Source organism: Anolis carolinensis, chromosome 5, assembly GCF_035594765.1.
Source record: "Anolis carolinensis isolate JA03-04 chromosome 5, rAnoCar3.1.pri, whole genome shotgun sequence".
Taxonomy (NCBI): domain Eukaryota; kingdom Metazoa; phylum Chordata; class Lepidosauria; order Squamata; family Dactyloidae; genus Anolis; species Anolis carolinensis.
The window spans coordinates 121415685-121992400 of record NC_085845.1 but is presented as its reverse complement, the minus strand read 5'-3'; the positions used below and the strand labels follow the sequence as shown (position 1 = coordinate 121992400).

Genomic DNA, 576716 nt, shown 5'->3' with positions numbered 1-576716 from the left:
GACAAACAGTTCAGTTTGTACTGAAAAGACACATGTTCACAATTGCACTGGGACATTACAAAAATTCGAAAGTCACAGAAATTACTTGATTTTTTTCAGTGGTGTTGACAGAGTCCTAATTTTAGACATAGTATTAAAAAAACTGCAGCAAACCTCTCACTGCAAGCTATTCCCCCTACCTTTATTCCTTTCTTATACTAATGTTACCTGTCCTCTTTAATTTTGTTCTCTTGCAAAACACATGACAAATAGATTCAACTGATTTCTTTCCACATTAAGGCTTTTTACATGTTGCAAAGACTTGTTTACCCAGACTGGTATCTTTGAAAGAGTATGTGTGCAGCATGAAAGAACAAGGGATTTGCTTTCATTATCTAGATCCATTAATAGGTCAATTTATAGGTATGGAATATATTGCTGACAATCTTTTGCGAGGCCAGAACAGTTTAGACCTATTTTTAAGGAGCACAGTATATGTGTGACAAGGAAGGAAAAGATGCTGTTTGATTTGTGGCTATTGCCTGGCTTCAAAGACAGTGAGTAGGGACATAAATAAAGACAAATCATTATTGCAATGCACCAAGGGATCTGGATAGAAAAAGGCAGAGGCAAGAAATTAACCATCCTAAAGGCTGAGGGCATACTTGCCAAATGCTTTAATAAATTCTTTTTACAGCTCAGGCTTCTTTCCCCTACAAACATAATTGCTTTAAATTGGTTCTAGGGGCCACCTTCCTTTGCAACATTGTAGCTTGTTGTCTGGTTTTAGATTGCTCTCCTTCTCATTGCTCCTGATAAAGTCAGATCAAATAAAGAGAGTTGTCACCTACATTTGCCAAAGTGAACTTCAAAAAACTGCTGGCATCAGTGCCAGCTCTATAAGGGGGAGGCAAGACACTTACAATGTATTCACCCTGAGTCAGCAAACCTTGTCTAGATTGTTGTCATTACTATCAACTCATTTCCCTTTTCCGTTTGGTCCTAATGTACACCCCAGCCCTGGGGGAAGGTGAACATGCATAGAGGATGCCAATGCCTCTCCTTGCTCTTGTCACTTCTTGCTTGCTTAGGAATGGAAAGGAATGAACAGCCACTGACAACAAAGAGAGAGGAAAAGTAGACCTGAGGAGAAGACAGCTGATTTTAAAGTAGATATAACTGATTTTAATGTTTAATGTTTTAATGTTTGTGTATATTTATAATTATTTTATGTCCCAGCATGGAACGTTCACCGTATATATGTTGTGCTCTGCCCTGATTCCCCTTTGGGGTGAGAAGGGTGGAATATAAGTGTTTTAAATAAATTAATTAATAAATGATAGACCTGCCGGGGAGGCCCTCCTCTTGCTTCCGCCGCCGTCTCAAACACATTTGGTGGGGACTAGGGAGAAGGCCATCTTGGCGGTGGAACCTGGCTCTGGAATGCCCTCCTGAGAAAAATTAGGCTAGCCCCCACCCTGGTCATATTCTGTAAACATCTGAAAACCTGGCTATTTAAATGTGCATTGGTTAAATTGGCATAAATTGACGATTGTCCCTTATCTCCACCTAGATCCAGTTACACTTCGTCTGGTTCATTTAGTAGAGGTTTATAAGATATTGTACATAGACAACATTTGCCTTGCCCCAGTGGAATATATTCACTGTGCCTGAGTATTAGTTATTGTTTGAGTATGTTTTAATGTATTATATGTTTTATGATTTTATGTTTATATGTTTTAAATTTATTTATGCAATTGTATTTTATTGTATACTAGCTTGGGGACCCGGCGGTGCCTGGGTCATTTGATAATGGTATTGTTGGTCTTTCAATATTATGTATTCTGTTTGGAGTGGGTGAACTATAATTTCCAGAATCGTGGCTCAATCCTCCCAAACCCTGCCAGTATGAAAATTTGGCCATTTTGGGCCTGTGTACCAAGTATGGTCCAGATATGTCGTTGGCTGGTCATTGGCTGGCTGCAGTACTCTCTGGATGGGGGTAAACAACTACAACTCCCAGAGTCTCGGGGCAATTGCCCCAAAACATCTGTCAGTATCCACAGCAGGCAATGTTCAGTCTATGTGCCAAGTTTGGTCCAGATCCATCACTGGCTTGGTTCAGTGGTCTTTGGATGCATGTGAACTACAACTCCCAAAATAAATGTGCCTTCCCACAAACACCAGCAGTATGTTCAGTTGGCCATGAGGCTTCTCTGTGCGAAGTGTGGTCCTGGTCCATTGTCAGTGGGAGTCACTGTTTCTCTGGATGCAGGTGAACTATAACTCCCTTTTCCTCCAACTTGTCCAATGTGATGTATTGGTTATGGGGGCTCTGTGTGCCAAGTTTGGTCCTGGTCCATCTTCGGAGGGGTTCGGAGTGCTCATTCATTGCAGGTGAACTATAAATCCCAGTACCTACTACTCCCAATTGTCCAGGCTAATTCCCCTCCAAACCCACCAGTATTTAAATCTGGGCATATCAGGTATGCATGGCAAGTTTGGTCCAGACCCATCGTTGTTTGAGTTCATAGCGTTCTGGGTATAGATGAACTACAACTCCTCTAAGTTCCCCAATAGGAGTCACAGTACTCTAACTTGATTCAGGGTGAAGTACAACTTCCACTACGTGGAGTCAATCCCCCAAACTCCTCCAGTAAGTTTAGTTGCTGCTCAGTTCTGCTGTTTGTTCTGCAGACAGATTTGAAAGGGAAGGGCAATAGGTCATGCAAATTTCACACCAATGAAGAACCCTGGGATGCCTGCTTGTGGCGGAGGAAAATGCAAAATGTAGGATGAAATGGTCCTCAAATGAAAGCATTCCTTGGGTGGTGGGCCGTAGTGTTTAGAAAGGATATTGGCAGGAGTTGGGCTACATGTTCATGGAGCTCGCTGTAACCACAATGTCAGTGGAAAAGAGTGACTTGCTGGCTTCTCAGCACTGGGAACTGTAGCCTGTTTGTGGAGGCCAGAGGCTGTCTGTGTGAGTGGACACCCATGCCACATACACATATATGGATTTTCACTTTTATTATGGATATAGATATAGATTTCTGGGGTTGGTCCCCATGTGAGTCACCTCGAGTCCCTTCGGGTAGATGGGGCAGGATACAAAAATAAAGTTATTAGTATTATTTCAGAGGTTGTAAATGCTGTCCTCACCCTGACATGGACTTCAGCATGTACCTGCACTTGGAGACCCTTGATCCCAACCTGTGGTTACAGTATTCTGCCTGAAGTGAAATACCCAAGTACTTTGAAGCAGTTAACAACTAATATATTACATTGTACATGTCGCTCCTCTTGAAGAAGACTCAGAAGCTATAGTCACAGGCTTTCCTGTACAGAGATAACCTAGCCATAGTAGTTCATGCTGGTTAGACTAGTATAATACATTATATAAGTTGATGCTCTTGAAGAAGTTTCGAACATTGTAACTAGTGTCAAATGTAGCTGCTCAACTGCTGACTGGAGTACCATATAGAGAGCATATCATCTTTAAAAGATTGTACTGACTGCATTATGCCTATATGGCTGGAGACCTCAATACTTCAGAGAATGTATTTTCTCATATTTGCATACTCAAAGATTAAGGTCTGCTGGGGGAGGGGGGAGAGACACTTCCATGTCCCACCAGTGAGAACAACACACTGTATACACTGGAGTAAAGCAACTCTGGAGCGCCCTCTTCTGGAGGTTCAAGAGGTCCCAACACTTGTGTTAATTGGACACTGTAGTGAATCTTACCTATTAGGCCTGGAATGAAACCTGTGAGTGAGGCAAGCCTCCATTTTGTAGAGGAATGCCAGGCAGCCATCTTGAGTGTGGTTAGAAAGAGGGAGGAGCTTAGAGAGAGACTCCTAGGATTGGCCAGCCAGAGCAGATGGGAGAAGCCAAGTCTTATAGTGCAGAGAAAAAAAAGAGCTCCAGGCAGTTCGGTTTTGGGGTTTGGAGAGAAAAGAGCAGTTTGGAGGGTGTGTGTGTGAGAGAGAACTGAAAGCTGTGAAAACTGACAGGCTAGGTCAGGCAGTTTGGATCTCTTGAGAAGGAGATAACTCAAGGGATTGACTCTCACTACTGGGCTGGTTAATAGAAGGACTCCAGGTTAGAGTTGATTAACAACCCAGGGGAACTCGTGACTATTCTCAGCAAATAGCGCAAGGGTTTTTGTGACCAATAGATAGATTGGTTGGTTGAAACTGTTTGAAACTAAGTGAAGTAATCTGAAACATACAACTAAGTTAAGCTGAAGAACGCCTATAACCGTTTGTGCTAATGTACTTCTCTGAAGAAATCATTTACCTGTTTTAAGAAAATAAATTTTTATTCTATTTTCAACTTTCAAAAGTCTCCACAGTGTATATTTCTATCAAGAAACCTTTATAAAAGTTCCAGCAATACAACAATAAAATACCACAGAAAAGCCTCATAGTGAACATCAGTTTGGGAGCCAGGGGCAGAAACCGTGTGGGCAGGAAATGGGAGAAGCTTGCCTCAGACACATTTAACAACAAAAATCCTAAAGACATTTTAGGTTGGTGGCAGCTACAATTTTAAAAGAAAATCTAAAATCAAACGGTATACCCTCTCCTCTCACATACGTGTGCTTGCGTGTGCATGTGTAGAGTGGAGAGGTGTCTGATATATTTGGTGTCAGCGCCTTCTTTATATTGGTGGCAGAGGTGGGATTAAAAAAGATTCCCCCCTGCCTGAAGAAGGAGCCTCTCCACTCAATCATTCCTTTATATTAGTGGCAGCGGTGGGATTTAAAAAGATTCCCCCCTGCCTGAAGGAGTAGCCTCTCTTCTCCCCGCTCAGCTCATTTTTGTTATAGACACCAACTGAAAACATGACTGTTCATCCTAGCTTTTGTACCTCATTATTTCTCCTCAAATATATTTGCTTATAGTTTTTAAAAACTTTTCAATCTTTCATCTTATTGTTTATGTTTAATATGCTATACTTTACTTGATTATTTTATTGTTTTGAACTGCTTAACTTATATTAATAGTATTTGCAAGATATCCTGAGATCTTTGATATAGAGTAGGGCATACATATTTTAATAATAATAATAATAATAATAATAATAATAATAATAATAATAATAGGCTTAAAGCTAACCCAAAAATGTAGACTAAACATCAAGAACTGGGAATCCCCGGCCTTCAAGCATTCTAATTGAAGGTCAACTGTTACCAACAGTGCTATGAATTTTGAAGAGGCATGAATAGAGGGTGAAAGTGAGAAATGTACCAAGAGGAAGTCACATCAAGCAAACCCTTGTTGGGACACCCTTCCATCTGGAAATCTATCTCCTCATTGTGAAAGACCATGTAGATCTAGAATAGGGATCTCTTCACATGGGGCTTTTTTGTGCCCTTTTTTTCTTTTCTTTTTTAGATGGGGCCTGCCGAGCATCATTAGTTGATGCTGGCTTCCCAAAGTGAATGGGAAACATCACAAGACATTTCCTCTTTCACAACAGAGAGGAAAGTGTTTTTTGGGTTGCTCCAGTGGAGCTACCTGCACTTTCCTTTCCCCCATATGATGGGAGAAAAAGGGAATGCATGCAGGGAGAAATGGTATGGTCCCAGGGGCTGTGTGAAGAGGTCCTAGATCTCTACAGTCACTTACGGACCCACCACCAAGATTCCACCCTTGGAAGACCATCATAATCTGCAACGTGTGATCACCTATGAACAACAACAACAACAACAAGTTTCGCAGGGCTGATACATTTTCCAGAAAATGTAGTTGTGGGGAGAAATTTCAAACATTTGAAACATTCAGCACCTCTTCCCCAAATAATAATATCTTCCAATAAAATGCCTTATGAATTTCAAAAGAAGCTAAACATTTTGACAGAACTATCAAATGGAGAGGAAAGCAGAACATTGAACAGCATTTCTCAATACTACATCTTCCCTTTTGTTAGATTTATTTTTGATACAGGCCTGTAAACTTATTTATTAACTCTTACTGTCAGTGAACTGCAGGCATCAAATATTTGGGTAGACATGTTCCTATTTATGTTTGTTTTTCAGGGCAGGATAGAGGACAAGCTTTCTGGGGCCTCAAACCACACAAAAATCATGATCTACTGAGTCATCTGAAAACGTTAAGTCCAAGAGAATTGCATTGCTGGCTATAGTCCAACAATGCAATATTTTAAACAGCATTCACATTCTCTCTCCAGGGATAGTTTATATATACACATATGGCATGACTTCCTTTGAGGCTTTCTAGCTGGTGTTATTCCACATGTTTAAAAACAGAGTTATGTTCTGAGATATACTGACATTTTAAATATATGAATAAAAATATTTAAACAGCCATTTGGCTAATTTATGCAGTTTATGATTTATTCTTTGTAATTTTTGGAAGGTAGTGTGATGATGCCATGGGACAATCCTATCAAAACAAACAATTTCAACTCTCACTGTGTGAGGCTTAATTGCATACAGTGTTTTCTCAATAAGAGAGATGCAGTAAGAGGGATCATGTATTTTGCTTGGATGACCTTTTCTTATTCTATAACAATTATCAATCTAAAGGGTTATTTGAGGACATTTTGCTTCTTTAATGTATTGCTTCACATTTCAATGAATTGAACTGCATTGGTTTATTTCACCCCTGACCCCCAGTTTACCCAAGATTGGGACTCAACATAGCTTCTGTGATCAAAAAGAAAAAATAGATAAAAATATACAATATACATGCAGTTTCATTTATCCAACAAATTATGTCCCCTCTAGGCATTTTCTAGTTCCTTTAGCATGAGTCTGTGATATTTTTGGACTGGAGATCCTTTACTTTAACAAGTTTTGCTATTATCTCTGGTTTTGCATATTCACCTGAAGTATGGGATAGTATTTCCTGCAGATATGGAGGCCGCATTATACTCTACTTTTAAAATGGTACTCAATTGTTTACAAAACTGATACGATTGAAAATATGGCCATTTGATAGCAAAAAGAAAACAGTTTCCAACAATCTGTTCAAAAAATTATTACTTGCCGATAGAATGACAGCAAAGAAGGAACCAATCTAGCATTTTGAAGAAGAGTATTCTGGGGCCTCAAAATAGTGACAAGAAGACCTTCAATGTGAATGCTATCCACTCAAAGTCTTACTTAAAAATAAAGAACCACAATGATGCAGCACATAGACCTTCAAACTTCTCTTTCATAGGTAGCCTTTGGACAGGGGATTATGCAGAAATGAGGTTCACAAAATGTTACCCATATGACATATTTATTGTAATTTCGGTATTGTTCCGTTATCTGGGCGGAGGCCACAAGGGAGTGTTAGAGAGAGGATAGTCCATTTTACGTGGGGGGAGTTGAAGGAGGAAAAGCATATCCCCATTTTTTCTAGTTATTACCTCCCCCCCCCCCCTTTTTTCATATCATAAATGAGTGTTGTTTTCACAATGATGACATCGATGGGGGGATAACAGGAAAACAGGGGGGAATGGTTTTCCTCTTTCAAACCACCTGTTCTACCCCATCCACCTTTGGGTTCTGAACCTGGTTCAGAAATGAACTTTGACCAGGATGAAACTTATTCTGACTTTTTACCCAGTTCTCTGAGCTCCTTCCAATTACAGACCCCAGCTGTGGATAGCTCTGATGTTTCCTTAATTGGGAGAGATACTGAAAACACTACTCCCGTGGTAGAACCAGATGTCCCGAGTTCCCCAGGGAATGTATCCTTTAACAGAAGGGAGTTTTTGCATCAACAGAGATCACAAGAACAGAAGCTTCGAAGGAGTCAACGTTTGGCATCTAAAGGGGATACTGGATAGGAGATTGCTTTGGGAACCTTTGTGGAGTTGGTTTCCCTTCGCTGTGATTAGATCTAAGTTCTATAAAAGTGTCTTGCACTGTGAACAATTCATGGTGTCAATGTAATGACTTCTGAGAACACTCACTGTTTCCAGTTCCCTGATTTCACCAAGCCAAGCTTCCTGTTCCTGGCGGCCAAGCCAAGCCGCGACTCCTGATTTAATCCAGAGTAAATTCACGTCCTTGCCTTGTTCCTGAATCCAGATTCCTTTCAACTTCGTCCTCTGCCTGCCTTGATATCCAAGACTTCCTAGTGACTTTGGACCTTGTTATTCACTCCTGCTTTCTTGTTGTTTCCCCGCTCAAGAACTTCCCAACAGTTTTGAGCTTGTTTCGGTTTCTGGACTTTGGACAATAATATTGGACATATCTCTTCAACTCTTTGGACTAATTCATACCATTTCTTAAAGGACTATTGCTCACTCATCCTTTCCACTTATTCTTTCCTGAATTTATTATTGTTTTAATAAATATATTATATGATTATTGGTCTCTGTTTGGTTTCCAGTGCTCACACTGCCTTGGGGTGCAACACCATCTTCCACTGCCATAAAATGGACTATCCTCCCCTCTCTCTAGCACCCCTTTGTGGCCTCCACCGAGATAATGTAACAGTACCGTAATTTCATTTAAAGTATGAATCATTGACGGGTATGAACCATTGCAATTACAAATTCATAACCAAGAATTTGAATTCTGTATCCAGCCTGGATTCAGTAAGACTGTGTAGTCTTGCTGGAAACCTATTTAAATGCCACCCTGTTCATCTTAGGAGCCAGGTGGGGAGATCTGTTCAGCTGTCTGCAGAATTAATGCTGCTATAAATGGGAAGAAAGAGAAGAAGCATCTTGAAGGAGGAGCCAGATTATGTAAGATCTCAACTTCCTCCAGGCTAGGGGTACAGGGACAATGCCAACACAAGGTTACTTCAAGTTGGGATTTTCAAGGATAAGGTTATCTGGGAGAGACTTAGATATCCTATGGCTAAAACTGGCCTAGTTTCAGTGCAGCAGGTCCTTGACCAATATGATTTCTACTTTGAAATTGCAGCTGTTTTTAATGTGTATACTTGGCAGGCCACAGCTGCAGAGCTTAGAACCAGAAGGAGCTTAACATTACATACTGATACTGTGAAATACAAAGAACAACTGATCTACATTCCATTAGTGAAAATAATGTCTTTGTTGCCTTGTGCTTTAGAAGCCAGGCAAGGATTGTAGCTAAACCACATTTGTTTATATTCAGCTGTCATGAAGTATTCTTTTAATTAATGCAGAGAAACCCACTCCAGCAAGAGGCTAGTGAACTTTAATTTAATTAACTGGTTGTTGGAAGCCTAATAAATTTATTTATTTGAACTCTAAATGCTGCTCTTGGCTCCTCTAACCTGTTCGTGTGTCCTTTAAAGCATTTCAGCAGGATATTTTACACTGTTTCATCTCTGATTGCGTTTAAAATGGTCATATTCTCAGTGATTGAAACAGAAGCTTTCAAGTAAAAAGAAGAGGTATTTCTTGGACGTATCCGTTTTTACTCTCCCTGGCCTGTGGAACAAGGAGGAAAGGTCACTTTTCCCCCATTACAAAGAAAATTAGATTTTTCTTATATATCCCTGACTTGTGGGAAATGATTTGTGTTCATTTTTACATGCAAAAGAGGTCAGAATATAAATGCAGATGTATTTGATGTATATGTTTCTCTATAGAGGCTGGATGGTCATATGGTCATTTGTTGGAAGTGCTTTGATTTTGTGTCGCTGCATAGCAGGGGTTTGGACTGGATGACCCTTTCAACACTATGCCTCTTTGAAATTTGAGATTTTTTTCTCTGTGATAACAAGATGCAGCCTGAGAAGCCTTTCATGAAATAAATTCATGATAGGAATAGAACAGGACAAAAAAAGTTCTCTATGCAACACATCAATCAATGGTATGGATGGTGTAAATTGCACCAGATGACACCATTAGAGGAGATGATACCAAAATGGCTATCTATAAATTGTTTGGGCAGTGTTTATTAGAGAAGCATCTGAAAGGGTCACTTTTAATCCCCACTTTCGCATCTTCCCTCGTATTTTCACAGAGTACCGAGACTATTTTGGTTGTTTGAATTCTGCCCTCCATTGGCAAACAACAGCAAAACAAAAAGGTTGTCCATCCATTCCTCTTATTCACATGAATACTAGATCTCAGTTGCCTCTTGGGAGGGACTCAGGAATGGAGAATGTAGGTGAGAGCAGAGATCTCTTTCTGGGCTTCCACCATGAAAGGGCACAAAAACAGTCCCTACAACAACTCAACCTTTCCTTTGCCCAAGTCTGTCTTTCTTCTTCCCTTCCTCACTCCCCCTTGCCCTGATTCGTTTTGAAAATGGGCTGAAGACAATCCCCTGATCTGAGAAAAGAAATAGGATAGTGATAATTTGATTGTGGCCACTGTCTCCTCTCTCATTATGTTGAATAAAAGCAAGGGACGGAGAAGGAAGGAGAGGTGGTGGTTCTCCTGCCAAAAGCAAACAGAAATCTATTAGTTTTTTAAATGAAAATAGCCCTGGTGCCATGTCCATCCAGGTAAGCCTTTCTTCTTGTTCTTCTCCTACACAAAGGTTTCAAATGACCCTTAAGGCTGTGTGTGCCCACACAAACCACCACACCACTGTGCCTCACATTTTGGAATTTTAATCGGTGCCTCTGCTCTGTTTTTGGCAGGACAACTTCCCTGCTTTGTCCTGTGCCACCAGCTTAGTTGGGGTGGTGACTCCAAAAGTTATTGCACTGGGTGACACAGGCCAAGTGATATCACTGCATCAATCCGTATTCATATAGGATTTATGTGTAAAAAATTTGAAAGCAACTGCCAAACAGTCTAGACTGTGCTGAGAAAAAATGAAGACCCGTACTTGACATATAGCAATTTCTTGCACTCATAAAATGAGGATCACATTTTCAAATGTACCCACTTGAAAACCCTTCTATGAAAAAAAAGATAGCATATCAGGGAGAAAGTGAGGCCAAATTCATCCACTCTCCTTTGCAAACTAGCTAGAAGAAGAAATGATACTATTTCATGTGAAGAATCACAAGTGGTATGTTTGAGTTAGGCTCGAACATTGTAATTAATTTAATTAATTAATTTTAAATTTTTATACCCCGCCCCATCTCCCCGAAGGGACTCGGGGCGGCTTACATGGGGCCTGGCCCAATAAAACAAACAAATAACAGTCACAGAGCAATAAAACAATTATCCCAGTAAAAACATCAGCATCAGTTTTAAAAAAACAAACAATCATTAAAATTAACAAGCAGCATACAGTGTTAAAAACAGGAGACTAATTCATAGATCCCAGGCAAAATGCAGAGTGTTCCGAAATGGGGAAAGGTAATTTCACAGTTGAATGGACAATAAAGTGTGGTATAATAATGGCAAGACAACAACAATGGGGCTATTATGGAATGGGCAGATAGATCAATCCAGCAACAATTAAACGTCAAAGGCCTTTTGGAAGAGCCAGGTTTTTAAGCTCCTCCGGAAGAAGAGGAGGGTAGGGGTCTGCCTGATCTCTCTAGGTAGCGAGTTCCAAAGCTGGGGGGCCACGACGGAGAAGGCCCTGTCTCTCGTCCCCACCAACCATGACTGTGAGGGTGGTGGGAGCGAGAGAAGGGCCTCCCCCGACGAGCAAAGAGAACGTGCGGGTTCATAGAGGGAGATGCGGTCTCTAAGGTAGGTGGGTCCCAAACCGTTTAGGGCTTTGTAGGTGATAACCTGCACTATTTCTTCATGTTGATTGTAATCATAGACTTATAAAATTGGAAGATCACAAAGGCCACCCAGTCCAACTCACATGTAGGAACACGGAATCAAAGAACTCTTGACAGATGGCCATCCACTCTCTGTTCAAAAAATATGCTCCCATTCCTCACATGAGATATGCTATCTGAAAGCAGAACTATATGAAGAGCAAACAGGGATTATAAAGAGAATTGGTTTTAGCATATATATGGACAATCTTAGATGACCGTAGGCCCAGATACTTTTTTTACATATAGTCAATTCCTAGAGGACTTCACTTAAACATCTATTCAAATAAAGCTGTAAGGCAGAGGTTCTCAACCTGTGGGTCCCCAGGTGTTTTGGCCTACAACTCCCCAAAATTCCTGCCAGTTTGACAGCTGTTAGGCTTTCTGGGAGTTGAAGGCCAAAACTTCTGGGGACCCACAGGTTGAGAACCACTGATGTATGGCCTTATAACTCATATGGTATACATAAAATTCATATTTGAAAAAATATTCACATTTTACAGGTCTCAAATTTTGCACTTTATTTATTCTTGATTTGTGGAAGCATATTTCATTGCAGACCTTATTACTACAACATCATGAAAGTGATTCCAAAAGAGGAGGAGGAAGAGGAAGGAAGGAATTGTTATGGTTGAGCCTTCTGGCTCCGATCCTAGGAGACGAGGTCGTAAGACTCCTCGAGAGTCAGACTCTTTTGAGGAGCACGAAAGGAAATGGCTCCGAGACTTATTTGCAGAACCAACAGACGAAGACTCCTTTGAGGGTTTTACCGAGGGAATGGAGGAAGAGATGGTTAGCTCAGAGGAGGATGATATGGAATGGACTCGTGGGAGGGAGGATTTGGGTGTCACCGGCAATGATAGCATGGGAGGCGACTGGCGTGTTGCAGGATCGGACCCATGGACGGGCTGGAGGGATGGAGCGGGATCCACAGCTGGGGATGCTGTGGGGCGTAGTCAAAGGTGTTTTAGCTCTGATGAGGATGATGATGATGAGGCACCTGGAATTAGGATAGCAGCTGACAGCGATGAGGAGTTATGAACTGGGATAAAATGGGGTTTAGGATCAATGGCTAATTGCGTTGGGCAAGGTAATCTGGACGAACGCTTGGGCTCTTGTTGGGGAACTTCCTGAAGACGGGTGTGATTCGTTGCTGGATACGTAAGTTACCAAGGACACTGGGCATAGACGGCGGGAGGAACTGTGTGGGGTTTTTCTGTGCAACTTGTGTTTAATCTTGATAGCTTGGACCTCCGTCGTCTTTTTGACGGACATTATTTGCCTACTCTGGATTGACGCTGGACTGACTGACTGACTACGACTCTGGAATATCCCTTCTGTGGCTATCGGTGGAACTTGTGGAATCTTAGACGTCTGCGCTGGGCTTTCGACCTCGGACCGGATTGGGACCCTGCTGACCGCCGTTACCCTGATTGATGTGCCTGGACCTGGATTTCGCTCGTTGCACGGAGGAGTAAACAGCCTGAGTTACTCTTCTGTAGCTCTTGTTACTTTTCACACTGAAGTCAAGTGTTTGCCTAGTCTTTTGTTTCTTACGGCAATTTTCAGTTCTGTAACCTCAATAAACTGTGTTGTATCCTATTTGGTGGCGTTCTGTCTCTGACAGGAATCATCTAAATTTTGTGTGGACAATCTGAATAATGTGATTTCTAGAATGATGGCATAGTTTTGGCGATTTTGGTGCCAATCTTGTGGGCATTAAGCTTTTGATACAGAAATCAATTTTAAAGTTGGCAGTCATGCACAGCCTCAGTGAATATGTGCTGAGAACAAATACAGAAAGCCTGGAAAAACATCCCTGATTATTATAATCGGATGCATTCTTTTTCTTTTGAAGTGTCTCTTAAACCACCTGTGTGACATTATTTACCCTTGAATCTGGGTAAATCTAAGGTAAAATGATGCTTGTGGGTAATGGACGACTTGGAAAGTAATAATACAATGTTTGCTAAATACAGCCAGACAGCAGCCATGGAGCCTATGCTTCACTCCCCGAATTAATGATCCCCTTGAACTAGAGAAGACAAAAATGTAATATGACAAAATAAGGTAGTTATAATAATGGCTGCTGTTTGATGCTTAGAGTTCTCTTGGGGGCTTAAGGCCTTCTATTCTAATCCTATTCATTTTAAACACATACTATGCTAAAATATGTGGGAATAAAGGGGAGGGGATGAAAGCACTTGGAAGCATCTTAGTTCCACTTGTAAATTTGTTATATTTCTGCTAGTTGTAAAGTAGTCAGAAAATCCCCAGTGCAGCTGTAGTCACGACATCTTTGTAATGCCAACCATACATGCATTTAATTCATTTCTTCCCTGCCTTTCAAAAAAAAAAAAAACATTTGGCTTCCCTAGGTAGCTTGCAGAGTTAAACACTATTAGAAAATGTATTAGTAAAATCATCTTTCATATAAACAATTCTCAAGGAAAATAGTTACAACAACATTTCAAAATAGCCATTGACAGCTAAGATTATAAACAAGTATGCAGGACTTAGAGATAAGGTTTTTCTTTCTTTTCTTTTTTTCCCAATTGGAAGGCCACAGGAGAGATTTTGGAATGTGGATTAAATAAAAATAACTTCCTTTATTTACTATTGATGGGCTCAAAAATCTAAAATTTCTATCATTAAAGGGGACTTCTAAATACTTTTAAATCAATTGTTATTGTTAATTGCTACATGATTCCAATAAATCATTATGTGCCATTAGACACAGCATGACCCACATATATAATAGTCCTCCAACAGATTTTCTCACTATGAAACATAGCTAAACATACACAATATTGCAGGTGGCATATGTTTCTGTTTTCAAAATATGTGTGAGGGAAAGTCTGCAATGAATCATAACTACCAGCAGATGGATTGGAGAAACTTATTTTCTTGACCCATGGTAATCACGAAAAAAATCAACCCCATGCTAAAATTAGTGAGCATGAATGAGAACATTTCATTTCCACAGCTACCTTAAGATTTTGGAAAATGTTTCACTTCTAGGTTTAGTGAGACTTTGAAAGTCAATTTTAGATGTATCATCAAAACTGCATGTCTTTTATTTTCTTTAGTGTTGTCTACACAGATGGGGGAAAGTGTTCACCTAGTATCCAATGCTAACTAGGCCCGTGCGATCAATGAAAAAAGTTTTAATACTCATTACTAAATTGGTGTGTGTGTGTGTGTTGTTGTTGTTGTTTTTAATATATTGTAAGGGATCCATATCGTAATTATAACGATATAATGAAATTTCTGTTACTTTTTCATTATGTAATTACACAAGGGGGAGAGTTTCTGGAGTTCCTATATCCCTCATTTTAAGAGCTATTAGGATGAAACTTGCTACAATGGTAGAACACATTTGCCACAGTTGCCCCCTCCCCCAAGTTTCAGAATGTTTCCCACATCCATTAATTTTGGGGAATTTTTTAAAGCTCTTACAAACAACATTTTTTTTAAAAAAAACACTTCAAGACTATCTCATTGACTTTCTATTTTCAGTTATACAACATAACCAGAGGGGCATTTTCCCCAAGTTTCAGAAAGTTTTGCACATCCACTGATTTTTAGGAAATTTAACCAATGTAAACTTAGCAGTACTATTTCATTGGAAGACCCCAGAGGTCACCCAGCCCAACCCCCTTCTACCAGACAGGAAAAGCACTGTCAAAACACCCCAAACAGATGCCCATTCAGCCTTTGAAATAATAATAATAATAATAATAATAATAATAATAATAATAATAGGAAACCTACTAGGTAAACATTGGAGTTACTGCTTCTCAACTTTGCCTACCTCCCAATCCCCTTTTATCTCAAAATCCTTTTAGAGAATGAACATGGGTTTTCCCTCACCAAAACATTCAGGGAGGAGGAGGAGGAGGAGGAGGAGGAGGAGGAGGAGGAGGAGGAGGAGGAGGAGACAGTAAGCAGAATTCTGGGAAGTGTTACCCTGCAATTCTCTTGAATCCCAGGTTATTTTACATGTGTCCACAGTCCCAGTAAGCTTCATTATTGAGCTGAGGAGGCATAGGAGTAAATGGCACATGTAGATGGCAAGCCCAGATAATTTCCACAATGAAATACTGATTGTTTCCATTATGCTACATGTATTTTTCTTTATTTTTTGAAGATACAGTTTGTGTGGGTACAGTTGTCATTATGTTTTGAAGGAGGGTTCATGTAGATAATTGCATAACAAAATTAGTGCACTTTATTAGTAGTTATTAGTAGTTTAAAATCTGGACATAAATCTGGTGTGTGTATGTGTGTGTGTGAGATATATATATATATATATATATATATATATATATATATATATAGTGCATGAATGTAAGTAATGGTAAATAGGCTACATCATCTAGTGTCTCCTAGCCTGGCTCTTCCAAACATGATAAAAGCATGTTTTTGAGATTGAAGTCTATAATAAGTGTCATATTGATTGGATCATCCTTTTCCTTAATCTTAATAGTTTTTATAGATAAACTCTCCTAAAATATTCTTGTATTTTTTACATACCTTGGGAAGAAACATAACAGGATAAATGAAGAGAATATGCCTCTGAGCAGCATATTCCCACAATGCATACCATCAATATATATTTTTTAAAAATAGTAGAGCAATAGAAAGAGATAATAAATGTTACCTATACTTAGAAGGTCATGTTAAGGCTCAGCCTGATTATCTCAGGGAAATTCAGGGAAAAGTTGGGAAAATAATCGATACAGAAAAGAGAAGAGAGAGAGGTGAGATCACATTTTTCTCCACATCTTATCCCAACTTTTCATATCATTCGACAGAGCTTTTTGACATAGAAAAACAACAACGAATCTTTCTTATTTTCAACTAAATTACTTTGCCCCCCCAAAATACAATACAACCCTCCTATCATGGGTTCAATCTTTACAATCTCACTTACCCCCTTCTCTAAAAATATTCCCTCTCCAAAAAATGTTTTTGGGTCTTTCTCGGTTCTCCAGTGTATTTTTATTGTATGTTTCTAACCCTAGTCAAAATATAGGATTTACTGTAATCCACAGTTCAGGTTTCAAGGAGGAGTCATGAAACTGTGCTGTAATTCAGTTTCAGTGCTTTTGACTTGCAGTTTATATGGCAAATAATACTTATGAAGAGATATATTAATAAAAACTAAATGTTCTGAAACCTAACAGGAAATAGGGTAGGTATCATGCATTACGATAATTCAGAATCAGTAACATATCAGGCTTATCTTAAAATCTCCAGTGCCAAACTGCTATGAAATGGACAACACTACAGCATTAGTGACCGAGACTACTTCAGAGCTGATGAACTGGTCAATACAAAACCTATTAAATGAATTAGGTTCACTCACCTAATCACAGCATTTAAGACAGTACTTAAACATGCTTCTGGAATGAGCTTTGTGTATTCCAAGTAGACTGGAACATACTTAGTCCTAATCCTTTTTTTATACCGGTTTTAAACCACTTCATTGAATGTCTTGCAATAGCAGATTCCCAGATTAGTTTAGTGTTTACACCTTATTTTATTTTTTGGTTATTTAATATTTAATGTTTATTTTACTTAAGTGATATTTGTCTTTACTGTTCAAATCCTATGTAAAATCATACTATGTATTTTTGACATGAATATTGAAATCTGAAATATATACAGAAAGTCTTTACTTTGAAGTTCACCAAAATCATCCTCTGTCATCTAACTTTTCAGTTTTTCAGTACGACTATTTTCTCACTTCATAATGGTATACAAATCTGGTGAGTTGCAAATCATTCATAAAGGACACTAACACATCTGCCTTATCTCCCAGGACGGCAAAGTATACTGCAAATGGAGTATATTAATCACTATAGATATAAATATTTCCTTCATGTAGGAGTAGGTATATATTAAGCCAGCGGAATGTGTTTTCAGCTATACACAGTTTTGAATACCATAGAATCATGCAGAAGGATCTAGCAATACGTAGAGAAGTATTCTCTCCAGGCAGAGCCAGCCCTAGGTATTTTTCAAGTGTAGGCAAACAGAATTTTGGCGCCCCCAAACCAATCACTGAAAAATAAAAGCATTGGATAAGTGAAAATGTTGGATAATAAGGAGGGATTAAGGAAAAGCCTATTAAAAATCAAATTACATTAAGATTTTACAAATTAAGCACCAAAACATCATGTTTTACAACAAATCAACAGAAAAAGCAGTCTCGACTGCGCCCCTGTATGTTTTGTGCCCCAAGCGACCGCTTAATTCGCCTCATTGTTGGACCGGTTCTGTCTCCAGGCCTTCAGGATGATTCTATATTAATCACAGAATTGCACTTCTCTACAGATCACTAGATCTTCTTTCATCATTCTATGCTGTGCTCCAGCCAAAAGTCCAAGATATGATTAATTTCAGATAAGAAAAATAGGGTTCCAGTCTACATACAAATTGTATTACATGGTAGGCCCTGAAATCTTATTCCTGGTGCAATAGATAGACATACTGTAGTTTAAATTCCTCTATGGGACTTCCTTTGATAAAGTTTTTCAAACCATATATTTGCATGATATGGTATTCTGGTTCATTTGGTTGCCCTGTGAGCTCTTTTGCTTATCACACTGTCATGTTTGTGATTGATGCACCAGAAGGAGAGGAAAGGCAGGAGTTTCAATTGCTGCTCATCTTCCCTAGTGCCCCAAGTGGAGTAAGATAATCTGAAGCCCAGGAATCCTTATGCTCTCTGGGTGTTTCCAGAAAATGCCAAAATCTAAGACAAAAATTCCCGGGACCTGACAGCAAGACCACACAGAGACCTGTAAGTACCAGGATATGGTCCCCTACCATCCTCAGAGCCTTCCTTTGTAGTGGATCAAGATGGAGAATGGATGGAGGACATCCAGTGGAAGTTTTTTTTTAATCCCTGTTATGAGCTGGATCATATATGCGTATATACAAATATTTTAATATAAACACAAGCAGATTCGCATGTGCACATATGAGGTTCAGCATATAATGGAGGGAGAGCTTTTTAAAAGTTGGATCTCTCTTTTCCCCAATTTTAATCCAACCTCTGTTAAAGATTATAAAGTGTAAAATAAAGAGTTTCAGAGAGTTCAAATTGCTCTCCATTTGTGCTTCCTTTGAATCACCTGTGTAGACACACGATCAGCTAATCAACTGTTTTGGGCTTTAAAAATTGCACATACACTGGAGAAGCCTACACAGGGAAGGGAAGGAAAGCACATGTTTTGCATGACTGCAGAGATAGACAGTCATGCAAAAGTGCACTTTTTCAGGCTGAATCAGGTTTTAAGTGCAACACATACTTTTCCCCTCATAACTCAATTCTTCCTGCACTTTGGCTAAATGTCGTTTAGCTACCCCTACCCCTTTCGACCCAGTTACTTCCAGATTTTACAGCCTGTGTAGAAGGGTCCTCTAAGACCATGGTATGTTTACTATTATTTCAAACTTTAACCATACTGTCTCCAGCCTTCCCAGTTAACTCATGTCAGCTGAAACAGCAAATACATTCAGAATGCTTACAAGTTTGCTTATCTTCTCACCATCACACAAAAAATATGATTCTTGTTCTTGAGTACCCAGTTTACTCATTCAGTAATACAATCAAATAATCTGATTTGTTTTGGGATTCAGAATATTTCTTTGAAGAAGCATTTATTGCTCAATGTAACTATATAAAATGGGTGTTAATATCCTCAATTCCAAACAGCCCACTCTTTGTGAACTCCCTGCTTATTTATCACAGTCACATTCAAGAGCCAAGTGTATAGATTACAGTGAGCTCTGAGAAGTACATTGTGTCTTTGTGTAACAGCCCTTTGGCCTTTCTCATTCATTCTACTCACCCTTTATCTTCTCTCCACTTCCACCTAATACTTTTATCCTGATTCTTTTATAATTGCATGTATATATTTTATGTGCTTGCTTCCACTCCCTGACTGCATTTCTATGTGGACTTGTTAAGATGATAAGATTTTGATTGGTAGCTCTAAAATTAAGTCTACTGAAAATATTGCTTAGCAGTTTGCTATTTAGTAAGTACTTCCCTTTGATGAAGCTTTTTTTGTCAACTTTGGGATCAAGGAGCCCCTGCAGCCTTAGGGCTCTTGCCTTAATAACCCCTGAAGCGGATCTCATATTCTTAGAAGATCCACCTATATGTATGGCAGGTACCACTTTTGCCTTTTTCGAGTGTGTGTGTGTAAATTATCATTCTGTATCCCTGTATTTTCTTTCAGTATCACTGGATTTTTTAAAGGAATGGTTTGCTAATCTGCTGCTGTAACTTTAGTGCCTGAGCTGGAATTTTTATTTATTTTTTCTCTTTTTTTCTTTTCCTTTTCCTTTTTTGGGAATGTATGCACATCTCCACTTCTAGGCCAAAGACCCAGTGTTGTCTAGAGACACCTCCAAGGTCATGTGGCCGGCATGACTGCATGGAGCGCCATTACCTTCCTGCCAGAGCAGTATCTATTGATTTACTTACATTTGCATGCTTTTGAACTGCTAGGTTGGCAGAAGCTGGTCTAACAGCGGGAGCTCACCCCACTCTCCAGATTCGAACTGCTGACCTTTCGGTCAGCAAGTTCAGCAGCTCAGCATTTTAACCTGCTGTGACACCGGGGGCTACAATATATTTTTACAAATGAGTTTAACATTTCTAAGGTGACTTAGTGGACATGTATACCCATGAATTCAGAAACATATAATGCAGGGCCATATTCTGTAACCATTTCCATATTCTATAACCCCAGAAAAATTGCAGAAACCTTGGTCAAAGCTTTCCATTCTACACCTCAGAGACACTCATTCCCATGTTTCTGAATTTTGACTTAGTTTGGAAGAGAGATTACTGGAGGACAGGTGAAGATGTCTAGGGGATGAACTCACCCCAAGGCCACTGGTTTCTAAACCCATATAATGGTAGATTGTACTTGCTCTCAAAAATGTTTTTGTTCTTCTTGTTGTTGATGATAATAATGATGATGATAGTGTGTGCCTTCAAGTCATTTCTGACCTATGGCAACCTATGGCAACCCTCATTTGAACCTATCTTCAATTTTTCTTGGTAAGATTAATTCAGAGGGAAGTTTGTCTTTGCTTTCCTTTGGTGATGAAATACTGTGATTTGCACAAGATCATCTAATGGTTTTCCATAGAAGAGCAAGAATTTCAACCTTGGTCTCCAAACATAACCCTGTGCTTAAACCTCTACATTATGTTGGTTCCTTCAGTGAACAGTAACTCCTTGAATTTCTTTCTAAATAATCTCAGCAAAAGACAGGTTATTTTCCCAGTCCTTTCAGCCTGACCAAACATTTCTAGTTTCCATCTCAACTTCTCTTATGAGACAAATTCTATGGCTAGGGAATGGGATATTTTTGAAAATATATTCATCTGTTTTATAACTCCTCCCCTTCTCCTAATGGATAAGATGAGAGAAATCTAAATACCTGGAGATGAAAAATTAAAACACAATTAAGTACATTAAGTTAAAACAATTTTAATTTAAAGGGTATAAAATAATTTAAAAACATATGGATACAAATAAGAATGGATTCACTACAACTAATCATAAAATCAAATGTCTGTTTAAATTATAATTCAAAAAGGTTTTACCGACCATGTAAAGGAGAGTAGAAACCAGGGGCAGCCTAGCCTCTATTGAAAGGGAATTTCACAGTCTGGGAACAATGCCACAAGAGTCTTGTCTTTCAGAGCCGCCAACTGAATTTTGTACAGTCACCATTTTTATTTTACTAATATATTTGTTCTATTTATATTCCATGTTTGTACTGACAAGGGATCTACGATTTCTTGCAACAGAGTTAGAAACAAAATACCATGGCAGGGAGTTAGACTAAATGGCCCTTGTGGTCTCTTCCAACTCTATGACTCTACTATAAGGTATTTCGTTCTTTCCAATATTTTCTTTTTCTTTTAAAAATAGATATCTAACAATAATACAATATCAGTATTACAACAAGTCTCCCCCTTTGTTCAAAATAAACTCATCCCTTCTAGTCCCTCAATTCATAATATACTGAAAAAATATACCTCTATCAAATATTATTTTATGCCTACATTTTTCAGTCTCTTCCATTTCATATTATTATAATGGTATTTATCTACTTTTTAATCCAAACATTAACTTCATCATTTGTCATTGTTTTGACATATTAAACGTACAAATGGTTTTCATGCAATATGAAATATGGCTTAGTTTATGTCTACTTTTGTTCCTCTTTATAGGTTAACTTCTTTGAAAGGGCTATAGCTCATACTTACAGAGAAAAGGCTGATTACATTTTTAATAGTGTAGTTGTTAAGATCCTTGAGACTAACAGAGTTGATAACCAATGTTGTGTGGTATCATGTCATGACGTCTTCCTTGCTCAATGTCAAAATTGCTTATGAAAGCAACAAGAGTTTCATTTCCAAATACCTTTATTCTGCTTTATAAAAGACTATTTTCAACTTATATGTCTCCAGGAATGAATCAGTCAGTTTGTAGGGAAGAGGTGCAAAGTTCTGACAGGAACCAATTGTTTAAGAGTTTGCAATGAAAGACTTCAATCGACTCAAAAAGAGCTGGCTGTGCCAGTCACTCACTGTCTTACATTTGACTGAAAACTCATTTTAGACTAATTTGATGTAAAATAGTCTCCCTAGGAAGTGCACGTTTTCACTCAAAGAACTCGGCAGTGTCATTTACTTGCCTACGCACACTAATCTCATTGTAATCATGTTACTTATCTTTTAATTTTGCATGTGGCAGATGTGCATCACACAAGGCATTCAGGTGGGACTCTTGCAGATAAAATTGATTTTGCTGTGCTAAAATATTTCAGTGTATGTGAACAAATTTTGGCCACATAAGAATTTTATGCATAAAAGTGATGTTGTTGTTGTTTTTGTTGTTGTTGTTGTTGTTGTTGTTGTTGCATTCTATTATATGCTGAAGAAAAGGCAGAACAGATATGCTCCTGCTAGTCTGTTTTAGTGTGATAAAAACTGACATAAAATATAGATAGTGGAATAAAGGGATGCAAGGAAGACTTAATGCCAGTATGTTCACTTTTAAACATTCTGAAGAAAGCTGCATCCAGACATTTGACCTTATGGAGACTATAGAGAAGGTATTCCTTCTGATGATATTGGTTGAAATAAATCAGTTTGAGATTGCCAATTGACATTTCTTTTAGGAGTGGTGAAAGTCATTTTCCACCAGAGTTTGCAATAGAGTTGACTATATGCCCGGCAAAGTAATTTATGAGACAATGGGACTTATTTCTGTGAAAGTGGTAATTTCACTCAAGCAAGACCACTTTTGAGGGTTTCTGTCTGTGTAGGAAAAGACCTAAACTACCGAAAATATATCTGAGCATACAGAAATTGGCCAGTCCTGATCTAACACATGGCAATATTGCATTTTGATGAAAAAGTGGGACATAAATGTAAATAGTCACCTAAAATGTTTCAGCAATGTGTGTGAAGAAGCAATAAGTATGGGCTAAGAGTCAGAATGTTCAAAATGGTCTCCCCCCTTCTAAATACCATATATGCTCTAATATAACTTTTGGGGGACTGAAAAAGGCCCCCCACTCGACTTATATTCAAGTGAAAATATCGGCTCCATGGAGTGGGCTGGAGGAGGATGAGTGGCGGTAACATCAGTGGTGGCAGTGGAGCCTGGAGGCCTTGTCTTCACCTCCGCAGCCTCCTCCTCTGCTGTTCCCCCTGCTGCTTGTGGGGCATCCTCTGCCACTCGCGCTGTGCCCTCTGGCACACAGGGGCTGCCCTCCATTCACTGCCTGCTTGCCTGCCTTCCACCACAAGCGAGCAAGCGGGTGAGCAACAGCTACCAGTGACACTTGTGGTGAAAGCCTGGAAGCCAGGCAGGCAGGAAGACAGCAGGGACTCAGTCACCTCACTGGGCCAGGATGTGCTCTGATTGTGCTTTTGTTGCATCAAGGCAGAAGGGGGCTGGACTAGATGGTCTTTAGAGGTCCCTTCCAACTATGTCATTATTATTAATATTATTAAGGCTGGATGGCCATCATCTGTTGGGGGTGCTCTGGTTGTGTTTTTGCTGCATGAAGGCAGAAAGAGGTTGGACTAGATGGTCTTTAGAGGTCCCTTCCAACTATAATAATAATAAGAAGAAGAAGAAGAAGGAGGAGGAGGAGGAGGAGGAGGAGGAGGAGGCTGGATGGCCATCATCTGTTGGGGGTGCTTTGATTGTGTTTTTGCTGCATGAAGGCAGAAGGATGTTGGACTAGATGTCACAACAAAACATTGCATGGAAAGTTCCTTGACAAAATTGAAGGAAAAGCTGATAAGGAAAAGACCTGGCTCTGGCTCACAAATGGGACCCTGAAGAAGGAGACAGAAGGCCTGATCCTTGCAGCCCAGGAGCAAGCCATCAGAACAAATGCAATTAAGGCCAAGATCGAAAAATCAGCAGATGACCCAAAATGCGGACTGTGCAAGGAAACTGACGAAACCATTGATCATATCCTCAGCTGCTGTAAGAAAATCACACAGACAGACTACAAACAGAGGCACAACCATGTGGCCCAAATGATTCATTGGAACTTATGCCTCAAGTACCACCTCCCAGCAGTAAAGAACTGGTGGGATCACAAACCTGCAAAAGTATTGGAAAATGAGCATGCAAAGATACTATGGGACTTCCGAATCCAGACTGACAAAGTTCTGGAACACAACACCACCAGACATCACAGTTGTGGAAAAGAAAAAGGTTTGGATCATTGATGTTGCCATCCCAGGTGACAGTCGCATTGACGAAAAACAACAGGAAAAACTCAGCCGCTATCAGGACCTCAAGATTGAACTTCAAAGACTCTGGCAGAAACCAGTGCAGGTGGTCCCGGTGGTGATTGGCACACTGGGTGCCGTGCCAAAGGATCTCAGCCGGCATTTGGAAACAATAGACATTGACAAAATTACGATCTGTCAACTTCAAAAGGCCACCCTGCTAGGATCTGCACGCATCATCCAAAAATACATCACACAGTCCTAGACACTTGGGAAGTGTTTGACTCGTGATTTTGTGATACAAAATCCAGCATATCTATCTTGTTTGCTGTGTCATAATAAAATAATAATAATAATAATAATAATAAGAAGAAGAAGAAGAAGAAGAAGAAGAAGAAGAAGAAGAAGAAGAAGAAGGCTGGATGGCCATCATCTGTTGGGGTGCTTTGATTGTGCTTTCCCTGCATGAAGGCAGAATGAAGGGTGTTGGATTAGATGGCCTTGAGAGGTCCCTTCCAACTCTAGGATTCTGTGAAAGGAGTCTTAGTCAATCACGAGCTGAACATAAGGCAACAGTGTGATGCTGCAACTGAAATGCCAATGCTGTTATAGGCTGCATCAATAAGAGAAGCCTGAGAGAAAGCGAACTGACACAACACCAATAATTAGTTGTGGCATGATTTATTGAAAGACTTATTACAGAAAAAGTGTAGCATATTAGTGAGCAATCATCATAATATGGATGACTATTTTGAATTTGGAAGGAATAATGATGGTGCTCAAGTTGATATGAGGATTTCTCTATTAGAAGATAGGGAGCAGGGTCCTTTGAAGAACAACTTATCCACTGTTACAAATATGATATTGCAGTGTACTGGCGCAAAGAAGTGGAGGCTATCTTAACTTTTTAGAATGTGTTCTCAGATCACTGAAGTTTGTGTCTAAGCATCAGCAAATTTTCAAACTTAAAGAATGAATATAAGCTGGCATCCATTAAGTTCATTATGAATGTGTAGCCTAGAATTATGCATTCTTGGCAGTTTCAAAATCATGAATCCCTACATGAATCCCTACTCTAAAGGCCCTAAATTTTGTCTGATCTTGTAAGCTAAGCAGGGTTTTTTTTTTGTCAGGAGCAACCTGAGTTGCTTCTGGTGTGAGAGAATTGGCTGTCTGCAAGGACGTTGCCCAGGGGACGGCCGGATGTTTGATGTTTTTACCGTCCTTGTGGGAGGCTTCTCTCATGTCCCCGCATGGAGCTGGAGCTGATAGAGGGTGCTCATCAGCGCTCTCCCCAGGTGGGAATCGAACCTGGCAGCCTTCAGGTCAGCAACCCAACCTTCAAGTTATGAGGCATTAGTCCATTAGGCCATCGGGGGCTCCTAGCTAACCCTGGTTAGTATTAGATGGGAGATCACTAGCAAACACCTATTGGTTATATTTCAGAAGAATGAATGGGTATTCCTTGCCTAAGAAAACCAAGTATTCCTTGCCTAAGAAAACACCATGGTTCACCATAAGTCAATAGGCAACTGGAAGGAACCTGCAAGCACACACACACATGTTAGGGGTTCATAAGGACAGTGAAAGTCTCCAAGTTCCCACCTGCTGGGCAGCAGCTGCTGTGATCAAAAGAGTCTGTTCCTCTTTTGATTGAGAAGTTGCTCACTGAGGTACTTACCATCCTCTTAGTACAAAGGGGGTGAGGGATTACAACCGGGACCCTAATTTTACTTGTTACACCAGAAATCACTCACAAGAGGGGCTATCCGTTTTTTTTTTTCTGAATTGACATGGAAACAGACTTCCATCAATCGCAATGGCTACTGCCTGGTAAGTGAGGGTGTGGGTGTTGAATGTGCAGCTATGAGCTACGATTCATTATTGACAAGTAAATTCTAGACATATACTCTATCAGGTGGATAGACTCTATTAAGGAATCCACAGCCCTGAGTCTGTAAGATCTGATGCTAGAGTGACTTAGAGGTCTCTAATTTATGTGGTCGCCATAGGATAAAGTTGGTTTGATGGTACAGTAGAGTCTCACTTATCCAACATAAACGGGCTGGCAGAACATTGGATAAGCGGATATGTTGGATAATAAGGAGAGATTAAGGAGAAGCCTATTAAACATCAAATTAGGTTATGATTTTACAAATTAAGCACCAAAAACATCATGTTATACAACAAATTTGACATAAAAAGTAGTTCAATATGCAGTAATGCTACATAGTAATTACTGTATTTACAAATTTAGCACCAAAATATCACGATGTATTGAAAACATTGACTACAAAAATGCGTTGGATAATCCAGAATGTTAGATAAGCGAATGTTGGATAAGTGAGACTCTACTGTAGTTAGCAACAAACTCTGTAATCTAGATACTCTACAATATGCAGTGTTATGGATATACAAGTGTTCCTTGGAAAACAAATTAGTATTATGAAGGAAGTTTGAAAATAAATATCTAGGGTAGTAGCTTTGAGTGTTTTTTCATGAGATTTCTCGTTCCCCTGAAAATCCATGGCTTTCTGGAGCTTTGCACAACCATTAATATTGGTGTTTTGCATGATATTTACTTACTTATTTATTTGTGATTTGTAATATCTGCATAGTATTTGATATCATTAATTTGCATGACATTGCTGATAGTCAAATTCATAAACTGGCAGTACAACCCCTTATACCAAAATCAATATCCATGGTTTCACTTACTCATGCTCCAAAAAAATACCCCCCTGTAATTTCCACAGGCATCTCTAGGTCCTCCAGCATTTTTATGTGATATACTTCCAGCCCAAGTATAGTTAAAATATAGGGTTCACAGTTAACTGTGATTTCGGATACTGATAATGGTGGAGATCTTGGAACATCCCCCCATGGTCAGTTTAAATCAGTTTAACTTCTCCCAAGCTTCTCAGGGCACATCTACACAGCAACTAAAACACAGAATTTTCCGAGTTAAAAGGAGAGGAGGGTGGCTACATGACGCTATAGTAAATCTGTACTAATTTGTTGCAATGGACAGAAAACACAGGTAAAAGGGTCCCCTTTTATCCCGATTCCAGATGAAAATTGTGCCTATTTGTATCACTGGATATTCCTGCACTCATGAAAAAACACGTTTTCCTTCTTTCCCCCCTGTGGAGACTGCTTCAGCATATGTTCACTTTTTAAAAGTCTGAAACAACTGATCAGGTGATTGGACTGTGAAACGGACACATAGCTGATTTAAAAGAAGTACGAATGAAGAGCAATTAGAACTCTCTGAAACTCTTTATTTGAAACTTTATAATATTGAACAGAGCTTGAATATACTATTAGGGGAAGAGAGAAAGTGGACTTTTTTTAAAAAAAAAACCCTCTATTATGTGCTAAACCTCATATGTGCACATACGAATCTGTTTGTATTTACATGTGTGAATATACGGTTCAGTGCATTTCAGAGTGATTTTTTTAAAAATGCTTCTACTGGATATCCCCCGTTCACTATCCATCTTGTTCCAATACAGAGGAAGACCCAAACCTGGGACCAACAAGTCTGTGTGGGGATATGTTCATAGATCCCGGGTTTTTTGTTCTCCATTTAAAATCTGCATTTTTGTGCTGTCTAGAAGTGCCCTGAAGCAACAAAGCTCTCCGAGGCCTTTTCTATACCTCCAGATAAAATCCATGTTATCTGCTTTGAACTGAATTATATGACAGTGTAGACTAATATAACCCAGTTCAAAGCAGATAATCTGGGTTTTATCTGGCAGTGTAGATGGTGCCTGAGACACTTCGAAAAAATCACCCACAATCTCATAGGGTTGTGAAGATAAAAATAATCTTGGAGAGAGAACACTTGAGTTCTTTGGTGGAAAGATGGGATATGTGATGAAAGAATGAATTAATTTTACCTAACTGGTCAAAAGACTATGGGAATTTGGTTGGCTCACTGGAATTTAGTGACTGCTGATAACTTCCAGCCAACCAACACAATACCCCTTATTTGAGCTGTCATGTTTTCTACTGCTTTTCTACATTTAATTATAAAAATAGATGCTGCTACAGTAGAGTCTCACTTATCTAACTTAAACGGGCCAGTAGAACCTTGGATAAGCGAATATCTTATCATTATAATTATAATTATATAATTATATAATAAGGAAGGATTAAGGAAAAGCCTATTAAACATCAAATTAGGTTATGATTTTACAAATTAAGCACCAAAACATCATGTTATACAACAAATTTGACAGAAAAAGTAAGTAATGTTATGTTATAATTACTGTATTTACGAATTTAGCACCAAAATATCACGATATATTGAAAACATTGACTACAAAAATGCATTGGATAATCCAGAACCTTGGATAAGTGAGTCTTGGATAAGTGTGACTCTACTGTATTTTTCTTAAAACTAGAGTGTTGCAGACGGAAGTTAGATGAATCTACATGTGATCGGTGCTTATGTTTTTCTTCTGACTAACTCTTCTTGGTTCTTAAATGTATATGTATCAATGTTTTTGTGATCCAGTAAAGAGGTAGAATGTACAGAGCAAGTAGAAGATTGTTTCAATGTCTTGTTCAATAATAATAGCTGGATTAAAGAAATATACAGAGAGGAGTAGTGAAGATGTCTCAACAAAAGTGTTGTTTCTACAAAACCAAGTTCATTATCATCCATATAAAATGAATAATAATTTGTTAATAATACCATTGCTGAGAGAAACATTTGATCCCCACGATTGATTTAATGATGTTTCTGTGGCATAATTATATCATAGCAATTAGAAGACTAAAACAGTGCGGATTATGGGAGTGTTGTTTTCACCATAGCTTTTTCACCATCTGAAGCCTCATCAAGGACAGAGGAAAACAACAAGAACTATCTGCTTTTGCGTAAAACAGAGAACAAAATATAATTACCACAGTAACAGTGCATAATGAGACTGATTTTTAAATGGAGCTAGAAACTAGTCATTGCAGAAGAATGAAATTACCAGACAAGAGCTAGGACCACATTGCTCATGGCAGTCATATATATATGTGTGTGTGTGTGTATAATTTCTGCTCTTTCTCCTCTATCATAACAGCTGATCACCACCATAAGCAGAATTCTTCCCTCACGTTACTCTTACTTTATAATACAGAACACACATTCAACATTACCATGGTTAAAATGCCTCTCACAGAGTGTATTAATATTAAATTATGAAAATGCAATTGAATTAACTATTGATTTACAATTTAAAAGAATTCCATTACAAAACAAAACATAGAAGTCAGTTAAACAGCAGTCTATTAGAAGCCTTTTGCAGTCAATTCCTAAAAGCTAATTGGAACTGTTTTGACTTTCTGGTAGGAGAGAAAAAAAAGGTAATCCCAATTTCACTAAGGAGGTTCTTCCAAAGTATGGGAGCAGTCACCAAGTAGCCCATTCATTGTATGTTTTCCGGGCTGTATGGCCATGTTCTAGAAGTATTCTCTCCTGACGTTTCGCCCACATCTATAGCAGGCATCCTCAGAGGTTGTGAGGTATGGAGAAACTAAGCAAGGAAGGTTTATATATATCTGTGGAAAGTCCAGGGTGAGAGAAGAACTCTTTGTCAGTTGAACAAGAGGGATCCGCTCACCTCTGCAGGAGTCTACCGTATACCATGCAGCTGTGGACAAGTCTACGTAGGGACCACCAAATGCAGCATTGCCCAAACACAAGTCAAAGAACATGAAAGGCACTGCAGACTAACTCAACCAGAGAAATCAGCCATAGTAGAGCACTTGATGAACCAACCTGGACACAATATACTATTTGAGAACACAGAAATGCTTGACCACTCCAACAACCAGCACTATAGACTATATAGCTATCTCAAGGGATCTTATCCCCTTTGCAAAAGCTCTAAAAATCATGCCCAAACCTGAGAGCGATCACTTCCCAGTGTTACTCCATCTACATGGTTTTTCCCAGGAAATCCATTTGACAGAATCCTATAGACTACCATTGCAGCTTACAGAAGGATTCTATAAACGAGTCAAGTGGACCCTACAAGTGAATCAAAGAATAACAGATCTGCTAAAAACAGAGCGACTTACGAGCCTTCGTACCTCTTTGATCTCAGCCGAAAACGCCAATGCTCTTATGGAAACTTACAGAAATATTGTCCAAGAGCTCCAAAGTCAGCTAAGTCAGGGCAACAATACAGAGAGGACTCAGCTACAGCGACAACCACACCAACAATCCCAAACATGGTTTGATAAGGAATGTCTTTCTGCTAAGAAAGCACTTTCCACTGTTTATCAGAGTTTTAAATTCAACCTCACTTCAACTACTGCATAAGACCTTCTGCTGCAAAAGAGACAATATAAACAACTACTAACGCGCAAGAAGAGAGAAGCCATAAAAAACAACTGGGAGCGGCTCATCGAAGCCGTCAAGGCTAAGGATACAACCACTTTCTGGCGTATTACATCTAACATACAAAGCAGGGATCAAACTGCAGTTGACTCACAAATCTCGCCAGCAAATTGGGAAGTATACTTTCAAGAACTATACAGGGACACCTATTCGGAAAATGCAGGCAGATATGTATGTCCAAACATATCAATGGAAAGCCTTCCCTCTTGGCCACCGGTGACAACTGCAGAAATAGAGAGACTAGTAGCCCAACTTAAACCAGGAAAGGCACCAGGAGAGGATGCGATCCCGCCTGAGGTCATCAAAAATAATTTGGACTTTTGGTCGCCTATCCTTGCATCTCTATTTACCTGTATCGACAAATACGGCCAAATACCCAAGGACTGGGGGATGGCAGTCATTGTACCCATATATAAAAGAAAAGGGAGGCAGGACGATCCGGCTAATTATAGACCCATTAGCCTCCTTAATACTATTAGCAAAATATATACAAGACATCTGTACTGGAAATTGCTGGACTGGATGGAGCAAGAAAACATACTTGCGGAGGAACAAGCTGGCTTCAGGGAAGGACGGTCCACCATCGACCAGTGCATAGTATTACAGCACCTTATAGAAAAATATACCTCCCAGAGAACATCGTCCCTCTATGCTGCATTTATAGACTTTAGAGCAGCCTTTGACTCTATCTCCCGTATCAAGCTATGGGAAAAACTTGGGTCCACTTCAATAGATAAATGACTCCTGCAACTAATACGTTCCCTACATGAAGGGACCACACTGAAAATAAGATGTAGCTCTCAAGGCCACCTTACTAGGGCAGTTGAAACAGAGAAAGGCGTTAAACAGGGATGTACTCTGGCCCCACTATTATTTAACTTTTATATCAACTCCATGGTGGAGCACCTTTACAACTTGGACTACCACCCTCCAAAATTGGCAGAAAGGCATCTATCTATCCTGCTTTATGCTGATGACGCAGTGCTACTATCCAGAACCCAAGTTGGTCTGAAAAGAGCCCTGAGAGCCCTAGCAAAATATTGCAGTGCAGAACAGCTTCACCTTAACTTTCAAAAAACCAAAATTATGGAGTTCGCGAAACGACCCAAGAACCATACATGGAGACTAGATGGACACAACATCGAACAGGTCTCAAGATTTAAATATCTGGGGGTATTCTTTCACTGCACTGGAAATAGAAAAGTACATGCTGATTACGTAGCGGAGACGGCGCAAAAGAGCTCACACGCTATCCTAAAGTTTCTCAAGACAGGAGGAGGCCACTATATTCCAGCAGCTCTTAAGCTCTTTGAGGCAAAACCAATAGCACAAATGATGTATGGAGCCCAGCTCGGCCCCTACCCAAACTTTGGCCCTCTGGAGCAGGTACAATCAAAATTTTTAAGATCAACGATGCAAGTCCCCAGATGCGTCTCAAACGCCATCCTGCGTTTAGAAACAGGCCTCGTGAGAGTGGAGGCGAGAGCATGGATAGCCACTCTCAATTACTGGCTGCATCTGTCTCACTCGCCATGTGGCCTTGCCCCGCTAACTCTGAGAGATGAGTTTCAATCCACATGGAACAAGGTAGTAGCAACTAAAATCGCAACTCTAGGCTTCTCTCAAAAACATCTACTAAGCATGGGATGGGACCAAGCTAAGGTCCACATCAGACAACGGTTCCTGGATACAGAGTGACAATCTGATTTAGCTTGCTCTCCAGTCTTTAACATTAGTGCAGACAACAGATATACTATCACTCCCATGGCTTATTTAACAAACCTGGAGGTGCCTAATCATCGTAAAGCCTTCACTCTTGCAAGATGTCACGCCCTCCCATCAGCAGTACTGGAGGGGAGGTACCGGAAGACCCCTGCTCTGGAAAGACTATGCCCTTGTGAGTCTGGCCATATCGAAACTATCGAGCACGTGCTCCTCCAGTGTATGTTTTATAGAGATATTAGAATCAATTTCATCACTCCTTGGCTTTTAAAACATCCAGGCCGCACTGAAAGATACTACACCTCTCTGCTGCTCTCAGACTCCTGTTCTGCAATAACCTATAGTGTCGCCAGGTTCTGTGCGGCAGCAATTTCCATCAGACGGACGATGACTGACCCCACAGGGCCTGTAGCCAGAGCAATCTGTTATAACTGAAAGACTGCAAATGCTCCCTCTATCCCCCTCCAGAGGATCGATATTTACTATTAGCTGACCCTGCTAATAGTCTGCTTTTAATTTGTTTTTATTATAGCATGTTTTTAACTTGCTCTTTTATCTGACTTTTATGGGAACTGCGATTCCCCTTTCGGGCACTTGTGCCCATTTCTATATATTCTGGTCATAGACCGTAATAAATTGCTACACACACACACACTCCAACAACTATCATGTCACAGAGGAGCCATTGAAATTCACAAGCATGTGGACAACTTCAACAGAAAGGAGGAAACCATGAAAATGAACAAAATCTGGCTACCAGTATTAAAAAAACTCAAAAATCAGAACAGTAAATAAGAAGCAACACTATGAAAACAGAGTGTTCCAGACATGGGAACCAGGGGCAGCTAACGACTCTGAACAAAGGATGCTCCTAGGCAGGAAGAAGCCAGGAGATGAAGCTATTCAATGCTAATTAAGGTGATTAACTACAACATTCACACTGGCCTCCAACTGACAAAGAGTTCTTCTCTCACTCTGGACTTTCCACAGACATATATAAACCTTCCTTGCTTAGTTTCTTCATACCTAACAACCTCTGAGGATGCCTGCCATAGATGTGGGGGAAACTTCAGGAGAGAATACTTCTAGAACATGGCCATACATCCCGGAAAACATACAACAACCCTGTGATCCCAGCCATGAAAGCCTTTGACAACACATAGCCCATTCATTATTTTTTTTTCTCAAAAAACAGGGAAAAGTTTCAATTCTCAATGGCCTCCTTTTTCATCTAGAGAGGAACCAGATACTCTGTCACTTGGCTTCACCACTGTAAAAGGATTATGCATTCCCAGGACATTTACTTGAGTCTGTATTTCAGTGTTCTCCATGGATGACCTTACCAGTGAGGCAGAGTGACATGATCACATGAAGATTTGAGATGCCATGAAATTACAGCAACCCTTGGTTGCACTCGTCTGCTTCCCATTTTTCTACTTTATGCATCAAATTAACTTGACAGGATTTGGATGCTATGCATTTTGATTTGGATAGATGACAGTTACAATTTGCTGATTTGGCAGCAGCACCAAACATAAGAAGGCCCAGAATAAAAATGGTAAAATTAGGGGGCAAACTAATTTCACCCAAAATGTTTTTCCTGAAAAATATATATAGAAAAATAATTATTGAAAAAGCATGTATTGTGGGTTTTAAAAGACCGATGGATAAAACATTTTAAACAAGATCTATGAATATTTGTTGATGTGCACCTTTGATTTGTTCTGAGCAATGGTGATGCTAAGGTGAATTGATCATAGGATTTTCTTGGCAAGATTTGTTCATACGGGTTTGGCTTTCTGATGCTGAAAGAATGTGACTCACCCAAGGTTAACCAGTGGATTGCTATGGACAAAAAAGGATTCCAATCTTAATTTCCATGCATAGTCCAACGCTCAAAACCACTACATCATGCTGACTTTCTTCCAATATTCATCTTCTCAAAAAGGATTTGCTGAAACTATTTTAAAATCTATACAGCAGACTGACTTTCATATAAGAATGACTCTATAGAGCATCAAATCATTGTCATTTCTGGTTTTGATTTTCTTTCATTAGTTTTTTTTAATGGAGATGGGCACTTTAGACTTCCTTGAAAGTGCAGAAAACTAATGAAAGGAGCTAGGTTTTCTGAGTTTTTTATTTTTATCTTGCCCGCTGTTAATAAACTGACATAGCCAAATACATTTCCTAATCAAAAAGATGGTTTGTTTATTAAAAAAACACACCACATTTCAAAATGGAAATTCAGTTGGTAAGTACTGTCTGTATACGCAGTATTTTTCATACACAAAAGAAGATAATTATAAACCAAACAAAGGTATATATAATATATTTTGTTTCCCTGAATAATCATATGCGCCTGAGTGCAGCACAAAAAGGATAAATTCAACACAGGGATACCCACTTGCTTTAACAAAACATTCCTTTGGGTAATATGGAAGTCTTAATAAAATATAAAGTATGATTTCTTGGAGATCGTGGTTAAGCAAACTATTTCTAAATCAGAAAATACCTGGTCTTAATTTTGCTTCTGCATAAACTCCGCAGAAGACCTCATGTGTCTGATCCTAGTCATGTGTCTGATCCTAGAGGTTGGTGCTCATCTCCATTTCTAAGCTGAAGAGCCAGCATTGTCCTTAGACACCTCTAAGATCATGTGGCATGGAGCACTATTATATCATTATTATTATCCATAATTTGCATTTGTAAAAGAATAAAAGAAAATGTCTAAGATTATCTCCCATCCACATACTAAATGGGCCACAGACATGTAGACTGCTAAGACAGCTATATGTCCTTATTTCAACCATACACTGGGACCCTATACAATGCTGGCTTACCAAAGCAGTGATCGGGAAGTTTTATCATTACAAATGGTTTCCCCACACTGCTCATGTCAGCCCCAACCAACATGGTCAATGGTAATGGATTCTGAGAATTATAATCCAAAAACATCTGGAAAGCTAAAACACATCAGTGACTATGAATAACATAAAATACTACAGATGTAATATATTGAAGCTGCATGCCAAAGGGACCATTTCCCTTTGACATGCAGCTATGCATATGCAAGAATTTTACTTGAAATGAGCAAAATACACATCTGACAATCAGCAGAAACTGTATAATCCAGGAAGAGGTTTATCTTGATTCTTCTGAATTCAGAAAAGTGAGCTACTATAAATTTAGTATGTATGTAATTGCCACTTACTAGAAATTCAGAACCACCACTAAACCAACCTAGTTGATATCAATCACTCTATGAGGGATCAATTGGATGGTGACATAGAGCCCACTTGATCCCCACAGCAAAGGACAAATGGGCAGAAAGCAGATCAGTATCTCATAGCATATAGCTGACCAGTTTTCAGTAGATCAGCAAGTTTTCCCATCTGCCTCATAGAAGAAATAATGAGAAGTCCCTTTCCTCTTTAAATTATTTGCTAAAACGAAGTATTGGGGGTAAACCAGGAATGTATTATTGTGGTAAGGAAATTGAGAACCTGGATGTGGTTTAAACAAAAGTGTGCGTAATATGTAATACCACATTGTGATATTATTTTGTAACTATAAATTACCAATTAACAGTCCTTTTCAGTTATTTTAAAATTTGAAACTTTGTAACTATAATAAAAATTGATTTAATTAAGTCTATATAAAATATAGAATTAACCTGTACTATTTAAATAATTTGCTAAAAAAAAAAAGTTTCAATCCCGAAACAAAAAAATACTGGAAAGAAATCCACAAAGAATGCACAAAAATAATGAAAAAGAAACTTCAAATGAGACCAGAACTATATCTACTGGGTATAACAAATTCAAAGTTTGACACAAACGAGGAAAAGATTCTAAATTATCTGGTCATAGGAGCTAGGATTGTATTTGCCAAAGTATAGAGGCAGGACCAGACCCCTTCAGTCAATCATTGGATATCAAAGATTTGGGAAATAAGAAATATGGACAGGCTGACGTTTCTGATGAAGAAACACGATGGGAAACCGATTAAAGAAACAGACTGGTCGATATTAGAAGAATAACACAAGAAAAAGACAAAATTAGTCGGAGAAAAAAAATCCTCAAGATAAATACGATATAGCCAACCAAGGTTATAAAAACGACGCCAAAACCTTCACAAACAGAAGACTATATTGTACCAGATGGAACCCGGACAGACCATATAGATCCTCTTCCCTATCCCTCCCCTTTCCCTTTTTCTTCTCCTCCACCCATCCCGTCCCCACCCTTTACCCTCTCCCTACCCACCCACCCCTCTTTCCCCACTACGATCACCACATCCAGGTTTTAAAAGTGTATTCCAAAACCATCAATAAAAATCATTCAAAAAAAAATTTCAATCCCCCTTCTCTGAATTTTTTTTTGGCTACAGCCAGGCAGCTTCAGCCTCCCCCCCCCCCCAAAAAAAAATAAATTCTCAGGGTGGTCCGCGAGAAGGCCTTACTGGTATTATTTAAACTGTTATGTTTATTCATATCATGATCAGATCACCATGCTCAATATATCCCATATGCATGGGGGTATCAGGATAATGATATAAATGGTTTGCTAGGATAGATCCTCTCTCACTCAGACTAAAAAACCTGGCACGCACACACATCCTTGGTATCCACCAGAGTTTGGTTCCATGACTTCCCTAATATCAATATCCATAGATGTTCATGTCCTGTTAACAAGTAGGCAGGGCCGGTCGGAGATAAATTTAAATATGAAAAGCGCCCCCCGCCGGCCCCGCCTCCTGCGCCCTGGCCCCGCCTCCCACCCAGTGTGCCCTGGCCCCGCCTCCCATGCTATTCGCCCTGCCCCCACCTCCCACGCAGTGTGGGAGGCACGGCCAGGGTTGGAAAGAGGGAGGCTTCGCCGCCCGGGGAGGGGAGGATGGGATCCCTCCTCCCCTTCCCGGGCGGCAAAAGAGGGAGCCACAAGGCCAGGGCGCACTGGTCGGGCGGCGGGGCACCGTCAGAGCGGTGCCCCGCCTCCCGCCCAGCCTGACGGCACCCCCTGGGACCTGCGCCCGAGGCGGCGGCGTCACGTGGCCTCTATGGTGGGGCCGGCCCTGCAAGTAGGTAAAGGTAAAGGTTTCCCCTGACATTAAGTCCAGTCATGTCTGACTCTAGGGGTTGGTGCTCATCTCCATTTCTAAGCCAAAGAGCCGGCGTTGTCCGGAGACACCTCCAAGGTCATGTGGCCGGCATGACTGCATGGAGTGCCGTTACCTTCCTGCTGGAGCGGTACCTATTGATCTACTCACACTGGCATGTTTTCGAACTGCTAGGTTGGCAGAAGCTGGAGCAACAGCGGGCGCTCACTCCACTCCCAGGATTTGAACCTGGGACCTTTCGGTCTGCAAGTTCAGCAGCTCAGCACTTTAACACACTTTGCCACTGGGGCTCCTCTGTTAACAACAGCATAGTAAAATTGTGTTCCTTATGTAAAATTACAAAGTCAAGATTTGCTTTCTGTTTTGTTTTGTTTGTTTGTTCCTTGATGAGGGGCAATATTTTCAACATTGTGGAATCCATGGATGTAGAATCTAGGGATGTGAAGGGCTGACTGTATACATGCATATACATTATATAATATTCTTTGAATCCCTAAGTGGTACTGTATCGGATATTTAGATTAAACCTACTATTAGTTGTCATCATGAAAAGGACAGTGTTTTTTAAAAAATTACATAGTCTAAGTAACAGACTCACAGTAAGATCACCTCCCCTCATTTACTTTCTAGATTACAGCTTGATTAACTTGTGTCATTAAAAATCAGTGACAAATTGCATTTTGTATTGTTTATTTTATATTTTATCAGAACCAAACTAGGACTACTTTGATAATTGGGGGTGGTGAGAGAAAAGCACCCATAAGCCACTAAAAATATGTTTCCAATGTGAATTGGGAGTCTGTACCAGTTTCTTGTTGAAAATCCTGCCCATCAACAACACACTGCTATTTGCACCGAAGTTGTAATTTACTGGAAGCATATAACAACCAGGGAAGGGACTGTCTCTAAGTGAGGCATTGTCATTCTTTTCCCTGGGGAAAAGAGAAAAGAGGCTGCCATTCAATCCCATGGGGAAAAAGACCGAGCAGCAGAAAGAAACGCTGTTGTGGTGCAAACTTGCCATTCAGCCCTGACATTGCTGCTTCTAATAAAGGGTGTGTGTATATGTTTAGGTAGTGTCTCTACACCAAAGAAGCAATGTGTTGTCTCAGTGGTCCATCAGTTTACAAAACCCTCTTTCACCCAGACCCATCAATCAGAATGATAGGCATCTCTTCATGCAACAGACATTTTATGTGGGCAAGGGCAAAATCCACCACAACCAATCTTATCTAAATCAACCATTATACATTTGTTATTAAATGATTAAGACTTTTAGGGGAAATAAGTCTTTATCAGGCTTGTGTGACCAGCAGCTCTTCTCTTTCAGGAATGAAATACTGTGTCATCCCAATTTGGGGGCAGTGTTGAACAGAATTGTGTGCTGTCTTGAAACACTGTCATTGGAATGCAGCTTAAGGCTCCAAGTCCTCACTGGCATGTTAAGTTTCCACTAGCATTTTCAGCTGACATTCAGTAGAAGTATTGGCGAGAAAGGGTGGTTTGCAGATAATGGCTCTCGTCTGATTTCTTCTAGAAAGCAGCAGGCTACAAGCGCTTGAGCAAGCAGGATTTCTCTGAAGGAACTGCTGATGTGCAGTAAACCTTTTCAAGTCAGGAGCCAGCTCTTCAGACTGAATGCTTGTTGGCAAACTGCTGAATTGCAGGAGATTTTCAGCTTATTATGGGAGCTGGTTTTGACACTATTGCCCGTGCTGCTGCAGCCCGTTCACTGAAGAATCAACGCTCTGCAATCCAGAATGGCAGCTGAAGCAGAGAGCTCATTACATTTTCTTCCATTGCTTCCAAACCACCCTTCAGTTTTACCACTCAGGCATAAGGAAGAGACCAAAATGAACAATAAAATAAAACAAAATGTTATGATTGAGCCTCATGGCTCTGTTACTGACAGACGTGGGCGTAAGACTCCTCGAGAGTCAGATACTCTCGAGGAGCGAGAGAGAAAAAGACTGCGAGACATATTTGCAGCACCATCTGACGAGGAGTCTTTCGAAGGGTTTACGGAGAGAATGGAGGAGGGGCTGGTTAGCTCAGAGGAGGATGAGATGGATTGGACTCGGGTAAGGGAGGAAGTGGGTGCCACTGGCCATGATGGGACAGAAGATGAATGGGGACCTTCAGGATTAGACCCATGGTTTAGCTGGAGGGATGGGACGGGATCCACAGCTGGAGATGCTGTTGGGCGTAGTCAGAGGTGTTCCAGCTCTGACGAGGAAAGTGATGAGGAAACGCCCGGGTTAAGGAGGACAGCTGACAGTGATGAAGATTTGTAACTGGCATAAAATGGGGCTTGGGAGCAATTGCAAATTGCGTTGGGCAAGGTAATCTGGGCAAACGCTTGGGATCCGTGTGTGTGTGGGACGCTTCCCTGAAGACTTGTGTGCTTTCCTGTGCTGTGACGTAAGTTGATTGGAATCCAGGGTCAGACGGCGGGAGGGATTGTGTGGGCATTTGTTTGTGCAAACCTGTGCTTACTCTTATTAGCTTGACCCTCCGTCGTCTTCTTGACGGACGCCATCTCCTGCTTTGAGAACTCGGACTGAACTGACCACGGCTTGTCTTCCCCCCTTCTTGGACTTGGAAAAACTACAAACGTCTGCTTCTGGCTTTGATCTACGGAACGGAACTGGTCTACTCAACTGCTACAATCCTTGGCTGATTTACTCGTGTTGGAGATCCTGTCTGCTGTGTGTGTGGGGGAGCGACGCAAGTTACTCTAAGCACAGTGTTGGCAGCAGAGAGGAATCTGCTGCCAATTAGTTGCATTCTTTGTATCTTTTGTTCCTTGGCTTTCGTTTCGTTTATACCCAGGCTGAAGCAAGCAGTTTGTTTTTACCCGGATTAAACTCCGGTTTATTCCGGTTTATCTTTTGAACATTTACTTTTGCCCCTTTTTGCTCCTAAAGGCAAAAACTGCCTGGCCCTTGTGTTTTACGGGCATTTTTGAGTTCTGTAATCTAATAAACTCTGTTACTTTGAATCTTGTGGCGTTCTGTCCTTGACAGATTGCCCAACGCCCATAAAAAGTTTATTGCCACAATAAACCCGTCAGGAAGACGATGGATGAGTTAAGGGCCAAAGTAGACCAATTGCAAACGGCTTTTACCGTTATCCAAACAGCTCAGGCTGTGAAAGGACATGTTTTGACTCCTGAACGCTTTGACGGAACCAGGTGCAAGTTGCCAACCTTTTTGGCACAAGTGGAGCTTTATTTTTCTCAGCTCAGTGCTCATGCTTTTCCTACGGACACTAGCAAGGTGGCCTTTATTTTGAGTTTGTTGACCGGTCCCGCAGGACAATGGGCCACTAATTTAATTTTGGGAAATGACCCAGTCAAGGACAATTTGAATAATTTCAAAAAGTTGTTAACTGATACTTTTGGGGATCCTCTCCGCACGGAGAACGCTGGGTGGGCTCTGTATCGGTTGAAACAGGGAAAGGGGACTGTTTTGGATTACTTAAATAAGTTTAACCTGTATCGCCACCAGCTGGATTGGGGGGAAAATGCATTCATGCTTTTATTTACTGCCGGGTTAAGTGATATGCTCCAGGATGAATTAGCACGCTTGGAGCCGGCTGAAAGCTGGGACGCCTTAGTAGCTAAGGTGCTGCGTTTAGACGCAAGGTTCAAGGCTCGTAAACACTCAAAAGCAATGTGTGCGCCACCCATGCATGTAACCAGGGCACCTGTGGTGATGGGGGAAGAGCCCATGGAGCTTGGGGTCTTTAAAAAGCTGTCTACAGAGGAAAAGAGCCGTAGGAGGCAGCTGGGCTTGTGTTTGTACTGTGGGAATGCTGGGCATTTTGCCAAAAATTGTAATGTGAAACCTTCCCAGCTTTCGGGAAAAGGCCAGCCCTAGTGCGACGTGAGTCCAACGCACTAGGGCTCCTCAAGCAGTCAACTGAGGGGAGGAAGCATGTTTTCGTACCCATTACATTATCTGTTGGGGGAAGGGAACTTGTTTCTACTTTGGCACTGCTGGACTCAGGAGCTACGGTCTCCTATGTAGATATTGAGTTTGCTAAGAAGCATGGCATTCCTAGAGTGCGCAAGGCATGCGACGTGTGGGTGGAAGGAGCAGATGGGAGACTGCTGGAGACTGGGGTGGTTAACCATGAAACCTCAGCAGTAACGTGGGAGGTGCAGGGAGTAACGGGAACGTTTGTGTGGGATATTACGAGCTTGCCTAGATATGATGTGATCCTGGGGATGGATTGGCTAGCTGTAGTAAACCCACATGTAGATTGGGCAACACGTAAAGTGATCTTAAAGAGGCAGGATTGTTGCACTCTAAATGTTACTCATTCTGATATGGAGGGAGTGCCTGCTGAGTATGGGGAGTTCTCTGATGTATTTTGTAAAAGAGAAGCGGACAAATTACCACCGCACAGGCCATATGATTGCGCCATCAAGTTGGCAGAAGGTGCGAAACTGCCAGCAGGGAGGCTGTATGCCTTGACTGTACCGGAAAGGCAAGCTTTGCGGGAGTTTCTAGATGAAAATTTAGCCAAGGGGTTTATTCGCCCATCTAGTTCTCCAACTGCGGCACCGGTATTCTTTGTAGCCAAAAAGACTGGGGAACTTAGGTTGGTCTGCGATTATCGGATCCTAAACAAATACACCATTCGGGATAGGTACCCGCTGCCTTTAATCTCGGAACTGTTATCAAGGGTGCAAGGGGCTAAGGTCTTTACCAAGCTTGACCTGCGGGGGGCCTATAACTTAATCCGTATACGGGAAGGGGATGAATGGAAGACGGCATTTAACACGTGTTTCGGATGCCACGAGTTCCGAGTCATGCCTTTTGGGCTTTGTAATGCTCCTGCGGTATTCCAGAGGTTCATGAACGATGTGTTTAGGGACCTAATTGACCAATTTTTAGTGATTTATTTGGATGATATCTTGATTTTTTCTAAGGACGAGAAAGAACATCGTCAACATGTCAAGCAGGTTCTGCACCGACTGCGGGCTAATGGGCTTTTCGCCAAGGCTTCCAAGTGCGTCTTTCATGTGCCTGAAGTGGAGTTCCTAGGTCATGTAGTGTCAGGTAGGGAACTTAAAATGGACCCACATAAGGTTGACGCCGTCAACTCATGGCAGGAGCTGAAGACTAAGAAGGATGTACAAAGGTTCTTGGGTTTCGCTAATTACTACCGGGAGTTTATTCCGAATTTTGCAAAGCTCACGGTACCTTTGACGCAGCTTCTGCGCAAGAAACAGCCATTTGTGTGGGGGCGGGAAGCTCACGAGGCGTTTCTACAACTAAAGTCTAGTTTTCAATCGGACAACATACTAACCCATCCTGATGTTGACAGACCGTTCGTGGTAGAAGCGGACGCTTCTAGCTACGCGTTGGGGGCTGTATTGTCTCAGAAGGATTCCTCAGGGACCTTGCGTCCCTGTGGATTTTACTCGCGGCAACTAACACCCTTCGAGCAGAACTATACCATATGGGAGAAGGAGTTGTTGGCGATTAAGGTGGCGTTTGAGGTGTGGCGGCACTGGCTTGAAGGGGCACGGCACCAGATCGTGGTCAGATCTGATCACAAGAACTTAGAGCACTTGCAAACAGCAAAGAAGTTAAACCAGCGTCAAATCCGCTGGGCTTTGTTTTTCTCCAGGTTTAACTTCAAGGTGCAGTTCGTGGAGGGGAAGGCAAACTTGCGGGCCGATGCTTTATCCCGCAAGCCGGAATTTAAGACCAATGAGCAGGTAGTATGTCAGACCATCTTGCCTACTGCCTCTCTGTGTGTTGTAGATAATGAGCTTGGGTTACATGACCAGATCCTTGAAGCTCAGAAGGATGATGTGTGGACTCAGGAGCAACTGATGCTGCTCTCTGCAGGTAACCGTACCATACTGCCGCATCTCCAGGATCAAGACGGGGTATTGGTGCGTAGGGGGCAGGTTTACGTACCAGTAGGGACCCTCAGGTTGGAGGTGATTAGAGCCCACCATGACGAACCCATGGCTGGGCACTTTGGCAGGTTCAAGACCGTACAGCTTATCACCAGGAGCTACTGGTGGCCAAAGATGCGGCAAGACATTCTGCGCTTTTGTGACAGCTGCGCCGTTTGTCAGCAGAGTAAGACGCCTGTTGGGCGCCCTAGAGGGTTGTTATCGTCTTTACCTGTTCCGGAGAGGCCATGGCAAATCATTTCCATGGATTTTATTTCAGATTTGCCTAAGTCTGGGGGTTATACTTGTATTTGGGTGGTGGTGGATTTATTTAGTAAACTGGCTCATTTTATTCCTTGTTCAACCATTCCGGCGGCCCCTACGTTGGCCTTACTATTTACAAAGCACATCTATCGTTTGCACGGAGCACCCGAGGTGATTATTTCAGATAGGGCTCCGCAATTTGTGTCACGCTTTTGGAAACACTTCCATGAGTGTTTGGGGACTAAGTTAAACGTGTCTTCAGCTTTCCATCCGCAAACGGATGGACAGTCGGAACGGGTTAATGGGCTCTTAGAGCAGTATCTGCGTTGTTTTTGTTTAGATCAACCCACGGCTTGGGTAAAGTGGTTACCGGTGGCGGAATTTGCTTACAACAATGCGGTGCACACGTCTAGTCAGCATACGCCATTTGAGCTAACTTATGGTTTTCACCCACGGGGAGGTGTGGCGCCGTCGACCAATGTGGTCTCTTCGGACCCTGTGTACCGCTCTTCGGAAATGGCTGCATTGCATGATGTTGCCCGTCGCTTACTGTTGGAAGCTAAGGCAACGCAGAAGACTCAGGCTGACCGCCACAGGCAGGCAGGGGAGGAGTTGGAAGAAGGGGATTTGGTGTGGTTATCTTCCAAACATATTAAACAGGCTGGGGGAAAGTTTGCGCCTCGGTATTTGGGTCCCTTTCCTATCGTTAAAAAGATTTCTTCTGTTGCGTTTCGTTTGCGTTTACCGTCTAGTTTAAAGGTCCATCCAGTCTTTCATCGTTCGCTGTTGAAACTTGATACCTCTAGTCGTCGTGGTGCTATAGCGGAGGGTATCACTGCCACTTCTCCGCCATCGGGGGAGGAGGCCTTTGTGAGAGGGGATAGTGTTATGATTGAGCCTCATGGCTCTGTTACTGACAGACGTGGGCGTAAGACTCCTCGAGAGTCAGATACTCTCGAGGAGCGAGAGAGAAAAAGACTGCGAGACATATTTGCAGCACCATCTGACGAGGAGTCTTTCGAAGGGTTTACGGAGAGAATGGAGGAGGGGCTGGTTAGCTCAGAGGAGGATGAGATGGATTGGACTCGGGTAAGGGAGGAAGTGGGTGCCACTGGCCATGATGGGACAGAAGATGAATGGGGACCTTCAGGATTAGACCCATGGTTTAGCTGGAGGGATGGGACGGGATCCACAGCTGGAGATGCTGTTGGGCGTAGTCAGAGGTGTTCCAGCTCTGACGAGGAAAGTGATGAGGAAACGCCCGGGTTAAGGAGGACAGCTGACAGTGATGAAGATTTGTAACTGGCATAAAATGGGGCTTGGGAGCAATTGCAAATTGCGTTGGGCAAGGTAATCTGGGCAAACGCTTGGGATCCGTGTGTGTGTGGGACGCTTCCCTGAAGACTTGTGTGCTTTCCTGTGCTGTGACGTAAGTTGATTGGAATCCAGGGTCAGACGGCGGGAGGGATTGTGTGGGCATTTGTTTGTGCAAACCTGTGCTTACTCTTATTAGCTTGACCCTCCGTCGTCTTCTTGACGGACGCCATCTCCTGCTTTGAGAACTCGGACTGAACTGACCACGGCTTGTCTTCCCCCCTTCTTGGACTTGGAAAAACTACAAACGTCTGCTTCTGGCTTTGATCTACGGAACGGAACTGGTCTACTCAACTGCTACAATCCTTGGCTGATTTACTCGTGTTGGAGATCCTGTCTGCTGTGTGTGTGGGGGAGCGACGCAAGTTACTCTAAGCACAGTGTTGGCAGCAGAGAGGAATCTGCTGCCAATTAGTTGCATTCTTTGTATCTTTTGTTCCTTGGCTTTCGTTTCGTTTATACCCAGGCTGAAGCAAGCAGTTTGTTTTTACCCGGATTAAACTCCGGTTTATTCCGGTTTATCTTTTGAACATTTACTTTTGCCCCTTTTTGCTCCTAAAGGCAAAAACTGCCTGGCCCTTGTGTTTTACGGGCATTTTTGAGTTCTGTAATCTAATAAACTCTGTTACTTTGAATCTTGTGGCGTTCTGTCCTTGACACAAAATCCCCACAAAATAAAGAATGCAATGGGAATGTTATTCTAATAAATAGCTTGACATTGTTTGAGTTTAAATACCTAAGTGCCTAAATCAGGAACACAAAGGGTTCATAGGCTGGATATTTGCTAGACTTCCAAGAACAGCAAAGCTCTCTCTTCCCTTTCCCCTTCTAGTTACTCTTTTCATCATGCATTGAGCACATTATAAAAACTAGGGGTTGGAGGAAATCTGCTCCATCAAGTTGTATTCAATTCTACACCTGTCTGGCTGAACACAGAACCGGAAGCAATTTCCATTTGCAAATGTGTTCCTTTCTGAGTTCACCATCCATTCCACAAAAGAAGGAAAATGTACTAGATGGTATATATACACTTCTCAAGACAGAGCATGCATTTTCAAAACACAAACAGATCTATGTCAGTAAATGGAAACCTATTCCCACAGATATTTCCATCAATATGTCCATTTTGAATATGAGCAGAAAAATAAATTGTTTTTCTGTTCTGTAAACTGCATTCATCTGGCATAAAGGGGACTCTATAGAAGCACATACCTTGTTTCCCCTAAAATAAGACATCCCCAGAAAATAAGACCTAGTAGAGGTTTTGCTGAATTGCTAAATATAAGGCCTTCCCCAAAAGTAAGACCTAGCAAAGTTTTTGTTTGGAAGCATGCCCGCCGAACAGAACACCAGAGCATGCAGGATCGGTAAATGTACGTACCATAGATGGAAATAATGGTAGTAACAAGAAATTCTTGATAGGATTCACATTTTGTCTGGTTATGCTGGTTTGTGATGACAACTACTGTACAGTATATAATAAATGTTCATTTTTTTGTTCTATAATAAATGTGAATTCTTCTTCATGGAAAAATAAGACATCCCCTGAAAATAAGACCTAGAGCATCTTTGGGAGCAAAAAATAATATAAGACACTGTCTTATTTTCGGGAAAACACAGTAGCTGAAATGTAACCAAATAAAATCTAATTAAACCTCCTTCAGGTACACAGGTACAAAAGATATTCCTGAGAGATAGCTATCCAAACTCTGCTTAAAATGTTTGCACCTTCTGAATTAGTCTTGAAATCAGGAAAAGAGGAAGACAATAGAAACTGTCATAGATAGAACGCCACCAAATAGAGTACAACACAGTTTATTAAAGTTACAGAACACAAAAATGCCCGTAGAAAACAAAGGACTAGGCAAACACTTGTCTTCAGTGTGAAAAGTAACAGAAACAGCTCCGTTTGAACTAAAACGGTTCGAAGGAATAAACCGGATTAAACAGGAGTTTAATCCGGATTAACTCAAAAGTGCTTACTTCAGCCTGGCAGTTTAAACAAACAAAAGTTGGTAAACAAAGGTCAAAATGAACATCAAAAGCTGGCAGCAGATTCCTCTCTGCTACCAAAAAGCTACAGATGAGTAACTCAGGCTGTTACTCCTCTGTGCAACGAGCGAAATCCGGGTCCAGGCACATCAATCAGGATCACAGCGGTCAGCAGGGTCCCAATCCGGTCCGAGGTCGAAAGCCAAGTGCGGGCGTCTAAAGTTCCATGAGTTCCACCGATAGCCACAGAAGGGATAGTCCAAGGTCGTAGTCAGTCAGTCAGTCCAACGTCAATCCAGAGTAGGTAATTAATGTCCGTCAAAAAGACGACGGAGGTCCAAGCTATCAAGATTAAACACAAGTTGCACAGAAAAACCCCACACAGTTCCTCCCGCCGTCTATGCCCAGTGTCCTTGGTAACTTACGTATCCAGCAACGAATCACACCCGTCTTCAGGAAGTTCCCCAACAAGAGCCCAAGCGTTCGTCCAGATTACCTTGCCCAACGCAATTAGCCATTGATCCTAAACCCCATTTTATCCCAGTTCATAACTCCTCATCGCTGTCAGCTGCTATCCTAATTCCAGGTGCCTCATCATCATCATCCTCATCAGAGCTAAAACACCTTTGACTACGCCCCACAGCATCCCCAGCTGCGGATCCCGCTCCATCCCTCCAGCCCGTCCATGGGTCTGATCCTGCAACCCGCCAATCGCCTCCCATGCTATCAGTGCCGGTTACACCCAAATCCTCCCTCACACGAGTCCACTCCATGTCATCCTCCTCTGAGCTAACCATCTCTTCCTCCATTCCCTCGGTAAAACCCTCAAATGAGTCTTCATCTGTTGGTTCTGCAAATAAGTCCCGGAGCCGGTTCCTTTCACGCTCCTCAAAAGAGTCTGACTCTCGAGGAGTCTTACGACCCCGTCTCCCAGTACCGGAGCCAGAAGGCTCAACCATAACAGAAACAGATATGAAAACAAAAGAAGTACAGTAGAGTCTCACTTATCCAAGCTAAACGGGCCGGCAGAACCTTGGATAAGCGAATGTCCTGCTCACTTCAAAGGATCAGTCTGAACGCAGATCAGAGATGGCTGCTCTCAAATCCAATCTTTATTGAAGAACACATGACTTTGGAAAAGTCAGGAATGACCCAATGTTTACATACAACTATTTTTATAACTTTTGATGCTACGTAACACCACACGTAAATATCATCATCAAGTCCCACCCCCAATATCACATTACTACCATTTTCACACACTAGACCAATTATAATTGTTTATACTTTCGTCCCCAAGTTCCCAGGCATATTCTATCTTCTTCTGCCAGGTGCTCCTGGGATTGTTTATGTTATGACTCCCAGTTACAGGGCTGAATTACCAAAGCCCTGTAACTGGGTTCCATGACATGGTGCCCTCCTTTTCTTCGTCCTCCTCTTCGGTTCTTCTTTCATCACAAGCCTGAAACAAAACAATAATTCTATGTGTCCATTTTGTCCAAAGTACCCATATATTTTTTCAGTAAGCTACGATGGAATACAGGGTGTATTTTCCCTAAGCTTTTTGGCAATGCCAACTGGAAAGTCACCTCGTTGATAACACCCTGTATTCTAAATGGTCCAATATATTTAGGGCCCAATTTTTTCGAAGGTAGCCCCAGTTTGATGTTTTGGGTACTTAGCCACACTAAATCTCCTTTCTCCAATTTATCACCTTCCACCCTCTTTCTGTCTGCGAATACTTTATACTTTTTATGTGCTTCTTTTAAGGATGCAGTCACTTGACTCCAGCATTCCATCATTTGCGCTTTCCATTTCCCTGCCTCTGTTCCCTCACTCTCTGTCCATCTCGGCAGCTGGGGCAGAGGCTGTAGTTCATACCCGTAAACTACTTCAAAGGGGGTTTTATTTGTTGCTGAATGTATAGTCGAATTAAAAGCTAGTTCTGCAAAAGCCAACCACCGAGACCAGTCATTTTGTCTCATGTTAGAGTACATTCGAAGGAACTGCCCAAGTGTTTGCTGAGTACGTTCTACCGCCCCATTTGTCATGGGGTGAAAAGCAGAACTTAAACTCCTTTCTGCTCCTAGCATTTCCAGGAATTTTTCCCAAAATTTTGCTGTGAATTGTACTCCTCTGTCACTGACCACTCTACTGGGACATCCATGCAGTTTGTAAATATGGTTTATGTACAATTCAGCTAGTTTCTCGGCTGATGGTAGTTTTGTCAGTGCTATAAAGTGGGCCTGTTTAGAAAACAGGTCCAATACTGTCCAAATATAACGATGTCCTTTGCTAACCGGTAGTTCCCCCACAAAGTCCATAGCTACACATTCCCAAGGTCTGGTAGGTTCTGCTACTGTTTGTAATAATCCCATTGGCTTCCCTCCTCTCGATTTATTTCTGGCACAATCATCACATTGAACAACATAATTTTTTATGTCCTTCCTCATCCCTGGCCACCAGCAATGTTTTGCTATTGCTTTTGTTGTTTTTGTAATTCCTGTATGACCAGCGCTCTGGTTGTTGTGAAAACGATGCAAAATCTTGATCCTTAATGTTGCTGGGATATACAGTTTCTTGTTCACAAACCAAAATCCCCCCTTCTGCTCCCCCTGTTCTGCATTGGATGCGATCCACTGGTCTCCTTCATAAGACTGTTTCAGCTCGTTTCCCCAATTATCTTTTCCGTCGAGTTCAACCATAGCAGTGTTCTCCTTTTGGGTTTGTGCTCTTGTTCTGACAGCTAAACCCCATTGTTTGTCAGAGAATATTGTTCCCTCTTTTGCTGTGGGTATTCCTTCGTGTTGAGGCATGCGTGAAAGAGCATCTGCCAAGACATTCTGCTTCCCCTGAAAAAACTTTAATTGGAAATCGAACCTGCTGAAGTATTGTGCCCATCTAATCTGTTTGGGGGACAATTTTCGAGGGGACTTTAAATACTGGAGGTTCTTATGGTCAGACCAAATTTCAAATGGGATTCCGCTTCCTTCGAGAAAGTGTCGCCAGCATTCTAAGGCTTTTAATATGGCTAGTGCCTCTTTTTCCCATATCGGCCAACATTTTTCAGTTTCGCTGAACTTCCGGGACAAATATCCACAGGGTTTTAAGTTCCCATTTTGATCCTTTTGCAATAGTACTGCCCCATACGCACAGTCTGAGGCATCGCAATGGATTATGAAAGGGCTCCTGATATCGGGGTGTTTTAGAATGGGTCCTTCTGTGAAGCATTCTTTTAGGGTTTCAAATGCCTTTTGGCATTCTGGCGTCCAACTTAGTTTGGCGCCAGGAGCTTTTACTTTTGCTGTCTCTCCTTTCCCTTTTGTTTTTAAAAGTTCAGTAAGGGGTGCAGTTATTTGCGCGAAGCCTTTTATGAAGGATCTATAAAAATTTGCAAACCCCAGAAACGATTGCAATTGCCTCCTTGTTTGAGGCACTCCCCATTCTTTTACATCTGATACTTTAGCTGGATCCATAGCTAACCCTTCTGGAGATATCCGATACCCCAGAAAGTCAATTTGAGTTTTATTAAATTCACATTTGGACAGTTTTGCGTACAGCTTTGCTTCTCTTAGTCTCTGCAAAACTTCCCGGACCAATTTCACGTGCTTTTCCTTATCTTCAGTCACAATCAAGATATCATCAAGAAATATGAATACCCCTCTGTACAACAATGGGTGCAGTATTTCATTTATAAGCTGCATAAAGCACCCGCCTCCATTTTTTAAACCGAAAGGTAAAATTTTATATTCAAAATGGCCGAATGCGCAGGAAAATGCAGTTTTCCAAGTATCTTCCGGTTTGATCCTTAATTTATGATATGCTTCAATTAAATCAAGTTTAGTAAATATGCTCCCTTTTTTCAATACGGTAATTAAATCCTTTACTAAGGGCATAGGGTATTTATTGTCCTTAGTAATTGCATTCAAATTTCGATAATCAATGCACAATCTTAGGGAGTTGTCTTTCTTTCTCCTGAATAACACTGGGGCCCCGAGAGGAGAATTGGATGGCTTAATGAAGCCCCGCGCCAGGTTTTTATCAATGTATTTCCTCAATTCCTCCTTCTCCTGCACAGACATGGGATACACTTTTGGTTTTGGTAAGTTTGCTCCGGGGGTTATTTCAATTTCTACTTCTATATTCCTTTTGGGAGGTAATTTACTTGCCTCTTTCTGATTGAACACATCCACAAAGTCTCTGTATTCAGGTGGCAATAGCAGTGGGTCTATTTCACCTTCTTCATCTCCCTCGTCCTCCTCTTCTGCAATCTTGCTTATCTCCCATTGCGTCTGCTGTTCTTTAAATGCTAGGCTCTTTCCTCTCCAATCTACTTCGGGATTTGCCTGTTCGAGCCATGGTATCCCTAATATTACGTGGTATGTGGCAATAGGGGCTATCACAAAGGATATTCTTCCTTCCCATTTGCCTATTTTACATGGGACCTCCCGTATTTCCTTTGTAGATACTTCCCCAGTAGCAACTGATCCGTCTAGCTGCGAAAATGCAATTGGGGAGTCAAGCGCCATCTGCTGGCATTTCAACGCTCCTGCTAACTCTGGAGTTATAATATTCCTGGAACAACCACAATCCACAAATGCCTTGCAGGTGGCCCGATTCTCTAGCCCCGAGAGGCAGATTGGCACTACTATTATGCGTTTGTCCCGACTCACCAATTTTTCTGAAGATTCTGGGGCTTGCACCTCCTCCTCCGCACGCCTCCCGGTTGCTGGCTTGGGCTTTGAGGGTTTTGGCAGCTCCCCCTTCCGTGCCCAGCATTCTGCTGCTCGATGGCCCGTCTTCCCACATACAAAGCATCCCGGTTTAGGTTTGTTGTCGTCTCCTCTGGAGGGAATCCCCGGCCTCCCTCCAGGTCTTTCCTGCTTCCTCGTTTCTCCTCGACCTCTCGCCACCGGTCTTTGCTGGCCGCCGCTGCTCCTGAAGCGCTTTACTTGGGCCAGGGTGGATTCAACGCGCCCCGCTAGTTGAATCCATCCCTGGAGCGTTTCGGGGTCATCTCTGTGCGCTGCCCAGCTGAAAATCTCGGGGCGTAGTCCCTCTTTAAATAACTCCACTTTGGTCACTTCAGACCACTCTGGTACCCTTTCCGCGAGGTGGAGGAATTCCTCTGCGTACTCGGGCACTGTTTTGTCCCTCTGCTTTATTCCTTTCAGCTGGTCTCGAGCCCTCAATTGCTCTAGCCGGTCTCTGAATCGGTTTTCCAGTGCGGCGAGGAAGCGGGGCACTGACCTCAGGCATGGGTCGTGTCTGGCATGGAGTTGCACGTACCAGCTGGCTGCTCCTCGCTTTAGTGTGTTGCCGATGGCTCGAACCCTGCTTGCTTCGGAGGGGAATGTGTGTGCATTGTCTTCCATGTATCCTCTGATGCTAATTAGAAAAAAGTTCAGTTCATCTGATTCCCCTCCGTATTCCAGTTTGAGATCTTCTCTTCTTGGCATCCATTCTGCGGCCCGTTGATGCTGTCTGGGAGGCATGGGGAAGGGTTGCATCAGGTTTCCTCGGGCGGCTCCTTGGAACACGCCGCGCCCCACTCCGGTGGTCATTCTGCGCGGCTCCCGAAAGTCTGCCGCCGCTGTCGGCCCTTCCGCCCATCCGCATACTGGCCTCGCTGTAGCCCCCTCATCTCGCCTTTCCTCGTCGTACGGCACATCCTCCTCCTCTTCCTGGATCCCCCGCTCCTCTCCGCCTTCGTCTGCAAATCCACTGGACCCGATCCCTGGCCCCAGTGGCCTTTCCACCCCGACGCCCATTCGGGGGGTTGGGAGCTCTGTTGGAGATGGCGGCCTCAGAGTTCCCAGAGCTCGCTGGCGCTCCACTTCGCGCGCCATTCTGTCTCGGAACTCCAGCTCCTGCCAGTATTCCTCGTCTCCCTCGTCCCTTGCCGCCGCGGGACTCTGCGTTGAAGCTCGCTGTACCCTCTGGCTCCAATCGCCTCCTTTGCTTGGCTCTCTCTCGGCGCCATATCGGATGTGCTCTTTTTGGAGATTCTCTTCCAATATTGGCACTATTCTCCCCACGGTATCCGACAGCCTGGATAAGTGAGTTTCCAGGATGGATAACCGCAGGGCCACGGTCTCCGGCATGCTTCCTCCAGATCCCCAACTGGTTTCTGCCGCCGCCGGAACGCCTCTTCCCCCTCTGGGAATCCTCTGGGTCACGCCGTCCGGCTTGGGGTACCCCGTAGAGGAAGCTATGGCTTGCAATGTCTCTTCTGCCAACGGCAGAGCCCCCAGCGGAGGCCCCTTTGCTCCGTCATGGCTTTGATCTCCTTCCCTGCTCATTATCACTTCACTGCAAATTTGCAGGAGGGTGAGAACTGGATTCCTGACTTAATTGTCCTGCTCACTTCAAAGGATCAGTCTGAACGCAGATCAGAGATGGCTGCTCTCAAATCCAATCTTTATTGAAGAACACATGACTTTGGAAAAGTCAGGAATGACCCAATGTTTACATACAACTATTTTTATAACTTTTGATGCTACGTAACACCACACGTAAATATCATCATCAAGTCCCACCCCCAATATCACATTACTACCATTTTCACACACTAGACCAATTATAATTGTTTATACTTTCGTCCCCAAGTTCCCAGGCATATTCTATCTTCTTCTGCCAGGTGCTCCTGGGATTGTTTATGTTATGACTCCCAGTTACAGGGCTGAATTACCAAAGCCCTGTAACTGGGTTCCATGACAAGCGAATATCTTGGATAATAAGGAGAGATTAGGGGAAAGCCTATTAAACATCAAATTAGGTTATGATTTTACAAATTAAGCACCAAAACATCACATTTTACAACAAATTTGTCAGAAAAGGTAGTTCAATACGCAGTAATGTAATGTTGTCATACTGTATTTACGAATTTAGCACCAAAATATCATGATATATTGAAAACATTGACTACAAAAATTGCTTGGATAATCCAGAAACTTGGATAAGCGAGGCTTGGATAAGAGAGACCCTACTGTATAAGAGAATAGGCAGGACTGGACATACCATGCCTATGGTTAGCTCTGGGGTCCCAGGGAATGCACTATGTAATTGCCTAGGGATTGCTGGCATTCACTAGAAGTATACAGAGATATTGAAAACCAAATAATCTGGCAGTTGGGATTGCTTTCAAAAACCAGGACCCCAAACCCCGGGACCAAGAGGGGTCTGACCAGATAGCCATGGAGGGTCTCACCAGCTAGTATTCAAGGAAGACTTGTTTCCCATATACACAGTGGCATAAGTACACCCAGAGAAGGACATGATTTAATCCCATTACTCCTCCAGGCAGTTGACTCAATCACCCAATACCCACCCCTCTTGGCCAACAATGAATTTATTCCTGAGTAGCCTGAAAATTCACCAAATCATCCCTCACTCCTTTCCCAAGGAGCCCATCAAGGTGTTTCAGCACCCATTGTTCACAGCACTCTGGCTGAAAGGATTGAGTCATCAATCAAACTATTAAAGGAATCAACCCGGGACCATGCCCACATTCCTTTTCTTAAGAACCCAGAGGAAGCAGACACAGAAAGCAGTTACAAACTTCAAATTAAGTGATGACAGTTTATTAAATTTCCTGCCAGACCAGGAAACCAATCAGCAACACCAATCAGGGCATGGATCATAACTTGCACTTGGCATGGCAAACATTCACTCTTTGAATTGCTGTCAAGTTCTCTATAAATATCTCTGTATATATCCATTACTTTTATGTCTGATTTGGAAAGACTTTCTCTGTCGACATCCATTTTTGGCTGAAATTAATAAAGCTTTTGATCTTGTCTTCACTTTGTTCACGTCTGATTTGGAATTTTGGAGCCTAGGCATGCCAGAAACTCGAACCCGTGATTCAGTGGAACTGAAATCACACAACAGGATGCATCTACAACGTAGAATTAATGCAGTTTGGTACCACTTTAATTGATGTAACTGAATTTTATGGAATCATGGGAACTGTAGCTTGTGTGAAGTTCCAACATCCTTTGGCAGACAAGGCTAAAGACCTTGTAAAACTGCAACTCCAATGATTACATATAATTGAGTCATAGCAATTAAAATAGTGTCAAATTTCATTCATTCTATAGTGTAGATGCACCCTTGGTGAGAGTTTGGATGAGGCAGATTGATCTTGACATTTAAACATCCTGTTGAGTGTTCTTTGTGTTCTGTGATAATGCATACACATTGTATACAGTGATCACAAAAGGATAAACTGCTACTGTGTTTAGTTGTTCCATACAATGAGACAACGTTAATCTGAGTTTTCTTTTTTGGTTGATTTACAAGAAGACATGTGTGCGCACATATGCCTGAATATGTATTTTCTTCTTTACCCCAGAAGAACAAGCAATATAAATATTTTCATCCTTATTTACAGATGTTGAGCAAATGTTTAAAAATGAAGTTGTGAAAAGCTTATCTGGATCTTCTTTTTCTGCCCTTCTGATCAGCCTTGTAAAGACATGACTCTATAAAAAATTTTTTGGCCATCACAGAATTTCAGGTTCTTCTGGGTCATTTTGTTTCAGTCTAGATTTCAAAGCTGTTATCCAAGGTGCTAAACCTAACTCCCAGTGGAAAAGTCCCTTTAAAAGGAGATTAAACACTGAACAGATTCACCTTTGACAAGTAATCCAGCTGCTACCACTGCAGCCTGCAATCAAAATGTGCCTCATACAATATATATATAAACTAAATATAATTGTCCCACAGTGTTTTATCATGTCTATATTTAGGCTTCTCTTTGTCTGAATGTCCAGTTTCAAGAAACCACCTTCATCCATTATGCAAGGCTTGGTTCTGCAAACCTACTGCTGCATTGGAACACAGCCACCAGTTTTCCAAATGGGCACAAATTAAGTAGATAATATAAAGGTGCTTTTTTCCTCATCATATAAGAAAGAGATCTGATCTTAAAAGCAAAGTGAAGCCATTAGTGCCACACAGAAGGATTGGTGTTGTTTTACTAATAATATCTGTAGCTTTCTAAAAATGAATCCACAGGTCTTGGGGCTTGCAAGCAGTGGTGTGTTAATCATTCCAATTGACTTGGTCTGTCATACATTTAGAGCACATAAATGAATATCGATTTTATTATTACCATGTGAACTGCTGTGTCAGCACATTGTGAGCCTTTGCATTTGATGGCAAGGGATTTGATCAGTATATAGCAGCTCAAATCAAATGTTTCACAACCAACATGAAGTAGGAGCAGGGTTGATCCTAGGTCATTTTCAACTGTAAGCGAACAGAATTTTGGCACCCCCCCCCCCAAACCATTCACTGAAAAATGAAAGCGTTGGATAAGCGAAAATGTTGGACAATAAGTAGGGATTAAGGAAAAGCCTATTAAACATCAAATTACATTATGATTTTACTAATTAAGCACCAAAACATCATAGGGGCCACAGGGGCCGAGTTGTGGCGCAGGCTGGTGAGCAGCCTGCTGCAATAAATCACTCTGACCATGAGGTCATGAGTTCGAGGCTAGCCCGTGGCGGGGTGAGCACCCGTCAATTAAAAAATAGAAAATAGCCCCTGCTCGTTGCTGACCTAGCAACCCGAAAGATAGTTGCATCTATCAAGTAGGAAAGAAGGTACCATTTATAAAGTGTGGAGGCAAATTTAACTAATTTACGACATTGGAATGAGGAAGTGCCATCACAGTGGATGATGAAGCAGCTGCTCCCCCCTGTGGCCAGAATCGAACATCCCCTCAGGAGAAGGTTAAATTGCATCTGCGTCTGTCTCTGTCTTGGTTCTATGTGTATATTGGCATTGAATGTTTGCCCTATGTGTGTATAATATGATCCGCCCCTTCAGGGTGAGAAGGCCAGAATATAAATACTGTAAATAAATAAATAAATAAATTTTACAATAAATCAACAGAAAAAAACAGTTCAATACATGGTAATGTTATGTAGGAATTACTATATTTGCGAATTTAGCACCAAACATTGAACTGGGATATAGGGCAGTGTGGAATAAGATAACCCAGTTCAAAGCAGATATTGTGGGTTATTCTGCTTTGATATTCTGGGTTAAATGGCTGTGTGGAAGAGCAGTGAGGGTCCTTCCACACAGCCATATAACCCAGAATAGCAAGGCAGATAATTAAAAAGCCACCGAAAGGGAATCTGCCCCCCGGTATTTTAAAAAACTATAAAATCAGGAGAGTAAATGAAAAATAACACTCTGAAAATAGGGAAAATCCAGACAGGAAACAATCAGGGCCAGCTAACACCTCCCAACTAAGGATGCCCCCAGGGAGAAAGCAGCCAGGCTTTGAATCTGCAAGGCCATTAAATGCTAATCAAGCCGGCCAATTGCAACATTCACACTAGCCACAAACAGAAAAGAGCTCTTTCTCCCACCCTGGACTTTCCACAGATATATAAACCCCACTTACCTAGCTTCCAACAGACCTCACAACCTCTGAGGATGCCTGCCATAGGTGTGGGTTAAGGCGGCCGAAGGCCCAAAGGCGGACCCAGGCCCAAAGGCCTAGAGGTGGTCCCAGGCCCAAAGGCCCAGAGGCGGTCCCAGGCCTGAAGGCCAGAGGCGGGCCTAGGCCTGAAGACCCAAAGGCCTGAAGACCCAAAGGCCTGAAGGCCCGAAGACCTGAAGGAAGGCACAGGCTGGAGTGACCCTGGGAGGAGGAGGTAGGGGGTGCACGTGCACCCATGCACGCATTTGTGCGCATGCGGGAGCGCCTCAACTGTGCTCCTTAGAAGATGACGCCATAGGCAACTGCCTAATTTGCCAGCTGAGAGACTTCCTGTTTGCTGTCTAAGAACACGGTGTATGTGTGAATTGATGCTTTGTGTCCCACTCCCCATCTGGATTCAGGGATTGGGCTTTAGATTAAGATGGTCCACCCCATCTGTGGAGATAATTGCTTTTAGTGTTTATATATATTTATATTTATTTTATGTTCCGGAATTGAATGTTTGTTGTTTATATGTTGTGCTCTACCCTGAGTTCCCTTTGTGGTGAGAAGGGCAGAATATAAATGTTTTAAATAAATACATAATAAGTAGTGTTGGAAACATTCCTGTTTTCTCAGCAGGTAATTCTGACAAAGGCCTTGGGAAATTACTAGGGCTACCTCACTGCCTTCTGCCAACCTAGCAGTTCAAAAACATGCCAATGTTAGTAGATCAATAGGTACCGCTCCGGCAGGAAGGTAACGGCGTTCCATGTTGTCATGCCGGCCACATGACCTTGGAGGTGTCTACGGACAATGCCGGCTCTTCGGCATAGAAATGGGGATGAGCACCAACCTACAAAACACAAGATAGTCTATGTACAAAGAAAATATGTGCAAATAACATATAATATTATTAAAGTTCCCCGTCTTGTGTTTGTGTAGATACTTTACAAGTACAGTAGAGTCTCACTTATCCAAGCTAAATGGGCCGGCAGAACGTTGGATGGGCGAATACGTTGGATAATAAGGAGCGATTAAGGAGAAGCCTCTTAAACATCAAATTAGGTTATGATTTTACAAATTAAGCACTAAAACATCATGTTATACAACAAATTTGACAGAAAAAAGTAGTTCAATATGCAGTAATGCTACGTAGTAATTTGTATTTACGAATTCAGCACAAAAATATCAAGATGAATTGAAAACTTTGACTACAAAAATGCGTTGGATAATCCAGAACGTTGGATAAGCGAATGTTGGATAAGTGAGACTCTACTGTAGTGTTGGAAACATTCCTGTTTTCTCAGCAGGTAATTCTGACAAAGGCCTTGGGAAATTACTAGGGCTACCTCACTGCCTTCTGCCAACCTAGCAGTTTGAAAACATGCAAATGTGAGTAGATCAATAGGTACCGCTCTGGCGGGAAGGTAACGGCGCTCCATGCAGTCATGCTGGCCACATGACCTTGGAGGTGTCTACGGACAACGCCGGCTCTTCGGCTTAGAAATGGAGATGAGCACCAATCCCCAGAGTCGGTCACGACTGGACTTAACGGCAGGGGAAATCTTTACTTTTACCTTACCTCATTGCCTCGGAGTAGGACTTGGAGGCATCATTTTCCAGTGGCCCCAATCCTCCTTGGAAAAATAAAATCAGGAAGTAGTTGGGATTCCTGTTCAACTCCTTGACTGTTGGACTGTGGGATCTCACAGGACTTTGTTTTGTTTATTATACTATTCAACACATACAGAAAGCCATTGAGAAAGACTGGATTTACTAATTCACTATGTTGTCTTTTCTTAGGATCAACAGTTTGATTTAGTTTTTTGCCTAGAGAACTCCGTTGGCTCACTATCCGTTTTGTTGGAGCAAGGCCGATGTCTGCTTTCTAAATTATTAATATTCCAGTTAAAACGGTGGATGGTCTTTCATAAGCCAGACAAACCAATTAATTACACATACAGGTTTGACATCTCTGCGCCTTGACCTTCAAGCATTTTAGCAGAAACACATCCTTAGAGCCTTGACCCACCAGCCACTTCCAGAACAAGCAGGAAGACATCAGCATGCTCAAGCCTTAAAAAGAGTTATGGTTATGTTAAGTGTTTTATGCCTTCCTGCAAACCCTTCTAGCAACCCAGGTGAAAGACTAGGGTAAAAACTGAGCAAGTACCAGTACACAGGATATCACATTAGCCAGTTAAACTAAGACTTAGGGGCCCTTTCAGACAGGCCCTATATCTCAGAATCTGGTCCCAGGTTTTCTGTATTTGCCAGATTATCTGGAAAAATTCAGTTTAAAGCAGAACATTTGGGATCAGAACCTGGGATATAGGGCCTGTGTGGAAGGGCTCTGGGCCTTTCCACACAGCTGTATAAAATCCCACATTATCTGTTTTGAACTGGCTTATATAGCAGTTTGGACTCAGATAACCAATTCAAAGCAGATATTGTGGATTATCTGCCTTGATATTCTAGGTTATATGGCTGTTTGAAAGGGCAATTAGTTTGTATTGACATTAAAACCTCATATAGTTATCCAGCCTGAATTAGGGAGAAGACATTTAACTTGCTGCATTAAAAAAAAGAGAATGACATAGTCCAAAAAAAATGTATGTACCGTATATACTTGAATATAAGCCGACCCGAATATAAGCCGAGGCATCTAATTTTACCACAAAAAACTGGGAAAACATTGACTCAAGTATAAGCCGAGGGTGGGAAATTTCAGAAATAAAAATAGATACCAAAAAATTACATTAATTGAGGCATCAGTAGGTTAAATGTTTTTGAATATTTACATCACGCTCAAATTTAAGATAAGACTGTCTAACTCTGATTAAATCCTTATTCTTATCTTCTTCAATGTAAATGTGCTTATGTATCCTTTTAATAATAATAGAGTAAAATAATACATGTAATAATAATAATAAATACAGGAAAATAATACATGTAAAATAAATAGAGTAGAATAATAAATGTAATAATAATATCAGAGTGAAATAATAAATGTATTAATACTAATAATAAAAATAGAGTAAAATAAATGTAATAGTGGCAACAATAATAGAGAAAAATAATAAATGTAATAATACCAATAATAATAGAGAAAAATAATACATGTGCCATATATTATCCAGTATAAACTGACCCAAATATAAGCCAACCAGGATCCTCACCCGAGTATAAGCTGAGGGGATGTTTTTAGTCCTAAAAAAAGGGCTGAAAAACTAGGCTTATACTCAAGTATATACAGTAAGTGCCTCTGGTTTCAATTAACCTTAATGTCACAAAAACCTGTAGAAGTTTGCAACTTGGGAAACATTTTTGCAATTTAACTTTTAATACAAGGGTGAAGGACTTTTGGATGCAGGTTCACAGGTTATCTCTTTCCTCTTTATCAGACACTTGCATGTATATTCCATAGACTTCTTGGTAGTATATACTAACATAAACACAGGTTACACTATCCTGAGTAATTTTGGGGGGAGGAGGAATGTACAAAAAGATAATATTTCCCAATAGGATGATTTCCCCATGGATTGTAATGGCAACAGGGATGTATGATGAGAGCTTCCATGCTATTGTCTAACTATCAGCTACTCTCCCCGTAAGTACTCTGGCAAGGTTTTACATACTACCAGTTTTGAACAGAGAATGTGGACCTAGCATTCCCTCTACAATTACTGCCTATTTCTCTCTTTCACATTATCTTCAAAACAGATATCTTCACGTAAATAATCCTTCTTCCTCCTCCCCCACATGGCTTAATATTCCCCTCCAAGTTAGGGAAGGCGTTCTTCTTCCTACTAAGAGAGTAGAGACCACTGTTCTCTTACATCTTTCTCAATATCAGTTGGGTTTGCCAGAGTAGAAACTAGAAAAATCCTTGTACTTTTAATGGTTGTGTAGAAGAAGGAATTTCAGCAGATGTTGTTACAGGGTTTTTGTTTATGTAGACAAGCCCTGATATTATTAATAGTTCACAAATCTGCTTCTGATATTTTTACACTACAGAATTAAGTCCTATAGGCAACATCCAATCAAGTTTTGGGGTTTGTAGTTTGGTGACGTGCAAAAAGATACTCTGCAGTTATTCTCTTTCCTTCTTTAAGAGCGTCCATGCGCAAAAAAAACAGAAGAAGCATAATTTGAATAGATTCTAAATAGCAGAAATCATCTTAGCTCAGTCCTTTAAATATCATAAATGAAGCGGGGTGTTTGTAGAATAAATATTTCATCTGTGAGCAAGGGGCTGCGAATTTCATTGAAACCCACTGCAATGGAGGAGCTGAGTATTGGTTTGTTGTGTTAAGTCTCTGGTGGAATGAGAGCTAATCATATATCTAATTAAGTTATTGGTAGTGCCAATAGCTTAATAGACACCCCCTGGTGGCGCAGCATGTTAAACCACTAAGTAGAAATATAATGGAGCCCCCGGTGGCACAGTGGGTTAAACCACTGAGCTGCTGAACTTGTTGGCCGAAAGGTCAGTGGTTCAAATCTGCGGAGTGGGGTGAGCTCCCACTGTTAGCCCCAGCTTCTGCCAACCTAGCAGTTCAAAAACATGCAAAGGTGAGTAGACCAATAGATACCACTCCAGTGGGAAGGTGCTCCATGCAGTAATGTCATCTGCATGACCTTGGAGGCATCTACGGACAACATCAGCTCATCAGCTTAGAAATGGAGATGAGTACCAACCCCCAGAGTCGGGCACAACTAGACTTAATGTCAGTGGAAAACCTTTATCTAGCACCAATGGAAGCTTCAGGAAGTTACATTATTTTAATTTAAAAGATATAAATTGCATTATTGCTAATAGTGTGAATAGAACCATGTTGGCCTTTTGAGGAACAAAGAAAGGCCTGTCTTAAAACCTTCCCAGACTCCTAAACATTTATCACACTTGGTGTGTGAATTATCATATGTTAAGAATGCATGCCAAACAGGCATTTTTAGCCCCACTGTCTTTCTCTGCAAGCTTAGGGTTGGCATCCTGTTGGTAATATCTATGCTTTTATGAATTCATCTTTCATTTATAATAACACAAGGAACTATTGAGAAGCTCTTGTTTTCTTCCCCCATTATTACAACTGCAATTGAGAGCAGGCCGGTGTTCCTTCAGCTATCCAGGGGCAGGAGGGAACAGTAATAAGGCACCCAGGTAAAAACCAGGAGAATAAAACAGCCACCCCCAGTTCTTTAATGTACTCATTGGATATCTGATTGGAGGGTGGATGGGTGTTGTTGGTCAAGAATGCCGAAGAGCAACATAATGGTTCCAAAGTTTCCCCTGAATTGGATGAGAGATTGTTGTATTCCATCCTGCATCTGAGCTGTCAGATGAGCCTGGGGTTGGGCCTGTTCAGCCTGTTGATTCTGTACAGCCAGAGTTAGACGAGGCTGCTGTTCCTGAGGATTCTGGGACCAGACATACAATGATTTCAGTCAGGCAGCTTGAATTGCATTCCTTGGGAGAGTCAAGGTCAAGTTATCCCTTGGCAGATGGGCATTCTAGTTTTGATAAGAGTTATGAGGTTGAGAGAAAGAAAGCAATATGTCAACAGAGACAAGAAAGGGAGGTTTTGAGAAGGAGCAAATGGTTACCAATGAGAAAGGATTTTGAGCAAACTTCCCATGGAAAGAGGCCTTGATTTTAGCTTTAAGAAGAACTACTTCTGAGAGTAAGTTCAGAGGTGGTAACTTTGCTCATCAAGAGGTGATCCTGTTTCATGGTCGCTTGTTTCATGTTTCCTTTGGACTTTCATGCCAAGTTCCTGTAAGCCTTGTATCTCGAATTTTGTTCATGTTCTTGTGCTTGTTCCTGGGTATTTTGGATTATCAAGTCATGTTCCTGAAACCTTGTATTTTGAATTTCTTGTTCCAGTTCAATATCTTGTTCTTTGTTCCAGTTCATGATCCTGTTCCTTGGACTAATTTTGATTACCCTGATTGACGTTTATTCTTGTGTTTGGATTTTTATGGACTCTTGCTTCAAGATTCTCAAGTACCTTGTGGTCTAAAACCTTTTATTGACTTTGAAACTTTGATTAGCTAATGCTTACAAATTATCTTCAATAAATAGCTTGCATTGCTTATAGCCTGGGGCTCCAGTGTGGTTATATGGTGTCTCCGCAGCCTAGGAGTGAAACATAGATGTCTCTACTTTTTTAGGGTTTATCTAGGAAACCCATTTGTAGGATGACAGTTTAGCTTCTAGCTAGGCTTATCCTGGAGCAAGGATCCCTGAAATAAATGGACCTAATTTGAATAGACTTGTATAGGATTTCACAGTAATGCTGGGATCCTTCATATGCATATATTTACCTAGCAGTAACTTCTCCCCATCCCAAACACTGTGTAACATATTCGCAAATAACCATGTACATCAGATCAGACAAAAAACTATCAAGGAGCAATCTGGGTCCAACATCATTTTGCCACCTGAGGCAGAACAGCAACTGGTGTTCCTTTTACCCACCAAAGCAACCTATATTATATCTACCTACATATGTATGAATTCATTTAGCATAGGAGACAGAAAGTTCACAGACACTTATCTCCTAGCCTGGCAGAAAAAAATGTCATAATAATACACTAAATAATCAACTTTGAATTTTTAAATACACTGTCTGAAGCAACCACTTCATTCTGCCCAATAACAGCATGAGCCTTGAGTGTTGGTAAAATTGATTGCTTAAAACCCAGCTTTTTTGGAGGTGTGTGTGTGGGGGGGGGATATTTTTGGAGACAGATTAGGGCAGCCTTCACCTTAGTGTTAGATCCCACCAGGGCCTGCAGTGTTTCAGGACTTGCACTTTGACACAGATAATGCTGAGGATTATACTGACATTTCACTCTCCACAGAGGGGCCTTTCCAGCTGCAGGTGCCCAAAGATATTGGCTCTGGAGACTTACTAATTGGGGAAGATTCTTCTATTCCTCCCTCGCAGATAGAGCCAGATGTTGCAGAACGGGGTTTTTAATCGTAGAGATTTTGTAACCAGAGAGAAGTGCAAAACAAGGGGTCCATCAGAGCCAGAGACTGGCAAATAGATGGGATAATGGTTATTGTTCCCATGGGAAAGTTTTGGGAGTCTGTACTCCCTAAATTGTGAACAGTTTGGAATCTGTTAAAAGTGTTTTGCTGAGTAGATTTTTTTGCAGTGTCAATGTAGCTCTTCCTTGAGAGAGGTTCTCCGTCTCCAGCTCTTGTTTGTTTCCAAGCCAAGTTTCCAGTTCCAGTCGGACCGTGCCGTGCCACGACTCTCGGGTAGACCTTGACTTTACTCCAGTTGTTTCCTTGTTCCTGATACAAGTTTGCCTCAGCTTTGACAACCTTGCTGCCTTGATTGCTACAAAGTATTTCCAGTGGATTGAACTCTGTTTCTGCCAGCCTTGTTTCTCTGTTTCAACTCATGGACACTTTGATTTCTTTGGAGAGCTATCGAGTTCTCATTGTGGATTATAATATCGAACCTTTTCCTTTACCCATTTGGAACCACCATTGACTTTCTAAAAAGAACTATTCCTTACTCAGACTCTATACCTAATTTCCTTTGGATATATAATTGCTTTAATAAAGATATAGTGTGTTATATTGGCTCTTGTCTGGTTTTCGAGTGCTCATGCTGCCTTGGAGTGCAACACTTAGTGTGGAAAAAAAGAGAAACAAATATGGGCATGAGCCATTCATTCCTGTTGTTCTTTCCAGCTGTCCCTGAGGTGGGGGTGAGTTTTGATTTCCCAGAAGCAGACATTCCTATATCTGTATGTTTTGCATTTAAAAGACAAAACCTATTAACATAGACCAAAGGTTCTCATTTGGAACCCCAGAGTTCAGCCCCAGAGTCCTTGGTTAACAATACACTCAGCACAAGACTTCAAAGTACTTAAATTAACTCTTGCATGATTTGATAACCATCATTACTGTGACACCAACAGCATGCATTATTTAGGAAATTCTGAACCAGATGGTGTTCTTTCAGAAACTAGTGACAAGCCTACTTTCCTGACTCCCGTGAAACATTGTTGGGGGGGGAAAAAACCCTCACATTTTTGAAATGTTTTTCTACTTAGAAACTGTTTTCAAATTTCCTTCAAGGTCAGCTAGCACAGCAGGCTGATGCACAACTTCAAGCAGTTTCCCTCTGTTGCCCTGTGCATAGCCTTGCTCAAAATAGCATGTTCGGCTTGGTTGGCTGTGTTTGCATGGCATCTGCAGGGCAGAATCTTCACCTCATCAGATAACCTTAAGGTAGAACATAGTCTCTCAGCCTGAGTGACTCAGCTGTACAATGGGTGATGATGACACATTTTCAGTATAGATGAGAAAGCAGTCCTGATTTTATAGATCCACATAGGTGAACTACATTCAAACACAATTCCCTTCTTCTGCCATAAACATGCCCATTTCTTTAACAAATCTCATATTCTTCCCTCTACCTACATTAAGTTAGAACCTGAATGTAGTCAATAATTTCAACATGTTTTTGTTGCTGTGTGCCTTCAAGTCATTCTTTGACCTATTAAGACGTCAAGGCAAACCTTTCACAGGGTTTATTTGGCAAGATTTGTTCAGCAGAGATTTTCCATGTTAAGTATGGTTTTGATACAGTTTTCATGCTATTTTTATATTTTTAATTGTGTTAATTGGACTGTTACATGTTATTATGTTTTAACTGAGTTTTTATTTTAAATAAATTTTTATTGAGTATTGCAAACATAAAATAGTTAAAAAGAAAAACCACTGTAGTGGATTTGGGGGGGGGGAGGGAAGGATTTGCACAATGCGGAAATGGAAAGAAAAGGAGAAAGAGAAAAAAGGACAAAGATAAGAAAAGTATTTTGTTGTATGCCCTGGGATTGGTCCCGCTTGTAAGCCACCCCGAGTTCCTTTTGGGAGATAGTGGTGGGATATAAAAATAAAGTTGTTGTTGTTGTTGTTGTTGTTGTTGTTCCTCTGAGACTGAGATAATTTGACTTGTCCCAGGTCACATAGTGGATTTCATAGCCCAGAGGAGATGCAAGCCTTGATCTTCAGAGTCGTAGTCCAATACTCAAATAAACACACCGTGCTGGTTCCAGTTCAGCCAAGAGGCCAAATGACTTCACTACCATTATGTGATTTGAATAACAGTCCTTATAGTTGTTGGCTATATCAGTATTTTTGTTTGTCTGTATTACAGATAAGAAATGAACTAAAGCTAAGAGGCAAGCCTAAGGCTAGTTGCTGGGTTCATGGTAGAGCCAAAATTAGAATCAGGGAGGTCCAGCTTCACTACTTGCTCAGCTACTTCGAAATGACTCCTTTTATACTTTGCAAATTAACATAATAAGAAAACAGTTGCCAGTGAATCTCAGCTACAAGGAAAGTCAAAGCTACACTTGCAGGTTTCTACCCAGGCTTCAGATTTCAGGCATATCAAAAGAAGTAAAGTTATGATAATGAGTACAGTTGGTACCAATAGCTATAACCAGAGTGCTAACCAGGTAAGGTAACAAGGAAATTCATTTGCATAGTTCTGATAGCTGTGTCTGTTTCTGGGCACAATAAAAAATATAGTTGTGACATCTACAGCCCTATTTTGGTTGGACTATTTTCATTCCAGGGTATCTGACAGATTATGAATCACAATAAGTTTCCTTACATGTATGTATGTTCTTGTTTTGGGGACTCCGGGGATTGTGTTCTTTTCCTCTCAACACTCAAGGAATGTGCCACACACATACTGAAAAGCCTCTGAAGCCCCTACTCCTCCCCACACACCACACACCAACACACTCTACCACACTTTGTTTTGTGTGGAGTATACAGAATCATAGAAGTGTCTTCTTATGGCCTGGTGCTAAATGATGGCACCAATGCCAAAATCTGATTGGGTTGTCCAGAAGTCTCAGTGCTACTGAGAGCATTTCATCTGGCTATAGTTATGTGGGTAGACACCAGGGATATGCAATTCATTAAAAATAGTTCAACTATGATGTTTTGTTTCTAAAGTGTTTCTAAAGTATAGTTGGTGAAAAAATTGTTACTATAATGAGAGTCATAGAATCATAGAACCATATAATACTAGAGTTGGAAGAGACCTCATGGGCCATCCAGTCCAACCCCCTTTCAAGAAACAAGAAATCACATTCAAAGCACCCCCAACAGATGGCCATCCAGCCTCTGCTTAAAAGCCTCCAAAGAAGGAGCCTCCACCACAATCCAGGGCAGAGAGTTCCACTGCCGAACAGCCCTCACAGTGAGGAAGTTCTTCCTGATGTTCAGGTGAAATCTCCTTTCCTGTAGTTTGAAGCCATTGTTCCGCGTCCTAGTCTGCAGGGCAGCAGAAAACAAGCTTACTCCTTCCTACCTATGACTTCCCCTCACATATTTATACATGACAACCATGTCTCCTCTCAGCTTGCAGGCTAAACATGCCCAGTTCTTTAAGCTGCTCCTCATAGGGCTTGTTCTCCAGACCCTTGATCATTTTAGTTGCCCTCCTCTGGACACATTCTAGAGTAATGAAATTTGATTACTATTTTGTTATAGTAATTACACATAATTATTATAATTGGGGAAGATTCAGGGGCTCCTTTCTCCCTCATTTTTACAGCTATTGTGGTGAAACTCACTACAATGGTAGAACTATTAGAAAATATGATCACAACCTGTTAGGATTATGATAACAATATGGTTAGATATTGGTTCAGAGTAGCAAAAACACAGAAGGCTAAAAGTTTATATGAGCAGAGGTAAGAAAAACAAAATAGCCAGCCTCCCTTTCTCTTTAAAGAGTCATGTGCATAAAAATAAACATCAGAAACACCAAAAGTAAAATAGTAAAAGTATGTTTACTCACAGTCTGGTATGATGATGATCATATAGATAAAACATCTTATTCCCAAAGAATATAGTTCAGGATACAAAATATGGTAGGCCAGGATCATGCAAGGCCTCCCTCAAATTCTAAAGGTGTAAGTAACTTCCTGCATGTCTGCAGAAAGTATACTCCCATTTCCCAATTCACATGCAAAACCCCTAAAATGGTGCCATCAACTTTGGAATGCAGCTTTGGCTCAGGTTACTAAGAAACAAAACAAAAACTACATAAACCATCCCACATTGAAAATGCATGCATGATTGCTAGGTAACCCAAAAAGAACATATTTACCACTCTTAATTCACCAAATTTCAGAACATTTCACTTATCCAGGACTTTTGAGAAATTTTCAAAGTTTTTATAAATAACATCTTTTTAATAATAAAGAAAATATGTTCCTAGTTTGAAAGTATTATTTCCTGTTTAACTGTGTAGTTCCTATTTTGAAAGTAGTGGTTGTACACTGGAAACTTTGTTTTTGCGCCAAAATGTGTGGATAACAATGTAAATTGGTGGACTGGATAGCAAAATGTGCTATAACATGATATTCCTTGCACAAAGAAAAGTTTTTGCAGCTTAATAAACTTTGGACATATTTTGATGATAGAACCAATTAGGAAATGACATTTATAACTCAGGAACAAAAACCATAGTGTAGAAACCATCAAAGTACCCCTGACAGATGGCCATCCAGCCTCTGAATGATAATAATGAGGAAAACACGTTCCTAGTTAGAAAGTGTTATTTTTTGTTTAATTGTGTAGTCCTGACATTGAAAGTGGTAGTTCTACCAGAGGAACTTGTTTTTGCACCAAAACTTTGTTAAATGGGTGTTAAATTGTTGGACTGGAGACTACAGCAAAATGTGATATAACACAATGTTCCTCATACAAAGACAAAGTTTTTGCAGTTTAATAAACTTTCACCATGTTTTTATGATAGAACCAATTAGGAAATGACATTTATAAGCCAGGAATAAAACTCGTAATTTATTGGAACTCTGGCTGGCTACAGAGGGGCAAATCTCTCTGATGCTGAGCAGTGTACTGCATTCTGGGAAATGTTGTTCTCTGGCATATGGCTTCTTCCTGCCCAAACTACATTTTCCAGAGTTCTGTGCTGTTCCCAGAAAACACTGCTCCCTCTGTTTCCTTCTCCTAATGGTGAGAGGCCATTAATTTACAGAGAAAGGGCAAGGCAGGCACTAAGGCAGCCTTCTTGGCTTTGCTTTTTGAGCTTTGCTTCCTTGCACTGAATATGAAACTGATTTTGGGAGCCTTCCGAGATTTACAAAATGAAAAAGTATGGGGTAAGTTTCGATTTCTTAATTTTAGACGTGGACCACATGTGCGCATCAGATATCTAGTCATAAGTACGAATCATATGAAACTGATCCAACTTACGACACTTTCCAATTTTTTTTGAACATGCCTAGAAGACACTTCTATCCCCTTTTTTATTTGTCTCCATCTACTGAGAGATCTGATGGAAGTCCAGCTGCAGTTCTGTCTGCTGAAAAAGTCTGTCTTTGTTCTCAACAGAGAGAAGTGATAGAAGTCTGGCTGCATTTCTGTCTACCAAAAAGGAGGCAGGCTTCTTTGTCTGGGAAGAGAATCCAACTGAACTTGTCATTGCTAATAGTCAACACAGATTTACCAAAAACAAATCATGCCGGACTATTCTGATCTCTTTTTTTAATAGAGTTCCAAGCTGGGTAGATGCAGGGAATGCCGTGGATGTAGCCTATTTAGATTTCAGTAAGGCCTTCGACAAGGTTCCCCATTACCTTCTGGCAAACAAGCTAGTCAAATGTGGGCTAGTCAAAACTGTGGTTAGGTGGATCTGTAATTGGTTAAGTGAACGAACCCAAAGGGTACTCACCAATGCATCATCTTCATCTTGGAAAGAAGTCACGAGTGGAGTGCTGCAGGGTTCCGTCCTGGGCCCAGTTGTGTTCAACATCTTTATTAACAACTTAGATGAAGGGTTAGAAGGCACGATCATCAAGTTTGCAGATGACACCAAACTGGGAGGGATAACTGACACTCCAGAAGACAGGACCAAAAAAGAAAATGGGTTCCCTGGAACTGCAAAGACAAGTATCCACTATTACAGTAATACAGAAATCATGAAACCTGAATTTAGTTCAATACATCAATATGAAAACAGATACAAAAGGCGTTGTTAAACAATCAAACAAAGGATTGTTACATTCACAGTAGAAACAATATTTTTCTCTTGAAGGATGAATATACTCCTCTTTTCATAAACAATAAATGTTCTTTAGTTCTTTGATTGTTCCACATACACAAATTGAGTACTCTTCTTACATATAATTATTGTTCTTGTTTCTTTATTATGGATAGTAGACTGCAAAACTGCAACCGGTTTCAACTCAAAAGAGTCTTCATCAGGTGGATTGTAGTTCTTTTTTTCAGTTTTTTTTTTAGTTTTTAAAATGTGGATCCTATAGGGAACATATATAGTGGCTACCAGTTATTTACAATACATATAGTTACATGAGACATGCACAATACACAACAAAGATAACGTAAAAGTCATACTCACAGAAAAATCTAAGTTTTAAACACGCATACTCTGCAAACAGTTTGATTCCAATGCGAGTATGAAGCTGAGTAACTAATTTCACTCTTAAATGGCAAGCACAATGGTCAGGTGGTTGTAAAGTAATGTAATTGCTGTTACTCCAGAGTCACATTTAAAGGAAGACTATCAATCTTTACAAGAAACAATCATAAGAGTTGGTATTGTTCAACTCCTTCGGATGTTCCGTTTGGAGTGTGAAAATCCAAAAAGATTCACGCTGTAGGAGCTTTGTCTGGAAATCTATGCCTTTGGAGGGTGTGACAACTTCTAGAACCTGGACCCGAAGTGATTCAGGATTGTGTTTTAGATCTTCAAAATGTTTATAAAAAATCGAATCAGTAGAATGTTTCCTGATCTTACCTTTGTGTTCTATAATACGGACTTTGACTTCCCTGCTCTTTTGGCCTATATACATTAGGGAGCAGGGGCATGTGATGGCATAAATTACCCCCTCAGTGGAGCAAGTAGTGAAGTGGTTTATTTTATACTGAAATTTAATGTGATGATCCTTATGTGGGCATATAGAACAATGGTGACAAGAGAAATTACCCACCAGGTTGGATTTAGTAATGTATTGTGTGGAATCTAAATCTGAATGAATCAAAATGTCTTTGATATTTTGTGTTCTCCTGTGGGCAATAAGAGGGGGATGTTCACAACCTGGTATGTCACTTACCAAATTCCAGTATTTTCTCACAGTTTTTATTACATGTTTAGATAAATTGGTCAATGTAAGAGGCCACACTACTCGGTTGTCTCTAGTCAAAACTGTCTGATCTTGTCATTTAATATAGTGGTTCTCGAAACTCTACTTACTTATGAATCAAATGTTCAGGATAACCTTTATTTCTAAATTGATTTTTCAATGTTTCCAAATTATATTCAAAGTCTTGTGGCAGGGTACAGTTACACTTCAGTTTATTGTTATCCTTAATGACCTTTACATCTAAATATGCTATACTGTTGGAATTGATATTGCCAGTAAATTTGATATGGGGATGAATATGTACTGTAAATAACTGGTAGCCACTATATATGTTCCCTATAGGATCCACATTTAAAAAACTACAAAAAACCAACTGAAAAAAAAGGACTACAGTCCACCTGATGAAGACTCTTTTGAGTTGAAAGCGGTTGTGGTTTTGCAATCTACTATCCATAATAAAGAAACAAGAACAATCATTATATATAAGAAGAGTACTCAATTTGTGTATGTGGAACAATCAAAGAACTAAAGAAAATTTATTGTTTATGAGAAGAGGAGTAAATTCATCCTTCAAGAGAAAAATATTGTTTCTGCTGTGAATGTAACAGTCCTTTGTTTGATTGTTTAACAAGGCCTTTTGTATCTGTTTTCATATTGATGTATTGAACTAAATTTCGGTTTAATGATTTCTGTATTACTGTAATAGTGGATACTTGTCTTTGTAACTCCAGAAGACAGGAGCAGAATTCAAAACGATCTTGACAGATTAGAGAGAAGGGCTGAAACTAACAAAATGAAGTTCAACAGGGACAAATGCAAGGTACTTCACTTCGACAGAAAAAATGGAATGCAAAGATACAGAATGGGGGTCGATGCCTGGCTCGACAGCAGTACGTGTGTTAAAGATCTTGGAGTCCTCGTGGACAACAAGTTAAACATGAGCTTACAATGTGATGCGGCAGCGAAAAAAGCCAATGGGATCTTGGCCTGCATAAATAGGGGTATAGCGTCTAGATCCAGGGGAGTCATGATCCCCCTCTATTCTGCCTTGGTCAGACCACACCTGGAATACCGTGTCCAATTCTGGGCACTGCAGTTGATGTTGACAAGCTGGAATGTGTCCAAAGGTGGGCGACTAAAATGATCAAGGGTCTGGAGAACAAGCCCTATAGGAGCGGCTTAAAGAGCTGGGCATTTTTAGCCTGCAGAAGAGAAGGCTGAGAGGAGACATGATAGCCATGTACAAATATGTGAGGGGAAGTCATAGGGAGGAGGGAGCAAGCTTGTTTGCTGCTGCCCTGCAGACTAGGACGCGGAACATTGGCTTCAAACTACAGGAAAGGAGATTCCACCTGAACATCAGGAAGAACTTTCTCACTGTGAGAGCTGTTCAGCAGTGGAACTCTCTGCCCTGTAATGTGGTGGAGGCTCCTTCTTTGAAGGCTTTTAAGCAGAGGCTGGATGGCCATCTGTCAGGGATGCTTTGAATGAGATTTTCCTGCTTCTTGCAGGGGATTGGACTGGATGGCCCGTGAGGTCTCTTCCAACTCTATGATTCTTTGGGCATTTCTCTCCACAAAGAAAGAAAACAGAGTTCTTTCTCTGGGAAGAGAAACTCAACCAGATTTCTGTTAATTTTCTCCACAAAGGAAAGAGGTGACCACCTTTCTTAGTGTTGAGCATTGTGTTGCGCCATAGAGTCAGTCAGATTTGATACCTGGAGAATGGGTTCAGTTTGGGAAGTCCATGTGGCAGGCTGCACCCAAATATGTGAGTCATCCCTTCAACTAATCTTCCTTCTGCAGGAAAGTAGTTGGGGTATTTTGACTGCACAGTATTTTTGCCTTTCATTAGCATACTACCTAGGAGGAAGTGTAGCCAAAATCATCTAGCTGCTTAAGGAGCAGTGTGGATCTGTCACCTGACATGCCATGCTTCTTTGACAGAAGAAACATAGACCAATTTTGAAGGCAATAACAGATATTTAATTTACTTTCAGGCCTGAAAGGATATCTGATATAGAATCATAGAATATAGGGGCCGGGCTGTGGCGCAGGCTGTTGAGCAGCTGAAATAAATCACTCTGACCATGAGGACATGAGTTCGAGGCCAGCCCGTGGCGGGGTGAGCATCCGTCAATTAAAAATAAAAAATAGCCCCTGCTCGTTGCTGACCTAGCAACCCGAAAGATAGTTGCATCTATCAAGTAGGAAATAAGGTACCACTTATAAAAGTGGGGAGGCAAGTTTAACTAATTTATGACCTGGAATGAGGAAGTGCTGTCAGAGTGGATGATGAAAACTGCTCCCCCCTGTGGCCAGAATCGAACATCCCCTCAGGAGAAGGTTAAATTGCCTCTGTGTCTGTCTGTCTCGGTCTGTTTGATGTGTTTATGGGCATTGAATGTTTGCCCTATGTGTGTATAATGTGATCCGCCCTGAGTCCCCTTCGGGGTGAGAAGGGCGGAATATAAATACTGTAAATAAATAAATAAAAATAGAATCTCTGCTCAAAAGGAACCGGACATAACCATGCACTAGACTGCAAGACATTTTATCCCCTTTGACAGCCATTTAAAAGACCCACTCTCTTCCCTAATTGGCTCAGAAGTGGCCAAGCCAGGATCTGAGTTTCTGTTGGTTGGGAACTCCTTGTGATGTCAGAGGTGAGCGGAGTCTCCTTTGTGGTGGGAATAATGAAGAACTGCTATTTGTCCAGTTGAAGCTCAAGTCATTTGAAAGGTCCTCTCAGGAGAAAAAGGGTAAAATTTGGGAAATGGTCTGAGGCAATGTAAATAGTCCAGGATGGAACTACATGAGTCCAGAAAAGGAGCCAGTCTCAGAGAAAGAGACACTGTTTATGTAAATATAGACAATTGAATAAAAGGCATGCACAACAATATAAATCCCATTGAGGTGCAGCTCATATTGGATATTTTTGAAATATCTGTATGTTTTCCTGGAACTTTATCTCAATTGCATCTTTAATTTTTTGTGTTTGCTTTGCTTCCCTGAAGGGATTCCCTCTCAGCTGGACACCATACTAGCTTTCTAGATGTACAACCCCCAACAGTTTCACAAGCCTATACATTGTATAGCTTTAAGTTCCTTTGAATGCCCTAGAGCCTTACCTACTCCCTATGTTCATTTATTATCAATAAATTATAAACATGAATCCAGATATAGGAGAAGCTTCACAGTATTTTTAGGGCAAAAGCTCTACAGGACAGGAGTATGAGGTTATCCTATTGCTTGAGGAACATTTCCTTTTCACTTTCCTGGGGGCTGTTGAACTTGACAATTGATTAGATTAATGCTTTAGGAGTTTCCTGGCTCAAGGCAGTTTTGGAGGTGTTTGTGCAAAATTGGATCCTTGAATCTCTTCAGTTGCAGAAATCATATTAATCCAAAAAAATACATGTAATAGAAATAATATTTTAATTTATTCCTTTTTTGGGGGGGAGGGTCAATTTTTTGAAAACAGAAGTGTATGTTGAAGAGATTATTTGTTACAGGAGCGCCGGTGGCGAAGTGTATTAAAGCACTGAGCTGCTGAACTTGCAGACCGAAAGGTCCCAAGTTCAAACCCCAGGAGCGGCGGGAGTGACCGCTGTTGGCTCCAGCTTCTGCCAACCTAGCAGTTCGAAAACATGCCAATGTGAGTAGATCAATAGGTACCGCTCCGGTGGGAAGGTAACGGCACTCCATGCAGTCATGCTGGCCACATGACCTTGGAGGTGTCTATGGACAACACTAGCTCTTTGGCTTAGAAATGGAGATGAGCACCAACCCCCAGAGTCAGACATGACTGGACTTAACGTCAGGTAAAACCTTTACCTTTTTATTTGTTATGTCAGAATCAGGTTGGTATATTACTCTAGCATTTGTTTCAGACAAAATCTGCTAGTTCCAAGCAGCCGGCCAAACTACTTCCACTGTGTTTATCCTCGTTGCATCTCTGCCTGAACTGAAGTTATGTATTCAGGACTGTGGCCAGTATTTTTCTCCCCTGAGATTTTAGTAGTCTCACAGACTATAAAATAGATAAGTTATTTAAACATTTTGTTAGTGCAGATTTCTTTTCTGTCCTTATTTGGTGACAAGCATGAATGATAAGCATAGCAGCTTCAATACAACATTTGAAATAAAGTCCAGAAAGCTTTTCAGCATATCCATAGGTAAAATACCATGCTGTGGGTTGGAAATGGGAAAAAAGACATTCCCTGCCATTGAAAAAAGAAACCAAAAACACACACACACAGCACAATCCACTAAGCACATTTGAATGCAATAGATGTCAGAAGCTGTTAAGATGCCTCAGAACTAGTGTTAAATTTGGCTGCACTTACTTCCTTTGAACTAAATTGATGCTACTGCTTCAGGGCTGCTGTGTATTTCTACATCTTGATGGGAGGAAAACAAGGAACACAAGACTTAGAGTTATTACTGCCATGTGCCCGTCCATTCCATGCTGTGTTAATCCAGCACTGACCGCTGTTGTTTCTTCACCACAGGAAGCACTTTTTAAAGTCTTTAAGTGCTGTTGAGAGCAAAAGGGTAAATAGCTCAGAAGTGACTTTTAAGAGGAAGAGAGAGAATAGCAAGTACCAAACAAGGAAGCTCCTGTTTAAGTTCAAGAGAAGAAGCTGTCAACATTTGTCAAAGAGAGATTGCTTTCTTGCCTCCACTGGGATAACACAACTCTAGATAACATGCTGGGGTGCCCAAACTGTGCACATTAATAAATAACGCTATTATAAATTATACATTGTGCCAGTCGTAATAAGGGCATGAATTTCCTATGGCTTCTCTAAGCATCTTAACTATCAGATGGAACTTAGCAGCCAATAAACTAATGTAAATCAATAGCAGACATAGATTCTGTGATGACCTAAGTGTAAACATAACTATAAAGGATTTGTAGCAAATTTGTAATGGATCTTTCACTCAGGTTATGCAGTCTTTATTGGGAGAATATTTGATACCTGTTGAAAAAATATTTAGACACAACCCTGGTGGTGGCGCAGTGTGTTAAAGCTCTGAGCTGCTGAACTTGCAGACTGAAAGGTCCCAGGTTCAAATCCCGGGAGCGGAATGAGCGCCCGCTGTTAGCCCCAGCTCCTGCCAACCTAGAAGTTCGAAAACATGCCAATGTGAGTAGATCAATAGGTATAGCATGAGGATCTCGGACAAATGGAATTAATTATATATACGTTTTTAAGGTTTTTATAATGTGTTTTAATAATGTTATTAATGGATTTGTTTAGATTGTTTTGTTTTTATGATTGCATTTTGGGCATTAAATTTTGCCAATTTTTGTAAGCCGCCCTGAGTCCCCTCGGGTGAGAAGGCCGAGGTATAAATTGTTGTAAATAAATAAATACATAAAATAAATACCGCTCCGGCGGGAAGGTAACTGCACTCCATGCAGTCATGCCTGCCACATGACCTTGGAGGTGTCTACGGACAACGCCGGCTCTTCGGCTTAGAAATGGAGATGAGCACCAACCCCCAGAGTCGGTCACGACTGGACTTAACGTCAGGGGAAAACCTTTACCTTTACCTTCAGGAGATAGTGTTTATAAACTGACATATGGTGTCATTCTCTTGAAAAATAAATCATAGTATTTTGGGGGTGCCACCTAACTGTGAAGCAGGTAGGTTCAGATTATGTCTATTCAAGACAAGTTGAGATAAAATTGCCTTCTCATTCCACATCTCACTTGTTTTAAGCCTTTGTAGGAGCACAATTTGTGCTATAATACTGTATATGATTATTTTCAATAGCAGGTGTGCTGGCAGACATTGTCTATAGCTCACGCTTGGAAGATAATGCTGGGTGTTCTTCAATATCTCATGGTCTTGATCACTAGAAATCCTGCCATGGCTTGAGAAAGTTGTACTCCCTTCTTTTTGTGGGCTATCTACCAGTTAGAACATTGACATGCCTTCTAAAAACCCTACATAGTTTGGGTCCAGGCTACCTACAGGATCACCTTCTCCCTTATAATCCGCCCCTCGGGGGCATGGGGAGGCTACTCCAGCCTGGCAGAGCCTGACTGGCGACCATCCCCCAAAATAACCTTTTCACCATCATCTAAAAGACCCAGTCTTTTAGACTCGAACATGCCCATTTGTATTTTATAAGTGTTTTTATGAATGTCTGATGTAATTTAATAACTTTTTAATTGATTCACAATGTATTGTTCAATTTTATGTATGTGTTTTATTGTAAGCCACCCTGAGTCCCCTATTGGGTGAGAAGGGCGGAATATAAATATTGTAATAAATAAAAAAATTCATCAGCTGCCCCACAACTGTGGAATGCCCTTCCAGAAGAGATCTGACAACTGAATGAGCTGTCAGAATTTAAAACACATTTTAAGACCGTTCTTTTCTGGCAGATCTACCCAACCAGTTTTAATCACAAAATTTAAACGTGTGTCTTATCATCTTTGTTATGATTATTTTAATATGTATTTTGTAGAAATATGTTTTATATATGTATTTTATAGACTGTTTTAGATGATTACGTATTTATAGCAATGTTGTAACCCACCTTGAGCCACAAGGAGAATTATTGTTATTGTTACAATTTGAGATAATGGAATATAAATTCTCTCCTCCTTTCCTCTTTCAGTTTACAACTTCCTTCTTCTCTGCTTGACAATAACTTTCTCCTCTTATCACTATTACCTGTCTTTCTTACTACAGTAGAGTTTCACTTATCCAACATAAACGGGCCGGCAGAATGTTGGATAAGCGAATATGTTGGATAATAAGGAGGCATTAAGGAAAAGCCTATTAAACATCAAATTAGGTTATGATTTTACAAATGAAGCACCAAAACATCATGTTAGACAACAAATTTGGCAGAAAAAGTACTTCAATACGCAGTAATGCTATGTAGTAATTACTGTATTTATGAATTTAGCACCAAAATATCACGATATATTAAAAACATTGACTACAAAAATGCGTTGGATAATCCAGAACGTTGGATAAGCGAGACTCTACTGTATCTCCTGGATAGGAGCTTTGATTAAGCTGTTTGTAATTTGCCTACTTGTTAAATCTACATGTCCACATTTTAAAGCAAAGTTCTCTCCACAGTCGTTCATTTCACCAGAAACCATACAAGGGCCCTCCATGTATTCATTCTAGGGATATGGGAAGAGGATCCATATAGCAACATTTTGCTCATGAAAATGGAAATAGGTTTCAGTGTGGCAACATCCTCTGAAATCCTCTACAGTAGAGTCTCACTTATCCGAGACTCGCTTATCCAAGGTTCTGGATTATCCAATGCATTTTTGTAGTCAATGTTTTCAATATATCATGATATTTTGGTGCTAAATTCATGAATACAGTAATTACAACATAACATTACTGCGTATTGAACTACTTTTTCTGCCAAATTTGCTGTATAACATGATGTTTTGGTGCTTAATTTGTAAAATCGTAACCTAATTTGATGTTTAATACGTTTTTCCTTAATCCCTCCTTATTATCCAAGATATTCGCTTATCCAAGGTTCTGCCGGCCCATTTAGCTTTGATAAGTGAGACTCTACTGTACTTCTTTACACAAAACCTCATCTAGCTTCACCAATGAATTAGCCTTATCTCATAATATTCTCATTTACCTATTGCAGTCTCCTTCACTGCCCACTCCTGTGTACTGAAAACCTTGACTATTTGTCAGTTGATTCTCTAGAAATTTGTTCCTATATTACTTAAGGCAAAATATAGCCCCTATTAGGTCTGCTCCCTCCTCCAATAGCTGAGAAAGTTAAACTTTGCAATGAAGTATCAGTGGAATGAATGCAACCAGGTGAGCTCTGGCATGATGATATCAGCCAGCCAGGCAAATATATAGTGAAGAAATGTTAAGGTCTTTGAGGATAATGTAGGAATACAAAGCATTTTGGTTTTTCCAAATAGCAATACATTATTTTTCATATAATTAATCCAGGAAGAAAATTATGGAAAATATTCAGCACAGTTAAATTCAGCCACTCCAGAATTTGAAAAGGTTGAATTTGGACTCTATCAGAAGGTAGACCTGCAACTCTGACGTGAAGGGAATTTCTGCTTGATAAACATGCTGCTAAATGCAAGCCTATGATCCCAACATACAGTTACCTGAAAACTTCATGATTAGGGACAGTTGGGTACATTTTGTTGATGCTATAGCTAGCTACTGATAACTGCCTGTTTAGACACCTGTTTTTTGTCGATAAGCAATCTATTGGTTTCATATATTTCACTAGCCAGAATGTCTAGCATAGGAGCAGGAAGTAGCTCAAGGCTGCCTTTGTGTCATCTGTCTCTCAGCCACAGAGTGAGTTGAAATGCATTTCTCAATAATGCTGATTCTTTAATTCACCGGTAGGCCTCTATTTCATCTCTGAAATGGCAGGAGAATTTTTCTCAGCTCAACCTACGGAAGCAAAACAAGTGTGTGTTAAAAAGAAAATAACCAGTGACTAACTGTTTTGTACAAGTCACAAGTACTGTCTAGAAGTCTTTGCGGCAGACCACTTTTTGGGCTTTTTGTTTGTTTGTTTTTGGCATTTTTCCATACATTTACGTAATTTCAACACTTGATCTTTGTTTTTTTAAAAATCTCCTGACACTTACATTTGTTCATACAATCATTTCCTCCGACTTTATTTACTGTCAATGGTCACTTCGTCAAATTGGATTCATTGGTAGGGTCAAAGGAAGCCAAAGATTTTGAGGGCAGACAAAATTGGGCTCAAAATAAAAAGTATTCATAATCAGCAGCAACAAAGTCATGCAAATGTCAGATATTGTGAGCAATGCTTGGTGTACAGATTTTGTTAGATCTGTATATTTGAAGCAAAGATTGAAGATATCCAATATTCAGTGAAGCCTTGGTTCTCCAAGAATTAAGCAATGAAAAATATTGCATTCCTCCCAGTTTTACACTAATTAATCTGTCCAATCAATAGCAACCTAGAGAAGCTTGAAAAGAAAGTGAACATGTTTATGCTCTCTTGTGAGACATCATGACCCCAAGCATCTGTCAGGCCATGATTAGCCATTCTTGATAATCTGAATAGTTAGCTAGGTGGTCCCAAGATGCATGTTTTGTTTTTGTATTTGTAACAAAGGAAACGGACTTTGTGAATAGGTATGAAATATTCAAGCACCAAAGTCCCAGTTGAAGTACTCACTAATTGGTAAATGTTATAGCTGTTCTATGTGTTCCTATTTGCTGGTATCAATTTACCAGTGGTTTTTAAAGCAGTGAAACCTGGAAGGAAAAAGTGGTCAAAACTGGAAGGAAAGGGAAAACCAGGATTTCTATTTGTGTGTGACTAGCATATTATATAGATTAATCTGAAAGATGCTAATCACATCCAAATTGAACCCTATTAACAGGAAATTGCTTTCTTCAAAGCAGCATAAAAAGGAAAACCTTGGACTCTCCCTGCCAGCCCCCAAGGATGTAGAGGAAAAAAGTCTCAATTGTACTCAGCGAATGCACTTGGAAACTCTAATTAAAAATCTTGCCAAAGTCTGCCTGTTTCAAATGGAAGACTATGGGGAAAGAAGAAAAAAAAACTGAAGTATCTATAGACACTCAGGCTTAACATTCAGAAAACTCAGAGCATGAAATCATTTCCATGTGACTGAATTTAGACCAGCTTTGCTGTTGACAACTGTAACTTGCAACACCTAATTTCTGTTTGTGTTTACAGGCAAAATTGAAATGGCACAGAACCAAGGTAAAAGAGGGCTTGTTGTGGAGTTGAATAAGGGCCAATTTATTTACCTAGTAAACTTGTCAACTAATTTAAACTCTGTGATAACCAATAAAGGGAGCAACCTGGTAAGGGAGCAACTGAGGCATTAGGTCTCCACCAAACGCCTTCCAAAGCTTTCACTAAATTAACACCAGAGCCCCAAGAAAAATACAGTATTTGGATCATTCCCCAGCCATCCCTAATGAAAGGTGAAGTCAAAGCCAAACAATCTCCCACAAATTTCCAGTCATAATAGATTCCCCAATTCCTGTTTCATGACTTAAAGAAGCAATTCTAGAAGTCATTCTTTCACCAAAATTGGTGCCATTATATTGACTGTTATCTTAATTTCCTACCCCCAAAACCTGCCAAGTGTCTCCCTATTTATAGAAATCCCCACAAGCCAACTGACAAGTCCTTAAGATAAAGTGTTGAATATTTTTAAAACATTGAAGGGGTGGGAAATTCCCACACACCCTGAATAAGCCACCAATTCTTACACTGCACAAAAGCTGGACTGTTCAGTCTACCACTGTATCCAACATTGAAGCAAAAGGGGACGATAGAGCAAGTAAACCCTGTGGTTCCTTGACCTCAAGCTTGATGTTGCATCCCTATGCAGTGTGACTCTGTTACCAAGGCTTCTTCCCCATTGGGCCAGCAAAATCTGTCTTCTTCATAACATTACTTACTACAGTTCCAGAAGTGGCTTTGATTGAATAAACAAACAATTGTTGACTATGTCCCATCTGCCTTATATATGTGCTGGTTTACATACAAAAAGTGTTCCTTATGTGATTTGTGTTTAAGGATACAAACAATGCTCACACATATTCTTATTATATATGAAACAGGGTGTCACAAATTAGTTTTGTGGAACCTTTTGAGATAACAACTTCATCAGACGGGCTCCTTTTCCCATCATACTCCACTTCCTCTCCTCTTTCCAATGCAGCCCAGTACATGACACACACCAACTTCTGTCTGGGCTCTGTCGAGAAAGAGAAGAGGAAATAGCATATACCACTACTGTGGCAATACGACAAGCTTCCTGTATTGTGATGGCACGAGTGGTGCCATCTATATGTCGAACTGTAAGTTGCAAGATTTGAATTGTTGTATCATGCCTGATTTTGCCTTTACCCTGTAAATGTAGTTGGATTTATTGGTTATTCATAGCTGTCAATCAATGCTGTTTGCACCAGTTATATTGCTTCCTCAGCTCAATTGTTTGGCTCCACCTCTTCCTGGAGTAGGACAGTGTTTTTTCATTCCACCATCAAGCTTTCTACCAGATGGATGTGAGAGAGAGACTTGGCTCTAAAAGCCCTTGATTAAGTTACCTCTCAGCACCAATTCTGAGGTTCTTACCCTTAAGACTTATGCTTCATGTTCAGGGCCAACCTGGACGATGTTGAGGAGTCTCAAGCATCTTCAGATCAGTTCTTTGGCACCAGAGGAAGACAGTGTCTTCAAACATAGGCCATTTGGACTGAGGCTGAGGATTGCTCCAGCATTCACAGCCATTGAGAAAGAGGGACCTGGAAAAGCTTCTCAGCTACAGAACTCCTTGGACTTAAGACAACCAGAGACTCTAATGTATATTTTCCTTTACCCATTTGAAACTTCCAGCTTATTGCCTTAAAGGGATAACCTTTTGTGAACAATAAAGCCAGTTTTGAGTTATCTACAGTGTTTTGGTCCTTGGGAATTCCAGTTTCCCTAAAGGAGGGCAAGAAGCAATCCCCTGGGGGAAAATGTCACGTCCATGCCTCTTTCGCTAAGAGTTATAGCCCCAGGCGTGACAGCACATGTATTGCCTTCAGGATCTGCATGTAGCATTGCAAATATATCAATTAACTTACCAACTTTAATTTATAAGTATCAACACACAAATAAGTAAAACAGACTTAAGCAACTATAGCAAGGGCCACCTTTTGCTCCTGTAACACCAGGCAAGCAATAATATCGTATTATTTTTGACTGAAAAATGTCTTCAGAAAATTTAGCAGATCTCTGCCTGGGGCTCACAAAACCCTTAAAGCAGCTTGTTAATCGAGCTGCAGTGTGTAATAAACCCTGCTCCATTTTCCTCTCCTCTCATTCTTTTTAATACCTTGACCTAAGCTTACTTGCCTGTGAGAATGGCCCCTTTAGAGTAGAACAGTTTCCCTGGTTACTTGAATCATAAATTGCAAGGTTTTATGAGAGATCTTCCCACAGCATGAAGAGCACCTTATGCCTGGTATGAGCAGGCCATTTAGAACCTTTCCTCATCCACAAGGATGCTATAAATGTAGAGATTCATGCCTCCAGTTTGTGTTTTGTAGAGTCGATTATTGTGATCTGGGAAGTCAGCACATTTATGAACCATTAAGCACTTCCACCAGAGACTTGATAAAAATCACAAATTACTTTGGCTTAGAGGTCTGTCATATTAAAAGCCTAAGATTTACATATTTCAGCAAATGAGAGGGTAAAAATGAAGTCAAGGTGAGAGGGGGCATTTTTAGTTTTGCTTCCTTTTCGCCACTGTCTCTAGTTTGGGAAAATAATTTCATCTCATTTTAACCATTTGCTTAGATGAAGTCAGGGAAACAAGTCTTAGAACAGAATGAAGATAAAAGACAGAATCAGTGCAAATAAGGTCATTCCTTGTGTGCCACTCTTAGTACGAACTAAATATAAGAGCTTGATTGAAACTACTCATTAAAGCAATGCTGCTGAGCAGGTAAATCTGAAGGGTTTATGCTAAGTTCACTGAAGTACCACAGAGGAGGGCTGTATACACGCTTAAGATTTCTTCAAATATCTCTACTTCAGCCCTGATAGAGTGAACAGTAGCACTTACAAATAATGGTACAATAACTATACCATCTTAAAAGATAGCACAGGCTTGCTTTCTGCTGCTCCAGAGACATGGAGTAACAGATTCAAACTGACTCTTAGGAAAAATGTCCTGATGGTAAAATATGTTTGACAGCAGAATATGATAACTTGGAGTGTGGTGAAGATTTCCCTTTTTTTGTTAGTCCCTTTAAGTATCACTTTATTTCAACCTTTCTAGTCTCTAGTTTTAATAACACTCTTCTATAGCAGAAAACCAATGGTTGAAGATTTCCCCCATTTTAGCAATATAAAAGTAATAAATATGTCCCAGGCCTCTTCTACACTGCCATATAAAATCCAGATTAGCTGCTTTGGACTGAATTATATGGCAACATAGACTCATATAATCCATTTCAAAGAAGATAATGTGGATTATATGGCAATTTTTCTTGAATTTAGTCAAGGGTTTTTCTTTAATCAACATTGTCAATGTGTCCATCACATATTTTCATCAGCCAGTCTTCTTACGTTGGTATATCTGGTTCTTTCCATCTTTCCAACTCAGGGCATGAATGATTCTTGTCTTTAGGATTGTGTATTATAGTAATCCTTCAAATTTCTTTTCTAATTGGTCATCTAGCATGCCCAACAAATGCTGTTCAAGTTTCACTGTAATTTTAACCTTTATAATATTTTTTAACATCATGTGTATCTGAGTCCAATATTTCTGGGCCTTTTTACAAGACCACTACATATTAAAGTTGTGTGCAGAATTCGTTTCTCCTGTTTTATCCGTTCTTTTATTCCTTTTGTTACCTTCTGGAGCATGATACAGGAACCTCTCCCCATATGAAAATCAACTCGACACAAAAGCAAGTGGGAGCCAATCCCAGCTCCTTGCTGTTGTGGAGATGAGAGGCTTGGGGTTTCAGGGTCTCAGAGACCAGATGCAGTTTCAGGGCCTGGGAGAATGCTGGAATCATATGCAGTCAAGAAGGGGGGAAAGGAGATGGTGTTAGAGCAACAGGATGTTTCTGTGTCTCCATGTGAAAGTAGAGATGTTTTGGAATCCAGCAGTAAGGGATGTGATCTTTCACCTACAAGTAGCCCTGATAACCTTAGCTCATCCAGGGGAGGAATTGACTTGGATACACATTTGAGACTGGCTCTGAGAGGGTAAAGATTCAGGTGCAGAAAATCAGACAGAATTCATGGGAGAGAGAGGGGAAAAGGAGAGAGAGAGAGAGAGAGAGAGAGAGAGAGAGAGAGAGAGAAGTGGGCTCCTCGAGGTCAAAAGAATGTATTCATGTTTTGTAGTCCTTAAAAGCAGAGGGAGTTCTGTGGGGATTTTAGATCTAGCAATGTCACTTTCAATGTATTGTCGAAGGCTTTTGACTTACCTCACAAACTCTGAGGATGCCTGTCATAAATGTGGGTGAAAAGTCAGGAGAGAACACTTCTGGAACATGACCATACAGCCCGGAATACATACAACAACCCACGGCATGCCTTTTGGCTGAATTGCACACCTCTAGATAGTAGATTCATCTTTATTATCTGGGATTCTACCCATAAGAGACAGTTGTTACTCCCAAATATTTAACCTTTTGAGGATTCTGAAAGTCCAATTTCCCACTTGTATTTTTTGTTCAAATTTCATTATATTCTGGTCAAAACCACAGTTTTTTCCATATTCATTTTAAATCCTGACATCTTTCCAAATTATTTCAGCTTATATTTCAATCTTCTTCTTGTGTACAAAGGATCTTTTAAAAATATCAGCGAATTATCTGCAAATGCTTTCAATTTGTAACTGACCTTTTATATTTACTCCTTTGATATCCTTTTCATCTCTTATTGCTCTATTCATTACTTTTGTCACCATTACAGACAACAATGGTGAAAGAGGGCATCTTTGTTTTGTTCCTTTCTGTATTTCACAGGGTTTTGTCAGTTTTCCATTAATCAAAAATTGCACCCTTGAAAAAGTTTTTAAACAGAAGCAGGATGCCCATCTATTGGGAGTGCTTTCATTGTGTGTTCCTACATGGCAGGGAGTTGAACTTTATGGGCCTTGATGAGTCTTCCAATTCTATGATTCTATATGATGTAATAACAGATATAAGCTTGTCTTGAAGATAACCTTCTACCATAGCTGGGTCAGAAAAGAAGGGTTTAATTCACACTCAGTGCTCAGAATCACCTCTTTTTCCTATTGCATTGCCATGTCCAATTCTCCTGTCACATTACTGTCCTCCTGCATCTTTTTTTGTCTGTCCCACACTATAGATTAGTATTTATTCAGAACAAAAATGAAAAAAAGAAAGTTGGTAAAATGTAAAGATTACAGCAGTTGGTTACTATTTAAGAACTATGGCTGGCCTCCTGTTGAGCAGCTACAAAAGGCTAAACTATACTTACAAATCCATTACTATTTGGCAATCACAGGTGCCCACCCTTCCAAAAGCTACTTAAGAGCCATACCAAAGAGTGGAAGTCTGTTCTGTGGATAATCATGCTTCGGCCACCACAAATTTCTAGTACAACCACGAGTTGTACCAGGGGTCCTACTAGATCATTCTGGTGGAAAACTACATTTTCAGCAAAGGCAAGAACCTTCTCTTCTGTGCAAAATAAGTGTTTTCAGAAACTGAACAATCTTCAAACACTTCCCTGCATTGCGAAAAAAAATTCTACTTTATCTGTTGTTTTCTTGGACAGTGGACTTATGAAAGAATACATTCCTAGAATGACAGTTAATCCCTGAGAGGTGAATGTCTTTCCTCTCTTGTGGAGAAGAGTCTGCAACCAACTTTTCTGTTGGAAGAGCCATTGATGGTTATGTAAAGTAATTAGTGAGAGAAAGTTTTAGGGACTACACCTGCTCTTTTGCTTCACCTCTCATTTTCTTTTTTTATTCATATACTCAAGCCTTTTTGCTTCCCATATGCCTGAAAAAGTCACTTCCCTTTCTTCCAAAAAGTGAGTCTTTTCCTCTTTTCATCTAGAAATGGAGCATCCATGAGGCTTCTGACTCAGAATGGCTTACATCCATTACACCAGCTTGAAAGGCCTTTCTACTGAAGTTGGTCAATCTTCTTTTGATTGTCTCCTTTCCTATCCCAAGTTGGTTTTCCTGAAGTAATACATTAACATTTTCTATATAAACTTAGAAGAGCATCCTCAGTATTTCGCTCATATGCAATGATACGTCTGTGTTGTCATATATAAATCTCATTTAACCCAGTGGACCTTACTCATAAGTAAAATGTACAGGATCATAACCTGAGGCATTATAAAATTTTACTGAGATGTATGTATTTTGTGATAACTTTTTCCAACCATATCTTTTCTTATTATGTACCAGTTCTTGGAAGTAAAATTATTGTACTACTTTTCTTTAGGTGAGGAGCCCCCAGTGGCACAGCAAGTTAAACTGCTGAGCTGCAGAACTTGCTGACTCCGCAAAGCCAGGTGAGCTCCCGCTGTTAGCCCCAGTTTCTGCCAAACTAGCAGTTCAAAAACATGCAAATATGAGTAGATCAATAGGTACCACTCCAGTGGGAAGGTAACGGCGTTTCATGCAGTCATGACGGCCACATGACCTAGGAGATGTCTCTGGACAACACCGGCTCTTTGGCTTAGAAATGGAGATGAGCACCAACTCCCAGAGTCAGACACGACTGGACTTAATGTCAGGGGAAAACCTTTACCTTACTTTACCTTATTGTTAATCAGGATGTGTGCATGCATATACACAAGCAGAATATTTTATTTATTTATTTCTTATAGCTTTCTTAAATTCCAGGGTTTTTTCCTGCTTAAAATAAGTAGCTTTTTGTAATGATCCTCATTAATAACTTCAAAAAATGAATACTTAATAGTGACATTGACATAATGCAAGTATGAGAAGTGGAAAATATGGAGTGAAGAAAAATTTCAAAACAGATAGTCAGTGAGTCCAGAGTCTATATTTTAATGAGGTAAAACACAAGCCAGTGAAAGAAAAACTGCAATTAATTTTTCATTTTTCAGTAAAAATGGATTGTATTGGCATTTGAAGTGATTAAGTGGGTTTCAAATGAATTATTATAAAGCAGAAATTGCAACTAGAGCATGTCTGATGTTCTCAAAAGCTCATATTGTTCATTTATTCAGTTTACTTTTGTCAAATATTGCAGTTTACGTCATGGAGTGTAATGAAACTGTTTGTTAAAATTAAAGGTTTAGCTTGGGTCCTATGACCAGGGGTGATGGGGAATGTAGTCTAACAACATTTGCCCTTTGTTTTGCCATACTTATTTGTCACTCAATCATTCAGAGATTGAGGCTACATCTTTCGTATATCAGAAATGTGTTCATTCTTTTCAACAACTTTGTATTTGTTATCATTTTGTTGTTTCTTTACAGATTTTAGGTTATGGCCAGTGAAATACCAAGTTAAGTAGCAGCCATAGTATGCTCTATTGGATGGAGCACTGGGCCTGTAATTGCCATTGGGATTCTACCTGAGATTGAGTGAACTGACTGTGATTCAAATGCCTGGGAAAGTGGACCTTCCATGGCATGGTCTGATACCAATGCTATTTGGTGAGAGTCGGGAGTCTCTGCCACAACTTGGTTATTCACCTGAGGGGTAATCATCTAGGTTTGTTGAAAAGCAAGGCTCTGATTGTGCATGCCATTCATAATACATGGATCATACAGCACAACTGGCCAGGTATTGATCCAAATGTAGTTTGCTACCTTGCCCTGGAAAATATGGTGGGGGGAAGGTGACTATTGATGCATACATAAAGTATGAAGAAAAGTGAATAGAAACATTTGGAAAGTCATTCAGTGAAGGGCTGGGCTATGTTTTGCTACATCTGCAGATAGTTTTCCAAAAGCCTGAGCATTTACAGAGCTGATGGCATTTACTTATCAGATACGGGTAATATGCTATTTTTGGGAGGTCTGGAGGAGAGAGTGGAGGCCCTTTTGGCCAGCCTGGTAATAGATTCTAAAGCCTTTGACTGTGTGGAACATAATAAACTATGGCATGTGCTTGGTGGTATGGGGATACCAAGTCACCTTGTCTGTCTCCTGAGAAATCTGTATAAAGAGCAAGTAGCCACAGTAAGAACAGACCACGGAACAACAGACTGGTTCAAGATTGGGAAAGGAGTACGGCAGGGCTGTATACTATCGCCCTACCTATTCAACTTGTATGCAGAACACATCATGCGACATACGGGGCTTGACGACTCCAAGGCTGGAGTTAAAATTTCTGGAAGAAACATTAACAATCTTAGGTATGCAGATGATATCACTCTGATGGCTGAAAGTGAGGAAGAGCTGAGGAGCCTTCTCACCAACGTGAAAGAAGAAAGTGCAAAAGCCGGGTTGCAGTTAAACAGCAAGAAAACCAAGATCATGGCAACTACACCTATTGTTAACTGGCAAATAGAGGGAGAAAATGTGGAGGCAGTGACAGAATTTTGTATTTCTAGGTGCGAAGATCACTGCAGATGCAGACTGCAGCCAGGAAATCAGAAGACGTCTACTTCTCGGGAGGAGAGCAAAGGCCAACCTCGATAAAATACTGAAAAGCAGAGACATCACACTGGCAATGAAGGTCCGCATAGTGAAAGCAATGGTATTCCCCATAGTAACCTTTGGATGCAAGAGCTGGACCATGAGGAAGGTTGAGCGAAGGAAGATAGATGCTTTCGAACTTTGGTGCTGGAGGAAAATCCTGAGAGTGCCTTGGACCGCAAGAAGATCCAACCAGTCCATCCTCCAGGAGATAATGCCCAATTGCTCACTAAAGGGAAGGATACTAGAGGCAAAGTTGAAGTATTTTGGCCACATCATGAGAAGACAGGAAAGCTTGGAGAAGATCATGATGCTGGGAAAAATTGAAGGAAAAAGGAAGAGAGGCCAACCAAGGGCGAGATGGATGGACGGTATCCTTGAAGTGACTGGCTCTTCCTTGAAGGAACTGGGGTTGGCAACGTCTAACAGGGAACTCTGGCGTGGACTGGTCCATGAGGTCACGAAGAGTCGAAAATGACTGAACGAGTGAGACGACAACGAAGCAAAAGGAAGTTTTTCTTGGGGCAAGCCTAAAAATTGGACCTTCTTTTTAATCATGCAACTCTGGTGAGAGATTCTCATGTTGTTTTTCCGGTTCCAGGCTGGACAGGGAACAATCCAGCTTTTGAGTTCTTCCTGAGGTGTATGTGTTTCCTCCAGAGGAAAATGGGAAGGTATGGGAAACACTTGCCATCACTGCTCTCACTCTACACTTCTCCCCCTTTTTAAACCTCTCATGTGTTGAACATTAAATAGGTCTAGAATTAAATAAAGTAGCCCATTTTCAACCCAATCTCTCCACCTGGTGTCATGGTTCCATGAATGGTCAGCAGAATAATGAGCTGGATCTTCCACATGACCTGTGAGCAGCTGTTGCAATAAATCACTCTGACCATGAGGTCAATTAAAAAATAAAAAATAGCCCCTGCTCGTTGCTGACCTAGCAACCCGAAAGATAGTTGCATCTATCAAGTAGAAAATAAGGTACCACTTATAAAGCGGGGAGGAAAATTTAACTAATTTATGATGTTGGAATGAGGAAGTGCAGTGGATGATGAAGCAGCTGCTCCCCCCTGTGGCCAGAATCGAACATCCCCTCAGGAGAAGGTTAGATTGCCTCTGCGTCTGTCTCTGTCTCGGTTCTATGTGTATATGGGCATTGAATGTTTGCCCTATATGTATATAATGTGATCCGCCCTGAGTCCCCTTCGGGGTGAGAAGGGCAGAATATAAATACTGTAAATAAATAAATAAACACAAAGGAGCTGGGATGGCACAATGGATTGAACCCTTGTGCCACTGAACTACTGACCTGAAGGTTGGCTGACCTGCTGACCTGAAGGTTGGCAGTTCAAATCTGTGAGATGGGGTGAGCTCCCATCTGTCAGCCCTAGCTCTTGCCAACATAGCAGTTTGGAAACATGCAAATGTGAGTAGATAAATAAGTACTGCTTTGAAGGGAAAAGGCAAAGAGATGCTCCAAGCAATCTTGTTGGCCGCGTGACCAGGAGATAACAACACAGGCTCCTCGGCTTGAAAATTGAGAAAAGCACTTCCCCAGAGCCAGAGATGAACACCGCCTCTAGAAAGCTGAAAATGAAAGGAGAAGCTCTTGCCTTTGTTTGTGTTTGTGTGTCTCATTGTATATGATCGTGAAGGCATTGAATGTTTGTATATTTATGTAAATGCTGCAATCTGCTCTGAGTCCCCTAGGGGAGAAGGGCAAAATATAAATAAAGTAATAATAATAATAATAATAATAATAATAATAATAATAATAATAATCTGTTGCTTGCAGGAATGTGATTATTTTTACTCTCCACAAAGTTCGATGGCATCAGTTTCAATCTTAATCCCATAAGGGTCTTCCTTCATAATGAAAGACAAGAGCAAGGGAACACTTTGAAGTCTGCTGAACTTTTAAAGTCCCCCAGAAGCAACCTGCAATCTGAATTTTGCCATCTATGTGGGATGAGATACAAGAATTTATGCATTTTTCTGTGGGATGTGAAAAGCACTCAAAAGGGTGATTTGATTATAAAAATGACAAGAAAAGAAAGGATGAAGTACTATTTCCTCCTCCCACCTCATCCCACTCTGCACATCAGTGCATCCACCCACCCATCCCTTCATCCTCTGATAATTATTGTTCAATTAAAAAAATTAAGGAAAAGTCAGTGAAGGAACTGAATGTTAAATATAGGCTGAGCCACTGTGAAGAAGTCTGGTTGACCTATTTTCCATTATTGACATTTCTAGTTGGACTGAAAAAGTCCAAGGCAGTCTGACACTTTCTGTAGTTTCTGAATGTATATACTCTTTGATGTCTATATTGGTTTTTATTTGTCTGGTATGGTTTTGTGCCCCCATTGCATTATGTTAGCAGTTCCCAGAAATATATCTGCACATCTGGAATTATCTCTGCTTCTGTAATGTGCTAATTAATCTTATTCTCTCTCTTGTGATGATGGTTATGATTCACTGAGTTGGGTCAATGGAGACTTTCTTGCTGAAGGCTATGGATTGGTTGCACTGCTTGTTCTTTGTCTTCCTGACCCAACTGTGACATCCAGCTGTGCAGGCAGCTTGCTGGATCACAGTTAGTACATTTTCCTTGCTTTCACACTGATCATTCCTTCCAAAAGACATTTGTGAAGTTTTCTCAGCTTTTACTTCATTCTGTTCCACTAACAAATACAGATCTAATGAAAGGCCTCTGTATCTGATTTTCTACTCACTCAGTGAGAAGAATGTTTTTATTCAAGATCTTCTGTCATGGGATGTGAAAATGTAAATGCTCAATGCCTTGCAAACATAAGCAAGGAATCCAAAAGTGGTCCAAATTACCAATAAAAATGTGGCATAGGTAAAGGTAAAAGTTTTCCCTGACGTTAAGTCCAGTCATGTCTGACTCTGGAGGTTGGTGCTCATCTCCATTTCTAAGCCGAAGAACCGGCGTTGTCCTTAGACACCTCCAAGGTCATGTGGCCGGCATGACTGCATGGAGCGCTGTTACTTTCCCGCCGGAGCGGTACCTATTCTGAAATAAAAGTGAACATGGATACAATTTGTGCAAAAAACCCCCACCAGAATTCAATTTCTCAAATGCTTTCACATTTAACTTCCAGATTTTGATCTTTTAAGAAGTTAGAAACAGAAAAAAGATATAACCTGAACAAATGTTGAGCAATGTTTGTACACCCATTTCTATATGGAATACTTCTGTACTTTTCTGCCAATAAACATCAGCCCTTCAACAGCAGGAAATGACTATGTAAAAAAGAATGTATGTGTTTAAAGTGTCGTTATGGTAAGGATAAATGCAATCTCTGGTATCCTATACAACCGCTGTATAAGATCACTTATTTGGAGGTCCAAAAATCCCATGCATTGGAGATTGTTTCTCAGGTGGAGTGGGTGGGAAAATCATGCAGCTACCTCCCCAGTTAGCATGGGCATGGACTCCTGTCAATCACAGTGGCTGCTTATTGATAACTAGACTTTTGGGGATTTTCATGGTCCCTTTGTAGCTTCTGAAGTAAAGATTGCATGACAATCTTAAATATGAAGTAATTATGAAAGCTTAAGTGTAAATTACATATTTATAATTGTCCAACAAAAATCTGGGAGCCCAATGTTCATCAGTTTCAGTTGCTCTTGCTCTTTCAGAAGGTAGCTACAGTAGCTTGCAGAGAAATAGATTTTCCTTATTTCCAATTTCATTTTGAGCTACTCTTGCTACCACATCAGTGCAACTTGGTGTTGAATGGGAAATCAAGTCCTGGTGGCTTTTTTTTTTTTAAAGACCTGCTTCTAGTGAAAGTGCAATCTGAAAGATGATGTGGCTTTTGGATTCTACTTTGAAAAATGATTGAGAAAATTGTCATGATGACTTCTTTTGACAATGTATGGTTACAGCTGCAGGAAATGAATATTGGGAACTTTTTTCTAGAAATATGTGAGAATTTGCTCAATAAATATATGTTTTGTATAATATCAATTCAGTTCCACTAACCTGTTTATTTTCTATTGAGAAATATTAGGTAAAGGTTTTCCTCTGATGTTAAGTCCAGTCATGTCTGACTCTGGGGGTTGGTGCTCATCTCCATTTCTAAGCTGAAGAGCCGGCGTTGTCCGTAGACACCTCCAAGTTCATGTGGCTGGCATGACTGCGTGGAGTGCCGTTACCTCCCCATTGGAGCGGTACCTATTGATCTACTCACATTGGCATGTTTTCCAACTGCTAGGTTGGCAGGAGCTGGAGCTAACAGCAGCTGCTCACCCTGCTCCCGGGGTTTGAACCTGGGACCTTTCGGTCTCCAGCTCAGTGCTTTAACGCACTTCGCCACCGGGGCTCCCATTGAGAAATATTACTGGGTTTCTAATCTGGCATGCAGTTGAAACACAGAAAAAAATAAAACAAAATAAAGGAGAATTAAACAGCATTTAGACCAGTCTTAAACTGGTTTTTGGAAGCCTTCTAGGGTGATAAATACTTGTGTATTTGCACCAGGCCTAGGCTGCAATATGTGGCACAGCCTTCTGCAGAGAATATTATTTTCAATATGAAACAGGAACGTCTGCCATTGTGAGATGTTTATAAATATATTAAGATCAGTCAAGAAATATATCAAGACAAGTCAAGCAAAATAATATAATAATTGTAGAGCAGGATATCATGAGAAATCCAATGGTTACTATAAAGAAAACTGCACACATTACAATTGTCACTACTATATAAGCCATGGTAAATTGCTACCCAGTAAACTGGCCAGATATTTATTTTTAATTCCTTGCAATCTTCAAAAGAAGGAAGTCTCAAGCTTTTCCACAATTGACATAAAAATGGCATAAGTGTGGTTTTAATCAGCTATCTCTATAAAAGCAGTAAAAGAATGAAAAAGGTTATGTGTGGCTGGATCGCTATCTATCAGGAGTGTTTTCCTGAACCACAAAGTGTTGGACAGCCCTTACAGTCTATTCCAACTTCTATGCCCACCTTGCTTTTTTATTAACTGGGTCAGAAATATGGTAATGAATTAAGAAGTTGCAGAACTCACTAAGGTGGTGCTTTTATTGGAAAGGAGAACCAGCTGCAAAACTCAGTTAAAGCCACTGCAGTGTGGGGTAGACTATTTAAAGAACATTGATCAGCTGTGATAGGAAGGAGATGGGAAACAGATGTTGCCAGTTAGGAGAAGAGTTGCAAGAATTTCCTTGAGATTTAAGTACTGGAGAAGTTAAGACATGAGCAACAGTTGTACTGAGGCTGTCTTTCTTTGTGGTTTTGCCTGCTTCTTGAGTCTCCAACACACCCAACCTATTCTTGCTTGTGCTCCTTATCCTGCAACCACTTGGATGCAAACACTTGCTAAGGCCTGTTTTTTGAAGCCACCTGCTGAAGGTTGTGCAGCTGAAGCCATTTTTCTTGGCTAAATACTTTTCAATCTTATAAAAAGGCTCTTCTTCCCACCTGAGAGATTCTGGGTGTGCTTGAGAGGTCATGCAATATACACCTTCCCATGAAGAATAGAGTCTCTTTGATAGATCTCTTTCAGATCTTACCTTTATCATGAATCCAGTAGATATCGGTTTGCAGTTGATATCTTGAGGCTAGTTCTCCCCCAACATACATACTGTGCTAACAAACATACTGAAATGGCTATATTACTGTGTTAAAATGTTTGTGCAACTGAATGGCATTTTAATGAATAAAGACAAAAATGAATGTGAAATCAAATGTGCATAAACATCCCATGTACATCTTAATGTGTTTGCAGATTTCTGCTTCTCCAATCTTAGCCTGAATGTGGATTTCTACATCATAAAAATATCCAGCTACTTCTAGGTAAGGTAAAGGTAAAGGTTTTCCCCTGACGTTAAGTCCAGTCGTGACCGACTCTGGGGGTTGGTGCTCATCTCCATTTCCAAGCCGAAGAGCCGACATTGTCCGTAGACACCTCCAAGATCATGTGGCCGGCATGACTGCATGGAGCACCGTTACCTTCCCGCCGGAGCGATACCTATTGATCTACTCACATTTGCATGTTTTCGAACTGCTAGGTTGGCAGGAACTGGGGCTAACAGCGGGTACTCATTCCGCTCCCGGAATTTGAACCTGGGACCTTTCGGTCTGCAAGTTCAGCAGCTCAGCGCTTTAACACCCTGTGCCACCACCAGCTACTTCTAACTTTGATATATTCTCAGGACTCTGCCAGCTTAAAAGTCAATGTGAGGAAAAATACTGAGATCTCCAGCTTTTAGACTACTGCAATCAATTGGATGGAAACAGAAGAATACATTTTTGTTGTGACCAGGTGTACAAAATTCAATAAATGGTGTGCTGAAAAAGCTTTAGCAGTATTACATTTTGTAAAGTAAGACGAAAATTTGAAAAATAAAATCAGGATACATCTTCTAATCCTAAGTCTGTATAATCACTTGCCATGTGTATTATTATGATGTTTATTATACCTTCCTTTTTCTCTCCATAAGGAGACTTAAAGTGGCTTACACGAAAAGCATTCCAATACAGTTTTAAATCTACAAATATACAAACATTAAAGCAGAATTAAATATCAGTGGTATTTAAAAATTCTGTTAAAAACCATAAAAGGTAAAGGTAAAGGTTTCCCCTGACGTTAAGTCCAGTCATGTCTGACTCTGGTGGTTGGTGCTCATCTCCATTTCTAAGCCAAAGAGCCAGCATTGTCCATAGACACCTCCAAGGTCATGTGGATGGCGTGACTGCATGGAGCGCCGTTACCTTCCCGCCGGAGCAGTACCTATTGATTTACTCACATTGGCATGTTTTTAAACTGCTAGGTTTGCAGGAGATGGAGCTAACAGCGGCTGCTCACTCTGCTCCCGGGGTTAAAACCATAAAAACATTCAAAACAAAAACAACAGCACCCCCTGACTTGATCTTCAAAACCTTCATCTTTAAAGGGCTGCCTGGATAAAAAGGTTTTAGCCTGCCACCGGAAGTATAGCAGGGAGGGGAGCATTCTGGCTTCCTGGGGCAGGGAGTTCCAGAGTCAAGAGGCAGCCACCAAGAAGGTCCTCTCTCTCGTTGTTGAGCTTGAGATGGAGGTGGGACCAAGATAAGCTTTCCTAAAGATCTCAGGGCCCAGGCAGATTCATACAAGAATATGTGATCAGCCAAAAAGCCTGGAACTGAGCAGTCTAGGGCTTTAAAGGTCATAACCAGCACTTTGAATTGTGCCTGGAAACAAACTAGCAGTGAGTGGAGCTGCTTCAACAGAGGGGTTGTCTGCTCCCTCTAGCTAGCCCCAGTTAGCAACCTAGCTGCTATTTGGACCAGATGAAGTTTCTAATGACTCTTCAAAGACAGCTCCACGTAGAGCGTATTACAGCAATCTATATGGGATGCAACTAAGGCATGTACCACTGGCTTCCCAAGGAATGGGTGCAGTTGGTGCTCAAGTTTGAATTGTGCAAAGGCCCTCCTGGCCACCTCCAACACCTGGGCCTTCAGGCTCAGCACCGAGTCCAGGAGGACCCCCAAAACTGCAGACCTAGGTTTTCAGGGGGAGTGTGACCCCATCCAGCACAGGCTGGATCTTTATTTCCTGATCTGCCTTCCGACTGACCTTTGCCTTGCCTGAATTAATGTGTTTAACATTCAACTAAAAAAGCATTAAAATGGATATGGAATGTTAATGAATCCATATAAGCACAGTGTGTTAAAGCGCTGAGCTGCTGAACTTACAGACCAAAAGGTCCCAGGTTCAAATCCTGGGAGCGGAATGAACGCCCGCTGTTAGCCCCAGCTCCTGCCAACCTAGCAGTTTGAAAACATGAAAATGTGAGTAGATTAATAGGTACCGCTCTGGCGGGAAGGTAACAGGGCTCAATGCAGCCATGCTGGCCACATGGCCTTGGAGGTGTCTTCGGACAACGCCAGCTCTTCGGCTTAGAAATAGAGATGAGCACCAACCCTCAGAGTGAGTTACGACTGGACTTAACATCAGGGGAAAACCTTACCTTTACCTATAAGCATCACAGTGTCCATATTCCAAATCTATTTTACATGTTGCTCGCTTCTGGCTTCTACTGTGTTATTCTCAGAAAACATACAATGGGAAGTCATTTGAACATGTTATATTTTAATTTGCAGAGACAAAAATGACAAGCAATTTATTTACATAAAACTGTACAAAAGCAAATTAAATTATGCAAAATCTTTCATAAATAGAGGTGGACTAGCGTTGAATACATTTTTGCCATGTTTCTTTTTTTTAGCATAGTTGCGTGCATAGTGACTCATAATAAACAATGATAAGTTGTTCTCTGCTTCACTATCAACATCCAAGTTGCAGAACAATAGTCAATGATTAATATTACAAACAGATCGTAACCACACTGAATGTAAGTGCTTCAAAATTCAGGAAAAGAAATGTCTGAAAGTGTACCCCAGGTAGCTGGAAAATGATGCCTTCTTCCAAGTATAATGCTCTTCAAGCAACTGCCCCAACTTAAATGTTGGGATTAGGTTCATCTCTACCATGGTCCATCTCCTCTCATTCAGCATTTAAGGAAACAATGGATCTTTATCACTGATGGAACATAAGCAAAACTGTCCCCTTCTTCAATGTTCCAATGCCAAAAAAGTCTTTTAGTGATGGCTGTATTTATGGTAGTTTCATTTTGCCCCGCTCTCTCCATTTTCCTACATTTCTGCTTTCCTATAGGACAACTTCCCAGGGTAGTCTTTCAGCCAAGCACCTTCAATCTCTCATTTGAGTTTTCTCCCCACAGAAAAATAACATCTACCTTGTTTTCTAAAACTCAGGCAGCAGGCCAGTCAGAAATTATATTGACTAAATATTAGCATATCTGGAGGTTGGAATGAGCATTAGAGTTTAGACAGTAGTTAATACGGACATTTTCTAATTCATATAAAGTTACATAAGTAATGCGGCAATCTATAAATGTGTCCAATGTAAAATGCATGCAGAGCTCCTTAGAGTTCCTTCTGAAATTAAAAAAAGCGAACAAACAATATTGGACTCTGGTGTATGAAATTAAAACAAAATGGTTGCTAATAGCATTTTTAAAAAATCCAATAAATCATCAATTTCTCTGCTAAACAGACTTATAACATCTTGCCACAGAGAAGTATATGATCACACTTTTTCAGTTAGCAAATGCCCAGCCCAAAACCATGTCTTTTTTCCTCCCTCCCCTCCTTTTTAAAAAATTATGATTCATATTTAAGACTGGTCCATTATCTGAGTTTGGTAGAAGGCATTTTTAAATATATCATTTTTCATTTCTCAGAAAATAAACATGGTTAAATATACAGGTTCAAAAAGGTGGGAATAGCCCATTAATTTTCAGTGTCCAACCCCAACCACCATTTTTACCATAACAACAGGTATAAAAGGCACAGTTGCATATTTTGCATTCACGCTAAAATTTTTCATTTCATTTTATTGTTTTTTATAAAAGCACTCTATATAAGGAGTGTCACCAGATTGAACTAATTTTAAAACAAACAAACAAACAAAAAACACACAAAAATATATTTGTGTCTCATGCTGGGTCATAAGAAGCAATTGACTATGTTTTGATGGCTAGATTTTACTAGAATTACCTCAAATACATACAAGTACACTGTATTTTCTGTTATTCTTTTGTGCCCATCTTAGTTCAATGAGTAAATTAAATAAATCACTCAAGTATATGATTTCTCTTTATAGAGTACACAAAATTGGGAGTAGTGGCTGATCCAGTTAATCCTGAAGGCCTTCTTTGACCTGTATTGGCTTTCTAGAAAAGGAGGTTTTAAAAGAGAAATAATTCTTTTAGATTCCTCTCTTTAGTGGCTCTCAACTGTATATTCAGTGTATTAGGATTTAAAAATAAATAAAGCTCTGCTGACCACTGGAGTTATACAATGTGTTCTCCATTGAAACCTGCAAGAAATGTATAAGCTTTTATGTAAATATCTTGAGAAGTGTTTTACGCCAAACAGATACCTTAATGTTATATAAATACAGTAACTCATTAGGTCAGTCATCTTATAAAATCAGAATTTGCATCTCTGAAATTTTTAAAAAAGATGCATCAGAATGATAAATCATTCCTCTTTGTAACTGTTTCCCCCTTCAAATATATTTCCATTTTTACTGCTACACACAAATGAAAAGCCAAATGAAACAGAAATTGGAGGAAGATGCACAATGAAAAAGGGCACTTTGCTATTAAGAATTCAAAAGTCAAAAGCTGTGGTGAGTTTGTACCAGTCAATCAGCCCATATTTTTCAGACTGTTTAACAATATATTCTACGTAAATTTTAAAGCAAGAAACTACCCAAGCTATCTTGTCACTACATTTTTACTAGAACCACCTAGTCATGCTTTAATGCCAAGTTAAACAACCAGAGGGGCTGGCTTCTCTTTGCACCCTTTCTCAAGCTGTCCCCACTGCATTGAACGATTGTCAGTTTCATTTGAATGTCCATGCTCAGCCATTCTTTATTACTATTTCATTATCAATACAGAACTATCCCAGATTCTACACACTCCGTTACTTTTTATTGCACAAAATATATCTGGTCCATTTTCTCATCCACATCATATAGTGCAAACTATGAGAACTGTCACAAGCTCAGGACTCTGCACCATCATGATCAGGTCTGGATTCTTTGTAACTTGTCACAAACAAAACTATTTTGCACAGAGCATGTTGGCGGTGACAACAGTGAAGACTACTGGCCACCTTGAGTCTCAACATTGGTTTTGTATTGCACAGGAGTCAGCTTAAATGCACTTGTGTTTTAAGAAAACCTGCATAATACCTTTGCCAAGAGCAAATGATTAACCTGGAACGCTGGTAACCCAAGGGTTGGTATCCACTTTCAGCAAAGATGGCGTCATACTTGACTTGAAGCATGTTCTTCCCACTGCCTTCATTGCACTGTTCTTTCAGATTCCCCTCTCGACATGTCTTGGAGCTCATCGACACAGCTTCCGGGATGGATTTGAAACCTTCTAAGAAAAATATAACCTAGAACTGGAGGACCACGGTCATATAGCTTATGATGTTATCATGCTGTTACCAGCAAGCTCCTTTTATCAGTTCCACTGGGCACTGAACTAAAATCCATTAGGAAAACAACTACATTGTCTGGGTTTGCCGCATAGACTGCTGTGCAAATGCATGTGGAAAATATGCTTATGTGTTTGTGCGTGTCTGTGTCAATTTTTATAAGACAAGACCAACAGGTAATTCTCCTGATCCATAGCAGTATGTTCTTTGGCCTTTTAATCACTATGGTCATCCAAGCTAAGAGTTGGTCTGGTAAAAAATGACACCAGTTTAGCAATTGATCCTTAGTATGTGATGATATATACCATCATACTATTTGTTATGGTGGTGGGGGTGAAGGAAGGGATAGAGGAAGAGGAGAAGGAAAAGAATGATAGAAAGAGGACAAGGAAGATAGTAGTTGTTCTATGGATAAAAAGTTAACTCACAGTTCAGGATTATAGAGAATATGTCCTAATTTGGAATATAATTCCAGGCTGAATATGTTTTCTGTTGCTTCCAGCCACAGGACAATATTAAAGTTGTGATCTTCCAAAAAAAGTGCTCTTTTTTAAAAAAAAATCCCTCTAGTTATTTATGTTTGTGTGGTTTCTGAAGGCTTATCTCTGATGGGAACCAGCAATATTCAGATGATTTCCTGGAGAGTTGACTATATATGTTCACATACATATTTGAGAATTTTATTTTTCCCTCTGACCTGCTATTCCCAACAAGCCAGATGACCACCAAATGAGAACTGAAGTGGCTTAAACAATGCTTTAGCAGTGGGGAGGGGGGTAACAACAGTTTCTGAGGTTCTTTTGTTTTGTTTTGTTTTTCCATATCAGATGTGTTACCTTGAAAGGAATTTACAACCAGAAATTTAGGAAAATTAAAGATTGGTGAGCAGGGAATTAGGCATGCAGGAACAACAATGGTTTCTACATTGTACAGTAGAGTCAGGCAGACAGGATACGTAAATGCCTGGCACGGAGGCAGAAGTGGCAGGCCAAGCTTTTGTCTCTTTGGTAGCCCCCTTTCCGATAGACTTCCCTTTATTCTATTTTTTTGTTTTTGAGTTTAAATTGTTTTGATTTATAGGTTTTTGCCTTTTGTCCCCCTTTAATATGCGAGAGAGCACTGTTGTTATTTCTTCATAGCCTAAAGGTAAACTTCTCTTCTAGTTAAAGTATTGACGGGAGATGGCTTGTATTCCCCTGTCTGTGTGAGGGGAATATCCTCAGGATTGGCTTCCTCACTTTTGCTGAAACTGGCTGGACTGAAGGTCTCATAGGATGAGGTCAACTTTTTGTTAAGGAGGTTTCTGTTGCGGTCACCCATCAGGGAGGCTTCTCCATTGGCCAGCTTCTCTTGACTGCCCCGTTCATCAACAGGCATGAATGTGGAGAGTTTTGGCTGGCTTTTCGGCTTTCGTTCAGGTGAGGTGCGGACAGGCATCCAGCAAGAATCTGAATGGCCATACTCATCACATTCCCGAGTACACTTCCCAGTCAGGGCGACATCTGGTAAAGGTCTTGAATCTGCAAGCAAAGAACAGCAATAGTTTTAGTACTGGATTGTGGCCAACCAAAATGAAACAACAATATTTTCACAGGTTGGGTTTGCATTGGCAAATTATTATTTCTTTTTTTATACATATATCTCTGTGATATTTTCCTAGTGCAATCAAAATTCATTTGTCTAATAAAAAAATCTTCAGATTTTATATTCCAGAAAGACTTTCTACATCATGGGTAGCTAATAGATTACATGTAGGAGAAGGGTCCTAGTCCATGCATCACCCCTGATCTATGTTAATTTAATATTTCAATTTAGTCATAATTTGGAGACAAATTAGGAGCCTGGGCAGCTCTCTTCAGAAATCATTTGATTTATTTTAAACTGAATACAGAACAGAGTGCAGCTAAAGTTGATATTGTAAGGCCAAATGCTATGCTATGGTATAAGAAATGTCATCAACCAAGAACAAGTCCTATATAGTAGGCATGTCCGATCAATGAAAAAAATGTTTCAATTCTCGTTTCTAAAGTAGGGGGGCCCTGGCGCTGCGATATAGAAAGTATTTCCAATTTTTCCACCAAAAATTTTGGATATTTCTGAAAATTCGTAGTGATTCTAAATGTTTTTAAAATAGCGGACGCGCATGCGCAATCGCCGAAAGAAAAAAGGAACCGGGGGGGGGGGCTTTTACAGGGCTCTCCCGCCCTCATTTCTTGAGCTATCCTCATCAAATTTGCAATGCCCTTGCAAGTTGTGCAAAGATACTTTGAAAACTAGAAATTCCCTTGCTGCATTTGTAAACAAGAAGGACACTGGAAATCAATGGTGTCTCTGGCTATGTGATCCCACAAGCCTCAACCCAATGCCTTCAATTAGAAATGGACCAGTGACCACCACATCAAGCAATGCCCTGGCAAGGTGTGCAGATATACTTTGAAAACTAGAAATTCCCTTGCTAAGAGAAAGAACCAGCAACAAAACCCTAACCCTTTCTCCAAACCCCTCTGTGGGAACAGCCAGACTGGGCCCCTTCACCCTCTCTCCCTCAAGAGGCTTGCTTGCTTTCTGTTTGCAGACCACCACACTCTCCACACAAAGCCCAGCCCAGAATGGCTCACCCGGGCTACACAATGGGCTTTTATGGCAATCTTCCACGTGGACGCAGAGGACCCTAGCCCCCATCTTTGTGTCCATCATGGAAGCTTCTGATTGGCCAGGGAGCGGCAGCCATGTTAGGTTTCAAGGTAGGTTTCAGAAACAAAAATATTTTTAAAAATATTTTAAAATATATATTTTTAAAAAATGGGGAAAAAATTAACAAAACATTAAGAGACAATTAGAGAATGGGCCAACGATGGTTCAAAATACATTGCCGGTTGCGCCGTGAGACAACATATCGGAATGCATCTCAAAAAGCGAGAACAATCCGATATCAATCCGATATAAGATTCAAAACGATTTTTGGACATACCTACTATATAGACCAGTCTTATGTCAATGCCAACACTATTAAAACAATTAAATGCACAAATCTTTACAAGGCTGTAAACTGATTACATATGATGCATTAAAACACACACAATAAAAATGGTTAGGAGCACACAAGCAACAGCTTTAAGCAATGACAATGATTTGCATTTTCAAAAAAAAAAACCCAACAATCTATTTGTTCATGTAAGCATCTGGTTTAAAGGACTGATTTGTATTTGCAAATGTAATGTCAATATGTGGACTTCATCCATGATCCTATTGTATGTCTGCATTTTTGTGGCATTCAACTGACTTTCTTAGTGTTACTGTTGCGTAATAGCACTATGAAGCTTTAGTGACCTGTCCAATAAATCCAGGCCTGTAATCTTAATTTATATATGGATCAATCAATTTAAACACTTTTTGTTTGGCTAAAAATTACCATTTAATAAATGGAAACCCAGTTTGAAATTAGGTGGGGGTTTTTTTGCTTGTTTATTTTAAATATAAATACTTCCAAATGCATTTGGCACAAAAGAGAAATTAGTGTCAAACTAATTGCTAGTACCATCTAGTGCAGAATTAGTAAAACAATAAGATTAGAATTTGCACCATTTATTGATTGACTGAATGTGTCTGACTTAAGAGTAGCTATTATAGTTAGGCCAGCAAGTGCTAATTCTCAATTCCTCATACACAGGAAGAAATGCTTCTTTTTTGTGACACAGATCATTTATAAGCCAAATCAGGAAGCTTTTTTTTACAAAATAGTTTTATTTATATGCTAATGTATGTAGATTTAAATTTATTACAGCTAATTTGATTAATCAATTTATATTTATTTCAATGAGTGACAGTCCTAATAGGAAATTATTTAGAAATGAGTGCTAATTTAGATTCATGTTGTTCCTTTAACATATTGGTACAAAAATTGTATGTATTGTTACATACTCTGTTTCCCCGAAAATAAGACATCCCCTGAAAATAAGACCTAGTAGAGGTTTATCTGAATTGCTAAATATAATTGCATAAGCACTTTGCATTGTTTTAAACTTTGTATATTGTATTTTATGACTATTTTATGACTATTTTATGATTGTTTTAACTGTTTTAATCATTTTAGTTTATTGTATATCAGTGTAACGGCATCAATTGCCACTTGTAAGCCGCCCTGAGTCCCCTCGGGTGGGAAGGGCAGGGTATAAATAATTGAAATAAATAAATAAATAAATAAATATAAGGCCTCCCCCGAAAGTAAGACCTAGAAAGGTTTTTGTTTGGAAGCATGCCCGCCAAACAGAACACCAGAGCATGCGGGATTGGTAAATGTACATGCTATAGATTATTGTACATGGAAGTAATGGTAGTAATAAGAAATTCCTGATAGGATTCACAGTTTGTCTGGTTATGCTGGTTTGTGATGACAACTACTGTACAGTATATAATAAATGTTCATTTTTTGTTCAACAATAAATGTGAATTCTTCATGGAAAAATAAGACATTTCCTGAAAATAAGACCTAGTGCATCTTTGGGAGCAAAAATTAATATAAGACACTGTCTTATTTTCAAGGAAACATGGTACCATTTTCAACATAAACCTTAATGTGTTTCATTTTAGATGTCTTTCTGTTTCCTTTAGAAGAGCACTTTGTTTTATGTTGAATTTATTTCACTAAGTTTGGAAAATTCCCCTCTCCTTGTATCATGCACATACTTCTTTCTTTTGTTACATGAATCATCCATAGGCAGAAACAGATTGCACAAAATTGAACTTTCTATAATCAACCGTATATTCTTTCCACAAGATTAGGTTTGAGTGAAATGGGCTCAAAACATTCTTAAAGGGATGATCCAATTATCTAGCATTGTCATGCTACAATTCCCAGATCAATGACTATTGCCTAGGATTACTGGGAGCTGAGGCCTAACAACTAGAGAATAAGGACCTCTTCACATCCAAAACATGCTTTCCTCCTCATGGTGGTGGAGGAAGTGACTTTTGGCACATCCTGTCCACTTTGGAAGGAATGTGAGTGGGGCCTGCCATGCATTGTCTGATGGTGCTTGGCAGGCCAAGCCACGAATAAAAGTAGCAAAACGAGGCTATTTTGCCTTGTGTGAAGAGGTCCTAAATGTTGGGAACCACTGCCCCTATATATTGTCATTATCTCTGGATGATGACTTCCATTTAATTCCAGTTATCTAAAGTAAGGCATTGCATGCACTCAGTGATCGCATTTACACTAAGATAGCCAGCAAGTGAGGAAGATCTTGCTGAAGAGAACCACACCAGTTGAATGTGAGATTATCAGTCCCACAATGGACAATACCTAGAGGCTGGCTTCATCTTGCTCATAGCTCAAACTTGGGTAATTATGGCTTAACAGCCATATCTGATAATGGCTGATGTGAAAGCCGCAATGAGCATATGAAGCAAACACATTGAATGGGATGCTTTTGGTTTATGTGTGTGTGTGGGGGGGGGGAGGGCAGGGGTTGTGATAGTGAACCCACTTTGTGAAGAAAGAACTTGATCTGAAACCTGACCTATCGAGGCATAGGCCCAACCATAGCAGTATTACAATAAACTAAAATACAGTAGAGTCTCGCTTATCCAACATAAACGGGCCGGCAGAACGTTGGATAAGCGAATATGTTGGATAATAAGGAGAGATTAAGAGAAAGCCTATTAAACATCAAATTAGGTTATGATTTTACAAATTAAGCACCAAAACATCATGTTATACAACAAATTTTAAAGAAAAAGTAGTTCAATACACAGTAATGCTATGTAGTAATTACTGTATTTACGAATTTAGCACCAAAATATCACGATGTATTGAAAACATTGACTACAAAAATGCGTTGGATAATCCAGAACATTGGATAAGTGAGTGTTGGATAAGTGAGACTCTACTGTAATTAATATTTTGAATGGTGTTGCTATGCAGCCAACAGGAAACCAGGAGCTGAATCTGGTCCCCCAGAGGAACAATAATCCCAATCCATTACTAACTGCCAACTTAGAAATAAAAATGTGCAAGAAACAAAATATTACATTTTGGTTATGGAATGTTCTGACAACATACAACAGAGAATTTAATATGACACATTTCCATATTTTCAAGTATAGTTAAGTAACATTTTGCTGTACTGAGATGGGGAACACGTAACCAAACAGATTTTGGACCAGAGCCAGCACAAAAAAATTGTTTCTGAGACACGATCATGGCCCTCTATGTGCCACAAATCAATCTATAGTTGAATCTTATTGACAAAAGTACAGCATCAACCAGTGCATCTGGGGGAGGAAGCAGTCATGTGGTGCACACAGCAGTATTTGTGTCATGCTTCTCAACATTTACCCTAGGTGGCTGCCCTACTCTGGCATAGCCAGCCATGTTTTGGACTTCAACTCTGAATAGTGCTAACAAACAAAGAGAGCGGTGGGGCATGTTGCGGGATATAGTTCAGTAAGGAAGTCCAAATTCTTTACACTTCTACCTGATCAAACTGAAGAGAAGAGAAATATGCTAGGTTAGGCCTTAGTTTAATGCATTAGTACATGTGTCAATAATTTTATTTTACTTTATATTTGCGGTTGCTTCATGGGATGGGGGAAGGGTTTTCTAAATTCTTTAGAATTCAGATTTTCACTCAGACTCTAACAGCTTTGTTCTTCCTTCTCAGTGAGGATAACAGATATATTGACATTTGTCAGCTCATCTTGACTGTGGCTGGGGAGCAGTGCACAGCATGCAGAGAACATAATAGGAAAGCACTGCTGTTCATCATGGTAAACCTGGAATTACTTTCCAACTCTCCAAAGGTAAAAAGCAGGGATAATAATTTATTACTCTAGCACACATGATGCTCTTTGATTTTTAAGCAGGCAAATCCTCTTAGAATTTTTTAAAAAAGAACAAGGCCAAATACTTCCCTGCCATTGTTTCTTTCTTAATAAGCTCTGTGATGAAGTCTATACTTCATTTTCTAATAATGTCAATTTAGAAAAACCAGGGTGATTGTGGTTACTACTATTAGTGGCATTACCACCACCAGGAGAACTGTTTTAAGTATTTCATAAAATATTATTATTTCATGAAATTATCTGCCTCTAACATTTCAAAGCCATTCAAAAGGCCACACACAAAGATTTTACAGCTGCCCCTGAAAGGAGAACCTCTTGAATAGCATTCCATTTGTAGGGGAACCTGATATCAAAAACAAACAAGCAAATAAAAATCTAACTATAACCAGAGCCGGTCCAAGGTAATTTTCAAGTGTAGGAGAACAGAATTTTGATGCCCCCCCAAACCTTCGGGGTGAGAAGGGCGGGACACAAGTATGGGAAATAAATAAATAAATAAATAAAATCAGGGCAGTAAAAAAAGAACAATCAAAAACAGGGGAATTCCAGACATGAAACAATCAGGGCCAGCTAACACCTCCCAACAAAGGATCCCCCAGGCAGGAAGCAGCCAGGGTTTGAAGCTGCAAGGCCATTCAAAGCTAATCAAGGTGGCCAACTGCAACATCCACACTTGCCTCAGACAAAAGTTCTTTGAGGTCTTCCTCCTAACCTTGACATTCCATAGATATACAAACCCCACTTGCCTAGTTTCCAACAGACCTCACAACGTCTGTGGATGCCTGCCACAGATGTGGGCAAAACATCAGGAGACAATGCTTCTGGAACATGGCCATACAGCCTGGAAAACTCACAGCAACCCAACAATCCAATACTCTCCTTAAAAGCCTTCAGAGATATAGGCTCCGTCTACACTACCATAAAAAAAGCCAGGGCCACGTGGGTGGCTGGAGTGCCTTCTCCATGTTCATGCAGGTGAGTGGGAAAGAAGCCCTGCCATTTTTTTCATAAAAATGAAAAAAGGCAATCTTTGGAGATGGACCTGGTGGCATGACAGCACTGCAGGGGTGCCTCAACTGTTGCCCCCCCCCCCCCCGGCATTGCACCACAGGCGACTGCCTAATTCGCCACGAGGGTGGGCTGCCTCTGACTATAACAACCTTGTCACAAAGCTGCCAAAGTCATTCCAAATTGTCGGGGGTAGGGCTGGGAAACCAAGTGCCCCACACCCTGTATCGCCCATGGGGGGAAGTGTTGGTCACATGGCTTCCTCCCATGGCTTCCTATGGTAAAATGGGAAGTCTTCTGCATTGTCACAGTTGTGGCATGCACTGTCTCCATTCTACTTCACCCATGGAGACCCACCAGTGTTGTTTGATGGGAGCTGGCAGGCTCTGTGAGTTACCTGGACAAAACTGGTGTATGTTGCCAATTTTGGCCCTATGTGATGAGGTTGTAAGTGCATACATGTATACACTCTGCAGATGTACAGCTTTGAGACCAACATAGAGTTCTTGGCTGTTGACCTACAGATAGTATGGGAACAATAAGAAAAACAGAGAGTGCAAGTTTGCCATAGTAAGCTGACAAAAACAAAAGTAATATTAGCTATCAGGAAAAGGAAGTGGTATAGTGATAGTAAATGACAGTGCCTTCATCACTGTGAAGAAATATGAATTGAAACAAGTAGACAAAAAATCACCTGGACCTAAGGAGGCCTATATTTTTTAACAAGATTCATGGGTTCCAGCCCTTGTCTTGGAAGATTTGTTGTTCAAGTTCACACTTGGCTCGTTACCCTGACATCTTCTGGTTTTTAAAATTCTAGGTTCATTTTTCCTTTTCCTTCAAAGTTCTATGAGCAAATTTGCAAGAGCGGGAGTTCAAAGCTATCCTTAGGGGCTACAGTTCTCTCCTCAGTTATAATTCATCCCTTAAAATATATTGCAATTGTATTTCAGGAACCACCTCATCTATATTTAGGTCCAGAGACAGCAAAAAGACTTAACTGTGTGATTAGTTTCATAGATACAAGTTGAGGCTGAGTTGCAGAATTCCAAAGAGAGGGAAATTGATTGACAGGGCCACAAATGCTGTTGTAGACCTTTGAAGATTGGGAGAGAAAGTGAGCCAGAGGAAAGCAATGGAGATCATTTAATGATCGCTCCTGCAAAAACAATATTCAGCATCGCTGTTCCACAACAATGCTTGAGATCCAATACTTGGTTCCAAGAACAGAAGGAAACCCATCTTTATCCATAGGAATCTCCTCTATTTGTGTGGCAACCACAATTAATGTGTTTCCTTGTACATCATGCAATGGGAATTGCTAGATCTTAGAGTGTTTACAGATGATCAATCTTACTACTTAATCCTGCTATCTCAGTCATGGAGCCTCCGATGGCCTAGGGGATAAAAGCCTTGTGACTTGAAAGTTGGGTTACTGATCTGAAGGCTGCCAGGTTCGAATCCCACCTGGGGAGAGTGCGGATGAGCTCCCTCTATCAGCTCCAGCTCCATGCGGGGACATGAGAGAAGCCTCCCATAAGGATGGTAAAACATCAAAAAACATCCGGGCATCCCCTGGGCAACGTCCTTGCAGACAGCCAATTCTCTCACTCCAGAAGCAACTCCGGTTGCTCCTGACATGAAAAAAAGTCATGGAATGCTATTGAGAGCGGTAATGACATACTTGATTTGTAACTCTACTGTGATGCCTTTCTTCTCTCTCTCCCACTAGAAATATAAGGAAGAATGTATTATTGAACACCTGTAAAAATTTATTTTGGCAGGCAATACTAGAAGCCATTGTATGGAAGTGCCATGATTTATTGTAAAATGAAGTAGTTTATCTTGTGTCCATATGGGCCCAGGATTGGGTTCCAATTAAATAACTCTTAGGGCACTTCCAGACAGTGTCAAAATGTGAGTTTAAAAACTGAGGCAAAAAAATTCTGGGATTTGACAGGAAGTCCACACACAGACCTGTCAGTCCCTGGAAATGGTCCTCTGCTATCCTCACACCTTCCTTTGAAGTGGATCAAGAGGGAGGGTGGACAGGGACATCTAGCATAAGTTTTTTTTAAAAACAAAGATGCACTGGATTTCTTATGCACACATGGCGATCACAATGTACACACAAGCAGATTTCTTATTTCTCTCTTCACCAACTATTAATTCCAGATATGTTATTATTATTATAAGAAAGAAAGGAATGGTTGTAGAGAGTTCAAATTGCTCTCCAATTCTGCTTTCCTTTAGCCACCCATGTATCCATAGCTCTATTTCTTGCCAGCCTGATCAGCGGTTTTGGATTTTTAAAATGTGCATGTGTGCTGGAGCAGTCCACACAGGGGGATGGGAAAGAAGTCATGCATTTTGCATGGCTGCAGGGATATACAGTCATAAGAAGGTATGTATTTTTGGGGTGGAATAGAATTTTAAGTGCACTTTTTTAAGACATGCTTTTTAGCTGTTAACCTGATTCCACCTGCACTTTCCCTAAATGTCACGTAATCACATCCCTTTTATCCCAGTTACTTTTGGGTTTTTCTGCACGTGTAGAAGGGCCGTTATTTCTACCAGACCTACCACTGCAACATTACCTCATGTCTAGGATCTTCTACCTCATTTTCTTATTTCCTTGCTTAGATCATGTTACTAGAACGTACAAAAATATTATTAAAGAAATTTGGACTGTACTACTTTAGTGTGCTAGTGCCTATGTTTAAAAAAAAAAAAAAAGAATGTTCCTCAGTTAGAAAGTTCAGAGCATGGAGTAAGCCAGTACATGAGAAAAAGGACTATGCCTTTCTGTTTGATGCATTAGCTTATTAAAGAGGGAGAGATTATTCAAGTGATGTGAAAGTAAATTAGTATTTAAGTATGTTACAGTATTGAAGGCCATTTCCATGCAACCAGTACAATGGCATATCTTAGTTTCCAGAGACATGTTCACTCTTAAATTAATGCAATACACTTTCCATTGTTCATGTTCCTAATTCAATTCTGAATTCTTAATGATGCTTAGGATTAGATTTCATGCAATCTACCCATCCAAACCAGTTTCATCTTCTAGGTAATTAAATCTACCCCTTCTGATTACCAGTTCTAATTGAAGAAATGCAAATCACTATAGATGTATAGTGTGACTGCCTTACTACTGCTCAAACCAACCACAGTAAAATTACTGAGAGTTTAGCTGTTATTTTCAGCAAACAGTGAATAGCCAACCATTTTTTCCAGACCATCCAGCCTATAAACCTGACTGCACCACATATTTTGTAATCAAAAGAATTTCCACCTGAAAGTAACATTGTTTCTCTGCCGCCTCTGGCACCACATCCAATCTCATTCTTATGCATGGAATGCACATGTTTTTGTCCTAATAAAGAAATCATTTCCAAATGTAGACACTTCATTGGAGACCACACTGCTAGCTGACAAGCTTAATTGGATAAGATGTTTCACTGTGCCTGTCAGCAGTCACTAAAGCATCAAGAAAATGAAACACTGCAGACTTTGTTACTGACCCCAAAATTTAAACAAACACATTTTAAATACTGGTGATTAGCAAAAACACATTTTTCTATAATCAGTAAATAGGCAAAACAGATAGACTATTGGGATAGGTCTAATTGCTTCATCAGTGTTTTCTGTATCAAGACTGCTCTGTTTTAACCCTCAAAACACTTATTGATTCATGTAGCTAATAGATAATAGTGTATTAACTGAGATTGTAATTGCTCACATTACACATATTTTCATATCCATAAGGATTTACATAGAACATTTCCAAAGGCATTCTGACAAGGTGGCGTTTGACACTGTTCGATTTGCAGTTGTAACTAAGGTAGTCAGTTTCGTTTTGAGCCTGTGGAAACATTCGTCTTGGGTAACATTTGGCCTTTGACTTTTGGATGAGTGTTGGGCATAAGTATCTTAATGCTTTGCATTTCCATAGTTGTTGGCTCATTATCTGTCTGAGTAGTAGCTACTAATTAACGGTAGTAGGAAACCTTAGACATTCTGCTTCAGAAACATGAGGAGACAATATCTATTGACATTCATGAAGTACACGATAATTCAGATATATTAAGCAGAACACAGAAAATTAAATTAAAAGAGTTTGATCTGATAGTAATGGGGACAATAGAGATGTGCATTTTTAAATTTGTCCTTGCAATTCAGATCAAATTCCTTAAATTCATATTTACAAGGTGAAATTTGATACGTGGGCATGACCTGCACCAAAAATTTAAGAATCTAAACTTATTCCGTACTTTTTCATTTTAGTTTTGTAAATCTCGAAAGGCTCACAAAGTCAGTTTAATATTCAGTGCAAGGAAACAAATCAAAGCCAAAAAAGCTGCCTTTCCTCTGTAAATTAATGGAGCCTTGGCATTAGGAGCAGTGTTTTCTGGGAACCACATGGAATTCTGGGAAATGTAGTTTGGGAAGGGAGGAGATCTATTCCAGAGAATTGAAAAGGCTCTGCCCTAAACTAAATTTCCCAGATTGCATCAGTATCAGAATGCATTGATCAGGATAGTAAAGAGAGAGGTTGGTCCCTCCCTAAAAGCAGCCTGAGAGTTACAATAAATTGTTGAATATGCAAAGATGAGGATTGACAGTTCTTAGTAAGTAAATAAATCTTTGTGCTGGGAAGAAATCCCTAAATGGGTGGCCCTTGGGGATCCCCTCCAACTCAATAGGGCAAGCATATTAATTGGTTGGAGAGTGTGGATTGTGCCCTTCTGCCTGGAAGAAGGGGCTTGGTCTAGCTGATCCTTGATGGTGTATTTACTATGAGTCTTGTTCCTGGGTTATAAATGTCAGTTCTAAATTGGTTCTATCATAGAAATGTGAGTAATTTTTTTTATAAAACTGCAAAAACTTTGTCTTTGTGGGAGGGAAATCATGCTATAGCACATTTAACTATAGTATCTTGTTGCATCTCCACCAATTTAACGAAGTTTGTGCCACAAAAACAAGGTTCCTGGAGTAGAACAACTACTTTCACAGTAAGAACTACACAGTTAAATGGGATATAACACTTTCAAATCAGGAACAAATTTTATTTATTATTGAAAATGTTGTTTAGAAAAACTTTGGAATGCGTTCTACCATTGTAACAAGTTTCACCCCAGCAGCTATAAAAATAAGGGGGAAAGGAGCCCCTGAAGTTTCCAATTATAATAATTTAATTATGTACAATTAAAGTAATGAAATAGTAATGAAATTTCGTTACTTTCATTATAGTAAAAAAAATCACTAATGATACTTTAGAAACAAATGAAGCATTAGCAACCTTTTTTTGTTGATTGCACATCCTTAGTGGGCAGGGATATGACTCACTGTTGCAGGAGCTACAACAGAGAAGGACTATACAATTCATTGATACTGCTGAAACATGATATATACCATATATCTGAAGAGTTGGAGCAAAAAGATAGATCATTGCCAGAATCCTTAACTCATGAACTACGATCCTTCCCAAGGCTTATCACTCTATGAAGCTCTTGCCTTTGATGGTAAGTTGGAGCAGGGTTTCTTAAACTTTTCCACTCGTGATCTCTTTTGGCTCAATAAATGGGTATATAGATATATAAAATAGGTTTAAAAATCAAACATTTACTGAAAACAAATCAACATTTGCAAGGCTTGCTAAACAAGCTGTTTCTCCCTTTTATTTAGTACAGCTGAAGAATCATCTGCAGAGTTCACTGTTCAGATTTGTGACAATGTCTAAACAGCCATTAAGTTACTATGTGTTGTTGAAGGCTTTCATGGCTGGGATCACAGGGCGAAATATCAGGAGAGAATACTTCTGGAACATGGCCACACAGCCCGAAAGACATACAACAACCATTAAGTTACTCTTGCCCAATTTTTCAGGACCCCAACACTGAGCTAAAGAGACCTCATATGGGCTCAGGGCTCACAGTTTAAGCAGCAGTGAGTTAGGACTTCATCACATAGGGGTTCTTGATGTGGGGAATCCATAGGGTAGCAGAGCAAATTATGAGGCAGCAGGGTGAATCCATTCCCTAGTGCTCTGCATCACCCACTTGCCCATCACACACCCGAAGATATACATTTCCGGCTTGCTCCCATGCTGTCCCCAGTATTTTCAATCTGAACATGGGTTTCCTGTCCTAGAACAGTTTGCCGACACAGCCGGCATGGAGCCCTGTCAGAAGTAGCTGTGTGTCACAGAGGTGGGCTCCATGTTTGCTGTGAACTGTTCTAGGACAGGAAAATTTGGCAATGTCATGAGGTCCTTAGAGCAAGTGAGAATTCATTCTACCTCCAGACTTACTGAGATTTCAGCGTAAAAACCTGAAATCTAGGAATAATCCCTTGAAATGTCACAGACAGTAGCTTATAGCGATGTCATAAAGCATCAGTCACTGAGTATGACATTTAAATAATAAACCCTATCCACCAAATGTATCAAATGAGGAACACGTACACTTTTCAAGATAGTGCTTTCATTCTGAAATTCTTCAGTTTCGCATTGAAGACTGAAGAAGAGAGGCCAGGCCCTATGAAAGGGGAATCCAACACATTGCTGCTGATGTTGTTTGCAACTCTTTTTACCTATTCCCTGCACACCACAGAAAACCAGTCCTTCCTGCCAAATGCCTGAGACTACCATTTTGTTTTCTAGCTAATATTTCCATATAGTATGGAAGCACTAAATGGTTGGAGTTGGCTGTATGGCCATGTTCCAGAAGTATTCTCTCCTGACGTTTCGCCCACATCTATGGCAGGCATCCTCAGAGGTTGTGAGGTTGTGATTGCCTCACAGCCTCTGAGGATGCCTGCCATAGATGTGGGTGAAATGTCAGGAGAGAATACTTCTGGAACATGACCATACAACCCGGAATACATACAACAATCCTGTGATCCTGGCCATGAAAACCTTCAACAACACACTAAATTGTTGTTTTTTTATTTTAAATATATATCTGGGAAAAAGTAAAATTCACAGATCCGTCCACCTCTACAGTATGTGCTATCCATATGCAAGATCCCAGACTTTTAAAAGATGTCATTCACCCATCTTGCAATTTGCAAATTTTCCTTCAAAATAATCTGAGAAAATTTGGTTTCAAGTGCTATTACTATATGAATTATTTCCCACATTTTTTTTAAAAAAAAGTATCTTCCCTTCTTTACATTCTGAATGTGAAAAGAAAAATAAGACCTTTTTCACAGTAATTTTTCAGAAGGCAGTGAAATATAGCTTTATCTTTTCCATTCAGAATGAACAATAGTGAGCTGAAGAGGCTAACTGCCTCAATGAGAAACAAATGTATACAGCCATATAGAAAACATTTTGCAATTATCGGGTGCTTTGCTTGTTGTCTTCTTTTTAATTAATGGGAATAAGATAATTGTAAAATCTAGGGACAGCCACTTTTCTTGGAAAATACACAGAATGTTAAATCAAGTCCTTTAGGCTGTATTTCTCACCAATGAGCCAGATGGAAATAGAACTGCATCTGCCCCCATTCCCCAGCTCTCTTTGCTCTATTGCAATTACGTGAGCCGGCTGATATCATTTCTTTTCTGTTTCTCATTATGGCTTTGCATAGCAGCATGCAAATGAACATGGCTGTTTATATGCACGCACATGTTTATGCAATTTCTGGATGCCTTTAGCTTTCAGCCCAGAATGATTGTCTCTTATCAGTAAAGCATGGCACCTAACACATGGAGGAGATTGTCAAGTTCATATTAAGCTACACATACTGGCAGAATATTTATAAGCTCCCCGACCCAAGCAGAAGACTAAAACAAATTACACACCTAACAACTCTATTGCATCAGCACTGGCTGCATCAGATGCCAGCGTTTCCTCACCTTTCTCTCAACTCCACACATTAAAATAGAACAGAACAAACAGTGCATACATCTTGATTTAAAGCAGCACAGTAATCCTACTAGCCAAGACCTCAGTATTATAAGAATTAGAAATGGAAATGATGGGAGAAAAACAGTCAAAGCAAGCAAACAGAGATTCTTAAAAATCACTTGCTATATAAAATTTCCAAAGATTTGGGAATTCTGAATTACATCAACATATCAATGGAGTAATTTAGTCCCTCTTTTCCAGATCTTGTTCAGATAACTGCACATATTCAGCTTCCATCATCCACAGTCAGAATTATGGAATATGTGAAGAATGACAGTTGCCCATCCCTGTAATAAGTATATGCTGAGATCTGCATGACAACATGGCAAAAAGTACAATTCAGCTTTTAAAACCTAATGGTTATGAGCCATGCTTTGAGGAGCAGAGGAATTATGATATTTGAGCTAGGATATAATAACAACAGTAAAACTCTCTTGGAAATCCATGTTTCTTAATTGCAGGAATGTAATGTCTAGCACCCAGTTACCGCTGTAGCATTACTGTTACAAGCCAAGGCACTATTAAAATGCTTAAACATGTCTGAAAGCATTGGCAACTTCTTTCCTAGCACCTCAGGCAAAACACGGTTAACCGGCAACTGAACATATCTCAAGAAGCATTTCCTGCCCCAAGGCTTGGGCCGCTGTCATTCTGAATGTGGCATTATCATGTATGGGAGAGATAGTGCATGCCAGCTCCAAAATAGTCTTGCTGAATAAAGGCAAATACAAATCTGTTACTAGAGCCATATAAACAGCACGGCTGTCAAAAGCTTCTGCTTTGAAAATGTAAGGAAACAGATTGTAACTACAAAGGACCACTCTCAGAAGGGGCAGCGGCTGTAATGGTGCATGGGTTTCTGCATATAAGCAACCAAGAAAATGGGAATTCTCTGTTTAATTTTTAAGAAAAAGCTTTAAAAATGATATTTACATAAGAGGATATTGGGAGGTAGGCTTGTGCATGGATTTGGATATCTTTGAGGGGACAATTTATATGTCATTTATATATCTGTTTCATGGGGCTTCAATGGAACTATATATGAACTGCAGAGATAAGCTGCAGTAGTGCCCTTATTCTTGTCCACTGGTTGACTCTCCACAGTGAGTGTCCACAGAGGCAATTTACACACATCCAATATTTGTATTGCATACTGTGCCCTCCCTGTGCCACGTTCACATTACAGTTTTTCATTACATAATGCACCATTGGTTGGAGCCAACCTTCAGAAATTGGGTTACAAAGTGAAGTCCACAACATGCGAGTGTGGAGAAGAGCAAACCACAAACCACCTATACAATGCAGTCTAAATCCTGCCACATGCACAATGGAGGACCTTCTTATAGCAACACCAGAGGCACTCCAAGTGGCCAGCTACTGGTTAAAGGACATTTAGTATAATGCCAAGTTTTTAACTTTGTTTGTGTTTTTAAATACATTACAACTTGGTATCGCTTCTGACATGATAAATAAACTGGACAGAACTTTCCAGCTTTGTATAACTTTCTGTTCAAAGGGGCCTAAGGTGCTGGCATCTGTCAACACAACTTAAGCAGGTCTGTGCAAAATATTTTATCAAGTACCTCCTGCTTGTGAGAGTTGTCATTTGGTGATGCACCAACACTCTTTGGCAAAGAAGGCTAAAGATTTTGCAAAACTTAGTCCCATGATTCCATAGCATTGAGCTATGGCAGTCAAAATTGTGTCAATTTCCATTAATTCTATGGTGTAAGGTAAAAGTAAAGGCTTCCCCTTGACATTAAGTCTAGTCGAGTCTGACTCTGGGAGGAGGTACTCATCTCAGTTTCTAAGCTGAAGAGTTGGCATTGTCCACAGACATCTCCTAGGTCATGTGGCTGGCATGACTGCATGGAGCATTGTTACCTTCTTGCTGGAGTGATACCTGTTGATCCACACATATTTACATGTTTTCAAGCTGCTAGATTGGCAGAAGCTGGGGCTAACAACGGGAGCTCACCCTGCTCTGCAAATTCGAACTGCTGACCTTTTGGTCAGCAAGTTCTGCAGCTCAGCAGTTTAACCCGCTATGCCACCACGGCCCCGCATACAGTGTAGATGTACCCAATGTCTGCTTAGTGAGAAGGGAGCTTCCCTGTCAGCCTAAAACTGTGACAAAAATCTGGAAAGAGAAGCTGTAAAAAGATTCTTATACATGCATACATTGCTTATAAGGATAATATAAATATTCAATCAATAATAACTTTCATGACCTTCCCTTGAGACCCAAGGGGTCCCAAGTAGATCTGTCTGATATATTTTTCTACTTTTGAAGCCACTTATTTGCTTCCTTTGAAAGTTCCTTCAATGCTTTTCCTGGCAGGATCCTCAAAAATATTTTCAAATTTTGCCTCAGGTCAAGTTTTCATGCAACTATAATTGTAAACCCTTTCTACTGGGAGCTGTGGTTAAGCCATCTGCAGTCCACTATGGGTTGCAGAGCATGTCTTTTAAGAGCAGCTGTTTAATCCACAGTAAGTAATCATAATGAGCTTTTGGCTCATGTTTCCTGTTTGGCTAAAAGGACATTTCAAAAAAGCAATCAGGTTTAAACGTGTCTCCCATTGGGCACTACTGTTAGAAGTCCAGTTATAACATCATTTGAAAGCCCCATGAATCTTATCATTAAATGATAAACTGAACAAATTACCCTATCAAAGAACTGGAAGAAAAAAAGAAAGGAAAATGCAAATAGTCATGGCCTTAGGGCCAAATGCTGGAAATTAATAAAGAGTGTTACACTCAAGCTGGATGCCAACATCATATTTTAAAACCACTCCAGTTATTAAGTAAAGTCCTGATCCCAAAGATTGTTCTCAACTCTCCTAAGTTTTCCTAAGGTCCATTCCTGATCCCTTTCACAACACACAAGTACAGCCTTGGGATTTTGCTTGCAGTGTCATAGCTCTACATCTTATGGAATCCTCGGGATGTCAGTTTTGTGAGGCTGAGAATCCTAAATAACTCCCCCTAAGCAACAAATCTCTCAAAAGATGAAACCATGACAAGTGAAATCATGGTGTTATAACTGCATAGAGAGAAAGAACTCCTTGGAATTAAAGGAACTAGATTCATAGTTGATCATTCCACATTCTTTTCAGTCTTACCTTCCAGCACTCCCTTCCACCCAAAGTATTAATTCATCTCTCACTGATGCTACGTTAAGAATTCTTTCAATACTTTCTTCAATTAACAAGCTGGAGTATTGAGCTATTAACCTGCCCATGGGCAGTTAAGGAAGAATTACAGGAATAACATTTTGACTTAAGAACATTTCACAGAAAGGAAGGTACTCTTTTTATTGGCTTTTATTAAATTAATCAACTTTAACTCAGCTAATTGAGAAACTAATGTAGAAATCTTCCTGATACCTACATGTGCATACACTTACGCACATACATATTTACTGTGTGCTTGGTAATATAGTAACAGTATTTAGAATATATTAAAACAATACAAGGACGATTTTAGTATTTTTGTTAGTAGATTAACCAAATCAGATCGAGAACATCTTGAAATTAATGTTAGCTTCCTTAGTCAGCCAAGAAATATAATAAACTATTAAAAGGGCTATATGTGTGTGTGTGTGTGTGTGTGTGTGTGTGTGTGTGTAGGTTTCCCCTGACGTTAAGTCCAGTCGTGACTAACTCTGGGGGTTGGTGCTCATCTCCATTTCTAAGCCGAAGAGCCAGCGTTGTCCGTAGACATCTCCAAGGTCATGTGGCCAGTGTGACTGCATGGAGCGCCATTACCTTCCCGCCGGAGCGGTACCTATTGATCTACTCACATTTGCATGTTTTCGAACTGCTAGGTTGGCAGGAGCAGGGGCTAACAGCGGGCGCTCATTCCGCTCCCGGGATTTGAACCTGGCACCTTTTGGTCGGCAAGTTCAGCAGCTCAGCGCTTTAACACACTCTGCCACGAGGGGCCCCATACATACACACACACACACACACACACACACACACACACATACATACATATACAATAGCACATTATATTCATGGGGAGATTTAAACCCATTGAATTCATAGAGAGTGATTTTTGAAATTCATAGGACTATACAGAATTTGTGAGTATTCATTTTTGTTCATCCACATGTAAAGTCATTATAAATACTGGAATCAATGAATATATTAATAATTGCATGATTATTCAACTTGAGTCATTTTGATTTTATCCAAATAAGCTTGCAAATCTGGCCCAAACTTGATAAGAATTTGTGAGCATTATATTCACTTGGTTACATTTATATGTTTATCAATCTTGTCCATTTTTTCTTTAGTCTGTTATATGTAATGGTCTTTCCCTCCTGACTTCTACCATGCATAGTATAGAGCTAAAGACAGAGACTGGTGTAATGGGTGTCTATATCACAAATATATTCATTGCTCCCTGAAGCAGTGGTGTGCATTAGGTTTGTGTGCCTTCAACCTACTTGGTTTCTTATGGTGACTACATGATTTTCTAGGGGTTTCTTAGGCAAGAGGTGGTTTTGGTAGTATATTCTTCTGAAATATAGCCCATAACACCTTGTAACTCATTGGTGGTTGCCCACCCAAGTGCTATCCAAAGTTGATCTGTTTTGTGCAATGGTTTGAACACGGGACTACAAGTCTGGAAGATTGAAATTTCACTTAACCTTGTAAACCTTGGAAAAGTCACACTTCCTCTACTTCAAAGGAAGACAAACACAAACACACACCGCCTCCGGGAACAAATCTTGCCATGAAAACTTTTGGTTGTTTCCTCTTAGGGTCATCATAACTCAAAAAATGAATTAAAGTCTGAAGTGGATGCATCTATCTTATTAATTCAGTTTAAGACTTAGAAAGCTCCTGTTTTCTAATTGCTGATATAGCTGAAGTATCAGTGGTCATTGAACTAACTTTTTAGTCATTACACCGTCATTTATTCTTTCATTTTGATCTCATCATTGTAATTCTCTCATGGCCAATTAAGATCGATCAGTTGCAACCTTCTGCTTGTAAGAAATAATCCAGTCCCCCCCCCCCTTTTTATTTGATTATTGATGCTTGACACGTCAGCAAACTTGCTACATGTTAAATTAATCAAGTTTGTACTATCTTGATTTATAACGTTTTGGAAAAGAAGACTTGGAAAAAAAGCACAGAACCTAGGAAGTAGGAAGCTTCCGTATAATGGCATTTTCAAACCTCCCCACAGACAAAAAAACCCAAAAAAACCCCAACCAAGAATCCTATATTCATATGGACACAGCACACACATCAATAATGTAGTTCTTGACCTGCACTATGCATGGTTCTGATCCCAACCACTCACCCCCAGAATAATGTGAGCTGGTCACTTTGGGTATGAATAAAATTTTTCCCTACCCTACAATGGTGGACTTTGACAGTTGGCTTGAGGTGGTGTCTTTAAATCAAGGGTACTCAAACTTTTAAAGCACAGGGCTGGTTCACGGTCCCTCAGACTACTGGAGGGCCAGACTATAGTTTGAAAAAATAATGAATAAATTCTTATGCACACTGCACATATCTTATTTGTAATGCAAGAAACAAACAAACAAAGAACCATGGGAGAACAATACAATATTTAAAATAAAGAACAATGTCAACCAACATAATGTTACCAGTATTTCAATGGGAAATGTGGGCCTGCTTTGGGCTGATGAGATATTAGTCAAGTGAATTAGGATTGTTATTGTTGTCTGCAAGTTGCTTCAGATTTAGGGAGACCCTAAGTCTAATGTTTAGACCAGGGACTGGTTAAATGACACTGAAGATCCGGCCCATGGATCTAGTTTGGAGATCCCTGTTTTAAATAGATGGCTACTTCACCGGCAGTGGGGATGGGAGAGAGAGGTAAGAATTATGATGAACATATTGGCCCACATTTGGTGAAGTGTGTGTGTGTATCGGGGGGAGGTGGGATGGGGAAGGAGGCCATCCTTGGGGCTAGCCTGACAGCTTTGTGATTAGAAAGAGGGTCCTTAGTCTGTTTTCCAACAAATGACTAGATGAGGAACAGCCCAGCTATATGATTACCTTAGGAGTTCAGGTTAGGGCTCTCCCCACACTTCCACATTGATCATAGTTAAACAGATTCTAGGTTAAATAAAGTGGCTCATTTTCCAACCCAATTATTTTTTGTCTAGTTTTGTTATTCCATGGCTGGTAACAATAGACACAGAGGTTGGCAAATTTTTTTCCAGAAACAGTATATGGAATAAAACTAAGAAAAATGCATGCATCACAATAGGGAAGCCCAAATCCCCAGATCAGAATATCAATTAATTAATTTATTATTTATTTATTTGCTACATTTATATGCCACCCTTCTCACCCCGAAGGGGAGTCAGAGTGGCTTACAAATTAAATTTACATACAATATTATATTATATTATAAATTTACATACAATATTATATTATTATATTGTATTATATTATTAAGGAGCGCCTGTGGCGAAGTGTGTTAAAGCACTGAGCTGGAGACCGAAAGGTCCCAGGTTCAAACCCTGGGAGCGGCATGAGTGGCCGCTGTTAGCTCCAGCTCCTGCCAACCTAGCAGTTTGAAAACATGCCAATGTGAGTAGATCAATAGGTACCGCTCCGGCGGGAAGGTAACAGCACTCCATGCAGTCATGCCAGCCACATGACCTTGGAGGTGTCTACGGACAATGCTGGCTCTTCGACTTAGAAATGGAGATGAGCACCAACCCCCAGAGTCAGACATGACTGGACTTAACGTCAGGGGAAAACCTTTACCTTTACCTTACTATATTAATATATTGTAATATTATTAGTAATATTATATGTAAAATATAATATATAATTAATATTCTTATATTGTATTACAGTAGAGTCTCACTTATCCAACACTCGCTTATCCAACGTTCTGGATTATCCAATGCATTTTTGTAGTCAATGTTTTCAATATATCGTGATATTTTGGTGCTAAATTCGTAAATACAGTAATTACTACATAGCATTACTGTGTATTGAACTACTTTTTCTGTCAAATTTGTTGTATAACATGATGTTTTGGTGCTTAATTTGTAAAATCATAACCTAATTTGATGTTTAATAGGCTTTTCCTTAATCTCTCCTTATTATCCAACATATTCACTTATCCAACATTCTGCTGGCCTGTTTACGTTGGATAAGTGAGAGTCTACTGTATTAGTATTATAACGTATTACAATTAAGGCCAGCTTGTAGTGTAAGTCCTTTAAGTTTTGCAGTCCATAAAGAGGTATAAACAGGACACCTGACTAGTGGTTTCAAATGCAGTCACATATCTCCTTTTGAACTATTAGTGTACTGTACATTACTTCTTAAATATTTTTGAAATGCAAAACTGGAGATAGGTCATTGTGGAAGAAAGGCATGATTTTGATAATATCTTGTAGAATTCAGATGAATAAGAAATCTCAGTGAACATGTTTATAAATATATGGCCCCTCCCTGAGGGATAACAGTACAATGGGTAACCATTGGCTGCTAGTTATTAAAAGGTGATAACTGATAATTTTATTTTTATGGACCAGATTGCAATAAGTACAGTATTTTAGGGTGTGAGCAGTTCACACATTTTCAAATATCGCCATTCTTTCTTCTTCATTAATTAGATACTGCTACTGTCAAAATCTCTGTGTTTCATTTTATTATGTTTCTCAGAAATCTACAAGTAGTTTTATGCCATCTGTATCAGGATGTAAGACTTTGTTGTCCCATCCCCCAGGCCGGACCAGAAAGATCTACAATTTGCCCATTCAGTGTACTACACAATTTTCCAAAATGTAGATGCTACAAATGTACACATGAAATTTTATGCATATTTAGTTTGCTGAAATACATAAATAGTCTCAGAAATATGTATGTATCCAAGGCAAGATAAATTTTCTTTCAATGCCAGTCTCAAGAAACACAAAACAGATAGGGAAATGTGAAACTACCGATTTCTTTGCTATTCCTAGTTCCCTGCCCCCGGATTGCCTGATCACAATAATGTCCTGCCTATACAATAGAAAACCTGAGAAGAATCTATGAAAAACCACACAGTCAAGCACTACAAAAGCGTTGTATTACAGCCTCTTCAGTATTTAACATTCTCTGCTGTAGGCTAGGTCAGCTGGTTCAGACTCTGAATGGGATATGTAAAACATTATGTAACACAGTAAAAGCTTTACCATTTTATATATGTTTATCTTGATAAACACCTCTGTGTTTCACAAAGCCTTTGTTGGAACAATTTTGTAGAACAGTTCAAACATCAGTACTTCTGAATCTGGGCTAAGAAGTCAAAGCAGTTCAATAGATACTCATGTCAAAATGTATCATATGCTTGCTACCACTTGAAGGCAATGGGGATACAACCTCATGTCAACAATATGCATCCTTTTTATTTAATTCAATAGCAGAGTATTTTGTTTGTTAAATGGAATATTCTTTATTATGGCATTACCACAAAGAGGGAAAATCCAACAACAACAATTTGTCTGGACTATGAAATGTGCCTCAGACAAAGGGCTCCTAGCAGTACCAATCAAAAGGCATTGTATAATCATTCAGTCTTTTATCCTTTAACTTTTTTGTGTGTGTGATAAATAAAAAATTGGAAGCAGCAGTGGGAAAACATGAGGAGACTCAAACAGAAGATGGTATCATCTGGACTCTGTTTAAAATTCTGTGGATGCGGAAAAGATACCTATATTGGATGTAACTCTAGTTGGAAACCTACATCATTACAGGGTCCATTCACATCATTCTCTTCCTTTTTTGCTTCCCTCCTTACTTTCTGAGCTTTCACAAACTGTTCAGTAGTTTCCTAACATACAGAAAATTGTGACATTCTTTTGTAATAAAGCCCCAACATACAATATCTTTTCTGACTTTCCAATTCTAGCCTACGGATATGAAGGACTGAATCATATTCTCTATCACTGAACTATTCAAACACTATACAAAGGTAAAAGTAAAGGTAAAGGTTTCCCCTGATGTTAAGTCCAGTCATGTCTGACTCTGGGGGTTGGTGCTCATCTGCATTTCTAAGCCGAAGAGCCAGCGTTGTCCGTAGACACCTCCAAGGTCATGTGTCCAACATGACTGCATGGAGCGCCATTACCTTCCCGCCCGAGCGGTACCTATTGATCTACTCACATTTGCATGTTTTCGAACTGCTAGGTTGGCAGAAGCTGGAGCTAACAGCGGGCGCTCACTCTGCTCCCGGGATTTGAACCTTTTGGTCTGCAAGTTCAGCAGCTCAGTGCTTTAACACACTTCGCCACCGGGTAATAAGGTAATCTTATTTATATCCTATTTGTATCTAGATGCATCTCCAGCTACTGTTGGTGGAAGAAAAATGCTAGCCTGATCTTATATTGCAATGATTGGCCTATTAATGCTATTCCCAGTTACAGTTATGAATATGATTTTCATACATAATTATTAACCATACAGCAAGTGATTCAGTGGGTCTATTCTAAGTGGGATTGCTGCTGCTGCTGCTTCTTCTTCTTCTTCTTCTTCTTCTTCTTCTTCTTCTTCTTCTTCTTCTTCGGCTCTCCACAAGGAGACACAAGGCAGCTAGACTTCAGTCCTTTATGTTTTTCATGATTAGTAGAGTTGTGCATTCAGAGTAAACCTTGCTCTGTTTCATGTCCTGACTTTCATTGGGGGCCCCCATCCATTTTTGGGACCCTCCCAAAATCCAGAAAATGGGAGGATGTTTTTGGTTTTGGGCCCTGAAAATTGGACCATTGGCTCCCCTTCCCCGCATGCAGGCTTCTGTTCTTTTTACCTGGCACCTGCTTTTGTGGCAGGGCATGCAGGCAGGTTTGGAACTCGGCTGCAGGCATGCCACGCCACACACACACTCTCTTTCCAAGCCAAGCAAGCTTTCATGTTGAGAAATTTTTTGGGTGGGGAGGGGGCTTCCCGTTTCATACTCCCAAAGAAACAGAAGACATGAAAGAAATGGTAGAAACTGTAGGGACAAATTCCACGCACTACTCTAATGATTAGCATTCAACGTTTATATCTTCTCTATTGCTGGCTTATAGCCGCCCTAAGTCCTTTTGGGGAGAGTGAGATATAAATAAAGATGATGATGATGATGGTGATGATTAAAGCTTTGTATAAGCATCCATTGAAAGCCAGTGAGTTGCAATAGTTCAAATGTTTGACTTTAGGAAACTAGTTTTTGAATCTTCACTAAGCCATGGGAGCCCACTGGGTGTTCTTGGATAAAACATACATCATCCTCAGAAGAAGGCAATAGCAACATCCTCTAAACAAATCTTGCAAGGAAAAGCTCATGATAAATTCACCTTAGGGTCACCATAAGTTACTTAAAGTTACACAACAACAGTGGACATCCACCTATAATTTACTGCCTGATTGACTACAGCTTCAATCTACATGATAACTCGCAAACAATGAAGATGTGATTTTGACAGAATTGTTTCAAATACATTTAGAACATCCTACTGTGAACTATTCCATTCTCCAAAGACACAATGGTCAAGAAAATCAACCAACAGGTTACTGACAAAGAGAAATTAAACTGCAGAAATAATGTCTACAACTAAATATTGCAAGGGAAATTGATGCAATGGTTTACTAATTTCAATCTCAAAGGAAGCAATAAATAGTTTTGCAGTGGAAAGTTACTTGGTGATCTTAGGCAAGACACTCACCCTCTCAGCCACAGAAGATGCAAAGAAAAAAATTACCAAACAACTTAAAGGCATACAACACAAATATGGAAAATGTTGAATGTAAGCTCTTTTATTCCACAGAAAAAAAAATCACATTGAGGTTTTTGTTTTTGCACCAAATTGATTTATTTCTTTATATGACATGGTATTTTCTATAAAAATTAATTCTACACAAAATATTTTTATTTTGCATAGAAAATACTCTTTCCTGTGCAGAAAATGTTGCCATTGTTTACTGATTGTTTACAAAACTGAATCTTTTTTCACACATGAAACAATGCTTTCTGTACACAACATCACATTTTCTACAAACATATAACTTGCACATTTTCACAGTCCTGAACTGTGGTGATTGTTATTCCCATGATTTTATTCATAAGGGTTTAGTGACCATCTTCATATTTTCAAATGCTCCTTTTTTTCCTTTCTTTTTTTTTTTTTACTGTGGAACAATACTGTTAATTTTGCCAGTAATTGCACTCATTTCTACAATACTCCATGCATTCTGAGCAGTAACAGGTGTCTTTATGTTGTTCCTTAGACTCAGTATGCTTTAGAATGCTTCACATTTAGAATAAAGGTTTGAGTACATCTTTAAACTTTTGATCCCAGCCCAAGCCTCCTGATAAAGACTTTGGATGGTGCCATGAGCTATGAGCTATCTTGGTATCAATGGCTACTTCTGAACTTTGTAAACAGAGATACACACACACATACAATAAACCCTCCATATTCATTTAGGTTAGGGATACAGAACCCCTTTGAAAGTGAAAAAAAGAAAAATTGTATTTTTTAAAAAAACAAAACAAAAAAAAACAGATAATGCCTCTCTAGGAATTTCAAGGTCTTCCAGCATGATGCTATGATTGACATCTGCTGGAAAATGATCACTGAAATTAATACTGGAAAATTTAGAGATTCTAAATCAAGAGCACAGCTGTATTTTTTTCTTTTTATATTTTTTCTCATGTTTTTTTCCTTTTTTTTCTTCCCCCCCCTCTCCATCCCCCATCTTTTTCTCTCTCTCCTCGCTACTTCCTACTATCTCTTAAGTTATTATTTGTTCTCCCACTTTCAATGTACTATATTCACATGAAATAAATAAAAACTATTACTAAAAAAAGAAAATTTAGAGGTTCTTAAAGATGTTCTCACCTTGGAATCTCTAGGACTTCCAGCATGACTAGAGGACAATGGACTCACATTAGAAGAGAAAGAGATTCCTAAAAGGAACTTTTTAATTAAATCCATAAAGGTCAAAACCAGAAGTGTGGAATGCCAACTGCACTGATTTTGGCAACGGTCTCTTTACTCTTGGCATAAAAACAGAAACTGCATTATTAGTTAGTTATACATTTCATCCTTCTCAACACAGCCCTAACAAAATGAAAATGCAGGGGGAAAGATGGCATAAACATATAACATGGACACACGAACATTTTCCCTTTTCTGTTACAAATTATCCTCAGAAGAACTTTAGCTGTTCTGGGTGGGACTGGGTATACGAATTTGTAGCTCCTCCTTGTTCCAACACACACAGTAGCTTAATCCAAATGATTTTGAGCAATGAAGCATAAAGCATGTGAAAGCCTCGTTAATGTGTCTTAAATTCCCTTCAAATCTGGGGGAAAGTTAAGAAACCTCTCCATGCCCTGCATGCTAACTATCCTCTAAAAATAAATAATGCACAGAGAAGAGCAGTAGTACGGGTTTTTGAAGACGGAGGACAAATATCTTGAGACTTCTTGTCTTTCTAAGTAACTGTCAGGAAAAAAGTTGCTTTGCTGAATGAAAAGTAGCAATAACCTGAGGGATTTATTTAGCCTTCATGCCATGTTAAGATATTTCATTTAGTTATGTAGAGTCCTGCCAAGCTGAGAGAGAGAGAGAGAGAGAGAGAGAGAGAGAGAGAGAAAGGGAGAGAGGGAGGGAGGGAGGGAGGGAGAGGGAGAGGCTTAATTATCTGCCCATGATTTCCCTGAGCATCTCTGAACTACACACTGGGATTTAGTCTGAAGAAGTAACGTGAAGCTTATCTTCCTGGGTTCGAGGCTGCAACACTATATAGTGAAACACAAAATGTATGTGAGGAGTGATTTATTTGCATACTGGGTCTAAAACAACTGTGCACTCAAAAATGTCACTAACATTGTTTTTGCTTTCAAAATTCTTCAGAAATTTTGGAATTCACCTAAGCATTTTGCTTTAGGCAACATTGGACAGTATTTCCAGTGTGAGACCAGATTAGGTGACAATCTCTAATTTCTCTTCTGGGCTGTAGGTGCTCTTGTCTTCCCAAATTAACAATACATGAGTTTGAAAGTGTAGACTTTAGATGTGTGATGGCGCAAGAGACAGAGGAATAATCCTACCCAAACATCTTTCATCTAGTGCATTCAATCCAGATCCACACACAAAAATGTATTCTTACTCATATCTAGGCATGCTGCTTGTGTCACAGACACAGCTAGTGAAAGCAGTACATAACATGGAAGGAAAATGTCTAATTCTCCTTCTATTCACACCTCAGCAAAGCATACCTGTCCCTCTTAGGCCCCTTTCACACAGCAGTATAAAATCCCACATTTCCTGATTTGAACTGGGTTATATGGCAGTGTGGACTCAGATAACACAGTTCAAAGCAGATATTTTGGATTATCTGTCTTGATATTCTAAGTTATATGGCTGTGTAGAAGGGCCCTAAGGTTCCTTCCACACAACTGTATAAAATCCACATTGAACTGGGTTATATGGCAGTGTGGATTCAGATAATCCAGTTCAGAGCAGATTTCATGGATTATTTCCCTTGATATTCTGGGCTATATGGCAGTGTGGAAGGACCCCATGTGACCTCCTTTTCTTCCCTACTTCCCAACTGCTGCGGCATTGCTCTTCCATTATCTTTACTCTCTCTCTCTGTGTTGGGGGATAATACTGAGAAATATTAAAGCAGAACAATCAACACCCCTGTATAAAGAAGCTGAGGGTGTATCTATTAATGTAGTTTGGCACCAGTTTAACTTCTGTGGCTGAATGCTATAGAATCATGGGAGTCGTAATTGTACACATTATTTAACCTTCACTGCCAAAGTGTGTTGGTGTCTCACCAAATTACAATTCCCGTGATTTCAAATCACTGAGCCATTGCAATTAAAGTGGTGTCAAACTGTATTAATTCCACAGTGAAGGTACATCCTGAGTTCACAAAGAGGCTATAAATTTTATGTTATATAGATAACTGAACAGTAAAGTTATATTTAGTAAGCCTGATGGAATCTTAAAGCAGAATTCAAATGGAAATATCAATGTGTGGATGTTGTTGATTTTTAAAAATGATAAAATTGAGCAGCTTTGGAAATGTATCATTAAGAACAATTCACAAATTTCCATTAATGCCATGTGCTAATGACTACACTATATTACTTAGAGTAAAAAAAATTACTTAGAGTAAGTTTGAAATGTTTCAGCACGATATATCTGAAAGTAAGGTAATTTTGTCTATAAATCACTTTCTGGGCTTGCTGAAAACCCCTTACTTATGTATAAATGTGTGTTGATTGAAGTTAGATTCTTACCTTTAATCTATAAATACTACATTGATGCTTTGTCTGGCACTGAGAATTCTATACAAACTTGTCTTGGGAAGAAAAAATGATCCTCAGTTCTGTCCTAAAGGCAATCGGACTTATTTGAATGCACATCTGTGAAATCTAAACTTCAGGCTCATCCCATTGTATTTAAAAGACACTTAGATGAGATCTACAAATTACTTTGTTTGTAAACCAAAAAAAAAGCCCTCCAGAGGATGAAGAGGAGTATAATGGGCCATAAGAGTGGCAAGTTTTACAATATTGTTAACAAAAGTTAATCCACTAATTGGCATTGTTGATGGTACTAGGTAAAAGTAAAGATTTCCCCTGACATTAAGTCTTATTGCACCCCAGCAAGGGTCCACCTTGCTCTCAACACACACCACTGAGGCAGACTTGATATAAACAGTTTATTGATAAAACAATAGCAAAAAGTAAGGCGAAAAGCAATAAGGAAATGCAATAATCCAAATGTAGATGCAGTAATCCAAAATAGAGTTCAATGTCCCAAAACAGCAAGTAAATCCTTAAAGGACAAGGCTTAAAACATCAAAGGTAAATCCAAAGTACAGGATATAAACAGGAGCATGAAAGCAAGAATACTTTCCCAAGAAACCATAGGCAACACTTGAACCAAGACTTCAGGCTTGAAAACAGGAACCATAGGCAACACTTGAATGAAGACAGGAACAAAGCAGGAGATCTTGCTCTGAAAGCAAAGTTGCTTGATCTGAAATGTGTCCCCACATTTCCACTTATTTACCCATTCTTACAAGATATAAAGGCATTCCTTTGACCTTGGGTTCCCAGACTTTTGGCAGCAATCCATAGCAAATGTCTAGGGAGTTTTGTTCTCAGACTAAGTCTTGTTTCTCTGTCTAATTGGACTTCCTCATTATCACTTTCAGAACCACCTGGCTGTTGTTGACTTTCTCTGCCCTCCTTCCGTTCTGAGACCTGGAAAGGTCACTCTGATATGAAGCCTCTGTTTGTTAGCTCACCTTGGCTGCCTGCCTGTGGCCTTCTCAGAATCTCTGGCTGCCTAAGATTTTCAGTTTCAGACTGTGCAAACCCAAATCCCCCTTCATCATCAGACTGAACCACAACAAGTCTAGACATGTCCGACTCTGGGATAGGGGGTGGGGTGTGTGTGCTCATCTCAATTTCTAAGCTGAAGAGTCGGTGTTGTCCATAGATGCCTCCAAGGTCATGTGGCTGGCATGACTGCATGGAGTGCCATTACTACTACTAATACTAATACTAATACTAATACTAATGGTACTACTCATTGCTAAAGATAGGAGGCAACACAAATGAACAAAAGCATTCCATATGCTTCTCAGTGTGAGCAGAAACAATCTGTATTATCATGTGATTTATCTGTCATTATATGGTATAACTTCATGCTTCCGATGCTTCCCTCCACCCCCAAATATTTGAGTGCATAAATATCTGTCCCTGCCACATGCTAAATGTGAACAAACAACATGCACGATTCAAGAAGAAAGCCACATTAATGTGGGAATTTTCAGACTGCAATGTGTTGTATATTGTCATATGCAAGGACCTTGAGAAATTTGATTCTCCCACCTGGTTTCTGAAATAGCAGTCTAGAAATAGAGTGCATGAGGCCTTGTAGTCATGTAAGTTGGTTTCATGTAAAGAAAAGTATGTCTTGGTGTCAGACATTTTTAAAAAGCTTTCTCTGTTTATAAGCTTTTACTTCAAAAACTCTCTTAGTCATGTATAAATGATTTATCTCATAGACCTTGATCCCAGAAACTAATTTTTTTTATTTCTAGCACATATTCTGATAAGCATATAGCAGGGACACTGTCATGACCTCCCCTTGGTAAGCCATGCCTCTCTCTGCCAGTCCTTTGTCAAACTTCCATTTGTCTTCTATTGTCATATTCATTGACTGTACAGTTAAGCATTGCAATTTATTTGTCATTTGTGACCAGTTAACCTTCTCCAACCAAGAACTGTGTTCAGTAGTTCAATATTTCGAAGAAAGAGAAGGGAAAAAAAACATGTAGCTTTCATAATATGGAATGAAATAGTTCCAGATGGCCACAAATGTTTTTGCTACCCATAGAGAGGGCAATAAATGACAAGAGGATGCTTTAATAATTAAATTGATGTATTGTTTTCCAACATAAAAAACAATCTCTAAGTGATTTAGAGCATGCATACATATACAATTATAAAAATAAAAGTATTTTAAACTTATAGAGAACCCATCACAAAGATATCCACAATAGAAAGAAATAGCATAAAATGATCTAAAAATAAATAATCAAATGCAATATTCCAAAAGCAAGAATTAGGAAAAAATGCAAATTATCCTCTAAAATTTTACTGGGAGTGATTTTAGTAGACACATTTGAAACGAGTGAAATACAAGCCTCATTGACAGAATAAATCTATTTTCATTGGAACATTTTTTCCGTGTCAGAAACGACTTGAGAAACTGCAAGTCACTTCTGGTTTGAGAGAATTGGCCGTCTGCAAGGGCGTTGCTCAGGGGATGCCCGGATGTTTAATGTAAACAAGGATGATGGTTTAATAGTATAAGAAGCATATGTGGAAATGATTTCAGTTCTTTAGCCAATTATTTATTTATTTATTTATTTATTACTTTAAATTTCTTAAGGACCACCAATGAGGTGATAATTACCCTGAGTCACTTTGAGTGAGAAGGGCGGGATAAAAATGTTGTAAATAAATAAAAAAATAATAAAAAAAATGACTAGAGGTCCTATTTTCTATAGCCCTTTTATTTAGATGTTATGGGTGTTATCTCCCCCCCCCCCCAATATCCTAAATACGAAAGAAAGTTGATCTCTTTTTAAAAAGAGAAGGAAAAGGAGGAAACATTATGGACATAAGTATTACCTGAAGTATAATTTCATCCCATCTGTTACGTACATTAAAAATGCTGCACCAATTGATTCCTTTTTAAATATAAAAAAGAGCACATCATTTCAGAGTTGTGTCCTTGCCTTATCAAAATTTCAAACATGATGTTCTTTTTTCTTATCTTGGGATCAAAATATCAAACAACCAGGACGACTGGTGGATAAGTGAATAAACTTTCCAGAGCTACTTACTCATGCAAAATACTGAGACCTTGAAAACCTATCAAGGTACTTGAGTGGGAGAGACTTTACTTTGTAACATGAAAAGTCTAATCCTGTTCAAAAGCACAGCATTCCTCATGCCTGTGCATTTATATAATTAATTCCGTTTCCTCTTTTCAATGATGTGCTTTACACAGTATCTTATGAACCTTTAAATATGTTTATGTGCATTTTAAAGTCATTGCTTTCTTTCCTTCTTAAATCCTTTGCCACAAAAAACTCAGACACCTGACGTTGGATGTCATTTTACGAAGTGTTTCCCGCAGTAAACCTATCTTCTTATAGTATCCTACCAGGTTTCAAGCTATGCATCACAGCTGAATAAGCAGCAACTATTAGGCATTGTTTGGTACGGTAGCAGAAGTATGTTATAATGTTTCTTTCTTTCTTTTTTGCTTTGCTTTGCTTTTGTGACTGCTTCCTGTCACTGAGTGAAGGGGCAAGAAAGGAAAGAAAGAGGTCACTCCTGACAAGCGAAGCTGAATCAGTGTTTCACATGTCAATGAAGCTTCAAAGAAGAGTGTTGAAGAGTTTTAAATGAAGAATAGGTAAAGGTAAAGGTTTTCCCCTGACATTAAGTCTAGTCATGTCTCTGGGGGCTAGTGCTCATCTCCATTGTTGTCCGTAGACACCTCCAAGGTCATGTGGCTGGTATAACTGCAAGGAGTGGCATTACCTTCCCACCTTAGTACCTATTAATCAACTCAGATTTGCATGTTTTACAACTGCTAGGTTAGCATAAGCTGGAGCTAACAGCAGGAGCTCACCCCACTCCCCAGATTCACACTGCTGACCTTTCTGTCAGCAAGTTCAGCAGCTCAGCGGTTTAACCTACTGCACCACTTGTGGCTCTAAGTGAAGAATAGGGAATAAATATTCTAGAAAATTGAAAAGGGAGAAGGAGAGGAAAGACAACAAAGGACACACCTACACTGACCACTTAAGATAGGGCTTAATTTCAAGCTTGATATCAAGGTAATAATAATAATAATAATAAAAGGTAAAGATAAAGATTTCCCCTGACGTTAAGTTCAGTCGTGACCGACTCTGGGGGTTGGTGCTCATCTCTATTTCTAAGCTGAAGAGCCGGCGTTGTCCGTAGACACCTCCAAGGTCATGTGGCTGGCATGACTGCATGGAGCGCCATTGCCTTCCTGCCAGAGCGGTACCTATTGATTTACTCACATTGGCTTGTTTTCGAACTGCTAGGTTGGCAGAAGCTGGAGCTAACAGTGGCCGCTCACGGCGCTCCGGGGTTTGAACCTGGGACCTTTCGGTCTGCAAGTTCAGCAGCTTAGTGCTTTAGCACACTTTGCCACTGGGGCTTCTAATAATAAATAAATAAATTATTATTAATAATAATAATAATAATAATAATAATAATAATAATAATTTATTTATACCCCGCCTCCATCTCTCCGGAGGGACTCGGGCAGCTTAAAAGGGTCGAACCCAGAAAAAAACAGTGACAATATAAAACACATCAAATGTACAAAGACATGGAGGAAATTCTGGAACAGGGTTGAGGCCCATAAGGTTGTTATATGCACCACAGATGTTGGCTTTAACCAATATCTGTGGTTCCAGGATCCATACTATATGCAACTTCATGACCGTGAGGAATTGTCATTATTTTTTACCCCTCCCCCATCACAATGAGTATGTTTGGATTGCTAAAGTGCCTGTCCCTTAATACGTTTCACCATGCAATGTGGTTTACACCAAAGCGCATTGGTATGCTTTAAAGGCTCTATCCCCGCTTACCCTGGCCTATTAGTGCCCATTGCTGCAAGCATTAATGGCATGCATGCATCACTTAAGAACACCATACTGTCAAGTTGTCTTCAAACTACATTAAGAAGAAAAAGTAGATGTGTCCAAAGTGCTTGTTTTTAGAAGGAATTATGTGCATGCCATTATAAGCTGGTGAACGTCTTTAAACTGAACACATTTGAATGAAAGTACTACTATCTGTGGAATCTCATCCAAAACTACATTATCAGTCTCCTGACTTTACAGTCGGGGGAATAGGGATGCAATTTTCCCTATTTTTTTCCCTATAAGGTAACAGTGAGTAATTTTGGCAGTTTTATCCCTGCTATAAGAAACTATTTTGAAATAATGCAGTTTTCAAAGACTATTACATGACCCTATATTTGTGGAACTGATATATCATGTTTCCTTTATCCATTCTTTCAGTTATTTGCTTATTCGCTTTGGGCCTCCTGTACAAGCCACACCCTGTTCTCAGTGCCACCATCATGTATCTCATTTAAAATAATATGGTTCACATATCTATGATTTCAAGAATCCACATGCAGTTTGGGCACATATCGCAATGGAAAAGGGGGCCCTACTGCATTTACATTCATTCCAGCAAAAATGTATATAGGTAATTTTAAAACAAAAAATAGCTCTTTCTGCACAGAAAAAAAAATATGCAAAGAAATTTGATTTCATTTTGAGAAAATGCTGTTCCATGCAGAGACGATTACATTGCCTGCTAACAGTATTTTTATCCTCTCCCCCCCCCCAAAAAAAAGTCCCTAATTGTAAAGTTTCTCACCAATCAAGGTCACCCACATGTGCACACAACCCATAGGCTCTCCAAGGAGGGCAAGGGGGGTGAGGCAGTATCATATAGAATTTCCAATTTCAATGTTCAAAGGAGCCATTCATGCACTGTCTTAAAGCCACACACACTGCAGCAACATCTGTCTCCGTCTCTATAGTCTTCATGTAGAGCTAATAAATATTCCCATTTGAAAGCACGGACAACCACTGCCAGTAAGTGTGGATAACACTAAGCCAGATGGGCCTGTGGTTTGACTGTGTATAATACAGCTTGCAACATCCAGGACATAAATGTTTGTGGGTTTTATTCTTTTTCATTTCTGCAAACAGAACCAACTTACAGCTGGTGTAACCAAATGGGACAGTTTCCCCCAACTTCCATATCAGAACATAAGTGGAGGTGATGTGAGTGTTCAAGTTCCCTCCCATTAAACAATTTCCCAGCAGCAACTCTTTTTGTACACAAAAAACTACTATGCAATGGAGAAGGTTTCCATCCAGACTCTGGCTGAAAGCTCTTTGTTTTCGTCCCATCTGACATGGAACTATTCCATTTGCAACCTAAATTATGCAATTCAAATAAATCTGTACCAATTACTTCTGCCAGATTTGCAAACTAACTGTGCTGTAGCAAAAATAACAAAGTGTTTTGGCACCTTAAAACAAGCTTTCTAACACTTTTCATTAGTCAATATGGATTTTGTTGCAGCATGCCTTTTACTGCAATCCACTGACATTTTGGAAATCTGTAATAATGTATATTGTATATTACTCTTCAGGTTTAAGCAGAAAAATCACATTTTCAGCATTCATGTTTAATACAAAGTTGGATATTCCTTTATTTCCATCTGGCTATTAATCTGACCAACACAGGATATTTTATGAGTTCTAATTTCTTCTTTTTTACATGAGAGTGAGCTGCACTGTACACAGTGGGGCTTATTTATGAAGAAACATGAGTAGGTTTCCTCATGCATGCCTTTTTCAATTATCTATAAAGTCTGCTACATCATCATCATCTCTTATCTATTGCAATATTTTATCATATAATCCTTTAGTCTGAGATTTATTGTACTGAGCTGACATCTTTGATCCCTCTCTAGTTAATATCAGCCAAATCCTATTGGCTGGTCAAATTATTGTCAAATTTTGATAGAAGATTTGACCAACTTCATAAGCTTTATAAAAAATAAATCCAGGGGCATATTTATGTTTCTGTATTTAAGGTTACTTGCTGGAAGGAAAGACTGATTGCTTGTGTTGGAAAAAAATTAAACACTGGATCCGAAGAGATTATTGAAATATAATATCTCACTTCACAGCTGACAATATGCTTTAAAGCAGACTTAAAAGTTTTAGATAAACATTGGAGAGATACTGTACCAATTAGGTTCCAACAGATTAAAAATTCTATGGATTTGTATTTTATACTGCCATCTGTTCAAAATGTGATAGATAAAAATGTATTTCAACCCTTCTGGAGAATAATTATTGCTTCTTCTGCTGGGATTTCTTATGCACCAAAGAAGATACATTCTCTCAAGCTTTTTAAGGAAGCTTATCTAAAATCTCCTAAATTGTCAAAATTATATATTTTCATTCATATTAAGCCCCCAATTTAAAAAGAATTGCATGCATTATTCTCCTTTTCTTTTATTGTTTCTGACTGAATTAATCACTGTCAATATTAAGATCAATGTCAGGGTCAAAATAGCTTCACAAAGCCAGCTGAATGAGCCACAAAACACCTCCAGGGGCACTGAAAATTTTCAGTTCAGATGGAGTTCCATGTGGCACTTTGTATACCACTTTGTAATCTTCAGCAGAGGCTTTCAGAGGGCATAAAGTTCTGCAAAAGAGTTGTCTGAAAGGCCACAGAGCATGCAAAGAACGGAGAGAAATTTTGGACTTTTGATTCAAGTGGTAAGCTGAAAGTGGTAAATGAAGAGGCTGCCTGAGATAATTGATTTTGCATGTTACCAAGAAAGGAAAGCAATGATCAATTACCATATTTACTCAAATCTAGTGCACCATTGAATCGAATGCACATCTCAGTTTTCAAGAACCCGAAACCAAAAAAAAGGTTTTGCTAGCATATGTAATGAATAGAAAGAAGGTACATGAAGGAAAGGGAGAAAGGAGTATTGAAAGAGCCAGGCTTTAGCTCAGTAGACTAATCGCCAAGCTGTCAGCTACAGTAAATCTCGCCAACCAGAAGGTTGTCACTTCAAAGCCCAGGTAAGGGTGAGCACCTGGCCATTCAGCCCAGCTTCTGCCCACCTAGTAGATCGAAAACAGTGATGTAAATAGTTAAACAGGTACTGCGTTAAAGCAGGGAGGCATGTAAAAAACAAGGCACAGTGACCAAAACGAGGAGGAAAGTTTAAAAATGCTCTTTGGCAGGGAAGATGAAGTGACAGCACCCTCAGTGGCTGGAACCAAGCATAGTCTCTAAAAAAGATGCGAAAAGACGGAAAGCCTATATATATATATATATATATATATATATATATATATATGTGTGTGTGTGTGTGCTCCTGTCTGTCTGTTATGTATTTGTCTAATGAATGTTTGCCATATATGTGTTCGTGATCCACTCTGAGTCCCTTTTGGGGTGAGAAGGGTGGAATATAAATACTATAAATAAATTGAAAGAATAGGCAGAGAGAGGCAAAGGGAATATAAAGAAGGTACATAAAGGAAGGGGAGAAAGAATAGAAAGAAGGTACACGAAGGGAAAGGGAAAGAATAGGCAGAGAGGGAATGAGAAGATAAAGAAGGTACATGAAAAGAAAAGAGAAGGAAGGGTGGAAGGGAGAGAGAAAAAAGGAAAGGAGATCTGCACTAGCAGAGACAAGGCTGACTCTGCTGAAAAGGGTCTGGAGAACAAGCCCTATGAGGAGCAGCTTAAAGAGCTGGGTATGTTTAGCCGGCAGAAGAGAAGGCTGAGAGGAGACATGATAGCCATGTACAAATATGTGAGGGGGAGTCATAGGGAGGAGGGAGCAAGCTTGTTTTCTGCTGCTCTTCAGACTAGGATGCGGAACAATGGCTTCAAACTACAGGAAAGGAGATTCCACCTGAACATCAGGAAGAACGTCCTCACTGTGAGAGCTGTTTGGCAGTGGAACTCTCTTCCCCGGACAGTGGTGGAGAAAAGCCTTCTTTGGAGGCTTTTAAGCAGAGGCTGGATGGCCATCTGTCGGAGGTGCCTTGAATGAGATTTTCCTGCTTCTTGCAGGGGGTTGAACTGGATGGCCTGTGAGGTCTCTTCCAACTCTACGATTCTATGATTCTATGAAAGGTCCTGGCGAGGAGGCCCCGGCTCACTGAAAGGAAGGCCCTGGCTCATCCTTGCCCTTCACTGGCCTCTTTGCTAGTTCTCCCTCCTTGGTGAAGGGTGAGGGTGAGCTGGCAAAGAGAAGTGGCCAGTGAGGGAAAGCCAATAAAGTGGCCAACAAAGGGTGAGCTGGCAAAGCAACCGGCAAAAGGGTGAGGCAATGAGTGGCTCCAGGAACCAAGAAGGAAGAAGCGAAGGTGGCCATGAAGGCAGCGGAGGAGCGGCATCTTTGGCTCCTGGTGACTGTGGAAAACAGCCAGTGAAGACACCATGTCTTCCTTCTTTGCTTGCCAGGGCTGCTGCCTTCCCAGCCATAGCCCCAAGGAGGAGACAAAGGTGGCCTCTTTTGCCCTGGCTCACCAAGGCCTCCCTTTCAGTAGAGCCAGCCTTGGCTCTGCTGACACAGAGTTCCTTTCCTTCTTTCTCTCTCCCTTCCACCCTTCCTTCTCTTTGCTTTCCTTCAACCTTCACCGCTGCTGCACCAGCTTGTCCTCGCTTCTCTTTGCCAGCTCACCCTCGCCCTTTACTGGCTCACAGGGAGTATTACACCAATCTAATGTGCACCCCAATTTTGGCAGGGCCATTTAGCTTTTAAAAAGTGCACATTAGAATTGTTTAAATACAGTATCTAATTTATCTTAACTCTGTTTTATTTCAACTGGCAGGTAGGAGTAAAGTCATTTTGTCAGATTTATGGCATTTTTTGCTTCATGTGCCAAAATAATGTTACCGATTTTGAGTATTATGTACCTTCACTGAAGACAGAGATACTGGCTTTTTTGGCTCGTAAGCAAAACATCCCAAGAGCCAGCTTTCTAACCCCATTCTGCCAAGAAACTGATTGAATGACCTTGAACCAGTCATTCTCCCCAACCCCCCCCCCCCCCCGAGTCCTTTTACATTTGAGTTTGGGTAAGATACAGACATCCGGAATTCCTTGGAGGAAAGTTAAACATTTTTTCATCTGGCTATCAACATGAATTAAAGTATAAAAGTCTTAAGATGCTGTAGAAGTAGGTTAATCCTGCATCTCCCATTCGGGATGTATTTAACCTGGTTAAAAAAAAAACCTTGTGTATCTACTACCACACATCTATACTAACAGTCAAGTTTTTTTTTTTACTAGAATAGATGCTTACTCCCAATTTATGCTGCTGACTCCAGCATCAATTGGGATTCCAATCTAAGTATAAGATGAACATTACAGAAGCTATCAGAGACTACCTATAGGCTGAAAACAGGCTGAACCTATTTTGAGACTACATTTCAACACCTTGGAGAGCTGATTTAAATTTCCTGCTAAAACTATGGATTTATCACCTCACTGACATGGAAGGCACCAGTTTCCAGTACCTTCTCCATCCTACCCCATCACCACCAAGCTGATCAGCTAGGTAATTAGTTGTATTGCAAGATACCTTGTCTAGAAAGATGAAAGGACTTTGAAGTCCATTTCAATTGTGTTAAGCACATTTGTCTTCACATCAGATTATAGCTTTTGCCATTTGCTTCTCACCCAATCAGTCTTCCTAGACATGTAGAATATACCTAAGGCACAGATTGGGCAGAATGTATTAAATCATCAGGCCCGAGAGTTTGGAAATCTTGTCAATTTGAACTTCATTAGCTTTCCTCAAATGATTGACTGACTTCGTTTACAAAATTTTGGAACTGACTTATTTGACCATCTGTGTGATTTAATTTCTTCTTTGCATAATCTTAGTGAAAATAATTACTTAAACAATGAGATTTGCATATTTTAAACCGATGAAACACTGTATTAGTTCCACAGACTTGAATTAGATCTAATATATGTTGGGAACATGCAGAAGGATTTTTGAAACATGTCTGAATGTCCTTATCGTCAACACAGAGCATGGCAGTAGGATTACACTTCATTGGGTTTTGTTTTGCCTGGATATATTGAATGATGACATACGTAGTGGTATTTATGGGCACCATTAGTCATCATAAGATCCAAACCCTTCTCCAGAGAAATAGGAAGAATGGAGCACAGTTACAATTGGATAGATGCATGTTGGACTCTCTGTGAATAACATCATCATGTTGTACATCCAATATTCCAATGTATCTTTTTTTAAATCATTTCTGGAGCTATGCATTGTCCTATCACTTGTAGAGTAGTTAACATTATGAGACAAACTAAGGAGACTTTCTTCCTCATGTCTATTTTGCAGATGATATAGCCATGGATTGGTCATAACACAATCTTTTTCTAGACATGTTTTTCCTGCCACAGCAACATTTTATCAAAGGAGTCTGTCTCTTTTGAAAGCACTACTGTACTGTCTTAAAAAACCCCAATTACACCCTCAACATGAGTTCTACAGGTCATTTCTGTGCTAAATCTATTTCAGCTTCTGACCTACTCTAGCAGTATGTATAAGCTCTCGAGGTCAACATGAAGCAGGGCCCCTCTCTTGCAGTTTGTTCTGTTTTATTCCCTTCCTTCTCACTTTGATCTTCTTTGCATATTTTATATATATTGGCACAAAGACCATGCAGAAAGACAGTGAGATAAAAAGAACTAAGTACATGTTTATGTTCTAAAAGGAAAATTCTTGCCAGGCTAGCAATAAGAGCAGAGACAAGGCACAAAACAACATGCCATAAAGCATAAAAGCAGGAATCAAAATGGCCATAACCATTAAAGCTTTAGAGTAATATAGAACAATGGATCTAAGGCACTGACTTAACCCACCTACCAATTCATGGATCCTTGGTTCCCAGACTATCTCCTGGGAATATTAATTTGATTGGAAGCATATGAGCATTCAGCATGGCATATTTCCTCTGCCATCTGGGAGTGAGAGAAAGGAGCAACTACTGTAGTTTCTTGCTCCCTTCCCTCTGTAAAGAATGATCAAATTGTCCATTTGAAGTATCCTCTTCAATCACAACAAACGTATCCACAATATACTTTAAGAGGATTCCTGAAGCTAGTGTGATGATCACATTGGAGCCAATTCCACTTACAATGGATCCAACCCAGTGCTAAAACAACCATCCACCTAAGTTGTAATAATACCCTTCTAGACAGCAATCCAAGACTTTTGCCTGATGAAATAAATCTATTAGCAAATGCTTGAATCTAAGAAAGAGTGGGTAGGGAAGCTGTCTCTAAAGATTGGTTGTTAGCACACACTAGAAGGACACCATGGATCTGGACAGTGATAGCTTAACATACACTCAGTTTACATGCTACATAAAGACTTTCTTGTGATCAATGAGGACACTTCAAATGGACAATATAATAATTCTTCCTTTTGTTGAGTAAGTATAGATATATGATCTGGGCCTCATTCTACATATATAAATATCCATGATTAGATCTTACTGTCACATCTATTATTTAGTATCAGAGAAGATGGAATGGAAATCGCATGTTTATATGGATTAGGCTGTTGACTGGCCCAAAAGCTCATGCAACTTTTGTGGAACCACATCCCAAGGGCCCATTGAGGTTAATGAAATCTGTACTGTGTTTAGCTTCCACAAAATTGACACAAAACAGAACTACACTTCCAGTGTATCTGTATTCTGATCTTTTATTTAGTTCTGTTCTACACATAACAAATTTACAAACTTCAAAAGGAACATTGAAAGTGCACAAAATTCAGCTTCAGTTGTAATGCCAATATTAGAAAAAACTACACATGAATCAGGGATACCATTTTGGATGAAGCAGTGCACATTGTGTTCACTGTCACTTCAGAAAGGGAAAAAGAAAAGAAGAATCTGGCATGAGAATATTTTACAAAAAGAGAGTCACTTCAAATTATACACTTTTTAGCTCTTTTTTACAAAAACTAATTTTTGTCAATTAAACATGCTATTAAAGAACAAAAGATAGTTAAAAGGAACATAAATCAGGCATTTATACTTATAAAACAACTATGCATTAAAAAATATTAAAAGGAAACATAAAAGTGAAATTTAAAAAGAAGCCAGCTTTTAATCAAAGTGACATCTATGCAAATGAAATGTGATTTATGTAGTGTTTAAAATAGCTTTCTCAGACAGAAAACCTGACCATTATTCAAAATAGCATAATTCTACCTTCTTGTCAAATATTCCCTTTTGAAATAAACATGGAATAAACTGAGCTAATTTGTGGGTAGTTATGCAAATTCCCAGGAAGGAATAAAAGCATCCCCAAAGTTATGGGTATGTTCATTTCAGATCTGTGAAATTGCCAAGACTATTTAAACTGTGTTGTCGAAGGCTTTCATGGCCAGAATCACAGGGTTGTTGTATGTCTTTCGGGCTGTGTGGCCATGTTCCAGAAGCATTCTCTCCTGACGTTTCGCCCACATCTATGGCAGGCATCCTCAGAGGTTGTGAGGTATGAATAAACTAAGTCAGGAAAGGAAAGAATATATATCTGTGTAGAGTCCAAGGTGTGGCAAGAGTTCTTTGTCACTGGGAGCCAGCATTAATGTTTCAGTTAATCACCCTAATTGGCACTGGAAATGTTTTGTCCCTTGCCTGGGGGCATCCTTTGTTCAGTCAAGTCCTCATTGTGTTGGTTCCCATCTACTGTTTTGATTTTGGAGTTTTGTAATACTGGTAGCCAGATTTTGTTCATTTTCATGGTTTCTTCCTTTCTGTTGAAGTTGTCCACATGCTTGTGGATTTCAATGGCTTCTCTGTGTAGTCTGACATGATAGTTGTTAGAATGGTCCAGCATTTTTGTGTTCTCAAATAGTATTCTGTGTCCAGGCTGGTTCATCAAATGCTCTGCTATGGCTGATTTCTCTGGTTGAATTAGTCTGCAGTGCCTTTCATGTTCTTTGACTCTTGTTTGGGCGCTGCGTTTGGTGGTCCCTATGTAGACTTGTCCACAGCTGCATGGTATCCGGTAGACTCCTGCAGAAGAGAGAGGATCCCTCTTGTCCTTCGCTGACCGTAGCATTTGTTGGATTTTCTTCGTGGGTCTGTAGATAGTAGTGTATCTGTGCTCATGTGTATCATGGAGCTGATCCACTATTTAAACTGTTTGCTTTATATATGTTTGGCCCTAACTGAGTCCAGGTTTTTAAACTAAAGAAATAATAATCATATAACATAGTGTTGGAAGAAATACAAAAGCCATCTTCCTGCAATACAAGGACACACAATCAAAGCATTCCCAACAGATGGCCTTCTGTTTAAAAACCTCCAGACAATGTGACTCGGGAGGATTTTAAAGAAGGACCCCAACTGAAAGCACATTGAAAAATGTGGACATCTTGAGAAACAAATAAGCTCTTTGCACAAAATATTCAAAATGAAAATATGAAATGTTCACCAGGGAGCTATATAGCCATGTTAAGACACTGCTCAATCTGTGTTTCAGACCACATACAGTTGATCCACATGGGAGCATTTATTTCTGACCAACATATTCAGCTTGAATAATGACTGTTTCCAGATCAGCTAAAATCTGACTCCCAATCAAGTTCATCTTTGGTTGTTGTTGTTGTTAATTGACTAGTTTAATCATATTGGTTTCTAAGGAGAGTTTGGGCCTGCTTTGCTCAAGCAACCACTGATTTGGCTTTTTATCAGTATCTACAAAATGATTCTCCATCACCGTATCTCAAATGGGAAATCCTACTGGATTCCCTCCCTGTCCAGATTTTACAACAGTATATTTGGATCATGATTGCTTGGACCATCTTAAGTATCCAGTGAAATGTCTTTATACTTCAGAATCTTGTTTAGTTCTATCATAGCTGCCCCTCCTGTCCTTGACCAGAACAGGTCTGGATCAGTTCCATGGAGCTGATCCAGTAATGCAGGGCAAGTTAACCTTGGCACATCCTTATCCAACATTAACCAAAATTAATTTGGCACCCAGAATTCAGAGTATCCCTCAACTTTGACCTCATTTGAACAGCTGAGTTGATTCCACAATGAAATCAGCCCCAATGTTTTCACTGCTATGCCATGTTTCCTGGGCACAGGTGGCCTGGGAATATGAGATGATGATGATGATGATGATGATGATGATGATAATAATCATCATCATCATCATCATCATCATCATCATCATCATCATCATCTTTATTTATACCCCACTTTTCTTCCTCATGGGACCCAACGTGGCTTACAACGTATTGAAATCATGAAAACAGCAATTGGAATACTGTACATCAATAATAAATATAAGCATCATAAGATAAACAAATAAAGAAAACAACTACAATGTACATTCACATTATGTGGCATCGTATTGAGACATATATTGCACTTTGCTCCATAACAAATTATATTTCCTGTCACTCCTGATTAATTTTCTTTGCTAAAAGCCTGTTTAAACAGGAAGGTTTTTACTTAGTTCTTAAAAGAAGCAAGGGAGGGAGCTGTTTAATTTCTTTTGAGAGGGTGCTCCATAGGGTAGGGATGGCCACAGAGAATGCCCTTTCCCTTGTCAATGTCAGTTGCATTTGTGATGGTAGTGGAAGTGAGAGTAGGGCCTCCCCTGAAGATCATAAAGAGTGGGCCAGTTGGTATGAGGAGATGTGGTCAGAACCATTTAGGGCTTTAAGGGTCAAAACCAGCACCTTGAATTGGGCTCGGAAACAAATTGGCAGGCAGTGAAGGTGCTGCAGCAGAGGGGTCGACTGCTCTCTGGGTCCAGTACCTGTAAGTAACCTGGCTGAAACTCTTTATCCTAATTGAAGTTTCTAGACACTCTTCAGGGACAGCCCCACGTAGAGCCCATTACAGTAGTCTAGATGGGATGTAACCAAGGCGTGGACTCAAGGTATGGGTGCAGCTGGCACACAAGTTTTAATTGTGCAAAGGTTCTCCTGGTCACTGCCAATATCTGGGCCTCCAGGCTTAGCAATGAGTCCAGAAGGACCTTCAGACTGCAGACCAGCATCTTCAGGAGGAATGTAACCCCATCCAACACAAGTTGCCACCCTATACCCTGATCTATCTTACCACTGACCAGGATGACTTCTGTATTGTCTGGATTCAATTTCAATTTGTTTGTCCTCATCCAGTCCATTACAGCTGCCAGGCACCGGTTTAGGGTGAAATGGATCTAGATAATCTGTTTCTTACAGGAATCTCTGGAGTTGTGAGGCCACCACATGCTCTAGGACCTTTTCCATGAAGAAAAGTTTGGAGACTGGCTGGTAATTGCTCTTTTCAACCAGAGATGGCACTTACCATCCCCTGCATTGTGGCAGCCTCTGACCATGACATGGGTTCTGTGTTGGCAGTCACCTGCAGTGATGTCAGCCAGGGTGATGGGCCAGTTGAAGTGATTGGAAAGGGAGGGGTGAAGAAGGGGTGATTCCTCCTCCTACACACCATGATTGTCCTATTGTCCTACCTGACATCACTTCAGATGATGGCTGGTAGGCCAGAGACTACTGTGACAGGGAGAAAGGCAGGGAAAGGAAAGGTAAAGCACACTGGGGGAGAGTCTGTCTGTCCCATCTTGGTGCGATCCAGATCGGTCCCGATATAGTGGGTTAATCTAGTTAATATATCCTAGTGTTTTGTTTTGTTTTTACTGCAGTCTCTGTTCTGATGAATAATTGGGTCAAGATATATAAAAGTCTTTAATTATCTGTCTTCATTGTCTACTTTGAAGTTATATAATTTATCTAAGATCTTTACTTTTGTTTTCTTACAATTCATCTATAAGTATGTCTTTACACATTCTAACTTCACTATCTTCAATAAGTCTGTACTGCTTTCTATTAATAGTATAGGGTCTACCCATCTAGCTACTGACAGCCCTTTTCAATTGCAAAGGAAGGTGTGCATGTGCGCACAAAGCTTGACTTATAAATAAATATTAGAAAACGCTCTTAGCCAAATGTTCTAAAAATGTGGAAACTTTTGTTAAGTTATCTTATCTAACGTGATAGTTCTGTGCACAAGATACACACATTTCCTTGTCATAGACATAGCAATAGCCCAAAATGATTAGCACCAAGGGATAGAATATTAAATTTCAATCTGCATCAAATACTTCTGCTTAAAGATAACCATTCCTCCACCCATCATGCTTACTTGGCATTTTCAAGCATAATAGTGTCGTTATGAGCCTGGCCTAAGAATGTTATTTTGCTTTGTTGAATATTTGTCTGAGCAGTGTTGTTTTTATTGTTGTAGAGACAGTACATATAAATCTTTATCAACAATTGAGCTCAGACCATAAGTCAAACTAAAGGCAAAGTAACCACCATTTTGAAGGGCACACACACACACACACACACACACACACCAGCATGATCGTTAGTCCCTTGCGAACACAACATTTAAAATATTAGTCCTAATTAATTGTTAAAAAATAATACTTCAAAATTTATTACATTTGCAGGGTCTGGTGTCTTTTAACTTTAGAGATCCTGTTTTAATATTGCCCTTCTATATTACTAGTGTAGTTTTTTTTCCCCATTTATTTAGATGGCATTAATGAACACCTCTTCTCCTTCATGAATACGACTTAGCGTGCTATCACCTGGTTCATTCCAAATTAATAATATAAAGTCCAGCATCATCAACTCCCATCAGAATATTCAAACTCCTTAAATAAAGTCTTTTAACACAAATTCAAGATGACAACTGATTATGGATCTGTCAGCCTGATCACCCAGGCTCAACACTTGTTTCGAGACACATTTCAAGTGTGCTGCTTTCCATAATTGCAAAAATGAAACCCTTGCATATTTTTCTGAGATATGCTAGCTGGGAGAAAACAAGGCTGTCAGTCATTTATCTATCCCTCCTCCAGGAAACAGTTTTATAGCATCAAACTGCCCTAAGGATTTTGGGATTTTTTTTCCTTTAGTGGAAAACTACTCTAGTCTGGCAGTAGCTGCTACTTTCCCTGCTGTCTCTCCCAGATTCTGCATGCTTCTGCGTGCTGTGAACTTTATTCAAGACTTTCGCTTTGTAATGATACTTTCCAGTTCCTACTTATTGTTCCAGTTACTGTGTATATGTGTGCATTCAAGTCACATTTTGACTTGTGGTGATCTCATTTATTTTGTAGTGTTTTCTTAGGCAATGAATAAGAGGTGGTTTTGTCAGTTCCTTTCTCTGAAATATAGGTGTATAGCACCTGTCATTCATTGAAGGCATCCTATCCAAGTACTAACAAGGGCTATTTAGAGTCCAATTCATTTGAATGGATCTATTGTAGACAGCTTTAATAGTAGATTTAGCTTTAGTCTTGCCTATTGTATTTCACTGAATCTCACCACCATTTTAGTCACACTTTCATTATCAAAAGGTTGAAGGACTTTCCGAGTTTTCATCTTACATGGACATTCTATGCATCTTTTGCACACAAATTTCTCAATCCAGTCATTTTGTATGCATTTCTCGATCAATGACTACATGTTTGTGTCTATTTTGTTGAGTTCACATTTTTATCATTTTCAAACTACATGTCTGCGTGCACCACAGACATCTCAAGATACAAATGCCAAGGGCACGATCAAAGCCACCTCTGAACACGTTCTGGAGCGTGTGAAAACAATTTTGCACAAAATATCAAATCCAAGTGTGATACAGATCCTATCTAGATTGGCCTCACACTTCCAACTGATATCACTCACCTTGCCTTTTTTACCCCTAAGATTTTTCTCTGAATCGTGTACTCAGGTCCCAAGGTGACCAAAAGACTGGAAAATTGGTCCAGTATATTGATAATGGTTTCAGTGTGATAAGCCATGACCAGATAGATAAGATTACCTTGTTTTAAGCTTGTTCTAGACACATTAGCTCAGCTTTCACAATTCTTCAGGTTATTTTTCATGTTTATTGCAACCTTTTCTTCCGAATTAGTCCTAACTCTATTTCTGACTTGCCCTAAGTATAGGTTTAGACTATTTTCTTTTCCACATAGGATCTGTTTTACAACATTTTCCTGCATGGCTGGGGTCAGACTGGATGGCTCATGTGATCTCTTCCAATTCTATGATTCTATGAGCTGTGATTGGCTGGCTCCACACTGTCCTACCCAGTTTCTTACTTCAAACCAAGACTTTTTGCAACTTTTTACCCACAACCCTTTTCACCTGAAGCTCCAAATAAATTGCCAGTATCTCACAGATTTACTTCTTTTCTAGTAAAATTTGAACACCTATTAAAAAAATTTATAGTTGCAGTTCACAGATCACTGACATGGGATAAGACTGAATCAATGAAAGTAATATCTCTTGAAATATTCAAAGTCTCATGAACAGGACAAGTATCTAGCTTAGCACATCTGCCTGTTAAATTACAGTCATACTTATACTGGATGCAATCTTTTTTTCTTTTTTTGCATCCATAATCCACAAATCAATATGTTTCTAAATAACCACAAATCATTGGAAAGTCCTGGATGTTTTAAAAAATAATATAGCAGAATTGAGTTTGTGTGTTGAATCAATGCATAAATCAAGGAGACAAAAACTGACTCTAAATTAATGTCATTTTCACGTACTGAAAGTGCATACATTAAAAGCATTTCAGAGGGGGGAGGAGCTAGTGATATCCAGTCCATGTTAGTGTAGCTCCAAATCCACTCTTGGTCTTAGGACTCTACCAGATGGCCAGGGGTAAAGCAGGGGACAGTGGAGGGAACCATCACACTCAGCTCTCTACTGTTGGGTTCGACCTCAGCCTCCCTACAACATTTCCCCATCAGTCCCTGCTTCCTCTTCAGCTTCTGATGCCTTGTTCAATGAGGAGTCTGGTGTGCAATCTGAGCTCCTCTGCCACATTACTAGCATGGAGTCCCATGGAGCCCTGCCCAAAGTAGCATTATGTGATGGGCTCCATGCTGGCAGCAGAGAGAAGTAGGGAGAAGATGCTTCTCTCACTAAATCTGATGAGGTCCTTAATCCCAATTTTACCAAATCTATCATAGGTGCTTGACAGTATCCCCCAAACAGTTCAGCACATTGGATGATCCCTTTAAAGTTCAACCTGAAATCCTCCGCCAACATTAAAATTACCAGACACTACAGCAGTTGTTCTCAACCTGTGGGTCCCCAGATGTCTTGGCCTCCAATTCCCAGAAATCCTAAAGCTGGTAAACTGGCTGGGATTTCTGGGAGTTGTCGGCCAAAACACTTGGGGACCCATAGGTTGAGAACCACTGCACAACAGAGAGGGAAATCATAGTGATATATATATATATATATATATATATATAGGAGCCCCGGTGGCAAAGTGCATTAAAGCACTGAGCTGGAGACCGAAAGGTCCCAGGTTCAAACCTCGTGAGCGGCATGAGTGGCCGCTGTTAGCTCCAGCTTCTGCCAACCTAGCAGTTTGAAAACATGCCAATGTGAGTAGATCAATAGGTATCGCCCCGGCGGGAAGGTAACGGCGCTCCATGCAGTCATGCCGGCCACATGACCTTGGAGGTGTCTACGGACAATGCCGGCTCTTCGGCTTAGAAATGGAGATGAGCACCAACCCCCAGAGTCGGACACGACTAATAAATAATAATAACGTCAGGGGAAACCTTTACATATATATATATATATATATATATATATATATATATATATATATATCCCAGATTCCCTTGCATGTTAATTGTATGAAATGGATCCACAGTTTTGAAGAGCAAAAAGCTAATGCCCCCAACACAATGTTAGGGTATCTGATAAAGGAAACTCTACATCTATCAGAATCTGAGAAAATAGGAGCCAGGGTTCTACTCTTCTTGAGAACTACTTTTATAGACATTTCATTGTCAGGTGATATTTATTTATTTATTTATTTATTCACAATGTTTATACCTCACCCTCTCTCACCCTGAAGTGGACTCACAGTGGATATCTATTCACAGATATTACTCTGTGAATAGACACCACATAGATAAGCTACAGCTCTGCCAGCTCTGGTTAGAGTCTGGACTAATATATAGAAAATCCATGTTTGACTAAGTACTGAGCCATAAAAAATCCTAGATGACTATGGTATGCAGTATGCAAAGGAATCTTATAGTGCCTTAGAGACTTAGAAAATAAAGTTGGTAGCTGAATCAAATCAGAGATTTTGTTGTCCCTAGCCACACATTAAACCTTTGTGGTGCTTTGCAAGTACTGACTAAACACTCATATGGTTCTTACTATAGTCACTTTCTGTTTTAATCAATGTTCCAGATCAGAAATATCCCACAATTTTTTTGGTGATATGGGGACAGGAAGAATCACTCATCCGCAGCATCCTTCAAAAGGAGGATGATCTTTTTATTGTATTTTAAGTAACATCCACTTTCTTCTTTTCCTGCTCTACTCTCATCCTTTGTGTCCTTTTTCAGTGATAACCATGTTTCCAAACAGCTATATTTATATAACTTATAACTTTGTATAAGTTTTCTTATTTAATCCTGTTGCATTCCTCTTCCTGCATAAAGTTATGATTCCCACCCATGAGAAAAAGCGGGATAGAAATGAATTATTATTATTATTATTATTATTATTATTATTATTATTATTATTATTATTAATAATAATAATAATAGGGTTCCTCCTTTTCTTGTTTTCTCTTATAGGTAACCAGATAACTGTCAGTCCTAGATTGGTATTGTTTGTGCAATTGAACTTTCACTGCAATAAATCCCCATGTTACGCCAATTTATTGTTTATTGTGTAATAAAGATGCATGTTTTGATTCTAGTCCCTAATAACTTGAAGTGTTGACACAGGAACTTCATAGTGAGTAATCTCAAGTGTAACTTCCCTACTTTGAGCAATTACTTTAAAGACTGTCCACCCTTTTAAAAAGGTAAAACTATGAAGTTCCTGTGTAAAGTATATGATAACAAGAGATATAGTGATAAGTTAACTTTCAAGGTCAGTATAAAACTGAACTCACACTTTCACATTTAAAAATAAATGTAAAACAGAACAATTATATTTCATGTTAAAAGGCTCTGATTAGAATTGCAAAGATAAATATAAAAAGACACAGGGCAAAATTTATAACGATCACTTCAAGAACCTATACTTTTATACCATTTCTGGAATACAAACAGGCTATACTTCAGAGCTGAGTCAGTTACTGAATTAAGCCCGGAAAACTTACAGCAACCCAGTTACCGAATTCTTTTTTGAAAACTCATATTCTCTAAAGTAATGAGTTGTAGATTGTAACCATAGCCAACCAGACAATAAACATGATTTCAGTAAAGCCAACTGGCATTCTTCACACTGCATTAAGTGAAAAGTTCAAGAACCATTGTAACATAGCACTTCAAAGTCAAATAAAAAAGTAAGGAATTATGACCTCAACTGAACAATTTAATCTTTTTTTCTCCAAGAGAATATTAGACTTTTCATTACCATATAAGGAGATCAGAAGTCTCCTTTGTTCAATTCCAGACTTAGAAACTTAAACACAGCTGGATATGCTTGGTCAAAAACAGACACAACCAAAATCCAAAAGAAATCATGAAGATGGCTATGGTTCATTAGGAGAGTTGATTGAGAATATATAGAATGGTTCATCTGAGCATATCACAAAAATATGTAGATATTAACCTGCCAAAATACACATGTTTTAGTCTCACTGACTTTAGTAGAAGAGTGAAGTATCTGTTCACATGCATGGAAGTAAAGTTCAGACACAAGCTCTAACTGAGGACATGTTTTCTCATGCATTTAGGTTTAATGGAATGGGTGTGCTAGCTCTACCTACTTTTCTTATCCTCCTGATCACTTTTCACAAGCTGTAAGGTTACTTGGTTGCTCTGCAACATAAAGCTTCTCCACTATGGATTAAAATATTTATTTAAATTGTTTGTGCAAGCAAGAAATAAAAAAACTTTTCGTATTTTAGGACTTCTTGAGAGAAAAAACTGAATTTCGGTCCAAAATAGTTCTGTTTAAAACACAATTTTTATGCAGAAAGAAAGCCCTTCACAAAAACTTCTCCAAGTATAAGACAACAGCAACAACAACCTTCCTTTTCAAAAATACGGAAACATAAGAATATTCTTTACATCCTTTGCTCTGATCTGCTGTATAATTCAGAATACTTATTCTGAGCAATGTAGGTACCTGAACAAACAGAGCATCTTATGATAATTATAGAAGCAGAAGTAAATTTAAAACAATAACCCAGAAAAGCCACAAGTAGCCATCCAGAAGATACAGTTGCCCCTCTGTATTTATTGATTCTGTATCTCTTAACTAGCTGTGGCTTTATAATATTTAAAAAAATCCAAAAAAGCAAATTTTGATTTGACCATTTTATATTAAAGACATCTTATTACACCACTGGAATGGACTTGAGCATCTACAGATTTTGGTATCAACAGGGAATCATGGAACCAAACCCCAGAGGATACCCAGGGCCCACTACATCAGGTAATGGAGACAAGATGGACTTAGGTGTTCTGTCTGAGATAGAGATTATGCTATGTGAATCTCTATGATAAAGTCCTAAATTGGTCTAAAAAATAATGTGACAAGGTCCAAACAGGGAGCAGCTAGTTTAAAAAAGAGTAATTCACAGATATTTCAGTGTCTACTATGAAGAATATCATAGAAAACTGCTGCCACCACTTATATGCAAACATTATTTCCAACAGACTAACAAGAATCTTAAATTTTCAAAAGCCCCACTTTAGCCTTAGCTGCATTTAGGTAGAAGTCCAGTTGGTGAGATATGCCTTGCTTATGAGGAAGACTTTCTTGTTGTGGAGTTATTTTGCTGGCTTCAAGAGGTCATGAAGCTTTGACATGTTTTTAAATGATGTTTTGTTTTGAATCTAGGAGGGTGGCTCAACCTCATCCTAGAACTCGGGGTAAGAAGGCTCAGTTTATTGGAACAGAAATCAGGTCTGCTTTTCTGTGCAATCTGGCCTAAAAGATTCTGGTTTGTATTCAGAAGATTAATTATCCAGCAGAAGTATGGCATTTGGCTAGACTGTACACAAAAAGCATTTTACAGAAAGAAACAGTTCGCTAAATGTATGATTCCAATTGCTCTTTTTACTTTGTTTGTAAAACATTGCATCCTTTTCTGCAGCCATATAGTGTTTATTCCTAAGTCAATTTATCAGACCAGTAGAAACAACCCTTATTTTATTCCTGTATTCAAGATAGTGCTATGAAAGAAATTTAATACGTTTGTTCATACTGTTTAAAAATGGTAGGGCAGACTAGAAACAGAATGCTGTACTAAATAGGCTTTTGTTTCTGCTTTGAAAAAATATTCTTGACTGAATTTTGGAACTTGCCCTAAATATGTACATATCTAATTTCACACCCACATCATTATAAGTGTCTGTTTCTGATGCAGCCCATAGAGGATGACTGTGAAATGTCACCTAAGCAATTCCCTGATCCTTTGTCACGGGAGGAAGGTGGAGCTCTCTCATAGTAGATGCCATGCTGCTTCTGTCCTGCTTGGGTGATGGATTGGGAGCTCTAGAAAGGCAGCTGACCAATGAGTGTCTAGCAAGTGTGCAGTGTTCATTGACTGGCACATAGCCTCTGCTGGGACACTGATACCTGGATAAAAATTTTCTCACGGCCTTGAGGGAGAATATTTAAGCCAGATGGGGAGTGAGGTCCATTCACTTGGAGCATACCTTCTTACCCCTCCCCCCCCAATGTATTCTGCTTTATTATATGGTATCAGTCACAACTTTAGGTTTTGGTTGGCATGGATTTTGGTTCATGGATAAAGGGCCAGTTCATTTGGAAACTGGCAAGTCAGAGATCCCATGACTGTGGGCTGAGGTTGGCCTTGAGGGAGAATATTTAAGCCAGCTGAAGAATATATTTTTTTTTTCGTGTCAGGAGCAAACTGAGTTGCTTCTGGAGTGAGAGAATTGGCCGTCTGCAAGGACGTTGCCCAAGGGACGCCCGGATGTTTTGATGTTTTTACCATCCTTGTGGGAGGCTTCTCTCATGTCCCCGCATGGAGCTGGAGCTGATAGAGGGAGCTCATCCACACTCTCCCCAGGTGGGATTCGAACCTGGCAGCTTTCAGGTCAGCAAACCAACCTTCAAGTCACTTAGTCCACTACGCCATCTGGGGGCTCCTAGCTGAAGAATGGGGTCCATTCACTTGGAGCATATCTTCTAATCTCCCCCCCCCCCCCCCCCATGTAATCTGCTTAATTTTATGGTTTCAGTCACAACTTTAGGTTTTGGTTGGCATGGATTTTGCTTCATGCATAAAGGGGCCAGTGCCTTTGGAAACTGGCAAGTCAGAAATCCCACGGCAGCGAGGTGGGGTTGGTGGTTGGGTGTATTCTGAAGGCAGACCCATGTCACATTCAAAACCCAATTCAATGACAGATTGTGACTGAGTCAGCCCATCAGGTTGCCTCGGCTAATTCTGATGGAGAACTGGCAACTAGCAAGCAGGTTGGCCAACACTGGGATCCGGACCCATCAAATAAATTTGTGGCCTCAAGGATGTTGGGTACATCACTGTGGATGCAAGAGGCAAAGTTAAGATCCCACAGACAAGGAATTTAAAATGATCTAGAGCAGAGGTGGTTTAGAGGTGTAAAGCTTGTTGGGAGCACTTATGAGTTATGAGCACCTTATGGCTCATTGCCTTAATCCAATGAGCCACAAGGTCCTCGTAAGTGAATCTGAAATCCACCGGGAAAGAATAAAGTCTACATCACTACCATTCATTTTCTGATTAGAAAGAACAAGTGAAAATGGTGACAGTCTTGATATCAAACATTTGGGAAAATGCTGAAAGTACTGAAGGTCATTTATCAAAATTTTGAAGCACTAACTTTCTTATATGTCCTTTTCATCTTTTTTCTTTCACTGTGAGTCAATATGATGTTTAAATCATTTAAGCTCCAGTCATTTCCAAGAGACTGGCTATTTTTCTAAGTTAAAGGCAAAGTAATTCAGAGATGCCATTTCCTGGTACAATAATGCATCGCAGGGACACATGCTACTAAAGAAATTTTCCATCCATAGTTGTCAAGTAAGCATTCTTCCCCGTTAATTAGGCTGGAATCTTCCACAGGGATGATAATTGCTGGAGGCTGTGTTCTAAATTCCTTCTTGGCTTTACACTGCAACAACTATACCACATACCAATCAAGGCAGTAAGGCCATTGCTTTTCCTCTTTTCAAGATGTTTTGAAATAAAGAAATGAGTCTAAAATCTGATGTTAACATTTTTTTTAAAACCAACACAGTTGACTTTGCCTAGTTTCTTGGTGTCATCTGGATGTATGAAACAGAATATGATTACTTCATTGTCCTCCTCTCAAATCCATACTGTGCTTTTGTTAAAGATAACTGTATTTCTCACAATGAAACAGTTGCTCCATGACAGCATATTCAGAGTCTTGATTCAGTCTTTCTGCATAATCTTTTCCTCCCTACCCCCCAAAAAGTACTATTTGACAGGGCCTTTTCTGCATTTTTAAGCTATCCCTTTAGATTAGCATATTGTTTATTTGAGCTGGCAGTAATCAGTCAATGTGATTAACTATTCAAGGAAAAGCTACCACAACAAATACAATTCTGCAAATTCCCCATGTGTGCTTCTTTCTTGTAGACAAATATGTTTTGCTCAGAGTTTACATGTGGAACACATCTGTCTTCAGAAGACTCAGAACATTGAATTACTACATACTCTGGCCCCATCTACACTGCCGTGTAATGCTGTCTACATTGACCATATAATGCAGTTTCAAACTGTGTTATATAGCAGTATAGATGGAACTCCAGTTTCATTACTGCTTTGTAGTAGAAATAGAATCCATTGCTAATTTTCTTATTGAAGGAAGGAACAACTTCCTTTTTATTGTGAGAAAGCCTTCAGAAACCACCCAACTTTTGAAGAGTACTCACAGCTCAGGGCTTATTCCGCACAAAATTCATAAGTAGGTTCTTTTCCACAGAAAACAATATCTTCTGGATAATAAATACCATAGCAAAATATTTGTGCAAAATAGGTATGTGTGAATTGTTTTGGAGTAAGTCGCAAACTGCAAGGTTCCAATCAGTATAGTATTCTTCTAGTTAGAGTTTCCTGGAACTTGAAAAACAGTTTTGACCACTTTAAAAATATCTTTGAGTACTCTTGACATCATTACTTTTCATATTGGTGGGATGACTACTAAAAAGACATCTTTTTAAGCTTGTGCTGAACATTCAAACAGAAATTGTATTGGTATGAATATATTGAGGTGTGTCTTCATAGTCTTGGTGTGAAATATTTGAATACATTAAAAACAACAAAGAAACACATCCTGACTATGAGGGCATCTGCGATATAAAATCAAGGCAGGCTCGCATTATTCTAATTGCCATGGCTCTAATGTATCCAAGTATGGCATTTGTAGTTTCATACAGTACTTAAAATTCTTTGTAGTTCAGGAGAGAAGAGTGGAGCTCTTTAGCAGAGAAAATTGTATGCAGCACACCAGACTATAATCCCATCCTCACAAACCAGTCTGGATTCCACATAATAGTAGCATGATGGTTATAGTGGTATCCAAATGTAGCTTAATTACATTTCTTGTGGTCCCAAATAGTAATTATATACAGTAGTTTATAATCTTTCTCCTAGATCAGTATCAAAAGGCCAGAGATGCTTTCTACAGGGAAGAACATAACTCAGAAAACTCAATTTCCCTTTTGATTCAGCCTTAATTTTTAAACATGCTGTCTCAAAACCAAATATTAGAAAAGTACAATGGGATCAAATAAAATAATAAATGCTACATTCTACAGATGCATGAAACTGATGTATTTGCTTTGTGACAACATGAGGAAGACACTTTGTAGTCATTGTTTTGTGCACATAGAAGCAAGAACAGGAAAAAAAACAGTAATTGGCCATTATTGTCGCAATCCAAGAGGAGGAAATGCACATACATACCGGAGCTATGTGTCTTTCCCCAGGCTGAAAAGCCCAATCCTGGAGCCAGGGCTGCACAGAAATCATCTGTATGGGGAGGGGGAGGATCAATTTAAGGAACTTTGAAAGTCAAGTCTCAAAAATGCATGAAAAAGTCAAACATTCTAAAATTCAAGTGTAAATGCTGAAATGATGAAAATTTCAAGTGTGAAACAACTGCAGAACTAGTCTCCAGGCACCCAGATTGAATCCTTTAATGGTCTGACTTCCTGAGATCTTTTTACTGAAGAAGTCAGGAATAAATGTCCGAACACATGCTGTGAAACCAAGCTATGCTCATAATGCAGAGACCCAAAGGTAAGGCTGTATCCTATTCAGGAGCATGTTTTTCTCATCAGAGAGTAAATATCTTTAACAAGGGAAATGCTTAATGTATCTACATAATAAAAGTTTGAGACAACTATTTTGTGGTAGAAAATCATCAGGAATTTTTTATTGTTTCACTGTCTCATTTGTTATTGAGTAGACAGTTGTCTATAGGAGGTGTGTGAGTGTATACACACACACACATATATATATACATACACACACATGCATACATACATACACAAACATACATCAAGAGGAAATACTTTATTTGAGGCTGATCCCGGGGACCACATCTATTGTACTGTTGTTGTAGTTTTAACCTATGATTTTCCTATGACTGTCATTCGTTGTCTGTATTAGTTTGCAAACATTTCTCATTCAAATCTCAACATTTTCGAGAAGAATACTACTTGTGCTTTTCATACATTGTATCAATACAAGCAGATGTGAGAGTATTCTCACAGCTGGGACGAGAAAGCACACATACACACACATACAGAGAAAAAGAAAGAGGCGGTGGAAAGGCTGGAGGCTATTCTGAGCCATTTCAACTATTGAAAACACAGAGTCTTTTACATGTATAATTCACAACAATGTCTACGAACAGTAGTTTAAGAAAACTCTTCTTCTATACTGCCTTGAGATGGCAGTTCAAAACTCAGTACATAATTAAATACATATGATGGATTTTACTGAGTGGTTAATGCATGTAAAATTTCCTTTGACAATTCAAATTTATACTCACTTTAGTTCTTATAAATCTTGCAGGAGTATAATTGACTTAACATTTTCTCCAATACAGCTAATACATTACTTTCATTTCTATCTGGATTTTCATACAAATGAGAATTAGGCACGCAGAAAGGAATTAGTGCTACCTGATAGTCAATGCTAAAACATCTGGGGAGACGACCAAACTGTGTGTTTTGAAGACTCTCATCTGTAACCATTTGCAGAGATATATGGTGACTTAAGAGTCTGATTTATTATTGCCAGCACAGCTATAGGAAATGAAATTAATTTTACCATTGAAAATACTCTTGATAACAAGCAATGCAGAGAAATCATTATATGGTTACCAACTATTTCCCTCCCTCTGGCAATTATACACCAATTTTCCACTTGCCCAGAAATTAAAAGAGAAGGGTGTTCTATGATACTGCTGCATGAGAAGAAAAAGACAAGCTGCTGCATATGTAATGAGACAGATTATTTCACCATTTTGACAATAATATGGAATTGATGCAAATATGCATTAAATACTAATTATGAGATTCATGCTTAACAGGAAAAAATAATGTATATACAGTATATACTGTATATGTATATAGTACACAGTGACACACATCTCTGTGACTATCCACTGCTCTCTCATGGGGGTTACATGCTCAAACACCACACTACATACTAATCCCTAAATAATAAAAATTCTGCATGCTCACAAAGCATGAAAGGAGTATTCAATAATATTGTGGTCGTAAGATCAATATAAAACAGGAAGGTAGCATAAGCTATGCTAGGAAGAAATTGCTTTTGGTAAAGTAATAATCATGGATCAACCACAGCACAAGAATGCTTTTATGGAAAGTCCTGCACTTTGTCTTGATAAGTTAGAAAATCCAGTGCTAGAAAACTATGCACATGTGTGAAGAAGAATAATGAAAACTGGCTTAAATGTTGGATTTTTTGCCAATATCTTCCATCTATTTAACTTTGTGTGGAGAGGAACAATGAAAAAACTGCCTCCAAAACCCATGGGTAGAAGTGAAGATTTTCTAGAGATTTTATCAGAAGGCAAGGCCATTGGGCTTACTGTGATGCAATGTAGTAGCCAAGATTATGTGACTTTGTGACTCCTGTGCCATTTCCTTGTGCTTTGTAACCTCTCTTGTTTCCTGAAAAGTCCTAAGAATTGTTTCTCTGATGAAGTTTCAGTGCTTCTGACTCTTGGGTGCCCTGAAAACTTCATGGAGTTTTGTTCATCCTATTCCAACTCTGAAAAGTAGGTATTATGTGAGATACTAGATTTCAAATTAGGCCACAGTTCTGTTATAGATAATAACTTATGGAAAGCCAGTCTCTAAAATCAGAGAAAGGATGTCTCTAAAGAAGAACATCCCCTTGTGTGAACACCCATTCCAAAGTCCTCTGATATGATTATTTTTTTCACAGTCCTTTCGCAAAAGTAAGAAGAATTGAGTCTACCCAGCTAGATCTTTCCATGTGTTTGGACAGGAGAAACTTTAGGGCTCATCTACACTTCATTCTAGTTAAACTGGGTGTGTGTGTGGGGGGAGGGGGGGGGGCTTGGATGAGCCCACAAGATATATTTCCATTAGCAAATCCATTAGGTTAGCTGGCTTTAAATGGCAGACAATGCCTAGTGTTCACTAATCTCACCTTCCTGATTATCCTAAAGAAAAACACTCACAGGTCTACATTTCTGCTAATGGACAAATGCCAGTGCCACTTAGGACACATCAAGCTAACAACAGTGAGGGACAGGCAAGAAAAATAGCAAAAGTAACTTCCATCCCATTTTCCCCACACTGTTGGGAAAATGGGATGTTGGCACTGCCCATATGAACAATGGTTCCAGTTTCAAATCAAAGTGTGGACTACTTTACCTAATGCATAACAAAACTGTGGTAAGTGGTTTTGCCCTGTGAGATAGCCCCATGAATCATGTCAACACCATGGAGTGACTTCTCAACCACCTTGGGGTGTGTAGTTTGTTTTGAGGGGCTCTAATATGTTGGAGTCACTCTGGAAAAGCAATTTGTTTTTTGGAGAGAAAAACGCAAATAGCCCACAAGAAAACTTATTTGATTTGCCATTTTAAAAATCTTTTTAGCCTGCTCATGGGCTCTACATCAGTTTAGATAATCAGGGCGTATTCTGTATTGTTGCTAATATCTCTCAGGTAAAGAGCTTTGCTCATCAATCTAAATAACCTTTATGATTTAAAGAATAACGGTCTCTCCAGTTTCTGACTTAGAATCACACTACGATACGTTTCATGGATTCACAGAAATAAAATGTATAGGAAAACACATGATACAAGAATATCAAAAGATTTTAGTATATTAACTATCTGGTAAGTATTGAAAGAATATTTTAAAATATTCACAATATGGTTGAAAAATATGTTTTTCAAGTGTTGACAAACCCATCCCAATAAGATTAATTCTGGACTGATGAGAACTTTTACAGTTCAGGACTTATTCTGAGCAAAAATTGCATTTTTCTTTGGATTTTCTATGCAGGAAACAGCAAATTATGTCTTTTTTCTGCACAGAAAATATTTTATTTTTGCCATAAATAATCTCACACCCCTTCAACTACACCCAGCAATATTTTCCCCATTACCCCATATCTGAAAAGGCACCCCTACCTCTTCAATCTGAAAATAATGACAAAAATGATACAAAGAACTGAAGTCTGCCAATATGTCAATTAATTATTATGAGTCTTGTCTCTGTCATTAGCTTTGGCATAACTGTCTATACAATTACCACTTCTTTGTACATCTCTAAAGACATCCCATCAGAAGATCTGATTTTTCTTCTCCAGACTTTCACTAAATACTTTTTGGTGGAAAAGTATAGTGATTCTGGTGTTTTCACGACTAAAAATGACTAATGGACATTTCCTTTATGCCACTGCTTGTGTTGTCCACCCCACCCTCTTGTGTGAATGGTCTGACACCTGCTATAAATATGCTGCATTCATCAGCTGATGACTTCATAATTAAATAATTATTTGCATGTGTCAGTGGACTGATAGAGATGCAACAACACATTTTCCCAGCATTTAAAAAAAAAAAGTACACCTCATCATGTTGCAAAAACTGCAAGTTAACTGTAAAATTAAAATAATCAATCAAATTAAATCATAAACATAGATTAAGAACACTTCTCGGAATCCTATATGACTGTTTACATATTATCTATCAATCTAATTAGCAACGGTGCTAAAAGATCAGTTATTGGATGACAAAAGGACGTAACAGGATATGAGCATGAGTGCCCCATACTTCTTGGTGCTAATGTACATTAGAACAGATGCAATGTGCATCAATTCTGTTGTGCTTTGGACACCAATTAGGTAGCACTATGTAGTAATGTGACACTAGCCCTCTAATGGATACGCTCATTATACAATGGCACAATTTTCAATCCTACAGACATATTCACTTAAAAACATGATCCCAGCCATAATAAAAAATGTAAATAACAGTAATAAAAATAAACATCTTCCTTTCTTTTTTAGCCCATCCTAAAAGCCAAAGAACTGAATTTCCATCTCCTTCAGTAGGGAGTCCCAGAGACTGGGAACAACAGTGAATACTCATGTTTGTGTCTCTATAAAATATAATGTTGCAAGTCAAGAGTAGGGTCTTCTGGTACTCTTAACAGCTATGAAAGATAATAAAGGATAACACACTCTTTCAAATATCCTGATGCATAGATATTTAGGGCTTTTAAAGGTTACATCGGGGCCCCTGGTGGCGAAGTGTGTTAAAGTGCTGAGCTGCTGAACTTGAAGACTGAAAGGTCCCAGGTTCAAATCCCGGGAGCAGAATGAGCGCCCGCTGTTAGCCCCAGCTCCTACCAACCTAGCAGTTTGAAAACATGGAAATGTGAGTAGATCAATAGGTACCGCCCCGGTGTGAAGGTAACAGCACTCCATGCAGTCATGCCAGCCACATGACCTTGGAGGTGTCTATGGACAACGCCGGCTCTTCGGCTTAGAAATGGAGATGAGCACCAACCCCCAGAGTTAGTCACGACTGGACTTAACATCAGGGGAAAACCTTTACCTTTTACTAAAGGTTGCACCTAGTACTTGGGCTGCTTGACAAAAAGATGGTGAACATCTTTTCATCAAACACGCAATAAATATAGAGATATCAACATGTGAGTATATCATCCTGGGCTTAATAAAGAATAATCACATGGAGACTAATTAAAAGATGTACCACCTAAAACATCTGCTCTTTCTTCTTCCTTAGACTATGTTAACTATCAGGCATTTAATATGTAAATCCAGCCAAGCAAAACAAAGGTCCACAGGTTTAAATTGCTACTGAGTGTGCCCAGCTCCCTATAATTATATTTTGTTAGGTTGGCTCTGCTCCACATCCCATCCCATTTAGGGAAAATCTTAAGTCATATTTCATATTTGGTTTATATGTAGTATAAATTCTCACTTTGCATCTCTTTGACCCCATTTTAGAGATTATAAATGTACACAGGTTTCATATATGCACTGAGTAAAACATTGATCAAAATGGAGCATAGGCACTATACACTATAAAATCAGAGTTCTTTTCAGTGTAGCAAATTTAACCAATGAATATGCGTACTTTGGTATACAGAGGAACAAAAAAAAGAAGCAATCTGTAAACTGCAGCAAACTGCATAGGCATCTGCATTTAAAGAAAGTCAAGAAATCAACAATGGAAGGATAGGACACTGCTAATGTAACACTGCTGCTCCTCCACATACAAGCAAGTAATGCAGTACTCCCAAATCTGTGGAGAGATTCAGATGGGGAGAACTGCTCAAGCATTTCCACTTTAATGAGAGAGCTCAACATATGCATAGTGTGAATCATAAATCTTGTCTGTGGGCATAGAAATGAAATAAAACAGAGAGAATTCCCCTTGCATTTCTATGAGAACTACCGATATGTAGAAATAGAATCACTGCAAAACAGCAAGGCTTATGCAAAATGTATTCTTCTAATCAAGAGGTAAATATTCCAATAATATCTCTATTCCCTAATCACTGGTTGTAATGAAGTTCCAGACATGGAAATTTTGCTGCTACCCTACTATATCAACATACCAAAATTATATGCCATAAAGAATAGGGCCTTGATTTTTTGGATTGACACTAACATATTGTTTATAAGCATTGTTTGTGTTTAAACAAATAAGGGGGACATGTAAGTCAGCCTAAAAACTGTGACAAGAATACTAATAGAGCAGGCTAAAAATAATTCATTGAACTGCCTCTTGAAAGAGTATAGAGCAGAACATAAATCAGGGTGGGCAACCTTTAGCTTTCATTCCATTTTCATGCTGACCTGAGCCTAATTTTGAAAGCTTTCTAAAAGTGATCATCGCAGACCTTTGGCAAGAGCAAAAAGGTAATAGAAGGATGGGAAGGGGGAAAAAAAAAGAGAAATGGGTTGCCATAGTTTGGAAACAGTCTGAAGAGAACCAACAACAGAAACTCTCTATATAAGACTGTTAAGAGCTCTAAGATCTTTGAGAAAGGTCATTCTCTCTGTCCTACTCTGTTTTGAGACTCATGTGGGTACAATGCAAGTTTTCTTGTGTTCTGTAATTGGGGAAAAGGTGGAATATTATTAAATGAAATAATGTTACTGCTTCACTCCAGAAGCAAGAAATTCATGGTTGTGGAGCACATACAATCAGATACGACAGTGGTGAATACTTATGAAAATGAATGAATATATTTTTAATTAAATACAATTAATCTCTCCCTCCCGCTCTACCTCCCCCACTCCCCACTCATATGCCACCTTCTTTCCAAGGTAGGGGTAGAAGGCAACCTACATCTTGGTAAGACACAGTAAGTTATATGCACTGAAATAAACATATACACAAAATAAAATAAATTAAAACATTTGACACCTAATAAAACATTGACATCAAAAGACCTACCTGAATAAAAAGAATAGAAGTGTTTTTTTGTGCAGTAATTGCTGTTTTCTGCACACACAAAAATTACATGTGAATTTTGTGCAGAATGAGTCCCATACTCTAAATCAGATCTTGTCAACCTGCGGCCCTCCAGGTGTTTTGGACTTCAGCTCTCAGAACTCCTGACCATTGAACAAGTTGACTAGGGCTTCTGAGAGTTGGAGGCACAAACACATGGTGGGCTGATGGTTGAACACAAAAACTGCAATTTTCAAGACTCTCTGACAGCCAGAAGAAAATTGTTAAAATTACTCCTTATAAAGAAAAAAAATACTGAATCATAGCCACCACTATGACTTGTTCCTATAAAGAGACTGACTGTCTGGCTAGCTAAAGCAGCAAGGAAGTTATATATTTCAAAGTTACATGTAACAAGAACCCAGCCAACAGTCTGGCTGAAACATTTTGAATCAGCTGCTGCTTCTGGATTCTTTTCAAAGGCAATCCAAACGTAGAACATCTCACAGTAATCCAAATTAGATGTAACTAAGCTACATGTCACCATGGCCAAATCAGACATCTCCAGGAATGGTTGCTGCTGAAACTGTGCAAAAGCGCTTTTGGAATAAACCCATATTCATGACTGAAGTTAAGATTACATCCATGCTGTAAACTCACTTCTTCATAGGACGTTTAATCTCAACCCACACAGTTCTCTGATCTGTCTCCCAATTGACGAGGAAGAATTCCGTTTTGAAGAACAACAGATTCCTGGTGTTCACTGCTTTTCAATGTCCACTTCTTTGCATATTTCACAGCCCCTTGAAACCCCCACAGTCATTTTTAATAATCAGGTGATTCCCCACCCTATTACTTTGTCTCTACAACTCTTTCAAGCTTATACATACTTTGAAAAAACTTTTAAAAGTCTTCCTCACCCAACATCAGGTTGAACACTGGTAGAAAATGAAATGAGAAGTGACATGATGTCAATTTCAGTTATGTTTGGCACAGTAGTACAGGCTCCAGGAGGTATGTGAGGGTTAATATTGACCCTACCTCCCTTGCACTCCCTCTGTAGGGTAAAAGACAGCTGGTACTACGTGTTACAATCAGTCAGGGAAAAAGAATCTAAGTAGGATTCAGAACATATTCCTGTAAAAACATCAGCTACCCAATTGACTCAAACTAGGTAGGATTCTATCAACAAGTAATGAATTCAAACTTTCTGTCAAAACCATAAAATGTCAGCCATGATCAGATCCAACAGGGGATAGAAAGTATAGCATGATTCCCCCATCTCCACAGAAGATATGTTTCCATACTTTGTGTGAATATGTACAGATACTGGTGAAACCTATTGAAATGAAGGACTTCTGGCCCAAGAATACCATAGAGTCATGCTGAGGAACTTGGAAAGTATCTACAAAGGACATATTTTGTCAGGTGTGGATAAATGAAATCACAGACACTGGTCCTGCAGATATGATGACTATAAGATATTCAGCTGAAATAAGTCAAAAATTTGGATTCAGTGATAATAATGAACACATAAAGATGCCAACAAACAATATTTCCCATCAGTTTTGAACTAAATATGTCCAATTTTGATTATTTTTTGTTTATAAGCACAACCCGAGCCACAAATGTGAAGTCTTTGGTGAGGGGAGGCTTTTGAAGGCCCACACAAAGGAAGCCAGACGGGGCTTTGAGAGGATTGGCTGATTTAAACCTCCACCCTGCATATGACAAGGAGTGGAGAAATCTAAAAATAGGGTCCACTCGTCACAACATCCTCATTTTCCAACTTGTGTGATCCACTTTGCCATCCTCAGGATAGTGTGAGTTTCGAACTTGTTGTGTAAAGCCTAATATGAATCCCCCCCATGTTTAATCTTTGGTGAGGGGGGTCCACCTATCCCACACTGTTTCTGTTGAAGGTGAAAATTGGCTTGAGATTGAGTCACCTAAATATGTTGTCACTTGCAAGTTTAAAGTTTAAACTAGGTTTCGTAGGAACCACAGCATCTCCTTTGTGGGTAAAAGGTGAGCTTCTGTCTCTTTAGAGTCTTTACCTTGGATGGCTGGGACCCCCCCCCCCCATCTCTCTTGAGATTAGAATGGAGATTTCTCACTCTTATAAAATCTTATGGCTTGGGAGGAAGTGACCCCCAGAATAGCCTTCCTGTTAAGACCAACCAGGGTGAGCAACCAAAACAGTTTGAATTGTCCTTGGGGTTGTGTTGCTGTCCTAGGGTGGTCTGTGGAGGTAGTCAGTGAAGTGACATCTATCCCTCAACCATTCCAATTAGATGAATTTACCCCCCCCCCCCTCCTTTACTATAGGCTGCAGAAGTTCAATGAATGAATGAATGAATGAATGGATAGATCAAATAATAACCCCTTTATAACATATGTTTGTTTTCTGGCCTCTCTATTTCATGGTGGGGGTTCAAATGAATTTTGACTTCTGAGGACACATGGGTAAATATCCCCCTCAACATTGGTAAGAGAACCACACTTGCTGGTGTAAAACATTACTGGTTTTCAGACTGGTTTGTTTTGGAATGGGCAACCAAGGTACATAGTCTTTACAAAGGACTCCTTTTTCGTGGGCTGAGGCTGTTGGTTCCATGCTTTTTAGGAGACTGAAACATCGGCATATACTACTCTCTATATAGGGGATCTTGCTCAGAGATAAATCATATGCCTGGCATTTAAATGTTTTCCAGTTCCCATCATCTCCTATTAAGGATCTCAAATAGCAGCTGAGACACCTTGAAAATCACTACTGGTCAGAGACTATATTGGGATAGATGATTCAATGATCCAATTCAGAATGTGATAAAATTATATGTTTAATGTACATATTTTTGTAAATAAATAAATAAACATTATAAAGGCCTCAACTGTCTCTTATACAATAACTCATCCAGATGGAAGATTATCATAGAATCAAAGCCATTGCCCTTAAGTTTAGAGGTGATATTCATTCCCTCAACACCCACTATCAAATCATTCATTCTCACAAACAAGACTAGAACAGGCAAACTGAGTTTAAATTTAAGACAGTTGGCTGACCTGTTATCACCCCTTTTCAATATGAAAAGCTGCAGATCAGTTAACTGCTGGAGAAACCATTTTCTCTCCTTCTTTCTAAGATGAACACTCAGTGTTCTTTTCAATCTTACTGTCCAAGAGTTTTATAACCCTTGCATACAAGGTATGCATATTAAGTTGTTTCTTCTGCTTAAGCCTGTAGGTTTAGAAAAGGGCAAATGGATGGGTCAGTTTGTGCAAATCCATATTAGAGATGGTAAATTCACAGAAGAGTTCAGCAGGAATGAATTCATCAATCATCTTTACCTAACAGTAATGTTCCGTATGAGTAACTGATTACAATGCTGAAGTAGAGATTGTGGTTTTGCTGCTGAATCACGTAATCGGAAAAACTACATGTTTCAGTGCATCATGGACTGTAAGATTTCTGACTACTGATGGGAGCATGAGACATATGAAATTGCCTCCGTATAAAAGCTGATTGCAGATCAGAAGGAATGCTAGTGTAGAATCTGTCTCTCTAATATGCTGGACCTTTACCATTCTCATTTACTCATTTGCTTGATCTCCTTCTGTCTCTGTGTGTGTCTGTATGTGTGCCTGTCAATATTGTAAACTTTCATCTTTAATTGAAGTTTGGAATAGTTCCTCCTGCTTATGTATTTCTTAGCTTGTAATTTTGAGATGTCAAAGAAATGTTTCATTAAACACACACACACAATTTGTTGCACTTATATTTTTCAGATCTTTCCACTTTCAAATCAGAGCCTGCTAATTCTCTCTTTATGCTGTGTTTTATGGTGACCTACTTGCAATGAGTTTTTTGTGGAGGGGGAATGGAGTCATTATTTTGGCATCTAAAACTGCTCCTTTTTCACTGGACAAACTGTCAGAAAAGGAGGAAGAAAGATAAAAAGAACCAAGATTGCATTATTAATGTGTAAAATATGCATACTAAACTTTGACACAATAAACTTGGCTGCTGAGAGCTAAGAATCCAACATGAAGCTGCTTTCACAATTCCCTGCCCCTGAAAAATGAGCATATTGGAGAAAAGGTTGGAGTGCTCTTAGAGTCTCTGCAGTCTCTCTGCTTAATCCTGTTGGAACATTTACAGCATCACAGGATGTCTCCTTTGAATGTCAAGATTAAGAACATAATCCTCTAAAATTTGGCTCACTTGCAAACTAGTTAGGTTGCTTTTTGTTTTGTTTTTTTTACTTTTCCCATTTTCATTCTTTCCTTGCTCTTTTTCTCTCTCTCTCCTTCCCTTGACACCTCCACTTCTTGCTCAAAGCACAACAGGTTTTTTTCCCTGCTCATTCTTATGAAAAGGTATGATATATACTCATATTAAAATGATGAAAACAAGTACCTCAAACAAAAAAAGACAAGGAGATGTTCATTTTTTCTGTCTTGGAAAGGATAGTAGAGTAATGCAAGGAAAACCCTGCCTAAAATACCATTTTCAAAAAGATTGTGTTCTTCTGCACTCCTATTGTACTGCAGTTATCATATAATACAAACAGGTGAGTGTGCAGACTGAATTAATTGAGCAGGATTTTGTCTATTGTAGTACTGAATGATATTACAGGGATATCTATAGTGATTACCAGTACTTGGTCACACTGGTGATATGGGGAAGTTTAGTTTAGCTTGCATTCTTATATGAACAGTCTAATTTGCACTTTTCAAATTAATATGCATAATACAATATTTCACTGGATCATTCAATTCTTTGAATTTTGTTATATCTATTCAGCTTATAAATTACATACAAAAATCCATGGGTGATTAAATGTTTGCTTCTGAGATTCTAAGCACAAACTGTGTATATTATGAGAGACAGTATACAGAATGTTAGCATTGAGGAAACTACACATGCAAAAAAATGTGTAGGACGAGCTTTTTTCCCCCTAAAGGCAAAATGGTACAGAATACAGAAAAAAATGCCCTTATAATGAAAAAAATGAAAAAAATGGACACAACCCAAGAATAGATGGATGTACCCATCAATTTGCACAAGATACTGTAGCAACTAATTGAGCTGAAGTATTAGCTTCCTCTTTGGAGTAAACTAGGGTATTTAAAACAACATACTATGGTTTGAACCTTCTCTCCAAAACAGATTTCAAACCATGATCCGAAAGCACTGAAAATTAGAAGTGGTAGGAGAGAACAAAATAAGTGTCTGTGAGAAAACAGAAGAAGCCTGGTTACACAAGTACATGCAGCATTCCACCAGGACTAAAATATTCTGTGGATCATAAATGATATGCTTAGTAATCAAGTTAGTTCACACATTTACCCCCAATCTTATATAAAGCAATATATCATCAAGCTTATATAAAACTAGTGTCAAGAAATGAAATGATGTGCATATTTGTGTAAGTAATAAGTATGTCATTAGACACACTATCATTATTTGTATCGATACATTACACACAACTTTGATTTTGACATTGTAATGCACATTTCTTCATCTCTACTAGCACACAAAATATTGTAGGATGAAGATGGGAAAACCTGAGACATGCTGGCTATTTTAGAAGCAGTGAACCCCTTTGTTTAGGCCTGAAAACAGACACATTTTATCTCATCTTTGATAAGAAAGAATGTCTTAGTCATTTTTGAATGTCCTATCAAAAATGTTCAAATGCCTTAACATTTTTTTTTATTTCAGAGCTATTTTTTTTTGCGGAATATTTGCTTGCACAAATAATAAGGTTTTTGTGCCAGAACCAAAATAAACCAGTTTACATGAAAAACAGTGTTTTTCACAAATCCATTTTTATACATTTTTATTATTAAAAAATTCCAGGGGGAGATTATTGAGAACATGGCAAAGCTCTCATAATCTCATCAAGCAAGGAGAAAACTTCTGAAATACCTAACCCCTGCATGTGAAGCATGCAAGGATTAACTTCTTAAATTTGAAGTTGTTCAAAATCTTGAAATGTTCCATGCTACATAAGGTGCAATTCTTCATTTTGTTTGTTATTGAAGGAAGCAATGAGCAATTAAAGTCTTCAAAAGACTTAAGGTTTTCAAGAACACTTCATACAATGTTTTACCATGCAAATAAATAAATAAATTCTTGAATGTAAGTATTATTTTCTGCACATAAAATGTGGTTTTCTGTGCAAGTCTTCCACAATATATTTTTGTAAATAATAATTTCCCAAGTACACTATTTTCTGTACAGGAAATAACATTTTCAGTGTCAAATTGTTATGTGAAGGAAATAAATTTTCTTAGATGAAATTGTGTTTTCTTTGTAGAAAATACTATTTCTTGCAAAGAAAATGATTTTTCTTCAAAAAATAAAGCAACCAAAATAAATGTTATATAGATTATACCCCAATCTGTGAAGATTCATGTCAGCCTAAAATTCTTCCAATCAGAATTTTATAACACTCAGGAAAAATTCTGACTATTTTAAATATTTGCTTTTTCTCAAGCAATGTATCTATGCACATGAGTTTTATAATTGTCCTTCTCCTTTCCTGACTATTTTTCTAAAAACAATGACATGAATTTTTTTCTATAAATGTTTTTACATTCCTGAAACTTTTTAGGTACATTATTTCATAGCAGCTTTCAGCCACTCAAGGAATCCCATCACAGAAGAACACATTTATTGCAAGTACTCTGTTGGTTTTGTGATTTGCTTGATCTATTTCATTCAATATAAAGGAATAAAAGTGTGATGGTAATAATAAATAAGGAATATGTCAACAGGTAACATGATTGTATTGCTGTAGTTGGATAACTTTCCTCCTATATTGTTTATAAAGTCAATTATCTTCTAATTGAACACATATGCTCTTGACACAATCTGAGTTTCATAGAAGGTTAATGTATATTTATAATTTTTAACAAAGCAAATATTTATACAATCATGGTCAATAATAAGAATATACAGTTTTCTCCAAACAAAGAGATGAATAAGAAACATATGAACAACATTTAAAAATTATAATCCTTGATACATTATACACATTCAGTAAAAAGAGATTTCTGTTGGTGTTGAAGGAGGAGAAGGTGAAGAAAATTTTGCACGATTTTACATTGTTTTATTCTGATACTGAAGCTTGATACCTGGCTGTTGAGCCAATATGGTGTAGGGGGCAAAACAGGTGTGCACTCAGCTTGTGGTCTTCTGAATAATAGAGTTTTCAGCCTATGTAAATATTCTACTTTGTATTAACATTGCTCATGTATTTTTGGAGTAGAGATTCTATGATGAGTATATCAAGCTAGCCTTACATACTCCCACAGATCTCTTTATGTTTTTGATACTAACAGTCAACAGTCCATAGCCCTCTATGTTCCTTTCAGGCAGCTTGAGGTTTATTTTAAATCATCATTGTCTTTTCATTGGCACCTGTGCTTTCATGTGCATCATTCCTAGTTGATGGGCATATAACCATCTGGTATTGGAATAAATGACAGAAATATAATTAGGACCAGGAAAAATTCATCTGGGACAGGCTATGGATAGCCTAGTCTCCATTCTTAAGTGGATATAGATGACATGAAATGGACTAATGTCCTAATTCTGTTGGCACTAGCAATTGGTGAAACATTAATTCAGCACCTCGCATAGTGCATTTAAAGTTTGGAGCAAATCCTAGAGTAGAAACATCACCCCAATGACACAGAAACCACTTCAAACACCCAGAAATTTCAACCAAAGCATGTTTCTATGTTTCTTTTCCTTTTCTTAATCAATGAACATGTGCACCAAACACAGCTGCAAAAGAGGTAGAATGGAAATAGGTGTAGTTTTCCCCATTATTTCATGCTCAGAAATATATGTACTGAATCTTCTAGCCATCATGTCCTGTGATGCAGTGGCACACAGGGTTTTTCATAATGCTTTGCTTCCTCGGGAAAAAAGAACTGTTCAAATGTTTAGGGTCACTCAGCATAACATGGTGGAATTTTTTAAAAAAAACATTGAAACCATTTTACTACTGAATATCAAGGTTCTTTGACATTTACTTTGACTGGCCCATTTCTATCCTCCCTTTCTTGGACAAGGTTCTAGAGTGAGTGGTGGTTTCTCAGCTCCAGGGTTTCTTGGATAAAGCTGATTTATCTTGATCCTTCACAGTCTGGTTTTGGGCCTGGTCACAGAACGGAAATAGCTTTGGTCACCTTGGTGGATGACTTCCACATAGAAGCAGAGAGGGAGAGTGTGTCTCTGCTGGTTCTCTTGGATCTCTCAGTTACTTTCAATACTATTGATATCTTTCTGAGTCGGCTCTCTAGAATGGGCCTTAGGGCATTGCTTTACAGTGGCTCCGCTCCTTCCTGGAGGAGAGTACCCATATGATCATCCTGGGAGACACCTGCTCGAACCCCTGGCCATTGATCTGTGGAGTCCCACAAGGCTTGATAATATCCCCCATGCCTTTCAATATCTACATGAAATTGCTGGGTGAGGACATCTGGAGTTTTGGAGTTGGGTGTCATCTCTATGCAGATGACACACAACTTTACTACTCTTTTCCACCACAATCCAAGGAAGCTGTGATGAACTGGATGAGGACTAACAAACTGAGGCTTAATCCAGACAAGACAGAGTTCGTCCTGGTCAGTTGTGCGGCCAATCGGGGTATAGTGTGGCAACCTGTGCTTGATGGGGTTACACTCCCCCTGAAGGTCTACAGTCTGGGGGTCCTCTTGGACTCAGCACTGACACTTGAAGCTCAGGTGTTGGCAGTGGCTGTGAGGGCCTTTGCACCATTAAACCTTGTGTGCCAGCTGTGACTGTACCTTGAAAAGCCTGACCCTCCACACCTTAGTTACATCTAGAATGGATTACTGCAATGCACTCTATGTGGGGCTGCCTTTGAAGACAGCTCGGAAACTGCAATTAGTGCAAAGATCGGCAACCAGATATCTTAATGATTTCCAAAGGCCTGCCTGAAGAGCCATGTTTTCAGCTTCTTGCAAAACACTGTAATGTGGTGGCAACACTAATATCTCTTGGGAAGGTGTTCCAAAGCCAGTGGGCACCACTGAGAATGCCCTCTCTCTTGTCTCCACTGCCCGAGGCAACAAGCAAGAGCACGAACGAGCATGTTGGAGGGGGGTGGGGTGTGTGAGGCTCATGCATGGCCTACTGTACTGCGCATGCACAGTTGGTGTTTTTGTATATTTTGGCTTTTTTGGGGCACGGATGCATCTTCAAATGGTAGTTTTGTTGTCAGAACCTAGCTGTAAGGACCCTGGGTTGTGTTGGCAAGTTTTATGGTTCTAGGTTGTTTAGTTTCATTGTTAACCTTTAGGTAAAAATGGTCAGAAGCTTTTTATATATATAGAAGATGGCACTTGTATGTGCTTCTGTAAGCTGCTCCAAGTCCTTCTGGAAGATGGTGGTAGGGTATAAATAATGCTGTTGTTGTTGTTGTTGTTGTTGTTGTTGTTTATACTGAAAAGTAGAATATTGTCTTTCAAAACAGATGCTAAATGGATAAGAGCATCCTTTCCACCTCTAGAAATTATAACACAATCCAGATTGATCTGGGGCTTGTGCTTATGCTGACAAATTGTAAGAGCAAATTGAAGTATAAAAATAATCCCTTTTGAGGAATAATTTTCCCACAAGAGGTTAACATCTGATATCTGGGACACAAGGTTAATTAATGTAATTTAACATGCTTCAAGGGAACCTGCAACACAGGGAAATTAGCAACTGCAAGATCATCACTTAAAGCTGGGCTTTTTATGTCTGTTCTTTCACTTTGATAAAGGCACCCCAGACACCATCAATCCCATTGCAACTGAATAAAAATAGGACACTTTCTCTTGAGGAATCATCACCATATTTTCAGCATTCAACTGAACACTTTGCCACATGCTCCAAGATTTTAAATGAGAAAAATTGGGGTACTTTTGAATCAACAGTCTTTTTTGATACTGAACCTAGAGTACTTAAGTGAATTAAGCCTTTCTGAAAAAGGGTAGAGATGGTAAATGTCTAGCTCTCATGACCTTGGACTGCAACTCCCCTTATCCTTTACCATTAGCTTCACAAGTCTACCACCTCTGCTGGAGATCCTCCTAAAACTGCTATGCCGGTAGTTCTATGACATGTATTAGCCTATACTTCACTCAAAACTAACAACAACAACAACAACAACAACAATAACAACTTTATTTTTATACCCAACTGCCATCTCCCCAAAGGGACTTGGGGCGGCTTATATGGGGACAAGCCTGATCCAACAAAAATTAAAACCAAACATAGATTAAAACATATCTCAATAGAATCAACAACATTACAACAAGACAATAACATAAAAAGCATCATCAACAACCAACAGTCTGAGCAGTAATGAGTACTGAAATGTATGCTAAACACATGATGAAACTATCTGTGCCTACAGAGGGTGCTTAGAAGTGAAATTTCTCTTTGACTGATACACATTCAGTAAGACACACATACCCATAATGATGTCAGATAAAGATAGTTAAAAAAATCAAACCCTTTCTCCTTTTCTAAAATAATATTCAGTATTATTAGAAAATATCATAATACAAAAATGAAACTGTACTGCGGATGTCAGAACAGCATATAGCACATCCTGCTCTCTTACACAAACCTAAATGTTTACCTGAGGCAGAAAAATATGAATTAAATAACTAATAATATTCTTCCCTTTCATTGTCTTCAGAACTACCTCAGGTGGTTGTTTAACTCTAGCTAATTATAGGGATAAAATAGGGCAGCAATTTATCGGGAAGTGTTATGAAATTACATATTTCCAGGTAACCATTGACAGTACGAACATAAGCTATGTACAGCAAAATACTTGAAAACAGGTTCAGAAACGCAAACTCTGTGCCGAGTATTACTATTAATCTGTTTGTCACACTAGATGTTTGATTTTTCACCTTGGACACTCCTCCAGTCTACACTGGAATTAATTAGTATGCAAAGTTGACAACAATGGCTAGTGCTTGTTAAATGTTTGTTATTTTCTAAACTCTGCCTGAATGCAATGGTTATATTAGCAAGCGGGGACAGTGACTCACTTTGATAAACAAAATAAAGGACAACAGAAGGAAATGAAGATGGCTGATAGAAGGATGTGAGGATATAGAGACCATCAAAGAGATAAACAACATGGACTTATGTGATTGAAAAGAAAGCAAAACAATCAAACACATGGTTTCATTGTACAAACAGTTGTCAACATCATCAATGCCCACTGCATTATACATTGGCCAACACATGCATATATAAACACACAAAACACACATAGCGACCTTTCAGCCAGGATTAGGTGACAACAAAGAGCCAGCCTGAAATTAATAGAAGGTGATAAAATAGATTACAGGATAGAATTCCTTTGGTGTCATGCCTAATTGTTGGTGGTAAACCTGAAGGTACAAAAGAGTCAATACAGTGTGTGAAGAACATGGATATAAATGAATTGAGAAATGAAGATTAGTAGGAAATTCAAAGGGTCATGATAGATTAATTTCTCTTTGGAGTAGCAGGAAAATAGGACACATGATGGCATGGGAAATGAGAAACTACAATTGCAGCTAAGCATTACACAGAATGTAGAACTGCTCCCCAAAATATCAGCTCTACATCAAGTACAGTGATGAAAACAATTTGGTCTGTGACACAGAAATAAATTGATCAGCCACCTGAAGCAGTTTCACTTTGTCCAATGCTAGGAACATAACTCATCAAGTTATGTTCCTTCTTTCTTCATTTAAAATGATTTATTAATGTGAGAATATAATCACATCATATAGTTCTCTGTGCCACATGTTGTGGCATGAGACAAAACAAAAAGGCAAATTTTATTATGTTATAACAGGCATTGTGATGTCCTGACATAGTTCACCTAACTTATACTCAAATTCAGAGATTGCAAACACTACTTTAAAAAGTAACACATTCTTTGTTCTGCACATATTTTCTGGAATATCATGTGATTTGCTAACACTACTTGTATTTTGTGAGCACTGAAGAACACAATGCACTCTCCATAAGTTAAACCTCCGAAACTAAAGTTGCTTTACTTTTAGGTACTTAATTAATCACTGTGCAAAAAACATCTAAAATAATCCTACAACTTTTTAATATTAAAACCATTTTTATACCAGTTAAAAGCAACACTATTGGCCCTAGTTTCTATAAACATTGCTATAAAAAATTAAAACACTTTATGATTCTGTGGAGGAAATGAACAGCATGCAACAACATGTATCCAAAGCAGAATATGACGCATCCATGAGGAAACAATTCTAATGCTGCTTGGCGAATACAATAATAGACCTAGAGTGTGGTCTCATTTTTGATTCCTTGTCTTCCTAACAGAAATAGGCATGGCCAGCTGGTGAACAGATAAAACAGATTTCATACTCATGTATCTGGTACATTTAACCTTGACGTGTAATTACAGGGGACAGACATTGAGTACACAAACTACAATAGGATGGGTTAACCAATTTAATTCCATTGTTAAGAATTCACCTGTATTTACAATTTTCTTCATATTGGGATAGAAAAAAAGATTTTGTGATCTGAATGTTCAAGAAACTGAAATTGAGAGCTGTGTTACTCAGGACCCAAGGATTTCAGCTATTGTTTTTCAAAAGTCTGGCTTTCAAACTACATACCCACAAACACAAACACTCCTCTCTCCTTCCACCCCCACCCCCTCTATACATACATGTATATATACAAGTGGTGTGCATTCATATAGAATTGCTGTTCACTTTGTATAGTTTCATTCGTGTTGTATCATTTTCGTATACGTGTCCCACTAATAAAAATGGGCCACCTATATGACACACAATTTCATCTGGCTTACGGAAAAAAATGAAAAATTTTGGACTATTGGCTGCAATGGGAAGGCTTCCGAGGCTCACCCCCCCCTCCCCTGGTCGGTTTTTGGGTTAGAGAGGTGAAAATCATCACACATGGAGGGCATTTCGACCCCTTTCAGCCCACCAACTTTTAAAACGTTTGGGTCTTCCCCAGAGTACTATTGTTATTAATATTATTATCAAGACCCATTGATACACATTGGATGTATTTGGGAGGCACTGCTCTCCCAGACTCAGGTTATGGTGTGAAAATAACTGCTGTTCTTAATATTTATATAAATATTATTATTAATACCCATTGGTACACATCAGCTGTAATGGGAAAGCAGCATTCTGTCAGTACCCACTTATTGTTATGGGGCCAAAATGAAAGGAAAAAAAAAAGCAAGCACGATGATTGTGTGGCTTTTATTTTTGTGTCGCCTCTCATTTCTTAACCTTTTGTGTGACAAATGGACAAAATGAAACAATAGCATAAAGAAAACAAAGGAAATTTTTTTGTGCACATCTCTAATATATATCTAACCTATATACAGCTTTATTTGTGTGCTGATTTTGACAAGAATGCACTTCTAAAATCCATTTGTTCATCCATGGGCTGGAAAGACCAACACATTTAAAAGACGTGTGGGTGGGGTGGGGGTCAAAATAAGACACATTTTCCCATTGCTACACTACACATGGAGAGAAGAAATCGACACCAGCACTATGTTAATTAAAATATATTCTGTATATTTGCCTATAATGAGGAGTAAAAGGAGCCATTGTAACCATTCCATCTCAACTGATTTTCTACCTCCCCCCCCTCCTGACCAACCCCTTGATCTTTGCACAATATACACTTTTTGAAACTTGGGTAGAGGAAAGATGGGCCAATTAGGAGATGGAAAGGAGATTGTTTCCTTTCTATTCTAATGTTCCAGCTCCTCTGAAATAGCTTTGAAATCTACCACACTTAGCACGAGGGCAATAAAATGTATATAAGTGCATATCCCTTCACATAAACTCTTGAAGATGACTAATGCTTGTGTTTAACAAAAAAAAATAATTATAGTGAAAATGAATTCTGTTGTTGAATGTACTTATCAAAGCAAGATTTTATTGGCATGAATTACAGTCCAAAGAATGGACTCAGAAATCCTAATGGTGCAGTCAAAATGCTGAGGTGTGATCCTGGTTTCAGAAAAGAAAAGAAAATAATTCTTCATTAAATTGAGAATGATCAATGTAGTGTGTTCCTTTGAAACCTAATATTGGGATACTCTGTCATACAAAAATATAAACAGAGGTAATTACAGTGCATTATAGTTGAAATACTTGGAAAGTTATCATGTTTATTAGTTCAGGACAACCTAATTAGTCACCTTTCCTTTGACAAGAATATAGGGATTGCTTTACTCAATATTTGCACAGAAACCCCAGATTGATTTCTCTGTCTCTATCAATCTTCTTGGGTTTATAAGCATGGTATGATTAGTAATCATGACCTCTCAGCATAAAAACGATATTCAAAAATATTTTAAAAATATTTATTTCTTTATTTACTATGATTTTTTTTTGTGTCAGGAGCAACCTGAGTTGCTTCTGGTGTGAGAGAATTGGCCGTCTGCAAGGACGTTGCCCAGGGGACGCCCAGATGTTTTGGTGTTTTTACCATCCTTGTGAGAGGCTTATCTCATGTCCCATTTACTATGTTTATATCCCGCCTTTTTCAACCCCAAAGGGGACTCAAGGCAGCTTACAGATAAGCAACAATTAAATGCTTTAAAACAATATACAACAAATATAAAAATTTAAATTTAAATTAAGATCAAAATTGAAATACATTAAAACATTTAAAAACATTAAAATCACTATTAAAACCATGCTATCCGCAATCATAATCCAGGCTATGCCGGTAGCATTGTACATAATTCCAAATCCATCTATTGCATTGTAATTATTCTCCAAAAGCTTGATCCCAAAGCCATGTTTTTACTCTCTTTCTGAAGGTCAGGAGGGAGGGGACTGATTTAATATCACTGAGGAGGGAGTTCCACAGCCAAGGGGCCACCACTGAGAATGCCCTGTCTCTTGACCCCACCAGTTGCGCCTGTGAAGGAGGCAGAACCGAGAGCAGGGCCTCCCCAGATTATCTTAATCTCTGACATGGTTCAAAGAGGGAAATACATTTGGGGGGAAGAAAAATTGGGAGAAGCATGAACTTGTTAGTAGGAGATTAGAATATTGTACTTGTTAAATTTGTCTAGTGTGGGATTGTTAGCCACCTTGAGTCCTCATGGAGAGAAAGGTGGGGTATAAATAAAGTTAATACTACTACTAATAATAACAATAATAACAATATTAACAATAAAAATCATTGATTTTATTTTCCTTTTTGTCTGGGCTAAGAACTGTGGCTAATGTCAACTACATTTTTTTGTGGGGCGGATATTATTTAAACAACAACAGCAACAATGTGGTCCCATGCCTTGAAGATAGCTTGTTTTCCTAAAAACATAGTTTCCTCTAACTATGGTTAATATGGGTTCAGGCACAATAAAGAATGCTGGTTAGCTGGAAATTGAACTTATTACTTCTCATTACCTCATGGCTGCATCACACAAAAGGAAAGAAGAGAAAGACATATATAAGCCTGGAGGTTCATGCATTTAACACTAAATTCATTAGTGTTAACATGGAAACTATGCCACTGATGAGAACATCCACATACTATTCTAATAGACAATAATTATTTTTCAGTGCCAGAGAACAACTGCTTCATAGCCAAGATCCCATTGCTTATGTGGGAACACATGTTTTAAATGCTTAATATCTCAGGCTAGGCTCAGTCCCCACCACTTTCTTTTAGTAAACCTATGTCAGTCATAATAACCTGTGGTTTGTGACCTCTGACACTATGCAAAGTATGTACTAACAGCTGCCACTGCATCAGCTTTTGTCATTGATATTACCTTGGCCTTTCTTGGTGTTTTTGTGTCAAAATATTTCTTGTAGCATCTCAAGGATATGGCAAAGACAAATATTTGTATGTATAAAACAATTGGGTTATAATTTTGAAGCTATAAATGTTTGAGAACAAATACATTTAGAGTGATTTCACGAGTTCTAATATTTCCAGTTTTACTAAGGTGAAATTAATGTCTTGCTGTCAAATTCAACTAGAAGCATTTAAAAGAAAAAAACAAACAGATTTTGCCTACAAATCAAAATGGTTATTTGTTTATTTTTTCAAAATATTTTAGGCCTAGTTTTAGCTCTTATGCAAGTAGAGATACATTTAGTCCCCCAAAGTCATGGGGTGTTGCAGAATTCAGAAATAATAGAATTATCCTGCAATATGCTTGAAATTTCAATGGGGTAAGATAATACTACAGACTAAGAGACAGAACAAAAGTGTGTGTGTGCTTTAAACTCTAGATAATACTTAGAAGTCTCTTCTACATTGTGAATATTTGTCAAATAAAACCATTTCTCTGGGCTATAATGACTACTCACATGACTCAGCACACAGCAATTTTGCATGAATTAGTGCAAGCCACGGTCTGTATCTCCTTTCATTCTGGAGATTGAGTTTTTAAAGGAATCTATTTTAAACCCATCTTGCCCAAGAACATGCTTTGAATCACCTTTGTTTGTGTCAAAATCCATTTATCAACTTGCTCATGCAAATCTTTCAGGGCAAGAGGGCAAGAATGCTGTTACTCATAATTTAATAGAGGTAGGTTTCCACTTCAAAGATGAGGACACCTTAGGAGTCAGCTGCATTGTTTGATACACACACTAATGAAAATATCAGTCAGATTCCTTTAAATATTACATAATGTTTTTTGACTTTCTGCAGCACAGTCCTTTATTTAGGTGTAAACCCGTAAGTCTACTTCCTACAGAAGTGTCAGTGTTCAATTTATTTTTAATTCTTCTTTCATATAATTGCATTTTTTTTAATTTAGGAAATACAATTATCACTCTAACATTATAAATACAAGTTATTGCAAGCATTTATTATGTGCTCACTTCCCTGAATAGAAAGCTGGGAAATGTCTGGCTGGCTGACATCCAACCACCATATCTCCAAAGTTGGTAGCAAGAGGGAGGTAGGATCTAGGAGGGTCTAAACACTTATTGGATGGAAAAACACTAGAATCAGCTATCAAACTTTATCATCAGTCAACAGGTGCAAAAAGTGCCTCCAGGCAAAGATATCACATATCAGAATAGATGGAGCTGTTTTCTTATACTGGCTTGTTTGTATATTCCTTATTAAATTAAATATAGTCTAGTTATTAGCAAAAGACATATATTTACAGAGTAGTGCAGAAGTACACTGCTTTTTCACAGAACTCATGTTAGGTGGACCTGCACAAACCAAAGTCCAGCCTAACCCCATCATTTACATCATTAACAAGAAATTCCGCATAAAACAGCCATAAAGCTGGAAATAACCATAGCACAAGATACAGCAACATAATTAACGTATTTACTCAATTCAATGTTCACCTTTTAAAACTAAAACTACCTTCCCAAAATTAGGATGCATATTAAATTCATGTAATATGGTAAATACTGTATATACTCGAGTATAAGCCTAGTTTTTCAGCCCTCTTTTTAAAACTGAAAAAAACCCTTGGCTTATACTCAGGTGAGGGTTCTGGTTGGCTTATATTTGGGTCAGCTTATACTTGAGAATATATGGTACATTTTTTTATTTTCTCTATTATTATTGGTATTATTACATTTATTATTTTTCTCTATTATTGTTGCTACTATTACATTTATTTTACTCTATTTTATTATTATTATTAATACATTAATTATTTCACTCTGATATTATTATTATTATTATTATTGCATTTATGATTTTACTCTATTTATTATTACATGTATTATTTTCCTGTATTATTTATTTATTTATTTATTTATTATTACATGTATTATTTTACTCTATTATTATTAAAAGGATACATAAGCACATTTACATTGAAGAAGATGAGAATAATGATTTGATCAGAGTTGGACAGTCTTATCTTAAATTTGAGATTTAGGTAAATATTCAAAAACATTTAACCTACTGATGCCGCAATTAATGTAATTTTATTGGTATCTATTTTTATTTCTGAAATTTACCACCCTCGGCTTATACTGGAGTAGCTTCTCAGTCTGTTGCAGCCTTCTTCCGCCTTCACAGCCATTGTAACATGTACCATGTTATCCTCCGCCTGCTCCACCGTTGAGGTCTTTGGGTCTTCAGATTGTTCTTGGTCTGGATCCTCCCCTGTGGCCACTCCTGGGAGTGTGTGACTCTGGTGGTTGTGCCCTCAGGTTCATTGGAACACACAAGCCCCCTCACCACGTCAAGGTGACAATCCATTGAGGGTTAATCACACCACTGCTGGGACCTCATTCTGTGAAGACTGTGTGTTGACCGGCCATGCACTGACCTCCACACATTAAAAAAAAAATCACGCACAGGCGTCTTCCAAGAAATGGAGGACCATCATCCTTGAATTACGAGGGATCGCCTAAGTAATGTAAGTAAGTAAGTAAGTATACTGGAGTCAATGTGGAAAAATTAGGTGCCTCGGCTTATATTCGGGTCAGTTTATACTTGAGTATATACAATACCGTTTGGGTTTTAGGGTTTTGAAAACTGAGGTGTGTATTAAATTTGATGATGCAGTAGACTGTAGTAAATATGGGTATGTGTTCAAAATGAGGTCCCTGTACAAGAGTGGGGCCCCTAACAACTGCATTATCCAACATTTCAGAGGTTAGATAAGGACTAAGAGCCCTTAACATGTGCTGGAAGAAAGAAAGGTTTTTGAATATCATTGATTACTTGAAGTCTGAGAATATACTCTGCTCTTACCAATCAATTTAGAGGTGCAGGCATGTCCAATTTATATGTCAAGTCACATGAAAGTGTCATAGTGTGCTAAAAGAAACAATTAAACATTCTTATGAACCTAAATACTCTCCTTCTGAAGGGTCTACCCATGAGAGCCTTCCATACCAGCTTCAGTTCAGCCTTCGTTGTGCTCTCCTGCACTGATATTAGAGCATCCATGCATTTCAATAGAAAAATAATCTGCTGTCAGGGGAAACTTTTCATACCTCTGCATTAATTCCTGAAGTAGACCTGACTTTTTCTTACATCATTCCCCAAGTAACAGTTTGTGAATGGCAAAAATCAAGAGACTAGATTTCTCTCTTTTTTTCTTTTGAAGATGTCAGCTAATGTAGCAGATTAAATTAAAGGACAATTAAATTCTTCATCAACTATGTACACATCTTAAACCTCATCCCAGACTCTGCATTCACATAACTTTGAAAATTAGAGAGCACACAGAATGTCCTTGAAAACATCACTGGGAATCTCAAACAATTCCTTTCTACTAATGAAGCTGAACATCTGCAGTGACTTGTAATTTAAAAAGAAAGGCTTTGTGAATATTGGTTCTTGGCAAATCAATGAATGCTATGAACATTCCATAATTGCTCAAAAAAGCATTCATTGTCAGGTGCCTGTCTAAATATTTAAGATAATGCCATTCAGACGAAAATGGCTCAAATGTTACATTATGGGATGATTTTGTTGGTGCAGCTGATCAATAATTCATTCTACTAGCTTAAATTAATGCTCAGCAATATTGGGAAAAGAGAGTGAGAATGGATCCTGAGCAGGTAATGCATATTTGTCCTTGATTCTAGCCCAGGTGTAGAAATAAATGCATTGGGTGAGAGCATTAGGGCCATAATTTGAGAAGTATGGTCAGAGACACAATATTATTATAAACTGCATCATCCAGAAGGAAAGAAGGCAATAGTATGTGGAGATAGCTTTTTGTGAAAAAAGTTTGAAAAATGTGTGCATCTAGACAAGTGTGGTAAAAGACACTGTGTGTGAGAGTACACTTTTGATGGTCTCTATTGCCAGAGACCAGAAGGTTTTGTGTGTTGCACAAAAGGGCCAGAATAGGGCATGTGTTGGAGGTAGGGTCGTAGGCTGCCTTCATCCCAATGCTTCTTTGGATCATTATGGTGCAGCCCATCCTAAGTGCAATGTAAGTTTTCTTGTTGCTTCAGGACCAAGTAGGAGATTTTTCCACCTGTTTTTTCCCCTATCCTGTACTGCATCTGAGGGATTGTGTTTGAAAATAGCTGTCATTTGGCAGATACTAGGGAGATAATTTAAGACTTTGGTGTATACCCTGACACCCCTTGTGGTGAAGAGTAAGATTCTGGAATAATAATAATAATAATAACAACAACAACAACAACAACACAGCACAGTTTATCCTATTATGCACTTTGTTTCTCGACCCTCTGCTGATATTTGCATGTGGAAAAGGTGTGTCATGTCAGTAGAGGGAGAAAAGCTAAGGACATTATGGGAAGGTTTAATTATTAACACTATGACCAAAATCCATTTCCTCCTTCACCCGTTCAGTTTATGTGGTAAGTCTTTCTCCCAAAAGTAGTTACAGAAAAATTGGATATGGCAAATGTTTCAAAAGGGGAAGAAGAAGTCTGAGTTCATGAAAGACTGTGCAAAATTCATATTGTTAGTCCCTAATAGTAACACCAGCCTTGTATTTTTTTTAATTATAGGAAATAAAGCAAGGTACAGAAAATTTGACACTGCATAGCGCTCAATTATGCCATTAAATATAATCTTACAGCCAAAATGTGGAGATGAAAATAAGTGCATCCCACAAAAAATTATATGGCTCATGACAGGAAATGGCCTGGCTTCTTATAATTGCATGTCATGGAGCCATTATCATTGCATTGTTGGCTTCGTTATTCTGAATGAAGATGAACACAGATTTGCAATACTGGGTTCACTGCCAAATAAATCCATAAACCAAAAAGCATTTTGGCAATTATTAACTTTTCTTTTCCATGGGTGAATATTTGTCAGATCTGTTTTGGAAACAGGCAGCTCCTCCCAAGCTCATGTGGGTTAATTCAGAAATGGTCTGAATTAGGACTGGGCTGTGGCGCAGGCTGGAAAGCAAGCCAGCTGCAACAAATCAACAAATCACTCTGACCAAGAGGTCATGAGTTCGAGGCCAGCCCGGTGCCTGCGTCTTGTCTCTGTCTCTGTTCTGTGTCATGGCATTGAATGTTTGCCTTTATGTGTGCAATGTGATCCGCCCTGAATCCCCTTCGGGGTGAGAAGGGCGGAATATAAATGCTGTAAATAAAATAAATAAATGGTCTGAATTTAATTCATAAAAAATACAAAGAGAAGAAATTCTGTGTCTCTGCATTACTCAAGTATTTTCAAAACACTAAACTGCACATACCAAAAGAATGAATGAGAAAATAATATGGAATACAGTTTTCCTTAAAGATTCTACCTTGAAGCACATGTGAGGTAAAACACTTTCCTCATAAATACTCTTAACCTTTTCTTGTGCACAGCTAAAATAATGCTTTTATATCAATTGCTTATATTTGCACATTATTGCTCAATGGCATCACACTGATATATCTTATAATATACTATGCAACGTGTTCACATTGTTATCTGCCATTTTTGTTCAGTTGTGAATGATGTTTTCCAGTTCAAATAAGTGTACATATTTCTTCAGTCAGCATACTGCAAACCCAATGTTTATAGCTACCAAAAATAATAGGGGAGGGGGGTGTTGTCAAAACTGCCACCTTATCTGCAAGACTGAATGAGCATTATAAATTATAAAAAGGAAATTGTAGCTATATGTAGCATTCCTATAATATATCATTAAATTAGTGGATTTCATACATTTTCATAGAGTAGGGAAGGGGTGGCTTACATTCCACGTACAGTCTCTATGTGTCCAGGTCATCCTCAAAGGCATTCCCATCTTAGTCCCATTAAAAAGAATCAGGACATTTTATGGGTGATTATCCATATTATTCAAATAAGTCTTTTACACAGTTGGTTATCTCTCCTATACCCTGAACTTAACAAACACCCCAAAATAGCCAACGATGCAAGCAGAAGTGCTGCAATGTCAAACTGAAAGGCATCCAGGTATGCCAATATAGTCCTTGGGGAGTGTGTAGGTACAAATTATGATTTACAGTGCCGGTGGTCTCAGTCGGGTGCAGGCGGCGTGGGGGAGAAGGAGCCGAAGCGGCAGTGGGAGGAGAAGGAGGCAGCATCATGTTCCCCTGACCCCTGCCTCTTTCTTCCTTTCTTTCTTTCTTTCTTTCTTTCTTTCTTTCTTTCTTTCTTTCTTTCTTTCTTTCCTCCCTCCCTCCCTCCCTCCCTTCCTCCCTCTTTTTACATCCTTCCTGGAACGTAACCCCTATGTCCTGGAACGTAACCCCTACGATAAGTGAGGGAACACTGTATTCATCTTTTTCTGAATTTTGTGATGTTTACCTCCAATCTGAAAAGTGTATACAGTTTTCCCTCACTACTTCGCGGTTCACTTTTCACGGATTCGCTATTTCACAGTTTTTCAATAAACTCTAAAAGAATATTATAAATCATAAAAATTTAGTATTTACAACCTAAGGAAGGGAGGAAGGAGAAGCTGAAGGGAGAGAAAAGGAGCCCAAGTGGCTACGGGAGGAGAAGGAGGTGATTTATCAACACACGATTGGTTGATAAAGACTTAAAATAGTGTATAACTACTAAAATAATGTATAAATATTAAAATAAATATAGTGTCCCTACTTCGCAGATTTTCACTTATTGCGGGTGGTCCTGGAACTTAACCCCCACAATAAGTGAGGGAACACTGTATTATTATTAAGCTATACAAGACATGTTCATAGTTATATATATATATATATATATATATATATATATATATATATAAAATATAGCAAAAGAGATTTTGTATAAAAGCCAATAAGTCCCTGAGTGACAAACCTCCAGTTAAAAATGGAGATGAGACAATAGGAAGTGAATCTATGCTTAGGAAGGGAAATTCAATCCTGACAGTATTATCTTGAGAAAAAGGTTATCCACTGAAGCTTTCTCAGCAATCTTTGTTTCCACGACAAGCCAAATTTTCCAAAATCCAATTATCACAAGGACAGAATGTGAAGTGAAATCTTCTGAAAAGGGGCACCGACAGCAAAACCCTTCCTTATGCTATCCAAAGTGCTCCCCCTCCCTCCCCCTCTCCTAATGTGCCTATTCTGACTTACAAACAAATTCAACTTAAGAACAAACATACAGAACCTATCTTTTTTTGTAACTTCGGGACTGCCTGTATGTGAATGGAAAAAATTAAGAATGTCCATTAAGAGACAGAAAAGATCCAAGTGATATATATCCAAATTGACAAATTTGTCCATTTGTATTTGAAAGATATAGAGATTTCAAAGCAGATGTCAAACTATGGACAGCATGTGCTGAAACCTAAATGTTTCATAAGAACTGTGACATCTACCCTAGGAATAATAGGAATATCCACAATCATCTGACACATACCAAATGCTGAAATCCATTTTCATTACATGCCAAGTCAAATATTTCAGCAAATGAAGAATATTTAAAATCTTCTTTCACAAGGAAAAATTTATATCATTTCTCTCCATCTCTTATCATGTTTCTAATTATCTTGATGTTAGATGCTAGCAAAATAAACCATAATTTAGGGCAACAACACACAGCATGCTGTGTGAAAAAAAATGTCTCTAAGTATAAATATTTACTATCATCCCCATAGCCTTTCCATATTGGCTTATTCACTTCATTTATGTGAAAATAGAACATCAATCAACTGTCTTGCATTTGAACAAGAAACAAAGAAACCAGCAGCACAAACTAACACTCCTTTTAGGCTGGTGGCATTTTGATAAAATTGCTCCAAAAAATGGTAAGGGGGGGGCTATTGAAGAGGAGATCATAGATGTAGTTGGAAATTGTTTTTATTGATTTTCATTGGCAGTGGATCTCATAACATGACAATGACAATTTTAATAGAAATAAGAAACTCTAGTAAGCTAGAAACACAGAAAGAACTTGATTGCATTTCTGATTAATTTTAACCCAGTACTAGGCACACATTTTTGGTAAGTGTTCCACAAGCTAGATCTGTAAAAGACCGAGCATATGTTTGATGACAAAGGCTGGAAAATGTGCAAAAGGGGGAGAGCAACCTGGTTGGGATCATAGCAGGGGAAGATGTCAACCTGAGACAATACCTCCCCAGTTTCCCACTGGGCAAAAATTATTTTGGTATTGCCCACCCAGACAATCAAATTTTGGAAGAAAGATCAAGGAAACCCCTCCTGACAAGTCCTTGAATTCAAAAAAAGAAGGACCAGTTCCCATGTCCACTCCAAGCACAAACCTTTTCCCAAATCCCAGGCCACCCAATCCAAAGACTCCATTCCAGAGCCCAACCTTTCACTCAAATGGTGCCAAAATATTACAGTGCCTAACCTAATCTGTGATCCAACCTAATTTAGCCTGGGATTAAGAAGTAAGGAGTAATTTTAGCATAGTTCAATATAACAATACTGACTGATACAAGCAGTGTACTACCAATGTGCAGAATAATGACTTCCCATCAAAGTTGGTCTAAATCAAAAGAAAAATTCAGTTTGGTAATGGATTCTCTGATTGATGTTTCAGTAATTTCAAAGGAAGTCAAAGGATATTAATAGAATGTTGAAGAATGCTGCAAATCCTGAGACCTGAGGATGCCCAAAACAAAACCCTGTGAAAACGACAGTCACAATGCTAACCTCTCAATTGGGAAAATAGCTTAGAAAGAAGAAGATTGAAGAAAGTCTTCTGTGAAGAGATCTATGTTCTTAGGCTGGGACCAGATCTTGCCTGTTTTCAATATGTGAGATCCTTCTTATTTAAAACATGAGTTGTATCAAACAAATAAATTTAGGGAACATCCAATGGAGTTTTGATATTTTCTCAGATTTCATAAATCCTTATAGCTGAAATCTATAATTGATTACATGTCATGCAGACCACATGTATCACATTCAAGCGGATTATGGTCGTCACTTTCCCCTTAAATTCATTTTGTGCAACTATAGCCTTGGACATCAAGCATTTTCTTTGCAATCATATCTAACGATATCAAAACTACTCATTAAAATGGCTAATGTGATATAACGTAGTTCAAAAAGATGAAATATTCCAATATGTATGTGTGTATGTGTGTGTGTGTGTGTGTGTGTGTGTGCATATACACACACACACTTAATACCACATTAAAGTTGGAACCTATAATAATTTATAGAATACAAGATGTATAATTTATTTTGTACTTAATGACTGTACTCTATTTTCATTCTGTATTCTAAAGAGGCTCTCTCACACCTGTCTCCTTAATTTTGTTTTTGTTCCCTTAATTGCCACATTATGGCATGCAAAGCTTTCTTTCTCTCTCTTTGCTCTATAGACAGTTATTCAAGGGAAAAAGGATAAGAAAATCTAGCCTAGTTTGAGTTTTGACCTAAAGACTAGCAGGATGCAACTGTTTAAGCTCATATATTGATAATGTAGAAAGCATAATACAGTACATAGAGATGGTATGAGTCCTACAAAGACAGCTTATCTTTTGCTAAATCTGATTGATAAATTGGATCTGCGAAAAATTTAAAATAAATTATGCATTTTAGAATCAGGAACTCGTCCAATTTAGGGCTTGACTACACATTTTTTTAAAGATATGTATTCTATTCACCTTGAAATCAGCACTGGCAATTTACATTTTGGCCAGCAGCCAAAGGATTTGACTGGGGGCAAGCAACTGAAGCCCCCATGAAGAGACCAGTGTTAATGTATTAGCTGGTGTTCTTCACTAGTCTTGGTCAGGAAGGCGAGGGCTGGATAGAGGGTAAAGCAGCTGGCCCCTCCCTCCTGCTTCAGTTGTTCATTCAGTGACCCACCTGCCCACCCACCACACATTATGGGTGAATGTTGGTCACCTTAGGGGGGCTGGGTAGGATTTTTTCCCTCTCCTAAAGAGAAGGGGTTTTTTTTTTCGCCTACCCCATATTGTGTCATTGGAGGGAGGAGATTATTCAGGTGGTTCTACTAATTAAATTTTCAATAGCAGAATATGGAAGTAGAACATTGTTTTTTTAGAAAAAAATATTGAAAGAAAAGATTTTTTGAATACATAAAAAGTGGGGGAACATTATGTGTTATAGAAAAGTAGGAAAAAGGGAAGAAGATAATGAATAGAAAAAAGACAGATATATATCTATATATATACCTATGTATCTAAAAATGTGTAGAAGAAAAATAAAATAAAATAAAAAAACAAAAATAAATAAAAAATTGTATATATAAGGGGAAACTTGTACTTCCATTCTTCATTCTTTGCAAACACTGTCTATCATTCCCCCCCCCCCCCCCCATTTTCTACTCTTCTTCACCCCTATTCTGTGTTCTTTTCTATTGGGTCTTCCTTTCTTTTATATGTATATATACACATATAAATAGCTGTATTTATAATTCTATTTCATTAGATTTTCATGTATTCTTTAAAGAGACTCCAGTCTGTACTTCTAACATTACTTCCTGTGACTTTTTTCAGTAAAAAAAAAGAACATTGTTGATGTGCACCTTGGCACCCTTGGGGGTGAAGGTGGATACTCAGAATGGCCCTGACAAGTTGTGGGGCTGGGGGCATCTTGGAATTTTTTCCCCTTATAGAGTTTTGGGGCTCAGGACAAAGTGCTCCTGGAATGGTTTTCCAGTAATGACCATCCAGGCCAGCCATCCAATTAAATTGACTGCCCCTGGGGTCAGGTGTTAGCCCACAGGTGGATGAGAAGGTAATCATTGTGTGATACCTGGCCTCCATCAGGACATATTACATTGTTGCTCCTTCCAGGTTAGTTTTTAGTGCTCTCGATTGCAGTTTAAATAGATCAATAAACAGCCCTTTGTTCCATATTTTGTTGTCTGGTCTCTTATTTCATTTAAGCAAAGTCTTTGCTGGTCACATAGGTGCTCCATTTTGAAATCAGCAGACATGGCATCCAATCACTTGCAGAGAGCTCCTTGGCCAACAGGGAGCAGCAGGGGACACATAGAAAACAAGATGACAGCCCAATGGGTGGTCTGCATGATGTGTAACCAATTACAGATTTCAGCTATAAGGATTTTTGAAATTTGAGAAAGTATCTTCTACCTTTGAAAACTCATCCTGTCTGGTCCAGTGTGGTAGTACAGAAGACTTGGTTCAGTGTATATATATGGCTGCTGTGACAGTCACTCCAGGGCCAGTCTGAAGCCTAATGTTCTGGACTGGCCCCCGAATTAGCAAGTGGTGTAAACTCAGCTTTACTCCAATTGGAAATTAGGTCCAATGAAGTAACTGTTTTACATACAGTAGAGTCTCACTTATCCAACATAAACGGGCCGGCAGAAAGTTGGATAAGCGAATATGTTGGATAATAAGGAGGGATTAGGGAAAAGTCTATTAAACATCAAATTAGGTTATGATTTTACAAATTAAGCACCAAAACATCATGTTTTACAACAAATTTGACAGAAAAAGTAGTTCAATACGCAAAAATGTTATCTTGTAATTACTGTATTTACAAATTTAGCACCAAAATATCATGATATATTGAAAACATTGACTACAAAAATGGCTTGGATAATCCAGAGGCTTGGATAAGCGAGGCTTGGATAAGTCAGACTCTACTGTAATGACTTATTATTCATTATTTGTTTAAAATAATGAAAGTACATCTAATCATACTGCAATTATAGTTTAACAATGGACAACATTATTGCCTTTGCATCAAAATGGCAATGTTTAAATATTTTTGTAGTTATAGAAATATGACATCTTTAAGTAGTGATAAGATGTCAAATATACAGGATCGTTTGGAATCAAAGTTAAATTTTGATGTGCAGAGCAAATTTTCAAACGGCTCCAATCAAAATCCAGGAAAGGAAGCACAAATTTGGATGCAGTTCCATATAAACCTAATTTTGTTAAGGAATTATCAATAAGAATTTAATATCTGGCATTTCAAAAATGGCTGAACATTAACATCTTATAAAATACACAGCTAATAAAAAATGAAAGGAAAACAAGAGATAAGAGGACAATGTAATTGATAAAACAACTACAAGTATATGATAGCTTCAATTCCATTATTTTATTCAGAAAGCGAGGGCAGTGGATACAGAGCAAAAACAGTTGGGAACTTAATTAAGCAGTCAGCTCTAATGAAAAGGGTCATAACCCAGAGCAAGTAAATCAAAACAAGCACTGAAATAGTATAGCATATATGGATAGATGGGGTAGAATACAAAATTGAAGCCAGTAATGTGAGCTGCTAGAATTGCGTTTCAAAAATAGAAAGGTCATAGCACTCCATTATAGGATGTTGTGAAATGGAGATGGTTCTGCAGCACATGATGAAGATTATATTAGCATTAAATGAAAAGGAAACAAACATGGGCTCAAACTGTAAATTGTATAAAGTTGGACAAACACTATGAGTTCATGTGTTTGGTGTGACTAAAAGTGATCTTTCACATTTTGGTTTGGGTCTTGATTAATATATCCCATATCCCCCAACATTTCAGAAATCAAAGCTAGGACATGTATGGCAAAGCGACATTAGAATGTGGTCAAGATGGCAAAAGGAAAAACACACAAGATAGGAAAGGGTACAGCAGTTTGTTTTTGTTACCAGCAGCAGAGAAGTAACATTGAATTTCTCTGGAAGTCTCTAACGAAGACTGGAACTACACTGCCATACAATGCAGTTTGCAATTGCATTATATGATCAGTGTAGACCCATATAATGCAGTTTAACTGCATTGAACTGCATCATATGGGTCTACACTGTCCATATAAAGCAGTTCCAAATGGCATTATATGGCAGTGTAGATCCAGCCAATGAAAGGAACTTTTGGTTTAATAAGGGAGGCAAAATACTGTTCTTTAAAAATTGTAACTACAATGGTACCTAACTGGCCTCAGATGAAACTAGGAGCTGGAGCATCTGAAGTTCAAAACCCAAAGTTTGGGGAATTACTGAACTAAATACTAGAGCAGGGGTAGGAATCATTCAGCCCTCCAGATCTTTCTCTATTATATCTCCCAGCATAATTCTTGGCCATTTTGGCTAGGGCTGCAGGATGCGTGGTCCAACATCTAGAAGACTGCATGAGTCCTTGACTGGTCTACAGATAGGAAGAGCTGTGAGATACAGAAAATAAACTGAGACTAAGGGCTATTCCAGACAGGGCCTATATCTCAGGATGTGATCACAGGTTTTTTTGGATTATGTGAGTCCCCACTGCCAGATAATCTGGGATAAACAGAAGACCTGGGATTAGATCCTGAGATATATGGCCGGTCTGGAAGGGCCCTTAGAGGTATGAGTTAAGAATGGTAGGTAAGGGAGTACAAAAAGACAAGAAGTGGTTATGTCTAATGATTTTTAGTCAAAAAAGCAGCAGAACTGTAATTGTTACATAACTCTAATTTTATAAAATAGCTGATTAATTTTTTTTAAAAGCTAAGGTAGAAAATTAAAGAATACCTTAATATAGATATACATCTCTAATAAAAGACTTCTTATAAACTGTTTGTTTTCTTTCTTTGTATTTACTCATTGTGCAGTAATATACCTCAAAAGGCCAGAGAGATATAAAAACCTAAGGGAAAATGAAGTGAGAAAAGTAAAAATCTGGCAGGCAAAATGCCACAACATAACTACAGTATGTGGATGTGGGGTGGTACTTGTGAAGTTAAAAATAGGTAAGTGCTTGCAAAACTGACGTAGCAAATGGAAACCAGCTTTGGCAAAGTACAGAGCAAGTGCGCCTTGTTCCTGCATAATTGAAACATCTAAAGGTAAAAGACTGTGACACAATAGATGACATTCAGTAAACAGGAAAAGCTTTGAAACATTTTGCGAGACGTGCACGTGTGAGAGAGAGAAGGAGGAGGGGAAGCGAGACAAGAAAAAAAACAACACAAACACCTTACTAGACACATAATTCTAAAAGAAAATTGCCCTTGTTTAATTTTATGCCACCTGATGCAAACAGATGAAATCAAAGAGATAACAGATGTACTATTAGGATGCAAACCATGCAATTATTCTAGCAAATTAAATGCACTAATATAAAGGATGGGAGAATAATTCCATTTCATCAACAGTGTTTGCTGTAGCAAAATAGTTTGTAATGAAATTTTCTATTTGATTCTATTCTATTTCCTTTACTGATTTACAATGGTTTAAATCCCATGCACACAAATCCAAATCACTTTTGTGGGCATTGTAAGGGTGGAAATTTTGTATTAACTGCACACACTGATCACCCCCCCCCCAAAAAAAAACCCCCCATCTTTTAGCAGAAGGACTTCACCAGGACTATGTAATGAGCAACAGAGAGCAGGGGACTGAATCCTTACAGCCAGTTTAAGAACAACACCATTATTATTGTTTTAGCTGTATTGGAAAAAATAAAAGACTTAGGGACATTACTATGTTATGGGCAAAACCTGCATCCCCACCTCTGAAAGGAGGTGATTGAGCCACCATGATGGGAATTATACACAGGGGTGCAGTGTGTCTCTACATCCATAGGAGACAAACTGGATCGGTCAGCATCCGTCTTCCTTCATCCCACCACATTACTGCAATAGGAATTTTTCCGGTCTTACGTGTAAATACATGGAAGTCAGATCATGTGTACCATTCTTTTGGTCTACTTTGATCACACACTGAGTGCACATGAAGATACTAGTCCTTTATGCTAATGATTGTATTTTACTTGGATTGTGCAGCAACCTTCATTTTTCAATGCCTAGCCTTCCATTTGGATTCTTGGAACGAGGGTATTCCTATACTGGCTCATAAATAATCTCTGTTAGAAAAACGACAATTTTGCAACCCAGTTTCAAAAATGCTCTGACTCTGAGTTTCCACCCAAAGGTCAAATGTTGGGGGAATGGGCTGTTTGGAGACAGCAACCTTTTCAGTTCAATTATGACCTTCTTTTGTCCACTTGCACTCTTGTAGCTACCTTCTATCTGCTTGCCTATCATCATTGCCATTAGGGAGATGTTGACAAGCCGGAATGTGTCCAGAGGAGGGCAACTAAAATGATCAAAGGTCTGGAGAACAAGCCCTATGAGGAGCGGCTTAAAGAACTGGGCATGTTTAGCCTGCAGAAGAGAAGGCTGAGAGGATACATGATAGCCATGTACAAATATGTGAGGGGAAGTCATAGGGAGGAGGGAGCAATCTTGTTTTCTGCTGCCCTGCAAACTAGGACGCAGAACAATGGCTTCCAACTACAGGAAAGGAGATTCCACCTGAACACATCCTAACTGTGAGAGCTGTTTGGCAATGGAACTCTCTCCCCCAGACTGTGGTGGAGGCTCCTTCTTTGGAGGCTTTTAAACAGAGGCTGGATGGCCATCTGTCGGGGGTGCTTTGAATGCGATTTCCTGCTTCTTGGCAGGGGGTTGGACTGGATGGCCCATGAGGTCTCTTCCAACTCTACTATTCTATGATTCTATTATTCTAGTGGTGTAGTTACACTGTTGTAGTGAACCTCCATAATCCCATTCCTAACATCCATCATTCCACAAAGATGAGTAAATGTAAATATATTGTGCCAATTTTGATATCAGTCATAATTGCTTTATTTGCCTGCTGCGTCGTCGTATCGATAGCCTCTCCTGTACAGGTTTCTGGAAGAGATGTGTCGATAAAGTGATAACTATATATCCCTTTAAATATCGTTTATTTAATGCACAATCCTATTTCTAAGTGACCAGCTTATTAGTTTTCAGTGTAGGGATGTGGATAGGGAGAATCTCAATATTTTCACTCAACTGTGATTATCTTAAAGAAAACAAATTCCAGTTAAGGCAAGTCACAGATTAACAATTCTAACAAGAGGCAAAAAACATTTCTTCTAATTCCTCAGTCTTTTACCCACAGAGAAGGGCTTACAACTGGGCACCCTTCTACAATGAAAGTGTTGGAAAATCTGAGGTCAGCCAAAACATGTGCTGTAATTGATTCATGTCTATCTCAGATCCAGAGCAAATTCGGCTCTGAAAAATGAAAAGCACGTCATAGACATCTGCTCCTGCTGAAGCGCAGTAAAAGAGCCCAATGGGGGCTACCAAAAATGCCCCAAGGGCATGGCTTCTCAGCAGGGGATGAATTGGTTCCTCTAGAGGGATCATTTATTACCTATGCTCATACCTGTCAATTTCCCTTTCTTTTTTGTTTCACCCTCTATGCCTCTGGTGCACTGATGCACATCTCTTCTAGAAATGGAAAAAAATCTTGCAAAACAGTTTGAGAGGATGTTCTGTGTTCAATGTAACTACTTTCCTTGCATCAAGCCAGTTCTAGACCTGTCATTCTAATCACCCCATAGTTAAACTGTTCCTTTTGAACCAATTCCAAGTTGGATTATAGTGTCAATGTAGAAGTACCCTAGGCCAAGTCTCAGTCAAGATCCACTCAACAGCCTATTGATATCCCAGTCTATCCTGTGAATTATGTTGTGTTATGTTGTGTCACAGACATTGCTATTTCATTTAAATTATAACAATGGCCAGCATAATGCTGAAAAGACATTACATTTTCTGCAAGTTTCCCCTTCTCACCGAGAATATCTCTCTACCCACAATGTAGTAAAATTTCTGCTATGAATTGACATTTCTGCATTTAATGGTGTCATTCTATTGGTGTAGATGCTGTGCTTACATTAGGCATCTACCTGCACACTCATAGGGAAAGCCAGCTTTTTTTCCCAGATGCACAACTAGTTTGCAACTATTGATCCACTCAGTTGTCCAATTAGATGTGTGTGTTTGTGGTACAAGTAATAGGATAATCAGTAATGTGTCTAGGAACCATAAGAATAAATGTGTAGCTGCTTTCATAACTGGAAAAAAAAACCTCATGTAGTACACTGTTTTCTTCTTTTCTAATGCTTGAAAAACCAGGCTAAATTTCTGACATTTATTTGGATCCTGAAGAAAGCTAATGCCATGCTCTAATTTAAACATTGTTTGCCTCCAAGCATAAACTTTTATACATAGTGGAAAATGGACTTAATCATTAGCTGATCATAAAAAAAACTTAAGCATTTTGGGGAAATAACTTGGAATGTTGAGTATATTTGATTAAGAACATTGCTTACATTAATATGACCTTCACAAACATATTTTTAATTGAAAAAGACAACCCAAGTGGAAAAAATAAGGCAATAATCACTTCCAAATTACAAAAGGGCTTGGTTATTTTTAAAGTCTAAAATGTCAATTAGATATATTTTTTTTACTCATTTTGACAAAGAAATTGAAAACCTGTCTTCAAATAATAATGCTCTCTTATTTAATTTGTCTGGGAAACTGCATTTCCTAGTCAATTAGTGAAATATAACACAAATCCAACTTTTATTTTTGAATGATTGATCAAAGTTAGGTGTTTTATATAAACTCTTTTCCCATCAATAATCTGACTGGACAATATCCAAATTGCATTTCATTAACTTGGATAAGGTTGCTGGGTCAAATAAGGATGGGGCTGTGTAGAAGAACAGATTTCAACACATACTGTTTCTCACACAAAGAACACCTGCAGATTGGATACTTAATCCAAAGGTACTATGAAAAGTATTCATTTTTCTTATCTATATACATTTTTTTTAAAATCCCAACAACTTTGGTGGCGAAGTGTGTTAAAGCACTGAGCTGCTGAACTTGCAGACCGAAAGGTCCCAGGTTCAAATCCAGGGAGTGGGTGAGCTCCTGCTGTTCTGCCAACATAGCAGTTTGAAAACATGCAAAAATGGGAGTAGATCAATAGGTATCTCTACGGTGGGAAGGTAATGGCACTCCATGCAGTCATGCCAGCCACATGACCTTGGAGATGTCTACAGACAACGCTGGCTTTTCAGCTTAGAAATGGAGATGAGCACCAACCCCCAGAGTCAGACATGACTGGACTTAACGTCAGGGGAAACCTTTACCTTTTATAATGTGTTTAATGGTCTAATAGCTTTAGAAGTGTTCTGCTTATAAACTGGAAATGGGAAAACATTCATTTAAAATACCCTTTCTTCCATAGCAAAGGATTTCCAAACAACTAGTAAATACTGTTGGAAATAATGTGTTGGAAAGGACTGCATATCTTTAGCATTTTATTGATTTCTAACATGTCCACTATCTATTGGAAAGGGGGATGAAGGTGTAGGGCTAAAAGAGTTGTTATAAAAAGAGGAGGGGGTGAATATAATGATAGTCACCCTTAACTGAGCAATGAGCACCAGACCATAAGACCACCACTAGTCAGTTCTGAATAGCTTCAAAAGGTCATCATATACACTCTGGGACCTAATGTATGTTAAATTAAACATAATTTTTAGCATGCCATTGGGTGCATCTACATGGCAGAAGTAATGCAGTTTGACACAACTCAATGACTCAATGCTATGAAATCCTAGAAACTGTAGTTTGGTGAGGTACTAGCAGAGAAGGCCAACTTTCAAAATTCCATAGCATTGAGACATGGCAATGAAAATGATGTTAAGCTGCCTTAATTCTAAAGTGTAGATGTACCCATTAATGGGCTGTGCATAGGTCCACCAATGTACTTTGGACTGAATTTGGCTATTTGATTTGATTCTGATTCAGATCCTGAATCTAATAAACTTTGGAAATCTACGTCTTTGTGGCTCCCATTGGCTTGCACTAAGAAATTAAAACAATTATAACTTTTAAATGATGGATTTGAAGAAACTACATCATGATGTCTTCCAAATTTTGGATAAATAGCTCCAGGGGCTTCTGTACTAGTCACATTTAAATGGGTTTTTATCAACATACAAAATACATTTTTAAAACCTGTAAAGTCAAATGAATTCTCAGGCCTGCCAGATCATGCTGCTTTCTGGATTCAGGTGCCTGTGAAGTATGTCTGTTGCTTTCAGTATGAGACTGTTTTTGTACTGCTGTTGAGCATCCACAGTGGAAACGGGAGGGAGCAGAGAAGTAAAGATGTTAAAAAATAAGGTGTATTTTGGGCCAACACAACTCCTTTAGTATTAGGGGCATTAAGCTGGATCCTCTAAGATCCTCAGCATTATCTAGAGGTTCTAGCTTGAGGCACCTCACCAAGCTACAGATACAGGTTTCCATAGGATGAGCTATAGTATGGCAATATATTAAGGCCCAGAGATCGGCAGTATTCCAATGTAATTACTCAAAAACCTGCCGACACCACCAGGTCTTCAGTTCCTTACGGAAATTGGATAACATAGGGGATTGCCTGATCTCTTTTGGCAGTGCATTCCAGAGCCCCGGGGGGGGGGGGGGGCACTGCCGAGAAGGCTCATTTCTCGTCCCCACCAGCCACACTTGAGATGGTGGTGGGAACGAGAGGAGAGCCTCCCTGGATGATCTCAAGATCCGCACTGGCTCATAGGAGGAGATGCAATCATGGAGATAGGTAGGGCCTGAGCCGTATAGGGCTTTATAGGTCAAAACCTGCACCTTGAATTGGGCCCGGCAGCTTATCGGCAGCAAACTTGGGACACTTCTTGGGTTCTATAGAAAACCATGAGGTGAAGCTGCAGCGTTGATGCTTCTCCACATAGGATGGGGAAGAATTGGCTGTGAGCAGGGTTCCGGGACTGCCTCACTGATTTGCCATGGGTGGTGGTGAATCGCCCCACAGGACCTCATCCATGTGTTGAGGTCCTTAGCTGTAGTAAGAATGTTAGAGTTGGGTAAAACTTGAAGCATCCAGGTCAATGTCTCCAGAGATTATTTGCTGAAATTCCTCCTAACATTCACATAATTTTTGTGAAGATATAATAAAAAACAGCAGATCTATGTAACTGACTACTGGAGGAAAGGTGAGATATCTGTGTACTAATATACAGTCAATAAAAACATGTCTGCAGTTATTTTAAATGAGAGCAAACATCAATTTTGCAGCCCAAGGGGCTGGTGACAAAGAATCCTACTAAAAACATGCATGCATAAAAACATTCCCACATCTGTACAGATCACCTTTCACAGTGTGTTTGCCAACTTTCCCATCTTCTAATGTGCACCTTGTCTTTTTACATTAGATCACACTCGGTAAAAGGACAGCTTTTCTGATGGAATTTATCTCTTGCCTCTGTTAGCTTGAAATCTCAGCATGCACTTGGCTCCATCCATTTTCCTCACAGATTGAACAAATTCCCTTGTTTGATGGAGTAAGCAATCTGACATCTTTTAAGAAGAATACATGTGATTTTTGATCCTGCTGAGGAAGAGTGAAACAAGTAACATCTAGTGCTGCATAAGGGCGAAAAGTCTCAAGGTTTATCTGGCCATTTTTGTTTCATTCACCTTTCATCCCACATAAAGCAAATGAGCTGGAACTAACAGGTTTGTCCTTGCATAAGTGAGCAAGAAATCTGACAAACTAATTCTCCCTGATAATTAGAGCAAATTAGACTTGTAGTCTACTGATTTAGAAGAAATCTTCATGGCACCAGCTCTGAGGACCAGTACTAAATCTATTATAATTTATATAATCACTTAATACTATAATATAATAATATTATAACAGTTTAGCTATGCACCAACCTTAGCTCAGTTTATCTTGCACAGAATCAACATCTTACCCAAAAATGTTGGGTTTTTTTTTTTTAAAAAAAGACTTCTTGTACATAACAAACTATTCCAACTGATCCTCGCCATACTGCTTATAACTCCATCCAGTGGATCTGGCCTGTTGAAATGGCTGACAATTTCATGCAATTGTCAGGTAAGAACAGTCCAAATTTGCATTTGTATTCCATCTGGAATACAATGGAGAAAATATGGAATTAAAGCAATTCAAATGAACTGATAGATTGATGCATTCCTGGTTCCAAGATAAAGCAAGACAGAATGGAAATATATAAAAGCACAATGTTTTCAACAGTATGTCTATCATTGAGTGCTTTTGAAACTGTGATTCCCTTTATTGACATGTACATCTAACATTTTAGATGTATTCCAGAAAGTAAAGTATAGCAAAGAGATAGGAGCTTTATTCCTAAAGAACAACAGAAAGTGGAGTACAACAGAGAGAGGAAACCTATATAAATCCAGAAAGTTCATAATTTTGCGGCAGTCCATACATTTTGCACATGAAATGATCCTTGGCAACTTCACATAGAATGGGAATGTCACCCTTCTGAAACTCTGGAGAGATAGTGCCAGTAAAAACAGCAAACAGACAGACTGATGGTGCTGTTTGGTACAAGACAACTTCCTATGTTCATATGCTGTTTACCTTTTTAACAAATGCCATTGGCAGTGAATGCTCAGATTCCTATTAAATGTTTGTAATAAATAAAACAAGTGAAGTAATATTTTGTATCAATTAAACCAGAAAAAGAAACCTACATTCCCACACACACACAGAGTGGACAACATCTCCCATCATCCATTGCAAATACTGATTGTGTATTAATAGGATTGCATTCCAAAAGGTCTGGAGTGACATCACTTGAGAAAGACTATCCTGGTATATTAGCAATATGGGTTTTAAAAAATAAAATAATAGTTTATTGCTTCCCATGCTGGCAGTAAACAAGTATTCTATTTTAAAAAACACAAAGTAATAATATAGTGTGAACAAGTGCCAGTGCTGTTACTTTTCCTCGAACCATCCCCAATTCCCTTTGAAGGGAGCAGTTTATATAAGGACTATACTATGGGTAGCCTTATTACAGACTGCATACATTCCACAATGTGTTAATTAAAACCAATAACAACACACCTTGTTATTCAAATAATTGTATTTGAAGATTTATCCCTTTGTAATTAAACTATGAAAAAGGGGGGTGGAATCCAACGGTGATTATGAAAATGGCACATCAGGATTTGAAGCACTGAAACGTCTATTGTGTATTAATATATAAACAAATACACAGTGCTCAGTGAAGCACTACCTATGCCTCCTGCAGGGAAAAAAAACATTACAAATAGATTGGTTTCATGTACATCTGGAAATTTTATATTGTCTTCAGAAGAGATGTGGCTCAGACCCAAGGTATGTTTCAAATCAAATATCTCAGCATGACTATGGACCAGATTGTAGTGGCTTCAATAGCTGGTGTAGCTTTGGCTGCAGGAATAACTTTAATACCTACTGTTTATGGCCTGTGAGTGAGGGGAGTATTAGTGTGGTCAGGATGTCTCCGTTTCGGACAACAAAGGACCCAAATGTTGGCCTTCACTATTGCAAAGTATTGGTTACTGTCATTATCATTGGAAGATTTCTGTTCAGACTGTGCTCTGAAGTCCTACAAGAGCCAATCTAATCTTCAGACTGTTTAGTTTCCATGTGAGAAGGCATGTAAGGACCTGGGGATTTGGATCATGGCTTAACCAATATGCAGATGATAGTCAATTGTATCAGTCCATCTTTCCATTCCCTCTGAATCAGGAAATGTTGATTGTTTGCTGAACAGATGCTTAGAGATACTGATGAGATGGACAAAGGCCAGAAAACTGAAGACTGACAAGACTGAAATGTGACAGATAGGTATCCAGACATTTCTCAAGTCCAAAAATATTAAAGTAGAAAAATTAAAAAGATTCTATACTCCATCAAATATGAGGTACATAGGCGGAGGGGCTTTGTTAGGAGGGGTCTCAGTAGAAAGGAATGCTTATGCCCCATTCTGGTTTGTCTGCTGCTATGAAATTCACACTTCAGTCACGCAGCAGGGATGTAAATTCTTTCCCATCCTCTCCTTTAATGTAAGGTCAAATAGTTTCTTCAACAGCTCAGGGAAAAGGAATATTCCTCCACAGTATTGTTCTTGTATTTGAATGTTCTTCATTTCAAGCAACACTTTGCATTAGACTCGTAGAATCATAGACTTGGAAGAAACCACAAGGGCTCTCCTGTTCAACCCCCTGCCATGAATGAATAAACAATCAAAGCACTCCTGACAGGTGGCCACCCAGCCTCTGCTTAAAAACTTCCAAAGCAGAAGACTCCACGGTTCCCCAAGACAATATGTTCTATTATTGAACAGCTTTTCCCATCAGAAACTTCCTGTTGGGGCCATTGCTCTGTATCATAGGCCCCATCTCTACTGACCATTTAATCCCATTTGAAGCTACAGTAGAGTCTCACTTATCCAACATAAATGGGCCAGCAGAACATTGGATAAGCGAATATGTTGGATAATAAGAAGGGATTAAGGAAAAGCCTATTAAACATCAAATTAGGTTATGATTTTACAAATTAAGCAGCAAAACATCATGTTATACAACAAATTTGACAGAAAAAGTAGTTCAATACCCAGTAATGCTATGTAGTAATTACTGTATTTATTAATTTAGCACCAAAATATCACAATGTATTGAAAACATTGACTACAAAAATGCGTTGGATAATCCAGAATGTTGGATAAGTGGGTGTTGGATAAGTGAGACTCTACTGTAGTTTCAAACTGCAGGAACAAACAACGAGTGGTGAAATCAAGCCCTTAATGTGTATCAGTGCTCTGTGGTTTATGTAATCAACACCTGAACCTCAAACTGTTTTTAGGATTTCATATGTAATCATCTGCACGGTGGCGTAGTGGGTTAAAGCCTTGTGACTTGAAGGTTGGGTTGCTGACCTGAAGGCTTCCAGGTTCGAATCCAACCTGGGGAGAGCATGGATGAGCTCCCTCTATCAGCTCCAGCTCCATGCAGGGACACGAGAAGAGCCTCCCACAAGGATGGTAAAAACATAAAAACATCCGGGCATCCCCTGGGCAATGTCCTTGCAGACAGCCAATTCTCTCACACCAGAAGTGACTTGCAGTTTCTCATGTCGTCCTGACACGGAAAAAAAAATCTGCACAGTGGAACCACTTTCAATACAGTACCATTATTTAATTGGATTAATTTTATTTACTGATCTATTCATCTCAATGACATTTTCTAGCTACTGGAAACCCCATTTTTAAATATCTGACAGCTAATAATAATGAACCTTCACCACTTTGAGTCCTGATCTGGGAGAAAAGAAGAATAGAAATAAATAAATAATCTTTTCCTTTATAGTGCACAGTGATTGTACATTGGTGCTGTTTACCATCCTGGTTTTCCTAAGGACAAATTGTGGTATATGCACTGGGCCCTTCCCCACCATTGCAGTTTGGTTTCAGGATCCTCTGTGGATACCAAATTCTGTGAATGCTCAAGTCCCATTAAATATAATGGCATAATAAAGTGTCCCTTACATAAAATGGCAAAATCAATACTTGCTGTTTAGAAATTTTTGGAATACAGTAGAGTCTCACTTATCCAACACTCACTTATCCAAGCCTCTGGATTATCCAACACATTTTTGTAGTCATTGTTTTCAATGCATTGTGATATTTTGGTGCTAAATTCATAAATACAGTAATTACAACATAACATTACTGCGTATTGAACTACTTTTTCTGTCAAATTTGTTGTATAACATGATGTTTTGGTGCTTAATTTGTAAAATCATAACCTAATTTGATGTTCAATAAGCTTTTCCTTAATCCCTCCTTATTATCCATGATATTCGCTTATCCAAGGTTCTGCCGGCCCGTTTAGCTTGGATAAGTGAGACTGTATATGCATTGGGCCCTTGCCCACCATTGCAGTTTGGTTCCAGGATCCTCTGTGGATACCAAATTCTGTGAATGCTCAAGTCCCATTAAATATAATGGCATAGTAAAGTGTCCCTTACATAAAATGGCAAAATCAGTATTTGCTGTTTAGTAATTTTTGGAATATTATCAAGGTCGAATGACTGAATTTGTAAATACAGAGGGCCATGTGCAATCCATTCAAGCAACAAATTAATTTTAAAAAATGGAATGGATTTCTCCTAGAATGTGACTCGACTCCACATAAATAGAAGAAGGCAGCTGTTGTTTTAAATATTCACTTTATGATTAGCAAGGGCAGACATGACTAGAAGTGCCAGCCTCTTGTCTCACCTAATCATCTCAAGCAGTACAGAAACTGGTTCACCTACACTGGAACCAAAACCTAGAGCAGTTCCTTTTTTAGCCACAACAGAGAATATTCCACATTTCTTGCAGAGGAAATCAGACTGTCAGAGCCACATATGCATGCTCTGTTGAACAGGTAAAGTGGTGCCGGACTGCTGAGAGACTGCAGCTTGGCTGCATATGATTAGATTTTCTGTTAGCTTTGGTATTTCTATTGTTTCACATCATATGCAGCTACAAACAATTGCACAAAATGTTTTCTGTTTCAATCATCAGAAAAAGGACTCCCACAGGGTTGGCTAAATCTGTGGAACGGGATGGGAAGCTCATTGAAGAAGAAAAGACAAATATGTCATGTCTTGTGTTGCAAAGCCTTGACCAGTGTCTCCATAATATTGTACAGTACACCCCAGGAAGGTACAGAATTTCCTAAGGTATTGTTCTCATCTTATTGGGTCAGCAGCTAAAAAGACAAGCAGCCTGGAAAACTATGCTGGATCAGGCTATGGAACAATTAAGATAAATTGTTTTGGGCTTCCAGGTCTCTCTGTCAGATCAAGATCAGCTGGGACATAACTGGCAGTCATTCACTGCACAAAAGCTCAGTGGGTGTATCAAGACAGTATGTGATGATAAGAAACACATTTAGCCCCTGCCAATAATGAGGAATGATCTTTAATCTTTTTTATTATTAATAAGAATATTTTTAACAAATTTTAAAGGAGAAAATTGAGAAGGCTGGGATAGGCACTAGAAGGTTTTTGAGTGAGAGGAAAGGAAGAAAAGAGAAGAAAATAAAAAAAATATATATAAAAATAAATAACTGGAACAAGATGGAGCTAAAGGAAAACAGAGAGGGCTGAGGTAAGGGAAAGGGATGGGGTTTTGTTGACCTCCAATCTCCTTCATTATGATTTAAGTCTATTTATTTCTTTTTCTTGATTATTTCTGTAACTCCCATTCGTTCTTTCTCTTGGTGTGAACAGTTTTTCTATCTGTCTTCCTTAAGTTTAGATTCTCATTCTCATTTTTGCTTGCTTCAAGTGTTCTTTAAATAGTTTCCAATCTGTTGGTTTTTAAGGACCATCTTGGCAATTTTTGAGTTGAGTCAAATTGTCCATTCACATCATGTCTGCTATTTTCAATAGCCATTCGTCTGTTGATGGTCTAATGGTGACACAGTAAGGTTTTCTTTTCTTTTAAGGCTTTTTTTTTTTTGGGGGGGGGGATATTGGGGTTACCCAATTCCAGCACAGTAGTTACCATGCTATAATGGGGACAACCCCCCAGGAGGGTTTGGGGAATAGACATGTGGATTTAAACCTGCACCAAAGTGGATTTCTTTAACCTGCTTCAGTGTGTGTTTAAATTAAGTCTGGAAGCACCCACAGTCAGGATCTACTAAAATTCAGTGTTCTACAACAACTAAAGAGACAAACACTTGCTCCAGTATACATTTTAAAAACCTAATTTTTGGTGTGTATTACTAGAGTTAGTACTCATTTCTATTATAAAGTAAGAAGAAATTTCCCTCATGAAAATCATTAGATTTTCCAGTAATCACATCCTTTCTCTTCCAACTTCATTTGTGCAGACACACACATACACACTCACTCACTCATACATACATACATACGCAGAAGAAAATTGGAGTATTCATTCCTAGGTCCAGATGCTTACCAAATTTTAAAGAATTTGCTTCTAATTGTAGTCTAATTGATATTTTGAGGTTCTGCTATAGAAGAAATTGTCAATGTGAGATTTGTGTAATGAGAGTGTTTAAATGTAATTTGTGCCATGCTTGTGTTGCAGTCAGATTGCATCATCCAGAGTGTGTAATAGTGTGTAAAGAGTTAATCACTAATGAGCTATGATGACCTTGGTGTGTGGCTGGAACTAGGGAGGATCCAGACACAAGAGTATATGCATATCTATTGCATCAGTTCAGTCTATCTTGAGTTCCAGTCGAGTTTGAGATTTGTTGGAGAACAGATCAGTCCTGTGTTTGTTTGTCATCTGCAAGAGTCTGTTTGTGCTGTTTACTCCTTCATTCAGTAAAGCTTTGTATATTGCTTTTACTGTCATCTCAGAGTGTCGCTTCATTCTGCGCTCCATTGCTTTTCATACTACTACTGCTGCGCTACAATACTCTGACAGATATGTTATCTGGAGCAAACCTCAAAATGTTGGAACTCTTCTAAATGTATTGCAATTGTTTGCTTCTGTTTTCAATTGTTCCTCAAAATAAAAGGGCACAGAATTATTGCATCATGCTCCTGAACAAATCACATGTCACCATTTTCCACAATTAACCTATTACAAGTCTATGATCTTTGAAAAATGAGCAATTGCAAAACTAATATGTTTAAATTTTAATATATTTGGAAAAAGGCTTCTGAAAATGCCTTCCCATATGAGCATTAAAATTTTGCATAATGCAAAATATTCGCTGGAAGACATTGTGAAGCTGTCAGATTAGTTTCCACTTGGTATCATCCAAGTTGTAAATCACTACTTACTTTAGCATGCATACTTTTTTTGTCCGACTTTGGATTCTTCTCAAAAAGGGCATGTTGAACAGCCTACAGCAGTCAAACAACTGGGGTCCGATTTCTCACTTGTCAGGTTGGAAAAAACCAGCCGGAGTAATTAGTAGTGGCTGAATTTCAACATACTAAAAAGAAACAATCCCTTCAAAACTTGAGTGCATTTTAAAAGGACTTCAAGTAAGATAGTTCTCAAAGGTATAGAGAGGGAAATGCAGAAAAAGCCTATCACAAATAACACTAGTTTCTTCATTAAAACTCTGCTGAACTAGACTATAAAAGAAAATATTTGTTTTGCTGCAAAAATTGCCAACAGTCTATTAAATGTTTTGGGAGTTCTGCATTTGGTGTTCCATCTGTATATGAATTCCATTAGGAAAAAAAAATCTCTTCAGGGCAAAGCATATCAATTTTCCCAGTTTGTACATGTACTAAACCTATAATGATCTATACTAAAAATGGGAGCCTTGTGGCTACCAGATTGTGTTGGAAAGTGACTCCCATCAGATTTAACCAGTTGAGGCAAGGATGAAGGATGCCAGAGTTGTACTCTACCATCAAGAAGATCATAAGTTTCTTAACACTATTTTACATGGAAAAGATTTTGCTCCATCAAATGATATACCTAATTATTTTTCTTATTTGTCTGTGCTACTGATGTTCTGTTGTAACACAGAATAGCCTATTTGTAAACATTCATAGCAGAAAACATTATATATAACATCATGATAAGTAATGCTTCAGGGAATTCAAGCATGGACCTGAGCCATATTTCTCAGATTAATTCTATAGATAAGAACTTTGTCAAGCACAACTGTTTACACTTCCTGAGTATTTTGCAGCATCCGTCTTTGGCATACATATTTTTATAGAACTTGCACTCACAGAAAGACACAGTCACTCTTTCCTTTTTTATATAAATATGGGGTGTTATAGGGTGTGCAAAACCAACACATGCCCCTTCTCAATGTAGGTGAGTTTCCCCTACCATTCAATTAATGCTACTTAATCTTCTTATCACCCAGCATAGTACACTTCACCCAACAAAAACTGGGAGAGGGTAAAGCCTATATACTCTCATCATGAGCCAGTTAATATTAATGGTATCAGATCTGAAGTGTTTAAATTGAGGACACCCCCGCCCAAATACCATCAGCTACTTAAAAACTTTTGAAACTTGGATATACTGATCATGTGTGCAAAATGTCAAATTAAGCTCACTGTAGCATTTTAAGAATCAATTCAGCTAAAAATTAATCTGGCTTCTGCATAGAGCAAGCTCTGAAAAATTGATTTCCATGGTCTTGCACAGCGTTGATGTCAGACACAATTTTTGCTAACTGGGCTTTTGAGAAAGAGAAGGCAGTAAAAGACTCAAGGACCAGATTTTTCCACCCACCCACCACTACTCCACCCGCACCATGATCTGAGTGTCAGCATTATCAGTTTCTATTTTAATTAATATTTACTCAAAAGAAATTGAAAACAGACCAGGAAAAAAAATGGAGAAGCCAGACTGATTGTAACATATAACCACTTGTTTTACACTCTCAAAGATTGCCAGCAGGTTGGGGATTCAGCAAGCATGTACTGAAGCTCCCAAGGGAGTAGGTGTGGAATTCAACTATAATTGCAAATAAGAGACACTCCAGAAATATGCATAGAATAAGAAAAAAAGAAACTACATTCCACAAACCAGCTCCTGCTAGTATATACTTTTGATGTGAAAATTTCCTATATTCTTTCGTCTCCTGACAAAATTTGCAATTTGTCCAGGGTAAATACAGAAACTCAATTCTCAGTATCCTCTTTTAAGGCCCCTTCTACACTGCCATATAAAATCTAGACAATCTGATTTGATCTTGATTATCTGGCAGTGTAGACATATAATCAGGTTCAAAGGAAATAATGTGGATTATCTGCTTTGATAATCTGGATTACCTGGCAGTGTAGAAGGGGCCTAAGTTTAGTTAGTTATGAATACCTAGATCATAGGCTATTCATATACAAACAAATATAAAAATGTAACAATATAATACAAGAACTGAGGTCAGAATGACCATTGGGCTACAGGAATGCTTTCTTGGGGCTAATATGTTCCTCCCTCAAGTTCCTTTCTCAGCTAAGTATTGACTACTCTCCTGCCTCGGCAGCAGTATGAGTTTTTACTGGTCACTCTGAAGATGGATAGAAATATTCTTCACTGTTAAACAGTTTTTGTTTTGCCTACCCCATTCTGTGAGCAGGAGAATTAGACCAAAAGGTAGTGTCATAAATAGAAGTCTATTAACAGAAGGGGGAGCAACTTATATTCAGTGAATACATAAGGCACCCATTTTGAGTGAAAGGAGGATATCTAGGACCCTATCTTTAGGTTATGGTACTGGCAAGGAGGGGGGAAATTGACTACTTTTTAATATACTAAAATTGTTCTTTTTAGTATTTTCAATGTATGTATTCATAAAAACAATGAAACAAATCTATATACCTAAACCAATACATTACTTAATAGCGATACAATATTTGAATTTGGTTATACCCTCCCCTCCTCCCAATCGTCCCATTTTGGTAACTTCCTGTCCCTTGGGTTGGAAACATTTATATATAATTCAGTTCTTCCTTCTTATTACATTGTTATTCTAGTCTTAGTTCTAGCCTGATAGATATTATTTATAAATTCCCCACACAGAGTCTAACAGATTAAATTATGAAGCCTTCTATAACAACTTTTCCCTCTTTCTTTTTTTGTAAACAAAGCTTAGAAATGGCTCCCAGTTCTTGATGGAGTTTTTTCGTTTGTTTTTTCTTTATTCATCATTGCTAATTTGTCTATTGCTGCTATTTTAGATACTATAACCATCCATTCTTTTATTGTTTGGAGTTCTGCCTTCTTCCATAACTATTCATATAATATCTTTGCTGCTATTATAATGTAGTGAAATAACTTGTAGTTTAATTATTTTGGTTGATCACTTGACTGCTGTGAGGTTTGTCTGATGGTTAAACCTCCATCTTTATGTTGTAGGATTTAGGGAGGGTTAACCTTGGCAAGTCTTCCAGATGTGGACTGGCTGAGGGAGCAACCCAAGTTGGGTTGCAACTCATGCGTAAGTATTCTGCCCAAGGAAAGTTATGGAGGGGGTTGAGGAGAAAACCTCTTCCCACAGGTATTCCAAACTGAGATTACGTCCCTCAGATATAGAATCCCTCTAGAAGGTATAATAATAATAATAATAATAATAATAATAATAATAATAATGACAAAAAACCATTACAAGAAAACCACACTACAAACTAGAGCTGACAGCTGGCACAACAAAACATTGCATGGAAAGTTCCTTGACAAAATTGAAGGAAAAGCTGATAAGGAGAAGACCTGGCTATGGCTCACGAATGGGACCCTGAAGAAGGAGACAGCTGATGACCCAAATCAGCTGATGACCCAAAATGCAGACTGTGCAAGGAAACCGAAGAAACCATTGATCATATCCTCAGCTGCTGTAAGAAAATCGCACAGACAAACTACAAACAGAGGCACAACTATGTGGCCCAAATGATTCATTGGAACTTATGCCTCAAGTACCACCTTCCAGCAGCAAAGAACTGGTGGGATCACAAACCTGCAAAAGTATTGGAAAATGAGCACACAATGATACTGTGGGACTTCCGAATCCAGACTGACAAAGTTCTGGAACACAACACACCAGACATCACAGTTGTGGAAAAGAAAAAGGTTTGGATCATTGATGTTGCCATCCCAGGTGACAGTCGCATTGACGAAAAACAACAGGAAAAACTCAGCTGCTATCAGGATCTCAAGACTGAACTTCAAAGACCCTGGCAGAAACCAGAACAGGTGGTCCCGGTGGTGATCGGCACATTGGGTGCCGTGCCAAAAGATCTCAGCTGGCATTTGCAAACAATAGGCATTGACAAAATTACGATCTGTCAACTGGAAAAGGCCACCCTACTGGGATCTGTGCGCATCATTCGAAAATACATCACACAGTCCTAGACACTTGGGAAGTGTTCGACTTGTGATTTTGTGATACGAAATCCAGCATATCTATCTTGTTTGCTGTGTCATACAATAAAATAATAATAATACAGTAGAGTCTCACTTATCCAACACTCACTTATCCAACGTTCTGGATTATCCAACACATTTTTGTAGTCAATGTTTTCAATACATCATGATATTTTGATGCTAAATTCATAAATACAGTAATTACTACATAGCATTACTGTGTATTGAACTACTTTTTCTGTCAAATTTGTTGTATAACATGATGTTTTGGTGCTTAATTTGTAAAGTCATAACCTAATTTGATGTTTAATAGGCTTTTCCTTAATCTCTCCTTATTATCCAACATATTTGCTTATCCAACGTTCTGCCGGCCCGTTTATGTTGGATAAGTGAGACTCTACTGTAATGTTAATAAAATAGCCCATATTTACCCCAATCTCTGTGTCTCTCCAATTATTACACTTTTCCTTTCAAATCATACCTTTCATAATTTAATATTTTGTGAGGGCTCTATTTAACCTTCCAAAGGTATTGTGTTCAAACTTTCAAAGGTGTGAGAGTGATTGGTCATATTAATGTCATGATAACAGAGTATTTAGCAATTAATGAAGAGGACATCATGTACAGCCCACTTAGCAATGGCCACTTGTCAATAAAGCTCATTGAACTTGGATGAACCTACAACATAATATTATTGTTTTATGATGTCCTAAAATGGGAAAACACCTAGTACACTGCCTTGATTTATTGATAGTGAATCAAGAAAGCTGTGGTACTTCCCCATCTTATTCTGTTTTAGTGTGTCCATAATGATCAAACAATAACTAGAGAAAAGTGAGGAGGGGAGAGCAAGAACAAAGTTCCAAGTAGCTTTACCTGTTCCTTATCAATTAACAAGAATTTCAATGGCTTTTTGAAATTTCGTGTCAAGTGGCTATTCAATGGCTATTCACTATACTCCCTGCTACCTTATTTCTCTTCCCTTAGCTCTAATTAGGAAACTATTAGCTCTTTAGGAAACACTATGGAAAGTCTATCTAATTCTAAAAAATGAATAGGTGGTTAATGGTGGGGGGGGGGGAGATGAAACAGACATATCAATGACTATTAGCTAAGATAGCTATAGGGAACATTACAGATGCTCCATCAAGGGGGACAGTATATCTTTGAATACAATCTTCTGGTGACAAATAGGGAAAAAAAACTATGAATTGCTGTCAGAAACATTGAGGAAGGTAAGTGTTACAAGCAAAAGAATAGTCACGTTAATTCTTGAATATTAATCACACTTTCAGAGGGCATTAGAAGTATAACGTGGTTGAAAAACACATTTTAAAGAAAATAAGTAGTATTAACATGGCAGAGGAAGATACCATATGTTTAGCAGTCACTTTAACCTTAGTAACTAGATACTCAGAAGCAGACACTCCCATTGAATTACATATACCCACCAGTGCTCATTATTAAAAAGGAGGAAAAAGCATAGTACCAATGTACTCATTAAGGTGTGAAATTACAGCAGCAGCTACAGGTAGAATTTTAATATAAAGATAGTCACAAAGGTAATATCAGCACCAGCAGGTAACCTAGTGTATAAAGGTCTTCTCTCCACCCATCTAGGAGGATGGATTTTTTTTTTTGGGGGGGGGGGAGAAGGAACTGCATACAGTTATATGTGCAGTGAAGAAAAGTCTCATAGTTCATCATTTTAACTAACCTGTCAGACTTGCCATTAAGAAGCTGTATACTTCTGATTGCTTTCTGTTATCTCACCAATTAGGAGCATAAGAAGGAAATCTGCACATTCCTGCTCCTCTAAAACAATTATCAGTTCAGATTACCTGCCATATCTAAAAACATGCAAACAAGGGTGCCATTATGTTGAATTCCCCCTATCCCTTTATAATGGGTAATTCTATTTATCCTGTTTTCTTGACATCACTGCAATATGCATATTCCCCTTGTCCAACAGTGTCGGCCTATTGTATGAGTTAGGGTTAGAGAAATATACATAGAAATTATATCAATAATTTGGGTGGGAAGAACCTTCAAAAACATTCAGATAATGCTTAAAATGTGTTTGGATGTTAAGAAATCCTAATGCAAAGAATCTTCTACTATTGAGAATTTTCAAAGTTCTGAACTTATTCCACCCAAATTTTGTATATGGTTGTTTTGCACCGCAAATAGCATTGAAAATATTCACATGCATTCAAATACTGTTAAATACATGTATTTTTAATATTAAGAAACTTTAATGAGAAGAATTTTCTTCAAATGGGAATCTTCACCGATCAGGAGTTCTTTCCAAAATTTGCATGTGGTTGTTTCGCATAGTAAACAACATTTTCTGAACAGGGACATGATTTCTTTTGTATAAAGTAATATTTGTTTTCAGAAATATTGCTTTCGACAAAAGAAATAATACTTGCTGTAGTTGAGGACTTTTGCTGCAGAAAATTCTAACACAGCTGTATTGTATACAAAATAAGAAATACTTGTTTCTGCGCAGAAACTCTTTGCAGTGCAAAATTTTCCCTTTGTTCTATGCAAACACCACATATAAATTTTGAACAATAAATAATTTTTCCAAAAATGCACCTATCAAAGACTTTCTCACAGTAGAAAAAGATATTGAAACAACTTAATGTTTACTTTGATAAGAAAATTAGTAAAGAATTCTTACCCTAATCAAGACATAGGATTAAGCAAAAATATACCATTATAAAAGAAACAGCAAGGGTCTTTGTTTTCACATCCCCGATATCACTAATGCACGATACCTAAGACAACTGAATTCTTGTAATTTGAGTCCATGGGTTAAAGTTCTACATTCTGGAGGTTTAGAAAACAAGTATACTCTTTTTCTACATGACAGCCTTTTGAATATTTAAAGATTACTATCGTATCACCTGTCCAGGCTAAATATACTCAAATTCTTCAATCGTTTTTCACAGGGCTTAAGCTTCCAGAAGTCTTAGTCACCCTTCTCTGAATGTGTTCCAGCTTGATGCTACTTTTTTTTAATTGTTGGGCCAAGAACACAGTACTCCAGGTTTGGTATGACAAGGAAGATAATATAGTATAGTAGAGTCTCATTTATCCAAGACTCGCTTATCCAAGGTTCTGGATTATCCAAGGCATTTTTGTAGTCAATGTTTTCAATATATCATGATATTTTGGGTCTAAATTCGTAAATACAGTAATTACAACATAACATTACTGTGTGATGAACTACTTTTTCTGTCAAATTTGTTGTATAACATTATGTTTTGGTGCTTAATTTGTAAAATCATAACCTAATTTGATGTTTAATAGGCTTTTCCTTAATCCCTCCTTATTATCCAAGATATTCGCTTATCCAAGGTTCTGCTGGCCCATTTAGCTTGGATAAGTGAGACTCTACTGTACTATTATTTTCCTTGGTATGGGCATGGTTGATAGAGTCTAGAACTGCAGACATTCAACAGTTTAAAATTGCAACAGTTTATCAGAAGTGCAAATCCACATCATCAAGTCGAGCTGCTAAATAACTGATCTGAAACTCAGGATAACCAATATTTCTCAATTAGAAAGTCCATAAAGACTTAGATCAATCAACAATTTTACTTGGTATATGGAAGTTTTCTAATTAGACATAAGAAAGAGGTGGAAACTTGATACAGAACTGTCATTTGGGGGTTAAGTTTTTTTAAAAAAATTGCAACAAGTGGCTTCCCATACCAGGCCTCTGCTCATAGATATACGTGATGTGAAAATCTGTCTGTCTTATTTTCATTGAGTTTCACAATTACTAATTTTTATTCTAATTTATTTTCCATTTCTATGTCACATTGTAATCAATTTGTCATCTTTTGAACTGGCTAAATTATTTATGTGCATGTTTTTAAAATGTGTGTACTTCAAGTGTGTACATACACTGCTTTAAAATGCACATATAGTATCGTGTTCAGTTCACAGCATCTAGGTTTTCTGAGGCAAAATGTGATCCTTTCTATTAATAGTTTCAGGAGGTGAGAAAAGGATACCTGAGATGTGAATCCAATGAATTTATTTCCCATCCCTAATGAATACTCATTATGGTTCAAACGTGACGCAAAGGAACACAAGATCTTACATGTTATAGTACAGTTCATAACAGGAAGGGACTAGGAGAGATGAAAGATCTCCAACCACGTTATCACACTTGTGGCTTTAACCCCTTGCTACACTTTGGAAACAGGGCCTGCCAAGTGCCATTGCATGACACTGGCATGACCACACCTTACTGATCTCTGAAGTGGCGAATAAGAGTTGCCAATGATACAAGTTAAGTAGTGTTTCAGTAAGCTCAGATGGAGCTACTTGTATTTTTCTTCAACTGATGGGACAGGGTGCCTTACTCTGTTCCCTCCTTGTGATGGAGGAAGAAAGGAGGGCACTTGGAGTGCAGCAAAGTTCCCCACATGCCTGTTGTTTTGCTGGCAATTGTCGGCAAAATGGAACAAGATGGGAGGGGCTCACATGTATGATGAGATCTCTAGTGTTAGCTATTGACATAACATGAAACTTCAACTCTAGAGCAGTTCCACAGACTTCGCTGGAAATAATCAATCTACACACTTTCTCATTGAAACAAATAAATAAAAAAACCATCATCTGAGACACACAAAAAAACCCCACAAGCTTGCACCATCTTCTCTAATCAGCCATGCTATGAAAAAATCACTTTCAGAGTAAATTAAATACTCTAAAAGAGGCTGTTCAGCTATGGATACATCCACTGAGGAATGGCAGCAGCGTAGGTGAGAGGGGGATGTTGCTTAATGTTCTGTATATCAATTTGAGCCTCTTAGTGCTTTGTACCATTTTGGCGTAAACAACTCTAAATAATTTCCTTGCAATATAATGAGGCTGAGAAGTTTAAAAGCTGTTTGATTTTTCTGTAGTTAAACATTCTGATCTAAATGCACACACACACATGTATGTGTGTGTTTGTAATGTCTGTGTGTTTAGATTAGAATGTCTATCCATAAGAAAACTGAATGCATGAAGAAAAAAATGAATCTCATTGTGTGTACTACACACACACACACACACACACACATTGAGATTCACTTTTTCTTTATATATATTCCTTTTCTTTATATATATCTAACTTAAAAACCCAAACATATTAGTCATCTGGTGATGTTTTTCTTCTATTTGTATTAAATATTGAAACTTCTGCTTAATCATTTCCACTTTTTAATTAGTATTTTGCCATCTTTTCACCACACCCCCTGCTCTGCATGGTGCTTTACAGTTTGAAAAGAAATTATTGGGGTTAGTATCTGCTCTGTGTGTGAGAGAGAGTGTGTGTACATGTGACTTTCATTTACCATAAAACAAAACAAAACTGGGGACAGCTGCCTATGCTAAAATAATAATAGTATTTAAATACAATTATATGTCAAGGTAATGCTGAAGATAGGGGGGAGGAGGAGGAGGAGGAGGAAGAAATGTAGAAACATAGAGTACAGAAAAATGTAGTGAACATTCCCACTCAACCTCTTTGAAAAGATATTTCTAACATAATTACTCATACAATTCAAAGACATAGCCATGTTAATATAAAATGAATATTGTCACATTTTAAAGAATAACTGAGAGAACAAAGTTGGTAGCATATGGTTTCAAAGAGGCTTCTTAGGTACTCCATGCATCTGAGAAGGTAGTTTTAGGACTTGGCTACATTAATAAAAACACCCGTACTCATATCAGATCCAGCAATGGAAGTCAACATGGTGTGTAGAGACTTTTGGTTAGTACTTGGAGCTTTTTGCTTAAAACTTTAATGTCTTCTACTGGCATTGTTGTTGTTGTTGTTGTTTGTTTGTTGAATACTCCACAGCTTGGAGAAAATTCCAGAGCATCCATGGGCGTTTTGGCCATCTGGACAGCTGGGTTAGATCCATTTCAGCCTGATTTGTTGTCTACCGGGAAAGGAATGGACTTTCCACACATTGCTGTCACTGCTTCCCACTAGCCATAGGGTTCCCTGCAAGTACCATTGAAGCCATGTCTGCTAAGATTTTAATGTGGTGTCTGTATGATTAGGAAGAAGGTGGCGGACACTACCCCCATCCTTGCTGGTTGCTTAGAAGCACCATTATGACCTCAGTGGATACAACCATGACAATCAGGTTACACAGTCGACAAATGATGTCTGCCCCATCTCAGCTAGATTTTCTGGACACCTATACAATGCTGTAGAGGGTACTAGTCATCTGGCTGCTATTGTGTTCAATTCAGTGATGTAATGCTCTAGACTGGTCCCAGATTAAATAACCAGTATAGACACAGTTTTAGCCTATGAAAGCTTAAGCTTCCAATTTCATTTTCACAGTTCATTTCTATTGTTCAACAAGATCTCTTTGCATACTGATAACCATTTATAACAAGACAACCTTCTGCAATTCTCATATCACCTTCTGAACATATCATAGTCTCATATCGCATAACACTTTCTAAATTTGTCATATTTTCATATGATAAACCATGATTTTTATATATTAACCATGTTTTGAGGCTTCATCCACAATTGCACAGTAGATGATCACACAAACTGAGACTTGTACCTATTCATATCTCTTCTACACCTTTGTCAGCTCCTAGCCTAGGCTGGAGAATTGGGGGGAGGACTATGTGACAAACTCCTCCCCCTCTATTGTGGATTCCTGCAGTGTGGATGTGTGAAGAAATATTTTGTGAGGAATAGGCAATCTAGGAAGAATGGGAAGAAAATGAATAGAATTTTCTCTTGGTCTCAGTCTGATGGGCTAATGCTAGTTTTTCCTGACTTTTCCAGAATGTTTTAAATATATACATCTCAGGAATTGCTAGCAGTTAAACAATAACAAATCTGTTATCTGATTTAACTTTGCATTATTTACTAATGAGAATAGTAATTGCCACAGGTTGCTCTCCATTCCAAAGGGAACAGTGTCCCAATATTTTGCCAGTTGGAAACAGCAGCAGCCCCTAGCGTGGTTAAGTGGTATCGGCCAGCAATGGGCTGCCCAATTCCTGATCCAGGACACATGCACAGTGGCCAACCCTGATTCTCTTCTGTAAGCAATAAACAAATTATGTTATCCCAACACTGTGTGTTTGTGTGTCATAATTGGGTTGCTAGCGGGAGGCAGTAGTCGCACCAGCCCAAAGTAAAATTCTCATAGTCTTCTAACCAGCTGTGAAGGTGGATGACTTCTGGGAGCTGTAGTCCCAAAAGCAGTCCCAAGATACCAACATCATATTGTTTCTCCCAAAATCAGTTATATGTATTAATTGGTTGGGGTTGTTGTGTGTTTTCCAGGTTGTATTAATTGCTGTAGATCAGTAGAGAACAGTTGGCAGCTCTATCTGCTTCCAGCTCCGGTTTAAACAAAGATGCAATATTAGAACTTTTTTTCAAGGTTATTGAATACATTGAGTGTTTCTATGTGTTGGTAAAGTTGTCTTTTTGAAAATTATTATTTTACATATAAAGAGGGGGGAAACAAAACAGAACTAGAAACAGAACAGTCAATTTTTTCACATGTTGAGTCTACATGTTTTTAAATAGGTGAATAGAACTATAATTGTAGTCAGATTTCTTTCCTTATCCAGGCATGGACAAACTAAGGTCCGGGGGCTGGATGCGGCCCCTGGGGTGCTTACTTCAGGCCCTCCTTGTTTTCCTTGTTCTCTTGGCATAAGGACATAATGGCCCATCACATCCTTATGCCAAAAAGATGAGGGAGGGAAGGATGCAGAGCCCTCTGGAGCACTCTCAGCCACTGTGTGTCTTGCTCTCCTCCTGGCATAAGGACAGTGGGAGCGGCCCCATTCTTATGCCAGGAAAACAACTTGAGGAAGACACATGGTAGATGAGAGCCCTCTGGAGCACTCTCAGCCATCGCCCTCCTTCTGGCATAATGCCAAGAGGACAGTCCAGGGATCAGGGGAGGAGGATCAGGGCAGTTGCCATGTGTCTTGCCTTTCTCCCACCATAAGGATGGGGTGAGCAGGCCTGTCCTTATGCCAGAAGAACAACCTGAGGATGACCACTGCTCCACTCTTTCCTAGTCCTCCCTACACAGCGTGTGCCCAGCCCCCCTCCCTCCTGGCCTGGCCCTCCTGACTAGACCCACAATGTGGCCTCAAGGCAAAAAAGTTTGCCTATGCCTGCCTTATCCGCTAAATATACAAACAATTAAGCATTCCATATTTCAATAGATGCCTACCAAGTTTTTCCTCCACCTGTACTGTACATAGTTTCACAATAACTATAGTCTGAAAGGAAGTAATTTGGAGTGAAGATTTAATTTAGTACATCAGATAAGCAATGAGACCAAAAATTAGTATACATGCTTGATTAGGCACAAAGATAATAGGGGTGTACGACTCGGCAAAGACCCGTGCCATTTTTAGTCCTGTTTTTGTCCCCCCCCCCCTCCCCTGTTCAGTTTACTGAGAAACTCTCCCAAAATCAGGAGGAGAGTTCAATTTTTGTTCCAGTAAGATTCAGTCCATTGGTGCCAAATGGGAAAAGTTTGAGGTTCATTTCTCCATCATTTTTAGGCCTATCAGTACAAAACTCACTTCACTTGTATGCCACATTTACAACTGCAAGCCTGCCAAGTTTCAGAACATTTCACCAAATTGAGAAAAGTTTAAAGTTTTTACCATAACATTTTTTTTATTTTTAAAAACTCACAAGAGGGGGTTCTGGGAACTGAAGTCCCAAGTGCATGCAACAAGAGGGGAGGAGAATGGACACAGTCAACCAGGCCTTTGATTGGCTGAGAAAAAAAGTGAGAAACACAGAAAGAGTAAAACCGCAACTCCCATCATGTCCCGAGAGGAAGCACAGAGGCTCCTTCAATGCCCGCGCCACATAAAGTGCAGCTGGTAAAGTGAGTTTCCATTTGCCTCAAGCGGGCACTGGGTGGGTGGGCTTCGGGAAGAAAGAAAAGGAGTTACAGCCTGCCTGATTTGTGAGGCTGCCCAAACACTGCCTCAGGTAGAGTGCCACTCTACTGTGATCTGTATCGGCTAAGGTTTCGGCTGCTCCCTGCCAGGCTCGCTTCCAGGGATTCGGAAGCTGAATCCCCTAAATCCCTCATATGCAGTACACCAAAATGAAATTGTGCACACTCCTAAGAAATACTACTACTTAAGTGTAATTATTTACTATGGCACTGCATTAAAATAAATATAAGAAACTATTTCACAACACACATGTTGCACATCCTGTGTACTGCAATTATTTCTGTCTGCATTTACCTAAAGTACTTTGTAATTCTGAACGAGGTGAAGCATATGACTGATGGCTGATCTGTTTTCTTCTATACTTTGAGAATAAAGGACACTGCTCATTTCTACATTTTTGTTGTTAACAGCCATGGTAACCCCATGAATGAGAGACATCCAAGTCATCATATTGTCAACAGGCACAGCATTGATACGATCTGTTCTGGAATGCAGTCTTCTTTTTTATTGCCTTCTACCTTACCAAAGACTATGGGCTTTTCTAGTTAGTCATATGTTTTCATAGCTCTACATGTTTGTTTGACTTCTTGTGATTTGAAAGCACAATATTCAATTAAGGCCATTGCAAATGCAATGTGATACTTTGTACTAGTATCTGTGCCTTTGAGCTGAGAATATGATGAAAAAATTGATTTGCAAACATAAATAAATAAATGTTGGAACTGAGCTAAGACACAATTATAGCATAGTATCATGAACAAGTGCTTTGGCATGCCATAAGAGAGAAATGAAAATAAAGGCTCAGATTTCACATATCCTGAACCAAGACAGCTAAGTAAGGACAGTCTGATACTCATTATTTGGAGACAGTTGTTTTGAATTACAGAAATTCCCTTCACTTTCAGAACTTATTGTATTTGTTAAAAAGAATGCTGATAAATATACTGTTGCAAAAGAAATTATAGATTTAAAAGACAAATAAGGTAGCAGGAACAAATAGTTCTTGGAAGGATACAAACATGTAAGTAGGATTAGAAACTCCAAAATATTCATCAGGCTGCATTCTTATGTCCAATACAGGTCTGTACTTGAGCTTTCCAATGGAAACCCTCCATAAATCAGCTTTTTCTACTCTGCACTCTCTATGTGAACATCTATTAAAGCAATGCAATTTGGCCTATACAAATTATACAGAAATGCACTAATGGGTTCACTCTACTAAAACATGCAATATTGAGTGAACCTCAGTTAGAAGTTTGATTTGAGACCTTCCTTGTTTTGTTCTGTGGCATCTTTGTTGTGATGTACAAACATGAAATTCTGAAATAGAAAGCACTATGATATTTGTGTTCCTTTTTCACTTCAACTTGATTCAGATTTCTGCTTCTGATTTTGAAGGTCAGACAGTTAACTTTCAAATAACATTTCAATAAACCAAAAAAAAAAAAAGTGGGGAAGCTTTCTCCAGCTTTGTAATGTCATGCTGCATAATTCCTTCACTTTTCTGCTTGTACAACTTAACTGATGCTTGGGCGCACAGCAGAGCAGAAGCTGACTTAATGAAGGAAGGCGTTCTTCCTTTACAAATGAAAGGACATAGACAGGTCTGCCCTAAAGCAAATGCTGGTGGAGGCTGCTGCCTGACATGTTAAAGCTATTTGAGCAGTGTTGGGCTGCTCCTGGTCAAGGAAGGATGAGAACTTATTCTCAGTCAATTGTAATTTGTCAAAATACAACGTGGGTAGGTGAGGTGAGAGCCACATTTATTTAGATCCTTTCCCTTCCTGGCTTATTGAAAAAGCCAGAGGTAGATTAGCTGAGTGGATACAAGGAATGATCAATTCTCCACTAAAACAAGGCAAGAGTTCCATTATACCTAAAGGAGGCAGTTATAAAACTATTCTTTTGACCATGGTATCATTTTGGGGAGTCTTGTTGAGATGATACATGGTGGCAATGATTTACAGTAGGTGTGTATCTTTCTTGTTTGGGAAACCCAGAAGGTAGTACTGGTGAGCTCCTGTTCAGCCACCTGACTGGTATTATGAGGGGTTATTGAGGGCTTGGTTCTCTTTACCATGCTATGCAACATATACATGCAATTATTGGGTGAGGTTTATGGAGTTTATGGGTGGTCTTGGGACATTGCTATCGATGACATACAACTCTATTATTTATTTACCTAAAAGGAAAGAGGACTATTTAGTTCTAAATCACAGTTGGTTGACAATAATGGACAATAATGGACTAGATGAGGAAAAACAAATTGAAACTTAATCCAGGCAAAATAGGGGTGATGCAAATTGATCAAAAGACTAGGATTTGAGATTCAAATTGTGCTTGTTTAGTTTATAATCCTCTTGCACACACAAGTCTGCAGATTGCATTCCTAGATTTAGTGGTAAGCTTGGGTTAACTTTTGAAAACTGTTTGGAAATTTTAACCATCTAAAGAGCTGCAACCAGATTATTTATCAGGGCTAGCTACTTGGAGCATGAACCCATTTTAATACCACAGTTTTACTGGCTAACGATATGTTTCCAGGCACAATTCAAAGTGCTGATATCAGCTATAAAGCCATATACAATTCAGATCTCCGTTATCTTAAGGATTGAAATTTTGTATGTGTGTATGACACTTCTTTTGAGATTTTCAGGGAATCTCAATCCCACCACCCTCACAGTTATATCTGGTGGAGAAAAAGAAAAATATCTTAATAATAATAATATAATAAAACTTTATTTATACCCCGCCACCATCTCCCCAACGGGGACTCGGGGTGGCTTACATGGGGCCATGCCCAGAGCAAAACAATATAACAAGTATAAATACAACATAACATAGAGCAATTAAACAATACAATAAGTAATAATATACAATATACACTACAACGCAAATCAAAGAAACAGTAAAAACAGGGCCGGCCGCATGAATACAAAGATAAAAACTCGGGTGAGAAAGATAAGGGGAATGGAGACCACGGGGAGCAGGGACATACGAAAGTGGAACCGTCTAGAGGAAAGATGTTGGAGAGGAGCAAGAAAAGGAATAAATAACAGTTACTCTCCAAAAGTGCAGCGGAAGAGCCATGTTTTTAAATCTTTTTAAAAAGCTAATAGAGTGGGAGCTTCTTCGTTGCTTCTCCCAAACTATGGAACTTCCTTCTTATACATGCTAGACAAGCATCCTCCATAGTGAGATGCAAAGACCTGATAGTTTCAATAGCGTTTTGGTAACTAATTGCCTGCAGGGGAGGAAGGCTTTTAACAATGTGATTTTATTTTATGCAATGAAAAACATTTTATGCTGCATCTCTTCTAATTTTTCCAGACTGTACTGAGTATCAGAGCTTGAGAAAAGGCAGAATATAAAACAGCAACAACAGGCTATGAAGAAAGATCTTTTAGTGGTGTGTTTCTTTGTGTTGTAGTTTTATTGTTATCATTATGTTTTTAAATGAGTCCATATAAAAGCACAAGTGTTTCAATGAGGTAGTTCATATGGTTATTTTTTATTTATTATTTTGTATTTTAAATTTACCATATTGTGAATTACCTTGGATCCCTGCTAAGAGAAAAACAAGATATGATATAAATGCATAAATAAAATGCAAATGTCTTAATATTCTGGTTTGAAAGGCTTTGTTTCAACCCCCCTCCCACAAAATCTCTAAATATGTAGAAAATGGGATTTTTTTTTACTAGGCCAAGGGATTTCTGCTTAGCTCATATAAGTCTTGTCTATCTATGTCAGTGTATAATTGTCTCCACGCTAGGAAAAATGATATCTATTGAATTTGGTCAGCGTGGAATTGTATTTTAAGGAGGGGGGTTAGGTTTACTGTCATTCATACATTTATTCATATTCAAGGTGGTAAGAACTTCAGGTAGTCATTTTTAAAAGTAAATGGCTGCAAAAATATTTTGCAACCATGTTTTTTCCCACACTGCACAATTATGTCATTATGATTCCACTATAATTTCCATGGATTCATCCTATGGATTCCTGGAATTTGTAGTTCTTTGGAATATTTAGGACTCTCAGCCGGAGAGTCTTAGTGATTCTCCAAAGTGTATGCCACATGATTCTACAGGATGTTGCCATGGAGGTTGAAGTAAATTTATTGTGCTATAAAAATGTAATGTGAAAGAGGCTAAGTACTGAAAGGGACAGAATGATGTGAGAAAAAGTAAATGTGTCCTACCTCCCACAAATTCCAAATGGAACCCCATTAGTTCGGTTTGGACTCTGGATGTGTGAAGCTGGGGAAAGAAATGGTAAAAAAAAGCAAGGAGGTAAAACAATATTTCATATTCTGGGTATAAATATTTTGGCAATGTAAAATGTTCTAGCATCTCTTTGTATGCCATTGCAAACTAATTTGAAATATTTTGAACACTTTGAGAGCCTTATTTCAATTTATCTCTACCAAGCCATGGAACTTACTGGCTGACTTTGAGCAATTTACTCTTTTCTTTCAACTTGGCATGTTTCTTACGGTTGTTATAAGGATACAGGGAAGGAGTTTGTGTTACTTAGAGCTGCTTGGAGGAAATGAAGGGTAGGTATCATTGTAAATAATAAATTAAATAAAATTGCAGTCCAATGTGGGTCACCTAATGGGGAAAACCATTATTACTTTTGATCCATCTAGACTTGCACACTATATCTGTGTGGTCAGTAATGAATAGAATACAACAGCAGGCATCCTTGTTTATGGGGCATATGCCATTTCCATACTCCACACAATACTTTCGGTATCATTTCATTTAAGTAGAAATTCACTCAGAGGACTTTATCACATGAAAGGGGCAAATTGGCATTTAAGCAGATAATCGTGTACACATCCTATTGCTAGTTTGCTTCCTCCTCCCCATGACTAACCCATTACCTGCTATTGATAGGAAAACCCACCCATAATTCAGGGCCCTTTCCTATCAATATCTCATGCAATCAGCCCATTTTGCTTCTTGAGCTAGCATGCTGACATTGAAATGACAAGGGAACAAGGTTGTCCTTTCTCTCTTATCCTCCTACTTACTATTCCTCAGGAAGAAATTCATAGTTTTATCTTTATGCTATTTATTAAGCTTAGCTGGAATTGCGAAATACTTAAAATATTTCAGAAAAAATGAACTGCAGTACTGCTGAGTTATGAGGCTAAGAGGAAGTTTAGCCATGGGACCATAAGTCATCAAATCAGTAGAACGGTGTGAATGCCATCTGGTGTGATAGTGAGGCTCCTCACCCATTATGTTGCCAAAATCAGTATGGGATAGCAGCCTCATGTGATAAATTTCATAGTCAAATAAACCTACACCTATAATTTATTTCTCCATTGTAGTTATAACCGCCATTCCATTTCATAGAAAAATTGCTTTAAAAGACTACAAGAGAGGATGTTGCCAGTAAAGTTCTCATAGCTAGGGTTCAGAATATTTTTTCTCTTTCATTACAAACTGGCCACCATAGGCAACATGTGATGAGATAATCTTGCTTTTAACAATGCCTGCAAGCTTCCTTCCCTTCCCATACTTCAAATAAAGCCCAAGGGAAAACGTTATAAAGTAATTTTTCCCACTGGGCTTTTTTTCAGATCAGACAGCTAGCAAGTCTTCAGGTCTCACACATGCCACTGCTGGCCATGTCATAACAGTAATGAATGATCCTACCTTGCAAAGAAATTCTAAATCATGCCAAGAATAAAGCAGAAAACAGGATCCCTTTTTTCCAAACAAGAAGAAAAGTTTGGGAAAACTTGGAAACAGATTTTCAACATAGCATTGTTCTTAGGCACTTGAGGTGTTGATTTTATTTTATTCATCCATGTCAGAAAAAAAATATCAAAATTTTCTCTATTCCAGGTAAGATTGTGAGATGTTTTATGCATTTTTTCAATGACAATAGACATTTTAAGGATTTGCGAAACAAAGAGATTATTTTACAGAAACTGAGACATAGGGTTTTCTGTGCACAATTTTCAGCACAATATTTATCCAAGAAAAAATGACATTTGCATGTATAGTCCAGAATGAAAGAATATTATGGCTGTTCATCCTCTTTAAAAAGAAGAAAATGTAGAATTAGGACACTGACAGACCAGGTTTTGAATCACTGTTCAGCCACAGAAACCTACTGGGGACCGTGGTGAAATCATACTGTTTCGGCCTCAGAGAAAGATAAAGACAAACCTTCTCTGAGCTAATCTGCCAAGAAAACCCCATGATAGGTTCATCCTAGGGTCATCATAAGTCAGAAGTGACTTCAAGGCATAACAGCAATAACAGCAGCAGCAAATTCCTTACATTTCTATGGTCACTATTATTCATGAAGTTAGATGACTTTGATTTTACAGAAGACACTGAAAATGCAATGTTGAGTATCTTCCATCAATTGGTTAAAAAAATATTGACTAGAGAGCTTGATTAGTATGGATGAGGCCAGCACACAATTATTGCATCAAGCTCCGGGACTACCTACCAGAGGAGTTCCAGGAGGGTCAGCACAAATTCCCTTGCCTCAATATATGCAGCTTCTGCAGAGGGGTGCAGAACATTATGGAGAATCATCTGACCATATTCTTCTAGATGCTACACAATGGTGCATATATATTCTGGGACCTCCCAGGCCTCTTTTGGATGTCCTAGACAGTAATGCCATTGTGCACTGGCTATCAGAATACAGCCAGACAACACACAGATATTCTGTCTTTTCTAGCCACATGACTGTGCTAAGCAAGCAAAAACATGTTGAGTCAGATGATTGTGTAGCACCCTGCTAGAAGATTGCCTTTGGAAACTGAACAGTTTTTAACAATGTTCATGAAATAGGGAGAAAACTGAATGACATGCTTATCTTCTCTAGAGCAATGAATTTTAAGAAAGCTCAAATTACTGGCACACAGCTCAAACCCCACCTATAAGCAACCAACCAATCTATCTTGTTTATCCCCATTTGTAATATGCATTTAACACTACGTCTTATGGGGAGTGAAGATTACAGCGAGTACTGCAACAAAATAATATATACTTTATAATCATGCAGCCATACTATAAAGATGCTAAGCAATATGTTGACAGCTCTATTTTATTGGTTTCTCTTAATGGTGTATTTTACTATTCTTGGACAATTTTCAGGAAAATATTGTGTGGCAAGAATTCAAATCAGAAAAGAATGAAGTGGCACCAGACTCAGTGAAGACACTAAAACTATGCACCAGAAACATGACATTTTGAACTGGGACCAGATGACTATTTGCTCCCTCTCCTGCTCTCCTATGGAAGAGAACTCTTTCCAGTTAATGTTTCTAGGAGCTCCTGGGACCATGGGCTGAAAGGTAGTTTACTTCTTTCCCCACATCCTTCCCATGGATAAGAAAACAAAGGAGAAAATTAATCACTCTTAGAGAATCTTCTAGGAACCAGCTGATTCCTGAATTGGGACTCTGATGACTCTTGGAATGCCTTGTTGTACTTGTTTGTTTTTGGGCCTTTGTCCCATGTTAGTTGCCCCGAGTCCCTGTTAGGAGATGGTGGCAGGATAGAAAAATAAAGCTACTTACTTACTTAATTGGAAGTACAACTGTCACTTCACACTGGGTGGTTTAACTTCTGAGGATTTTCTTATTTGTGGGTTTAATTAATTTGTTATCTCTAGGAATCACTAGATCCTCCAGTACAATTCTCCATAGAGTAATCCTGAAGGATATAGAGATTCCTAAAGAGAATAATTATCTAGAGATTTGTAGCTCCTACAGTATGATTTTATGGCCAACTTCCATTAGGAGGATCAAGAGACTCCCAGAAATGTGTTCTCTCAGGTTAAAAAAAACCAAACATTTTTATTCATATTTTCCCCATTTTGTGGGGATCCTGGAGCCCTACGTCAGTGAATATGGAGGGCTGACTGTGCTGACCAGCAGTCACCACATACAACCCCCCCCCCCCCTTATTATTATATTCAGCAGAGGCATCTCTCCCTCCTTCCCTCCTTCTCTCTCTCTCTCTCTCTCTCTTATGTTCCTCACATAGATATCTGTTTTCCCTTCTGTTGGCCCGACTTACCTTTTAAAGATGATTGTATAAAATGAGTCCTTAAGCAAGTCATATTCAAGGCCACATCTGATAAATCTATACTATTGCCACAATAACACACACAAATGATGCAATAACCATTCAATAGCTCATTTATAAAGAAGCTACAAAGACACAGCTCCCCCCGCCCCCATGCAAAGAACCAGTGGAGAAGAAAAAACCAGTGGAGAAGAAAAAAAGTGGGTGGCTGAGCGGATGTGTTTTATTTTGGCCTGCTTTACTGCAGTATTTTGCCATTCATCATCTCCTGCTGAGTTCTGATACAGAGATGATCACTGGCTTTAGGCCACTATGCAGCAGTGTTTGACAACCAAGAAATAATGAAAAATAGAAATTCCCAGTTGAAAGCCAAATACGCAGACTCAAAAGAAACAGAAACAAAATAACTGCATGAAGGAAATCATGATGATATGAAGTTTCTAGTTGTTTTTTCTTGACTGTAGCAAATCAATAGCCTTCTTGGAACATATTGGTATGTGAATTTTGTTAATTCCCAGAAAGAAAGAAAGAAAGAAAGAAAGAAAGAAAGAAAGAAAGAAAGAAAGAAAGAAAGAAAGACTCTGTGTGTGTGTGAAGTTAGAGTGTTCCGTGATCAATTAAGTCTAATTGAAAATGATTTGATGTCTTCCATGACAAGTGAATCAAAAGAAGTTGCATCCTTCCTGAACCAATTTTGAGTCTTATTTTCATCTGTGCCAGTTCTTTTGATAAACTTTTAAATAAATTGTCTGGAAAGGTATAGTGATGAGAACAGGAGTGTTGGCACACAGGGAATCACAGACCCTGCAAGCTGTTTGTATGCCAGGCATGAAAAGGAACCCTACATGCCCACTGCTATACATGCAAAAGAGATTTCTATCAGCACCAACAGGAAGTGAAGAGAACTGAACAGAATGAATGAACTTCTGCTCTCTTCTATCCTAGCCGTGCTCACATTAAGAAAAAAAAAGGAGAAGACTACACACATCGGTGTGATTGTGTAGCCTGCATTACATCAGAGCCTCTGAGGGCAAGCTTTCCATTTCCCATGAACACAGATGCCTTGAAAGTGTAAAGGAACAAGTCTGCATGTTGTGACAATCTGGAAGTAAATTGGGTTAATCAATCCATAAAAATATTATGTTTGCAAAATAGTATAATAGTTTGTAATGTAATATTTACAGGGTGAAACATAGAGTGCTGGGCAAACTACCTATGCCAGAAGGGTAACCCAAGTTGGATTCCTCCCTCTCTGGCCATCTACTAGAAGACAAACCCAAGGAACTCTTCCCCAAGTTGCATAATTTAAATGAGGTCAAAGCCCCCAGACCAGTAACAGTGTAATTCTTTCCATACCTAAGGTAACAGGATCTAAAGATATTGCCAGAGTCCTCTCATTCACCAAAAGGGTGCCAAGATATTGACCATAATTCTAATTTTTTCTCTTCACCTTGTCAAATGACCACTTATTTAAACACATCATACAGAGCCAATTGCCAAGGTGTGGGGTAGATTTAAAAAGGCCCAGGCAAAAAGGGGAACAAAATCCTACACCATCTTAAAATAGCAAGCATATGTCACCTTGCACTGGAGGAAGAAGGGTGGATTGAGGCATCATCCAAAGAGGGAACAAAAAAGAGCAGACAGAGCTTGTAAACTTATGGTGCTCTGTGCTCAATGCAGCCTTCACTGGCTTCTTTGTGTAGTCATTGGAGGTCACCAAAGGTGAGTCCTCTCCTGTAGCACCTCACACTATGTGGATCCAGATCTGCAATATGTTTGGTTTAACAATAACATCAACATATAATATTTTTAAAATAATATTTGAGTTCTAACATAGGTGTAGTGCTAGGATGAACAAGAGAGTATGAGCAAGAAAGAGGTCATAATTCTAAGAAAATATCAAAGGGAGAGGGAGAAAGAGATAATATGTGTGAACAAATTTTGCCAAGAAACAACATATGATAGGTTCACCTTAGAGTCACTATAAATTAGAAATGTTGCACTAGAGCCCGGAAACACCTTTTCACCACCAACCATACTCTGTTCAGATAATTCAGTAAGTAAATGTTTATTTAATAAAAATATATAAAATTAGCAAATTCAAAAGAGAGAATCAAAGTTCAAAAGGTTATAGCCAAGAGTCCAAAATCCTTTCAAATACAGTCTCTAGAATCAGATATATCTATAAACAAGATAACATGCATCTAAGACAGGCAACTTATGCCACACATGAACTAGCAGCAAGAACAAACTTAGACAGGTGAATACATGAATTCCAACATAGGACCAAAAACGGAGAGCTATTCACCTGAATACAACGTTGCTCTCACAAAGGATTGTACCGGAAGAAACCACTTTAAAAGGCCTCAGTCCCTCCCATGACATCATTTCTAACACACCTGCTTTTCCTCTCCTTATCTCTAATTCTCTGTTGCATGTTCTGTCTCCACAGTTCCAAGCACCTTGACCTAGACAAACATTCATCTCCCACATTTCTATCAGCCTCTACTTCTGGCAGGTTCCCATGAGAACTGATATCATTTTCTCCAGTCTTGTGGGAACTGCCAGGAAATTCCAAAACAACTCTCTCTAGGCCACTTCTATCCTCACCTGGGACCTCTAAATTTATCCCATCATCTCCTTCTTTATTTTCTGAACATTCAGAAGTGACCAGGCTACAACAAGAAATGACTTCAAAGCACAACACAGAGCAAGCAATCAAAATGGAGATGAATGAAAGATGGCACCAGAACTGTGATTATGTGCAGACTCTCTTCGCAACAGCATGGGATGTTTCTATTGACAATGGTTCTAAATTTGAATTCTCACAGTTCAGTTTCACCATTCCCTTCAGGTCTATAAAAAATCTAGTACACAAGGCATCTCACACTATACAAATGGGCATTGACTCTTATGGTAAAGAGGTTTGGAAGCACAGGAACAATTATTAATGTGAGAATAAGAAAGTGAAACAGAATGATATAGAATCATGATACAGAATGGCATTGCCCAAAGTTAGCAATGACATTTCACTACCAACTGAACAATAATTTATCTTTGGAAATTACCATTGTAGTTGGTGTCTTGTGCTACATATTCTTCATGTCATTTTATAGGTTAGCTGAGAGCCTCATACAAATAATCAGCTTTCATTTATTGAAGATAAAAGTCTTTATTATACAATTATTCTACACAATGATGCTGTACATAGATGTTAGAATTCCTAGAGGAATCTAAAACAAACATCACTAGAAGCTGAAAGCAGTCACATCTTTGCAATCAATCAATCAATAATATTCTCCTTATCTTTCTGGATTCACTCTCAAAGCTGTTATCCCATTAACCTGTAATAAAAAACCCAAACTTTCATATTTTCCACACAATGTATCTTTGTACAGTTTAGGTCTATTTAAATCACTGCTAACAATGTTACCCAAATGATTAAGAACCTTTTATGTCAAGGTATGTAAAATGATTGTGGGAGTTGGGAGTGGGAGGAATTGTTTTGTTTCATATAATGGAGGGGAGGGGGCTTTGACATGTTAAAAAACCTGAGAAGGTTTTCAATATGAGCACTTAGCTAAAACTTAATGCCTAATCACTATTGACTGCAGCATATTAAATTACACGTGTTCTGCTGTTTGACATGATAATATTAGCACAGAATATTCAGCTATAATTAATATTCACATAATATGAAAAAGTAACATCTACAATAACTCTCTTGCAGCATTAGTCCTTTGGGATAGCTAATTATGAAAAAAGCTGCTTCACAGTAAGTTAATTAATGTTTTGGGTCCTCAATCAAAGGGGAAGTATATGTCTGCAAAATCTCTTTTTTTCAATTGTGTTTTTGGACTATGCAGTAATGCTCAGGTTTGTTAGCTTGATGACAAGGTCACTCCTAATAGTCTTTGGAAATAAGCATGTCAAAACTTCTGCTTCTGGCTTAAAATTCCACTCACCACTACTATAAGACTCTACTTGTCCTATACTGTTTCTTGGTAGGTATTGCCTATGAATATTTTTTTTTTTTTGTGAAATGAAATGTTATCTGTACTTTAAAGTTGTGGCAATTGTATAACTCACTTATACCACATGGAAATGATACTTAGGACTTTCTCAAATGAGACAGGTAAACAGACATTTCAGCTTCCTATCACAAAACACTGCATGTTCTGCACCTTGCCACCCAAGTGGCTTTGAACACCACCTTCACCCACTCTTCTAGTCCCCCTCTGGCCTGTTTGATCAGCCAGGAAGGGCAAGGATCTAGAATACAAGAGGTAGTTCTCACCTCTTCAAAGATCCTGTCCATATCCCCAGAATGCACAATTTGAAAGGTATCCACCTACAGTTCCCCATGGGTTGCTATATTATTGTCTTAACCTTTCTTGTCTTGAGACCATTTGAAGTTGAATTCAGTTGTATACAGAACTATAGGCCAATGTTGTTGTGACTGCGCCTTCGGGAATTATGGTTGATGGGGATGGAATTCGAAGAGGAAGAAAAAACCCTCGTGATGAGGGTTCACTGGAGGAGTTGCGCAGGAAGCGACTTAGAGAGCTATATGGGGGATCTTCTGAGGAAGATTCAGATGGGGAGATGGATGCTGATGGATGCGGGCACTGAATGGGCACAGCCACCGGAGATGTCTGGGGATTTGGGGTCTATGGATACTTCTGAACCTGGGGTTTCTGCAGGAGCTGATCCAAATTGGGATGCTTGGAGAAGGGAGGATGGTTCTTTAAGTGTTCATGGGGCTAAGTGTGGGCAGGATGATTGGGACTCTGACGAATTGCTAGGTACTCCAGATCCACGAGCTCTAGCTGTGTGGAGCTCAGACTCTGAGTAGATTTGGGACACCTGGTGTTTGGGTGTGAGTGTTTGGTCACCCAGGAGGAAGGGGAATAAAATGGGAATGTTTGGCCACTGCACTTTGCGTGTGGCAAGGTGTTGCTGAGGCGCTATTGGGATCTCTGTGTTTCCATGAAGACTGGACTTGGACTATGATTTGAATCTGCTGTTATCACCTAGCTTGGCTCTCGCTGTGTCTTATCGTGGACCTGTTTTGGATGACTGCACCCTCTTCAGACCTTGGATCGGAATTTGACCTTGCTACTGCCTTCGCCCTGTGATTGATGACTACTATCGGCTTTTGACTCCTGGCTTGCTCTTTGGACACCGCTGTTATCTCCTGACCTGACCTTGGAATCCTGGACGACGTCTTTTCACCATCCTTTTGGAGCCTTCGGCTTTATCCACATTGTGGAAGCAGTCTACTGCATTCTTAGTTAGTTTGTTTGTTTCCTGACCAATTTGGTGTTTTCTTTTGGGAACTGTTCCTTTGAAAACTACAGAGCCGGCTAGCAGGGCTTGAACTCAGAAAGTGCAGTTTGCACTAAGTTTGTTTAGCTTTGTTTTTACCTGCTTGTGTTGCTGAATTACATTTTTGTTTGAACTACTCTTGAAGCACTGATAGTGAAGTGTTTCAAGGTTTTTTCTGTGTTAACATTACTTTTTGGCTTATCTGCTGAATAAACTCTATTTTTGTTCGCTAATTGGCGTCTGACTCTTGACAAATGTAATGAGGACATGCATTTTCCCAGCATGAGAAATATATGGCATGATAGAGATGTGTGATATCAAACTCCCAATTTGACTATACGATTCTAGTCCATTCAGCATTATCCAGTCAAACCACTTATGCCATGCAGGAAAAGGCAAAAGTGCCCCTGGCAGATGGCAAATCAGCCACAGTAGTAGTAGTAGTAGTAGTAGTAATAGTAACAGGAGCAACCCAGGGCCCATCCAGTCCAACCCCCTTCTGGCATCTTGCATCTCGAACCTGGGACAACCACGATTCCTGAGAACTTTAAGCTATGTTTGGAAGCAGTGATGAATTGGCTGCGAGCAAGTAGACTAAAAGTGAATCCTGCAAAAACTGAAATACTCTGGCCCGGCCAGCCACCAGAGTTAATCCAGTCACTGCCTGATTTTGATGGGGAAGTTCTGGTTCCGTCTGCTACTGTTAAAAGCCTTGGGGTTGTGTTAGACTCATCGCTGACGATGGAGGCCCAGATCACTGCTATAAGTAAGCAGGCCTTTTTTCATCTTCGCCAGGCAAGGAAATTGGCATCCTACCTCTCAACAGAAGCATTGGCAACAGTAATCCATGCAACAGTCACCACTAGGTTGGATTATTGTAACGCCTTATATGCCGGTGTTCTGAAGACAAAAACCCAGAAGATCCGAATGGTCCAAAATGCGGCGGTCAGGCTGCTAGTGGGATCATCTATAAGATCCCATATTACACCGATTCTGAAACAACTGCATTGGCTACCAATAGAACATCAGATCTCTTACAAGATACTGATCCTGACATTTAAAGCTCAAAATGGCCAAGGACCATTATATCTTAGGGACCGCCTCATTCCTTTTCTCCATCAGTGGTCACCTCGATCCTCCCAGGAAAATCTCCTATATGTACCGAGCCCTAGGGAGGTACACTTGGAAGCTACAAGGCGTAGAGCCTTTTCGACCTATGCTCCAATTCTGTGGAACTCATTGACTTGGCTGTTTGGTTGTACATTTAAGTAATCAGATCTAATTTGCCAAATAGTCACTGTTGAATGTTTTTATGCTGAATGTTTTTATATTGTGGAATGATATTTTAAATTGTAGGTCGCTCGGGGCACTCTGGTGGAGAGCGACTAATTAAGAAATAAAGTGAAGTGAAGTTAAGTGAATGTAGGAAAAGCACAATCAAATCACCCCATGAGCAGTAGGAGGGAAATGGGGTTTTGGAAGCAAAGAAGGGCAGAATGGGCGGTAGGGTCTGGGTGGAGAGAAAATAGTGTGGGCAGCAAGGGAGGTGGGAGAGAAAGAGTTTGTGCCTGGAAGGATGCTGCTGCTGCTTCAGTAGCTCCAAACTTTAATTTCCCTGCATTTCTCAGGAGGAGGAGGAAAGAGGAGAACGCAGGAAGCAGCGTGGTGTTGTGGAGCCCCTCACTATCACTGACGAAATCCCTGCTCTAGATTATCCTGGGGTTTTGTGACTGTGTGGTCAGCTAGACTGGGACCATATCAGCCTGATCCATTGTTCAGATAGACATGATTGCAATCACTGTTTCTTTGTGCTGATCAACACCAGGGAAAGAGATGGCTTGGCCCATGTTGTCACCACTGCTTCTTGCTGGCTATAGACTATGGAACTCCCTTGTGAACATTTTCCTGTCATGGTCACATCTGCTGATGTCAGAATAAGGCACCAATTTGTTAGAAAAAAGGGGGGTTGCTCTACCTCTCATTGTGGGTTGTGTGAGTGCCCCACTCTGAGATCAGTAGACACAACAGATAACGGCCATGTGTTCACAGGGAGTGTCATAGCCAACAAGGAATTGTAGTAGCAACACAAGAACAAGGGAATGGACCATCACAGAGACAGACAGGACCATCTTCAAGACATTGGTCTTAGATTCAGCCACTACATGCTAAATCCAGGGCAGCTCTGAGGCAGAAATATGCTGGAGAAGCCTGGCCCATGCTGTCGTGACCCTTGTATAAATTACACATGTGGAGGAATACAGTGTTCCCAATTGTGAGGAAAACTTTAACTATCTTCAGTGCAACATACTTAGAATTTCCCCTCAGATCTTCTTGCTCAGTGTGGGAAGATTGAGGGTGGTGGGGAAGATGTTATGTAATCTTTCCATGGATGCTATTTCAGAACACTTGACTAGAACTAATATAACTTTATATGCTTCTTTAAACTTTGCTTGAGATATTTCTGTTTCAAGAAGCTGGTTCCATGAGAATGCCTGTCTGCACTGCTGAAGCAGCAACAATGGCTAAAACATAAATATATTGGAATTCTTTCTGCAATACCAAGGAGACAATGTTTTGTAATCCTTGTGAAATGCATAAAGGACAAGGACAGGGTTGTATGAATTATGTTGCTGATTAGATGCTGCTTTGAGGTCTTTCTTTTGTCTACTTTTTTAGTAAAGCCTTGGAGCAGTCTGACTAACATTGCACAAGCAACTATTGAGTCACATCAAAACAATTTTTGAGTGCCTTCAAGCATAAAACACCAATAGTGCTGACTGACTGATGCTGCACTCATCTTTGCAAAGGAGTCTCAAAAATGAAATCCAAACTTGGGCTGCCATTCTGAGGTGTTTGCATTCTCCTGAGTAAAATTTGTACAAGTAATTTCAAAGCAAAAAAATAGATACCCTAGAGCAGAGAAAAAACAATACATGCATGAACGAGAAGCCCTGAACACTTAGTAGATTAATACAGAGAAAGAAAAAGAAACTTTATTATAGTCTCTTTTTATATACAAGAAAGACACTAGAGGATGACTCATTCACTCAAAGGATATCATTTTTGTGGTACTTCTGTATCATCCTGTCCAAAGCATGCTCATTACTAGGAAAGTAGGAAAATATACCACTTATCTTTTTCCAAAGATAGGAGATACAAACTCTATCACCATGGCATAGTTTAAATACCTCTATGTTAAAGATTACATTTGAAGCACATGAAGTCACGGACATCACGATTATGAGACAACTGGAATCAAACAGGCAATGCATAGGACACTGTTATTTATTTCTTGAACCCCAAAAATGCAAGCATCTAGAAATATATGGAGGGACATGTGGGACTTTAGTAAAAAAAGCAACCCCAAAATTTGAGTCAACTTATCTACAGATCAGTATAAGTGCCATAGTTTAACTCAGATCACAAAAAGAGTCAATCTCTTCTCTGTGCAGAGTGGTGAAAGGTTGTCCTGGGAGAAGCCAAAAGAAGCACACAAACACACACCTCTACTCTCTGCACAACAGTACCATTTCTGTCCCTTTTGAATGCCTGGGCACTGGGCAGGAAGATGGAGGTGGTGAAGACATCTTGCTTGCCTAGTTAGGGTTTCAGTTTATTATCATAGATATTCAATCATATGTAAGAGATCTATTTCGGGGTTTATGTTAGAAAAAATGGGCAATAGTTATCATTATACACACACACACACACACACGGTAGAATCTCACTTATGCAACCTTCGCTTATCCAAAGTTCTGTATTATCCAATGCAGTCTGCCTCCCACCCAGATCCACAACTGTTTCTCTAGGCAGCAACGCGCAGCAGGGCAACACACCCAACAACAACACAAGTGCAGCCACGCTCCTAAACAAGTAGCAGAATTGTTTTAAAATATGATGTTTTGGTGCTTAATTTGTAAAATCATAACATAATTTGACATTTAATAGGTGTTTCCTTAATCCCTCCTTATCCAACATTTCCACTTATCCAACTTTCTACCAGCCCGTTTATGTTGGATAAGTGAGACTCTGCTGTCTGTCTGTGTATATGTATGTGTGTGTGTGTGTGTCTGACACACACACACACACACACACACACACACGGAGCCACCAGTGGTGTAACAGGTTAAACTACTGAGCTGTTGAACTTGCTGACCGAAAGGTTGGTGGTTCGAGAGTGGGGTGAGCTCCCACTGTTAGCCCCAGCTTCTGCCAACTGCCAGTTTGAAAACATGCAAAAATGGGAGTAGATCAATAGGTATCACTCTGGTGGGAAGGTAATGGCACTCCATGCAGTCATGCTGGCCACATGACCTTGGAGATGTCTTCAGACAATGCTGGCTTTTCAGCTTAGAAATGGAGATGAGCACCAACCCCCGAGTCAGATACGACTAGATTTAACGTCAGGGGAAACCGTTACCTTTACCTTTATACACACACATATCTTTTGTAAAAAAGTGTTGGAAAATTTCTCAAATTAACTATGAATTTCATTTTAAAGGGAGTGTTAGAATCTATTTCCTTGTTATCTAATAATTTTTCAGGAATTTTTTTTGTGGGGCATATTGTGTTACAAATAAAATGAAAGGTTCACTTTTAACACATCTAAGTGTATGTAGAGGGAAAACAGTTGAAATACATAAGAAAGGCACAGATTAATTAAAATCATATCCTCTGCAGAGAGAACACATGGAATTACTCTTGGGGTTTGATTCAGTTTCCCATTACAAATTGACAGATATTCTCAATCAAGGAAAATGAAGGACACACATTACCTGTTTTCCAGTACTAATTTCTATACTTTAAGTTCAACAGCAAATGTAAGTGAAATAGTTTGCCTGCAACATACAGTTACACCTGTCTGTTCTTGCCTACACTGTTCAATTGCTTTAGGGTCAGCATACAGTTCACAGAATGAATGCCAAACAGAATACATCAGACAGAGAGAACAAATTCCCCCACAAAATCATCAATGCATTCAGGAAGAATAAACTCATGTCAAAATGTATGCCCACTACAGCATACATACGTGCTCTTTCTATAGAGATGTTATAAATGGTTAGTGCCAAAAATATGATGCCATAGATAGCTCCTTGTTTTCTTCTGTGTCTAAAGAAAATTGAAGCAAGACATAATTTTGCTTCCTCAATTCTAAATTAATGAAAACAACCGTGTTCTGCTATTGGCAAGGAAGTATTTCTTAGGGCAGGGGAGGGTAACATGTATCCTAAAGGTATTCTGGATTATAGTATGGATGGATACTAACAGATTGAAAGAGAGCCATACAAACAAGGAGGACATGAAATATATCTCCTTTCCCTCCTTTCCTCCCTTTTGATTGGAAAAGAATACACACTAGGTTTTTTTTCCTGTCAGGAGCGATAAGGGAGGGGAAGAGGAGAGATAAATATATCATATATTGCAAACAATAGCCTCTAGGCTCTACTGCCCAGCCTTGACCCCATTATAAGCCGAGGGAGGCTTTTTCAGCTCAAAAAAGAGCTTATCTTCGAGTGTATATGGTATATTTAATTGTAGCCAGACTTATTTTAAAAAGTGCACATATCAAACCTCTTCTCAGAATTAGCACTTTGTCCTTTTTCATTTTCCAGGTTGCAGTTTCAGGAATGACATGCCTATATGGGAAGACTAACAATGGAGGAAGTATATAAAATGACAGGTTATGAAGCCTAAATCACCTCAAAAGAAAGGAAATACTTTTCCAAAATAGATACTCCAGTCCAGGGCAATAGCTTCATTAATCAGAATAAAAGGCTCTGGAATGTTGACAAAGAAAATAATAATAAAAAATTATAATATAATAATAAAACTTTATTTATACCCTGCTCCGTCTCCCGAAGGACTCGGGGCGGCTTACACTGGGACAAGCCCAAAACCGTATTACACCAATAAAAAAGTAATACAATAAAATCACAATATAATAACACATCTTACAAAAGTTAAAATAACTGAAAACATATACAGTAATCCCAATCCATGGTCAAGCATGCATATTCTTCAGTGACTAGGGAAGAGAATGACTAAAGGTAATAAAGTGCATGGAATGGCCAAGGCCTAGGTAAAGCACATGGACAATCAATTATCAGTTACGAGAAGGCACCTGTGAACATCCAAGTTTTCAGATTCTTCCAGAAGGAAGGAATCCAGGGTGGGAGCTAATCTAATCTCCTTTGGGAGGGAGTTCCAGAGCCTGGGTGCCACCATCGAGAAGTCCCTCTCTCTCGTTCCCACCAACAGCGCTTGAGACGGAGGTGGGATTGAGAGGAGGGCCTCCCCAGCAGATCTTAGTAAGTAACCAATTCATACCACATACAGAACTACATGTAATTGTCTAAGCCTGTGGAACAATATATATGAATTAATATGGCAGCTTGAAAACATGCATAGTTTTCAAGGAACTCTATGGTGGCTTATTGCTTTAAAGATCTGGACAACATATTCTATGGAGAAGTTGGAGAATACTGTAGAAGTGAAGACATGTTAACAACTTTGTTCTTCCCGACTCCCCTGAGGAAAGTGCTGGTTGGTTCTGTAGAAATAGACACTGCTTTTGAAATATATTTTTCAGAGAAGAGAATATAATAATTTGACTTAAAGCATCTTTATTTAAATACATAGACCAGCATCCTGTTTAGCTACTTGTAGGATACTTGTAGTGTATTAGTAATTCCACATTATTAGAGGCAATGATGAAGTATTTTGGCCACATAATGAGAAGACAGGAAAGCTCGGAGAAGATAATGATACTGGGGAAAATTGGAGGAAAATGGAAGAGGGGCCAACCAAGGGCAAGATGGATGGATGGTATCCTTGAAATGACTGGCTTGACCTTGAAGGAGGGGGTGGTAACAGCCAACAGGGAGTTCTGGCATGGGCTGGTTCATGAGGTCATGAAGGGTTGGAAGCCACTGAACAAATAAACAATAATCACATGAAGAATTTATAGCTGGTCATTCACTGCCTTCTGGATTTGCTATATAGCTGCTGCAACTTTCCCCACTCCCCAGTGACGATTCCATGTCTGTTAGTGAGCAGGAACGGGAACTGAAAAAGCATCTGGCTATGTCCCTGTACTCAGACACAAAGCAATATCATTATCTCCTACATTTCACTGGATTCCTGAACAGATCTGAGATGATATAAACATTTCAAGTCTGGGTATGAGGCCACAACCAGAAACTTTTCCAACTCCCTCAGGCATGGCATGGTGTCAACATGGAGGATGCAGCATTGATAAGTGGTTGGTTTTTTTGTTTTAGTTTTTGTTGGTATGGAGGGAAGAAAATAATACCCAATTCTGGATCAACTCTAAAAAGGCATGAATAGACTTAAGGCTGTCAAATACATGCAGAATGCCAGACATGATGTCTTACAAAACTACTTATGTATAGAAAGGGAAACAGTGGGTATAATACCATTTTGTTGATTTTTCACAAATGCAACAAAGAACAAACTACCCTGGGAGAGCAAATGCTTTTAACATGAGACAGACTTGCCAGCTAATGTCTTTCTGGTTTAATCATTACAATGCAGCACAGGACTTTATTGTTTTTATTTACTTATTTCTTCCAACTGTTGTTCATCTGCTCTAATCCTTAAGGCTTAGTTCTGGGAACAGCAGAATGTCTTTCCAACTCTCTATAAACACCCCGCACAAGCTCTGATTGGATGGATTATCCATTAGAATAAGTAAGTTAGCATATGGGGATGATGTCCAGATAGAACCATCCACTGCAGCATAAGTAATTCAAAATGTTTTGAAAACCTTGCAGCACAAAGGATTTTTCAACTAATGGGAACTGGTTTTTCAATTATTAGTTTGATTTTAATCTTTGTTAAAAACCTTTCTTTTATATTAGCTTATATTTTTATTCATAGAATGTATCCAAACTGGTTTGCATGATAAACAACAAACTGAAAACCATAATGTATGAGTTTGCTTATAATTAGAACAAACAGTGGTACATCTCAAACTATGAAAGAAGAGAGAGAATTGCCAACATGCTGTCCCCCTTATTACTTCAATATTTTTAAATATTGTTTTATTATCTAATGCCACCATGCTAACTTTGATAAATAAAATAAAAGGTAAATATTCAGGTCGAAGAGGGAACCCTTAAACACCTGCCTTTGTGACTGTTTGCTTTTTAAACATGAAACCATATTTTACAGTGTAACCACATGTCTTTATTCTTATACATTTCATAGATCTGTCACTGTCTGTATGAATTCCATTCCATGGGTAGATATGTCATAGAATCCATTTCTCCCTCTTCTGTTTCACAGTATTTAGACCAGTGGTGCTCAACCTGTGGGTCCCCAAATGTTTTGGCCTACAACTCTCAGAAATCTCAGCCAATTTACCAGCTGTTAGGATTTCTGAGAGTTGAAGGCCAAAACATCTGGGGACCCACAGGTTAAGAACCACTGCTTTAGACCTTATTTTCCATACTCCTTTACTCTCTGCATACCTGCTAATTATGGTGGTAATGACTGAGGATTCTGAGAGTTATAATCTATAAAAATAACTTTTATTAACTCCAGGCAGCCTTTGAGATGCTACGGTACTTTGGCTTTTTTGTTGCTGTAGCAGAAAAACATGACTGAGCCCCCGGAGCCTGTGTTCAAGGGACAAATGTTCTGCTTTCTGTGCTAGATGCCATTAAAATTCCATGTATTGTGATGAGCCAACAGCTCTTATTTTCTGAGCAGCAGGGGAGGACTATCCATGTTCCCAGCTGCCAGGGATTTTAAACTAACTGTAGCAGGTCCAGAATGAAAAATCAGAATGGTTACAGTTGCTACACAGACGCTTGCCTTTTGTACATGTTGAAAGTTGTTCATATGCTTCTGTGGATGAATGATGACAGATGAGAGTATATAGCTTTCCAACTGTATAGAAAACTTATTGAAAAAGGAAGGCTCTCTCAAGTGTTCTCCATTTCGATCAGAATATTTAATAATAATAATAATCAACAACAACATAATAATCATAGACTCATAGAGTTGGAAGAGACCTCATGGGCCATCCAGTCCAACCCCCTGCCCAGAAGCAGGAAATCACATTCAATTATTATTATTATTATTATTATTATTATTATTATTATTATTATTATTAATATAATTAATTATTATTATTTCCATGTCAGGAGCGACTTCAGAAATTGCAAGTCGCTTCTGGCATGAGAGAATTGGCTGTCTGCAAGGACGTTGCCCAGGGGACGCCTGGATGTTTTGATGTTTTTACAATCTTTGTGGGAGGTTTCTCTCATGTCCCCGCATGGAGCTGGAGCTGATAGAGGGAGCTCATCCGTGCTCTCCCCGGGTTGGATTCGAACCTGGTAGCCTTCAGGTCCGCAACCCAACCTTCAACTCACAAGGCTTTAACCCACTGAGCCATAATAATAATATAACACAATTTGAAGGAAAAAAAAATCTGTTCCTAGTTTGAAAGTGTTGTTATGCAGTACTTACTTTGAAAGTACAGTAGAGTCTCACTTATCCAACATTCACTTATCCAACGTTCTGGATTATCCAACTCAGTCTGCCTCCCGCCCGGATCCACAGCTCTTTCTCTAGGCAAGAAGGACTGAATGTTTTACGGATTTAATTTTCGACAATGTTACTGTAAGTTCATTTTATGCAATTCGATCTTTATTTGTAGTCAATTTCTTAGTAGTCAATGTTTTTGTAGTCAATGTACATAATGCTACCAATGTATTGAACTGCTTTTTCTGTCAATTTGTTGTAAAACATGGTGTTTTGGTGCTTAATTTGTAAAATCATAACATAATTTGACGTTTAATAGGCTTTTCCTTAATCCCTCCTTATTATCCAACATTTTCGCTTATCCAATGTTCTGCCAGCCCGTTTATGTTGGATAAGTGAGACTCTACTGTAGTTGTTATACTCGAAAAACTTTCTTTTTTTTTTGTGGCTGCCACAAACTATGTAGAATTGGTTGAGACTCGATGAGATATTCATTGAAGAACTATACGAAAATCCGCTGCAGGATGTCCCACAAAAACAAAGTTTTCACAGTTTCATAAACTTTTTCCATGTTTTTATGGTAGAACCAATTAGGAAATGATATTGTTAACCCAGGAACAATGGAAAGGGTTTCCAAACTATTCCTGAAGTAAGCAAGAGTCTATTTTAACAAGTGTTATATTAACTCCTATGCAAAACAAAGTGACTTTCTGGATTTCACCTAATCCATAGTGATTCAGTGTGTTGTTACTTCAAAAGCAATATTTTCGACCTGCAAAGAAGAAGCTATTTGTAACAAATATACCCTTAGGTTGCTTTTATAACTTTTAAGCACATAAACAGCAGCTGTAAACTACTTTTAGAATGGCTTGAATAAAGCACAATTTATTCCAGGTCACTTTGATAAAAAATAATATAAATATACCTATTTTAGCTTCACTTCTTTTCATGTGAACCGAAAAGAATGCAACACTTTTTAAGAAGTCTGTGCAAATGTTAACAGTGTAATTATGTTACCAAGCTGTCGCAGATATAATTGTAACCTTTTTACAAGTAACATAACAAAAGGCTTTGCAAGGGTAGTTTTTCTTGCATACTTAATCCAAAATGAGACAAAAACAATTCCGAATGACTTGATTCCACTTTTCTATAGATTGTGACTATGTAGCTCATCAAAAAGAAGCAAACAACCCATTCAATGCTCCTAGTTTTAATAGCATTAAGGCAACAGGTATTGGTGTTTTAAAATTTGCTTAAAAATCTAAAAGATAAAATATAAACCTAGCTTTGTGCAAAAAATAGTGTTTCGAATAGAAAACAGCGTATTTTGCAAAAACTTTATAATAAAACAAAAAATGGAAACAATATTTTCTGGAAAAACTTCAAAAAAAGGTGGGTGAGAGATCTGAATGCATTTTTCTTCCACAATCCTTTCTTACTAATAATAAGGTAAGGTAAAGGTTTTCCCCTGACATTAAGTCTAGTTGTGTCTGACTCTGAGGGTTGATGCTCATCTCCATTTCGAAGATGTAGAGCCAGCATTGTCCGTAGATGCCTCCGAGGTCATGTGGCTGGCATGACTGCATGGAGTACCGTTACCTTCCTGCTGGAGCAGTACGTATTGATCTACTCACATTTGCATGTTTTTGAATTGCTAGGTTGGCAGAACCTGGGGTTAACAGTGGGAGCTCACCCCACTCCCTGGATTCAAACCACTTTCGGTCAGCAAGTTCAGAAACTCAGCGGTTTAACCCACTGTGTCACTGGGGGCTTCTTAATAATAAGAGCCAGCTTGAATTCTCAGCAAAGAGAAAGGTGGGATACAAATTAAACAAGCAAATAAGCAAACATCTACAAGTATTATCCCTGATTGAAGAGAACCAGATAGTTCACAGGAAGATTATTACTGCATGAGAATTATTCCACAGGGGGAAGTGGGAGAATTATACAAGCTGATTTTGTACAATCACTGACAATGTCATCTCTGTGATGAATTAATATGGTGGTTACTTCTTGTGGAAGCTGCTGAGTGATGTCAAAATTGTTCGTCCAGCACCATCAATATTTTCTTCTGTTGGACGATAGCCCCATCATCTGTTCTAAACTATCACATTGGCCTCAGATATAGTGGATGATACTCTCCCATCCTGAAATTTCCAGTGAAAATACTCTCAGGTTTATGATCACGGTTCTCCTCACTCTTTATGGACTCATCGGCTACCCTGATTCCATCATTAGTGAGACAGGAAGAGTTAACTCTGCCCAGTTTGCTTCTGTACATGGAAACATAAAACCAAAGGTGAAATAGCTTTGTTATTGACTCAAAATGTCTTGGGTCATCTCTGATTGCTCTTGAAGAAATCCTTCTTCATGGTAGCAATGAACTCTGTGATGGAAGAACCAGCCCATTCTTATCCCCATCACCTTATTGAATGAGGAACCAGAGCTGAATTAGAATGCCTCTAATTCAGTACTTTGCTATCTTTGCTCTTCCAAATGCTTATTCCCCTCAAGTGAAGTTAACGTATTTTGGGAAGACGGGAGTCTTCTCATAGGTTTCATGTTGTGAATCTCCAATCAGCATTAACCCAGGTCTAGCTCATCCAGTCTTTAAAAATTTCAGTTCATTTCTTTGCATTCACAAGATTGCTTACCATGATACAGCAGAGAAAGTCTTGGTCTCTCTTACATGGTAACTCTGAAGGTGTTATGTAATTTGGAAATGAGAAATTATTTTTAAAAATGTTGAAGTACATCATTCTACTGGATCTAGTCTGTGTTCACATCAGAAGATCATTCCAAGACAAGTGGTGTTAAGCCACATATATATATAGCACAGAGGGTATCTCATGTTTTTGTCCTAGTTTTGAGTTTCTTGCCTCTTTTTTTGAACACAGCAGCAGATACTAATACAAGAAAGGTCTTTTTTTTACAAAGTGATGTGTTCTTAAGTGTATTTGGCCCTTCCTGAAGACTTTAGGCTTGAATCCAATTATTAGCCCTTACATGAGGAACACTAGACTAAAACTATTTAATAAATTACTGAACTTTAAGTCAAGTAGCCACAGTAAGAACAGACCACAGAACAACAGACTGCTTCAAGATTGGGAAAGGGGTACGGCAGGGCTGTATACTTTCACTCTACCTATTCAACTTGTACGCAAAACACATCATGCGATGTGCAGGGCTTGACGAATCCAAGGCTGGAGTTAAAATTGCTGGAAGAAACATTAACAACCTTAGGTATGCAGATGATACCACTTTGATGGCTGAAAGTGAGGAAGAGCTGAGGAGCCTTATCATCAAGGTGAAAGAAGAAAGCGCAAAAGTCGAGCTACAGTTAAACATCAAGAAAACTAAGATTATGGCAACCAGACCGATTGATAACTGGCAAATGGAGGGAGAAAACATGGAGGCAGTGACAGACTTTATATTTCTAGGTGCGAAGATCACTGCAGATGCAGACTGCAGCCAGGAAATCAGAAGACGTCTACTTTTTGGGAGGAGAGCAATGGCCAACCTTGATAAAATAGTGAAAAGGAGAAACAACACACTGGCAATGAAGGCCCGCATAGCAAAAGCAATAGTATTCCCCATAGTAACCTATGGTTGCGAGAGCTGGACTATAAGGAAGGCTGAGCGAAGGAAGATAGATGCTTTTGAAATTTGGTGCTGGAGGAAAATCCTGAGAGTGCCTTGGACCGCAAGAAGATCCAACCAGTCCATCCTCCAGGAAATAATGCTCAGCTGCTCACTGGAGGGAAGGATATTAGAGGCAAAGATGAAGCATTTTGGCCACATCGTGAGAAGACAGGAAAGCTTAGAAAAGATCATGATGCTGGGGAAAATGGAAGGAAAAAGGAAGAGAAGATGACCAAGGGCGAGATGGATGGATGATAACTTTGAAGTGACTGGCTTGACTTTGAGGGAACTGGGGACGGTGATGGCCAACAGGGAACTCTGGCGTGGACTGGTCCATGTGGTCATGAAGAGCCGGAAATGACTGCATGAATGAAGTCAAAATCTATGGACATTTCATTTATCTAATGGACTTACTTTAGCTCAGTCTAGGAAGTGTATATCGGGCCCCTGGTGGCACAGTGTGTTAAAGAGCTGAGCTGCTGAACTTGCGGACCAAAAGGTCCCAGGTTCAAATCCCGGGAGCAGAATGAGTGCCCGCTGTTAGCCCCAGCTCCTGCCAACCTAGTAATTCGAAAACATGCAAATGTGAGTAGACCAATAGGTACCACTCCGGCAGGAAGGTAACGGTACTCCATGCAGTCATGCCGGCCACATGACCTTGGAGGTGTCTATGGACAATGCCTGCTCTTTGGCTTAAAAATGGAGATGAGCACCAACCCCCAGAGTTGGTCACGACTGGACTTAACGTCAGGGGAAACCTTTACCTTTACTTAGGAAGTGTATGCAATCCTTCGACTACAAGTTCCTCAGGTTTAATTATTTTGTTGCCATTATATCACTTTGTAAAATCACATGTTCACAACATTCTAATCAATACAGCTTTTTAAATAAAATATGCCAATGATTTGTTTGCTTTAATGTGTGAGTTTGAAGGATGCCCTCTGATTTTTCCCCTTCAAAAGAACATTGTGCTTCATTTCTCACACCAGATGTTTGAATTCCATGTGTGTGAATCAATTTACATTTCTATAGTACAACTTCGGGAGCTACAGTAAACAATACTTAAGGAAGAATAGGTTGCCCATAAAATTGTATATGCAATTTGCTGAGATAATATAACAGAAACCTCTACTAACCCCTCTGCTGGGGAATAAAATTCCCTTCTGTGTTCTTGGCCCACACTGTAGAATTCCAATAACATCAGTTCTAAAAGACATGGTATGCATCTGCAGCTCATTCAAAGTGATTTTTGAATGCTCCCACAGCAGTATAGTAGAGATGGAAAACAAATAAAATGTATTTTTTAGTTTCTTTGATTCACAGACTTTAAACATTTTTCAACAGTAAGATTATACTAACACTGAAGCTTGTTCACACTTCACACAGAATAACATTTGACATTACTATTTAGCCTGCATGTGTGAGGTAAAATTCTCCCTTCAACTTGGCAAAATGAAAAAGACGTCCAAAATCAACCCACAATCAGCTGCAGACCCTCCATGTGCCATTGACAAACACCAACCCTCTATGCATATTTGATCTGAATATATATACTTTATGACTAAGCAGCTATGATGCAGTTGAGGACTAGGAGTGTTTAGTACAGAGGAAAGGAATACTTGAAAATTTGTCAAAACTAAGTATTTTAAGGGTTGAGAAACCTTGACAAGAAGTATCACAAACTCATGAAAATCTGTAGTTTAGGATTTATTCTAACATAAAAATTACCTGGGGCTTTTTGAGCAGACAAAACCATTTTCTACATATGAAACAGCATTTTCTGTATGGAAAACAGTTTTTCAGTGTCAATTCAAGATAAGATTTCTGTTGTCCTTGAGGATTTATTCTGCATATAATTGACATCTGTTTAATTGGTTAGAACAATCTACATGTAAAAATAATATTTCTGCAGTTTAATGCAGTTTATATTTAATCCTGTTATAATGTTTGCATATTTGGAATTTTATGCTAATGCTTTTATGTTAAGCCACTTTGCATCTCCTTTGGGAGAGATAAATCGGGGAATAATAATAATAATAATAATAATAATAATAATAATAATAATAATAATAATAATAATAATAATTTCTATACAGATACTGCTGTTTTAGGTGTATAAAATGCTGATTTCTGCAAAAAATCATGTGTGAATTTTTGCACAGAGTATGTCCCAAATTCCCAATAGATTTTTAAAACCATGTGGTTTTTGAAGACTTTTTGACAGAAAGAAAAATGGCTCATTAGCTCCAAAAGAAACTTAAGAACAATTGCATCGCTAGTGTTAAAAATCCGTTAAACCGTTACGGCCATGAATTCTTGCCTCTTAAGAGAGAGGGATAAATGTCCGCCCGCCATCCTAGAGGAAAAAAAGGATAGGCTTCCAGGCCACTGAAATTATTTTGGGATTTGAAGCAAAAGCTGCCAAAAGTAGCACTCCCTTTCATTGCAGTACAAAGGTAGATAGATACAGTAGATAGATAGATAGATAGATGATAGATAGATAGATAGATAGATAGATAGATAGATAGATACCACAATTTACTGCCATTTCACTTGAAACTATTTCAGTGATAGGATCGAACCTGATAAATTCAATCCATTTCAGATTTTAGTACAAATTTTAAAGGAGGCATCTTTTGGAGAGATGGAATTCAGCAACTCTGATATGTCTTTTAAAGTTCAGGTGAAATCCAGAGCATATTTGCTACATCTCTGCAATGTAGCATACTGTTAGCAAGGTCCTGACACCCTTTCACTCATTCACAGCCTGATGAAAGTATCAAAACCACAAGGTGTATTGAACTGTTGGACTGGCCTTCCTGTCTAAGACCTCTTCACACTACACAATTATCACACTATGATTCCATTTTAACCGGATCCCATGAAATCCTGGGGCTTGTGGTGAGACATGAGAGGAACACGGTCAGAGGATTTGAAATACCTCAACCTAAGCTGCAAATTTTAGGATTCCATATACTGTCCCCATGTCAGTGGGATATATAATTGTATCAATGGATGACAGTGGTGCAGTTTCTTGTATGTTTAGGGACTTCAGAACAAATCTGACCCATAATATTCAAACATTCATGATAGTCAAGTTCAAAGGAATCTTGTAACACCTTAGAGATTAAGAGACAAAATCAAGTTGGTAGCATAAGCTTTCGTGAACTAAGTCTACATCCTCAGATTCAGGACTATTAAGTGTTAGTGAACTGAATTTGTTCCCAATTGTCATTCCCGCTGCTTTGTGTAAAATACAAATATGTAAGAAAGACATCAGCATCAATACTGACTCTGTGGCAAACTAGCAAGTGCTACTTTCTTGACCAATCAGCAAGCTGTTTGTGCCGGTAACTTTCTATCATTACTGTTCATTGATTCAATGACCTCTGGAGAAGAAGCCACAACAATCCTCTTGATTATATTTACCGTAAAATGGTTCTGAAAACAAGCTCTTAACATATTTGAATCAATATGAGTAAAAATAGATATTTAAGATGAATTTGAAAGGAACTTTATCTGTTCCAGGTCTCCAAAAATGCATTAAGGTTCAGCTTTTATGCAGTTGCAATGTATTTATATAGGAAAATATTTCAGTAGCTAAAAAACAAAAAAACAAAAACAGCCATTAAATAGTTGATAGGGAGAAGGTTGTGTTACTTGGACGCCATTCTTTCCACACTTTCCAGTCCACAAGTTAGATGTGCCTCTCCTTCTACAGCTGATCCCTGGCCCCATATGGCTGTCAGGGATCAGCTGTGGATCAACACAGTCTATGTGAACCACACAACAGTTTCATACAACAAGTGCAGAGTGGTTCTCATAAAACAGAACTCATTCTATATTATGTATGGGACAAGGACGTCAAGTATAATAGAAAAATTTCTCATTCTCAAAAGGAGTCTTGAAAACAAAGTGCTGATAGTGTTGCACCTCAACACTGGTTCATCTTGCTCTTAACACATACTCCACCACAGCAGACTTTGTTTAAACAGTTTATTGATAAAAGATAGCAAAGTCTCAATAAAAACAGTAAAGAAAGCAATAACTCAAATGCAAAGGCCGTCAATAGAAGGCAATAATCCAAATGCAAAGGTAGTCTGTAGAATATAGTTCAAAGTCTCCAATATAGCAAATCAATTCTGAAAACAAGGCAGCATGAACTTCAAAACACAATCCAAAACCCAAGATCCAAGCATGAACCAAGGCAAGAATACTTCTCCATGAGCATAGACAAGACAGGAACTCTGCATCCAAAACCAACATTCCCTGTTTCTCCCTTATTTAACCATGTTTACAGGCCAAGAAAGCATTCCTTTGTCCTTGGGTTCCCACACGTTTACCAGCTATCCTAAGAGAGTGTCTGGGATGATGAACTTTTAACCTTAACCTTGTATCCCTATCTAAGGAAAGCATCTCAGAATATCACATTGCATTTTAGTTCTAGTGGTCCCTCCAGGCCATCCTCTCCTCCATCCCAGTGGTCTTTTTTTTTCCTCTTTCTTTGCAGATTCATGTTATTTGAGTGATTATATTCCTTCTGCTTATGTGATTGTTTTAGTCAATTGTTATGTTTTGTTTTTGTTTCTAATTCTTATAGCGTTTTATAGTGTTTTCAGTGTTTTATTGTACAATGTTTTATGCTGATTTTATATTGGAAACCGCCCTGAGTCCCTTTTGGGAGAGAGGGCGGTATACAAATAAACTTTTACTTACTTATTTACTTACTAAGGAAGACTCCTCTGTCTTTCTGCCAGAGACACCTGGGATTTGTTGATGTTCTGAATCTTGTGAAAGGTCACCCTTATCACTGGCTTCTGCTTCAATGCTAGTCTGCGGCCCCTCTACCAATTCAGAGCCTTCAACATTTCCCTCATCAACATTTCCATGGTCAGCCTGCATAAACCCAAATCTCCTTCATCATCAGACTGAACCACAACAGATGGTCATGAAATATTGCACCCCCTTCCTACAAACCAAACAAGTTGATTTCCTGTTGCTGGCTATTTGCACTAAAATAAAATGCTAATAACAATACAAACACTTACATTGCTCTCCCTTCCTCCACAAAACACAATGTGTTTGCTTTTCAAAAGGAGGGTTTTGTGTATGTGTGCACACATGGATATGTAGACACATGCACACACACACAAACTCTGATTAAATTTTCACAGGGAGTGTGAATTGTGGTAAAATAAAAAACACACACATGTAAAATGCATAAAAACTCTGAATATTGCCCAATGAGAAATACATTTTTTCCCTGTGTGAAACAATTTAATAAGTGTGTGTGTGTGTGTGTGTGTATCCCAGGCTTAGAGAATCTACATTCCAAATTTGGCACATTTGAAAATTTCACACGCAAATATATGTCAATTTTTCCCCTGCTGTCCTCTTTCACGTTTTTATCAATACTGACCTTTTCCTTTCCCTTTTAGCACATGTCTGTACAGACAAGACATACATGTATACGGAAACACAGACACACACACATTTCTTTAGCCTCATCTCACATTTCTTCTGAGCAGGAGATGTTTTTGTTATGATGCCTATCCATTTTGTGATTTGTGGCCATCTCAGTCACCATGATGGCTCCACAGAGACTTGATAAACCTCCTGTTTAATATCTGACCAACAACCTCAAAATACGTTTGGTTTGTAAGCATCTCACAAGTCACGATATGAAAAATCAAAGGAACTCTAGGACACGGGTTGTAGAAGTAGCATGGTTATGCTACAGTGAACATGAGGAATTTTTATACTTACTTATGACTCACCTTATCATAAGTAAGGTTGGCTAAGAAACAGCAAGGAAGAAATGCCAAGACCTTTCAAGCTATGCCTTACATGTAGCAAGCCAAACAAGCCAATTCCAGTTGTCTTTCCTTATTCTTGAAGCTTTTTACAGCACAATGAGAGGGTTTTTTCTCAGTTTCACCATCCTAACAGACTCATTCGATGAGCACACAAGAAATACCTTCTTAGTAACTGCTCTTAGGCTATGGGACTCCCTTCCAAGAAACAGTCAGTTGGCCTCATCCCTTGTCTCTTTTTGGCTGCAGGAGAAAACAGTTTCCTTTCTGCAGGCCTCCAGCTTTTGAGACAGAAATATTATTTAATGTATTTATGTATTGGCATTGTAATACTATGATATTGTGCCTTTAATTGTTTTAAAGTAATTGGATGCTTTAATGAAGTTTATATTATCTATTGTTTTAGCTATATTTTGGATCAATTTTCATGGTAAGCCATCTTGGATCTCATATTAGGAGGAAGGCAGGATACTAAATATAAATGAAAATATTAGAATATTTAAATACTTTACTGTTGTGTTGGTTGAAAATGGTTTAAAGAGTAGCACTTTTAGAAGTACATATGTATGCTTCCAAGTAAATTAGTATTATGTTTCTGGAAATGGACACAGAAAACAGCCAATTAGGTGAAGAAGAATTTAATCCCTGGTGATGGGGAAGGGGAGATTGAGAAAGAATGTGAGACAGACAGGTTAGGAGATGTTGCTTGGGGATACACTAACCCACAACATGAATTTGCTGTTCAGCCAATTTATCTGGAAAGGTTGCAGAAAAATAGCCAAGAATATACGGGATGTTCACCATGTCGGATTGCAAAACTGTTGCAGTATATTCTGAAAGAATCAGACTATTTCATTCTGTTTTAAAGAAACACTGCAGTCAGCAAAGGAACCCACACAAAGGAGTATAGTTGTGAGAGAATAACATGTTCCATTTCATTTCCATAACCTTGATCTAATGCTTGTGACTATTTCCAGCTCTTTGGGGAAATTGAGTTGTGCAAGGTGGAAAGTTAATGGAAAACAGATTTCAGGAAACAACAGATTTCTGCTTGTTCTTTTGTTTGCTTCAGAGTTTTTCTTCCAGACACTAGAACAATTTTCTTAGAGTCAATTTGATTAGCTCTAAGAAAGACCAGATTATCCCTACCCTGGGCCTTTCGAAATTCAGTAATTATTCTGCAAGGTACACTATAAGCCAAAGCTATTACCTATGGAATATTTCAAATGTGTTACTTCTAATTTTGGATGTTACTTTTTCCTGTAAGAATCAAACAAAGAAATAATAAACAAACAAACAAACAGAATCATAGAAAAGGAAAGGGGGACTGGTTGTAAGTGTTGGTATGGTATATAGTAGATAAACTTACGAATATTTTTGGTTTTTAGGTAACTGTTAATTATTTTGGCTCCGTTAATACTGCCTAGCCTTATGAGTTTGTTCAATATCTATATCTATATTCATATCTATATCTATATTCTATATCTATCTATCTATATCTATAATAAAAGTGAATGTTTGTATGTGGCGGAGTATGTGGCAGCGTTCTGATTGGCTCCCACTTTCACAGACAACTGTGACCACCAGGAATGACGGACCTGGCCCAAACTTGGCACACATAACCCCTATGACCCATTTTATGTCCTGGTGCCATTTTTGGGATGATGGGCCATGGATGATGGGATATGCAGTACTTTCAATTGCTTTCCCTTCCACAGACCACTGCGATGCCCACCAGTGACGTAATTGGACAAAACTTAGCAGGTAGAACTCCCATGACCCCCTTTACATCCTGGGGCAGTTTGGCGGAGGACAGACCAATAATGATGGGACTTACAGTACCTTCACTCACTTCTTCAGACCACTGCAACTGCCAGGAATGACAGAACTGAACCAAACTTGGTATACATATCCCAAATGACATACTTTACCCGCTGCAGCATTTTGGTAGAGGATGGACAAAGGATTATGGGATTTGCAGTACCTTCACCCGATTCACCTCCCACAGACCACTGTGATACCCATGAATGACGAAACTGTACCAAACTGGACACAAAGGTGCAATTTAGCCCACTTTACGTCCCCCTGCGGTGTGACAGAACAACGAACTAGGGAAGATGGGATTTACAGTACCTTTATATACTTCCTTAGACCACTGCAACCCACTCGAATGGCTGATCAAGACCAAACTTGGCACACATACCCCTCATCACCCACTTTATCTCCTGGTGCAATTTAAGGGACACCAGACCATGCATGATGGGATTTACAATACCTTCACTCACTTCCTGAGACCACTGCACCTGCCACAAATGACAGAATTGAACCAAACTTGGCACACATATCCCAAATGACACTTTACACCCTGCAGCAGTTTGGGGGAGGATGGACCAAAGATTATGGGATTTGCACTACCTTCATCCAAATTGCCTCCCACTGCAAACCCTATCGGCCACAGATCTGCAGCAATGGGCCCATTCATAATATCCAAAACAACTCAATGCCCTCTACTAATAACCCAGGCACCGCTGGGTCCCCAAGCTAGTATATAATAAAAGTCAGTGTTTGTATGTGGGTATATGGGTATGTGGGTATGTGGCAGTGGTGTATGTGTGTATGTGGCAGCTTTCTGATTTGCTCCCACTTTCACAGGCCACTGTGACCACCAGGAATGACGGACCTGGCCCAAACATGGCACACATAACCCCCATGACCCACTTTACAGCCTAGTGCCATTTAGGGGAGGATGGACCACGGATAATGAGATTTGCAGTACTTTCAATCTCTTCAGCTGCCACAAACCACTAAGATGCCCACCAGTCACGGAACTGGACCAAAATTGTCATACAGAGCCCCCATGAACCATTCTACACCCTGGCCTGGATGGAGGATGGACCATGGACAATGGGACTTGCAGTATTTTCACTCACTTCCCAAGACCAATGCAACGGCCAGGTCCCCAAGTTAGTACCATATAATATAGAATAAGCCACACAGGCTCTGATTTGTTTAAAGGGTGAAAAGGACACATTGCTACAGAGCCTCAATTTGAGGAAGAAAATACACTATTAAAGAGCACATATGATTAAAAAGATTGGAAACAATCAGTTTGGATGCATATCACCTATTTACCTATTTAATTTTTAATTCAGTTGCATTTTTCCATAGTAGTAATATATTCCAGAATGTCACAGTGGACTCTCATTTATTAATGGAAATTCCATGCATTATTAATACTACCCATATATGGACTATAATTCGCTGTGTTTGTAATAAGTCACAACAAGTATCATGGGACTAGACCACTTCCAAAGAGATTTATGGAGAAAGCCGGGTAATCTAACTTCTAAAACTTGAAGAGCTTGAATTTCTTCAATACTCTGGGGTTAATACAAACTTCTGTAAGAATAGCCTTCCTTCCTCCCAAAGTAGTTGCTCATTCTTAATTTACAAACATAGACCCAGTGTCTAAATTTAAGCTTTTTTATATATACAGGAACAAACAGATCTATAAATAGTAATATGAATATTAACACAATTAAAAACAGAATAAAATTAACCAGACAGTAGCTAAGAGTACTACCTTAGCATATTAAACAGTAAAAAGGACATTTCCAGAGAACTGTTCAAAGATTCTCAACTCCCCTGGTTCAAATAACCTAGATACACCCAGAACACAAAGGGACATGCTTAGTGGGATGCACTCTATTCTACCTCTTAGTTCCTTTTAAATGTTTCTCTGCTCTTTTCTGCATAAAAATCATGTTAGATGGTAAATGATATTTTTTGCATTTAACTTCTTACCACAAATTATCATGAACTACCAATACAAAATGTGGTGAATACTGACAATAAAACACTGCAGTAAGTGTCAGTACTATTTGTTCTGCCCACTTCTCTATTTATAATGAAGACGTAGATCTATTAGTTCCTGTGAAAGTTGTACCCACCCACCACCTGGAAGACAGCATCATTATGCCATGTGAATATTTTCTAGCTGTAAAGTCACGAGTGCCAAACATTTGTTTATTTAAATACTGTATTTATGTCCAACCATTTATCTAGAGCAGTGGTCCTCAACCTGTGGCTCCCCAAATGTTAACAGCTGGTAAATGGGCTGGGATTTCTGGGAGTTGTAGGCCAAAACACCTGGGAACTCTAAGGTGATCTAGATATCTCAGGAGCAATTCCCTCCAGAGAGGCAATTTTATCCTGGTCTGTTATTGTATGATTGATGGTGTCAAGCATTTTCCTCTTAGGGTACATCTACACTGCAGAGTTAATGCAGTTTGACCCCACTTCAAATAGCATGTCTAAATGCTATGGAATAATAACACAAGATACTGGATGCTTAGCACAAGAATGTTTTACCAGTAGAAATGTTTTATACGGGCAGAACCTTTTTTAAAAAAATCTGATTAATCTGAGAGAGCAATCTTCCAGCAAAAGTGCTCAGCTGTCTCAGATCAATTAGCTGAAGACCTCCCAAAATATTGGAAGGCTAGGCAAAGGCAGAAGTCAAGTGATGCCAGATGCAAAATTCCTGCAGTCCATGAGATATAGTCACAATGCCAGACAAACAACAGGCCGAGGTGAATTTAGTACTAAGTAATTTCCATTAACAGCAGACTGAGAAGGCTTCAAATTCAACAGGGTTTCTTTTGTCCCTTGTCCATTTTTACCAGTGAAAATATACTTTCTGCCTCTTTGATGGAGCTAGAATTGAAGGATATAGCTATGTTAGCCTGGAATATCACTATGCCAAGGGGTCTTGTAGTACCTTTGTGGCTAACTGAGAAAAAGAAGTTGTGACATAAGCTTTTATAGACTAAGTCTACTTCTTCAGATGCCTGGAAACTCTATGCATCTGAGAAAGTAGACTAAATCTATGAAAGCTTATGCTACAACTTCTTTTTCTCAGTTAGTTTCAAAAGGGCTACAAGATCCCTTTGCACTTTGATGGAGGTTATATTGATGTCTACATAGAGAAAAAAAACTTTTCAATCGTGCTACAATAGCTATAAATTTCTTTTCCAAGAAAGGGTCAACTGTGACAGATTTCAGTGAGATGTTAATTTTTTTTCCTCCTACTGTTGTCTTGCATGGCAGGGGGTTAGATAGGATGGCCATTGTGGTCTCTTGTAATTCTATGATTTCTCTGAACATATTGAACATTATTTGTATATTGTAATTCTTTTTTATTAAAGAAATCCCTCATACTTTGAAAGGCAAAAAGAAATAAGAAAACAATAATGGATAGTATTTTGCATACAATCTTCAGTTATAGTATTATTCTGTTTTTCAGCTAAGTAGGCAGCTGGGGTTTTTGCAATTGAGTAGGTTTACCAGATTTAGTTTGTGTGATCTTGAATGACAATCTTTGAGAGTCACCTGGATATGTGGATATGGGGTGTCATGCAGTTTGTACTTAATGCATAATGCTCAATGAATTCATCAGAGGCCATTCCTAGGTCTTGGGTCTACATCTGGAAACTTCAGCTCCTATGATAATCCTGTACTTTCAGTTCTAGCCAGGAACTCTGGAGGGATTGGATGGACAAAACAAATCCATTTTTAATCATCTCATAAAATTGTTGTTGTGCCAATTTAATTATCTCCCTTCAATTTCTACTTAGCTTAATGGCTAATGCAGCCAAACTGAAAAAAAAATAGGTCTTTATTTTTTATTTAAAAAATAAATAAGATTCCAACTACAAGTAACATGTAATGCAACTTGGACATTGTGAGAATGGGTGAAAAGGACAGGCATATCAATAGGATCCATTGGATATGCTGGTATTTCAGTTCTACCCACGCTACTATGGTTGCCTCTAAGTGAGAATTGTGAATAATCTTGTATTATTCTTTTGTGAAACTGCTGCAATTTTTATTCTTGAGATTAGTAACTTTTTTCCCATTTTATCTGTGACTTCCTATTGTTATATATGCCTGTGCTGTGATTTTGCTGTTGTATGCGAATAAAGGTCGTGTATGTGTGTACTGTGAGGTAGAACTGAAATATCACCCCTACTGTTTATTCCAGGTGGAATATGGAAGTATGTGAAACTGAGCAGGAAGACAACGGCAACAAATACTCAGCCCTGTAACCTATTCACAGCACTAGATGAGAAAGAGAGAATGCATCAGTATGTTATAGAACTTCAGAGTTGCATAGATAATGACAAAGTATGCATGAGGAAAACTGTTTTTCTATACTTAAACACATACATGGTAAATGCATCTGTGGGTATCTCTATCTGAAGTCAATCTGACCATCATCTAACTAGAGCTTGTTTGTTCATGAGAGCATTTCCAGGTCTGAAACTGTATGTAGCCATAACTTCTGGTTTGTTGACCCTGGATAAGTAATATTGCAGTTATAGCATTTCTAGAATAGCACAAATGACAGAGCGCAGAAAATAATACCGCCCACGAGGAGATGTCAGCTATTTTCAAGATGGAGTTCATCAAGTTCACTAAAACATATCAGAATACAGTTGAATATCTGATGCTATTTTATGCCAAGAATATGACTTCTGTATCTGCAGAATCAATGTATGTGCAGAACCAATATATGTGGTTTCATGTATGTGTTTATGGTTTCAGCTGGGGTTTCCTCTACAGGCTATACCCTCTTCTCGGTATGTCCATCGTTTGTCCTATTAAACATAATAAGGTTCACTATTATCTGCGCTTTCATTTATCAGTTCAAAGCCCAGGAATGTAACCCCTGTGGATATGGGGTGTCATACAGCAATGCTATTTTTAAAAGTAAATGAAAGATTACACGCTAGAAAAAAGACTCTTTTGAAATGTTACATCAAATTAACATCAAGCAATGGGAGGTGTTGATGCATTTGCAGGTACAGGAAGTATATATCTGTGTGTGGATTTCTCCGCAGCATGTGATATTTGTCAGAATGATGAATACTTCATTCCACTGGAAAGTGGGATTCCTATCACTCTTCTGGGAACAAACAAGCATACATTCCAACCTAGCTCTCACTGCTTAGCTACACAGTTCAATGACATATGGGATTTTAAACCTGTCAGTGGTAGCTGATGGAATATTGCCTACATAGATCCCACATGCAGCCAGACCTATGAGAGAGAGATTGATGTATGCAGCTGGTCTCAAAAAGGACAAAAAGTTACTGAAGCCCTGTTCATAGAAACCATTATTTCATTGGGTTGTTGTATGTCTTTCGGGCTGTGTGGCCATGTTCCAGAAGTATTCTGGAACATGGCCACACAGCCCGAAAGACATACAACAACCCAGTGATCCCGGCCATGAAAGCCTTCAACAACACATTATTTCATTTTTCATGAGTCTGTAGGACAGTTATCATCTCCTACTCTTATAATTGGAAGAGGAATTCAAGTGAGAGGATAAAACTGCAACACTCTACAATTAATATATCAAGTATTATACAAGTGAAACATGAAATTGCATGACAAGAACATGCATCTCCCTTTGGTTTGAATATCATTATATTTCTAAATTATCCAGAGCATACGTTTACCAACCTAAAGCTTGCTAAATGTATGTATGAATGAAACAGATAGAGAAGATTTGTCCTTTCTCCAGAAAATCCAGAAATCCAGATCTTCCAGAGAATAGAGACATGTTGGCATGTAGTTCACAATATCCTGATTTCCCTTTTTAAAAAGGGGACTCTCACAATGGAATTTCCTTAAACTGAGGGGAAAATATAACCTAAAGAGTTTGGCATAGCAGCAATAGCTCTGAATCTGAAATCTGCTACCTATAGAGACAAAGGGTCAAGGTAGATGCATGAAATAACAAAAACAACTGAAGATACTACAAGTGGTTTTCATTGGGAATGCAGGTCGAATAACACTAATGTTAAAGCTATTGTGATATATAACTTGGTTGCATTATATTATCTCAGGGATGAGCTTCTGTGGAAGGAAGTCTAAGGATCTCACATCACATTGATGAAGGCCTCCAGATTGATTTGCTAGCCTCCGTGGCAAATTTGAGGGCAATGGGGCAATACTGGTGCCCTGTGGGAGCTGACACTTCTCTATCACACATGGGGAAGCATCACTGCGCAGCTTCCCCTCATGGTAGCACCGTTCTTCCAAGTGAAACATGGGGAGGCTCCCGTTTTGGCAGCGCAGCGTCCTAAGATGCTGCTGCCCAATTGAATCATGGAGCCCTGTGAGAAGTGAGGCTATGCTGTGTGATAGGTGGTGTAAGGTTCTGTGGCTTAATTGGGGCAGAAGTGTCCTAGAATACTGAAATTTCCTCATGTGATGAGGTCCATAGGGGCTATATTCACTTCCCCCCTCCTCGATGGATTGTCACCTTGACGTGGTGAGGGGGCTTGCATGTTCCAATGAACCTGCGGGCAGAACCACGGGAGTCACACACTCCCAGGAGTGGCCACAGGGGAGGATCCAGACCAAGAACAATCCGAAGACCCAAAGACCTCAACGGAGGAGCAGGCAAAGGATAACATGGTACATGTTACAACGGCTGTGAAGGCGGAAGAAGGCTGCAACAGATTGAGAAGCCACTCTTGTTTGTGTTAATCACACCACTGCTGGGACCTCACTCTGTGAAGACTGTGTGTTGACCGGCCGTGCACCGACCTCCACAAATTTAAAAAAAATCACGCACAGGCATCTTCCAAGAAATGGAGGACCATTATCCTTGAACTACGAGGGATTGCCTAAGTAAGTATTCACTTCCCAGGAGATCCTGCACACACACCCTCCTTCACACACACACACCTACTGCAACCCACTGCACCAAAAAAAAAAAAACCAAAAAAAAAACCTCCTCTCCTCCCCTTCCAAATATACTTTATGAGATATGGGTTTTTATTTTTTAAAAATCATGACCCAACCTGTTCACTTTTTATTCCATAAATTGCTTCTCTTGGGTCTAAAAAAAAAACTCTCTAAAGGACATCTCGAGGGGATGCTGATTATGACGATGATGATTTTGCAAAATCCATTTACTCCTAGGGAAAGGAAATGCCTTCTACACACCTTGGAGAATTTTTTGAGGCATTTGAGACCAATTTTTTGTTATTTCAATAGGGTCTAGGGGCAACAAAAACTGAGCATACAGCCTATAAGCTACACAGTGCACACCTCTGTATTACTATATCTATCTGAAGCTTTGGGAATTTTTCAGAACTTTTTGCTAGGCCCCTTTCACACCTATATCTTCTATGATCTTACATAATGTTCTTCCAGAGGCCTCTGGTGACTCACTGAACTACAAACCCCAAGATATGATAGAATGAAACAGTGGAATACAGTGCTGTGTAGTATGTACCCAGGTCTAAAATCTTTTGACTACAGTGTTGACTGGCAGAGGTTACAAGAATCATGTAACACACTTGTAGCAGCTTCACTGTCTTCTTTTTGAATGGAAACCATTTTAGAACATACTATATATAATATAGAAGGTTGAAGGCTGAACAAGGTGGAATTTTGTTGTGCTTTTAACAAAGTAATAAAATACAAAAACTATATTCTTAAATCGGAGCTCACTTCAAATAGACAATTCGTAAAATAAATCATATTTTTCCTAATTCTTGTCGAAAGTAATTGTTTTATATCTCATTTTAATAACATTGAAGCCTAAGGTCTGCATACATTTGTGAAAGCAATTAATTGCACATGCTCACTAAGCAGTTATTAATGTGACCAACGGCCAAGTGCCATAACCTTACTATTAAAAACTTTCTGAATTTAATGTTCTCCATAGAATTTATGTGGGCATTATTTTTTAGAAACCTAATCAGTGAGCACAGGCAGGTATGTCCTAATGAAAAAGAGAGTTTCTGACAGTTGAGTGGATCATGACATTTTGGTTTTCTTGGATTTCTAGTAAAAAAAAACAAAACCCAGCAACACTGTGCTTCATAATATGTCTTCTAAGGGAAAGAAATATGTAATTGACAGTGACTGCTAGTGGCTTCCATGTCAAAAGTGAATACACTTGAGCTTTTAGTTTGTGTTTAAAAGGAGCTACAAATGTTGAATACTATTTCTAAAATGGGCTCACTACATCGGGTAGCTTCTTCAAACTTCAGACTAACATCTAAACTGGATTCACTAAACTGCTGACACTGGAAAGTAGCAGCAACTAGTGATAACTGGTGCATATTTGACTAAATTGGCACAATTGTCATGAAAATGCTTATACTGAAAAAAAGGGAGGGAATCACTTATCACACCAATAGTTTGATCTTCTACCTAGGAGTATAAGGGAAGCACAATTACGGATGCTGTCTTGGTCCACAACACTGGGAAATAGTTCAGGCTGAGAGACAATGTGCTGTACACATCAGATATAAATTCGTAGCTCTGCAAACCTTTTCCAGCTTTTTTTCTAATTACTACATTCACTGCTAAATGCAATATTGGCAAATGCTGTTAAAAATATTCAAGAGTTCTATTTCCAAATGGAGAGCTATTACAACTTTACTAAGATATTTTAAACATTCCAAACCACTGATAAGTGCAACTGAAGTATTAATCCAAAATCCTCTATAAACATCAAATGGGCTAGGTCAAAGTTCCAATTCCTTTTAAGTCTAATTCCTTCAAAACCTGTGTCTGAAAATCTCTTTCTAGGTTAGTTTCCATGATGGTTTGTGAGCTGCATGTCCTAACCCATATAAGCATGGCACATCAGAATGTCAAAATCACATGAATTTATATGGCTAAAAAATCATGGTAGGAGGACACTGTTCACATGAGCATTTTATACCATAAGCTGAATACAAGCATATTTCTAGTATTGCCTGCAGGTGGGAGAATACTCTAATAACCTCTTTCAGATTTGCATTATTTACGGAAACATTTCCAAAAAGTTATTTTTTAAGTCAGTGTTTGCTCTCAACTTATCTTACGCTACATGCAAACCCTTTCAGACATAGTTACAATGTCTGTGAAACACATATTATTTTAGATTTAAAATATTTTGAGCTTTTCAGAGCACATATTGGGAGAATGTGAAATGGTGCAGGACAAAAAAGGAATTGGCCATGAAAGAAGCAGTTCTCATCAATAAACAAGCATGGTGGCTCTTGCCCTCAGACATACATGAACTTTATTCTCTGTGGAGAATATAAGCCACACTTGGAGAACCAAATTGATATATGGTGCATATAGTAGCTAACCTATGGCTTTGCATCACATGCTTGTCTAATTTCAGTTCTGTCAGAAATCCTTTCAACTAACAATGAACTTTGGCAAAGGGTCTAAATTTGGGGGAGGATGTGTGGGGAGATAAAGTCCCCTAAGAGCAAGCATTTGTTTTAGGAATGGGTCATCTCCTCATTAGCTCCATCACATAGCAGCCAACAGAGTCTCCCCAGATCACAGTATGCCAGCAGAGAGAAGGTATGCTACTGAAAGATGCCTGCAGAATAAACAGCTTGTTCACAGCTGCTGGGTTATATATTGAGTTTCACTTCTCACTTGCATTAGCCATGGGCCATCAGCATGAAGGCAGCAGCATAAATCAATAAGTGGAGGGGGAAAACAATACAAACTGCAGACCAAGCAAAACTTTACAAGAGAGCACATTATCAAATAAAGCAGGAAATACATACAAATTAGACTGAATGACTCTAAAATGCTATGATGGACATGCACTACTACAGCATTCCACAAGATGAAATGAATGTTTTATTTTGTCCAAGAAAGGGCAAGAGAGAGATTTACCTGACTACAGCTAGCACGTTAATCTGCAACATCTTTAATCGTTGTTTAGTTTCACCCCATACGTTGGGCACTCAAAATATGTATATTCAGTAGTACAATAAAGTTTGAAAAAATTAATGTATATTTGGTACTTTTAATATTGATCCTATGTAACAGAGAGGGACACTTGAGAAAGCAGATTTGGAACATCATTTAAAGGAGTCAATATTCCAGTTACTTGGTTTATTACCTACTATTTGAATATGCCTCCAGATACATAAACTTACTAAAGACTTGATCTTGGGCTGTAAAAACATAATCAAACAATTATCAGCTTGCATCTACTTTCCACTGGCCACTATACAGGTCTGTCATGGGCAAAGAAGACAGATGGGTTTTAAGAGTAGACAAAAGATGAGTTATAGTTCTACCTAGATCAGTGTGGTTCAACTTGCGGGTCGCATGTGGCCCACCAATTCATTTTTGTTGGCCCTTGCCTTTCTTACTGAAAAAATATTTTATTTTAACATTTGGAAAAAAATCTTTTACCCTTCCTACTGTTTTTAAGAAACATTTTCTTTCTAGAATGTACAATAATAATAATAATAATAATAATAATAATAATAATAATAATAATAATAATAAGAAGAAGAAGAAGAAGAAGAACAACATGCCCTGGCAGAATATGTAAAACAAAGTGAAGAACCTGCTTTGATTGAAGTCAAAAATCAGAAACTCCTCAAAGCACAGCAGACAAAAAACTAGTACAAGAAAACCACACTACAAACTAGAGATGACAGCTGGCACAACAAAACATTGCATGGAAAGTTCCTTGACAAAATTGAAGGAAAAGCTGATAAGAAGAAGACCTGGCTCTGGCTCACAAATGGGACCCTGAAGAAGGAGACAGAAGGCCTGATCCTTGCAGCCCAGGAGCAAGCCATCAGAACAAATGCAATTAAGGCCAAGATCGAAAAATCAGCTGATGACCCAAAATGAAAGGAAACCGACGAAACCATTGATCATATCCTCAGCTGCTGTAAGAAAATCGCACAGACAGACTACAAACAGAGGCACAACTATGTGGTCCAAATGATTCTTTGGAACTTATGCCTCAAGTACCACCTGCCAACAGCAAAGAACTGGTGGGATTACAAACCAGCAAAGGTAATGGAAAATGAACACGCAAAGATACTGTGGGACTTACGAATCCAGACTGACAAAGTTCTGGAACACAACACACTAGACATCACAGTTGTGGAAAATAAAAAGGTTTGGATCATTGATGAAAAACAACAGGAAAAACTCAGCCGCTATCAGGACCTCAAGATTGAACTTCAAAGACTCTGGCAGAAACCAGTACAGGTGGTCCCAGTGGTGATTGGCACACTGGGTGCCGTGCCAAAAGATCTCAGCTGGCATTTGGAAACAATAGACATTGACAAAATTACAATCTGCCAACTGCAAAAGGCCACCCTACTGGGATCTGCACGCATCATCCGAAAATACATCACACAGTCCTAGACACTTGGGAAGTGTTTGACTTGTGATTTTGTGAAACAAAATTAAGCATGTCTATCTTGTTTGCTGTGTCATACAATCATCATCATCATCATCATCATCATCATCATCATCATCATCATCACTTTATCCTTATAACCTGCCTCCATCTCCCTGAAAGGACTCGGGGCAGCTTACACGGAGACCAAGTCCGGCAGACAAGTATACAAGATATAAAAATAAAATTCATTAACAACAAAATGATTAAAAAACATTTAAACCACAGGATAGAAGCATCAAAATACATCAATATGCATCAAGGAACCAAAAAGTGGGACAAATAAATTTGCAAGGGAAAAGGCAGGGTTTGTGCAAAATGCAAGGCTATAGGACCAGGAATGGGAATAAAGTGCTGAATGCCAGGACAGTAAACAATTCGGACTGGGCATTCATAAATTATGAGCTGACCTATTGTTCAAAGGCACATTGAAACATTCATGTCTTCAAGTCTTTATGGAACGTGGACAGGGTGGGTGCTAATTTGATCTCCCTGGGGAGAGAGTTTCAGATTTGGGGAGCCACCACCGAGAAGGCCCTCTCCTGCATTCCCACCAACCATGCTTGTGATGGAGGCGGGAATAAGAGAAGGGCCTCCCTGGCAAATCTAAGAGCCCGGCTGGTTTGTAGGGAGAGATACTATTACAGGAGATAGTTAAAACTCTTTTAAATATTAGAAATATATAAATAGTATATTTTGATACTGCATGAACTTCTGTGAACATGACCATGGTTAACAACTTGGCAAAAAGGAATGTGCTATCCAAACAATATTGGCAAATTTGCTCACATGTAAAATGATTGCTCCTGTACATTCACTTCTGGGTGTGTGTGTGTGTGTGTGTGTGTGTGCACGCACACGCACACACACACACAAGTTTCATATGATTATTTTAAAAATAACGTTTGCAGAGTTTTTTTTCAAATGAAAAACAGAAGTGACTATATTCTTTCCCAAAGTTTGTCTTATGAAGTTCATTACATATCTTTTAAACAATTTACATCTATTTTTGAGAGTTCTATAAGAATTCTCCAAATTCTTTGTTATGTTCCTTGATGTGTCTTGACATTTAATAATAAAGCTAGCAGAAAGCAGCAGAGGAAGAAATGAACTTTAGAGAGTATATTGATAATAAAAGTCCTATAACTATACACTTTTATATCCAGTGAATGGAAATACAGATAGTGTGAAATATATGTGATATGGTGTTTTCTTCCCATGGAGAAAGAAAATAAAGCGAAGATTTTCTTTTTTAAAAAAAAGTAATGTGTGCTAGCTTGTTTACTGAAAATCACTGCAGGGAGTAATACATGACCATTTAATAAGGTCAGAGGTGATATAGCAATGGTACAGCCTGAGAGAAGGAACAATTTTTAAGTGATAAGTTAAGAAATTGAAGTGAAGAAGGGAAAACTGGAATGTGAGGGAAAGTCCCAGAAGTGAGAGAAATCTGATGAAATAAAATAAACACATACATTAAGTCTTTAATTAAAGGAATAAACCAAGCAAGCATCAAATATTTTTGGCCCATTCAAAAGTTGCATCTCCACTAACCTACAGCATTTTGATGTAACAAGAGGAGGAATTTGAGGAGGAGGAGGAATGATACATTTTATTTCTTAACCGCCTTTCCTCAAGACTTGAAGTAGGGTACTGTTATCAGGTGAGAGTATAGCGGAATCAGTAGCATCCAGATAACACCATGTGCAAAAGACTCAGACCAGGCAGAGGAATTGAAAAGAACAAAGGAACTTTACTCTTGCTTGTAGAGTTGAAATATAAAACAGTTCTGCAATCGTACAATGTCCATGTAGTTGCATAAGATCAATAACTAATCAATCAGCATCAATATATACAGCATAGCATATTCAAAATTACTACTTGACCGTAGCTAGAGAGCCCTGTCTTTTTCTGTGCTCTCCCTCCAAGCTCAAATTCCAACTGACATTCTCAGCCATCTGCCATCAAACAGATACATTGTTTTAGGCGTGGCCTTGCCTCTGCAAAGCTGAGCTCTTTTGCAGAGTTCTCTTTGCAAACCAACTTTGCAAGGATTTCTTTACACACACACATATAGCAATTTGGCGCAATAGGTACAACATAGTTAAAATACATAGATAAAAACATAAAACCACTAAAATATATATGCTAGAAGACAAAGATATAAAAACAAAACACATTAAAATCATTCATATCAGTGAAAAGTGAATTTAAATTCATAGTTTAAAATTGGGTAAGCCTGCTGGAAGTGATAGGTCTTTAATTCTGTGAACGAAGTCTTTCAGGAGAGGTAAATCTCTCAGATAGATGCTGCCTTCGGGAAATGGAGTCAACATTTTCTCTTGTATATCTGTTTGTCTGGCTATCTATTCATCCATTGATCCAGCCAGCCATCCAACCATCTAATCTAAAGGTATGCTTGAATTTTTTCCCCAACTACATATATCACCCATTCCATCAGAGGAAAACGGACAGCAATGTGCTGTATGGAAGAACTGCAGCTATGTTCTATGAAAAAGCTCTAAATTATGATTTTTAGAAACAATTATATACCTCATATTGGAATTTTGAGGAAATGCCATGCTGACATCTGAGTTTCAACTTCAAAATGACATTTATTTCCTCCTTAAATGAAGGAATGCTCTTGTGGCTTCCATATAGGTCTTTCCTAGCTGCTTTTTTTCTACATTCAGTTTTTCCTTCCTCTTGTATTTTAAAAGGGCATCCTCTTTTAAGTAGATCATTTTCTCTGGATAGTTGAGGCTACCAAGCATCCAACACAGTTTATGAGATGTAACAAATTTTGCTGGAGTCAGGTTTGGGAGTAACCCATTTGCTAGTGCTATGCACAATTAAACATAATGATAACTGCAGGGGAAACAATTTTAACCAAATTTCTATTTGTACACCATCCTGCATATGATTTACAATCATGTCTTCAAGCAAGGCCACACCTGCTTCTTAAGCCCCTACAGCCACAGACCTCCCTGTCCACATATTGGGTGGTAGGTCTCGAAATAAGCCTACTTTACGTACACAGGCTTCCTTGGTGGTTTGGAACCTTGAATGTGTGGGATTATTTTATTTTTTTGTTTTGTTTAACAGAGTAAATAACATTTCACTTCTTTTTGATGTCCCTACAATTGTTGCCAGTTATTAGCAATACACTTTGGAAATGAAAAATATAAACATGCTCTTTTTTCCCTTATTACTTCATGTAGCCTTTAATCCTGAAACAAGACACATTTGATATGTAATAGTTAATTAATCTTCTTGGATGAAACAGTGTTTTGAGAGTACTAGGACAAGACAAGATCTAAACTAACTTCACTGAATCCAGGGCCATACTGATTAAACCTGGGCCTAGATCAACCATGTTGGTAGCTTTATGCATAACACCAAACCCTCTGTAATTTCCAATTATTCCAGCCAGGATGAGATTGCATCAGCCCCATTGCATCAGCCCTTGTCATCCATGTGATGCAGGTAATCTATATGTGGACAATGAATTGGATCAAAATGGATCCAAGTCAGCTGTCCAGATGTCTGCAAAGCTCAAGGATCCTTTAAAGTTTCTTGGAGAATGGGTAGATCCACACATCCTTTAGCTTCCACCAAGTTTTGACTAAAATTAAATTTTGAGCCACATTTGGAAAATCCTACTTAGAGTATCAGAAATTCAGAGTTTGAACAAACTTAGCAGAATAGTTCAGGTGCTAGTCCCTGAACAGCTTTAAATCCAATGTCCAGAACATAGATTTGGAGTACCATATATACTCGAGTATAAGCCAACCCGAATATAAGCCGAGACACTTAATTTTACTACAAAAACTGGGAAAACTTATTGACTCGAGTATAAGATGAGGGTGGGAAATGCAGCATCTACGGGTCAAATTCAAAAATAAAAATAGATATTCATAAAATTGCATTATTTGAGGCATCAGTAGGCTAAATGTTTTTGAATATTTATATAAAACTGTAATTTAAGATAATAATAAGACTTTAATAAGACAAGACTGTCCAACTCTGAATACCTATATACTCAAGTATAAGCCGACCTGAATAAAAGCCGGCCAGGACCCTCACTCGAGTATTAGCCGAGGGGAGCTTTTTCAGCCCTAAAAAGGGGCTGAAAAACTAGGCTTATACTCAAGTATATACAGTATATTACTTTCTGATGGGCTGAGAAGGTAAAATAGTTAAATAAACTCGGTAGTAATGTTGAGAAACCTTGAACATCTGCCAGACACACAAACTCTTAAGCTCTCCACCCTGTAGAGGAAACTGACATGCTACCATTCTGTAACAGATTTTTGCCTTTAAGGCACAACTAAGATCAACAAAACCTGCAAGAATATTCCACCAAAGGCTGCAGAAAGCATTGAGTACCAACTGCTAAATTCTTCCAGATAGTTGAACACTAGAAGCATTGAGAGTTTTTGATAGATAACAAAGAAAAAATAGAGAGAGATCAGTGTTTCTTAGCTGTATGGATTTTTTATTTTATTTTACTTTTCATTGTTGTTCAGTATGCTTTGGATGCCTAGCCTCAGTGCTCTAGATATAAAAGGTTTGCTAAGATTATAGCACAAGCAGAATTCTTCTCATGCTAAGTAGGAGCAGTCTTTTTTTGGTGTAAGACACATTTCAATTTACTGTGGCTTCCTTTCCCGGAAAGCTAGTTTTCCCCTGGAGAGGAAGGAACCTAAAGGAATATTATAGTGCTTATGCTTTGCCGACACAGATGTTCAGATTGTTGTCACCACAGGGCAAACTTCACCAATGGCAAAGTCTGCCAAAGACTTAGACCCAAATATATAATGAATCAAAAGAAAAGGAAATAAAACTAAGGTCTGTGGGGGAGAGGCAGTGGGGAGTGAATGTAGGTGCTAATATTGCAAACAACAAAAATCTATCCAAATTCTATCCTATAGAGTATCATTTTATTTCATACCAGCAAGAAACTCTCGGTTTTGTGGGTACAATTTATTCAGAGTTTATTGTCATCTCCCATGCAAACAAAAATACTGTATTGAGCTAACAAATTCAAGGATTCCTCCCCTCCACAGAGGATAAACACAGAAACCTCTGTGCTTATATGAGACTTGAAAATTACTGTACAAATATAAGCAAATCCACTTTGGATTTAAGAGCTGAGCATTAGAGCTAGGAGGAACACAGTGTAGATCCAGCTAAAGCTCCAGAGAGGAAAATGCTGAACCATGTGTATTTTATGGTTGTTTTTCAATTACATATAGATAGAATGCTGAATCCTGCAGATCTCTGATGATAAGATTACAAATATTGCTAGACTTCATATAAGGAAAGTTAGGAGGAACCCTGTTAACTACCTCTCTGTTACGTGCAGTTCTGGAGCTACAATTTTCCTTTTTTCCCACCCAGCACTATAAGTTTGTGAGACAAATATTTTCTCTGTCAGATTCTAGTGATGACAAACCTTTGAAAACCTCTGCCTTGTTGCCTTGTAACATTTCTTAAATTACAAACACGAATCAAGAGCAGAGGAGAATCGATTAGCTCCCAAATACATACCAGTTTCCCCAAATTATTGTGGATATCATTAGCTGTCTCTAATCTGTTTCTCTTTAGGGCCCACCAAAACATATAGAGTATGTTTAAAGGTAATTATTGACCCACCATGAAATAACAAGACCAGACACAGAAAACTGGATTAAACAAGGGCCGTTTTATTGACCTATAGCCTATTTAAGTGAATAGTACCTGGGGATGAGGTACCAGGCCCAGCCTACTTGAAAGACCTATCTTCTTCTAGTAGTCCACATGAGCCCTGAGATTATCAGGAGAGGCAATTCTCTCAGTCTCACCACAGACACAAGTATGATTGGTGGGAATGAGAGAGGGGGCCTTTTTGGTGGTGGCCCTGTGGCTCTGGAACTCCATTCCTTGCTGGCCTTTCATTCACAAATTAAAACCTTTTTGTGGAATCAGGCCTTTCCTGAAGATCAATAACAGGCAATGACCAGACAGTTATGGGTAATGAACATTTTTTGAATGCTATTTTGGAGCTGCCAATGCTTTTACACAGCTTAAAGGAAATCGAGTTTTTAGGATTCTAGTATAACTGTTTTAATGGATAACCTCAGTGGCCTGAGAGTCAGGGAATTTTTAATGGTATAATGTCTTAATTTTATTATATATGGCTTGTGTAGTGTATAATCTGTTTATTTAGTTATATGATGTTTTTTGTTGAATTTATTTATGTTATGTAATTTTTTTGCCGTTTTTAACCATTGTATGCCACTTTGAATCCCATCCATGGGAGAAAAGTGGGATAAAAATAAATAAATCAATAATAATAATGAGCAAAGAAATGGGGGAGTGACTTAACGCCACCTAGCTGAAGCTAAGGGCCTCATCAGATGCATACTTGTAATCCATTTCCAGGATGATTTGCCACAGAACCCATCAAACAACATTTAACAACTTTCAAGAGTCATCAGTGGCGTTCCATCCTTGAAATGGTCTTGAAGTGTAGTGGAAGCGGGGAGAAAAGGAGACAGGGACAAATTGTTTTCTGAGCCCCTGATGCACTCAAAAATGGGAGAAACTTCTCCAAAACACATTGGATGGGATCTGTCAGATTTGCCAATTACATTTTGTTTCAGTGACATGGAACGGTTAGGGTTCCCATGGGCAGTATTCTTGGGAATTTTTTAATGTTACTGGCAGAAATGGTGATAAATATGTCACTACTCTGATGTAGCTGTGTATTAACTTCTCCCTTTGTAGTTCTGGGATTTTGAAGATTTTCCAAGTCTTCTTTAAAAAGAATACATAATGAGTGTAAAAAGAGCTTGCCCGTGTGATTGTTCCAAACATGGAGAGGTATGGGGAAAACGTTGGGGAATGTATGTGTGTGATGGGAGATGTTTACATGAAACAATCTGCTTTGGGATGAAGCACTACAATTTGCTGTGCTATGGAGACAACCCCCCCCCCCACTGCCCTCTGCTAATGTTTTGAGGTCCTATATAAGTAGTTCCCAACCTATAGGTCCCCAGATGCTTTGGCCTTCAACTCCCAGAAATCCTAACAGCTGATAAACTAGCTGGGATTTCTGGGAGTTGTAGGCCAAAACACCTGGGGACCCACAGGATGAGAACCACTCTCCTAGGTGTTAACCCATGACCATTTTCATAAACGTCCCTTAAGTGAAACACCTGAAGTGCATTGCTCACCCCAAACAGTCATTTATTAGAAGGCCAACTCACAGCATCCCATTCAAGCCCCAGAAGTTTATATGGCAGAGGAAACAAGGGCAGCCTCCTTTATAATCCATCAACCCTAGGACAGTGATTCTCAACCTTTGGATCCCCAGATGTTTTGGCTTTCAACTCCCAGAAATCCTAACAGCTGGTAAACTGGTCAAAACACCTGGGAACCCACAGGTTGAGAAACACTGCCCTAGGACTTAAATTCTAGAACTCCATCCCTTTACCAAAAGGAGGTACCAAGGTATACACTGGATACTTATATTATCTCCTTGATAACTGTTTGAGGTGAACTATATATTAATACCACCCCTAACCAATTGTCCAAGTCCTGCCAATACAGCATAAAAGATAGGGAAAAGGCATGTAAAGGGGAGATGATTCCAACCTGGCCCCAAGTAATCAACTAGTCTCACAGTACACTGAAGGTAGATTGTAAATTCGGATCAGAGATGGATTAAGAGGAGGTAGACTGGCCTGAAACAACCTAGGCTCTGTCCTGTATATGTTCCCAACCTGGCATATCATGCGAGACTGCTTTAACCTTGGCCTGTATTCATAGAGGTTATCAACTATCCCCGTCACCTTCAGAGCTAGACACTGCAAAGTCTTGAGACCATAAAATCTCTGCAGAACAGCAGCCATTGGTGCTCATTTAAGCAACTATTTGCCAAAGGCTGTGTAAAACAGCTGGTCCTATTTAAGTTTCTTTGGGACTGGATTATCGATGGTGCAATTGCTCCAGGCCCCTTGTTAGTTATCAAACCAGTACCAAAGGGGGAAAGTTTTCTTTTTCTTATTCCTCATCACTTCTTGAATCTCCCAAGGCTTCTCTTAGCATCAATTTTGTGCTACTTGAGTAACTGAATAAAGCTGCATGAGATCAGGCTGTTAATCTAATTGAAGCTGCAGGATTCGGAATAGGTTCACGCAAGAAAAAAAGTTATCCTGTCTACTATAGGATTTAATTTGTATCTTGATGATCACCCAGGGTCCTCAAATACCTTAACCTGACCTTCAGTTTCAATAGCAAATATTTAGAGAAAGAGATACTCTGTTTATATCTGTGCTTCACAGTTGTTAGGTATGTCTTTAGCTACCATGTTTCCAACCTACACAAGCTTGGAATTTGTAATTTGGTGATGTATTTGGTATTCTTTTCCAAACAGCTCTAGTGTCCAATGTGTTGTCAAAGGCTTTCATGGCCGGGATCACAGGGTTGTTGTATGTTTTCCGGGCTGTATGGCCATGTTCCAGAAGTATTTTCTCCTGGCGATTTGCCCACATCTATGGCAGGCATCCTCAGAGGTTGTGAGGTACCTCACAACCTCTGAGGATGCCTGCCATAGATGTGGGTGAAACATCAGGAGAGAATACTTCTGGAACATGGTCATACAGCCCGGAAAACATACAACAAACCAGCTCTAGCGTTGTTATGCAGAAGAGTGAACTAGCACAGAATTCTTCTATATTCCTCACCAAACTATAAGTCCCAGTATCTCATAGGATGGAGCCATAACAGTAGAACCAAACTGCTGGAAATAAGTAGTGCATATATACTCTTAGTTGCTTACAGCAAAATTAAAAAGATGGAAGGTATCAGAAATTAGCAATTTGCTTATGATGCAATTGAACACAATTGGTGGCTGACAGCAGATGGTCCTTTGATACCACACACACTTATAAATCTGTAAGCAGTTTCAGAATCTCTTAATTCAGTGACATTGGAAAGCCATGGTGAAGAAAAATGTCCAAAACTGAGGTTGGCTTCAAGCGCGTCTCAAGGCATCCTCATATGTGCTCCTAATTTTTGTGATTATTTTTATGAAGTTGACTCCAGCTGTCACCAAACTCAGTTTTACTCATTATTTAGTCCTCTCCACACACACACAAATACTATGTTCATGTCTGATTGAAGTCCCAAACAATGATGACATATTCTGAGGTATGATCAACTACAGAAATGGGAAGCCAAATAGTATTCAATCCCCCCCCCCCAAGTCTTTGCAACCATTTTGACCCTTAGAAATTAAAAGGTGCTTCCAAAAATCTATGATGTCAGACTTTTTTTATCTCCTCAAGTACCTAACATCCACAAATATATCTCAAAATATTGAACCCAATTCATTATTTCTGCTGCAAGACATCTGCTCTTCTCAGTTATAAGGGAAATAAAATATTTAGTTGAATGAAGGACCAGGTTTATCGCGTTCTCTAAACTGTCTGGATTCACTGCTTCTCATCCATGATTTTCTTCCTTTAGGTGTGTTCACATTTAAAAAAAATGCCTAGCAATCCTCAAACATAGCTTTTCTCTCTCCCTTTAGGCAGCACAAATGGTCTATATAGGAGAGAAATCTAATATTCCTCCTTCTTCACCCTCACTTTTGTTCTGTCATCATTTTTAAACTGGCAATTTTCACCATGGAGCATAATAATGCTAACAGCAAAATGTAAAGCTAGACACTTATTCCTAGGAAGTACCTTAATGTGTGTGATGTTAATGGGTTTTTGTCAGGGCCTGCCGACTTTCTGTAATTAAATGCCATTAGGTACTTGTCTGGTTTGAGCCAATATAGGCAAGGCTTTGAAACATTAATTTGGTACTGTATGACTTATTACAAAAGACATCCACAATGTCTCATAAATATACCACCGTTCTCTTTGAATTTAAGGTTTGAACAAACTAATTACCCTTTCTTGTTTCTTCCAAAGGTGCAGGGTTTAATTTTCCATGAGTAGGTGGGAAACTAGGGCCCCTTTCACATAGCTGAAAAAAAAAATCTCTTATTTTCTGCTTTGAACTTGGATATATGGTATGTCATGGCTTGCAAAGGCACTGTGTGTGTGTATGTTAACTAGAAAATGAAGTGTATGAAGCCAATTGGCTGAGTCTGCAAAGATCTGGGGATTAATTTGATAATGTTTCTGTTCTGCTGCTGTAGAACCAATTTGGACAAGTTTTTCAGTGCTGGCCGAGTACTGCTAGAGAGCAGTGTGTACTCAGAGAGAGGCCTTGCTATTCCGAGGCCTGTTTGTTGCTGAGGAAAGAGGGAGAAGAACCAGCACTGTATTCATCTCAGAAGCAGATTTGTGGACTGAGAAAGGACTATTTATGAGTGTGGTCTTCTCTAAGTGATCAGAGGGACCATCATAAATACTACTGTTTTTGATCTCTTGGAATCAGTGAAGTTCCTGTATTTTTGTTCTGCAAACCTGAGTGCCATGTTATTGTTGTGCGGGTGACTCTGGATTGAGGGCACACGTAAGAGCTTCCATTTATCATCATCAATCCATAACATGGTAGTGTGGACTCAGATAACCCAGTTCAAAGCAGATATTGTAGGATTTTCTACCTTAATATTCTGGGTTATATGGCTGTGTGAAATGGCCTTACTTTGCTGCAGTGGTTTAAACATTGGACTAAGATACTTTAGAGCAGGATTTGAATTCCCTCTCAGCCATGCAAACACACTGGGTGACCTTGGACAAATCACACTCTTGCAGCCTCAGAGGAAAGGAATGCCAACGCCTCCTGAATAAATCTTGTCACAAAAACTACATGATCTACTCATTTTAGAATCACCGTAATTCAGAAATTACTTGAAGGCACACAACAACAAGGTGGGAAATGATAAGCAACAGCCACAAGGAGTGCAAATTTATTTATGTATTCTATTGGTGTTATAAACCACACCTCCACCAAAAGAATTACAACTTGAAACAAAATGTTAATTATGCATGCATAGCCTTCATCTTCCTTGGCCACCAAAGTAGGTGGAGTATGTGAGGTCTTAAACTGCTTTTGCAAAAATTGCAGATTCAGGGAATTTCCTGGGAAATTTCTAGGGAAAGAAAATTCCTAAACAGGGGAGTAGCTTTGAAGAACACCTCAATAAACACTCCCTGATATCAATTTTGGGACATAGATGGTATAGTTGAAAACATTTTCAATACATGAGTGAAAATGTTCTCCTACATACTGTAAGCTTCATATGAATTACTATTTACATTTTTGGCCACAGCTGCAGAAATGTCTTGAGACATCCCTTCAAGAGCATGGAATTATCTGTCAGTTCAACTTAGAACTGTTAGATACAATCAAATCAGTTTCCAAAAGATCTGTTGAAATGTCAGTGACTAAAACCTGAAACTTCAACACAACAATGTACAGTAATATTCTTCAGGCTCATTGAAGCCATGTGTTAATGGGGAATAGTGGGCAAGTTCTTCCAACATGCATGCCAATGGGGTCAATACAACATATGTGTATGCAGAACATATCTGAACAGAAAATGTTCTGCATGCTCTGTGCAATATTTAAAATTTGGGCTAATCTAAGATTATTCATTCTGTTCCTTCCCATCACATGTTTTTAACCCTCAACCTACAAAGACTGGCTTTGTCTTCCTTCCATGCTATGAAATCACAATTTGTAACTGAAAATTGTGATCCAACTGAAAGATATGGTGGATAAATGCAATGCAAAGAGTTCAGTGCAGCCAGGGGGAATATGGGGAATGTGTCACCATTCAGATTCGTTTCTAGCTACAGTTTCCATAATTTCTTACCACTGGCTACATTGGCTAGGGTGATGGGAATTTCTGTCCAATAATACAGTAGAGTCTCACTTTTCCAACACTCGCTTATCCAACATTCTGGATTATCCAACACATTTTTGTAGTCATGTTTTCAATACATCATGATATCTTGGTGCTAAATTCGTAAATACAGTAATTACTACATAGCATTACTGCATATTGAACTACTTTTTCTGTCAAATTTGTTGTGTAACATGATGTTTTCATGCTTAATTCGTAAAATCATAACCTAATTTGATGTTTGATAGGCTTTTCCTTAATCCCTCCTTATCATCCAACATATTCGCTTATCCAACATTTTGCCGGCCCATTTATGTTGGATAAGTGAGACTCTACTGTATCTAGAGGGCCATATGTGTTGCATCTTTGGCTATTATCAATGCTATATTTTAGTAGCTGAGATGGAAACTGCTTTAGAATAATCCAGGCAGATGCAGGGGTGGGGAAAGAGAAGGACATCTCTAATATCCACAATAAAAAAGAATAAATGAAAAACCAGAACTGTCACTGCCCCTTCCTCATCACCTAAATAATACCAAAGGTGAGGGGGGAAATATATGCAGACATTATGAGATTTCCCAAATATTGTGGACAAAATGACACAAATCAACTCATCTAGCAAGCACTTCCTACTATTCTAATATAAACTACCTAGCAGGCCTACTGAAATTTTAAGCAGTTATAGAAATTTGGGAAACCTGGAGGCACTAAACTTTTGTTTTTTTCCTGCCTGATTAGCACTACAATATAAAAGGAGACACAAGTTATGCAGTACTGCCTAAAGTCTGAATCCTTTCCCTTATTGCTCTGAGCTTGGCAAATGGCAACTGCAATCTTTCAGTTTTTAACTTCTCTTTTTTGTTGTTTATTCATTCAGTCAGTCACTTCCAACCTCATGGGCCAGCCCACACCAGAGCTCCCTGTCAGCTGTCACCCCCAGCTCCTTCAAGTTCAAGCCAGTCACTTCAAGAATAGCATCCATCCACCTTGTCCTTGGTCAGTCCCTCTTCCTTTTTACTTTTATTTCCCCCAGCATCATTATCTCCTCCAAGCTTTCCTATCTTCTCATTATATGGCCAAAGTATTTCATCTTTGTCTCTAATATCCTTCCCTCCAGTGAGCAGTCAGGCATTATTTCCTGGAGTGCAGACTGGTTGGATCTCCTTGCAGCCCAGGGTACTCTCAGAATTTTCCTCCAACACCACCATTCCAAAGCATCTATCTTCCTTCGCTCAGCCTTCCTCATGGTCCAGCTCTCACTTCCATAGGTTACTACGGGGAATGCAATTGCTTTAACTATGTGGCCCTTGGTTGCCAGTGTGATCTCTCTACTCTTCACTATTTTATTGAGATTGGTCATTGCTCTCCTCCCAAGAAGTAGACGTCTTCTGATTTCCTGGATGCAGTCTGCATCTGCAGTTATCTTCGCACCTAGAAATTCAAAGTCTGTCACTGCCGCTACGTTTTCTCCCTGTATTTTCCCTAACTTCTCTATTCTCACAATTAAAAAGAATTCCTTTTTCCTTAATCCAAATCCAACATATATCCATTCTATCAGTAGTTTTTCAAACTTTATATCCTAGAGAATCCAACTCTGTTTTATTCTTTAGTTTTGTTTGCCTGTTTGTTTGACTTATCTGCCAGAGCTGGCCCAATTTGTCTCTTGAGGAATAAAATTTGACTCAATTCCATGGATATCTATATTTTTTAAAACTTTATTTATACCACACCTTTTTCCCTGTAAGGACTCAAGATAGAAAGTTAGCAGTTGAATCTCAATTCAATAATAACAAAAAAAGGAATTGTTCACCACTCATAATTCTATGTATATAGTAGAAATAATTCTGTTCTCCCAAAGAAGGGTTCAGGAGAATTAATTGGGAAGCTGCTGCTTCTGCTTCCTGATGCAACTGCCCAAGGATAAAGTCAACTCTATGGCCAACTATGGGATTGTGGCAGTTTCAGCCCTACTTTACAGCTGCATTTTGCACAAAAATATCAATAATTCGCATAAGCTGACCATTCAAAAAAGCTTGTTTGCTTGTGCTGTACTATGAAGGAATATAAATTGCACTTCTAAGAATATAAGATGGGAACTAAGGCACAAGTATACTACATTGGTTCCTTTTAAAAATGCTAGAAGATTTATTTTTCCCATTTTTGAAATGTCCTATACTGGATACTTTTGTTATGTGGCTGAACTTACTTACTTGTCTAAGACAAAGGCTGTGAAAGGCTGTGAATGAATTTCACATCTATACTGGAAAGTGACACTATCAACAGCTGTCAGTCACCAAAACATACTGGCCAGCACACATTTTGTTGTGTCAAATGTTAGACCTGTTTATGGATAAATTTGATCAGCTGATTTTAAAAAAAATGGCACCACTTTCCACCTAACAGCTCAAGTTTTTGAGACACAGAACATATGACATATAAAAGTGTTCATCTGCTCACCCATAGAAAAGCATGATTATTACCATATCTAAGAAACTAGAGCTGATGAGGTGTACCCAGTGCAATTTTCTGAATCAGTGTCACAGATCATCCCAGGACAGGCCTAAAAACTAAGACACCAAGAAACCATCAATTTTTGGTTGGGCTGTGTTATTCTTAGTGTTGGTGCTCTTTGGTGACAACTACAGAGAGGCATAGTATTGAATGCCTCATTGTGGCTTTTTATTTGTCCATTTTGGCAAAGAGGCCTTCTGGAGAGCCAGTAAGTCTGAGGAAGAGGCATGGATTTGGAATTTGTCAGGGGGCTCTTTTGAAATAGATTGCTGAGCAAAGTTTTTTCCTGGACTCTCCCAGTGGCTTAAAATCCTGGCAAATGACAGGGTTCTAAATTATATGGAGTTTCTACAGATTTAGGAGAGTTTACACTATATATAGGTTCTGTATATGAAAGCAAAACTTGCTTTTTTGTTCTCATGTGTAGAGGCTAACTTATATAACACCTGACGAAGGTACACATCTATATTTGTATACAGGCAAACTCTTCAAGGGAGCAGACAAGCTCTCTTAATAATATAAAAGTTAAGAGAAATGTGGCTTCCAAAATTACTGCCTCAAATTAGATGTTACAATGGCATCAGTTTGTCATTAATGTTTTTTTTCCCTTGTTACATTTATAACTCCACACTAGTGGTGTGAAAATGATCTTGCTCTTAATGTGCTTTTAATTATCATTACCTGCATTAAGTGATAGACAAATATTCATTAAATATTAATTGCAATGTTTTGTTATAACAGGAAAATATAGAGGCTTTATCCCTCAAGTTGCTAGCACTATACCCATTAGGAGATTATGATGTTTAAAATTAATGAAAATGGAAAGGAAATAAAATTCAGAGGGAACCACAAAGAATTAAGCCAATAAACTTTAAATAATTTGTCATGTATGATGTTGTGCTTATCAGAAGACAACATTCTGATTTCCAAGGAGATGTATGCCTACTTATATGTCCAAAGTTTCTTCCGGTAATTTCAACTATGGATGTAGGCATTGAAAAGGCAAATATTAATGCATTTGCAAGTTATGCCACTTATGTCACAAAATGTCTAATGGAGAGAGGACAACATAACAGGCAAGCCATATGCAACCTCCTAAGGATAGTTTAACAGTCCCTGCATGAATGCCTGAAATTTAGATCGCAATGTTGAGTGGAAGTGTGGCAAAGTGGGTTAAACCCTTGTGCTGGCAGGACTGATGACTTGAAGATTTGGGTTGCTGACCTGAAGGTTGCCAGTTCGAATCCAACTCAGGGGAGAGCACAGATGAGCTTCCTCTGTCAGCTCCAGCTCCGTGCGAGGACATGAAAGAATCCTCCCACAAGGATGGTAAAAACATCAAAACATCCGGGTATCCCCTGGGCAACATCCTTGCAGACGGCCAATTCTCTCACACCAGAAGCGACTTACAGTTTTTCAAGTTGCTCCTGACATGAAAAAAAGTAGAAAAAGCAAATAAATAGACAATTAATTATTGATTGCACTGAATCAAGAAATCCAAGAATGAGTGATTTGTTTGAGAGGAAAACTATGCTTTCCAGAGGTTTCTGGAATTGTTTTCCTTGCTGAAGCAAAGTTGGGGGCAGAAGGAGGAAGACCTGAAACAAATTTCAACTGGAAATGGTATTTCTCACTTCTAGTTGTCAGCCCACTGCCAATTTCCAATTGCATACAACATTGGGGCAGATGATGTGGCTTGCAGAAGGTCCAAGAAGCATAAAATTGAGCCCTCAACTTCCAAGTTGCCCACTCACAATGAATGAAAGATGTAATTTTTCACTAGCTCTCTTCTCAAAACAGTAACAAGCAATTTCGAGATTTTTTTCTGTGCCAAATCTGTATTTTTTTTTCCAGAGGAAACGGTATTTTTCACAGAAAACACTTTCTGCATGGAAAATAATGGAGCCTCCGATGGCCTAGGGGATAAAAGCGTGGTGACCTGAGGGTTGGGTTGCTGACCTGAAGGCTGCTAGGTTCGAATCCCACCCGGGGAGAGCGCGGATGAGCTCCCTCTATCAGCTCCAGCTCCATGCGGGGACATGAGAGAAGCCTCCCACAAGGATGGTAAAACATCAAAACATCCGGGCGTGCCCTGGGCAACGTCCTTGCAGACGGCCAATTCTCTCACTCCAGAAGCAACTCTGGTTGCTCCTCACACTAAAAAAAAATGGAAAATAATATTTCTACACAAGAGATATTAATTCCTGCACAGATAACTGAAAATATTAGTTTCTATGCAAATCAACCATATCCAAATTTTACATAAAATACATTCTGCAGTTTCTGCTCAGAGATTAATATTTCTGCATTGAAGTATTATTTCCCATGTAGAAAATGCTGTTTTCAGTGCACAATAACCACATGTGAATTTTGTGTAGAATAAGTCCCCAATTATGAAGACTTTTCTCAGTCCAGGATTCTTCTTGTCAGTGTTTCTCGGCAGTCAAAAATGGCTTTTCAACCAATTTTCTAATATTTGAGTATTATTTCCAACCCCACAATGTAAAGCACATGAAATACGGAGAGAGAAATGTGTTAATAAATGTTTTTCTTACATGAAGAAGTTGTCTGGAAAAACTTTAAGTAAAAGTTTCCACAACAATCAAGTATTGTACAGTTGAGCAATGCTCACCATATCTGGATAATGACACCTTTCTGAGGGAAGTTGCAACACATATCAGTTCAGTTGTTATCACTAATAGCATTTTCCAGAGACTCCATTGGAGGCAAACAGTCTGGAGCTTTCAGACAGGATGTTATCAACCAAATTATCCCCAGTAGGGATAGCTATATGGTTGAAACTGGGTTAAGATTATACCTATAGGGCTTAAGGATGTTGCAAAATGGAGCCCACCAATGATGTTGTGACAGAGAGGAATACACATTTAAAGCTTACAAAAGTCAAGCTAATTATGTCTGTGAAAAACAGTGAGCTGGATCCAAAGAATGTCAAGAAAATGAAAAACGGCACTGTGCACTATTCTGCAAATGGTTAGACAGGAGTTTGTACAGTACTGAAAGAGCTAAGTTGTAAGAAAGGAGTTAAGAGCTTGTCATGGTTCAAATATCAGTGGACTGCAGTTCCCACCAGGTCTAGCCAACATAGGCAATGTGATGGAAGTTGCAATCCAACGAATTCCAGACAACTTCAAATTGCCCACTCTTGTTTTACAGTCGAATAATTCTTGGTTTGTGCAACTTCTAGAAAAAGTCAAATGTATCTATGGAATTTTTTGCATGCTGTTCTTGTGATTCAAGGAAGTAGACAGTGTGGTAATCCAGATGTTTTAAGTTGCAACTCACATAATCCCAGAGCAGATGACCTGCTAGGGTTTATGGGAGTTTTAAATGAAACATCTGGAGAGCACCAATCATCTAAACTTTCACTAATTTAGCATGTGGTGTAATACAAATCTACAATTAATAACTCTGTATGTGGAAGGTCTCCTTTGTAATTAACATTATGACACTGAATAAGCTTTCTGAACTATATTTCTATTCTGTTGAATGCACAAATTGTGAAATGTGAATTTCCAATATATTCAAAGTTGTTTGATGCAATTCGAAAGACAGCATGTGTCACAATTAGTTTGTATCAAACTTCCCTTAAGCTCGTACCAAACATCTTTCATGCAGTAGTACACTAAAAATTGTTTTTTCCATATGAAAGGCTTGTACTATATATGTCGAGTCTATTTTCCTGGTATGGAACAGGACGAGAGATTCATGAACATCCTGTAACCATATAATTAAGAGGTTATTAAATGCAGTTGCCCTGTCAGAAGTTGGGATGGGAGAGAAGCACACATCTTCAGTTGCAGAAGTTCAAGTGCCAGACATAATGTGGCTATGTCTGCTTTCACTGTTTCACCTTCACTTTCTATGTTTTTGTTTCTAAAAACAGGTCCATTCAACATTTCAGCAGGTGAAAAAAATACCCTATTAATTGTATTTCTGACCTTTGCAATCCGCTTAACCAAATATCAAGTACACTACAAAAATATGAAACTATATCAGGCTACATTCATCCAAAATCTGCTCTATCTTTTGCTATTTTTATTGTCTGTATCTCTGGGAAACAACTCATTTGAGAGGAGAAACAACTCTTCCCTGTCAGGCAGGAGAAAAAATATATATTTTGACTCCGAGACAGCACATAGAGAGACTTCCCAGACTCCACTTTGGTCCACAGGCCTTACAGAAATATACAAAGAGTCAGATCACTACTGGTACCACAGAGCTTGTCCAAGGCTATATCAAAGGATCAGCAATAACAGAGAAGGATACAGAAGAGGAAAAAGCTCAGAACCAGCTATAAAAGTGTTAAGTGAACAGGTTCAAAAAGAGAAGAGTTGGTTCAATTATGAAGCAAAAACTGTACAGAAATAAGAATTAAGTTATAGTTTTAGGTACAAATCTTTCCAACACTTCTTTTTAACACTTGGATATATAAGGGTTGTGGCCTGCTCACTTATTGAAACACTAATAGAGGGAACAATGGGTTAGAATAAACTTTATTTGCATTGAGGTGGGAAGAATATTCAGAAAATTGTTTGAAAATACAGAAAATTCATCAACAGCTTTGAACATGGAACACAGCAGGGAAAAATGTAACCGTTGTTGAACAGCTGGCTAATTTCAGAAGTAAATGTCCATTCTGGTGCCTATGCTAACTCAACAAGGAAAATGTTGTCTACTGTGGTAAATGTTGTACCATTAAGATACTATGGCCAGATGGAAGATATGTATGTGGATTTATGTATGCAGGCATTAGAATTGGGCAGTTTTGTAACAGTTATATCCTGTAGAGGATTGCTGGCATATTACCATGTAGCAGAGCTGGTAAAGTGACTTTTGAACAATACAGCCAATCCACAACAGTAGGGACACACAATGGGACTGATTTGCATCAGACACCAATTTGCATAGGGCATCCTTGCCGTTGTGCCAGTACGCCTCTCCATAATTCACTAACAGAATGTCTAAGTTACTCTTCTACTAATCTAAGTTAACATAAAGGCATGTCAAGTGAAGGGTGACATAGGATACAGATAGATATTCTTCAAATGAATCCAGTTACTTGGGTGGGCAGTCTAGTACACCATGGTTGGCAACATTTTACAACAGGCTATATTCAGCAGTAAGATCAATTGGACACAGGATAAAATGTGATTGTTTCACAAACTGGCAAAAATGGCATTTAAATAGGAGAGCAAGAATTTCTAAAAGATTACTACTAGGACCTTATACAAATACATGATAGATCAGGGGTCCCCAAACTAAGGCCTGTGGGCTGCATGCGGCCCTCCAACATCATTTCTCTGCCCCACACCCTCAGATTTAGACTTTGGCTCACCCTAAGTCTGAAATGACTTCAAGGCACACAACAACAACAACAACAACAACAACAACAACAACAACAATCCTAATTAACTTGACTATCTCATCAACAAGAAGCAGGCCCACACTGCCCATTGAAATCCTGGTAAATTTATGTTGGTTAACATTGTTCTTATTTTTAAATATTGTATTGTTCTTTCATTGTTTTTTTGTTTGTGTTTTTGTGTTTTTGTTTTTTGCACTACAAATAAGACATGTGCACTGTCCATAGGAATTGGTTCATATTTTTTTTTTCCAAACTATAGTCCGGTCCCCCAACTCTCTGAGGGACCATGGACTAAAAGTCTGAGGATAGATAGTTAAAGACAGTCTTTCCAGAGTTTGTAACTGTTTACTAATTGTGAGGGGGAAAATTCACAAGTTTGATTCTGTCTTGTTTTCAGCTGCAAATACTAGTGCTAGTATTTTTAGGACAAAGCAATTAACTGCTTTTCCTTTATTCCTTTTTCTTTTTGTTGTTTTTACAGAAAAGGTCTTCAAACGCATCAAAACCAACGTATACCTATGTGAATATTAGCTTGCTAGCTCAAGATGATTAGGTGTTGTGGAATAACCTTCCTACCCTTTATAGATATGCAACATTTTTCATTCTTTGAAATGCTATCGGATCCCAATGGGATCAAATCATGCTCCAAAAGTCAACCAATGAATTGATTTATTAGGTTCAAGCACCACCAAGAACAAAAAAGAAAAGAAAAACCTTTTCTGTTGACTCACATGGGAATTTTAACATTTGAACTGGTTTTCCTTCAGTCTTCCAGCATTCCTGGTATTTTTCCCAGATCACACCCTTGGCTCCACACTTAGTTACCCTCAAGCTCTGCCCCATCACAAGCTCTCAAATTAAAAACATGCCAGTTATCACACACAGAGGAAAATCAAGGTTGGGGCATCCGCAGGGAATGACACTTGTTCCTAGTCCTGTAATTAGAAGTAAGCTCAGATTTAATCGGCTTCTAAAAACTGGAATGTAACCAGATTAGCATTCATTTCTCAGGCCTATCCCTAATCTCTCTCCTTCAAATGGCTCTCTGGCCTTTTTTCAGAGAGGCCTCGGTTTATTACAGGAGATGATTCTTGTAGCAGAAACTAAAGAAAGACTGTGCTTTCTTTCACTTCTTCATATTTTCACTCACACACTTTTCCTGCAGCAGTTCTGCTCTGCTTTCCACCCCATGTGTATACAATGCTGAACATTTGTTAAGAATATATCCAGAAGTGAAAAGAACATTTCTTGCTTGAGGATGGAAAGGAGAGATTGTGCAGTTATCTCCAGAGCTTCCAACACTTGGCCCTGAAGGGTGCTCTGAGGCCTTTCAGGGCTGACTGAGAAAGAAAATGGCATGTCCAGCTGGAGATCAGTGTGATGTGCTGAACAGCTACCTGCTGATTTCTGCATTTCACATTTCAAGGTCCATGATCTTGCTTAAGGGATAAAGAATGCAAACCATGAAGTCTAAATGTAGTATGTTTACCACAGCAAAGTATTCTCATTGCCATAAATGACAAGGATCAGTGAAAGACACATTCAGCTGAGTTCCACCTCCCAATGTTCCAGAACTGCAACTCCCATCATTTCTCACCACGGCTATACTTGTTAGGGCTGAAAGGTTGTGTTGCTCAGCAGGGTAGCACAATTCTCAGTCTGGAAAAATGCATTGCTCAATTTACCGGGCAAGGGCCGTTGCGGCGTTGGGTGCCCTCTGGCCAAACATGGTGCCTGCAGGGGGCTTCTTTCTCCCCACCTTCTGATTGGCCAGGCCTAGGCAGGCCAAAGCAGCCTATTTAAGGCTGCCCGGGGGGCGGAGCAGGCATTCGGCATGCTTTTGGTTGTTACAATCCCACCCACCCTGCATATTTGTTATGCTTGTTGTTTCAGTTATGTGTTTTGTCACAACTCCAGGTTGTCGTGTGGCATGGGCCCTGGATCTGGCTTGCTTACTTCCCCCATACCCCTTACTGGTAGTGTCGCACCTCAGCCTAAAGTTCACCTTGCTACAGCACACAAACTCCACAACAGGTTTAAGTCTTTATAGTTTATTAAAAATAGATGGAAGAAATTTCTTTAAAAAGCAAAGTAAGGCACCAAGAGTTAGTTACAAATATAGTCTTGAAATATAAGTCCAGAGCTTACCAGGAATAAACAATATCCAAGAAGAACATGACAAAAATCCAAGAGACATGAATACATGGAATCAGGGTAATCCAAAGCACAGCAAGGAACACTGGAGCTGCTTCTCCCATAGCAAGAAAGTTGCTTTGACAACAATTTTTCCCCAAAGCATCCCTTTTAACAATCTCTGCAAAACATGAAAGCATTTCTTTGTCCCCGCACCTCCCCCCTTCTGTTTGCAATCCTAGCACTATGCCGAACCCTTAATTCCAAATGCTCAGCCCTATCTAAAGAGCCTATACTATCAAGGTTAGCTTGCTCATTATTTTTCTGAGGCTCATTATTCATCTGGGAATTGTCCGACCTCCCTTCTCCCATTCCCATGTCAGTATGTACCTGGCTGGCTTCCATGGGTTCAGGGCCATCCAGTCCAGCCCTATCTGTGGGAAACTGAACTTGCATCCTCTGTTGCCCCTCTTCCCAAACAGCAGGCCTTTCAGGCCAATTCTCAGCCTGAACCTGTCTTTCCTCATCAGAGTCAATCCTAGAACCAGACTGAGTCACAACAGGTAGGAGGAGGGAACATCCGGTGGTCACCTGGGGTGCAGAGGTAACATTGGTCCAGTATGGTTCCGGTAGCACACTGGTGTGGATAGCGGTATTGGTCAGCAGTGGGTTGCCTGATCCTTGATCCAGGACCCATGCATGGAGGCCAACCCTTGTTCTTGTAACCAGTAAATGAGTTGTGGCCAAGTGTATATCCCAACCTTGTGTTTATGTCATTTCTGGATCTGCTGAACAGAGGCATGTTGCCCATGCACACACAAAAGTTTACAAAGAATTTACGATGGACACAAGATCTGTCTGGGAAAAACAGCCACCCTTTCCATCCGGCCTTATCAGAATGTATCTCCTAGTTAGCCATGTTTCAAATGGGAATGGAAAATAATGTAATTGGATTCAACTGTCTCAGTGAAAGAGTCCTTATCATACCTGATGAAACTTGTTGTGGAAAGAAACCAACCTTGCCACAAGAATCCACACATCTGCAAAAGTGGTATGGCATTTTGAAAGAAAAAAGTGCACTTGTAAAAATGTGAATAGCTAAATTCACTTAATTGGAAAAAAACTGAGGAGAAAAACATTTTGGGCAATGGGCAAAATGTGTAAATTAATAAAATAAAAAAGTAAATGTGCACATTAGAAGAAAAGTACACAAATTCATTTTCCTGTTGCTAGAAGTGAAAATGCAATAAAATCTTTCAATTCAGTATGTAATACATACAGAAAAAATAGACACGTGCTTTAGAAAAAATTGAAATCAAAATGGAAACTGAGAAATTTTCACATACTGGATCCCAGTCCAAATTACAGGAAGTCTCTGAGTTGCAAACATCCAATTTATGAATGGCTCATAGACATTCATAAATGACTATGAGTCATTCATAAGGGATGAGACAATGCAAGGAGTGAGACAACACAAAGTGAGAAAAATCTACCCATTAGAAGGGAAATTCACTTCTGAAAGAGTTATCATGGGGAAGCGGTTTATCACAAACCCTGTTTGCATAGCAAGCCAAATTTTTCAAAGTCCAATTGTCACAGGAACAGAAAGTGGGGTGAAATCTTATGAACAAGAGCACAGGCAGCAAAACAAACACCACAGGGGTGTTAACTCTTCCCTATGCTATCCAAAGCATAGATGTGTGTGTGTGTACCTATTCTGATTTACATACACATTCAATTTAAGAACAAACTTACAAAACCTATTTTGCTAATAATTTGGGGACTCCCTGTACATTTAAATCTTGCATTTCTCCATTAGCGTCTTTGACGTCTCACTGGAAATTGTTGGAATAGATTATGTATGAATCAAGAAGTTTTCTTTTCAGGCACATTTATTTCTAGCACCTTTGTGAGGTTATATCTAAAATGGTGTTCCCTTTCCAGACACCCTATTTCATTCCCCATTCCACCTTAATCTACCCCCTCCATCACTCTCCTTATTGAATATTTTTGAGTCATTGTGTAGGATGTTTGTTCATTTAGTTGTCAAAAATCTAAGGCACATAGATAACAGCCAAACTAGAAAACTGCAACAGAAGGGAAATGATATTTTAACTAATATTTTTAATGTTATAACTGATTGGTCATCTCTGCATTTCCACTTGTCTTGCATAGAACAATACCTTGTATTAGAAGACATTCAAGGACTTCCCACCCTTTGTTGGTTGAAGAGCCCTTATTTAAACAGCTTGGGACCAAAACATTCCTTTGTTTTGAATTTCTTAGGATCTGGAATAATTGCATATACAGAATAAGCTATCTTGGACCCAAAATTCATGAATGTTTCATATACAACTTAACCACACAACCAGAAAATAATGATCTGTCTGCCTATCTTTCCTTCTGTCAGTGTAAATAATAATGTGTGCCTGAAAAAAAGTTTGTCTACACCGAGAAAGAACGGTGTCACTACGTCATCCGACACAGACAACTTTAAATGTTGGGGTATTTTGAATTTCTGAATGTTTTACTTGCCTTTCATTACTATAAACTCTAAACACACAGTCATAAGACTTGGCAAGAGAATGGAATATGATATAACATAACACAATGCAATTTAGATATGGCAAAGGCACCCATCGCTATGCCTTCACAACTTTGAAGTTGCTTGCTTCAAGCAGTAACATTATTTTGAAGAATAATGTGGGAACAACGATTATCCTTTCCCAAGACAAAATAACTGTTAAGGGTGGCTACATTTTGAGTTTAATGACAACAGTGTATGTGCACACATTTGATGGGGGGGAAATCATTTTAAGGATATTTTGAAATTTTACCCCTTACAGCCAATTTTATGCCTTTTTAAAAAATGGATTTTGTTAAAATAATAAATTTAGTACTTTTCCATTATCCGGGTGGACTCCAAAAGGGGACCTAGACATAGAAGGATTGTCCATTTCATGGAGTAGGGGGGAGCAGAAGGAGGAAAACCATTTTCCCTGTTTTTGCTGTTTTTCCCCCTCCTTCCTTTCCTATTTCATAAATGAGGGTTCCTTCCACAATGGTGACTTGGGTGGGGGGAACAACAGGAAATCAGGAGGAAATGATTTAACTCAACCATCCTCCTCCTGTAAACTGGACTATCCTTCTCTGTCTAGCACCCTCTAGTACAGTGATTCTCAATTTGGGGTCCCCAGATGTTTTTGGCATTCAACTCCCAGCCAGTTTACCAGCTGTTAGGATTTCTGGGAGTTATAGGCCAAAAACATCTGGGACCCCAAGGTTGAGAACCACTGCTCTAGTAGCCTCTGCCCAGATAATGGAATGCACCATAAATTTAAATCATGAAAAGCAAAGGAAAATTACAACATATTTGTTCTTTTATAAACCATTATAAACACCAAATAACTGCAGGGAGTAGAATTTCTCACTTACATTATATTATATTTAAAAAGTAAATTTCCAAGCTTTGGTAGCTGGAAAGATGCTCTTAAACCCAGTGCCACCTTATATATTGCTGTTATAGATGGCTTCACCATGACATCATATTCATTCTACAAAGTTACTTTATAAGCTTTGGACTGAGCTGTTTGTTACCCACAGTGCAATGGTAGTGGATAACTCTCTCTGAATTGTTGCTTTTATTTGTTATGAAATAGAAAGCAGAAATCCTGCAATGTTTAACAAGCCCTACTGCTGTTGAAGTTCATATGAGCTGCTCAGCTACACAGTTATATCAGTAACCTAGAAATAGAATTTAAGTGTCTACACAACCAAAATTTTGAAATAGGAGTTATACCAACATAATTTCCTACCACAAATAATGATGCAAAGGTAAAAGATATAAATAGAGTGACTGCAAAACAGAACGAATATACCTCAGATGCTACAGGGAACACCAGCTGCTTGAATTAGAAGACAAATTATTCTAGAATATGTGGTCTTAAACTGAAATATCAACACCATTTCTAACTTTATCATAAGGAACACATATGGAACAAGGCTCCACGACATTTCAATAAGTGTGATCATACGGATGGCCATGCTCACCACGTAGAAAATTTAACCCCTTAGACATATCCTTACACCATTACTGAAAGACCATGCTTTTGTGCTGTGCTAAATATTTACTTGCTTGCTAGATCAGCATCTCTAGAAATCCACTGCCCAATACAAAGGGCAGAAAGAAACATGTACAACCTGTTGGCATGTATGGAAATTATGACATAGTCCAGTTTTACAGAACTTCCTTGTGGACTGGACCCCAACTCTATCTTGTTAAATTACTTTATCATCTCAATTTGCTGTTTTGGACACTACTGGATTTTGCAGAATATCATCCAAAATTTAGAAACTTCCAAAGAATGCTTTGTTTCTTCTCTCCCTTGTTCAACCTTATCACATACCAAATGAATTATCAGTGATATAGTGTTCCAAACATGTTGATTATATCAGCTTCTATTTGCTTTTTGAAAACCATATCTTTGCAGGTAATCAATTGGAGGAAAACAGACCAGGGTTCTATTACCTTATCAATAACTAAAAACCTTCATTCATTGGGGAAAAATGGTCAGGTCTGATCTGATTCTGGACCTGCCATATAAATGTTTAAAATGGAAGGGACAGACTGGTATTGTCCAAACATAATTAGGGAACATAGTAGTATGTTCTCAGTAGCAAGGCCTATTCTACAAGGATAGTAATGAAAGCAGACATTAGGCTTTTAGCGTCATGAATGGCCTATATTTCTTTTGAGGCATAACCATATTTCATTCCAAGATGGCCTTTTTTTAAAAAAGTATTATTATTTATAGTAGGGTTAACATGTTTAATTACATCTGATAACTGGACGGATTGGCTGAAGTGATTAATTCTAGGTTAAAACTGATGGTCAAAAGTTGCCCTGAAGCTCAAATAATAGATACATAAATCCAAGCAGTCTCCACAAATTTTTCATCAACTGTGTTATTGAAAGGCTATTCTGTCATAACCATGTTCCTAACAAGTCATGCATATCTATTGACAGAGGAAGTCTGTTTCTGATTGTTTACCCAGACAATAAAATATTTGCCAATGCTATCTTCCCTAATGAACTTGTATTTTCCCCAGCATTGAAATGCCATATTTTTTGTCATTGGTCAACTAATTGGTAAATAACAGCTCTAATAATCAAAATATCAACCTATTAATGTATCTATGGTCAAGCATTAAATATGATTTTTAACAAGGATAACTACCACTGTATTAATAAATAATCATTAAAATAATACATAAGAGTTATATAAGGGAAAGTAAGCTCAAGTAAAGAAAGCCCGATTTCATAGCAAGTTACAATCAAGCCATTGGCATGGCGTGAGACAGCAGAGTAACTACCAAGGACTGAGGGATGCATTGCCTTGCCACAGAACTACAAGCTTCACATTTTTGCCTGCCATATTTGTTTTCCTTTCAACAAACATATCGAGTGTAGAGGGCAATTGTGCCATTCATCTAAGAGGTCCTTGTAAGCGAGAATTTATTTCAAATCCAGATATCAACTGCCTTAGCAATGGCTGCCTTGAATCCCAGAGACATAAATCCAATAAACAAACAAATCATCAAACCAACTGGATATAAATAGGAATTAAGTCATCAACTTCTGCTTTATAAAAATATTTCTAAGCCTAAGACAACCAAACCCACACTAAGAAAAAAGGCAAAAACATCAACATGCCTTAGCTTGTATGTGTAGCATTGTTAATTTTAAAATATAATAATAATAATAATAATAATAATAATAATAATAATAATAATAATAGTAATAATAATAATAATAATAATAATTAGGGCTGGGATGTCATTAGGAACCTCAAAAATGGGCTTGAGAATTTCATTTAGGTCATATTCTCTCCCCCCTCCCCCTTTTTTTGTTTGTTATTATTCACGCTATAGACAATACACTTCTTCACATCTTGCTCCCATGGTACGCCAAGTTATATTGAAACTGGGTACAACCACTGAATTTCTACGCATAACAGTCTGAAATTTGCCTGTAGAAATCAGAAGACAACCAGGACATGAACCTTGTGTTTAGGCCACCTTTAAAAAGTAGCGAAAGGCAGGGTGCACATTGGTATAAAATTTAATATATTGCTTACTCAGCAATATGTATGTACAAAGTTCTCTGTTCTTTAAAGGCGGCTGAAGATTTAAAATAAGTAGTAGCAGAGAACTTGTATAGGAAACCATTATTGGAAGTTTGTATAGGAAACCATTATTGGGGCGAGGAGAGACATAGATCAAAGGTGTTATTAAAGAAAACTATCCTATATAACCTTCTCCATATCAATACAACTGCTTGATATGAGTCACGTAAGGCAGTTTGGTACTATAACAGGCACATGCATCAACTTATCATTGCATTTGATAGTATGTGAGTACACTGAGCTCTTCCATTCCCAGTCTTTATTATTAATAAAATGACAAAGGATGGCATTTTCAAAGAATATGAGCTGGTTCACACATTCCTTGGGGAATGGGCCTTATACATGTCTTGAAATAAACCATCACATTTTTTTTTTATAGTTCATATGTGGTAATATGTTTCCCTTGTGTGATTATTCCCTTTTTCACCCATTCTTTTTCTTCTTTTTTTTCATTTTCCCAAAAGCAAGATTGCGTATCAGAAGGTATGTGCAGCACTGCTATTACATTTCCTTTTGGGCATTAGAGACATATTCCTTAAGCCAAGTGAATGAGTGAACCAACCACATATTTTAGAACAATTACCACCAATTGGCACTTGTATTTGAAGATGGAACGATCCATGTCAGAAGTCTCTTCCTACAATGATATTAATGAAAAGGTAAGATCTCATATTTTCAGTTTGTGAATTACATGAAATTTCCCATGCAAGACGGCCCATTAAGGTTTGTTAGGTACCAATTATATGATAAATATATTCAAGAATCTGTTTGGTTTTCAATAACAGTTTTTTTCAGATTTGGCCTAGATTCATCCAAAATTGAATGTTAATGACATATGAATATTAGAAGAGAGATGGAGCATGACAGTGCATATGGAAAATGTTAGGTTTCCCTTTCCCTGAGAAAGCTGCTTCAACTGAGGTGTTTAAATTTGCACTTATAGTAAGCATCACAGGAGATAACTATGAATATCTGTTGATTGTATATAAAGTGTTCATTTACATACTAAGAATGCTGTATGCTTTTGAATGAAATGCACTCATTAAATTGCTTATGGGACTCAATCCTTTGGAAACTTCTTCTCCATGACATTGCTGAAATGCATAATCATTTCAGTAATGCAAGAGAACCACTGCCTGACAAGAACTTGGGAGTGCTTTCATCTTTCTGCTCCTACTGCTTTGTGTTTAGGATTGAAAAGTGCAAATTAAAAAGAAGACTTTTGCATTAATTCATTGGGTTTCTCCAACCATAACTCAGTGCCGTAATGGGGGAAGTATGCAATTATTTTGGATATGACACCCAATCTTGAACAAAGGAACAATGAAGATTGTTTTTCAGCAGAACTTATAAAACATTTTAAAAGTGATCGCCTTCTTCTCTGATATAATTTTAATAGAATATTTTGTCTGCCTTGTTCAGACATGTAATCCCTGAAGCAGATGCAGCTGGTGACTGTTATGTCAGAGGGCTGGTAAATCTATTTCTGAATATAGACTGAAATGAGTTATTCAAGGTGCTGAACAATATGGTTCCAAATAGATTCAACTCCTTGGATAATTCGATTAAAGTTTCAACTGAAACCCACAGTGGACTCTCCACTTCATTGGCAATGAACCCATCAGCTCCCCTTGGCCCTAAGTTACACTCCATTTCCAATCTGTCTCACTTTTTTGTGTATTTACTCATAACTCAATTCCATCATGATTTAACTGTTTATAAGGATTATATAAACTGCATGTAAATTTGATTTAATAAGCTTTTTAAAGAACAATTAAAAACCCAGCACTTTGAAATATATTATACAGTAGAGTCTCACTTATCCAAGCCTCGCTTATCCAAGCCATTTTTGTAATCAATGTTTTCGATATATTATGATATTTTGGTGCTAAATTCGTAAATACAGTAATTACAACATAACATTACTGTGTATCGAACTACTTTTCTGTCAAATTTGTTGTATAACATGATGTTTTGGTGCTTAATTTGTAAAATCATAACCTAATTTGATGTTTAATAGGCTTTTCCTTAATCTTCCTTATTATCCAAGATATTCGCTTATCAGCTTCTGCCGGCCCATTTAGCTTGGATAAGTGAGACTCTACTGTACTTGGAGTTTCAAGTGGAGAACATCATCACAACAATCAAGAAAAAAATTAAATCTTGTAGATTGTCATGTTGTGATTTGCACCTTCATTCAGGAGACATGGATCAGATGAGCTCATCAGAATTTGCGAATATTACATTCCTCAAGCATACTTAGCCAACTCTATCAAATCTTAATTAATGTTTGTTTGAATACAAAAATGTACTATTAATCTTAAAGAAGCTAAAACAAAGACTATGCACCCCATCCTTCACCATGGAAGTACTCAAAGCAGTACTTGGTAGTGAGATATTTAACTTTCAATGATTGTTAGTTGAATGACACATTTTGAAGATCATGTTGTCACAACTATAAGACGCTATATGGCTTATAGAGATCTAAATTAATTTGGGATAAAGTAGTTCATCAAATTTTGTTGTACTAAATTTGCCATCAGCTCTGAACAGCAAAGCCAACATTGAATGGTGATGGTAATTGCAGTCGAATCACACCTGGAAGGCCAGATATTTTCCATCAATTTTATACTCCTTCTCTTTAACTGTGTTTATATCCCCAAGTCATTTGTTGACTTATGTCAACCCTATGAATGTCTTAGGGTTCTTTTGGGCAAGGAATATGCAGTAGCTTGTTATTCCTTTCCCTGAAACATCGCCTGCAGTATCTGATATTCCTTGGTGGTCTCCCATCTAAGTACTCATGCCTGACCTTTCTAAGCTACTAAGATCAGATGAGATCTGGTGCTTTCATGGTATATAGCCTGCAGAAGTGTTTTCAGATAACTAATTAGAATTTCTAAATCACAAATCGAAAAGTATTTTGAATTGGCTCTGGGTACCTTTTCTGAGAAGAGTTCTACAACAAGGGTAATTGTACTACAACTTGTTGATCAAGGTTATCAAGAGCAAAATAAGGAATCATTATAAAATTGCTGCTAGATTATAAAGAATCTGTGCTATTGTGGAAGGCAGGTGAACATCACCAAAGTACCTTGAAGACATGAAATAGATAGCATGTACTGTTTTCTATCCCATGGAATCCATAATGTTATGGATCACAATGCATACTTTCCAGACATTGAAAACATCCATGCTTGTGCTATACTGTTCAATAAAATCTAAATGCCAGCTTTAAAATATTAAGACAAGATTATAAGAATCATGTTATGTTGTTTATTATCAAGAAGCTATTATTTTCATACATGTATATATTATTTATCTATCTTTTTTTTTGAAAAAAAAAACTACTAAAATAGTCACCAAATGAATACTTCTTCACCCTTTATCATGAAATAGTGAAATAAATGAATGGAAAGTATTAATATTTTAATTAAAAATAACTGCTCCAAAATTTAAAATTAAAACAGTTAATTTTAAAATCATTATCCTTTAAAAGAAACTAAATTAAAGGTAACTAATTTCAATGAATTATTCTCCAGCTTCCATAATTGGATGTGAATATCACATGTGATTTATTTACAAAAGAAGAGCAAGAGTGAATCAGAAAAATGTTTGCCAAAAATTAATTAGGGGGAACAGAACAGCCAATTATGACTGAGAAATCAACATGGTTATTTCTGTGGAAGTCATTGGCTGTTGTGTGGTTTCAGATCCAAAACTAGATGGATTTTTTAACCATTTTAAGTTGGGCACAATGTGACAAAAGGATTAAAGTAAAACCATGTCATGCATGTATGAGTAGAGGATTTAACTTTTGAATTTCATTTGAAAAATAAGCTATTACAACAACCTAAATATGTGCAAAGTTTATGATGTTTGGCAACCTGATCATGTAGATTTTGCAGGTACTGAAAGCAATAATTAACACATTCATCCTGGTTCAATGTGCGAAAATAGATCAAAGTCAAGTTTAAGACATCTAAAAACTAAAAAAGACATACTCGAGTCAATTTACTCATTAATTTCATATTTTGACAGTGCCCCTACTTACATATCAGTATTTATAAAACAGGCTAACTTCAAAACAATTTTTAAAAGCTCTATGGCTTTCGACAGCAATGAGGGTGGAGCAATCCATATTTTTCTCTTATATATATATATATATATATATATATATATACACACACACACACACACACACACACATACATGTGTGTGTGTGTCTATGCCTATAGCATCATTTTCAGTTCACCACCTTCTTTTTTCCTAACTATGGGATTTGCTTCACACTCTGACCTATAATTTCAATAAAATAAAGTTGTTTTTGTTTGTTTGTTTGTTTGTTTGTTTGTTTTTAAAAAACAACCTAAGTAATGTACTTGTAGGTCACCAGAGGCCAAAAATACCAATACTGCAAAGTTATCCATGAAACTCATTGAACTGAAATTCAGTTACAAATCCCAATTAGAGTAGACTCATTGAGTAAGTACTTCATCACATGAGCAAATTTACCTGTCGTATAACACTTTCAGCACAGTCCAGAGGCAGAACCTGCCAGATCCCATCCAATTACATACAGCTACTTCCGGTGGGTCTCCATCCTTGAACCATGCTGAAGGTGTTGTATGAGGGAGCAACGAGAACATGGGCGGCTTCCTGTGTTCTCATTGCCAGCAACAGGGCGGGTGTGGGGGGAAGCCAGGCAGTGATGTTTTCCCCATGTAATAGGGAAGGTAGTAATGCGGGCAATGTGAGGCACAGGGCAACGGATTCCCCCAGTGCCCCACAGACTCATCGTGATTACCAACAAATCCCCCCACTATTACCCATGTTGGGCAATATAATGTGAAAAGTTTCTAGGTGTGAATGAAGTTTCATCTGTTACTTTTACTCAGTGTATGAGATTTAGGACATATTGTTTCCATATCAAACTTGCTTAGAAGTAAACCTCAAAGCCACACCAACAATCCTTTAAAGAAAATACTCAACTGCTTGACCTAGAAGGGGTTTGTATGCAAACACATACATACAGAAATGCAAAAAAAAAATTCTGTGTGATTTTCTGGGGGGGGGGGAAATCCTCAAAATTGGCTATAAGAATCTTGCACTCTGCCATAATTGGTAAAACTCTTGAAACTATTCATTTTTGAATGCAAGTGAAGATCTGCTTCTCTATCTCTAAGAGGGAGTGGAAGAGTTCTATTTGTTGAACATAAACTCTAGATTTAAGATGAAATGTTTAGCATAGAGTAAGGCATCTACACATAATTTTGGATAAGATTGGGTTCTCAAAAATCAGCTTGTATGTGAAAAAACATACAACGTTCCTATGTCACATTCAACATACTATATGCAAGAAGTACACAAAAGCTCACGTGTTTTGCTGTAGAACAATTAAGTGTACAGCCTTCCTGTCAAAAAATAAGCTTACTAATCCCCTCATAAATGTAGAGAATGGATATGTTTTGAATCTGATTTTATTTAGTGAACTAAGCAAAATAAGAATCTGCTAAAACCCAGATACCAATACATTCACTTCAAATGCTGGTGCAATATATTTTATTTCTCACTTTGTTTTAATGACTTTGCATGAACTAAGAGAGAAAATTCATAACAAAACAAAAACCAAGGTTTTTTTTTAAAGTACAACTTTTTTTAAAAAAAAGGGGCTGCAATCATATATAGAAAATCATTCCTGAGTTGTGCCTGAAAAGTGTGTTCACCTCCTTTATTTAATACACACAGTTTTTGATGTTGTTTAGAATGATGCCAATTTCATGGACATCCAATCTTACTTAGAATCAAAGAGAAAAATGCCTGAGGCAATATATGTGACTGTCCTTACTTTTTGAAATATGTGGTAGAATAAATTAGCTGAAAGAAATTTCAATACTGGAAATGTTAGCTGTTTCGGCAGTGATGCAGTTCCCTGCTCCTCCCATCTGTTATAATATTCCCCAGTACTCCAATTGCATAACATAGAACGGCAGCATTTTGCATTATTATGTGGACAAATTAAAATACAATGCCATTAGTGGTATTTATAACAGCCCTATCCTGCTTGATAAATGAAGCCCTATGAATAAGATCCTAAAACCAATTAAATGCTCTGGCATATCCAACAGCACTTTTGAATATGCAATTAAAATATTTCAAAATGTCATTTCTGGTACAGTTCTGCATGGAAGGCAGGCTGATTATGAATACTTTATTTTATTAAATCATTCCGCTACAGAAATAGAAAAGTCTCCAGTTGCTAGAGATGATCAACTGTTTGCCATAACTTTTTTTTCCAGGGGAAAACTTCTGTAACTAACATTTTTGGGCAGAAATCTCTTGCTGGCATGTGAAAAGGTCTTACAGTAGGTTAATTTGTGATGGTCTAAGTTTGTTCATGGCTGTTGTTGTTGATGCTATTTCTTACACAGAACAAAATTCCAACAGACATCTTTTTTTAGCAGTGTGTAATGAGGCCTGATCTTTGTGCCTTGAGGAAGATCAATGGTGCTGGTCTACCTGGATTTCTTACATCTGATGTTCCACCCACACAGAGAGAGAATTTTTGCCAGGAATCCCCATCTCTGAACAACTGTAGAGAGCACAGAGATGATTGATATTCTAGCACAGAACGAAGAATCAAATGCTAGTCTCCAGGGTGCAAGAAAAAGGTCTATTAATGGTACATTGTGAATTCAGTAGAGGTTGCTTTCTAACACAACTGAGGCCAATGTTTATAGACACAGCTGATTTTCTTTCACTATAACATTGTAAATGGCATGGCTATCCACGTTATGGAGATTTGCAGCTGTGCACTATACTCGTATACTTGCAAACTTCCGTTTGTGGCTTATAACATCCCTTTATGGATTCAGAAGTATGCTAAAATGTAGTTTGCAAACATTATTAGAGAGTTATTAAATAAATCTAACCTATCACTTGTTGGCTTTATTCTTTGATTCTTGTCATTTGTCTACCTATCATCTATGTAGTTTAAAAATTGACAATAATATTTAACTTGTGCTATCATGCTATTGCTATATTGTCTGATTGGGGGGTGTTTGGATTGTAGTTTCTTCTTACTGTTATCTTTTACTATGCTGTGAGCCATTATGGCTGGGTAACTTTGAAAAGCAATGAACAAATACTTAAAACATGTACGTTTGTTGCCATGTTCATCCTTGAAAATGCTCAGAGTGAAATAGATGGGATAAGGTCAAAGTCTTTTTGGGTTAGGCTAGACAAATTCAAGGGAACTTGCAAAAGGATAATTTGTTCACTTTTAATGTGGCTTTTGAGGGATATGAAATAATGACCACCAACCCTATGTAAGAAAATGTACTGCCTGTTGTTGCTGCTGCTGTTGGTTACTATTGAATGTACTCCAATTTAAGAATCACTTAATTTTTAAAATATTCTATAATGTATTATTGACTTGAAAAATGTACACATACAAGTTAATTCCATGTGGATTCACTTTGAGTTGTGAATGCAGTGTCATTCACAATGCATGGAAATATAGCAATTATAACAGAAATGCGGAAATGGTGGGCCTCTTCATGTGATTAGATTATTATTCCCATCATCATTAATCTCTGGCCACACTGTCTAGAAAACATGGGACCTGGAGTATAATAACATTTGAAAGAATTGATTTCTTCTCCCTCTGTACTACAACATTACCTGCCAAAACTGAACCTCATGAACTTCAAACATCAAGGAGATCCAATGATAACATGGGTAGACTCCTTCTGCTGGACTCAGCTTCTCCCGCTAGAATGGGCAACCCCTTCTCCATCTTTTTTAATGATAGAATAGATACAGGACTCATCACAAAAGTCCATAGATTTGTCACGCATTGTGGCAAATCCATGGCGTACTGGTGGGGGCTCCATACTCCATGTGACTTACCAGGGACCCCATAACATGGGAGGAAGTGTCACCTCTTGGTATCTCCCCATTCTTCTAAAGGCAACATGGTAAGTCTCCACTGTTGTCACCAGGGCAGCATACACTATGCTCTCCCCTTTCCCGATGGGGCCTGGCTGGAATTATGTGTGCATCATGTAATAGGTTCCATTGGGAAAGAGGACAGCAAGAGGCGTACGACAGAGAAAGGAGCCCATGTGATGAAGTAGACAGTCTCCTGTTATAATTTTAAACCTGTTCCAAAGGATTTCCCAACTTTTCATAGCAGGTTTTTAGAGCTAAAAGATGAAGAAGGGGCTACATATACATGCATGTGCTTATGAACTTTAAAAAATTAAGAATAGAAAAAAAAAGTTGAAGAATAATAATTTCTGGGTGGTAGGTGTAAATATCTCCTCTATACATCTGCTTCTCTCAATCCAGATCAAAAGCAAAGATTATTTGTTTAAAGTAACAACAAAATAATAACATGGTTACTATGCATTTAAAATATCATGCACTTTAAAGATATTAATCTACCTAAACTAACAATCTGCATTTCTATGTTAAACAACCTTACAGAAGGATTATACAATCGCCTTTTGTTGTTGTTGTTGTTCCACCTTTTACCCTGGAGACTGACTAAGCAGTGGAGTTATAACAAGAAGGGGAAAATGGCAAAAAAGCTTCAATAAGTCTTGCTGCTTTCACAGTGGCAGTAGGTGGTCTGTGCTACAAATCTGTCTCCTTGTTAGCGTGTCCATCTGGCAAGTACAGACCTTGGGGCATCAGGGATCTCCAACACAGCTGTGGACATGCCACTGATAATTCATGTCCATGTACGCCCCATTCCTTTTGTTTAATGTAGGTGGGTTATAAAGATGAAAACACCACAGACGTGTAAAATATGTTCCAAGTTGAATCACCGTGATTCCTCTGGCTGTCCCTCCTTCCTCTCACATTCTAAACATTTCCATTCATTGTGGAGCCTCAGCAAAACTTCCTAGCAGAAGCAGAATATGTCAGTGTGGTTTTCTCTCCTTCCTCCATTACACACGTTTACATTTAGAATCAAATATTTAGGGCTGTCAACCAAGAGTTTGAGGCATCTGTCTTAACTGATTATTCAATTAACCTAACTGAATACATATAAATACATTTGCATACTTCCAAGGAGAGGCATAGATTTCAGAAAATAAAACCTTCCTCCTGACATGTTAATTTGCAAGGCCCAATGATTTGTCTATATGGAGGAGCTTTTAGTCACTTTATGAACCAGGCTTCAGTTTCAAGTGGTTTAGGCCAGACACAGGCATAAACACTGTGGTGGGGGTTAGTAAGGACATCTGTCAGGTTTGCTTTGTCTTGCATTTTTTTCCAAAGTAAAACTCAAGTTTTTCACATCTGAATATGAAGAAATATATTGACGCATTTCAATCTTAAATTGTGTCTAAGCTACTCCCTGCTCCAAATATGGTCATGTAATGGCAAGTGGAAGGAGGCAGGCAGCTGAGTGGAGAGTATCTTCACTTGAGTCCCTTCGGGGAGATGGTGGCAGGGTATAAATAAAGTTTATTATTATTATTTATTATCTTTCCACAGTAACATTATTTTTATCCTGATGGAGAGATTCTTTTTTCTATGCTGTTGAGGAATTTAGTTCAGCATATCCTATTTCCTAAGCACTGAGCTGCTGAACTTGCAGACCGAAAGGTCCCAGGTTAAATCCCGGGAGCGGCATGAGCGGCCGCTGTTACTCCAGCTCCTGCCAACCTAGCAGTTCGAAAACATGCCAATGTGAGTAGATCAATAGGTACCGCTCTGGCGGGAAGGTAACGGCACTCCATTCAGTCATGCCGGCCACATGACCTTGGAGATGTCTACAGACAATGCTGGCTCTTCAGCTTAGAAATGGAGATGAGCACCCACCCCCAGAGTCAGACATGACTGGACTTAATGTCAGGGGAAACCTTTACCTTTACCTCTATCAAAATCTATGCAAACATTCATTTTTGTGGATATTAACACCTTTTGCATCTTTCAGTGGGTTCCCAAAGGATCCCAAAAATCTGCAAAAATGATTTAGAAGGTCAAATCCTCTAAATACATGTTTTTTTAAAAGAGAAGTAGATGAGATATTGACACCGTTCACCTTAATGGATCAGATAAAGGCCTTGTTGTGCTTTCCCTGGCAGAGCTTTGATGCTGAATTTACTACTCTTTCAACTTTAGCTCTATCACTACTGTACTACTTTTCAGTATTTTTATTCTTTAATGTAGAGTTGAGAACTGGGTGACCTTCTGTATGCCATTGAAGAACAACTCTAGTAGGGAGTAGCCATTGGATTTAGGCCAGGGTTATCATGAGTTTGATTTCAGAAATCTTTCAGAATAGTATAATTATAAAGACTAGTTGCATGCTGAGTTATTCTGAATCATGTGTAAAACACATGATACAGTTCATGGGGTGATTTAACACAGTGTTTTACTTCTTTATCTTTCTTTGTTGTAAACACACTACCAATCTAAACTGACTTGTCTCCTTACGTCAAGGAAGTTGCTCCTTTTAAAGAGTAGTTGTGAGTCTCCAGTGAATTTGTAGTACCCTCCTAAACAGCAACCTTTAAACCTCCTGAGAACTTTTGAACTGGAATGAAAACAAAGTATTTTGTAATATATTAGATTACAGTAGGAACATTTGAGGAATTCATTCTTCAAAATTGGATACCTTTATTAGGATCAGACAAATGTTACAAAAAGGGAGCTTAAGAAATCTGAATATCTGAGTTCTCTTAAGACCTCAATTGGGCTTCATGAAACTCCAAGTACAGTAGAGTCTCACTTATCCAAGCTAAACGGGCTGGCAGAAGCTTGGATAAGCAAATATCTTGGATAATAAGGAGGGATTAAGGAAAAGCCTATTAAACATCAAATTAGGTTATGATTTTACAAATTAAGCACCAAAACATCATGTTATACAACAAATTTGACAGAAAAAGTAGTTCAATACGCAGTAATGTTATGTTGTAATTACTGTATTTACGAATTTAGCACCAAAATATCCCAATATATTGCAAACATTGACTACAAAAATGGCTTGAATAATCCAGAAGCTTGCATAAGCGAGGCTTGGATAAGTGAGACTCTACTGTAATAGTAAAAAAAAAAAAAAAACTGGAAAGAAAGCTCAAATAATATCTGACCTGCTTATTAACCACTGTGAGTTTCTGAAGCCAGAGAGTGAAGCCTCACTTGAAAAGAGGAGAGACTGAAGTATCAATTTATACTTGCTGGAATGAACAGCTAATTATTACTCCTCCAACTAGACAGTAGACCAAGACCCTGAGAAATTATCATTGCCCCTTTTCAAAGTTCACAGATGACTAAACTGGATGACACCAGAGACATGGGACAACAAGGATTTTAATAACCAAAATCCAGAATGCAATGCATGCAAAAGTCCAATGCAAACTGACTTGATCATTACCTTCCCAACACAAATAAATAAAAATAATTGCTTAGAAAAATCAATTTTAAAAATGAATCTGGAAGAAACTAAACATTACAAGTTTATCCATTCAGATCAAGGGCTTTAAGACATGCTTTAAAATCTACATTTGAAAGTCTGCTGAACTGTTGTGACCAACTCACAACTCTCCCTCTCTCCAAGGAGTCTTCTAATTCTTAGAATGTACAATATGTTTTCTGTCAATGCTTGGATTAGCGACTACCTATTTAATTCAGTTCCTGCAAATAGGAGGGAAAAAATTCAGGACATTTCAGAAGACATTTACATGACAAACCTTCTGTGTCTAAGAGTTATTTAAAAGAAGTAATTGTGACAGATGCAGTTTGGAATTCAAGGGAAAGAAAATTTGTCTCTCAATATGCCTGACCACTCTATATTCTTTCTAAAGCTTACTCAGCTGTTCTTAATTTTCCTTTCTTTTTCAAACATTTTTCCATAATGCTAAAGGCTAAACTCCTAATTTTTCCTACCCAATACTGTGAATAATAAAACATAATGATTAAAACTAGACTTTACTCACAAAAAATGGGATAGTATACACTGCTCTTCTCCAACCATAGTCTATGCCAATACAATTTCCACCATCCACCATATGGTCAAACTGGCTGTACTGTCTAAGATAGTGGAGGGTGAGAGTCCAACACATTTCTAGGGTACCAGACACTGAAATGGTAAAACACACCCAAAATAACAGAATAACGAATCTTTCCATGTTCTCCATCAGCACCAGAGTCTGCATTGCTTACTTTAAAAAAGAGGGTTGGGGGTAGCTAAAGAAAAGTTCATGCTGCTCATTATCTTGTGGTTTATCATTACCCTGAGATAATAAAAGGCAGCACAAAAAAACTAATCGAAAAGAGAATGTTCTTTGCTGTATGTCAAAATGAATGTTTGCTAGTGAAAGAGAAGCAGGCACCAGAGACAAGACGTGCATGTCTAATGTTGAAGCAAAGCATGCTTCTGCCTAATATGCTGGAGAAATTGCTCAGGAACATTTCAGCCATGAAAAGGGGAAAAAGTAAGCCCATTGAAAGTCTGTCAAGGGCAGGGATGAACTGCTGAGTAAGTACAGGTCTTCCAAGTCAATGCTGCCTCAAAGCAACTTTCACTGACAGGTTCCATTTCCTTTTATGACAGTGCATTCATAATTTCTGTGATGGAACAGAGTGGTTATACTTAATTCTAATACCAAAGCCCTTCGAGCAAGCATCATATGGGGCAGATTATACTTTAGTGTGTGAGTGTGTGTATGATTCATTTAAACAATGTCCAATACTATTTATCAAGTATGTTTTAAATTTAAAACGATAGGAATTAATTCACCAGGATAAGATAATTGGAGATAGTCATAGTTCATGATTAATGGAAACTGGAATGATTATCTAATTTTAGGAAACAATAGATTTTTGGACTACAACTCCTCGATTCCCCCAACCAACAATGGCTATCATGATGCTTATGGGAATGGGTGTCCAAAAGACACTTTTTCCAAACTCAATCAAGAGGAATTTCTAGGCAGATATACCAGAAATTAGGTTGGAATTGCTGCTGAAATAACAAAGGAAACATTCTCCACTATCTGTTTTAAAAGGCTTGAAGGGTGATTTAGCTAAAACTGTGGAATTATGTGGCTATACTTGTACATTTCAGGGATTAACACCCCATCCCACCACAATCAAGAATCAGGAAAAGCCTAGAACAATTGTAAGGTTTTGCTTGGTAGAAGAAAGTGGGGATGATCTAGTAAATATCAGATAATATTTCTAGCCATGTGCAACTGGGATTATATATTTTATTTAACATAACAACAGTGCAGATCAGATGCTCCTGTGTGGGAAGAACCAAAGAACATACATAAATCACTGTGCTATCTGCATCTGAAGAACTGAAGGAAATAAGTTCATTCTTTGCTCAATTATTCACATTTCCAGTTAAGAGCTAATGCTAAGTGAGGTGAATGACATCTCACAAATAGGTTCAGAACATTGGATAGCTCCTTGAACTAAGAACAAGAGCCAATCCTACTGATAGTAGAAGTCTCAGAATCCACTGCCCTTGCCTGAACCTGATTATCTCAGGTGGACTGATTTATATTTTGTAGTTTATCATCCCGAATAATTTCTACCCAAAAATATTCACTTAGAAATGTTCACCTGGAAAAAAATATTCTGAAATTTAACTAAACAACAAGAAAAAAACAATGTTTATATCCTCAGAGTCCAGAGCAGCCATGCTCCACCCCATAATAACAATTAGGGAAAAAATAGATTTCAGCCTACACAATTCGCCAGCCAGTCATGGAAATTGGGCATGCTTCCTAGGGGCTTGTGAGAACTCTAATACAGAACAATAATATGTTTAAACTCTGTAATGCTCCAGGGGGCTTTCAGGAAGCGGACCTCAATTTTACTCTGCAATTTGGTGTGAGAACAAATAATAATAATAATAATAATAATAATAATAATAATAATAATAATAATAATAATTTATATATACCATGCCCCATCTCTCAACAAGGGACTCAGAACGGCTTATTTCATTATTACATCATTTCAGCCCACACTAAAAGTTTCCTCTATCATTGTAGAGATCATGGGTGGTGTAGAAGATATGGTGGATCAAACGTTTCTCAGCCATGTTAACACTCTATCTATCTATCTATCTATCTATAAAATACACACATACACATACATACACACACGTATACATCAATATTGGAAAACATGCATTGTGACCTTACAGCATCAGTTTAGTCAATATCTGGCATTGTTTTGGATGGCTCAAAATGTTTTGTATTAACTGACTAGATTATTTATAATGCCACAGGTGCTGATGAGTCAACTCAATAGCCTATCCATCTGATTAGTGTTACTTCATCAAGAAAGGGTCTCTTTTATCATATGTTCAGAGCTTGATTCTGAACCTTGAAAGGATTTCTCTCCCTGCCCCCCTCTCCCAAATTAGCTGGCAGTTTGGAAAGGAAAGGTTGTCTTTGTAGCCCCTTACAATAAACAGGAGTATAAAGAATTTGAGGAGTTGCAGTTGTATTAGCTAGAGTAAACACTAGGCAAAGAAAAAGCTTAGCAGACATTTATGGACTTTTATCAGTGAAATTACCTTTCCCTGTGTGAATATGACACAATCTCAGTGGAAATGACTCAGTCAGCCACCACGAGTGTATGCTTTGCACAAGGGACCCATTCAAAAAAAAATCTTCAACTGACTGCCTTATATTATCAGAGATAAAATGCATTTACTATGCTTCTGAACAACACAGTAAGAACTAAAAGGCTTGTTATGCCCTTACTCTCCCCAGCCCTGTTTAAGAAGCGTTCACTCAGCTCAGTCTTTTAAACTTTTTTTTAAAAAATTAAAATAATGGGCTAACTTTGATAGCTGGGGAAGAGGGGTAGGAGATCTAGGGAAGATGTGAAATCTCTCCTGAGATCTTCCGTACAACTTTATGGCCTCCTAATTTCCTTACCCTCTTTTGAACTATTGATATAGTTAACCAATCTCAAGGGAATCATTCCTGTGAGGGCTGAAGAATTCCCTTCTGTCACACTCTTTCCCCAGCCCCTTTTATATGTATCTAAAAAGATTAGTGAAAATATAAAAGGGAGGAAATGTAGGTTCAGTGTATTTAATCCCCAAGTGATCTTTGTGAACTCAGAAAAGGAAAGACTACTAAATAGCATCAAGACTTGCTAAACTTGTGTTTGAGCAATCATGTGTTCTGACCTGGCAAGTTCTTCATGCCCGAATACACTTTTTGTTGTTCCAGGCAGGTGAGGTGATGGGGAAGTATACAACCTAGATCAGAGGTCCTCAAACTTTTTAAGTGGAGGGCCAGTTCACAGTCCCTCAGACTGTTGGGGGGACGGACTATGATGAAATAGTCCAAAATTAGGATTGTTGTTGTGTGCCTTCAAGTGGTTTCAGATTTAGGTCACAACTAAGAAATAACCATTAGAGCTCATTAAATAAATCTTTTTGTTTTACTATTTGTTTTTGGATTATCACCTAAACAAAATTCCAAATAAATATATTTCCTCACTGTCCATGAATTGTTCTTGATAATGTAATTAGGACCCTTATTCCAGTGTAATTATTTCACCATGCTTCTTTGATATTATATTTTATTAGTAGTAGTAGGAGAAAGAGAAATAATAGTAGGAGTTGTTTAAAGAAATATCATTCCACATATGCAGAGCCAGATCTTGAAAGGATCACAGCTATGTGTCAGTGCAACAGACAATAATCCTTTGCCTGTGGATCTTAAAATCCTAGATGGTACCCACCATGCTAACAAAGCTGCTAAATTCCGAGGAAGATTAGAGCACAGAGCCTTAAATAGCAGAACCGAGCATTTGAAATGGGGCCTGGCTCAAACTGGGAGCTGATGGAGGATCAACAGGGAGAAGAAATATGCAAACATTTGGGAGACTTAAACCAGTAGGGTATCATTATAATTAAGGTGTGACATTACCAAGGCCTGGATGAGGATTATCACAGGTCAAAAGTTTACAGATGCTACAAATATTCAAATGATGAAAATTACACTTTATGGCTGTTGCATCAATGAAAGGGTTCAAGGACAAACAATCTTCAGCAAGAATCTGAGGTTCTTGACAATCAAGACAGGAACCACTCTGCAATCTGGTAAACACAGTGGAGGGCATGAAAGAGGGATATGGTTTAAACACCAAGATCTCTATTTCCTCCATATTCATCATAAGATGATAGTTGGTGATCCACAAAGAAGCTCAACTGACAATTAATCACAGATTTTCACAAGGAATCATCAGTTTATTTAAAATCCTGGAAAATCTGAGTATCTTTTGCATAATTGTGATTCTGAGAACCTAATTCTGAAATAGGAAATCCAAGAGGACTATGGGGGAAATGACTTTAAAAGTATCTGGAGAAGATTGTTAGAAAAAGCATTGAAAAAAGAAGATGGGAATTTACTTCCACATGAAGAACTGAACTTTTGGTGAGATTTTAGAAGAAGAGGTAGCTTGGAGAAGGGGAGCACAGGGATGAAAGACAACAAAAGAGGGGGGGGATGTATAGTCATAAGAAAGGTGAACTTATATTTCATATATCTATATATATATATGGGTAATGGAATCACGGCACCGGATAAAACAACTAAACTAAATGCCCCACAACCTCAAAAATTGACAGCACAACCTCTCATCCATGCCTCTACGTTCATACAACAAAAAGAAAAGAAAAATTAAGTCCTAGCCACAGTAACGTGTGGCCGGGCACAGCTAGTGTTATATAATTGTTAACCTTTAAAAAATAAAATGGAAATATACCTGTAAAAAAATGACATTCAAGAGGGAGGGTATGTAATGAAAGAAAGAGATCCTTTTTGCACCCTTACAGTTCCAGGAAAGATGTACCTCTGTGTTATACTGAAATGTAAAATATTGGTCTTTTGGGTTGTTGTGTGTGTTTCTGGGCTGTATGGCCATGTTCCAGAAGTATTCTCTCCTGATGTTTCACCCACATCTATGGCAAGCATCCTCAGATTACCTCACAACCTCTGAGGATGCCTGCAATAGATGTGGGCGAAACGTCAGGTGAAAAAAACTTCTGGAACATGGCCATAAAGCCTGGAAAACACACAACAACCCCGTGATTCCAGCCATGAAAGCCTTCGACAACACATTGGTCCTTTGATTTAGCCAACAGACAAAGTGCCCTGTTCATACTTGTATAACACTAATACTTCAAAGGAATGCCAAGTTGGACATACAACTCATCTGACTGCACCCTAAAACCTGAAATATATATTTTCCCCTCAATATCATATATGTGCCAGTTGGCTACAACTGGTTCTTCCTTTCTGGAAATGTACCAGGGATCAACAAGCAATGATTTATGGGTATGTACTTATTTATAGACTAACACGGGAGCCTCCGGTGGTGCAGTGTGTTAAAGCACTGAGCTGCTCAACTTGCAGACTGAAAGGTCCAAGGTTCAAATCCAGGGAGCGGAGTGAGCGCCCGCTGTTAGCTCCAGCTTCTGCCAACCTAGCAGTTCAAAAAGATGCAAATGTGAGTAGATCAATAGGTACTGCTTTGGCGGGAAGGTAACGGCGTTCCATGGTCATGCCGGCCACATGACCTTGGAGATGTCTACGGACAATGCCGGCTCTTCGGCTTAGAAATGGAGATGAGCACCAACCCCTAGAGTCGGACACGACTGGACTTAACGTCAGGGGAAACCTTTACCTTTACTTATAGACTAACACTCTAAATAATATTCCAATGCAGCTGCTTCTTGCAGGAACGACAAGAGAAAACATTTCTTTTAAAAATAAATTTCTGGCAGATGGGCAGAATCTTTAAATTGTGCTTTCCTTTCACCAACCTACAGAAACCTTTTTATTTTAAATAGAGATCAATTGGATGTAACATCACACAATAAATCCCAGCTGATTCAATGGTTTAAGGTATAATTGGTCAATGGAATTAAGCAATGGAGGACCAATTGTGATTCTTACCAGTATAGACTTAGCTATGGTTGTCTCTTTCCTATTCTCACAAACTGGCCTCTGGTGTCTTGGCTTGAGTTCAAAACCTTATTAATTACCTGTATTAGTGTCTCACAGTTGCACAATTCATTCCATCCCCACCAACCCCCTCTATTGCTTGGGAAACTTTATTTGCTTGGGCACCAGGGCACATTTACAATGTGACAGGAGATGCAGGAACAAACTGCTGCCAGTGATGACATTTGGCATCCTTATGCAGTCCAATCCTTCGCTGCTTGGCTGCTGTTTCTTCATGGCCTTTGAAAATAGTTTCCTGGCCATCTTGGCAGCAGCTTTGCTTTTTAATCTTTAGGCTGGCTGTGACATGCTGAGGATGCGATAGCTTCTGAATCTGCTGACACTGTACATGGTGGAAATTACTGACAGGCAAACTGAGGGCCATTAAGCTCAATTAGACTCTCTAGAGGTTTGTGCCATGCACAGGAAATTCTGCAGCTCCTAACAAGGGGAATTGCTATAATTTTACTAATGATCATTTGACTTTGCCTGGAAGAAGGGAGGAGATGTCTAAGTTCAAAACATACAAGATGAAAATGGAGGAGGAAATTTTACATGTGTCAGTTGTTGTTTCTGGCTAGTCCCGAATCAATCTAGGTTAAGAAATAATGGTCCAAACTAGATATCAGATGTGAATGTGAGTTCTTCCTTTTTCAATACTGTGTGGCTTTAAAGAAGGAGATGTTGCTATTGTTGAGCAAACAAGGGGAACATTTCTTGGCTGATCTTACCTCACAATAACCACATTGAGATACACCTTCAGTTATGTTCAGTGAGCAAAACAATTAAACTCTCTGAATTCTATGATTGAGGGCCAGTCTACATAGACCCTTTATTCAGTAAAGGGGAGTGTGTGAATCAGCTCTTTGGTTGCTGCATGATGCACAGATTCAGATTAATGTAGACCAAGGCCAGTTAATATGGCTTTGAACCACATTTATAGTAGTTGTGGGTTGTTCCAAATTTTCCCTGAAAATACAGAGCAAACTGTGACTTCAGACCCATGTAAATGGTTGTGCCACTTCTCAATTGGGTTGTATAAACTGCTGTGAAGCCTTGGCTCTACCTTTTCCTATCCTTTGCTTTAGTTCCCCCCTGTTTATAGGTTTTCCCAATAGCATAAGATACCTCACTTTGTATTAGTTTTTGGGTGGAGCATAAAATCCCGCTAGAGGCCAGCCTTAGTTGGTCTATTTCTTTTGCCTGATCAGAGCTCTCTTGCTAGACTCCTCCTTTTTCTGCAGTAGAACTATAGAGACTACAGGCCTGGTCATTGTCTGGTAACCCTAGGCCCAGGCAATCCAAAACAGGCATCCTTAGCACCTGCATTTAGCAGTATTCATATACCACCAGTCCCAGAAACAACAGAAGCTTTTGGTCAGCCTAAGTTTCACAAAGGAGCCCCGGTAACAAAGTGTGTTAAAGCACTGAGCTGCTGAACTTGTAGACCGAAAGGTCCCAGGTTCAAACCCAGGGAGTGGCGTGAGTGGCCGCTGTTAGCTCCAGCTTCTGCCAACCTAGCAGTTCGAAAACATGCCAATGTGAGTAGATCAATAGGTACCGCTCTGGCGGGAAGGTAACGGTGCTCCATGCAGTCATGCTGGCCACATGACGTTGGAGGTATCTACGGACAACGCCGGCTCTTCGGCTTAGAAATGGAGATGAGCACCAACCCCCAGAGTCAGACATGACTGGACTTAACGTCAGGGGAAAACCTTTACCTTTTTAAGTTTCACAAAGTAGAAGATCAAGACAGCTTACAAGTACCAGTGTGAAACCATTGCTTTGCATCAGAGGCAAAGGTATTTCAAGAAATCCAGAGAAATGATGCAACCAGCAAAATCTCCTTTTGTGATATATTCTTTTAAGCTATTTTCCACTAGCCCTTGGCGGAGTTATCCCTTTATACATCTTGTTTTCAGTAAACTCATTTTGGTTATTTTTTCAACTTGCCTAAAGTGCCTCTGTATGTTAAGGGTCTTGATCTTAACAGAATGTATACAGATAGCCCCTGCGTAAAGCCAGATACTGTAGTTTTTCCCAAAGGCTTGGCCGTGCCATCACAACTGCCATCTCATTTTCCTCAGGCTCAGGCATCCTGGGACAGGTGATGGCACCTAGTCTGCCCCATTGTTTTTGGCTGTGCAGTGCTCACCATGCACAGAAACAACACTGGTGACTGGTGCCATTTTCATGCTCAGTAAACACCACAAAGTCCAGAATAATAGAGGCAAGGTAAGGGTGACAGTCCAGTGTCACCAAACCAGTTCTGGTGCTCCTGAAAATGCTTGCAGTGTGAAGTGCAGCCATTGTCCAGGCCACAATTTGGCTTGGCAGCTGGCTGTGTAGACCATAGTAACACTGATCCATAGTTCCTCACTCCAGATCAGCATCACTATTTGGGAGTTAACCCTACGTCCCGTTATTCAGTATTTTGCAGCTAGCTCAATGGATCATTAATATCCAATTTTATAGTGTGTGAAAATTACTTTTCTTTTGAACATGGCAGTTTTAACAATGTTCTTATTTGGTATGTCAGTTAATCTGATGATTAATAATTACAATAACAAAAACAGTAACAGGAGGGTGCGTTAAAAACTGAGACACTACACTAAGAAATTTCAGCTTTGTTGTGATTGGCATATTTCATTCATCAGAAACATCACATGAAATATTTATTTGTACGTCTTTGCACAAACAAACTTTCACCAAATCTGTCATTTAAAAGCAAATTTTGGTGCTTATTTTTTGACTGTGCTTGTCACATGAGTGGATCATTATTATTATTATTATTATTATTATTATTATTATTATTATTATTATTATTATTATTATTATTATCTCCTAGCAATTGTATTAAAACAAAACAATGTTTTACAATTAAATACTGCAATGTTTCTCCTTTGTCTTCATTTCATTTTTGTTTTGCACTGATCAAAGATGTACAGATAGTGTGTCACTGCAACAGAATGTGGAAGAAAGTTCTCTGCCAAACTTGCTAAATTTCAAAATCAAAGGGCAGAAGTAATATTTGCCTGACATTGCAAGTCATTACCAATTATTTCTACATTGTTAACTCAAAGATTTTTTTTAAAACACTCTAGACTTGTGCACTTAATATGATCTAGTTAAGTTTTTATAAAAAAATCCACATGCACAAGACAAATCATTTCCCACTGCTGCATTAGTCTACATTTTGGATAGAGCTGGTGAAGCAATCCAATTTCTGACAAAATGCCTGTCAGGTAGGCAGATGGGGAAAAGAACATGGGAAAAACAATACTTTTCACTTTTCCCCAACTAAATCTAGATTTGCCTCTTTGCATTGAGGACATTCGTTCAAGCACAGTATTTGAAGAAAAGGTTGTATTCCTTTTCTTAAAAAATGTCCCCAAGGACTAGAGGAATAAAAAAAATACTCATGATACACTAGTCACTATATTCAGGATAGAGAAAGAGGTAGTGCTTTCAGATTATACAGTTAGGTATCCATTGTGGTTGATTCTAGGACCACCTGTGGTTATCAAAGTCTCTTGATTGAGAAATTCAGTTGTATGCAGTAGAATAGTAAAATGGTACTCCTTAGATACTATACTATGAAGAAATCAAGTTTTGCTTTTTGGAGTCTTTTATTTTTTTGGATTTCAAGCCATAGGAGGTAGAATCTATGAACATAGAATCTATGTATATGGAGAGCCAACTGCATTACAATTTGAAGAGAATGCAATAATGGAAAATATTGTCCTCTCCAAAAATCATGTTCAACTTTCCAAATCAACCTAAATGAAAAGATGGTGGTAATATTTTTACTCAATCACAATTAAACTGAAGGCAGCAGGTTATTAAAAAATACAGTGGTACTCCAGATGTCTGCATTCCATTGGAGCAACCCAATATTGAAGTAAACACATATCTTACTATTTATAGCAGTTTAGTGAGTATATGATAATGCCATGGTACTATTAAGAGCTTAATCATTCAGAAAATGTTCTCTGATTCAGAGCAATTATCCTCTAGTGTGGTTGTACCTTGCTCTGACCTTCTGATGAACCTCTGACTTTTCCTTCACTTATTGCATAGACTTTTAAAATTCAGAACCATCAAATAGATTGACCTCTTTATCATCTATCAGGTAGCCTTTTGCTTGCAATGTGTGCACTGTGCTTTAAAAAGAAGAAAAACCATTTTATACAGAAATCTCTGTTGGGAAAAGGAGTCTCTTTGCCTAATTCTCAAAATGGAGACAAGGGCATTGTTGTCTTGTCCTGAAAAGACAGCCTGTCAAATTGACAACAGTAACTTTGTGATAATTGTTCATATTCCTATATAGTAGATCTATTGAATCGATTTCTGAATGGGAAATCAACACCTATACCAATCCGAATGTTATGATGGGTTTAATGTAGCTGGGGCTACTTGAATGTAGATCTTCATATTTCAAGAAGGCAGGTTTACAAAAAAGGGAGATTTAACACTGGGAATTTTGAGTGTTTCCATCAAATACTTGAAAAAAGCCAAGTTTTTCATAGTCATCATTATAATTATTTTTTAAAAAACCTTCTTTTACTTATTCACCAAGGGAGAATCATAATTAATATTGTTTAAATGAAACTACTAGCCTCTAACATAATGCAAACAGAAACAATCCCTAGTTTCTCATTATTTTTTTCTAAATAATTTAAAAAGTGTTCAATAGATTTCACACTTTCTAGAATATCCAGATACACAACTTTTTTTACTCTCTGTCTTACTATCTGTATATCACCTTCCTGTTTCTTCAGTAAAACATTCTAGCATATTATAATTAATGCAGTTGGGTTTTATATTCTTGCTTAAGACAGTATCATTTGTTAATTATATAATTATCGTTTTCCCCCCGATATGACTTTAAAAAATAATGTGCCTTAAAATGATGCTTCAGGAATTCTTTTTCAATGTTAAACTCTTATAAATGGAAAAGCCAATATTGCAGAAATCAAAAAGCATAATTTAAGGAGTGTACTAATTTAGTAAATCTTCCATGTTAGAACTTGAATAGAGTTGCTAATATCTATCTCTAAACAAAAGGTGCAAAATACTCATCAGGCATTCATAACACACCTAGAATTATGAGTCATCCCTAATTTGGTCTCATTAGTTCCATTCTCATACACACCCTTAAAACGATCAAAGCATCTTTATAAACAATTGTGTGTGTGTGTGTGTGTGTGTGTGTATGTGTCTATATATATATATATATATATATATATATATATATATATATATATATATATCACATATACTACAGAAGAAAACTGACCTTTAGGAATGAAGTCAATGGCCTATAAACTAATTGCTAATCCAGATTAGTAACCATTCAATCATCAGAATGTATGCTAGTGTTGTTTTATAATTTAATAAATGATCCAGATGTTCTACTATAATTAGGCTAGCAATTAGAATTTGGCTGAGGAGGCTAAAACAGTGGTAGACTCTCTGGCATTGGGTGGAAGGGGGGGGGAGACCCAAGCTGGACATACCAAAGTCATCCACTTTCAGAATCCTGAATCTCCCAGTAAAATAGGATGAAAGTTGGGGGATGCTTCAAATAAGGGGAAAATCCCCACCTCTTTAAAAAAAAAACTACAAAAAAACACTGCAAGTAGCTGAGAATAGAAACCAGAATTAGTGCCACTTTTCTTTGCCAGAGTCACAGTGCATTACTTTCATGTGTGTGTGACTTGCCAGATAGACATGGGGATTCCATGCCCTCTTCAATTTCCCATACCTAGACTCAGAAGATCACATCGAAATCTTCTGGTACCTAAATATTAAGATCTGCTACACCTTTCCTCTAGCCCAGGGGTCCCCAAACTAAGGCCCGGGGGCCGGATGCGGCCCTCCGAGGTCATTTACCTGGCCCCCGCCCTCAGTTTTATAGTATAATATATTGTATATACATATAATATTGATAATAATATTATAATGTAATACAATATAACACTAATAACAATACCATATATTATATTGTATATTACATATAATATTACTAATAATATTACAGTATAGTGGTATAGTTCAATATAGTAATATATAATGCTAATATTGTGCTATGCTAATAATATAATATATTGTATGTACATATAATTTGTAAGCCACTCTGAGTCCCCTTTGGGGTGAGAAGGGTGTGATACAAATGTAGTAAATAAATAATAAATAAATAAATACATTTTAGACTTAGGCTCGCCCAAAGTCTGAAATGACTTGAAGGCACACAACAACAACAACAACAACAACAACAACAACCCTAATTAACTTGACTATCTCATTGGCCAGAAGCAGGACCACACTTCCCATTGAAATCCTGATAAATGTATGTAGGTTAAAATTGTTTTTATTTTTAAATATTGTATTGTTCTTTCATTGTTCTTGTTGTTGTTGTTGTTGTTGTTGTTTTTGCACTACAAATAAGACATATGCAGTGTGCATTGAAATTTGTTTGTATTTTTTTTCAAATGATAATCCGGCCCCTCAACAGTCTGAAGGCTTGTGGACCGGCCCTTGGCTTATAAAGTTTGAGGACCCCTGCTCTAGCCCATATAAAATTAGGCCACAATAAATGTGCTATAAAGCAGCCCAATAAAAGTTTGCTCAGAAATGGATTTCATTAAGTTCAAAGTGGTTTACCCATAGCATTACAGCCTTGGTCTTTAAGGTGAAGTGGATAACCTGTGGCCCTCTAACTGTTGTTAGCCCTATAGGCTTTCATCAATGTGTCTTGTGGCCTAAAGCTGCTCAGTCTAGTGTTAAGATGTTCTTGCTATAGCCCTGGCCTCAGGGGTAGAGAAGAAGGAGCAGGCACACCTCTATCATGTCTTGGCCCAGCTGTCAACTGCTTTGGGATAGAAGAACAGACAGTATCTGTTTGACTAGATCTTTTTCCACAGTATTATCCTCTATTTCTGATGTGACATGTCTTAATTAGATTGATTGCCTGAAGGCAGGGAACTATCTTATTGTTTTCTTACTTACAAAGCACCATGTACAGTAATGGTGTTATAAAACTAGATGGTGATGAACCCAGGATTTACTAGCTTGATTATTTGTTTATTTCAAATGCCAGAATGCAATGAAAATCACAAAATAAATTCACTCTTAGTTATAAAAACTTTAATATTATAATTTTGGGTGGCAGTGTTGGAGCTGATATTGTCAAATAATTGAGAATCAGAAATCCTTGCCAATCACAGGACGTCATTCAGAGTTGTATCAGAAGATCCCACTCCCCCTTCTGCCTCATCTCAGTGGGAAATATATTGATTCTGAAATGCAAACTGACAACGTTACCTAGCATAATCATTACAGTCTCAAGACCATAAATTATTTTGGAACTTTTATCCAACTCTGGTACATTGGCCCTCCAGAAAGAAAAATATATTGCTCCCAATAGAGATTATTTCCCCCTGACTAACCCAGGATTCTGAATAACCAGAATGTGAATCTGTATTCTAAAGGGATCACATCATATTTATAGTAGTATAAGCATTATGCCATGGTGCTTCTTAGAAAAGATTAATATTCTTCTACCTAAGATGCTGATTAATCATTGATTAATGGTTTGCTTACATTTTAATTAAAACATCATTTTCTTCTGTTGCTATAATTAATTCTGCTTTCCTCACAAAGGAAGCCTTATTTTAGCCTTAAAATTAATGCATCACGGTCCTTATTGGTAAGCTGGACAGAAGTGGCCGGTGGGAGGGAAAAGCCTATTTGTGCTATCTAAAGACCATCTCCAGGAAATTCAAATAGTTATAAAGAAACCATCAAGATAACAAGCACACTCTACCATGTACTTTTCCTTATCAAAATAAGCAGCCTAGTCTATCATGAAGTACCTCCTTGCCCAATTAGAATGCTGTCCATCTCCTGTCTCTCTGTGTTCCCTGAACAATAGAAACATACTCAAATGGTCCTCAGTCTACATCAATATAACTTTCAGCTTCCATCATCAGACCATTCTATACTTCGAGAAAAGATGTGAGAATAATGATACACATAAGCAGTGCACACAACTGGAATATTCCAAAATTGGGATTGCAAATGTTCAATACCCTGAACAGAAAGGGATGACTCAACCAATGTTGTTGTCATCTTGAAATTTGAGAAATATCTCATACTAAAATAAAAAAAAGAAGAAACATGCTCAATTGGCTTGGATTAATGACCTTAAAGCAATGGTTCTCAACCCTTGGGTTCCCAGGTGTTTTGGCCTACAACTTCCAAAAATCCCAGCCAGTTTACCAGCTGTTAGGAATTCTGGGAGTTGAAGCTACAAACATCTGAGGACCCACAGGTCCACTGCCTTAAAGGTTCTTTCAATGGAAGGGGAGATGAGCTTTCTGCACACAGTTCCTTTAAATGCCCACATGCACCGAATGCTCTTTGTAACCCACGGAGTTTACTGGGCTATTTCCTGTTAACAGCATACTGGAGCATAACTATATTTATTTTCTGATATAAGGGAAATGACATATCATGTTACTTAATTATCTTACTCAAAAATAATCTGTATTAGTCTCTCTCCAATTTTTGATCATCTATACAAATGCCTTGGATCTGTTGCCCAAATCTTCCCTGGAATTTCATTCTAACCAACTGCCCATAAGACCTCATTGCATGAAGCTGCAATTCCATGGCTGTCTTGTTATCACAGATAATGGATATATACATTAAAAAAAACAAATTGTGCAACTACATTTATTTGCCAATCGGTAGCCCCATGGTCACGCTTTTGCATACCCTCATATCTCTGCCTTCCACACTTTTACAGCTCTGGATTTTTTTTCCAAAGTAATATTGCAAATTCAACAATGATTTTTTTAAAAAAGCAAATGTAACAGTGCAAAATTAAATGAATACAAAACAAACAGCTCAAGGAAAAGCAAGGGGGAGGAAGGAAAATTGGATATGATGAGAATCTTACCCCCTGACATTTGGATAAAGATACTGAAAGGGAAAGGCCTTCGAAGTTTTTCCCCGTTTCCCATTTATCTACACTAACCCTTCCCTGAGCTTTCAAATGGTTCAGAAACACCTATAAAACACACGCTGAAGTACACTAGTGGGGATAGTTTAATGGAACAATATGGAACACAAAAAGCAGCAAGAAAGCAGCAAGAGTTAAATATAAGTTTCCACTGCTTCCTAAAAATTCCTGAACACCAGCTCTACTCAACATGATTCTGCTCAAAAAAGAAGACAAAAGAGCTTCATTATACAATATTTTCAGTTATTTGCCTGCTGTCTTCAGCATTGACAAAAATGAGGTTTTTTATTCCCTCGTAACAAAACAAGATAATTAGTGAGTTACACCCCCTGAATCAGATGTGAAAGACAGACATCCTGTGTTCAACACAAAAACAAATATAATTTGATATTTCTGTCGCCAACAGAGAAACAGACAAGCGGACAGGGTACACAAAACAGACACATATGGGAGGGAGAGACGGACAGAGATATATAAAGTAGACCTCCCAAACTGGTGTGTTCCAGATTTGTGATGTCCACAGATCATCATGACCTATATATAAAAAAGTGGTGTCATGAACACAAATGCAGTGAAGCACCCACATGCATGCCACTGCCATTTAATAATAAGGGGCATGGCTAACCCTGATCAGAAAATTAGAACAAACTGGGGGCAGCAGGAGGTGGGTTGGGGGAGGTTCAAGTATTTAATTTAAAAAATCACAGTCTCTGGGACATTAACAGATATACCATTGGATTGAAGAAAACTTGGAAGTAAGGGGGGAAATGTGCATTTGGAGAATGGCTCTCTTAACACCTCATGGCATCTGTATATTTGAGAAAGTCTAACATTATTCATTCACTTTGGAATACTCCATCATCAGTCTATGTTCTGGATCAATAGAAGAAGCAGTAGACAAAACATCTTACTATTATATTTAAAGAATTGCTTACCATTAATACATAGATAGATAACGTGGGTGTGTGTAGGTGTTTGCCTAACCACATGTGTATGCATGTAGCAACAGAAAGATAGATGACAGATAAATAATATATATTGATAGATGAATCTGTGAGTAATGTCACAAAGACAACCTGTCAGTGGACGTCAAACGTGTGTGTGCAGCTTCCTGATACAGACTTAGTACTCCTTATCCAAAAATCCAAAATATTAGAAAATTGTTTACATTACTACCTGACAGAGTGTGATCTTTGCTTTCTGATGAAACTTTGTTTCATGTGCATTTTTTTAAAAAAAAAACCCACTGTGCATAAAATTATCATTGGGCTATATGTATAACTTTGCATTTAGACTTGGCTCCAATCTGAATGGTATCCCCGTATGTATATGCAAGTATTCCTAAATCATGAAAAATGCAAAATCCCAAACACTTCTGATCCCAAGCATTTCAGATAAGGAATACTCAACCTTTACTGCTAATCGATTTGCACGGTATACAGAATTCAACTCATTTTGGAATATATAGCTTTCTGAAATAATGTACACTGGCAGTGAAATGGAGACATCAGCAGGTATTAGTAACACACATTTTGTAGAAGAATTTAATTTGAGAGAGAGAGAGAAATTAATAGATTATGTACAAATGGCCAAGCTGTCTAACAGACTTTGAGGTTAAAATAATGAAGAATTTGTAAACAAATGGCAGCTGGCCTTCACATATCTTGGAAAGAAAGCAAAAGGATGTGCATGGGGAACTATTTAAGAAACTTATATGGGTAGGTATTATAGGGTATAGATATCATAGTGAGCAGGAATGGAAGGTCTACGGTGATAGGTTCACGGATGCGAGGATGGAGGGAATGTATTATCTACTGTGTTTGTTACTGTCTCTGTAAGTTGCATGCTCTGCTGGTAAATGTGCATGACTGTTTTTCCTCTTTGTTTAAATAATAATAAAATTTATAATTTAAAAAAGACAAAAAAGAATTAACTTGGACATACAGCGAGATGCATATTTTTGCTTGCTAACAATATTCCAATGTTCTACTGTCCTCATTATTTTCTTGGAATCATATTCCAATAGAAGTGCTTAAATACATAATTATAAATACCATCTTCTTCAAAATGTGCCTTTTAAACAGTTTTGTATACATTTTGAGCCAAGATCTGTGTTAGAACATTTGGAAGTACAGATTTAGTGAGTAACTAATTTATGATCAACATATGAAATCTAGAAGTTATGTATCTTAGCTATTTACAAAAATTAAATTCCTTTCCCCGCATTTATCTCCTACAGTAAGGTGGATAACGTCATGAATAATGCTGTCCTTTGATATAACTGCTTTAAACAAAAACATTGCATCACATCCAAACCATTTCTCTAAAGCTTTTCAGCCAAGACCAATTTTAAAAAGTCGCTCCATATTTCAGTTTGAGAAAGTTGCAAACATACTTTTCGACAAGCTAATGAATTCTAAACCCTTCTTGGCAAACTAATGTGACATTCCTGTTATATTAAAACATTTTTGTCTGTGCTGCACGGAAAGACTGTATTAACAACACTTTTAATTGCTGTGGAGTATTTTTATTCTTCCTTTGGTGCTCAGATGCCACCACCTGGAGCAAAATACTGGCTGAAGCTATATATAGATGCTTTTTAAAAAATACAGACAAGTATGGGCAATTTCTGAACATGGAATAAGTAGGCTCGTGACCTATTTACTATCCTGGAACACAATTAATGGAAATCCCTATTGTGACTAGTCAAAGTTGCGCTTAGGAAGACAGGCCCCAACAAGTCCTCAAAGGGTGCAATGTAACTGAAGCTGAACACAGCATAAATCTCTAGGGAAAAACAGAAATGAAGCTTCAGCTAACTCAAAGCAGAAAAATATTTAAATTGCACTAGAAATGGGGGAAAAAAACAATTCAGAATGGCATTATTAAGAACCTGGTGTTCTACTAAGCATTGTACAAAGCAATTAAAGAATACAGGGACCTGTAAATACATACAGGAATGTATCCTATTTCATTCTTGAAGGAATCAAAAATATTTACAATTTTCTTTCTTTTGTGAGAAATTTGATTTCTGTTCTGTTGCCCCTTCAGCTAATACAGTTGACATGTAAGAAATGAGACAAACTATGATTTATCACAGAACTCTATGATTCTATGATTCTTTGATTTTATGATTCTATCTTAACATGATCAGAGGCAACATAAAGAATTCCACTTTTTCCTACCCCTGCTCTCCAGCTTAAGACCATGCTTTGTCTAAAGGCCACCAAATCTTGAATGCAAGACAAGCTGAAACCCTTTTTCATAGATATATTTAAGACAACAGTTTCTAAATCTTGGACAACAGTTTCTAAATCTTGGTGTGAACATAATATTTTGTGTACTTTGGGTTAAGATTGGTAAAGGCCTAGTCTCAAATTCACAGTCGGCTGTAAAGCTCACTGGCTAATTAATCTTGGATCAGCCATCCTCTCCATTAAGACTACAAAAAGACAAAAGGGGACAAGGGACTATACATACTGTCTTGCTTTCCTTGTACAAAGAATGGGAATTCAATGTGATAAATGTATAAAGAAACATCTTGACAACTGAATGGAAATCCCAAAAGAGAATTCACCAAAATGAGATATATGAGGAGAATTTCGGAGTATATGAGAAGTGTACACAATTAGTCCTTTGAACATTTAAAATCAAATTGTTTTCTCCGTTTATAGATAATTCATTGTAAATAAAGTTCTTTTCCACAGTGACCTCATATTACACCATCATTTCACCTTGGAAATATGAGTGATACTACAGTGCAGATGTTCTGATGGTTAGTAACAACACATTCCTCTTTATTTTTGCACTTTCTGGTGCTGAGTCCCCCTTTGGGGGTGAGAAGGGTCGGGTATAAGTACAGTAAATAAATGAATTTCTATCACCATGTTTTTCCCTGATCACCGTTGGTACAATAATCTTTCCATTTTAATGGTTTTGAATGTTGTGATTGTCCATGGATTTGATAAAAATGTTCTCTATTAATCTCTTCCAGTGTAACTCTACTATCACCTTCCTTCAGCCCTTCAGTTTGTAGAGAGAACATCTCTCTAGGGGCATATCTACAATAGTAGCTAAATGACATATAGAGGCGATCCAGCTTAATACAGGCCAACACTGCTTAACATGGTCTTGAGCTGCATTAACAATAAATATGGATTTTCCAGGAATTATCTCCCAGAAGCCAGAGGAAACTGCAACTTTGGGCACATATAAAAAAATTGGGCCAGTTCCAATACAGAACTATCCACAACTGTTTATGTGTCATCACATGCTTCTTGAGCTCAAGTCGACTGGGACCATGGGATGGCACTCATCATTTCTGTTCTGCTCATTGTGACAGCCAGCAGGAGTGACATGGGCCATGCTGGTCCTTAGTCACCTGGAGTGATGTTGGCTAGAGATCCAGAGCAATCAGAGAAAGGAAGATGGGGTGGAGGAGGTGATGATTCCTTCCTTTCCTCTCCCCTCTCCCTTATCACTCTGGTACCCTGGTCAACCTCACTTCAGATAATGAGCAACTGACATGGTCCATCTCATGCTTGTTCATTGCCACCATGAGTAGAATGGGAGGGGGTGGTAAATGCGGCCGTCTAGTTGCAGTGAGCCAGGTTCAGTGCTTCCAGGTGGCCAAAACTCCTTCCCACCTTTATGGCTGGGGAGGTACTTGTCTAAACTATACCTGGAATCAGTATAGAGCTGTCCTGGGAATTTCTATGTCCTCTAATGAGATTCTATAGTCAGCTTCCAGCAAAAGTTGACCATAGATTAATGCTGGAAGACCCAAAAATCCCCAGAGAGATCTTTTCTCAGGTTAAAACCCCCCACATTTTTTATTTGTGTTTTTTTGACTTTCACAGAGATCTTGTGCCCTTAAAACCAATAAATGTGGAGGACTTATTACATATGTCTAATGTTAAGGAAGGAGATTATTCCACATAGCAGCCACAACTATGCTAACTTTGATCTCAGGCGTATGTGGAACCATCTGGACAGCTCTACTTATTAATGTGGTTATGTCTCCTTATTGAAACTGAAAATTAAAATTTACTCAACTAGATTTGATATAATGTCTAGCATTTTGACTTTTTCCAGCCAATTTAGTATGATATAGAAGTAAAACATTTTCTGATCAAATATCAAAAAATATGGAGACAACAATGTCCATTTAATGCTACTTCATTTTTAAATCCTTTTTTACAAACATGTTCTCATAATCATTCTGGACAGCTGCTTCTAAAATTTCCTCTTTGTTTTGTGGCATTAGGATTTTCACAAGCTGATTTCATCCTGACTACATACAACAAGCAAATGAAAATAATTATTTCTGGTCACTTCTGATTGAGTACGGATTCAGTTCTCTTACTACATATCTTCTCGGTAATAGAGAAATTAATCTTGCTGGTACAGTTTCCCTATCCAAATTCTTAGTAATAAAGAATCCCCTAAATGCCTACAGCAAACCAATAAGTAATGATTATAAAGCTGGTTATTAAAAATAGCCTACAAAATTACATAGTTTGAGAATAGACATGGAATAGGGATATAGGTTCTGCATCTATTACATGATCCCCATGGGTACTGTCTGTGTGATTTGTAGCAATTACATGAATGGAAGCATGAGCAAGGTCTTCCTGCCCTTGCCTTCACATTCTTTGGGAATGGGGAGAGGTTTCGGTGTCATATATATTTCTGCAGATTTATTGGATTCAACAGAATGTAATATATTCAGCTGCACATTCAGACAGCTTCTGTTTTCAGAATACTGTTCTTGAACTGCAGTAGCCAGAACTGGGCACAATATTTCAGATGATGACTGATCAATGCAGAATAGTTTGGTAGCAGATAGACAAACACATAGACTCCAAGCTTCCCCATGAACATCTATCTGTATAATGAGAAGATAGGCATGTTTAGTTAGTCACATCAGGGGCTTATGTTTGTTTTTAACTTTAGTTGAATATGATCTAGCTTGTTTGTAACTCTAACTACATCTGTGCTGTACCTGAAGGAAGGTGCTTTGACAAATGAGATATCTTTTTGCTGAGAATGAGACTGTTTGCTGAGAATGAAACCTTGCCTTTAAATGCCCCCTCCCAATGAAGCTTTCATTTAAATATCTCCTCTTCTTACATGTCTTACTCAGTACATGAATGAATGCATAGTGGAGGCTCATCTTCCTCAAAGGAATTGAAAGAAAAGTCTGCTGAGTCAGAGACGGAGAAAGTTCAAGTGAAACCTTCAATAACTTCCCATGGAGTTACTGAGGCTGGATCTACTCTTCCCTATATCTCAGGATCTGACACCAAATTATCTGCTTATTCCAGATTATTTGGCAGAGTAGATGCATATAATCCAGTTCAAAGAAGATAATTTGGGATCAAATCCTGGGAGTGTAGGCAGTGTAGATCCAGCCTGAGTCCAGTGGGTCAAATCAGTGATGAGCTCAAGGGGACCCTTCTCCTACCCTAGAGTAGGAGGTGGGTTCTTTCTATTCCATCTTTTTTATTTATTTAATATCCAAACATTCCCCACGTATGGGATCTAAGGCAGTGTACACACACCTTTAAAAAATAGAATTTAGAAACTCTTAATAAAAAAGTTAAAATACAATGAAACTCATTTTGATTTAAACATTGCTGGATTAATAACATATTTAAACAACAAAAATAGAAAATCTTTACATCTTTACTTGTTTAAAATGTCTATTTTTAGAGTGTCTCCTAGAATAAAAATGCCTCACTTGCCAGTGGAAGGAGATCAGGGAGGGGGCCAACTGGACCTCTTGTAGAAGGGAATATCATGGGTTGGGATCGAGAGAGAAAAATGCCTCTGCAAATCCTGGTGCATTAATTGTTTCATATTATCCAAGTCATGCATAAAGATGCTAAACAACACCAGATTCAGGACAGAACCCTGAGGCACATCACAAGATGCTTCGCTCTAGAATAAAGAGGAACCATATCCTGTCTGAAGAGACTGTCAGAACGCTTTGTGAATACTATCATGTTTTCTTTCTTTCTTTCTGTTTTTAAAAATCACTGCCATTCAATCCATGTATGTTTAGAAGAGGCTAGGAACACAGACCTACAATCTTGATCAAAGTAGGGAGTTCACTTAGGCCATTCAATTAGAAAAACAAACCCAAAACTTATGTTGTTCAAATGTAGTCAAAAGCATTTTTGTAATAGTTGCATAGACATGAGAAAGTTGGGATGTTAGTGACTCCACCAATCTCAACAAACCCAGATGAGAGAGGCAAAACAAATTGTCTAAAGCTTCCCCAGTTGCTAAGTGCATAACAGCATTCCTGGAATTGCTGTCCCAGTGGTATGTTACACCATAAAGCCTACTCTTAACTCACAGTGATTGCAGCTGTGTCAGAAGACCACCAGCTAAGAAGATAAACTGCCACTGATGGAAATAATCTCTCACATGATCTCCTATTAAATCTATCTCCCAAGTAGCCTAATAAGAATGTGCTGAATCAGGGAATAATTGCAGCTAGGTATGCTCTTCATTAGAAGAGAAATGCTAATGCAGGGAAGGGGGTGATTTTCACACCCATACTGCTTCAAAAGCTGAGACTTACTCTCCCCCCCCCCAAATCACCACCACTCAGTTTTGCATGTAAAAATTATATTAGCAATTTATGAGCACATAAAAATGTCATTTCCTTGGGACCACAAAAGGGGCACAGCAGCCTTTCCACTGAGCTCATATGTGCTGACAGCGAGGGAAAAAGCCACCTTCGAGAATAAAACCAATTAACCTTCTCTAATGCAATCTATAATAATATGGCTGGAGCTTTCGGAAAGATCATGCCCAGAGAAAGAGTAATACAAGTATTGTGCACTTGTACAGGTTTCCCAGAAAATCAGGGGACAAAAAGGCACTCAGTGTGGTTTCTGCCCTGTGAATGGTTGAGATCTCAAATAGCACAGCTTGCATGTCTCATAAACAAATAAACAAACAAGCTACATAAAAATGAGGGCATAATTTGATCAAGAAAACAAGCCTACCATTATCTCACCTATAGAGGGGAAAATACTGCAGTCACAAGCTTGCTTTGTGCCTTGTTTACATGCAGTTGTAGGTATGATACACTCTGGTTTCACTTCCATTTCTCACGCAATAATACAGATTGCTCAGTAAAACAACAGGAGTCCTGAGGGTTGATTCATTCTTAGATACAGCACACGCAAGGCTCTAACACAGGTTCAGACAAGTGAGTAAAATGCCAAAAAACAAAACAGAATAAGGACATTCATTTTTATATAAGGAATATAGCAATTATCAAAATCAATTAAGAATATAAGCTCTGGTTCTTTCCCAGCCACCTTGTTTACTAATGTGTATTGCTTTTGTTCACTAATGTTGTGTTTTACTTTTCTAGAGGCAAAGAGATGCAGGAGAAGGGTGCCAACATTATTCCATCATCCCATAGGTCATTTAAAACAAACAAATGTGTGTTCTAAGGAAAAAGACGGAGGTTATGTGTATTTTGGTCCCCGGTGGTACTGCGAGTTAAGGTGCTGAGCTGCTAAACTTGCGGACCGAAAGGTCACAGGTTTGAATCCGGGGAGCGGAGTGAACGCCTGCTGTTAGCCCCATCTTCTGCCAACCTAGCAGTTCGAAAACATGCAAATGTGAGTAGATCAATAGGTACTGCTTAGTGGGAAGTCAACGGTGCTCCATGCAGTCATGTCGGCCATATGAGCTTGGAGGTATCTATGGACAATGCTGGCTCTTCAGCTTAGAAATGGAGATGAGCACCAACCCACAGAGTCGGACACGACTGGACTTAATGTTAGGGGAAAACCTTTACCTTTACCTATGTGTATTTCATATAAATTCTGTTAAGTTGTTTTCCAATACGCAGAAGCAACAACAACAACTACAACAACAGAAAGGGCAAGCCACTCTGTCTCTAGAAGCTACCTTTCAGGAAACATAATGAATTTACAAATTTTTCCATCTGATGGTCTCAAGGCATCCATTCAAAACTATACTAATGTGTGAGATTGTGATAAGAAGCAGAGATGGGTAAGAAGTTTACTGGGTTCACATTTTAATGCAAAATTATCTGATTTGTACACCTCAATCCCAAATCTGTACACTGTGGACCTTGTGATAAAGAAAATGCCATTTTTGTGCATGACTTGTTTCCTGCATAAAAAAAGTCATTTTCTGTGAATCAATCAAATTCTTACAACTTTCTTTCTTTCATTCTTCATTTCTTTACCTGTGAAAATGAACTTTATAAAAAGTTATGTCTCTACCTTGGAAATTTACCTCCGTTGAAGTTAAGTTAGAATATCAAAGAAACAAACGTGTTACTATTAGGACTTAACAGTTCTTACAACCTGCTTTAGAGCAATCCCATTTTGGAAGAAAGATCGGATATAAATGCCTGAATATAAATAAATAGAATAAAAATGGGGCTAGACACAGCCAATTCCTGAAAAAGCCCATTATTTGACAATCTGTCCCACAAATGTGGGCCATAATTAGAATATATTGTAAAAATTGGTCCTGAAACATGCATGTTGAGAGAGACAGAAGGAAGGGAGGAAGGAAATTGTATATCTTCATACATTCAGATAAAAAGTCTTTGTTTGAGGGCTTCCCTGGTGATTGATGCATAAAGTCCAAAATGTCACCACAGTCCTTGTTATAGTGGTATTTAAATTTAGTGTATCTCTGATCAATTCTATGGCTTTTAATAGCATAACTGAGAGCCAACCATTTCAAATTGTGGCTTGTTATTTATTTGTTTGTTTGCATCTGTCTTTCCCTTTGTCCAGATGGAGATTCAAGGTGGCTTATGTCAAATATAGTATTTAGTCTTTAGTCATATCCCATATATTTTAAAATGCTTCATACATATATATATATATATATATATATATATATATATATATATATATTAGAGTATACAACCTATTAAACATTTCATAACTACTTCTATTGCAATACTGTTTAAGGAAGTTGACTTTGGAAGTTATACACTCCTTGACAAGCTATTCTCCATCATAATTAAATTGATACATGTGAGGTAGACCTGACCTTTATGTACTGGCCATCTGTCCATAGTTTTTGTATTAATAAATGGTTAATCGGAGCACCTTTTGGCATTTTGGAAGAAGAACAGAGAAGAAAGCTGCTTATGCAGCCGGAACATGATCCTTGGGTGGTGCGAATGTTCATCATTTCAATGGGTGTTCTGCTTCAAGTCTTTACATGTATTCTGGCAATTCCTTTACAAACATAACCAGAAGGCTTTTTGTCTTTGGTTTATAGAAAGGAAGGAAAAGAAGCAAAGCAGGAGGGAAGACTAAAGGTTAAAATAGAAAGGGCAATGAAGTACCATTCTAGATAATTTAAGTTTTAGCACAGTGTTTTCTCCCCAAGTTTCACAAGCTTAGCCCTTAGTACTCAGCTCTAATTTAGTGGGAGTTACAACTATAAATCCCTTTTGAAAAGAGATTAGGTATCCCTTGGTTGCAAAAAGAAGAATGAGCAATTTTGATGAGGAAAAGCCAAAAGAAATTGAAGCTATAGGGCTGAAATAACTCTGAAAGTTTTTCTTTGTGCATTTCAACCAAATGGGTAATTAGAGTTGGCTCTTGACCAAGCTGTTATGCTTTTGATTAAAGATAAATTTTAAATAAAATACATGCAGCCTCCATAAAATACAAAAGTCACTATTAAGTGTGATTATATTACAGAATATAGGATAAGTGGAGTGTGAAAAGGCAAAGGAGTGTGCTTCCATTAAAATGACAAGCTCTGGGCTAGTCGAAGAGATCTTTGTGTAGCCCTTCAGCAGTGTTTCTTTTGTAAGAAGGCAATTGTTAATTCTGAAATAATTTATTAGGAATCTATAAAGAAAGCAAAAAGTTTAATACTATGAAAAGATACTGGGAAACTATATAGAACCTTATGACAAGACATAGGACATTTAAAAGGACATCACAATAAAGAAATGGTGGGAAACAATTTGTCCACTTTCAAAGTGAAAAGTGAAAACATGAAAGCCCACCAGAGGCAGATGCCTATTGGGCCTACAACTAGGAAAAGACAGTAGTAATTATTTCCTGCCTTTATCTCTGTACAACTAATATTCAGAGTCATATATTCTGGTATTGGCCACTGACAGTCTTAACTCCATTAATTCAAATTCAAATTCTGAAGCTATGTAGGATCAATGCACCATGAATATGGCTACAAATATAGTCAGTGTGATTTTAGGTGCCTCTAATCTAGATCTTGGAGCCCTCGATGGCACAGTGGATTAAACCGCTGAGCTGCTGAACTTGCTGACCAAAAGGTTGGCGGTTCGAATCTGGGGAGCAGGGTGAGGACCCGCTGTTATCCCCAGCTTCTACCAATCTAGTGGTATGAAAACATGCAAATGTGAATAGATCAATAGGTATCATTTCAGCGGGAAGGTAATGGCTCTCCGTATAGTCATGCCAGCCACATGACCTTGGAGGTGTCTCGGGACAACACTGGCTCTTCAGCTTAGAAATGGAGATGAGCACCAACCACCAGAATCAGACACGACTAGACTTAATGTCAAGGGAAAATCTAACCAAAATCTAGATCTTGCATTAATCAAAGGGAAGAATGCCAAACCTTGTATTCTTAGACTTCAGTTTTTACACTTTTCTGGGAGTAAGTCCAATTGAGTGAAGGGCATCTGTCACCTCATTGGTGTATCTGTCGAGCTGGATCTTCCAAATGCCATTGCTCCAGTGACAGTGTCTATACCAGATCACAAGTTTTCTCTCCACTGAAGTCCTAATGAATGTTGATGGATCTGAATATGTTTTGGAGCACACTTCTGAAATGTATGCATTTTCATACACATTTTCTGATTGACTGAACTAACAAAAACGATATCTGTACAAGGAAAGCACACAAATATGCTTAGCCACATTGACACATTTATGCCCATTTCCCCTAAAATGGATTTATTTTGTGAATGTACAATATTAAGGGTTTGGGAATTAAGGGCAATTTTCTATGCAGAAAACAAGTCTCTTGTAAAAACAAAAACAAAAAAACAGCATCTTCTTTCAGAAAACAAGTTTCAACAGATTACCAGTAAGAAATGGGAAATACACACACACACAACACACAAACACACACACACAAAACACACACACACAATGATCCTGAGAAATGGATCCAGGTGGAAAAGGTAATAAAGAGTTCAAATCTTTGATAAAAATGAATCACTGCATTTAAAATGAACTTTCGTGTTGAAAGACAGCATATCTTTATGCCTAGTCTTCAAATTGACCAAGCCCTGGATCCGCTAAATACTAGATTAGAACAGACTTTTTCTCTGGTTCAGGGAATTTATAATTGCATTTTCTTTTCCTGTTTAAATCTCTACTAATGCAAAAATATCCCTGGCTGTCAAAGAGATAAATGACTTCAGTGACACTTTTCCAAACCAAGCATAGTCACAAAATATTTCCCCAAATAAAATATTAAGATTACTTTGTAGAGAATGTTTCTTCTATAAAACAAGTCTGAACTAAAATTATACATGAGACATTATCACCAAACACTCTTCCCATCAAACAAAAAGAGCGGGGGGGGGGGGGGGGAGAGTAAGATGTGCAAATATTGTGTTTGTTTCTGTCTGCAGAATATTTAAAGTGAAGCCTCAGTTGAGATTAGTCAAAATTAGTACAACAATTATAAATAAAAGGTTCATTCCCCATTTGTCTTTTGAACTTTTGCACTGGAATTTGCATTCCTGCATAACCACTGCATTAGTCATAACAAGATATGGCCCTGCTATGGGGATCATTAGCATGCTTTGCAAAGTAATTCTTCAACATGCCATTACTAGCAGGATGCAAAGACTTTAAAACTACAACTGAAGTTTCAGAATGAGAAAGGCAATGTACTGTGGAAAAGAAATACCTGCGAAATAGGTTTGAATCATATGGCCTTCCAAATGTTATGTGAATATAATGCTTAGGAATTTTACCATTAGCTAAGTGGAATAGAGCTGTCTGGAGTTGCAGTCTAACAACATCTGGAAGGCTTCATGACTCCTACCAGACCTCACTCTAAAACAGGAGTGGGTGGGGATAATATAGATATACCCTTCCAGTTACTTGACCTTACAGATAGCCAAGAGAAACACAAAATGTATGGAGGGGATATGGAAGTATGTGATGGCATGCATAGCTTTATTAGAGTATAAATATGTATATATATTTTAAAAACTGAACTGTAATAGTATCTGATATTTTCAGTTCTCAGAATGAGATCAAACATATAGGGAAGGTCTCCTTTGATCTAGAGTTGTGTGCTCTCATGATTACCAGGAGCTCCTAAATGCAGAAGTGTCCATTAATTTGAACAAAGAAAGTGTATCCATATGTTCCTACCTTTACAACTGAAAGAAAACATTTTATAGGGTGGAGGATTTACAAAAACATGTCAGAACTATCTCATATCTCAGCAATTGCTGGATCAAGGCAGAAGCCTTCAAAGAAGGCCAGTCTCTATTGATCAGACAGCGTACACTTCCAACTCTGTAGAACATACCTCCTTCCTTAATATATTCAGATTTATACTCTTCAGCAAAGAAGAAGGGGAGCAACACATGGATGATGTGGCATTTGTAATATAAAGAAAATGATCTTGATATTTATTACTCTGGACAGCAGTTTCTTATTTGGAAAGAGCTGAGTTTCCCCCTGTGTTTATTAAATGGTGTTTGAAGGTTGAAAATGCATTCACATGCCACATATGCCATGTGTTTGAAAGGGTGTCTTCCTAATGCATTAGTAAAGGCAATCTAATCTTAAATATATATTTAATCTGAAGCTCCACAAAGTAGAACTAATACGTATATGTGTTCAGGAAGCCTGTGTCAGGGCCAAGTGGCAGCTATTGACATGCTGGATCTGTATTTAAAACTTTAAAGGAGGTGTCCATGGTGCTGAAATGGATCCATCAGGTGTTTGAGCAACTTGGATAGCTCCTTTGATGTTCAAACTAAAAAGGGAAGTGAGTTCACAATCTCACTAACATGGAAGTTACCTGCTGCATTTCCCAATGAATGTAACAAAACAAAATGAAGGTGGGGGTTTCCTGAATGTCAGCAAAACAAAACAGATTTTAATAGAAGGCTTGCAAGTCACGGGAAATCATTCCATTAAAACTTTTTCTGTGTTGTCAAAACTTTTTCTCCTAAAACTTTCTGCGGGCAGGTTTTCTTACACATACTGTGTGTGATAGGACAGAATATTCTGAGATAGTGATTCTTCAGCATACATTGTAAAATGGTACAATCCAAGCAGGGTTAAACATATTCCCATGCCTATAAAAGTAAATAAATAGTAGAAGTTTCTGGTAAAAAAAATTGATAACATTAAAGGAAGGGGATGGTCATGAGATTGAATGTTTTACCTACTTCTTCATCTACAAAACCTGGAAATAAATGGGTCTGATCAAACTACTATATGTTAATGATCAGATGTGAACATTTTGGCCACAGAAAATTCAGGTGGTCAATATGAACAAGGCATTCTGCTGCTTAAACCTTCAAATTATTTTTAATTTATAGCATTATAGTGAACTTCCTAAGGGAAAGATTTGGAAAGATTTTTTTTAGAGCAAGTTTGCCTTTGCCTTCCATTGAAGTTGGTAGAGTATGACTTGCTTAATATTACGCAGTGGATTTTCATGACCAAGTGAAGATTCAAACCCTGGTCTCCAGAACTGTAAAACCTTTCTATTCAGGCAGGTCTTGAAAGAAGGAAATTTTTAAGTATGAGCCAAAAGATGCCATGTAATGTTTTAAATATTTAAATAGTTTTAACAGATTTATGTGATTTAAACTATTTATTTTCAATAGTTCTATGTTGAATTCTATTTTTGTATTTATATCTTGTAGGTTTTAAATGGAGCATTGCATTGTTTTCAGCATTTTTTTTTTGCTGATCTGAATCTTATTTAAGAGGGAAGTGGGATGATAAAAATAATAATATAAATCATAATCATAACTTTATTCTCATTCCCGCCCCATCTCCCCAAAGGGACTTGGGGTGGCTTACATGGTGACCACGCCCAGTGGAACAAAAAATAAAATCCAACATCACAAAATACATTCGCATTACAAAGCACAACCACACAAAACATGTAAATCATCATTAAAAGCATAATAATAATAATAATAATAATAATAATAATAATAATAATAATAATAATTATAATCTGCTGAAACCACTATACCACACTGCAACTAAATAATGGGAGGTTGCTCTTGTGCAAATTCCGTGTGTTAAATTGGGGTTTGAGGAAGAGAAATTCCCACATATAGTGCAGTAAATCCATAACCTATTTCTATAAGAGTCTGGTGCAGTGTTCATAGTAATAACTGAAGTGTATAAAGTTAAATGAACATGACTTAAAATAAGATGTTTGCTAAATTCTGTACTCTTTTGTGCACACTGCAAAACTTCCAGTTCATTGGCCCAGATTAATGTATAATTGTGCTTTCTGGCATGTGATTTGGAGGCATGCACAGCTGGATCCTCATCAAATGCATCTTGCAACTTCAATATAAGCCCACCAAGTGATCTCATCAAAACATGCTCCCATATTAGTTATGCAAAATCATGACTCTCCCTTGTAAAAATGGGGAAAAAAGAAGAGAGATACTCATTGGAACAAAGCTTAAGGAAATTACTTTTTGGACTATGAAGGATGCCTCACCAAGCATAGTCCATGGCTATGCTTGCTGGGAGATTCTAGCTATACCAGTAAAACAATGGGGATGTGTCACAAGCCCTCCACTGGTGTTGCCCTCTTTCCATTCTTGCACATAACTTTGATGAAGGAATCAAACGGCTTTTGCTGATTGCTGAAAAAATATTTTTCTAAACATTGAAACTAAAGTCCAGCTACAAAAATTCATTACAATCTAACAATTTCAAACAGATTCTGAAACAATAAATATGTGAACAATTAAGAGTATTCCATGTATGACTGACATGTCCCAACATAAAAGTCTTCTGGCACCAGATGTTAAGGCACTAAGACCAGGTTATTAAACAAAAAATACATAACACTACAGTCTTTTGCTATTGTTCCTCTAGGTAGGAAAAATAGAGATCTTATGCATTTTATTTTTTCCCCTTTAGCTATCTCTAGTGAGAAGAAAGTCTGAAGGGGGAAATGACATTTTAATGGAGTGGTGGAAAATAATGAACTTGGCTTTGGATAAAAAAAATATTGATAATTTACTTTGTTTGTTTGTTTCATTTATATGCTGCCATTTTCCCACAGTGGTTTTCAGAGATAATTAAAAATGCCAATTTAAAAGCAATTTAAGTCACCAAATAAAATTTCTTAAAAATCATTTTAACCACGAAGTTTTAATGGTGAATAAATCATCACAATAAAAAAGCCCTTCTTATGTGGAAAGGAGTTCCAGAGGATTCTCACCACCCAGCCTGTGATGGTGGCAGGACCAAAAGAAAGCTTTTGGTGGACAGAACTTTTTGGTGAAGAGAACAAAAGGAGGACATGCTTATTACAACATGAATGTCATGCATTGCATTCATAAGGTCTGGTTGTTGAAATATAGTCCCTTGTAAACCATGACACCAATTTTGGAAAGGACATTTGAACACACTTTTAATTGTGAAAGAAGGACATTGGATGCCATGTTTGGACTCTTAAACATTTGAAGTCACATGACTACGATCAGTAATTAAAGATACTGATTGATATAGCAAGGCTAATGCATCACACTGATACTACTGTTTATATATCTGTATTTGTTAAATTGTGTGTATATGTGTGTGTGTGGTTTTTCTATGTTATGGTAGCCCTAAGACTTGTCAGCATATATTTGGAAGGATAGGGGTGCCTTTGCCTCTGAGTTTGAGAGATTGTAACTTGTCCAAGATCACTCAAGGGGTTTCCATGGCTGATCAGTGATATGAACTCCAGAGTTATATTGTCCTTATCACCCTAGGATTTAACACTTGCAACCCTGTTCTTCTGCCATCTGTACAATTCTGGAAAATGTAATTTGGAAAGGCGAGGACCTCTGTAGCTGAGGGCCTCACCATAAACTAAATTTCCCAGAATTCTGCAGACACCAGAAGAACGGAGCTGCCCGCATTAAAGCCCTAGTGTAATAATATGGATAGTCCAATCTTCAAACCAATACAGTAGAATGCTTTTGTAAAAAAAAGAAGGACAGTCCCTATAGAGGTAGTGGGGGAAAGGTGATTTAAAATCCAGTGAAGGTTCTGATTAAAAACCCATCCATGCACAATACTAGAGATTACCCAAATTTCAATTAAATTTGACAAATGAGTGGTCCACAGGTTTCAGTACCCATGCTTTTGATGTCAGAATAATCTATTAATTTCAGAGATGAAACTAAATAGATTTTTAGGTGATATAGATCGATTCCAGAAGCTAGAACAAGCAGACTTAAAAGCTGGAATTGAAGTATGATGGGAAAGGAAGGGGGGGGGGGAAACCCTCACTCAAATGTCAAATGTTACATTTTCTGACTAGCAAAAGTGAATTGCTTCTTGTTCTGTCATTACCTACAGGCCAGTGCCAACAGAAATTAATGGAAGCAGATGACATGTTGCTACTGAAAAGTCATGTTTAGACAGTGATGGCAGAAGAACAATTTTTGGCACGATATAGCTTTCATCACTATGTATGTCACCCACTTTTTGGAGAACTCGGTCAATGTTTTATTCTCAATGAGTGAACTAGTTGCCCAAACAAGTTCTATAAGCGCACCTCTTGTACACAACTAGTGGTCCTAAATAGGGAAGAATATTGATATATACATTAAGGAACTTCCGTGAATTCCAGTTGTATCTAGAAGGCCTTCAGTATATGGACACATTTTTTGTTGTGAGGACAGAAACCATTTTGAAGGAGTGAAACAGACTGTGGTTGTTATCCTAGGGGAGCCTCCACATATACAAAAGACTTATCAAGACAGGCAGTCATTTTTAACAAAGGGGCTCAGAGAAACCATGCAACCATGAGGACAAGACTAAGATCTACCACTGCTACTCCCAGCTGGAATATACTCACTGAACCATCTACTACAGGGTAATTCAGCACTTATAGAAATCCAACTGATTCAATTGGATCACTTTAGTTTTAATTAGCTGTAAGGTTCATGATTTAATGTAAAACCGAACAGTATTTGTGTTTTTTTTCAAGAGTAATTGACAATCTACATATGGCTATGATCCCTAAATAAACTGGGATATTTACATTTGAATTTTTGATAATCACCTGCCTGATATTTTGAAATGAAACTGTGATATCTCCTAGAGGAATTGGTATCAATAAGGCTTTGAGAATCATAATTAAATTGATTTATTTTTTTCTCCAGATAATATAGAGGTTTTTAATTGATTGATTTTATGTGCTAACTTTCTTCCTATATGGGATATGGGACCTAAACCTATTAGCAGTATACAAGTGGAAGCAAAAAAAAAATCACCTTTGTGTGATATAAATGTTATTTGCAACCCTGCTGCCTGTTTAGAAGACTTATGAACTGTAGAAAATTTTCATTCTGCAAGTAGAAAATTACAGTTTTTGGAATTTTGTCCCCATTCCCAGTGTGTCATTGAAGTAGCATAGACATTGTTCGTGGTCTTCTTCCAAGAAAAAGTGCCAATGCAATTGCTCTAATGCTACCTCTCAACACCAAGTCTGTACAGTCATTTATACCGAGGCCTGCCCTACACTTTGTGATACAGGAGCAATATGATGTGACTGATTCAGAGACTAGATGTGAGGATAGCAGCAGTATCCTGCCATTTCTGGTAACCCTTTGCCCATCACTTTCTGCTAGAGGTCTACATAGTGCATGTCACATAATTTGTCTTAGGGCTTCTTAAGCTACACTGCAGCTTTAGGTGACAATATTCTGGCATAGTGATGACATTAAGATCCTTTGGGCTAGCATATAGTCTGACATTGACTCAGTGCTTCTACATATAGTAGCTACGAAAAACAATATTCAAATCCTATGCGTCCTTACCTGCTGAAAAGTCCGGTAGAACTAATTGGACCATTTTTCTATCAACTTGCACAGGCATAATGCAGCAGCAGAAGGCTTTCAATAGTTGAGTTTTAAAGCCTTAAAAGACTGCAGTACTAATACAGTAAACTTTCAACCAGTTGTTCAGGATAATTTCTACAGGGTAAATATGCTGTCTCAGCTGCAATTCTGATGTTGTCAACTAGCCCCACTGACTTAAGATGGTTAGCTCATACCCCAAACCAGTGAAACTTGGCTATATAAAATCCAATCTTCTATACTATGCTGAAAAAGTTATTATATTACATACTTTCTCACATTTGTCTGATCTCACTTATCCAATCTAGTATTTGTCCTGTTTGTGGGACCAAGGTTCCTATTTGCCTGAATTAGGGTGCATCTACACTGTAGAATTAATGTAATTTGACACCGTTTCCACTGCCATGGCTCAATGTTATTTTTATTATTTTTTTCATGTCAGGAGTGACTTGAGAACCTGGCCATCTGCAAGGATGTTTGATGTTTTACCATTCTGTGGAAGGCTTCTCTCATGTCCCCGCATGGGGAGCTAGAGCTGACAGATGGAACCTCATTCTGATCCCTGGATTCGAATCGCTGACCTTTCAGTCAGCAGTCCTGCCGGCACAAGGATTTAACCCATTGCACCACTGGGGGCTCCGTTCAATGGTATGGAGTCATTGGAGTTGCAGTCTAGTGAATCACTAGCATTTTTTGGCAGGGAAGGCTAAAAGCCTTGCAAAACTACAGCACCCATGAATCCATTGCATTCAGCCATGAATTTGGGCTCAACCTGCATTAATTCTACAGCATAGAAGCATTCTCTGTATTTGACCCATTCATGAACATGGAGCCTGGACTCCAAGTCATTTTATCATAGACTAACTCTAGGCTTGACAAAAGAGACAAGTATTACATGGCATATGTGGAAATTCTAACTATACCAATGGAATAATAACATGGAGCAGAGGAGCATAACAATCCTGTATAAATGACAGGATATATAAAAGATAGTGGTCACCCCTCACGGTGTTTTTTTCTTTGTTTCTTCAAATTAATCTTGATTCTAAGAGCAGCCCTTTTAATTTAGGCCACATGCACACTGCTATATAATCCAATTTTTGATCCTAGGTTATCTGCTTTGAACTGGATTATATAGCAGAAGAGACTCATATAGTCCAGTTCAAAGCAGATAATCTGGGATTGGATCCCGAATTAGACATCATTGTATGTCCACCCTTAGGCCCCCTTTATATTGCCAGTATCTGATCCCAGATTATCTGTTTATCCCAGATTATATGGCAGTGGAGATTCAGGTCCCTTCTACACAACTGAATAAAATTCCACATTATCTGCTTTGAACTGAGATATATGGCAATGTGGACTCAGGTAACCCAGTTCAAAGCAGATATTGTGGGTTATTCTGCCTTGATATTCTGGGTTATATAGCTATGTAGAAGGGCCAGTTCAAGGCAGATAATCCGGGATCAGATCCTGGGAAATAGGGCAGTGTATGTCCAGCCTTAGTTAAACTTGTCCCCTTCATCTAAATCCTTTTTGTTCTAACTTCCAAAAGCACCATTGTGCCTTGTTCTTTGCAAAACAAACAGCACAATGAGAATTTGCTAATTTGTATCATCCTTAGTGCAGGTACTATGAAAAGAACAATTTAAGTCACAATTTTCCCCCTTTGTAAGAATGTTCTAAAAACTTTCTCCCTATACCACAGCAACATATCCTGCTTTCACTGTGCAAAGAAATCACAATCAAGAAAACCATTAGAACATGTAATTAAGTGCGGATATAAAAATCCCCAAAGGAAACTAAAACAAAGACTGGGACTTAGTCATTTAATCTATACTTGGTTCCGGATAACTCCAATACATCTGCTACTTATGCTTTTGCATCTGTTCAAATGTGTACATGTGCATTGTTTCATTTGGTGTCAGTGGCCTGCATTTCTGATTTTCAGAAACATGTATATCAATAAAACCAATTTAATTGCCTTCAACAGATTCCAGATGTACCAAATAAAAGCATGGGACAGGAAATCAGTAAAAACTCATTTTTAAAAACTCAGTGTTTTTTTTTTTTTAAATTGTTCATTGCAGGCCAAGGACAAAAATGGGAGATGCTGAAAAAATGCTATGGGGAAATTAAATACTATGCTTGGAAATGCATTTTAATTTTGCCTTTGACATCAATAAATCAGTATTTTTTTTAAAAGAAAGGTGTTGATGACATTTTCTACAAAGCTGCAGAAGTCTGGGGCAGGAAAAAAAAACTTTTATTCCTTCCCATCACCATAATTAACACTCTTTGGACTTTAGCTTTATTAGAATATCTTTAAATAAAGGTGTGAATTAAAATTTTAGATGTAAAAGACAAAGTATTTGTCACTGCTATCACCACAGAGTGGCTTTTATCCGGTGAGTGAGCATACAAATGCAGATGAAGAATTATTATCTACTCTGTGGACACTCTGTGTTGTTGTGTTCTGCCCCAGACAATAGAATATAGCTCCAAATGCAGTCCATTTTGACCATAAATATCATGTCACTATTATAGTAAGCATTCATGAAGTAAAAAACACATGCAAACATGTGCATGAAAACAGTGAACAAAATGTTGTTTAAATCCATCATTAGAATAATAATAATAATAATATAAAATTATAGATATACTACAACCAAAAAAATCACACCTATTCCCTTACCAGTTTTAAAGGAATATTTTAAACGTCTTGGCCAGTTTTGTGCTTATATTTTAAATATATATATTACGATATCGACTGTGTATTTTTAATTACTTCTTTAAAAGTTGCAAGATTTGCCTAACTTCATAATTTTTTTTTTCATTCAGGCAAAAGTTAAGCTCATCCAAGCCTCACTGCAATTTCAGCAGAAGAGCAAGGCAGATATTACATGTAATGGAAGCAAGGTTTAGAAGTACTTAACAGTGCAACCCTATTCATGTCTAATCAGAAGTAAGTCATACAGCATTCAGCAAGCTTACTTCCAGTTTAGTATGAATAGGACTGCAGCCTGCCTTTGGGTTTCTACTGCCTCATGAGTTAAAGCTTCTTTTAAATATGCATTTTCCCCCTTCCAACTGACCTCTTGACCAGTCTACTCTGTGTGGAGTCACTAGTGTGAGTCGAGTGTGTGGGTGTTGTGTTTGCCCCTACCATTTTCCATATGCTCTGCCTCACCAACACTGCCATCCGGCGTAGTCCTTTCGTAGTTGTCCTCTGGGAGTGGAAGGGCACCCAGCCTCGGCCCTGAAGAACTCTTACTGCTTGGTGTTTCTGACTCCTCCAGACCGCTGTCATAGCAACTCTGCAATGACCCTTGATGTGGGTCCTGGGGCTGACTCACAACTGAAAACGTCACTCTACGGAATGGCTGCAAAAGAAAAGATTCTGAATGTCACTTGAAAGGTAGGGTCTTTAAGAAAGCCATTCTTAACAAAAAAAAAAAACAGCACAAAAAACCCCCACAGTTGAGTCCCCAGTATCTAAACGCTGGTTAAACAAAGACTAATCTAAACTTGTAGCATCAACCTGGGAAGCTTCCGTGACTGTGTGTGATGTATCTCAGTCTTTATCTGGCCTTCCATTTATCTAAGTGCTTCTAATGTTCCCGGGGCAGAGGTTGGACACAGTATGCTACCAGTTGAAAGGCTACTAAATATATCAGCTATTCACAAGTGTAAGGTGGTTCTCTCAAGGGAGCAGGGAGGGAGGGGAACCAAACCTGATCTCTGTATATTTGATTGAGAGCCACGTGAAGACTGATAGCAGTATGTGCACAATTGTTCTCAGCATTGGGAATGTTGTAAAGGATTATGAAAGTTCTGTATTAAGAGTAAATGGGATATTCCGTTTTCAAAATTGTTGAGAGAATGTGTTTCTAAACTCTCAGGAAATCCTATAAGAAGGATTTCTCACAAACAAGAATCTTGGTAATTCAGGACTCATTTGGGACAATATTTTCTAGAAACAATTTGCATTGTTTCTAGATAATTTTACGTGCAGAAAATAGCATGTTTGCAGAATATTTCATGCAAAGAAAATAGCTCACATTATTTTTTCAGGTAAGTTCTCAGCTACTTCATTTTTTAAAAAAGACAGCAGCATTCATTGTACAATTAACATAATTTGCTAATGTTATTTTCTGCACAGAAAATGTGTCCTGTGCAGAAAAATTTTGATATCTGCACAGAACTGTCATGTACAAAATTTTACCCAGCTTGAGTCCCAAACTGTGAATCATCTTTGAAAAGTTTACAGCCATTTTCCCTTGCTAGAGTGATGATTACACTATTTTTGGTCATCATATTGTCATCTGCCATCTGGTCCACATCACTGGGCTGATATCAGCAGAGACAAGAAAACTCACAATATTTCTCAAATATGACAGAGTGTTCATTCCTAAATATTACTTGTAATAATTCATTTTAGGGAGGCTGTTTAAAATCTGCCCAGTGGCTTCCATTCATTTTCAAAATGTGATGTTTCAAAATATTAAAATTATTTCTTTTTTGCAGTGGTTCTATAGCCTACTTCTATCAGTAACTGTATGTTTTGAGTGGAAGAGTGTGGTCCTATCTTTCAAAGATAGTTTGATATTCTTTGACTCTTTGATAAGGAATGAAAATAATTTTATTAGCTGGAGTTTATCATTCCCTTGCATTCTAAGTGGCAAATAATGGAGCTATAATCAATATATAGTCAATTGTCATGGATGAGGGCAGTTAATACAATAGATATCATTTTATTTTAAAACCTCCTTACCCACCAAAGAAACAGACTGGATGCTGCTTGATTATTGTTTTGTTTAAGTGACACCACAAGATATTCAAGAACTCACTTGTGGTTTTAGGGAAATTAATTCTATGTTCACTAATATAAGCCATTTGATCAATAGCCTATGCCTCGGAATGGACATCCATGTATGTCCTGTCAATGTGCCAATCTGTCCATTATGATTTCTCATAAAATCGACTTTTAAAAAATAAATTCAAGTTCTGTCAGTCTACCTAATACATTTGTGACTATTCATCAGTTTAAATATGAAACCAAACAACCAAAATCCTCTACCACTTGCACTGAACAAGGTAAAGAGGATCCCCTATTCCCACGTTATAGCTGTTCACCATTTAGATTACAACCTGTTATTTTTTTTAAAAAAAAAAAACCTGACAATCCAAATTCAGCATTACTAAGATTCAAAGTCAGACTTATGAATTAAGCAAAGAAAAACCTCTATCTGAATGGACAAAATTATCAAGTTTAATTTTTCTCCCACTTTATTTAAAAAAAATATAAGTTCTTTCTCTCAAATTTATTTAAAAATTACACATTTTGGAAAATTATCATTTTCACCAAACCCTCATGACATTTCCCAATACTATTCCTATGTTCATGTGGGCTTGCGTTAAAACAGCCCTGATACAGAAATGTTTTGAATGACATTGGCTAAAGGCTGCCACGAAAGATTTCAGCATGAAACCTTCATGCTGCCTGGCATTAAAGCTCTTTGGAGAAAAGAACAAAATGATAGAAGACTTTATAGTCATCATAAATGTTACAGTGTAGTGTGGCTGCCAGTAACACTCTTACACACATGGGCATTTTAAAAATCAATGTCTGTGATTTTGAAAGCCAGACCACATAAGGGAGGTAACAGGAAGAAAAAGAGAACAGTCCAACCACTCCACTCCCCTTGCCATAAAATTTAATGCTGAGAGATTGGGTATTTCTGCCAGCTGACTTAATAAAGCCTTCAAACTATTGCCGCCACAGCTGACACTGCAAGCTTCCACTGGGACTGCACGTTCAATGATTACTATTATGGATTTGTGTTCATTCCAAAATGTCAACACAGCCTCAGAGGAATAACTGACACTATAAATCTTTATGCACTGCACTCTGCCACCCCCACAGGCATTTTGGGAAATGGGACAGACCAGGGAGTCTTGTCAGTGAAGCTCCAGAGCATTAAGTGGACAGAGACAGCCACCTCCATCATGGAGGGATGTAAAGTGTGTCAACACAAAGTTCACAAACTTTCACCTTTTTATTTGTCTGACTTTATAAACAATGGGTTCTATAATTTCCATTATTCCATTTTCATCAGGAGACTAACAAATGTCTCTTAAAACTTATAATCCTCACAGTTGGGGATTTCTGGCAACAATAAACTGTGCTTAGAAACATTAAGGTTGTACATTGTCAGCACTACCAATGGTTGGCAGCTGATTCCCCTCCATGAAATAAGTCTCCATGTAGGTCAGAGGCACTGTGGTGAATTTAAGGTTGGGTATTGACCTAGGAAATGGGAGTTCTGTGTTCTAGTCCTCACTAAGCAATAACACTGAGTGAATGACCTTGGGCCAGCCACTATGTATACACGTGATCCACCTCACATTTTATTATGACAATGAGGTGGAAAGGAAAGGAGCTAAATGAAGTATTTTATGAACAAAATTGAGAAAATAGAGTAAAAAGTTAATCATCTTCATGACCATGAAAACTCCCTAGAGTACATTCTTTCCTCCACTTAAGTCTTGAAGAATATATTAGATTGGTCATTGTTTTAATCAAATTCTAGAACATGTCATAGACATTCCCTCCAGAAGTCTAGTTAATAGCACCTTCTGGAATCACATTCTTTCTTTGATTCAGTTAGGGTACTACGAGTACCAAACTCATGCTCACCATATCAGCTGCCTTACGTCATCTAATGATATTTTTTGTGTGTGTGTGTGTCAGGAGCAACTTAAGTCGCTTCTGGAGTGAGAGAATTGGCCGTCTGCAAGGACGTTGCCCAGGGGACACCTGGATGTTTTTGATGTTTTTACCATCCTTGTGGAAGGCTTCTCTTATGTCCCTGCATGGAGCTGGAGCTGATAGAGGGAGCTCATCCGCGCTCTCCCTGGGTGGGATTCGAACCTGGCAGCTTTCAGGTCAGCAACCCAACCTTCAAGTCACGAGGCTTTAGTCCACTACGTCACCAGGGGCTCCATCTGATGATAGGATCACCAATATCACACATGCTTTTTCCTGGTGGCCTCATATGAGTGGGGATTTCTGTTTGTTGCATATTCATGTGATCACTATTCAACCACTTGATTCCTTCCATCTTTTCTTCTTATTATTGTCATATTTATATCCCACCCTTCTCACCTGAAGGGGACTCAGAGTGATGCACAGAAAGACACAACTCGATGCCATACAACACATATATCCGGCAAATACAAGAAAAAAGTAGCATGACTGCTATCAGCCCTGCAACTAAACCTGCAAAAATTATTAGCTTTGACAGGTTAAACGGGGTGGGAAATACTGAAAATAATTGCAAGCCAGGTTGCTGTGAGTTTTCCCAGCCGTGTGGCCATGTTCCAGCAGCATCCTGTCCTAACGTTTCACCTGCATCTGTGGCTAGCATCTTCAGAGGTTCATGAACCTCTGAAGATGCCAGCCACAGATGCAGGCAAAACATTAAGAGAAAATGCTACTCAAACATAGCCATACAGCCCAGAAAACTCACAGCAACCCAGTGATTCCAGCCATGAAAGCCTTCAAAACTAAATTGCAAGCTTATTTTTTCCCTGTGTAATATATTCCTGTATAACTCATTGGTGGTTCACTCACACCTACAGCAAGGATGGAAATTTGTCTTTTAAGTATTTTGGATTGCAGTCCCCATTACTTTTAACTATGAACTAAGAAGGCTACATCTGATGGGAGTTTTAGTTCAATAGCATCTGGAGGTTCCCATACTTGATTCCTATAACTTTTAATGGGACAATTAATTATCCTACTTGCCATATCTCTGGCTATTAATAAAGCTAACAACTGTCTATCCTGTAACCATGTACATGGAAGTAAAAATCTACTGAACTCAAAATAGCATGTGTGTATCTGTGGATCTAGAAGTCAACACTCATCAAATAAGATTGAAGATGTCTATATATGATTTATTTAGATCAAAGCAATAGAGAGGGCTGCTTATCTCTTGAAAAATCCAACTGTATTAAGTAGAAATCCCATAGGGTGCATAATTTTATCATTTCTTTTTTATCGTCATGAGTGATTTCACTCATGAAATTAAATCCCAGTGGGAAATAGACAATTTCTTATGAATTGCAACTCACAATGACGTAATCATCACTTTCATTCAGAACTGATTGATATGCCCTCTAGTGACTTGTTTTCATACTGTGTATTTAATTATCATCAAAATGATGCAAGAAATAATAGTGTGATTGCATGTGTCCTATGAATCCTTTCCTGTTTTATGCCAAAGATACAAAAGGGCCAGGATTGCAGTTGGTAAATATTAATGGCTAACTATTTCAGAAGTGTTTGTATCTAACATTCTGAGTGGCTTTTTGCTGTCATATTCATTCATAACTGTGGCCTCCATGAGACCTTGGGAGGCTCCTGCTATAGGCTCCTTGCCTCACCCCATCCTCCTCCTGTATGTCACAAACACCCCAGAACAGAGCTGAGGAATATTTTTGTGGAATGTTACTTTTTGCAATATACCTCTCACAATCATCCAGACACTATGCTATCCTAGTGCAAAAGTAACTTTTCCAATTTTGCCAGGAATGTGGAGAGAGTTGTCCTGGCATAATCCAACTCCTAGAAGAACATCAATTTTTCAAATGCCCTGGTTTCCATAAAATAGATCAGTCTTTAGCTCATCCAATAACTGGTGCATTGATGGGAACCTTATTTTACTAGGAAGCAAGCTATATGTAGACAGTCATTCCTTTATGCCCTATTTCTCCTACATTGCAATGAGGAAGATAAGTTAAAACTTCACTGTCACTTTGGTTCTACTTGGGGAGAAGGAGATCTTCACCCATCCTCTCTAGTGATTCTGAAAAAGTGCATTGCTCCCTGCTTCAAATATCAACAAGGGAACAGTGGTCCTGATCAGTTAATGCAGAGAGAGTAAACACACCCACACCCAGCAAATGTGATTTAATGCAAGAAAGTTGAGTGTGTGAATATTATTTGAGCGCCTCACCTAGTGCATAGATATTGCTGAACTAAACATTTCAAAGCATGCAGGGATGCTGCCTAAAGCACCAATCTCTTTTCAAATTGTTGCTACATTTCAAAAACAACTAGCAAAACTTAGAAATATTCATTTCACTGTATTATGAATTTAAAAATGGGAAGTGCCATTTAATATCAAACTGCATACCTCAGCGTAACAAGCCTGTACTGAGAGCATGAAGCCCTTTCTAATTTTATGATTCTATGATCTGGCAATCCTTTTAGGAGATTTTTGCCTCCAAGATCAGGCTGAATTGCCAAGGGTGGCTCTTGTTATGATTTTCATAGTTCCTTCAAAGTGTGGTAGAACTTTATCTGAGATTCACTTTTCTTGTGGTAGTATGTAAAAGCACTAAATGGCTTGTAGTAAAGGTAAAGGTTTTCCCCTGACATTAAGTCCAGTCATGACCAACTCTGGGGGTTGGTGCTCATCTCCATTTCTAAGCCGAAGAGCCGGCATTATCTGTAGACGCCTCCAAGGTCATGTGGCCGGCATGACTGCATGGAGCGCCGTTACCTTCCTGCTGGAGCGGTACCTATTGATCTACTCACATTTGTAAGTTTTCGAACTGCTAGGTTGGCAGGAGCTGGGGCTAACAGCGGGCATTCATTCCACTCCCGGGATTTGAACCTGGGACCTTTTGGTCTGCAAGTTCAGCAGCTCAGCGCTTTAACACACTGCACCACCACCAGGGGCCCAAATGGCTTGTAATCTTTGAATATATATATATATATATATATATATATATATATATATATATCTCACACAAGTATCTTTCCTCTCCTGTCTGTCATCTTCTGGAAAAGCCATTCTCTGTGTCTCACAAGTAGGAGCAAAATACTGTGGAAGGATGTGGAAAGAAACCTTTCTTCTGTGGACCCCCAATTATGAAATGATCTTGCTTTGAAAGTCTACTAGGTCCAAAACTGGATTCACTAACACTAAGTAATATATATACAGTATATCTTTCTACTAAACCTTTTGGAGGGATTAACCAATGGTTTTACAATTATTTTCTCTAGCTTCTACTGTGTTAACTTCAAAAATCGTATGTGGTATAGTTCTACACTGCCATTTCCAGTATTTAAAAACAAATTGATTGTATGTGTGAAGGCACGCTGGGGAAAATGGCTATCTATAGGTCTGGCTACCCAAGCAGCGTTCGGTTTACCCTTTAATTATACCTCAAACCCAAAGTAAACACTCTTGAAGCTGGTTAAAGATAACCAAAAATATGTTTATTGAACACAGGAAATAGTCCTTTTACTATATTAGAAATAATATGAGGTAAAATATCTGAAATTATACAGAAATAAAACTATATTGATAGAAAATGAAGGCTATAAAGACTATAAAGGATAAGCACACAAGCTATGAGGAAACTATAAGGTAAGGACTATAGGGTATGTCCAAGGCTATGAGAAGCACTATCCATAATGGCTATGAGGTAAACTATGGCTATGAGGTAAACTAAATTACAAAGCTATGATAAGCACTATCTATGACTATAATGACTATGAGGTGAACTATAAGCTATGCTCTTGGTAAGTAAATAATAATAATAATAATAATAATAATAATAATAATAATAAAACTTTATTTATACCCCGCCACCATCTCCCCAACAGGGACTCGGGGTGGCTTACATGGGGCCATGCCCAGAACAATACAATGTAAACAGCATATAAAAGAAAATCATAAGGTAAGTACTTCACTATGAGGTGTGCTATGTAAGCTATAGGTAAATACTAGCTATGAAATAACTATAAGGTGATAAGCTATAAGGTAAGTACATAACCTATGAGGTAAACTATCAGCTTTTCTATCTTTGAGGTTAGTACCTAAACTATGACCTATGTGGTAAGCACATAAGCTATAAGGTAAACTATCAGCTTTGCTATCTTTGAGGTAAGTACCTAAACTATGACCTATGTGGTAAGTACATAAGCTATGAGGTAAACTATCAGCAAAGCAGGAAATAAGCAAGGGAGAGAAACCCAGTAAGACATCACAGTATGTGAGTCAATCAATAGGTACAGCTCCGGCAGGAAGGTAACAGTCCTCCATGCAATCATGCCGGCCACATGACCTTGGAGGTGTCTACGGACAATGTCGGCTCTTTGGCTTAGAAATGGAGATGAGCATCAACCCCAGAGTCAGACACAACTAGGTTTAATGTCAAGGAAATACCTTTACCTATACTGTGTATTGTGGTTCAGATGCAGCACAATAGTGCTTCTGTGAGCTGCCCCGAGTCCCCCTGGGGAGATGGTGGCAGGGTACAAATAAAGATGATGATGATGACTGTATTGAACGTCCTGAGATATTTGAAACAGGACAGCAGATAAATATCCGAATGAATGATACAAAGTAGGTTTTCTTTTTAAAAATCTGGAACATTAAATTTGCATCCCTATACTGAGGAGATGCTGTCCAAGGTGCTTAAACTATTTGGGGACAAGGTTCAGCAATGTGACTTAGGTCTTTAAAGTTCATACCCACACCCATAGCGGCTTCACCAAGCTATCAGCACAGAAACCATGAGCTGCCACAGACCGTATGTTTTCCTGTACTGAATAAGATAGTTGCATATCTTCATGGAGTATCACCACAGAGGGGAAATACAGAAGCTAATAATATCAGTAGACATAGGAGTTTTTTCATTAGATGTCATGGAGGAAGATAGCAACTTTAATATTGCAGTTTGTAATATTTCTCCATATGTTCTGATAAAGCTACCAATTTGGTGGCAGCTTACAATTCCTTCCACATTGGGAGTTTAAGCACAATAAATAACAGGCCAGCCACATTATGTCAAAGGGTATTCATAAACAAGGCTGGTGATGGCTTTCCACTGTTTGTCCCATTATCTGGCACACAGGGGTATACTGGTTTGCAGATATGTGTATGTGTATATATGTGGGGGGAAGGTTAAATTTTCCAAAAGACTACAGGACAATACAGATGTAAATTTTGGCTAATCTTATTTTAATGAAAGTAAGCGAATGTGGCGAAGTGTGTTAAAGTGCTGAGCTGCTGAACTTGCAGACTGAAAGGTCCCAGGTTCAAACCCCGGGAGCAGCGTGAGCGGCCGCTGTTAGCTCCAGCTCCTGCCAACCTAGCAGTTCGAAAACATGCAAATGTGAGTAGATCAATAGGTACCGCTCCGGTGGGAAGGTAACGGTGCTCCATGCAGTCATGCCGGCTACATGACCTTGGAGGTGTCTACGGACAACACCGGCTCTTCGGCTTAGAAATGGAGATGAGCACCAACCCCCAGAGTCGGTCACGACTGGACTTAACGTCAGGGGAAAACCTTTTGCCAAGCGAATGTTAGCAATTTCCTTCTCCCTGTGACAAAATTCTTTCAAATGATGTGGTATTCTTGAAAACTGTTTACATTTTAGAACCTACTCTGTGTAAATTTGTCGTGTTTTTTTTTTTGACAGAAAACAGCATTTTGCACCCAAGTGCAAAATTCAACCAGAAGATGCCCTACACTGTGATGTTTTTAAATCCAGGATTCTCCTCTTCAGTTTTCTCATTTTAGAAAGACATTTTGCAACCATTTCTCAAAGCATTTTTAAAGTATCAATTCCTTCTAAAAGTAAAAAAGGAAGGGCTTCCACATCTCTTTCATTTCAGCACTATAATTACACATATGTTTTAGACTGTATTTGAAGAATCAACAAGTAACCAATGACAAGGATTGTGTATATAATTTTCTTCCAAATGCAAAAAAGGCAATGACAACCTTTCCACTAGCTTTCTGAGGGCATAGAACCAGCTTGCTACTGAGTTTTGAATGAATCAGTATCAACCCGTATGCCATTTCTAATTAATTCAGTGTGAACATAGCATAAGGTGCAGCTTTTGTCTCTATGGTGTTTCAACCCCATGGGGAAAGGAATGTAATGTAGATCCTGGCATTTTTTCACAATCTTTTCTGCTTCCCAATGGAATGCAACTTTTTCAAAGGCTGAGCATGTCTTCTTATTTTTAAAGCCTTTTAATTGTACTTACTACTTAGCTAATTTTATAATGGTGGGGAATGATCCTTCAGCACAGTCATGTAAGTCCCAGAAAGTTCAGAATAAGTAAACCAAGTGATGTTCATTAGAATTCTTAATCTGTCAGATCTCGGTGACTATTTCTAGTATCCTGACAAGGCTGCTGCTGTATTCATCTCTTCATATTACATCCATGTAAGCTGACCTGCTGACTGACTTGATTACAGTGGAGATGAGATATTTTTGTTTTGGAAAGTGCAGGCGTATTATTCCCCCAAGTAATCTCAAGTTCCTAAAAAAATCCAAAACATGAGCATATTATGAACTAGAGAGCTGCTCAGTTTCCTGTGCAGGGGCAGAACGAAGGAAAGCAGTTCATGCCAATCATATTACACATATTTCAATGAACATAATATTAAGAGAAGAACCCATCTCTCCCACCCCCTCTTTGACACACACACATTTGGCCTCTGAATATAACCTACAGTACATTTGAGCAGAAGGAACAGCTGTGGGAGGAAACAAAGGAAGAGCACAACCAGATGTAATCATACCTTGTTTAACAGAAAGCAAGGTAAAGGTTTATGGAAAACCAGGAATTTGTGCATGGATTTGTACAGGAAAGAGGGAAATCTAGAGTATATGATGAAGAACCATGACATAATGACTTCAAAGAAGCATCACTACTTGTAACTAGTTGCTTGGATTGAGAAAGAAAGGTGTAAGAAATCCACATTTTAAAAATAATAATATAAATACATGAAATTACTTAATTGATGTAAAGGCTGTAGTCACCTGCCCCCAAATTGCAATGGCCATTGTTACATTGTCACCACTGACAGTCCATTTAAATTAAATTAATTTTTTTACATAGGCTACAATCTTAGTCTCTTACAATATACATATTACAATATTAGATGTACCGTATATACTCGAGTATAAGCCGACCCGAATATAAGCCGAGGCACCTAATTTTACCACAAAAAAACTGGGATAACTTATTGACTCGAGTATAAGCCGAGGGTGGGAAATGCAACAGCTATGGGTAAATTTCAAAATAAAAATAGATACCAATTAAATTTCATTAATTGAGGCATCAGTAGGTTAAATGTTTTTTGAATATTTACCGTATTTCAAAAAAACAACAACAATAAACTAGCTCTATAAATGGAAAAGTAGGGGCAACAAAAACAATATGGTATCAACAATAAAATAATAATAATAATAATAATAATAATAATAATAATAATAATAATAATAATAACTTCATTTGGATCCCACCCTATCTCCTCATGGGGACTCAGGTCGGCTTCCAACATAGTAACAGGCAAACATTCAAAGTCTACATAAACAATGCAGAGCTACATATAGATCTATAATTATAGACACTAATTTCACATATGCATTTCTCCCTGAAACGTTTGCAAATCCCCTCTGTGTGTGTGTGCATTTCCCCTACAATATTTGCAAGCCCTATATATAGGTAGGTAAGAATATATTCATATCTATCCAGACATCTCTCTTTACAGTATATAGATATTTGCAGAGACTTGCAGACATATGAGGGTAAATTCATATATAAAAATAATGTATATGTATGGCTACAGATACACAGGTACATGGATCTATATGTATAAAGGATTTGCAAAGACCTGCAAACATATGAGGGGAAATTCATATATAAAATTAATGTATATAGATAGATACACATATAAAGGTACATAGAGATAGCAAAAGCTTACAAGGGGTTAATGCCTATATATCTGTAGGAGAGTTTAATAAATATTTCAGGGGGAAATGCTTTCATAAGATTAATGAATATATATTTTTCTTCTTCCTGATTTGCAAGGGTGTCTTTCTCTTATCAAAACATTCCCTTGATTTTGCTTTGCAAAAGAAAACACACTGATAAGGTAGAAGAAAGAAATAGATCACATATTGCAAGCAACAGCCTGCATGCTTTGTTGCTGGCCTTGACCTTGACCCGATTATAAGCCGAGGGAGGGCTTATCTTCGAGTATATACGGTAATATGTTTTTAGCAGCAGCATTTCATATATGTGAAGTCATCTCCACTGGGAAGCCTCTGGAGCTAATTCCCAATTGCCCTGCCTGTTGCTGTAGGCCTTTCCCGCCCCTAAACTGTCTCTTGTGTTGAGCATACTAAGTGGTATTGTGGTTATTCTAATGTTTATTTTAATTATTGTCAGGCCATCTAGTACTTAAAATCTTTTTTTCCTCCTCCTCTTCATCACGGCATGAATAATTTTAATTTATCCAGTAGCATCACGTTCTAATGGCTATCATCTTAAGACCTCCATGTCTTCTAGCATCCACAGGATCATAGAATCATAGAATCATAGAATCATAGAATAGTAGAGTTGGAAGAGACCTCAAGGGCCATCTAGTCCAACCCCCCGCTAAGAAGCAGGAAATCGCATTCAAAGCACCCCCGACAGATGGCCATCCAGCCTCTGCTTAAAAGCCTCCAAAGAAGGAGCCTCCACCATGGCCCGGGGGAGAGAGTTCCACTGCCGAACAGCCCTCACAGTGAGGAAGTTCTTCCTGATGTTCAGGTGGAATCTCCTTTCCTGTAGTTTGAAGCCATTGTTCCGTGTCCTAGTCTGCAGGGCAGCAGAAAATAAGCTTGCTCCCTCCTCCCTATGACTTCCCCTCACATATTTGTACATGGCTATCATGTCTCCTCTCAGCCTTCTCTTCTGCAGGCTAAACATGCCCAGCTCTTTAAGCCTCTCCTCATAGGGCTTGTTCTCCAGACCCTTAATCATTTTAGTTGCCCTCCTCTGGACGCTTTCCAGCTTGTCAGCATCTCCCTTCATCTGCGGTGCCCAAAACTGGACACAGTATTCCAGGTGTGGTCTGACCAAGGCAGAATAGAGGGGGAGCATGACTTCCCTGGATCTAGACGTTATTCCCCTATTGATGCAGGCCAAAATCCCATTGGCTTTTTTAGCTGCCGCATCACATTGTAGGCTCATGTTTAACTTGTTGTCCACGAGGACTCCAAGATCTTTTTCGCACACACTGCTGTCAAGCCAGGCGTCCCCCATTCTGTATCTTTGATTTCCATTTTTTCTGCCGAAGTGAAGTATCTTGCATTTGTCCCTGTTGAACTTCATTTTGTTAGTTTCGGCCCATCTCTCTAGTCTGTCAAGATCGTTTTGAATTCTGCTCCTGTCTTCTGGAGTGTTAGCTATCCCTCCGAGTTTGGTGTCATCTGCAAACTTGATGATCGTGCCTTCTAACCCTTCGTCTAAGTCGTTAATAAAGATGTTGAACAGAACCGGGCCCAGGACGGAGCCCTGCGGCACTCCACTTGTCACTTCTTTCCATGATGAAGACGACGCATTGGTGAGCACCCTTTGGGTTCGTTCGCTTAGCCAATTACAGATCCACCTAACCGTAGTTTTGTCTAGCCCACATTTTACTAGTTTGTTTGCCAGAAGGTCGTGGGGGACTTTGTCGAAGGCCTTACTGAAATCTAGATATGCTACATCCACGGCATTCCCTGTATCGACCCAACTCGTAACTCTATCGAAAAAAGAGATCAGATTAGTCTGGCATGACTTGTTTTTGGTAAATCCGTGTTGACTATTAGCAATGACCGCATTTGTTTCTAAGTGTTTGCAGACCACTTCCTTAATGATCTTTTCCAGAATCTTGCCTGGTATTGATGTGAGGCTGACCGGACGGTAATTGTTTGGGTCGTTCTTTTTTCCCTTCTTGAAGATAGGGACCACATTCGCCCTCCTCCAATCTGCTGGGACTTCTCCTGTTCTCCAAGAACTCTCGAAGATGATTGCCAGTGGTTCTGAAATAACTTCCGCTAGTTCCTTCAATACTCTTGGATGTAGCTGATCTGGCCCTGGGGACTTGAATTCGTTTAGAGTGGCCAGGTGTTCCTGGACAACTTGTTTCCCTATTTGGGGTTGGATTTCCCCCAATCCTTCGTCCATTCCATGTTGCTGAGGTTGAAGATGGCTTTCTTTTTGTGAGAAGACCGAGGCAAAGAAGGCATTAAGCAGTTCTGCCTTTTCCCTATCCCCTGTCACCATCACCCCATCTACTCCTTGCAGTGGCCCTATCGCCTCCTTTTTCTTCCTTTTTCTACCAACATAAGCAAAAAAACATTTTTTGTTGTTTTTTATGTCCCTGGCAAGCCTGAGCTCATTTTGCGCTTTAGCCTTGCGAACCTTTTCCCTACAGGAGTTGGCTATACGTTTGAATTCTTCTTTGGTGATTTCTCCCCTTTTCCACTTCTTGTGCATGTCACTTTTGAGCTTTAGCTCAGTTAGAAGTTCTTTGGACATCCATTCTGGCTTCTTTGCACTTGTCTTATTTTTCTTCTTTGTTGGCACTGTTTGCATTTGCGCCTTGAGTATTTCACTTTTGAAAAACTCCCATCCATCCTTAACTCCCTTGTTTTTTAATATCGGCGTCCATGGAATGCCGCTCAGTAATTCCTTCATTTTTTGGAAGTCAGCTCTCTTAAAGTCCAGAATGCGTGTTTGACTTGTCTTAGTTTCAGCATTCCTTTGTATTGCAAACTGCAGGAGCACATGGTCACTTGCCCCTAAGGATCCAACCACTTCAACTGTATTGATCAGGTCTTCCACATTTGTTAAGATTAGATCAAGAGTTGCTGATCCCCTTGTTGCCTCTTCTACCTTCTGGACCATAAAATTATCTGCAAGGCAAGTGAGGAATTTGTTGGACTTTGTACTCTTGGCTGAGTTTGTTTTCCAGCAGATATCGGGATAATTGAAATCGCCCATGACTACTATATCTCTTCTTTGTGCCTGTTTGGTCAGCTGTTGACAGAAGGCTTCATCAAGTCCTTCATCCTGACTCGGAGGTCTGTAGTAGACACCCACAACAAGATCTTTTTGAGTCCCGGTTCCCTTGATTCTTATCCAGATGCTTTCAAGCTGGTTTCCCGGATTACAGTCTTGCATTTCTTCTGCAACGTAACTGTTTTTGACATATAAAGCTACTCCCCCTCCTCTCCCCTTTGTTCTATTTCTGTGAAAGAGGTTATAGCCCTCAATGGTTAAATTCCAGTGATGGGAGTCATCCCACCAGGTTTCAGTGATGCCTATGACATCGTATGTGTGGTGCTGTGCTAGGAGTTGGGGTTCGTCTTGCTTATTTCCCATGCTCTGAGCATTAGTGTAAAGACATGTAAGCCCCTGTGACCTCCCCTCGAACTGTTTATTTGGGATTATTGTGCTCTCTGTACTTGGTCCTTGCTGTGTTTGTGCAGCCCTCCGTTTAGCCTTACGGCGGTTCCCTGTGGTCGTGGGTAATATAGTGTTCGCCAGGCTGTTGTTCCCCTCCCCCAGTGGATTTAGTTTAAAGTGCGCCTGATGAGGTTTGTGAGTCTGTGTGCAAAAAGATGTTTTCCTACTTGTGTGAGATGCACCCCATCGCTTGCCAGTAGTCCATCCTCTTGGAAGAGTAGACCATGGTCAAGGAAGCCAAAATGCTCCTCTTGACACCATTTTCTGAGCCAGTTATTGACCTGTACTATTTTTCCGGCCCTTGTAGAGCCATGTCCTACAACGGGGAGGAGGGATGAAAAGATCACATGTACATTATACAGTTTTAGCTTTGTTCCCAGAGCTCGAAAATCATTTGTGATCTTTTGAAAAGTATGCCTAGCGGTGTCATTGGTACCTACATGAATCAACATAAGGTGGGGAGGGTGATGGGGCTTTAGGAGCCTGCTGAGCCTCTGAGTGATATGGTGTATTTTTGCCCCCGGGAGGCAGCATGTTTCTCGAGCCATCCCATCCGGTCTGGAAATGATGGCTTCCGTTCCTCTAAGGAGGGAGTCACCTACTACCAAGACCTGTTTCCTTTGAGGATTGACAGGGTCCCTTTTGTGCAAGACAGTGTGTATGTCCCCTGAAGAGTGTTCCTGTTGAAGTGAATCATGTAGGTGTAAAGTGTTGTCCTCCTCCTCAACATCCCCAGTGCATTCATCAATGACAATCCATTGAGATACATCCGAGAGCCCATTACTCTCCCAAGGATGTTCCTGTTGCTCCTGGTCTATGATTGGGGATGGAGCATTTGCATGATTACATAAGTGTGACTGTGGTGATGCACTGTCCCCGTCAGGGCTATCCCCTGCGCATTGATCCAGGATGGTCCACTGAGTGGTATCTAAGAAACTGTGGTCCTCCACAAGATGTGTTTCCTGATTGTATGTTAATGATGTAAGAATTTCAAATCTGTTGTGTAAATGCAGCTGAGCAGAGGAGTTCTGCGGAGGCTGCCTGGTCCTGCGTCTCCTTCTATGGGTGACCTCCTTCCAAGCCTGAGGGTTGTCTACCTTTGAGTTGATCTCCCCATAAGGTTCCTGATCATGGTCTTGGTGGTGTTGGTGTGATGCAGGCTGCTGATCTACAGCAGCGTGTTGTGCAGTGTCCAAGAAGAGCTCGAGTGCCTGAATGTCCTTAAGGGTCTTAATACGGTGCTCGAGCTGTTGGATCCTCTGCTCCATCAGAGTCATCTGTTTGCATTTGGAGCAGATGTAGTTGTCTAGTTTTTGTGTGAAAAAGCGGAACATGCCACAGCTGGTGCATGTGATGGGAATGTTTTGCTTTTGTTGCATCTCTTGGTGAGCGTGGTGGCCAAGTGGGATCTTTGTACAGTTAAGTAATATGCACGCACTTTATGTGCAGACTGCAACAAACCACGTCTTTGTGTATTTGTTTATGTTGCTTTGTTTCCTGTATGTACTGCAAAGGATAGTTAGTAAAGGTGCCCTTACTACCTACCTGAAGCCAGGGAGCAAAAATGTCCTCCTGCTTCCTCTGCTTCTGCGAGAACCAACTGCCCTTCTGGGATCAGGCTCTGGCAGAAACTCACACTGGCAAATAAAGCTTTCCCAGAAACTCAATTAACAGGGGACAATGCCTGCTGTCAATCAACTTAAGTACCTGGCTCTCTTTCAACACAACAGTCACACAACAGTTAGACTTTGACCACAGGAGCCAAGCCCAAACTCAGTTTAAAATCTTAGCCAAATCTTAGCCAAGTCCTACCTGAAGCCAGGGAGCCAAAATGTCCTCCTGCTTCCTCTGCTTCTGCGAGAACCAACTGCCCTTCTGGGATCAGGCTCTGGCAGAAACTCACACTGGCAAATAAAGCTTTCCCAGAAACTCAATTAACAGGGGACAATGCCTGCTGTCAATCAACTTAAGTACCTGGCTCTCTTTCAACACAACAGTCACACAACAGTTAGACTTTGACCACAGGAGCCAAGCCCAAACTCAGTTTAAAATCTTAGCCAAATCTTAGCCAAGTCCTACCTGAAGCCAGGGAGCAAAAATGTCCTCCTGCTTCCTCTGCTTCTGCGAGAACCAACTGCCCTTCTGGGATCAGGCTCTGGCAGAAACTCACACTGGCAAATAAAGCTTTCCCAGAAACTCAATTAACAGGGGACAATGCCTGCTGTCAATCAACTTAAGTACCTGGCTCTCTTTCAACACAACAGTCACACAACAGTTAGACTTTGACCACAGGAGCCAAGCCCAAACTCAGTTTAAAATCTTAGCCAAATCTTAGCCAAGTCCTACCTGAAGCCAGGGAGCAAAAATGTCCTCCTGCTTCCTCTGCTTCTGCGAGAACCAACTGCCCTTCTGGGATCAGGCTCTGGCAGAAACTCACACTGGCAAATAAAGCTTTCCCAGAAACTCAATTAACAGGGGACAATGCCTGCTGTCAATCAACTTAAGTACCTGGCTCTCTTTCAACACAACAGTCACACAACAGTTAGACTTTGACCACAGGAGCCAAGCCCAAACTCAGTTTAAAATCTTAGCCAAATCTTAGCCAAGTCCTACCTGAAGCCAGGGAGCAAAAATGTCCTCCTGCTTCCTCTGCTTCTGCGAGAACCAACTGCCCTTCTGGGATCAGGCTCTGGCAGAAACTCACACTGGCAAATAAAGCTTTCCCAGAAACTCAATTAACAGGGGACAATGCCTGCTGTCAATCAACTTAAGTACCTGGCTCTCTTTCAACACAACAGTCACACAACAGTTAGACTTTGACCACAGGAGCCAAGCCCAAACTCAGTTTAAAATCTTAGCCAAATCTTAGCCAAGTCCTACCTGAAGCCAGGGAGCAAAAATGTCCTCCTGCTTCCTCTGCTTCTGCGAGAACCAACTGAGAAGGAATTTGGACTATTCATATATCCAAAAGTCTGGAAAATGTGTATGCCTCTAGATATATTTAACAGTGAAGTAGACTGTCACATTTCCACTGTACAGCTTCCCTTCATTCCTTGCAGGACTTTGTTAAAATTATGGAGCTGTCTTACAGAATACAACAAAGAGCTGCAATGAAGAAAAATCAGGAAGTCTTCCCAGCCAGACTGACCTACTTTGGAGAAAAGCCAAGTGCCCTATCTAGCCTTGATCCAACTCTTCTTCACAGCACACTTGGCAAGAGAATGCTATCAGAGAGAACAAAGGAGCCCAGATGTTATTTAAAGCCATGTCTTTTTTCTTCTGAATATTTGGGTCAAGTAATGCATTTTAAGGATTTTAGTGTCTAAACAGGTTGAGCTTACCCATTCACACTTCCCATAAAAGGGCGATAATGCCAGGTAGAAAAGGGGGTGAGGGGAGCAGAAATGTTGACCTCCAACCACTGATATAATTTATCTCCTAAATTTTAAAACTGACAAAGTACCTATTTCCTCCACAATCATCCACTAAAAGCGTATCTGGTTTCTCCCTGTTCTCCATTGCTGACCTGAGTAAGGAATTATTTGACCCAAAATTAACACACATAATGTTCAACTCACTAAAGCTGTTCCTCAGAATTTAAATGAGTAGGCCGTTAATACCAGCAAAAGCCTTTCCCAGTGAATGATGTGCATGTTAATTGCTATTTTGCAGCTTTTATTACAGTCCTGGAGTGAGTGAAGATCTGGAAAATCTGAACACTGCATTGCACTTTCTTTTCCTGAGGAGCAGAGCTTCTCAGTTTAATGCATTATAAATTTCTCATGCCTCGTAGAGTAAGGTCATGATTAAAGAAACAGACCTCCGTGTTAATATATTTGCTATCTGAGCTATCACAGATAACTTTGGCAGCTCTAGTTATAGTTAAATGCAAATCAGTGGTGAGCTTTACCCTTGAAACTGAACTATATTTGGATGGAATATATATGGCAATCTAAATGTTTGAAGCAAACCAAATAAATAAGCATTCAGGTTTGAAAATCAAACCCAGAGAAGAACTGATGCACTGGTGATAACAGCGAACTACAGACATATAATCATTTTTAGGAGAAGAATAAGTTGGGTGACTATACCTGTTTCCCCAGTGGTTTATATTTCATTTATCCAACTGTTTTGTTGTTGTACTTTGTTATCAAGTCATCTTTTGGTAACCTTATGAATGATAGATGTATTAAAGTCTTACTCAGGTCTTAAGAACTCAGAGCTATGGCTCTAACCTCTGATTAAACTGCTTTTGTAGGCTCTTCAATCACTACAACAACCTGTTTAGCCAGACATAATAATGGGACAGACAGAGGAGTGCCTACACTATGAATAATGTGGTCTGCTTCATATGATGTTCAATTCTTTGCAAAAATGAGTGGGTGTCTCCAGTCCAGAGAATGAGGCTGAAAGCATATGATGTACAGTAATTAAATAACTATATCCAAACAACTCTGACTGCCTGAATGGGAGAGGAGTTCACAGTTCTGAACACTTTTATGGTGATAGTCTTGCTAGGAAAACAAAACACATCTATGCAGATATTGAATGAAATTCACAAACATTTCTAGCTCTCTTATTTTACATTTTCTTGTTCTGACAACTTGCTCAGAGGTTGAATTGCCTTCTAGGAACCTCCTCACATGCATCGCTGGAATCATCAATTATTGCTGTGGATCACAGCATGCACTCAGGGGGTGTAGGGACTTGTCACCCCACAGCCTTTATCATCTCAGCTTCCTGGCCAGATAGCCGGCTCAACCAGTAGATTCCTATGGAAAGTTGGCATGCCTCACATCTTTCACTGCCGGCTATTTTTCAGTGGCAACAGGGTTTTTTGGGCAGTTTCGCTGTGGAGCTGCCCCGGAAGTACTTCTCCAAGATGTCATGGGAACTGGCGGGCTCCATGTCAGAACTGCTAAAAATCCGTCATCACCGCCAAAAAATAGCCCTTGTGGAGAGGTTCCAGGAGAAGTCTAGTCAATAGTAAAACTTCCCTTCTCACTGTTCCCATCCAGTTATTTCCCTGTAGTCTTTCTAATGAACTAGGACAAGTTTTGACAATTCTATAGGGTCACCAGAATGAGAACTATTGATCTGTCATGCGAGTGTGCAACACTGCGCAAAAGAGGAAAAATCGACTGGTGTTGCTTGTCATGCAACCAGACAACAAGTAACACCTCCTGAAGTTCTTTCTCCAACACAAATGGGATGCCCAACCTACCAGGCAGCCTAAGTTGTGGTGCAGGGCAGAAGATATCAATGGCGAGTGCCCTCCATAGGGTTCCCCCCCTGCATTCTTCTTCAATTCTGTAATCATTTCCCCCATCACTTCTGTTTAATCCTCTGATTTCATATTTTAGTCAACATTACACTTTTTTGTTTGGTAATTTTAAAGTCTGCCAAATCCTCATATTACCATTAGTCCTTTGGCACTTTTGAGTTCATTTGTCAATGTAATCAACAAATGATCCGCAAATGTCCTCAAGTTTATATCATTCCTTACTTAATCTTCATACCTGTAGTCTTGTCATAATGTTTAATGTCTCTATTCAAAACCTCAAGTAGCAAAATAAAAGGTAATGATGACAATAGACATCCTATTCTAGTTTTTTTGTGTTAGAATCTCACATGAGTTAGACAATATCAGGGGACATTTTTATTCTCTCGATATCCTTAATTGGATGGCAATTCCAACTATCAGCAACATTTTATTGCACTACAGATTTATATATATATATATATATATATATATATATATATATATTCTCAAGAATATGTCACTGTTCACACTGGATTTTTGGTCCTCCTCTTTCATGCTCTTGTGGTGGATGTGGGCAGAGGCCTCTGGCAATGGGTGTATTCCCCTGAAATGTAATTATTAGATGTTGTTTCTCTCTAGTGACAAAGGTGGCAACAGCTGGCAATACTTGGTAAAGGACAAGGAGATTTGTGGCAAGAATTTTTTCTTCTTCACACCAGTCTGCAAAAGCCTTAGGATGAACAGGCAAAGGTTCATATTCCAACTTAGTTATGATGTCCATTCATGAATTTGTATGGATGTTATGATCTCTGCAAGAATCATATCTCAATCTTATTTTGAGTGAGACATTTTGGTGAGGATATAGAAGAAGACTTTCTTGGTGATCACTTCTTAGGTCTGGGAACTCCTTGTAATAGTTGACCCCTTCCTGTTTGCCTGCAGAGAGCCTTTCATTCAGACCCTCTTGTCTAGCTCTATTTTGAAAGGCACTCTTGTTTCTCTTTCTAGATTGTTATTTGTATTATTTAATAGTGTTACAGATTGGGTATTCCTTATCTGAAATTTGAAATACTTCATTGCTTGGGCATGGTCGACTGCCTCTTCCAGGGCGATGTTGAACAATAAACACACGGACACATTAACGGTTTGGGTAAACTGGCCACATTTTATTGGTTACAGAATGAAGGGTTGGCTGCCCTGCATGGGTCCCGGATCAATGATCTGACAGCCCATTGCTGCCTGATCCAGACGAGTCACGGCGCAACCGACACCTGGCCCGGTAGTCGGTCTCCAGCGCCACCTGGTGGTACCTAAAATATCCCCTCCCCCTCTGATGCCAATGAAAAGGGGGGGGTTGGAGTATTTTACGAGATCCGAGACCCATGCCACACGCCAACAACAGTTGTGACAAAAATTGAAAAACATGAATATATGCAGGGTGGGCGGGATGGCAAGCTGCAGCCTCCGAATGGCTGCTGATGGGCCTCTCAGGGGCGGAGCCTGGTGTGGCCTCGCCCCCTGAGGGGCGCTGACCAATGGCGGCCCGGCAATGCTGGCCTGTCATTGGCCAGCGGATGCTGGCAGCGGGAAAAATTTCCCGCCGCGCCGAGGGGGCTTCTGGGAACAAGAAGCCCCCCGCGCCCGCCGCCATGATGGGAAGGGAGTGGGAGCGCCCTTCCCAGCAATCTGCAGGGCCCGGTGAGTCGGGCCCTGGCCTGTATTCAAATTGGTCTACATGGATGGCTGAGACAATGACACTTGATGAGTCAACATACACAAACTTTGTGACATGCATAAAGCTATTTAAAATCTATATATATAAAAGGGTAATGAAATTTCGGCCTAGGACAAAACAACAAAACTACACACCCCAGAAACACTAAACTTGGCAGCACAACCCCTCATCCATGCCTCTACGTTCATACAACAAAAAGAAAAGAAAAATAAAGTCCTAATTAGAGGGAGAGGAATAATTGTTTTTATCCAATTGCTGCCAGTTAGAAGGCTAATCTCTGCCCACTTGGTCTCCTAGCAACCCACTCAGCCCAGGGGACAGGCACGGTTAGGCCTCACTTAGGCCTCTTTCACACTGCCTATAAAATACAGATTATCATATTTGAACTGGATTATATGGCAGTGTAGACTCAAGGCCCTTCCACACAGCTATATTACCTATTTATAATCTTATATTATCTGCTTAGAACTGGATTATTTGGACTCCACACTGCCATATAATCCACCTCAGTGTGCATTTTATACAGCTGTGAAGAAGGGGCCTCATATAATCCAGTTCTAAGCAGATAATATAAGATTAGAAATATAATATGTAATAATTACTGTGATATAATAATACAGAATAATATAATCTCTAAAATCAGGACAGTAAATAAAGAGCAACACTCTGAAAGCATAAGCCACAGCAACGCGTGGCTGGGCAAAGCTAGTATTGTATAAAATTACATTCAAGCTCTATCTATCTAAGAGATCTATCTATCTATCTATCTATCTATCTTAGTTTAACTTGGTTTATATTTGTTGTTGTTTGCCTTCAAATCAACTCCACTTATAATAATCCTCTTGTGGGGTTTTCCTATCAGAATGTATTCAGAGGAGGTTTGTCACTGCCTTCCTGTAAGGCTGACAGAGTGTGACTCACTCTGGGTCACCCAGTAGATTTTCATAGTTATTTTTTTATTTCAGTGTTACTGATGTTAGCAACTTTAATGTCATTTTTAGCAGAAGGTAGTATATACAATCAATAAACACATACATAATTTGATGCCCTGGAGTCAGCCATGTTTTTCTGCCTATGGTACCTTTTATTCGTTCTTCCCTCAGTCTAAATCACTTCTGCTAATTTCTTATAGAGATACTGATGTTACTTTAACCACAGATGCTGAGGAGCTAAATGAAGATACTTTGACACAGTTATAGTGTTTCTTACATCATGAACAATAGCAAGGAAAATAAAAGAAGGGGGGGAGAGAAGCTGATGAGATAGAAACATGATGTCTTTGACTTATCTGCAGGTAGATCTCCAGAGGGGGAGAGAAAGTAACAGCAACCAATCATGCAATTTTAATGTATTTATTGAAATTCTTTTCTGTACATGTGTGTGACAAAAACATGTAATTATCCCTTCTTTCGTAAGCATTCTTAACTCCTAGCAGCTTGTTGAAAGACTAAAAAACACAGTATTAATGAACAATTGCTATCCACTCAAGCATGATATCAGCTCACACAATCCTTTCTCTACCTACAAGTCTCACAATGCTGTTATTCCAAGCTCCCTGTTGTGCTCAATATGTACTTGAAAAATTAAGCTGCCATTTATTTTATTTTATTTTGCCGTGTTTTATTTAGAAGTTTCTTTCAATGAGAAAGGTTGCTACCATTCTTGGAATGGTACAGGTTATTTTCCATTGTTGATATTTACAAAAGAAAACTTGGTTTACCTTGATAATGGAGGAAACATTACCCGAAAGTGGGATTAAATCCAAAAGAAGGAAACCTTAGTACTTCCCAAAAAACGTTTCCTACTTTATTTCTCAACTTTTAGACTGGAACTACATAGCATGATTTCAGTCCATCCTTTCCTATTTTTTTTCTTTCCAATGTATTAACTGCTACCCTAAATCATTGTCCTTTCTACACACTCCTTGAATGTTTATTATAACTCTCTAATGAGTCGCCTAAAATATCTATGGAAGTGAAAAAAATGACATATTAATGTTCACTCCAATGGCTTCCAGTTGATTTTTCAAGTTTCTTGGGAGTTTCCATCTCAAATTTTTTATCATCCCCCATCTTTTTTTTTAATCCTCAAACCTGCAATTAGGTCAAGGCAATTGTAACAGCAAGTACTCACCCACTACAACAGTATGCATGTGTGTGTGTGTGTGTGAAGGCATTTTTACCAAAAGACAGGTTTTGATTGTTGACAGTGTGTATGAACCTCACCCCACCACAGTCTTTTCATAATCTATGGAAGATTATGTTCCTTTTTATGTCAACACTTCATGGAAGTCTAGATGATGACGTGCCTTAATCCATGATCCCCCTCGATAGATTGTCACCATGACGTGGTGAGGGGGCTTGCATGTTCTAGTGAACCTGAGGGCATAACCACGGGAGTCACACACTCCCAGGAGTGGCCACAGGGGAGGATCCAGACCAAGAACAATCCGAAGACCCAAAGACCTCAATGGCGGAGCAGGCAAAGGATAACATGGTACATGTTACAATGGCTGTGAAGGCAGAAGAAGGCTGCAACAGACTGAGAAGCCACTCTCGTTGTGTTAATCACACCACTGCTGGGATCTCAATCTGTGAAGGCTGTGTGTTGCCCGGCCATGCACCGACCTCCACACATTAAAAAAAAATCACGCACAGGCATCTTCCAAGAAATAGAGGACCATCATCCTCGAACTACGAGGGATCGCCTAAGTAAGTAAGTAAGTAATCCATGATAACATGGTACAAATCCACTTTAATACAGCCTTGTCCCATTTTACCTAAAGTTGCACTTTCCCCCAACTTAGAGACTGTCGAGAGAGTTGGGCTGTTTCCCAAATGGAACTGAGTACAACTGTTCCCACTCCCATCCCATATTTCCTATTCTTGGGCAGCCTAGGGACAAAGGATGTCAGTCCTCTTCCCTCCTGCTCCCTCTGCCATGGCAGACTCCAGCCATAAGAAATATCCTTCCTGTCCATGTTATGTACTGTGACATTGGCCAGGGTGATGGTGACCCTTGGGGGGGGGGGAGAGGGAGAGAAGAGGGGGATTCCTCCACTCCTCCAGTTTCCCATTGCCCTTACTGACATCACAGCAAGCAAACAAGTAGAATTTATTTCATGGACAGAGACTGCTGAAACACAGGGGATGGAGAGGCACAGTTAGGGTGGAGTCTCTACCACCCCGTGCCATGGATGGCTTGGGAAGTCTCTGTGGATCAACCTTGCAATTTATGTCTGTGCAGATCTGCCCTAAGTCACTAGACACAAGTAAAGACAAGTGGGAAAGACAGCACTTACAATTAGGGTACAAGTTAGAGCTAATATGATATAGCAAAAGATAGTAATATGTGACAAAGCTCGAGAGAATAGATACTGGAGTTTTATTCTTTCTTGGATTCAAAGCAAATTTAAAAATCCTACCATTAGAAGTTCTCCAGTATTGAAAGAGTCTTTCTGGAATGGGCCTGGCCAAACTCATAGCCATAATCCAGAAGAGTATATCAAACTGGCAACATATAGGCTTGGAATAGCTCATATTTAAGTGCCATGTAATTATGTTTCTATTGATTTTGCATACTATTTGCATTTCTATGGTGATGTTTCCACTCATTTATTTATACTGACTGGGTCTATTTTTATTTTGCATGCTGGATCAGTATTTGTTTTAATTATACTCTTACACTCTTTCATAGAAAGATACATATTGTATCATTATATTTTGCCCTCTGTTTTTGTAACAACACAAAGGTCATGTTGCATGCAATTGCAAGGATAAAGTTGCCTCTGATTTTGCAAAGGAATTTTCCTCGCTAATTAAATATACTAAACCTGCTGTAATACACATAGTAAACACTGCCTATAATTAATATGCACATAAATGTATATTCTAATTGGTTGCATTCTCACTAGAGTTTGCTGGTGACAGAATATGTACATATTTAAAACATTGTAAACGTACAGTTGCAGTAAAAGAAGAAGAAGAAGAAGAAGAAGAAGAAGAAGAAGAAGAAGAAGAAGAAGAAGTGGCTATTGTGATTCAACAGATATAACATTTCAGATAACTAACTTTATATGATTTAAGATATGCCTGTGTTTCATACACATATAAGTAATTAAATGTCACCAGTTTGAGCCAATAAAACCAATTGTCCTCTTTCTGTATTCAGTGAATAGGTTTTAGTGGGCATTTTCCTACTTCCTGTACCCATTCCTGCAAGATGTATCAAGACTGTAAATTAATGAAGTTTGGCACCACTTTAATCACCACGCTATGGGATCATAGGAGATTTAGTTTTACAAGACTTTGAGCCTTCTCCACCAAATAGTGCTGGTGACTCACTAATCTACAAATTCTTTAGCATTAAGCCATGACAGTTAAAGTGAAGTCAAACTGCAGATTTCTACAGACTAGTTGCAACCACAGACTCCCAAGTCCACAACAATATAAAACTGAGCACAGTGAAATATACTCTTCACTGATGTGGTGAAAATGTGGCATGGATCCTTGGAACAGTGAGAAACACTATACATGTTCTAGACCCTTACCCTTCCTAGTTTATTAAACGCACCAGAGGGGAATTGGCAGAGTGGGTGAAGGATGTTGTCAATGTCTCTTTAGAACAAGGCTGAACTTGCTTAGAGGAGACTGCATAAAAAAGGTTCTCTCTGCACTTGTTTATAATGGACAACAACTGGGCAGTATCCAGCCTTTTGAGCAACGTATTGGAACATGTGGTTGCCTCTCAACTCCAGAAATTCCTGGATGAAACAGATTATCTTGATCCATTTCAGTCTGGATTCAGGCCAGGTTATGGGGCAGAGACAGCTTTGGTCACCTTGGTGGATAACCTACACCGAAAACTGGCCAGGGTAAATGTGTCCCTCTTAGACTTCCTGGACTTTTCAGCAGTTTTTAATCAACCATGATATCCTTGTGGGTTGTCTCACTGAGATGGGACTTGGAGGCACTGTTTTACAATGGCTCAATTTCTTTCTGGAGGTGGAACCCAGAAGGTGATGCTAGGGGTTCTTATTTTGGCCATTGGCTTGTGGCATCCCTCCAGGCTCTGTGTTAGCCCCCATGCTATTTAACATATACAGTAGAGTCTCACTTATCCAACACTCGCTTATCCAACATTCTGGATTATCCAACGCATTTTTGTAGTCAATGTTTTCAATACATCGTGATATTTTGGTGCTAAATTTGTAAATACAGTAATTACTACATAGCATTACTGCGTATTGAACTATTTTTTCTGTCAAATTTGTTGTTAAACATGATGTTTTGGTGCTTAATTTGTAAAATCATAACCTAATTTGATGTGTAATAGGCTTTTCTTTAATCCCTCCTTATTATCCAACATATTCGCTTATCCAACGTTCTGCCGGCCCGTTTATGTTGGATAAGTGAGACTCTACTGTATATGAAACTGTTGAGAGAAGTCAACCAGAGTTGGGATGCTGTACCATCAATATGTAGGTGACATCCTGCTCTACAATTCCTTTACATCTGGTTCTAAAACCAGTGTTGCTCATCAGTAATACTAATAATACTAATAATAATAAATCCAATAATAATAATAACAATTGACAAAATTGAAGGAAAAGTTGATAAGGAGAAGACCTGGCTCTAGTTCACAAATGGGATCCTGAAGAAGGAGACAGAAGGCCTGATCCTTGCAGCCCAGGAGCAAGCCATCAGAACAAATGCAATTAAGGCCAAGATCGAAAAATCAGCTGATGACCCAAAATGCAGACTGTGCAAGGAAACCGACGAAACCATTGATCATATCCTCAGCTGCTGTAAGAAAATCGCACAGACAGACTACAAACAGAGGCACAACTATGTGGCCCAAATGATTCATTGGAACTTATGCCTCAAGTACCACCTTCCAGCAGCAAAGAACTGGTGGGATCACAAACTTGCAAAAGTATTGGAAAATGAGCACGCAAAGATACTGTTCGACTTCTGAATCCAGACTGACAAAGTTCTGGAACACAACACACCAGACATCACAGTTGTGGAAAAGAAAAAGGTTTGGATCACTGATGTTGCCATCCCAGGTGACAGTCGCATTGATGAAAAACAACAGGAAAAACTCAGCCGCTATCAGGACCTCAAGATTGAACTTCAAAGACTCTGGCAGAAGCCAGTGCAGGTGGTCCCGGTGGTGATGGGTACACTGGGTGCCGTGCCAAAAGATCTCAGCCAGCATTTGGAAACAATAGACATTGACAAAATTACGATCTGCCAACTGCAAAAGACCACCCTGCTGGGATCTGCGCGCATCATCCGAAAATACATCACACAGTCCTAGACACTTGGGAAGTGTTCGACTTGTGATTTTGTGATATGAAATCCAGCATATCTATCTTGTTTGCTGTGTCATAATAAAAATAATAAACTTTATTTTTATATCTCGCCCCATCTCCTCAAAGGGACTTGGGGCGGCTCACAACAGGGACAAGTAATGAACTGGATGAGGGCAAATCCAGACAAAACAGGTACTTCTGGTCAGAAGGCATATCAGGGAATAGGAATCCAGCCTGTGCTAGATGGAGTGCTGTCCATGAGATATAAAGCTCTATACAGACATGTAAAAAAAAGCCCTTCTCAGTGGCTGCCCCTAGGTTCTGCAACTCTCTGCTTAGGGAGACCAGAATGGCCCCATCCCTGCTGTCCTTCTGGCAGAAGACTAAAATATTTTTTATTCAGACAGGCTTTTAAAGATGAAAGAATGAGCCAGGGGCGTGCTGTAGGGTATTTAATTATTTTAACGGTTTGATTTGTTTTAAGTGTTTTAAGGCATTTTAATTTGCTTGTTTAATTCTATTTGAAGAGTTGTATGTTGGGAATTTTAAAGTGCACTGTTGTTCTTTTTTCAGATGTTGTGAGCCATTTTGTGATAATACGGATATTATTATTATCATCATCATAAATAATAATAATATAGTTCCCTTTTTTTTGACAAAATCTAAAGTACAGAACAGTATGAACCATCAACTTCAATGAGTAGAGAGCCAAAAGGCAGAAGCTGAATCCATCCCAGGATAATTGAAAAGAAGCACTCTACTCTTTCAGATCTTCTTTTGAGGGGAAATGTCAAAGAGCTTTCATAATTGCTCCTTCAGGTTCTCCATGGACAATCTAAGCTGTTGTCTTTTGCCACTCTACTCAGAGGAAGAGATGGTTCATGTATTGATAAAAGTAAGGTACAGTATCCACTGATAAATTAAGCCTGTTTTCTAATTAAAATTTCTAGACTTATACAAGAATATATATAGCGCAAGCAGTTCCCAAGTTACCAACATCTGACTTACAAATGACTTTTAGTTTACAATGGGAGTGATACAACAAGAAGTGAGAGAAAGGAAAATTCACTCCTGAAAGAGTAATCATGGGGAAAAGGGGTCTCAACTGAAGCTTTATCACCAATCTTGTTTCTACAAGAAGCTAATTTTTTTCAAAATCCAATTCTCACAGGGACAGAAAGAGAGGTGAAATCTTCTGAACAGAAGCACAGGCAGCAAGACAAATACCAGGGGGGTATTAACCCTATGCTATCCAAAGGTGTGTGTATCTGTTGTTACACGTAAAATGGCCATGTTCCAACTTATACAAATTCAACTTAAGACAAAACCTACAGAACCTATGGTATCTTGTTTGTCATTTGGGGACTGTCTGTATATGAAATATTGATATTTGGTAATTAACTATGAAATTAAAACTTCTATTTTTTTCTGTAAGGCTTTCACAGATATGCCTTTCAAGAGTCTAGGAACCACCATCTTATGAAGAAAATTACTCACTTTCTAGGCTGGTCAGTCAGTGGAACCAGCCATTTAGGACACAAGTGGACTTTTTTGCATCACAAGCAAATATCAAACCAAACACACAGAAAACGCAAATAAGCATTTGGTGGTAGTTTCCTTATGAGCGCTACGATGTTTACCAATTCCTCTATCTGGGTGTATTTGTCCCTGTGTGTGTATAGTTGGCTACTAAAATGCATCCTCCCTCAAGCCAAATCTTTTAAAGAATAAGGCCAATAAAGCAATAGGGGGAGATAGACTATATTCTGCTTCATATAACCATCCAACACATGATTTATGAGGCACTTTGTTTTATGCATCTGTTGAAGGATGAAATTCACATTATAGTTCAAAGATTAATCACTCTGTGATCATAAAGTCTTCCAACCACCATCACTGTCAATCAAATGTTTATAGACATATTTAGCTATAAACACATTATCAACTTTGCCCATGAACAGATACAGGAGGGGGAAAACTTTTAAGACAAGTTCGTAAACTTTAATGTGCATTTGTCAAAGCTATTGCAGCAGTTCTATTTGGCAACTATTAAGGTTATGGGGAAAAGAAAGCTAACAGTTCGATGGATTTATGAAAGCAAAAACAAACGGTGTTTTGTGATTGATTTGCATTGACTTTTTAAAATAAAAAAGCAGAATCCATCAAATGTGCTGAAATATAATTTTTACACTGGATGAGATCCCCTTGGCTCCCCTGGTATAGTTATGCTGAGAGTGGATATGAAAGTAGATATGGAAGCAACAGCAGGAAGAAGAATAGCAATTGCTGGGGTGGGGGGAGAGCAAAAGAAATACATGTTAGGGGCAAACAGAGAAGAGAGAGGCTTCTAGCTACAATCTAATGATTCCTTGTATGCTGAGCTTCCAGCTGAATTCCAGATAGAGTCAAGGAAGAAGAAAAAATGGCTAAGACTTGTCAAGAAACTATTTTCATACTGCCTTCATTCCAGAGGTTCCCCAAATCTAGCTTTTTAAATATAGATCAGGTGACCTGGAGCTATTAGCATCCTTTTCCTGCCACTGCTTATATCTCCTTCAAGAATAGAGTTTATCATAATATCTGCGTTGATTTTGGAAGCCAGTCCTGTTGAACACAATGAGGTAATCTTCATATATTGGAATTACACATGTTTTTATAGTAAAGGTCTCAATTAAATCTTAAGGAAAAAAAGAGAATTAATTATCAGATGAACTATAAAAGAAAGGAACCAAACAATTACTGCCTAGTCAGGCCTGTAGCCAGGATTTTGATTTGGGAGGGGGCTGGGATTTTGATTCGGGGTGGGGGGGTGGGGGGCTGAGTCTGAGTGAGAGAGGATCTACCCTAGCAAACCTTTTGTATCGTTATCCCAATACCCCATGCATATGGGATATATTGAGCATGGTGATCCAATCATGATATGAATAAACATAACAGTTTAAATAATAAATGTAAGGCCTTCTCGCAGACCACCCTGAGAATTTGGGGGGGGGATGAAACTCCTCAACACCCCCCCCCCCCCGGCTACATGCCTGTGCCTAGTACACCTGACATCAATACTAGGAAATAGTCATTAAATAGAAGGTCTGTAAACACTTAGAAAAGGGTGCCATGCTCAGAAAAAATATGTTTCTCAAAAACAAGTCATGCCTGACCAACCTTAACTCTTTTAAAAAGTTTGGGTCTTCCCCAGAGTCCTGTTGTTGTTGTTACTATTATTATTAATTATTATTATTAACAACACCCATTGGCACACATCAGCTGTCATGGGGAAGCAGCCCTCTCTCAGATTCGGCTTAGGGTCCCAGAATAACTATTGTTATTAATATTAATATTACTAACACCCATTGGTACACATCAGATGTAATGGGAATCACTCCTCTCTCAGACTCAGCTTATGATCCCAGAATAACTATTGTTATTAATATTAATAGTATTATTAACCCCCATTGGTACACATCAGTTGTAATGGGAAAGCAGCCCTCTGCCAGTTCCTGCTTATTGTTACGGGGCTGAAATGAAAATGAAAGCAAGTACGATGACTGTGCGGTTTTTATTTTTGTGTTGCCTCTTGTTTTCTACAAAAATGTTGTCATTCATTTTGTGTAGACAAGCAGTCGAAACAAAACATATGCATGAAGGAAATGAAGGAAAGATTTTCACGCACATCTCTACTGGGCAATGCTACTATTAGGTGGATTGGAATTGGTTAACTGGCTGAACCCAAAGGGTGCTTACTGTCCTGAGCCCAGTGCTATTCAACATCTTTATCAATGACTTGGATGATGAAATACAGGACATGCTTATCAAATTTGCAAATGACACCAAATTGGGAGGAATAGCTAATACCCAGAGGACAGAATCAGAATCCAAAATGACCATAACAGATTAGAGAGCTGTGCCAAAACTAAAAAAAATGAATTTCATCAGGGAGAAATGTATGGTACTACACTGGGAATAAAAATGAAATGCACAGATATAGAACAGGCGACACTTGGCTTGAAAACAGTTCATGTGAAAGAGATCTAGGAGTCTTAGTAGACCACAAGCTGAGCATGTGTCAACATTGTAGTGTAGCAGCTATAAAGGCCAACGTGATTCTAGGCTACATCAAAATGAGTATAGTGTTCAGACTGAGGGAAGAAATAATCCTGCTTTATCCTGCTTGGGTCAGACTTCACCTGGAATATTGTGTTTAGTTCTGTGTACCACAGTTCAAAAAGCAGATTGAAAATCTAGAACTTGTCTAGAGAAAGGCAACCAAAATGATCAAAAGTTTGGAAGCTGAGCCCTATGAAGAGTGTCTTAGGGAGTTTTGAAGTTATGGCATTGCGTCTATCTCTAGCACAATCGTAATTTGTATACGATTGAGCACTGTGAAAGCCATCTACTGCATGGCTATCAGCATCCTCCCAGTAGACTCAAATCAAGGAAAAGCTTCATGAGAACCACCACTCCTCTTAATGTTCCTCCAGAAACAGAAATAGTATCCCTCTGGACAGCTAAACCAGGCAATCCTAACTAGATGGTCCCCCTCCAGGGTAAACCAAGAATGGACAACTTGGAAGTCCCTGAACAGACTCAGAAGCGAAGTGGGCAGATCAAAAGACAACTTGGCAAGATGGCACTACCTGGAGGAATCCTCCACCTTGTGTGACTGTGAAGGAGAATAAACAACTTCACATATGTATGCTTGCCCACAATACCCTGCCTCATGTACAGAGGAAGAGTTGTTTAAAGCTACAGACAATGTGGTCGCTGTTGCCCACTTTTGGTCTAAAATTATTTAGCTGCTTGTGATCCCTTTATTTATCAGTTTTCAAACTTATTTATTATGCAATGCTTTTGGCACTAAATAAATAAATAAATAGATATGATTTTTAATCTGTGAGGAAACAATATGGTGGCAAAGTACCACATTTTTTTGAAGGGAGTTAGCAATAATAGAGACAAAAAAGCAGTAGTGGACTGTAAACCAAGAAAAAGCATTACATATTCTTAACGAAATGAAATGCAAACTCAAGGAGCACTTTGCAGAAAATGCAAACAGGGTCATTCTCCTTCCCCTCCTTTTTCTCTATCACTCACTTCCTTCCAAGATCAAGCAAAGGTCATTTCTTTTATGAAAGCAAAAAATTTTCTTACCCATATTTTGCATATGTGTGTGGACTAAAGCCCATATTGTGGGCTTCAAATGCAGTGTCATTTGATTCCATTTTCTGTTTGTTTTGCCAGGGCTTTTCTTTTACATGAATGTGGTTGACTGCATATTTTAAAAGACATGCAGTCTCTTTTGTATTATAAAATGCAGTCAGAGCCTTGGTAAACCCAACAGCAATAAATCCATTTAACTTCCTTCACATTTCTTCTGTGTCCTCGGAAGTAACCTTTTGTGTTGCCTTGAATTTCAGCTCTTCAAAGCTATATAGTGATTTAGAGTGATATGGAGTGACCCAACTACATCTTGACACAGATACTTTTTAAAATATAAGTAATTAAGCTTCAGCAAGATATATTGAATATAATATATTGACAAAATTTTGAAAAATCAAAGGCTGTTCTAGTAATTTGGTTCTGAATTCCTCCTGATTAATAAAACAACAAAGTAAAGCATAAACTCTTATGGATCCTGTGATCAATGTTTAATGGATTAAACAGTATGTTCATTAAGGTTTTAATTGTTCACACACAATGCACCAGTAACTTCAAAAATTTAGTACCAGTGTTCAAATTGTGATGATAATAACAGACATTGATGGTTGAAACCGATGGATGATGTAACTACAGATGGCTGATAGCTACAATACCCACTGAAAAGGAATGGAATCATGTCTCTTGAGTGTTAGAAACTGCTGTTTAGGATCAATTCAGGCTGACAAAAATAATTATAGTTCAAAAGTTAGGAGAAAAGTCACAGTTTTAATGCAAAAATATTGTCTATTGCTCAGAAAAGGTTGTTTTCTCCATGGAACATGGTATTTTGTCGTGTGTGTGTGTGTGTTTGTGTGTGTTTTTGTCCTCTATGTCCAGACATCAATACCAAGAGAAATTATGGAGTAGATCATTAAGGAGACAGTTTGTAATCACTTAGAAACAAATGCTGTGATCACTAAAAGTCAACATGGTTTTCTCAAAAACAAGTCATGCCAAACTACTCTTATTTCTGTTTTCAATAGAGTTACAAGCTTGGTAGATGCAGGGAATGCTATGAATGTAGCATATCTTGATTTCAGTAAAACCTTTGACAAACTCCCCCATGATCTTCTTGCAAATATAAGCTAGTAAAATGTGGGCTAGACAATACTACTGTTAGGTGGATTTGTAATTGGTTGCGCAACCAAACCAATGGTTCCTCTTAATCCTGGTAAGAAGTGTCTAGTGCAGTGGTTCTCAACTTGTGAGTCTCCAGTTGTTTTGGCCTACAACTCCCAGAAATCCCAGGCCAACAAATCTGGGGGCCCAAGGTCAAGAACCACTGAACCTGTGGGCCCCCAGAGGAATTTGGTCCTGGACTCAGTGCTGTCCATCTTTATTAATGATTCATATGAAGGTTTAGAGGACATGCTTATCAAGTTTGCAGATGACATCAACTTGGGAGGGATAGCTAATTCTCCAGAAGACAGGATCATGATTCAAAATAATTTTAATAGATTAGAGAGCTGGCCAAAACCAACAAAATAAAATAAATAAGAAACAATATAAAATACTACACTTAGATAGAAAACATGAAATGCACCGATACAGAATGAGTGCCCTAGAGAATAGAACTCAGAGCAATGGGTTCAAATTACAGGAAAGGAAATGCTACCGGAACATTAGGAAGAACCTTCTTATTGTAAGAGCTGTTCAGCGATAGAAGCTCCTTCTTTGGAGGCTTTTAAACAGAGGCTAGGTGGTCATCTGAAGGGGATACTTTGCTTATGGTTTTCCTGCATGGCAGGGGGTTGGACTTATTACCCTTGTCATCTCTTCCAACTCTTTGATTCTATTATTCTAATTTCCGAGCAAAACAAGTCCCACTTTCACAGTAGGAAAAAATCTAAACTTAATTTAGCAAAAATTACATCCATCCCAAAAAGGCAGTGATTACCAGTATTCTGATTACCTACAGCTACAAACAAAATAATACTAAAGACCATCACCTGTACGATTTGCTTATCAAGTCCAAGAAGCTTTTGAGTGTCTGTTGTCCAGACAGCATTATGTTTCTTGGTTTGATCTAGCAACCAACGTCTTGGGCTCCAACTCTCTACTGATATCACGTTTTGACCTGGGCAAAATAAAGCAATGTCTGCTTTTAGGAGACCAGCTGGCACCAATTAAGAAAGTTTCTGGTCAGTGCCCTCCAACATAATTAAGGAACATTATAATTCCAACTTGCAAAATTCTACATAGATCTCCCATTTGGCTGCTCTGTTGCTTCCACTATGCCATCTGGCTTAGAGAATCAGTTTGTCTAGTTATCAACACTGGGTCTTTCACTTCTGTAGTTTAGCTTTTTCAACAGTAAAAAAGTACATTTAGGGTGGATAAAAATGACAATGCCAAAGAAGGATTGAAAATATAAGATGTAAAAACAGTGTTCCCCCATTAGATCTACTTCTGCCCCCCCCCCTTTGAGTAATTTGTGACCACTAAAAAAAAAAGCTGCTTAAAACCTGGCTCTTCCGCTGCGCCTTTGGATAACCGAGCCCATAGCTATAGTAGTTGCACAGGCCACCTCTTTGACTTGAAACACTGCACTTTATTCCTCTGCCCCAAAGCATCTTAGAATATCACATTGCATTTTAGTTCTAGTGGTCCCTCCAGGCCATCCTCTCCTCCATCCCAGTGGTCTTTTTTTTCCCTCTTTCTTTGCGGATTCATGTTATTTGAGTGATTATATTCCTTCTGCTTATGTGATTGTTTTAGTCAATTGTTATGTTTTGTTTTTGTTTCTAATTCTTATAGCATTTTATAGTGTTTTCAATGTTTTATTGTACAATGTTTTATGCTGATTTTATATTGGAAACCGCCCTGAGTCCCTTTTGGGAGAGAGGGCGGTATACAAATAAACTTTTACTTACTACTTACTTACACTAGCCATCAAACCTCACTTAATAGCCCAAAATGGCAAACACACTGGATGTTGCCAAAGGATCTGTTTTGCCCTTTTAGTTGCAGGCTGTAATTTCATTAAAAAAAAACCCCAGATAGACAGAGAATTTCAGCTTCGGTGCATTACAAACACCATCTAACTGATTGTGCATATATTCACACCTTACTAAAAAGTAATATTTTATTTAAATAATTAGCCATGAAAACCGAGTATACCATGTTGACAAGGATAAAGTGTTGCAAAATTCACATACTAATGCAAGCGCACACTGTTCCCGTACAAAGTATTGGTAAGTTTCTGACTCTATCTGCCTTCCACTGAAGAGTCCTTTTTATTTGTCACTGTTGCAAATGCCTTTGCAATGTTCAGAGAAGAGAAGGTCAATATAAACATGCTTACAATTGCTCAGGGAATAGCAACAATCCTTGATGTCTCTCAATACTCCAAAGAAATGGGATAATGTGCAGATTTCCATCTGTTATTTATCTTCTTAAAAATTGGAGCAAGAACATATGTAAACATCTGGGTGGTGACAGCATTATAAATGTGCAGAATTAACATGGACCTGATCCCTCTGGTATTGCAGGCAATCACAAAAATGACCTTTTTGCCTCATTGCCAGGCAAGTGTCTATGCCAAAAACATATATTATATGTATAATTTGATTTCAGTATTATTTGTCTGCTTATTTCAACATACAACAGAAGCAAAAGCACAAATATACTTTTAGGCATCTGTGAATTTATCTGCAGGCTTGTTAAATCCATAGGAGATATAAGTACTAAAATCAGTTTTATCATATCCAATGCTATTCCTATTAACTTTTTTTTTTACATAACAACAATTTGATTTCTAGAAAAACTAGAGAAGATGTTCAGCCAAACTACCAACCTAGGTTGTTTTAGAAGAAATAATGTTTTGATGTATTATACTGCATTAAATAGCACTGATATTAATACTCCTATTAATAGTAATAACAAGAGCAGGAAAGATAATGGCATTAGCAAGAATAACAACAACAGTAATAATTTCCGAATCTTTTGAAAGATATTCCAAGAAGCTTAACAAAAAGGCAATGGGATTATCACTTCATGAACAACACCTCCCTCCCTCCCTGGGTATGAATAAATGAGGTTTTTTTCAACTTCTTGTCTCTGTCCATCACTATAAAAAAACACTGACTCACAAAGATTCAATGTTCAAATAAAATAAAACAAATACTATTACAAGTACAGTACTGAAAACAAATCTTTGCTGACATAAGACATCAGCCCTGCTTTACATTTATGTTCAAAGGATATAGAGTTAATATAGATGTTAACAAACCCCCAATTTCCCAATGATTATACACATATATAAATGTTGTGGGGATTTAATACTGAGGGACATCATAGTTTCCCAGCCATCAAACATGGTGGCTCAAATTCCCATCTCCATCTGTGCAGGAAATATGTCATGTTCAACTGTACCAAAAGCAACAGTAAAGTCTAGCAGAACCACCAGATGGGTAAATGTCTCTCCCTGTTGAGTTCCTAGTGCAAATTATCCTCAAAACGGACCCAAGTAGTCTGTCTTTTACAAGACTTGGATCTAGACTGAAAGGATGCTGGGTAGTAGGTCTGACAATTGACAATATGTTTGATTTTACTTAAAAAGCAATAATTTGTTGGGGATTTGATTAGATTTTCCACTAAATTTCAAAATAGTAGTACTTCTGAGAAAACGAGAATTCCAAGACTGAACACAATTGATATCCTGAGAACATTCTGTTTCCATCTCTGCCAAACTGTCTTTTTCAAATACTACAAATAGCTGCAGAACCTCCCCCCCCCCCCCCCAGGAAGATCATAAGTCATAGAAATATCTCTGTATACCACAGGATATAGTACCTAACATTTAGATTGAGAAAAATAACAACATTAACATCTTTCCATAACCTATATCCCAATACAGACTTTTGTATCTACTTCTGCATCTTTAAGAGACAACCGTCAGAGAGGATATCAGAGCTAAAGCAACTGTCGGGTTTCAAGGATTAGTGGAGTGAAGAAACTATTAGCCTAAAGAATTACACATAAATCAAGATTATGACATATCTCCTTGGCTAGGTGATAGGGATAAGGCAGAATATAAAACACAATGAGAAGATATTTTACTGAAAACAATTTTTAAGGGAAAAGCAAGAACTGTAAAAAAAAAACTTGTATGACTGAAGGCAATAGCACAGGCCCAGCTGTTGCTGAGCTTTTGTTTATGTACAATTTGATTGTTTGCCTTCTCATGGATTCTTTGTAAATACCCCCAAACTACAGACTTTCCACAACATTGCCGTAAGAGTGATAAAGTGGACTGTATTTGTAAAACCAGCCTCAATTTTGCTGACAGCTGTTCTGCTTGAAACCTCAATACTAGGATCAACAGTAAACCATAACACATGCTACCTTATTTATACGCAAAGGCAATAAAATCACAAGATATCAATTTTAAAAATCTTCTTAAAATTGCTGCTGTGGCAGTATTAAATAAGAAAACTCATCTGTGCACCAGCTGAACATATTTCTACAATTGGTCTTCACCATCAACTTGTATATAACATTTCAAGTCAAAATTACATTTTAAAGCATACTTGGGAATTCTCCCTGAGACAAGAAGCAAGCAACTTGAGGATCTCTTATCAGTGAAGGATTCATATGGGAGGCTTTTGATGGAAGCTAGCTGCTCTTCAGAGGGAGTTTAGCTATTGTTCTTTTTTCTGGTGACAGCTGTTATGCTGCCCATTCCACAGTGCCCAGAAATCTAAACACTGTAATGAATCCAGGCCTTTACACAGGAATCAGAAATGCACAGTTGGTTTTATAAGCTGGAAAAAAGGATGAGTGTGGTTTGATTGATTCAATAAAGATCTAACTTCTCCAAAACAATGATGCACCTGTGAATAATCCACAAATATTAAAGCTTCTAGGAGCAGTTCTCTGTGGTAATCTAATTCCAGGGCTTGTCCAAAGTGTCAAATTCTGGGTTGGCCCCAGAATAGTTTTTATCAACAACCTCGGAACTAATGTGAAGATGCCTGTGGTCTTACCTCCAGCCCTTGGGTTACTTGGGCAGGGATGTGTTCTTCCTCCACAGCAAATGCTGGAAGGAGTTCTCACTATCCACTAGTGCCAAATCCTGTTTGATGCCTCTGCCTGGTTACCCTTACTCTATCCCTCTTTTCCAATCACCTGGCCAATGTCAATTCCAGAAATTAAGTAGTAGTCACCAGCCAGATGATACTTCTATCACAAGAACAGGAGGGAGATTGTAAGTGGCGTGCTATCCCATATCACTGGACTGTCCAAGCCCAGGGAATACATAATGGCTTTGTAAATAATTTTGGCCACTTCTGTCATGGAACCATCCAAACTGTTTACATGTGTCATATGTTGTGGTTAGCTCTGGATTTTCAGGAGCAATTTGAGGTAACCCGTGACTTTGTTAACAAGGCTATGTTGAGCAACCTTCATCCATATTAGCCTCAATCAGCTCTGTGCATCTTGCAGCTACCACAAAGCGGATTTGCTCTCCCTTTGGGATAAATGGTCCATTTAGATGTGCAGTAGGCTTGCATGACACTTCATAATGGCACTGTCCAAGGTGGTTAGGTAAAGATAAAGGTTTCCCCTGACGTTAAGTCCAGTCGTGACCGACTCTGGGGGTTGGTGCTCATTTCCATTTCTAAGCCAAAGAGCCGGCGTTGTCCATAGACATCTCAAAGGTCATGTGGCCGGCATGACTGCATGGAGCGCCGTTACCTTCCCGCCGGAGCGGTACCTATTGATCTACTCACATTTGCATGTTTTCGAACTGCTAGGTTGGCAGGAGCTGGGGCTAACAGCGGGCACTCATTCCACTCCCGGGATTTGAACCTGGCACCTTTTGGTCCGCAAGTTCAGCAGCTCAACGCTTAACACACTGTGCCCCCAGGTGGCTAGACTCTTAGAATTCTAACCTTGAAAAAAAAAATCTGAGTGCTGAATCTTCAGTTGCATGAATTCTAGTAAGGGAAAAACTTCCAAACCAGTCCCAAGAATATTCTCCTTCCCCATCATCACATGACACGATCTCTTAAACTGCCTTTGGGAGCCATAGATGTTCATCCTACTTGTTTTCTCCCTCACTACGTGGAAAGTGACTGCCTAGTTAGGACACCATCTCAAGTCAATTAACGTTTCACCAAAATATGGTATAGTGTAGTCAAAAACCCATGGGATGGGGAGAAGGAGGGAGAATTTCTACCCATCCCTAAATCAACAACAAATCTTACACTGTGTAAAGGCCACCTCTCTCTCCCTCTATTGTCTTTCTCTCAAGCACACACATACACACACCTTCCCTTTCCCAATGCATGATAGGAAGACATAGCACAGAAATAAGCATTCACACAGTGAGCAGGTTCTCCCAAAATAATATGTGTCTGATGTGAGTGTGCCACATCTTGCCACTCATCTGTGCCACATTCTCACATGAATGGCAAGGTGTGAATCCAGTATATGCAGGGATGCAGCAAAAAACATTTCAAAAAAGATGGAGAAGAGATGGACAAAGTATCTCCAGAGGCCCACGGGTCATTGCTACAGCACTGACAGACATTGTAAAAGTTGGAACCAATCAGTGGGGGAAAGGCTAATAAATATTTAATTCAATGTAAGTTTTAAAAGAATCTATGACATACTATACTCAACATTCTGTGCTGTATTGCTATGCTTATTATGTTGCTTTGGATATGTTTGTACTGATTAGGATTTTTAAATGTCTTGGGTGATTTTGACATTTAAGCTGTTGATGTCCTTTTGCCACTGAACAAGAATTTGTGACCACTAAGGAATATTAGAAGCAGAACCAGCCCTACTGTTGGGCACAATAAAGTGACTGCCTAAGGCAGAATATTTTATTTACATTTTAAAAGGCAGAAACTGTTATCTATTTATGTATTATTGATTCTTTTTTTACTTTCAAGGATAAAAAGGTGTGCATGTGTGTGCCTGATTAGAGTATCCATATAAAATGACTAAAAGATAATCAAGTTAAAAGATCTAGGTGCACCCCATGGAATATCAATCACAGTGGATGTTGCAAGATTGGTATTATGACAGACAGTCCATAAAAATGTCACGAGAAATACCTTAAAGATCAATTACAGATTCATGAAATATATCAAAGGAAAACCTTAAGACCTAAATTCCCGTTAGTTCCAACTAGAGCAGAGGCCTTAATCAACTAGATTTTTATCAATTTTGATTCACCATTCAACAATTGATTCAATGGTGATGCCCTAGTTGGAACCAATAAACAAGATTCCGGGCCAATAACAAATACATGTACATACAAATATTTCAAAACAGCACTCTCACAGAGAGCCTTCTTCCTCATTGGAAGAGAATGGAACATTGTAGAAGAGAGTCCAGACCTCAGCATCTGGGAATCTTACATTTTAGGTAGCTTGTTTATGCTGCCAAAAACATTTGAGATGTTATGAGGCTACATCATGTTGTTCTACAACTGAAGCTGAATAGAGCTGACCATAGAGGTTATGTGAATGAACAATCAATAAGAGGGCTTAGATGAAGACTGTGAGTTTAATAAACAAATGGTTGACCCAAGAGCTCCCAAGGCCAGATGAAAAATAAATAAGCAGCCAAGTTAAGGTTATCAAGAGTGGATGAGGAATCTTTTCCATCTGCTCTTTTGTATTGACTTCTTGGCCAGTATTGCTCGAACAAGACATGGAATAGACACGACTTGGATGGCTGCAGAAGCCTGCACAAAAGTTTGTACATTGGAAAATGTGTACTGAAAAAAATGCATCAAAGCTTTACACTCTTTATCTTGGAAACCAGCCTATTTTCAAAAGCAATGGCTACAGCATATTTTGGGAGATATTTTTTCTTCCCCATTGTTTGGTAACCAAGCAGTCTGAGAAATGATTTTGAAAAACCACATAAAGCATGCCTCATCTTCTTGCTATGAGTAAAGAGACCGATTTGACACATGTATTGACTTTTTCTGTTGTTGGCAAACATCACACAAACGTAAGAAAAATACACTTGGACACAGCAAAAGTATAAGCAAAAATTTTTTGCATTTTGAGGTCCTAACCAAGAAAATACAAAATCCTATGTTTTATTTCTGTGTAGATCTCATAGCAACTTTTTAAAAATTAAAGTTATTTTTAAAATATATTAAAAAAAACACCTCTCGGAACATTTTGTTTTTGGATGATTTTAAATGGAATAAAGAACATGTTGGCCAGCCTAGTGGGAAAAAAAGGACTAGGTGGACACCTGCCCCTTTTGATGGCATGGAAAAGGTGAAATAATCCTGGTAGGCACAGTGGCACCTCCCTTGAGGGGTGATGGGTTGATTTCCATATTAGTTCCTATACGTTTTGGGGCTCGGGGACCTGAAAAAAGGGCTACCCTTCGGGCTGGAATGAGGGTTTTCACTCTTTAAAAACTTTTGAGGTTTGGGAGAGAGCCCTCAGGATGGCCTTCCAGTGATGATTGGCGGAAAGGTGCACTCAAATAATTTGAGATGGTCATGGGATCTTTGGTGCCCGTATGTCTTTAGAGTAACACCTGGCCCAGGAACTGTTCCCACTAGGTGGCTAATAACCCAAGAGTTACGTCTTTACAAGGTAATTCTCCTTAATGATATTTTCATTCATAGTTTATTCTAGAAGTTCTAAATAAATAAATAGGTCAGGAAATGGCCTCTTTAGATCCTTTTTCTTTTAAAAAAGTTTTTATTTGGATCATACAGATAGTATATAATATATTCACATTTCCTCAAAAGAATGTTTAGAAAACAACAAAGGTGGCGTATACTCTGTGTGTGTGTGTGTGTCACCTATTGTCTACCCCTTATTAATTTCGTACTTATCCCCAACTTATATCCATCCCTTTTCCACTGTTTCCCCCATTTAGATCCATTTTCCTGTTTCTGGTCTCTTTAATTCACCAGAAACAGTCTAGGCAGTAGGGAGAATGTATAGAAGTAATGTAAGTTTTTTCTAAGCTTAAAGAAATGTAAACACTAGATAAAATAAGCAAAACAATATTACATTTCTCCATTTTTAAAATGACAGAAACAGGCATGGTTGCCCACATCTAATGTACAATTGTTTTTTTAAGAACATATGTTTCATGATTATTTAAGATATCTTTAACAAAGTAAACATTTATGGCATTATACGTATTGACGCTCCTGGGCAGTTTGTGTTTTTTCTCTTATTCCAATATATTTTCTTTGTTGTGTATGAAGCTGTATGAAAATAAAATAAAACAGTTGCTAAACCTAGTGGGAGTGGAGGCAATGGCCTGGAGCAACTCTCATGAAAAATTCAAAGAACAATGAGGCTACTTAGAAAGGAGAACATCACCCATAGAAGACTAGAGCTCCACATTTCACTTGTAAAAAAAAAAGAAAGAAAAGAGGAGAGGGACATGATGCAGAATTTATGCTGGAAAAATGCAGTGCAAACCAAGAACAAAATAAATGGAAACTCCAAAGTCGAATGTGATAGTGATTAGTGTATAAGCCACGGTTGTATTTAGCTTATATTATGGTTATCTCATAAATGGAGAGCACATTCTCTTGTTATCTGAATAGCCAGCTTGAACTTTCTTTTCTTGATATTTGTGACCTGCAGTGTGTTTACTGCCCATGGCTTTTGGAAATAGCCAATTTTGAAGTCTAGCTGTTTTTGCAGTAAATATACCAGATGTACTCCCAGGGTATTAAATATTTGGCATTAACTGATCGTTTTTGAAAGGCATTTGAGAATCTTAGTTTTCACTGTCATGATCTTTTACTTGACAAATAAAACCCAAATCAGGAGCCGTTAAAGAAGCAGTATTTTCCTCTCCCCATTTTTCTCTTTTTTCTGACTAACTGATTTTGCACTCATTTCCTGTGGTGTGTTCAAAACCAGTTAACTGTTATCTGAAAACATTCTGTATCTGTTAAAAAACAACAGGGAAAGCTAATCCTCATTTTAATTCTCACACAAACTTACTCGCTATGATCATTAGTTTATAAATATCCATGATGCAGCTCTGATCGCTAATTTCCTCAGACATAAATAAAATTCTTTGTTCTTGTAAGCCAGGAGCTCCATTGATTAAAATAAAGACACCAAAATATATTTGGGCAACTGAATGTTCAAAATGCATCTGGGAATAGAACACATAGCACTGGAGACTACAGATGGTCCAAATTTGATCTTTGCCAAAATTATCTATAAATACACTCCCAGGCTTCCAGAAATGTATATTCATCTATTGTGGACTCCCTCTCCTAATCAAAAGAAAATCTAGTTTCTATCCAGGGAGAAATTCCCTTGGTGAAAAACAAAATTTGTTTTGCTGAACAACCAATAAAATAATGAGATAAGATAAAATATATTCAATTGTATTAATTGTTAACTATGTTTTTAGTGATAAGAAGAAAATATAAGGGTGGAGGAATCCTAGTCGGGGAGCAGCCAGGGCAGTATGTCTCACCTAGACCACGCTCACCAGCTTTTCCTAAGTGATGAAAACACCCCTAGCCCTGGAAAGAAACCCAAAATCAATTAGACAAGATGGAACGCTGATCCAAGGGTGTCAACCCCTACACTGCATGACCTCTGGAGATGGTACAAACATTGAGACCTGCCTCAAGGACAGTAATTTGCCCCACACTCTGATCATATGATACTCAAGGCAGTTTCAGATTCCATTCCTTCACCAAATGGGTGTCAAAGGTGCTCTCCAAACTCACATGTTCCTGCAAAACTCATCAGTGAAGACTAATTTAAGACACCAAGCTAAGCCAAGTTCTTCATGCCAGACTAGGGTAGCCCCCCAAACTTTAATGAGAGGGAGGGGGTTCCTACCTGGCCACAAAAAAAGGAAGCAGGTGGGTGGGTGGACAAAGTCCAAAGAGGGTGAGAGGAAGGTGGAACTGCCCTTAAATAGGTTAAGTTCTATCTCCTTTCCCCATCATCCTGGTCCAGAAAGCTAGGCCATCAATTACACTGGAATGTCAGCAAAGCAATATCCCCCCTCTCACTACTCTGCTAAGGGTGGGTGAAATCAGATTTTTATTGTTATGTGTTTTCAAATCAAGAATGACTTCAGATGACCCTATCATAGGGTTCTCTTGAAAAGATTTATTTGGAAGGGGGGCTTGCCATTGCCACATTGATAGAGGGTGATTTGTCCAAGTTAATCCAGTGGCTTAATATTATCATGCAGGAATTTCATACCGTCTCCCCGATCTTAAATTAAAACTACTACACCACAAGATGTCCCCTATTTTTATAGGTTGAGGACCAGAACTGCTTTGAATTTTAAAATATTTTTGCATATTGTATTTGCATATTTTTACAAAACGAGATATCTTTGGGATGGAAACCAGATCTAAATACAAAATTCACTGATGTTTTCTATGCACATAGCTTGAAGGACATTTTACAGGATTTTTTTTTCCATGTCAGGAGTGACTTGAGAAACTGCCTGGGGGATGTCCAGATGTTTGATATTTTACCATCCTTGTCCCTGTTCAACCTATCCTAGAGTCACTCCACTGGCTGTCAGTTTCCAGGCAAAGTACAAGGTGTTGGTTTTGACCTTTACCTTACCCTACATGGTTTGGGTCCAGGTTACCTAAAGGATCGTCTTCTCCTGTACAACCCATCCTGCACACTGAGGTCCTCGGTGGGATGTTTACTCCAGCCTAGCAGAACCAAACTGGCAACCATCACCCAGAGAACCTTTTCATCGGTTGCCCCAAGACTGTGGAACGACCTGCCGGTAGAGCTTCAACAGCTAGATCAGAATTTAAAAACCATGTAAAGACTTATCTCTTCCAGCAGGCCTACCCAGCCAGTCTTTAAGCATGAATTTTAAACTCATGTCATGTGTTTTGGTTTCTGTCCTGTGGGATTAATGTGTATTTTACAGAAATGCTTTCATCTGTATCTTTTATGGAACTGAATTTTAATGTGTGTTTGTAGAATTTTCATAGTATTTGTGTGTTCTTAACTGTGCTGTGACCCACCTTGAGCCATGGGGAGAGGTGGGTAAGAAATAATAATAATAATAATAATAATAATAATAATAATAATAATAATAATAATAATAATGTCTCTAGCTAAGGAAAAATCAAATCCTGGATATATACCAAGAGAGTTACACAGACCAAAGCTGAAAGCACAAGGGTGAAGTTAATTTAATGAGTTAATTTGTAAGCATTTTTTAAACAAGGAATGGTAATGTCAAGAAGTATTTTTAAAGTACCACATGATTACAAGCCTATCCACTACACCTTCTTTCTACATCTGTTCTACCATGTCAGCCGGAAGGTTGTCTAAAAAGAGTTGTTTTTACTCTTAGACTCACCCTGTGCCCTTTTGTACAACTACAAAGAGAAAATCCCAACCCTATAAAAAGCACTGCCTACTGTCTAGTTATTCAAAGGGAAGCTGGCTCTCTGCTATTTCTCCTTTATATCTCTTAGATCTTCAGTCTGGAGATGGCACCAAACCAGAGATCCAAGATATAATTAAACTGGGCAAAAAATGTGTATTTTCTCATGCATTGCTGTTGCATCTTTCAGAAGTGGTTTTGATATCTATGTATGCTTTTAAAAAGAGACCTAAGGGAGGATGATGGAAGAATTTTGGCTAGTGCTTCAGCAATGCTGTCTGTTGGTCCCACCCACATTCATGTTTCATGCCAAATACTTCACTTACTAACCAATGCCTCTCTTCTAATTAAAGTATTCATCTGCTTAGGGACTTCAAAACACATCTCTCACACAATCTAAATACACACATACACAAACACTGCTTGGATGCAAGCCGTGGTATCTCAGTGGAAATTACTTAATATACATGATTTCACTATTTTAAAAAAATATTTGTAACAAGATTTTACATGTTAAAGAAAAATCAAAGAAAGGAACAGAATACTGCTGGAATAAAATAGGTAGGTAGCTATGTGAAATTCAATCCTATGCTGAATTAGATACACCTAAAAGCATTTAAACCCTTCACAGAAATGCTAGCAAAGCTGGTAAGAAACTATAGAAATGAATGAACAGGCTTAGAACTAATAACAAAAGGAATGTACGTCTAACAAATAAGCAAGAGGACAACTGAAAGGAAAGTAATTCTAAGAAGTGAATAATAGGACAAATGAAATTTCACAAAAAAACAAATTACATAAAGAGAGAAAATTCTTTTCCACTCTTTTTAGATGTTTTTAAAGCCAGCATAGAATTATTGTAAACCACCTTAAATCTGGTTCTGAGATAACGGCAGGGCATACATACATGTACAGTAGAGTCTCACTTATCCAACATAAACGGGCCAGCAGAATGTTGGATAAGTGAATATGTTGGATAATAAGGAGGAATTAAGGAAAAGCCTATTAAACATCAAATTAGATTATGATTTTACAAATTAAGTACCAAAACATCATGTTTTACAACAAATTTGACGGAAAAAGTAATTCAATATGCAGTAATGCTACGTAATAATTACTGTATTTACGAATTTAGCACCAAAATATCACGATTTATTGAAAACATCGACTACAAAAATGGGTTGGATAATCCAGAATGTTGGATAAGCGAGTGTTGGATAAGTGAGACTCTACTGTATGTATTTTTCTTGATACAACTATTTGCATAACTCATACATTTATCAAGTGATGGTGTTGTATTCCCTCAGGCAACTTCTCACTTATGGAACTCCTAACATGTCTGTATCATAGAGTTTTTCTGGAAATATTTGTTCATGAGTGTTTATCATTGCTTTTCTCTAAAACTGAGTGTGTGATTTGGACAAGGTCACTCAATGGGTTCCCATTGGTTTTGAACCCTGGCTTCCCAAAGTCCTAGTCCAATACTCAAATCACTATATCACACTGAAGGTGCATTATGCAGGCCACACAATCTGATACAAGTTTAAAGCATTGCTGCTCCAAACCAGCCCCAGATTCTGCCAAGCTTTTGACGTCACTCTGCTCCCAAACTGCACTAGCAGGATTCTCACTGTCTAGTTGAAGCCTGTTACCCTTACCATTGCCATCTTTGTGTGCTGCAAGGGTGGTCATGGATCTCCAGAGGACTCTTGGTCATGATTCTTTGCCTTTGTGCTTGTATGACTCAGAGAGGGGAGGGCAGAATGAAGGGGACAAAGGCATCAAGCAACAGCCAGAAGATCTCTGAAAGTATATGACCATTGTTAAGCAATAAAAATAATAATGAAGGCAAGTGCCATCCCATTTTCCTCAAGAAGGTAGTGAAAGGTGGGATGCTATCACAGTGGCCTTGGCCATTGTTAACAGCCAAAGAACCAGCCCAGTTGTTCACACACACACACTGAAGTGCAGAGCTGTTCTGAAGCTTCAGGAGAGTTCCTGAGCTTTCCTCAACCCAGAGGTGGTCTACCCGCCAGACAAGGGAGGCATTTGCCTGTGGTGCCATCATCCTGGGGGCGCCCTCAAGCCCCCCAGGATGATGGCACCACCCCCCCGCCTCCTTTGGCTTGGGGCCGGTCATTCCCGCTGCAGCCTGGTCCTTCCTGGGATCGCATGGCGGCAAAGCCCAGGCCACGGCAGGAAGGACAATGCCGCGCAGCTCTGCCCACCACGTTGTGCGGCGTGATGGGCGGGGCCAAGCCGTGTGGGCCGGATGGCGGCCACAAGCCCAGTTGGCAGCGAGGGCCAGGCTGCAGCGGGGAGGATCTTCCCACTGCAGCCTGGCACTTCTTGCTGCGATCTGGGCCATGCCACAGCCGCCATCTAGCCCGCACGGCTTGGCCCCGCCCACCACACCACGCGGCTCTGCCTACGTCGTGGAACATGGTGGGCGGAGCCGCGTGACCTGGTGGGTGAGGCTGCATGGTGTGAATTCGGGGGAGAGCGCAAAAATCCTCTGCCTACTCCTTAAAATTGCCTAGGGACAGCTCTGCCTCAACCTTATCTATGATCTCATCAGACAGGACTTACTTTGATGTTCAGCTCTAGTTGACCCACAGAGCTTGTTGCTCCCATCTCATTGTGTAGAATAACTTCCGTTGGGGCTCTGTGGGTCAACGAGAGTGCTGCCAATGTATGCTGCTGTGGCAGTAACACAGGAGGCTTCCTGGTTGCACAGGAACCAACATAATGAAGCCGTGCAGTCGACACTTTCCCCCATGGGATCAGCTTCCTGTAAGCCGGCTGATGCGGAGCATGGGGTGATGAGTTACCCACCCACCCACCCACCCCCAACGGCAGTTTCTGGATTCATCACAACACGTAGCAATTCCAGTGGCCTATGTGAAGAGGTTGCAAATGAAGAGCAAAACCACATTAAGCTTTGCCCAATGTATGTGTAAAATGCCCCCATGTGTCATTTAAGTTCTATCCCATTTCAGATTATACGACGCATTTAGATGGATTCCAGCTCTCTAGCCAAGTAATACAAGACATCTACTATATTAATTGTTATACATTAGGAATCGAGGGTATGAAGCAGTGGCAAAAACTGAATTTTTTTAAAATAGCAACAAGAATATAAACACCTGAAGATTTATTAAGGTCAGAACATTTGCATGTGCGCACAAGGCAAGGGGAAGAAAAATATCAAATACCATTCCTAAAGCAACAGCATCCAAATCAAGGCAAGATTAATTTCAAGCACATATTTAAATGTGGTACAAAAACACCAAGTTTATTGGCAATGCGTTCTCGAAAAACTAGGTTAGCAAACGTTGCACATTTGTGCAGATTTGAGTCCTCAAATGTAGTCTGGCATAACTGCCTTCCTTGTCAAAATCAAGGTATATTCAAAGTGCCTAGAGGATGAGTAAGTTTAGTAAAGTAACTTCAAACGAAGCTCTGAGATCAAAGTGTAGAAAATAGTAGATTTTATTAACAGGGCAGCATTTCCTTTACATGATCTCTGACAAACTAATATGAAGCACTTACTAAGTGCTAAATATTAAACATTAATATGAGGTGGGGGAGGGGACATAGGCCTTTGCTGCAGTATGCAGTTTAAACAAACACAAGAGCCCTGATTTGGTGAGGTTGTGTGTGTCCATGGAAGCTGATACTAGCCATATGAGAAAGTACTAATCATATCTTGCAATATATTAGGCAGGGATCCAGCATTTTGCATTGTTACACATCAATACTACCTGGGAATAAATGCACATACATAAGGCTCATAACAAGAAATAACCAGTCAGCCTTTAATTGCACATAAAAACTTGAGACCCAGTTGGAAGGAATTCCCCCACCTCCTACTTTTGACTTCACTACTTGCTGAAAACGAGCAAATTCCAATATTTTTAATGTTTGTTTGTCTACTCTCCACCCCTAGCTTTAAATACTTACAAGAGAAGTAGCCACATTAATGCAGAATACTGCATTGCGTTTTCAGGGAGGCTTTGACAAGCAATGTAGGGGTCCTTAAACTTTCACCACTGAACCATTCACACAAATAACTCTTTCCCAACCCCCAGAGCTAGGAGTCAGAACCTCAAATGAAGATGCCAATCAACATGAGCAAGATGATTCCCAACATAGACATGCAAATATACAGTGCATGTATACCTATAAAATATAAAATTGATGGGCTGGATTCTAAAAGAAAATATGCACATATTAAAAATCTGTCTTCAAAAAAATGGACATAAAAAGATTTTCTTGTTCTTCTCTTCCTGTATTATAGCTAACCTAGTAAATGTAACTCTTGAAGTGAACAACTTTATTGGTTTTATAGTTTTCTTTCAGAGTAGTGGATTGAAAATGAGAATTGGGGGGGGGGCATTTCAATGGTTATAATCTTGTTGGCTGGAAGAACTGCACCAGCAGATGTGGCAGTATCGACATTTTTGTGAAAACAAGGGTAAAACAGGTGTGGGGAATCATAGAATAACAGAGTTGGAAGAAACCACATAGGCCATCTAGTCCTAGTCCAACCCCCTGCTATGTAGGAAAAGCACAAAGTATCCCTGACAGTTGGCCATGTTGGCCTCTGTTTAAAAGTTTCCAAGGAAGGAGCTTCCACCACACTCCGAGGCAGAGAGTTCAACTGTTGAACAGCTCGTACAGTCAGGAAGTTCTTCCTAATGTTCAGGTGAAATTTCCTTTCCTGTAATTTGAACCCATTCTCCTAGTCTTAGTTTCAAGGGAACCAAAAAACAAACCTACTCCCTCTTCCTTATGGCACCCTTTCACATATTTATATATAGATATCATGTCTTTTCTGCACCTTCTCTTCTGCAGCTAAACATACCCAGTCCTTTAAGATGCTCCTCATAAGGCATGGTCTCCAGATTTTTGATCATTTTAGTCGCCCTCCTCTGGACACCTTCCAGCTTGTCAATATCTCTTTTGAACTGTGGTACCCAGGTCTAACCAAAGCAGAATACAAAGGCATCATGACTTCCCTCAATGTAGATACTTTCCTCGTTTGATGCAGCCCAAAATCCCATTGGCTTTTTAGCTGCTGTATGATACTGTTGACTCATGTTTAATTTGTTGTCCATCAAGACTCCGACATCTTTCTCACATGGTCTGTTGCCAAACCAGACATCATCCATCCTGTATCTTTTCATTGCATTTCATGCATTTTCATTGTTTCTGCCTAAGTGTAGTATCTTACATTTGTCCTTGCTGAAATTCATCTTGTTAGTTTTGGCCCAGTTCTCTAATCTAGTAAGATCATTTTGAATTCTGATCTTGTCCTCTGGAGTATTAACTATCCTTTCTAATTTGGTGTCATCTTCAAACTTGGTAAGTATGTCCTCTAAACCTGCAACAACAGGGTGGAATGAAACAAATACCACCCTTGCTGCCCAAGAGATGGCAAGAGACTTTTCTTTGGTGACAAAGATGGCTGAATCTCATATTGTTCTGCCACCACTATGCAACAATACAAAAACCACCATACATTTCCTCTCTGTTCTACCATCTCGACAGGCATATTTGATGTGGATGCAAGAGGGCTTCTTAAAGTTTTACGTTAGGTCAAGCACATAAACACTATGTGTAGAATACACCATTACTCCAGCATAAGTCACCAAAATCTTCTAACCATTTTATCGTGGATAAATTAGAATACAATACATAAGAATTTAACAAATAATCGTTCATTTATTCTCTATAAATACTTCTCTTTGCCTCCCCACAGTAATTTAAACAAATGAAAATGAAATATTTGTTACCAATGCACTGATAGATGAAAGTATCTCTCAAGAAATGCAATGCAAACAGATGCAGCTCATGTGGAATTACAGCCCCAGAACCCGGCGCCCAGATACCTCAAAAATCATCGGGGTCAAACATATATGCTTCCACTATATATGTGAATCATCTGAGGTTATAGCCATTGGAAATCTCAATTTAGGATTCCCTAGTTAAGAGATCCCTGGTCTGAAATCTCTATAAAGATGTGAGACCTGGATCCACTTCAGTGTAATTCCTCTAACAGATCTGACTGGCCCCTCACTGCTAGAGTTAGCGCCTAGATTATTACTCTGATGGGAGTCCTGACATTTACTAGCCACAATCATGGCATAGATCATAATGGGTTATGGTATACTATCATTGCTGTGGTAATCTGTACATCACATTTCTGGCACTATATTTATTAGGATTATCATTTCTATGATCACACTTTGAGCTGTTCCAATCACACAGGAATGAGCACCTACATGTGGAATCAAGTCAGTACACACAATACCTCTTCCTTTCTATAGAATGCAAAGGCTGCTAGTAGTAGGATTAGACCAGTAATTTAGAACACTTCTAATATTACATATAACTGTCAATTGTGTAGTGATCAATGATGATCTTAGACTATCACAAGAACTGGCTGTTCGCTTTCTCATGTCCATTTCCCTATGAAGTCCAGGGAATGATCTTGATTTTAAAATAGTAACAATACATTTCTACAGCCATCTTTGTTTCCAAAGCAATTGCATACGAATGGATTACTTTTGCACTGGGACCTTAAGTAAAATTGCTTGTCACTGTTCACAGATGGCCATTACAAGAGCAGAGTCCTTGGCATTAACAACACTGACAGATTAGACATTTTACTGATGGCAGTGGCTTTCCAGCCAATTACAGCCCAGAGTAAATTTAATCTATCCCAGTGCTTTCATACTTTCTCTCTCTCTCAAAAAAAATCTGGAACTCCTTAATTCTGACCTATTCAAAGAGAAAAATCAGTAGATAATAAATTGCCTGCTTTCGAACTCAACGAGAAAAGCAACAGGATTAAGACTTTGAAGGTTCCTATCACCAAAGCTCACTGCTCAACATAACCACATTTATCAGCATAATCTCAGCATTAGAGACCTAGACCAGAGCTCCTTTAGGGAACTAAAAGCAATTAAAACAGCACTGGAGCTATTTCATAGGATTTGCTTTCTCAAGCACAGGATTTGCTTACTTCTACTTCCCCCATTGCTTCTAGGATGATTTAGGGGTATTTTTTTCCCCCAAAATCTTTAGAGAAAAACTTGCCACAATATCACTATATTGAATTACATTTTTTAAAATGTGATTACATACAATCCATTGCTGTTCCTTCTCTTACTAGCAGTCATACCTCAGTTAATGAAGCTTCAGCTAGTGAGATTCCTATCTGCAAAGCTTAATAATTCCTATGCTTTTAGTGTACTCCCTCCCACACATACACATACACTTTCCTCCTCCTCTTCTTTCTAGATGGAAATGGCTTAACCAGCATTAGGAGAATGGTAGAGCTAGTGAAGGAGAGCTGCAGAAACAGAGACTTTCCATTAGAGGTTACAGAGGCAATGTCTGCAGTAAACAGTCAGAGCAGTGTGATATAGTGTTCCCTCAATACTTTGCGGTTCACTTTTCGCATCCTCGCTGTTTCGTGGTTTTTAAATAAACACTAAAATAATAGTATAAATCATAAAATAATATTATAAATCCCTCTTTCTCCTTCCTTCCTAAGGAGAAGCCTAAGGAAGGAAGGAAGGAAGGAAGGAGAAGCCAAAGGTAGAGAAAAGGAGGCTGAAGCAGCTTTGTTTTCGCCTCACAAGGCATGTGCGTGCTTGAGAGGCAAGGAGGGGACAGAGACACTACTTGCCAGTGAGACTGTAAACAGCACAAATATAGCAGATTTTCACTTATCACGGGTGGTCCTGGAACGTAACCCCCACGATAAGTGAAGGAACACTGTATATAAAGCTTGAACTGGGGAAGGGGATTGTTGACCAACCAACGAAATAAGAAGACCAGACAACTGTATGGGATAACTACAGGCAACTTGATTCAATATTATCTATTCAAAGTTTCTTCATGAACTGTACTATAACCTAAACTGGAGGGAGCAGTGGGGTAAGCTGAAGCAGTTGGTATCTCCAGACCTCCTCCCCAGTTTATCTGGGCATAAACACCTGAATCTATCATAAAAACTGAACTTCAATCAAATTGCTTTTAGGGAAACCCATATAGGACAACTGATCTGAGAATTCCAACCCTAAGCTGCATGGCCCCAAGTGAGGCCAAAATTTTCAAATCAGGTCTAAGAAAAGTCTTTTTTTTACCCACCACTTGGTTGCCTACGACATGGGGAGTTCCCATTTCTGTCCTTCACTCAAATAGGGCGTCTTAGATGTTCATCAAGATGTTAAATTCCCCCCCCCAAAAAAAACCAACCTGTGGGGAAAACCACTTAAGCTACCACCTGAGGCAATTACTCAGTCCCCTGAATAGTGTAGGGTAGGTGTAGCAGTGACCTAATTGGACATAAAAAATTCCTACCTAACCCTGAAGTGACCCCTAAGTATACTGTGCCAGAGGCAGGAGAAGGAGAAAGAAACAAAGGAAGGCAGGGTACTAGCAACTTGAATAAGGTAAACTAAACACCCTTATCATCTCTGTATCCCATCATGCCTGATGAGAATATCACGCTATTGCTATTATCAATGATTTTGCAAATCAATCTCTCCCCTTAACACCGAGACTTGCAGCTTGGGGGAAAATCTAATATGTTGTGGCTGATTCTACTGTACCCTTCGTGCCTGCCCTCAGCAGCCATCAGTTTGTTTGTTTAATTCTTTGTTTGTGTAATGTCCCATTTATATCCTGGAAAGTGATTCAAAGCAGCTTACAAAAAATGAAAAGTCCAACAAAAGTAATTTTTACAAATGTTTGTTAAAAAAAACCCAAAAACACCCAGAACTAAATCGTATTCTACTATGAAAATACGGTACTGTTCCATTATCTGGACGGAGGCCACTAGGAGGCGCTAGAGAGAAAAGGATAGTTCATTTTACAGGGGGGGGGAGTTGAAGGAGGAAAGCCATTTTATGCATTTTAGATGGTTTTGCCCCCTTCCCCATTCCCATTATAATAAACAATTCTTGTTTCCATGATGGTGACATGACGGGGGGGGGGGGGGCAGGAGAACAGGGGGAAACAGTTTTCCTTCTTCAACCACCCGCCTTCTCATAAAATGGACTATCCTTCTCTCTCTCACACGTCCTCTTGTGACCTCCGCCCAGATAATGGAACAGTACTGAAAATACGTAATTAAACAGTTTAAAAAACATTTAAAACGTAATTAAAAGATAAATAGATGAAATCACACATAAAATTGTAGAGTGTGTTAAGACATTCAGTACTCTGACTTCTGCCTGAGGAAAAAGTAGCTAGTAAAGCTGTATCAACAAGAGAGATAGTTAATAACAGTACCAATCAGCAGCCTGTCTGCAACATTATGGACCACTCTAATTTCTGAACAGTTTCCAAAGGTAGCCCCACATAGAATGTATTACAGTAATTCAATTGGCAAGTAATGAGGCATGTATCACTGTAGCGAAGTGTGAGATCTCAAGGAATAGGTTCAGTTTAGGCATAATTATTATTCCACAATTACTCACCTGGCTTAGACATCCAAGCATATAGGCTCAGATATGAGTCCTGAATCTGAGATTTCAGGTGGAGTTTACAGTACAGACTGAAACCCTATTTTCTGATCTGTTTTATGATTCACTAGGAACACTTCATTCTAGTCTGAACAAAATGTACATTTTTTGCTCTAGTCCAGTCCATCACAGACACTAGACATCCATTTAGTTCTGAAACAGCTTTCTTTGAAATACGTAGGTGGGAAGACAAGATAGCTGCTTATAATCATTTCCAGAAATTCCACATACAGTACAATCCCTATACCCACAGGACTGGTATCCATGGTTTCTTTTATCTATGACCAACAAAATATGTCATAGCTAGGCATTTTCTAGGTCAGTGATTGTAACTGTATGATATTCTTGAGCTACAGGTCCATTTCAATAAGGTTTGCTAGCCATGGTTTTACATACCCATGTGAAGTTCTAGGGATATTTCCCTCATGAATACAAGGTCATACTGTATATATAATATATATTAAACATGAACCTATGAACCTAGATGATCTTTAAGATCCTCTGGGGAGGCCCTTCTATTGCTTCTATCTTCCTCAGAGTACGTCTGGGGGGACGAGAGAGAGGGCCTTCTTGGCCGTGGCCCCCTGGCTCTAGAACTCCCTCCCCAGGGAGATTAGGTTAGCCCCCTCTCTATCCTCCTTCAGAAAATAACTAAAGACCTGGATATTCTGGTTGGCCTTTGGTGAGACAGTCATTAGATAACCAGCTCCAATGGTATTAATAATCTATCCTGTATTTTACTAGATCCTTCCTTCTATGCACTTTAGCCATCATTTTATCTTGTATTGCTGCCTTAGCTTCCCCACCCATGGAGATGATAGTAATACATCAGTCAGCCACCAGGCACAGTTCTAACTATTGTTATAATATCCCATTTTTATATTGTACTGCTGTTTTTATCATTTTATACTGTGAACTGTGTGTTATGTTTCTGTTTATTCTATGTATTATTCCCATGTAAGCCGCCCGAGTCCTCGCGGGGAGATGGTGGCGGGATATAAATAAAGTTTTATTATTATTTATTTATTTAACATCAGAAGGGCTCCACACAAGAAATGAAAAAAAAAATAGAAGTTTTCTTTCTGTTGGGTGATATTAGATTAGAAGAGGACTGAGTTTATGGAGGGAGGCTTTTTTTTTATGATTTTAGAGCTTTTGGGTGAAAATTTGCACAAATTTGCACAAATTAATTAATTAAGGAATTGCTTATCATTTCCAGTTTGCTAAACTTATGTGACATCCCAATACAGCTGACATATTTTCTGATGAGATGTCTCAATGTGTCAAGGATGAAAACATGTAAATATTATTTATCTCCCCAATTTCAGTACTCTTCATGCACCCGGGTTACATTTTTCATTATCTTTTAGAGATTTTAGATAGTCCCTTTCCCTTTAACCCAGAGAAAATCATGCAGATTTCCATCCCTGTGGAAAGGTGTATTATCATGGCACTCAACTGCAAACATGGAAAGCTGCCACCTGAATATGGTCCAGAACTCTTACAGTATAATAATGCAGCAATACTTCAGACAGAGTGAGTCTCCAGAGCACTATGTGTGTCAAACCACAGCCCAAACCAGTTTAATGTGAAGCTGAGTTTTGCCCACATAAAAAATATCCCCAGGCTGAATTCACGCTGAGTATCTGAGTCTCATTTGGTGCCAACAGAATTATATGATAACTACAGGTTAGAGATGAAAGAAAATCCAGAAAACCTTGTTCCACAACTCAATTATTAAAGTCGCTGCAGAACATAATGGTTTTCTCTTTAGGGAGAAAGGTGTTGGCTTCTGCTTTCTGGCTAGACAATATGTTAGTCACATTATGCTTAGCATTCCCAGGTTTGAACAAAAGAGGCTAAAGGGCTTTTTCCTCCATGCAAAGAGAACTGCATGCAGGGTTTTGTAAGCTGAAGAATACTTCCTTCTTGACAGTGTTCATGTGATCACAAGCCCAATGCCATTCAAAAAGCTTATGAGCGCAATACACTTTGATTTATGTTACATTTCAAGGAGGAAAGGTTCATTAAATTAGGAGGATGAATTACTCTATGGTGCTGTTTCATGTGTACAAGTAGACTAGCAAAATATAGCGTCTTTCCAACATGTTCAGGGAAGACTGTAAGAATTCAAATGATTAATGAACATTCACAATTATTCAGTTTTTTGCAGGAAGAGTCAAAGGTGAGTGTAAATTGCAAACCTTTGCTCAAAAGGAATATTGCTGGTGTCAGCTTATTCATAGGAAACATTGTATGGACTACTGCAATCTAGTAAGATAAGCGCATGGAGAAATATGCTCTGAATCATTGGAACTACCATGCCTTTCACCTTGAAATGTTAATAGGAACCAAGATTCACTATTGATTTAAACAGATTTGTTTTGTTTTAGTGGTGATTTCCCTTCTTCAGACCTGGCTGAGGTTTCACTTGACTCACATCTATATCAATTTACAGAGTTGATAAATAACCATCCTTTCTATTTTGTATTTATTTTTTAAAATATATACATCTCCTTCATGGCTCACACAAGGTCACAAAATGCTAACCGTCCCATCTCCATTATCCACATAGCCCAAATTATTTGCTTTAAGGGTGACTTATGCTGTTATCCTAAAAGCCTTCAGGAGGAAGTAAGGTCTATTTAACTCAATTGGATTATTGTATGGTCAATCTCATGAGTTCAAAGCACATGATCTACATGGGCTGATGCACAACTATTTCATTGGTGGGAAAATTAAGGAAGACAAAGCATGCCTGTCACATTCTGATTGTATGATATAGACTACAGCTCTAAAACAGTTTGGTATTAACCAAAGTTTGGGCATAAGTGATGTTAGTATGGAAGATGTAATAAGCCTAGGAGTAGTGAAAAAGAACTAAAGCATTAGGTTTTGAGTACCGGAACTGAAATGACAACATTTTTCAGACAAAGAAAAAAGTCTTGGACTATCTGCTATATAAAAAGTGCATTCAGAACTCATATATGTCAGTTTGCCCATGCACAGAAGCACTCACTTTGGACTCTTAAGAGAAAAAAAACCAAAAATGAATCTGTTTCTCTTTTCTCATCCAGCACTGCTGTGAATACATAAAGTAGATGTGTCTGATGAACCTCACCATGTAGGAAAACATTTTGATGGGAGGGACTGATGGTGGCAATACAGGATTAGTTCAACACTTGTAAGATTAAGATCATGACATGGAAGATCCATAGATTATATAGGTTGTCCTATCTTTTTATATGCTTTACTATCAGTTGCATGAGAACATTTCCTTAGTTCTGCATAGTTTCTCAAAGGCTACCCTGAATAGTAGTGCTGAAAACTGTATTCAGCATTAGGGAGCCTACAATAACAAAATGTGTAAAATTGTACATCCTCACTTTACAAGAACAATATAAATACTATCCATTTAGTTAATCAAATTTAATTTGCCTATCAGATTACTGTGTAGTGCTCTATCTGGGCTCTATTTTAACAGTTTCCAGAAGCTATACTGTTTCCAGAAGCTATATCTATAAACTCTTCAAACTCAGGACAAGGGTATTTGAAATAATTCCATCTCTCATTTGATCCCATCCAAAATCTATGTTCATCTTTGATGGCCCTGCCATGTGTCCACAACTAGGCTAGGCTGGTGAATATATATGGTAGGTCTTTCTCTTTAGCAGCACCCTTACTGTGGAACTTCTTCTAGCTCTATTCTGTCTGAGTTTCCAGGGGTCAAGGAAAAAGGATGCTTTGTTTGGCCTTTCTTTATTAAAATTAGAGGTGTCTAACTTTTATCCATCCCCCTCTGTCTAACTTTTATGGAGCCCCGATGGCACAGTGAATTAAACCGCTAAGCTGCTGAATTTGCTGACCAAAAGGTTGGCGATTCAAATCTGGGGAGCAGAGTAAGCTACCATTGTCAGCTCCAGCTTCTGCCAACCTAGCAGTTCAAAAACATGCAAATGTGAGTAGATCAATAGGTACCACTCCAGCGGGAAGGTAACGGTGCTCCATGCAGTCATGCTGGCCACATGACCTTGGAGGTGTCTACGGACAATGCCGGCTCTTTGGCTTAAAATTTGAGATGAGCACCAACCTCCAGAGTCAGACACGACTAGACTTAACGTGAGGGGAAACCTTTACCTTTTACTCTACTTTGTTTATCATCTCTCAATACACCAGACCTCCAAACAAACAACCATTGTGTGCTTGCCAGCTACCAGGTCTGACCATCCCAGGGAAAGGAAACATAAATGTTAACTAAGAAGCAAAAGGTAACCAAAAAGCCACCTTTACAGGCCATCCATTTAGCTACCACTGAAATCTCTGGTGGTTTCTTAATGCACAGCTGTTTAGAGAAGTCAATTAATGTCTGAAGTGATAAGGGCTTTTCCATTTTGTGGGTTCCATAGTGCTATCACGCCAGCATATTAAGATTTTTTTAAAAAAAATGTTACTCTCAACAATTGATAGTCTGCTTCTATCATTAAAGCCTTAAAATCAATTTAAAGAGAGGCTTTTAAGAGGGTGTGAAGGTCAGAGAGGCTTATAAATGGAACTGCTGACAGACCTGTTTGCTGGCGTCCCAAGTGATGTTGTTGCTGGAAGAGGGGGCGAAGCTTTCAGACACATGCTAAAAAGGCTCAGAAAAGGAAACCCTAAACTGCCACATTCATTCCCTATTGTATGATGGAGTTCTATTTGTAGTCTGCACAGTTGTCCGAAGCCTATTATCTCTTACATCCTTCTAATGCCTGATTTGATCCTTGCTTTATGAATGGGGAAGGATATGTTTGAGGAAGGCATTTCAGATGGGAAGGGCTGTTTGACTGTAGAACAGAGGAAGAGAGAACTTAAGAAGGAAATATACTCTCCTTCATTGACAGTTTTTAAAAGATAGGTTGGGTAGTTAATTTCCAGGCTTATATATGAATTTATCTGTATTTTCAAAATCACTCACATTTTCTAACACCTAAGTGCTTTCCATTCTGTCTCAAATATGAACAAAATGCTGAATCTTAGTACATTCTTCAAAAATGAACTGTTTCCCACCACGATATATTTTTAGTTATTTTATTCCAATGCTAATTTATGCTTAAAATAATGGCTTGAGTATTGGGCTACAACTAGGATTTACACCCTCTCTCAGCCATGGCAATCCATTGAGTGACCTTCGACAAGTCACACTCTCAGCCTCAGAGAAAGGCGAAGGCAAGCCTTCCTCTGGACAAACCTTGTCAAGAAAACTCTGTGATAGATTGGCTTTATGGTTGTCGTAAATCAAAAATGACTTGTAGGCACACAGAAACACAACTTTCCAACCCTGCTATGAAGAACTTTACACATGAGAATGGAATTCTTCTCTATTCCTAATTCTGATTCCATTCTGATGCCTCAAGGACACGAATTTACAAGTTGGCACGAACACTGACAACTCAGCAGAGGTTCCCTGCTTGTCATAAAGTTATCTTGTCAGCCCCCTGGGAATGGTGTCAAAGCTCAGCCAGGTTTTCTACCTCTGTCCAGATAGCAGAAGGCAATAATCAGCTTAAATCATCTTCTTGGAAGCCTAATTTGCTTAGCATATCTTTTTTCTTACCATATATTTTACTCCTGTATTTCTTGAAATCACTTGTTTGAATACATAATGAAATAATATTCACTTTAAAGTACATTCTTGTAATTTTTGAAACTTCATGGTTGATGTTTGTTAGAGGTGAAATTGAGCAAAATCTACATTTAATATTCTATCAAGGGAAAGGCTCACAAAAAGCTGTACTCACTATTTATTCCAGGGTTCACCCAAATACAATGTGCTCATATTTATAGCCAAGCCATTGTGTTTATAAAAGCTACCCATATACAAAGAATCAATAATCCTCAAATGGCAAGCCACCTTTACTATCCCCAAAACACCAATGGGCCATACATTGGAAGGTATATAGTTTACCAAACTGTGAGCTTTGAACTAGGAGTTCCAATCTAACAGACATTCATATTCACTATGCAACATATGGTCCTAGAAAACTGCTTTTCCTTCCCTTTTTAGTACTTGCAGATCACATACAGTATGGTTACAGAGAATAAGAACGATGCAGTGAGACATGCTAAAACATATATTGGTCAACATGGAGACCAGTCTCATAGAAAGATCATGCAAAGAGGTGTGATGGGAATATTATAACTCCCCAGAGATTGGATTCTAGCTCCCCATTAGCTCAAACCAACATGGGCAATGGAGATTATGCAATCTGACACTCTTTATCCATCCTATACAGAAATTGCCTAAGTGAGGCTGTAAAGTTTTTAATGCTATTTCCCTCCTCAAAAAGACTAAGATGATAACCAAAACAAGCCTTTTCCTATTTCCAAATGCTTAGAAGAAAGGTGGGAAATAAATGCTAACATCCAGTATTAGATAATTAGAACTTTAGAAGATCTGTTGGGAATCATGCATCATTATATACTGGACTACGTCAGAAATAACAACACGCCCCCATGAGCCATTATTTCAATTCCACCCATATATAGTCCTTACCTCCAGCTATCTAACCTCTTTCCTTACCTGGCTGGAGTAAGCCAGAAATTGCAATCAGATATATTATGCCTAAACTGCCAGTGAATGCAAATATTCGTTCCCATATGTGCTAACTTGAGGCCAGATAGTCCTTTGCAGAAACAAAGATAGCAAATTATGAAAACCAGTGTTGTGTTGTTGTTACAATATTGGACTCTAGTTCAAGCCACTCAGATACAACAGCAAATTCTACCAGCAATTTTATATCAGATATGGGTTCTTGGACATATCCCTGCTAGCATATTTGATAGTCTCGCCCATGTAATGGACGGCCATAAATTCTTCTATTAAGGTAAAGAAATTATATGCAGAGTCAAGTGTAGATGTTGCCAACTTTTCAACCTTTCAACATATGAGAGTTGGAGAAGTTGCTTTTATAAAGCACTCTCAGAATCCTCTAGCCAGAATGGTTGTTGGCTGGAAGATTTAAGGAGCTGTGATCCAAAACAGCAACCTTTCCAAGCAATGTCACAGACCACTACGTTAAGAACTACTGTTTTTCTACTATAGTAAAAACTCTTGTTGTACGGTGTCCTTGATGTAACACAGAAGAAGCTGTCAGAACTCTGCAGCACCCTCCATGCAGAAGATAAAAGACACAAAGAGAAGTCTTCTGGTGCTACAGTCATGATTTCAAGGAAAAAGCAGCATCAGCCTGTCCGATATCTTTCAAAAATTTCTGTTTGACTAGAAGGTTGTGTGAGACTCTTATCTACTCCATCTCCCCAAAACAATATGTACAGAAATTTCTCCAAAGTAACATCTGTGAATACCTTCTGAAACTCTGTGTCTAGCAGAAGTGACCCTACCAGGGAGGGGGGGATCACTATCCATAAATTTATGGCTGAAGGCTACAGACCTCAGTTTGAGAACCATGAACAAGTGTGGGCACCAATATAGCCTGCCCCCAGCTGGAGGGCGGAATATATGGGCTGTACTTATTTAATTTGTATCAAGAATAACTTCATCTTGAATTTCCAAAGCTACTTAAAGCACATACCTTTTTCCATAAAAGATAGAAGAAACAAACGGACAAAAATATTTTTGAGTTTACATCTAGTAAGGATGTAAAGCACTCTCAAGAGAAATTAGAAAATTATGCCCCTTCAATTTTAGGAATCATAATCATACTTGTAGTTATGTCTCTAATTAATCTATTGATCTCTGGGTCTCTAGAAAACTATGAACGTCCCTTTGCCACTACTGAAAGGTAAAGAACTCTTGTTTTCCTATAACATGTCTCAGATATCAGAAAGGAATCTCTCTAAATCATGTGGATTTTTCAAACAGAGACAATGAGGAAGAATTTGTTCAGTGCCAAAATATCCATATGCCTTGGTTTAAGACATCTAATACTGAAAGATTGTTTGGAAAATTAGAAAACTAGTAGAGAAAAGTTAGAAAGCAAGTAGAGAGAAGAGTTTTGGATATGCTCACCAACAATTAGCAGTGAAGACTGAGGAAGTATACAGGTCAACTTTCCTTCCCATATTGTGAGATATAATAATAGTACATCATCAACATAATCATCATCACACTACCACTTTACTATTTCTTGACACTTAGAATCACATCTTAAATTTAGCAATGTTTAAATTTGTACCTATATAGATGCATTGGTATATGAATATTTTACATAAATATACATGTTCTTCAGGGCGAGGGGGAGCAAATTTAATCATAGACCTTCCCATTTATCCTTTTGGAGAAACTCAAATTTTGCCCTAACACATTTTTTTCTTCTCAGATAACCCAGTGGTGCTTTCATAGAAGGTTTTTGGGCATGTGCAAACAGATTTTAAAACAGCTGTTTTAGCATCGTTTGAAGAAAAGCATGTAATGTATAACACCATCTAAACTAGTGTGGGATGAAGACCGCTAAATACAGAGTCAAAATTTACTCAACTCCACTACTGATCAAATTAAATGTCATTCCAAAAAATAAAATACAGACAACCAAAGGTGATCAGAACACTCATTCTACACTTTTTATTTCAAGGAAATTTACTGGTAGAATCAAAGTCTACTGCTTATACTACTGGCTATATCCTGAAAATGAAATGAAAGGGAAATCTAATAAAACCTTCAAGAAATCCAACTGAAATCAACAACAGCTCACAGTAAAATAACTAATTAGACTTAAAAGTGCTGCTAGATCCCTTTTTCTGCTCCTCTATTTCCTTTTTATGCTGCAACTGTCTTACAGTCATTACTTCAAAAATTGGATATACTCTATGAACTATGGGTAAAAGGCTTTGATTTACACCTGTTCAACATACTTGCCATAAAGCTCCTCCTTCCCTCTCCTGCCTGGCCCACCCAAACAGTGTTTTGCATTTGTCTCCATTATACAAAATACATTAAAAAGCAATAGAGTGATGGTCCGTTTAGGAATTTAAGATCCTGTCAAAGTAATGTGCTTAAACCATTGTCAGGGATGCATTCAGATGGAGAATACAACAGTGATTAAACCAACTATAAAAATAGCTTTCCAGAAGCAATTCTCTTGGATCATAGTGCTGGAAAATGTGCTTCCAGTATCTCAGAAAGTGCCATCAGGAAGTGGTGGGTGTGAATGGCCTGGATGATATATTCTGTTCGCTACATAGATTTGTCCTGGGAACTGTCAGGTGGGCACAATTTGAATTTGTGAACAAGTCGTCATAGCATTGGCATTAGAACTTTGCCATTTCTGCAGTTCTGTGTGTGAACAGTAGATATGGCTATTTCCTACTAGTTCCACATATTGATACATTGAGATAAAACTATACTGTGCTTGTCCACACAACTGCTTCTTAAACTGTGGGTCCCAACCCCAAATGGGATCCCCTTAGCCCAATGCGAGGGTTCTGAAAAATTTGACAGTTCCAGTTTCCCCTTTTTTCAAATTATGCAAATATACATTTGCATAATTTGAAAAAAGGGGAAACTGGAACTGTAAATGGCAAATCATGCTATTGAGTATAAAAATACACTGTCTATACCAGGGATCCCCAAACTAAGGTCCGTGGGCCGGTTACGGCCCTCCAAGGTCATTTATCTGGCCTCTGGCCTCAGTTTTAGACTTAGGCTTGCCCTAAGTCTGAAATGACTTGACGACACACAACAACAACAATCCTAATTAACTTGACTATATCATCATCAAGAAGCAGGCCCACACTTCCCATTGAAATCCTGGTAGGTTTATGTTGGTTAAAATTGTTCTTATTTTTAAATATTGTATTGTTCTTTCATATATATTTTTTTTGCACTGCAAATAAGCCATGTGCAGTGTGCATAGGAATTTGTTCGTATTTTTTTCAAACTATAGCCTGGCCTCCCAACACTCTGAGGGACCGTGGACCGGCCCTCTGCTTTAAAAGTTTGTGGTCCGCTGGTCTATACCCTCAGATATAACATAAGATAAAAAAACTCCCAATTTTTTAAAAATATATTATCCATACAAAGAGATAGCTAGCTAGCTAGATGGGCACATTTTACCTTTTATTGTAGTTTAAACTTGGAGCCTAGGTGTCAAATATCGACAAACATTGTATTACATCTTGATTCACGTTTCAATCTGAGATATCTTTAAAGATCATTGACTACTTGCTGCTCATTCCTCAGAACATTCTGGTATTGATCAATACTTTTTGTTAAAATAAAACCTTGTACAGTGGCTGAATAATATATTACCAGGTTTCTCAATATTATAACTCCTATTGACAATGAATATGCAACTGCTAGCTTTCAACTGGTAGCCAATTACTATGCTATCACTGATTAGAAAGGACTGGAAAAGTTCTGCCCTTTCTACTGTATTTTTCAACTAAGCACAAAGTACCATTTTGAGCCTGGGGCTTTATAAGTATGCAGTTGCAGAAATTATTGGCATTTTATTCCTTTGAACTCAAAATCTGTTTAATAATTCTTTAGTTCACAATGTACATGGCAGAAATACAATAAATATATCATCTTAAGAAAGAGCTTAGGAGGGAATCTCTTTCTCACAATAGCTTTCTTGCCACACCTTGTGAAGGGATCACAGATAATAAGGATTGAGCTAGTCTTCTCTAGAGTGTTTTATAACAATAGCTGGTAGTTCTTTTGATTTAATTGTTTTCATAATTATACACTTTCAACAAACATTATGTGCCCAAGTCTATGTAAAGTTGCATGGGCAGATTTCGTAAGCCATATATCTCAACATTTAAAATTCTGATTTTCTCCCATCTAAATCATATCTAGCTTGTCCTGAAAAGCTACTACTGCTACAACAATCTCTCCATAATACTTGCATATACAGTAGAGTCTCACTTATCCAACACTCGCTTATCCAACATTCTCAATTATCCAATGCATTTTTGTAGTCAATCTTTTCAATACATCATGATATTTTGGTATCATGGTATTTTCAGTATTAAAATATCATACACAAGTTGTCTGCAGAATGCATCCTAAACTGCTAAGAATGATCAAAAGCTGAATTTTTGAAGAATTTCCTATAATGAAAAGAAAATTGCTAAAATTACTTGTGGCTTTTGAGGAAAAGATCTGAAAAACAAGGGATCTGCTCCACATGAGTTGGCTCTCAGCATTTTTTAGAAGCATGACCAATGTTCTGAATTTTTCAAGAAGACTATATGTATAGAACGCTGAGATATAACATGGAAAGTTATACTCTGGGGCCAATCCAATGTGGTGTAAACCAACACAACTTTTCAATGTAGATGTACTCAGGTTTCTTCCCCCCATGAAAGACTAAACACTTGAACAGAGGTATTATTATAGCAATGATCTCTCATAATTTCAGTTGTCAGTCATGGAGAAAAAAAATAGAAACAGACATTGGAGAAAATGCTATTAAATAGGTGGCTTCCTATAAAATTCAGCTTGCAAGAAAGACATAATTGCCAGGTATGACAGATGACTGAGCCTCAGTACAGCTAGCTTTGGAGCCAAGCAGAAGTGGCACGCCTTGACTTAATTCTGAGTGGTAGCCAGGTTCTGGCACAATACTCAAATGCAGCTGAATACTTTGGGAACAGGGAACACCTTGCCAACACAGTGCTATCAAATTCAACTATAAATAACTGGAAAGCTGCCCAGAAAATCCAGCACAGTCAACATATAATGTCAGAAGAGAATTTAATTAAAATCAAGTTGAAAGGGACAGTCAAGAGGGTCAAATCTCTTCATGATACCTGGAGGTTATTTTAAACCATAATAATAGTGGGAACTCAATTAGAATGTATAGCACAAATTAGGAAAAGGTACAAAGAGGTCCAACAGGAGGCCAGCATGGTTAATTAAAAGAGGCAAGGGAGCTAGAAAAGCCAAAAAGCTTCCTTTAAAGATGTAAGGTCTCTTTCAAAGAAAGAGAACAAAGAGGAACATAAATTGCACCAAAATAAATGTACATTTTGCAGCAAGTAAAAAATAATAGGCTTTGAAAACATTCATTTAAGATTGCAGTTAAACACAAACTAAAACACATCAGAAGCAAGAGATAAGTCAAGGAGTCAATGTGATCATTAGAAAATAAAATAAAAATGTCAGAGTATGGTAAACAGTTGGTTTTCTACTGCTTATATTAGTCTGGAAACAACTGCTAGTACCCATTAGATTACACCCCCTACATTAATTGCTAAATAATAAATGTACATATATGCAAATACCAATGAGTCAATGGATCTTCCCTAATTGGGACTAGACATTAGAATTAGTGCACTACACATTTTTTAAATAAAGAAAATATTACCATTAATGAAATGTCAGCAGAAAATTAACTTTCTCTTCACATAACCCATTTCAAAAATCAATACCACAGTTATTCAAAAGGCTTGAGCAACATTTGGCTAGAGTTAGCAGAAAGTCAAACACTCTTTTGGTGAAGTTCTTCCCTGAATTTGCCAGTAAATAGGCTATATTTTACAACCTAACCAATGAGATCACTTTTCCAGAAGCTGATGACAGCATTAAGGATGAGCTTCTTCAAAAAACAAACACTTCAAAATACAGTGGGGGCATTTACCTTCCCCTTTGCATCATTATTTTGTTTTTGGGGAAGGACAATAATAGTGGATATCGAGTAATACACACCTAATGCCACTAAAACCAAACAGAAACAGGACAAATTCATTCTATCAATTCACACTTTGGGTCTAAAGAGAAAATGTTGGGCTTATATTTTCAATTCATATTTTATTTATGTATGTTGTTATATAGTTTGAGAGTAAAGGGGGATTCTGAAGAACTGAGTCACATTTATTAATAAAATCAGGATGTTCCAGGTACTTAATAATTTTGTTAGCATAAGACGTGCCCCCCCACCACCACCCCCCCCAAAAAAATCCTGGGAAAAATTGGACAAGATATTATTAATTATTAAATATTAAATATAAAAAGACTTGACAAGGCATACTTAGCATGGATTCTGCAAAAGAATCAAATATTTGGTGTCTCTTAAATTTGCCAGTAAGGATGAAGAGATAAATCCTCCTGAATACATTTGGAAAACACAGAATAAAGATGGCAGGTCTTTGTTCAAATTCAAAATTCATTTAGAACTAGGGGGAGAAAATCTAGGACTAAAGGTCCAATTCTTCCATCAAAGGAAATGTTCTATAAATTTCTCAGTGCATCTATAAAAACACTTGTTCACAAGTATACTTGTAATTCAGGATTCAGAATAAACATTCCTAGCCGGGACAAATAAATCTAACTTCATATATACTCTAAAGAACTGAAGATTTATGGTGAGTAGGCAACAAAGAGATCTTGCTCTTGTAATAGAAAATTCAAAACAAATATCAAATTAATGTAAAAGTGAAAAAAAAACAAATTTCATGTTTTTGGAAATGAATAAAATTATGAAAATTAAAAAATATTGTAGCACAATTGATACAACTGTCTTGAATATTGTATCTGTGGGCACCCATCACATTTAGAGAGTGGGTTGGAGGAGAGAGAGTGATCAGAAATGATACATAAAAGAATGACTGAAATTATCATGAGCTTAGGACACCTTTTTTATGAGGAAAGTCTCGATGTTAGAGAGGTTTCATATAGAAAAATGGAGAAGTGGGACAGATAAAAAAAGGTTTATAAAATTATAAATGGCACAAGAAGGGATATTTTATTCCTCATAACATGAAATATTGAGTTGATCCAATGAAATATATTGGTTTTTTATTTATTTATTGTGTCAGAAGCGAATTGATATAAATACAATTATAATGTATTTAAAAAACACACAAAGTTAAAAAACCTATTGGCAGTAGCTATATGATAAAAAGGAAAAGTAATAAATCATTATTATGTGTAACATAATACTTAATTATCAGTGCGGTACTACACTCATTTACTCAGATGCTCCATAAAATTCAATAGGACATGCTCAGAGTTAAGTGTGTAGTAGATTGCAGCCTTATTTATTGAATCCAGTCTGAAAGGGTTATTTAAATGGCATTAAATGTATTATAGCCCACACTATACCAATGTCTCAGGGCAAGAAAGAAATCCAATAATTTCATTGGGAGCATTACATCTCCCAAATGCGGGATAGTTAAAGCCTTGGATTCTTTATGGGACTGGGTGGGATGAAATGTTATTTTATCAGTTTGTAAGAATAAATAAAATCAAATACTCTCTGCATTCCCCAATGTGGAGTTCATGTTCCAAGTACACATTTCTCTGGTATTAGGTTGCTTGTTCCAACTTGAGTCAAAACTTATTGCTGTTGTCCTTGGCAAGAAGGTTAAAGGCAGAGGTGCCAAACTTCCGGCCCTCCAGATGTTTCAGACTCCAAGTCCCAGAAGAGCTAGCCAACTTGTCCAATGACCAGGAACTGAAGTCCAAAACAGCTAGAGGGCCATGAGTTTGACAGCACTGCTTTAAGGCCATTGCTGCATATGGCCGGACATCCCTGGTCTCAGCGGCCTTTTCAGACTCATATAATTAAAATTAATTTAAAGAAAACCCAGTCTTTGGTAAACTTTGGTAACTTTGGGTTTGTGATCCTTTCCCATCTGTCTGTAGAGGAGACTGGGTTTAATGCTTCATTAATGCTGTTTCTACTCTAGAGGAGAAGTGTTGGAGGCAGGCGCACACGTTCTCTCCCTGCAGCATGTCAAGCAGCTTTCCAAGGTATCTTAAGGAGGCCCAGGGAAGGAAGAGCGATGACTTGGAGCTATCTTCCCTGGGCTTCATTTAATGCTTCCTCAAAGCTGTTTCTACTTTCTATTCTAGAGAAGAGGTAACCAGGTGGTAGTAGTTTTCAGAGAATTAGGGTTTTCTTTTTGTTTGCTGGGATTTATCGACATTGTATGACACAGCACACAAGATAGATATGCTGGATTTCGTATCACAAAATCACAAGTTGAACACTTCCCAAGTGTCTAAGACTGTGTGATGTATTTTCGGATTATGTGCGCAGATCCCAGTAGGGTGGCCTTTTGCAGTTGGCAGATCATTATTTTGCTAATGTCTATTGTAAACTTTCCCCAAACGTTTTTAAACAGGGGGCCAGTTCACGATTCTTCGGACTGTTGGAGGGCCGGACTATAGTTGGTCACCGAGCAATAATTAATAATAATAATAACAGCAATAATAATAAAAAAGAGGGTTGGAAGAGACTCTTTGGTCCATTTAGTCCAATCCCCTTCTGCCTCTGTGCACCAAAAGCAGAAGCAAAGCACCCCTGACAGATGGCCACCCAGCCTCAATGTTAATAATAATAATAATAAAGAGGGTTGGAAGCGACCCTTTGGGCCATTGAGTCCAATCCCCTTCTGCCTCTGTGCACCAAAAGCACAAGCAAAGCACCCCTGACAGATGGTCACCCAGCCTTAATGTTAATAATAATAATAATAATAATAATAATAATAATAATAATAATAATGGTTGTAAGAGAAGAAGAGACCCCTTGGGTCATTTAGCCCAACCCCCTTCTGCCCTTGTGCCGTGGGGGCCGGATAAATGGCTTCGATGGGCCGCATCCGGCCCCCGGGCCTTAGTTTGGGGACCCCTGGTCTATTGTTTCCAAATGCCAGCTGAGATCTTTTGGCACAGCACCCAATGTGCCGATCACCACCGGGACCACCTGCACTGGCTTCTGCCAGAGTCTTTGAAGTTCAATCTCGAGATCCTGATAGTGGCTGAGTTTTTCCTGTTGTTTTTCGTCAATGTGACTGTCATTTGGGATGGCAACATCAATGATTCCAAACCTTTTTCTTTTCCACAACTGTGATGTCTGGCGCATTGTGTTCCAGAACTTTGATTTATTATTATTATTATTATTATTATTATTATTATTATTATTATTATTATTATTATTATTATTGTATGACACGGCAAACAAGGCAGATATGCTGGATTTCGTTTCACAAAATCACAAGTCGAACACTTCCCAAGTGTCTAGAACTGTGTGATGTATTATTATTATTACTATTATTATTATTACTTTTTAGAAGTATTTGAAGGAGTGGAAGGGAAGGAGAGAAAAAAGCTAAAAGGGTGACTCACCCAAGCCCCCAAATGCACACCCCTCTCACCCATCCTGTACGTCCCTAACTCCCAGTCAGTCCCACTAAATAATAAGAAACAAGAAAATATAATAAAATCAAAAAATTAAACTGTAGTCCTGAATAGGGGAGGTGCCACCGAGATTGGCTGCCACATGGTCCTGTTACAGACAGGAATTCATGAGGGCTGGGCCCTTGTCATTACGGGCATCTGAACAAACTGAAGAAGCCAGATTGGCTAAAGAAAACAGCAAAAAATGGATCCACACTCAAGCCTATTATATATTTAAAAGGCCACCCCACTTACTACCTGAAATGCTAAATTTGATCCTTTAAAAATCCCAAATTTTGAAATCAATATGTTTACTTAAGATATTAATAGCAGCCTATGGCTCACCAGATGTCCAAGAATGAGTTTCACAAGACCTAGCAAGAACAGTCAATTATGACAGACGATGGCTCCGCCATATCAGTAACATCTGAAGGCCTAGAGGTTGCTCATTTCTGCTTTAGATTTGTACAAATGGAAATGAAATAAGGAATCATAAGAACAAAGTAAGTTCTCAGTGTCTAATTTAATTCTATGCACAAAGCAAATGTACCCATTTTTATTCCCACAATTTAAGCATTTAAGCACATTGTAATGAGAAGGAAAATAATACCACCTACCCTTGAAACTTATTTTTCCAGTCAGTCCTGAGGACAACTTCACAGTGGATGAAAGCAGAAGACAAACAGGCATATTAAATATCCCACCAGTTTTTAAGTAAACTATATGGGTGCCCTTTCTGCTCTGCCACAATGTATAGAAATACCTCTAGGCTTATGTATATGAGCTTATATCCAATTGCTGGTCTCAACTGGGACTCTTGAATCAATGGTAATTTTGAAAGTCAATACTTAAATACCTTGATTCAATTGCCTAACTATAGCTGCATCTAGAAATTTAGGATATGGAAATTTAGGGATTTAGGATATGGTATTAATTAAAATGTGTTGTTCTATATGAAATTATACAAAAGCTAATAATATCCCTACAACCTATTTGCTTGCCACTATGTTCCTACAATGCATGTATTCTTAATCCAGCATCACTAGCTGTAAATCAGTAATGGTATAGCCAAAACACTTTGTCTAATATTGTAAAACAGTATTTTGTGCAATTAGGAAAATCACAATAATCTATTTTATTACTGGCAGGTCAATGCGCGCGCGCGCGCACACACACACACACACACACACACACACACACACTATCAATGAAGGGAACACTTTAGTCACTCAAATTGTTATTATTGTTACTGAAAATATTTTGGTTTCTCTAATAGTTTTATTTAAGGTAGAGAGGAATCTCAAGATTTGCGTCATTTTTTCTTCTAAGCAGAATGTATTAGCAACTCTAATGTTATATGATATATCCCTACCCTACAACCCGTTAGATTTATGTATTTCTTTCTTCTACTTAGACACTTGAGCCAAAAAGCTCTTGCATCAGGAGCTAAACACCTACACCAGCAGTTTCTTGGTGGGTGAAATTATGTATCGTTGCAGAACTGTTCAAGTGGAACATGGCTTTGGTTCAGAATACAAAAACATTAAAGAAAACAAAATGAATTATAAAGCATAATGTTTCTCCAGGGGGAAGAATAATTTAATAGAATTCTGACTATGTACAAGCAGAAGGATTGAAATGAAACCCCGTAACAGCCCGTAGATGCAAAAGGGAGTCATGCATTCAAGCACTTTCCATTTTCACTAGTTTTAATTTTGTTTCATTTAAATATATATAGTTAAAAAAGAGAATACTGTTATTTTGCCCCACAGTATTGCTTTATTCAAAGGAAAAAAATGTTTGTATGCTGCCTAAAAGTAGGACACATTCTTTTTGAAAGCACAGTATTGTTTAGCCTAATTATTTGACCATTCCATGAACATTTTCAGGACAATGGGGCAGCTACTATTTTAAAAGTAAACACAGACTAAAGCAAAACCAGCACCAGTACATAAATTATTTTTTCAGGGACTAAACCTGGAATTTCTGTGAGCATAGGTGATTTTTCTGCCACTCTTTTTTCCTACAGTTTCCTAGAAAAATGTCTTTAATAGTTACAGAACACATTAATAAGTATGTAAGGGGATTACAACCTGGTGATGGCAAAGAGATCTATGTGATTGGGTGGAACATACACTGAGTTTGAAGTGCAAAATCAGTATGCACGCAGGGCCTCATCGAATGAGGCAATTTTAGCATCTTATGACACTTCCACCCTTTTGGGGGGATGGATCCCCACACCAACCATTACACGCTGTGTGACTTGCGGTGGAGTCCCTGCCCCCAACTGGGGTGGAAGTGTCCTTTTGGTAGCTATGAAGATCTGTTTTGTTTTGTTTTGTTTTGTTTTGAAAAAAAGCTAATTAAAACTCTTGGACAGGGCCAGTCACATGTTCCCCAGCGCAAACTACAAAATGCAAGATGAACATTCCTGGGGTTAATTACCTCTAAATTATTATTATTATTATTATTATTATTATTATTATTATTATTATTATTATTTTATCCCACCACCATCTCCCCGAAGGGGCCCAGGGCAGCTAACATGGGGCAATGCCCAAAACAAACAGAATAAAACAATTACAACGAATATCAAAACAAAATAATAATAACATCAATAAAATAAAATAAACAATTTAAACATTTTTAAAATACAGTAAAACACATAAAATCAGAACAAACGAGTAATAATACAACACCAACCACTAGAGATAAAAGGGGTCAGGCATATAAAAACACAATATCCAAAGCTTTTAATAAAGTGCATAAACAAGTGTCAGAGAGTCAACTGGGATAATATGAGATAAGGTAAGGTAGGAAGGAATTAAAGTGCTAAGAAGTAATGTCTCAGTAAAAGTGTCTTTCCATTAAATAGTCTTAGATTGACTTTGCAATATTTGTCTTACTTCCAAAAATGCAAGAAAGAGTTTCATGAGTCTTCTAAAAACAACCAGTGGGTACCCTTATGTAGCTCCCTCACTCCACTAATACTCCTCACAAACCCCCCAATTTCTACTAAGGTTTTTCAGTTGCCTCTATCCCGCAATCCAGTTTCCAACAAACAATAAAACAATGGTTTCTCATCTAAATCGATCACCTAATGTACAGTTCCTATTTGCATATTAAAATATGCAAAGAATTTAAGACTCTAGCTGATGTATAATTTGATCTTCAAATCTCACTCATGAAGACTACCCAGCCAATATCTATAATAACAGTGGGAAACATCTGGATGACCAGATGTTTTGGACTTCATCTCACAGAAGTTCAACCCACATGGCCAAAAATAAGATATTAAGGAAGTTGTGACTAAAATATTTAATAGACCTTTCCCTCATTTAAAGTAATCAACTAGGCACATTATTTTGTCCGCTACTAATTCACCATACTCAAGACAACCAGAGCAATATCAAGGGCTTAAAGAATATGCATAGACATTCTCTTCTCAACAAGAAAGGGTCTCAGCATCTCAAAAAAAAATACTGGTGAAATGATCTGCTGTGAAAAAATGCATAAATGTAGAACAACAATATTCTCCTAAGAAAATAGTGAAATTTGCACAACTGCCATTTTTCCAGAAAGTATCAAAAATGGAGAAAATGTGCAGAGAGTTTTACAAGTTCATTCAGGGAAAGAACTATCTGAATTGCAAGAAGAAAAGGTGAGATTAACACCTCTAACTAACACAATAAAAGTCAATCTTAATTCTTTGGAAGAAAGGCAAGGTCAAAAGAAACACAACATTTACTTGTACCAACATAGAAATCTCAAAGCTGAGAATTTTCATGGTTTGTAGTATATGGCTGTCAGCAAGAAGGTGACAACATGGAATGTAATAATTTTCCACTGATGAAGGATGGACCTTGTAGAAAATGGTTAATTCTAGATGACAGCTCCTGTGGAGCCAGTAAAGGACACAGTCTAATAAGGAAACTGCAGAGTGGTTGGTGATGAAATGTTCACTTTAAAATAAATAAATTAACCCAAACAGCTGGCTCAGCAGATAGACTGCAGCTAATAGAACCATCACAGCCTCGTGTCAAGCTATGGAAAATATGAAAAGAGGGAACAAAATCACAGTAAATGAAACACTGGATGAAAATGTGTTCGACAGCTTTACAAGCACATCAATTAATGAATGAACTAACATGTTTCTCAAATACGTGTGTGTGCAGTAGTATGCACTAGTGGCAAGAGTATGTGAAGGGGGATTACTTTGTGTGTGTTTGACTTGGTTTAAAATAGCACAAACTGTGTTCTTCTACTTCATGTCAAATATTTCCATGAAAGCATCTGTTGTTTTGTGTGATATGACTTATCGCTAATACTTTATCATTCCTGTCTTTTCCTTCAACCAGTTATCTTCATCATCTTCCTTTTGTCAAACTTCAGACTAAACTCTTTGGAGGGATGGCATCTCTTTATTATTATTTTTAAAATTTATGTTGTATCTGTGGCCAGGTTTTGTGTCTAACTGAAACTGATATTTGCTTGTAGCTGGAAATATATTCAGAAATAATCAGGTTCTGTAACCATTAAAATATACTCAGATGTATTTCATTCATTCATGTAATTGAAAGAAGATAATGCTTCAACATTTTAATTCTCCCTGCACCAGGTACCAGAGTTGTGGATATATTTATTTCCATGGGTTTTTTTAAAAAAAAGTGGTGTGGCAAAGATCTTGAAAAAGATGCATCCAGAAGTACCACAAGTGACCATCTGTTGCTCACACTATATTTTCTGTATTTGATACTTTTGTAGAGCAAGTTGGAAGGAGCTACTTATAAAAGAAGAGAAACTAATAAGGGTTTCTAATGTGGCAGAGACCCTGGGAAGTTCAGGAGTAAAAAAGAATGACTTTGATTTTCCATGCTTTGGACTATAATCCCATAGATCAAAGGTATACAGCATATTCCACCCATCCAAGACTACTTGCAGGACTACTAATTACACATCAATGAAAACACAATGACAGTTATTGCATTTCAGTGCATACAACTGGACTGGAAATGAGCAAACAATTCTTGTGTGATGTCCACCCCACCATCCTATTTGCATATCTGGCATACTTTTAGATGACTGCACCTGCTGAGCCAGTAATATACTTGGAATTAAAAGGTCAAGAATGAATGTAAACAGGCCAATGGAGGAATTAAGCAGCAGTGCTATGGAACGGAGTAAGACCTGGGATAACAGAGACCAAGGCCTCTTCCACACAGATGTAAAAAATCCTCACTGAACCGGATTATATGGCAGTGTAGACTTGGATAAGCCATTCAAAGCAGATATTGGGGATTATCTGCCTTGATATTCTGTGTTATATGACTGTGCGGAATGTTAATTATAATCTAGAGGGTAATTCTTTTGTTTCTAGTTCTCATTTATAATGGTTTAAATTGAGTTTTTTCTTGTATTATTTTTCTGGGTGGCATCATGTATTGCTTTCCATATTTTTTTGGCTTTTTAACAACCCCACCACATGTGAAAAAAGGTGCCTTTTCCAATTCACATTTCCAACATTTTGTGTCTAAATTTTTATAATATTTTTCTAAATTGTCAGGGGTGATGTACCACTGGTACATCATTTTATACCAATTCTCTATTAATTCGTATGAGCATGTATATTTCAATTTAAAGTTCCAAATATTTCCCCAATCATTTAAACTAATAGTATGTCCTATGTTTGCCCATTTCGCCATACATTCTTTTACTGTTTCTTTTTCCGTTGACCACTCTAATAACTTTTTATAAATTTTTGTAATAAGTTTGTTTTGTGACTTCATTATTTGATCCCTAAAGACCTCTTTTTCAATGAACCCTTTCTTTTTTATATTTATTATAGTGTTCTCTTATTTGGACGTATTGAAACCTGGAAATATTTTTATACATTACATTAAGTTCTGCTTGTGTAAAATGGCCATTTTGTCTTTTAAAAATTTCTTTGTATGTGGGCCAGTTTTCTCCATTCATTTCCCTTCTTTGGCATGCCTTGGGAGGGGAGATCCATGAAGGAGTTACGGGCTTGAACATGCCGAAGGCAAATATCCATAACTAATCGGTGCACAAGCCTACTGTATAGCTTCTTATGTTACAATCCTACTCTTTAATGCAAAAAGAAAGAACACCAATAGAAAGCCAGGATACAGGCTATCCAATTACAAGGGATGAGGTGAGGGGTTTCAGCCCTAATAAGCCAGAAAGGTCATGAGATTACTTTGGGCTACCTTACAGGCTGAACCCGGGCTGTCTGACCTTGTAGAACTAAAACTCACAGGGTGGCATTAGCATTCTGCCAGGGCATTTAAAAATGTTTTCAAAGTTGGTTAATGCTTTAGTGTAGATGCAGATAGAGAAGGCTGGAAACTTTGCGAAAGTACAGCTCCCTGGATTCAATTAGCATTGAGTCTGGAGAGTTAAAGTGCTATCAAAGCAGGTTAATCCCATTGGCCTCCCTTTCCTCCCCCCCCTCGCCCTTGTCATTATTCCCTCCATCCTCCCAAGGATGTGGAGGCTGGCTTTGGTAGCGCACCCCACTGGTGAAGGCTCCCCAGGCCATCCCCTCACCCTTCCCGAGGATCCCTCAGTGTGATGTGTACCTTTGTGTTGTCATGTGTGGTGGCCTCTCAGAGGGGGAAGTGGTTTGGTGTGTGTTGAGCGCGCACTGCGCATGTGCTGTTCGGTTTTAGCAGTTTTTGGGCTGTTTTGGTCCCAGATTTGGTTCCAGATGTTTGGTTTTGAGGTACAAACCTAGCAGCAAGGCCGCTGGGTTCCGTTGGCAAGTTTGGTGTTTCTGGGATGTGTAGTTTTGTTGTTTATCTCATGGTCCTGATTTCATTACCCTTTTAATATATAGATAGATGAACTACCAACTGTTTTGGCAGTCCTTATAGCCTTTTCCCCAAGCAGTTATATGCCTCATATTTCTAAAAACAAGGAGAAACATGTTCTCAGAAACAGTGGCAGCCAGTGACTTCCATGTCAACGCATGATAAATCCACCCTGGTGAATAATCTAAGGTCCTGAATTCTCTGTTCTTCTCTTCAAAAAAAATTTCAGTATCACAGATACTTCTTCAAAGTCTGGAGTAAAACTCAGAATGGATTTTTTTTTTGCACCTCAACATAAAACCTACTAAATACCACACTGCGAGAGCATCTAGCAAGAATGATTAACTTTTTAAACAAGATGTGCATTCCCCTCTAAAAAAAATATTAACAGATTTTTTTAAAAAAACAAGAGAAAGACATTTATTTCAGATTTTTTTAAAAAAATTCTTTTGCAGGTGGGTCTGTTGTAGACTAGAGAAAAATGAATCCTAGATCCTCAGGGACTGCCCACCCCTTGTGTACAAAAAGGGCAGAAAGATTGACATTTACTTAGAATAAGTTTTACTTTGTTTATCCGAGCTTTCTTCCTAAGACAATGCCTCAGGAATTCAGTCTTGCATGAATGTCTGTACGCATATGACCAAAGATGTGGTGCATATGTTTCTCATTACAAAGCTCAATTTCAAGAAGCTTGGGGAAAGGAGAAAATTGAAGAACACCAGCCACAATTAGTATTAACAACATTTTGGAAAAAATATTTTTTCCAGACAGGGGCAAAATAGGAAGACTGGTTTGTCAGGAATTGGTTCCAATAAATCAGGATAACCTGTCCCTAGTAAATTCAGACAAAGCCAGAGGCTTCTATTATAACTGCCAAAGAAATGATCACCTCCTCTCTTTCAAACACAGGGACAGAGTCCAGCAAAGAAAACCTTCAGTAAAGGATTAAACCACAGCTGCACCTGACAATGTTTATGTAGCACAGGTGTAGACCTTTTGATATGCAGCCATTACAAACCACAACTGTAAAGAGTTTAAACCATTTGCTTTTAGCAACATGAAAAAAGTGAAAAAGGCTTCGAAGCAAGTCACATTTCTCCCTCCTCCCTCCATGTGCATGTGTGTGTGAGAAACAGCTTTTGCAGTATGGCAAATAGTGCCCTGGAGGAATGCAAAGTGGCTGCTTGAGACAGGCAGTGCAATTTCCATTATCTTGAGAACACAAAACAAGATTTAAAAGCAAGCTCACTCGTATGACATGTCACACTGGAAAACAAAATTACCACTGCTTAATACTGCATGGCAATGCAAATTGCTTTCTAACACAGTTCTGTGTTTTCTCCTTTTGACATGCACGTTACGTACGCCATGTCACAGAGACTTGCTCATGAGTAGCACCTTCTGCCAAAGTAGGTTCTTCATTGGATAACTGGGTTTGGCTACTAGGAGGGGAAACTGCCTGCTTCAGGTATGGACTGGTTTTTTTTTTTTTGGTTTTTTTTTGTTTTGTTTTTTTGGGGGGGAGACTTTTAACATTCCCCTGGAGAATTTTGCCTCCAAGGATTACATTGCTGAGAGGTTTCCTTTGGGCATCCTGCTGTTTCAAATGCCTGGAAGGGCCAAGAGAAGAGCACAGCCAAATATTCAGATCTTTCTAGAAGTATGTGAACTGTAGTTCTAATGCAGATTGGACAGCAAGCCCTCAGTCTAATTTCTAAAGGCTTTTCCAAGCCCTCTGGGAAGAACCATCTGTCTCTATGACTAGCAGCTTGCTAGGTGGAAAGTGAAAGGGTAAGAAAAGAAAGAGCGAAGAAAGGAGTCCTACTTTTCCATACTTTTAAGAGTCAGTTTGCACCATATTCTATGAAAAAGAGTTCATGAGAAACAAGTGTGCATCATTTTATATACTACTCTTACTGGAGTCCAACACTCGTATAAAATCAAGGGTTTCTAGGCCTGAACAGCATGATCCGTATACCCAGTGAAATCCAGAAATAATGTGTGAGGGCTCTTCCACACTATTAGGAATATATTCATAACCTATTAGGATTATGATACCAATATGGTTAGATATTGGTGCAGAGTAGCAAAAATACAGAAGTCTAGGGGGTTTATGTGAGTAGAGGTGAGAAAAAGCAAAATAGCCAGCCTCCCTTTCCCTTTAAAGAGTCATGTGCATAAAATAAGCATCAGAGACATAAAATAGGTTTACTCACAATCTTGTATGATGATGGTCATACAGGTAAAAACATCTTAGTTCCAAAAGAATACAGTTCAGGATACTACATATCTCTTAACAAAGAAGTAACATCAGCATGGCATGGCAGGATCAAGAAACAGGAAGAGCAGAGAAAGAACAGGAAGAGAGTCTCCCCTTCTTATGCCGCAAATTCTAAAGGTGGACATCACTTCCTGTGTGTCCCCAGAAAGGATACTCCCCTTTTCACTTCACATGTGCAGCCCCTAAATGGTTGGAATGCAGCTTAGGCTTCAGGTTCGAAGCAACAAGCAAAACTAACTACATAAACCATCCCACATTGAAAATGCATTCATGATTGCTAGATAACCCAACACACACAGCCATATAACCCAGAATATCAAGGCAGATAATCCACAGTATCTGCTTTCTGAGTTTTCTGAGTCCACACTGCCATATAATCCAGTTCAATATGGAATTTATACAGCTATGTAGAAGGGGCCTGAGTGTACTTTTATGTAGGCATATAAAACAGAGAGAAAGCAAGAGAGAGGGATATGAAGTATATGCACAGGGAGGAAAGAGAAGGGAGTAGAAGCACATGAGATCTAAACATAATTTAGGCATCTTCATCAATATAAACTGGTCATATAGAGGCACCATATTTTAATAAATTCGTATGGACCAGCAAGGGAATGTTCTGGGAAGGTCATGTAGACCTGCTTGGTAGAGGACAAGTAAAGACATGGTTTTCTCCACCATAGTGTTGGAGGCGAGTATCACTCAAACTGGGGCATGCATGGATCAGTTATGTGAGAATTCCCTAAGCAGATAGCAGATGCCAGAAGGGAAAATCCATTTTGATCAATACTTTTAAAAAAATATTATAGTTTGAGTATACTTCATCTGAAATGATTGAGATCAGAAGAGTTTTGGATTTCAGGACACCCCTCATCCCCATTTTGAATATCTGTAACTCAACTTACAAATGATTCACAGTAAGAACATGGGTAAGACAACAGGAAGTGAGAGAAATCTACCACTAGGAAAGGAAATTTACTCCTGAAAGAGTTATCCTGGGGAAAAGGTCTCTCCACTAATCCTTTATTTCCCATCTTTGTTTCCACAACAAGCCATTTTTTTTTCAAAATCCAAGTGTGGTGAAATCTTCTGAACAGGGGCACAGATAGCTGTATGTATGTATGTTTGTATTTATGTATGTATCTGGGGTTACACTTAAAATGTATCTGTTCTGACTGAAATATGAATGCAATTTAACAACAAGCTACAGAACCTATCCTGTTCGTAACTTGGGGGTTTGCCTATACACAATGAGATATCTTGGAGATGGGACCCAAGCCTAAACAATCATTTATATTTCATATATACCACATACACATAATCGGAAGGTAATTTTATATACAGGTTTTATTACTTATTTTGTGAATGAAACAAAGTGTGTGTACACTAAACTATCAAAAAGCAAAAGTGTCTTTATCACAGCTACCCAAGTGGATGATTTGGGGGCATTTTGGATTTCTGGCTAAGGGATACTCAACCTGTACTAGCATTTTGTGCTCTTAGGCTTTACATCCAAATGCTTGTAAATCAGGACAGTGCTGAAACCACAGCGCAGCTCAGTCCAAACAAAGTCATCTTTAGCCTATGAGTGACTTCATACTATCCTACTAGCCGTAGTATTCACACAGTGAAGTTGAATTCATGAAACAGATGCAGATCTGTCAAATTGATTATGCATTCTCTTTCTCTAGAACCCCAACGTTTTTGAAATATCTGCTCCTCTTATCAACATCTGATGAACTCCTTTGATGTTATTTTTGTTTAAATCATCAGTTTATCTGTTTCTTAATTTACCAATTAATGCAGGCTGAACATTGAGGAATAGTTCGCAAGCTTCCAAAATGATGCCTCCGGGACACACTTTTCATCTTGCTTGTGGTTTCTCTTCCTGTTATATCAGTATGTAGCAATTATCACAGTGGGGTGTCCCTTGGCACGATATTTTATTTTTAAAAACCCACTTCATCCCTTTGCCATAAGTCTAGTCCATTAGAACATACAAGGCAGCATCAGAATCCTGCATGACCATTAATGGAAATCATTAGCCATAAAAGATTTATTACAAAAAAGTATAGTACAGTAATGCATTAACAATAAACAGGAAGGCTATTTTCTCCTCAAAAGCCTCCATTTATGCACAGCCACCTAATAATAGCTTGCTTATGGTTGCTTTTACCTACATTTAGTAGAATACAAAGTAATCAGCAACAAGCTTATTGAGCTCTTGTGAAATAAAACTTTTGAGAGTGAAAATATAATGAATTAAAAGAGGATTTACAGCATGCCAGACAGGAAGATCCAAGTCTATATGTATGTCATTCCATATCATACAAAGGAAGCTAACTCCAACAAAGGCTTGTCTGTCATCACTATTTGCCTTCAGTCGTCTGATTGGCAGATGAAATATTGGTAAAGAAGGAAAAATGTGTGTAAAATGATAATAGGAATAAAAATGAAGACTAAGACGCAAACAAATGGAGGCTTTTAAACAGAGGCTGGATGGCCATCTGTTGGGGGTGCTATGAATGCGATTTCCTGCTTCTTGGCAGGGGGTTGGACTGGATGGCCCATGAGGTCTCTTCCAACTCTACTATTCTATGATTCTATGATTCTATGATTCTGGAGCTAACTCTCCATGAGGTCCACAGAGGAAGTGATCACAATGTGGTCATTTCGCGGCAAGAAACTCCAACTAAGTGGCCATCCAGAGGCCTAAAGACCATATTAAGCTACAAACACAAACAAGTCCTAAGATCATGCTGACAGATTTCACTTTTGAAATGGCCTAATTTCCTTTGCAAAGAAAAGAAACCTGACAAGCGGGAGGTGTACATTAAACATTAGTTTCCTTATATTTACATGCAATTGCTATGAAAATGGGGGAAGCTGAAGAGTAATTATTACTATCAATTCACCTTTGAGGGCAGAGCTAAGGAGCATGACAGAAAACAAATTTTGTTAATCTGTCATAAACTGAGTGTACATGCTCAGTACTCATAAAACCACAAAATGATTGTGACATTACTATAAAATATGACCATCTTCAACAGTGCTGGAGAGACCTAGCTCCTCCATGAGTGTTTAGTCAATCATAATGTGTTCTAACAAAAATGAAATAGAAGTTCAGTAGTAAAAATGCAGGATCACACATCAGGAGGAAACAGCAAGCATTTTAATTAACAACTGGAAGCTGTAGGTGATCATGATTGGACCCAATGGAGATCTCTACAAAACGGTCAACATGACATAGCAGGAATACATACAAAAGCCCCAAATGAAGGCTGATCAGGGTTTTGTTTGGTCCTAAGACACAGTTAAAGGGGTAATAAACAGATTAGAATTCACTTTTTCTGGAGTTTTTTTTGTGTGCATGTTTACAAATGTAACATTACAGTCCTTGGTGCAAAACTAGACAGATGCATACCATATGCATTTTTTGTGTTAAAAATGATACAGATAAATGATAAATATAATTTTGGCCTGAAAACCTGTCCTCAACTTATACCTGAGGTAGACTTATTATGAATATATATAGTGACAAGTCAGGGTAAAGAGGTAGTAGATAAGTGGTTTTAGTTGATATTATGTATCTTAAAGACAAATGTGACTTCCAGCAACTCTAACATAGGATTTTTACAGCAAGATTTATTCATATCAGATTTCCCACTTCCTTCCTGTAAGGCTGAAAGATTGTGACTTGCCCAAGATAGCTAGGTCTGATTTCATGGCTCAGCAGGTATTCAATTTCTGGTCTCTCAGAGTCCAGCCCAACGCTCAAACCACTACACTGTGCTAGTTTTCTGTGAAGAAGAACATCATACACTAATAGATAGGTTCCACCTGCAGGTGATTAAAAACATAATTAATATGCATGTGTCAACTGAGTCATTACATTTCCAAGCAGCAATTATACTTAGTAAACTCCATTTCTAAAACTGTAACATTAGAACTTAGTTTAATAAAAGTTGTGTGCAGGGGACAATCAACATTGTATGACTCCAGGTCTACACTGCAGATCTTAAATGAGAAAAAAAAATAGCAATTTTGATATGAAATATATTAGCTAAAAATGGGCTTAGCAATCTATTGTGGAATTGTCTTGGTGGATAATGATAGCACTGGGGCAAAGAAAATGATTCATTAAGTACAGATGGCTCTGAGGTTATACATCTTGTTACATTATAAGCGGGAAATAGAAATTGACAAAAGTAAAAATAGAAGATTTTGTCATTTCAAAATGAAGCACAAAATTAAAATGACGCACTTGCAACTCATGTGTTCCTCGCATCCAGGAACAGTGTGTGTTATAGTATGATAATTCTAGCTATAATGTGATTAATATTTTACATAGGGGTTTGTGTGGTGTGTTTTACATGCTGGTTATTCAATTTTCAACCAATAAATGTGCATCTAAGCTGCTGAATGAAAAAATTGTACATAAACTTGAATTTAAAATACAGCTCTGTGCTTTGAAGAAGTTATTCCAGACTCTAACCCCAGGATTGACTAGTACTTAATTGAAAATAAATCTTCAACAGGGTTTGCTTTGTATCCTTTTGACTTAAACCAGCTTTATTCATACTCTTACAATACAATTGCATACTTTTTGGCACAATTTCATGAAGCACCTGATGAATATTTCCATTTCAAAGACAGAGCCCAGAGGAACAATGGTGGTTATCATACTGACATGTTAGCTTTCTGCACATTGGAACCTGAAAGGGCACTGAATTTACTTATTTTCTAGATGTGCAAAATTGCAAGAAAGTTGATACATGGATATGGAGCATACTTAACACAGAAAAAGTGAAAATATACCTCCATTTAGACCACGTATTTTTTTCTAATGCCTTGGGGTCATGCACAGTACTCTTTTCTTTAGACTTTTTTCATACTGTGTGAAAGCTGACAGATAATGCAAGTGGAAGTCCAGCTCAAACCTTGGGAGATTCATATCAAGTGAAACTAGACTGCTCGCATACCTTTGATTTTCCACTGGCAGGAAGCCTTTGGCAACATACTTTGTTGTGGAAGATGCCTTTGATTGGGTACGATTGCTTTTATACTATATGTTTTTCAATTATGTACTTGTTTGCTTTTTTCTATTTCTGTTATATTCAAATTATATTTGTTCTATTTAATTATAACTTACTTCAATTTGGGGAGGAATGAAAAGTGGAATATAAATCAAATTAAGCAATTAATCCATCAATCCAGTGTTGCCTTTATGTCTGCTATGGTTTGGTCAGAGTAAATCTGTAAAGCAGTTGTAGTCCATGGTTCTCAACTAGCGGGAAGAAAATCTTACTGAAATAAATTTAACTTTTTTTCAGTATCAAGTTCAGTCCTAATTAAGGATGGCGAGGACTGACCTTGATAGCCCTGGATCAACAATGCTGGTGACCACATTAATTGAATAAATGCCATGTTGGTGTCCAAATGTTTTAAATAGGATGAGATAAGACCACATTAACCTCGCTGATCCATGTTAGTACCACTACTCCTTGTGTTACCACTTTTCACCAGTCACAGAACTCCTTGTAAGCACCTGGCCACCACAATCATATCCGCTGAGATAATAATGGAGTTTCCCACATGATAAGTAAGGAGCGGGTAGAGTGAATGCATGGCCTTTCTATAATGTCATTATGACCTCAGCAGATACAGCTGTAACAGCCAGGTGATATCAGCTCCATGGCTGGCAAAAAAGCATCAGTAGGGACAAAAAGATGACCCATCCTTTCCCTGCAATGATCAGTACAGTAGGAAGATGGTGGCAGTGTGTGTATGAACAATGCTTTGGCTTGAAACACAACTTAGTCCAGCTGTCCAGATGACTCCAAACCTCAAGGACATCCCAGTCTTTGCTGCAAACTCTGCTCTGTCCTCTGAATTTAGTTACTGCAGAGCAAAGTTGGGTTAAGTACTAAAAAAATATGGATATCTATAGAAGTCACTGTGTGATGTGAAGACTGGCAGTACCAGTTTTTATTCAAATGGTTATGGCCTGAAACTACAATTATCCCTTGCATCTCAAAGAGGCTTCTGGAAGTAGTATTGGCCTCGCATGGCGGTATGCCTGGCCTCTTTGAGATGCAAGGGATAGTTTCAGGCCATCACACAGCAATTAAGATCACTATATTTGGGGGTGGCACACAATAGACATCAAAAGCAGAGCTGTAGTGGAAGGATGGAAAAGACATTAGGAATAATTTCAGAAAAGCACTGGCCATTTTCCATGTCTGTTTCTGCAATTGTGTGTTTTGAGGAACAGATATGGTATTTGTACAATACAGGATGTACAAAGCTATGACCAACCACTCTCTTCTCAAGACTGTCCTGAGGGCATTTATCCTTTTGATGTTGTAAAATAGGAATAAACAGAATGAGACTTCCTGCTCTGCTCTCAACAGCCTTTATTCAAAGATACATTTTTTTCCATGTGAGTGTGACTTAAGTCTTGTGCTAATCTCTTTGCCATCTAGGAGTAAAAATATACACACACATGTACGGGGAAACAGCCGAGCTTTTTCTAGTCAATCTAATAAACATTTGGAAGGGAACGTTCCCTAATACACCATCTCCATCCTCCTCCTTTCTTTTTCACGAGGTCACAGATTAAGTGTATAATAATGCCCTTATTTATTTGAGAATTTTATTGCATGATCCCAAGGTAGCACTTCAATCACATTATTCTCGAAAGCAGATACATTTCGTGTTGAGCACCTTCTATGCCACACATTATTCCTTAGCACAGCAGTTGCCAATTTATAGTTCCATGATCATACTTCCACACACCCTCACAACCCTTCATGTATTGTTGCTGTTCCTTTTTTAGCACAATTGCAAAATTCCAGGATTTAGAAACAAAAAAAAAACAAATATAAAATAAATGGAAAACAGTCAGTCTAATCATCATCATCCTCATCATCATTATCATCATCATCATATCCTCAGCTGCTGTAAGAAAATCACACAGACTGACTACAAACAGAGGCACAACTATGTGGCCCAAATGATTCACTGGAACTTATGCCTCAAGTACCACCTCACAGCAGTAAAGAACTGGTGGGATCACAAACCTGCAAAGGTAATGGAAAATGTACACGCAAAGATACTGTGGGACTTTCGAATCTAGACTGACAAAGTTCTGGAACACAACACACCAGACATCACAGTTGTGGAAAGAAAAGTTTTGGATTATTGATGTTGCCATACCAGGTGACAGTTGAATTGATGAAAAACAACAGGGAAAACTTAGTCACTATCACACCTCAAGATCGAACTTCAAAGACTCTGGCAGAAACCAGTACAGGTGGTCCCGATGGTGATCCGCACACTGGGTGCCGTGCCAAAAGATCTCAGCCAACATTTGGGAACAATAGACATTGACAAAGTTAACTGCAAAAGGCCACCCTTCAGGGATCTGCGTGCATCATCCGAAAATACATCACACAGCCCTAAACACTTGGGAAGTATACGACTTGTGATTTTGTGATACGAAATCCAGCATATCTATCTTGTTTGCTGTGTCAGACTATGTCATTGTGTCAATAATAATAATAATAACAACAACAATAATTTTCTTTTTCTATCCCGCCTCCATCTCCCCGTAGGGATTCAGTGCGGCTAACACAGGGCAAAGCCCAAAAACAATAAAACAGAGCAAAACAGATAAAACATAAGACACAAAAAATCAGGCATGAATACAAATGCAATATAATAACAATAAAAACCAATTAGCTTTGAAACCCAGGGTATTTAACCATGATAGTGATGCTGAATAAGGACTTTCACTGTGGATTACAGACATCTAAATCTTGTGTAGAGACTTTCAATGTTGAATAGTAATATTGGAAGTGAAACAAGAACGATCCTTGTTCACTTCTCCTTCACACTTTGGACCATCTGAAGGACTTTCTACTGAAATCCACACAAATTATTTAAAATTTATAACATATATTTAAGGATGCAAATGGAACAAAATGAAGAATGAAATGAAAAATGTGATTTAACCATTTTGGTCAACTATCGGCAATGGCAAACATCTTCTGAACAAATCTTTCTTAGGTTCACCATAGGTTAGAAACAATTTGAAGGCATATACAAACCTAATATTCCCTCTCTAAGTGCCCCCTCTTAATCTGCTTTTTTTCAAGTAAAAGAGAAAGATGGAGACTGTGATTTTCCCTTTGGGGGAAGAGGTCACTTTAATTACAGAAAAAGAAAGAAACAGGTGTTAGAGATCACACCCGATCTACCATTCCTAGCTGAAGCCTCCAAACACCTATCTTGCATTTAATTACACTTTTCATTTCTCTCTCTCTCTCATTTGCACCTTTCTTATAAAATCCTTTAGAACAAGAAATAACAATTTAGAAAACCCTCTGACTCCACCTTCCACTTGATTTTCTGAACTGAAAACATGGAAAGCATGTTAAAACTCCTGGATTGACCTGGCATTGGGAGCATGAAATTTATATTTGTTTAGACTTGTTTATTCATCAGCCAAGGAATACAAGGAGAGAGAAAATGTGTCTTTTTACCAGCAAACAAAGAGCAGAAAAGGCTATTATGTTTTGCTGTGTCTCAGCCTCATGCATTTGCACAGGGGGAAAATATGGAAAAGAAGACTGTAAATGAATTGAGAAGGAGAAATCTATGCAATAGAACCCCCCTCCTCAAAACATAGGGAAGCAAAGCCTAAGGAAATTTAATGTAGATTTGCCAAAGCATTGAGTTTTCCCCTCTAAGCACATGTTAAAATTAAGTATTCAGCTTTCTTCTTGCTGAATCCCTCTTGATAATTTGACTGGCTCATGATTTCCCTGCAACCAAGATCTGCCTGACTAGCCCATTACCATTGTAGCTTATGACTCTTTTCTCTGAATCTCCATATCCATTATTGCAGTCTGCAAATCCCGAAAATCATATTCAAAATTTCTATCATTCCTTAAACATGAAGCATTTTATATTCTTCATCTGGGTCGAACATTTATTCTTTAACAATTTACCAAATTCTGGCTTCCACTAATAAACCAAGGCTTTTGGTAAGGGATGTCTTTGCTATTCACACTTCAATGTGCTACAGCCTGAGGGTAAATTGAAAAGAAATCCCACCCCAGTCATTTTAAATGTTTATTTTCAGTTGCTTGAAATGGAGGAGAGATTTATTAATGCAAAGTGCTTTTCACAACACTTACTGCTTGCTTTCACTGTTTGGGCTGCATTAACCTTTACCTTTCATGAATGCATTTTAACTAGGCAGGGTGGGGGGGCATTCAAGAATGATTAGATGTGTTTATTCTGTTTAAGATAAGATAGTGCATGTTTGTTTTTTTCTTATTAGTACTATAGTGCAAGGATTCTCACCACTCAAAAGGGAAACCTTTAGTCATTCGATTCCCAGATATTTAGTTCCAGTGCTAACTGCAGTGGAAGACAGTTACAAAAGAGTAACAGCATGGTGGTGGAGCTGCACTATAGAAGAATGAAGTAACTCAACACACTATTCTTCTGAGCAGAATTGTGGAGTGGAAAGCAATGGCATGCTTGGCTATGGTTTCACCTTGTTGAGTAGGTAAAGGTAAAGGTTTCCCCTGACGTTAAGTCCAGTCATGTCTGACTCTGGGGGTTGGTGCTCATCTCCATTTCTAAGCCGAAGAGCCGGCGTTGTCCGTAGACACCTCCAAGGTCATGTGGCTGGCATGACTGCATGGAGCACCGTTACCTTCCCGCCGGAGCGGTACCTATTGATCTACTCACATTGGCATGTTTTCGAACTGCTAGGTTGGCAGAAGCTGGACCTAACAGCAGGCACTCACTCTGCTCCCTGGATTTGAACCTGGGACCTTTTGGTCTGCAAGTTCAGCAGCTCAGTGCTTTAACACACTTCGCCACCTTGTTGAGTATCATGGGCCAAATCTTTCAGACTCAGCTATCTTACAAGATCATTATGGTATCAATAATTAGGCTAGCCTTAATATTAAGAGCATTAAGACAAATGTTGAAGCGAGCACCAAAAGTAAAAGTGCTATCTCTTCTCACCCTCTATTTGTTCCCCAAAGTTTTCAGTATCACCACATAGTCCCACCTGCATCCCAGCATTCAAGGTCATACTATAGGACGGGCTTGCACAACATGCAGCCCATAGGCTGCATACAACCCGCACAACAAAAGGGAGAAAGAAACGGAGGTAGGAAACATAGAGGGTAGAAATTCTTTGGAGGCTTTTAAGCAGAGGCTGGATGGCCATCTGTCGGGTGTGCTTTGAATGTCATCTTACTGCTTCTTGGCAAGGGGTTGGACTGGATGGCCGATGAGGTCTCTTCCAACTCTGTGATTCTGTGAAATTCAGAAAGTGAGGTGTAGTGGTTTGAACCTCTGACTATGTTTCTGAACCCATTGGGTGATTTTAGGCAAGTCACAGTCCTTCACACACTTTCAGCCTCAGAGGAAGACAAATGCATATCCCTTTGAATAAATCTTGACAAGAAATCTCAGTGATAGGGTCACCTTAAGTCTGGCTTGAAGGCACACAACAAAACAATCCTAATTATTAATTATACCTTAATTGGAAAGGGAGGTATTAAAAACCCAATTGCTTAGCCTATCCAGTTTTGGCCTCTTACTACTTACAAGTTGAGCGAGCCTACTATAGGGGAAGATGCTGTCCCAAGACAGCTGCCAGTCTGATTGATTTTTGAACCAAAATGCAATGAAACATTGAGCATGAAAATGTTTTGCAAAAATGTGAGCATATATAGTTTGCTCATGACTTTCTAGGATACAATATAAGCCAGAGAGAGTTTGGCAAACTTTCTCCCTCACCAAAAAGTCTCCCTCCTGGGTTTTTTTGTTGAATCTCTCTCCTTTTTTTCCACTGTAACAGCTCAAGGGGACTACCATTAAGAGATTAAAATACTGGGGTGCTTGAGAATGTTGAATTATTGCATCATATTGATGAATTTTAAGTATTTAAATTGCCACATTGAGATATACATCATCTCGGAGAATGAGTCTAAAAAGTTAATTTCACAGCATCCTTACAGAGCAGTAAAATGACTAGCTCCACACTTGTTTTTAGATTGCAGCTCCCAGCAGTCATAACTTGGCCCGGGGCTGTGGCGCAGACGGTAGAGCAAGCCATTGCAATTAACTGCAATGGCTCACTGACCAGGAAGTCATAAGTTCGAGGCCCGCTCGGAGCTATGTTGTTGTTTGTCTTTGTCCTATGTTAAAAGGCATTGAATGTTTGCCTAATATGTGTAATGTGATCCGCCCTGAGTCCCCTTTGGGGTGAGAAGGGCAGAATATAAATGCTGTAAATAAATAAATAAATAAATAAATAGCAGAGCCAAAGGTGAAAAATTGGCTCAGAAATGACTACTTCTTCCATTCTTCTTGTGTGACTCACCTGGTAAGACAAGACAGGAGAACCTGCACACTGCTATACACAGTGATGCACTAAACATCTGGTATGACATTTCTGGGGTAGACCACTTGCAATACAATCCAGCTCACTTTTCAGCATTGGCTCACCATTTAGCAATGCTCTACAAGAATTTCTCAAAGTACAGTATAACAATAAAGTCATTTGAACACTCTCTTATAGTGTATGTTCTCTAGTTAAAACTAGTCCAAGATCCTGTTATATTCCATCATATTCCAACAGGATTAGGGAATACTGTCTTAGACACATTGAAAAGTTTGTTCATCATCTGCCCATCATCTTTCAGAAGGATAGAGTGCAAATTTACTTTGTAGTGCATCATCAAAAAGAGGACATGCACAATAAGACAATAATAGCAGCACCAAAAATGGACATAGATTTGCATAATGTTTCCATAGTATATACTTACAGATGCAAATTTAGCAGTAATTACTATACTTCATATAGAAATAGAGTGTCTCAATATAGTAAAGTTGATGATTAGGTTAGTCATTTGTTGTCTCAGTAAAAGCTGCTGATGTGAAACTTCAAGACCTTTACTTGTTCAAATCAGCTTTAGATTGACAGCACATCATTCAAGAGAGGACATCCATAAAACAAAACACATGGACACCAAGTGTACCCATTTATTGTCTTCCCTAAGAACATACAATTTTCCTTCAATCCTGCAGACACCTAAAATGTTTCTTCCATTATGATACTATGTGACCTCTTCCTTTTGGACATTGATCCCATTTTTGTTGGTTTGGTTTTGACTAATTGTTAATTGAATAATACTGCATGAGGTGATTGTTGCAAACTGTTCTTTATAGGCTAGCATTAGGAAATATGAGTTACTAAGTGTGTCATAATAAATGCTTCACGCCATAAACTCCACTAACTCACCTCCAGTGCCTTTTTCCTTTGATGATTCAAAACAGATATTCATGGGTATTTGGAATCAACAAGGTTTTTGAAAAATCTTTTAGGAACAATTATAAGTGTATTAATACTAGACAGGGAGTTCAGCATTCTATTCCCCATTGAATCTCTGTACAAGCTCTCTTTCAAATGCTTTAATTTTTTAAAAAAATGTAAGTGGAGTTGTTAGTCATTCATTCTTATTTAGCACAGGGAAGGAACAAAATAAATATAAAGAAAGCACAGCTCAAGATAGGATCCAGTACCAGTAAGCCATTTATGACCTTTCTATCTTTGGTTGCAAGAAGGAGACATTTTCTATAAAGGCCTGTCAAGAAGCTTCAGCAAAACCAGCCTCATTCTTTCATGATGGCCACACATATGCTGTCATACTTCTATTAATATTTTCTCCAACTGTAGCTATTCTGTCTTACCATTCTCTTGCCATAAAAGGGCCTTAATCTGAAGAATCAGACAATGGTAACAAGCCTGACTATGAATCAGCTCCACAGGCAGAACTGAGTACAGTTCAATGCATATGTAGATTCATTAAAGCGTTTCTGACATTCTCAGTTCTTCAACAGAGAAAATCAACAAATCCCTATGTTACTGATCTCTGCTACTTCGTACCTTTTATGTGCTCCTGTCTAATATCACTACATTTAACTATTTTGTTAGGATAATATACTTTCTTTATGGATACTGTCCAAACTATTGGTACAAAGGACAAAATTGACAAAAATACACATATTTGCAACTAGAGGAATATAAGTTTCACCATGCCCATGTATCACTGAGAAATTTACATAAAATCTCCTTCCTCTGAAGCTGAAAATCCTGAAATACTTATTCTTTCATGACAGCAATAGACTAAGACAAGGGAGAAATTGTCCAGCTCTCCAGATGTTGTTGAACTGCAGCTCTTGGCAATCTGAGCCAGACTGTTCTCTTCCCCTGATTTATGGTGAATAAGAAATACGTTTGCATGAGGCATAGGAGCAGACATAATGACAACTGCATTAATTAGTTCAAGAGAAATCTGAGTGAAATGGATTACCCCCTACACCCCAAAATCTTGTCTATTTTTTAGAATGGATTAGGCCTTTGTCCCCTGTATCTTCTCTCACCTATCTTGTAAGTAGTCACATGTGTGGCCATTTAACCCCCCTCTCTACATATGGCTTACTAGATAACCATACAGCTAGCACATGTAAAGTTCACCTAATGAATATTATAGACAAAAATGGTCCTTCAGAATAAAATTTTTGTGTGTGCGTGTGTGCAATACACGCACGCACAGATAAAAGACCGGGCTGTGGTGCAGCTGGTTAGTAGCCAGCTGCAATAAATCACTACTGACCAAGAGGTCATGAGTTTGAAGCCAGCCTGGGTCGGAGTGAGCTCCTGACCATTAAATAGTCTAGATTGCTATTGACCTATACAGCCCGAAAGACAGTTGCATCTGTCAAGTAGGAAATTTAGCTACCGCTTTATGAGGTAGCTAAATTTAACTAATTTACTAATTTAATTAATTTACGACACCATAAAACCTTCCAGCAGCATGCGGAAGAATGAGGAAGTACTCCATCAAGAACTCAGTGTCACAAGTGGACAGTGAAGTGGCTGCTCCTCCTGTGGCCAGAGTCAAGCATACCCCCATGAAGCTGGAATGTTAAATTGCCTCTGTGTCTGTCTATATATGTTGTATGTCTAATGGCATTTAATGTTTGCCATGTATATGTACATTGTGATTCACCCTGAATCCCCTTCGGGGTGAGGAGGGTGAAATATAAATACTGTAAATAAATAAATACATACATAAATAAAATATTGAATAAATGATACCAGTGCCATATACAGGTTGAGCATCCCTTATCTGGAATTCTGAAATTCAAAATGATACCTTTAATTATGATGGCTTAAACACTATTTTATAAATTGTTGTTTATAAAATTATCTCCAGGCTAAGTGTATATGAAAAATAAGTCTAAAACATTTCTGGTCCCACGCATTTTGAATAAGGGATACCTAACCTTGGTACTACACATGCTTGATCTTCTCCTCAAAGCTAAAACAGACAAATGTTTCCCGAAATATATTATACAAATAGGTCTACATAAAGATACTGTAGAAAAATCTAAGCCCAGCAAACACAATAACGCAGTGTGGAGAAATCAAATCTACCAAAGTGAAGGGACGACCTGGGACTGATGGTACACTTGTTCTTGTTATAAGTTGCCATGTTGGTCCCATCCTATGGTTACCCTATTATAGGGATTCCTTCGGAAAAATTGTCTATACAAGATCCCATTGCCTTTTTCTGAATTTTCATGTTTCTGGTAATATTCCTTCAACCAGTCCTTCATAATACCATTATAGTCTTTGGCTAAGTAAATGAGCAAGAGCAGCTTACTTGGGTTATAGACAAGGCGATTCCATTATAACTTACATTAGCTCTCAGAGTTGGGGGAAAACGTTTGGAAAAAATCCATAGGAAACTGTAAGGCAAAACTGTGAAGAAATGTACTGTCTCTGCACCTTCACATTTCAGAAAAGCAGAAGCACAGCAACTTTCCCTGCTCTATTATTCCTTGCTGTTGCCATCTTGCTTGGAAAAAAATTATAGAAATTATGAAATAATATCATTCCAGGAGTGTTATAGGGACTAAAGATATTCCATACGGGCAAAGACCTCGGCAGTACTCATGAGTTTTGCCCCTCCTGACCCTTTCAATTCATGCCTCTCAAAATAGCTGTAATGCCTTCCACTTTTGACACCTCTCAATGAGGTGGCATTTCAGTTCAGCCTTTGCAGGTATGTCAGATAAACTCAAGGTCATTACACCGCAATGCAAGGCCGTAGTTCACAGAAGGAAAGTGGAACTAATAGCATTGCACATTTCAAACTTTTCACACTTATCATTTTCTAAGCAGTATGATAAGAAATGTACAAAACGACAGGGAGAAGCTAAACTTTCAGATACTAAGGTGTAGTGAAGTGAGAATGTCAACTTGAAACAGATATGTATGGAGATAACAGTTTCCAAAAGGACTGTTTATTAATGTGAAGAGGACAAAAGAAGCTCCCGCATAAAAGCAAAAAAGTCCTTCACTACACAGAAAATACAAAATGGTAAGGGTGAAAAACAGATCAAATACTGCCTCTCTTGTGCAACTTCATAAAAAATAATCCTTGGACGTACTGAAGAGGTCAGATAGCCGTTATATGGATAGTAAATACCAAACTCTATAGCATGTTAACACATTTTATCCTCAGTGTGGGTTTATAAAGTCCCTGAAGAGTAAATGATGATTATTTTCATTGTGCAGTTAGGAATAAGAGAGACAAAAAAAATGACTTGTCTAAGGTTAGGAAGCCTGTAGAGGAGGTTCACACTCTTAATATTGTATAGTAGCTTGTTCTCTACCTGTAATCCTGATTTATTTTTATTTTTTTAGTGCTGGTCATCTGCGAGAAGATAGAAGCTGAGAGCTGTGACATTAATGCCATTAACAAAATCCAAATTTAAAATTTACTATGGTCAAGCCACTAGTTTCACTTACCCTTGCCCCCGCTCAAACCTTACCTTAAGGGAATAATTAATTTTAATATTTTTATTCTGTATTTGCACAACTACCTAGGAGTGGGTTGGTAGGCCTGTAGGCCGGGATGCTTTGTATCTATACATGGTTTTACTGTATGTGTGGGTAAGTGTGTACATTTTGTATGTTTCACATGTTTTGATATGGTCAAAATTGACTAATCAATAAAGAGTTGTTGTTGTTGTTTTTGGAAGGAAACAGCATTATGGAATTACAACCTAAATCTAATTGTTGGCTTTAGATAGAGTAGATTGATATAATTAATGCCAAGTCCATAGTTATTGATATTCCATTATTTGAACAGATTACTTTTGTTTGGGATTAAGGATGGGATTGTAGACAGTATGATGAATTATACACAATAGCTGCATCCCATCTTCTCCTCCCATCCAAAACATTTATTGAAATCTGATGTATGATCCTGTCAAAGTTTTCCTATTTCTCCTTTTCTTCACAAGCTCCTTCCCAGGAAAGTGGGAACACACTGAAATTTTATATTACTATAAAATTCACTGGGAAGTCACTGGGAAGGGGGGGATTTAAAAGGCAAGATGCCATTTATAGTAACAGAAAATGTATACTGAAATATATAGCTTTTATCCACAGCTTGATGACTCAGGGCAGGCCCCACCCACATTCCTCCCAAATTGGAGAGAAAGCTCCAGAAGATGCTTCCTCCTTCATCACAGGGAGTAAAGTGTGTTTTGAATAGCTCCAACTGAGCTACCCAAACTCTCCTCCCCTTTTCCCAGTATGCCGGGGAAAAGGTTGGCGGGGCAATGTGCATTGCTGCCCTTTCTCCCATGTGATGGGGACAGAGACAGGGTGCCAACGTGCCTTGTCCCATCCCCACCATGTGATGGGGGAAGGAGGGAGGGCACATGAGGCACCGACTGCTGGTGAGACGGTACAGCCCCGTGGGCTGTGTAAGGAGGTCCTAACAGTGAACACAGAACACTTCATTTTCCAGCCACCAAACAAAATATAACTAACCTTGCCAGAATCATGTCCCAAAATGCCAAAGTTAGTTTGGGAACAAATACATAGTATTCAACAGAAAACATTTGCATATTGTTCTTGTAGTGGAACACCAGCTCATATGTTTTCATGCTATGGAATATTAGTATTATGTATCAAAATAGAAAAGTTGTATTACACAACGAAAGCAGAAGAAAACATTACAACAAATGTTGAAATTAGCTTGTGCACAGTCCATTGTCTAAAAATGTAATGGTCTTGTATTGACTACTGAGTAGATGCTTATTAATAGAAATAAATAAACCTTTGCCATATATATACACACACACACACACACACACACACACATACATACAGGGCTCCTGGTGGCACAGTGCATTAAAGCGCTGAGCTGCTGAACTTGCGGACCAAAAAGTGCCAGGTTCAAATCCCAGGAGCCGAATGAGTGCCCGCTGTTAGCCCCAGCTCCTGCCAACCTAGCAGTTTGAAAACATGCCATTGTGAGTAGATCAATAGGTACTGCTACAGCAGGAAGGTAACGGCGCTCCATGCAGTCATGCCAGCCACATGAGCTTGGAGATTTCTATGGACAATGCCGGCTCTTCGGCTTAGAAATGGAGATGAGCACCAACCCCCAGAGTCAGTCACGACTGGACTTAACATCAGGGGAAAACCTTTACCTTTACCTATATATATATATATATATATATATATATATATATATACACACACACACACACACACACACACACACACACACATACACACATACATATATACTCTCTGTTTCAGAGCTTGAAAAATCACTTTCTAAAAGCAGTGTATATTACTTGCTATAAAGCCCTCTCCATTAGGTGCCTCCATTAGGTTGAAAAAAATAAAGCTCATTTTGTTCAGTTTTGTTAAGAGGTGGGAATTCTGAATCATACAGGATGAACTCAGGGTGTGTGTGTGCAACACACATGAGGGAAAAGTCAGTAGTTGGTAAAGCTTGAGATATGTAATAAAAAGTACCCCAAAACATCCAAGTAAATTTACAATAAGTCCATTGGGCACAGAACCTTGAGCAATAGTTGGGAGATATGAAAAAAAATGGATGATGTTGAAATGAGATTGCCTGCAAATAGGAATGTCTAGCTGGAAGCTGAACAGGAAAATTCAAACTGCAACATGCTATTCTAGGTACAAACTGTTATCTCATACAGAACATTCCTTAAATATAGTAGGAGTAGCAATAACAGCTTCATTATCCACTGCTTCTATTTTAGTTAGGATTCATAGAGAACACTTTCAGTGTTCAAAGAGCTTTATATGAATTATCTCAAAAGATTCTTGCATTGCCATTAAATTGGTTTGTATTCAGTCACACATTATAGATGGAGTGCTGGGATTGAGATTTGGCAAGTGGCTTGCTTGAGGCCACAGTGAATGTTATCAGATTCTAATGTCACAGAATTTCAAGCATCTTGATTTTTCTAGAAGTAAACAAGACTATGACATCATCACATCGTTTAATCAAATGCTCTCTAGCATTTTAAAAATCAGTGAAAAGGAAGCTCCTGCATTTGCCTTAGCAAATAAAAATGGAACTGTGGTTACTATTTCAAGAGTTGTTTGGGTTTTTGTCCCAACTATACCTTGGAACTATTCAAGGTGTTGAATCCTATATACTCAAAAGCACTTCATTTAAAACTTAGCCTAGCCACCCAATTAAATCACCATCTCCCACTGTGAAAGCTTCTTGTTAACTATGTGTGTTTAAAAACCTATTAGACCAGGGGTCCCCAAACTTTTAAAGCAGAGGGCCGGTCCACAATCCTTGAGACTGTGGAGGGGCCGAATTATCATTTAAAAAAAACCCGAATAAATTCCTATGCACATTGCACGTGTCTTATTTGTAGTGCAAAACAACAACAATGAAAGAACAATACAATATTAAAAAAATAAAAACAATTGTAACCAACACAAACCTATCAGGATTTCAATGGGAAGTGTGGGCCTGCTTCTGGCCAATGAGATAGTCAAGTTAATTAGGATTGTTATTGTTGTGTTCCTTCAAGTCATTTCAGACTTTGGGCGAGCTTAAGTCTAAAATTATTTATTTATTCATTTACTACATTTATTTACTACATTTATATCCCGCCCTTCTCACCCCGAAGGGGACTCAGAGCAGCTGTATGTACATATAATATATTATATTATTAGCATAGCACAATATTAGCATTATATATTACTATATTGAACTATACCACTATACTGTAATATATGTAATATATAACATATAATTAATATTATTATATGGTATTATTATTAGTATTATATTGTATAACATAATATTATTATCAATATTATATGTATATACAATATATTATACTATTTAAAATGATATAAAAATATTATATTATAAAACTGAGGGCGGGGGCCAGGTAAATGACCTTGGAGGGCCACATCCGGCCCCCGGGCCTTAGTTTGGGGACCCCTGTATTAGACTAAGGTTTTCTTTTCTCCTTAGAATAAGAACTATGACTCAGGAGATTCTTAACCAAACAAATTCTTTCTAGTCTTTTCATTCATTTTGGAGCAAAATGCTACTACAACTCTGGCCAGTGGGAATCCACCTATGGCTTTCCAGCATTTCCTTGGCAAGGAATAAAATGAAGCTTGTATTCTCCATGCAAGAGAAATATTCAAATATCTGTGGGTCACGTGCCATTCCTACATAATGTCCCCAGAGCTGTGAACTTCAAACTTACTACTAACGCTTCCTTTTCAATCTCTCAGTCAAGGAGACTGCCTTTGAGCATAATAAGCATTTCCCGTACTGAGCAATTGTCTGAAAGGGGAGGAATGGGGATGAACTATAAACAAGCTTAATTTATGCAGCAAGTACTGTAGAAGACTGGGTTCTGCACTTTCCATTCATTGAAAATAACAGAGAGATGAGCCAAGTGGAAAAGTGCCAGATTCCTTTAAAGATCCGTCCCTTGGTGAAGCCAGAGGAGAGTGTTCTCTGAAAGAGGTTCTGACTGGGCACACTGTCAAAGCTCTGCCAGCTCTATAAAGAAAGAGATAACACTACTCGGGCAGATGCTTGCACCTTTCTTGTGCACAAAATTAATTTCACATTGGGGGTCTTTATTAAATGCAAACTTCTCGGCTTTAGGACATGAAAGTTGCTTGCAAGACAGAGAAAATGTATTCCACCATTCTTATTATTCTGCTTTATTGTATTTGAGGCTTTAGAACAAATTGTTTGGCTTGTTTTGCAGATTACACACACACCCACAAATTGTACTGAATACAGCCTGTCTGCACATGCTCATACAGTGCTTGAGGCCTGGTTGAACAGCTTCTTCTTCACAAAGTGCTGCATATTTCTAGCTTAACGCTTTTCTTCTTGATGAATGCTCTTCCCTGTTACATGTTCTAACAGACATGAGAACAAATGGGAGAGCAAGAGCATACCTTTCTTCTTGCTTTGAAATATGGAAATCTTTCTTTTTAAGAACACTGTCAAACATAGGCTACAAGACAGTGTTTCTCAACCTGGGGGTCGGGATTCCTGAGGGGGCAGCAAGGTGGGTGTCAGAGGGGTCACCAAAGACCAGTATTTTCTGTTGGTCATGGGGTTCTGTGTGAGAAGTTTACCCAATTTGATCATTGGTGGGGTTCAAGGGGCTCTTTGATTGTAATTGAATTATAAATCCCAGCAACTACAACTCCCAAAAAGGCAAGGTCTGTTTTCCTCAAACCCCACCAGTGTTCAAATTTGGGCATATTGGGTATTTGTGCCAGATCAATCATTGTTTGGAATCCACAGTGTTATCTGGATGTTTTAAAAAAGATTGAAATACCTGTACAGTAATACCTTATAGACAATTCTGTATTTTGGAGTATTGTGGCTTTTAGAATCCTGAACAAGGGATTGGTTTGGTCTAATCTACATAACCTGGTTGCTATAGAGTTTAAAGAAGAGTCTATATTTCTCCAGGAAACACATTTAGGGGTAGCTGTGTTGGCCATACAGCAAAATCAAAAATCCACAAAACATGATATCTACAGTGGGTCAGCCAAACTGCACAAAATTCAAGCTTTCAAAGCTTCACTGGCTTCTTCATTATAGATCTCTTATATTTGTCCAATGAAGCAGTTACTGAACACTTGCATGATGCATTTTGTGCATTTTAGTTGGCTTATTTCATCCATCAATGAAATAAAACTACTTGTATTTTGTATATCTCCCTATAGTTCTAATGTTGTATAGTTTGTGCATGTAAGTTTATAAAACTGGAAATGGTGGTAGCCCATTTCTGAAGAATTTGGACAAAAGGAGCCTGAAAGCCTATCTAACTTGTCCAGAACTCATGATGCACCAATCTGCTGTATACCACCACTACACAAGACCATGATTTGGCTAAACCAGGGAAAATATGCTCTAAAATTTGACTATACTACTCACTGCTTTTCCACAAACCTCCTATGATTCCCAATAACATTATAATTTCCTAGAAGTATTGAGGTTGAGCCATTTTCTTGCAATAGCTTCAACTGCTCTACTTAACTCCGAATTTCCTATACCCCAATGCAAACACTTGTTATTCTCACAGACACCCCATTAAACACATCATCTTCTGTGTTACCACAGTGGTTGTCTATGGTGTAGAGGTGTTATCAGTTTCCATAGTAACTGCAAGTCGTATGGGTTTGCTAATTATTACAGGGCCAACATCCTGCAAATAATCAGGTATATTCTTCATCAGCTAAACCCTGTTTGTTTTCAGCCCTTGTTAAATATAATGTAATGTTGTTGTACACAGGAAAACCAGACATATTGGGAAAGTAGTTAAATCCATATGGCCAGAAGAAATAGACAACCTCTGCTGCTCTTGAATGTTCAACAGAGGTTTGATCAGCAGACACTGCTTTTCATGGCACAGAGTTAAACATCCTCACCTGCTAATTTCTGCAGATCAAACCTCTCTTAATGGTGTGAGCCTTTTGTACCCTTGAGCAGGCCTGCTCTGTTGTTAATACACAAGCTTTGCTCTGCAGTTCAAAAATTCTATTTATAGGCTGATGCTCAGAATTCCCTTTAAGCAACAGTAGAATAGGATAGAAAATGCAGCCCTGCACTGTTTATTCTCCACACCACAAATAGTAATCAATGAGTCAGGTCTCAAGTCAGAATGCAGTTCTTAACTAGTCACCTCATAAAGAGAGAACAATAGGGGTGTTATCTTACACATCAAAACAGGTAGTGCGCAATATATCACCAGTTGTGAAAAGGCTAAATAACGAATTTGTTTTTACAAATTTGAAAGGATAATTGAACATGCTTTCAAGATGGCAGAGCAAAATTCAAACAGGTGTTTGTTCAGAGGCTTAAGACTTTATTACATGAGGTTGACAAACCTTTGGTGAAAGACTGTATTGCACAACACCATACCCATCCTGCTGCCAGTCTGCCTCCTCCCTGCAATTAACCCGTCCCTTGCTGTTGACAGGCAAAATCCATCAACTGCTCACAATCCTGTAATGTTCCTGTCTCCTACATCATGCAATGGAACTATTCCATTACTGTGCCAACATGCTGGCAATAAAGTGATTTCAAGGGGTAGGATTCTCCTTCTGTCCCCCTCCCCCTCAGTACTTTTGAGATCTCTTTGTGATTATTTTAAAAAATACAGTAGTGTTTGTCACTTATTCATTGTTGGAACAGCAAAAAATATATTACCCTGTTTCCCCGAAAATAAGACATCTCCAGAAAATAAGACCTAGTAGAGGTTTTGCTGAATTGCTAAATATAAGGCCTCCCCCGAAAGATCTAGCCAAGTTTTTGTTTGGGACCATGCCTGCCGAACAGAATGCCAGAGCATGCAAGATCGGTAAATGTACGTACCATACAGTGTTGTACATGGAATTAATGGTAGTAACAAGAAATTCTTGATAGGATTCACAGTTTGTTTAGTTATGTTGGTTTGTGATGACAACTACTGTATAGTATATAATAAATGTTCATTTTTTTGTTCAACAATTAATGTGAATTCCTTTCATTGAAAAATAAGACATCACCTGAAAATAAGACCTAGCGCATCTTTGGGAGCAAAAATTAATATAAGACACTGTCTTATTTTCTGGGAAACACGGTATGGAGCAGCAGATGATGGGCTTATGTTGGTATGTGGGATTGTGATTGCAGGATCATTGAAATTTTGCAGTGGTGCAACTCTGTAAATTAAGAGAGGTTTGAGATTGAAAGTACTCACCACAATATTATAAGATATCTACAGTAGTACAATTGAAGTGGAACAACTGCTTCATACAATAAAGTCCTGAGTGGGGACAGCAGATCAACTGGAGAGCAAAGGCGATATGGGTATTGTTTTTTTTTTTTCTACAAAATTTCTAAGCAAGGCCAGTTTTTCCAGCAGCAATATAAGTGGCCTGTGTTCGTTCTTAATTTGTGCCACTGCTAATTTTAAAGGAAGGATGCAAACATAAAGGCCTGCTTAGAATATATAAATGTACTTCGTGTTACACTACTCTCAGAAATTAGTAGGCGATGATCTGTGCATACACACATACACATTAAAATTAAAGATTTTACACACAGGGACACACACAGAGATGTACATGCTGAACATGTATGCATATCCAAAATCTAAAATTATTTACATGAATGGTAGTGACATCTTTGTTTCAATACCTATATTTACAAACTTTGATTTATGCAAAAACCTATTACAAATTGTGTACAGTATATGTGTATTGGGTGTATATGAAGTATACATTAATTTCATGTTTAAACTTGAGTCCTGGCATTTCAAAGCCTAAAATAATTTACAATCTAAAACACTTCCGTTCCTAAGCAATGTGGATAATTTATTTATTTATTTATTTCCAATATTTCTATCCCGTCCTTCTCACCCGAAGGGACTCAGGCTGGCATACAATTGGCAACAATTTGATGCCGACACATCATTAAAAACAAACAGCATATAAAATCTATTACAAACAGTTAAATACAGTATAAAATATAAGGGATACTCAACCTGTACATATCTCCTTACAAAGATCTTGAACATTTAACTAACTCTCACTGACCTAGGAAGTCTCTACTGGATCGACTGATATGATATCGCAGAAATCCCACACAAACCCTTATTTGTTGTGTGAAGAGGGATCAGCAGGGGAGTGTTAACAAGTAGAGCAACTTTGCTGGGAGATGGGAAATCTTGTGCATGGTCTAGAGAGACAAGAAATTGTTGACAGGATGCAGAGCTACAGAAGACTGAAGGGTGGTAATTGAAATGTGAAGAAAACTCAAGCGACAGAAGAAAAGGCTACCCAAATAACAAAGCACTTGAAGAAAAAGAAGCAGAGTATAGATTGGACTGGAAAAAATAAGCAAATAGAAAGGAGGTTGGGGAAATGGGATTTAAGAGAAATGAGAAAAGCTAGCAAGGGTTGGAAAAGTAGGAGGGCAGCTTGCTGTTGGAAAAGAGCATGTTTATATGAAAAACAAAAGAAAATAATCGTTCAAAATAGAATTGTAGAAGAGGAGCCAGCAAGATGACAGAAGCAGGACCAGCCAGTAGCTTCAGGTCAGAATAACTGAGTGTGGAGCGCATTATATGACAGCAGAGAAATGAGGAATGCTTGGACTTTTTGTCTTAGATAGCAAAATGCCCACATCTCTGTCAGGCTGGATCTGCAATGCTCTATATCCCAGGATCCCAAATTATCTGGCAATGTGGACTCAAATAATCCAGTTCAAAGCAGATATTCTGGGATCAGATCCTGGGATACAGGGCAGTGTAAATCCAGCCTCAGTAAGAACTTTCTTTAAAAAAATGTAATGAACCTGGGGGTCGGGACCCGGGGGGGGGATCATGAGTAGCTGTCGGAGGGGTCACCAAAGACCATCAGAAAACACATATTTCTGATGGTCTTAGGAACCCCTTTGGCAGAGAAAGCTGAAGATCTCTCTGCTTGTTCTTCTCTTCCTTTTTGAAAGCAGGTGGTGAATCCTCCCACCAAAAGCCCTCCTGCTATGATTGGCCGGCCAGCCTCTCAGCCAAGGGGAGGACTGTTTCTGAGACTCCAAGCAGGGAGGGGAGAGTAGGGGTGTGCAGTGCATGGCAACGTGGTGCCCATGCAAAAGCAAGGGACAGTGCATGGGGCTGGAGGGAGACTTGCACCATTGAGTCCCTTCAAGGTAGGGGGAAAATGCCCACATGAGTGGTCTAGCAGCACCTGCGCAAGTGGGACTGAGTGTGGCCCAGCAGAATCAGGAGGAGGAGGAGGAGCAGAAGCAGCTTAGACAATTTGTAACACTATTTATTAGAAAAAAGTCAAGTCTTTCCTTTTGTTTTTTATTAATGCTCCCATTAGAAAATGCATAACAGTAGCAAAATTACAGTTATGAAGAAGCAACGAAAATAATTTTATGGCTAGGGGGTCACCACAACATGAGGAAGTGTATTAAGGGGTCGCAGCATTAGGAAGATTGAAAACCACTGTTCTAGTATCTGAGGCAATTGCAAAAGTCAAGGGGTATAAATGCAATGTAAGAATGTGAACTGAGCCAGTCATTTCAAACCTGCAGACCCCTACAGAAGAACAAGTTCTTGCTGGGAGATACTTTGCTCCCATCCTCCTCCTGCCTCTTGAGACAGATGCAAGCTGCAGGCCCTTTGTCTTTTTTTAAAAACCACAACCCACTCTCTCTAGAAAGGGGTTAATGCTTTAAAAAGAAAGAAAGAGAGGAAAAAGAATTCACTCCCACACAGATGTCTGCTGGAAATCTATCAGGTTGCCAGGGCAGCAAACTGTACAGAGAGCTGCTGTCTTGCACTGAACACTCTTCTCGCAGTCACATGAAGTTTGATTGTAAAGGGTTCAAACAGAGGGGCCACTGTAAACTGCAGAGATGCATGTCACAAAACTGCCACTTTGCCTGATCCAAGAAAAGAGCCCTCTTCTGCCAGTTTTATTTATTTATTTATTTACTACATTTATATCCTGCTCTTCTCACCCCAAAGGGGACCCAGAGTGGCCCACAAATCAAATGTACATACAATATAAGCATTAAATTACTATATTGTACCATATCACCATACGGTAATATTATTAGTAATATTACATTTAATATATAATGAATATATTATATTAATTTTATATTGTATTATTATTAGTTTAATATTGTATTACATTATAACATCGTTATCATTATTATAAGTATATACAATATATTATATATTTATACATTATTGTATATTTTATATATTTTATATAAAATTAGCATAGCATGTTGCTATGGCACAGGAGATAAGATGGAACTATTTTCCTGGCTCTCAAGTTGATGTCTTCCTGCCGCCCCCCCCCCCCCCCCGGTTCTTCACTCCGGTCCCAGAGTGGTTTGAGCTTGCCTGTTTTCAAACTTATGTGATTGTTGATTTCATTAATTTTTAAGGCTTATAATCATTACTTTTCAAGATACCCAAAGGTAGCTGTGCAATGCTTCCTCCCATTCACCTCCTTCAACCCCCCAAAATAACAGAAAGTGAAAAGAGTGAGGGTACTTTACACCATTTCCTATCAATTTAGATGTTAATGAGACTTAATATTTCATTCTGCAAAAAACCAAGGCAACTCTGGACAGAATGAGAAAAAGCTCTGCATCTACTCTTACTAATGAGCACTGCCACTTCCTCTTTTTATCCTTTTGTATTTCCCTCCCTCTGCCCAAACCCACTACAGACAGCCTTGTCTTACTGTTTTTTCTCATCTCAGCTTCTATATAGCAAAGGCATAGGGATAAGCAACTTCAGTTACAACCTCCCTGTATTATATTTATTGTACTGTATACTTGGATGGGATACCACCAAAGAATATTAGGTACTATAGGCTATATTTCATTGAAAGCTAATGCCAAACCACCTGGGCATTTCATGCCCAATAAAATCCTACAAAACTCATGGGACCACCATAAGCATTGACAGGCAATTTGAAGGCATATACATTCACACACTGTACTGAACTGTATTTGCTTATTTGTACTCTGCTTCTTTACCAAAACTAAGACTCAAAGCTGACTGAGAACAATTGACAAAACACCCCCTCCAGCCTCCACAGTAGTATTGCAAGATAGATACACCATTTTCAATCTAGATTTCTACTCATTTTTAAAAGAAATTAAATATAAGAGATCACCCTAACATTCAAACAAAGACATGCAAACGTATTACACACAACAGACCCTGCACGCACCTAAAACCCCTATCGCACACAAAATAAAGCCCCTTACCCACACCCGTGCACCCTTCACCATGACTTCCAACCCTGAAACACTATGAATCCTTTAAGCCAATTTATCTATCCTTGTTAATAGTAACCCTAAATTCCTAATGGAACGCCTCTATATAACTGACTCTCTATTCAGACATGCTATGGCCAACTTCCATGTTTCTAAAAAGTCCTCATTACTTTTGTTCCTCCTATTATTGGTAATTTTGGCCAATATAGATACACCAAAACATTCAATATGAGACTTTTGTTGTGGCAGCAGATAATCATGGATATTTATCTCAGAGCCCATATCAGGAGAATCATATCAGCCCTAAACAGTTCTAACCCAACTTACCTGTCCAAACATATGAACCACCTCAGAGATTAAGGTTGTCTGGGGAGGCCCTGCTCTCAGTGCCAACTTCTTCACAAGTGCAACCGGCGGGGACAAGAAACAGGGCTTTCTCAGTGGTGGCCCCTCCACTGTGGAATTCTCTCCCTAGCAACATTAGATCAGCCTCCCCTTCTAGCTTTCAAAAGGAAAGTAAAAACCTTGCTCTGGGATCAAACTTTCAGAGAAAATTGCAGTGCAATAATAGATTTGGAATATGTATAATGACTACAGAATGGCCTTGGACTACAATTTCTGGATGGCATGATTTTAATATTGAATGTAATGTTTTAAATGTTTAACGTGTATTAATTTTAATTTAATTTATTTTAAGCTTAATGTTTTATATGTGTTTTAAGGCATTGAATAATTGCCATATGTAAGCTGCCTTGAGCCCCCTTCAGGGTAGAGAAAAGTGGAGTATAAATAGGGTAAATAAATAAATGTGTTCTGAATGGCCCCACCAATTGACATCTAGGTATGTATGAATAAAATGTTCAATATGATCTAGAGCTCTCTAGGTGCCAGAGCACATGGAAGTTTTTGTGCATCCACTTAAATGTACAAAATAATCATCCTTGAATAGATTCATTCAGGATACGTAGTTGCCAATTGGATTACATGACATTGGAGAAGTGGCTCATTGCATCCCTATTTTTCATATAGACACTGACAGAATTGATGAGCATTTCACCTGTGTAGGGCTTTGTTTCCTCCCTATTCTCAACCAATGCCACGACACCTTTCAAGACATGTTTGTTGCTAAGAATAAGTTACTATTTCTGACCTTCTGAAGAGGAGCAAGATGACCTCTTGGAAAAGCAGAGTGACAAAGAGGGTCAGCCCTTTGATACAGAACATAAATTCTTACCATATTCCCCTATTTTAAAATACTAAGTGTCAGACGTGTTTTATTGCCTGGTATTTTTGTTTATACTTTATACTTAAGATGCCCTGAACAAATATCCTTACAAGTATAGCTAAATGTGGAGGAGAAGGTTAGAAAGATTTATTATCTTGCCAGAGCTGTCATGTAGGTAGCAAGCAAGAAATGTTTCTTCATCACCAGGGCTGCAAGGATGTTCAGTTTACTCTTCTTTTAAAGGACACCATTTTACAAAATCCCAGCTGTAAAAATGCATTGCCTTGTTATGAAAATGAGAGATTTTAGATATGCTATAATAAAGGATATATATTCAAAGCACTTGATCCTAAGAGACCGAGTGGAGAACAATATTAGATTATTAATGGAGCCATGAGATGCATTTATTTTACCCTACCATCAGAACAGAATTATTTGGGGACCAAAATCCTGTTGGGGCACCACACTAGCACAAATATACTAGTGAATAGAAGGAAAAAAGGGACAGGAAGAAAGTAACAAGGGGAATAGCTTTATAGAACTGGGAAATACTACATAACTGAGAATAGCATAAACATTCTTCAGAAAAGACTATGTTATAGCTTCCCTCTCATGGGACTCACAGTTTAGTCATTGACCTCCCATCTCCCGACACTTCAGTGGCTATTAGGGGGAGTGTTAGAGAGACATTTGGATGTCCCCATAAGCAAACACAGAATGATGGCATCATCCACCAAGATCCATCAGGTCACCCACATCTCAATCCTAGGCTATTTGCAACTTATGACTTATTATGTGTAAATTTTGCAAGTGGTTCTTTGCAGAGAAAACAGTGTTTTCTTCATGGGAAAAATAAATATTTCCTATGATGAAATACTGATTTCTACACAGAGAATGCTGCTTTCTGTGCAGAAAATACTGTATTCTATGTAGAATAAAGTCCACATATTGGTATTTTCTGTGCAGGTTTTCATATCTCTGCAATTAAATATTATTTTCTGCACAGAAAATGCTTTTTCTACACAAAATAATGTACATGTGAATTTTTCATATATTAAGTTCTGAAATGCAAAGATTCTTGTCAGTGCAGGATTATTCCCAACAGGGTTTTTTTAACCCTCAAAGCAAGTTTTTTTTTCTAAATATGTTCAAACATTTCTTCAAATACAGAGTGGTGACCATTAAGAGAGACTTCTTTAAGCTAGAGTTACATAGCATGTGCTTGCCGCCTACTCCCCGCAAATGAAGAGGCCACACACATGATTGGATTAATTAAGGGCAACTTTATTATTGTTACCTAATTAAATTGGACAATTTCCCTTGAACCCAATCACTGTGTATACTCTGAACATATAAAATACATTTTGCAATGAACTTGGCCATGAACTTGGTGAGGATATTTTTTACCGTATTTTTACTGGCTAATTTCCAATTCCTACCCCCCCCCCCCCCGTTTTGCCTGGCCCCCTTTTATTTACATCATGGGGCCAATTTACATTTCCTGGCCTATCCAAATTGGCACCTTGGCTGTTCCCCAAATTGTTGCTGTTTACGCCACTGATAAGGGCAAGCATCTGCTTTGCAGGGAAAAACAAAGGAGTGCCACAAACCCCTCCCCCCGGTGGCCACAAGGCCGCAGGGGGAGGAGCCGATGAGCAATCCTCCCTCCCCATAGGCAGCACAGGGAAGTCAATGGAACACCGCCAAAGCCCTTCCCCCAGCAGCCACAAGGACAGGGAAAGAAGCCATGGAGTGATCCTTCCTTCCTACAAACAGCACAGAGAAAACAAAGGAGCACTGCCAAACCCCTCCCCCCAGTGGCCACGAGGCCGTGGGGAGGAACCAAGGAGCTATCGTTCCTTCCTGCAAGCCGCACGGGAAAACAAAAGTAGTTCTACCAAACACCACCCCTCCCAGCAAGCATGAGGCGGGGGGGATAAGCAGAGGACCAATCTTCCCACCCCGCAATGGCACCCAGCCCCAGCAGTGATGGGGCGCTGTGAAAAAAGGAGGTAGCCTCCCCGCCATCACCTGTGCTCCGGCGGTCCAACATTACACCTAGACCAGGCAACCAGAAGGGTGGGAGGAAAGAGCGAAGGAGCCGCCTTCACTGCACCATGAGGCCGTGGTGCAGGAAGAACAAAAAGGGGAAAACCCACTTCTCTCCCACACCCCACTGGCATCCAGGAAGCCTGGGGGAAGAGCCGAGGCCACAAACAAAGAGACAGGAGCACCCTGCCCACTTCCCAAAGCCCTGCTGAGGACCTGCCTTGGGCCTGAAGATGAACAAACACAAAAGAGGCAATGGAGGAGGGAGGGAGAGCAAAGTTCACTTCATCCAAAAAACAAGGCCAAACTGTGACAGAAGGCCATACACATGTAACCTAAGCCCGGACCTTCTTCCCAGACATCATCCTCCTTCGCCGCTTGAGCAAGACTGAGGAGGGTAGTGCACTTCACCTGGCTCTGCCCTCCCCTCAGAAAGTAGCCCCTGAGGGACTACTTTCGAGCATGCGGCAAAATCCTCCCTCGCCCCGGCAAATCCGGGGCGAGAAAAGCCCTTATCTATATATTGTTGAAATAAGACTATTACCAGCTTCAATCGGGACAGCCCATTGATGGGAGACAGATTAAGTCAAATAGATAGATATATAGATAGATAGATAGATAGATAGTATTTATACCCTGCTCTTCAGATGATCACAGGTTCTGTTGGCCTGATTTAAACAAAGCTTTGATTTTTTTTTTAAAGAGACCTACTCATGTATTCTTTTGATAGCTAAACCAAGCCCTCTTCACCAAAGCAGTTTAACTCTGGCTACCAGGGGGATTTCAATACTTTCAGGTAATACTTTTGGGAGTTTGCAGACATCTGGCTGGCTGCTTGTAGGAACAAAATACCTGGGAAACTAGGAGGAATTTGAGTCTGATCTAGCAATACAGTTCTTGATTTTTCAGTATCAAAAGTGGCATGCAATGAATACCTATTTATTGGCAGGTAGCTGGACAGGAGAAAGGGGAGTGTAAGTGCCTCCCTTCTCTCTTTTCTTGGTTAATGCATGATTCAAGGCAGCTAATAAGAATTTAAACCAACCACCAAAAATGCATTATAATTCTAAGTATTTCTGATTTTCATCCAGATAGCTTCTTGAAATTCAAAACATACTGCTTTTGGTGTTGTAAACAAATAAAACAGCCTCAAACTTCCAAATGAGGTGTGAAAATACAGGAAGCATTTTAGGGTGTGGATGGTATTTTCATGTGTTACTAGAAAAAGGATCAAGTCAGATATCACTTTGCTGGGCTCCATGACATGAAGATAATTGCCTATACCTATGTTCATGCACAAAGCAAAAGAGAGAGTGGGGTGGGGGGAGGAATAACCTACCTTTTGGACAGTGAATGTTTACAGATTAATTAAGTAATATTAAAGAAGCTGCATACAGAGCCGGCCCTAGATATTTTTCAATTGTAGGCGAACAGAATTTTGGTGCCCCCCCCAAACCAATCACTGAAAAATAAAAGTGCTGGATAAGCGAAAATGTTGGATAATAAGGAAAGATAAAGGAAAAGCCTATTAAACATCAAATTACATTATGATTTTACAAATTAAGCACCAAAACATCATGTTTTACAACAAATCAATAGAAAAAGCAGTTCAATACATGGTAATGTTATGTAGGAATTACTATATTTGCTAATTTAGCACTAAACATTGAACAAGGATATAGGGCAGTGTGGACTTAGATAACCCAGATAGCCCTCAGTATTAAAAAAAACACTCTAAAATCAGGACAATAAATAAAGAACAACACTCTGAAAACAGAAGAAATCCAGACAGTAAATAATCAGGGACAGCTAACTCCTCCCAAAAAAAGATTCTCCCAGGCAAGAAGAAGCCAGGCCTTGAAGCCACAGGGCCATTAAATGCTAATCAAGGTGATTAATTACAACATTCACACCTGCTTCAAAGAAAAGTTCTTTCTCCCACCCTGGACCTTCTACAGATATATAAACCCCACATACCTAGCTTCCAAGTTCCCACAGACCTCACAATTTCTTTTTTTAAAAATAATTTTTATTAAGTATTTTTGCATACAGGTTTAAAATAGTGGGGTTCCAAAATGGGAGAGGGAAGTAGGGGGTAGGGAGGAGGGGGTGGGGCTGGGAGAGAGGTTATAGAAGAGCGGGGAGGAAAAAGGGGAAAGGAGGAGAAACAAAAGCAAAGAGTGTGGGTTTTAGGAGGGTGGGAGGGGGGAGGGGGCTAGAGAGAGGCCCGGGAGAGTCGGTTGAGTCTTTGGATGTCAGAGAGTAGTCCCCTTGTGGTGTCGGCTAGTCCATGGGTAACTGTCCATTTGGGTGTGGGGGGGGGGGGTCCGTTTGCCTCCTGAAGTGACATGTTGTGTTGCTAGATTTGTATATTTCTGGTTGTTCTTGTGGAATTTCTTCGAGGTATGTCCGTCTTTTCCTTATGTATTCTTCAAATATTGACCAGTAGGTTTCTTTTATTGGTTGTCCATGGTGTTTCTTCATCAGGAAGGTTAGTCTGTCCATGGTCTTTATTTCCCATACTTTTAATAGCCATTGATTGATTGAAGGGATCTGGTTTGTTCTCCATAGTTTGGCGAAGGCAATCCTGGCTCCTATAACCAGATAGTTTAGAATTTTTTCCTCATCTGTGTTCAATTTCAAATTTTTAAGGCCCAATAGGTATAGTTCTGGTCTCATATGTAGTTTCTTTCCCATTATTTTTACACATTCTTCATGGATTTTTTTCCAGTACCTCTTTGTTTCAGGACAGGACCACCACATGTGGTAGAAACTGCCCTCATTCACCTGGCACTTCCAACATTTTATTTGAATATTTTTGTTGTAATGGCTTTTTTTTTTTGGAGTGATGTACCATCTGTAAATCATTTTGTATTAATTTTCTTTTAAGTCGGTTGCATATGTGTGTTTTATATTTTTCTTCCAGATTGATTCCCATTCCTCATATCTTATAGGCCTTCCTATGTCTTTGGACCATTGCACCATGCTTCCCTTAATTTGTTCTTCCTCGGTATTCCACTCCAAGAGTTTCTTATATATCTTTGTAATTAATTTGTTTTCAGACTCTAGAATTTTGTCCCATTCTGAGTCTTTCTTCATGAAGCCATCTTGTTTATCCTTAATATATTCTTCCTTTATTTGCCTGTAGTGGATACATGATAAGTGACCGAATGATTTCAATACTTCTTCTTGTGATTTTAGTACGTATTCATTTTCTTGACTTGTGAGGACATCTCTGTATGTGGGCCAGTTTATGTTGCTTTGGATACTCTTCTGAGTTATTGCTAGTGGCGATAGCCACATTGGAGTTTTGGTGAACATTCTTATTTTATATTTCTCCCATATGTTGTTTAGTGAAGTTCTTATTATATGGTTTCTGAATATTTTCTTATTGTTTTTGTCTGCTTTGTACCATATATATAAATGCCAGTCGGCTTTTAGGTCGAAACCTTCTAGATTTAAGATTTTCTTGTTCTTTAGAAATAGCCAATCTTTGATCCAAGTTAAGGCACAAGATTCGTAGACCTCACAATTTCTGAAGGCCCGAAGGTGGGCTCCCGTGGTGCAAAGGTGGGTCTGCGCCGGCCGGAAAGCCCAGCACGGGCACCGGGAGGCCCAGTGTGGCTACAGGAAGGCCCAAAAGAGAAGAAGGTGGAGAGTGGTGCCCTCCTCCCAGGACGATGGCGCCCCTGGGACGATGGCGCCACAGGCAAGTGCCTAGTTCGCCTTATGGTTGGACCGCCTCTGGCTGCATATGAATCTCATAACAGATACACACACAGATACACACTGCCTCAAATTGTCAGTGTTCAGCTATAAATGCCACTCACAAAGGTCTGAAGCATAGTGTGCCCAGAAGGTCAAAGACAAAAGTACATGCAGCACAAATTTAAAACCCAGCTGGAGTAATTTGGCACATTCTCAATTAGTAGCAACTGCTGATTAGGCATTGGTGAGAAATTATCTGAGTTGATATTTACACCCTCAACAAATGAGATTCAATGAAATTTGCAGTAAAAAAAAATCTGTATACAGCCAGCATCCATATCCATAGTTTCTGGGTCCATGGATTCTATCATTCACAGATGAACCAGATGGTGGGGCAAATCCAAAAAGCAAACTTTGATTTTCCCATTTATATAATGGACACCATTTTACTATGCAATTGTATATAATGGGGCTTGAACAGATTTTTTGGTATCCACAGCAGGGTCCTGGAACCAAATCCGAGCAAATACCCATAGCTTGCTGTACTGTGAAGCTTTTCAAAAAGAAGAAAGGAGGGAGGCAACAAGTAATGGTGCAGTGCCCAATTTCTCTTCTCATTTTGTAAGGCCATTCATCTGTGTGAAAATCAGGAAGGATTGACAATTATTTGTTGTGGGGATGGGACTGGGTGAACTTTTCTAAGGCTTACTTGCAATATTGCAGCAAAGCTATTCTCATTCTCTGCCTCCAACTGTAAAAATCATGACTTTCACTTCTGGCATTAACCCTACTATGTCCTTAATCACCTATAGAGTACCTTAAACAGTATTAAGTTGTATAAACCAGAGGTATATACCTGGGGTGTAGCTATAAAGAAGAGCAGAATAGGGTCACCTTTCCCTGCAATGAAAAATTATGCTCCCCCTCCTGAATTTTTATTCAGTACTCAAATTTATAGCATTACAAAGAGTGAGAAATTGATAATGATAAATGTCTAGATCAATTACATTTCCTTTGTTTACACTCCCTTGGTAACGTTGACTGCCTTTTATATTCAATGCATAAGCGTTATTTTTAAATTCCCAATTGAAATTTTAAGACATTGCAATGACAGGCATTTGGTGATTGAAGGAAAAATTCATCTGGGGTCTGAAATTTTTAATGGGGGGCAAAGTCCTATTGGAGTTCATTCAAAATCTCTGGGGCTGGTGCTATAAATCCCTGATTTGTGATATGCACAATTGCAACTTAAAAAGGAAAAAAGGATGGGAGAGGCAAGATGATAGGCAAGAGGACCCCCACTCTACAAATCCTTCCACAAAAGATTTATTGTCATAATCACTAATGCTTCCTCGTAACTGCCTTGAGTCCCCATGGCAGTGGTTCTCAACCTGGGGTCCCCAGATGCTTTTGACCTACAACGCTCAGCCAGTTTCCCAGTGGTTAGGATTTCTGAGAGTTGAAGGCAAAAATATCTGGGGACCACAGGTTGAGAACCACTGCCCCATGGGGAGAAAAGTGGGATTAAAATTAAGTAAAGAAATAAATATACATCTTCTTGCCTGCGGTTTGGCCACGGACTCTACTTCTCATGTCATCACATCTGACCCTGTATTATACAGTAATTAAAAATAGGATGTTTCCATGCAACATAAAATATGGAAACTATATATCAAACGGCACTCCATGCAGTCATGCCGGCCACATGACCTTGGAGGTGTCTGCGGACAATGCCGGCGCTTCGGCTTGGAAATGGAGATGAACACCAACCCCCAGAGTCGGTCACGACTGGACTTAACGTCTGGGGAAAACCTTTACCTTTACCTATATATCAAACATAGAATATGTTTATTTATTTGCACAGAAGGAGGACATTAGACAAGTTTGCATGAAAACACAAGCTATTTTTTCTCCATCCAGGAGGTGAGGTCCTCAGACTCTCTCTAATAATCACATTTATATGCCAACTCTTTGGCCAGCCAATGGAATAACAGCAAGCATTTCAACCACATATTTTCACATTCTGTTTCACATCAGCCATGATGGTGTGTGTGTGTGTGTGTATGTGTGTGTGGGGGGGATGACAACACTTTATATGTGTGTGTGTTTTGTCGTTGTTTTCTGCCAGGGAAATGGGGAAAATGTCAGCAAATGGCATCAGAACCTTTCAGCTAAGTGAATCACTTGAATTAACTGAAAGGCCTATGCAGAGAATGTGAGATTTATGGGTGTTTCTCTTCACACAAATGACTGCAGAGAGCTATGAATGTACAATGCCAAGAACGATGAAACATCTGTGAATTACATAATGTCATTTAAGTAAGCTTAAAAAAATGCATGTATACTTTAACCTCTCTAAACACACTGGTACTTATTTAATACAAAGATGAAGCAATAATACTGTTGTGATTAATCACAGTTGTGTGGAGAGGTCTCTGGAAGTTCACTATGCTCTTAAATAGCTGTCATTCAGTGAAACAATTCAGTAGTCACTTCATTATAATATTATAGGCATTGCATACACATTAACTCTTTCGGTGAAGAGAAACCATACACATTTTACAGAGATGTGTGGAACTATTCTGTTAACAAAGCCAAGAAAGGAAGCCAACTAAAAGACACATACAATCAAGGGGAGTCTAGCAGTATTGCTCACATTTCATTATATATGCCAAGAAGAATAATGGTGAAGAATAGCATTAGAGAAAGTATAGGCAGTCCTGCAAGCAGGCTGATGAGAGCTTGATCAAATCCAATCATTAAGTATATCCACCCTTGATGGGATTTATTTTTTGGAAAAAACAAAGAAATCAAACTTCACTTCTTTTAGAAAGCCTGCTTTGATCTGTACATTGTATCCTGTTCTGACAATGTTCCTCTTCCCAGGCCCCATCTCCACTGATCATTTAATGCAGTCTGAAACTAGCTTCAAACTGTGGCAGCCAGACAAACTCCCACAAAAGCATGCAAAAAGAAGTCCTTAATTCACATCATTACTCCGGACCCTTCCACACAGCCATATCACCCAGAATATCAAGGCAGAATAACCCACAATATCTCAGGAACATCTGAGTCCGCACTGCCATATATCCCAGTTCAAAGCAGGTAATGTTGGATTTTATTCAGCTGTGTGGAAGGAGCATCTCTGGTTTGTGAAACCACCATCAGGTCTCAATCTGGTTCCATGATTTCCTATGTTATCATCTGCTCAGCAAAACTACATTCTTCAATACTGGTTTGAAACTGAATTGAAAGGTCAGTGTAAAAAGGCCGCATTTTGGCAATGGACACCAATTATACAGTAGAGTCTCTTATCCAAGCCTCTGGAGTATCCAAGCCATTTTTTTAGTCAATGTTTTCAATATATCGTGATATTTTGGTGCTAAATTTGTAAATACAGTAATTACAACATAACATTACTGCGTATTGAACTACTTTTTCTGTCAAATTTGTAGTATAACATGATGTTTTGGTGCTTAATTTGTAAAATCATAACCTAATTTGATGTTTAATAGGCTTTTCCTTAATCCCTCTTTATTATCCAAGATATTCGCTTATCCAAGCTTCTGCCGGCCCATTTAGCTTGGATAAGTGAGACTCTACTGTACTTGCAATCAAGCTAGGAAACTAACTATGCAAAAGAGCCCCTAACGGTGCAGTGGGTTAAACCCTTGTGCTGGCAGGACTGATGACTTGAAGGTTGAGTTGCTGACCTGAAGGCTGCCAGTTCAAATCCAACCTAGGGAGAGTGTGGATGAGCTCCCTCTATCAGCTCCAGCTCCATGCAGGGACATGAGAGAAGCCTCCCACAAGGATAATAAAAACACCAAAATATCAGGGTGTCTCCTGGGCAACGTCCTTTCAGACAGCCAATTCTCTCACACCAGAAGTGACTTGCGATTTCTTTAGTCGCTCCTGACATGAAAAAAAACAACAACTTTTTTTGATTGGCTAGCTAGCTGAGATGAAATAACAAATGGCCACCTAAGTTATTTTGATACACAAAGCAGAAAATCCTTCCGGTACTTCCTTACCCCTTTTTCATGGTAGTAAAAAAATACAATCAGCAACAAATGTAGTAACAAACTATTTAATGCTCTTCTGCGATGCTACAGGTCTATTATCTGAAGCAAACACCTCAAATTGCGTAAGAATGAGAAGCAAAACCTGGTAGTTTGTGGCAAGCAACATGGAAAAAGGTAAGAAGGATACCACACACATCCCCACAGCTTACATGGATGTAGATTGACATATACACAAACCTCAGTCAATTAACTCTCGCTGCCTTGGGAAGAGGAAAAGAGAAGTTGAGAAGAGTGAAATACTTCCCTTTCCATTGCCATTATAATCTTTGGCTAGTTTTGAGGCCATTTTTTAAAATTATAATTTGGGAGTGGTCCACAGAGGAATCTCTTCCTTTGATCCCCAGGCTTAGAACCCATTCACTGGAAAATATTCTATTAGACATAATGTATTTCTATTTTATATGTGATGGGCTTCACATGAAATCCATGTGATATGTTTGTTTAGTAGGTTTTCATATATTTTATGAAAAGAAAAGGCAACACACCTAGTTCTGTGTATCTAATAATAAGGATAAGAGAACTCATATATCATCTGAAACAGAGTTTCAGTCCTCCCTACCCTATCTTCATCCTTGACCAGTGGCCATTCTGACGGAAGCTTCTGGAAATTTAAATGCAAAATTATTTTTTAAAAGGTCTCATATCCTATTCTGCATATTGCCACAGAAATGTCTGTTAGTGTATGTTCTACACTTACCAATCAGATATGTAGAAAATTGACATGTAAGACTGAGTTTTTTTTAAAAAATGACTTCCATACTAGACTACTAATCTACAATTCTAAATAGTTTGGTCTTGTTTAATAAGCTCATACTAGAATATTCTGCACAGTATATGTCACAAGCATCTCCGTGCATGCTGTCCAAGATATATCTCTCATAGTGATGAAGGGGAAAGTGAAATTAACTAGGAAAGTAGAGAATTGGGGTTTATGAACAAATCTCCCTCTTTTTTAGATAGAAAACAATCAGGGCTAGTTAACACCTCCCAACAAAGGATTCCCCCAGGCAGGAAGCAACCAGGCTTTGAAGCTGCAAGGCCATTCAAAGCTAATCAAGGTGGCCAATTGTAACATTCACACTTGCTTCAAACAGTAAAGAGTTCTTTCTCCCAACCTGGACTTTCCACAGATATATAAACCCCACTTGCATAGTTTCCAACAGACCTCACAGCCTCTGAGGATGCCTGTCATAGATGTGGATGAAACGTCAGGAGAGAATGCTTCTGGAACATGGCTATACAGCCCAGAAAACTCACATCAACCCAAACTTCCTTCTCTCAGTAGTAAACACCACTTGAGTTCTTTTTCCAGACATGCATAGTCCTGCTCTCTGATCTCTGAATGAAAATCAGGTATTATAAACTTTCAGACTCCATATCTTGAGCCTAGAATTTATAAGGTTGGTGCTTCCACTTCTGACTATTTTTTCATGTTTCACATATAGATAGACTATTAGGAATACAATTGGCTTGAACTACTGTTTGGGGGGGGGGGGGCCTGGAAATTCACCATCACTAAGAAAGATATTTTAGCTTTCCCCTTATATTAACATTTGGAGGAAGAAATGTAGGATTAGGAAGGTTTTAATGTTTCTCCCAACTTGATATTTTCATGGCCATTTTCAGTATTTTTTGACAGTAAGGGAAGTATTGAATCAGCCTACTAGCAGGAAACAGTTTCTAACAAGCAGTGTCATCTATTCCTGATAATAAGGCGAGCTCAACATATTCTCATTGGGATTCAGTGCTACAAAGGGCCTCATCAGTTGGCCTTGGCAATAAATGATTAGAAAAATCTGCATTGCTTTCATTCGTGCTGCCAAACCATTTTCTTTCCTCTTTTTTCAGCCTAAAATAATAGTTCTTTCCTAGCAGCTACAGTAGTTCTTCAACATATTATATAGTGACAGATGAATGACCATAAAATGAGTGTAGAATTATGATCATCGTAATGCACATTACCCTCTGAGTTGTTCAGTAACAGTACAGATATAGATACTGATAACTTTACCTGGATAACTGAGGTCCCTGGCCTTTTAAATCAACATTTGAGCTTCTGTGTGCATTTGTTCTCCAAGAGGTCAGCTATACTTCCAGTTCCTAGTAATTCAATCAAGATGGTTGAGCACAGAGTATTTTCCATCTGGTATCTAAATTACTAATCTAAATGATGAATGGCTTGTGATACTAAGATATGTTGAGACAACAAAGGGATCCTTATAATGGAACATACCAAAGTCAGAAGAAGAGGAACAAAGCGGCTCATGCTGATATCTGGATGTGCACACAAGCAGATTTCTTGTCACTATCTCTCCTCACTCTCCTGCGGCCTTTGCTCTTTCTCTCCTGAACCTCATTTCCCTTTGGGGTCATTTGCCTGTCATGCTGGTGCCCACTGTGTAAATTTAAGCTCTGTTTAATTTCATAAACATCAGAACAAAGGAATGATTGCAGAGAGTTCTCATGGAACTGCTTTCCAATTGTGCTTCCATTTAGCCACTTGTGTGGCGGTGGTTCCATTTGTTTACAGCCCTCATCAGCTCTTAAGGGATTTTAAAATGGGTACATGTGGTGGAGCAGTCCACATCTGCATATGGGAACAAAGTCACATGTTTTCCTTGAGTACAAGGATATACAGTGTTGTGAATATGCACATTTTTTGGCCGAGATGGGATTTTAAATTCACCTTTTTAACGTATGTTTTTGGTCATTAAAGCAATCCAGTACACATTTTCAGTAAATGTCATTTAGCCTCCGCCACCACCTGTTTTATCCTGGTTTATTCTGCATTTTAGGGCCTGTGTAAAAGGGCCCTGTACATGCACTGCTCTATATCCCAGGATCTGATCCCAGGCTATCTACTTTGAATTGGATTATATGCGTCTCCACTGTTAGATAATCTGGGATCAGATCCTGGGATATAGGGTAGTATGGAAGGGACCAAGGTTTGGGATTCAACAGAGTCCTTTGTTACTCTTGAGTCCAGAGTAACAGAGTATCACCCATCCAATTCCTGAAACAGCTAATTTCCAGAATCCCACAGTAAGCACAGCTACTGGGAGCCATAGCTTCCACATAAACATTTCCAAGTTCTGCTCATGGTATTTGTGGATAATATATATTGATAATATGAGCCATTGTATTGCAGTTTGAGCATTGGACAATGACTCTGGAGATCAGGATTCTAAACTTACTACACCATGGAAACTCACTGAGTGACCTTGGACATGTTATACTCCCTGAACCTCAGAGGAAAGCAATGACAAAACACATCTGGAGATATATTGCCAAGAAAACACTGTAACACATTTGCCTTTGGCCATTATAAGTCAGAAAGAACTTAAAGACACACACTAACACCAACAACACAACCAAGTTGATAACCTTGATCCTCATGGGGTATGAGGATCCCAAATCAGGATTTTTAATTTAAGGGACTTCTACTGACTCAGGGACTGGATATGGATTCTGAATCTCTTTGGCTTGCACTTCTGCTCCTGTACTGCAGCTGTTTTTGTCTCCTCAGTATCAGAGACATGACTAGAGTAGTGAGTACAGATTGGATCCATGTGTTAAACCAAGTTGGGTTTCTGCCTCTGACGATAATATGTCCTGGCCTGTGTCCCTGTGTATGAAACCAAAACTATCAGAGGACATCCATTGATGGCTTCTCATCTCTATGCTTCCTCCACCCGGTCTCCAGATAAAGTATAATTGAAAGGTACCATATGGCATCATCACATTAGCAATTTCTAGTCTGTTTCCAATAAGTAACAACCAAAGGGGTGGGGATGTAAACAGAGCCGGCCCTAGATATTTTTCAAGTGTAGACGAACAGAATTTTGGCGCCCCCCCAAACCAATCACTGAAAAATAAAAGCGTTGGATAAGCGAAAATGTTGGATAATAAGGAAGTATAAAGGAAAAGCCTATAAAACATCAAATTACATTATTATTTTAAAAATTAAGCACCAAAACATCATGTTTTACAACAAATCAATAGAAAAAGCAGTTCGATACATGGTAATGTTATGTAGGAATTACTATATTTGCAAATTTAGCACTAAACATTGAACAGGGATATAGGGCAGTGTGGACTTAGATAACCCAGATAGCCCTCAGTATTAAAAAAAAAACCCTCTAAAATCAGGACAATAAATAAAGAACAACACTCTGAAAACAGAAGAAATCCAGACAGTAAACAATCAGGGACAGCTAACTCCTCCCAAAAAAAGATTCTCCCAGGCAAGAAGAAGCCAGGCCTTGAAGCCACAGGGCCATTAAATGCTAATCAAGGGGATTAATTACAACATTCACACCTGCTTCAAAGAAAAGTTCTTTCTCCCACCCTGGACCTTCTACAGATATATAACCCCCACATACCTAGCTTCCAAGTTCCTACAGACCTCACAATCTCTGAAGGCCCCAAAGGTGGGCTTGCGTGGTGCGAAGGTGGGTCTGCGCCGGCCGGAAGGCCCAGCGCAGTCGCTGGAAGGCCCGAAAGAGAAGGAGGTGGAGAGTGGTGCCCTCCTCCCAGGACGATGGTGCCCCCGGGACGATGGCGCCACAGGCAAATGCCTATTTCGCCTTATGGTTGGACCGCCTCTGGATGTAAACCCCTAGTGTAAAATATCTTGTCAAGCTTGTTTTTTCCGCCAACTACACATTCCTGAGTATAGGAAAAGAGTGTAGCAATGATCTCACATCTTTTACTATGTGTAATGTGCATGTCATACTTCACAACAAAATAGAACAAAGTCTTTGCTCAAGCATTCAGCTTTTACTAATGTTTTGATCTCTTTTGTACCATAATCTATGACAATTCCCTAGAAACTGTGCATCCTTTCATCCCATCGCTTTAATCCACATGGTAATCAAATTGCTTCATCTTTCCTCCCATCCCCTGAGCACAATACAGAATGAAGCAGCCTTTATTTTTGGTTGAGATGGACACTGCTGAACTGGCTTGGCACAGGTTCCACAATCTGCAGGTTGTGTGATTTGCAAAGCTAACAGATGGCTGCAAACAATCAGGTATTATTAAGCTAAGATCAAAACAGATCATGACTGAGGCTGTGGCTAAACCTCAGGTATATGTTTCATCCCAGACTCATGATAACATCCCAAGGCTGATCTTGCATGTTACCAAGGGGACTGCGTTTCTTTCTCCTATTAAGGATAGATTATAATAGGCTGAAGTTACTTAGGATATTGCAAGCTCAACACTACTCATCTGAATAAAATCATAGCTGAGTGAAGGGACTGGCAGGAAGCCCAGTTGTCTTTGTTCCAAACCTCCTTGAAAAAATTCCAAGAGCTAAAATTGAATATCAAAGCAATTGTCTATAGACAAGCCAACTATAAATTGATCTGTCTTTGAAAACATAGCACAAGGCTATAACACCATATCATCATTCCAAATATATCATTATTCAGTACATTATTTATCTCACTGGCTAATGAATGTATCAGATTTTCCCCTTTCAACATAATATATAGACTTTCAGATAATAATATTCCAAAAACCATCTTTGAGAAAAATACAGGAGAGATGAGCCAATGAGTGAAGTTCCATATTCCATACATACCAGTTTAAGTGGCATTAACTGGTAGTAACTGATCCTATTATTTCCATCAACCAATTCAAGCACAAATATTCAATGATAGTATCACAAGAAATACACAAATTAAACAATATAGGCCCCATAATGCCAATGTATCAATTCACATGAAGTTGCCACCTGTTTCTACATGACTGACTGACAGCACTGGTCTTTTGTCTTCATCTAAGCAAGCTTGCTTGGGCAAACCATTTATCTGCATTTCGTGGAATTCATGACAAAATCTGTGCCACAATCAGGGCAGGATTTTTAAGTCAATAGAATTGGCTAAAAAATCCCAAAATGACAATGAAATCATTCAATGTAAAGAAAATAATACTATAGATGGAAACAATATTTGGCACTTTATTTAAAAGGTAAAAAAAATATGTGTTTCTTGAGTATCAGGAAAGTTGGACATAAAGATTACTAGAATGATGAGAATTTTTAGAGTTTGGAGGATTTTATATGCAAAATTTCCACCCTTTTTTAGCCCAAAATATAACATTGCCTGTCCTGAAATCAACGTAATTATTTTCTGTGCTGCAAGAAAAACATTACTAAGGTTACTTTGAGAATACGGCTGGAAGGATTACATCCCAAAGTAACATATTTTTACAGTTGGTCCCCTATAACAGCATGAAAACTGGGCCAAGGAACCTCAGATTATTAATTTTCAGAATCTAAAACTATGCAGGTTCCATCAGACAGTTTGAATGCATTCAAAAGAGCTGAATTATCTTTGGAGAAATTGTCTTTACAGGACAAATGTGATAGTTTTAGCTTGCCTCATTTCTGGAAGAAGCATGCCTCATATCATTGACTCATGCAGAGGCACAGAGTGGGTTCTTCTGTGATGACAATGTCAGCTGCAAGTTTTGGAGACCCACAAGAAAAGATGCCTTCGGTGGCCTGCCTTTCTTCATATGGGACCACCCTCTTGGTATCAGCTACCATTGCTGCCCCTAACCATTGACAGGAAAGACCAGAAAAACAAGCCAATAAGGGCAATTTTCTGTCATGCTGTCAATTTATGCCCCATTTGGGTTGGAGACCAGGAAACTTTCAAGTATGTTTACTTAGAACTGTGACCTTTTGCTTTTCTTCCTTCCTTCCTTCCTTCCTTCCTTCCTTCCTTCCTTCCTTCCTTCCTTCCTTCCTTCCTTCCTTCCTTCCTTCCTTCTTTATTCCTGCTTCTTTTTTGGGCTCCAGATGATGATTCAATTTTTAGTAATATTATTTAACATAAATAGTTGGTCCAGTAATGGTATCTGTACACTGATTCATCTCATTCATATTCAGTTGCACATGGAAGAAGCCTGAGATATAGCCATGCTAGTCTGGAATTCAGTGTTTTAGGGCCCTTCCACACAGCCATACAACCCAGAATATCAAGGCAGATAATCTACAATATCTGCTTTGAACTGGATTATCTGAATCCATACTGCCATATAATCCAGTTGGATGTAGATTTTATACAGCTGTGTGGAAGGGGCCTCAGTTTGCCTCTAAAGTGTTCCAACAATAGTAGGAGTCTGAGTCAACTGAAGAACTTGTTTGTTTGTTTGTTACAATGCCAGTATTGCCTAAATCCAGGTGTGTCACTCTGGGTGATATTGAACACTTCTACGCTTACACTAAAAATCAAGCTTGGAACTGGTTTGGGAGGGACTGGCTTCATTGTGTGGGTGACCAGATTACCATGCCTGGAACTGGTTTGAGACCAGGAAGGTGATTACATTGAGCACAGAACCTGGCCTCAAACTGCTTTGGGGGTTTTGTCCCTATTTCTAGGAGAGATGTCCATCAGTGCACCTGAAGCTTATGGGGTGAAAAAGAAAAAGGAAAATGACAGTTAAGAGCATAGGTGATCACTTATCCCTCCCAAGCAGTTAAGTAGCCCCCCATTGCGCAGCTATGCCCTTTTTCAGCAGCCTTTATTGGAGATTATTTACTGCATTTCAGTAGGGGTAGGAGCAGCAGTGGTGCAATTGGTTAAACCCTTGTGTCAGCTGAACTAGGTTTTTTTTTTCGTGTCAGGAGCAATCGGAGTTGCTTCTGGAGTGAGAGAATTGGCCGTCTGCAAGGATGTTGCCCAGGGGACGCCCAGATGTTTTGATGTTTTACCATCCTTGTGGGAGGCTTCTCTCATGTCCCCACATGGAGCTGGAGCTGATAGAGGGAGCTCATCCGTGCTCTCCCCAGGTGGGATTTGAACCTGGCAGCGTTCAGGTCAGCAACCCAACCTTCAAGTCGCAAGGCTTTTATCCCCTAGGGCACCTGAGGCTCCTGAACTAGTGATATGAAGGTTGGTAGTTCAAATCCGCAAAATGGGTGAGCTCTAATCTGTCAGCCCTAGCTTCCCATGTGGGGACATGAGAGAAGCCTGCCACAGAATGTTAACACATCCAGGTGTCCCCTGGGCAATATCTTTGAAGACATCCGATTCTCACACATCAGAAGTGACTTGCCTCAATTCAATCCTGACACGATAAGAAAAAATGCTGTTGCAGGTATATACAATGCATTTTGTGGATCCAAATTTGCTCTGGATCTGGGATACCCTGGCATATTCTACAAAGCAGTTTTTGACAGAACGTGTATGTTTTGGGGACTTTTTAAAATGCATAGTATAGCCTAAGATGAGTGCTATAGCACACATCTCCAGTGTGTTTTTTGTGGCCACTGCAGTCTTGAGTTGGCTTCAAAGTACATTATATGGTCAGTGTAAAAGGGCCTATTTGTCCTCCATTTCCTCTCAGACTTAGATATACTGACAAGTGATGAGTGATGATGGAGATATATCATCAATATCTGGAAGAATGTACATTCCCCACCTCCATTTTATACTGACAGGCAGCAACACTCAGTCAAACAATAATCTTTCCCAGCCCGGCCTAAAGATTAAACCTGGAAATCTTTCAGAAAATCATACAACTGAGCTATTGCTTTCAATGGAAAAAAATCTTCCCAAAGTATTATTGGCAATCTCAATTCACCAAACTGAGTCCAGCCTAACGACTGTGACCTGTTCAATGCTGGAGTAAATCCCATTCTTTTTTGCAGTCATAAGCAGACAACAAACTGAAGGGCTCCCTGGATTCTGGAGGCCTTTTGTTTGGCTTAACAGCCACCATTTCTATAAATCTTCTTTACTTACATACCATAATTCTACAGCTGAAGAAACTGCTGATGACTATTAGACTTTATGTCACTTTTTTAAAAAAAGAGTTCTCAATTTTCTTTTAAACCTTACTAATGCACCACTTAAAGTAATGCATTCCATAAAACTGGACATTAATGCTTGACCCCCTACAGTTGGAAGTACTATTTCTGGAAAGCGATGCCTTTCTCTACAGAGGATGTCAACGTTATAATTGCTGAGAAACATTTAAAGTCATGAATGCTCTGGAGCCAATTCATGTGATAATTGTAACAGCCGGCCATATAGAAACAATGCAAACTCATCAGGAATCGGCAGAGCCTGATTGCAGCTTTGTGATGCAGTCAGGTGGATGGCTCTCTACATCAATACATGCACTCTCAACAAGAACGATCCAAACAAAACAAAGGGACGCATTGCAGCTCTGCATTTGATGCATAACCACATGAATAAAACATTCAGCTTCATCCTGAACCCTTTCTCATTCAGTCTTTGGTAATGCTATTCATTTGGCATGCAATTGACATAGCCACAATTGATATTCAAATCTGATTACTAATTAATAATATTCTGCCTTTACTGGAAGATATTGATGCATACCCTGCTGCAGCTTCATGGAAATGCTTTTCAGAAACAAAAAATCCAGTTATGTGTTTCACATTTGAGAACATATTTTCTACTTTTTTAAAAATGGAGGAGGAAGGACATATTGGGTCAGTGGTTGGACTAAATATCTCTCAGATTAATTGGTTAGTATTTTTCAGAGCAATGCTTTCTTTTCCTCTCAGAAACACAGGCACACATTGAGAGTGGAGAGGGAAGGAGTGAACAAGAGAGAATGGAAGGCATACTCAATAATAATGTTTAAAAAGTATTAAAATGTGTTCCCAGAATGTCAGCAAACCCTGGTGAGGAGGATACTGGACCGATGAAGGTATTTGCAGTTAAAAATGTATTATGGGAAAATTAATTCAGGCACTTTTTTGCATAGAAAATAGCATTTTGCACAGGAACAACATTTTTGTACAGAATATGCTTTTGTTCTTCACAGAAAAATGCTTTATTTGCTTAGAAAATGTTGTTCTCTGTGCAAAAGAAAATTGGTAAGTTTGCGCTGGAATAGTCTTGAACTATGAATTGTCTCTGGAAATTGCATCGTCCTTCATATGCTGTTGGACTGCAGCTTACATCTATCATCAACCAACAGTTCAGTGCAGGCATGGGAAAACCTTATTGCTTTGGGGCTACATTGTGGACCCGGTCAGAAGGGCCAAGCTGGGAGGGAGGATGGCCAAGTACACGCTGGGCATGGCAGCCCTGGTAGGGGGAGAGCCCAAGAGGAGGCAGAACAGGGCCTGGGTCATCCTTGGGTTTCTTCCCAGCATATGGATGGGACTACTAGTGCTTACCCCATCCTTATGCTGGGAGGAAGGTGAGACATGCAGTGACTGCCCCCATCCTCCTCCCCATCCTACTCCCCTGATCCTTGGGCTGTCCACTTGACATTATGCTGGGAGGCGGGTGAGACAGGTGGAAGCTGAGAGTGCTCCAGAGGAATCTTAGCCGCCTTGTGCCATCCTCAAGACATCCTCCTGGCATTAGAAAGGGGCCGGTCACACCGTCCTTATGCTGGGATGAGGACGAGACATGCAGTGGCTGAGAGTGCTCCAGATGGCTCTCAGCTGCTGTGTGCCTTCCTCGGGCCTTAGTTTACCTATGCTTGGTCTAATGCATGGATACTGATGATAGGAGTTGTTATTCTAATTTGAAGATAAGCTCAAATAAGTGAAACAGTTCCGGTCCAGCTTACTCGTCTGAATATGTCTCCCACTACGACCCACCTCAAAATTTAAGATCTTCAGGTGAGGCCCTGCTGGCGGTTCCGCCAGCCTCACATTTGCAGCTGGCGGGGACGAGAGACAGGGCCTTTTCAGTAGTGGCTCCCCGCCTATGGAATGCCCTCCCAAATGATGTCAGGCAGGCTCCTTCCCTTCTATCTTTCCGTAGAAAAGTTAAGACCTGATTATGGGACCAGACCTTCGAATAATAGTAGCATCAATTACTACTAAACACTTTAGAACTAAATGACAGACCCAGTTTTTTAGTCTTGAAATGCGCCAATTGTATATTTATATGTATATTTTTATGAATGTTTATTGTATTTAATTTTAATTGATTGAATGTTCTTTATTACTTTTATATATGTGTTTTTGTTGTAAGCTGCCCTGAGTCCCCTATTGGGTGAAAAGGGTGGGATACAAGTACTGTAATAAATAAATAAATAAATAAATAAATAAATAAATTTAAGATACCACACACACAAAATACTTTGCACAAAATTTAACTCATTTATTGGAATCAACCTGAACTCTTCAAACTGACCACAGTTGTGCAGCCATGTCCTGTAGCCTGGTAGGTTCAAGACATGTGTCTACATATATACACTTGCAGTATATATGTGGCCACAGACAGGAAAATAAAAGTTTAAATTGATCTGATGAGCTGAAATTGGTTCAGTGTTTCACAAATTAGGCACTTCTGGTTTATTTATCGTCCTGTTCCAGAGAGAAGAAACCAATGGGGAAACATAGCAAATGATGGTTGTTTGCATATGTAACCCACAGGGCCTTGCATCCCGGCATAATTTTATATCTCATCTATATTGAGAGTTTACCACTCTGAGTAGAAATTTACCCTGGAGTCAACAAAAGATGTATTCACAAGTTACCTTGGGGCAGAGGAAGCTGTTTTGCATCTTACACAAATAAATGGCACACATTTCTCGCTCAGATAAGTGACTAATGCAGAAGTCTAGTATAAATTGTCCATTGAGTATCCCAGTGGGAAAGTTTGTTCCCTGCTAAACTCTCAGCAGTCATTCAGCAGTTTCATGCTAAATAAAGATTCATTTCCCTTGTAACATCATCATACCTAACCTGAAGGGGGAGGTGGGGGGAAAGGCATAAAATGTGCAGTACTAAATTAGAATTATGTTCTATTTTTAACATTCCACAACAGAACTATGCTAAAAAAATGTATAACTGTTTGATCGCAACTTATGTTCTATATTTTTGTGTTTTGAAATCTCTAGGGTATAACCTAAGGCAGACTGGCGAACTGTTTAAAATATCATGTTCAGATAAAATTTACCATATGCTACATGGGGATGCATTGGAAATATATATATATATATATATATATATATATATATATATATATATATATATAGGGTTCATTCATTTTCCAGTTCTTCAGTGTAAATCTGAAAGCATACAAGTGTTCATAGATCAGAAGAAAAAGTTGCTGAGCTGCATTCAGATTAGTGTGTCAAAAGTGATACATGTTTGAGTTATAAGTGGATAACCCACAGATAAAATTCCTTAGAAATTCCCCGTTGCCATCCCCAAAAGATGAATTACACTTCTGGCAACTTCCAGGAAGTGAGATTTTACCTTATAACAAAAAACCAGCCTCTCCAGGTAATAGAGAAATAAGAGAAATGGGGGCATTGGTCCCAAATAAGAATTCTGCCCCCTCCAGTGAACCAACATTTCTAGCTTTGCGGCATCCTAAAACTTTGTTTGAGCTTGGAGAAATACCATTTAGGCTCCAACAAAGAGGTTGTGGTGGATTCTTACAAACCCAAATAATAATGCTTCACATATCCTATCAAAACATTGTATATATGCGGCAAAGACTTTTCAGGCACATACCCTTTGTATACTGCAGGATGCATTTATGGAATTATGTTTGGAATTTCATGCTCAGTTTTGACACATGTACTGACAGCATACAAGCCTTTAGTGATTCATGAGAGAGAAAACAAATTTAGCAATCCTTCAACAGGAGGTGCCAGGGACTCAATTTACCTAGGCCTTATGCATGCAAACATGTGCTCCATCAGTGAGCTATGACCCCCCTCTCCTCCATGGGAAGCCAGGGAGTAATATGATTAAGGTTTTCAGATGTTTTCTGATATGTGCTAACAAAAACAAATGACTTAATTTTAAGCACTGGAATAACACAAGCAAGCTGCAAATGTCATACAGTTATTTGATTCATTCATCATATCCTGTACTATGAATGCCATCATGTTCACAGTCTTTTAAACATATTTTTAGACGATCTTTAGCATTCAGCTTTTCACAGACCTTGGAAAGAATTATTCTCAGAAAAAGGAGAAAAGTATTACCTGAATGCTACATCAAACCATAGCAAAATCAAGTCATGTCTAATGGGGAAAAATTAGTTAATACATAACTAACAGTTATAATAATAATAGTAATAATAATAATAACTATGTGGCCCAAATGATTCATTGGAACTTATGCCTCAAGTACCACCTCCCAGCAGTAAAGAACTGGTGGGATCACAAACCTGCAAAAGTATTAGAAAATGAGCACGCAAAAATACTGTGGGACTTCCGAATCCAGACTAACAAAGTTCTGGAACACAACACACCAGACATCACAGTTGTGGAAAAGAAAAAGGTTTGGATCATTGATGTTGCCATCCCAGGTGACAGTTGCATTGACGAAAAACAACAGGAAAAACTCAGCCGCTATCAGGACTTCAAGATTGAACTTCAAAGACTCTGGCAGAAACCAGTGCAGGTGGTGATCGGCACATTGGGTGCCGTGCCAAAAGATCTCAGTCGGCATTTGGAAACAATAGACATTGACAAAATCATGATCTGCCAACTGCAAAAGGCCACCCTGCTGGGATCTGCACGCATCATCCGAAAATACAACACACAGTCCTAGACACTTGGGAAGTGTTCGACTTGTGATTTTGTGATACGAAATCCAGCATGTCTATCTTGTTTGCTGTGTCATACAATAAAATAATTTTTATTTATATACCACCCCCTCTCCCTGAAGGGACTTGGGACGGATTACAACAAGTAATAATACAAAAATATAAGCAATACATGGTGTGCAACAATAACAATAAACAATTATCATTCAGATGGAGGCCACTATATCAATGGTGAATCCATAGATTTACATAACATATATTTCTAGTATAAATATATAAACAGACCTGGAAATGTACAAATCCCTTTATATAACTATGGAAAATACAGCAGAGCAGCTAAATATCATTTTTTTTTTCTAAAATACTGTGATTTCTTTTTATAAAAAAAATAACTAGATACATTTGTAAATTTGCCACAGTCTTCACATGACAACAGTAATGTGTCAATGCAGGTATCAGGATAGGCATATAACCTGTAAGCATGGGTTTCACTAACAATTGCCTGTAGGTAACAACAGAATATTCATTTAGGCGCAACAAAAACAAATTCACAGTAAACTGAAATCTAAGCGCCCTTCTATATAGGTCCAAAATCCATGCCCCATAGAGGGTTGACCTGAGGTGTTCAAACAACACCTCAGGTTAACCCAGATTAATCCAAAGTAAACTGGGATTTCCCAATTTATTTTGGATTAATAAAACATCTCAACAGATCCAGGCCTTACTGAAATGTCCGGATCTGTTGGAGTGCTGGGCCTGTGGGGATTGACTCCCCATTGCCATCCTGGTTCTTCAGGCTCTAAGAGCCCAAAGGAGTTGGATGGCACCCCAACCCCCCTTCCAGCCCACCATTTGCCCCCTACATTTACTGGAGGGGTCTCACTGCATGCTCAGGGTCCTCAAAGAAAGTTTCTGATGTGTGGAGCTTTGGAGAGGGAAGAGGAGAAATCTCATGGAACATGAATCTGCTTTGAACTGGATTATATGGCAGTATAGATTCATATAATCCATTCAAAGCAGATAATGTGAATTACCTTCTTTGATAATCTGGATTATATGGCAGTGTAGAAGGGGCCTAGGAAGAGTGCAATGAGAACTAGACTTCTGCTGATCATTTTACCTTAGAGTTTAGTGTGTGTGTGTAGACAGGAAGGAAGATATCTCACAATTCATTTGAGAGAGGCGCTGCTTTATGGTATTTTATCTTGTGATCAAGATGTGTGTGCATATTTTCACGAAACACAGTCCCTCTGCTATGTTTCACAGCCTTCCAGACTAACCCAACAACCAAAATATTTGGGAAGGCACAGAGGTTGTCTATGTAGTGAATGTCAGAGATAAGTTAAAAGGGCTTTCTTTTCACTTAAAAATAAAATAAAAATACTGTGCAGATGATTTAGCATTCTCCCAAGTGTTTTCAGGAACTCTGAGCAATTCAACAGGTTGTCTGTGGAGCAACTGTGATGGGTATGGTATGTTTTATTTTTTAAAAAAATTAAAAAATATATTTAACAATTTTCATTTGCTTTGAGCATTTTACAGGTAGCCCATCTAGTTGCCCTTACATCCTGAAATTCCACAGAATGATATCCATGGGACAATGGCTTCACATAATGCCCTCCCACTGCTTTTAGGAAAACACTGTGAACCAAAGAAGCTGAGGAACACAGAATATAGATTGTTTTCAATAACATATAATAATGTGGTGGTTTGGTTTTGTTGTTTTGTTTTAAAAGAAATAGCCAAAATGCAAGTAGCAGATAAAGTGGGTAGGTTAATTATTGGACTCACAGCAGGCAGGCAGTGGGATTAACCTCCCACCCCAATGGAAAACAGTCCTTTCCAGCTGCTATTTGCACTGGGAAGAAATTACCCATTGGAACCTAAGAAAAGAGCAGCTTGAAAGTAGTGTTTTCATCAGACTTGCCACAGGAGAGGAAAGACGTCAACTCCCCACCTATGATCCTTATAACGATTTTCCCTTCCCAGCAGTGCTTGTTGCATTTCTAAAGCACAGATGTAATTTGCTTTAGAAACACATGTAATTTGGCTCATCAGTAAGAGAGAAGAGGGAAAAGATTTATTTGGGGAGTAGAAAGGAGATTGAGATTGTCAGCCAAGTTCATATGCACTCATTATTAAAGGAAAAAGCATTTGTTGTGGTTACATTTTATATTCACTGGCATAGTACACTAACTTGACTATTTAAATCAATACACCTTTCTCACTGTCTGTCTTTCTCTCCTTCGTTCCTTCCTTCCTTCGTTCCTTCCTTCCTTCCTTCCTTCCTTCCTTCCTTCCTTCCTTACTTAAAGAATCCTTATACTTTTGACATGTTTAGCTAGAAACCTAGACCTACTTGACTGTTTATTGCACTCAGAACTGATGAGATGTTTAAGAACAAAGGTGCTCTTTAAAAACAGATTCCATCTAGTGTAGCCCAAATACCAAGGGACTGTCAGCAGGCAGTTGTGCAAATTGTCTAGCACTTTAATTCCCATCATGTTTGACTAGTGAACATTCTTCATGTTACATGCAGCAACATTTGAAGGACAAAAAACTTCATCATCCTTTGTGTAAGAGAGAATGGTATGGGATTTTTCCATATGATATTTCTAGGTGAAAAGGGAACATAAATGAGATGAAATCCAGAAACCACACAACATCCCAGAGATAAAATCCACTGAGCCAAGAAACCATACAGCTGATTATAGATCAGCATACTTCATGCAGATTTCTTTTCAGGACAGAAACATAGCCTACTTGGCATACAACACTTAAAAACAACAACTTCAATCACACCTTTTCAAACTAAAGTAAGAAATTTATTTTCAACACACAAGCAATGGCACATGCCTTGTTAGACACTGGATACACTTCCAAGTAAACGTACATAAACTGAACAAAATGATTATTCTACTCTTACTACCCTGTTTCCCCGAAAATAAGACAGTGTCTTATATTAATTTTTGCTCCCAAATATGTGCTAGGTCTTATTTTCAGGGGATGTCTTATTTTTCCATGAAGAAGAATTCACATTTATTGTTGAACTAAAAAAACGAATATTTATTATATACTTACAGTAATTGTCATTACAAACCAGCATAACCAGCCAAACTGTGAATCCTAACAAGAATTTCTTGTTACTATCATTATTTCCATGTACAACAATCTATGGTCCGTACATTTACCTATCCTGCATGCTGTGGTGTTCTGTTCATTGGGCATGCTTCCAAACAAAAACTTTGCTAGGTCTTACTTTCAGGGGAGGTCTTATATTTAGCAATTCAGCAAAATCTCTACTAGGTCTTATTTTCTGAGGATGTCTTATTTTCAGAGAAACAGGGTAGGGAGCAAACCCTACTGGAATTGATTTTTTAACTTCCAAGTAAACATGGTAGGAATTGTACTGTAAAAATGATTTGCTGACAGAAAGCCTATTTGGAGAGAATTGGATTGTAATGTTTTTTCTGTTTACTTTTAGGCTTTCTGCTCCCTTTCCCACAATGTTGTCTATGTTAACATTGATACTGGCCATTAAAATGAATGCCATTCCATGCCAGGGAAGATGGCACCAAAGAAGCACTGGTTAGCCAAGTGGGCCTTGCAGAATTCAACATCTTGTTACCTTTACCTTTCTCTTTCCTCGAGAGTAGGAGTGGGTGAGTCAGCCTGCAGGCCGCACACAGATCTTCAGAGCTTCACACCCCAGTCATTTAATCTCTACCAGGTTTCCCAAATAATTGGAAGTGACATTTCTCCAAAATTATGGAGACAGCAGGAACCCATAAAACAACAAAGTTGACCAAAGAAGGTAGTTATTTGGAGTTTTGTTTTATGGATGATATAGCTGGATATGGAGCTGAATCAACCAGCCCAGCACATCTCTCTGTAGTGCCCCATATAGTCATGACTTCTCTATACTTGACACTACCACCAGCACCATTCCATTCTCAAAGGTTGAAATACTCTTTCCCCTTAAATACTAGCAATACAAAATTAAAATTATGGTACACTGGTGTTTGTGGCACTATTTTGTTTTTATTCTTGCTCACAATTGGAAGTGGCCCCTGAAAAAATATTTCAGAATTTGAAGTTGGTCCTTGAGTTAAGAAAATATCCCCGTCTGGAAACATCCTAAAAGATCAGCCTCATAGTTAGGGATTGTTGTTAAGTTCATCATTGTCCCAAATGTCCATGGTATCCGGGGGATGCAATAATTTCCCCAAAATTTAGGTTGGTATTACCATTGCAGCCCCACCTGGGCCCATCTACACAAATGAGACAGTGCATGGGTGAATGGACACCATGATATCCACATGAATAATGGGATCCATTTGCTTTTATATGGGACAAGGTCACTGATTCCTCTTTTCCCCTTCCCTCACTCTCATTGCTCTGTTTCTCCAACTAGCATCCACAGGTGCCAATTGGTGGCTACCACCAGTTCGGTACCTGATGGTCACTAATAAGGGAAGATTGACAGGAGAAGCAGCACCAATTTAGTTCTAATACTGATGGCCCATTCAGACACACAATGCAGACACCCAACAGACCCCAGGCTGCTTTGGTGATTGGCCATGAGGACTTCAGTAGTGCCAACCTGAAGTATCCCAAGCTAGATCAACATTGCTATTTTTGGGATGTATAGAGGCCCCTCTAAAAAAGAGATTGGTTGGCCACAGTGATCCATTCTGACTTAGAATCATAGAATCAATTGAATCATTCCCTTGAAATGCTGCAATAGATTTGTGCAAGATGCTGTGTCCGAAACATCTTCAACACTTCATTTAATTTAGAATACCAGGATGACTATGTGGGAAAAGTTATGCCAGTTCCAAAACTATTTTTGTAAATGTCAATTTTTGAGCAAGGGCTTGCTTGTTTGTTTTTAAGCCATTGATGGCTCAAAACATGAAGATCTTTTCCCCACATGTATCCACCTATGTATTTCTATAAGTTTTTCTTGAAATAGTTTATATTTTCATTCTTATTTGTTTTCTTGATGTATGTTGCTATTATCATTCTGTGTAATCTTGATATTGTGCAGGATAACTTAACACAAAATATAAGACATATTTGGCTTATAGTTTATAAGTACCAGATGCATTACAGGAGAGTCATTCTGTAAATTGGTGCCTTTTCTAAGTTAGAGTCCTTCCTGTGTTGTAGCTGACAAAATTCATCTTTGCATAATTGGGAATCCTGAATTTTTGTGTGTGCAAGAGAGGATGTGTATTTTGTTTTGCTTTGGTTTTGAAATCTGATTTTTTTAAAAAAAGGTTCCTGACAAATTTCTTGATCAATTGGAAAGCTCTAGCTCTGTAGGAAATGTTGGGCTGTTCTCCACATAGGAATCTTATGGATTGAGACTGATCGATCCATTGCTTGATTTATGACCTGCCTTTTCCCCAAGAATGAGGTAGAGGTATGTGTTGATTCATCACACTTGTAAACAAGTGAATATGCTGATATTTTATTCTTAGTGGTCTACATCTTGCTGGCATCTTATGCAATGTAGGGTGGTATAAAATGTTTCAAAGGAATAAAGAAAATCAACCCCTGGTTGAGAAACCTTACACCAGGGTTGTTGGGTTGGTTGCATGGATTCTGAGATGGCTTGGCTGAAGTACAAAAATGTAAACCTTTAGGCATTTTAAGGAAGTAGTGGACAGAATCTACAACAGCACCATATCTAAGAAAATTAGAAATTGATGAGAGACACAGGCATGCTTTTGCTTGTTCATATCACGGAGGAGAAAAAACAGGCATTATCTAACTATCAACCAACAGTAGGAGGCAAAAAGAAAAGGCACTCATGTTAGAAGAAAAATAGAAAAAGGACAGCTTCTATCTGTGTTGTAAATTGTGGCATTCACAGTGTCCTGAAAGTGGCAATGGAGAGGAGAGTGCAATACCTTCTCTCATTTGGTCTCCAACTGTGTCTCTGACCTTTCCCCAGTGGAATGATCACAGGAGACAAATACAAGAAGACGTTTTATTCCTTGTGAGGCACTTAGCTGCTAAACACGGTGAATGTGCAGTGAGCAACACTTGTTCAATAGTTCTTGAAGATTGTGCCAACGGTGTGAGTTTCTGAGCATTGAACAGACAAAATAAAAATAAGGAAGAAGCATACCATCAGTTATATGATGATTTCGAGTGTGAGGGAATCACAGATGACAGAATCCATTGAAGTTCTGATAGTTTTGTTTTTGTTTGTGAAGCTGGGAACTTGTGATTCACTTATGAATATCTATGGTTTAGTGATCAACTGGTTTGCAGGAGAACTCACATATGCCTTACTTTTTATGAGTGAGATCCACTGAATTTAACAAATGTTATTCTTTGGTAAACACACATAGGGCCGTAGTATCACACATCTTTTCTGATTTGGTTACAGGAAATTTTTCTCTCTCTTAGACATGATGGGAATTCAGGCTGTGACTCTCTTCAGGCAAAGTATGCAGCCTTCCACTGAACTGGAAGATTGTGTCTAAGTTACAGGCAAAATGTTAAAATAAAATGCATTCCAAGCACGATATATTTCAATGGAATAATTTGTCTGTGAACATCATGTTAGTGGCTTCAATGAGGCAAAAAAAATTTGAAGGCCTCTGTTAGCCTTCTTGAGGAATAGGTTTCATGAAAATTGGTCTCTTTCACAATATTAATCTATTATTATCTATATAATGGGAACACTCTATCTCAACAAACTAACTTTTTGTACAGGTTGAATATCCCTTATCCAAAATATTTGGGGCCAGAAATGTGCCATGATTTGAATTTATTTTGAGATTTTGGAATATTTTCAAATATATATAGAGATATTTTGGATATTGGGACCCCAGCATAAACATGAAATTCATGTATGTCTCATATGTACATAGCCTGCGGATATAAAATTATATGGATAATTTTAAATATTTTTACACATGAAAGACATTTTGTGCTAGCCGAACCATTGGAAATAAAACTGTAATTATATCAGCAAGCCATATGGAAAATTTTGGAATTTGGAATATTTCAGCTTTTTCTGTTCCATTCACTTTAGCTCATTTCTATGTAGAGGAAGAGCAATAATGTATTTCCGCATTATAACCATTGGAACTCATCCTCACAAGAAAAAAAAAATTCCTTCACCTTGTCTCCTGCATCATTTTTTTTGCCATGCTTTCTGGATTGAAAGCTTTACTGCGGGTACTGTGTTAAGATTTTGTTTCTATTTCTGGTTTGTTTGTTTTTTTAAATGTATAATCCAATGTAGGAGTTGCACACAGAACAAATACAATAAAATCAGTAGCTAAAACAATAAAAACAAAATCTCTCCAAAATCATTTATTAAACTCTCAGTCCCAGGTGGTGCAGCAGATTAAACTGCTGAGCTGCTGAACTTGCTGACCGAAAGGTCAGTGGTTCAAATCTGTGGAGTGGGGTGAGCTCCCACTGTTAGCCCCAGTTTCTGCCAACCTAGCAGTTCGAAAACATGCAAATATGAGTAGACCAATAGTTACAGGTACAGCAGGAAGGTAACAGTGCTCCATGCAGTCATACTGATCACATTACCTTGGAAGTGTCTATGGTTTAGAAATTTAGATGAGCACCAACCCTCAGAGTCGGACATGACTAGACTTAATGTCAGGGGAAAACCTTTACCTTTGCTATAACTCTCAGCATCAATCATTATGATTAAGAACATGTCTGGTTCAACACAGTGCTGGGAGACTTTCTCATTCACATGTCCAGATCTACAACAGAGTTTGGATTACAGCGCCTACAGCCTTTGCCAGCACAGCCACTGGTGAGCCATGCTGGGAGTTATGATCCAAAAACATCTGGAGGGCTTCAATTTAACCAGTAGTATGTCTTTAATGGTCCGTTGGATGTCAGAAATATTCAGCATCAGACCCAGTGACTCAAGGAATGGAGCCTTGAATGTTCATAGTCAGGATGTGAGCTTGGGGCACCTGGAAGAGTAAGAGATGGTGTCTGGTGCCACTTAATTGGCCAAAGGTTGGGTTCTGGGCCTCCCAAAGACTGGGAGTTGAATTATGACACAGATTATACTTACATTTCTAAAAGGCTGTGGGTGAGTCCTGAGGAAAACAAATTTTGAACCGCAAATATACACTGACAGCTAAATGTGCAAGCTGATGCACAATTAAACTTATTTTTTTAAAGAAAAGAAAAATGCCACCCATCAATTAATATCCAACAACAATGTACATATTGCTTAAAGGAATTCCCACGCTAAACAGGATGTTTGCTTCAGCTAATGATGATAATAATATAATTACAATGTGTGATACATTATTTGGGTGTGCCATTCCCAAACCATATATCTTCACTAGAAGATAAGTATTACATATGTAATATAATGCTGGATGTCAAATGGCAGAAATATCTATGCAAATACAGAATGAGTGGACAACTTGCAACGCTAATTCTGCCTGTGATCTTCAGCCTAATCCCACAAGTTTCTTTGAAAACTCGTTTATCAGTAATCTTTCAGGCCTGATGCCTGAACAGTCTGTTCCTTTCTAAGCAATAGCACATGGAGGGAAAGCAAGAGAAAGAACAGGGATATAACTATGAGGGTGAGGAAAAGGACACTGCTCCCCAAATAAGAAGTCTTCCTCCGCGAATACATTTTTTCCTCTGGCCCCAAAATTTGCAGTATTGAAACAAACAAGATACTGAAAAGGGTCCACACATTCTTATATTTGCTGTGTTTATATTCCAATGGGCACCTTGCTTGCTCATTTTCCTTTGAAGGTATAAACTGTATTCCTAATATTCAACTAACATTTTAAATGTTTTTAAGAGCCTGATGGGAAAATCATGGCTAGGAAAAGAAACAAAACTCTTATTTTGGAAAAGCAATATCCTAATCTTTTGTCCTTGGGAATTAAATAAGGAAGAGGAAAGGGAAAAGAGAGAGAGAAAGGGGGTGTTGCCCCCATGAGCCCCATAAAGTCATCCCGAGATGTGTTGAGCCTTCATACGCATCTTGGCAAGTTTCACTGAGCGGAAACAAACTAATCTATTGTAAAAAATAATAATAATAATAGCTCTTATATGTAATAGGGTATATTTGTTCTATTATTCTGTTCATCTCAACTCATCTCAATTTGTCTTCTTTTCCCCAGGATTTTGATTTCCTTCAATATTCATGTATATTAGAATGCTGTTTGTTTGATACTCAAATTCACATGTTTTTTCTTTCCCTTCACCATGTTTATTTTCTTTTCTTATTTACCACCACCTGTCAAGGCAGCCGAACAAGCTTTAGTCACCTCCACCAGCAGCTACCATTTTATTTTGCAGATATTCAAAACATCTGGGACTATTCTGGGGGGAAATGGCAGTTACAAGAAAAAATGGCTTTCATGTCTTGGTAGCATTTTTCAATCCAAGAATGCTGACATGACACTAGTGGAATAGTATACATGGATAACTAATAATTGTAAACAGAAATCCCAAATAGACTTCTGAGGGCCATTTCTCACTATGCAAATATAGCAAAATGATTCCACTATATCTTCCATGGTTCAATTCCCTGAGATTGTGGGATCTACAGTTTAAAGGGGCATGTTTAGAATTTCCAAGCAAAGAGTTCTACTGCTTTGCCAAATTATAGTAAGAAGTGGAACCATAGTGCTATATTTGTGTAGTGTGTGCTGTGGCCTCTGTATTATTTAGTGCACCCATTACAAAATTGATGAAAACTATAATGAACATATAACATTAGATAATTTCCTCCATTGATCCAAAATTAATGCACTTCTCTTACATGATGGGGTAGACAAAGTGGACATACATGGCCCCTGGAGCTGTTTTTGTGGTCCCTCAGTCTCTGAAACCTAAATGTACTCTGATGGTATGGAAGAGCTGTTGCCATGTTAACCCCCCCCCCCCCCAGTCATTTTTGGCCAAAAAGAGATTTTAAAAATGGGACGGCTTCCCATACTTCCTTGAGTTTGGCAAAGATTGAGAAGGAGGCAGAATAGGCTTATAGCCAACAAGATTCGCTGGTGCTTTATTTTTTAACCTACACAAGATACCCATTGCTTCCTTATGTGAACTTAGAAAGTCAGCTTGTAGTAGACAAAGTTATAATTCATCAAAATATTTTTTTCTTTCTTTCTCATTACCTCAATTTTCTAATTGATATACTGAAGCTGTTGGTGTGTCCCCATATTAGGGTTTCTCAAACCGTGCTCTGTTGAGCCCTTGGGGTAGTGGTAGTGAGGGGCTCCGTGGCGCCATGCTGCTTCCCATTTCCTCTTTCCCCGAGAAGTGCGGGGAAATTAAAGTTTGGAGCTGCTGAAATAGCAGTAGCAGCAACAGCAGTGTCCTCCCAGGCACAGTCCCCCCCCCCTTTCCAACTCCCTCACTACCCAGACTCTTTTTCTTGCCACCCAGATCCTCTACCCTCCCCCACCACCACTTTCTTTGCTTCCAAAACCCTGTTTCCTTCCCACCATTCAGGGGATATTTTGATTGTGAATTTCCGGCACTGCAGGAGGGATTTTAACCATATGACCCCCAGGGTTTCTGCTATTATTATGATTATTATTATTATTACTACTACTACTACAAAGGCTGGGTGGCCATCTTTTGAGGGTGCTTTCATTGTGCTTTTACTGCATGGCAGAAGGGGGTTGGAATTGATGGTCACTGAAAAGTTGTTACATTTATGTTGATTTAAAGTTTTCTTCATTTAAAATATTGTATTGTGATTTCTTTCTTTTTGTATGCACTACAAATTAGATAGGTGCAGTGTGTATATGAATTTATTCGTTTTTTTTCCAATCAGTTCACACAAACACTCTCCATCAATCTGCCACTAGTCCAGCTCATCTGTCAAAATTAAAAACACAATGCGGCCCCTGTGTATATAATAATAAACATTTATTGGGGCTCCACAAGAAACATTTGCTTTAAAAAGGGCTCTGTGGCTGATAAACTTTGAGAACCCCAACCCCATATCAGTGCACAGGGCATTGATGGGTTGCATAACGTCATCTCTGCCTCTTAAAAACTAGGACCCCTCCAAGGTCAAAGAAACATGAGGGAAGTCCAAAATCAAAATAAAATGAAAGAATCTGTGGTTTGTTTTAAAGTTTAATTTTGCTTATTGATTTGCTGAAAGGGAAAAAATCAATACAGTAGAAGTGTACAGTCTCTCAAGTTTGATAATATATTCTTCATACAAGAGGCCAAAACTTCTGCCATATTATAGATTCCACCACCTGAGAATGAATACAAAAGTGGACAGACCACCAGTTTTTTTTAAAAAACAAAACAAACAAAAACAAACCAACAACAAATAGTAAGGAAGATGTGAGACTTTCTACAAAGAAAAAATGCATAGCAATCAAAAAGCAAAGGCATGATCAATCCAAAGCGAAGCACTTTTAAGTTCTAGTGCCTTCAGCCAGCGAATTAAGTACATGCTTTAACTCCTCTCACTGGAATCAATAGGATTTAAAAGTACTTAACTTTGACATGATTGTGCCCTCAGAGTGTGATCTTCAACACTAGATTTTTGAGTATCAGAAAAGGCATACTGTGAAGTCAAGTACACATTTTATTAATGAACGCAATTATATGACATCTTCATGTAAATAGACCAGATATAAACCAGCAATCTGAACAGGGGAAACATTACAGTTTATAGGAAAGCAAAAATTTCAAAAGAAAAATAAATACCTGAAATATTCACTAATAGTCTGTTCTTGCTTTCCACACTGATGATGGCAATGGTTGATACAGATGAGACCAGTGTCTGGAAACAGGATTATTTAATTCTTCCCACCATCATATAAATTCAGGGGTTGGATCCAGAGAAAAGAGTGCATAATGGGGATGGTGGAAGCTGATTTCCCCGAGACTCTCTCAGCCCTTTCCCCAAATCCTCTGTTGAGGGCCACAGAACTTTGTTGAATAGGGTGCGGTTTGGATGTCAGAGAGAGGAAGGGAATCGAATGATGGCACTTTGGAAAGTAAGAAATAAATTGTGAAAGATGCCCTAAATGGGGAAAGCTCTTCTTAGCACCTTCCCCCATTACAAAATCCCATTCAATCTTGGGCCCAGGGAGGGGGTTATCAGAGAGAAAACGAGTCTAAAAAGTTGGGTTCTATGGGCCCCGTTCTGCAGCAACTTTCTATAGATCCATCCCAAAACTTCTCATTTTCATGTGTGCTAAATATGTTTTTGAACTTTCGGCTACCCCAAAATATCTTTTAATTGTAATGATATGTTTAAAATGACTTGGAATGCAAAGAGGGCGTATGTTTCATGCAGGTTCCCTTTTAATTAAACCAAGACCCCCTAATACTCCAATTCCAAGTAGGAAAGGCCATTTTTAATCCAATAACATCATAAATAAGTCCAGATATAGCAATGACACATTTTAAAATACATACATTTCAGCAGATCGCAACTTGTTTTTTTTAAAAAAAATTATGACAGGGAAATTCACAGATTGCTTGTTTTCTTCCCCATACAAAATCTTTAACATCCTACTCAGTGTACCAATCCCTACTTTCTCCACAAATATTTCCAAATGATGGTATTTATTCTGATTTTTTTCACAATCAGTTTTGAGGTATAGATACCATTTCTTTGTTGATCTAGCACATGCTTAAGGGATTTGTTTAAAACCTACATAGCATAGCTAATTTCTTATTTTAAGCACTTTAAATTCCATCCTCCTGTCCCTCACAGGTTACTAACTAAAACATTATTCAGACGAAATTCTTTGACAGCATTCCAGTCTTCTCAGAGGCAGATTGAAAGAGAAAATCTGTCTTGCTCTCCAGTCCATAATCCTATATAAGATGGCATGTGATGCTGTTTATCCATAGTTGACTATTTCATCGTACCGGAAAGAAAAAAAAAATAAAACAACCTTTCTCACATCCCTTTGGATTTATTGAATCAGTTCACTGCTTTCCCCAAGAGGTAATTGGAATTTCTCATTTGTGCATATATATATATATATATATATATATATATATATATATATATATATTCCTTAAAAAAATAAGAATGATTCAGAAGTCTGTTTGAAAAATAATGAGCTTTTGCTTTAAATGTCTTTTGAGCCTTGCAGTGGCCCCGCCTCTTGGGAATCGATTTCTTTATATGACTTTCTTGAACAGAGGTCCCATGTCTTTTTATGATCCAACATACACTAAGAGTTGGAGCTTCATTCATAAATATTTCACTTACGAGCACATACATTCATTTTACACGATTCCTCAATGTGGCGAGGGGGCTGCGTAGTCTGCATTGTATCCACCTATAAAAAATACAAAAATATATGTCTGCTTACCGGGATGTGAGCAGGGTTTAGCTAACCTATTCCTACCACAATGGATTTTTCTTTTCTTCTTCTTTTTTTAAAGGAGTGATTTACATCTTGACACCCTTAAGCACATTCCACCAGCTTAAATTATACATAGGCATAACACCGCATGGAATTCAGTTTGCACGTTAAAACAAAATTTTAAACAAAACGAAACAAAATACAGTCCTGATCCAGGCTTATTCAATTGGAAACATGCTAAATTTTGCCTTTTCCCCTTTGGGTGGTTTTGTCATTCTGTGAGATTTGCTCATTTTCCTCTGAGCTAGTCTTGAAGAGCCCAGCTTTTCTGACCTTAAAAAAGGGGGAAAGTTAAATTAAATCAAATTGCTAGTACCAACTAGAGCAGACCCATTGAATCAACTGAATTTCCATGACCACTTACCTATCATTCATCAACTAATTCAGTGAGTTTACTTAGGAATTAACATGAGGATTTCAACAAGTGTTACAGTACACTGGCAGCTGTCCAAGTCAAGCATCTTTTACATTAAACACTTATATTGTTGCATTCTATTTATATGCTATGGCTGCATTCTGTCAAATCCTGGGATTTGCAGTTTAGAGAGATGTACTTAGAATTTTCAGCAAGAAGGTTCTAGTAACCAAACTACAAACCCAGTATTGTATAGGATATTGGCAAGAAAATTAGAGTGGAATCATAAGATGCATCTACACCAGCCAAATAGTGAGGCTGCAACAGAGTGCTCAGCCATATGATCTCTAGAAGCTTCTCCTCAGTCAAACAGAAAATTTTCTAATCATTTTTATTACTATTTTTACTTTTTTAATGTACAGACACTGGATCACCCCAGCTATCCACCTCAAAAACACTGTGGTCACTCCGGACCTTCTCAGAAGCTCCACAGTAAATTTAGACTCTCTCAATACTTGATTAATGACTGTTAGCAGCACTTCTACTGCAAAACCAGGCATGAACCATGTGAACTGCTATCAGTGGTTACAAGGTAAACTCGTTTTGTTTGATCTGTGTAGATGCATCCTTAGTGTTATAACAGAGACCCCCATGTACACTGCCATATAATCCAGTTTCTGTTCCCAGATTATCTGGCTTGAATTGGATTATATGGCAATGTAGACTTATATAATCCAGTTCAAAGCAGATAATTTGCGATCAGATACTGGAGTATATGGCAGTGTAGGTCTAGCCTGAGTAGTGAGAAAAGGCCACAGGGGAAATTTCCTCTGTGGGAATAAAGAAGCCATATTAAATGCATTATAAACTTTTATATGTTCTTCTTATATAATTAAGTATTAGGGTGTGTGTGTGTGTGTGTAGGTGCTGCCCAAACCAGAAGGACCAAGTCTTCTCTTCCTTCTCCCCTCTTCCTTGCAACAGCCAATAAATCAAAATGTGTGAAGTGACTCACTCAAGTTGGAGAATTCCTCCACACCCACCCCAGCATGTGGCAGTCAGGGAAATGAACTGGAGCCAGAAAAATGCAATGCTAGATTCTTTGTGTCCTGTGTTTTGAGGGCCATATAATTTGGTGGTTGAGTCAGTTTGTTTGTATGCTAGTACAAGTAACCACATGAACTCTTAAGACACTTGCAGACTATCTGTCCCGATTTGGCAAGGAGAGTCAATATTAATCCATGTTCCTGCCACTCTTTCATATGTTTGTTACAGGATCCCGGTTGCTTTCTCCTTTTCCACCCCCTTTCCCCCCTTATCCTTAGCTTGCTTCATTTACAACAAACTGCAAAAGTAGTTTACACTAAACAGGAGACAAAAGAGATTGAATCTTGCTCTTCCCTAGTCCCTCATAGTTTGTGCAATTTTTCTTGTCAGTCACTTTCCCCATATTGGCCACACTTCAATGTTATTTGTCTACATGTGTCCAAGTTCTCATCTGTGAAATATTTTAGGAAAGGTCCTTGCATAAAGTTTTAAACAAAGGTGAACTGGACAACATTGCTATGCCCTCAGAAAAAAACTGGCAATAGCTCATAATAAAATTTCTGATTCCTGAGAGAAAAGAAATAGAGATATGGATAATGAACAATCATAATAACACTAATCTATAGTTCAATTGCATACCCCCAAAATACTTTTAGCTTTTCATCATTTCATGAAGATGGACTTCAATCCTGTCTTCTTCTGACAACATATTTTTCTTCCTGCCCCCAGATCCTGTCCAGACATCATGCATCATAATTAACAGTATTTTCAACATCAATTTGTTATGTGCTGTTGAAGGTGTTTTCAAAGAAGACAATAAGAGTCCCTCATTTGGTGCACATGAAATGTCTTGTTCAACTATAGTCACAGTTTGTAAATGCCATATATACTGTTGTATAAGTTGACCTCACATATAAGTTGAGGACTTATACATGAGTATATAGTTTGTGTCTCAAACTAATTATTCTTGTAGATTATATTATGCTTTTTAAACATTTTATTCCAAGACAAATTTTCGACTTCATCAGATGGAGCTGGGGGAAAAGGGGAAGTGGGGAACTTCATCTTCTCTTTGTGCGGCATTTCCTGGCGTCCCATTTTTTAAGAAGACTAAGAATTTGCTCATCCCCATAATAAAAGATTCCTTCCTCCATCTTAAAATTCAGCCATCTGCTTAATTCTCATCACACGAGCAAGCGATGTGATACCAGCACACTTTTTTAAACACACATCCTTTTTGAGACACCACTTCCTCTGGGGTCATTTACTTTCAAATCCTTCCACTGAAGTAGGGTTAAGGCACCTTTCTTAAGGTACCACTTTCCCTTGAATCATTTTCCCTCAAGATCTTTCCACTGAAGCGGGGTTAAAAACCTTTTTTAGGGCACCACTTTCCCTGGGGTTGTTGGCATTCAAGATTCTTCCACTGAAGCAGGATTAAAGGTGATGCTCCCAAGTTTAATGATGAAACCTCAGGATTGTGCATAAAAGGGCACTGTGATATGATGAAGCAATTATTCAAGAACATTCTCCTCCAATTCCTGTATCTGTTTAAGAAATCAGCATACACATAAAAATGGACAGAGAGATAAGCAGAATACGGAAACATAAAGGTGTTTTTCACAACTCATTGCTCGAAGCGATTCCTAAATTCAAAGCTAACTTCAGAAGATGACAGGGACAGATGCATAATGGTAGTTGCTAAAGTTTATTAGGATAACTTTGACAACACCAGTATGTGTTCTTTGCACATAGACAACACAGCCAATTATTTCAAATGCTGGGACTGCAATCCAGCAATATATGTAGGGGCATGCAATTACCATTCCTGGCAGGCATGTAGCCGGGGGGGGGGGGGGGCTTGAGGGGCTTCAGCCCCCCCCCCCCAAATTCTCAGGGTGGTCCGCAAGAAGGCCTTACATTTATTATTTAAACTGTTACGTTTATTCATATCATGATCTGATCACCATGCTATGATCATTGGGATAACGATACAAAAGGTTTGCTAGGGTAGATCCTCTCTCACTCAGGCTCAGCCTCCCCCCCTCCCACAAATCAAAATCCTGGCTACAGGCCTGATTCCTGGACTAAACATTCACTGATAAGGGCTTGGCCTTTTCAGTCTCAGCTTAAGTTCTGCCCTTAATGTCATGTCCTCTTCACACATGCTACTGGTAGCTCTAAATTACCTCAGCTTGCCTTTTCTTTCCTTCACTAAGATATCACTATATGACACAACAAACAACTCACAACAGTCTATGAGTCTTGAAAGTGATTCTTATTTCCCTGATCATCCACAGTTGGGGGGGGGATATAGCTACCAAATTTAGGTGATACCCACTGGTCAGTCTTTGTCCTGCTCCCTTCTAGAGTCCCTGTAAACATTTTAAATTTCAACCCCACTGGCACCCTTTAAAACCACAAGTCAACCCTTTAGAAATATTAACCCTACTGGGAGCTGTAGTGTTAATTATATAGTTATAGAGCTCAGTTTCATTACAAAATTTTCTAAAGTTCATTTTAATAATTGTTATCATTTCTTTTACAAAACTTGTTCTAAATCTCAGGTTTCCCACCATGCTACAGAATCTTTCAAATAAAACATGTAAGGCGTCTTACAAGGCCTATTTACATTGGCTTTTTGCTGCCCCTGATGCAAATAAGCAAGAAAAGGGAGCTGGGAGTAAATCTGAATTCTTCCAAGTGAATCTGAACACCCCCCCCCATGCATGTCTTTTGTTCCTGTACATTTGTCAATTTTAGAGAATCTCTATGAAATCAATCACATTTAAACTATTATATTCAGGGTGTAAATAAGTCCAAAGTAGAAACAGACTTTCCCCCTCCTTTTCTCTCCTCTTTCTTCTTCCTCTTCCAAACAGAATGCACAAAAGGTTGCCAAACGTCCTCAATAACATGCCCAAACATCCTCAGCAAGAAGTGCCTGTTCTCAAGTCAAAACACAATGTTCTCATAGAAAAGCCATCTGGAGCAAGTGTCTCCAAATGCACAGTCTTTGTTGTAGGAACAGCATCTTTCCAACATTCCAATTGTATTCTTCCCATCCTGTTATCAAATATGGTGGTCCTGACAAAACGATTTTTTCTGCAAACAAACAATCTCTTAAACAGCAAACCTCAATCCACAGCTGCTGCTTACGCATGTATATCCCTGCTGGGGATTTCTGGAAGCTGTAGTTCAAAAAGGATACTATTTCACACTTTGCTTAAACATTTCATTTGGGCCTATATTTCCTTTACATACATCTCCAATTAGGAAGATGGACCCAATGAAAGTTCTTTCAAAGCAAAGAAGTGCAGATGATGCTCTTAGATCAGGGGAGGCCCTAGGGAATTAAACGTTCAGTATACAGCCACAGATGGTATCCCTAGGTGAGACATCACCTGTGAGGTGCTCCTTTGGTAGTAAACCTACTATCCATTCTCAAGACTGCCATACTCAGTCTGGATCTTTCCCTGATTATTCATGGAAAAGTGGGCTGAAACCTAGGTCTAACAACACATAGCCTATGTAGCAGCCTTTGTCTCATTTAGCCAACTCAGGAAGAGTCCCACATGTTTTCCAAAGCCAAACCATCAATCTCACCAATCCATATCTGTTCAGTGATCGTTCCTTGAGGGGGTTCCTTTAAAGGGCTATCTTCCACTTGAAGGTTCTGGCTCTGGTACTTCTGCTAGCAGTTTCCTTCACCTCTTAAGGTTAATGGAAATAGGCAGTAGCAACGCTGGAACCTGAAGCTATGGTTAGTTATAGGAATTAATGGTAATAGAACTGGTTTCTATCTTTCCAAAGATGTCTTTTACATTCAGTGATACAGAATTGATCAATCTCTTTGCCCATTTGTCATTTTAGTATCATTTCAGCACACTTAAGGCATTAAACCCCTGCAACATGCATATTTGTAACATCCCTTAGAGAACGAGAGTCCATAAAATAAATTAAATTTGTCCCTCCATAAAAAGGATCCTTGCTAATGTGCAACGTATATATTTTACTGCAACTATATTTTTTCTTCAGTTAGAAAATCATCAAACTATAATTTCATGTGAGATGAAAATATAAATGGACTTTGAAAGGGGTTTTCAAAAATCTACTAGCCAAATGCTAAAACATATAACTGAGCGAATAAATGCAACAGCTACAAGCAAGACAAAGATATGCTTCACTAAACTAATACACTTAAAAAAATAATTCTGGGCCAACTTTGAAGGTTCATTTAAAAGATATAACTTCAGTAGGTTGTCCCATAGCAAGTTTTGTTAATAAAATTCCCAACAGGCTAACTTAGAATAGCCCTTCCCTATCTGGTAACTTCCATATGTGCTGAACTACTAGTCATTATATCCAGTTAACATGGCCATAAAGAAAAGAGATGTTGGGTGTCACATTGTAGGTCACTAGACCAATAAGAGTTAGTTGCCTGTGTGTCATTGGGATAATGAATCTGCAAGCTCAAAGTAGATTCAGAACTTTTGGTAGTTCCTTTAAAATTTAGATGAAGCAATTTAATAAGTATTAACATTGTAAGATATCAAATCACTGATGGGGTTACATTTCCCCTGAAAAACTGCATTTACAGCTTAGAAGTGCTTCTGTACTTGTCCATTCAAATGACATCCCAGAAGGATATGACATTAAAGAGTACTTATCAGCTTCAGTTGTTACCCAAGTTGCACCCCTTCCTAGAAGTGGAGAACCAAAAGGTGAAGGTAACCTCAAGGCTGGACTTCTGCAATGTGCTGTACATTTGGCTACCTATGTACCAAGTTCAGAAACTTCAATTATTTCAAAATGTGGCAGCCAAATTACCTAACTAGTGCATCTAGGAGAGATCATGTTAGACCAATACTAAAATTACTTCACTGGCTACCAATTAGTTTCCAGACAAAATGCAAAGTATTACCTTCAAAGCTCCACATGGTTTGGATTAGAGATACCTACAGGGATTGCTTTTTTTTAGTACAATTCACCCCATACATTAAGTCCTCTGAGAGACATCTAATTCAGTCAGTCAAAACTAGACTGACTATTACCAAGAGGACCTTTTCTTCAACTGCCCCAGATTGTGAAATGATTGGCCAGCATAAGAGGCCATCTCAGTTTAAATCTGTAGTAAAGGCTACTTAAATCTTTTCAAGCAGGCCTATCCAGAGAATTTTTAAATTATGGTTTTAAAGTATGTATTGCTAGATTTAAATATGTATTGGTTTTATATGCTTTTATATATGTTTTATATTTATGAAACCATATATTTAAAAACCAGTACAAACCTGCTGGTTGCTACCCAGTGCCATGTATCTTCTCACCTGTAGCAGTCTTCCATGGCTGACTGCACTTTAGGCCACAGTCACAGAATGAATAAGAAGATATATTGGCATGGCTCTGTCTGACCTGCTGCCCTCACTATGTCTCTGAACAAGTTGACACCTGGCTTTTCGTGTACCTATGCAAGAACACCTTTCCTTATTCCACATTGAAAAGAAATACACTGAAAAATGAGCATTGTTTTAATAATGGTCAGAATTTCCTTTTGTAGCCCCGAGAAAGATATTCTCAGAGACTGCATCCCTATGGCCCTTTTCTAATTACACTGCTGCTTATGAAACACTACTTGCCTTTTGAAGCAAGATTGGATATAATGACATAGTAATGCCGACCATTATTGAGCAGTGGGGTGTATCTTAACACCACTGAGTTATGAATACCTTCACTATATCATTATGTGCATTCTTCTTACAAGAACATTTGTAAGATCCAGAGAATATAGTTTAGTCTTATAACAAAATTAGATAGTTCAAAACTTGTTACTATATCTCAAGGAAAGATGGCCAAATCAAAGGCAATAAATGGCAGTGGTAATAAGTGTTCTTCTCTCACTCGCTGTTGATCCCACCGTGTCATTCCCAATTGGGGTAGGCTTCTATAGAGGGGAGCCGATTCTATGTACCTAAGTCTCCCCTGAACAGATATTATCCAACAGATGGATAGCAAAGATGAGTCTAAAGAGGACATAAAGGGTTGGGCAGTGGCCCTCACCATATCTCCTCCCTATGGGAATATTCAAATATTCTGCGATTAGGCAGAGTGAAACAGTTGCATCAGGGGCCACATGTTGAGTAGAGTGGAGTAGACAGAGGTCCATGAACCATATTGCCTTCTCTATGCCTTCAAATAATCTACTGTCTTCACATCTCTAGTATTGAAATATAATTTAACTGCCAGCCTCCCCAACCTTATACACATGGAACAGAGCTGTGTGTGCAATTTGTCCTTTGCCCCAGCATCAAAATGTTTTTGGGCCAGTCCACTTTGAAAGAGGAATTATGTGCCCACAAAAAATATCTTTAAACTATTGATAGATAAGATTTTGACCCATTGGTCTAATTGCTAAACTGAATTAAAATTGAACTGTTGATTCAAAGGGAACTTAGCTAAGTCAAGACCTATGGTAAATGCATTGATTCAGAAGATCTACTCTAGCTGGGACTAACAATTGGATCTCGAACAGTTTCTCTGACAGAATAAAGTCATCTAGGAAGCATCCAGTGCTTCATATGCACAGATGTGAAAATCCTACACTTTTGAAAGCAAATAGTAGCATGGACATACAATTTGGATGTGCCACTGTGACTGCTAAATGTTATTTTAGGTTGAAGTTACATTGAAATGAAAAGGATGAGTTCAACTTGGCACCATGAGTGATGCCTCCATATGTGGTCATGGTCTACAGCCTGAGCCCTGGATATTTATATAACTGCCATAAAGTTCCCTCATTTTACTGGAACAGTCAATTACAGATAAAAATTATGAATGCAGAATCACACAAGGCATACAAAACCTCTTTTTACTGATCTGAGAAAGTATTACATATACTAAAATACTTGGATATCAACAATAATAGAAAAGCAAGGAAGTTATTCCATATCTGCAAGAAGAAGAGTTCTCTTACATTTGGGTCCTCAGTACACGCAAAGGATGAAAGAGGACACTCCTCAGGGGAAACAGTGTGGTGCTGTCCCAGTTTTTCTAAAATAAATGAGAATGACTATACCGAAGCCATTTCTTAGCTTACAAAACCTGGCCTTCTCAGGAGATCACAAGCTGTAAGAACATGAGATTTGTACCCCATGAAAAAGTGAGATACATTGCTAGAGACATTTTCACAGCTAGGAACAGAGCCTGCTGATTTATGTTGAGTCACACCACTGATCCATCTGCCCCAGTACTCCTGACATTTACTGCCAGTGTCTCTCTTGGGATTCAAAATTGCCCTATTTGGAGATACCAGGAATGAATCCTGGGATCTTCTCCATACAAAGCATGAGATCTGCAATGACCTAGATGGAAATGAGACCTATGTCTATTGTTCTTGTTTTTGTTTTCACAGAACTAATAATTCTACAAAATAAATGCCAAGGTATTTTTGGAGCTCAAGAACTATATGTGTGGGGGCTTTAATACCTATGGCGATGCAAAGGATATTGTTGTCCTCCTCGTCCTCTTCCTAATCTATCCCCCTTTTTCATAACATGCCTCTGACATTGCTTTTAATATGTAGAGGAAAAATAACAAAACTTCTGATGTTCTGACTTTCCCCACATCTTCCCTCTCTGAGATGACAGGTACAATGAGTTCTTGTTTCCCCATGAATGTTTGTTTAATTTGTTGTGTACATTAAAGAATACATCAGCTTAGCTTAGGCAGTACACAGGACACATTCTAAAGCATTTCTTCTTTGCTGTCTCAATCCATGTGTTGTCGTTGTTGTTGTTGTTGTTGTTGTTGTTGTTGTTGTTACTGATGATAATGATGATGACGATTCTTGAGCAGCACTTTCCTGTGTGGGTAGCAGTATGAACATCTCATCCATATTCTCTGGATCCTCCATATTACTTAATGCAAATAATATGCTGATCATTTTAAGGGCATTTTCTCAACACTGTGAAACAGGATTGCTATTTGTGTTTTGATGTGCTTTTCCACTGCCTCAGATTCTGCCTGGAACAGCTCAAATTTTTATTCTGCCAGCTTTCCATGTAAAAATAATAGTGGCTTCAGGTCAATAATTGTCTATAAGGATACAGTTTTCATTTGTTCTCCATATCTTTTCTGGGTTTGTGTAAGATTCACATCTAACACCAAGCGGCATCTTTTGAAAGAGGCTGATGCAGTTGAATGGATGAGAGGTCCTTGGCACACTGCAACTAAAATGACATCTTGCGTAACTTCCTATAATAGTAATGCATTTCCTCCCCACAAGGATATAGCTACTTTAAGGATTTAGGGAAGAAACATGTAAGATGGACAGGATTCAATTGTGGAATTTTCCATTTAAATTGGACTCTTAGTAAGTGGTTTCTATCATGGGGCTAGGACACATGGAGAATTGTGAATTATAGTTTTAAAAAACCATATCTGTTCAAATTTTGATGATCCAAAAGGTCAAGAGCCTAAGAGACTGTATCATAACATCCTCCCACTCCTGTTCTACCAGTGGAAAGAACACTGCTAATTATAATGCTTAATATTTAGAGAGCTCATTTTGAATGTTCGAAGTGTTCCACACTTACTTCACCCGCTTGAGGCCAAAGGAAACTTTGGCTTCAAGATATTTTGGATTTCAGTTCCCAGCGGTCCCAGTAAACATGGTCAATGACAAGAAATTGGTAGTAGCTACAGTTCAAACTATCTGTAAAGATAAACATTCCCACCCTACTTTTTAACCACCCTATCAAGTAGACCAAAATCATTATTTTCATATTGCAGTCAGCTCTTTATATCCATGAGTTCTACATCCACAATATTTCTCAATATTTGGGAAAATCCAAAAAGCAAACCTTGATTTTGCTGTGTGTTAAGCCTATACCTTGCTGCAACCTATCATAATTTTAGAGATCCTCATGCTTTATCTATAGTTGTTCACTATTTCATATAAGAGGTATCATTTTACTACTCCATTGTTTTTAATGGCAATTGAGTATCCACATATAGAGGAGTCCTGGAACCAAAACCTAGTGTATAAGGGCCCACTTGTTTTGCCTGTGTGAGGTAGGGATGAGGTTTAAATACAGAGGCCTAATGTTTATTACTAAAGAACAAGCCCTATGAGGAGCAGCCTAAAGAGCTGGACATGTTTAGCATGCAGAAGAGAAGGCTGAGAGGACACATGATGGCCATGTATAAATATGTGAGAGGAAGTCATAGGGAGGGGGGAGCAAGCTTGTTTTCTGTTGCCCTGGATACTAGGACGTGGAACAATGGCTTCAAACTTCAGGAAAGGAGATTCCACCTGAACCTTAGGAAGAACTTCCTCACTGTGAGAGCTGTTCAGCAATGAAATTCTCTGCCCCGAAGTGTGGTGGGGGCTCCTTCTTTGGAGCCTTTTAAGCAGAGACTGGATGGCCATCTATTGGAGGTGTTTTGAATGTGATTCTTTTTTGTTAGGTAGGTAAGTAGATAGATATGCAGGGTCAAATAAAATACAAGTGCAAATGGACCCAACTTGGAAAGGTTACTTTTTTACTATGACTCATACAATCCTCACTGCTGAGCCTCATCTGCCTCAAAAGCATATTTGACTATTTAAAGGCACCTCTCTGTCAATTTTTCATTCAATCTGCAGCACTCAGATTAATAATTATTAAAAGAGCATATATAAAACCATGTGGAAAAGAAAAGCAAGTAATTGAAAGCAGGTGGTACTTTAAAACACAGAAACATGATAGGAGTGACAAAAAGAATTTTATTTTTATTTTATTTTTAAAAGGCAACTAATACTAAATGGAATGAGAGGAGATGGGTGATACTACTGAAAAGACCCTGCTCCATATCTTCACTGTTCACTTCTTGGTGAGAGCACAAATATCAGGACACAGGGAAATGTAATTAAAAGATATGGATTGATTGACTAATTGATTGAACCTTTTTTACTGTGATCCTACAGCTAGTCACAAGTAGAACAGTTTCGTTGAATTAATGAATTTGCCAACATATGACTCACTCATAGAATTCAGATCTATATTTCATTCTTCTGCTTTAGTCAAGGATGCCTGAGGACTTCAGAACTAGAGTCCTATGTTATTTCCTGTTGGTTCTTGGAGGGTGCTGGATTCTCTACAAACTGCAGCTTCTGAACTGTCTTCAAGGCATAGTCCAGCATAGGGCTGCTCTGGAAGGATTCCCTGGATTGTTCAAAAAGGAAACTTTGCCACCACATCCCAGAGGAAAATAAGGTGCTGAAGGCAAACAGAACATTTTCTACATACTAATGAGAAGCTGGAAGCATCCAGCAAGCTGCAATGTCCTTAAATGCCACTGCAACTCATCCACAATGCTCCCTTTAAAAGAATCCAAGCTAGCTTTTTTGTACTAGGAAATCATTCCTGGTCATTCATGATTCTGCTCTGATATTCTAAATGTTGCCTTAAAATGGCAGTGATTAATATAACGCTGCTATCTAGCCTTAGTGAAGTGAAAAAACACAGAAGCTGATGTTACAGGGCATGACTGCCAAATAGGAAAAAATCACAAATAAGCATGTATGCCTGTGTGTTTTGAATGCAGTTGCATAAAAGTGTTGTGTCAATTACTTACACTATTTGATGCAGTGACCTAAGTGGCTAACCAGCAGGAACTGTACCTGTTGCTGGCAATTGTTGCTACAGATTCAACATACACTCTCAAGATCACAGGAGATTATCAGATAAGTCATTTTTCTGAGAAGTGCATTATTCTTGGGAATAAATGATTTGTAAATGTGTTTAAAAATAGACTAGAAAGAAGCAGCAGCAGGGAGACAAAGATGATTCAGTTATTGTTACGAGAGGCTATAAAACATTGCCTGTGCATGCCATGAAGTTTTCTATAAATGATCTTCATATAACTTGTATTAGATGCTGAATGGTTTTCTTTTCCCAATGGTGGGGGATCTACAAGATCCTATCTCTTGGGACATTGTCCTGCACAAGCACCACTGAAATTAATAACAACTTAAATAGACCTTCCCAGCCAAGAACAGGGCCAGAATAAATATGACGAACAGTGATTCCAGGAAGACGACTGGGAATGCTCATTTTCTATTTTTTTTAAAACTAATACTGGATGATTGCTTCTTTATTATATGACAGAGGCATGTACTCTTTCCCATTAGGGTTTTTTTTAAAATGAGGCAATACTTTTCAATACGGAATCTTGGAATATTCAGTTTATGAGAGAGTATTTAATATTCTCATCCAAAGAGATCTAGTGCCTGACTAAACTACAAATCTTAGGATTCCATTGGATGTTGCCATGGATTTTAAAATGAAACCACAGTGCTGGAATTGTGTGGTATGAAAGAGCCTTCTCTCTGTCAGCCTATTAACCACTAGACTTGAACTGGATTCTTATATGTTTTTCTTCCCCTTGATTACAATTGTGGTGCTAGTGAGGATGATCCCATTAGTGAGCATGGGGCTTTACTCAGAACAAAAACACAAGCTTCTAATCTAAATTTCAACAAAGGGAAAGGGGTTGGGAGAAAAGGACTAGTGAGACTGAAGTAAGCAATGAAATCATTTATAACGTTTTCCATTTGATGTGTTTAGATTTATATATTGCCATAGAGCAAAATTTCACCACAATTTTGGGTGTCATTTTCTTAGGTGAAATGGGCAGAACATTTCTAGCAAAGTTGGACAAGATATACTTGAAGGTTTCTTGCCCAAACATTCATGTAAATTAACAAAGGGGTGCTTATAATCTTGGCTCTCTGCTATTGAACCCTCTCAAATCACTGCACCAGTTTTCTATGTTTTCAAACCTCCTCAATGTAATACTGTGTCACCAAGCAGTTGGCTATGGAAAACTTGACACTCCAGATGTCCTTCACAGGGACAGTGGTGGCTGATATCCTACACCACAAAATGGTACAGCTATGTCTCACACAATACACAACACTTCTAGCACACACTCTGATAACCTCAAAGTTGGACTTCTGCAATGTGATTTACTTTGGGCTACTTCTGTACCAAGTTCAGAAACTCTAATTAGTTCATAACATGGCAACCAGACTAGTTACACAGGAACATCCAGGAGCAAACAATGAACACCTATACTAAAGTAATTCCACTGGTTGCCAATTAATTTCTAGGCAAAAGTTTTGGGTTTGACCTTTAAAGCCCTACATGGTTTGCCAATTAATTTCTGGGAAAAGTACAAAGTGTCGGGTTTGATCTTTTAAGCCATACATAGTTTTTGATCCATGTTACCTACAAGATCATCTTCTCCCATACAATCTGCCCTAGATACTGAGATCCTCTGAGGGGCAGCTACTCCAGCCAGAACTCAACTGGCATCCATCATTCAGAGGACCTTTTCATTGGCTGCCCCAAGAATGTGGAATGATCTGCTGGATGAGGTCCAACGGCTAAATGAACTGTCAGAATTTGACACAACTGAAGATCTATCAACTGTTGGCTCTGCATGCTCAATGATCCCAACATCATAGTAATATATCTATCTCTCTCCTAAGAATATAAACAGTATAAAGTGGTACAATTCAAGTTTGTATGACTGTAAGTAAGTTTACAATTGCATTCCTGCCAGCCAACACTAACAAGAAGTACGCCTCACCTTATGCTAGCCCACTACAAACACAAACCCACACAAAAACACACTTATTTATTAGGAAGAAATAGATGTTCTTTTTGTGCACCTGGAAGTTGTGCATTTCTTCTTCTCTTCCATTTTATTTTATTTTAATACCAGGATCACTCTTCTTCAATGAGATTCCTTAGTGAGATAAAAGTAAGGACATATCAGTTACTGCTAGTATTGCCCCTTCTAAGTCTTAAATTCACTGCATTCCATTTCTGCCTCAGTTTATTTTTTAAAAGGCCTCATAAAAAGTTGTCTTAGAATATACTACAAAGAAAAAAATGTTAGCTATTGGCACAAAATATAAATAAGCAAGGCCAAAAGCCTTCAAACTTCACAGTTACATTATCTTTCCAAATAGCAGCTGGTTGCTTTTCCATAGTGGGGGGTAAGAATGCTGCTGAAGTTTTTTTCAGTATGTTTTCATGCCTTTAATGAAACAGTAGTGGATTAAAAAGGGGGGGATCTTTTTTATTTGATATATTTCTTTGTCTTACAAGTATAGCTTGATGTACTGGTTTAATTAAACTGTTGAATTATCATATGGATTTTATATGCAGGCAAATAATTGGCTTTTTATCCTCCACAAACATTTTATTTATGCAATTTGGTTTTAATTCCCCCCTCCTTTTGGTTATTAAAAACAGAAAAAGAAAGTAAGAAGAACAAACCTTATTTTTACTTTGAATAACTCAGAACTACTATCAAAATAATTTTTAAATCCTGACAAAATGCCATCTTTCTTCAAACTTACTATACATTCTGAAATAGTCACCCCACATTGCATTCAGCTTGACAGCCACTGAGGGCCCATCCAGACAGCACCTTAGAAATGTGAGCTCCCGCTTCTCTGTGTGCAGTGCCCAAAGGTTCCGGGAGGGCATCTAGACAACCCCCCCCCCCCAACCTGGAAAAGCACACAAAGATTGTCACCCAGGAACAAACACATTTAACAAGTACAATTAAAGGGATGTCTGAAACTGCCCTGAAACAAAATATGGATCATTCTGATGCTGTAAAAAGAGCCGAACAGGATTCATAAGCCTATATACACTTATTTTGCTGCTGTCTTGGCAACTACCTTCCCATCCAGGGTTATCTTACAAGGCCAATGGAGCCTCCGGTGGCCTAGGGAATAAAAGCCTTGTGACTTGAAGGTTGGGTTGCTGACCTGAAAGCTGCCAGGTTCGAATCCCACCCGGGGAGAGCGCGGATGAGCTCCCTCTATCATCAAAAACATCCGGGCATCCCCTGGGCAACGTCCTTGCAGACGGCCAATTCTCTCACTCCAGAAGCAACTCCAGTTGTTCCTGACACGAAAAAAAAGCCAGTGTGGGCAACTATTTGGAGTATGGGGCTGTATTGCCTCTTGAGGAAATTGGAGGATAGCATCACTGTCCTCAGATGCTTTCAGCTTCCCCTGGGGAACAAGGAGGAAATTTTAACTCCTTTTTCTCCCCTATCTAGATATTTCAACTCCACTGGAAACTCTCTTTTTTTACAACAGGAAGTGACTAGAACTCCAAGGTTACTTTATGTTAAAAAAAGAAAACATATCCTGGAAGTAAAATAACCCAAAAGGCACATCAATGTGCTAAAATTGCCTTCCACATTCCCTGGGGGATGTTATTCTTTGTTAACTTCATTCCCAAAGGAATCAACTTGTAATTTCAGCAATGTTCTTCCCATTATTAGAAAATTTTCAAAAAAACACCCCAGTTTATGGTTTAAGACCACATTTACACATTTATTTCAAAATAATTTTAAAATGCTGACAAAATTCCATCAAAATAGCATTTACACACTGAAAGCAATACTTTCTAAGGAATGTTATTTTCTTTACACAGAATGTTTCTTGCACAGAAAATGCTACTTTCTGTTAAGAAACATTCAAAGCTAAGAGCAAATTCTACAGAGATTAAGTTCTGAACTGCAAATACCTTATTTCTGTTAAGGTTTCCCTTACTAGAGACACACATTTAAAATATTATTGAATATCCCTTCCCTACCACTCATTTGAAATACTAATAGGGAGTTCTGAGAAAGGGCAAATGTATAAATGCAATTAGGAAATCCTTGTTTCCTTGACTTCAGACAATCAGGAAGAGCTTGGATGTGATAAAAAAAATATTTCTAGTGAAGTCAGTTATGCATGTCTTATTACACTTTATGGATCCACTCTTCTGGCAAAGTTTTTCTATTCCAATTAATTTTATTTCAATTCACTTCCAGCTCAACGTATGCATAAAACTACTACTTTCAAATGGTTGTCACTTTTGAGATGATAATGAATCAGTGGGGCTGGTGGAAATGCCATGGTCCAAAACTGGACAATGTGGCTGATGAAATGACAGCACATGCAGATGTCTGAATATGTGGCAACAACATGCCACTTAATTGGGGCTAAAGATGCAATACTAATTGGCTATCCCCACTGGCATCTCTTTCGCCAGTCTGCTTGAATGTCTGTGTGACCTGAGTAAAGACAGTAGAAAAGAAACTCATACTGGAGAAGCAATGTCTTTATCGTCTTTCTTTAGTTGTTCTTTCATACAAGCATACATTCATTTTGGTCTAAATCTTGTAGGAGCTATCCAAATTTCTGGACTTGATTCCAATATTGGAGTACAGGTGCATTGGGCAGTAGAAATTTATCATTTAAAGGTGTAAGCCACTCTGTGTGTGTGTGTGTGTGTGTGTGTGTGTGTAAATATGTATTGCTTCAATTTTTAAACCATGGAGTGGGCTTCAGTAAGGCTACATGGTCCTCACTGTAGGCGCTGGGTGCTATATAAGGACCATCCCTCCTTTATATGCTGCCAAGGCAGTATAATTATTAAAAAACAAACTTATTTGCAGCTGGATGTTGGGCAGTATGTATCTACAATTGAAATATACTGGCTAATGCCTTTAAATGTCAACACAACAGCTACCATTGAATTTCTTTTTTAAATCTTCCAACTGTAAACTGTCTTGGCAACATATAAAACTGAGGGGGTACATATATAGTACTCAGGCCCTGCAGAGGGGCTCTTGTAGCCACCCTGAAGACCCTGATGTTAAACAATGTCAGCATTTTTTGTCTGTCCTTCACACACACACACAAAAAACAACCTCAGAATTGCTGCTCCTGCAAATAAAAGATAGAAGTCAGCCAACAACATCTGAAATGATGCAATATCATATCAGACTATATGAAACACACTAGTGCTGCCCAAGAAATTAAGGGAACAAAAAGAGTCCTGTTGCCAGTGGTGATATATTCAAGCTTTGCATCCTGGGGTTTGGATTCTTGTACATAGATAGTGGAAAAGTGGGCATCTTGTTAGAAGATGTCTTGCAGCTATTAAGGCTTTTGCCAAAGAATTATGGGACCTGTAGTATGGCAAACATGCTTAATATTGTCTGATCTGAATCCCTAAGCCACTCCCTGTCCCTCCAAAAAAAAAAAAAACTACAATTGCTTGGGTTCTAATGAGGAGAGGTGAATGTAAAATCATTTCACACCAACACTGTGGATAGGTATTTAGCAGATATTGATCCCAAACAGAGCCTCTGAGAAATAAGAGGCAAGTTGTGCATGTTTAGGAACACCCAAAAAACATAGGAGAATAATTTAAAAGAAACAAAATGCCCAAAATGAGCCAGATCTCAAAAACAAACTAACAAACCAACAATCGATTGAGAACTGAGTCAATCGGAAAGGAAACCAATATAATAGGTTTGCTAGCTTTTTTGCACGGCAATAGAAAACAGTCCACCCATTCTCCGGGCCAACTCAATAATGTTGGGGACAAAGGATCCCGGCCTATATGAAGGGCTACAGATATTGCCCACCTGGGTCTGAAGAGCTAAGAACTGGAAGAGTGGCACTACTCACAAGAAGTGGATTGTCACAGTATCTGGTATGTAGTTTGTGGCCCTTTTGCAGGATGTCAGATGTTCGGGAATCAGTCTGTTATGAGTATAGTTGACATCCAATATTCCTTCTCTCACCAGATTAATAGAATACAGGTTATGGGGCATCCCATAAGGTTCCTATAACATGAAATATCTCTTCCCTTGCAGTTTCCCAAATTGCCCTAAACAAAAACATTGTTGTTAGTACATAATGGTATATGATAATATTTTGCTGCAGGTTCCACCTGGAAATCTGTGGTGCAGGCTCACTTGTAACCAGGTCTACTCAGGTACTCTCTACATAGTCATATTCCGGAAAAACTTGTCGTGATGCATGGTTGTGTTGAACTAGGAATTATTTTTTAAAAAGTAAAATTAGATTATTTGGTCTTCCATCTTACAATTATTAAGTCAGCTTTATCACCGGGGTGCTCAGCTTATGCGAGGCGGTGCTTTCCTCGATGAGTACACACATGGTTTAAATAGATGTACTTGATTCACTCAATTTGTTTTAAGCCAAAGAGTGAAAAAGAATCTTTGACAAAACTGTCATCTTTAAAACATAGTGACATTTCATCCCCTCTGCACTATTTAGATTGCCTGGAACTGAAATGCTTCCAGCAACCACTGTCTCCAATTTTTCAAAACTGTCATTTCCTAGCAAATCTGCTTAAACAAAATACTTATGCTGTTAGAAAACAGGGGAAACCTATATTATAGAACACATTTCTTTTTTCATTTGCAGGTCAGAGTAGCATCCAAGCATGCAAAATATCAGGAACATACTACAATAAATTAAAATCTGACAGTGACAGATGGATTTGAGTCCATAAATCTAGTACACCTATGATTGGTTTTTAAAGATATCATTTGGCTTAGATCCAGCATTCCCCACCACTGACCCTTGCATGCAATAATCATTTAATCAGGAGATGACTAGAGAATTCAGTAGGACTGCTTCCAGTGAAGAAGTGAGAAAAGAAGTCCAGTTGCCTATATATTTTATGTATGTATATATGTATATGGGGCGAAGTGTGTTAAAGCACTGAGCTGTTGAACTTGCGGACCGAAAGGTGCCAGGTTCAAACCCCGGGAGCGGCGGGAGCGGCCGCTGTTAGCTCCAGCTTCTGCCAACCTAGCAGTTCGAAAACATGCCAATGTGAGTAGATCAATAGGTACCGCTCTGGCGGGAAGGTAACGGCGCTCCATGCAGTCATGCCGGCCACATGACCTTGGAGGTGTCTACGGACAACGCCGGCTCTTCGGCTTAGAAATGGAGGTGAGCACCAACCCCCAGAGTCAGACATGACTGGACTTAACGTCAGGGGAAACCTTTACACACACACATATATATCCCTGATCCATAGAGCACACGGTCTAAAATTTGACACAAGAAATAATACAACAAGGTAAGAAAAGGGAAATGTGTTCAACAGGTAAGTGGTTTGATATCATTTCAATATGTAGCTGTTTCAGTTGTATGGATGTTGTCTTCATGACAGACTGGAATAAGGAAGACTGTAGAACCTAGGGAGACTGTCCAACAGCTTCATGGGGAAAATTTTATAAGATGTTTTTTGGAGTTGTCAGGATTAAAGGAGTAAAGGCCATGGGAACATTGTAATATGCCAGATTTTCCCATGGCCTTCACTCCTCGAGTCCTGACAACATATACTCTCCAAAAGTCTCTTACTTTTGAGAGACAGGTGGCATATTATGATGATGAGGATGAGGATGAGGAATAATACTTAGGGCATGGGGTTGGATGGTTTGTGGTGGTCTCTTCTAAATTATTATTATTATTATTATTATTATTATTATTATTATTATTATTATTATTATTATTATTATTATGCCTCTCTCCTGAAACTGGGACTCAAGGTGGACAACAACATATTCAAAACACCACAAATTAAAACAATATTGAACATTGATGAAAGCATAAAGACAAGACTTAAAAACAAACATATTATGAGGTTAAAATATTAAAATTCATTTAAAATTATATACCTACCTTAAAAACACCAACCATAAAAAGAGGTAATGGGTCCAATGGAAAATATTAAGGAGTGGTTATATGGATGATGATGGAGATGGAGACGGAGACGGTGAGGATGATGAGGATGATGATGATTACTGTGGCGAGGTTCTGCACAATCCATATTTCTTTGCCTGGACAGCCTCTTTTAGGGTGGGAGGCTAACTGCAAAGCCATTTCAAAGGAAAGAACAGAGGTGGATATGCCTCTCCCACATCAACCAGCCTTTGTGCTAATCAAACCTTTACCCCTTCTGCAATTACTTTTTTCCAATTTTAGTGGCAGTAACACCACGAAAAGGCACAGTTTAAAAAAGCAATCTGTGTATGCCCTTGATTGTAAGGTTCCTGATGATGAATCAGAAGGTTGAAAGTGCTCCTCACCATGAGGAGGTTTGCCATCATAGCCTAGAACAATTCCTAACAGCTGGTAAGCTGGCTGGGATTTCTGGAAGCTGAAGTCCAAAACACCAGGAGGTCCAAAACACCAAAACACCAGTGTTTGAGAAACACTGGCATAAAAAATTAAGTGAATTACAGAGTTGGCATAATGGACTGCAATGCCCTTTCTTTTATTGTTATTTGTATTCTCAATATCATCTTTTCCTGATAAAGGGGATACATGAGAGGCAGGGGATGCAGGGACTGGTATATTTTATACTTTAGCTTAAGAATAGGGACAGTTATGCATCTGCTCCTATCTACAGTCTCTTTCTCCTTGCAGTGGACAAGATAGCAGAAATCAAGTGGTTAAAAAGAGCTCTGACACTTAAAGCCTTTGTGAAAACCCCTTATTGCTCTCCTTCCTATCCAATTCTGCAAGAAGATGCAGAAGGGCCAGGGGAAAAATGTTCTCTTTTAAGTCAGAAAAACATGCATTCATCTGGCCCCATCTGAAGATGTGTAATACAAAATCTCACACAGCCGTCTAAATTTATGCGGGAGAGACAACAGGAGATGACAGTTATCACTGTGGCTTCAAAATGCCTATCATGCTATAAGTAAAGCGAGGGCTAGCCCTGGTGCACAATTCAAATCCCAATTCCCTGCTGTCCCGTTACCGCTACTTTGTCACACCTTCGCTTTGCAAAAATCAATACTCTAGAATGTCACAGCACTCTGATGGCCAACAAAGCCTCGCTACGCATTTATTAGACAAAGATTTTTTATCTTACTTCAGCGTTGTAGCATATCAGGGTAAAAATCAATTTCAAGTCATTTCCTAGGAAAGAAAATATCCTTAGAAGGGTTCCATTCAAGTTGGAATCAAAGGACCAATATAAAGTGGGTTAGAGTTGCTGAAATACTTTGCAGCAGGGAAAGGGAGAATAAATGGTGTAGGCCAATGTTCCAGATTTGTCACTGCCATTCAGTTTGATCTTCTATGTGGCTTCCTGAGCCCTACCACACAGCCATATAACCCAGAATATCAAGGTAGAAAATCCCACAATATCTGCTTTGAATTGGTTTATCTGAGTCCACACTGCCATATATTCCAGTTCAAAGCAGGAAATGTGGAATTTTATTCAGCTGTGTGGAAAGGGCCCCAGGCACCAGTATTGTACATCTGAATTTAGTGAGTCTTACATCCATGTAAGGATTGGAACCTAGTCCTTTTTATATTCAAACAAGCTCCAGTCCTTACTTGGATGTAAGAATCACTAAAATTCTTTATCGATGCTGCTCCAGAAATCCAAAGTTTTAATACAGTGTTCCCTCACTACTTTGCGGTTTGCTTTTTGCAGATTTGCTGTTTCACGGTTTTTTTTAATAAACTCTAAAATAATATTATAAATCATAAAAAATACAATTTATAGCCTAAGGAAGGGAGGAAGGAGAAGCCAAAGGGAGAGAAAACGAGCCCAAGCGGCAACAGGAGGAGGAGGAGATAATTTATCAACATACGATTGGTTGATAAAAACTTAAAATAGTGTATAACTACTAAAATAATGTATAAATATATAGTGTCCCTTTAGGTACATCTCATCAGCTCTAGTTTCTTCGAGATTGCTATAATGGTTTTCTATGGGTGAGCAAATGATGATTGGTATAGGGCATTATGTTCTGCATGTCAAAAACTAGAGCTGATAGGGGAAAACTGGTGCCATTTTCAGAACCAGAAATCAAATATACCCAGTAACCGGGTTAACATTTGAGGTACCTAAATGTGTGTTGGCCAGCATAATGTATCCTTTTTAACTGTTTCAGCATATTAAGTTATTTACGACCCATTTTATAAATGGTATATGCTGTGCCAATAGGCAAGGTTCTTGGTTCCATCTCCATTACATTATCTAAATTCATTCATATGGACATAATGCACATAACTTTAGGTGATTTTAGTTTATCCTTGTGGGTATTTGTCTAGGTTTTTTCCCCCTTATCTCAAAGCCAATCTTTTCATGAAGCCTCTGGCATATCTCCCTAATTCCCATTACTTTAATTACTTAGTTACAGCAGTTGAGCTTGAAACATGCCTAAGTTTCTGTCACAGACACAAGCATCCTTATTCCCTGTTTACTCCTGTTTCCACTTCCATCCCCCTCTTTTGCATTTCATATTTTAAACTGTAAGATGTTCAAGGCAAGGGACTATTCTCCAAGCCTCTGCCAAGGGCCATTCTCAATGATGGTGTAGCATTAAGAGCAATAACAAGAATTTGTTATCATCATTGATTATTAGAAACATCAGGAAATTGATTCCAAATGGGCTAAATTCTTAGGTGACGGAATAAGAATGAGTATCCTTCTGAAAGTATAATTAGTTGGAATAGCTATTCAAAAATAAAAAAGAGGCTTATACTGAAATGGTATAACAAATTCTAGAAAATTAAAGATTTTCAGAATTAATAGCAATAAAGAATAGCATAATGGTATGCCTGACATTAACTATATGGAAATCTTTAATATGGTTGGGTTTCTTCCTATGCTTCCTGAATTAATCAATTGTCCTGTTTCATACCAGGTTGTGAGTCTTTCTGGGTTTTTTTTTTTCCATACTAACATACACACGATTTTAAAAGCAATTTCCCTCATTTGAGTATGTACTGGCACAATTCAGCTAATTTGTGAAATTGTTCTCAATTGAATAAGGGTTTTTTCACAAGGTGCAATTACAACACTTTGATATCACTTCTACTGCCATTACTGAAGTTTACATAGACCTAAGATTTGTAGTTTGGTGAGAGTTCTCACAGAGAATTCTAAATATGTAACTAAACAAAGGATTCAGCCGTAATACTATTTCACTTATGCAGATTTAGTCATCAACATGTGTGCACTTTATTTAGAGAAAAGACTTATAAATGTTCAGGAAAATGTGTGCATATCCTTAGAACAGCTACTTTGCCCATTCTAATAAGCCCAAATACATCTCTTTACAACTGTAGTTCAACCCACTTAGCTATGACATGTTTCATCCCCATTTGTTAAGGTGGGCTACAGCCTGTAAAACTTTCAAGGAAGAAATAGCACTCAAGATTCAATTATTTACTCCTTTCTGGACGAGAACCCCCCCCCCCCCCCCCAGTTTCTACCAGTTGGTTCTGTGTTGGCCAACAAGACCTTAAAATGTCTCATGATATGAGCTTTACATTGATTGATTTTCCTTGCTTTGATGACACACAAACTACAGCAGATGTGATGTGGAAAAATAGGCAATAGCCCATCAAGTCTATCTTATTAGTAATATTAATTAATAACACTTAACATTTGTATAGTAATTTGCACATAGTATCTGAGTAATCCTTTAAAAATTAAGTTTGTGTTCCTATATTGCATATGGCAGGTTAAAGCTAAGAAATGTTTATCTTTCTGTGAACATAACTCTGTTATTTCTCAAAGGTCAACCACCATAACCCAATATTTTATCTCTAACAGTAATCAGTCAGAGCTTTCATGAGCTTCGCCAGCTAGATATGATTCAAGCAACCTTAACCTATTTATTTATTTATTTATTTATTTGCCGTATTTATATTCCATCCTTCTCACCCCAAAGGGGACTCAGGGTGGATTACAATGCACATATACATGGCAAACATTCAATGCCATTAGACATACAACATATAGACCCAAACAGAGGCAATTTAACATTTTCCAGCTTCCACTTCATGAGGGTGTACTCAATTCCATCCACAGGAAGAGCTGCCACTTCATCATCCACTTGTAACACTGAGTCCTTGATGGTAGTACTTCCTCATTCCTTTCTGCATGCTGCTGGAAGTTTTTATGGTGTCGTAAATTAGTTAAATTAGCACCCTTACATAAACATACATTTTCTACTAAACAGACACAACTGTCTTTCAAACTGCTTAGGTCACCAATGACATAGGCTATTAATGGTCAGGAGCTCAATCCGACTCGAGCTTCAATCTCATGACCTCTCAGTCAGTAGTGATTTATTACAGCTGGCTACTAACCAGTTGTGCCACAGTCCTACCGGTTGTAGCCTAAGCAAAAATATTCTGATGCATTATTTCCTCCTAAAAAAATTGATTTCCAACATGTAGTCTTTTAAGTGTTCAACTCCCAGAAGCTCCAGCCAACTTGGCCAACTGTCATGAATTCTGGAAGTCTAAAATACCTGCATGACTGAAGCTTGGAAATCTCTCCTAAAATATGCAGCTCCATTTACCACTTGCCATTTGTAACCAACCACTGGTAAATTCCTAAAGAATTTTCTGCCTTTTTAAAGCCATTATTATCATCATCAACTACTACTACTACTACTACTACTAAGCCAGAAGCTGTAATTACTTCTTGGGTCGATAAATTATTTAATATCATACCACTATAGTAGTAGGAATCTACCTGAATCAGCTGCCAACCAACATAACTGGGTGATTCCCAAATTCTAACATTACTACACAGTTTTCTAAATGTGGCCACACTATAGATTTACATAAAGATATTATGCTACTAGCCATTACATTTTAGCTGTTTCCTAATGATCCCCTTACATAGATTTTGCATTCTTCTCTGCTACTGTCACAGATTTCATTGATACTTCAATCAAGTTGTCGATCATACAACTCGAAGATGTCTTTTCTGATTAAGTTGCCTATGGCCACTCGGAAGAAGTGATGACATTTGAATAGCTGTTGAATAGACTTCCTGCTTAACAACCATTTCTTAGACCTTAGGCTATCTTTAATGAGCAAGGTATTTGCATGACTTTTTGAACAGCTGCCTGTAAGAATATGAAGAAATGGTGGGGTGAAAAGACAAAACTTATAACCAACTGACGTCTCAAGTCAGCAATACCCATGGGACAGGAAAAGGTCTCACTTTGAGGATTGCTTAGCCACAAAATGAAGTTGTCAGGATTGTGAGGAGGAAGTGTAGAATAACTATATGTGGCCTTCCTTTAGTGCTTGGAAAGTTACCTGTTAAAAATCACTACTATATATATTTTTCACAGTTATTCATACTTGGGGAGGAAGTAGCTAAAGTACTACTTCAGTTTGGGTACATAGTAAGGTTTTTCCCAGCTACTAGGGATGAAGAAATGGACAGTTGGGTGTATGCATTCATGTCTTTGATGCAGTGGATAGGATACCCCAAAATGTTTCAGGTTGAAGTTGAAAGGATCTAGTCAATGTGCTGAACCCTAGTGTCCCAAAAGATTCAGCACCATGGGTAGGGACCACCTTGTAGTCTGGCTCTTGTTTCAGCTATTTTCTACATTGCTGAGTTGTATGCTGAACTCTCCTGTTAATATTGAACCAAACGTAGCTCTGCTTATCCAGTAACTGTGTTTTGTCTCTTTCTGTCATGTGTTGGTGCCACAATGCCATTACTCTAATTAATTTCAAAAAGCTTAATGCAAGTACAGTCATCACTCTGGTATAATTTTACATTTTCTTTGAGCAATTTATTCAGTGAGCTTTCTAATATTCCATTAAAAAATCAATTCAAGGATGCTGAGATTGCATTTTTCCACTCCAGGATTTTTTTATGTAAAATAACTATGCAGTGGTAATGAATCAAGAATTATCAAGCCGAAATATATAAAAACATAGCATAAGCAATGTTCTAACATTTGCTTTGAAACCTATACAAATCTTCATAAATCATTCTTTAAATAATGATGCAAAGGTATTTGGCATGCTTTCATTTTTTCTGTGGTTACTTTATACCTGCATTTAATGGAATCAATTAATATGTAATATAATCATATTTTGATGCCACTAACATTAGCAATGAAACATCAGCTTTGTTTCTGTTCATTAATTCCTAAACGGAGAGAATTTCCCTTTTAAAAAATAATGGAGAAAACAAACACAACACATAGTAACTTGATTACTAAGAAAAATCAATCCATCCTATTCAAAATTAGATTTATCTATTGGATATGTAAGCCATCCTTCCTCCAAAGAGCTTGGAATAGTATTCATGGCATTATCCAATCTCATCTGTCAGATAGATTAAACTGAGACGGATTGGTGCAAGACCACCCAGGGAGCTGTACAGATGAGCAAATATTTAAACTTGGGTGTCTATTAAGCATAGTGTCATCCCTCCTTACCATATGTCAAATCTCTTATTTTTTTCCTCTTATCATAAAGATTGCTCAGAATAAATGTAAAAAAAAAGGTTGTTGGGGTCTCTTTCTAAGTAAAACTGCCAAATTTTGAATAACTGCATTCTGTTTCAAAGCATATGGTTCAATTTTCACATTTCAATGTGCAACCTGGATCTCATCATTGCTACTGCTACACATCTGACGTAGAAGGCCTCCTGTGTATGCACTGCTCGGCATTGTTTACCCCCTGAACATTACTCATCAGATGTGATTTTGGAAAGTATGCCTTCCCTCAAGACATGCCAACATTTCCTCTGACGTATCTTTTCAAACCACCAGTGTGCTCTGACAAGTGTAGTGTGCCTCAGCTTAAACACTCATGAGATTTGGACTTTCCCCCCACCACATACACACACACACCAATTAGAAACATAAAGCATTTAAATTAACATTCTGATCCCAACTAATATTTTAATCTTACACATCAGGCAGTGGTACAGTAGGGATAGAAAGCTATATGGAGTGGGATTAGGCACCATTTTTCACACTCACGGTCCCCTGTCACATGCAGCTTTATGATGTGATAGTACATCATTTCTTTTGACCATTTTGTTACATTTTCAGGGAGTTGGTGAGTAAGAGTCTATGAACTACTAAAACGGGCTCTTGAAGTCTGGACAAACCTTCACAGAGGGGTTTTGGGTCACATAATAATCTACTAAGCAGGGAGGAGAGAATGTATTTCAATTGCAACCACCATTTCAACACCAAACTTAGCTGATAGTTCCAAAGTCTCCACAAATATGTGGCTAATAGATGTGTGTGGGTTTGTGTTACTTTTGAAAGAGCATCTGAATAGTGGAACCCATTGGCTAGTGGTACAAAACACACTATCCTTCCATTCTTGACATCTTCCCAATACCCTCAGTGAAGCATAAGGAAGCATCATGGAGCATCTAGCTCAAAGAAAGTCATAATCTCACACTATTCTGTGTTGGTCAGATGGTGTATCCAGTTATGGGCACCACAATTCAAGAAGGCATTGACAAGATAGAACATGTTTAGAAAAGGGTGACCAAAATGATCAATGGGATGGAGGCCAAGCCCTATAAGGAATGGCTTAGGGAGCTGGGTATGTTTGGCTTGAAAAATAGAAGGCTGAGAGAGGACATGATACCCAAGTTTAAATATGTGAAGGGGTGTCATATTGAGAAGGGGCCAAACTTGCTTTCTGCTGTTTTAGAGACCACGATATGGAACAATGGATTCAAACTGCAGGAAAAGAGATTCTACCTAAGCATTAGAAAGAACTTAAGTAAGAGTGTTCCACAGAGAAATATCTTGCCTCAAAGTGTGGTGGAGTCTCCTTCTCTGGGGGTTTTTAAGCAGAGGCTGGATGGCCATCTGTCTGGGATGCTTTGGTTGTGTATTCCTTCATGATGGGGGGTTGGGCTGGATTCCCTTGTTAGCCTCTTCAAATGCTATCATTCTGTGTTTACATGATGGGTCATATTTTATGGAAATCTAACAGGGATCCAATACAGATCCTGGAAGATAAGGATCATCCAAAGAGACTAAGTTCAAAATCAGTTGGATATTTACATTGGTATAATTGGTAGTTGTACTAATATAAATACTATTTGGAATGTTGTGCATGAGAAAATGAAATACTTCCTTGCAGAGAGTCTTTTTCCAGACTATTTATCTAGATGGTGCCTAGCCATCATTTCACCCCTGACAAAAATAGCCACATAAACATGGCCTCTAACTTGTGCTGATCACCTGAGCCTGCAGCATAAATATACTTGTGGAAATGTATGCTTTGGAAATATCTAAAAAGATCCTGGCCCAAATATTTCTGCTGGTCAGTTGTTAATTTAGACAGTGGACAAAACATAAAAGCTGAGATTTTTTTAAAATGAAAAGATCTATTTTTGTCCTATTTAAATTCACATTACTTTTATTAGTAGAATAAAATAATTTTCAATCTGAATTTTCAACAGAGGACCAAAGATTGCAAATGTTAGCTGTGTGGCAGAGTAATATTTCCCTTTGAATATAATAATTTCTTTGGTCTCTAAATGTCCTCCAGAGGAGCAGTCTTTTAATTTAACAGTTTCCATTGATTCACAGATATTCTATTATTACAAAAGAAAGTGAGATGGTGAAGAAGGCTGTGCAATCAATTTGAATAAAAGTAAAAGTAGTCAATATAAATAGTTCTATCATGACCTCATGCAGCAAAGAAAAAAATAATAATTAACTATTGATAAGGAGTATGATCCAGGAAAATAAGGTGTTATCGCAAACAATTTTCTCTTGGGGGGGGGGGGGGACCAAAGAATAAAAAATGCACAAAACATATCCTACTATTATTTCTACAGATAATCTACCAGAATCTCTGTTATTGTTAAAAATCAACAGAAATGCTCCATCTGGCCTTAGGGTCTTTTCTTTTCAATCAGCTGAAGATAATGAATAATATTAACAATACATGCAGTGAACTGCACGAAAGAGTGAGGGAAAATGCCATTAAATTAATGAATGGGCCTTGATTTCCTTCCACATTAAGTTAATGCCACAAGCCCTGATAATTTTAGTAAAATTTCCACTTGAACCAAACTACCAGATCTTCCCTTCTTTCTTTGGAAAATTTATGCTAATTTTAAAATGTGCATAGAAATAAAATGGTGGACTACCACAAGTATCCTTCAAAGTGAAAATGTCTATTTAGGGAAGGGAACTATGTAGTTAAATGGATGTTACTGAACTACAACTTCCAATTGCCCAGGTAGCATAGTTAATGGTGGGCCATTCAATTCTGACTCTTGGACTGTAGAATTAGGACCAGAAAATGTTTGCATTTGCATGAGTTCTAGTCCCAACCTTCTCTCTTATCCTGCTTTGTTTTTATCACCACTTTTTGTTTTTCTTTATTTTGTTTGTGACTTGTTTTCCAACAATAAAATCACTCATTTGATTTAATGGTGGCTATTGTAGCCATTTGAAAATCTACATAGATACCTCATTTTTTTTCTCCAATCATGAAAATAGATTCTAATGGAAAGTCTGTACTGGAACTGCTCTTCCATACTATCTCAGGAGACACTATGGTAGCAAAATGAAATATGTTGTTTACCACATCAATAAAACATGGTTATGTTGAAGGACTGCAGCTCAACATGACAGCCCCCACAACCATGACCTCAAGAACAACTCATAGTTGTATCTATGCATCTTACTTTTTGAATCTTATTTATATTCAAAGGAGCTAATCCTCTTGCTTTTCCTTCATGAAATATTCATTCTCAAAACACATCATTAATAAAATTCTACAGTTTATCAGCATATCACAACATGGGCTTTTATTACTATGGCATCATCTTTCTATCATTAGAAGAATGGTGACACATTACTTCAAAGACTATAAAAATATGGACTTTTGCATACAGGGAACATTTCTGTATACTATGCAGCAGGTAGCACAGATAACTCCAACTTACCTTGGTTTGTTCTTTCTGCCATTAAGCAATAGCCATTAGACTTGTAAACAGATTCATTTTGGCCATTTGCCTTGGCTTCTTTGGATGCCTGTGACTGCAAGGGTTTTGCCACCATGATTTTTCAACAGAGCCAGACCACGTATCTGCTGGATGTGACTCCTTCTGCTCTATTTGGGATCACACAGCACACGGAGAGGCTACAATGTGCTTGCATGGGGTTTCTTTGAGCCCTGCTTGTTGGGTCAATCAGAATAGAAGAAACAGCAGTAACATGTCTTACACAAGTTGTCTCTATTTAATGGGGTAAGCACCTCCATTGCTCAGTTGTGTCCTGGCTCTAGAGAGAGATGCTTCAGTCCGATTGCTTTGTAGTGTTTTTCTAATAAGGGGACATGCTGCTTGCTTGCTTGTGGATTGTGGGCTACTGGCCTCTTCCAGTATGTTGTGAGAACAAGAAATACAAAAGCTTTGGAGGAAGTTGCTGTTGTTTTTTTATTAGTAAAGAAAAAGTAATAGTGGGCTGTGTGATGTGGAAGTGCATCTTTGACATTTGGCAGGAAGGAATGGTGCCCTGCTGTTGCTCCTGGAGAAGTTACAGGACAGAGCCAGTGGAGAACACTTTTTTGGGAATTTTAAAGACTTTATTTCGAGAAATTTAAAAAAATCCTAAAAATCAGGGGATGACCCAAATGTTATGAAATTTGGTGGGCCAGTAGTGATAGATGTGTCCTCCAAGTGTGGCAATTTTCATCCAGATAGCCCTAAAAATGATGAGAAGGGGGGCCTATGATGCCACCCCATTGCCACCAATGGGCCGGATCTAGCCACATTTTCCGGCTGCAGACTTGAAACTCCCATGCGGGCATCCGCCCATTTTCTGAAGACACGCATTTCAGTTCAGTTGAAATACACAAGCCGAATAGCCATGGCTAAATGACAGAATATAACCTGAAGTCTGCTAGGATATCCAACTTTTTTCTTAAACACGTGGGCTTCTATTCAGCTGAACTACAATCAATTATTTTGTAAGTGTTTTATTGACAAATTGCTTTAAAGGGATAGCATTAATAATTGTAATATTGAGAGAAAATACTAAAAATGGTCAGATATGGGTACCCACTTCATTCCAGGAGATGGTGGAATTTAACTATAGTATAGTAAATTATACTCACACTTCTTGTTAGGAAAAGTAATTGATATTTTAAATATTATTTTCATTTTCATTTCCTCCTACACAATGCTTTTCAAATTGTATTATATGAAAAACCTGTGAAAAGCTTGTTAGCAACTTCTCAATTAGAAGTTCATTAATGGTAGACATGTTCCTATTAAAATGGTGTTAATCTTGTCTGACAATGAACAACTGAGGGAAAGTGATAGATGTTTTCTCTACTCTGAGTACAAATGGCATTAAGGTCTATAGATTATAAACCTGCGGGCAAATTAGTGATTTTTAAACCATTGTGAGAACCTTTGTGGCTGGAGAGTGGGGTATAAATAGTTTACATAAAAAAAACTAATTTAGCAAAGGCAAGGAATCTGTAGTATTCTTGATTTTGCTAGACTCTCTCTCCCATCGTCCATCACCACTGCCCAGGTTGGTTGGGTTTAATGGGTCTTAGAATCCAATGAAATTTGGAGGAACAGAGATTCCCCATGTGTCCCAATCTCCTCTATCATGGCAAAGGACTAATGATTTCCTCATCAGATAAAACACTGAGGAATATTGCATGATATATTACTGTAGTAGCCAGCAGCTGGCACTGTTAAAGTTGGCTAGGAAATTTCCCAATGATTACAGCATGCCAGAAAAAAGTCAATTTCTACTTTTACCAGAAAGCTCACATGGAGATAAGGTCAGTGTCTTGACAACACCCAGTTAGCTGAATAGATATATTGCCGTTAGCATAAGTTGCTGATGCCAATAAATACTACTCTCTGCTCCAAAACCAGACACTTGTATAGTACTAGTTGAATCAATCCCCATTTCTACAGCTGTATTGTTGCTGCTGCCTCTATGTACCTTCAGGCCACCTCTGACACATGGAGATGCTGCCATGGTGTTTTCTTGGCAAAGTTTACTTAGAGGAGGTTTGCCATCACTTTCCTCTTTGGCAAAGAGAGAGTGGCTTGCCAAGATCAACCAGTGAGTTTCTGTGGCTCAGAAGGGATTGTAAACTTTGTCTTCTGCAGTCCTTGTCCGACTCTGGCTCCCAGAACTTTAATGTCAAGACATATGTTTCTATTTTTCCTTCTGTTATCACAAAACTGGCCCTGATGATTTCATCCTGCAATTTAATCCCTTTCACTAGTTAAGTGAAAACTAAGCTTCTAAAAGATGTAAATAAATAGTGTCCTTCAAACTCAGCTCAACTAATCATCCAAGCTTTACTTGAGGCTGAGGAACATGTAATTCTCCAGATTGTACTGAACTGCCAGTCCCATCATCCCTTGACAACCTGGCCACTGATGAGACATAATACGAATAACAATTAATCAAGTTCTGGCTGGTACTGAGTTTTTATCCTATTATTTTACCTGATCAGTCTACTAATGGTGAAATCCTATCCTTCCCCATTGAGAACTAATTCCAATTTAGTTCAACAGCACTTACTTTCATGAAAGTGCATATAGGGGTTGCAATAAATTCAGTAAATTAATTGGCATGACCGAATATAAGTTGCTCTGCCAGCAAGATCTTTGGAAAGCTTTGGCCTTGTCAATTTATTGTCATTTGTTGGGACGTTGTGCTAGATTTGCAAGGCAGTGTATTAACTGCCACGGGAAATCTTAAAAATTAGGCTATAAATCAGGAGAAACCCAAGACTTCCAGCTTGACTGTTTCACGGAGCACTACCTTTATCTTTAGAGACCAGTTTTTCATATATAAATTAGAAAAATAAATCACAGAAAATGTGGACCATATAGTGAATTTATCTCGTTGGAAACAGCCTCAGAAAGGAAGAGATTAATGTAATTATCAAATAGTGCAGAAGTAATTTAGTATCATTAAAGACAAAATGGAGTTAGGGCTGGAAGCCCCATAAGAACATGAGATTGTCAAAAAGATATCGGTGTGAAGTTCACACTCCAATCAATCTTTGCAAATGTCTTACATCCTTCCCTGAACAGTGTTATCATGTGACCTTCATTTTTTACAGCCATGAAAGTACCTTGGGTTTGACAAGATTTATTGTTCCATACTAATAGTTCCTACACTGTCTGAGAATTTCATTCATATTAAATGCTTATATTTTAGGAACCTTAATTCATAACTTTTACAAGCCTCAAATGCTCCGCATCCAAAACAATTTGGAATGAATCAATATATCATGTTTTCACACAAGAAACAAAATGAAGTAATATATTTCTGCTCACATCACTGCCACTCCTGACATGTGGCAGCTGTCTTTGGATTCCTTGATGGACAACACAGGAATGTTCAAAGGATTTTCATAAAGCTGAGCTCTTACTGGGACTATCTCTCCTGAAACATCTCATAATTCATACCTGAGATAATTCCCTTTGCCCTGTAACAAACTTGACTGGCTGTTTGGATCAATCCTAAGCACTCCACTATATATTAGTCTGTGGCTGACAACTAAAATAAGACATTCCAAAGCACAGCTTACTCAGACTCATGACCTTCAAATGTTTTGGACATCAATTTCCACCACTCTCATAATGCATAAAGTCAAGAAAGATGGAATCTAAAGCATTTGGGAAGGACTTGGCTGGAAAATGATGCTTTACAAGTCTGCAAAATTTATTAGAACTAAGTCTGTGTCATGAGGCTAAAACGTATCTTTGCCCAATTTAGATCAGACATACTGAATTAAATTGGACTCATAGGTCACAGCTAACTTAATTCCACTGATATCCATCAGTCTATTACAGTCAGGACTAATATTTGATTCAAAGCTTGGGGTACCTAATTATCAGTGATGTGGATAACTATAACTAGATGTATCTTTTTTTAAGTAATTTTCCATGCTCTGCTTGGCTAAAGCTGAGGATTCTTGCAATCCATTACTTGAAACTTGGAGTTGATGTATGTGTATGTATGTATCTATGTATGCATGCATGTATTTCATAACCCACTCTTCTCCCAGGACAGGATATCAAACACCCTACATTTTAAAAAAGCTTAGCAGTATTTTTAATATTTAAATATTTGTACCCCATCCTATATCAAAGATCTCAGAATGACCTACATCAGGGCTCCTTTTCCACTCGCAACCTCTTTCGGTCGGAGAAATTTTTACATGATCCTGGATTTATAGATATATAGAAAAGGTATAAAACTCAAACATTTACTGGTAACAATTCAGCATTTGCTAAATAAATTGATTTTTCTTTTTATGAAGTACAGCTGAAGCATCTTCTGCAGTATCCTATCCACTGTAAACACTGCACAACAGATTTGTGTAAATGTCTATAACGACCATTTGGTGATGTTCAGAAAACTCTTACCTTTGCCAACATTTTTGGGGGTATAACCTTTAGCTAAAGGAATCCCATTTGTGGTCAAAGACCCATAGTTTAAGAAGCAGTGACCTACATAAGGCATTAAAATAAGTTGAAAATATATTAAACTGCAACAACTTTAAACAGATGTAAACTTATGTAGTTGTACTCTATATTTTGGATGAGTTATTGGGGCCCAAAGGTTTCAATGAATTGGTTCTAGTCAAGTCTCTAAAGGAAAAGCATTCCACAGTTGTGTTACCATGACTGTGAAAGCTCTCTCCCACAACCCAACATTGGTGAGAGAAGGAGAAACTTTCCACTGCCATCCCAGCAAAATGTAATCATCAGCCAAATATGGGGAAGGACCTTCCCTCAATTATCAAGGTCCCGAGCCATATAAGGTTTAAATGTCATCACAGACACCTTGAATTCATACTGGCAACATTGGAGAGGTCAATATGGTGCCAGCGTAACAAGAGGTGTTTAATTGAACTCTGGTATCTTTGTTGTTTTTATACTAGTAACATATTGGCAGCCACTGCAATCTTTTTAATATACACCACTTAAAGGATCTCCAGTCAATAGTCAAGCTTCTGCACTTTGCATTAACTGTAACTTCTGAGTCTTCTTCAAAGACAGCACCACATAGAGCATGCTACAGTAGTCAAGGTAAAGCATTAGCTTGCAAACTAAAAAATGAATTAAATAAAATTATTTTAAATTATTTATAACTAGCTTGAGTACCCAGCGATGCTCTGGTTATTTGAAAAGGGTCTTGTTTGTTTTTTGATGTTAGGTAATATCAGTTTGGTCATATGTTACTCTATTTCTTAGAAAAAAACTGAGTCTTCACTTTTGTTTTTTATGAATGCTCCCATTAGAAAATGCATAAGGATGTGGGTGAACTACAGTTCCCAAAAATCTTGAGTCTATCCTCCCAAAACTCCCATAGTATTCACAGTTGACCATGTTGGGTCTGTGTGCCAAATTTGGTCCAGATCTGTCATTGGTGGGGTTCAGAGGGCTCACAGAATACAGGTGAACTATAACTCCCAGAGACAAAGGTGAATCACCTCAAAGTCCACCAGTATTCCCAGTTGGCCATGTTGAATTTGTGTGCCAAGTTTGGTCCAGATCCATCATCAGATGGTTTTAGTGTTCTCTGAATATGGGTGAACTATAACTCCTGGATGCCAAGGTCTATCACCCAAAACCCTGCCAGTATGCAAATTTGGCCATGTGTGCCAAGTTAGTTCCAGGTCTATTGTTGGTGGGGTTCAGAGTGCTCTTATATTGCAGGTGAACTTTACATCCCAATCTCTACAACTCCTATAAATCATGATGAATTCTCCACAAACTTCTCCAGTATGTTCAGTTGCTGATCAATTCCCCTGTTTGCTGTGAGCCATAGGAAAGGGTAGGAATGGGTTAAGGGAGAGACAGTGGGTGGGATCGTGCAAATGCACAGGGAAAGGAACACTGAGTTGTACTCGCTGTAACCTGCAATGTCCTGGGAGGGAATGACTTGGTGGCTCCACAGCACTGGGAACTATAGCCTGTTTGTGGACACTGAAGGTTGTCTGTTTGAGCGGACACCCATGCCACATACACATATACAGACTTAATAATAATAATAATAACTTTATTTTTATACCCCGCCCCATCTCCCCGAAGGGACTCGGGGCGGCTTACATGGGGCCTTGCCCGATAAAACAATCAAATATCAAAACACAGCAATAAAACAGTTATCCAATAAAAACATCAATTACAGTAAAAACAATCGTTAAAATCAACATAAAACATACAATATTAACACTGGAGACTAATTCATAGAACCCAGGCAATGTGCAACATGTGCCGAAATGGGCCGAAATGGGGAAGGTAATTTCACAGTTAAAATGGACAAAGTGCAATATAGCATTGGCAACACCTCAAGAATGGGGCTATTATAAAATGGGCAGATCGATCAGTCCAACACCAGATTAAGTATCAAATGCCTTTTATTATTATTATTATTATTATTATTATTATTATTATTATTATTATTTTGCTTTTATTATATGTATAGATAGTGAAAAACACTGAAAATGTAATAATAAGTGAAAGAGTTAAAATACAGCACATGACTTCACCACTGCATCATAACTAAGATTCAAAGATTTACCTGAATATAAAGTTATTCATCTATTGGTAGAAAGATAGCAGGAAGGAGGCCAACCAGATATGCCACAGAAGAGAGTACCACAGCCTGGGAGCAGCCACTGAAAGAGCTCTCTCCAGAGTCTTGCCAAATGACTTGCCAGAGGGTCTTGCCAACCCTCTCCTGGAGATCATATAAGTAGATACAATTTTTCAACATTCCAGCTTGAGCTCCAGCAAGCAAGAAGATAAGATAATCAGAAAAGGGTAAATGTCAGGGCCATAAAAATTCATAAGACGGCTTTCACATGACACCTAAATCCCTTTTATCAAAATGAAATTTGAAATTGCCCATGGTTCTTTATGGCTAGTCAGAGTGATGTCATCTCTATATATGTTCAGTGTTTTGATTTGACATGTAAAGCAGCATTCCTTTTTTGATATTGGAGGAGCTGATTTTTAATTTAATTATTTTATTGAAAACATGTTATGCCACCCTTCACATTATTAGATTTCAGGAAATTGTACAAAAAATTAAAAATGCCTAAAAAGTAAAAACATAAGGTAGAACCAAGCTCTTAATTTTTGTAGGAGTCCATGCCAATCCAGAGACTGCATACTGCCTGCAATAACAGCTATTGTTACCAGTCCCTATTTCTCATCTGTTTATGATCTAAAACAGGGGTTCTCAAACTTTTTCAGCCATGGAGGCTTTTTTGAGGCAAATGTTTCTCATCAAGCCTCAAGAAATGTTTAAATATATTATATATCATATTATATATAATGTATATATCTGGCATGGGCTGGGCCAGTGGCAGATGGATGGAGACTGTTTGTGTGAATTGATTCACACAGTGCAAAAAAATACAATATTTAAAATGCAAAACAATTTTAACCAACATAAACTTAACAGTATTTCAGTGGAAAACTCCCGGGGCCATCCAGCCCAACCCCCTTCTGCCCTTCAGGAAAAACACTATCAATGCTCCCCCAACAGATAGACATCCAGCTCTGTAATAGTAACAACAGCAGCAGCAGCAGAAACCCCAGAAGCGGTGGGGCACCCACAGAGTCCCTGAGCACCTCTTGCGGAGCCCCAAGGGGTCCCCGGACCACAGTTTAAGAACCACTGATCTAAAATATCAGCACACGCAGTCTTAGGTATCTTAAGAGACTATAACCCAGCCTCAGAAAAGTAAAACTCCTGGTTTAAGCCTGAAATCCCATTGCACACTAAGTGTTTCACAGCACTGTATATTCTGGTCCGGTGGCATACAAAGGGACATGGAGTTTCAGCCCAGTACTCCAAATATATATCTTTATATATATGGAATACTGGTCTGAACATGTATTCCATATTTTTTTCTAGCCATCCATATATATAATCTGTGGCCTTCAACCATTCCTCAGGTATTTCAGCATTGCAGAAAATTTTCTGGTATTTTTAATATCTCATAGAGATATAAGAATGTACACCTCCTCCGCTTTCTCTGTGATTTAAGCAAGCACCAAGCTGTGTTATTCACAGCTATGGTATTTTATCCCTTGACATGGGCCTCCTTAGAGCTTTCATATCTATATTAGCACATTTTAATGAGAATTCCTAACATCAAGAGGTTAAGAAAAACCTTTCCAAAGCTCCTATCACTAAACTTAATATATTCTATTAAATTACTGAATGAAGGGGGAATTTCAGTCCTTCCCTCAAAATGTGAACAAGAGCCTTTCAGGGTTTTTTTTTTTTTTTACAATGCCAGTTTTTTTTTCTGAACCTCACCCAACACAGAAGGTGCTTGCTGAGAGCTAGAAAGTGATGCTTTATTTAGTAACAACTTTAGGCAATTGGCGGGACCCAGTGGCTTCTTGAGCCAAGCTGAATCTTCCAACAACTGAAGTGAGCAGGCTTAGTTTCAAAGTGTAAATGGAACCTTTTGAATTCTCAGTCTGCAGTGAGGTACAGAAACAGCATAATGGTACAAACTATTTTTAGAGTCTGCAAGTGATATATCTATACCACAAGAGGTATGAATGTCTATAACTACAAATGCTTCTGCACAGAAACTCTACTAGTTCAAGGCTTGCAAATTAATTCAAGTTGTGTTTCCCAGGTACCTAACAGATGGAGAAAAATCCAGAGAATGGGATGTATAGCTAGCTACAGCTACCTTGAGACTCATTAATTTCAATATATCTTTCTAGGTAGGACAAAATATTCAGTCATCCCAGGCCAGAAGGGTCAGTTTCAAACAAGAATGCACTACTTTTCTTCCTGTGGAGTTTCTCACTAATACAGCCAACCTATAACCACATTGTACAAAATCTAGAACATGTGAATATTATCCTGTGAAGTCTTTCACCAGCAAAGTATGGCTACATTTTGAATCACTTATCATGACTGTCATCACAGCCGTAATTCCAGAGAAATTCCAGAAATGGGAACCACTATATTGATCCATCGAAGCAACCTATTTGCTTTCCTACCAAGATCAGATTCTTTACAAAAGCTAATGGTTCTTCCTTGTCCATTCAATACTGAACTACCATTTAGCACAACAGCTGCAACAAAACAGTGGTGTGGATAAAATCAGTTTCCACACCAGCACTGTCCAGAAGGGAGAGAAGGCCTAGCATATGAATTATCTAATTGTCTCCACTCATGAAAATGTCAAATTATTCATAGACCAATGTTCATAAAGTCTAGTATCTCATCCAATCATTGAGCTAGTTGAGGACTTTCAACCCATGCTTGTTACATGAAATTCAACTCTACATAATAATCAGCGAATGGCTATCTATTATCTGCATAAAGATTTCCATAGTGGTGTGATAATGCCAACATGCAGAAGTCAACACATTGACAGAATGTTGGGTTGAAATGGAACTGACATAGTTAAACCTTTTATACAAAACCCAGATATATGCACAGCAGAGTCACTCTGTATTTCAACCTCATAGAAGTTTGGATAGGTTCATTTTCAAATTTCTAGAAAAGCAAAAGTGTGCAAAGCACTCCACACCCACCATTTGCTTAGTAATCTTATATCAGAAGTGCAATGTTGCGTAGTGCTGCAATCAAAGCAGCAGAGTAGCAAATCAAACATAAGGAGCTGGGCATACAAAGTCTTTTGATATTTCCAGCTAGAACAATCATCAGACAATCACTGGAGTTTTAACAAAATCATATATACCAACCAGAGCCAGTCACAAAATATCAACTCAGGACAGAAGAGGTAGCCACAGTCTAGCGTCTAAAGGTATAGAAATCATATAACTTGCTTCATTGATCAATGTATAAGATTCACATGCACAATACAATCCACCTATGATGTCAGGACAACACATATTACTGTGATCTAGATCATTATTCAGACAATACTCCCCTCATTAAGTGCTCCCTGTTAAGACCCATTACCATTAAGTGATGGGATGGCACATGAGTTCTGGAAGTCCAAGTATCTGAGGTGAGTTCTACACAAGACTCACTTAAATACTAGTAGAAATCTCAATCTAAAAATTTAAATCTTCCTGCTTAATGCTGGAAAATGAAGAACTAAGAAAACAGAGCAGGTTCATGCAGGGATGTTGGGACTGGAATTGGCACATACAACTTCTTGGCCCTGGTAGACAACTATGACAAAAGGGCACCAAGGTCAGAAATTCCTCCTTCATTGCAGAAAATCAAAACCAGCAGTGGCCAAACATCCACTTCAAGTTAGTGATGGGGTAATCTGGGGAGCTACAATCAGCAATGTTCTAAAACCATTCTCCCTGGAGGACTCTGTGAGAAGAAAAACCCAAGATTTTGTTTTATGGGAGCATATAGACTTCAAAACTATTCAAAAATTTGACCTTCAGTCTATAGGCCACACCTTCTCTCTCACACATAAAACCAACTCATACTATATGTTTTTTTTTTTAATTTCCTGTTTGCTTTTATCCATTCCAGAGGGGAGAGGGCAGGGCATTTTCTAAGAATGAACCATGGCCTAGCCAACTAAGGAAGCTGTTCCACCATGTGGCCAACATAATTGCCACTTTGAATAAGATGAGAATCCTGCTCTCAATGAATGCATTATAGGTGCAGGAGCAATAAAATAACAAGTCTTTGAAACTGTGTAGAACAGAGAAAAAGAGAAAGTCTAAATCTCAGACAATGAACTAGATCAGTGCACTCTTCCTTTGCTCTGCAATGATTCCCCTCTCCTATCTCACAAGCACCTTTTCAGGAGTACAGTACATGACTCAGAGCCCTGATTCTCGACTGCCCTGAAAACAATATTTATTGTACATGTGTGAATTTGCTTAGAAATTACCTGTTGTCCTATGACAATCCCATTGATTTCATGGTTAAAAAATTTGGAATAAGAAATACTCAGAAGTGTTTCTGCCAGTTCCTTCCCTGAGACATAGCCAAAAGCACCTGATGTTCATTGGTTGGTCTCTCAAGCAAGTACTATACAAGGATGTCTCCTATTAACTTCCAAGATCTGGCAGGATTTGATGGCTCATTCCTAAAGTCAAAGAGTTAACCCCAGTGCTTATCCCAGATGTACTTTGTCTCTATTTTCTTCACTACTCTTCTCACCAAATTAGAGCATTAAACTTGCCTGCATTCTTTATGGTAACTAGTTATCAGTCAAAGTGGCATGTAGTTGTTTCCATACAACAATGGGATATAACTGACAATATATTTTCTTCCTCAAAAGAATAATAAAAAAGCAAAATAGTTATTATACACCCAACAAACATTTTTGGAAGGGGAAGACGGGGGAGTTTCTACAGTTTAAAGGTTTTCACCAGATTTCGCCTAAAGCAACATTCAAGGGGCATATGGATGCTTTCTCCTTGAGCAAAACCCCGGAGGAGCTTTAACAGAAGCCAAAAAACAAAGAAATTGGGGAAAGGGCAGACATTTTTCACTAGGGGATTTACTCATTCCTATAAATTTTTATTCTTTTTAGTAATCAATTAGCTTGCAAACTGTATGTATTGTTAATGTATGTAAATAAAAATCAATTAAAAAAAGAAATGAGCTCACAAACTTATTAGTGTTCTTCTTCTTCTTCTCTTTATTATTATAAAAATGCCTAATCATTTTTAGAATAAAAGAAGGAAGTAGATCATTATTCAGAAGGTTAAAACTAAATGAAATAAATATGAAAAAATCTGAATAAACTGGATAGAAAGCACGAGCATCCTAATATATTGATCAGATGTATGCAGAACCTGTCGGATGAAAACACAAAAGAGGAACTGTATTACAATTACAGAAATTAGTGTGTCAAATACTTTGAACTCTGGACCTAAACTGTGGAACACCTGGGTTCTAGTCACTAAACATTACTGGGCAGCTGTGGTGAATTTCACAACCTAAACTCTTTTGCAAGTATGAGCTGGAATAAAAATGGGATACATCCTAAAAGAAATACACAGTGAAGTATGCATACATATAATATGTGCATATACCATATGCCTCTCTGCAGTACAGGCCAACTAACAATACCTTTTGTGGATGTTCAACACAAAGATGATAACAACTAGCACATTAAAAACTAGGCAGTTTTGAAATCTCTTTTCTCAGTCTAAAACTTTTAATTCAAACCTTCTCTAGCACTGAACCACAACACAGAAAACTAAATATGGTTAAGGTTCATATGGTTACAGTTAAGTCAATGATTCACGGGCTGCACAGTGACATAAATGAGGATGTAATTGCCTTGCAAAAATATTTTCCAGAGCTAATAAACTTTTTCCTGTAAAAGGATAGCTATATAAATGAACTTGAATCCCTACTAACAAGCCACTTGGCACATGCATGTTAAACCACAGCGATCACAGTAAAATTATATTAAACTCATTTCATCCCCTTCTCCCAAGTCCCATCTTATCTATCTTGCTGACTATCTCTCTTGAGTTAGGGATATATGTGCCAGCTCCAGGGTTAAGGGGCCTCTCAACAAGGCAGCATCAGTGGATTACCTTAATAGGAAAGAATAATGACATGCAAACAGAGTACTCTCTCATCATGTTTCTTCAGCAGCTAATAAAATGCAAGAACTATAATGCTATTTGGACAATGGTGCTTTGGCATGAATTCTTCTGAAACTACCCACCTATATTTGAAAAGAAAAAAATAGAAGCAACTTTAGTGAACTGTGTTTGGTAAACACAAGCAGCTGTATCAGGCCCTCTATATTTGTGGGTTTAAATTTTGCATGTTTAATTATGTATTGATATGTTTAATATGTTATCTTTAGGAATCACTAGGTCTTCCAGGACAATTCTGTGATGAACTTCCATCAGAGGTTGACTACAGAGTCATGCTGGGAGACCTGGAGATTCCTAGAGAAAACACTTTTATGGGAACCTCTAGATTCTCCAGTGTTACTGTATAGCTCATTTTTGGCAGAAGTCGATCATAGTGACCTGGGGGTGCTTAGAGAGGTGTTCACTCAGATAAGAAATAAGCTTACTTTTTTTAAAAAAAAGAAAACAAACCTTTTTCCATTATCATAGGGGTCCTGAACCCCTAACCTTCACAAAAATCGAGATCCTAATATACATTTATTAGAAGAAGATATGCTTGAGGAATTCAATCTCTGAATTATGAGAGAAACAGGTCTGCTATGAATTACCTAGACTGGCAGAAGAATTGACATTTCTTCACTAGTTCTCACATTCACTGAATGGTTTGATGCATTTCTCTCTTAAGGAAAGGTATCATTAAAACATTTATCTTTTCAAAGGATTTCTGGGAGAAAGCAGGGGGGAAAGTATACTTTTCCATAAATGTTGTGTTTCAAGATAGAGAGGTAATAGTGTCATCAGTTAAAAGATATGTATTTTCTGGAAACAACCCTAGGAAGGTTACAATGCCCTCCATAAAGTTCAGTAAATAAGGAAGGCTGGATTGAGCAGTGATGTCTTAAAGAAGATGGCAGTTTTGTTCACTGAACTTTATGGAGGGTATTGTAACCTTCCTAGATCTGTCATTTGAATGCACACAGAGTATGTTTCTTTCCTCCCTATTTTTAAATCTTTCAAAAAAAAAAAAGATGAATGGAGAAGACATGCATGCAGTGCTGTTCAAATCTCTAATAGTTGTGGCATTCCACCAAGATTTTATTTTCTGATATTACACACGATCTGACCTGATTTTGAGTTATAAACTAACTCAGTCCAATCAGTACCACAGTAGTGTTTAGAGGAACTCTAGGCAATGTTTTAAAGGAAATGGTATAAAACTGTTTCCCTTTATATTAAATAATCTACTCATCTCCTCCCCCCCCCCCCCCGGCCCCTTTTGGCTGCTATTCCCTTGCCAGTAGGAATGCTACTAAGCCTTAATACTGGCTTTTGGCATTTAAAGATTCCCCTTAAGGAATAGAAATCCATGTGCAGTTGGTTGTAAAGGATTTACAGTCACTTTGAACTCTCAAAAACATATAAAGTAAATTGAAGTGAGCCCAGTAAGTGGATCTGGGTCCTCAATTAAAATCATACTGGCCTAGCTTATATATCAAACTAAACCATGGTCAGGTGGTAAACAGAGTCTGTAAAAAAAAATAGAAACCACAAGGAAAATCTACCTGCATGGTAGACAAGAGAATAGTAACTCTCTCCCAGAAAAACTACAAACAACATAAACGCTTGTGGAAAATCTCCAACAAAATGATAGCTTATTGGGAATCCATCTCCTGTGTCTGTTCGTTTGTTTTAGAAAGAAATAGACAAACCAGACACACCTTAGCATGGAAATCACACTGCACACTACTTTAAATGAATGATATAAAGGAGAGATAACTCACAACATGCTAATCTGCATCCAGCCAAGTTTCTGTGTTAGGCAATAGTTTAGAGGCCAGCACATTTTTCAACCAATGACATTTTCAAATTCAGAGCAACAATTTGCTTTTAAAATAGATTGCTGGTTTCCTTTGCACCATTCAGCTTAAACACACACACACACAGCTTTTAATTCTACTCCAACCCTGTAATACAGCATGGACACATAGGGACTAAATGTATTAACTGTGAATATATTGGGGCAGCAATCAGATTGTGCATTCACCATGTCTTCTGTGTGGTTCTGAACAGTCAAGAGATATCAAATATTCTAAAGGTTGTTTCTAAACAACCTAGGAATGAAAGTAAAAAACATAGGCAAAATCCCACACCAGCACTGCTGACTTTCCAATATTGTTTTATAACTCAACAGAATGCATGAGCCTTGAGAAACGTTCAGCATTGAAACCTCTTGTTCTATCACTTGGCTGCTTAGAGACTGGAGCTCAGTTACAGTTGACTCCCACTGAGAAAACTGAACTACTTGGCAGGAAAGATCAGAGAATGAAATTGTAGTGCCAGGGAAGAAATCCATCAAAATGCAGAAATGCCAATGACAAAAGAAAAGCCAAAGCCTTTGCCTAGTATTCTGGATTTGGCATATACAGATACACTATAGGATTCATGAGGGATTATTATTATTATATTTATACTCCACTTTATCTCCTCCAAAGGGGACTCAAAGAGGCTTGACATAAAAGGATTAGCACAGAATTTAACAATACAATTAAACACAAACAGCAGTAAAAATTCAGTTAAAATCCATGATGAATTGATAACTGGGTCTCTCATTTTATTCTGCTGGTTGATTCTCCTCATTAGAAAACAATTTCTGCAAAATTGTCCAGTATCTCTAAATTTAATTTTGTGGAACTATTTTTGAGAAAATTAGCATGACATAGTGCTGGACTGAAGTCACTATGGGTTTGAATCCCTCTCAGACTGGGAAACCCACTGTGTGACTCTGGGGCAGCCACTGTCTAAATTCAGGCAATGGGAAAGCTATTCTGAAGCTTTGAAGAAATACCAAAAAATGCTATGGAGAAACAATAGCAGCTGGTGACTCCCAACTTGGTGGGATGGTGACTCCTCTTTGGTTTTTAATCTGAAGGAAGTTTAAAGGAGCTTTCCAGAGTGCTGAATCCTACCATTGCTTTTCATTGCTTTTTTGAATTTTGGAGGAACATTCAGAGTTGATTCATCACTCCAGCTATATGAAAGCCACCAGCTGGCACAGTTAAGAGCAGAAAAAAATAACTAGATTAGCTCAGACCCAAAGGCGATCTTCTCAAGTAGTCTGTACTAATTTTACTGCTGGCTGAGAAAACTATGGATGGGCCTTGAGATTGAAGTCTACAATGCATTGTCTACTCCAGCTGATCACCAACAAAAATTAGCAATCGAGGACAGTAGAAAACATCCACAGTGGCAGCATATGGGGTGATATAAGCATGCCAAGGCCAACTAATGCTGGTTACTGCTGGATCTCGTCCCTCTTGCAATTCAAATATATCGTTTTAATCATATATGCATGTCTTATACTATTATTTCAAAAACATTAATACATTCCTGTCAAAAGACAACATGGTATAGTGGTATGACTGTTAGACTAGGGCTCTGGAAGACTAGGGTTCAAATCCTAGAAATCCTCTTGGTGCCCTTGGGCAAGTCTCATCCTTGAAGGAAAGAAATGGGAAACCTCCTCTGATTCAATTTTGCTAAGAAAACTCTGGGATAGGATCACCGTAAGTTGGAATCTAAATAGCAATATTATGATATAGTTAACATAAATATTAATTCTCTTTTTCTAGAATAAAAGGGTGATTGTTCAAAAGTCAGTAGAAGGTCAGCAGAAACAAACTATTTTAAACACAATGGTGCTAAAATGCACATGGGTTTGCTCATGTTCCTCAGCCAGTTATACATAGTGGCATTCCACAGTTTAAGAGTCTACTGTTTTATATAGGAACATTTATTTCTTTCCCTCCTGAATATTATTCCATTTAGTTTATTGAGATGACCTTGCACTCTAGTATCATGAGACTGAAAGTGTTAAATGGCTTTAATTATGTATATAATTTAATACTATGTTAATCTGAACTTTTTGTCCCTTTATTTTTTCTGTTTTATTTTTAGATATGTACCGTTTGTTTTATCTATATCTATTTTTTTATTTTGTATGCTGCCTTGAGTTGCAGTATTGGGTAAAATGTAGTTTAGAAAGTAAGGTGGGAGAGGGATTGATTGTCAGATTTCTCTTATCCACTGCCTTTGCCTCATGCATCATTTTATATGTGCTCCTTTATTTGCTCTTTAAGCTTTAAAAGTCCTGAATACTTGCCTTTCTTCTGATAGCAGTCCTTCCAGCTCTTTGATTAAGTGCTGATGAAAGCCTTGTATAAGAAGAAATCTTTTTGATGGTTTCTATCTTGGTTTTCTTCATACATCCAGATGTAGCACTGGCCTTCTAAAAATCCATATCTTGTTGTATAACTTGACTTAAGACTGAGATCCATATCTGACTGCCAATGAGTTACTTTTTGAGCTGCTCTCTACCAAGGATCCCCAGTTGTTTGGGTAAACAGGGTGCCTGCCTAGAAATTTGAACTGGGTTCTATAGTACGAGTACAAACTTGCTTAAGACCAAACTAGATGTGGCAATGAATATGTCTACAGCTACAATTATTTAAATGGCTCCCAAAGTGACACATTAAAGGTGGAATCAGGTGTCAAACAGGGATGTGTTATTCCATCTTCATCGCTATGATACTTTATCTTGTTGATGGGAAGCTTCCCACCAGAGTGGAAATAATCTTTCGGACAGATGGCAAGCTATTTAACCTCAGCTGACTGAAAGCCAAAACTAAGGTCACAACAACATCTGTTACAAAACTCCAATATGCTGATGATAACGTAGTCTGTGCGCATTCAGAAGACCTACAAGCCACTCTAAACACCTTTGCAGAAGCATACGAGAAGCTTGGCATCTCATTGAACATTGAGAAAACCAAAGTGCTCTTTGAGCAGTCACCAGCCAATCCCTCTGCAATGCCAGAAATACAGCTTAATGGTGTCATGTTGGAAAATGTTGACCATTTCAGCTACCTTGGCATCAATCTCTCCAAAAAGTCAACATTGACACTGAAATACAACACCCCCTGAGCTCTGCGAGTGCAGCATTTTTCTGAATGAAGCAGAGAGTGTTTGAGGATCAAGACATCCGTAGGGATACCAAGGTGCTTGTTTATAAAGCTATTGTCCTCCCAACCCTATTATATGCCTGTTATAGTGTCTACAAATGTCACATTCATCTCCTGGAACAATTTCATCAGTGTTGTCTCTGAAAAATCCTGCAAATCTCTTGGGAAGACAGGCAGACAAATGTCAGTGTGCTGGAAGAAGCAAAGACCAGTAGCATTGAAGCTCCTACGCCATCAACTCCATTGGACTGGCCACATTGTCCGAATGCCCGATCACCATCTCCCAAAGCAGTTAATATATTCCCAACTCAAGAACAGAAAATGGAATGTTGGTGGACAGGAAAAGAGATGGGCTGAAAGCTAACCTTAAAAACTGTTGCACAGACACCAAGAATTGAGAAGTCTGGGCCCTTGAGCTCTCTAGCTGGAGGTCACCTGTAACTAGCAGTGCTGTGAAATTTGAAGAGGCACGAATGGTGGGCAAGAGGGAGAAATATGCCAAGAGGAAGACACATCAAGTCACTCATGACTGGGACCACCTTGCACTTGGAAACCAATATCCTCACTGCGGAAGAACTTGCGGGTCAAGAATAGGGCTCTACAGTCACCTACGTACCCACCACCAGGACAATACACTTGGAAGGCCAGCATACTCAGATGAGGGATCGCCTAAGGGAGTAAGTAAGCATTAAAAATAATTCATAGCTGCTGCCATGGGTTCACAAAACACACACAAAAAAGATTTCCTTTTCCTTCCTACCTGCATTTTGGTTAAAATCAGCTTTTGACCTTATTAGGGAAACTTCAATTTAAAAGATATAAATATCCACTAAACTTGCCCAGAGTTACTCCTCATCCAAAATACATTGGTTTGTGCTGTAAACCTTTATATAGGTTCCTCATATGAATACAGGAATGCACAGGCACATTTCAAAACTTTTTCAAACATAAGTTTTCTTTAAAGTCGCACATCCTTTGAACATAATAAAAAGACAGCTTTCCTATCTATGTTCACAGCTTTCTTTAGTGTGCAGGGCTTTGTAGACAAAAGAAAAGATAAAGGAAAATATTGTTCCTTGACAAATTTCTTCCCAAATATTCTTGACTGATTTAGCAATAAAAATATAAACTACCATGCTGGGATGATTTAAAAAATTAAAAAACCCTTCCTGCGCTTGTAGCAAAATTCTTGAGAATGAAATAGTTGAATAGTTATCTTTAATTCACCAAATGGAACCTCATTCTTTCCTTCCTTACTCTTAGAACATTACAACTTAAACAATACATTTTTCCACAGGGGGGAAATTTTCTTTCTACAATAGAAGTTTTATGAAAAATAAAAAATATAACTTAGGCATACCACAAAAAGAATGTTAAAATACACATGCACAGTCTTTTTCTTTGTGAGCACACAAGGGTTACATAGAGATGGATAATCAGGCATGCAACAAAGACCCTTTGTTGCCCTCCCTTAGTGTTCAGTTATACAATGTAAGGAAAATATTTGAAAAAGAATGTTTTACTATTATTCAAATGGGGGAATCAGTGTTTTCCCTTATATCCCCAACTATCTCATATTAGTCAACTTCCTCAGCTGATTGAAGGAGGAGAAGACAGGGATACGGGAAGTACTGCATACAAACTCCTATTCCTAGGATTGTCTAGATGTGTTACTTGCACACACCACAACAGCATAGAAAGCAGGCTCTGTTGAGTATTTGGAGGATCTTAGTTCACAGGTTTTGTACCTTGTGGCATGGGAAAATCCTGTTCCCCACATACAGAATAACCTAAATACCCCCTTTCCCTTGGATTTGCAGTTTGTGAAGGTGCCTCCATATTTCAATAGCTATCTTGTACTGCTGTGGGATTTTTTTTACACTGCTGTATTAACTCCCAATACACATCAGATTTGGAATTGCGACAATTGCATAGTAATCCTGAACACGTGGAAGACGATTCTACAAGGATCAATCAGTTGGTAGTGTTTGGAAAGTCAGGACAGTTGAGCACATTTAGTCACACAGAGATATTATATGGCAGGATTTCTCCCACTCATGTTGTAGGCCTTGACAGAACAGGTTTCATTATTTGATCAGTGGTATAAAAACACTCCTGCTGTGAGCCACCATTGCATCACCACCCATGGGCCACCCACGTTCCTCTATGCCCATTTCCCAATGTGATAAATTGCTCAAACAATGCACGCTAAGATACAGAGGTGGTGCTCTGAGTGTTTATTGTCTCCTTGGATGCCTGTCCCATTACCTCATTCTTCCTGAGTTCCTATCCTATTTTTTCCCTAAGCAATAAACTCCTGGTGGTCATGTTCATTTGTGATGATGGGTGGGAAGGGAAGAAAGGAAGGAGAAAGACATCTACAAAAAAGCACTGGGTTTCTATCCCACAACAAAACTTACTAATTTGCATGTTGTGTGTTAAGAGATCTGATGAGATCATTCTCATATTTAAATAGAGTGTGGATATGTCATGGTCTAACACTAGGTGTCACGGAGTTTTACACTATCAGTGATTCAGATCCAGATCTAGAAATCACTGAGATATTATCAGATGTTCCAAGTAATGTTACCTTTTTGCAGTTGTACTGTTGTGGTTCTATCTGTCTGTTTCATCCATATCTTTGTCAGTGCATTTCAAATTGCTTCCAAAGAACCTATCACTACTGGAACCACAGTTGTTTTCTTGACCTCTCTATCTAAATCTCATGTTTAAATAGAGAATAAATGTGTCAGGAATAATGATGATGATGATTCTGCATCTCTGGAATCTGATGCAAGAATATTTTCCCAATTTCTGCAGCATGTTGTCTTCTGTAGTTCATTGAGCATGGAAAGGAGTGAGCAACCTATTTCTCTCCAAGTCCTAAAACTCCACTACCTTTAACCAGCTTAGTTATGGAAACTATAGTGTAAAAACATCTGAGACCACAAATTACTGGGTTTTCCCTAATACAAGTAATATGTGGTTACACCAAGTAACATTAAAACTCAATGTGGATTGCCCGTTATCTGAAACAGATCATCTTCATATGATTTATTCTGAAGCTCTAGACCACCTCTAGGTTTGCTCTCTTACAGCCCTTTTCCACCCCTTTGCCATTCTTACAAATATTCAGGTGTAGTCACCAGAACCATGCAATATTCCAAATGTGGTTTTACCATTGAATTGTATCAGTGTTATAATGGTACTTCAGCAGTTTTATTTTCAATTCCTGTTCAAAATGCCCAAAATTGACACTGGATCAATCACTGAGTGTCCACCAAATATAGTTAATCACTTCTGAAATGCAGCAATCTTCCAACTATCCCCTTTGATTACAATAAGAGGACGAATGAGTGAAAGAAGATGAACTATTTAATCAACAACAACAATAACAATGACTTCTGGTGGTAAATTCATTTATAATGCTCCTTTTTGCAACAATTGCAATTCAAGAAAGCATTTAAAATGTAAATCAAATGAGAATGATAGAGCCTATAAAGACATACCATATACAGACAGTCCCTGAAAATTGAACATCCAACCTACAAATGACTCAAAGTTAAGAACCGGGGGCGGGGGTTAACACAACAGGAAGTGAGAGAAATCTCCCCCTTGGAAGGGAAATTCACTCCTGAAAGAATTATCTTGGGGAAAAGGTGTCTCCACTGAAGCTTTACCACTAATCTTTGTTTCTAAAATAAGTCAACAAAACAAACACCACATAGGTGTTCACCCTTCTATATGCTATCCAAAGAGCTAAACCCCCCCTCTCTCCCTCTCCCCCCCCCCCTCTCTCTCTCTCTTTCTCTCTCTCTCTTTCTCTCTCTATATATATATGACTGGAGTTAAACTTAAAAATGTATATGTCCCAACTTACATACAAATTCAACTCCTGTAGTTTTTTTTAATAATTGCTGGATTTAAGAAGTAACATTTTAATGGTGGAAAAAGCTCTTACACTCAACATCTATCCTCCCCCACCCCTGCCCCTGCACAAAATACCTTACCATGCATTTACTATGTGTTCATACAACACATAATATATTGTGATTTTTAATATGAAGAGTATAAAAAGCAATGTTTTCACTTTAATAAGAATTCAGTTGGAAACAGGTTGAATGTGCCATTAATCATTTTTTAAACTCCATCACCTTTTTCTTAATTACAGTACTAAAATGGATTAAAGGTTTTCTAAATGTAAGAAAAGGGAAGCACGTTTTTAGGAATCTGGTTTTAATGGGACTTTGAATGTCCGCCTCTTAGGCCAAGCATAGCCGGTTTCACAATGATAAATGCATGTTGTCATAATCTCTCACTTCTTTTAGAGCCCTGGTGCCCTCACAGCACCAGTTCTTGCAGAACAGGACTGCAATCAAAAAGTTCAAAATTAATAGCTGTGAAATCTCAAGCATTTTTATAAGCATGTGTTTTTGTATCACTTCCTTGCAATATAGATCGGGTGTGTTTGTTATTTATTACTTGTGACTGTGAACACTTGCCACCTCCTTTTGGAAGAAAGTTCGGCTTTTCTCCCGTGTAGCTAAGAAAGATGAAGACACTGTAAAGTAATGCAGCATGGTAGCCTTCACCAACCTGATGTCTCTTGGCAATGTATTCTGGCAATTATGGGAAGTGCCATACTAAACATTCTGGAACGGAAGAATACATGCTAAAATACTGTGTGGATAGCCAAGCATCTTGTGCTAATGGTTGGGTTATATCCTGGAGGGGTGTAGCAAGGAGACAACCAGATGGCCATTAGTAGACAAATTAGTGATTGAATAAATGGACAGACAAGAAAAAATAACATGTGAATATAAGGGTTAATATTAAAAATAGGGGTGATAAACCTGGCCAAAGAGGAGGAGAAGCTGGGGAATGAAAGCTACAAAGAAAAGTGACTCAGACAAACGAAGACAAATGACAAAACAGGGAGTTAAGCAAGATCATGGGGTAATCTGTAAAGAGAATGCAATGCTTATATTTAGAATAATCTGTCTTTCCCTTCCTTGCAGGCCTTTAGTATACTTGGAATCTAAGCAGGTTACAAACCCAATTTTGCCCCAAATGATAGGCATTTAAAAACATAATCTCATCCTTTCTCATTTCTGCTCTGCTCATCCATTTTTATCTCCAGTGATCTTTCCTTGTATAAAGCCATCATTGCCCAATACATTATACCATTTACTCATGTAATTCTGTCATTGTGGGGAATGTTTTTAATTACCACAATTACAGTATCAGTTCCCAGACATCAGGAGCTGACTGTAGTAGGAAGGGTACATACTTTCTTTTCTTTAAAAAATAAATTTGTAAGATCTTGCTTTAAAATCTAGAAATGAAGAAAATTATTTATGTCCATGGCTCAAAGGTCTTGCAATCTAATTTAAAACAAAACACAGGAACAGAATGTAATAAAGGCCAAAATCAAAACAGGAGAAAAGGTTTAACTTTGGCATGCACGTAATTCACACATGCACACATACAATTTTTTTCTGGCTCATGCATCCCACTTATAATGAATTTATAATAATAAAACTGGAAAATTTGCAACACCAGGGACCGTGAATGCAAATATATTGTCAGTGATTGTAATGGTTAACCTATCTAATCTGTTCTCTGCATCCAATCAATAAACTAATTATGGTTTGGATGTAGGCTTTCCCTTCAATAGAATGGCTCCTTGCAATTGATTTCATTTAATAGGGATTCCTTCTTGAGCAGGTTGTTTCTGCCACTTTCTACATTCAGCCTTTTGGGTTATAACCCATGCTAATCCAAAGAGTGTCTCGGGGTACATCTATACTGACCACTTTTTATGCAAGGCACCCAAATCAGCCACCAAACAACACACAGAGGCATTCCTGGGTAATGCCGGGCAAGGTCACCTTAATCCAAAGTTGACCCATGTTAATCAAAGTCATGGATTGCTCTGAATTCTGGGGAAGAATTCAGAGCAACCCAAAACTTTTCATGCATGTAAATAGTTGGGCTGGTACTGAGACAGAACTGGCCACAACTGTTTACACAGCCACCCCATGTTCCCTAAGCTCGGGTGGCCCAAGGGCATTTACCACCCCTTCCCATACTCCTTGTAGCAGTGTTCTCCAAGAGTGCAATTGGTCTTACCAGTTGCTCATTGCCTGCAGTGGCATCAGGCAGAGTGAGAGGACAATTGGGGAAGGGGAGGGGAGAAGGAAGGAGGTGATTCCTCCTCTCCCCCCTCCCCTGCTCCCTTGTTGCTCTGGAGCCCATGCTAATGTCAAGCAATTGGCAGGACGCATGTTGCATCCAGAGACCACTGCAACAAGGAGAACAGGAAGGGATGATAAGTGTGGCTGTCTAGCTGTACCAAACCAGGCTTGGCACCATTGGACAGTCAGGACTCCTGGGGCAGATCCCACCCACACTGCACTGGATTGGCCTCAAGACAAGGGATGAGTGTCAATTTGACAGGAGTCTCTAGGACATATATCCTAGAGACTGTGGTCAGAGCAATAGAGGAAAATATGGATTAGTGAAAACCATCCTCTTTTGCCCTTTGACAACCTATGACCAGAGCGTAGTTTATGGAATATCTCACTATTTGATTTATGATTTATGGGCACAGAAAGAGAGAATTTCTATAGAGAAATTGTTTTCAGGGCCCAATTAACTGCAGTCAGAAGACACTAAACTAAGATCTGTTCTGACACTAGACATCTAAAACCTTATAGGTAGGATGCATTGGTCTCACAACAAAATGCTATTTAATTAGCTGCAGACAATTTGATTAGATATAAATATAGTAATAACAAAACTAATAAAGCTAAGCCATGTTGCAGTTCAAATGTAAATCAAGTAATTTGGAGATGGGAAGAAAAAATATAAAATGAAATGAGATAAGTTACAAGAGGGCCTATTACAATGTCAGCAGTTTTCATTTAAGTTGTGAATGGTAAAATAAAGTCTTTTCTACTGTCAATTACTGTAAACCTATCACAAAGCATAAATTCCTAGTTCCTACTGTTAAGTCCTTCAAATCCTATGACTTAATTCATCTATTTTTTTCTTTGATAACAGATGGATTTTCTTTTATCTGTAATAATTTGCATCAATAGTAGATCATAAAGTCTTATAAATGCATAAAGTCTTTTAGAAATATTTGATAGAGAGAATCTTCAGACCAGCCTTTTATATTTCTGTATTATTAATACCGAAGGAAGAATACTGGTGAATTGTAACAGCCGGGTTCTTTGTATAGTTGATGTGAGACAAATAAGGATTTTTGGTCTACATTTAGCACAGTGTGCTTCAGATTTTGGTTTTGGTTTTTGAAAAGCACCAACATTGCAGTAGAATCTGATGATTTTTAAAGTAGACCACTAAAATAACTGAAAATTAAGTTTGGGAGTACTTCTCGCCTTTATTGTAATGGTACAAATCTAAATATAATTAAATCTGGGTCTAATCAAATTTGCTCAGAATTATTATTTTATTTAAAAATGTGCTGGAAAGTGAAGTCCAAGATTTGAGTTGCTTTTGGGGCTCTTTAGACTATTTTTTCTTGAGATGCTAAGCCTCTTTGGGGGGCTCTACCAATCGATATGAACATTTAGACAACAGGCTCTTCTTCCATACAATATGCACCAGAGACACATGAGAAAGGTACAGGAATTTGAGTGAACATTTCACTCCATAACTATTAGCAACCTTGATACAAGGTAGCTAACAAGAATTGCTTCATTGTCTTCATGGGTGGTAGGTGAATCATAGTATCACTAGAAAGAAACAAAAGGGAAGAGGGAGTAAAAAGATGAGCGTATTATCTTATCATCTCTCTGAGCCAATATATATTGCAGCTTCTACAAGTTATCATCAGAGGGAAAAACTGGAAATGTCCTCGGAAAAGCTTTATGAATGAGCATGTTAAATTTATTGGACAGTTATCACCTAAGATCAGGGCTGAAGTTCACCAGTTGAGCATCTAGTGGCCTGTAGTTAAGCAGAGGTCTTTCAGTTTCCAATCTAATTACTTACACAGAACACATTTCACAATTTATTTCAGAATAGAATGAATACTTTCATGAAATTTCATTATATACTTCCTCTCATTCTCTTTCCTGCTCTGAAGGCAATTCTAATATTATTTGAAGTAATCAGAAATGTTGTTCTTTATAGAGAGGGACGGGTGTTGTTTTTAAATGATTACATGTTTTGATCATGTGTTTTAGCAATGTTGTAACCCACCCCAAGTCATAAGGAGAGGCAGGTAAGAAATAAAATTATTATTATTATTATTACTTATTGCTGTTAAACTCATGCCATTTTCACCAATTAGCAACTGATGGCAGAGATATAAAATGTCTGGAACATATTTTCACAAATTTTGACTTGTGTCATTAATGGAACACCCTCCCCAGAGATATTCGACAAGCCCCAACCCTTCTGGGCTTCAGAAGAGCCCTAAAAAGATGGTTATGTGCTCAGGTTTTTAATGAATAAATAACAAAGATGGCATGGACCAATTTGTGGCTAAAGCATAAGGATTCTTGGAGGAATTGATCTAACCATATGTTTTAATTTTTTATATTGTACTAGCTGTGCCTGGCCACAGGTTGCTGTGGCGAAGTATGGTGGTATGGGAAATAAAGTATTGAGGAATTGGTGGTAGTTAAGGTAAAGGGTAAAGGTTCCGGCCTGTTTATGTTGGATAATTGAGACTCTACTGTATATTGATAATCTTATATTATCTGTTTAGAACTGGATTATATGAGGCCCCTTCTACACAGCTGTATAAAATACACACTGAAGTGGATTATATGGCAGTGTGGAGTCAAGATAATGCAGTTCAAAGCACATAATATAAGATTATAAATGGGTTATATAGCTGTGTGGAAGGGCCTGGAGTCTACACTGCCATATAATCCAGTTCAAATCTGATAATCTGTATTTTATAGGTAGTGTGGAAGAGGCCTAAGTGAGGCCTAACTCTGCCTGTCCCCTGGGCTGAGTGGGTTGCTAGGAGACCAAGTGGGCGGAGCCTAGCCTTCTAACTGGCAGCAATTGGATAAAAACAATTATTCCTCTCCCTCTAATTAGGACTTTATTTTTCTCTTCTTTTTTGTTGTATGAACGTAGAGGCATGGATGAGGGATTGTGCTGCCAAGTTTAGTGTTTCTGGGATGTGTAGTTTTGTTGTTTTGTCCTAGGCTGAAATTTAATTACCCTTTTATATATAGAGATTTAATAGTTTTTAATTGATTTTATGTACTGTTGTGATTTTAACTATTTGTAGGCATAGAATGATTGCCATTTGTTGTAGGCCGCCCTGAGTCCCTTCGGGTGAGAAGGGCGGGATATAAATGTTGGAAATATAAATAAATAAATAGCCACAGTAGGGAAAATATGATTAAAAGTGAACAGTAATGATAGAATTTGTATTAATATCTAAATTGTTTTTGTTTGTTCATTTCAAGTAGCAATAAACAAAAGGATACAGATAAGTATAACAATGGTTTCAGTCCTATTATTAATCCAAACCAAAGGAGACCCATTTAATAAATGAGGCTTTCTTTATATTTGTGTTGACTCATGATGGAACAATTGACTCAATGAGTTTAATCTGATTGGGAGAGACCAACAGGCATTATGTCCACATTGTTGGGAAGAAACTAATTTAATTAAACATGCAGGGTATGAGACAAGGTTTGGGACAACAACATTCCAAACACCCAAACATCTGCTTATTGTTGTAATTAGCTTAATAGCTAAGTTATCTACTGGCCCATCCTAATACTCTTATTTCAAACAGGTTTTTATTTAGATGAAGCATGTGTGTGTGCACTTCTAAAGCCATTAAGAGTATTTTCTCAGTGTGGACTATGAAAAACCACAAACTTTAGTTGCTTTGCCTGATACCAAAGAGCTTGGATACATTGGCTTCCACACGTGCAACAAATAAATGTGAATTTTAGTAATGGGATGGTGGCAGTTTTAGTAATAATAACCACAGACCCATTGAAACTAGTGGGATTTAACTGAATCACAATGCACTTAAGTCCCAATTATTTCAGTGAGTCTACTTGATATATACGGTAATTAACTCTGAATCCAATCCAATGAAAGAGAAAATTAGATTTCAATATCCAATTGGGGTTTTTTTTTGGGGGGGGGGGGGATAATCATTGACTGGTAGACAAATCGTTCTTTTGAAATTCCCACTGGAATATGATGTTCTCTACATAGTAGTTCAAATTTGAGTAAAGACCAATAACTAGGGTTTTTTATTCTTAAAAAAATGAATGAGCTGAACTAATGAGGAATAGTTATGATAACTACTAATAGTTATGATAAGTAAGAAGAAGGTCTATTCCCAATTGCACTATATGGAGATAGGAATAAGAGCAATGAACAATCTATCACTTTCATTTACTATTTTTGCCTATCCAGAAGAATCTGACTGACTACTAATGGGATTTGCATGCTGTTTGGAACTACAGTAGCTGACTTTGGTTTGGTCTAGTAAGACACTTCCTATTTGCCCAGTCTGAGGATAAGGTAAGTGGGTGGAGACTGGTTTTAATCAATCTCTGCTCTCAGAGCTTCTTATTATGACCTCTATTCCAACTGACGGCATCTGATAGTTGCCAGTCAACAATGACAACACGAAATGATGTCTCCTAATAATATAATATATATTTATAACAAAGCAATATAATTCCACAGTGACAAATTGTAAACAAGTACATTTCATTTCCAGGTACAATACAGCAGTAAAAGATTGAACAATTGTGACACAAATCTGAAAAAGGATGGGAATAACAGTTCTTTTCCTGCCATATATTTTATCCACAATGGCTCTAGACAGCAATGCTGACTGTCCTTCATATTCAAGCTATTGGGGGCACTCAGTGCATATTACTCTGAAATAACCAAAAATGTATAATTTGAGTTTGCAAGTCATCTTTAAGTAAATTGTATGGTCAATAGGAGTTAAGCTGCCACTCAGCCTCCTGAATTAAAGTCAGTCACTCTTATAATCCTATAATTGAAAAGAGACACCATGCTATTTTATACAATAGCAAACCTTTATGTTTCCTTCTTTCTTTCTGGGTATTATTTTACTAGCAGAGATTATAATTAAGACTAGTCTTAGAGATGCCACTTCAGTTCCTTATAAAATGAAAGGTTTAGTATAATGGTTCAATTCATTGAAATGTGTATAATAAGGTGATAATATTCATGTTCACAATGGGTTTTGTCCTTCCCTTCTCCATATTTCTTGTGTGTGTGTGTGACCAGGATCCAAAAGTGTGCTTTTCAGCTTGATCCCACTACATCTATCAGAATGAGCAATTTCTCCTAATTCTTGGATCCACTTATGACTGTGAAGATGAGGACTGGAGCAAGTTTTCTGCCACAGAGTAATTCATGAGAAAAAGACTGAAAGAATGTTCCTGCTCTCCTGACACAGGCCATGGAAGTAAATCACTAAAACTTGGCCTGAGACTGAAGTCCTAAATATTTGTGGAATAAAGGCAATAGAAATCTATCTCTTCTAGAAAAAACATTTATAATAAACTACCAGAAGGGAAGTGACTGAGACATATGTCTTGAAAAGGAAATGTAGTATAGTGACTAAGAATTTGAACTGAGATGTTCCTAGTCCAGATCACAACACAATCATGAGCTCATTAGGTGGTCTCTGCCAAAACCTGATTCCCTCAACCACAATTCACCATATGGTAATAATACTGATTTATTACACAGAGCTCTTGTTACTGGGACTGCACAAAGTGAACACCAAAACATGAAAATAAATAAAAGTCTCATTTTTTTAAAAAAAGTTATGTATTTTTAAATACATAACTCAACCCTCAAACTTTCCAAATCATTTTAACATGAAAGTTGAAATTCCATTTCTATCCCAACTAGAGTAGACCCACATAGGGTAAAGGTTTTCCCCTGACATTAAGTCGTGTTCGACTCTTTGGGTTGGTGCTCATCTCCATTTCCAAGCCAAAGAGCCACCATTCTCTGTAGACACTTCCAAGGTCATGTGGCTGTCATGACTGCATGGGAACTCCGACCTACAAATTCAGTGAGATTTAAAGAAGTGTCGATGTACTGCTTACTGTGGATTCAGTTAGATTACTCTAGGATTGGCAAATGAGTGCAGGACAAACATATTGATCTAGCGATTACTGAGGATCCATGTCCAAATGATGGAAATGGATGACAAATAATATGATTGCTACCGTTATTTACAAATGGTTTCCTGATATTCTAGTAGTGTAATTTCGTTAGCTCAAAACATACAGAAGGAATGAATTGTGTTAGAAATCAGCAATGCCAGGACAGTAAATGAAAGTTTTCACAAAAGCTTTCCATGTTTTACTATCAGGTTTAACATTTTGCCACCATTAACCTGGTTATAAAAATTAGGAAAGCTTTGTGGGGGAAACAAAAATAGATTGTTATAGCCAAGGTGCTGGGAAGAAATGCATTAAGTGCTGCCTTTTCCTTAATGTTATGTCTGTCTTTCCTTCTAAGTCACTACTTGGTTCCATCTGAAAGGCCTTAGGGTTCCATATTTGGGATGGTGGGGGGAAGACAAAACAGACCCCACAGTTTGGGTCCAGGTTACCTACAGAATTGCCTTCTCTCGTACAATCCACCCCACTTGGATCAGAATCCGACTGGCAATTATCACCCAGCAGACCTTTTCACCAGCTGTTCCAAGACTGTGGAATGACCTACCGGAAGAGCTAAATGAGCTGTCAGCCTTTAAAACATATTTGAAGACCTATCTCTTTCAACAGGTCTATCCAGCTAGTTTTAATCACAAATTGTAAATTTGTGTCTTATGTTTAATCTTTGTTTTGTGTATTTTAATATGTATTTTGTAGAAATAGGTTTTAGTATGTGTATTTTATAGAATGTTTTTAAATGATTATGTGTTTTTTGTGATGTTGTGACCTGACTCGAGCCACGAGGAGAGGTGGGTAAGAAATAAAATTATTATTATTATTATTATTATTATTATTATTATTATTATTATTATTATTATTACATCTTAAAGTCAATGCACTATGCACTGCACTATGACCAACATACAAATAGAATCTGACTTTCTTGCAAAGGCAGGATCATATGGCCAAGATGAAGGAAAAGAGAATGAACAAACAGCAGAAAGTTCACAAATATTGTTTGTGAAAAACCTGTTAGTACTTTTTAAAGTTGGATTTCTCAGAATCCCAACTGTACTTTCATTCTATCCTTTGTCCATTTGTGGTTATGAGAGTATTTTGTTTGTTTCCACACTGAAATTGATACATACTGTATTTCTATTATTCTAAGATGTATTCCCATCGCCCTATAGTACATCGACAAGATGTACTTGGTTCCATTTCAAATCTCTAATCTTCGTAGAGAGAAATACAAATCGAACAAACGCTTTTCTATCTCTAATGCCTATGGAGACATTTATATAGAGTAAATAAATAAACACAAATACATACATATACTAATGTCATGAAACTGATGAACTGCATGGTATATGCGTGTATATATGTCCTCAAGTCATTTATTGGTCACCCCACTCAGCTTTCAAGATCTGGTGCTTTTATGGTATTAGATATACCAAATAAAATACTGAGTCGTATATTAATACTAATACTAAAAAAAAAAAACATGAAACTATTACTTTGGTATTGCACCCACCCCTGTGTAATTTCAGTTAGAAAGCATAGTATGTAAATAAACACATACAGTATACAGTTTGAAGCCAAATAGCCAAATAGAGATATATTCTGAGAAGTGCGGGGAGTCTCATTTCCTTCCTTTGTTTGGATTGTGAAAGAATCAGGAACCTTGGATTAGTAAATCCTAAATCCAAGTAATCAACCTAAATTAGATTCTGTAGCTTCAGTCCTACACACACTGACCTAGGAATAAGTCCAACAGAATTCCTTTTCTTCATTTTTGGTCCTACACACAGGTGACTTTATTTCTTACATGCTAGGAAGAGTGTTATGACCTGCCAATCACACTACCCAATGTGTGCAGGATGCTAAAATGCATGCACCAACTTCCCTTGATACTCCTCCCTTCCATCCCTCTTATGCATGAAGGGCTACACCAAAGAACAGCCATGCAAAGGGCATAGAGTCCATGAGGCCTTAAGCTCCATGTCAAAGACACACATCCCTTAGCTTTAAAAGCAGGAGTGGATAATTTACAAGTGAAGCAACTGTCTTGACAACATAGAGTTGTTACAGATTGATCATTTTTTTTGTAACTTAATTTCTGTGATATCAAATCTCACATTTATATTACTGCATCAGATTTTCCTTGATTTTCCTCCATCACCACCAACTAAAACTGCCTATTTTCTTCTCATGAACAAAAAAAAAGTCCCCATCCATACAGGATGATTTGGATTTCAGTAATGGTAGCTCTGTAAACAGCCACAGCTACAAGGCTGCTTCAAATATAACTTCATAGATTTCATCTGAGAAGTAAGTCCCATGCAAGACAATGGCACTTGTTCCCTGGAAAGCATTTATAAGATTACAGTGGGATCTTGGTATTGACTGGGCTTTGTTTCCATGATCCCCTATGAATATCAAAATCTGTGGATACTCAATGCCATTATATACAATGGCATGGTAAAATTGTGTTCTTTACATATACAGGCAGTCGCCGACTTACAGACATCCAAGTACAAATGATTGATAGTTAGGAATAGGAGCTATGGTGGCGCAATGGGTTAAACCCTTGTGCCGACTGAACTGCTGATCTGAAGGTTGAGTTGCAGACCTGAAGGTTGCACATTCAAATCCGCAAGATGCAGTGAGCTCCCGTCTGCCAGCTCTAGCTTGCAGGGACATGAGAGAAGCCTCCCAGCTTACACATCTGGGCATGCCCTGGGCAACATCACTGTAGAAGGCCAATTTTCCCACACAAGAAGTGACTTGCAGTATGTTCTCATGTCGCTTCTGATACAATAAAAAGAGAGTTAAGAATGGGGTGAGACAACAGGAAGTGAGAGAAATCTAATGCTTGGAAGGGAAATTCACTCCTGAAAGAGTTATCATGAGAAAAGGTGTCTCAACTGAAGCTTTTTCACCAGTCCTAGTTTCCACAATAAGCCAAATTTTTCAAAATTAAATTCCCACAGGGACATAAAGTGAGGTAAAGTATTTTGAACAGGGGCACAGATAGCAAAACAAACACCACTGGGGTGTTAACACTTCCCTATTCTATTCAAAGATAGATAGATAGATAGACTTAAAATGTACTCTTACTGACTCACATACAAATTCAAATTAAGAACAAGTCAACAGAATCTTATTCATAACTTGGAAACTGCCTGTAGTGGCAAAATCAAGAAAATCTGTATTCAACTGAGTGTTTTTAAATGATTATGTTTTGATTATGTGTTTTAGCATTGTTGTAACCTGCCTTGAGCTGTGAGAAGAGGTGGGTAAGAAATAAAATAATTTTAATTATTATTAAGATTTAATATTAATTAATAATAGTATTAATATTAATAATAATAGAGGGGGATATTTTCATGCCATGGATGGTTGAATTTGTGGGTGCAGATCCATAGATGCTGGAGGGCTGACTGTACAGAATTAAATTTGGTATCTTCCAAGTAAATGTTTTAGTCCCACTGAAAATTAAATCTAGTACATTAAATGTAACTAAGAAAATTAGTCAAGACAGATGCTGTGAGCAAGTTTGATTTAAAAAAAAAAGTCCTGAATCTTTCTTGTGATCTTTGCCTTTAGTCTTATTCCCACTACGGAGACAAACAAATACATATTGTCAGGAAGCAAGACTTTGCTTCAAAAGTTAAACTCTGTTTATAAAGATCGATTTTCCTCTTGGTGCTGTCATTAGCTTCCATTAGCTTCAGTAGGCATTCCAGGTGCATGCTGATGGGAGATTTAACCTCTGTCTTTTAAAAAGGCTATGCTACTATAGTTCATACATAGGATAGCTGTTCAGTGAAAGTGACCCTACATGGAACTGAATGAAATAACTGAACATAACAAATACTGCTAAAAAGAACATTATTATGACAAATTGTGTCATTATAGTGGTGAAGCAAAGCAGACATAACATTCTTCCACTGGCAGGATATTTTCCAAACAGCAACAGAATCTGGATCTGGGTTGCTGTGAATTTTCTGGGCTGTATGGCCATGTTCCAGAAGCATTCTCTCCTGACGTTTCACCCACATCTAGGAAAGTGAGGTTTATATATCTGTGGAATGTCCAGGGTGAGAGAAAGAACTCTTGTCTGTTTGAGGCAAGTGTGAATGTTGCAATTGGCCACCTTCATTAACATTGAATAGCCTTGCAGCTTCAAAACCTGGCTGCTTCCTGCCTTGGGGAATCCTTTGTTGGGAGGTGCTAGCTGGCCCTGGTTGTTTCCTGAATGGAATTCCCCTGTTTTCAGAGTATTGTTCTTTATTTACAGTCCTGATGCTAGAGTTTTTTTAATATTGGTAGCCAGATTTTGTTCATTTTCGTGGTTTCCTCCTTTCTATTGGAATTGTCCACATGCTTGTGAATTTCAATAGCTTCTCTGCGTAGTATGACATGGTGGTTGTTAGAGTGGATCTTTCACAAAAGATTTTAAAAATGGCTGAGAAACAATGTAATCTAAACAGATGAGATACTGTGTATAAACTCCTGTAGTCCTCTTTCTAACTAATCTGAAGGTGACATCTTTTATGTGGGAGAATGGAGTGGGGGAAACCCATTTTCAATGGTTCACTCTTTTGGACTATATAGTGGATAGAAAACTGAGAAATGATGAAAAGCATTTTTTAAAAAAAAAATCAAATAACTTTTTAAAGACAAAAGTAAGAGAAGTAACCACTTGCAATCCTCTCAAAAATGTGATGAAAGAAATACATTATTTGTTTTTTTAAAAGTGCCTCATACATGATACCTTGTTGTATCAGAAAAGGAAAGAGGAAAAGAATCAACACATAAACCAACAGCTACTGCTGCAATTCATGCATTTTCTAATTTTTTGTTAACCCTGATACTTCAGAAAACCACAGGTTCTAGAAAACTATGAAGACTAAAACAAGCAAAATAACAGAGGTGTCAAGCATCTCCAACAAAGGCTTTGTTTTCCTTTAGCTTCCCCTGAAAAGCAGGCATACTCCAAAGGCTAAAATCCTAAGTGTACTCATTGGAGATCTGCCTATTTCTGGGTAAACATACCAAGGATTATTATACCACAGAGCACAAGTGCCCTGAACATCATACTTTGGAATCACACAAAACACTAACAAATGAACAAAGCACCTGCCACACGCTCCTGGACTGAGCAAACTGCCCATGTACTTGCCCTACTTTAGTTAGGTTTTAAAAGAGGAATTCTTGTGATTTTAACACATAAACCTCATGTTCAGAATATTTAAGTAAATATTATACCTTTCTGATCCCATGCCAGGGAATCAGTCCCACTTGGCTCAGTAAGACTTTCTTCTGAATTGACATCTATGGTGTTGTACTGTGCATTTCTCATTTTTCTGCCCTGTACTTATTTGATTTCAGCATCCCTTGGAATCATAACTTTATACTCTAGAGAGGTCCATTTGATTTTCAGTAGCTGTCGGATCCAAGTGGGCATGCTGACAGGCACAGTTCAATGGTCCAGTTGTTAATGTTAGAATTTGCTATGTAAATCCCATTGATTAAACATAACTGCCTTCCAAACCATCACTCATAACCATAAAAAGGTTATTAACATACTTAAGCTCAGTTGAAAACACTGGGTCAACTGCAGCTCACTTTGTCCCTTTTGTTTCAACAAAATAAAGACACGGATTAGATCCAGGTCAATGCATAGTGATTGAGGCACATATTTAAAAGTATTAAGATGATAGGTTCTTTATTACTACTACTACTACTACTACTACTACTACTACTATTTGATACACAACAATATTTTTCTCACGTCAGGAGTGACTTGAGAAATTGCATGTCGTTTCTGGTATGAGAGAATTGGCTGTCTGCAAGGATGTTGCCCAGGGGATGCCTGGATATTTGATGTTTTACCATCCTTATGGGAGGCTTCTCTCATGTCCCCACATGAAGCTGGAGTTGACAGAGGGTGCTCACCTATGGTCTCCCCTGATTCGAACAGGCAACCTTCAGGTCAGCAACCCAACCTTCAAGTCATCAGTCCTGCTGGCACAAGTGTTTAACCCACTGCACCACTGAGGGCTCATTTACACAACAAGATGAGTACACAGCAAACAAGATCACTATGCTGGCTTTTGTATTGCATCACATGTCAGACACTTCCCAAGTGTCTAGAGCAGGGGTCCCCAAACTTTTTAAACAGGGGGCCAGTTCACAATTCTTCGGACCATTGGAGGGCCGGACTATAGTTGGCCATCAAGCATAAATAATAATAATAACAACAATAATAATAATAACAGCAATAAGAATAATAAAGAGGGTTGGAAGAGACCTCTTGGGCCATTGAGTCCAATCCCCTTCTGCTTTTGTGTACCGAAAGCACAAGCAAAGCACCCTTGACAGATGGCCACCCAGCCTCAATGATAATAATAATAATAATAATAATAATAATAATAATAATAATAATAATAATAGTAATAATAATAAAGAGGGTTGGAAGAGACCCCTTGGGCCATTGAGTCCAATCTCCTTCTGCCTTTGTGCACCGAAAACACAAACAAAGCACCCTTGACAGATGGCCACCCAGCCTCAATGTTAATAATAATAATAATAAAGAGGGTTGGAAGAGACCCCTTGGGCCATTGAGTCCAATCTCCTTCTGCCTTTGTGCACCGAAAACACAAGCAAAGCACCCTTGACAGATGACCACCCAGCCTCAATGTTAATAATAATAATAATAATAATAATAATAATAATAATAATAATAATAATAAAGAGGGTTGGAAGAGACCCCTTGGGCCATTGAGTCCAATCTCCTTCTGCCTTTGTGCACCGAAAACACAAGCAAAGCACCCTTGACAGATGTCCACCTAGCATCAATGTTAATAATAATAATAATAATAAAGAGGGTTGGAAGAGACCTCTTGGGCCATTGAGTCCAACCCCCTTCTGCACACGCAAAGCATCGGCAAATAATGCGATCAGATCCAAGTAGGGTAGCCTTATTATTATTATTATTATTATTATTATTATTATTATTATTATTATTATTTGAGAGGGGGAAGAGAACAAGAAAGCAAGGAAGCAAAGCCTCACGTTCAGTCCTGTCTTTACCTAGAAGTATCATCTTGTCATTTGAGACAGTACATCCTGAATATAATGTTGCAGACACTGAATTCTATCAGTTACTGATACTAATTACATTAAAAGATCTGTCTCTTATTCATGGTGCTTCAACACAAGCACTACTTCATTTGCCCTTTGCAGTCTCCCAGACTCTCAAGTGTTGTACTCATCTCCAGGAAACAAATATTAGTTCCAATCGAATAAGCCAAATAAAGCATTCAAATGTCACAAAAAATGAGAAGCCTCTTTCTGCCATACCTGCTCATTATTCTCCCCCAGCTTCTTTCCCATACATAAAGCTCTATGTGGGGCGTGATTAACATTCCTAGACAATAGACACTGTATTTAGAATAGATCCTCTTTTGCTTTTGAACATGACTATGAACAATAATGCCATCTGGTTAAACATCCGGGAAGATATAAAATCTGTGACTGATAGCTCAGCCAGTGTTCAAATGGCATTCTATGAGGATTGAAAAGTTCACATATCCTATTTATATAAATCCACACCTGTCGCACTCATTATTATGCAAAATGGACAGGATTAGAAAGTGAGAATCAAATTAACCAAGTACATAATCGGTACTTTTCCAATATTATATATTCATTTGTTTTCTTTTACTCTTGCAAGATGTTGCCCTTTAAAACTCCCGTGTCTTCTGCCCCACAGAAATGCCCTTTATCTGCATATAAATCCACAAATCTATTTATTCATTTGCCCAAAAGGGTTGCAGATAACGTCATGAATAGAGTCACTGAATATATATATATATATATATATATATATATATATATATATATATATATATAATTGCAATGTAAATGATCTATTCGTTCTAAAACATTACAGGCAACAGTGCCAACTTCCAAGTGTGTTTTAAAAACTATTTTAAGAGGGAAGTCACAAAATTCTTGTTCTTTGGCTACAAAGCCATTCAACAAATTAGCCCTCAGCAGCCATTATCTGGATTGGGAGATCCATCTTTGGTTCTCTTTGAAGTCACCTCAAGAAACCAAAACATAAGCATAAAATGGAGAGTTCCACCCAGCTCTTTCAAGGTAGGGGTCAATATGTGGCTTTTCTCCAATCATGTACTCTAATATGCTTCATCTTAAATATATGTTATGAGAATACATATATGTAACATAAATAAGATAAAGTTGAAGTTGTCTTTTGGTAGAATAATGCAAGATATGGTATTTTTCAACACAGAGGGTCCTTAATTCAGTATAATCTAATTATATTTTAACCATATATCCCTATCTACCTATACATAATAGCTATTACAAAACAGTGAAACAATATCTGTTTGATGTAGAGATCAACTCTTACCACACTTCCTAAGGTATTCCCTTTCACATTATATTCTAAAAACCTATCAACAGGAATGTATTTGAAAGCAACTAAAAAAAATAAACAATTTCATATGGCCTTTTTGCAAACTGCCATTAATATTCTTAGTAGGAAAAAATTAATGGAGTGTGCAAGCACAAAATATAGATCAAATGTTCTATGAAGCCAAATTTGATGCACACAACTATGTATATCTTCATACAAACTGTTTTTGTTCGGAAAGAACTATGAATAGCTCATGTAAACTGATATCACCACAATACATTCCACCGCCTGCTATACAATGCAAAAATAAGCTGCATGTGATAAACTCCAAAAGCCGATTAAGCTAACAGATTCCACAGTATAAAACTGGCTTTTGAACCAAATGTACACATTTAAGCATGCAATAAGAAACATACTTTTTTGATATAGTTGTAGAACTAGTCAAGGTGTCTATACTCTGGCCAAGTTTTGTATTTGCATTCATCAGCATGCATTTCTCTATAATGGAATTCTACGCAAGATGCTTTGCAGTTTGAGATAACACAATATTTACCCTAGCTCAGCTCTGACAGCACTGTTAAATAGTGTGCTTTGCATAAAACTCCCAATAAGGTAATGTCAGAAAAAATGCACTTTGATTCAAAATGGAACAGCTATTTCCAAGACTGAAGGTCAGAATTAAAGTCATACAAAACAATGGTTCTCCATTACCTCTGTGTGGTTCAATGTGACATATGTAAAGCTTCTCCTTCGCACTGCTTTAAATGACACATATTTATAATCAGTTCTTTGCAGTTAACACAGTCCTTTGTGTTACTCCTGTGTGTTAAGCTCAATGTCCCACATTTTCCCAGTAGTCTCCCTCAGCAACCGACTCTATAGTGATTTCACTTGGTGGAAGGTATCACAAAACAAATTGGGCCAAACGGACTGAAAATTTCAGATGTGGGAAAGATAGAGAGCATGTATGAGCACAGGGATGGTTTTTTCCTCACTCACAACTTTAATGCACATATTGCATGAGTCCCACTAGGATCAGCGTGCTTAACACTGATATTCAGTGTCAGCTTCACAATCTCACTGGGAGAATTTGCTACTAGAAAGCTGAATGGCCTATTAAATTAAAACACTGTGGATCATTCTCCAAAAATAGCACTTTCTATAACACTGAAATGTGGTCTTTCTCACTGCCTAGCTAATGACAAAGGTGTTAGAGCGTAACAGATTTTAAGGGACATGTTTTTGGCAGGGTGTCTACCTCTAGTGGCATAGAGTAGTTTCCTCTGTCTGAAATGTGGGAAAAGGGAAACTGATGAGTGGATAGTTTGGGGTCAAGACCTTTGATCAAAGTGTAAAGGTGACAGCCAGTTACAACTGGTGGCTTTCATATAAGTGAAGGTGCTGAATCAATTCCAGGGTCTAGTCTACACTTTACAGGAGCTATCCAAGGTGCTGAAACTTCCTTTGGTGAGATACACAATTCAGCAGCCTGGTTGTTTCCTTTTCAGCTTGGATCAAAACCTAGAATAGATTCACTGACCCAATGACATGGGGCAGATAAATGTCCCTCTTCCCACTCTATCATATACATTCTTGTTCTATTTATTCCTATTAGTTGCTGTCAAAGATAGTGGGGCTTCATGGGTACACTGGTGATGTTACGTAGGGTAAGCACTGATTCTTCTCTCTGTTCTGAGTCAATAACTGTGAGAATATGTGAGGAATGAGTTTTTATGCTTGGGGAAGCAAGATCTGGAAGAAGGTTCAAACTGAAGGGCTGCTTTTCCCATGGAAGGGGTTAGCAGTGGGAGAAACCATTTCTAAAAGAATTTTACTGAAATGGCACGGGGTAAAGCATGGACGCAGCATATTTTTCCACTATTTTAGGAGTACAATTATTCAAATCTCACAGAGATGACAGCTAGTGGGAAATTCTGGAAATTGTAATCCCCAAAAGTAATTTTTTGTGTTCTGACATGGGTTTTTTTTTAATTCCATAATCACTTGTTTGGGTGAAAGTGCTTGTGGTCACCTAATCTTTTAACCAGGTCTGTAACTAATGCTTTCATGTGAAGGCTGTTTGTTGTTATTGATGGGCAATGATCAAACCTGCTCTAGTTAGTCAGGGTGCTGAGGCAACACATTTTGCTGCCCTAAGAGCAGCATCTTACCCCTTTATCTCTGGCTATCTTACGGAAGATGCCAGAGTTGGACTTTCAAATCATATATCCTCTTCCTGTTCAGACCATCAACTGTCCCCAGCAACTGAATGGGTTTGTGTGTGCTTTCAGGCTACATGGCATCTTTAGGGCCCTTGAATATGTTTTCTGTGTGGTTTCCATAGTGTACTTCCCCGCTCCCTTCTGCAGACTCATATAACTATAGTAGGTACAATTGTGTGCATGTCTCCAGTTGTTGCTTAAGGCCACAATTGAAACTCTGAATGAATGTGATAGAGAAAATGAAGGGGGTGGGTGGAGATTGACAGCTAGAGACATCTCTAAATTCTTTCTTTGCTATTCCTTTCCCCACCCCTATTTTGTTTTGTGTATTTGTCTGCCTGTTTTTTCAAGTGTTGCCCATCCATAAGAGGTGTGTGTGTGTGTGTGTGTGTGTGTGTGTGTAATTTTGCAAGCTCTGCTATACAGACATAATTCACACATCACTAAACTGAAATGCTTTCACCTTCACATTTTGGTGCGTGTGAGTAATATTTTCCCGCAATATATATTAACTGTTAGCATGTGAGGAATTGTGATCACAGTTCTCTAAAAGAGCATTTATTTCAAAAGAGTGTGTGTATATATAGCTTCTGGTTTTTGTGGCTATACTTCAAGGGTAAGTCTGGATGGAAGTAATATATGGCATGACAAGTGGCATAATGATTTGGCTAAACTGGGTTGTGAGGGGCAGAGAAATAACAAGGAAGGAGAGTGTGGCGGCTCATTTTTCAGTTTCTAACTCTGTACATGGCTTGTTGGCCTTGTAGGAAAACCATGTGTATGCAACAAAGAAATGGACAGAGATATTAAAATGACTATCATGAGAAACACTGTAAGACAGCTAGTTATATTCTGGCTGGGAGAAGATATCTGTGTACCCCTGTGACATGTGAGTGGAGGGAAACTGTTCTGCAGGTGTTAGGAAAACCTAGCTGCAGGTATGGTTGAATCTGAGGATCCCCTAACTGAGATGTGGGGTCATTTTTAAACACACTTTAACCATCCTGGTTCACACATTAGTGAGATTAGCTAAAGAGGGTGGAAGTCTGGCCTATACAATGGCTTGGCACCCCTGGTTCCAATCTGCATTTATGGTGGTGAGCTTAATCCTCTAACATGGCCATTAAGCTCGCCATTGTGATTGTGAGCTTAATCCTTTAACATGGGAATCCACTGAGATGAGTGAGATGGTGAGCTTTAAAGTTAAAAGGGAAGCCCTGAACTGGCAGAGTTATAGGTAGCTAAGAGTTACCTACATGCTTGATCCATCCTAATCTATTAATAACAATCCCTTCTAGAGATTCTACTCAGATTAATGAGGGCAACCAGAATAAAGGTTAGATCCAGGTAGGCAGTAATAGGGATGTGTGGTCTAAGAGTCTAATCCTAGGGATTCTGCTCAGCTTAAGAAAGATCCAGAGTAATGGGGGGAATTCTAAGGAACCTACAGAAGCCAATGGGAGGGTGAGCTTTATAGTCAAAAGGGAAGTTGGAGTCCTGGGCAGGCAGAGTTGTGGGTGGCTAAGGGCACTAAATTGGGGTTGACCCTTTCCTTTTTCCACACTTCATCCATCCTAACCTATTCATAGCAGTCCCTTGAAGATTCTGCTCAGCTTAAGAAAGATCCAGAGTAATGGGGGGAATTCTAAGGAACCTACAGAAGCCAATGGGAGGGTGAGCTTTATAGTCAAAAGGGAAGTTGGAGTCCTGGGCAGGCAGAGTTGTGGGTGGCTAAGGGCACTAAATTGAGGTTGACCCTTTCCTTTTTCCACACTTCATCCATCCTAACCTATTCATAGCAGTCCCTTGAAGATTATGCTCAGATTAACTAAAATAACCAGACTAGAAAGTATATCCAGATGGCGAGTAATAAGGGGGTATGGTCTAACAAACCCAAAGAACTTAATGGGAAAGTGAGCTTTACAGTTAGAAACAAGTGGAGCCCTGGAGAAGCGGAGTTGTGGGTTGACCTTTTCCATTTACCACACTTCATCCATCCTAACCTATTCACAACCATCATAGGGATTCTGCTGAATAAGAAAGGCAACCAGAATAGAAGGTAGATCCAGATGGGAAGTCACAGGGGTGTGTGGTCTAAGAACCTAAGGAACCCATAGAGGTCAATGGGATGGTGAGCTTTACAGTTAGAAGGGAAATCAGAGCCCTGGAAAGGTAGAATTGTGGGTGACTGAGGGAACTTAACTGGAGTTACCAGACTTAATCCATCCAAAATTGTCACAGCCAATCTAGGGATTCTGCTCAGATTAGGAAAATCCAGAGCAATGAGGGGGCATCTTAAGGGACCCATAGAAGAGAATGGGAGAGTGAGCTTTATATTCAAAAGGGAACTTGGATCCCTGGAAAGGTGGAGTCATGGGTGGCTAAGGACAATTAATTGAGGTTAACCCTTCCCTTTCACCATGCTTCTTCCATCCTGACCTATTCAAAACTATCATAGGGATTCTGCTAATTAAGAAAGGCAACCAGAATAGAGGTTAGATCCAAATGGGAAGTCATGGGGGGTGTTCTTAAGGAACACATAGAAGTCAACGGGAAAGTGAGATTTACAGGTAGAAAGGAAGCTGGAGCCTTGGGCAGGCAGAGTTGTGAGTGGCTAATGGCACTTAGCTGGGGTTAATCAATTCCTTTTACCACACTTGATCAACCCTAGCCTATTCACAACAATGCGAGGGATTCTGATCAGATTAAGAAGACAACCATAATGGAAGGTAGATTCAGTTAGGGAGGAATAGAGGGATGTGGTCTAATGATGTGGATACTGATCAGATTAAGAAGGCAACCATAATGGAGGGAAGATTCAGATGGGGAGGAGTAGTGGGGTGTAATCTAAGAATCTAAGGAACCCATAAAGGTCAATGGGATGGGGGGCTTTACAGTTAGAAGGGAAGTTGGATTCCGAGAAAGGCAGAGTTGTGGGTGACTGGGGGAACTTAACTGGAGTGGACCCTTTCCTTTACCACACTTAATCTATCCTAGGGATTCTGCTTGGATTAAGAAAATCCAGAGCAATGGGAGAGAGTCTTAAGGAACCCATAGAAGTCATTAGGAGGTTGAGCTCTATATTCAAAAGGGAAGCTGGATCCCTGGAAAGGAAGAGTTGTGGGTGGCTGAGGGAGTTTTATTTTGGTCAGGCTTGATCCCTCCTATCCTATTCACAATCCTTCTTTCTAGGGATGAATGGGAGTTGTAGGAGACTGAGGACACTTCATTTTGTTAGGCTTGATCCATCCCATCCTATTCACAACCCTCCTTCTAGGGATGAATGGGAGTTGTAGGAGTCTGGGGACACTTCATTTTGTTGGGCTTGATCCATCCCATCCTATTCACAACCCTCCTTCTAGGAATGAATGGGAGTTGTAGGAGACTGAGGACACTTTATTTTGGTCAAGCTTGATCCACGCTATCCTCTTCACAAACCTCCTTTCTAGGGATTAATGAAGACCACTGGAGAGTAGATCTGGAGAGGGAGTCATGGGGATGTGTGGTGGTTGGGCTCCTACCTGGACTTGAGAACTCTCAATCGGCTCGCTTTCCAACCCTAACCCACCCCTGGCACCCCAAAGTGGAGCAGGAGTCCTTACCTGCTTGCTGTACTTGCTGCTGGCCTGACAGCTGTACTCAGAGCAGTGGTCGGAGCCGATGGAGATGTTGTCCCCGGCGCCGACGAAGGTGTTGGCGGGGGGCAGCTCCTGCACGGCCTGGTGCTTCTTCCCGGCGGTGGGCGACTGCGGGTGGAGCTGGACGGTGGGCAGCGGCGAGCTGGACTTGTAGTGGCGCGCCAGATCGGGGCTACCCCCGGGCCCGCCGTTGACGGCGCGGTAGCGGCTGAGGGCGGGGCTGTCCCCGGCCAGCTTCTCGTGGACGCCGTCGTAGCGCTGCCCGTTGGGCTTGGAGGCCTCCACGGTGACGATGCTGCTGTAGAGCGGCTGCTTCCCGGGCGCCTTCTTGCCTTTCTTGTCCTTCTTGGGCTTCTTGGCCTTGTCGTGGTGGTGGAGCGGGGCCGGGGCGAAGAAGTCCTCGTGGTCCTTCTTGCCGGCCTCGTAGCCCCCGCGCTGGTGGGCCTTGGCGCGGCAGTAGCGGGCCAGGCCCACGCCCAGGAGGAGCAGCGCCACGGTCACCACGCCGGCGACCACGCCCACCGCGATGCTGAGCCGCTGCTTGCCCAGCTCGTAGCTGGGGTCGCCGGCGATGTCTTGGCCCAGCGGCGTGTGGAGGCTGCGCGCCACTTGGCTCTCCACCAGCGTGGCGTTGGCGAGGCTCTCGTTGACGAAGACGTGGAGCAGGGCGGTGGTGGCTTGCCCGGGCGCCCCGCTGTCGTTCACCTGCACCACCAAGCGGTGGAGCCCGTAGTGCTTGGGCGCCAACTGCCCCACCAGGGAGACCACGCCGGTGGAAGAGTCAATCTCAAAGAGGCGGAAGGGGTTGCCGCCTACCAAGCTGAAACTCAGCTCCGCGTTGGGCCCGGCGTCCGCGTCGCGTGCCCGCACTGTGGCAACAGCCACGCGTGGGAGGCTAGAGGGCGGCAGTACCGTGTAGGAGCCGTTCGCGGGTGCTGTCACCACTGGCGCGTTGTCGTTCTCGTCCATCACAAAGAGCGAAACCGTCGCCGTCGCCGAGCGAGCCGGTTCGCCGCCGTCCACCGCTTTGACAGCGAAGGTGTAGCTGGTTTGCACCTCCCTGTCGAAAGAGACAGCGGAGAAGATGGTCCCCGTGTCGTTCTCGATGGAGAAGATCCCGGCCTCGCTGCCCTCGCCCTGGATGGAGAGGCTGAGCTGGGCGTTGCGGCCCTTGTCGGCGTCCATGACGGTGACCATCCCCACGGGGCTGTTGGGCTGCAGGTTCTCCTTGACGTAGAAGGTGAAGACGTCCTGCATGAAGCGCGGCTCGTTGTCGTTGCGGTCGGCGACGCGGAGCAGGACCCGCGTGGAGCCCTGCAGCGAGGGCGTGCCTTTGTCGCGGGCCGTGACCTGGAACTCGTAGGCGTCGCGCTGCTCGCGGTCCAGCACCGCCTGCACGCGCACCTCGCCCGAGTCCGGGTCGATGGTGAAGAGGCCCGCCTCGGAGGGGAGGGAGGAGGAGGAGGAGGAAGGGGGGAGCGGCTCCAGGGAGTAGGCGATCTCGGCGTTCTTGCCGCTGTCGGCGTCGCTGGCCAGGATGGTGGCCACCCTCTCGCCCGGCGCGTTGTTCTCCGGGAAGGAGAGCTCCAGCAAAGCCTGGCCGAAGACGGGCGGGTTGTCGTTGGCGTCCGCCACGCGGACCAGCAGCGAGTTGTTGCTGGAGAGGCTGGGGCTGCCGGAGTCGACGGCCACGATGACCACGTTGTAGTCGCGCGCCGCCTCGTAGTCCAGCGGCGCCGAGGTGTGCAGAAAGTACTTGCGCTTGTTCTGGGGCTCGCCCTCGCCCTCGCTGGCCGGCTTGAGCTGGAAAGGGACGTCCCCCACCACGGTGCAGGTCACCACCCCGTTCTCGCCCTGGTCGCGGTCCGAGACCTGCACCAGCGCCACCGGGGTGTCCACCAGCACGTCCTCGCCCACGGTGGCCACCCCGTCCCTCAGCGGGATGCGCCCGATCTTGCGGATGTCAATGGCGGGGACGTTGTCGTTCTCGTCGCGGATGTTGAGCACCACTGTGGCCTTGTCGCTCTTGGGCGGCTGGCCCCGGTCGCGCGCCATGACGCTGAAGCGCAGCTGGTTGACCTCCTCGCGGTCGATGCGGTGGAGGACGCTGAGCCAGCCGGAGGCCTCATCCAGGCGGAGCAGGCGGCGCACCGACTCCGTGGCCGCCCCGAAGACGTACTCCAGCTGCCCGTTGACCCCGGCGTCCGCGTCGGCGGCCCGCAGCTGGAGAATCGGCGTCCCTGGGCTGCTGTTCTCCGCCAAGTCGGCTTCGTAGACGCTCTTCTCGAAGCGGGGGCTGTTGTCGTTCACGTCGGTGATCAGCACCCTCAGCAGGGCCTGCGAGGAGCGTGCAGGGTCGCCACCGTCGCGCACGCGGAGGCTCAGCTCATAGGCGTCGCGCTGCTCACGATCGAGGGGCCCTTTGACAATCAGCTGCGGCTGCTTCTCCCCGTCGGGGGTGTCGGCTACTTGCAGCTCGAAGACGGTGCTCCGAGCCGTCGAGGAGCCTCCTCCGCCTCCGCCCCCTTCGGCTTCAGGCCTCCTTTTATCGGAGGAGCTCCTGGAGCCGCCGGGCTCTTGGAGCAACTCGTAGCGCTCGATCCCGTTCCGTCCGAAGTCGCGGTCGGTCGCAGTGGGAAGCAGATAGAGCGTCCCCACGGGACGGTTCTCCTCCACGGTGAGGGTCAGCACTGGCGAGGGGAAGGTCGGCGTGTTGTCATTGATGTCCAGGATCACCACCCGGCCTTCGAAGAGGTCCACCCAGCTCTGCGAAGGGCCGATGACGGAGACCTCGAAGTCCAAGAAGCACTCGTTCTCGTCGAAGATCATCTGGCACTGCGGCAGCTTCTCGCGGTCGATGCGGCGCTCGGTGGTGCTCAGCTCGCCCGTCATGTTGTCGATCTTGAGGTAGTCGGCGCCGGACTCGAGGCTGAACGTGACCTCTCCCGAGCCGGTGACGATGCCCAGGTCCGAGGCGACGTTGCCGATACGGATGTCGGCGGGGCCCTCCTCGGCGAGGCGGTAGCGCAGCACCTGCTTGGCCGACGCCGGGACCACCAGCCCCAGCGGCGGAGGCAGAAGGAGCAGGAGCCAGCAGGCGAAGCAGCGCACCAGGGCCGGCAGCCGACGCAGACGCCACATCCTCGTCGCCCTCGCCAAGCCAGGCAGCAGAATCCAAGGGGGAATCCAAGCGGGGAAAGGAGGCAAATCAGCGCGTACAATCCTTCTGCTCTGGAGGAGAAACTTCAGCGCTCATCGCAGTCACGCAAGCCAAGGAGAAAGGGTTGTTGAGTGAGTGTCACTGGGCGGCTCTTCCTCTTCCCAGCCTCCCGCGTTCCTTCCGATACTCACAGTTCACGGGGCAAAGCGGCTTTGGCTCGAGGAAAGATTCATCTCGTTGGCGGAAAGGAAAGGAGGGGGCAGTTCCGCCTCTTTCTCCTCCCTCCTCCTCCTCCTCCGCCTTCGGATGGTACTGTAATCACTTTGCAAGGTTGGCAAGAAAAGGGAGAGGAGTAGCAGAGCAGCAGCGGGGAAAGATGGGGAAGCAAGGCTCCTCGCGCCCAAGTCCAGTCCAATTCGTGTTCTCTCTCTCTCTCCCTCTCCCTCTCAGCGCCGTCGCTTCAGCTCTTTCCTCCGCCTTCTCCTCCCCGCCGAGGAGGGGGTGGAGTGGGGGAATGTCAATCGCTTCATTCAGAGCGGGCTGGTGTCCGGTGGAGGGGGAAAGGACCGAGAGAGAGAGAGAGAGAGGCAGAGAGGAAGAAAGAACCGCAGGCAGGCTAGGCACCCAGTCCTCTTCCTTGGCTGCGATGGAATCAGAAAAAGCCCCTTTCCCGCACCAAACAGCAGCCCATCTATTTTGGAAGATGTGCCTCTATTGTGGGGACATGCTTCCTTCCCCCTCGCGTTGCATCCAGCAAGTCCTATTCCAGGAACTCTCTCAGAATACAGTCCATCTGGATTGGAAGATGTGTCTCTATTGGGGGAACATGCGTTCGGTTCAGCTTCTAGGAACCCCCTTTTCAGGATGCTCAGGATGGCGCCCAAAAAATCCACAGGGAGGTCTTTTTTTTGTCGAAAAAATAAATCAATCAGCTCTGCGCAAGGTCATTAGTCCCGAAAAGTCCGAGAGGTAAGGAAGGATGGAGAGAGAGGAAAAAAACGCACACGGAGAGAGAGAGCTGGCGAGCAATTTCCCACACAAACACACACAACGACGCCCGAGTCCCAAGTTTGCCGTCGCCTCTGCAGTTGGGCTGCGCGTGCGTTTTGTGGTGTGCGCGCGCGAGAGAGAACGCGGCAGCGCGCGCGGACGGGCGCGTTGGGTCTGTGGGCGCCTTACCTGCATTTACCCTGCATGGCTTGGAGGCAGCGGAAGGGGCTGCAGCAGCAGCAGCGCCAAGGATTGAGATAGAGAGACAGAGAGTGCCAGCTCCGGCTCTGGCGTCTTCCCCTCGCCGTCCCAAGGCAGGTAAAAAAAAAAAAAAGCGGTTGGCAAGTTCAGCCCCTTCCCTCCCTCGCTGGGTCCAAAGGTGAGCCCAAAGGTCGGCTCGGCTGCAGGGGAGACGAGTCAGGATGCGTGTTTCCAATAGTCCACGCTTCAATGTGTTCCTCCCCCGTTGGTTGATTGTTGATCGATCCAGGGACTGGGTCTTCTCTCCACGTGAAGAGCTGGATGGATTATGATATTCTTCGCCGCCGAGGTGCAAAAGAATGATGGCTGGGAATAAGGTGGAATGCCGAATGAGAGCCGCAGTTGTGGCTGTTCGCGTTCCCTGTCTCTCTCTCTTTCTGTGTCTCTGCTGGCTCGCCTCGCTCAAGTGCGGCTGGTTGGTGCAGGGAGCTCGCTAGCTCAAGCTCTGGGAGGCACACACTCGCAGGGGCGGGCGCGCGCGCGGGGGGCGCGCTCCCGCGCACTCCCTCACACGCCGCGGAGCAGAGGAAGCGCGAGCGTGAAGCAGAAAAAAAATGGGAGGGGGGCGAAGGAGGGAGGGGGCGGCATAGAAAGCGGCGGAGCATCAAGTTTGTCCTAAAGTGCTTGAGAATGGGAGGAAGCTAAGCCTCTCTCGGCGGGGGAGGAGGCTCTTCCCTCTTTCCCTCAGAAAGGAAAAGCCCCGCGTTGGACAGCCAGCCAAGCCCTGCAAAAAAAAAAACACCACCTTCTCCTCTCCTTCCCTGGCAATCTCAGTCAAAAAGCGGGAAAGCCATGTCTTCTATGTGTCCTTATTCAGATGTGGGGAAGGGTTTGTGTTTTTCATGGGAGCGGGACGGGATCGTGTGGTCTTGGGGTGGCTGTGTGTCTTTCGGGCTGTATGGCGACGTTACAGAAGCATTCCCTCCTGACGTTTCGCCCACATCTATGGCAGGCGTCCTCAGAGGTTGTGAGGTCTGTTGGAAACTAGGCAAGTGGGATTTATATATCTGTGGAATAATGTCCAGAATAGGAGAAAGAACTGTTTGAGGCAAGTGTGAATGTTGCAATTGGCCACATTGATTAGCATTGAGTATCCTTTTAGCTTCAAAGCTTGGCTGCTTCCTGCCTGGGGGAAATCCCTTATTGGGGAGGTGCTAGCTGGCCCTGATTATTTTCTGTCTGAAAGAGAGTTTGTTCATAAACGCCAATTCTCCGCTCTCCTAGTCAATCTCGCATTTGGAGATTTGGATAATCAGTTAAAATTCAGGGTTTTTTTTACCTGAAAAATTTCGGGGGGGGGGGGGTTGAACCCTAAACCCCCCCTCCGGCTACAGCCCTGTGTATAATAATGTCCAAGGTGGGAGAAGGAACTCTTGTCTGTTGGAGGCAGATGTGGATGTTTTTTATATTTTTATTTATTTATTATTTTTGCATTTATTTATTTTTATCCATTCGCTTTCGGCATGGGTCGTGACAGGCAGGGAGAGAGAGAGGAAGAGCTGCAATGGCTCGAGCGAGATCCAAACTCCAGAGAGGAGAGGATGTGGGCGAAACGTCGGGAGAGAATGCTTCTGGAACGTGGCCATTCAGCCCGGAAAAACTCACAGCAACGCAGGGCCCTTCCATACAGCCCTATACCCCAGAATATCAAGGCAGAAAAGCCCACAATATCTGCTTTGAACTTTGAGTCCACACTCAGATAATGTGGGATTGTGGAAGGCACACAGTCCGCACATGTCCACAGTGATTCTGGACATGAAAGTCTTCGACAACACAATCTCCCGCCTGTAGACAAGAGCCTCACAGGAAGGATTCCACTCCACATTCCCCACCCCACTTGGAGAGATGGGTCCACCCGCTGCTTCTTTCCTTCTCTCCCGCGCTGAGTGACGCGTGAAAAGCAGAATGGGATGCTGGCAGCTCTGCTGCGTTGTGAGAAGGAGCGAGCGCTCGCCTCAGAAAAAGCAACTTTCCTCCTCTGCTCTCCTCAGGGCTGCCAAACTCCATCCGCTTTGGTTTATTTCCCTCAGTTTCGAGACTTTCTCCTTTTGACTTTGAGGCGTTCCGTCGCCCGTGGCATTTCCCCCCTTCCTCCTCTTTTTATTTACGCGGGAAGCCTGTTGGCTTCTCCCTCCCTCCCTGAGAGACTGAATGTAAGGGAGCCAGATTGGGGAGAGCGGTCCCGCGCCTCCTCCTCTTCCTCCTCTTCCTTCTTCTCCGCCTCACTGTTCACTGGAGTGGCTGCTTTGACAGGAAGCAACACCGCCGCCGTGACTGAAGGGTTTGGAAAACCCCAGGAAAGGGCGAACGCGGCTGGAAGCGGCTGAGAAAATGCGCTGCGGAAAGAGCCGGCCTCCCCTTTCCCTCCAATTCGTTCCCTCCTCCCCTCTCGAGTGAGCTCGAGCCCGCGCGCGCCTTTTTTTTATTATTATGTCTGCCTCTCCGAGACAACCCCGCACTCCCTTTGCTTGCTCGCTCGCTTCCTTCCTTCCTTCCGCCCGCGAGGACTCCCTCCTTTTGGCGCGACTGGGGCGGCTGCAACAGCTGCAGGCGTTGGGCTCGCTCTCCCCCCGCCCTTCTCACCGCCCTCCCTTGTTGGTTGGCGGGCGTCTCAAGCCCCGCCCCTCCCTCCTTCCTCCCCCCTCCCTTCTTCAAGACCTCGCCGGAGACCCCGGGTTTGGATATCTGCAGCATCAGCGAGAAAAAGGCGAAGTTGGCGCAGGCGCACTAGGCCTCGCCGCAGTCCCGGGGAGGGGAGAGAGAGAGAGGCGGGGAGTTCCGGCAGATTCTCGGCGGGTTAAGTGGGATTAAGATCAAGCCTCCGCTTTATTTGCCAAACAGAATGAGGGAAGGGGCGGAGGAGACTGTATAGGACGAGTCTTTGCCCCAAGGAGAGCCTTGCAGCCCTCCCTGCATTGGGAGGCATCTAAAGCTTGGCACATTGTATGCTTTTAGGCGCCGTGAGAGTTCTCAGTGCGGTCCTCCGTGGTCGTAATCCGCCCCAACTTCGGAGGCGACGGTGATGGCGATCTGTTTCGTTCGGGAACGGATTTGGTTTCGAGAGGATGGAGCCGCAGTCGGCGAGGCAAAGGGAGGCAGAGAGGGAGGTGGTTGTCGAAGGCTTTCATGGCCGGAATCACTGGCTTGTTGTGCATTTTCCGGGCTGTATGACCATGTTCCGGAAGCATTCTCTCCTGACGTTTCGCCCACATCTATGGCAGGCATCCTCAGAGGTTGTGAGGTCTGTTGGAAACTAGGCAAGTGGGGTTTATATATCTGTGGGAGAAAAAAAAAACCTCTTGTGTGTTGAAGGCAAGCGTGAATGTTGTCATTAGTATTAATGGCCTTGCAAACCTGGGAGGGATTTACTGCACAACCTGCCACAGATGCGGGCGAAACGTCAGCTTCTGGAACAGCCCGAAAGACTCACAGCAACCCAGGGAGGGAATGATAGCCCGAGCAGGAACAAGCTGATGCTTTCATGGAGCTCTTTCCACCATGTTCCCCCTCAAACCACGATTTCCAGGAAATCACTCGTCCTTCTCTCCACGTTTCCCAACGCCTCCCACAATCCTTCTCTTTGCAGTGCAGTCATCCACACACACTCTTCTCCTTCACACGCATTCCTGTCTTATCTCTCCCCCTCCCTGGTCCAGACTTCATCCAACAGCATCATCTCCAATTCTCTCTCAGCACCGTGGGGAAATTAGAGTGAGGTAACGCCTCCCACCTCCTCCTTTCCTTTCCTCTTCTTTCTTTCCTTTCTTGCCTCGGGAACCCATTGCCATGGATGAGCCTGCTCTTTTGCCTCTCTTACCCAGGCTTTCATTGCCATGTGTTGTCGAAGGCTTTCATGGCCAAAAATCACTGGGTTGCTCTGATTTTTTTTTCCAGGTTGTATAGCTATGTTCCAGAAGCATTCTCTCCTGACGTTTCGCCCACATCTATGGCAGGCATCCCCAGAGGTTGTGAGGTCTGTTGGAAACTAGGCAAGTGGGTCCTTCTCTCTCTCGCACTCATCATTGACCTTAATAAAGTGAACTTGGAGTTTATACCCTGTCTCCCCTAAAATAAGACATCCCCAGAAAATAGGACGTAGTAGAGGTTTTGCTGAATCTATATATATAAAAGGGTAATGAAATTTCGGCCTAGGACAAAACAACAAAACTACACATCCCAGAAACACTAAACTTGACAGCACAACCCCTCATCCATGCCTCTACGTTCATACAACAAAAAGAAAAGAAAAATAAATTCCTAATTAGAGGGAGAGGAATAATTGTTTTTATCCAATTGCTGCCAGTTAGAAGGCTGAGCTCCGCCCACTTGGTCTCCTAGCAACCCACTCAGCCCAGGGGACAGGCAGAGTTAGGCCTCACTTAGGCCTCTTCCACACTGCCTATAAAATACAGATTATCTGATTTGAACTGGATTATATGGCAGTGTAGACTCAAGGCCCTTCCACACAGCTATATTACCCATTTATAATGGACTTAATGTAAGGTAAAACCTTCACCCTTTACCTTAACTACCACCAGTTCCTCAATACTTTATTTCCCATACCACCAGACTTCGCCACAGCAACGCGTGGCCGGGTACAGCTAGTTGCTAAATATAAGGCCTCCCCGAAAGTAAGACCTAGCAAAGTTTTTGTTTGGAAGCATGCCTGCCGAACAGAATACCAGAGCATGCAGGATCGGTAAATGTACTTACCATAGAGCAGGGGTCCTCAAACCTTTTAAGTGGAGGGCCGGTTCATGGTCCCTCAGGCTGTTGAGGGGCCAAATTATCATTTGAAAAAAAATATGAACAAATTCCTATGCACAATGCACATGTCTTATTTGTAGTGCAAAAAACCCCCAAAAAACAACAACCCAACAACAACTATTTATTTACTACATTTTTACCCCACCCTCTCTCACCCCGAAGGGGACTCAGAGCGGCTTACAAGTTGTATGTACATACAATATATCAGGGGTCCCCAAACTTTTTAAATGGGGCCTGTTCATGATCCTTCGGACCGGTGGAGGGCCGGACTATAGTTGGCCAGCGAGCAATAATAATTTATAACAACAACAACAACAACAACAACAATAATAATAATAAAGAGTTTTGGAAGAGACCCCTTGGGCCATTTAGTCCTATCCCTTTCTGCCTTTGTGCACCGATAGCACAAACAAAGCACCCTTGACAGATGGCCACCCAGCCTCAATGTCAATAATAATAATAATAATAAGGGTTGTAAGAGAAAAAGAGATCCCTTGGGTCATTTAGCCCAACCCCCTTCTGCCCTTGTGCCATGGGGGCTGGATAAATGGCTTCGATGGGCCGTATCCGGCCCCCGGGCCTTAGTTTGGGGACCCCTGCCATAGAGTATTGTACATGGAAATAATGTTAGTAACAAGAAATTCTTGATAGCGTTCACAGTTTGTCTGGTTATGCTGGTTTGTGATAACAACTACTGTACAGTATATAATAAATGTTCATTTTTTTGTTCAACAATAAATTC

The 576716-nt window shown here is 39.0% G+C and overlaps 1 protein-coding gene and 1 non-coding gene across 17 annotated transcripts; both read right to left on the bottom strand.

Annotated features, from left to right (window-relative positions):
- Nucleotides 1–98141: 98141 nt before the first annotated feature.
- pcdh7 (protocadherin 7) lies at nt 98142–571617 on the bottom strand. 16 transcript variants are annotated; one of them, XM_062982211.1, is made up of 5 exons: nt 566761–571614; nt 492490–492549; nt 345603–345819; nt 159101–159166; nt 98142–102629 (listed from the first exon to the last, which is right to left on the bottom strand). In XM_062982211.1, the coding sequence occupies exons 1-5, from the start codon at nt 569935–569937 to the stop codon at nt 102250–102252; spliced, it is 3900 nt and encodes a 1299-aa protein (XP_062838281.1). In that variant the 5' UTR covers nt 569938–571614; the 3' UTR covers nt 98142–102249. The 16 variants fall into 16 exon arrangements, 14 of the variants coding, with proteins under 14 accessions (XP_062838281.1, XP_062838277.1, XP_062838276.1 ...); XR_010006631.1 differs by lacking the exon at nt 492490–492549 and adding an exon at nt 226802–226859 and having other exon boundaries at nt 102558–102629; nt 345627–345819; nt 566761–571616; XR_010006630.1 differs by lacking the exon at nt 492490–492549 and adding an exon at nt 226802–226859 and having other exon boundaries at nt 102558–102629; nt 566761–571615.
- Nucleotides 512178–512264, bottom strand: mir5467 (microRNA mir-5467). Its single transcript, NR_130071.1, has one exon. It is a non-coding gene; the product is annotated as a microRNA mir-5467 (primary transcript).
- Nucleotides 571618–576716: the final 5099 nt, after the last annotated feature.

Coding starts and splice junctions, on each gene's coding strand:
- pcdh7 (XM_062982211.1), bottom strand. CDS start 569,937: ATGTGGCGTCTGCGTCGGCTGCCGGCCCTGGTGCGCTGCTTCGCCTGC. Junction 345,820..492,489: donor AGGAATCGTGTAAAATGAAT/GTATGTGCTCGT, acceptor TTTCTTTTGCAG/CCATTCCGTAGAGTGACGTT. Junction 102,630..159,100: donor GGGAAAGACACATAGCTCCG/GTATGTATGTGC, acceptor CTTTGCTTGCAG/ATTCAAGACCTTTACCAGAT.